Source organism: Mustela lutreola, chromosome 2 (assembly GCF_030435805.1).
Source record: "Mustela lutreola isolate mMusLut2 chromosome 2, mMusLut2.pri, whole genome shotgun sequence".
Lineage (NCBI taxonomy): Eukaryota > Metazoa > Chordata > Mammalia > Carnivora > Mustelidae > Mustela > Mustela lutreola.
This window is the reverse complement of record NC_081291.1, coordinates 51,926,506-52,359,026: the sequence shown is the minus strand read 5'-3', so window position 1 is coordinate 52,359,026 and position 432,521 is coordinate 51,926,506. Positions and strand designations below refer to the sequence as shown.

At 44.5% G+C, this 432,521-nt stretch overlaps 19 protein-coding genes, 1 long non-coding RNA gene, 1 other non-coding gene and 2 pseudogenes across 93 annotated transcripts; 11 read left to right on the top strand and 12 right to left on the bottom strand.

The window, feature by feature from the left end:
- Positions 1-207: 207 nt before the first annotated feature.
- SEC13 (SEC13 homolog, nuclear pore and COPII coat complex component) lies at positions 208-34,456 on the top strand. The gene is made up of 9 exons (XM_059161724.1): positions 208-357; positions 3,020-3,064; positions 11,852-11,967; positions 14,628-14,779; positions 15,380-15,513; positions 22,807-22,940; positions 23,371-23,494; positions 24,378-24,524; positions 34,011-34,456. The coding sequence occupies exons 1-9, from the start codon at positions 355-357 to the stop codon at positions 34,122-34,124; spliced, it is 969 nt and encodes a 322-aa protein (XP_059017707.1). The 5' UTR covers positions 208-354; the 3' UTR covers positions 34,125-34,456.
- Positions 34,457-34,611: 155 nt separating this feature from the next.
- On the top strand, positions 34,612-47,511 carry LOC131824221 (large ribosomal subunit protein eL21-like; annotated as a pseudogene).
- Positions 47,512-50,520: 3,009 nt separating this feature from the next.
- Positions 50,521-55,712, top strand: GHRL (ghrelin and obestatin prepropeptide). Of its 2 annotated transcripts, none has more exons than XM_059161722.1 (5): positions 50,521-50,655; positions 51,124-51,245; positions 51,478-51,594; positions 54,672-54,780; positions 55,558-55,712. In XM_059161722.1, exons 2-5 carry the CDS (start codon positions 51,138-51,140, stop codon positions 55,575-55,577), a joined length of 354 nt encoding a protein of 117 aa, XP_059017705.1. In that variant the 5' UTR covers positions 50,521-50,655; positions 51,124-51,137; the 3' UTR covers positions 55,578-55,712. The 2 variants fall into 2 exon arrangements, with proteins under 2 accessions (XP_059017705.1, XP_059017706.1); XM_059161723.1 differs by having other exon boundaries at positions 50,522-50,655; positions 51,481-51,594.
- A 4,441-nt stretch (positions 55,713-60,153) lies between these two features.
- Positions 60,154-86,709, bottom strand: TATDN2 (TatD DNase domain containing 2). 3 transcript variants are annotated; one of them, XM_059161721.1, is made up of 8 exons: positions 86,553-86,709; positions 85,493-85,900; positions 76,779-77,276; positions 66,828-67,706; positions 64,411-64,538; positions 62,741-62,924; positions 62,160-62,328; positions 60,154-61,982 (listed from the first exon to the last, which is right to left on the bottom strand). In XM_059161721.1, the coding sequence occupies exons 2-7, from the start codon at positions 85,892-85,894 to the stop codon at positions 62,188-62,190; spliced, it is 2,232 nt and encodes a 743-aa protein (XP_059017704.1). In that variant the 5' UTR covers positions 85,895-85,900; positions 86,553-86,709; the 3' UTR covers positions 60,154-61,982; positions 62,160-62,187. The 3 variants fall into 3 exon arrangements, 2 of the variants coding, with proteins under 2 accessions (XP_059017704.1, XP_059017703.1); XM_059161720.1 differs by lacking the exon at positions 86,553-86,709 and adding an exon at positions 86,015-86,153; XR_009350795.1 differs by lacking the exons at positions 60,154-61,982; positions 86,553-86,709 and adding exons at positions 62,452-62,549; positions 86,015-86,153 and having other exon boundaries at positions 62,193-62,328.
- Positions 86,710-89,188: 2,479 nt separating this feature from the next.
- Positions 89,189-147,695, bottom strand: IRAK2 (interleukin 1 receptor associated kinase 2). Of its 3 annotated transcripts, none has more exons than XM_059161717.1 (13): positions 147,516-147,694; positions 139,885-140,067; positions 120,904-121,014; positions 116,042-116,166; positions 113,929-114,123; positions 113,781-113,845; positions 110,919-111,033; positions 108,905-109,014; positions 107,003-107,198; positions 103,424-103,486; positions 95,753-95,953; positions 91,460-91,748; positions 89,190-90,324 (listed from the first exon to the last, which is right to left on the bottom strand). In XM_059161717.1, the coding sequence occupies exons 1-13, from the start codon at positions 147,607-147,609 to the stop codon at positions 90,218-90,220; spliced, it is 1,854 nt and encodes a 617-aa protein (XP_059017700.1). In that variant the 5' UTR covers positions 147,610-147,694; the 3' UTR covers positions 89,190-90,217. The 3 variants fall into 3 exon arrangements, with proteins under 3 accessions (XP_059017702.1, XP_059017700.1, XP_059017701.1); XM_059161718.1 differs by lacking the exon at positions 147,516-147,694 and adding an exon at positions 142,483-142,606; XM_059161719.1 differs by lacking the exon at positions 120,904-121,014 and having other exon boundaries at positions 89,189-90,324; positions 147,516-147,695.
- Positions 99,618-99,724, top strand: LOC131826131 (U6 spliceosomal RNA). Its single transcript, XR_009351425.1, has one exon. It is a non-coding gene; the product is annotated as a U6 spliceosomal RNA (small nuclear RNA).
- A 7,705-nt stretch (positions 147,696-155,400) lies between the features above and the next one.
- VHL (von Hippel-Lindau tumor suppressor) lies at positions 155,401-163,284 on the bottom strand. 3 transcript variants are annotated; one of them, XM_059161713.1, is made up of 3 exons: positions 162,860-163,284; positions 160,748-160,870; positions 155,401-157,738 (listed from the first exon to the last, which is right to left on the bottom strand). In XM_059161713.1, the coding sequence occupies exons 1-3, from the start codon at positions 163,197-163,199 to the stop codon at positions 157,500-157,502; spliced, it is 702 nt and encodes a 233-aa protein (XP_059017696.1). In that variant the 5' UTR covers positions 163,200-163,284; the 3' UTR covers positions 155,401-157,499. The 3 variants fall into 3 exon arrangements, with proteins under 3 accessions (XP_059017696.1, XP_059017697.1, XP_059017698.1); XM_059161714.1 differs by having other exon boundaries at positions 155,401-157,696; positions 162,860-163,279; XM_059161715.1 differs by lacking the exon at positions 160,748-160,870 and having other exon boundaries at positions 155,401-157,696.
- An 11,581-nt stretch (positions 163,285-174,865) lies between these two features.
- Positions 174,866-186,253, bottom strand: BRK1 (BRICK1 subunit of SCAR/WAVE actin nucleating complex). The gene is made up of 3 exons (XM_059161712.1): positions 186,083-186,253; positions 175,928-176,010; positions 174,866-175,502 (listed from the first exon to the last, which is right to left on the bottom strand). The coding sequence occupies exons 1-3, from the start codon at positions 186,198-186,200 to the stop codon at positions 175,476-175,478; spliced, it is 228 nt and encodes a 75-aa protein (XP_059017695.1). The 5' UTR covers positions 186,201-186,253; the 3' UTR covers positions 174,866-175,475.
- Positions 186,254-191,098: 4,845 nt separating this feature from the next.
- Positions 191,099-194,834, top strand: FANCD2OS (FANCD2 opposite strand). Of its 2 annotated transcripts, none has more exons than XM_059161710.1 (2): positions 191,099-191,234; positions 193,419-194,834. In XM_059161710.1, the coding sequence occupies exons 1-2, from the start codon at positions 191,177-191,179 to the stop codon at positions 193,961-193,963; spliced, it is 603 nt and encodes a 200-aa protein (XP_059017693.1). In that variant the 5' UTR covers positions 191,099-191,176; the 3' UTR covers positions 193,964-194,834. The 2 variants fall into 2 exon arrangements, with proteins under 2 accessions (XP_059017693.1, XP_059017694.1); XM_059161711.1 differs by having other exon boundaries at positions 191,164-191,472.
- Positions 194,835-194,969: 135 nt separating this feature from the next.
- FANCD2 (FA complementation group D2) lies at positions 194,970-253,917 on the bottom strand. 7 transcript variants are annotated; one of them, XM_059161703.1, is made up of 44 exons: positions 253,844-253,917; positions 251,835-251,932; positions 249,666-249,806; positions 248,816-248,883; positions 248,550-248,653; positions 247,490-247,550; positions 246,277-246,329; positions 244,473-244,551; positions 242,923-243,047; positions 241,099-241,186; positions 239,853-239,957; positions 238,956-239,056; positions 238,465-238,573; positions 237,997-238,032; positions 233,818-233,961; positions 231,785-231,919; positions 229,537-229,668; positions 228,294-228,404; positions 223,729-223,838; positions 222,844-222,904; positions 221,843-221,962; positions 220,916-220,989; positions 220,488-220,634; positions 219,659-219,759; positions 219,117-219,232; positions 217,583-217,691; positions 216,707-216,817; positions 216,330-216,439; positions 214,894-215,037; positions 213,615-213,731; positions 212,725-212,853; positions 212,241-212,359; positions 208,363-208,473; positions 207,105-207,235; positions 205,952-206,045; positions 204,405-204,527; positions 203,523-203,616; positions 202,787-202,858; positions 201,934-201,972; positions 200,411-200,485; positions 199,177-199,251; positions 198,053-198,199; positions 196,546-196,626; positions 194,970-195,381 (listed from the first exon to the last, which is right to left on the bottom strand). In XM_059161703.1, exons 2-44 carry the CDS (start codon positions 251,896-251,898, stop codon positions 195,310-195,312), a joined length of 4,338 nt encoding a protein of 1,445 aa, XP_059017686.1. In that variant the 5' UTR covers positions 251,899-251,932; positions 253,844-253,917; the 3' UTR covers positions 194,970-195,309. The 7 variants fall into 7 exon arrangements, 6 of the variants coding, with proteins under 6 accessions (XP_059017686.1, XP_059017685.1, XP_059017688.1 ...); XM_059161702.1 differs by having other exon boundaries at positions 253,694-253,855; XM_059161705.1 differs by lacking the exon at positions 201,934-201,972 and having other exon boundaries at positions 253,694-253,855.
- A 27-nt stretch (positions 253,918-253,944) lies between these two features.
- Positions 253,945-272,998, top strand: EMC3 (ER membrane protein complex subunit 3). Its single transcript, XM_059161709.1, has 8 exons — positions 253,945-254,286; positions 262,445-262,502; positions 262,841-262,934; positions 264,858-264,962; positions 266,014-266,095; positions 266,364-266,443; positions 267,367-267,449; positions 271,789-272,998. The coding sequence occupies exons 1-8, from the start codon at positions 254,132-254,134 to the stop codon at positions 271,915-271,917; spliced, it is 786 nt and encodes a 261-aa protein (XP_059017692.1). The 5' UTR covers positions 253,945-254,131; the 3' UTR covers positions 271,918-272,998.
- A 10,751-nt stretch (positions 272,999-283,749) lies between these two features.
- Positions 283,750-291,308, top strand: PRRT3 (proline rich transmembrane protein 3). Of its 2 annotated transcripts, none has more exons than XM_059161666.1 (4): positions 283,750-283,980; positions 287,162-288,242; positions 288,455-288,610; positions 289,195-291,308. In XM_059161666.1, the coding sequence occupies exons 2-4, from the start codon at positions 287,219-287,221 to the stop codon at positions 290,952-290,954; spliced, it is 2,940 nt and encodes a 979-aa protein (XP_059017649.1). In that variant the 5' UTR covers positions 283,750-283,980; positions 287,162-287,218; the 3' UTR covers positions 290,955-291,308. The 2 variants fall into 2 exon arrangements, with proteins under 2 accessions (XP_059017649.1, XP_059017648.1); XM_059161665.1 differs by lacking the exon at positions 283,750-283,980 and adding an exon at positions 283,987-284,145.
- A 549-nt stretch (positions 291,309-291,857) lies between these two features.
- On the bottom strand, positions 291,858-300,108 carry CRELD1 (cysteine rich with EGF like domains 1). Of its 4 annotated transcripts, none has more exons than XM_059161698.1 (11): positions 299,964-300,107; positions 299,242-299,434; positions 298,927-299,009; positions 296,390-296,500; positions 295,971-296,062; positions 295,088-295,264; positions 294,909-295,004; positions 293,898-293,981; positions 293,646-293,741; positions 293,291-293,425; positions 291,858-292,505 (listed from the first exon to the last, which is right to left on the bottom strand). In XM_059161698.1, exons 1-11 carry the CDS (start codon positions 300,104-300,106, stop codon positions 292,291-292,293), a joined length of 1,425 nt encoding a protein of 474 aa, XP_059017681.1. In that variant the 5' UTR covers position 300,107; the 3' UTR covers positions 291,858-292,290. The 4 variants fall into 4 exon arrangements, with proteins under 4 accessions (XP_059017681.1, XP_059017684.1, XP_059017683.1 ...); XM_059161701.1 differs by lacking the exon at positions 299,964-300,107 and adding an exon at positions 299,929-299,946; XM_059161700.1 differs by lacking the exon at positions 299,964-300,107 and adding an exon at positions 299,638-299,886.
- Positions 300,109-300,226: 118 nt separating this feature from the next.
- Positions 300,227-313,193, bottom strand: IL17RC (interleukin 17 receptor C). 10 transcript variants are annotated; one of them, XM_059161689.1, is made up of 19 exons: positions 312,875-313,193; positions 312,568-312,589; positions 312,219-312,371; positions 311,868-311,942; positions 311,667-311,776; positions 310,390-310,501; positions 310,012-310,056; positions 308,217-308,317; positions 307,895-307,954; positions 305,146-305,200; positions 304,878-305,059; positions 304,733-304,783; positions 303,836-303,881; positions 303,550-303,671; positions 303,217-303,276; positions 302,624-302,672; positions 301,130-301,225; positions 300,985-301,023; positions 300,227-300,889 (listed from the first exon to the last, which is right to left on the bottom strand). In XM_059161689.1, exons 1-19 carry the CDS (start codon positions 312,977-312,979, stop codon positions 300,270-300,272), a joined length of 2,103 nt encoding a protein of 700 aa, XP_059017672.1. In that variant the 5' UTR covers positions 312,980-313,193; the 3' UTR covers positions 300,227-300,269. The 10 variants fall into 10 exon arrangements, with proteins under 10 accessions (XP_059017672.1, XP_059017670.1, XP_059017671.1 ...); XM_059161687.1 differs by having other exon boundaries at positions 308,178-308,317; positions 312,875-313,192; XM_059161688.1 differs by lacking the exon at positions 300,985-301,023 and having other exon boundaries at positions 308,178-308,317.
- A 177-nt stretch (positions 313,194-313,370) lies between these two features.
- Positions 313,371-325,926, bottom strand: IL17RE (interleukin 17 receptor E). Of its 21 annotated transcripts, none has more exons than XR_009350792.1 (19): positions 325,824-325,924; positions 324,911-324,968; positions 324,666-324,766; positions 324,542-324,557; positions 323,821-323,936; positions 323,094-323,191; positions 322,673-322,856; positions 322,444-322,583; positions 321,494-321,562; positions 320,536-320,602; positions 319,394-319,569; positions 319,255-319,302; positions 318,807-319,172; positions 316,545-316,613; positions 316,027-316,078; positions 315,841-315,942; positions 315,694-315,753; positions 314,375-315,313; positions 313,371-313,814 (listed from the first exon to the last, which is right to left on the bottom strand). XR_009350792.1 is itself a non-coding variant. In XM_059161676.1 (19 exons), exons 1-19 carry the CDS (start codon positions 325,906-325,908, stop codon positions 314,718-314,720), a joined length of 2,232 nt encoding a protein of 743 aa, XP_059017659.1. In that variant the 5' UTR covers positions 325,909-325,923; the 3' UTR covers positions 314,161-314,717. The 21 variants fall into 21 exon arrangements, 19 of the variants coding, with proteins under 19 accessions (XP_059017659.1, XP_059017650.1, XP_059017653.1 ...); XM_059161676.1 differs by lacking the exon at positions 313,371-313,814 and having other exon boundaries at positions 314,161-315,313; positions 318,807-318,955; positions 319,127-319,172; positions 325,824-325,923; XM_059161667.1 differs by lacking the exon at positions 313,371-313,814 and having other exon boundaries at positions 314,161-315,313.
- Positions 325,927-330,748: 4,822 nt separating this feature from the next.
- JAGN1 (jagunal homolog 1) lies at positions 330,749-333,662 on the bottom strand. The gene is made up of 2 exons (XM_059161664.1): positions 333,432-333,662; positions 330,749-331,695 (listed from the first exon to the last, which is right to left on the bottom strand). The coding sequence occupies exons 1-2, from the start codon at positions 333,518-333,520 to the stop codon at positions 331,233-331,235; spliced, it is 552 nt and encodes a 183-aa protein (XP_059017647.1). The 5' UTR covers positions 333,521-333,662; the 3' UTR covers positions 330,749-331,232.
- A 2,221-nt stretch (positions 333,663-335,883) lies between these two features.
- Positions 335,884-337,543, top strand: LOC131825529 (intraflagellar transport protein 20 homolog; annotated as a pseudogene).
- A 6,855-nt stretch (positions 337,544-344,398) lies between these two features.
- CIDEC (cell death inducing DFFA like effector c) lies at positions 344,399-356,409 on the top strand. 2 transcript variants are annotated; one of them, XM_059161662.1, is made up of 6 exons: positions 344,399-344,510; positions 345,922-345,999; positions 347,126-347,279; positions 351,234-351,392; positions 351,483-351,670; positions 355,883-356,409. In XM_059161662.1, the coding sequence occupies exons 2-6, from the start codon at positions 345,947-345,949 to the stop codon at positions 356,043-356,045; spliced, it is 717 nt and encodes a 238-aa protein (XP_059017645.1). In that variant the 5' UTR covers positions 344,399-344,510; positions 345,922-345,946; the 3' UTR covers positions 356,046-356,409. The 2 variants fall into 2 exon arrangements, with proteins under 2 accessions (XP_059017645.1, XP_059017644.1); XM_059161661.1 differs by lacking the exon at positions 344,399-344,510 and adding an exon at positions 345,593-345,669.
- On the bottom strand, positions 349,827-361,060 carry LOC131824204 (uncharacterized). Its single transcript, XR_009350791.1, has 3 exons — positions 360,838-361,060; positions 359,193-359,277; positions 349,827-349,945 (listed from the first exon to the last, which is right to left on the bottom strand). It is a non-coding gene; the product is annotated as an uncharacterized LOC131824204 (long non-coding RNA).
- Positions 361,061-374,654, top strand: RPUSD3 (RNA pseudouridine synthase D3). 3 transcript variants are annotated; one of them, XM_059161657.1, is made up of 9 exons: positions 361,061-361,194; positions 361,509-361,648; positions 362,493-362,537; positions 362,684-362,783; positions 363,450-363,557; positions 363,640-363,724; positions 363,945-364,068; positions 366,221-366,360; positions 367,179-367,620. In XM_059161657.1, exons 1-9 carry the CDS (start codon positions 361,070-361,072, stop codon positions 367,368-367,370), a joined length of 1,059 nt encoding a protein of 352 aa, XP_059017640.1. In that variant the 5' UTR covers positions 361,061-361,069; the 3' UTR covers positions 367,371-367,620. The 3 variants fall into 3 exon arrangements, with proteins under 3 accessions (XP_059017640.1, XP_059017641.1, XP_059017642.1); XM_059161658.1 differs by lacking the exons at positions 366,221-366,360; positions 367,179-367,620 and adding an exon at positions 372,838-374,654; XM_059161659.1 differs by lacking the exon at positions 367,179-367,620 and having other exon boundaries at positions 363,640-363,728; positions 363,903-364,068; positions 366,221-366,338.
- Positions 369,859-397,983, bottom strand: TTLL3 (tubulin tyrosine ligase like 3). 21 transcript variants are annotated; one of them, XR_009350790.1, is made up of 15 exons: positions 395,048-396,845; positions 394,794-394,885; positions 392,043-392,211; positions 391,804-391,940; positions 390,416-390,544; positions 389,567-389,681; positions 388,736-388,834; positions 387,257-387,452; positions 383,887-384,035; positions 379,305-379,548; positions 377,671-378,106; positions 371,297-371,732; positions 370,782-370,858; positions 370,366-370,592; positions 370,019-370,153 (listed from the first exon to the last, which is right to left on the bottom strand). XR_009350790.1 is itself a non-coding variant. In XM_059161648.1 (14 exons), exons 1-14 carry the CDS (start codon positions 396,892-396,894, stop codon positions 369,860-369,862), a joined length of 2,781 nt encoding a protein of 926 aa, XP_059017631.1. In that variant the 5' UTR covers positions 396,895-397,983; the 3' UTR covers position 369,859. The 21 variants fall into 21 exon arrangements, 19 of the variants coding, with proteins under 19 accessions (XP_059017631.1, XP_059017616.1, XP_059017619.1 ...); XR_009350789.1 differs by having other exon boundaries at positions 370,031-370,168; XM_059161648.1 differs by lacking the exons at positions 370,782-370,858; positions 395,048-396,845 and adding an exon at positions 396,852-397,983 and having other exon boundaries at positions 369,859-370,168.
- Positions 397,984-398,126: 143 nt separating this feature from the next.
- On the bottom strand, positions 398,127-409,361 carry ARPC4 (actin related protein 2/3 complex subunit 4). Its single transcript, XM_059161663.1, has 6 exons — positions 409,167-409,361; positions 405,292-405,410; positions 403,982-404,093; positions 402,709-402,804; positions 401,595-401,765; positions 398,127-399,102 (listed from the first exon to the last, which is right to left on the bottom strand). The coding sequence occupies exons 1-6, from the start codon at positions 409,167-409,169 to the stop codon at positions 399,097-399,099; spliced, it is 507 nt and encodes a 168-aa protein (XP_059017646.1). The 5' UTR covers positions 409,170-409,361; the 3' UTR covers positions 398,127-399,096.
- Positions 409,362-409,521: 160 nt separating this feature from the next.
- Positions 409,522-420,815, top strand: TADA3 (transcriptional adaptor 3). 3 transcript variants are annotated; one of them, XM_059161656.1, is made up of 9 exons: positions 409,522-410,083; positions 410,805-411,037; positions 412,396-412,646; positions 412,764-412,869; positions 414,343-414,484; positions 414,578-414,681; positions 415,892-416,001; positions 418,262-418,447; positions 419,870-420,273. In XM_059161656.1, exons 2-9 carry the CDS (start codon positions 410,831-410,833, stop codon positions 419,883-419,885), a joined length of 1,122 nt encoding a protein of 373 aa, XP_059017639.1. In that variant the 5' UTR covers positions 409,522-410,083; positions 410,805-410,830; the 3' UTR covers positions 419,886-420,273. The 3 variants fall into 3 exon arrangements, with proteins under 3 accessions (XP_059017639.1, XP_059017637.1, XP_059017638.1); XM_059161654.1 differs by lacking the exon at positions 419,870-420,273 and adding an exon at positions 420,280-420,815 and having other exon boundaries at positions 409,523-410,083; XM_059161655.1 differs by lacking the exons at positions 409,522-410,083; positions 419,870-420,273 and adding exons at positions 410,234-410,254; positions 420,280-420,815.
- Positions 420,816-432,521: the final 11,706 nt, after the last annotated feature.

The window sequence follows — 432,521 nt, the reverse complement described above, 5'->3', positions numbered from 1 at the left end:
TATGAATCCTTCCTTTCGTGTATAGATCTCAGCAAAAAGGAAGGGCTGGTCCGGACAGAAGATGGGCGAGGCCCAGGATCAGTGTTGCCGCGGAAACGAGAGCCCCGCCCCTTTGGTCTCACGTGTACGGCGCACAGAAGGGGAGGGGCATCGGGAGGGCTGGGGCACCGCCCCGGGAGGGCGGGGCGCTGTCACGGAAAGGCTCGGAACGTTTGTGCGAACGGACCGCGTTGCCACCCGGCGGCTCCAGCGCCCCGGCCGGACCGCCCACCAGCCCGGCGCCGGAAGTGAGTTGTTCGGGGGCGCCGCTGGGAGCTGCCACGTCCGAGAGCGGGAGCTGCTGTGTTCGCAGCCATGGTGAGTGTGAGGACCGGGGACGCGGCCCTCTCCCGGGTTCCTTGACCGTGCTGAGGTTCAAGCCCGGGGCTGGGACCATTCAGGTTCCCTCTGCCGATTTGGGTGTTGCGGGGTTCTGGCCTTGCCCCTCGGAACCTTTCAGAATAGGAGGCCGGAGGCAGGAACCTCTTGGAACTCTGCGGGCCACGCCGCTGCCGCGTCTCTCGCTCCTTTTCTTCCTCTTCCCCCAACAGTTGAAAACAAAACCCAGAACATCGTACGAGCTAGTGTATCCCGAGCCCTTAGTAAGTTCTAGACGTTGTTCATAATCTCAGTCTGCTAACAGCCCCGCAAAATAGGTGCTTCTGTTATCGACACTTTACAGATGAGGAAGCTTGAGCTTCGGAGAGGTGAAGTCTCTTACACCACTAGTTAAGTGGCAGAGCTGAGATTCGAACCCACGTAACCACTCCCTCCTACCACCTACCACCTCTCCCACCGGAGATACATGTGGACATAGATGCTGGGCTCCGAAGTTGATGGGCAGTTCTAGACACTGATGTAAGGATGAGCTAAATTACTCTCTGAAGGTAGGGACTCGGGTTTTAAATCTCTGTAGTATGCAGTGTACAGTCATTCCACATTTACTCATTGAATGAATGCCTGAATGGTAACGAATGAATAAAAGTGCGTCGCTGGAGCCTGGCACAGAGTGGGGAGTTCAGGTATCCAGTGCGCTCAGGAAAATGGGTGTGCCTGGGGTTCTGAGGGAACTTGGGTGAACCAGAAGTCAGGACACTGGGTTTAGTTCTTGCCCTACAGGGTTTGAGATTACTAATCTCTTGAGGCCCCTGATTCTTCAGCTTCTGAGTAGAATCTCTTGTGCTCTGATGATACTCAGCTCTCTCCCTAAATGAAATTTTAACTCTTCAACGAATTCTGCAGAGCTGAATTGTTTTAAGGGATGGCTCTTACTATTTAACAAGGACCAGACCAGCTAAGGTGCTTAGGAGGGAGGATTTTTTTAGAAAGGAGCTTTAAAAAAAAAACACTTGTTCAGAATTATGTTCACCATCCTGGCTGGTGCGTGAGAGTGGCTAAAAATACATGCTTGTTATGTGTAAGGCCCTTTAGTGACCTCCTGAAACTACTAGGAAACTTCTCTTCCTGACTGTCCTTAGCCCTCAGCCTTTGATTTAGGGAATTGAGTGTAACAGCTACTTTATGTTCCAGATAGGCAGCCGAGTTGAGTGGAAAGCTTTGTGAGCTGGGAATTAACAGGTGGGGGCTCTTTTTCCAGCTCCACCTGTAACCACCTCTATGATTTCAAGTGCTTCCTCCTTTCTGGACTCCTTCAGTTCCTTAACTATCAGACTGCTCCAATTAATTCTGCCCTTTGCCCTTCCCAGTGCACATGCGAAAGCACTTTGTAACCCATACAGCTTGGCAAGAGTAGGAGACGCTTCTCTTTCTTACTTGCCTCTGCAGATGTTGAAGGTCCGCTCATTAGGGAATCTCGAATTTAATGAAAGAACCTGTGCTTACTTGATAAATATCTTTGAACTGCTTTGCACCTGTCCAGCTCCAGTGTCCACCTTTCTGAAAAGTCAAGTCAGACTTTATACCTGCAGGGCTTGTGCTGGAAAAAGATGAAATGGGGAAAGTGATAAAAAAAATACCAGTTCCAAACTGAAACCTCCCTTTCAACCTCTTTCTATCCCTGGAAGCAAAGTAAAACTATTTTTATTAGTTTACTTATTCATTCAGGAAGCTGTCACTGGGTTCCTTTTGGTTGCAAAGCACAGTGCAGGGTGATTTGAAAAGTTTCAGTACTGGGGATGATACAGACCCTGGGTCCAAGGAGCTCCCCTCTGGTTGTGAGAACAAAGGGTATAAAGTGTTGTACACCTTCAGTGCTTCAGATATTCAGAGGAGTCCAGTTGGTTGGGGAATCTAGGAATCTTCAAGAAGGGGGGTATAATTTGAGCTGGACCTCAAAGAATGAATGGGAGAGTGATGACATCTGTGTTCCAGCCCCATGAGCTGCTCAATCCTGGATCCCTGTAGATGACAGCCTAGGATCTGTCATAGGTGGTGGACCAGAAAGCAGTCTACCAGGTGTTGGGTATTAACTTTCTCCAGGTGTTGGGTATTAACTCTCATATGCCCCAAATTGCCAGTGAGATCAGAAGCTCTGTGATCCAGGAAGGGAACAACAGCCATAGATCCCCCAGTGTCCCTCTTCACCCTCAGAGTGGTGAAGACTGGTTGCCATTCTCCCCTCTTTGCTCACGTTAGCCCCTCTGCTTGGACTGTAATTTTTTTCCCCTGCGCCACCTGGCAAATTCCTCCTCATCTAAGCCCCAGTTCATGTCTACCACCATCAGCTCCTCAAGCCGCTATAGTACATGTAAACTGCTGTTAAAGTACTTACCTTTCCATGGTAGAGTTACTTATGTACAAGATTTTCGGGGGGGGGGGTGGTGTGGTAAGAACACTTATTTGTGTCTATATCTCTAGTCTCTGGCACGGTGCTTAGCAAAAAGAAGGTACTTAAAGTAAATGTTTTAATGAGTGAACAAACAAATGCAGTCAAGAACCTTGATAATGAACGGTCGTTTTAATAAGATGATTGCATTCTAACTGCCATCTGTTCATTCACCAACCGCATCTTTGGTTCTAGGTGTCAGTAATTAACACTGTGGACACCTCCCATGAGGACATGATTGTAAGTATTCCTTTTTTTTTTTAATTTAATTTTTTTAAGTGTTCCAAGATTCATTGTTTATGCACCACACCCAGTGCTCCATGCAATATGTGCCCTCCTTAAGACCCACCACCAGCCTCACCCATCCCCTTACCCATCACCCAACCCCCTCCCCTCCAAAACCCTCAATTTGTTTCTCAGAGTCCACAGTCTCTCATGCTTTGTCTCACCCTCCGCTTTACCCCAATTCACTTTTCCTTTCCTTCTCCTAATGTCCTCCATGTTATTCCTTATGCCCCACAAGTAAGTGAAACCATATAATAATTGACTCTCTCTGCTTGACTTATTTCACTCAGCATAATCTCCTCCAGTCCCATCCATGTTGATACAGAAGTTGGGTATTCATCCTTTCTGATGGCTGCTTAATATTCCATTGCATGTATGGACCATATCTTCTTTATCCATTCATCTGTTGAAGGACATCTTGGCCCTTTTCCACAGTTTGGTGATTGTGGCCATTGCTGCTATGAACATTGGAGTACATATGACCCTTCTCTTCACTACATCTGTATCTTCGGGTAAATACCCAGTAGCGCAATTGCAGGGCCATAGGGTAGCTCTATTTTTAATTTTTTGAGGAATCTCCATACTGTTTTCCAAAGTGACTGTACCAACTTGTATCACCATGTAAGAGGGTTCCCCTTTCTCCACATCCTCTCCAACACTTGTTTCCTGTCCTGTTCATTTTCGCCATTCTAACTGGTGTAAGGTGGTATCTCCATTCAAATTTTGATTTGAATCTCCCTGATGGCTAATGATGATGAACATTTTTTCGTGTGTCTGTTAGCCATTTGTATCTCTTTTTTGGAGAGTGTCTGTTCATGTCTTCTTCCTATTTTTTGACATGATTATCTGTTTTTTGGGTGTTGAGTTTAAGGAGTTCTTTATAGATCTTGGGTATCAGCCCTTTGTAGTGTCATTTGCAAATATCTTTTCCCATTCTGTGGGTTGCCTCTTTGTTTTGTTGACTGTTTCTTTTGTTGTGCAGATGCTTTTTATCTTGATGAAGTCCCAAAAGTTCATTTTCGCTTTTGTTTCCTTGCCTTTGGAGACATATCTTGAAAGAAGTTGCAGTGGTCAGTGTCGAAGAAGTTGCCTATGTTCTCCTCTAGGATTTTGATAGATTCCTGCCTCACATTGAGGTCTTTCAACCATTTTGAGTTTATCTTGTATGGTGTAAGAGAATGTAAGAGAATGGTCGAGTTTCAATGGTCCGATTTTCCCAGCACCATTTATTGAAGAGACTTGTCTTTTTTCCATTGGATATTTTTTCCTGCTTTGTCGAAGATTATTTGACCTTAGAGTTGAGGGTCCATATCTGGGCTCTCTACTCTGTTCCATTGGTCTATGTGTCTGTTTTTGTGCCAGTACCATGCTGTCTTGGTGATCACAGCTTTGTAGTAAAGCTTGAAATCAGACAACATGATGCCCCCAGCTTTTTCTTTTTCAACATTTCCTTAGCGATTCAGGGTCTTTTCTAGTTCCATACAAATTTTAGGATTATTTGTTCTACCACTTTGAAAAATGTCAGTGGTTTTGATCAGGATGGCATTGAAAGTATAGATTGCTCTGGGCAGTATAGACATTTTAACAATGTTTATTCTTCCAATCCATGAGTCTGGAATACTTTTCCATCTTTTTGTGTCTTCAGTTTCTTTAATGAGTGTTCTGTAGTTCCTCGAGTACAGATCCTTTACCTCTTTGGTTAGGTTTATTCCGTGGTATTTTATGGTTCTTGGTGCTATAGTAAATGGAATCGATTCTCTAATTTCCCTTTCTGTATTTTCATTGTTAGTGTATAAGAAAGCAACTAATTTCTGTGCATTGATTTTGCATCCTGCCCCATTACTGAATTGCTGTATGAGTTCTGGTGAGTTTGGGGGTAGAGTCTTTTGGGTTTTCCATATAAAGTATCATGTCATCTGTGATTAGAGAGTTTGACTTCTTTGCCAATTTGAATACCTTTCTTTGCCAATTTGAATACCTTTATTTCCTGTTTCTCAATAGGAAGGCTGTCAGTTTTTCCCCATTGAGAATGATACTCACTTTGGGTTTTTCATAGATAGATTTTATGAAGTTGGAAGAATGTTCCCTCTATCCCTATACTTTGAAGAGTTTTAATGAGGAACAGATGCTGTATTTTGTCAAAAGCTGTTTCTGCATCAATTGAGAGGACCATGTGGTTCTTCTCTTACTGATTTGTTCTGTCACATTGATTGATTTTCAAATGTTGAACCATCCTTGCATCCCAGGGATAAATCCCACCTGGTAATGGTGGATAATCTTTTTAATGTATTTTGGATCCTATTAACTAAGATCTTGTTGAGAATCTTGGCATCCATATTCATCAAGGATATTGGTCTGAAATTCTCCTTTTTTTTTTTTTAAGATTTTATTTATTTATTTGACAGAGATCACAAGTAGGCAGAGAGGCAGGCGGGGGTGGGGGGAAGCAGGCTCCCCACTGAGCAGAGAGCCCGATGTGGGGCTCGATCCCAGAACCCTGGGATCATGACCCGAGCGGAAGGCAGAGGCTTTAAACCACTGAGCCACCCAGGCGCCCCTGAAATTCTCCTTTTTGATGGGATATTTCCCTGGTTTGGGGATCAAGGCAAGGTTGCCTTCATAGAAAGAATATGGAAGTTCAACTTCTGATTCTAAATTTTGAAACAGCTTCAGGAAGATAGGTACTATTTCTTCTTTGAATGTTTGGTAGAATTCCCCAGGGAATCCTTCAGGTCCTGGACTCTTTTTTTCTTTTTTTGGAGGTTTTTGATCACTGCTTTAATCTCGTTACTAGATACTGGTCTATTCAGGTTGTCAGTTTCTTCCTGTTTCAGTCTTGGAAGTTTATAGGTTTCTAGGAATGCAGCCATTTCTTCTAGGTTCCTTAACTTACTGGCATATAACTGTTGATGATAATTTCTGATAATTGTTTCTATTTCCTTGGGGTTAGTTGTGATCTCTCCCCTTTCATTCATAATTTTATTAATTTGGTCCTCTCTCTTTTTTCTTTTGGATTAGTTTGGCCAGCGATTTATTGATCTTATTGATTCTTTCTTTTTTTTTTTTTTTTTTTTTTTTTTTTTAAAGATTTTATTTATTTATTTGACAGAGAGAAATCACAAGTAGATGGAGAGGCAGGCAGAGAGAGAGGGAAGTAGGCTCCCTGCTGAGCAGAGAGCCCAATGCGGGACTCGATCCCAGGACCCTGAGATCATGACCTGAGCCGAAGGCAGCGGCTTAAACCACTGAGCCACCCAGGCGCCCTGATCTTATTGATTCTTTCAAAGAACCAGCTTCTAGTTTCGTTGATGTGTTCTATTGTATCTTTAGTTTCTAACTCATTGATCTCTGCTCTGAATTATTTCCCTTCTTGTTCATGGGGTTGGCTTAATTTGTTGTAAAGTGTAAAGAGAGCTGGTGTATGTAGGATTTTTCAGTTTTTTTGAGTGAGGCTTGGATGGCTATGTATTCTCCCCTTAGGACCACCTTTGCTGTATCCGATAGGTTTTGGATGGAAGTGTCTTCATTCTCATTGGTTTCCATGAATTGTTTAAGTTCTTCTTTAATTTCCTGGTTAATCCAAATATTCTTAAACAGGGTGGTCTTTAGCTTCCAAGTGTTTGAATTCCTTCCAAACTTTTTCTTGTGCTTGAGTTCCAGTTTCAGAGCGTGATCTGAGAATATGCAGGGAATAATCTCAGTCTTTTGGTGTGGGTTGAGCGCTGATTTGTGACCCAGTATGTGGTCTGTTCTGGAGAAAGTTCCATGTGCACTTGAGAAGAATGAGTATTCTGTTTTAGGGTTGAATGTTCTGTATATATCTATGAGGTCCATCTGGTTCAATGTGTCATTCAAAGCTCTTGTTTCTTTATTGATTTTCTGCTTAGATGATCTGTCTCTTGCTGAGAGTGGTGTGTTAAGATCCCCTACAATTAATGTATTTATATCAATATGACTATTTATTTATTTTTTTTTAATATTTTATTTATTTATTTGTCAGAGAGAGAGAGAGTGAGAGCGAGCACAGACAGACAGAGTGGAAGGCAGAGGCAGAGGGAGAAGCAGGCTCCCTGCGGAGCAAGGAGCCCGATGTGGGACTCGATCCCAGGACGCTGGGATCATGACCTGAGCCGAAGGCAGCTGCTTAACCAACTGAGCCACCCAGGCGTCCCTGACTCTTTATTTTTGATTAACAGTTTGCTTATGTAGTTGGCTGCTCCCATGTTGGGGGCATAAATATTTACAATTATAAATTTGTAATTCTTGATGGATAGACCCTTTAAGAATGATGTAGTGTCCTTCTGTATCTTACTACAGTCTTTAGCTTAAAATCTAATTATCTGGTATGAGAATCACTACTCCAGCTTTCTTTTGAGTCCCATTGGCATGAAAGATGGTTCTCTATTCCTTCACTTTCAGTCTGGAAGTATCTTTAAATTCAAAATGTGTCTCTTGTAGACAGCATATGGACGGGTCCTGTCTTTTTATCAAGTCTGCAACCCTGTGCGTTTAATGGGAGCATTTAGGGCGTTCACATTGAGAGTGATTATTGAAAGATAAGTTTTTATTGCTATCATGTTGCCTGTGAAGTCTTTGTTTCTATAGATTGTCTCTGAAAATTTCTGTTCTACGTCACTCATGGATTCTTCTTTTATAGAAGAACTAAACCCAGTGTCCTGACTTCTGGTTCACCCAAGTTCCCTCAGAACCCCAGGCACACCCATTTTCCTGAGCGCACTGGATACCTGAACCCCCCACTCTGTGCCAGGCTCCAGCGACGCACTTTTATTCATTCGTTACCATTCAGGCATTCATTCAATGAGTAAATGTGGAATGACTGTACACTGCATACTACAGAGATTTAAAACCCGAGTCCCTACCTTCAGAGAGTAATTTAGCTCATCCTTACATCAGTGTCTAGAACTGCCCATCAACTTCGGAGCCCAGCATCTATGTCCACATGTATCTCCGGTGGGAGAGGTGGTAGGTGGTAGGAGGGAGTGGTTACGTGGGTTCGAATCTCAGCTCTGCCACTTAACTAGTGGTGTAAGAGACTTCACCTCTCCGAAGCTCAAGCTTCCTCATCTGTAAAGTGTCGATAACAGAAGCACCTATTTTGCGGGGCTGTTAGCAGACTGAGATTATGAACAACGTCTAGAACTTACTAAGGGCTCGGGATACACTAGCTCGTACGATGTTCTGGGTTTTGTTTTCAACTGTTGGGGGAAGAGGAAGAAAAGGAGCGAGAGACGCGGCAGCGGCGTGGCCCGCAGAGTTCCAAGAGGTTCCTGCCTCCGGCCTCCTATTCTGAAAGGTTCCGAGGGGCAAGGCCAGAACCCCGCAACACCCAAATCGGCAGAGGGAACCTGAATGGCCCCAGCCCAGGGCTTGGATCTTGGCACAGTCAGTATTTCTTGTAGTCCCACCTTGGTGGTCACATAATCTTTTAAACCTTGCCGGTCTTGGAAGCTCTCTATCTTTTCATCCATTCTGAATTTCAGCCTTGCTGGATAAAGTATTCTTGGCTGCATGTTCTTCTCATTTAGTGTCCTGAATATGTCTTGCCAGGTTTCTGTGGACAGGTCTGACGTTATTCTGATGGTCCTTCCTCTGCACTAAGGAATCTTCCCCCTAGCTGCCCTTAAAACATCCTCTCTGAATTAATATCTCATGAATTTTACAATTATGTCTCTTTCTAGACTCATTGATCTTGGAGGGTGTCCTCTTTGCCTCTAGGACACAAAGACTTATTCCATTCCCCAGGTTAGGGAAATTTTCATCTAATATTTGTTCAGCTATATCTTCTAGTCTTCTTTCTTTCTCCTCCACCTCAGGGATCCCAATAATTCTGATATTGGAACAGTTTTTGGCGTCCTTTATTTCCCTAATTCTGTTTTCATGTTATCTAAGCTGTTTGTTCCAAACCTCCTCCTAATCCTTCTTTTCTATCAGTTAGTATTCTAGGTCGCTAATTTGAAATTCTGGATCTTCTGCCTCATTTACCCTAGCTGTTAGAGTATTTAGATTAGATTGGATCTCATTGATAGCATTTTTAAGTTCTGCCAGATCAGATCTCATTTCTGCCCTTAGAGATTCTCTGTTACCACTAATGGTCTTCTCCAACCTAGCCATTGGCTGGATAATTGTTACCCTGAATTCCATTTCTGACATTTATTTATGTCTATATACAGTAGTTCTGTAGCAGAGGGCACAGTCTCTGAATTTTTCCTCTCTTGGGTGTTCCTCCTCCTAGTCATTTTGGTGAGAGGTGGTTGAGGGATGTATAGCTGAATATATCCACCATGACCCAGTCAAAGTGTACCTCTCCACTGATGATCTGCCACCATAGACATCCAGAAGTGTGTAATCTTACATCTTAGGCTGATCTTATGGGCGTTCAGAGTGTTCTGGTATATATTTAGCTCAATTCAGGGGACCAGTTGAAACAGGGCCTTGTACTTCTCTGCCATCTTGCCTCTTCTTCTGATTGTAAATATTCCTTTAGCCTTCCCTTACAGACTATGGATGTGTGCATTTCAGTGCAGGGCGAGCATTTCTGTTGATCATTCCTGAATCCAGTGTGGCTTTGCACCCTTGAGTCAGGCTGTAGCCTCGGCATGTGGTCAGTCTCCCAGCAGTGCCTGCCATGTTGGCAGGGCTATGGCATTCTGGTCACTCTCTGGTGGAAGGAACCTAGGAATAGTTTTTAGCTCAAGGCCCTCAGTTTTCAGGCCAACAAAGTAAGCCTGTGTGAAAGTTTGACAATAGTCTTTCCACCTGCCTTCCCCATGCTGCCACTGCTTAACCCCTTCAGAAAGGGGGCTAAAGGAAGAAAGAATGGGAAAACAACTCAGTACAAGGCCAGAGAGCAAGCACAGTGAAAGCCCAAAACAGAGCCAGATAGGACCACCACAGATAGTGGGCCAGGCAAAGCCCTTTGAACCAGAAGTCATTAACTCAGGGTGTTTCCCGAAAGACAAACATGAGGCAGTATCAGAGGACAGGGCTGTGGGAGAAGGTCCACAGGTTAAAGTCTCCAACAGCAAAGATGCAGACTCTGCTTCATGCAGGGCCAGGCAATCTAGGCAGACTTTAAGCAAGACTCTCTGGTCAGTCAGCTTACAGTATTTCATCTCAGAGCTCCTGCCTGCCATCAGATGCTTTTCATCTTCTGATAGGTTGCCTGGTCTCACAGTTGTATATGTTTCCTGAATGCAGTCATTTAAACACATCTTCTTGGAGACACTGTGGTACCTTGGGTATGAAAATCCAATCTGAGACTCCCTAGCCCATTTCTTAACTCTCTGAGCTAGCCTTGATTTCCTCACAGCTAAAATGGGAAAAATAACATATATGCTACCTACTTGTGTAGTTTGGGTTTGAGAAACAGATGAGGCAAAAATAGCAATGGATAGTGCCTGCATGTTCACTAAGTGTCAGACCCCATGCCCTGCACTTTTCATTCAGTGTCTCATTGAACCTTCATGGCAAGCCCTAAAGCGGATACCACCATTGGCTATGGTGATAGCCATAGTGGTAGCCATAATGATGCCACCATTAGCCCCATTTAAAGAGAAGGAAACTGAGGTTCAAGGAAATAAATGTAATTTTTTCTGAACAACATGTAAGGTCAGAAGATGTATTTAAATCTTTTAAGGACTATCCCCTTCTTCCTCTCGAAGTGTGTGATAGCACTCTGCAGAAGTACCTGAGAAGTCTAAACACTTGCAATGCCTGTCTTCCAAAAAGCCAAGACCTAGAGTAGTGGAAGGGGTTGGCTTCTGAAGAATAATCAGAATGTTTTTCTCAGGGAGATGAGGAAGGAATGTTAAAGCAAACAGAAGGACCACTTTTGATGAAAGGATATTAATTGTTCCTGAATACAGTAAGAGTGATGGCTAATAGTTCCTAAAACCCCTAGCATGAGACAGCTGAAGAAGGTGCTCTCTGTTGGAATAGGCAGCAAACAGGAAGGGCCAGGACAGTTCAGTGGGACAGCAGGCATTGCAGCTCAGAGGAAAAAGACAAGAGCCGTAGGCAGGGACCAGCCTTAGGATTGCATGGCCAGTCAGAATTGAGAAGGTCGGTTCATCAGTGGTGGAATTATTGACATTTAAGGCATGGGTGGAGAGTCTGGGGTTCTAGGTATACTACTAGGAAAAAGGTCTAGTAAAAATCCAGAAACAAAGGTCCACAAAGGATCTAGGGCCATGGGTAGGAGCAGGAGCACAAATGTCTGAATAAAACCTTGTATCCAGGCCAGATGTGCATTATGGAGGATCTCACTAGGGCCCTACAGGCACTCAGAGGCTACTCCTTGTGTCACCATCAGCCTTGGGTTCTGGGGCTGAGCTGAAACTCCAGGCATCTTCCACAGTAGCCTACAGAGCATCAGAATATGGTGGGGCCTGAGGATGGAAGAAGAAAAGGGAGGCTAGCTAGCCATTGTTTTGTCTCCTATACCCACCCTACAGAATAGGATAGGAAATGGCTTCCCCTCTCTATGTAGAGGGTCTGAAAGCAGCTAGGATGGGGGGTTTTTTTGGTCCCTTTCAGAATGACATTCCTGTCAGAGAAATGGAATTTGGAGATGCTAGCTTGTTGCCTGAAAATGATGCTGCTTGGAGGTTAGATTATTATCAGGTAAACTCTGGTCCATACTAGATTCTGTCCTGGTGACTGTGCCACCCCACCTCACCCACCTCCCAGCCTGCAGGCTTCTCAACTGTCCTCCCTTTGCAGCACGACGCCCAGATGGACTACTATGGCACCCGCCTAGCAACCTGCTCATCAGACAGGTCTGTCAAAATCTTCGATGTGCGAAATGGAGGACAGATCCTCATTGCCGACCTCAGGGGGTGAGTCCAGCCAAGTCTGGGTGAGGTCTCAGAATGATTGGGCTTCTCAGACCCAGATCAGAGGAGCTCCACAGTGCATTTAGCAGAGAGGACCACCCCTCCCTCCCCCGCCAGTCCCAGCCAGGCAGCTGTCCTCAGCATACATTCCAGGCTGATGGATCCAGGAATGAATCCTAACTTTGCTTCCCAAAAACCCATCAGAAGACCCTGGTTAAGAGTCAGTCTACGTAGCTCTCAAAGGCTTTATCTGCTAACCCTCAAAATAGGCAGTTGCTGCCTCCTCCCAGGTAGAGTCTATTCACAGCATGCTTTTGGTAGCTATTGCTACTTTTAAAAGTGGGAAAGAACTTTTTCGTTATTGTTGTTTTTAAAGATTTTATTTTTTTTATTCGACAGACAGAGATCACAAGTAGGCAGAGAGGCAGTCGGCAGGGGGTGGGAGTAGGCTCCCCGCTGAGCAGAGAGCCCAATGCGGGGCTCAATCCCAGGACCCTGGGATCATGCCCTGAGCTGGAGGCAGAGGCTTTAACCCACTGAGCCACCCAGGCACCTGTTGTCTTTTTTTTTTTTTTTTAAGTTTAGCCAACCTGATCTAAAGTGTTACTAAAGGCAGTAATGTAAGAATGATGTTCATGTAATCAAAGAAAGAATAATATTAATATAAGAATGCATTAGTAATTACATAAGTCCTATAATTTTGCCTATTTGCGTGCCCACCGCAGATACTCAGTGAATATTTACAAATGTTTTATTTCCCCTCTCCCTACCAAGATTCTTGAAATCCTGGCTCATTTTTATGGCTACACCTGTACTGTTTTCCCTCAGTCCACTGCCTTCCAGATAAATAGGAGTTCTTAATCTGGAATCCACAGATTTCCAACAGTTCTGTGGTTAGAATTCAGGGGCTGGTGAACTAGGACTGAGGAAAAAAAATCACTTCTTTATTATCAGTGACTCAGATATTTAGCATTTCTTTCAATGATGGATGTAGGCTAGAAGCCACAGTAGTATTCAGAGCATCTGTAACTTTGTTACCAGTAGAAGACACAGCTATCTTCATATCACATTCCAGTTCTAGCTGTCTCAAAATAGCACTTAGGCTTATCATTACTTTGAAATGAGAGTGGTTATTGGACCTGCCACTAGAGTTTGTTAGTTAATGTGCTAACAGAAGTACATGTGTCCCTATATAATAAATCCATCTTTAACATTTTACTTAGTGTATTTTATTATAATTGGGTTTTCTTTATAATCCTAGCTGTGTATGTTGTATCCATTATTCTGGGTAGGGACCAAAGCCTTTAGCAGACTGCACAGGAGAAATTATGAACCCTGATGAGTAGGAGCTCAGTACAAATTAACCGAATTAAGGCATAACTAAGTAGCCACTTAGGGAAAGGGGTATAGAAGTTCCCGTCTTCCTGAATGTCAAAAATAGAGTGACTAAAGGGTCAGTACTGCTTTCCCTGGCTGTGCAGAGAGCTGCCTGCTGCTGGCACTGGCAGAGGTGGTCACATCCGCTGTCACTCAGTGCTTTCAGTCCTGTTTTTCTTACACTGAAAAGATGTGCAATATTAGAGGGATAAAATTCACACCCCGTTCTTTCTTTTTCTTTTTTTTTTTTTTTTTTTGGCCTCAATTAAAACTACGCTAGTTAAAGGACATTTTCATCTCCTCACAGTTTCCTTTGTGAGGCCTAGGAATTGTCCCAGCCAGAGGGAGACAGACACTTTGAGTGTCTGCAGCCCTGGGTTGGAGGAGTGAACAGGGAACAGCAATACCAGTTGACAGGTATGAATGGTTTTTTCTTTTCTTGTGCCCAGCACTGTTCCAGGCTTTTTACCTGAGTTATCACCTATATTTCCCCTCCTGAGCATACCAAGAAAGAAGTCTTGCTGATATTTCCAATAGGAAACTAAGCCATAGGAAGGACATGGCCCTTGCCTAAAGTCAAATAGCTAGAGTGAATGGGGAGTGAGGGTGAATGAGCCTGGGCTGTCACCCCTCTGCCGTGTCACTTCTTGTGTACTTGGTGCCCAACCCTTGCCTGGACCTGAGAGGTGGCCCCAGTACTGAGACCAGCACCAGGTACGTGCTCAAATAAAACTCCAGGTGAATGCATAAAGATGAGAAGAGCAGAGGAGAGGCATGCCCTTGAACAAATTAAAAGAATAGTGACAAATATGAAACAGATAGTGCCTACTCAAAAAGTTAACCATCTGGAAGGATAAGTAGCAATTTACTCTACAAATACTTCCTGAGCACTTGTAGGGGCAAACCCTGAATTGATCAGTGCACAGATGAATGAATAGGTTGAGAGACTTTTCCTGAGGATGGCCGATGTAGGTTGTTCTGGCTGCAGTGTAGGTTGAGGTGGAGAGGGTTCTGTCTGGTCAGGACAGAGAGGCTGACTTAGAGTCCTGAATTGTTTTCAAAGCCTCTGGGACCTCTGAACCTCAGGATCTTCAGTGCCCAACAAAGGTCCCTTTTGGCAGTGACTTCCTATAGCTCTCCCTTAAGAAATCCTCAGGCAGCTCTGTCCCGAGATACTGTATTTGCCTACCAAGAAAGCCATTCACTTCGGTGCAACGTAGTGGGTGGCAGAGCACTATAGGTTCCTGTGACCCATCTGACCAGCCTCTGACCCTCTCCCCTTGTAGTCACGAGGGTCCTGTGTGGCAAGTGGCCTGGGCCCACCCCATGTATGGCAACATCCTGGCATCCTGCTCCTATGACCGGAAAGTCATTATCTGGAAGGAGGAGAATGGCACCTGGGAGAAGACACATGAGCACACAGGACACGACTCCTCAGGTACAGTGAATGTGGTAGGGGCAGTTGGATGGGGCTTTGTACCCTGGCTGATGCTCCCATGCCATTTCCCTTGTGATGCTCCTTGTTTGTCCCTTGGGTTTGGTTGGCTTTTCTGCTGTCTGTCCACAGCAGACATAAGGCCCTAAGACCTAAAGCAAGTCTAAAGCAAAATAAGAAAAGGAAAAAAACAATGCAGTGAGGGGTTTTGTGTGGTTTTTTTTTTTTTTTAATTTTATTTAAGTACTGGCCTTTATTCTTAGATTATTGTCTACTCTACTTTTTCCCCTAGTTTTAGTAATTTATTTTTATTAACATATGATGTAATACTGGTTTCAGGTGTGTATTATGATTCACTATTTCTATCCATTACTCCATGCTCATCACAGTAAGCATACTATCAGTCCCCTTTATCTGTTTCAGCTCACTCTACTTTTTGTTAAGGTAGATTGTAGTTTACGAAATTATGATACTTGTAGGTGATGGGTTTTTAGAATCTTCTTATCTTCCTCCTAGTGGTCCCTGCAATTTTACTTTAAAAATATAGTAAAACGGTAAACCTGGGAAATCAGTCTGCTAACTATGCCTGCCTCCTTCCTGCAGTAAACTCCGTGTGCTGGGCCCCCCATGACTATGGCCTAATACTGGCCTGCGGGAGCTCAGATGGGGCCATCTCCCTGCTGACATACACCGGGGAGGGCCAGTGGGAAGTGAAGAAGATCAACAACGCTCACACAGTAAGTCCAGACCTTGCCTGTGTGTGGAGGGTAGCTCTGCTGCCTTGCTTTGTGTCTCCTGGAGACTCCCTAGAGAGGTGGCAGGAGTAGCATCACTGCTTTGCAGGGGACTGGGGAGGGACTGATGCTCAGACATGCTTGGAGGGTCAGTTTCAAGCCTCTTTAGCTCTGAAGCCAGACAGACACTGCATTCAGGGAGACCTCCTCATTCAGCCCAGGGCAGGGAATTGGCACAGGTTCCTCCTTGAAGGCACCCAAGTTGAAGAGGGTCAGGGCCTTAGCAAGGTGGCGGCAGCAGCCTGTCTCCCTGCTACGTTTGCTATGGGCATCTCAAGTTGACATGCTTGCAGTGGTCATTGGGCCCCCCAGAACTTAGTGGTGTTATAAAGGGCATCATAGGAATATAGTCCCTTGCACTTACAGTCATTAGATGTTGAAATAGTCAACAAAGCACCGTGGATGGTGCGGGAATATCTCACAGTACTTGAGCCCCCACTGTGTGTCATGTAATCCTCACAAATGTCTACAAATGAAAGAAGAAACTATGAAATGTTCAGACTTGCAAGGTAAGTAGTCCTGTTTCTGTTTTATGATGAGACAGATGAGGTTCAGAAAAAGTAAATGAATTAGATAAGGTCCTGTACCAGCGTTAGAATTCAGAATCTGTGTGCTTTCTCACTGGACAACACTTCCAGCTTTGGTGGCCCCAAATACTTCTGAAACCTACCCATATGGAAACTTAGTAGCTCCCAAGCTTGACACTATACTTGTGAATTTCTCAAATTTAGGGGATCCACTCAGATTCCCATCTGCTGACTAACTTGCAAAAGTGAATAGGCTGAGAGCTTCTGGGAAGATTTTGGGGAATGACATCACAGCTTTTCAGTCTTTCCTCATCTCCATAAAAACCAGCAGAGCGGGGCGCCTGGATGGCTCAGTGGGTTAAGCCGCTGCCTTCGGCTCAGGTCATGATCTCAGGGTCCTGGGATCGAGTCCCGCATCGGGCTCTCTGCTCAGCAGGGAGCCTGCTTCCCTCTCTCTCTCTCTCTGCCTGCCTCTCCATCTACTTGTGATTTCTCTCTGTCAAATAAATAAATCTTTAAAAAAAAAAAAAAAAAAAAAAAAAAAAAAACCAGCAGAGCAGCTGGATAGCACAACCAAAACCTCAGAAACATTTACAGCAAAACTAGGTAACAAGATATCTCCACAAACTCTGAAATAGAAGCAGAGAGGAATAAACCTGCAACAACCACAAGATTGCATTGTAATGGTATCTGAGCAGGAGGGAGCAACGGGGTGCCTTCTAACAGACTTGAGAAGGGGAGTACTGCCAAAATAGCCAGCGAGGCGTCACTGGAAAGCATAGCTAGCTAGCCAGTGTTTCATTTTGTTAGGTTTTTACTTATCTATCAGGGAGAGAGAGAGAGAGGCAGGCAGAGCGAGAAGCAGACTCCCTGCTGAGCAAGGGGCCCAATGCAGGACTCAATCCCAGGACCCTGAGATCATGACTGAGCTGAAAGCCGATGCTTAACCAGCCAAGCCACCCAGGTGTCCCATAGCTGGCCAGTTTAAGAACAGCAGCTGAAACTAGGAAAAGTTTGGGGGTTTCTTTTGTTTTTAACCTTTTTTTTTGTTTTTTTTGATACGTAAAATTCATGCTTTTTAAAGTATACAATTCTGTAGGGTTTAGTATATTCCCAAAGTTATGCAACTATCAACTGCTCATTTTCAGAACTTTGCAGTGTCTTTGCAGTCTTTGCAGCATCTTTAGTAGGAGTAGATTGCATCTCAAGAAACCACTTTCTTTGCTCATCTATAAGAAGCAGTTGCTCATCTTGTCACAGTTTGATCATAAAATCACAGCAGTTCAGGCATGTCTTCAGGCTCCACTTCTAATTCCGGTTCCTTTTGCACCCCATCCATAGTTATTTATTTCCTCCCTTGAAGTCTTGAACCCCTTGGGAGTAATCCATGAGGGTGTATTCTTAATGGCATCTGGAATGGTGAATCCTTTCCAGAAGGTTTCACTTTACTTTGCCCAGATCCATCAGAGGAATCACTATGGCAGTTGTAACCATATTATAATAACAAATAATAAGACTTAAGAGTAGAAATTACTCCTTAATCCATGGAAGTTGCTGAGTGCATGTCATGTTAGCTGGCATAAAAATGACATTAATCTCATACATCTCCATCAGAGCCCTTGGGTGACCAAGAGGTGCATTGTCCATGAGCAGTAACAGTTTAAAAGAATCTTTGAGCAGCAGGTCTCAACAGTGGGCTTAAAATATTCAGTAAACCACATTGTAAACAGATGTGCCGCCATTTGAGGTTTTGTTGTTCCATTTATAGAGCACACACAGGCAGATAAGATATAGCATAATTCTTTTTTTTTTTTTAAGATTTATTTATTTGACAGAGATCACAAGTAGGCAGGTGGCAGGGGTGGGGGGTGGGGAAGGCTCCCTGCTGAGCAGAGAGCCCAATGTGGGGCTCAGTGCCAGGAGTCTGGGATCATGACCTGAACTGAAGGCAGAGGCTTAACCCACTGAGCCACCCAGGCGCCCCGATATAGCATAATTCTTAAGGACTCTAGGATTTTATGCATGGTAAATGAGCACTGGCCTCAACTTCATGTCGCCAGCTGCATTAGTCCCTAACAAGAGAGTCATTCTGTCCTTTGAAGCTTTAAAGTCAGGCAAGTTGTAGATGGCATCTTCCATTAGAAGTCTGTTTCATCTGGGGCGCCTGGGTGGCTCAGTGGTTTGGGCTGCTGCCTTCGGCTCGGGTCATGATCTCAGGGTCCTGGGATCGAGCCCCGCATCGGGCTCTCTGCTCCGCAGGAAGCCTGCTTCCCTCTCTCTCTCTCTCTCTCTCTCTCTCTCTGCCTGCCTCTCTGCCTACTTGTGATCTCTGTCAAATAAATAAATAAAATCTTTAAAAAAAAAAAAGAAGTCTGTTTCATCTATGTTGAAAATCTGTTGTTTAGTGCAGCCACCTTCATTCATGATCTCACCAGATCTCCTGGAACACTTGCTGCAGCTTCTGCACCAGCACTGGCTGCTTCACTTGCTCTTTTATGTCATGAAGATGGCTTTTCTCCTTCACCCTTGTGAAGCACCTCTGCCAGTTTCACACTTCTCTTCTGCAGCTTCCGCACCTCTCTTTGCCTTCACAGAATGACAGAGTTAGGACCTTGCTCTCCTTAGCTCTAAGAGAATGTTGTGGCTGGTAGTATCTTCTCTCCAGACCTCTAAAAAACTCCATATCAGCATTCAGGTTGTTAGAACTGTTTTATCATTTGTGTGTTCACTGTAATAGTGCTTTTCATTTCCCTCAAGAACTTTTCTTTTGCCTTCACAACTTGGCTGTTCGATGCAAGAGGCCTAGCTTTTTTGGTCTGTCTCAGCTTATGACCTATCTTTCTTGCTAAGCTAAATCATTTCTAGCTTTTGATTTAAAGTGAGAGATGTGGTACTCTTCTTTTACTTGAACACTTAGAGCCCACTGTAGGGTTATTAATTGACCTAATTTCAATATTGTGTTTTAGGGAATAGGGAGACTGAAGGAGAGGGCAAGAGATGGTGGGACAGTCAGTCAGTGGAGCAGTCAGAACACACACATTTATCAAATAAGCTTGCCATTTTATTTTATTTTTATTTTATTTTTTTTATTTTTTTAAAGATTTTATTTATTTACTTGAGAGAGAGACAGTGAGAGAGAGCATTAACGAGGAGAAGGTCAGAGAGAGAAGCAGACTCCCCATGGAGCTGGGAGCCTGATGCGGGACTCGATCCCAGGACTCCAGGATCATGACCTGAGCTGAAGGCAGTCGTCCAACCAACTGAGCCACCCAGGCGTCCCAAGCTTGCCATTTTATATGGGCATAATTTATGGCAGCCCAAAACAATTGCACTAGTAACATCAAAGATTGCTGATCACCATATAATGAATATAATCATGAAAAAACTTGAAATACTGTGAGAATTAACAAAATGTGGCAGAGTCAAAGTAAGCAAAATGCTGTTGGGAAAATGGCATCAATAGACATGTTTGACACAATGTTGCCACACACCTTTAGTCTGTAAAAGAGTAACTGAAGTTTGATGAAGTGAAGCACACTTGAATGAAGTATGCCTGTATATGGCCTTTTGTGACTGGCTTCTTTCACTTAACATGTTTTCAGGCTTCATGTCGTAGTATGTATTAGTACTTTATACATTTTTATGGCTGTATGATAGTCTAGCATGTGAATTTACATACCTTGTTGAGCCATTTATAAGTTAATGGACATCTTCAGCCATTATGAATAATGCTGCTATGAAGATTCATGTCTTTTTCTGAGTATATGTTTGTTTGTTTTTTAAGATTTTATTCATTTGTTTGTTTGACAGAGAGAGACAGCAAGAGAGGGAACACAAGCAGGGGGAAGGGAACACAAACAGGGGAAGTGGGAGAGGGAGAAGCAGACTACCGCAGAGCAGGGAGCCTGATGTGGGGCTCGATCCTGGGACCCTGGGATCTTGACCTGAGCCAAAGGCAGATGCTTAACAACTGAGCCACCCCGGTGCGCCTGTGAACATAATGTTTTTCATTTTCTTGGGTAATGCCTTGGAGTGGAATTACTAAGTCAGGGACGCCTGGGTGGTTCATTCGGTTAAGCATCTGCCTTGGGCTCAGATAATGATCTCAAGGTCCTGGGATCAAGCCCCACATTAGGGTCCCCACTGAGCAGAGGATCTGCTTCTCCCTCTCCTTCTGCCTCCTCCCCCCTGCTCATGCTCTCTCTCTCTCAAATAAATAAAAAAAATCTTTTTTTAAAAATTACTAAGTCAGATGGAAAGTCTCTAACTTTTTGAGGTACTACTAAACTTTTCCAAGTTAACTGTACCATTTCACATGGCTTCCAGCAATGTATAAGGGTTTCAGTTTCTCCACATCCTTGCCAACTCCTAACATCTTTTTTTGTTGCCGTTCTAGCCATTCAGGTATTTGTGAAGTGGTACTTCATTGTGGCTTCAATTTTTATGTTTCTTTAATAACTAATGTTGGGCACATTTTCACATGCTTACTGGCTATCTATATTATATTTGGAGAACTCACCAGGAGGGGTTTTGTACTATATTATACCAGGTGAATGCAAGCTGCCCAGCCTAAGAAGGATTAAAGGGTCTTGTAGAGATCTGACCCTCATAACCCGCTAAGTCTCACTTCCACGACAGGGCCTCTTGTGAAGAAAAACTGGGAGTGAAGTCAACAGGGAGTAGGAAGGAGACACAGAAAAAGGAAAGAGAACATAGACCAAGACCAGCTCCATGGTAGTTTCACAGGGTATACCTAGGTGTGTCAGAGCCCATCAGATTTTGTAGTTTATGAGCAGTGAATGTTAGTAATGCCTCAGAGCTGTTCTTAGAAATTTAATTGTGGAGTAGAAAGAACATAAGACTATTACTGCTCTGCAGGAACTCAAGGACTGTTGTTTCCATTAGCCATTCCTGAGGTATCTGCTAGAGAATAAGCTTCAGACAACAAAATGACTAGGAAGATATCAAATGCAGTTAACTGTAGAGAACTAAGACTAAATGAGGGTTATAAGGCAGAGGATAGGATATACTGGCCATATGCTCTGTTAAGGTAGCAGACCACTGATCAAAAAGTGGGCACAGCGCACCGGGTGGCCCAGTTGGTTAGCATCAAGAGTCTTGATTTCAGTTCAGGTCATGATCTCAGAGTAGTGAGATTGAGCCCTACATCGGGCTCTGTGCTCTGCAGAGTCTGCTTGAGATTCTCTCTCTCTCTCGCTGTTGCCCCACTTGCATGTGCTAAATAAATAAATTAAATAAATGTGTGTGTGTGTAGCACCCTCAAGATACCCTATTTCTTGAGGAAGTGGCTAATCTTAGGTCTGAGGCCGAATACATACAAGATGAGCCTGAAACATTTTGTCATATCCAGCAGAAATGATCGAAGACCTACTTTGACATACCAGCGTTATTGAAGGAGCCAATTTGAACACACACTGCAGTTTAGGTGTCAGAAATTTCTAATGAAAATAATTGCAGTGAACTGAAATCCAACAAATAACTTAAATCCATGAGTTCATGGTGATACGTAAGAGAGTGGATCAGGGGCACCTGGGTGGCTCAGTCAGTGAAGCATCCGCCGTCAGCTCAGGTCATGTTCCCAGGGTCTTGGGATCAAGTCCCTCGTTGGGCTCTCTGCTCAGTGGGGTGTCTGCTTCTTCCTCTCCCCTGCTTGTGTTCTCTCTCACTTTCTCTCTCTCTCTCAAATAAAATCTTTTAAAAAATAAAAGAATCAGTCACCCTTAAAGAATGGCAAGGAACCAGTTAATAAAGTGTAAAGCATTTATCCTGCCTTTCCTTCCTGACCTGTACCTATGGGGAGCCAAATATTAATGAGGGGAATTTCTCTGTCTAGATTATTATATATAATAACAAAGAAATGAATGCAGTATCACCATTTTGTAATGTCCAGTGACTTAAAAGAGGTGTAAATTGTTGACAGGTGCTATCAATATAAAAAGACAACTTGACGTTATTGTCTCCCAGTGAAAAAATACTTTACTGCCTGTAATCTTAACAAAGGGGTCAGACTTGAGTCTGATCCAGTCTGGGATCCAGCTGACAATTTTCAGGAACTCAAAGGAATTCAGAGGTCTGAGTATGAAATAGCAAATCAGCCTGAGAGTGTGTAGGTCAGAGACTAGTCTTTCTTCAACAAAAAGATTTTAAGGGGGGAAAAAAAAACCCAGAGGGGGAATCTATAAATAATGAGATGTAAAAAGACTTAAAACAGTTGAAATGGCAAGACTAAATTGTAGTACCTAAGGATGCATATTTGGGTGACAAAACTATAGAGAAAAAGGAAGGAATCAGAAGTTAGGAAAATAGTACCAAGGAGGAAGGGCTATGATTCAGGTGGGACATGATGAGAGGCCTTCTTAGGTAAGTAGCAACTTGATAATCTTGAACTGGTAGTGGTTACAGGAGTGCTTTAGAGTAATTCATTAAACTTTGCCTCCCTTCATGTTTTTGAAAATGTTCTGTTTCTTAAATTCCTGGGAGTCCCTAACTCCTACTTTAAACATATATTGCTGAAAAATACAGGCACTGGTAGGACTCCTTGAAAAGCTAAGCCTTAATTCATCAAAATAGCTGTCCTACATAATCCTGTCCCAGGACTTGAAGGGGAAATACACTGCAGCTTTGGGTCTGCAGAAGCAGTGTTCTGTCACAAGGCAAAGGGCAGTTACCCCAACCCCCCTCTTTACAGATTGGCTGCAATGCTGTCAGTTGGGCCCCTGCTGTTGTACCTGGAAGCCTAATAGACCAGCCATCAGGGCAAAAGCCCAACTACATCAAGAAGTTTGCATCAGGCGGCTGTGACAACCTCATCAAACTGTGGAAGTAAGTGGGGTTGCTGGACTTATGCCCAAGGGGACACTTCTTACCTACTACCTACCCTACTACCTACTGTGACTCAGCCACTGTTCCCAAGAAACAGGATCACCTTTTCCCAGCCTGCCCGTAGAATACTGTTTTTAGTATGTCAGAGGACACCCTTGAAAAACAACTTGGCCTTGCTCAAACACTTTAATTCTTCACCTAATTCCCAGCTGCCAGAGCCATTGGCTGTGGGGGAACAGAGCATTTCTTGGAAGAGTCTTTTATAGCTGGGGAACTGAGTAAAAATCTGCACGGTTAATGAATGAAATCAGAAAGATGGAATAGCTTTTTGGCCCCTGCAGAGCCCACAGGGTGGGGGTACAGTGGAGTGTGGGAAACACAGCAGGGTTGCTACCTACTGCTGCATTCTCCCTTTTGTCTCTCCTGTTAGGGAGGAGGAGGACGGCCAGTGGAAGGAGGAACAGAAGCTAGAAGCGCACAGTGACTGGGTTCGAGATGTGGCCTGGGCCCCCTCCATTGGCCTGCCCACCAGCACCATCGCCAGTTGCTCCCAGGTCAGCTCAGATCCATGAGAGCCTCCCGTGTTGTATAATCTCTGAGTAAGTCCCATCAAACCTTACAGTCCCCTTAAGGTAAAGTCTAAAAAGGTAAGAGCAGGGCAACAGGCACCTTGGGACCAATGCAAGTAGGAGAGTGCTTTGGAGGTAGGAGGTAGGTCATCCTATGCCGAAGGCTTGATCAGAAGGCACAAGGGGGTTGCCTCGACTGAGCCATGAGGTAGGCCAAACTCAGGACCAATTTCTCAGCATTATGCACCTGGGAATTAGAGCTACCCAGGTGCATTCTGAGAGTGTTCCCAAGCAGAGACCAGGAGCAGTCAGAAGTTCTAGGATCTTGGGTTTACCTACTTATTCAGTCTTCACAGACAGATCACAAAGGAAAGACCAAGGACAAGCCTTTACTTCTGTGCAAACCCCACCATAGACAAAGGTTAGCCAGGCTTCATTTGAACCTGTTAAGTTTGGTTCTAAATTTGAGAAAGACTTTTTCAACTTGTCTCCTCTCATTCTCTATCTTTGGTTTATAGACAGCTATTATACCTATTTGGTTGAGAAAATCAGAGCCAGAGGGAGCCCAAAACAAGGAGGTAACTTGGCAGACATGAGGCAGACCCAGAGAGAATTTTAGAGTTAGCAATACGAGCACGAGAACCCGAGAGACTCGATCCATGTGAAATGTGCTTCTGGGGTAAAGGGATAATGCTGGGCTAGAAATTGTCTATCAGAGCTATCCACACCTAAGAGTGCTTTGGCTGCGCATTGGGCTGAATCCCTCACCCCAATCCTGTATAAGTCCAGTATGGCTTTAGATGGAAAGGATATCCCCAGTTCAAGATCCCTGCTTTACCTTCCCTTATTCTAGCCTGTCTTTTCCCAGGATGGTCGTGTGTTCATCTGGACTTGTGATGACACCTCAGGCAATACATGGTCACCCAAACTGTTGCACAAGTTCAATGATGTCGTGTGGCATGTGAGCTGGTCCATCACAGCCAACATCCTGGCTGTCTCGGGCGGAGACAATAAGGTACACTCCATTTCCATGATGTGGTGGACAGGGCCCTGTTTGTGTTTACTGTGCCCACTTCTAGTGCAGTTGGATTCTCCACGTAATGACAGGCTTGGAAGGAGCCTTAGTGAGGACAGTGTTTTGAACACATCCCATAATTACATCATTAAATCTTAATCCCCCACCCCTAGCCCCAAGGTTGTCTGTCGCCCTTTTACAAATAGAAAGAAGCTGACAGTGGTAGGTAGACTTGGATAGGGGTCACAAAGCTCTTAGGTGACAGAGTCCATAATCAGGCCTGAGTTAAATCCAAAGCCACTGTCCTGGTCGTCCATCGCCTTAACCATCTGACCACCTTGTTTGCATGTGACATTCAGTTAGCACTGCTCTGAAGTTAATAGATTAAAAAAAAAAAAAATCAAATAAAGAAAAAGATTGGAAGGTTTTTGTCAGACACCTAAGAGGCATATTTCTAAAAATCAGTATAATTCATGGGCATTATTATTCACCCACTCTACCTCTTCCTACTGTGCTACGAGCCATACAAAGGAAGGGATGAGGAGACAACAAGTAGCTCAGAACAATATAGCAACAAAGCAGATGCACTTGAAAAATCCTGACTCCTGCATCGAAACCTACTGTATGAAGTTACAGATTCTCTGCCTGAGAGGAGAGGTCAGCTAGGGAGATGGCACTAGCTTGTTACTACTTTTCTGAAGGCAGCTTTTTTTTCTTTTTAATTGTGGCAAAATACATAGAAAGTTCCCCATCTTAAGTATTTTTAAGTGTACAGCTTTGTAGTACCTTCACGTTATTGGGCACCCATCACGCCCATGCACCTCTGGAACTGTTTGCATCTTTCCTAGCTGAAACTCTGTCCTCACTGAACACTACCGCCTACCACCCCACCACAGCCCCTGGTAAGCAGCATCCTACTTCCTGTCTCTGTGAATTTGACTGCTCTAGGGACCACATATAAGTGGAATCCTATAGTGTCTTCACCTGTGTTATACCATGTGTCTATTTCTTGCCTTTTTAAGACTGCATATTGTATTGTACCACATTTTATCTACCCACACATATACTGAAGGACACTGAGGTGCTTCCACCTTTGGCTCTTGTCAGTAATGCTGTGCACATGGGTGTACAAATAATACCCCTTTTGAGACCCTCTGTAGGCAGTTTCTATCCAGCCTGCGTTCCTGTTCATGTGTAGCAGTCCCAGAAAGATCTAGCAGGCCCCATCTCAAAGCCATAGAGTTTTAGAGCCGGAGTGACCCTCAAAGAAAACTAATCTAACCCTCTTTATTTCTAGTAAGTGGCAGAGACAGGACTAGACCCCAGGTTTGGTAGCACTCAGGACAGGCCAACAGACCCTGACTTCACTGAGGAGCCCTACCATAGGGCTTACAAGGCAGTAAGAAGCAAGTAGGCAAGTGCCTGGTTGGACGTTCCACATTTGTTGTCTGTTGTCATTAATCTTTTATGCTTCTTACTCTTCTTTATCAGCTTGTTTCCTACAAAAAGCTCAGCTCTATTGCTCTCCGCACAGTATTTCTTCACTAAAGGACTCAGTATGTTTTCAGTCTAGAGCATTCTGCACAGTGCATGTGTAGTAAATAGTTGGTCTCTAAAGCAGGAATTCTTAAGATTTTTTTTTTTAATTGAATACATGTACATAGCTTAAGGTAGTTTTTATTAGGTTATGATTTTTTAATGCAGACTCCTAATTTTCATTCTCTAGGAACAAACCTTTTCAATGCTTAGCTGTTCTTCTGCCATTTACTTCAGTGTAAAAATAACATACTTACTCATCTGTCATCTTCCTCTAGCACACTTCTCAGACTTTTTAGTATTAAACTTGTTAACACATGGATTGCCAAGCCCACCCCCAGAGCTTTTGAACCAGTGGCTCTGGGCGAATTTTTAGTTTTCACAATCTCCTGGTCACTGCAGATGGCCTGGTCTGGAGACCACACTTTGAGAACCACAATTCTCTTCCCCCTATCCTCTCACAGAAGCTACAGCAGCTTGGTCAAAACAGTATCTATGTTCACATTATTATTATTACTACTGTCTTTTCATGTTGTAACATTATTACAGCACTGCTCCCTCTGTTTTTCTTACTTTCTAAGGTGTTCTTTTTCCAGTTTTATTGAAGTATAATAGACGCACATCGTAAGTTGAAAGTGTATAGCATAATGGTTTGACTTAGATACACTGTGAAATGATCAGCACAGTAAGTTTAGCATCCATCATTTCATATAGATACAATAAAAGAGAAAGCAAAAAAAAAGGTTTTTCCTTTTTTGATAAGAACACTCAGGATTAGTCTCTCACAGTTTTCACGTAGACCATACAGCAGTGTGAGCTATATCATCCTTACATCCCTAGTACCTCTGTATCTTAAAACTACAGTGTGTACCTTTCGACCCTCCACTCACAAGTTCAGTAACAACAAACTGAATTCTTTTGTGACTGGTTTGGGGTCTTTTGTGGGTGTTTTTTGTTTTTAGATTCTCCATATAACTGAGATCATATAGTATTGGTCTTTCTTTCACTTAGCATAATGCCTTCAAAGTCCACCCACAGTGTCACAAATAACAGAATTTCCTTACTTTTACATGGTTGAATAACATTCCATTGTATGTATGTACTGTGGCTTCTTTATCCATTCTTCTGTCATTAGACAGGTTGTTTCCATGTCTTGGCTGTTGTAAATAATGCTACAGCAAAATGAGGTGTAGATATTTTTCAAGATAGTGTTTTCGTTTTCTTCAGATAAATACCCAGAAGTCAAATTACTGGATCATATAGTTCTGTGTTTGATTCTGTGGAGGATCCTCCATACTGTTTTCCATAGCAGCTGAACCAATTCACAGTCCCACCATCCATGTGCAAGGGTTCCATTTTCCCCACATACTTGCTAGCACTTGTGTTTTTGTCTTTTTTGATGGCCATTCTAACATGTATGAGGTGATATCTTACTGTGGTTTTGATTTGCATTTCCCCAGTGATGAGTTATGTTGGGCATCTTCTCACGTATCTTTTGGCCTTTGTAGATCTTTTTTGGAGAAATGTTCTAGTGCAGTCTTTTGCCCGTTTTTTCATCCAATTAGTTAGTTTTCTGGTATTGATTTTTAGGAGTTCTTTGGATATTTTGGATATTAACTCCTTATCTGATGTATGATCTACAAATATTTTTCCCAGTCTGTAGGTTGTCTTTTCACGATGTTGTTCTGATGTGCAGAAGCTTTTTAGTTTAAAGCTGTCCCACTTGTTTATATTTTGTTGTTTATGCTTTAGGTGTCACATCCAAAAAATCAAGACCCATGCCAAAGAGCTTGTTTTTTGTATTTTCTTCTAGGAGTATCATGGTTTAATTCACTTCAAGTTAATTTTTGTGAGTGGTATAAGATAAGGGTCTAAGTTTTATTCTTTTACATGCTAATACCCAGTTTCTCCACCACCATTTATTAGAGAGACTGTCCTTTCTCCACTGAGTATTCTTGGATCCCCTGCCAATTATTAGTTAACCATATATGCTTGGTCTTATTTCTGGGCTTATGATTCTGTCCCATTGATCTGTCTTTTTATGCCCTACCATACCATTTTGATTACTATCACTTTGTAGCTTAAAAAAGTATAATGCCGGGACGCCTGGGTGGCTCAGTTGGTTAAGCAGCTGCCTTCGGCTCGGGTCATGATCCCAGCGTCCTGGGATCGAGTCCCACATCGGGCTCCTTGCTCAGCAGGGAGCCTGCTTCTCCCTCTGCCTGCCATTCTGTCTGCCTGTGCTTGCTCTCTCCCCCTCTCTCTCTCTGATAAATAAATAAAATCTTTAAAAAAAAAAAAAAAAAGTATAATGCCTCCCACTTTGTTCTTTCTCAAGGTTGCTTTGGACATTTGGGGTCTTTTGTTGTTCCATATAAATTTTAGGACTTTTTTTTCTACTTTTGTAAAAACTGCCATTGGAATCCTGATAGGAATTACATTGAATCTATATATGGCTTTTGGTAGTATTGACATTTTAACAATGTTAATTCTTCTAATCTATGAATAAGATACCTTTTCATTTATTTGTGCCTTCAGTTTCTTTCATCACTGAGTTTTCAGAGTAGAGATCTTCACCTCCTTGGTTAAGTTCATTCATAAGTATTTTATTGTTTTTGATGCTATTATAAGGATCATTTTCTTTTTTAGATGATTCATTCTGGGTGTATAGAAATGCTACTGATTTTTGTATGTTAATTTTGTATCCTGAAGCTTTATTTCAATCTAAGCTTTTTGATGAAATCTTTAGGATTTTCTGTATATAAAATCGTGTCATTTATAGAGACAGTTTCAGTTTTTCCTTACCAGTTTTGATGCCTTTTTTTTCTTCTTGCCTGACTGCTCTGGCAAGGACTTCCAATACTGTGTTGAAAAGAATTAAGTTAGCTGTGGGCTTAGCATATATAGCCTTTAAGAGTTATCACGAACAAATGTTGAGTGTTGTAAAATGCTTTCTCTGCATCTACTGAGATGAAGGATTCTTCACTGTTGTGAGACATCACATTGATTGATTTGCATATGTTGAATCATCCTTGCATTCCAGGTATGAATCCTGCTTGATCATGCCCAATGATCCTTTTAACACACTGCCAAATTCAGGTTACATCTATATTCATCACGGTTATTTGTCCATAGTTTTCTGTTATGGTAGTATCCTTTTCTGGCTTTGGTATCGGGGCAATGTTAGCCCAATAAAGTGTGTGTGTTTCCATTTTTTTTTTTTTTTTTTTTTTGAGGATTGATATTAATTCCTTAAATGTTTGGTTAAATTCACTGTGAAGCCATCTGGTCCTGGGCTTTTTCATACTAGGAGATTTTTTGATTATTGGTTCATTCTCCTTACTATTTCAGAAACTAATTTTTACAAAAGTAAAATTTTTTTTTTTTTTTTAAAGATTTATTTATTTGACAGACAGATCACAAATAGCCAGAGAGATAGAGAGAGAGGAGGAAGCAGGCTCCCCGCTGAGCAGAGAACCCGATGTGGGGCTCGATCCCAGGACCCTGGGATCATGACCCGAGCCGTAAGCAGAGGCCTTAACCCACTGAGCCACCCAGGCGCCCCACAAAAGTAAAATTTTTTATTCAGATTTTATTTCTTCCTGATTCAGTCCTTGATGTTCCAGGTTTCTAAGAGTTTTTCCATTTTGTTTCTAGGTCCAAATGGTTGACATAATTGTATCATAGTAATACCTTAACTTTTCTTTATAGTGCTGTAATAATTATAATATTGTTTCCTTTTTATAATTTTATTTTGGGGTTTTGTTTTATTTTTTTTTTAAGATTGATTTTATTTGAGGGGGAGAGAGCACAAGCACAAGTTGAGGGCGGGGCAAAGGGAGATACAGGCTCCCCGCTGAGCAGGGAGCCTGATGTGGGGCTTGATCCTGGGAATTGGGTCCAGAGCTGAAGGCAGATGCTTAACTGACTGAGCCACCCAGGCACCCCTGGGTCCATTTTTTTTTCTTCTTTGGTTAGTTTAGCCAAAGTTGTATCAGTTTTATCTTGTCAAATAACCAACTCCTTTGGTTAATATTTTCTGTTTTCCTGTTCTGTTTAATTTATTTCTGTTCTGATATTTATTTCCTTCCTTCTGCTTGGGTGAAGTTTATCCTTTTTCTTATTCCCCAAGGCAGAGAGTTAGGTTATTTATTTGGTATAGATCTTGCTTCTTCTTTTTTTTTTTTTTAAGATTTTATTTATTTGACAGAGATCACAAGTAGGCAGAGGCGGGGAAGCAGGCTCCGCACTGAGCAGAGAGCCCGATGTGGGGCTTGAGTCCAGGACCCTGGGATCATGACCTGAGCCGGAGGCAGAGGTTTAACCCACTGAGCCACCCAGGTGCCCCTAGATCTTGCTTCTTAATGTAGGCATTTACTGCTGTAAACTTCTAAGAACTGTTTTTGCTTTATCCTATAAGTTTTGGTATATTGGGTTTCTATTTTCATTTCAAACCATTTCATTTCTTCTTTGTTTTGGTTTAAGAGAGTATTTGATTTGCATGTATTTGTGAATTTCTCAGTCCTCTTGATTTCTAGTTTCATATGGTTATGGTTAGAGAAGATACTTAGTTCGATTTTAGTTTTTAATTTGCTAAGACTTGTTTTGTGGTGTAAATACAGAAAATGTTCCACATGCACTTCTGATTCTGCTATCAGAAGGTTCTATATATGTTGGGCCCGTTTGGTCTATACTGTTGTTCAGGTCCACTCTACTTTTTATTATTGTCTGGATGATCTGTCCATTGTTGAGAGTATTAAAGTCCCCAACTAATTTTTTTATTACTCTGTTTAGTTGTTAGAATTGTTACATTTTCTTGATGTGTTTGACCTCTGTCTCTTTTTGCTATTTTTAGCCTATTTTGTGTGATAGAAGTATAGCCACCCCTGCTTTCTTTGTGATTACCATTTGCTTGAAATGTCTTTCTCCATGCCTTCTTAGTTTCTGTTTGTCTTGAAGACCTGAGGAATCTCTTGTATGAAGCATATTGTTGGATCTTGTTTTGTTTTGTTTTTTAAAGATTTTATTTATTTGACAGAGATCACAAGTAGGCAGAGAGGCAGTCAGAGGGAGAGAAAGAAGCAGGCTTCCTGCTGAGCGGAGATTCCCAATGCAGGGCTCGATCCCAGGACCCTGGGATCATGACCTGAGCCAAAGGCAGAGGCTTTAACCCACTCAGCCACCCAGGCGCCCCTGGATCTTGGTTTTTGTATTCATTCAGGCATTTGTTTTCTTGAGTGGAGAGTTTTGCATTTGAAAAGTAAGTAAGGCCTTACACATTTGCTATATTATCATTGTTTTCTGGTTGTTTTTTTGATCCATTGTTAATTGTTTCTTATCCTGTCTTTTTTTGTGTTTGATAACGTATGCTTTGACTTGTCATGTTCTTTTGTCTAATTGCTACAGGTTTTTCCTTTATGGCTGTAGGACTAACACAAAACATCTTAACTTCAATAGAATTCCTCATCTTTACTTTTACTTCTCCTCCCCCTTACATGTTAGGTTAGTGATGTTACAATGTATATATTTTATCATGTGTAACTAAGGTATGGTTATTTTTTACTACATATTTTAACTTGTAAAGGAGTTGTAAGTGAATTACATACCACAGTCACCATATTACAGAATCCAGCCTTATGTATTTATCATTACCAGTGAGTTTTTTACAACCCACTTGTACAATGTTAAATTTCTACTCAAAGAACTCCCAGTAGCATTTCTCTTATGGCAGGTGAAATCTGTGATGGAGTTCTCTCAGGTTTTGTTTAAGAACGTCCATCTCGTCTTCATTTCTGAAGGACACTTGCCTGGTGTAGTAGTCATGGTTGATGGGAGTTTTTTCTTCCAGTATTTTGAACATGTCATCCCTTTTTTTTTTTCCTGGACTGAAAAGCTTGTATTGAGAAATCTGTTCATAGTCTTATCTGGGGGTTCCCTTGTATGTAACTTTTTTCTGTAGCTGCATTTAAAATTCTTTGCTTTTGACAAAATATCGTGTGTTCATAACCCTGTTCAGTTCAGTCTTTTTAGGGCCTCCTGGATCTAGAGGTCTGTTTCTCTCCCCATGTTTGGGAAGTTTGCAGGCCTCATTGCTTGAAATATATTTTATGTCTCTTTCTCATCTTTTGGAATTCTCCTAATGCAAAATATTGCTTCTTCTGATTATATCCCATTTCAGTCTTTACGATTTTTCTTCCTCTGGGCAATTTCCAATGTCCTGTCCTCCAGGTTGCTCTGATTTCTTCTGCATGGTCCATTCTGCTTTTGAAGCTCTGCTACATTTTTCAGTTACTATGTTTTTCAGTTCTAGGGTTTCTGGTGTTTGTTTTTTTGTTGTTATTTTATTTGACAGAGAGAGATCACAAGCAGGCGGAAATGCAGGCAGAGAAAGAAGGGGAAGCAGAGAGCCCAATGTGGGTCTCAATCCCAGGACCCTGAGATCATGACTTGAGCCAAAGGCAGAGGCTTAACCCACTGAGCCATCCAGGGGCCCGTTTTATTGTTTTTTAATGGTGTCTATTTTTGTTGAACCTAATTTCATTTAGTTATCTTACATGTGCTTGTAGTTCACTAAACTGGAAGATTATTCTGAATACTTTGTCCCACAGTTTACAGATCTTTATTTCTTTAGTCAGAGTTTTATTAGTTTCCTTTGGGGTTACATATTTCCATGGTTTTCTGTGATCTTCACCTGAGGCTGGAGGATGGGCTTCACTGTTGCCTGGATTCTCTGGCTAGGCTTCCTATACAGCCAGGACTAGACTCTCTACTCAGCAACAGGTGAGTCTCTGAGTCTTCACAGTCTTGGTGGGGCAGCAGGACAGGACCCAGAGCCTGCACAGCTTGTCCTTTAGAGACCCAAATTAGGCACGAGTGAAGACTGAATATCCTAGTTAGGTGAGGCCATCCGTTTTGCTCTGTAGACAGAAAGCCAACTGCTCTGCACTCTATTCTAGTGCCACAGGAAGCTGTTCTAGTGCCATGGGAAGGAGGGCTGTTGGGTGGGCTCTGCAGCTTCCTACATGCTCTGCTTCGATAGATTTCCTGCCCTGGCACAGTGGGAGTCACTTACATTTTTTTCTGTGCTCTTGACTCAAGCCTGTTTCCTGGTGAAATAAGGCCATTGGCTTTTGCTGTGAGGATCACCAGCTCTGCCCACCCCCCATCTACCTCCTCTGCCTGCTAGAGTTGCAGGGTCCTGCAATTTCCAGGTGTTGTAGCCCTTGCTGTCAGGTGGGTCTGGGGGGGCCACTCTTCACCTAGCTAGACTATGACTCAACTCTGCTACCTGGGCAGCCCAACTTTAGGGACCTCTCAGATTTACCTGAACAAGTTTTCTGGATGTGAGGCACCAAAGGCAGGTAGGGGGGGCGTGACTTGGCTTTTCTGCCTTGTCTGCTAATATCCCAGTGCCAGTTCCTGGAAACTCTCCCCACTTAGTCACACTCAGATTCCCAAATATGCCCCCACAAATGTGCCTGTAGTCCCCATGGGGCGAACCCAGAGTCTGGGCTCCCACAAAGTAACAAAACGCTGGATAACTGGATGTCACCTCCGTGCTCTTTACCTTCTGAAGGAACCACAGGTTGGACATGGTGCTATGCTGGCTTGGGTGGCGGGCCATGCAATCGGCATGTAGACTTCCCACACAAGCTTCTGGGACAGTGTCTTGGTCTTGATGGCGGAGGGTGGTGCTTCAGCCTCACTCTGTCTTTAGGATTCCCTCAGTAGTTTCCTGTTCATGAATAGTTGTTCTTCCTGTAAGGAGGGTCTAAGTCAGGAACACCCTTTGTCACTGTTGGTGAGGTCACTCTCCCTACTCTTTCAATCTGTGGGGACTTTTGTTGACTCACAAGCTTGAGTCATGGCCTTTGATGCGGGACCTGGGAAGGTGAGGACAGCAGAAGGAGGGGTGCAGACTTGTAACAGGCTCCATGTGCTGGCTTGCAGGTGACCCTGTGGAAGGAGTCCGTTGACGGGCAGTGGGTGTGCATCAGTGATGTCAACAAGGGCCAGGGTTCCGTGTCGGCTTCCGTCACAGAGGGCCAGCAGAATGAGCAGTGACAGGCAAGGCCAAGCTCCCCACCTGCTGACTCCAGGAGGCCCTTTCTTGGACCAACTGACCAAATAGCTGGGAAGAACAGCTTCTACACAATTACTTTCCCAGGAGTAGTTACAAATGCAACCAGATTGATCATCTGCCTTAACATGATTTGAAATGGTTTGTAATTTACTGTCCTGCTGAAAGCATTCATGTTATGAGGAAAAAGCTACAAATGATCTTTACATCTATTATTTTAAAATATTTTTGGCCATTTTTACATACCTTTTAGGTTCAGGCATTATTTGGGGGGTTTTATTTCCAAAATAGTTAAATAAATTAATATTGCTTATAATTCTTCCTGCATCACCCTAACCCTTCCCTAAAAAGCTTATATTCATTCGTGTGGCAACATCAGTCTACTAGAACAACGTTCACCAAGCCCGCAGTCCCTGTAAGCGTTGCACGCCCCCATCCCCCAGCACCCACACACAGCTGGTCTGTCCCTGTAACATGTCCATGATTCCAGCTACATTGAAGGTACCACACAGAGTGACATGAAAGGAATGCCAGACGTGGACTTCGGTGACAGGGAATGTATCCTCTGAGCACACATCCTCTTCCGGAGAATGGAATAAGTCTGCCTTACAGAGAAGACGCAGATGAACTACTGCACATGGGTGACTGAGAAAATGCCATGCCAGTGGAGGGCAGTATTAACCACATACTAGTAGTTAAGAGACTGGCTCAGAAAGTGGGCACACTTCATTCATGTTATGGACCCTTGTCTGTGAGGGCGGGGCCTGTGCTGGAGACCATGATTCTGGTCCTGATCAAGTATCACCTCTTAGCAGAAGCCCTGGGACCTTCATCTGACTCAGCAGTCACAATAGCAGCTACCATTTACTGAGACCTACTACAAGCCAGCACTCCGCTGGAGATCCCCCACACTTGGCAACACAACAGGTGCAGGTGTATGTTGCCAACTCACCAATAAGGAAACTCACAGAAGATAGGAGACCTGCCCAGGGTGGTCCACTGCCAAGCAGTAAAGCCACTGAGTTCTGATCTGGCTCAGCTCCAGAGTGGGTGCTGTCAAAGGCAGAACTGAGGTGGGGGTGCTCCTCAGCTGTAATCTGGGGTGATGCTCAGAGCAGACCTTTATGTGAGTGTACCTAGCTTTGCAGAAGTTCAGGCCACTCACCTCAGGAGGCTGTGTGCAGAAGGAAATGTGGACCCCAATGCTTCTACCTGCTCCTCATAACTTTTCAGCAGTAAAACCCATGTTTTGAAATGAATATTAGATCATAATGCATAAAATGGGAAAATGTGGAACGACTGCTTGAAGTAAGGCTATAGAGGTCAGAATCCTTCCCCTTGGCCTCCCACATCATTCTGCACAATCCAGGCCTTTAGAGAACAGTATGGAAACTAAGCTTCTGTCCATTTATTCAGTAAGAAAACACCCACAGACGTAACTTTGCATATACTTCTTTGGACAAAAACTACCCTTAATTCTAGTTAGTCCCTCACATGTCTACCTTTCCTAACAAGCTTTGTGCCCCACCCCCAAGGACAGGCCTGGTCTTCCTTATGGTGCCTACTACCCTCAACAAATACTGAGAAGCAACTGTGTCACACAGTTGGTTGATGATAGGTTAGTGGGCCATATGTTGTTTGCAGTTCACACCACCAAGGATCAGTCAGGGTATTCTGGAGATAAATGAAATGACCACCCTTCATAGTTTATACTTACAGTGATAATACATTAACCATTCCTGGCTTGAGAGCCCTCAAATTTGTTACCACAAAAATAGGCTAATCAAGTGGAAATACCATGTTGTGTCAAACTTCAAGGGCATTTGCCAAGCCCAAATGATACAAATGTAAAGGTAATTTAAAAGGTATAGAGAGTTAGGGTAAAGAGAGCAGTAGCAACCACAATATTTTTAATCCTTTCACAAAAACAAAGCAACTGGGATAGGAAATGAAACCCCCAGACATTGGACGCCTGGGTAGCTCAGTGGGTTAAGCCACTGCCTTCGGCTCCGGTCATGATCTCAGGGTCCTGGGATCGAGTCCTGCATCGGGCTCTCTGCTCAGCGGGGAGCCTGCTTCCTTCCCTCTCTCTCTCTGCCTGCCTCTCTGTCTGCTTGTGATCTCTGTCTGTCAAATCAACAAATAAAATCTTTAAAAAAAAAAAAGAAAGAAAGAAACCCCTAGACATTAAGGTAGTCCCTCAAACCCTAGAACGTGGAGGATTAGGACCAAACCACTCATGTCTATAATACCGGTGTGGGAGCAGCACAGGCAAGAAAGAGTGGAGTTTTTGTGGTCCTATGGGCAGGTAACCCAAGAATGACCAAGTGTTCATCCACTTGGAACAGAAAACTCAGCAAGCCAATATGAGACCTGTCAAAACTAGGAGAAGATTCACAGGTCTCACAAATGAGTTCAAAAAGACAGATTTCCACTGCCACACATGAAGGAGTACTAACTAGAAGTTTCTCTTCTACCACAAACAACTAGAAAACCACACAATATACCTGAAACAAATACTTAGGGGCTTAGGACAACAGGCAGTGTTTGTTTAAGGGAGACAAGTGAGGGGAGTACCAGTTGTCCCAGCTTACTGCCTAGGAGCAGCTTCCAGACTAAAGGGCAGGGAGACCATCAAGAGTCTAGTGGTCAACTTGAAGAGAACAGAGGTCAGAGTCCAGAAAGACTAAGCTAGAACCTACTGGGCAGATCCTGGAGAAGGAGGAGCTGCTCAGAGCAAGCTACTTAGGTCTGCAAAAGCATTTCCTATACTCTGACCAAATCCTTACTTGCATACATGACCAGAAACCAACAGACCACACAATTCTTGAGCTTACAGAGGAGTAGGAAGAGTTCATGTGCCCAAGATCCAAAATGTGACAACTTCAGAATACACAGGGCACAGGGTACAGTCCTAAGAGCGAGCATGTCTTAATAACACATCTTAAATTGGGTCTAGAGTAGAGGCTCCTCTGACCATAAAACCAAACCTTGAGGTCCACTTATTTTGCTTTGTGTCAGGTCATAGCCCACCACTTTTTAAAGGAAAAAAACTAAGTACTTGAAAACATAAAATTCACATGATGTCTAGCTTCCAAACCAAAACTACCAGGTGTGCAAAAAAGCAGGAAGACAGGACTATAACCAGAAGAGGATAAAAAATTGGTAGAGAGGAGGTGCCTGGGTGGCTCAGTGGGTTGAGCCACTGCCTTCGGCTCAGGTCATGATCTCAGGGTCCTGGGATCGAGTCCTGCATTGGCCTCTCTGCTCAGCAGGGAGCCTGCTTCCCTTCCTCTCTCTCTGCCTGCCTCTCTGCCTACTTGTGATCTCTCTCTGTCAAATAAATAAATAAAATCTTTAATTAAAAAAAAGGGAAAGAAAATCTGGATCTATATCAAGGAATAAGGAGCACCAGGAATAGAAAAAATCTGGGTAACTATTACACTTCTCCCATTTCTTTTATCTCTCAAAAACTACTATTTTAAGTGCATTATGGGCTTACAACTTAGGTAGAAATAAAATCAGTAGTAACAATAGCACAAATATTGGAAATGGGGAAATTGGAAGTATTATGTTGTAAAGATCTTATAGTGTCTATGAAGTGGTATCATATCTGTTGAAGATATACTTTACTATGTTGAAATTCTATTTTTAAATCCTAGACCACTTAAAGAATAAAGCAGAGAATATAGCTGACAAGCCAGTAGTGAAGATAGCAGGAATTCCTAAAATACTTTTAATCCAAAAGTGATTATGAAAAGAAAAAGAAGGAAGGAACAGATGAGGGGAGAAAAGAGAGAACAGATGGGACAAATTGAAGGCCAATAATCAGAGATTGTAGATTTAAACCAAACTTTATAGGTCATTGTAATAAATATAAAAGGTCTAACTAAACATTCCAAATGAAAGACCCCTGATAAGAGATTCTCAGAATGGACTTAAAAAAAACCAGACCCAGCTATATGCTATTTATATGCAACCTACTTTAAACTTAAACACAGAAACAGATTATAACAAAGGACATTATATGAAAAAAAAAAAAAAGATTATATAAACATTAATCAAAAGAAAACTCAATTTCTATATTAATATCAGATAAAGTAGACTTTTTTAAAAATATTTTATTTATTTGACAGAGAGTAGGCAGAGAGGGAGGGGGAAGAGGCTCCCTGCTGAGCAGAAAGCTTGATGTGGGGCTTGATCCCAGGACCCTGGGATCACGACCTGAGCTGAAGGCAGAGGCTTTAACCCACTGAGTCACCCAGGTGCCCCTCAGATAAAGTAGACTTTAAAGATAAAATAGACTTCAGAATAAGAAATGTATTAAGACTAGAGACGGTCAGAATAATAAAAGGTTCAACTCATCAGGAAGACATAACAGTCCTAAATATATATGCACCTAAAGTAGAGCTTCAAAATAGGCAAAACAAAATGGACAGAACTGAACGGAAGTAATCTACAATTATAGTTTGAGTTCTCAACATTTCTATCTCAGTAACAAAACAAGTAGACCCCAAAACTCAGTCAAGTTATAAAATACATTGTCCAGCCAATCATCACTTAATTTGACCTAACAGAGATTCTACCCAACAAAATTTAAACTCATTCTGAGGTACTTTGGGAGCACTCATCAAGATGAGACCCAATTTCTGAACCCAAAACAAATTTTAACAAATCTTTTAGAATTGAAATCATAAAAAATACATCCTTTGACTATAAAGAAAGTAAACTAGAAATGAGTAATAGGTATCTGGAAAAATCCTCAAATGTTTGGAAATTTAAGCAATCTACTTCTAAAAAACTAATGGGCCAAAAAAAAGCACAATGAAAATAGTTATCTATAGAGGAAAAGAAGAAAAGAGTGGATGGGACAGGGATGGAAGATGTAGTCTCTGCATACATCTTGTTTTATACCATTGACTTTGGAGCCATGTAATATTTAATAATTAACTCCAAAAATACAATGTCATAAAAGAAAAAAATCCCTAAATTTGGAAAAAAAATTTAAAAGTCCATGCCATAGCCACACAGAGAAAATATTCAAGTGACTTTATTTTTTAAAATTTATTTATTTATTTTTAAAGCACCACATAGTACTTTTGTCCTTTTTTTTTTTTTTTGAAAATTTTATTTATTTGACAGAGATCACAAGTAGGCAGAGAGGCAGGCAGAGAGAGGAGGAAGCAGGCTCCCCGCTGAGTAGAGAAGCCCAATGTGGGACTCAATCCCAGGACCTGGAATCATGACCGGAGCCACCCAGGCGCCCCTCAAGTGACTTTAAAAGCATTTTGAATGTATACCCCTAATAGGCTGCATTTAGTAGTTTTATGGTTAATTGTAGTATTCTTATTTTGAGATTATGTTGATATTGTAAGATGAAGTAAGATAATGGTAATTTTACTAAAATAATTAGAAAATAGGATTATCAGGATAAAGAAAAGAAATTCAAGTATAAAACCCAGGAAATGAAAACACTGGCCTTAAATTTTATTTGCAAATAAGAGTATGAACTCAGGACTTATTTTTCTCCTTCTAAAAAGTATGTATTTCTAATCTTATGCACAGGATGAGCCCAGGATTTCTCTTTGGGAGAAAATAAGGAAGCTAAAAACTATAGAGTCATGTCTAAAGTACATGGGAATCAATACATCAAATATGGAAACATCTAAAAGAATAATGACTATAATTGATTGAATCAGTTATATTAAAAAAAATCCATCCATGCGTTTATGATAGGAAGAAAACTTTGGAGGTTGCTAAGACACCAACTTTAGTTTGAAAATGAGTAAACAATTTTTTAAAAATCCTGCATTTATCTTGCCTTTTCCATACAAACTGTTTATCAAAGTAACAAAATAATTGAAGGAAAAATGCTAATAAATGTCGAAAGCAATAATAGAAGAGAAAATCACCATTGTGATTTCCAGGAAAAAATGAGTGTAGACAATAATAATTAATAGTCCATAAGTCCACTAAGTGAAAAGTTCATAAGGCACTATGTGTTGAGGTGTAACTACCAGTTTAGAGAAGCAGACAGGAGAGTAACATGTCAGACAATGCCACCAGGAAGTGTTCAGCTAAGTCCAGAATGTGGGAAACTGCCGGAAAAATAGCCTGTTGTATAAATGAATGATGGGATGGAAGAGATGAGAAGGTAGGGGACTGTTGTATACTGAGAGACTTACAGGACTGGTCAACCAAACATGGGCTCTGGGTCTTCTGAAAAGAACAAGGCCAGAGATCTAACCAAAACAGATAGAAGTAACATGCCTGAAGGAGAATTTAAAGTGACAATCATAAGGAAACTCATTGGGTTTGAGAAAAGAAGACATTAGTGAGACCCTTACCACAGAGATAAGAGTAGAGAAAGGGGGGCTGAAAATTTATTTGAAGAAATAATAGCTAAAAATCTTCCCAAATCTGGGGAAGGAAACAGACCTCCAAATCCAGGAGGCACAGAGAACTCCCATCAAAATCAACAAAAGCAGGCCCATACCAGGACATATGGAAATCAAATTTGTAAACAATAATGATTAAAAAAAAACATTAAAAGCATCAAGACAGCCTTTTGGCCGGAACTGCCATCTTCCAGTAATTTGCCAAAATGACCAACACAAAGGGAAAGAGTAGAGGTACCTGTTATATATTCTCTAGGCCTTTTAGAAAACATGGAGTTGTTCCTTTGGCCATATACATGCGAATCTACAAGAAAGGTGATATTGGGGACATCAAAGGATGGGTACTGTTCAAAAGGAATGCCCCACAAATGTTACCATGGCAAAACTGGAAGAGTCTACAGTCTTACTCAGCATGCTGCTGGCATTGTTGTAAACAAACAAATTAAGGGGAAAGATTCTTGCCAAGAGAATTAATGTGCACATTGAGCATATTAAACATTCAAAGAGCCGAGATAGTCCTGAAGTGTGTGAAGGGAAATGATCAGAAAAAGAAGGAAGCCAAAGAGAAAGGTAGCTGGGTTCAACTGAAACGTCAGCCTACTCCACCCAGAGAAGCACACTTCGTGAAAACCAACAGAAAGGAGCCCAAACTGCTAGAACCCATTCCCTATGAATTCATGGCATGATAAATGTAAAGAAAATAAAAAACCTCAAGACTATTAAAAAAAAAGGCACAAGTCATTAATTTGATCAAGTCATTAACTAGCATAGGGGCTAGCTGAAGGTTTTTCCACAAACTTGGCAAACCAAAAGGGAGTGGCATGATCTATTCAAAGTGTTGAATGGGGAAAATCTGTGTTCAAGGATACTCTATCCAGCAACACTATTATTCAGAATGGAGAGAGAAAAGTTTCCCAGACAGACAAAAACTAAAGGAGTTCATGACCGCTAAACCAGCCCTGCAAGAAATATTAAAGGGGACTCTCTTGAGTGGAAAGAAGAGACTAAAAGTGGCAGTATAAAGGCAGGAAACACAAAAGCAGTAAAAATGACTATTTCTCTAAAATTCAATCAAGGAACTCACACATACACACACACAAGGATATAAAATATAGTTATATCCAAAACATGGGGAGGAGAAAAGACTGGGTTCAAACAAACAATCAACAGACTGCTATTTGCAAAAGAGGTTATATATAAACCTACTGGTGACTAACATCAAAAACCACTAATAGGGGCACCTGGGTGGCTCAGTGGGTTAAAGCCTCTGCCTTCGGCTCAGGTCATGGTCCCAGGGTTCTGGAATCAAGCCCCAAATCTGGCTCTCTGCTCAGCAGAGAAAACTCCCTCTCTGCCTGCCTCTCTGCCTACTTGTGATCTCTGTCAAATAAATAAATAAATAAATAAAATCTTAAAACACACACACTAATAAACAGGCAAAGAATAAAAAGAAATCCAAATACATCACTAAAGAAAAATCAGCAAAACATGAGGGATAAAGACAAGAAAGGGATCAGAGAAAATCTCCAGAAACCATAAAATAAGTACTTAAATGGCAAAAAATATGTATCAATAATTAATTTGAATGTAAATGGAATAAACACCCCAATCAAAAGGCATAGGGTGTCAGACTAATCAAAAAAACAAGACCCTACAAGAGACTCATTTAAGACCTAAAGCACCTGCAGATTGAAAGTGAGGGGATGGAGAAACATTTATCTTGCAAATGGATATCAAAAGAAAGCCAGAGTAGGAATACAGACAACTTATACCTTAAAACAAAGACTATAACAACAAAGAAGGGTACTACTTCTAATAAAGGGGTCAATCCAACAAGAATATATAACAATGGTAAATATTTATATACCAAACATGGGAGCACCCAAATATATAAAACAAGGATAAACAAATTAATTGATAACATGATAATAGTAGGAGACTTCAATACCTTATTTACCAATGGACAGATAACCTAAACAAAATAAACAAGGAAACAAGGGGCAACACACTAGACCAGATGGACTTAGCAGATATACTCAGAACATTCCATCCTAAAACAGCAGAATATACATTCTTCAGGTACACGTGGATCATTCTTCAGACTAGATCACATCCTAGGTCACAAAACAGGCCTTAACAACAACAACAAAAAAGACTGAAGTCATACAATGCATGCACCTTTTCTGACCACAACTCTATGAAACCAGAAGTCAACCACAAGGAAAAATCTGGAAAGATCACAAATACTTGGAGGTTAAATAATAAGCTACTAAAAATAAATGGGTCAACCAGGAAATCAAAGAGGAAATTAAATACATGAAAACAAATGAAAATGAAAATGCAGTGGTTCAGAACCTTTGGGATGCAGCAAAAGCAGTCCTAAGAGGGAAAACTATAGCAGTACAAGCCTACCTCAAGAAGTGAGAAAAATCTCAAACAACCTAAACTTATACCTAAAGGAGCTAGAAAAAGAACAACTAATGATGCCTAAAGCCAGCAGAAGGAAGAAAATAAGAAAGATTAGAGCAGAAATAAATGATAAAGAAACAACAACAACAACAAAAAATGAGATCAGTGAAACCAGGAGGTTGGTCTTTAAAAAAAAAAAATGACAGAATTGATAAACCTCTAGCCAGACTTACCACCCCCCAAAAAAGAGAAAGGACACAAATAATATCACAAATGAGAGAGGAGAAATAACCAACACCAAAGAAATACAAACATTAGAATACTATAAAAAACTATATGCCAACAAATTGGACAAAAAGTGGAGAAATTCCTAGATAAATTTCTACCAAAACCCGAAACAGGAACAAATAGAAATCGAACAAACTGATAATCAGCAAAGAACTTGAATCAGTAATTCAGTAGCTCCCAACAAACAAAAGTACAGACCAGATGATTTCACAGGCAAATCCCACCACACAATTAAAGAAGAGTTGGTACCTATTCTTCTCAAACTATTCCAAAATATAGAAAAGGAAGGAAAATTTCCAAATTCATTCTCTGAGGCCAGCATTACCCTGATAGAAAATCAAAGACGCCACAAAAAAAAAGTACTATAGGCCAGTTTCCCTAATAAAACTAGATGCAAAAATTCTCAATAAAATACTAGCAAACCAAATTGAACAATACATTAAAATAATTACTCACCACAATCAAGCAGGATTTATCCCTGGGCTGCAAGGATGGTTCAATATTTGCAAATCAATCAATGCGATACATCACATTACTAAAGGATAAGAATCATATGATCATTTCAACAGATGCAGAAAAGGCATATGACAAAGTACAACACCCATTCATGATAAAAACCACCAACAAAGTATATTTAGAGAGAACATATCTCAACATAATAAAAGTCTTTTTTTTTTTTTATAAAACCAGAGCTGGTATCAACCTAAAAGGGGAAAACCTGAAAGCTTTTCCTCTACTGTCAGGAATAAGACAGGGATATCCACTCTTACCATCTTATTCAACACAATAATGGAGTCCTCACCACAACAGGATAAAAGGCATTGAAATAAGCAAGGAAGAAGTCAAACTTTAACTATGTGCAGAAGACATGATACTCAGAAAACTCACCAAAGACTCCACTAAAATTAACTGCTAAAACTGATAAGTGAATTCAGTAAAGTCACCGGATACAAAATCAATGTACAGAAACCTAATGCGTTTCTATATACCAATAATGAAGCAGCAGAAAGAGAAGTTAAGGAATCAGTCCTATGTACAACTGCACTAAAATAATAAGATATTTAGGAATAAACCTAACCAAAGAGGTGAGAGACCTGTACGTTGAAAACTATACCACACTGATGAGAGAAATTTATGACATAAAGAAATGTAAAGAGGGACGCCTGGGTGGCTCAGTTGGTTGGACGACTGCCTTCCACTCAGGTCATGATCCTGGAGTCCCGGGATCGAGTCCCGCATCGGACTCCCAGCTCCATGGGGAGTCCGCTTCTCTCTCTGACCTTCTCCTCGTTCATGCTCTCTCTCACTGTCTCTCTCTCAAGTAAATAAATAAAAAATCTTAAAAAAAAAAAAAAAAAAAGTAAAGACATGGGACGCCTGGGTGGCTCAGTTGGTTAAGCAGCTGCCTTCGGCTCAGGTCATGATCCCAGCATCCTGGGATCGAGTCCCACATCAGGCTCCTTGCTCTGCAGGGAGTCTGCTTCTCCCTCTGACTCTGCCTTCCACTCTGTCTGCCTGTGCTCGCTCTCGCTCTCTGACAAATAAATAAATAAAATCTTAAAAAAAAAAAAAAAAAAAGAAATGTAAAGACATTCCACACTCATGGACCGAAAGAACAAATATTATAATGTGTATACTGCCCAAAGTACATATTCAGTGCAATCCCTATCGAAGTATCAACAGCATTTGTCACAGAGCTAGAACAAACAATTCTAAAATTTGTACTGGAATCACAAAAGACCCCAGATAGCCAAAGCAACGTTGAAAAATAAAATGTTGGAGGCATCACAATTCCAGACTTCAAGTTATATTACAAAGCTGAAATGTTCGAAATGGTATGGTACTGGCACAAAAGAAAAAAAAGACATGTACATCGATGAAACAACAGAAAACCCAGGAATGAACCCACAATTATATGGTCAGTTAATCTTCAACAAAGCAGGAAAGAATATCCAGAGTGGAAAGGAATGACTCTTCTACAGAAGGTGTTGGGAAAACTTAACAACAAGCAAAATAATGAACCTGGACCACTTTCTTACACCATACTTTACATGCCAAAAGTAAATGCAGAATGGATGAAATGTGAGACCTGAAACCATAAACATTCTAGAGGAGAACACAGGCAGTAATTTCTCTGACATTGGCCAAAGCAACTTCTTTCTAGGTATGTCTCCTTAGGCAAGGGAAACAAAATTAAAAACTATTGGTATTACATCAAAATAAAGTTTCTGCACTGTGAAGGAACTAAAAGGCAACCTACAGAATGGGAGAAGGTATCTAAATGACATAACTGATAAAGGATCAGTATCCAAAATATATTAAGAACTTATTTTTAAGATTGATTTATTTAGAGAGAACGAGTAGTGGGGGTAGGGGGTGCAGAGGGAGAGAAAGAATCAAAGCAGACTCCCCTCTGAGCTTAGAGCCCAATGCAGGGCATGATCCCAGGGTCCTGGGAACAAGCCCAGCAATGGGCTCTCTGCTCTATGGGGAGCCTGCTTCTCCCTCTCCCTCTGCCTGCCACTCCCCCAACTATGATAGCGTGTGCGCACTCTCTCTGTCAAATTAATTAAAAGAACTTATAAACTCAATACCCCCAAAAAAACAAAGGAAAATGGGCACAAGACATGAACAGACATTTTTCCAAAGAAGACATACAGATGGTCACCAGATACCGAAGATACTCATTATCACTTTCCATCAGGGAAATGTGAATCAAAACTACAGTGAGTCATCACCTCACACCAGTCAGAATAGCTAAAATCACCAACAAAGGAAACAACAGGTGTTGGTGAGGGTGGGGAGAAAAGGGAACCCTCTTACATTGTTGGTGGGAATGCAACTGGTACAGCCACTCTGGAAAACAGTATAGAGCTTCCTCAAAAGTTAAAAATAAAAATACCCCATGACCCAGCAATAGCACTTCTGCATATTTACCCAAAGAATACAAAAATACTAATTGATAGAGATATGTGCACCCTTATGTAGCATTATCTACAATAGCCAAATTATGCAGACAGCCCAAGTATCCACTAATGAGTGAATAAAGATGTGGTATATGTGTTTGTAACAGAATATTACTCAGTCATAAAAAAAAAGAATGAAATCTTGCCATTTGCCAGGACATGGATGGAACTCAAGAGTATAATGTTAAGCAAAATAAGTCCAAGAAGGACAAATACCAAGTATTTTCACTCATCTGTGGAATTTAAGAAACAAATGAGCAAAGGAAGAAAAAGAGTGACAAAGCAAGAAACAGATTCTTAACTATAGAGAACAACTGATGGTGAACAAAGGGAAGGTGCGGGTGGGGAATGGGGGAAATAGGTGATGGGGATTAAGGAGGACACTTGTGATGAGCACCGGGGGACATATGGAAGTACTGAATCACTATATTGTACAAATGAAATGAATATTACTCTGTAAATTAACTAACGAATTTAAATTAAAACTTATAAAAATTCAGATTCTGGGGCCCCACTCAGTTCTACAATCTATTACATCAGATTTAGAGGATCAGGCATTTGGAAAAAACAAAAACCAAAAAAAAAAAAACCAGCATTCTTAATAAACTTCCCCACAATTTCAGTGCAGCCCAACACAGACCCGCACCCAGATGACATCAGAAGATCTTATAAAGTCCTCAGCCCGAGATCCCCTGCCTCTCAGTGGTCCCTGAACTAGAGCTACACTGCCCGCAATGTGGGGGAAACAGTTTGAGCACTGTGGAGATGGGCGTGTACTCGAGTTTTGAGGGCCCAGAACACAGTAAGGACGGGATACAAGAAAAGGGAAAGAAGTTATGCCTAGAGGTTACATAGGGTGAGGGGAAGAGGGACCAGTGCCAAACAGGCCTTTCCAGGATTAGAAACCAAGGCATATTTTTAGGCTGAGAGCAGAAGTTGTTGGGAAGTAAGACTGAAGATAGGGGAAAAGACTCCATGATGGCAGGAGAACAGGAAGACTCAGTGGGAAAGACCCTGCTTGGATGGCAGGAGGCATGAAAGAGCATGGCTCAGGCCATACAAGCTGCAAAAATGACACTTGTGATTATCTACAGCTGGCTGTCCAGTGCAATGGCCACAAGCCACATGCAGCTACTGAAGCATGTATGTGGCTACTGGGACTGGAGTTGTGCTGGAAAATGTAAGGTGCCCTGAATTTTGAAGATTTAGTAAAAAGAAAAACAGTGTCTAATATCCCACTAATCACTTTTCTATTGATTACATGTCAAACTGGTATTTTGGATATATTAAATAAAGTATATTAAAATTGATTTCACTTTTTTTTAAGTAGAGCAGCAGGCAGAGAGAGGGAGAAGCAGGCTCCCTGCTGAGCAGAGAGCCCAATGAGGGGCTCAATCCCAGGACCCTGGGATCATGACCTGAGCCGAAGGCAGAGAGCTACCCAGGCACCCTGATTTTACATTTTTTTTAATGTGACTCCTAGGAAATTTAAAATTACTTACGAGGCTCCATGAGGCTGACTTGGTATTTTCCATTGAACAATGCTGATCCAAAAGTTACAGAAGCCAGAACAAAAAAGAAACCCCACCAAAAACAAAACAAAACAAAACCCTATCTGCAACCCCATCACCAAAAAGCAAAAACCTTTCTACAACTCCAAAAATGTAAGGTTGGCCAAATTGCTGAAATCAGTGCTACCGAAGCCCATCTCATTGTCAGTAGAAATGAAAGTATAGTAGAAAGTGTATAAAGATAACTGGTTCTCAGATACCATTTACATACAGCAATTAATTCAAAGATAGTAAGTGCTTCTCACCCATTCTTAAGGCAGGCCCTCAAGGCCCCACAATGGAAAGGAAATCACCAACCAGCAAGCAGCCCAGAGGAAGCAATGTACACTGAGTACCTGTGCAATTCTGAGAAAGACACAGGACAAGGAGGGGCCAAACCAGCCTTGGTGTTATCCACACTTGAAAGGAATAAGGAGGAAAATGAGCCTGGGAAAAGTTAGTCCTTCCCTACCCCTAGGGTCACACGGTCTTCCTCCAAACTCCTCTTGATTCCGATATGCATGCGTTCCCCACCCCACACCTGCCCCCGCTCCCACGACTGTGAGTGGGCAGTGAGGAAAGTTCTGGGTGCCACCTGGCTCCTTCCTCAACAGTTCTGGCATCCATCAGATGTTCCTTCCTCCCCCAACCAACCTCGACTCCATGGTATGTGGTGTCAGTAATTTCCAACACACAGGCCACCTCTCTGTTCCCTAAAGATAACAAAGCGAGCAGGGGTGTTTGCTGGCTGGCAGACTTATCTAAGATCAACACTGGCAGATCCTGTGTTCAGATGCCTCCAGGGTCAGGATTAAGTGAAGGCTTCATGACTCAGCAGGTGCCTGATCACCATAGTTGGCTTGGGGGGTTGGGGGTTAGGATTTGTTTGGTTTTGCTTTGGGAGTAGGGGCTCTGAAAAAGCTGCAAGTTTCTCTAAGAACTCTATTTCTCCACACCCTTGAGCCAAGAGGTCTAAGCTCAGGTGGCCAGCAAGGGTAAAGGTCTCCTGGTGACACCGTTGCATTCTGCTGGGGCTAAAGGAGGAATTCCAGCCCCCGCAGCAGGCTGGTGAGATGGTTTCCAGCAAGAGGTACTTCTAAGGGGCTTCGTCCAGCCCCTCCCACTGTCCCTTGTCTCAGCAAGGGCCCAGTGCCCCCCTTTAAGTCGCGTGTCTGGTCATTTGCTGGTCAGCTGTCTACTGCCTCGATATCCTAACTGGCTCCTCTGACCCCACCCACCCCACTCAGAACAGACGGATTTCCCTAGAACAGCATGTTTGCTGTGGAATCCGGATGGCCTATCAGGGAAGGCACCAGCCAGCAGCCAGGAAACTGGGAAGCCGGCACTGCCACTGAAGGTGTGTGGCTTTGAGGAGAGTGGGGCCTTTCTGGTGTTCAGGGCTCCTTCAGTGGATTCAATAGTCAGCCTCCCAGCTCTTCAAGGTCTTTCCAACTCTTGTATTCTACAGTTCTGTCACTCCTCTGTTCAAGAACCTTCAGGGGCCTGCCTCCTGCAGATAAAGCCCGAACTCCTTGGGCTAGCAGCAGCCTTTAAGGCCATGCAGAACCTGACCCTGAACCACCTTCTAGGCCCTTCCTGATGACCTCCCCCAATGATATCCTCGCCCAAGGCAGCCAGCTTTCGTATCATTGCCCCAAATGCTCTACACCCATGCCTTCTGTTCACCTTAGCTCCCACCGCTCTGCCTGCGGGGGTGCGCTTGCTCCATCTCCATTGTGTGCCTCTTTCATGGAGCCCTTCCTAACCTCTCAGCTCCCAGCCCCAGCTTGAAGTGAGTTCCTCCTCAGGAATGCTAAATCTCTGGGTAGACAATTCATTCAGCCCTTAGGAGTCACCGCCTGGGCATCCAATTAGAAGAAGCTCTCCAGAAGGGTAAGGAATGCCCCACACCATTAATGAACTTCCATCCGAAATGGGACCGTGACATATGCTTGCTTGCAAGCTCTGCGGGCCCAGAACACAAGGGGTTGTGTCACGTGTAGGATACGTCAGAGGTTATGAAGGATTTGCACACCATCACCTCAGGTCATCCTCAAAGCCACTCTGAGGAGCCACCCTGGCGCAAGGGGGATTCTGATGGCCTGCCTGAGGCCCATCAACTTAGCAGTAGTCACCTGTGCCAGTTCTGGGCCATAGCCCCTCTGCTGCCGGGTCCATTCTTTTCCCTCTGGGAGCATCCCTGGGGGAAGGAGAGGCAAGCCAACTCCCGAGTTAGGAACCTCAAGCCGGCTTAGCGAGTGCCACCCAGAAGAAATGACGGGCATAGCTGCTGCCAGAGATGATCCCTAGCCCTGCTCCCTGGAGAGGACAAGTCAGGAACCCAAGCTGTCACCCCTCCCGGCACACTTCTCATCTGTATCGTGGGAATGCCCTGGCTGGGGCAGCAGGAAAATTACAGGAGCCAGACCTCCTGTGAGCCCCAGAGGGCTGTGGGAGCCAGAGCAGCATCAATCACAGACAACAGCGTGTCGGGACTGGACAAGCACTTACAACTCAAGTAGCCATCCCCTCGTTCTACCCAGGAAGGAAGGAAATTTCAGAAGGGGGAGTAAGCAGCAAAGTAGAGAGGAGCAAAGTTAGCCTAGCACCTAGCACCGTGCACCCCCCCACCCCCAGCCACTAACATCCCTCCCACCTGAACCCAGGGAGGGCCCACCTGGGGACACTGGAGCAGGTGCACCAGCCCAAGCCAACCAGCGTTATCTCTGGGCCTCTGACCTCCACTGTTGATTTCCACCCACAGCACACAAGCATTTTTAGTTCCCGAGGAATGTAAAGCAGCCACGAGAAGTTAGGATGGAGTTGCTAGTTTAAAAAACAAACACAGGCCTTCCTACATAAGGACCAGGCAGCCACTGGCCACCACCCCACCAGAAGCCTCAGGTAGGCACTCTCTGTACTCTTGTGTGTGGGCTCATGAGCTTAACTTATTCTGACCGCGGGCCATTCACAGGCCCATCTGAACCAAGGGGTACGGGCACTGCAAAACTCGGGGCCACCCGGCTGCTCAGAGACAGCTGGATCCCCCCCAAATCCCCATGAGGTTCAGCCTCATGACATTTCATTAAGAAACCTGGCACAAGCTCCTGGGGGCCTGGGACAAATATGGGGAGTCCCACTGCCGCACAGCCTGGGAGTAGGAGGCTCATATCCACCTAGGTAGCTCAGTTCGCTACCTAGGGGAGGTGGGCACAAGGATCCCCTCTAGGAAGGGTGGAAAGAGCTTCTACTCAGCAGGGACATCCTGGGGCCAAGTCCCCTCATCCCATCTGCTGGGCCCCTACCCAGGTGAGGTCCGGGCCACAGGGAGAGACAGCAGGGCACGGGGCCTGAAGACCCTCTCTCCTCCAGGCCTGCCAGACACCATGCCCTCCCTGGGGACCCTTTGCAGCCTGCTGCTCTTCAGTGTGCTCTGGATGGACTTGGCCTTGGCGGGCTCCAGCTTCCTGAGTCCTGAACACCAGAAAGTCCAGGTAAAATGTCTCCCCACAAAGCCCCACATTCAGACTGGGGTCTCTTGTTCCCACCTTGCCATGTCACAGCCAACTGTGTGCTTTGTGACCTGGGCAGTGGCTCCAGGTCTCTGGGCTTTGGCTTTCTCCGAGAGTACCTGGGACACCTCTGGGTCTGACCAGAGCCTCACACCTTGCTCTGGCCCTGCAAGTCTAAGGGGGCTTAGGGCCCTAAGCAAATACCTCTTTCCAGCAGAGAAAGGAGTCCAAGAAGCCGCCAGCCAAACTGCAGCCTCGAGCTCTCGAAGGCTCACTCCGCCCAGAAGATACAAGTCAAGTGGAAGGGGCAGAGGATGAGCTGGAAATCCGGGTTGGTTCCCTTGCAGCTCTGTTTTTGTGGTCATAGAGGGGGTGGGGGAGGCAGGGGAAGCGGAGAGTAAGCTAGGAACAGGGAGCCACTCACTCACTACTTAAGAAATGTAAAATAGTATGAAGAGAGTTGACTCTGAACTGGGCTCTACCAGGTCTTTTCCCATTAAGAGGCAAGTGTCTAAGAGCAGTAACTTTGCTACAATGGAATGGGAAAAGGACTGGGAGCTAAGAGCAGGGGAGAAGAGGGCTGCTAGCCGACACCGGGTGATTTCAAAAGAGAGTCAGCAAACGTGGTGCCAAGAGACAGACAGCAGAGGAATAATCAACTGATCACAGATTGAAGACGTTTCCCCACAGGAAACTGTCTGGTTGGCCCAGGGGCCTCTCTGACCTTCCCCGGGGCGGGAGCATACCCAGACAGCACCTCGGTCAGGCTAGCTACTGCTACCCTGTCTCTGGCAGCCACTCACTGTCCCCAGCTGTAGACAAAACAGGATTGGACTTGTTTGGGCTCCAACAAATCTTGCACGGGACAAGGAGAACGTCTGGAAGTAAAGGGGGGAGATTAGGGCAGAGAGGCAGTGAAGGGATTTCCTGGAAGGCTGGCTGTGGTTCAGGAAATGGCTCTGCCAAGCTTTCAGGTGGCAACAGATGTCTCCATGCAGTGACACCAGAATTCCCATGGGCAGTACTGAATAATGGTGATCGCTATACTGCTTGTGCCCACTGACCAAGACTGCATTTACAGACTATCTTACCCTTATTATACACCATTCCGTCTCCACAACAGCCTGTGAGGTAAGGAGGTCTGACATTGTTGCCCTCACTGTACAGACGAGGATCGGAAGTTCAGACAGGTGGGCCTGAGGGGCCACAGCCAGTGTGTGGCAGAGGTGGGGCCCAAAGCTGGGGCTGACCCCAGCTTCTAAGCCCCCCTTCCCCTCTGGTCTGGCCAACGGAGCCTGCTTGGCGGCCCGAGAGCACCCCCATTTGGCTCTTCGAGCCTGAGAAGCTGAAGCGCATCCTGCCTGGCCTCCCTCCCCACCCACCAGCCTCTTCTATCGAGGACAAACTCCCAACACATGCTCTGACGCTCACCAGAACCTAGGGATGTCCTCAGGTGCCTCCTCCATGCCACGTGTAAGATCCCCAACCCACCACATTCCCATTCTGAGTCCTGCAAATTCTCACACTAAAACCAGGGAATTGCCTGGTGAGACTGCCAGTCCCGGGTGGCTGGCACTCACCCCACTTGGCCTAGCTCTTGGTCTGCCCAGACAGACCGAGGGGAGGGGTGTTGCCAGTTTGGTGACACAAGGTAGGGATGGGACAACCGGAAGTTCCCAATTCCCAGAAAGGCTGGCCTTGGAGGAGATGGCCCCCACCACCTCCACTAGAACCCGAAGTCTGAGCTGTCTGGGAGGCGCACTGGGGCTGCCAGAGGTGGAGGCCTGCCCCCTTGGCTGTGAGGCTCAGGACACACTCCCTAAGCCCCTTCTGGCGCTGCGGTTCCATCTCCCCCACCTTGGGCCCTCTACCTTCCCCCAAACGTGGTCCCCCTGAAATGGACTTTCAGAGCTGGAAGACTTCTGAGATTAAGTCTTATCCCTTCTCCTGCCCCTCATCCCCGAAAGAACAGATGAGGCGCTGGGGCCAAATGGGCCTTCCCCCAGAAGTTGCCAGGCTGCCTCTTCCGTGCCCCTGCCACCCAGTCCTAGGGTGCTGCAGCAGCCAGCAGGCCCTCAGATAGGGGCTCACGTGGTTCCCAAGAAGTCTGCGTGGGCCTCTACCAGCCGCAGGGAGGAAGAAAAAGGAGTACTGGCTGATGGGAGGGAACTTAAGGGCCGGAGTTCCCTCAAAACCCAACTAGGTCATTCCCCACTCCCTCCACCTTCCCCATGGAGACAAGGAAGAAGGTAAACATTTGCAAGGGAACAAGAAGCTAGCTATTTGTTTTCTTCATAACCTCTCGGAGCACTTTTGCTCACATGTGAAACGGGAATGACAACACTACCTGCCAGGTGGGGAGCCCCAAGGACTGTCCCCAGCGTGGAGGCAAGGCCTTCGCCAGGCCCAGTGGTCAGAGGGCCTCCAGGCCGGTTGTTGCCATGGACCAGGACCAGAAGAGGTTCCCAGTCTCATCCCCAGCCACCAGCCCCCTGCAGCCTCGGGCAAGTCCTCAACCTCTCCAGGCCTCCTGTCTGAGGGCAGGGGGCAAAAGGAACAATGACCGAAGGCTCCCTCCCAGCACTAAGATTCCTCAGTGACTCATTCAGACATCAGAGTGACCAGCACACAGGTGCCAGGCACCAAGGCAGCCACTCATCCCCGAAAGAACAGATGAGCCTGAGGGGCCACTGTCTGCTGTCTGCCCTCCTGAGGCAAAAACCTTGACGTGGCTGCAAAGAGAGCGCTTTCCCATTTTCCCAAAGCTTTGAGCATCATTAAGCCATCTCCAAGAGTAATGAGAAAGTAAGGAAAATGGGGTGCTCTCCATGTAGGAGGGAAGACACAGAGGCACAGAGAGAAGAAAGCACTTGGCTCAAAGCATCTTTCCACAGAAAGTTCAGCTTCTTATCTGACTTTCCACGGAACAAGGAAAGGCCTGTGCCCCTGACAGGAAGAACAGCTGCAGGGGATGGGGGCAGGAAAGGCAGTGGAGGGCCAGAGACCACCACCCAGGCTAGTGCTACAACACTGGGGAGACCCACTGTCCTCCCAGTCTCCCTACCGGACCCTGAAATTCTGCCATTGGTGACTACCTTATGTCTTCCAAAATTACAAGGCGGAGTGGGAGTAACTTAGGGAGCCCCGCAGCTTCTGTGAGCAACCTCACTAGAGGTAAGGAAAGGATGCAAGCTAAGTCTCCTGAAGATGGCAGGGGCAGGAAGAACTGACCTAACATGGCAGGGTAGGCTGGCTGAGCTGTCCCGCAGTGGTGCTCACTGGGCCACAGGCCCTGTGCCCTCCCTGCCCCATGCTGAGACCCTCAGAGCCACTGCCCTTAGGAGGGCAGTGAATTTGGGAGCATGTGATCTCTGACACCTCCTGGGTCTTCCTTGCCCCTCCTCCTAGTTCAACACTCCCTTTGATGTCGGAATCAAGCTCTCTGGGGCTCAGTACCACCAGCATGGCCAGGCGCTGGGGAAGTTTCTTCAAGACATCCTCTGGGAAGAGGCCAACGGTAAGTCCCTGCCCCAGTCAGGTCATTTCAGTTTCCCTGGAGTCCCAAATGTGAGCCCAGCCTATGGGTGACACAAGAGAGGTTTTCTTCCCTTACCAGTCTTAAAAAGCTGCTAATTCCTCTTTCCCAAATGTTTGCCGGAGAGTGGCTGGGCTGGGATTTGTGAGTGGCTAGGAAGTGGGGTGAGCACAGCCTTTGTATTCCAGGAACACACTATTTCAAGAAGTAGCACATCAACTACCTCTGGGGCCCCAGGGAACCCCAATTTCCTAACCATAAAATGGAGCTAACACCCACTCTGAGAGCATAAAATTATTTGATGTTAAGTACTTTCACTAGATAACTTTACTTCATAAACAAAAGGAATTAGTGCTACAATCAGAATTAACCCAAGGTTTCTAGGTTTTGTTGTGAATCCCTTCTTGGCATGTAGAAAGAAACCACCCAATCTGATGCTGATCGCGGGGCGGGGGTGCGGGGGGCAAAGGAAGCACAGGACCACCTGCAAATCATGTCCCTAACCAGTCTCCACTCCCCACCAACCACGTGAGGGAGGCAGAAGCAGGGCTTTCAAGCCGAGATGCAGATAAGGAAACCAAGACTCAGCTTTCAGGTGACAAGCCCAAGCCACACACCGCACACTCCAAGGCCAATATCCGGCCCTCCCCCTGCACTACAACGTACCACTTCTGACATCAAAACTGAAAGAAAAGCCATCTTCAATGGCACTGGGAGGATGGCGAATGTGGAATTTTGACTTGATTTCTTGCTTTTCAGAGGCCCTGGAAGATAAGTGATCAGCCACAAGACCAGCCCCACCTGTGTGTCCCGCAGCCTTGGCAGCACTCACCTGCTTTTACACTGTTTCTGCAACAGCTCCCAGCTCTTGAGTGGTAGACTAGCTTCAGAGGTGAATAAACATTCAAATCATATGCTGAACATCCAAAGCAGAAATTTATTTCACCAAAGATGATAACTTCACGTTTCACTGGAAAAAAATCTTTTCTAAACTACAGTCAAGGGAAGAGAAAAGAAGGCTATGTAGTATAAGGCAGGTATGAATGCTTAGGAAACCAAGAAAGGAAGTGGGGGTAGTGGGAGAAGACAGTTCTTGTAAATATCACAGCTTCCCGAACACAGTAGAGTTACTATGAGAGATTAGTAACCATCACCAAGGACTGTGGACAAAAAAACTTCAGGGGACATCATCAGGGCCCACACCCACGAACTGACATTCACGATCACAGCAGGATCCTGGGAATGCCAAAGTGTGAGTCTGAGGTTATAAGTAAGTGGGGTGCTTACAATGGCTACCAGCCACTGCTAGACAGGGCTGAAATAACTACTTCTCCCTCCTCCTTGTCCACTACTGATAAGACTTGGCAAAACAGGTGCATGTGGGCAAGGCTGGGTGACAGCGAGATCAGGCAGGTGTTCCTGAAGATTGCCAACTCCAGCGCACAGCTGAATTGAGCCTTGAGCCTAATATTCCACAGCTTAGTTCCACTGAGGACACCAGCTTTCCCGGAGGAAGGTCAGTTACGAGTGATTTACACTTGAGCAAATGTGTGAACTGGTTGCTAAGAACTGGTGATGACAGATGATGGGTGAATCACTAAAGAGAAAAAAAAAGACTAAGGAGGCTCCAAATAGAAGCTCTGCCAATTCAGACACATGAATACCTTTTAGAAATACGTAGGCCAGCCCTCAGCAGGATGGGGTAACATGCATACTCTGGAAAAGCCTTGGTCAGAGGGCTGTAAGAGCCACATCTCTTCTCAGGTAAAATTCTGGCCACCTGGCCCTCGAGGCACAGCCCTACTGGCACTAACCACAATCACACTCGGCAGGCACACCGACACTCAGCTGCCAGCCCACGGCAAGGAACGCCATGTGGACCGTGGAACTCACCAGCCTCCGAGGATGTCTTAGAGATTCAGAATCTTGGGGCATCTGGGGGGCTCAGTCGGTTCAGTAGCCAACTCTTGGTTTTAGCTCAGGTTGTGGTGCAGGGGTCGGGGGATGGAGGCCAGGGTGGGGCTCCGCACTCAGCCAGGAATCGGCTTCAGGATTCTCCCTCCACTTCTGCCCTTCCCCCCACGCCAAGGTTCTCGCTCTCAAAAAAAGAAATGCAGAATCTTGGGCCCCATCCTGGCCCTACTCTATCAGGATCTGCATTTAGCAAGATCCACAGGCTATTAAGTGGCTGAGAGCCAACCAGATCCTACTCAATTTGGGGCAGCTCCATAAAGAGCGGAGCACAATTCCCTGCCTGGCCTGGAACCGATGTCGGTCCCCACATGAAACAGAAACATCGGGCCTGGCCAGGTGATAGTCTCAAAACTGAGAAAACACCACTCTCACTCACCTCCTGCCATTTCTCTAGCCCCAGCCTGCTGTCAACACCACATCCACCCCGTGTCTGCCCCCCCCCACACCCCTGTATCTCAGATGTCCAGACACTGCCTATATGATCACACATGGACTTTGTTCACCAAGTCCTCACTTCTGAAATCAGCTACCTCTCTAAGACTCAGTAGTAAGACTGAAAGGTATTAACCCTTTAGAAAAGCTAAGGTACTGGAGGACAGATGAACTGGGTAGGGCAAGGTAGGGAAGAGGGAGATAGGCAGTAGAAGGGGAGGGAAAGGAACTTCCTCAGCCCCCGGACAGCCAGCACCCAGCACTGATGCAGAGACCAGCCCGCCATCCTGCAGTTTAGTCAGAGCTCGGTCGCTTAGTAGGGCCACAACTCCGATCATCACTAACCAGGCCCACAGCCCTCTTCTCAACAGCCAGAGAAGGATCCAAGGCCCACAGGTGGTCAAAGTGACCTGGGGAGGCAGCTCATGGCCCAGTGAAGCAGCAGGCACAGACAGGGCTCTGGGCTGGATGCGTGCCAGGCCCTGAGAGGAATGCTGGTCACCTGATTTCCCCCCAGCGAAGACAAGGGCTTACTTCTCTCCCAGGATTCACCAGCACTCTGCCCCTCTTGCCTCAGTCATTCCTCTAAGAAATAAGATGCTGGGGGCGCCTGGGTGGCTCAGTGGGTTAAGCCTCTGCCTTAGGCTCAGGTCATGATCTCAGGGTTCTGGGATCAAGCCCCACATCAGGCTCTCTGCTTAGCTGGGAGCCTGCTTCCCTCCTCTCTGCCTGCTGCTCTGCCTACTTGTTATCTAAGACCTTAGAAAAAAAAGATCCCAGCCAAGACGTTGAATTCCTCAGGCTCCTCACACATCAAACACCTCCTTCCCTGGGTTACTGTCAAAACCGAGCACAGTATCCCCCACACACAGACACCAGGCACGTAGGAGGCCCTCCATTCTCACCACTGCATTCCTGCTGTGCAGCGGACACTGGTCTACATACGGACATAGAACATGTACTCTGTGTAGTTTCAGGTAACTGTCACAAGCCCACTGAAGAGGGAGGAAAGCGAAGTTTGGAGGAATTAAGTAACTTTCCAAAGTCACACAACAAATATGCTGTGGACTCCTATCCAGAACTACAGTATTTGAGTCTGGGCCTCGTCACCGCTTCCCTTGCCCTGTGATCCAAGGGCTTCTTTTCTCATTTTCCTTCTTAATACACTGGGTCACCCTGGAGTGCAGCGACTTAAGAGAAAGAAAATTTAGCAAAGGAAACACTTGACCAAACATAGCATTTCAAACATGGTACTACTGTCAGTTTATTTTTTTATTTTTAAAGTAGTTTTGCCCAGCATGGAGCCCAGTGTGGGGTTTGAACTCACAACCCTGAGATCAAGACTTGAGCTGAGATCAAGAGCCAGACACTTTTTTTTTTTAATATGTTTTTTTAAAGATTTTATTTATTTGACAGACAGAGATCACAAGTAGGCAGAGGGGCAGGCAGATAGAGAGTGAGAGAAGGAAGCAGGCTCCCTGCTCAGCAGAGAGCCCGATGTGGGACTCAATCCCAGGACCCTGAGATCATGACCTGAGCCGAAGGCAGCGGCTTAACCCACTGAGCCACCCAGGCGCCCCAAGAGCCAGACACTTAACCGACTGAGCCACACAGGGCTCAGCTTTCTTAAACCTCCATGCATCATTTAATGATGCCACTAACTTAAGTCTCTCTGAAACAGGGTGTATTTACCCCCAGGGGAGTGAGCTACTTGCTGTAAAAAAAATTCTCCTTATAAGAAACTCTGGTGTTTCATAATATCCCTGGTACACTGTACAGCAGCATATGTATTTATCTGATTATACACTTACAGCTTTGTGCTCAGAAATTCTTGTGACAGTGGGCAAATCGAACAATGGAGACCCATTCCCAGGTACCTTCCTAATCTGAATATACCCCGGTCATCACTGACAAACAAGCACTCACTGTGACCTGAGGCGTGGGGGGGCACCAATGAACACCTGCACCATCTCTGTCAGGGGCACTCTGTTCCATCACCGTGTACCTCAGTGGCCCTATGCTCTGATTTTTATACAACTGAGTGACATAAACATCAAAGTGCTGACAATAAACAATTAGTGACTGGTCCCAAGCTTAATACAGAGAGAAAGACAGAAGCACCTAAAAAGTCAAGAGCAGCAGATTTCTAGCCACAAATAAGACCCCCACCGAGCGGATGCCATCAACTGCGTATTCACCTGGGAAGGCATGGATGTGACACAGTGATGGGATTTTGCTGAAAATATATCATCAATGACAGGGTCTCAATGACTCATCGACTCCAGTTTCAGATTTCTTTAGCATTCTTGGAACACAGCCTTCCTTTTCCCAGTTTACTTTTAGCCTGTGCACCACTGTTCATTAATACCTTAGCACAAAATCAGAGGACCGACCACAAATAGTGACACAGGGCTTCCTCCGAAGTTTGCCCAGAGCTCGCGGTCCAAAGTGCCCCCTTCAGTACAATGGATTTAGACATCACCACCCTTGGGTTCTCCATTTTTCCCAGAGCACTGTGGAAGAGGAAAGAAAAAATCCATGCACTCACTTCCGAGCTACCTGGCAATAAAACGGTCAAAGCTCAAGAGCAGCCGAACTCGTAAGAAGGTACCAATGTATTCTTACTACCACTTTACTTATTTTTTTAGTATTTATTTATTTGACAGAGAGAGGGAGAGAGAGAAGCAGGCTCCCCGCCAAGCAGAGAGCCCAATGTGGGGCTCAGTCCCAAGACTCTGGGATCATGACCTGTGCCGAAGGCAGACGCTCAACCAAGTCACCCAGGTGCCCCAATTCTTACTACCACTTTAATTTTGCAGAGACACACATGTACACTCAAAAATTTCTCCAGACCTTTGGATTCTAGGGTTACAAGGATTCTCAGGTTACAACAACTTAACTGTTGTCGTCACTCTGAGAAATCTGACCAAACAAGGAGAGCACAGGAGCTGGCTGAAGACCAATCACTTTATTTACAGAAAGAGATGGCCAAAAGGGGCAGGGGGTGGGGGGAGATACAGATGCATTCCAGCAGCACAGCAAACACAATCACGTCAGCCAGCCAAAAATTGAATCAAATACAGTGCCCACCGGCTTTTGCACCTACACCAGTCGTGTTTCACTGGTGACACTCAGAAATGACCATCTTAAATCCTAGAGGTGAAAGTATATAGCACCTTGTGCTTTACCTTGGCAGGAGGCCACAAAGGCTTGGGGACATCCACTCTGTCCTCCCCTAGAACCCTCCAGAGCAGGGCCCATCCGTTGCCAGCATGGGCAGTACTGACGTACAGGGCTTGTGGTGAAGGGGCTGGACAGGCTGCAGTTCGTTGGGGCGACAGTAAAGCACTCTGAAATACTCAGTCCTCTGATTCCTCCAAGCAGGAGGACAAGTCCCCACTGGCAAACAAGAAGCCCAGAAAACCCACGGCTGACCTGTGGAAGGTGGACCGTGAATCAAGGCCTACCTCCCAGGCCAGTGACAGGCGTACCAGGCCAAACAGAAACACCAGACAGGAAATGTTGAGTCTGTTCCCTTTTTGCTTGCGAGGCTCAGATGCACCTTCTGAAAACACCTAGAGAAATCCAGCATTAAGGGATAGGTTTTATGATTTAAGCCTCTCGCCTCCAGGAAACAGAGAAGGGGCTCAGGGTGTCCTGTCTCGCAGTGGGAGATCAGAGTAAAGGATCCTTTTAGACAAAGTGCAGAGCGTCCTCAAACGTAACCCCTGACCATTACAACCTTCCAGGGCCTGTAACAGATACACCAGCAGGGAACAGAACAGAGCTGAAAACTTGATGACCAGACAGCTCCAAAGTCAAAGGAGAGGCTCTCACTTCCAATATGGAGAAAGGACACAGAGAGGCAAAGGCCAGGGAGAGCCCCGGGAGGGGAGTGGAAGGCAGACCCAGGCCTGCTTGTTCTGCACAGGCTGGAGACTGGGGCTGAGTGGCCCTGCAGAGTTTTGAAGAATTAAATTGGTTTACCTCTCAACCTGGGTGGGGCACACAGGGGGCTGTCCCATGGGGTCAAACAGGAGTATTCTTGGTCCAGTGTTCCAGGAGAATGGGGCAAAAATTGAGGAATGGGCAGCAGGGGCCCCTGACAGCAGAGTGGGAGGTCGCATCCACCGCAAACTGGACCAATCTCAGTCAAACACAAGCGAGCTGCGGCCCCAGGGGCTCCAGCAAACAGAAACCCCTTCTCTGGGGTGCTCTCCCATAAGAAGACCTCTTTCTTGAGGCACCCAGCCCCTCCCGATCCCTGTCGGCCAGGACATCCCTGGATACTGAGCGACCCCAACCCCTCTACGCCGCCGGCAGCGGAGCTGGTGAGGCCAACAGCCGAGGTCTTCCACCCACGCCGACATGGAACAGACCGGCGATGGGACAGCCAAACTGAAGACTCATCCTGGGAAGGGATGGGGAGGACTTCGCGGTGGCGGTACTGTAAACCTCTGAGACGGCGCTCCAGCCAATGTGCTCCAGAGGAGGTTTCCTACTTGGGAGTTCATATTCAGAACCGAGAACCACCAGGAGCCGAAGGTCACAGAGCACAGGGATCAGGATTGGCAGATGCGCCACGCCCTCCTTTTGACCTCTTCCTTCTCCACTGACCGCCCTGGGGTCACCCCTCACTGGCATCCCGCTCCGCTGCACGCCCGCCCCAGCCCCAAGTGGAGCCTTAAGAACATCCTGTCCTGCTTTTCTCTGTTCCAGTAGGCTCTCCAGACACCTCCTTGACCTGGGACCCTCTTCTGCCAGGCCACTGGGTCATCCTGGAGGGGTGGGAAGAGAAAAGGAAGAAGGTCCCAAACCAAGTTCACTCGAGATAGATCAGGCTTAATGCTCTCTATGTTCACATTCTCTACATTAAGAAAATGCAGAGAAACCTATTCTTGTCCTGATTTTTTAAAAACCTATAATGTAATCTTTATGACCTTTTCTAGTCTGACCTTTCTCTCCTGACCGCACTCTCTCTGCTTAAAGATTGTAGAGGCGGCTGGTGTTCTCACGCAGGGTGGCCAAGGTGTGGGAGAGCGGCTGATCCTTGACCCTCGCAATCTCTCGAACCGTATGCAAGGCCAGGCCTGGGTGGGCATACTGGCAGAGGCTCTTGGGAACCTGGAAGACATCAAGCATTCAGAACATTACTGTGCCTTCTTTTCACAGCCATGACACAGACCCCCCTCCCTGCCCTTCCCCAGCAAGGACCTCTTTGGGGCTGCCCTGTAGAGACCCCTTTACCTGCAGGTGCAGGGAGAGTCCTAGTCATGGGGGGCTCTGGGTGAGCAGGGTCCCACGCTTCCTTGGACTACCCTCTACAGGGTAGGGCTTTGCACTGCCTGGAAGAGAGTGGTTACCCTTCAGCTTCTCAGCCCCCTAGACTTTTGGTTCTGCAGAGCCACAACAAGGAGACATCTACACAGCCAAGGAGACCTGGAAGTCACTGGGGCTCTGGCCCTGCCAACCTTGCAAAGGTGACCGGCCCCCTACCACCCACCCTCACCTCAGCTCAGCCTGATCACACCCCTACCTGTCGGGGCAGGAAGTAGGGAGCGTCCGTTTCCACAATGATTCTCTCCAGTGGGATTTGCTTCAGAGCGTCCCGGGCCTCCCAGGCCGAGGAGTAAGTCAGGACAGCAGTGAAGCCCACAGACATGTTGGGGAAGTGCTTCAGCAGGGGCTCGATGACCGGGTAGCTGCCAGTGAAGCAGTGCCTGGGGAGGGGAGGGGAGGGTTTCCAAGTCAGGGTCCCTCTCACAGCGCCCTCTGCAACAGCCCCCAACTCCCCTCTCAGTCTCTTCTGGGGACAGAGTCCCAGAAACACAAAGACTGCATCCAAGGGAAGGACTCCACAGTAGCCAGACAAGAGCTGGTTCCAAGTAAGACAAGGAGACTCTTGGTGACTAAAGTTCTCAGCAGTCACCCCATCAGAGCGCCCACTCCTCCACAGTCGCTTCAAGTGACCCCCACAGAGAAGAGGGAATGATCAGGGACAGGGTACGCTTACAGCACAAGGAGAGAAGCAGAATTAAAGCCTATGGCCCCGCTAAGATCACAATGACAATAGGTAAAAATTATGTTTGGCAGTCAAATGGACTGGAAGGAAACAAAAAAGGGAAGATATTAGGGAATGGCACTACAGGGCAATCTTTTCTGAATTTGTTAACTATTCATGTTCTTAGTACACAAAATACTGTTAACCAATATGAAAATTCACGGCTTCCTCCAGCCACAACACTTCCATTGAGCCATCTTAGCCCTGGTTTACCTGCCCTGCTGTAAGACTTCCTTCAAAGCCATCCCAAAACAAAGCCATGAGAAACCAACCCACCCATCCAGAAGAGCCAAGGGATTGTACCTCATCTCTGGCCTGTGCTACCACAGTCAAGAGAGGTCGCACTCTCTGCTTGGGACACCTGAAAGGCAGCAGTCTGGCCTGATAGCCCACCACCTTCCGCTGCCTGTCAACAACTGGTTTGGGTTCTAGACTCTGCTTTTTCACCCATCTTGAAAGAGCCAGCCCAGCCATCACCTCCTAGCCGCTCCCCAGCAAAGCTAAGCTAATGGCCCCTCTTTCGCCTCCCACAGCACCTTATGCCCCCCTCAGCCCTGGGATCCGCTAAAGTCACCAGATGACTTGTCTGCCTCCCACGGCTGCTCCCAGGGGCCATGAGCCAACACCCGCAAGAGGCACACAGTAGATCAAGTTCACCACACCAAACTTAAGAGCCCCTACATACAATTAAGATTAAATACATACTGACTTTAATGGGGGGGGGGATGAACTTTCAAATTCAAAAAAGCAAAGAATTTCTTTGGGGGTGCCCTGGAATATTCTCTGTGTGCTAAGTCACTAGACAACACAGTGGTCTCTCCCCAGATCAAGAGACCTCCTTTCTGAGTGCACAGACTCCATTTGTGCCTGCCACCAGGGATATGGGAGTCATGAAAGTCCCCTTCTTGCTCACCAGTGATTGTGGCTATTAGCTCAAACCCTATGAAATTACCATTTTGTAAGTAAAAAATGGTCAAAATCAGAAATTTCATATGGTTCAATCTAATACTTAAGCTTTAGAGAAGATAGTACATTACAAAGACCTAATACTATCATCTTCTCCTGAGTTTTCCTTGTTCCAACTCATGTCCTGCACAGAAAGAAGTGTGCGTTCCATCTGCCCACTGAAGCTCCAGCCTTCTAACCTATGGATCTTGTAGTCTGAGGGCACAAATTTTTTCATGATGTTCAGCAGATCTTCATCAGCTTCTCGGCAGTGGATCACCAAGGGCTTCTTCAGAGATACGGCCAGCTGCAGCTGCCTCTCAAACACCTAGGAGAAGGCAAAGGGACACCCGTCAGAACCATGTCAGGAGTCTGTTACATCCCCACAACATCCAGGCCAATGGGCAACCTCCCCACCAGTCTCCAATTCTGTAGACTACGGAATTATAAGAACGGCCCACACTTACGGGGTGCTTACCATAGGAGGTGCTCAGAGCATTTAAGGTGTATTATTAACGTAGCCCTCATAAGCACCCCAAGGTAAATGACTGCTGTTAGCTTACCATGCAGTCAAGAAAAGGAGGCTCCAAGAGAGATCAAGTCATCTGCCATGGGTAAGCTGGAGCCCCACAATTCAAACACGAACCCAGTTGCTCCACATGGCAACCATTATGCCAGGCTTACGTGGGGCTGCAGGGCAGGGCTCAGGTTAAGTTATGTGTTCTTCCCCTCACTGTCCCCACCCTCTACCCCCACTCTCAAGAAGTAATCGCCTTCCACACATTTTCTAAAAAGTTGTACACACACACACACACACCTCTGCAAAATACCTCGTCTCAGAAGGTGCTCAAATACTTGAAAGAATGGAAATTATGTATTTTCTCCAACTTACTTTCTTTACTCAACCAAAGTCAGATATCCTAGGTGAATATGTACTAATTACTACCTTCATTTTTTAAACTTTCTTTACTTCTTGTATTTCTTTATTTCTTCTTAATTTTACTTTTGGGACCCTGGGTGGCTCAGTACATTAAACATCTGCCTCCAGCTCAGATCATGATCTTAGGGTCCTAGAATTGAGCCCCCGCATCAGGGTCCCTGCTCAGAGGGAAGCCTGCTTCTCCCTTTCTCTCTAACCCACCCTGCTCATGCTCTCTTTCTCAAATAAAAATAAAATCATTTCAAAAATAAATAAATGAGATCCTTCCGATGTATTTGAACACCTGAAATTGTTTCATATTTAAATTAACTGTTAAGTCTTGCATGCCTATTGTTGCCACAGACAACTCTATTCAAATTGGAATCTCTGTCTCCCAAAGGTGTATTAAGATCTGGAGTCTTCTGCTTTGTCAGAAGAGTACCATACCTTCTCTGAATTTTCTCTTTGGTGAAGGGAAAATTAAGAAACCTTTGCATCAGGGTGCCTGGGTGGCTTAGTGGGTTAAAGCCTCAGCCTTCGGCTCAGGTCATGATCTCAGGGTCCTGGGATTGAGCCCTGCATCGGGCTCTCTGCTCAGCAGGGAGCCTGCTTTCTCCTCTCTCTCTCTGCCTCTCTGCCTGCTTGTGATCTCTGTCTGTCAAATAAATAAATAAAGTCTTTAAAAAAAAGAAAAAAAAGAAACCTCTGCCTCTAGAAGATTCCCTCTCTTCATTCACAATTAACCACAGATGCCAGTAGCAATGGGCAGGCACAGTATTAGTGTACAGCAGAGGCTGGCCCAGCGCCAAAGGGAAAGCCAGCTTGCTAGATTCTGACCAGGCTGGAATTCATGCACCTGCTCACCAGGGCCTGGAGCACACTGGGCATGCAGACCCAGCCTATCATGCAGCAGCAGGAAAACTGCACACAATAAACTCTACAACAAAGGCAACCTGGCAGTCTGAGAAGTGACAAGGTAGGAGGGTCTTTCTCCTTCTCCTGCTCCTTCCCAACTCAGAAACTTATACTGAAATGCTGGAACCACCCTTCCCCTGCCAAATGTCTATGCTCAAAAAATACAGAGTAAGATGGCAGTAGCTGTCATTTCTGGTGGGATGGGAAATTCTCTTCCTTTCAGTTTTGTATTTTCCAAATATTTTCTAGGGACACACTTAACTTTAAAAACAGAATAAAAATACAGTTTAATTAAACAAACGTAAAACTGATTGTTTCCCAAGAAGAAAGCAAACAAATGTCTTGCCATATACATCATTAGCCATAAGATGTCACAGAGTAACTATCCCCCTCTCCTACCTAATAAAGAGTAAAGAAATAGTTGGTGAAGCATTTGGCAAGTGACATCTTGATGGTCTGGACAAAAGCAATTTTTTTTTTTTTAATTTTACTTATTCATTTGACAGATCACAAGTAGGCAGAGAGGCAGGCAGAGAGAGAGGAAGGGAAGCAGGCTCCCCGCTGAGCAGAGAGCCCAATGTGGGGGTCGATCCCAGGACCCTGGGATCGTGACCCGAGCTGAAGGCAGAGGCCCTAACCCACTGAGCCACCCAGGCGCCCCAGCAATTTTATTTTTAAGGGTTCTAAATTCTCTAGATCCCAAAGCACAGAAACTTTTATTGTTAGGCTCAGCAATTGAATGAGGAATTGAAACCATGTGCAAACCAAGGAGGGCCTCATTACCTTGTGCTGTTCTGGGACAGGCGTGGTGCACTTATACGAGTAATCCAAGCCCATTTCCCCAAATGCCACAGCCTTGGGGTGCCTCAGTGCTTGCAAAAGATTTCTCTCTTGACTCTCACTGTAGTAACGTGCAAAATGAGGATGACAGCCAAAGGCTCCCCAAACCAGATCCTCTTTCAATAGCTCCTCCCACAGGCAATCTGTCAGTGTCCGAGGATCACAGAAGTCAGAGATGCAGCCCTGAAATTCCTTAGGGAAGGAGCTGCTATAAATTTTTCTGAACTTGGTAAAGGACCCTTTGAAAGACAACTTGGAATACAGCATGTCCAGGTGACAGTGGGTATCAATGAAACCCCCCTCTAGGCCTGACTCCCGATGGTTCCTTGGCAGGGAGCTAGACGCATGTCCTCCACAGGGACGAGGGGGTGCCTCCTCCTGGAGTGCTCTTTTCTCCTCCACCTCTTCTTCTGAGCTTCTGGAGAAACGAAATGAACGAGAGTTCTGGGATCTGCCCTCGGTCAGCTCCTGGTCTCTGGAGGTGTTCTGGGAGCTCACTGTAGAGTGAGGAGAATAATCACTCAGGAGGCCCCGGATGCTCCTCCCGACCTGCAGTGGGTCGCCACCGCTGCTGCCCACAGACGGGTAACCAGAAGGCTTGGGGCTGCTGGTCCAATAGCTGGCGTAGTCACACCACGGACTACTGTACAGATGAGGCGGGTACATGACATAGTCTGTGGGGAAGGCAGAAGGCTCCGGAACTGTGGAGACTTTCAGCGAGCTGGGCTCCTCCTGAGAGAATCTGACTGTGGAGACCTCATCCACATCAGACCAGTCACTTCCTGAAGAGGTGTGCTCTATCACCACCTCCCTCTCTTTAGGCTGCAGAAAACAAAACCAATGGGTGAGCCGTCCAGTGTGAAGATAGCCTTTCATACACGGTCATCAGCGGAACATAAACTCTGCCTTGTTTTTCTGGCCACAGTGAAGGCTTTGCATTAGCTCCTTATCTTACTCTGTTGCCTGGTTTCCTTGTTAATTTCTACAATGTGAGCCAGACTACAACTTGCAACCAAACCAAATAGCTAAACTTGCAACCAAAGTCTTAGAATACCATCCTTAGGGGCAGTTGGGTGGCTCAGGCAGTCAAGCACCCAACTCTTGGTTTCTGCTCAGGTCATGATCTCAGGGTCATGGGATCAAGCCCTGTGCGGCACTCTGTGCTCAGCAGGGAGTCTGCTGGAGAGTCTCTCTCTCTCTGACTCTCCCCACCACTCGCATGCCCTTTTCTCACTCTAAGATAAATGAATAAATCTTAAAAAAAAAAAAAAAAAAAAAAAAGTATCATCCTCAAAGGGGATACTAAACCTGTACTCCCTTTCTGAATGATCCCTTTGGAGAAAAACTGTTCTCTAGAACACAATGTATACTGGGGATTTTAGAGAAAAGCAGTGCCCAGCACATCTCATCTCTAATATGTCTCTACTCTAACATTTCAAATGCAAAACCATACAGTCATGGTAGGTTTAAGATATGTCTGCAAATTCTCTTTACATTACTCCACACTGAGAGGTGGGGTTTGTGAGCCCTCCCCTCCCCTTGAACCTGGGCCAATCCCATGAATCACTTGTAGCCAACAGAACACAGCAGCAGTCAGACCGGCCAAGGGGCTTCCTCCTGGTTCTGTCAGCTTGCTCCTCACAGGGAAGCCAACCACCAGGAAGACACCAGACCTCCCTGACACCCACCATATTCTAGAGAGGTCACCTGTAGGTGCCAGCTTCAACTGTCGGCCACATGAGTGAGCATCTTGCCCGTGCAGCCCTGCCAGGTTTTTGGAGTGTCAGAAGCACCTGGGAGAATACCACCTTCACCCTTGAGCAAGACCTGCCCTTTCTAGACCTTTCTGAATTCCTCACTCACAAAATTGAGAGCAAAATAAAACATTTAGTTTAAGCCACTGCTGGCAATGATAGATGGATCAACCAGCTATACATTACATTAAATCAATTTAGCCCTGCTAGAACAGAAATTTTCAAGGTCAGGAATTTTCATTTTCTTCACTCATGTCTCCCAGGCACCTACAACAGTGCCTAGCATACTGCAGTCACAAATATTTGATGACTTAATTTGTAGAATAAATGGGGCAATGGCTCCTGAATTTAGTTTCACATCAGAACCAGCTGGGGGCTTTTGAAGGCTACCCCACACTCTTCTGTGATACTGTGATTCAACAGGTCCCCAAGGACTCAGTATTTAAGTCTCCATGTTGCTTGGATACAAATCAAGTCTGAGAAATACAGTAAAAACATGGGTCTCAACTCTCGTTTCTTTTGGTTAACAAAACCATCTATGCCCACAGGGACCAGATGGCTAGAGCAACAACTTACAAAACCCTTTTCCTAAAAATATTTGTATATGCAAATATAATTCACATAACAAAAAATTCACTACAAAGAAGCATGATGGATAAACTGATTACCTCTTTAAAATGGGAACAAAATTTTTTGTTTCTACTGTCTGTATTAACCTTCCATACCACTACTTACACTCCAAAAGGAAACAAATACTGGTAACAAAAATGTTAATGAATTATAAACCTCCCATATGATATTTCCCAATTTTAGATTTTCTTCCTGCTACCCCTTTCCTAAACAACAAAAATATCCAAACAAGAATCTTTCCCAGGATGCAACATAACTTAAACTGCAGCACATTTAAAACTTAATCTGAACCCCTGAAGCTGGGTGACGGGCACCTGGGGGATTTTTTAACACTAGTCTGTTTACTTTGAGTGTGTTTGAAATTTCTGATAAAAAGTTTTTGTTTTTGTTTTTGTTTTTAAGATTTTTATTTATTTGACAGACAGATCACAAGAAGGCAGAGAGGCAGGCAGAGAGAGAGGAGGAAGCAGGCTCCCTCCTGAGCAGAGAGCCCGATGCAGTGCTTGATCCCAGAACCCTGGGATCATGACCTGAGCTGAAGGCAGAGGCTTAACCCACTAAGCCACCCAGGCACCCCCGATAAAAAGTTTTTTAGGGGTGCTTGTTTGCAACTCTTGATTTTCAGGTTGCAATTTTAAACCTCACGCTGGACAGAGAGCTTACTTTAAACAAAAAAAAGTTTTGGGGAGCCTGGGTGTCTCAGTCAGTTAAGCAACCAATTCAATGTCAACTCAGGTCATGATTTCAGGGTCCTGGGATGGAGCCCTGCATCAGGTTCAACACTCAGTGGGGTTTCTACTTCTCTCCCTCTTCTACCACCCCCTCCCACCCCACATGTGTATGCACTCTCTAAAATAAATAAGTTTTTAAAAAGTTAATCTTTAAGGGAGAATAATCCTTCAAAATACTATCTTAATTATGGTGGAAATTTCTACCAACCCAGAAAATTTTAAAAATGCAGTATTGCCAGGACTTAACAAGATTTTTTCCCTTTTTTCAGTAAGACATACTAGAATCATTACTTTTGTATATGTATACCTCAAAGCTGAAACGATTATCACATTCAGTAACATGCAACTACCATTTTTGCAATCCAGCTCTTGAAAATTCTATCATTTTTTAAAATAACAAGTTGATCTGATTAAAATTACAAAAGGTACCCAAACAGAGAGTAAGGTTTTGTCCCCAAAAATAATCCCCCAGAAAGGAGGCATTTTTTTTTTTTTTTAAGATTTATTTATTTTAGACAGAGAGAAAGTTGGAGCAGGGGAAAGAGGCAGAGGGAGAGGGGGAGAGAATATCAAGCAGACTCCCTGCTGAGCACAGAAACCGTGGCTTCATACCAGGACCTGGAGATCAAGACCTGAACCAAAAACTGAGAGTCCGATGCTCAACCAACTGAGCCAACCAGGTGCCCAGGAGGCATCATTTTATATTCCAATTCTTACAAAGTCTCCTGTTTTAGACAATATAGGTTCTTTTATGTGAGGACAAATGACCCCAAACAGAATTCAACCAAGCTAATGTTGGATGCTTACAGGAAGATTTCCTACTTCCCCTTTTCCCTTTTCTATGTTTTAAAGAAGGGACAGGGTTAGACAAAGAGATGTACCAGATTTACATCTGGGGGATAAGATCTCACAGTTCCACTGGACAAACCTTTTTTTTTTAAGATTTTATTGATTTGACTTTTCACTAAATAAATTTTATTTTTCATTTTTGAACAATAAAAGTATTACTTATTCAGAAAGTAACCTGAAAAATAATTGGAATTTGCTTCATGGTAGCAATCCCAAAATACACTTCCAGAAAAAATAAACCACAAGCTGCCTGAGTGTAATAGGAACAGCTACTGGCAACTGGGGATAAACTTCCAGGGACAGAATTAAACACGGATTCAAAAAGTACTACATCTCATCAGCACAATCTAGGCTACAGAAATCTACAAAACAAATGTCCTATTTTTTATGACAAAAAATTATATCACAATGGAAGGAGACAGAATCTACAGGGACTAAGAGACTTAGGATATTTAGAAATTGCTACATATGGCTCTTATTTGGATACTGTTTTAAACAAATTAAAAATATCATAAATCCAACAGGATTATTAAATCAATGACTGGACCACTGATGTTATTACGGATTCTGTGTGTGTGTGTGTGTGTGTGTGTGTGTGTATGATCTAATAAAATTGTAATTATGTTTGTTTTTTTCTAAGGATCACTATATCTTAGAGATTCACAATGAAATATTTATGGATGAAATGATAGAGTAATTGGGATTTGCTTCAAAATAATCTGTGGAAAGGGGAACCTGACTGGCTCAGTCATAGAACATGTGATTTATCATCTCAGGGTGGTGAGTTCAAGCCCCAGGTCGGATATGGAGCCTGTTTTGTTTTGTTTTTTTTAAAAAAAAAAAAAAAAAAAAAAAAGTCATAGAGAAAAAAGACAAGATTAGCAGTGAATTCATTGCTGAAGACAAGTGACAGGTATATAGATAATTCTCTCTTTTTTTTTTTTAAGACTTTACTTATTTATTTGACAGAGAGAGACACAGCAAGAGAGGGAACACAGAAGGGGGAGTGGGAGAGAGAGAAGCAGGCTTCCCACTGAGCAGGGAGCCCAATGTGGGGCTCGATCCCAGGACCCTGGGATCATGAACTGAGCCAAAGGCAGACACTTAATGACTGAGCCACCCAGGCACCCCTAGATAATTTTCATAAGTGTTTTAAATTTTCCATAATAAAAAGTTAAAATAAAAATAAGTTAAAATTCCAAATCAGAAGGAAGGGTAAATGACATCCTCTAGTTGCTTCCCAAACCTATCTTCCAGGGGTATTTGTTTAAAAACACCAATTCCCACATCCCATCTCAGACCTGGGTCAGATTCTCTCATTCTTATGATCAGGGAAGTTCCATAAAACACACTACATGACTCGAAAAGGAACTCTAGGGACAACAAAAACCATGTCAAAGATATGTGAAGTTTCCACAAAATTATTTAATGATATGTGAGAGTGGGAAAAAAGGCAGAGTGGCGAAAAAATATGAAATTAAAAATGCACATGTAACTAAAAATACATACCATAAAAAGACTGATAATTATGTCATCTAAGTCCTTGAAAGGCTTATATGGTCTAATTGGCCAAGAAAAGGTTTTTGGATTTTTTTTCTTTTCTTTTTTTTTTTTTTAAGATTTTATTTATTTATTTGCCAGAGAGAGAGAGAGTGCACGAGTGGGAGTAAATGGCAGGCAGAGGGAGAAGCAGACTCCCTGCTGAGCAAAGAGCCCAATGTGGGACTTGATCCCAGGACCCTGGGATTACAACCTGAGCCAAAGCCAGACGCTTAACCGAGACACTCAGGAGCCTTGGATTTTCTTTTTGAGAAAACAGGACATTACCTATGTTCATGACTGCCTTACAATCTCAGCAACATGGTAAAATTTAAAGTTACATTTACTGAGGTCTTACTTTACACTTAAGAACTGAGCAAAGCATTTCCATGCATCAGTTCAGGGTTCGGCAAACTGGCCTGCAGGCTAAATCCAATGCACGGTCTACTGGTGTAAACCAAGTCTCACTGGAACACAGTCAGGCCCATTCACTGAAATGCTGTCCCTGGCTGTTTTCACATTACTACAGCAGAGCTGAATAGTTACAACAGAGGCCATACAGCCCACATAGCCAAAAATATTATCTGACCCTTTACAGAGTAAGTTTGCTGACCTCTGTTTAACCATAACAATATTTCAAGAACTGTGACGTTTTACACAGAATAAACTAGGGCTCAAAGAGATTAAGTGGCTTTCTCATGATCACAGTTCAGGTGGCCAGAATTTCAACCCAAACTATTTGATCCCAACATCTAGTGCTTACCTACCATATTATGCTGCCTCCCAATATATACTTAACAAAGACATTCTAAATGTCCAGCCTGACAAACGGGAGTTCAGGTGTGTAGATTTGGAAGGTTCATCCATACAAGGGGAATTCTAGGCAGCCCAACAAGATCATGATCAACATCAAACAGGAAACGCACCCATCACAGAGTTACCAGAAAAAGGTTACAAAACCTATGGTTCTTGGGATTTCCAGTTAAATATAACCCATGTAGTTTTTGTCCTTCCTGTCCAAAAAAAAAAAAAAAAACCCTTTGAAAATTATGGGAAATGGGGGCAGCTCAGTTAAGCACCCAACTCTTGATTTCGACTCAGGTCACAATCTCAGGGTCATGACACTGAGCCCACACCAGGCACGACTTAAGATTCTCTCTCTCCCTCTGCCCTGTTCCTTCACCTGCTGTGTGCATGGTCTCAAAAAGTGTGTGTGTGTGTGTGTGTGTGTGTGTGTGTGTGTGTGTGGTGTGTGTATGAACCAACTTGAAAAGGCAAAAGGCATAAACTTACAAAGAGAAAGCATAAAGAAAAAAACAGAAAAGCAAATTAGGTAAAAATCAGCTGCTAGAGATAGAGAGTAGACAGATGAACAGTTACTGGATAAGCAGATCACAGATGGCCAAAAGCTAAGTCTGCAGTGAGAAAAACCCAGAAACATGTTGAGTCACCGTACAAGACCCCCCAAAAGGCTCAGGAATTGGAGGTAGCAGACCTCTGAAAAGAAGGTGAAACTGGAGATGAAAACAGGAGAATGAGCTGGAAACCTGTGAAGTTAAATCCCGAGATCCCTGCTCCCATCCTCTATAGATGGGTCTGCCTTTTCTCCATTCAGCAAAAGACTACCGCTCACACTTGATAAAGATGAGCCAAGGAGCTTATGGAATAATTAAGAACAATGGACATACAATCAAGGTTGAGGGACCATCGCATGTTGGACAGTGAGAACCCAGGTACTCCTCTCAACCTGACTCTCAGAAAAGCACCAGCCAGATGGTGCCTCCTAGGTGAGGGAGTTGAGCATTTCGCCCAGGGACACTGAGCAGGCTCTGATAATGAAGCCACCAGTCCAGTTGGGGCCCCCATAAAACTACCCAGTGTCATCATCCTCTGTTCAAGCCAGCATTGATCAGCCCATCCACACACTTAGAACTTCCAATCATCTTTTGAAAGTTCCATCTTTAAATATGAATGGACAACCAACACATCCCAGGAAAGCCCTACCATAAGACAGAAACCAAAATACTTAGTAAAAAGAAAAAAACAAAACAAAACAAAACAAAGACAAAAATCAGAAGGAAACTCAGAGAAAAAGTAGTGCAGAAAGTAAAAGAAAACTTCAAAACAAACCTGTAATATTCTCGAAGAGACCAGAGAAGGCACAATAACCTCAAAACAAGAACAGGATACTCTTAAAAAAGGAATACTCAAAACATCAGTGTTCTTAGAAATTAAGTGTGTCAAAAATGAAAAAAAGGGGGGCGCCTGAGTGGCTCGGTGGGTTGGGCCACTGCCTTCGGCTCAGGTCATGATCTCAGGGTCCTGGGATCGAGTCCCGCATTGGGCTCTCTGCTCAGCGGGGAGCCTGCTTCCCTTCCTCTCTCTCTGCCTGCCTCTCTGCCTACTTGTGATCTCTCTCTCTGTCAAATAAATAAATAAAATCTTTAAAAAAAAAAAAATGAAAAAAAAGGGGGGGCGCCTGGGTGTCTCAGTCATTAAACATCTGCCTTCGGCTGGGGTCATGATCCCAGTGTCCAGGGATTGAGCCCCACAACTGGCTCCCTGCTCGGTGGGAGGCCTGCTTTTCCCTCTCCCACTCCCCCAGATTGTGTTCCCTGTCTCGTTGTGTTTCTCTCTGTCAAAAAAATAAAATGTTTAAAAAAAAGAAAAAAATAGTATGTATTATTATATACACTCACCTTAATTACTCACAAACCAAAAACCAAACCAAAAATGAAAGGAAACAGGAAAAATGGGAATACTAAGGAAACAATCCAGAGAAGTATACCTCCAAGAAGAAAAATGGGACTACTTATTTTGACAACCTTGAGGAGAATTTTATGGCACAAGCAGTTTGGGGATGAATCAGTGATAGGTACAGAGAAAACTAAAGGAAAAAACATGGCAATGATGATCTCCAAGAAGATAAACTTTGTACGAGAGGAAATGTGCTCAGAGTATACTAGATGATTCTGCTATGAACGTGGGGAAAATCAACTTTCAACAGATTTAGCCAGAAACTATAGGACAACAACATGGGGAGCTGCTAGAAACAGAGGTGACAGGTTCAGGGGTATGGTGCTGCCAAAGTTAGTGTGGAGAACTAAATTCTCCTCTTCTAAGTAGGCAGTCCACAGATTTCTGCAACTAGAAAATCAATACACAGTGCAAGATTATTTAGAAATATGAAGGTAAATGCTGGAAGAAAGAGCTAACGAGATTCAAGGAGATGTAAATAAAGATAAGCAGAGATGGGTAAAACAGCCTTTTCGCCCAGGCATAAACTATGTTTAAAATTGCTAGTTTCCGGGGCACCTGGGTGGCTCAGTGGGTTAAGCCTCTGCCTTCAGCTCAGGTCATGATCTCAGGGCCCTGGGATCGAGCCCCGAATCGGGCTCTCTGCTCAGTGGGGAGCCTGCTTCCCTCCCTCTCTCTGCCTATCTCTCTGCCTACTTGTGATCTCTCTCTCTGTCAAATAAATAAATAAAATCTTTTTTTAAAAAAATTGCTAGTTTCCCTCCAATACCATTCTTTCCTTCAAGAGCAATAAAAGTGACTTGGGGATAAGTCTCCCACATGAAAGTTTATGTTCCAGACTCCCTTGCAGCTAGGTGTTGGCCAGGTTTCTAGATTCCCGTCACTAGCTAAAAGCAAAAGTGATGTGGACTTCTGAGTCGAACTCTTAAATGGGAGGAAGCATACTTTCCTCTTCTCTTTTCCCCTTTCTACTGCTTGGAATGTCAAAGTAATGTCCTCAGGGTCCCATCAGAGCAGCGACTCAGACCACAGACGGAGACTGGGTTGAGAGACTGGGTTGATGTAGCAGAGCAGCAAGACAGATGACACCAGAGTCCCTCCTCTTTAAGCCAAACTTCTATTGTCTTTAAGTCACTGTTATTTTGGCCTTTGTTAGGGTAGGCAAATGTATATCCTAACAACATATAAATTCTAAGTTTAAAAAAAGGAAAAAAAAAAAAAGCACTGAATTGAGATTTCTTAGTAACTCTGAAAGGTATTTTAGAAAAGAAGCATCAGGGCATCTGGGTGGCTCAGTTGGTTAAGTGACAGCCTTTGGCTCAGATCATGATCCTGGAGTCCCAGGACTGAGTCCCACATCAGGCTCCCTGCTCAGTGGGGAGTGTGCTTCTCCCTCTGACCCTCCCTCCTCTGGTGCTCGCTCTCCCTCTCATTCTCTCTCTCTCTCAAATAAATAAAATCTTTGGGAAAAAAAAGAGAGAGAGAGAAGAAAAGGACCATCAGTTTGTCCTGGAGTCCTTGGTAAGTAAAGTGCTGCTTTTAACGAGTAACACTCAGGATCAAATGAGAAAGACAACAAATACGTATCATCAACAGAACTAAAAACCCCCATGCTTGGTATAAGCTCAGCTCACCTTCTGGCTTTCTAAATTAGAGTCAGAGTCATCCAAAAACTCAAGGGCTGGAGAGTGCTTGTCAAGGACTGTCCTTCGGGCACCAGCTGTCTCCTCGCTGGGTTTCTCCTGAGGGTCTATCACCACTCTCCTGTCACAGAAGCTGCTCCTCTCCAGCTCAGCCTTTTCGTCGTCCTCTGCTCTCACCTCCGGGGCTGACTCTTTCCCTTTTGGAGGAGGAGACACAGTGACACTCCTGACTGGCTCTTCTCCACGGCTGGGACGCTCTCCTTTGCTCAGCACTGGCCTCGTGGTAGCCTCTCCCTTCCTTTTTGGCATCGACTTTCCCAGGATGCCCTGGATAGCCTTCAGGTAGATCACTGTAGAGCCCTGATCTCGAAATCGATCCCTCTTCCTTTTCTGCACCTTGTTTGGTTCCTCATTTGTATCATTCTGACCCTCCGCTTCAGCTGCAAATTCAGAGTTCGTGGAGTTACGAGAACTATCTTTTGAATCAACCTGGAAGTGGGGGGGGTTAGAAATCACAGTTCGTGAAATGGTTACCCACAGGGTAATTATGTATAGGAATCAATCAATGGCGGCTATACCAATCAAAGGGAAGGTGACAGTAGCTAAAATTAAGATTCTCTCCCCGAGGTTTCCATCCCAACCCACTGAGAAGTGTCACTGTAAAAGGGCCTGAACTGCTGCCATTTCCTGTTATTCACTTTCTCATGCTCACCAGGTACTACCCTCGCACTGCATCAGGCAGGAATGAGCGGAGATGAGCAGTCTCGTAACACAAGACTCTAAGCTCCCTGAAGCCAAGGACAACCGCACATTTGAGAACACACACAGGCAAAAGAGCAGCTCAAAATTTCAGCACCAGAAGAGTCTCTAGACACCAGCTAACCCAATGCCACATCTACGAGTCGAGGAGACCCAAGGGCCAAGGAAGGAGTGGACTCCAGTTCCCAAGTCCTAAGGGCAGAGTGCAGGCCTTATTGAAGTTCCCTTCAAACTCCTTCCCCCAAATCAAAACCTCGGTGACAGGTGTCTGGTCTCCCAGAGAATGCACCAGGGTCAGTCCAGAGACTGGAACTATGCCCTGACTCTTACTCATCTCCTCAGAAACACAGGTGAAGTCTCAGCCCCTTCCTCACTTCCCCTGAGCACTTACTCATTCCAGGAGCTAGACTATTTATTTTCAATGTTAATTTACTATGAAACTCAGGTCCAATCCAATGCCAGCCTGGGGTAAGAACACTCCACAGATCTATCACTAGAACATCTCAAAAGCAGTGAAGTCCAAATCTCCCCAGCAATGACCTAGATTGACCATTATCCCAAGGCCTTCTACAGTCCCTGCAACTCACACTGCTAATCCATTTGTATTAAATCCCTCCCAATTATACAGAGAAATAACTCCACACTAAGCTTGCTGATCCTTTTTTCTCTCAGTCTATGCCAAGAGATGTCCAGCAATAAGAAAGTGGTTACACAAAAAAGCTTACGCTCTTATTTTATAGACTTCTCATATTATTTGAATTTTTTCCAAGAAATACATATTATCTTTTTACAAAAGCCTTTTGACATATGGAAATCTAGACAGTAGTGTGGCACAGTATTTTTTTACTACAAGTACTCAAACTGTTGGCAGCTACTCACTTCGATGAGATGGACAGGAAAGGTGTCTTTGACCTTCATTTTAAAACACTGAGTCTCAATATTTTTTTTTAAGATTTTATTTATTTATTTGACAGACAGAGATCACAAGTAGGCCGAGAGGCAGGCAGAGAGAGAGAGAGAGAGAGAGACGAGGAAGCAGGCTCCCTGCTGAGCAGAGAGCCCGATGTGGGACTCGATCCCGGGACCCCGAGATCATGACCTGAGCCGAAGGCAGCGGCTTTACCCACTGAGCCACCCTGGCGCCCCTCAATTTTTTTTTTTAAGATTTTTATTTATTTATTTGACAGAAAGAGAGAGAGCACAAGGGGAGTGAGAAGCAGGGAGTGGGATGTGGGATCTGATCCCAGGACCCTGGGATCATGACCTGAGCCAGAGGCAGATGCTTAACCATCTCAGCCACCGAGATGCCCGAGTCTCAATTTTCTAACGTGGTGGACATTTTTTAAAAATGTCTATAGGGATTATCTGGGAAAGATGATAAGCCTTTTTTTATACCTTTCCATATGACGAAATTCTAATAAACGTTAAAAACAAGCTTGAAGGCTCCCTGGGCATGCCCTACGGGATACAGTCAAAACTTCCCAGCCTGCTTCTCTCACTACTGCCAACCACCTGCCATCCTCGGGCATGGCCATGGTACTGTCACAGGCAAACCTAACTTCCTTTGCTTGTGATGCCCTCACCTCAGTCTCATTTTACACTTGATAAAACTCCTACTCATCCTTGAAGGCCCCAAATCCCTTCTTTGACATCTCCACCTCTGCCTGTGCTACCAGTTACCCCTGTCCTTGCCCTCCCACCCCCGCCCCAGGGCAGGCAGAGCACTACATGGGAAGACAAAGTCCACAACAAACCGAGGAGGCCCTGCGCCTTGATCAGGGTCACAGCTCCTCACTTCAAACCAAATGCTGCCACTTGCAAGTACAGACCCAGAGTCGTGGATTCCAGTTTTCCATATAAAACATGAGATCTCAAATTGAATTGTTTTCCATCTCAACAGCAGTTTTTGTGGCACACTTGCTTAGCATCCATGTGAGCTTAGCATCCAACGAAACCTAAAAAAACACCTGCTTACTGAACTTTCTACTCTAGGTGACGAGGGAAAGGAAAACCAGAAGAAAGGCAATATATGTTATGTTAAAGAGTGAGAAGTGCCAGAGAGGGAAAGAACACAGGAAAAGGGAATAAAAGTGCAGAAGCGGAAGTGGGTCACTCGAGTCTCCGGTTCAAGGTAGAGGTGTGGGCTGGAGGCATATATATATATTTTTTTTAAAGATTTTATTTATTTATTTGACAGACAGAGATCTACAAGTAGGCAGAGAGGCAGGGAGAGAGAGAGGAGGAAGCAGACTCCCCGCTGAGCAGAGAGCCCGATGCGGGGCTCGATCCCAGAACCCTGGGATCATGACCTGAGCAGAAGGCAGAGGCTCTAACCCACTGAGCCACCCAGGCGCCCCTGGAGGCATATATTTTTAATGTGAAATCTCCAAAATACTGAATACTTTTGAGGACCTAGTAGGCCACGTTCAGACTATGGACCATCAGTTTGCCAACCCTGGTAGTGAAGGCCAGGTGGTAGTGAACTGTGGGGAGAGAAGGGTTAGAATTAGAACAACTTATCCTGTGTTTTCCTTTTTTTTTTTTAAGATTTTATTTTTTTGACAGAGAGAAAGAAAGAGAGAGAGAGGAAGGGAGGGAAAAGCAGACTCCCCACTGAGCAGGAACCCAGATGCAGCACTCCATCTCAGGATCCTGGGATCATGACCCTGAGCCAAGGGCAGATGCTTAACCAACTGAGCCACCCAGGTGCCCCCATACCTTATGTTTTCATGTGGCCTTACAATTCCCAGAGCTGCCATGGCTGTCATCCCTCCCATACAGAGAGGGAAGCTGCCACACGGCGCGTTTAAGTGGCAGAAACGGGGCAAGCTCAAGCTCCCCCTAAAATCCTGGAAACCAAGGGAGAATAGAGAAAATACGAAAATTGAGCAACAGTAGCAAAAGCTGTGATGTCAAAGACCACAAGGACCTGAACTGGATCCAGGTCACTCAAGATTTTCAGAAGTGGAGAGGAGGCTATAAAGGCAAAGATGAGGCCTTCAGTTCAAGAGCAGAGACAAACCACCTGGCTTCAAACAGGAGAGATTTTATCTTTCCTGGCACTACTGCTTAGTGAATTATGCATCTCTGAAGGAAGGAGGGAAAGATTCAGTGGAGATGCTGTTCCTGCCCTCACCACTGACAGCCTACATGGTTTCAACGGTTCGTACCCAGCTCCCTGCCTACTCCCTCCATCCTTTCTCCACAGTGTGTGAGAGGAGTTCTAAAATCTGCCAACATCACACCTCTGCTTAAAACCCTTTAGTGCTGGGGTGCCTGGGTGGCTCAGTGGATTAAGTTTCTGCCTTCGGCTCGGGTCATGATCTCAGGGTCCTGGGATAGAACCCCTCATCAGGCTCTCTGCTCAGCGAGGAGCCTGCTTCCGCCTCTATCTCTGCCTGCCTGTCTACTTGTGATTTCTCTGTCAAATAAATAAATAAGTACATCTTAAAAATAAAAAATAAATTAAAAAAATAAAAACCCTTCAGTGCTTCTCCATTTGCCCACAGGAAACATCCCCAACATCTGAGCCTAACATCAGAAGCCGTTCACAGGCTGGACCCCAGACTTCTTCTCCAGCATCATCTCCCACCTTTATCCATACACCAAGGTGCCCGGGAATGAGAAAGTGTGCTGGAGAAAAGGAAAGTGACGACCTTCAGGAATCAGTCATATCCCAACCACTTCAGACCAGCATTTCCTGACATATTTTGGACACACATTGTTCTGTTGCCTGAAATGTCCTCTCCTCCTCCTCCTCCTCGTCTGTCAGGAGAATTATAATGGCACCTCTTCTGTGAGGACTTTCTCAACATTAGTCACTCATTCCTCTGGTACTTCAAATGCCCCTGTTACAACAGTGCACACAGTGCTCAGTGATGAAGGACTATTCAGGCCTCAACCACTGCCTTCCTGTTCGCAGCTACAACCCCTAGCATGGATTTCCACCCAAGCACCAGACATCTGCTGGGTGAAGAGGCAGAAGCCAGGATCACAGAGGAAAGCTATTATTCGAAAGCCAAGATATACAATGGCTTCTTGTGTCCGGGCTGTGCCACCCTGCAGAGACTCCTCAAGGGAAGGATCTTGCCCTCTTAGTCTCTCCTTCGCTCAGCTAACACTGGGCTAGGACAGAGCAGAGACTCAGAGGGCCGCAGAGGTAAGAATGCAGGCTTTGAAGTCCCATTGATCTGGGATAGCACAGCTTGGCCACATACCAGCTGGATGGCCTTGGTCAAGTTACTTAACATCTCTGAGTCTCCTTTCCCTGCACCTACATATACTAGGTGTTCAAATATTTGTTAACCAATATATAAATATTTGTTAACTGACATGTAAAGATAATACTGCCTATTTCACAAGACTCTCGGGATTATGGGAGAGCTTATGGGTCAAACACTGAGAATCCTATTTGATCAAAGTCTATCACATCATAAATGCTCCAGTTTTCCCTTCCTGTCTTTCTTCCCTGAAGTGAAGCGGAAATGAAGGTCATACTAAAGACTAATAATGTAAGGTAGGTGAAGGTGCTCACAACAGACAAATTTAATCTTTCTCTACAGAAGAAACAAAGATCATCAGCTACCATGAGAACCTAAGAAAACCTTTCAAACAATTGTCCTAGAGGAAATAAGGAACAAACAGCAAGAGGCTGGCCAGCAGCAATCTCTAGGGAATCCAAATTGCTCAGTCTAGCTATGGTCTGAATGGGTCCCCCCAAGTTCGTACATTGAAATGTAACCCCAAGAGGATGGTATTAGGCCCTTTGAGAAGTGATTAGGTCATGAACGTGAAGCCATCATGAACATGATTAGTGCTCTTATCTGAAAGTCCCCAAGAGAGCTCCCCTGTCCCCCCTGCCATGTGAGGACAGAAAGAGAAATCTACAAACCAAAAAAGAGCCCTCAATTGACCTTGCTGGCCCACTGATCCCAAACTTCCACCCTTCAAAACTATAAGAAATACATTTCATAAGTTATATATAATATATAATATATAATATACAATATACATATAGTATAGTATATAAGTATATAATATATATTATATGTATAATATATGTGTATAATATAATAAGTATATAATATATAAGTATATAATATACATAACATACATTTATAAGCTACCCAGACTGTGGCCTTGTTACCAAAGCCAAAACATTCCCCTCTGAATATTCTGCGACCTAGCCGAGACCTCTGCACTAAAGCTGGGGAGCAGAAAGATAATGGGGGACCCACAAACAAAGCCAAGCATTTACCCTTCAAAATTTAGAGAGCAAATGCTGAAGAACAGGTGGATAGGTGGGTAAAAAGTAGTAATGAGGGGACCTTAGAAGGACCAAGAACATGCTGTTTTTGTGAGCGCCACTGGGCTGTGCTTGCTGACAAGACTTAGGATTTACTAGAAAAACGAGTTGGACATAATTCAGAGTATGAGAAAAAGATGTACAGACGGAAAGATAAGAAAGGCATTTTGTAATTAATCAAGATAAACCAAGTACTGTACCTTGTCTTCAAACTAACAAACATCATAGGCAGAGCCCTTCGCAGTGCTAGAGAGGGCCAGTTAGGATTAATAATATCAACATCCCCATATTTTACTCAACATGTGTGATCTTTCAAAAATGCATACCTGCCTTCCCTGTGTATAGAACTCTACATAACTCTCTAATGGTTTAGAATAAAATGCAAATTCCCTTAGCTACTGAAGCCTTGTTGCAATCGGCCCTTTACCTAGCTCTCCATTCTGGGCTCTCATGCTGCACACAGCACATCATGAGGCCATCTTGGGACTTCTCAAGCCCTCCCACCAGGATGTGTGCTCCTTAAAAGCCATCTCACGGCTCCACAACCCAACAGAGTCCTTGGCACCCAGCAACCCTCTAGAGCTTACTAACTAAAAAGCAAGGCACTAGCCCCACAACTTTTTTTTTTTTTTTTTTAAGATTTTCATTTATTTATTTGACAGAGCACAAGTAGGCAGAGAGGCAGGCAGAGAGAGAGAGGAGGAAGCAGGCTCCCCACTGAGCAGAGAGCCCGATGCAGGGTGGATCCCAGGACCCTGGGATCATGACCTGAGCCGAAGGCAGAGGCTTTAACCCACTGACCCACCCAGGTGCCCCTAACCCCACAACTTCTGAGGCAGGACTGGACTACTCACTGCTCCATGCTTAACCATTAAATTGATTTTGGCAAAAAACACCCCGCAGGCCTAATAAATAAGATAAAGATGGGTCCATGACAGAATTAGACCCACCTGGATTAAAGGCTATACCTTTAAATCTTGGTTCCTGGTCTGCAGGTCAGCCTGAGCCTGGGATGCAGCACACCTGAAAGGTTAGGCAGATTCCTGCCCTTCCCGAAAGGCTTCATTCTATCTCTATTTGTCACTGAAGTCAACTGTAATCAACTGAGATTATTTCATGCTTTGCCCTAAATCAAGTGAAAAACTTTATCAAGGATTAACTACAAGATTAAATTATATGGCAAAGTCCCCTATTTACTTATCTTTGAGTCATATTCAAAATGTATTTTTATGCTAAAGACAAAGATTTTGAAATCACTGTATAAAAAAAAAATCCAGGGGTGCCTGGGTGGCTCAGTGGGTTAAGCATCTGCCTTTAGCTCAGGTCATGATCCTGGGGTCCGGGGATCCCATGCTGAGCTCCCTGCTCAGCAGGGAGTCTGCTTCTTCCTCTGCCCCTCCCCATCCTCATATACTCTCTCAAGTATATAAATAAAATCTTAAAAAAAAAAAAAAATCCATGTTCCATACCAAGAGTTCTGTGAGGTCCACAGTGAAAACACCTGGAGCACTTCATCTAAGAGTTCCCCAGGATAAACAGCCAACAACAGCCTAGTTTCTCAGCTGCACATAATCTAACCACTCAGTAGAAGTTTCAAGACACTTTCCTTAGGGCCTTTTTTTACTGCTTTTGTAAGATCACTTTATCTGAAGGCAGCCCATCTCACCCAACTAAGGCTTTTCCTCTACTCCTCCACATACAGAATTCCTCACCTTTTAAGGCCCAGAGCTCCAAATCCAGAATGCAAACTAATTAGGCCGTGATCTCTGTTTTGTTACTGGAGAATCCCACACAACTAGGACACTTGGGTGATGATCTAGGCCCTCAATGAATATTTGCTCAAAACCTGACTGAAAGAGTGGATGAAGCGCACACGTGCGCCAGCAACGTTAGCTAGTACTCATACCAGAGAAACAGCTGACTGAGAGATGAATTGCATTTGCTTCTCTTTCTCACAGACTCATGTTCAACCTTCCCTCACTGGAAAAAATGTCATCCTTTAAGTTCATATAAAATGAAACAGTGGACATAATGTACCTGCTCTGAGAAACCCTCCTGCATGTTCCCAATGGGGAACTAAATGTTTGAGCTGAACTCCAAAACACACTCTACCCTACCCACCAAGCAAAACCCCAGGGTGCCAGGAACCGTTAACTTTGGGAAAAAGCTGCACTAAGAACCAAATTCTCATTCTCAATTCTGTGACTCAGAGAAGTTCAAAGTACAAGGGCACAATGCCTTAAATTTACAACTGAAACAAATACGTCTGCGTCTCCTGAGGACCCACACCTTCTACTGCAGTGAACCTCCAACCTGGCTGCACCTTACAGTTCTAGAGGAGGATTTACAAATCTGGAGACCCAGACCATCCCCCAACCCCATTACATTGAAATGAGAAGCAGGCACAAGCATTTTAAAACCTTCCAAATAGTTTTCAAGTGCTGCCAAGTATGAAAATAACCTCTCCATGGCACCGTAGGCCACCCCTGACCAAGCCCTTGGTCTCCCCGGTTTGCATAAGCAGACCTGTGGGAAGACCCCAAAGATCTTGAAGGACATGACCCTTTTTAGTCTCCTTCCCCCAATAGCTCAAGCCACGTGGAAGGAGCTTCACCGATTCCAAGGCGTCGCAGCCACCTACCTTAAGGCTGCAGGCCTCCTCCTCTAGAGAAGCCATTTCTTCTGGAGAGGGGTTGACAGGGCGAAGAGGGGATCCCCCTGACGAAAGGAATCCCCGTGTGCTCCGAATCAGGCAGCCTTTGGCGGCAGCCCCGCCCACACCTGGGACAGAGGAATGAGAGGAGGAGGTATTTCTGCGGCAGGATGAGCCCCAGGGCAACCTCGGCGAGCAGACCACATCGTCCTCCTTCTGGACTTTCAGGCGCTTGGGGCTGCTGGTCCCTCCTGAACGCGACGCAGAGGTAGGAGCTGGCCGGCTGGAGGGGGCCACATCACTGGGCTCCCGGAGGCAGCTGCGCTTGCGGGGACACCCTTCCGAAGTGCTGCTCCAGTGGTACTTGACCTTGCGCCGCTCAGACGCCATGGGCACCTGCAAGGCAAAGAGGGGGCCTGGATTCCAATACCAGCCCTCTTCAGACTCCCGCCACCCTGGGTCCCCTGGGGGAGGGCAAGCCAGAAGGTCAGAGTCAGGGGCCTCACTGACCTTTCCCCCTTTTTTCCACTGCCCATCACAGTTCTCAGGGTTTCGGAGATGCCAACGCGCTTCGCCTTAGTCAAAACGATCCGAGATTTACTAAGGGCGTCGGTTTGGTTTCCAAACCCAAAACGTGCTTCCGCGATCACCAAGCGCTACAGTTTGCACAGCGCTACTAGGGAGATGTCAAAGCGCTTCCGGGATTACAAAGCGCTTCGATTTAGTTTGCAGTACGGAGCCCTTTGGGGATGTCAAAGCGCTTCAAAAGATTACAAGGCGCCTTAAAGTCCACACAGGGCGACTGGACCCGCAGCCTTCGGCGGGCGCTTGGCCCAGAGGCCCGGAATGCCGAGGGCGGGCCGCAGGGCAGGGCCGGACCCGGCGCGCAGCCCGCCCTGCTCCCGAGGCCCCGCGGACCAGCCCGGGGCCCGAGGGGCCGAGGCGCCCCTCAGGAGCCGGCGGTGCCGCGCTCGGCCACCGCCACAGGACACCCTCCGGCTCGCCCGGCCGCCCCTTCCGTCCCCGCCGCCGCAGCCCAGACGTCGACCTCGCCGCCCCCACGTCCCGAACGTCCCGAACGTCCCGCCTCGGCAGCGTCCTGGCCTCCCGCCCCACTCCTGCAGCCCCAGCTCGGCCGCCGCCCGAGCTCCGGCCACACCGGCCTCGGCTGCGCCCGCCTCCCGGAACGAGCCTTGCGGCCCGCAGCCAGGCGAGCGGCGGGGGCGGGCCTTGCGCAGAACGGAGGGCGCCCATTGCTCGAATCGGCAGGAGGCGGGACCCCGAGCAAGACGGAGCTCGCCTGTTGGCCAGGAGGCTTGGAGGCATTGGTCGGAAGCAAGGCGGGGCGGAGTCACTCACGTGGGCCCGAAGAGCGCGAAGCTAGGCAGGGCCGCGCTTCCCCCCGCCAGCCTTCATTGGGGTTCGGGGCGTTCGCGGACCCCTGTCTCTCAGTGCGGTTCCCCGCTGCTCAGCGCTTCGCCGCTTAGCCGGACGGTTCAGGTCCCGATCCCCTTCTCGAACCCGCACCAACATCGTGACCCCATTTGCAGAGCAGGAAACTGTGGCTCAGAGAGACCAAGTGACACACCCAGAAAGTGGCCGAGTCGGAAGTTAGGAGCATTAGGCAAAAAAAGGCTACACAAAAATGTAAAATGTAAAATTTTTGCCGGGCAAAAATATCAAAGTTAAAAGACAAGGTACAAACTTAATAAAATATTCGCAACACATGACAAAGGGCTGATATCCTTACTATGTAAAAACTTTTTAAAATATTTTATTAATACTTATTAATTTAACAGAGAGGGGGCGCGCGCGCGCGTGGGGTGGGGGATGGGGAAGGGGGCAACAAAGGGAAAGAGCGAAGGAGAGTACGGGCTGAGGAGGAAGCCTGATGCCGGACTTGATCCCAGCATTCGGGATCGTGACCTAAGCCAAAGGCACACACTCAACCTGCTGAGCCACCCAGGCACCTGATGGAAGTTTCTTAATGAGATACTTAAGTATTAAAACGTAAACATGTTTACTGGAATTAAAATAAAAACTTGAAAAAATAAAATGGAAACAGGAATGAACCAAGGAACAGACAAAAATTATGAAAGGCTCTTTAGTATGTGAAAAAAAATGTCTCCACCTCTGTCACTTAAAAATACAAGTAAAATTATAAACTTGCACCTATTTGTCAGTGATCAAAAAGCATGTAATATTTTTTGTAGCTGAGGATGTGGGGAAATGCATTCTCATACCTGATTCGATGTAAATTGATACAACCTCTTTGAAAGGCAGCACATTTTGAAGTTACAAGAATGAAAAATCACCTCAAAATCCAGCATTGGGATTATGAAATATTATGAATGACAAATTATGAAATATCCTTAGAAAGGAATACCAGGCAAAAAGACTAAAGTAATTCAAAAGTATTATTGAAGAAGAATGGCCAAAACAAGATGTGAACAAACATACCCACACTGAAGCCAGAAATTCCAACTGTCTTCAGCTCAATCTAACTCACAGTTTTGATTTTCCAATGAAAATCTAATGATTGATTAGTTAAGCAAAAAGATAAATTTTCATCACCTTTGGAAGAATACCCCAAACTAGGAGCAGTTGTTGCCTGTGGGCAGAAGAAGGGAGACACTAAAATCCCAGTGGGGAAAAAGGCTTTCTTTCCACCACATACTTGTTTGTACTATTGGATTTTTTTAGTCATATGCATTTTTTAAAAAACAAAAAGGTGGTGGTGGGGGGGAACGCCTGGATGGCTCAGTGGGTTAAGCCACTGTCTTCAGCTCGGGTCATGATCCCAGGCTCCTGGGATCAAGTCCCGCACTGGGCTCCTTGCTTAGCAAGGAGTTTGCTTCTCTCGGTCTCTGCCTGCCACTCTGCCCGCTTGTGAGCTCTCTCTTTCACTCTCTCTCTATGTCTTTCTCTGTCTCTCTCTCTCTGACAAATAAATAAATACAATCTTTAAAAGAAAAGAAAAGTCAGTGTCTTCCCTGTAAGGATTTATAGAAAGGCATCACAGTGCCCATGGGCCCCTGGAATTGATATACAGAAATGTATGTATATGTATGTATTGACAGCTTGCTGAGGGAAGAAGGTCTTTAGCTTGTCATAAGTAGTTCATTGACCTTTCTGCAAATTTATAAAGCTGTGGTCTGGAAATGCAGATATGTCTAGATGACCAGTACCCTATTGGCACTAGCCCTCTATTGCTCAAACAACCCTGAAACCACCCTACTTATAACTGTAAGGCTCTTACCACATGCCAGATCCTGTTGGGGCATATAACACACTCTAGTTGAATCCTCACAGCTACCAGAGCTTAATATAGGGGTGTCGGTACAGATCACTGTCCACTGGGACTGGAGTCCACACAACTTTGTTACATATCAGTACAAAGCTGACCTGGTTCCGGGACTATGGAATGTTTTCATGAAGCAAGATCTTCCCTGTGCCCTGGCAAATCCATGAGACAGGTACTTCTTTTTTTTTTTTTTTTTTTTAATCCCCATTGTATAGATGAAGAACCAGAGGCTCAGAGTAACTCCCTAACTTGACCCAAGATCACACAGCTACTAACACCAACATTTAAGCCAGCACCCAACTCTTAGGCGCTCCCTGATATCCCCTTATCATGGGCCCAGAGCCCCTTCTCCAAACAAATTCATCTGGACACAAAACTAATTGCAAGAGATCTGTTGACTTTACGGATGTATTTTTATTTATATTTTATATATATTTTATTTATACAAAAAGTCACTACAGTAGGATTATTTAAAATAGGACACACTGAATTTTAAATAACATCTGTTTCACAAAAAGATTTGCAACATGACTTTTCAGACGAATACCCACTGCATAAAACTTAGGTATGTGGCAGAAATATATGTTTAATGTTTTTTCATTTATTTTATAAAAAAGGACAAGTGCATTTTCAAAGTACTTCTGTAACCGTGTTTCACCTGTTCCTCCCAACAAGCCAGGGAAGGAAAATGTACCGGTGTTACTTACAAGGAAACCAAGGTTCCAGAAATTAAATAATTGATTTAAATAACAACAGAACTGGACATGAAACTAGCTCTCTTGATTCTTCATTCACCCATAAATAATACATACACTCAAAACAAAAGCTCCACTAAAAATATTAGCATTAGTGGGATGGGGGATAAAGGTGCTGAGTGGGCACTAAATAAATATCTGTGGCTACAAGATTACTGAGGGAGAACGTGGAAAACCTACAGAGAGCCCTTTGCCAGGTGTCTGGTATTTGTAAACTGCAGCTGAGAATCTTTCAGGCCATGGAAGTTTGAAGGTGGTTGTCGGCAAATATGACACAGAGATGTAACTTTGGAAAGTACAACTGATAGTCCTCCCTCAGTTCTCGAGGGCCATGAGCTGGGTAACAGTATTGCCACACACACCCCAAAACCACATAATCACCCATATCCTGGGCCCATGGACCAGGGTTTCCGCTTCGGTCCTCTGATCCCCAGCTCTGATTGACAAATCCCAGAAAGAACGATGACTTCATGGATTTTTGTGTATTGAAAAGCTGAGGTCCCTTCTTTCCTAACTCTGGCAAGATGGAAGCTTCTCTCCCTGGTCCAGGAAAGCTGATGTTTGGTGTTTCCTGGGAGATTATGATTCTGCCTCAGATCTTTTTCTTGATTAGGTGTTCATCTTTCCAATTGAGGACAAGCCGTGCTCTAGGCCTCAGGGGCCAAAAAGCTCAATGCTGTCCAGTTTCCCTTCTTTGTAGAACACGATATTCTCCATCAGTTTCTTTTTGGCCTCATTGATCTCGATTTTCCATGAAGTCTCTGTAGTTGATGTTCAACAAAAAGTTTATTTTTTTAAAGATTTTATTTATTTGACAAAGCAAAAGAGAGAGAGAGAGAGATCATAAGTAGGTAGAGAGGCAGGCAGAGAGAGAGGGGGAAGCAGATCCCCGCTGACCAGAGAGCCTGACACGGGGCTCAATCCCAGGACCCTGAGATCATGACCTGAGCAAATGGCAGAGGTTTAACCCACTGAACTACCCATGCCCCCCTCAACAAGAAATTTAAAGAAGGAACTTCAACAAAAGGCATTTGGAAATAGTTACTATTATTATAATTCTTAGAAAGCCAGACTTGTTCAGTTTCTCACTTAAGTCAGATTTCTGAATCAGGCCCTGAGTATAATGAGCATTTTCATTGTTTCTGCCTTTGCAGTGAAGTCCTACTACCGCCCCACTTTTCTGAAAGGAGGGGGCTTCCATGTTCCTCCCACGGATGGAAGAGGTTCGGATGAACATTTATACCCCCTCTCTGTTTTCCCTCCTCTCTCCTCCCAGTGGGAGGAGGAACAATAGGAGTGGTAGAGCCTGGGACATTCATTAAGCCATGTTTACTAGGGGAGGGGGACACTGCATTGAAAAAGCCTCCCAAATTTTTATTTCAGAAGGAAGACTGGGATATTTGGAAAGGAGAGACAGAGAAATTAGGAGTTTTGACTTGGTCCCTAAGTACGATGGGGACCCACATAAGAGCTTTAAACAAGAGGTGGCATGAGTTGTTTTTAAAAACCACTCTGAAAATAAAAAATTAAAATAAAATAACAAAATAAAATAAAATATTAAAACAAGGAAGAGAGGACACAGGAAGGGTGTGTGGTCATCCGGCAAGAGGACAGTAGCTTAGCCAAGGGGGGCATGGGAGGCAGTGCAAAGAATCAGATGGAACTGAGAGATATTTAGGCCAATGAATAGACTAGGTGAGGGACCGGACATAAGGAGCCAGAGACAGAGGGAGGTATCAAGGATGACCCCTATCCAAGGTTGCTTTTTGAGCAGTCTGCTTGTAGGTGAATGGCTGAATAATCAAGGAAGGCATGAATGAGAGCGACAGAAGGAATGGGCCGAGTTAGAGACACACGAAAGCGCTTGCACATGTACTCAGATCTCCACACACTTACCATCGTGGGGAGGCTCCAGACTGGCAGAGGCCGCTGAGGAGTCTGCCTGTGCTCCGCCACAGACCTGCAGCCTGCCTTCTCCATCCTCTGTTGAAGGGAGTGAGGCAGCAGCCCCAGCCCTGGGTGCTACCCTCATGGAGTAGGAGGCATCAAGGCTGGAATTGTCCACGTCATCTGTTTCTTCTGGAGTATTGGAGGAAGAGCCTGTGACCTCAGAAAGCCCACTCCAAGGAAGCAGCGTCTCTTGACCTCTGAGCCGCTCGTCCACAATGGCCACATAGCCACACACCTTGGGCAGAGGAGAGAAAAGAATTCCTTCTGAGACTGGGGCACCTGGATGGCTCAGTCAGTTAAGCATTGGACATCTGATCTCAACTCCGGTCTTGATCTCAGGGTTGTGAGTTCAAGCCTCATGTTGGACTCCATGCTGGGCATGGAGGCCTACTTCAGGAAAAAGAAAAAAAAGAGGGAAAAAAATGAAACAAGATGGGATCAGGAGGGAGAAAAACTGTAAGAGACTCTTAATCTCAGGAAACAAACTGATATTGCTGGGTGGGGGGGAGATAGGGTGGCTGGGTTATGGACCCCGGGGAGTATTTGTGCTATGGTGAGTGCTATGAAATGTGTAAGCCTGATGATTCACAAACCTGTACCCCTGGGGGCAAATAATACATTATATGTTAATTAAAAAAAAAAAAGTAAAACAAAACTCTTCCTGAAATCAAAATCTTACAGGTATCACAGGCCTCAGGAGAGATAATGAAGAATCAAATGTTGATTCTTTTTGCTTTGTCTGGAAGAACAGTGAAAGCCCTTTGAACAGAGCTGAACTTGCCCCATCTACCCTAGCCATAGATGAGAGCACATGACCAAGATGGACCAATCACTGTATCCTATTCTTCTGACCCAGTAATGATCCAGGTTTGGGCAAGAGCTTACTGAGGAAGGATTCCCAATTCCTTTCTAGTGGTTGACCCAGACTCCACCCACAAAGAAAACCCATTCACAGGAGGGAAAAATGAAGACCTCTGCAAAGAAAAAAGCAGAAGCGAGAAATGGAAAAGTGGGGCACAGGCATAGAGACACAGATAAATGCACCTTTGCTGGTGGAGACCCTGGGTCTAGCTGGCCTACCAATGCCTGTCCTGTCCACTGTTTGGTTACATGACCCAATAAATTCATTCATTCATTTATTCTTTCACTCATTTATATACTCCCTCCCAGTCTCCCTTGCTGTGTGAGTATGTATGTGAGACTAAGAGTTTGACCGAGTTCTATCACTTTGAACTGGAAATGCCCTAAGTAATATAGATATTACTTGCCTTTTTTTTTTTTTAAAGATTTTATTTATTTATTTGACAGAGAGAGATCACAAGTAGGCAGAGAGGCAAGCAGAGAGAGAGAGGAGGAAGCAGGCTCCCTGCTGAGCAGAGCCCGATGCGGGACTCGATCCCAGGACCCTGAGATCATGACCTGAGCCAAAGGCAGCGGCTTAACCCACTGAGCCACCCAGGCGCCCCGATATTACTTGCCTTTGAAGGAGTTTCTAATTAGGGAGGTTAGGAAATCAGAAGGAGGCAAGGAAGGAATATTTCTTCTTTACATACAAAGTATTAAACGGCATATAAGCATATCCTTAATAACAATGATACATCTCACTTGCTCAACGCCTTTGCAATTTACAAAGTACATTTGAAATATGATACACAATAAGTTTTTATAGGTAAAAAATTAAAAGATCAGAGAAGTTGAGCTCCTTGCCCAAGGCACTTAGCCAGTAGGTAGCAGAGCTGATTACTGACCAAGGCTTACTTGTCTTCATGTCCATGACCCAGATGACCTCTCATCTTCCTAGTCTGTTTGTGAAATACTGAAGGCAAGGACCATTTCTCATTCCTCTTTGTATACCTCAAATGCCCTATCCCCTTTACTTCACACAGCAAATACCTCCTCATCCTTCAAGGTCCACTTCAAATATCACCTCTTGAGACAAATCTTCACAGTATATGCCCAATAAGTATTTGTCAAGCTACATTCCCTTGTAGCTATGTGTGGCCATGTCACTAGATTATGGCCTGTGGAGTGTGAGAAAAAGTGATGTGTGCATTTCCAGGTCACACATTTAAAAGGCAGAGAGTGGGGACACCTAGGTGGCTCAGTTGGTTAATTGTCTGTCTTCAGCTCAGGTCATGATCCCAGGGTCCTTGCTCAGCAGGGAGACTGCTTCTCCCTCTGCCTACCACTTCCCCTGCTTGCCCTCTCTCTCTGACAAATAAACAAAATCTTAAAAAAAAAAAAAAAAAAAAAAAGGTAGGGAGTGTGTTCTCCTCTTAACACCCTTTCAGTGGCTGGAATGCAGATGTGATGGCCTGAGCTAGAGCAGCCATCCTGGACTCTGAATTGGAATCCACATAGTAAGGATAGCAGAGCAACAATACAAAGGGAGCCTGGCGTCCCCAATAAAGTGGCACTGTCACATCAACTCTAAACTGCCTACAGTCAAGTGTTTAAGCTAAAAAAGAATAAACTATCTCATTTAAAACACTGGATTCTGGTCTCCTCAATTATAGCAGCTTCTTCAAGTGATACAATGAAGAGAAGAATAAAATAAATGAAGAGATGAAAGCCTGAAAAAAGAAATAAGTGGTTCAGGGAGAGGGATCTTTTTAGAACACCAATCTGATTATGTACTGCCCCTGATTCAAACCCCTAGTGTTTTCGTCAAAATCCTACCTGAGCCTGCAAAGCCCTCAACTACTGGGCTCCTCCTTCCTCAGCAGCTCCACCATAAACCACTCTTCCCCAAGTACTACTTGTTCTAGCCACTCTGACCCTTCAGACCCTTGACCAAACCAGGCGTTCTCTCTCCTTAAGCCATTTGCATGAGCTGTTCCGTCTGCTTGGATTGCTCTTTGTCTGCTCACACATCACTTCCTTGGGGAAAGTCCCCCTGGGTGAGTCCCCATCACATACTATCCCAATGCTCCCCACCCAGATGATTCCTGTGCATTGTCTGAGAGCTCCAGGAAAGTAGAACTGGGCCTGCCTTCTTCACCGATTTATCCCCCAGGCCCCCGCACACAAGTGCTGACTGACTGAACACTGTCACCACTCAGGAACTTGGGGAACAGCCCAGGTGAAGACCATTGACTAGGGTCTTGAGTTGTGGGTCTCTAGCTCCTGCCACATCATGGTGAAAGACGGTGAACAAGGGAATGAATCAGGAGTCCAGAGAGCTCTGACAGAAGTTCACTCTGGCCTCCTCTTCTCCTCTCTAGACCTTTACTTCCTATAAAATGGCAGGCTTGGGCTACAGCAGTGGTGTTTGAAGACTTTTTTTTCAGCTGCTAAAACCTTCCCTCAGATAAATTACTTAGAATTCAATATGATTCTGTGAAGTGAACGGGGGTGTCTGGTGGTATTCACGGGTGGGGCCTGCAGCTCTCCATGCCCTCTTGCTGCTGAAAGCAATTCCCAAGGTAACTTCAAGGAGCCCCTCTCTGCCAGGCACCACTTGAAAATCACTCAGCTAGATGGTCTAGATGGTCTCAAAGAGCCCTCTCAGGCAGCTCTTTGGTCCTTAGAAATATCTAGCAGTGGTCCCCAAATTTACACCTGTTACCATGGAAACCACCACTATATATCACATCCATAGGAAAATATTTTGCTCCTAATGTGGTTGATTTCTGGCGTATCTGCCTAAGCCCAGCAGCTAAAGATGCTCCTTTCTTCTGGGATCAGCCTTTTTCACCTTTCTGGGGTAGGCCCCCTGACCACCACTCCCCTCACCTTACCAGATTGGCCAACAGGTACACTTCTGACTGTAGGGAAGCCAAACAGCTTCTCTCACTGAGAGACTGGAATTGGGACCTGGAGACTTGATCTCTCAGTGGTATAGAACTATAACATATAAACAAGACAGACAGCCATATCCCCTGGCCAAGAGGATAGAGGCAAGGAAAAGGGAGTCTATAGACCAGAGAGGAGGAATCAAGGAGATTCAAAGAAAGCAGTGTTCTGTTAACATCTGAGCCTGGGATCCTGCCCGCCCCCCGGCCTCCCAGCACACCACCCTCAGGCTCCTGAGCTACCCTTATCCATTTGATTCTCTCCTTTGCTTCTATGAGCTCCAATACGATCTTTGCAATCACATACAGCACTGGCTTATGAAATGACATCTAAGTAAAGGCCTCAATCCCAAGCCATGCCCCAGTTCCTGGTAAAGCAGAACCGTGAGGCCACCCAGGTCAGGGGCCCATGGCCACGGGGGAAAAGGCTGAGAGTGAGGCTCACCTCAGCCAAGCTGGCATTCCGCCTCCTCAGGCAGAGGCAGGTGGCCATGGCCAAGGCCTCAGCACAGTCCTCTGGCAGCCTCCCAGCTCTCTTCTCCAGGTACCTCTGGCAGATCTCCATAGCCATCACCTTTTCCATGTCTGTCTTTCTGCAGCACAGTGAGGTGGTGCTGCTTGGGATTTCACTGAGGAGTAAATCCTTCTGTGGGAAGAACAAGATAAACACGCCCGTGTGAGCTGCAGGGATATGGGATTCCACCACATGGGCCCCAGCTGCTCCGGCAACCGCACCAGACCTGCAAAACTTCAAAGAAAACAGGATTTTAAAAAATAAATGCAAAGATCCAAGAAACAAGTGAAAAAGCCAGAACTGGAGAATTGCTAAATTCCCTACACATACCGGGCATTCCATAGTACAGTCCACAAAGGCAGGGGCTTATCCTAGGCCTCAGTTGCTTCATTAGGAAAGTGGGGATAATAAGACTAACACAAAGATTAAAAGATATAATGCATCTAGGGGCACCCAGGTGGCTCAGTCAGTTAAGTGTCTGCCTTTGGGCTCAGGTCATGATCTCAGGGTCTTGGGATCCAGCCCCAGGTAGGGTTCCCTCTGCCCCTCCTCCCCCCACAACCCACAGCAGGTGCTCACGGGCTCTCTTTCTGAAATAAATTTTTTTTAAAAAAGATACTATACATCTGAAGCATAAAGTATGATACTCAACACAGAATAAAGATTCAATAGTCTCTTAATTATAAAAATTAATAATAATAATTAATAGCCACCATTTCTATACTACTACATGTTGGGCACTTTACCTATATTAATAACTTAATCTTAGTAGCAATTACAGGTGAGCTCTTTTATGATATGAAATACACATTTTAGGATGCAGTTTCTGACCCATACATATTTATTTATTTATCAAAGTTTGAGAAATATCATTTTTTTTAAGTTTTATGTATTTAAGTAATTTCTATACAAGGTGGGTCTGGAACTCACGGCACTGAAATCAAGAGCTGCATGCTCTTCCAAATGAGCCAGCTGGGCACCCCTAACCCCTGTTTATTTAATAGGAGGTCTACTATATAAACATTATATACACTTATATATTTTATAAACTTTGTATTTACATATAAGTTTTATAACATTTTATACTATATAGAAAGCAGGAATCTGAACTATGCATATAACAGAAGATATGCTATATATTTTTGCAAAAATACATAACACATTTATATAGTATAAATTGATCATATTTCATAAGTATATATTTACATATTTGCAAATATATATAGTTACAATATTAAATACATTGATTAAATATAAGAAAATATGTAATTATGTATAATATTGATTGGTATAATATATAGTGCATTAATCTATTGCATTTACATTAACATGAAACATTTATATTTATGTATTTATATTTGTGATATATTTATTGTATAAATAATAAAACATCTATATATAAATTTTCCATGTATATTCTGTGTTATATATAAGCTTTGTTTTTTGTCTTTTTTTTTTTTTTTTTTTGAGAGTGAGAGAGCATAAGCGAGAGCACTAATGAGACAGCACAAGCAAGGGGAGAGAGGCAGAGGGAGAGGGAGAATCAGACCCTCCACTGAGCTTGGAGCCTGACATGGGGCTCGATCCCAGGACTCCAGGATTGTGACCTGACCTGAAAGCAGACCCCCAACCAAGTCACTGAGGTGCCCAAGGTCCTGTACTTACTAAATGTTCTAACAAGCCTTTCTTGCATTTATAATTAGAAATATTAAAATTAAGAGTTTTTGTTTGTGTCATTTTTAATGTCAAGAGTTCCCACTTTCCCATCTGTAAATATGGCCATCAGAAACCCCAGATTTTGTGACAGTCTGGCACCTGCTGTCCTTTCCTATCTTGTCTCCTCCCCCTGTGACTCACTGTACTCAGTCACTCTGGCTTCTAGCTATTTTTGGAAGCACCTAAACTCATCCTGCCCCAGGGCCTTTGCATTGCTGCTCCCTCTGCCTAGAATGCTCCTCCTCTAAGTCTCACCACGTCCTAGTACCTGACGTCCTAGTACATCTCTGCCCAGATGCCACCTTCTCCAAGCCTTCCCTGACCTAAAATATCCCTTTCCCTGCTCCTCCACTCTATCCTCTAACCTTATTTCACATTTCTTTTTAATTTTTTTTTTAGGATTTTATTTATTTATCTTTGAGAGAGAGATCGCACAAGGCAGAAGCCTGACGTGGGACTTGATCCCAGAACTCCAGGACCATGACCGGAGCTAATGGCAGACACCCAGTTGACTGAGCCATCCAGGCACCTTTTATTTCACATTTCCTAATAGCACATATCACTGGCCTGGAATTACATACGTTTTCATTTACTTGAATATGGTGTGCTCTCCTCCATGAGAATGAAAGTTCCAGGACGGAACTCCTGCTCACCTTTGTATCCTCAACCCCAAGAACAGTGTCTGGCACATAGTAAGTACCTCACAAATGTTTTCACAAGTTGTACATACTAACTTATTTTTTGGCTAAGTTTATTCTCTTCTTTTTTATGTAATTTTATTATTTTTAACAGGGGTCACTCGTTAAATGTAAAACTAAATTTATTTTTATTACTTTATGCAGATTTTCATAAAAATACACTTACAAATCTGGGAAAAAAAAGATTAACAGATATTATCAGGCATGGGCTGTGATATTTGTTTCAAAAACAAAGGAAGACAGTCCCCACTATGCCTCAGTTTCCCCAGACAGAAAATGGGTCATCTGAGGATTCAGCAATACCTAATTGGCTAACACCATGAGGACTTCATTACCTGGAAACTAAAAACCTCCAGCTGGCAAGGGCTGCCTTTATGAATGCCCTTTTGCACAATTCTCTCTTGTGAGCTCTGCCTTTTAAATATGTTTTTCTACAGAGTATCATGTGTTTAAAGTCCCAAACAGAGTCTGCACTGAATATGGATCCCAACATGGGGCAAGATCCCGACCTGAGCTGAAACCAAGAGTCATATGCTTAACTGACTCTGCCACCCAGGCACTCCTTTTTCATTTTTTGAACATATTTATTAGAAATATAATTAATGGTAACATGTGGACTTTGTGTTAGTTTCAAACAAACCAAATTTAAAAAGCAATTTTTGAGACAACTTGGGAAATTTAAACATGGAATGGGCCTTAAATGATATTAAGGAATTAAGAAAATTATTTTATGGGTAGAATAACATAATATCTGTCACATGCTTTAAAACACACACACACACACACACACACACACACACACAGAGGTTTTTTGGTTCCAGAAGAAATAAGAATAATGTTGATAACTATTGGGATGCATGTATGGAGATTCCTTATAATCTTCTCTTTACTTTTGTGCATATTTGAAATTGTCCATAACAAAAATGGTTTTCAAAAAACTGGCTATGCCTGAGGCCAGGAAAGGGGAGGAGAGAGCATGGTACCACTACCGTGTGTAGGTGGGTTTTCAGAACCAAGTACACAGATTATCTCCTTATTTTCACTCACCAAAGGTAATACCCGCTAATGGTTCGCATTATGTTACCCAAGACCTTCTGCTAAGAAGTCTATAGCTATAATCACTTTGGTTACATATATATATAATTATTACAGTAGCAAGAAACTGCTTAAGGGGTATTAAAATAACAGTAATAGGGGCACCTGGGTGGCTCAGTCAGTTAAGCGTCTGCCTTTGGCTCAGGTCATGATCCCAGGGTCTTGGAATCAAGTTCATCAGGCTCCTTGCTCAGCAGGGAGCCTACTTCTTCCTCTGCCTGCTGCTCCCCCTGCTTGTGTTCTCTCTCCGACAAATAAATAAATAAAACCTTTAAAAAAAAATAACAGTGCTCACTTTGGCAGCACATATACTAAAACTGGAAGGATACAGAGAAGATTAGCATGGGCCCTGCACAAGGATGACACGCAAATTTGTGAAGTGTTCCATATTTTTATCTCACAAAACAAACTGAGGGTGGCTGGGGGGTGGGGAGGTAAGGATAGGGTGACTGGGTTATGGACATTGGGGAGAGTATGTGCTATGGTGAGAGCTGTGAATTGTTTAAGACTGATGATTCACAGACATGTACCCCTAAGGTAAATAATACATTATATGTTAATAAACAACAGAAATTTATATCCCCCAAAAAACAAACAAATAACAGTAATAATAGTAATAGCTAACACATATAAGTTCTACTATGTTCTAGTCACTGTTTTTGGTCCTGTTTTGTTTGGGGGTTTTTTTAGATTTTTTTTTTTTTTTTTTTTTTTTTTTTTGACAGACAGAGATCACAAGTAGGCAGAGAGGCAGAGAGAGGAGGAAGCAGGCTCCCCACTGAGCAGAGAGCCTGATGCGGGACTCTATCCCAGGACCCTGAGATCATGACCTGAACCAAAGGCAGGGGCTTTAAACCATTGAGCCACCCAGGCACCCCTGGTCCTGTTTTAGGTTAGTACTCCTTAATGTTCACTAAATCCTCTTGGGTACTATCATTATCCCCAATTTAAAAACAAGAAAATATAGGACACAACTTTTTTCATTTGTCCATCTATTTATTACCAAAGATGGGATTAAACTATATACTGTTCTGAACTTGCTTTTTTCACTTAGAAATAGTTCCCTGTCAGAACATACATGTTTTTCTCATTTTTTAAAATAAGAACATTTATGTTAGCTTTATTCAGAAAGACCAAAACCTGGAAGCATCCCAAATGTCCAACAACTGATGGATAAACAAATGGTCATACATCCATACAGTGAAATACTCCTCAACAATAAAAAGAATGATGACTGGAATGCACAGTAACAAGGATGAATCTCAAAACACAACACAAAGTGAAAGAAGCCTGATAAAACAGGTATATACTCTAAGATTCCATCTACCTGGTACTCCAAAAAAGAACTATATGGACAGAAATTAGATCAGGAGGAGAGCCTGGGTGGCTGAGTCAATTAAGCATCTGCCTTCAGCTCCAGTCATGATCCCGGGGTCCTAGGATGGACCCCCACATCAGGCTTCCCTGCTCAGCGGGGAACCTTCTCCTTCTCCCTCTGCCTGCTGCTCCCCCTGCTTGTGTGCACTCACTCTCTGCCAAATAAATAAATAATTTTTTTTTAAATAAATTAGATCAGGAAGCAGGGAGAAGGGATAAATTTGCCCAAGGGAATTTTCTGGAATGATGAAAAATACTCCATATCTTGATTATAGTGGTCTTGGTTACATAACTGTCCACACTTTCCAAACTGTGTACCATTCTGTACACCTCACAAGTGTGACTTACACCTAGCAGATATAGGGGTATACTGGAGACACACCAAATGTCCATCAACAGGTGAGTGGACACACAGTGGCACAGCCCTGCCTTGGAAAACTACTCAGCAAAAAGAAATGAACTATGGACTCATGCAAAGAGCATGGGACATATCTCAGAATAACCATGCTGAGTGGAAAAATCCGGACACCAAAAGAGCCAGCTCTCTCTGATTTCATTTATTATGAAAGTCCAGAGAGTGGAATTTTGTGCAGTGACAGAAAGCAGATCAGTGGCCAGGGGGGACGGGGAGGCATCGGAGGGGTGGGAGGGGAGGATTACCAAGGAGAAGAGATAACTTCCCGGGTAGGAGGCAGGTCATGAACGTGTCCTGGTGACAATTTCACAGATATATACATGTGTCAAAATTAATCACATTATACACTTCATTCTTATTATTTATAAACATCATAAATTTACTTACAAATAATTCATGGAATTATCATGATATGTAATTATACTGTAATTTCCTTCACCATCTCCCAACTGACAGATATTTTACTTGTTTGCAGCTATTTACTAACATAAATAACACTATAATGAGTAGGCCGTGTCCACCTGTCTTTTCTCCCTTGTATGTATCCCACTGTACAAGTGAAATTACTGCATCAGAAGGTGCACCCATGTAGAATTTTGATGGAAACCCCCCAATGACCTTTGGAAAACACTGTGGCCACAAACGCTCCCCCGAGGGTGGAAGAGAGGCCTACTTCCTCCTACCATGGACCACATTAGGTGCTATTAGGTTTCACCTCTGATTTGAATCTTAAAAGCATGCTCAATATTAATTTTTTTAATTAAGATTTTTTAAAAAATTATATATTTTTTAAAGTAAACTCTACGCCCAACCTGGGGCTTGAACTCACGACCCAGGATCAAGAGTCACATGCTCCACAGACTGAGCCAGCCAGGTGTCCCTTCCTCCACATTTTTAGAAAACATTAACAAAAACATCTTCTAGAAAATTTCACGTAAGTATCTCAAAAGACTTCTTCTCATGCAACATTCATCCAGGGAGACCCAGAGAACTGTTAGGAAATTCATCTCAAGAAAACTGTCAGAAGGGGCGCCTGGGTGGCTCAGTGGGTTAAGGCCTCTGCCTTCGGCTCAGGTCACGATCCCAGTGACCTGAGATGGAGCCCCGCATCAGGCTCTCTGCTCAGCGGGGAGCCTGCTTCCTCCTCTCTCTGCCTCTCTGCCTACTTGTGATCTCTGTCTGTCAAATAAATAAATTAAATCTTAAAAAAAAAAAAAAAAAAAAAAAAAAGAAAGAAAGAAAAAGAAAAGAAAAATGTCAGAATATTGAGAAACCACCTCACACTGCCCGGAACCACATCTGAGGTGCTGAAACCCACCTCTTGGTAATAACTGGGGCCCCAGTCCCCAAAAGTGGAATGGCTTTCTGTGGGTAAGTAGGCCTTCAGCTCCCGACCCCAGGGCCCAGGGAATGTTTTGGGGGCCCAGTCACCAAAAAAAACAACTGTTCTAATGGCCTCAACATCAAGTCAGGAAAGGTGCTTCTTCTCAAACTAAGGAAGAGGAGTGGAGCTTTCACAGGATTTGGAACTCTGCAGAAGACATGGGTTCAAATCCCAGTTCACCACTGATCTCACTGTGGGACATAAGTGTCTTTACCTTGGCCTTAGTTTTCTCATCTGCAACATGGGGGTGATGATAATCCTGAATTCATGGTTGAATTCAGGTTGGACTGTCATGAGAATTAAACAGTCAGCAGAGTGCCAGGGTTAAGAACTCAGGATCTGCCGTCCAGAAGACCTGATGTGGAACTTCGGCTCTGACACTAAGTAAAGCCGAAATCTCGGGGGAACCTCAGAGACTGCTTTTCTCAAGGGCAGGTGAACGTCATGACCCAATCAATCTCAGTGGGATTTTGTGATGACTGAGAAAGATAATATATGTAAAGTGACAAACAGAGTCTGGCTCCACTGTTACATTTTTGAAATGACCCCGTATGTGTACATATGTGAAAGATAAACCTTTGAACCTACAAAATGAAAACTACTGCTTTTATTACAGGAACCTGCTTAAGAGGACTGACTTTTTCCAAATTCAAGACAAATCCTACATCATTGCCAGATGCGTAGAGTGAAGAAATGGGTTTCCTCTAAACATTCTAAGTTCTCTTACCATGAAAAAGTGACCATGGGCTGGTTGGTAAGGGAGGGGAGAGGTTAAGATTACTTTGCAAATCAAGCTGTAGACTGAGACCTCATAACCATCTGTAAAATGGTTACTGTGGAGGTTCTTGCCCTCCTGAGCAACCCCCCACCCCCACAACCCCCAGTAGCTGTGAGCCAGAAGTGACTGGTTCCCTTACCAGGTAAACGGGGCTTCGGTTGTTATCCATTGCAGGGATGCCGGTGAGGACCTCAGCTAGCACCTGGAGAGAATATGCAGTTAGCATGGTTCAGACACTCAAGCAAAAGTTCAGGCTAGAGACAGAGGCCAAGAGCAATGACTCTTCTTACTAACAAAGACGGGGAGCTCCAGGCCCTACTCTGCCATTTGCCAGTATAAACACTTGCCCAAAGTCAGGAACATGGGAATATTACTCAATACCTCCTCCAACTAAACATATCACCCAGCTGCTAATAGAAGCTTTGAATGAACAGCAAGTCAGGGAGGATGGAAACCAATGTGCATATTTTTTTTTTTAAAGATTTTATTTATTTATTTGACAGAGAGAAACCACAAGTAGTTGGAGAGGCAGGCAGAGAGAGAGAGGAGGAAGCAGGCTCCCTGCCAAGCAGAGAGCCCCATGCGGGACTCGATCCCAGGACCCTGAGCTCATGACCTGAGCCGAAGGCAGCGGCTTAACCCACTGAGCCACCCAGGCGCCCCCCAATGTGCATATTACCATCAGTTTTATATGTATATGTGTAGCCATATAAATACATAATGTATATGTTTATATATGTATACTGTATATTTATATTAAAATATGTATGTATATATAAATAATGCATGTGTAAATATGTATATTTACATGCATATACTATATACTTATATATAAATGTATACTATACACACACATTTTTGCATATATACATGTATCTACACACACATACTATATTTTAAAGATCATTTCATTTAAAAACCCATCAAAAACGGTAAGCAAGCATTGCTATGTCAGTTGCAGGAAAGGAGGAATCCATGTACATAAGTCTATTCTACACAGAAAGTCTCACTGACATTTAGATGTTTAAACATAACTTTAGAGCATGTTTCATCCTAGGCCTTTATTAACATGACCTGTTCATTAATTCACCCACTCACAGAAGGAGCAGAGCTCTACACCAGTGTGAGACACCACAACACTGACAAACCATGATGTGTGTCTTCATAAAGGGGAAAGCTGCTTTGAACAGAAATTCTCAACAGACCATAGTGGTTAAGGGCTCTCTACAGTCAGGCCTTCCTGGGCTCAAATTCTGACTCTCTTCCCTAATCACTAAAGGGCTAAAATCTGAGCCTGCATTCCTACCTGGTAAATGGTGATCTGCTGGTTGTGAATATAAGGAAGTGAGTACTCCACCCTGAATTTCAAATCTCTCTCCCACAACCTCCCTCCAAGCAAGTCGGAATAGTCACGTTTGCTGCCAAGAAATCCTCTGTCCTCAAAGGAACGACCTGATGGGTTAGTTAGACCGGCAGTGGCCAGCAGGGGGCAGCAGAGGGCACCCTGCAGCGCGTGAATGGGAGCAAGCTGAAAAGGGATTCCCCAACCAGCTCCTGGCCGGAAGGGAGGAAGAACAGGGGTAATGAATACACAGACATTCCCTTCTGCCTCTTCCACAGGCAGGCTCTGTGCTGAACCTTTTAGAGAGGCCATTTAATGCTCACAAAACAACAACAACAAGACGAACACTGAGAAATGCAGTGTTCCCAACCGGAAGGATCAGAGTTCAGAATCATACTGTCAGTTAGTGGCAGAGCTGGGAAAAAAAAGGTGAAGGGAGCCAGTGGGCACAGAATGCATAAACTAATTTTAAAAATTGTTGCATCAACAGCTGAATTAAAAAGTCAAGGGTTGAGGCGCCTGGATGGCTCAGCTGGTTGAGCGTCTGACTCTTGATTTCAGCTCGGGTCATGATTTCAGGGGTGTGTAATGGAGCCCACATTGGGCTCAGGGCTCAGCACTCAGTACAGAATCTTCTTGGGATTCTCTCTCTCCTCTCCCTCTGCCCACTCACACTCTCTCTCTTAAAAAAAAAAAAAAAAAGGAGGGGTAAACAAAGATCAGAAATGAGGGTGTGAAAGTAGGAATACCAACTACCACCACAATAATAAAGTGCAGGGTACCTGCTAACTATTTGCATTATCGTATTAGTCTCCATATTTGTCACTAACCCCTTTCACAGAGGACAAAACAGGCCCAGAGTTACAGGTCAGGTACCCAGGGTCACAGAGTTGAAAGTAACTAAGCTGGGACTCAAACCCACACTCTCACACTCTACCCTGGATTGCCTGGCAGCCTCAGGGGTCAGTCCTGCTGGTTTTTAGAGGAGCAAGAGCCTTGGCTGGCCCCACTGAGCTCCACTGAGCCACTCACAGTGGAGTTGATGGGGGCAAGGAAACCGGAAGAGCCCACGGGAGATAGGAGGAAGCAGAATCTGGCATCTAGAGGTCAGGATCAGAGCAGAAGGTGGCTCAGGGAGGCCACGAGTGGGAGAGGTGGATAGACAAGAGATGGGACAGAGAAGGAGGATGCACAGAGTTGGAGGCTAGAGAGGAGAGAGAAGTCACAGTCTAAGAGGCAGCTGTTTGCTCCTGACAAAAGCCAACCAGAGACTATCACTTTCTTCAGCCAGCATTTCCCAGACTTGGTTCCATGGGATACTGGTATGGAGAGAGACTGAGGAAACAAGGTTCCACAGTCAAATGATTTTGGGAAATGCTGCATACCATTTGCCCAGCTATGGTGAATTCACAACTAAATTAGATTAAAGGCTCACTACCATATTAAAGTCTCTGATTAATTTTATGGTAAAGAAATCTGCATGACTCTGCTTAACCCAGCATTGATCATACCTCTTTGGCCATGAAACCCTTTAAATACATCAAACCTACAGAGACCTCAAGGGTGTTCCACAGAAATATACTTTGGAGACTGCTATATTCAGACCATGAACTCCTGAGGGAAGGGCTGTGTTTGAGTTACGTTTTTATTCCCAGTGCCTGGCACACAGTGATGACAGACAGGATGGTGGTGTGAGGAGGGAGGAAGGATGCACAAGTGGATACTAAACGGACAGGTGACTGTTGAATGGATGGATATTGGAGGGACAGTTGAATGGATGACTGGACAGATGGATGGACAATGTGAGCCAACAGGATAGACCGTTAGATAGCTGGCTGGCTGGGAAAGAGAGAAGGAAAGAGCCTCACAGAAGCTGGACATTCATGAGTAACAATACTTCAAGGGCTGGCAAATTTTTTCTGTAACAGGGCTAGACTGTAAGTATTTTAGGCTTTGTGGGCCACAAACCAAATTTCTGTCATATGCTGTTTTTTTTTTAAAGATTTCATTTATTTATTTGAGAGAGAGCACAAGCAGGGGGCAGGGGCAGAGGGAGAGGGAGAAGCAGACTCCCCAATGAGCAGGGAGCCCCATATGGGGCTCAATCCCAGGACCCCAAGATCATGACCTGAGCTGACACCAGATACTTAACTGACTGCGCCACCCAGGCTGGCATCTTTTATTAGCATCTTTTATAAATGTACTATTCTTAGCTACAGGCTGCACAAAATACGCCCCAGGCCATAGTTTGCCAGCCCTTACTTTACTTCGATGGACTATATCTAGGGAGCTCTATTATATCTTCTGCTTACAAAGACGCTGTGGGAAGGACAAATGAGGACAGGCCCAAGGCCAGGCAGAGAAGGGAGCTCTTACAATTCCACAGCTGAAGATGTCTACTCGTTTTGTCAGCTGCCCCACCCTGATGAAATCTTCCGGCAGATACGCAGCTGAGGCCTGGAAAAGATGAGTCTTCATCATGGTGTATCTTGACCTTTTGTTGTCAGGACACAGGTGAGCCATTGGATGAGCCAGCTTGGGGGTGAAGGTTTGGTCTAGCAAAACATTGGAGCTGTGGAAAAGAAAGCAGAGAGAACTTTCTCACTTGGAGCTGGACAGGAAGAGATTGCCATGGAGACCCTTTCAGACAACAACTTCACAATAAGCAGCAGTGGCCCTGGCAAGTTAAGAGTCACTTTAGACCCTCTGCCTGGATTTTCTGAGCTGGTCCCGGTGAGGGAAGGGGGTGGAAACGCACTTCCACCAGCAAAGGAGGACAGAGCTGAGATTAGTTGTGCTGTCCCAGGAATGGCCTTTGGGGTGGTCAGCAAGGTACGGCCCCCCTGATCCCCACAGATGTCAAACCCTCATCAAACTCAGCTTGCCTAGACCGTGGGCTATGGAGGCTTGAGCCCCTCTAACACTGTTGTGAGCTCTGGCTCTGGCCTGACAGACTCGAGTCTAAATGCTACGATCCCTTGTGATTGGTCCTGCCCAGATCATGGGACTATGAAGAACAATAAAAACATTATTGGACCTGGGCATCTGACCTGTGGGAGTCAACACTCTCAGAAGCTACTTCAAAGGGAAAAACAAACAAACAAGAAAACAAATTACATGGATAAAAATAATCAAACTAACCCTAAACAGTTGTTTAAAAAAATAGACATCAGGGGTGCCTGGGTGGCACAGTCGGTTTAGAGTCCGACTCTTGGTTTCAGCTCAGGTCATGATCTCAGGGTTGTGGGATTGAGCCCCCCACTGGGCTCCACGCTCTTGGGATTCTCTCTCCCTCTCCCTCTTCCCCTCCCCCTCACCTGAAATAAATAAATCTTAAAAAAAAAAAAAAAAAAAAAACAGGCATCAATTCCAATATCCACTATTAGGGGTAGTTAAGTAAATTATGGGCCAATCCCTTCAACAGAAAACTAAGAAGTCACTAAAAATGATGTCATGCCACATGAGGAAAGGTTTGCCTTGTTTAAATAAAAGGGTAAGAAAGAAAACGTGAATTGGTAAGCAGACACAGTGCCCCCTTAGGGTTAGGACTTCGTGTGGGCAATGGTTGAAGAAGTCAGGGCACCAGGGCCAGAATGACCTCTCACCCTCTCACCCTTTCATTTCCTTTCTTGCTATTACAATTGTCTGTGTGATCAAGCAAGAATCAGGGAGGAAAAAAGAGGACAAGGCTTCTACTAGCCAAATGGAAAACTTGGAGGAAGTATGAGTTCTATGGTTTCAAGGTCAGTTGTGCCAGATTTTCTGGTATTTTCTGGAGTCTCTCCATGCTGCCAGTCTCCAGACAGGACTCTTGTTGTCCTCATGTCCCAGGGAGCATGGTGCTAAGATACTGGGTTGCACACCTACCCTGCAGGAAGCTTCCCTGACATGAATTGCTTTTACCAACAGATACATAAGCAGGGGGTGCGCGTCCAGGAAGATGCTGAGTGAGGAGCTCAAAATCCTAGGGGCCTTGGCCCAAAGCTCCAGGATCAGGTCCAGACCAGCTGCTGGGTTGGAAGTAAAAGGCATCAGGGATGTGGGGTATGCGCTGGGAAAACACCAGCTCAAAAAGACAAGCACGGTGACAGGGAGGCAGTGTGTGGGGACAGCAGAAACCCTGAGTTTTGAGGGAATAACAAAGAAAGATAGAAGAGACCCAGGAGAGGTGGGTGGGAGGAGCCATCCAAGGGCAAAAGAGACCGAGGGAGAGGAAGGGGCGCAGGATGTGTGTGGCTGGACCCCTGCAGTGCAGGCCCTCGAGACCCCCTCCCTCACCTCTTGACATTGCCATGGATGATCTCCAAGCTGTGCAGGTGCCCCACAGCACGAAGCAGCCCAGAGCAGATGCTGGCGCGCTGGGGCCAGAGGAGGGCGTCTGTGCCTCCCTAAATTAAAGAAAAAGGGAGAGAATCAGTCACACCTCTGCCTTTTCCAAGTCCCAATGAGCTCCCAGCTCCCGTCTCTCCTCCAGACCATCCCATCCTCTGTGAGGGGGCTCAACCAGCATGGTGTACTGGCAGGGTACCATTCTGACATCAGCAGACCTCGATATAAATCCCAGCTCAGACACGCACTAGCTGTGTGACTCTGGGAAAGACGCTCAATGTCCCTGAGCCTTGATTTCTGCTTTAGCTATAAAATGAAAGTGTTAACCCCATGCCTCTCTAGGGTTGCTCTAAGGACTCAGAGGACAATATGGTAGGGGGTATATGGTATATGAGTATACGGTACACACCTAGTATGGTGCCCGCCACACAGTGGGTGCTCAGTAACCTGCAGCTGTTTTTATCACGACTATACAGTGGCAGGTCTGGAATTTTCCTTTAGGAGAGGGCTCCTGGGAGAGGGGATGAGGAGCTTGTGTTAGCACACTAAGCACATGGGCCTAATGGCAATTTTATGTGTATTTGGGGAGACCTCATGGGGGCTGGTGGGGATTACAGGGTGAGCTAAAACCCTCACCATCCCCCAGGCACTGTTGTTCTAGGACTGAAACTCCAGGCTCAATCACTACTTATTTTTTAAGCCCCATCATAGGTCCCACATCCTCTGAGAGCTGGCCTTGCTTGTAGATTCCTTCTCAAAAACTCTGGAATTGGGGCACCTGGGTGGCTCAGTGGGTTGGGCCGCTGCCTTCAGCTCAGGTCATGATCTCAGGGTCCTGGGATCGAGTCCCACATCAGGCTCTCTGCTCAGCAGGGAGCCTGCTTCCCTTCCCCTCTCTCTCTGTCAAATAAATAAATAAATAAATCTTAAAAAAAAAAACTCTGGAATTTACAGCCACATGAACCCTGTTTAAATTCCAGCCCTGACACCTGTCAGCTGTGTTCCTTTGGGCAGGTTGCTTTGCCTCTCTGCGCCAGAAACTCCTTTTTTTGGAAAACAGCGGGGAGAGGGGGGATACCTCTTGAGTTGTAGCTAGGCCTGAAGGGGACAAGTGTAAAACCTTTATCGTGGTGTTTTGCACACAGCAAGAGTGTAGCAAACCTAAAAATCATTATTATACCATGAATAACCGTTTTGTCTGGTCTCTGTTAAGGGAAGCAGTAATTCTCTTGCAGAATAAATCTTCCTCCTATTTGAGGATTTTATGGGAGGGAGATTGTTTTTAAAATTGTAGTTTTAGGGGCTCCTGGGTGGCTCAGTGGGTTAAAGCTCTGCCTTCAGCTCAGGTCATGATCTCAGGGTCCTGGGATCAAGGCAGGGAGCCTGCTTTCCCTACCCCACCCCCCACTCCACACCCTGCCTCCTTGTGATCTCTCTGTCAAATAAATAAATAAAATCTTTTTAAAAATTGGGAGTTTTAATTGGTATTATGCTCACATGCTGTAACATGCAAAAGGTACTAAAGGGCATAGAGTAAAAATTCCTCTCCTTTCCCACGCCCTAGCTACCTAGGTCACTTCCTCAGAGGCAGCCAAGATACCAGTTTTTTTTATCTTTCCAGAGATAGCCCATAAGGACACAAGCAAATAGCTATATAATAGAATAGCATTTTTAGCAAATAAAAATTTGCTTCTACTTCTCCATACTCTGTATCTCTTAATTACTTTTCTTGTCCTATTGCCTTGACTATCACCCCCAGAACAATGTTAAATAAAATTAGTACTATGGGATACCTTTGTCTTGCTCTCGTCAAATAATTTTTTCGTAGGTTTTTACGTGAAGATGTGTAGCCAGATCTTATCTATTCCAGCCTAACTTCTCTCCTGATGTCCCCTCTCCCCTCCAGAAGTCCCTAACTGGATGCTATCTGGTTCTGTTCTCTGACCATGACCCAGCCCCTTACCTGACCCTGGAGTCTGTCCTGTAAAGAGCCATTTGCCATGTACGGGTAGATCAGGCTGCAAAGCTGATTTCCAGTGCAGAAGCCCAGCAAAGGTAAGACGTTGGGGTGGCAACATCTGAAATCACATATTAGTGCAGAGGTGAGGAGTCAGACAGAAAGAATAAACAGACTGCTCTAATTCCTCACCTCCCACCCCTCTTCTGCCCCCTCTACCCATGAGGTCACCAGTGAATTCCCAGATACCAAATGCTCTGATCCCTGAAGACCCAGTACCAGGGTAGAGAGATGAAAGCTGCCTGCCTTCAACAAGCATGAAGTCAAGGAGCTCAGACCTACCCTACCTCACTGCTCTGCTGCACAGAACACCCAAACCAGCCCATCTTCTAGAAACAGAGGCTTAGAGGTTAAGGAACTTGCTCACGATCATGACCAGCATGCAGGGAAGGCAGGATCAGATTGCAGGGCTGCTGGGACTCCCAGGACTGGGTTCTTCCCTGAAATCCTCTTCTCCTAGGTTCTGAGTCACTGTTCCCTCCTGACTCTCTTCCTACCTCTCTGACTGCTTTCCCCTGGCTTTTTTCACCAAGACTCTCCTCCTTTGCCTTCCTCTGAAAGCTCAATACCTCCGGCTCAGCTCATCATCTTGTTTGATCAGCTATGTCTCCAGGTATGCTCCCCCAAAATCTCTCATTGCAGCCCCTTCCTAAGCTCTAGAACTGAATGTCTGTTTGCATTCTGATGCTCAGGTGAAAAACTTCGACTCAACAGGTCCCAAACCCACTCGGTGCCCAGTTGTTTGGGATAACAAATCCCCAAAAGGCACCTATGCAGTCTCTATGCAGTTTCCTGGAAACCTCCTTACCTCCCCACCTAAATGGTCAGCATTCATGGTCATAAACAGTTTTCCAACTGTCCCTTTCATTCACCCCTCCTCCACCCTGAATCAGACCCTGATGGATGCTCCACAGGACTATTATAATGGACTCCTGGCCAATCCCTCCTGTCCTCCTCCACTCCCTGCAGGCCATAATACTGCACTTTTCATACTCAAGAGAGTCATTTACACTCAATCCCTTCTGGACCATAAACATTCCCAAGGCAGGGGCTGTGTATCTTCCCTAAGACCAAAAAAGGCCTTGGCAACCCACAGCTGCCCAGTCAATGAATGGGATGTCTGTCAACTCGGGGAAGTACTTTGCAAAAATGGAAAGGGGAATTATACTTTCATTTTTTGATTAAATATGTGTGTGCTTATTCATACACAGGTACAAATAGAGAAAAGATTAAAGAAAATATATTGAAATACTAACACAGAAGTAGTCATTTATAGGTACTACGGAAAACAGGTGACTTTTTTTTTCTTATTTATTATTTTCTTGAACTCTTAAGACACTCTACACTAATCACACATTCCTCGCCCAAGGCTGCGTGTTGGTAGAGAGCAACTTGCCAAGGTTGAATGACAGTGGATGTCCAGCGCCTGACAGGTGCCAGACAGGCCTTTGTTAAATTCATCAGTCAGTGATGGCAGAGCCAGAACAAGTCTCCCCACGTCCTTCCCGTTCTTTTTGCCAGTCCCCTGCCAGCTCCGGGACAGGCAGGCTCACTTCCCTTCTCAGCCTCAGTTTCCCCATCTGTAAAATGAGCAGGTTTGAGGAGGGCTTTTGAAGGTCTTTATTGCTCAGGACTTTATGGCTCAAAATTTCTCTGTTGGGGTGCCTAGGTGGCACAGCCGGTTGAATATCAGACTCTAGTTTCCCCTTCGGTAATGATCTCGCTCCACGCAGAGTCTGCTGGAGACTCTCTCTCCCTTTCTCTCTTCCCCTCCCTGCTCTCTCTCAAAATAAAGAAATAAATCTTTTTTAAAAAAAAAGTCTCTGCCAAAGGCTAGACAGTAAATATCTTAGACTTTGTAGGTCAATATGGTCTCTGCGGCAACCACTCAACAGTGCACTATCCCACACAAACAGCCAGAGAGAAGACAGAGATAAGTGTAACTGTTCCAATAAAACTTTATCATGGACATGGAAATCTGAATTTCATATACTTTTCATGTATCATGAAATCTTCTTCTCATAATTATAATGGAGAACCCATTCTTAGCAATCAGACTACACACACACAGGCATGGCCTGATCTGGCCCACTGGGCATCATTTGCTAAGTCCTACTCTGGGGCAACACCGTTTTGAGATGGATTTGCCATTGGAGTTGGAAACAGTAAATCTCTGACCATCTCAAAAAAACAGGATAGAAACAGATTTCTTCCACCATGGAAGGAAAGAGCTGGGCCAAGCGAGCCAAGAGAATTTGATAATTCTAATCCATGCATATAGGTGCTTCAGAGAAAAAGCATGGACTACGAAGCCAGACCAACCTAGGTTCAAATTCTAGCTCTGCTACTTACCAGCTGTGCGATCTTGGACAAGACACTTAACCTCTCTGGGCCTCAATTTGCACATGTACAAAACAATGCTGATAGGAGCAGCAATGTTACAAGGTTCTTATGAGGATTCAGTGAATTTTTACATGTGGAATTTTAAGACATGCCTGGCATACAGGAAGCACTATCTCAAGGTTAGCCGTCATCATTAAGTAAAGTATTTTCCAGGGACGCCTGGGTGGCTCAGTTGGTTAAGCAGCTGCCTTCGGCTCAGGTCATGATCCCAGGGTTCTGGGATCGAGTCCCGCATCGGGCTCCTTGATCGGCATGGAGCCTGCTTCTCCCTCTGCCTCTGCCTGCCTCTCTGTCTGCCTGTGCTCACTCGCTCTCTCTCCCTCTGTCTGTCTGACAAATAAATAAATAAAATCTTTAAAAAAAAAAAAAAAAAAAAGTAAAGTATTTTCCAAAGGGGAGGCTTACCTGCGACAAATTTGTACCTCTGCCTGGAAGAATTTTTCGACTGATCCTGGACCTGAGTAGGCCACCTGTGGGAAAAGACAATGAAACATGAAAATCCAGGCTCACCAGTAGAACTTCCACCCCTTACTTGAAACCAAGAAGTGCTCGCCTCTCTGAGCTTCTTGAAGACAAATGGTGTGCCATGCCTTTGCCCTTTGTAGATGTCAGCAAAGGTCCCCTCACTGATTTTGTGGTTTTGGTTGAAGTTTTCAGTTGCCTGGACCACATCTGCCTCACTCCAGAAAAGGCTGTCTTCAGCTTGGCTCACAAGTGTTTCCTGCTTAGGAATGGAGGTACTAAAGCCCTGGGAATGCAGACAGAAGAGATGGAGATTAGTATGGGATTAAAATGGAAACTATTTTTTCCCTACTACCTCAGGGAATCTTAGCTCATCAAAGCTGAAGAGGTGGGGGAATTCATCTTGTCCAGTGAGGAGAAATGGTCCTTTATAGGACATGGATAGGGCCCGGTCAAATCCCAGCTCTGCCTCTAACTGGCTCCGTGACCTTGGGGAAGCAGCTTAACCTCTCTGAACCTTAGTTTCCAGAGCAGCAAAAATGAAGATAACCATAGTACTCCGGAGCTTAATCCTGCAGACCAATTAAAATGTGAATATTCCTGGCACGTGGCTACGGTTTTTGCTTTGTCTTTTTCCCCAGTTTACAAAAGTGAGAACCAAGGGGGTCAGAGAGCTAAGGTGAGGTCACACAGCTGGTCAGCAGCTGAACTGATGCCCCAGGTCCTACACATGGTATACATGCTGGGAAGCAGGATCTAGGTTCACACAAACAAATGCAATTCTGTGTGAGTCTCTGAAAAGCAGCTCTCCCTCAGTCACGTACCTTCTTAAAAATAGGTGTACAGAGGTTTAACTTTTTTTAAGTTATCTATGCTCTTACAGTTTTTGAAAATTAGAGGGTGAATACCATCCACGATCCCATTATCCACTGAACTGCTATGAGAGTTTAAAGTATTTCTTATAAATTAGATACACGGGATTTCTTTTCCTTTTTTTTTTTTTTTTTTTTAAGATTTTATTTATTTATTTGACAGAGAGAGAGAGAGAGATCACAAACAGGCAGAGAGAGAGAGGGAAGCAGGCTCCCTGCTAAAGAGACAGAGAGGGAAGCAGGCTCCCTGCTAAACAGAAAGCCTAATGCGGGGCTTGATCCCAGGACTCTGAGACCATGACCTGAGCCAAAGGCAGAGGCTTAACCCACTGAGCCACCCAGGCACCCCAGGATTTCTTTTTAAAATCAGGATCATGCCATACACATAGTTTTGTCTTCTGGTGATTTCACTTAACACTATACCATGATCAGTCCACCAATTAGTAAATGATCTTTGAAGATTAGTAATTATGTATTAAAAAACAAAACAAAAACATGCTTAAGTGCTCGTCTCCTTTATGGAAGAGTCTCATTAACCAGACCCATGTAGCATTGGCTTTTCTGCTAGGCACCCTGCCCAGGATACTTTTAGAGGCCCACAAAAATATTTTGATTTCTTTTAAAGCCAGAAGAATAAGAGTGAACTTTTAGAGTCAAAGAAATTGTTTTAATTTTTTAATACAGGTTGGATTGGGTTCATCTTTGTGCAGTGCAATTGTAAAATATATTCCCAGATTTACCTCTTTTTTTTTTTTTTTTTTTCATGAAGGAGAGAAAAGGCCCACAAAGGCAAAAGTGTCTAAGACCCTAAAGGTCACATGTGGTCCTGGACCCAAGTCACTGCAAATTCGGGATAATTCAGACATGTATGGGGTGGGAAAGGGTTAGAAGAGAGGTGGTTTGTAAGCAAATGACTTAGTATACATGTAACCAATATATTTTGTGGGGAGAAAGATACCATGTATCAGTTCCCATCAAACACAAAGAATGGAAAAGCACATTTAAAAACATGTATTTGTGTAAAGGGCACCCCCAATGCCAGGGCCCCAGGCCCTAGCTGCATTGATAGCCTGCATTTAGTCTTGGAAGCTTGGAGTAATTCCTTTCTCCCTATCCCCTTAACCCCTAGCCCGCATTTTGGTCTTTTTTTTTTCTTCCCATTTTATTCATTTATGTCATCTCTATACCCAACATAGGGCTCGAACTCATGATCCCAAGATCAAGAGCTGTAAGCTCTCCTGACTGAGCCAGCCAGGAGCCCCAGCACATTGCATTTTTGAGTGGGAGCCACAGCTGGGGGTTGGGGGAGGAAGGTGGTATTCCCAGATTTACCTTTGAATCGGATGAAACAGGAAAGTCAGTTTTTAAGGAATGAGGGTCATCTGCAGAAGGAGGCGGGAGGTTGGCTCTGGCTGGAGCACGCCCTGAAAGGGAGGGACCATGGGTCTGGCCGTGCCCTAGAAAAGAGGAAGACAGGAGGGGTTGGCAACCAGTTCCCACACCAATTTCTCCTTCATTCCACAAACACTTTTTGTCACCAATGACACCTGCTATTTCCTGACACCCCCACGGGCCAGCCTATACGCTCCTCACGAGCCACCTTAGTGACACTCTGTGACAGCCCCCAAGTTTGGTTCCATATATGATTCCCACTGGGCCAGGGGAGAAGTAGAGGCACTGGAGGTGGCTACTGGCTCAGGGCCACTCAGCCAGTAAGTGGCAGGGCCAGGCTTCGGATGGACATCCATGTGACTTCCAAGCCCTACTCTGGCCCACCTCCCGCACAAAGAGCAATGAAGGACATAGAGGTGATTAACGGCGGAGCCCGCCTTCCGGAAAACTCCATTGCAGCAGCAATGGCCATAACCAGCCTCCAAGGGCAGAGGCAGCAGAGAGGCCACCCAAGCAGGTTGGGAGGCCAAGGAGGGTTTCACAGAGGATTTCAAAAAAGTGGATAGCGGGCACTGAAGGAGTAGGACTGACTGTGGGGAGGTATGAGAGCAGGCAAGCCCAGGCATGCAGAAATTACTCAGGCATGCCTAGCTAGCAAACACCACTGTCACACAAGGCCCTGCTCTAAATGAGTCAATGTGTTAAGTCTCTTAATCATGATGACAATCCTAGGAGACAGGTACTATTACCATGTTCTCTTTATAGATGGTGAAACTGAGGCAGAGAGAGGTAAAGAAACCTTTCTAAGGGCACACAGTCAGTGGCTCTAGAGTCCATGGTTTTGTTTTTTTGTTTTGTTTTGTTTTTAGGCAGGCTCCATGCAGGGCACCCAGTGCAGGGCAGGGAGCCCAAGGCAGGGCTTGAACTCACAGCCCTGAGATCAAGACCTGAGCTCAAATCAAGAGTTGGCAGCTCAGCTGACTGAGTCAATCCAGCATCCCCAGAATCCGTGCTCTAAACCCTTAGAGAATGAAGAAGATTCGGGAGAGAGAGGGCTTGAAGAGTAGTTTGGGGTCACGTAAAAGCCAGGTTAAAGAAGTGACATTTCTTCGAGGGGCACCAGAAAAGGATTAACCTGAACACTAACAAGGCAGTCTGGAGTCTGATGAATTAGAGTGGGTGCAAGCCAGGGTGGAGATGGCATGAGGGACGAGCTGTGGTGGCCGATCCACGCAGGAACAGGCCTTGGCCAGAAGCCAGAAGCTTCAGATGTCATCATCTGGGATGGCCTCTGAGTAACTGGGCACCAGCCCTCCAAGGGAACCTGGCCTTGACCCTAGGGTGGCTGGCCCAAGCCTCCTATTTCAGGTATTTCTGGTTTATAACATCAGGAAATGAGGGATTAATCTGGAACTTTGGCCATAAAAAAGAAAATTAATTCGGAAGACTGAAAATAGCACCCTGATGAAGCTAGAATCAGGCTTACTAAACTATCAGCCGAGGCAACTGATAAAACAAAGCTCACCTAACGCTGGCTAAGCCTCTTTCATCCTCACAGAGCCCAAGAGGAGGGGCAGCCTAAACCTCTCTCTGAGTCCACGGTTCTAGACCTCTAGACAGCTAAGAGCCCCACCACACTCTCAAATCCATGCCCACATCCACCCAAGCTTCCCAGGGGCTGCTCCCCTGTGACTAAGTGTGGAGGGGACAAGAAGGGGAGATCCAGGGCCCTGTTCTCCCTAAAGACACCAGGGGAGCCTGCCTTAGACACTCCCACTCAACCTGCCCACCTTCTCTCCTTCACCCAGACCCCAAGCCTCCTCCAGCTTCACCCAGCTCCTTCCCTATTTTCTCTCAGGCCTTTGTCCTGTAAAAATCCTCCTGCTTCTCAGGTGATCTTGTCCAATACAGGCCTCTGTTGGCCAGACCAGAGACCTCTGCTGACACACCACTGCTGCCTCTAACCACACCCTTCCTTCTCTCAGCCTTGGCTCAATACCCCTGGCTTGGGTCCCCAAACTGTGGTCATGTTTATCTCTCTCCTAATTGTTAGCTGTGTCTCTGTGCCGCCTCACTGTGAGTGACTTGAAGTTTTTCTTTCAATCGGCTTTAATTCACACATGATGTATTTACCCTTGAAATCCCCAGAGTTTTTTACGCGTGAGATATACATCTTTTCTAACATCCGAGCTCTCTTGAATCACGGGGATCCAGGGTCCATGCCCTGGGGACCGCTGCTCTAGACTACTCCATTTCCCTCCTGCTTCTCCTCTCAAGTTCTGCCCTATGCTGGCCCCACCCAGAGTTGGCCTCAGGATGGGGTTCTCACTGTGTGGATGGTCCCTCTCCCTTTGCCCATTGACCGGCAGGCCAACACTGGCTTCACATAAATCATGACTTTCTGGCTGGCTTGACGCCTGGGATTCTCCTGAGATTGGGAGGGTGTCACCGAGGTCTGCTCTTGTGACATATGAGGGCTACTAGTTGAAGGAGGAGCTCTTTATCCCTGTGGTTTTGGGGAGAAATTGAATGGGATTGGAGCCAGTGCCGCAAAACTGACAAATCAGATAAGAACTAGACTTGCTTTGTAAACGTTTGGTGGAAGCCCTGGGTCAGGGAAGACACTCAGCTTCACACATGTCCTTTCCAAAGCAATCACCCTCCATGTGCCAAAACTTTCACTAGGATAAACATTTCCTGCGGAAGTCTTTCTGGAATGTCAGCTTTCCCAAGCAGAATACACCAACTCTTGTTCTGCTGGGCTGGGTCACTACAGGCATGAGTCAAGAACACTGGGGAGGGAGGTTGCTGCATCCTGCCCTGGAGCTCCCCACCCGCTTTGTCCACATCAGTGCAAAGGCCTCTCCAGATGAGGCTGGTTTCTGCAGTAGCCCTACACAAGGAACACCAGAGTTGGTAACCCCTATCCCCTCCTCCATCTGGGCCAGCATTCCCCTAGAATTTCCCTGCTTTACTGTAATGTTTCTCTTTGGCCATCAACCAGTATCACCTTTGCTTGAGGACCACTTTCCTTTATTTTTAACTGCTGATCACAGCTCTGCCCTGGTTTTTGTTTTTTATCTTTAGCTACAGTTAACAGTTCAGACTTCCTGGCCTAGAATTATTTTCCCAGCTTCAGCCTATCTGGGGTGTCCAGAACACTGCTAATATTAACTAACAGTTGATGGGCACCTAATGGTAGCAACACTGACATGTTGCCATAGCAACTATGACATGTTGACATAGTCTCTCGTTACTGTGCCTGATTTTTTTAAGATTTTACTTATTCATTTAGAGAGAGACAGCACACGTGAGTGGGGAGAGGGGCAGAGGGAGAGAGAAAATCTCAAACAGACTTTGCACTGAGCGAAGAGCTCAATGTGGGATTCAATCTCACAACCCCAAGATCACGACTCCCCGAAATCAAGAGTCGGTCGCCCAACCAACTGAGCTACCCAGGCACCCTTTTATCTTTTTAGATAAAGAAACCGAGGTATAGAGAAGCTAAGTAATTCTCCTGCCAGGAACTGAGAGGTGGGATTCAAATACAGGTTTGTCTAATGCACACACCCAGGTGCGCTCCTCTAGGCCACTGCTGACCCCGGCTTCAGGAACAGCATCAATGAACTGAGATTTCTTGGATTTGGGAGCTTCAGCACACCACTCGGAGCCTACAGCAGAGCAGAAGGGAGGCCAGGCACCCGGGGAGAGGTGGTGAGAAGGGACACACGGGTGTAAACAGTGTGAATAATGGTACCTCTCCCCCGAGCCCCGCCCCCCCATCGCCCGACACTGCCCCAGGGAAGACATCTGCAGGCTGAGTCCTTCCATCATTTGACAAACTGTCCCCAAACCCTTCCCTGGGCACAAGGGGGTGGGAGCCCAATCTGAAGTGGTCTGAAAGGCTCTGGGACAGCAGTGTGGTTGGTGTTAAGGACAGAGGCATTTAAACCACACTACTCAGATGTGACTTCCTACTTTCGTGACCTTGAGCAAATCACCTCAGGTGCTGTGGAACAAAGCAGCAAATGTGTGAGGGGCAGAGGAGAGGAAGGTGAGGAGGTGGGCAGGCAGCACCAGTCACCACCCCACACACACAGCTGCCATGGGCAGTACGGAGTGGAGAGGTCATCAGGTTCTCAGCTGGAACCAGCAGTAGGACCCACCTGTGCTCGGGACTCAGGAAACCACAGGGAAAATACCTGGGTCCCACAGCATGTGACCTTAGCGGGCTGTGTAACTTCTCTATGCCTCAATTGCCTCATCTGTAAAATGGAATCACCATACCTAACTTGTACAGCTAACTGATTTAAAATATTTAAAAAACAAAAAAACAGTAATAAGCAGTTTATATTCTGTTGGTATCTGACTTTTTTTACTTTTTTTTTTTTAAAGATTTTATTTATTTATTTGACAGAGAGAGAAATCACAAGTAGGCAGAGAGGCAGGCAGAGAGAGGGGGAAGCAGGCTCCCCACTGAGCAGAGAGCCAGATGGAGGGCTCGATCCCAGAACGTTGGGATCATGGCCTGAGCCGAAGGCAGATGCTTTAACCCACTGAGCCACCCAGGCGCCCATTTTTTTTTACTTTTTAAATTCAATATATTGTGAGCATGTCTCCATGTATGTATATACATCCACAACATTTTTAACAGTGTTGTATTGTTCTGTCATTAACTTTACCATCCTCCTTGTTTTTTTTCAAATTTTTGCTATTATATGCTGAGCTGAATATCCTGATAGATAAAACATTTCCTTAAATACATTTTCTTTAAATTAAAAAATTAATTTAATTTAAAATACCTGGGCCTGGAAAGGAGACTGGCCCCACAGACGGCCCCTTTTCCTGTTCTTCTTCAGTGTTTCTTACAGAAGCTGCCAACGGCCCTCCTGGCTTCACAGCGTCTGGGAGGTCTAGGAAAGAAGACTTGATTTCAGGAACTGGTTTCCATGAAGCAAGGTAGAAAGACAAAAAGCAGCTAATACTCAGTGAAGTGGGAAAGCCATCAAGAGGTGAGGTCTACAAATCAGAGATCCGGGCTCTGTTCCTGGCTCCATCTTGAATTCACTGTGGCCGGTTAAGTTCTTCCCCTCCCGGCCTCAGCCTCCCCATGTATGTACTGGGGACACATGACAATTTCCTGTGATGGGTCCGGCTCTGACACTGAGTCACCCAAAACTAGCTTCCAATCCTACCAGCGCTGTGACCTTAGACAAGACTCTCCTCTGAGCCTGTTTCCTCAGCTATAAAGTAGAGAGGGTTAGGATGCCTGTGTAGGTCAGTGGGTTAAGTAAGCATCTGCCTTCGGCTCAGGTCATTATCCCAGGGTTCTGGGATTGAGCCTCGCATCAGGCTCCCTGTTCAGTGGGGTGTCTGCTTCTTCCTCTAACCCTTCCCCCCACCATGCTTTTTCTTGCTCACTCGCTTGCTCACTTGCTCTAGCTCTATCTCAAATAAATAAGTAAATAATCTGGAGAGGGTGCCTATCTAAAAGGGTTGTTAAGAGGAAGGTAATGGGAACATAGACTTGGAAGAGCTTTTCATCGACTATACATTTCCCCAAACATGGGAGGAAGTTATACATCTTCACCCCACCAAGTCCCTAGGGGAGCCTCTACATAAGAAAGCCTGGTTGGGGGCGCCTGGGTGGCTCAGTGGGTTAAGCCGCTGCCTTCGGCTCAGGTCATGATCTCAGGGTCCTGGGATCGAGTCCCGCATCAGGCTCTCTGCTCAGCAGGGAGCCTGCTTCCTCCTCTCTCTCTGCCTGCCTCTCTGTCTACTTGTAATCTCTCTCTGTCAAATAAATAAATAAATCTTTAAAAAAAAAGAAAAGAAAAGAAAAGAAAGCCTGGTGGTCCTATAGCTTCCCCTTCCACAAGCATGGAATCATGTCTTACAGATGGGGATCCTGCAAAGAGCCCCAAAGAGCACTAAGCATGCCACACCCAGCTGCGCAGCCTTCAAATCCTCATAAGCTGTTTGCATTTCATCCCCACTAGAAATGAGGAAACTGAGGCCTGAGCAGGTTAAGTGGCCGGCCAAAGATCACAAAGATCACACAGCCTGGACAGGCAGGACTGGCCAAAGAAGTCTGGCTGGAGGTTCCCTGGTTCTTGACAAGAATCTCTTCCCCTTTGCACCAAGGTGAGAAACCCCAAAGGTGGTGTGAGGGCGTATCTACACCGGCTCCCGACCAGCTCCTCAGAGCCTGCATGTAGTCTGTGACACAGCTTCCTCTCGCCTCCCCCACCACTGTCCTGGCATCGTCTTCAAGGGCCAGCAGCCGCCTCCATCTGGGGCAGCCTCCAGACCCCTGCCCAGGCCACATCTTGCTAAAATACAACTCTTGTCTCTTCACTTCCCTGTTTAAAGCCTTTATGAACTCCCACAGTCCAGATGAAGCGCACACTCCTCTCCCAGATCCTTATATCTCCCCATTAACTTCCAGACCAAACCCAAAGTCCCAAACCCTGCATTCAAAGCCCTTCACCATCGGGTGGTCTGGGGCGGACCCATATTTGAGAACCACAGAAACAGCGGTCCTGGAATTCTAGGGCCAGCCTCCATCTTGCTCGCACATGCACCAGGTGGGGCTAGGATGAAACATCTCCAGCCTTTGAGTCTCCCTCTGGTAGCAATTCCTCTAACAGGTAAACTGTGTCTCTCTTGAAACAAAACCCATTGTTACCAAGAGGCCAAGCTTTTCAAACCCAAGCTTTAGGACTAGAATAATAATGCCTAAGAATACATGGCACTACGCTTGTAAGGAACCACAGAGACTGATTTTCACGATAATTTCTGGTGGCTGACAGAATTGTCCGCATTTTATTTTTAAGCACATTGAGGTTCAGATAGGTGAAATGATTTGTCTCCAATCAAACAACTGGTAAGATTCAAAGCTAGGGCTGGTTTCACTGCCCCCGCTGGACTGGCTCAGCAGAAGTACTGGGACACCAGTGTTGTGCGCCCCTGAAGCCCCCGAGGCCCCTCTGCAGGTGGCACTACACCGGGGGCTGCCTGCACAAGTAGAAGAGGGTGGAAACATGGGAAGAAAGGCTACAGGGAATGCACAAAAGTAGTGAGGAGGCTGAGTGGTGGATGATGGGTGACTTTCTCCTTCCCTGACAATGACTTACTATGATCTCTTAAATGACTGAGCCACCCAGTCATCCAGGCACCCCTTATTATCTCTTAAATAAAATCGGGGTGCCTGTGTGGCTCAAAGGATTAAGCCTCTGCCTTCAGCCCAAATCATGATCTCAGGGTAGGGACTGAGCCCCATGTGGGGCTCTCTGCTCAGCAGGGAGCCTGCTTCCCCCTCTCCCTCCTCCTGCCTCTCTGTCTACTTGTGCTCTCTCTCTCTTTCTCTCTCTCTGTCAAATAAATAAATAAGATCTTTTAAATAAGTATAAAAATAAAATTATCTTATGAATGAAGTAGTAGGGCCACCTGACTGGCTCAGCTGGTGGAGCGTGGACCTCTTGATCTTGGGGTGAGCTCTGAGACCCAGGGTGGGTATAGAGTTTCCTTAAAAATAAAATCTTTTTTTTTTTAAGATCTTATTCATTTATTTTAGAGAAAGAGTGAACGAGAAAGAGTGAATGCCCAAGTCGGGGTGGTGGGGGGCTGCATGGAGGGAGAGACAGGCTCCCTACTGAGCAGAGAGCCCGATGTAGGGCTCAATCCCAGGTCTCCAGGATCATGACCAGAGCCAAGGGCAGACACCCAACTAACTGACTGAGCTACCCAGGTGCCCTAAAAATAAAATCTTAAAAAACAGAAGTAGTGGCGCGTCTGGGTGGCTCAGTGGGTTAAGCTTCTGCCTTCAGCTCGAGTCATGGTCTCAAGGTCCTGGGATCCAGCCCCGTATCGGGCTCTCTGCTCAGCGGGAGCCTTCTTCCTCCTTTCTCTGCCTGCCTCTCTGCCTACTTGTGATCTCTCTCTGTCAAATAAATAAATAAAATCTTAAAAAAAAAAAAAAAAAGAAGTAGCAGAGCTGAGCTGTTTAGAGTTCAGGTTCCGGAATGGAAACCAGCTCTGTTGATCTCATACCTCTTTCCCAAGGATTAAATGACACAGTGTGTATGACCTGCTCAGCTCTAACACAGAAACATCATGGTTGTTGCTATTATATTTTTAAAGTATCAGCTATCTCTTCAACAGCCCACATATTGAGTGTGAGGAGGGTAGGACGGGAGTCTTTCAGTTTTCATTTAACAAAACTTTGAATTATTCACACTGTTTTTAAATAATTTATTTTATATATTTTTTTATTGTGGTAAAATACTCATGACATGAAATTTACCACCTATGCCATTTTTTTTTTAAAGATTTTATTTATTTATTTGACAGAGAGAGATGACAAGCAGGCAGAGAGGCAGGCAGAGAGAGAGAGGAAGCAGGCTCCCTGCTGAGCAGAGAGCCCGATGTGGGGCTTGATCCCAGGACCCTGGGATCATGACCTGAGCCGAAGGCAGAGGCTTTAACCCACTGAGCCACCTATGCCATTTTTAAGCCCACAGTTCAGTGGCCATTACATCCATTCAGACTGTTGTTCAACCATCACTGCCACCGACCTCCAGAACCTTTCCGCTTTCCCAAACTGAACTCTGTCCCCATTAAAAACCAACTTCCCGGGATATCTGGGTGGCTCAGTCAGTTCAGTGTCCGCCTTCGGCTCAGGTCATGATCCCAGAGTTCTGGATTGAGTCTCACATTGGACTCCCTGCTCAGCGGGGAGCCTTCTTCTCCCTCTGCCTCTTCCTGTGCTCCCCCTGCTTGTGCTCACTCATGTGCTCTCTCTCTCTGACATATAAATAAATAAAATCTTAAAAAAAAAAAAAATGAAAAAGAATACTTCCCATCCCTTCCCCCACAACCCCTGGCACCTACCATTCTTTCTGTCTCTAGAAATGTGACTGCTCGCTTAAGTTTTTTAACTTGTGTGGGTGTTTTGTTTTGTTTTGTTTTCACTGTAACAGCAACTAAAAAAATATCTGCGTCTACCCTACCATTGACATGGAAAGGTATTACTACACCATTGAGTGACAACAGAGCTTACAGACCACGTAGCCAGTTTTTGGTAAAATATGTGTAACAGTATAGAAGACATCTGTGTATGAAGAGAAAAAGAAGATGAAGAACATACAAAAACTGTGAACAGTGATTATTTCTGGGTAACGTGATTATCAGTGATTTTATACTAAGGGGTGGGTTGGTGGGTGGATTGGCTTTCTGTTTATTCACACGGTAGAATTTTTCAACAAAGACCATGCATTGGGGGCGTCTGTGTGGCTCAGTGGGTTAAGCCGCTGCCTTCGGCTCAGGTCATGATCTCAGGGTCCTGGGATGGAGTCCCGCATCGGGCTCTCTGCTCAGCAGGGAGCCTGCTTCCTCCTCTCTCTCTCTCTGCCTGCCTCTCTGCCTACTTGTGATCTCTCTCTGTCAAATAAATAAATAAAATCTTTAAAAAAAAAAAAAAAAGACCATGCATTGGTTACAAAGTAAAGTACGTTTTCTAAGAACAAAAAAATCAGGAAGCAAGCTAGCTCGCTACAGTAATGACCAGCACTGGGTCTTCCGAGCTAGAGTGAGTAGCTGTTTGCTCTGGGGAATCCATCTGACCCAGATTAGCAAGCAGGCGATCTCTACATTCATATCTGACTCACTTCTGTTTCTTGCCACCCACTGTTAACGATATGTTCTTGATATTTTCACTACAAGTATTCTCACCACAACCCTGGAAAGTAGCAAGGAAGGGACCCGCCCGAGGAAGAAGGTAGAAGAAAGGAGCACTGGGGCAGGAAGGTCAGGGAGGCCAGGGCTGTGGGCAGGACTCCACCCACAGAGGGGACCCCCAGGAGAACACACACTTCATTCCCTCCCATCTGGGGTCCCCAGACCCTCAGAAGGTTCCGTGGGCCAAGCTGCTCTCATCCCACCCCCCAGGCCAAGGTCCTTTTGGCCAAAACTAAGAGCCTGTGGGGGGTGGGGGAGTCCTCCCCAGCAGCAGCCATGCAGGTGGGACCCATGGAGTCACACACCTTTGCCTTTTGTGGTATCATTCCATTTGTTTCACAGGCCCTTGTGCCAAATGACATGGTAAGCGAGCCCCGGCTGTGAAAGTGAATTGTTCAGCAGAGTGGGGACAGAGCGACCTACTCCCAGATGGTATGACATGAACCCTGTGTCCCTGCCCCCAAGAGGAAGGGACCACCCCATGCCACTCAGAGTCTCCTCTCTCTGGCCTGGGCCCTCTCCCAACACCCTCCATCCACAAACCACCCTGGGGTGAGAGGACAATCCTGTGTTCCTCAAAGAGCCACCTCAGTGGTGTCCCAAGATATCTGTGTATGGAGCAGAAGGGCCAAGGAGGCTCCTCCATGCAAGGCCAGTGACAGTGACAGCCCCAGCTCCCCTCGCACTGGGTAGGCCAGGCCTGATGCTGAAGGGGTCCTCAGACTGCAACTTCCCACAGAGGCCAGGCCCCAACTGAAGGAATGCTCCCAGCTGCACCACTTCCTGGAGGTCCCACCTGCACCCTGACCTATCTGTGAGCCCAGAAGCACCAGCACCTTCCCCCTGAGGCCTGGCTGAGACCTGGTTTCCTCATTGAGGGGACAGAGGGGGGCGGAGGGTGAACATCCTGGCCTGACCTCACCACAGCAGAGACCGACTACTGCTAGGGACTTTTTTTTACTTCTCTTTCTGCGCAAATCTTCGCCTGTCAGGACGTATGTGGCAGGAACACTGAGGCCACCAGCCCACCTGTGGCTGATCTCTAGGGCCTCCACCCATGTGGGACATAAAAGACCTCATTATGTTTTCATCCTAAGGAAGAGTTCAGCTTTTCTCTTCGCTTTTGTTGTTCTTTCACAGTGACACACAGTGGCCTACAGCTGGCATGGTGGGTCATGTGCCAGCACTCAGGGGTGAGGGACCCCACATGGGAAGGGGAGAGCTGTCCTGTGGCCTCACAGCACATTCCAGACTGACACCTACCCTCCACCTAGTCAACCTCTCAGGGTCACATGCGCCACAGAGGTCAGCTGACAGAACCCCATGTCAGGCTTACGGTGACAATCCGATGACAAATTTCAGTTTCCTGTGAAACCCCTGTCTCAGCATACTTTCAGATGTATTTGAGGTATTGACAATAAATAAGAGGTACAGGGATGCGTGGGGGTGCTCAGTCAGTTGAGTGACTGCCTTCGGCTCAGGTCATGATCCCAGGTTCCTGGGATAAAGCCCCCTGTGGTGAGCTCCCTGCTCAGCAGAGAGCCTGCTTCTCCTTCTATCCCTCCCCCTTCTAGTGTTCTCTGATTTGCTCACTATCTCAGATAAATAGATAAAAGTCTCTAATTAATAAATAAATAAATAAATAAATAAATAAATAAGAGGCAAAACATCTCCACTTCTCTTCTTGTGTTGCTGATGCCGCATCCAAGTCAGAAGGTGGGCAGTGGGCCTGGGTGGGCCTCCCTTCCCACCATCAAAACCCAGAGAGGGAGACAACATAGCTTTTCTACGTTTCATGCCTGGCGACCTGATCTCTCATGGCTGGCCAGATATGATGCCCCCTCTTCAGGCTGCCACATCCGCATGCTTATTGAAGTAAAAATAGAATATCGATGACAGGATGGGGCAAAACGTTAGTGAGAAAGGGCTGTCACAAACATTAAATCTCCCCGCAGGTTTCCTGTCTGCCAAGGGGAGGCTGGCACCATGCTGGGTGATGTCCCTCCTACGACTGAGCTCTAAGTGCAGCTTTGTGCTTTTTTCCCCTGAGATTATATTCTCAAAAAGTGATTCTACACACATCACGATTCCACAGCATCATGAAGTCCAAAAATATAAATTGTAATCATAGAGTAGAACCGAGCATAAGGGTGGGGAAGCTCCCCTCCGTTTCCAGGTCCAGCCACTACTGCTCCCACCTTGTGCCGAGGGCTAGTTTCTTAACCCTGAGAATCATTTGCATCTATCTGTGGAGTCCTGTCCCAGGACTGCCTCGGACTCAGTGGGATAAGAGAGGTAAAGCCTCCAGCCTGGGGACGGAGACAGGGCATAGACTATGCAAACAGTCAACCTCTGCCCTCTGTCCCTGCCCAAAACATGCAGAGAAAGAACCTCTGACTCCCAATTTAGGGGCTGTGAAGGAAGTATTTGGAGTGAATGGCTATGGTCAGCATTTTTTTTTTTTAGATTTTATTTATTTATTTGACAGACAGAGATCACAAGTAGGCAGAGAGGCAGGCAGAGAGAGAGGGGGAAGCAGGCTCCCTGCTGAGCAGAGAGCCCAATGCAGGGCTCCATCCCAGGACCCTGGGATCATGACCTGAGCCGAAGGCAGAGGCTTTAACCCACTGAGCCACCCAGGTGCCCTGGTCAGCATTTTAAACGCTTGAATGGAAACTGTGACTGTCAGCAGGCAATGGCACAGTCTCGGAAGGCACCATGGCTGTGGGGCAAAGTAATAGGGAACCTAGCAGGAAGAGAGGTGCAACCTGCTTCTGCCTGCCTGTGCCATCAGCAACCAACCTTGTCACACACGGGAAGACAGGTAGCTTGGGGTGCCCTCTGCCAAGACTCCCAGGGATGGGGAGGGGTTGCCAGGGTCTGAAGTTTCAGTGGCTGTGAGCAATGAGGGATGGACATATATGTTCTCAGAAAAATTAAATCAGAGTCTGGATGTTTTCGAAAGTTCCCTGGAGGAACTTTACAGAGGGATATGAGTTGGGTTTCAGGCTTAAGTGTTTGGTTTCTGGCTTTGTCACAGCATTTCCCATGCTTCCCATCAGTCGGGGTTGGGCTCCCTGGCCAGGTAACCATTCTGCCTCATGTGACAAGTGAGATGAGGACCGATACCCCAACTCCCATAGAGCAGCCATGAGGATGAAATGAGCAAGCACGAGACAGTGAAAAGCTATTATTCTTATTTCCTGTGGCTATCATCACCTTCCGCAACCACAGGTCAGGCTCTGTCCTAAGTGCTTTCTCATATGCATGACCTGTTTTTTTCTAAAGATTTTATTTTCAGGTAATCTCTGCATGTAACACAAGGCTCAAATTTATAAGAGTCACATGTTCTAAGGACTGAGCCAGCCAGGCACCTCTATGCATGGCATATTTAATTCAGGAAACACTTGAGCAAAGGGGACTCTAACTGTCAATGAGCTCTTTCCTCAGTGAGTACAACCTGGAAATCCCTCCCTCCCTTCACAGCCCTCACGATAAATAGTGATGTAATAATTATATGTGCATTCTTACTCTTCAGCTGACTCATGAGGCTGAAATGGATCCTTCTAGAACAAATAAAAGTGACTCAGCCATAACTAAAGAACCCTGGTGCCAGCTGGCATATCAGTGACAAACAGCTTTCTGGGCCCTCTTTTTTCCTTCCCCTTTTAATCTCTGGGCTGGCCCCTCCTGGATATCCAAAGTCCAACACCGATATACACACACACACACACACACACACACACAACACAGAGCACTCAAAACTCCCAACTCAAGCTAGATAAAAATTAAGTAACTCTGAGGGAATAACCTCCTAATGGACCTTCCTAATTACTCTATCTCTGGTTCTCCATTGGACCTGTACTCTATCAGCTGCTAAAATGATTTACCCTTCCTCATTCATTCATTTATTCATTCAGTCATTGTATTAGCCTCTGAGGATGCCATCCATTAACAAAACTGACATGATGTCAACATTAAACTAGTTAAATAAGAGATTTCTAATTATCAACTGGGAGAAGTTCTCTGGTGAAAACTAACACGCACACAGGGAGGGGTACCCGACAGACTGATTCCCTGGCTTAGCCAGGGAAGGCTTCTGAGGGCAGATACCATTTCAGCAGAGACTCAAATGATGGAACGAATTAGCCATGGGAAGATACAAGGGAGTCAGGGAGGAATGAGCCTTCTAAGGAGAATGTATGCAAAGGTCCTGGGGCAGAAAACAGCTTGGTATATCTCCTCAGATGAAGAATGACTCTAGTGGCTGAGCTGAATGAATGAAGGGAAAGTGGCACAGATGAGATGAAAGTGCTGGGCAAGGCTATGTGAGACCCCGCAGGCCATGATTAGATAGAACCTCATCATCAACTCCCGTGAACTGAAGTAACCTATAGGTGAGACATTGCTTACCAAACAGTCCTTTTCTCCCTCTCATACCCAGTCTCCCTTGCAAGTAAGCTGGGTCCACATGACTAGTTCTGGCCAATGGGTTTTAAGCGGAATTGCTACCATTACTTTCTGGAGGAAGCAATGAAGAGCCAGTGAGTCTCCTTTCAGGCCTCTCTTCCCCAGTCACACTGACCCTGGAAGCCGTGTGTTCAAGAAGACAGAGCCAGCTCCAAGAACGCAGGAGGCAGCACTGTACTTTCAGAAATTAGTCTGTGTAGGGGGCACCTGGGTGGCTCAGTGGTTTAAGCCTCTGCCTTCAGCTCAGGTCATGATCTCAGGGTCCTGGGATCGAGCCCCACATCGGGCTCTCTGCTCAGCAGGGAGCCTGCTTCCCCTCCCCCCCCCCCCGCCTGCCTCTCTGCCTACTTATGATCTCTCTCAGTCAAATTAATTAATTAATTAATTTTTAAAAAAAGAAATTAGTCTGTGTTGTGTTGAATAACAGAGATTTCAGACTTTATCTGTTACTGCAACATAACCTAGCCTATCCTGGGTAATGGATGATCTCAATGAGTGTTCAAAACTTGCAACCCACAGGAGCCTAATTACACTAGTTTAGCACCAAGCAGGGGTTCAGCCAAAGGGCAGCTCCTTTCATTCCAGCTCTCACCTCTCCTCTCTAAAAAATTGGGGACTAATTTAGATGCATTGCACATATGTTCTATTCATTTTCACACAACCCCCCAAAATCCCCACAGTGATTAAAGCCTAGCTGTGTTCCAGTGGAGTAACTAATGTGTGGAAAGAAAGTCAGGTGACCTGTCCTGAGCCACCAGCACTAACTTTTTTTTTTTTTAAGATTTTATTTAGTTATTTGACAGAGAGAGCACAAGTAGGCAGAGTGGCAGGCAAAGGGGAGGGAAAAGCTCAGCTCCCCACTGAGCAGAGCCCAACATGGGGCTTGATCCCAGAATCCTGGGATCATGACCTGAGCCAAAGGCAGCCACTTAACTGACTGAGCCACCTGGGTGCCCCATCAGCACTAACTTTTTTTTTTTTTTTTAAGATTTTATTTATTTATTTGACAGACAGAGATCACAAGTAGGCAGAGAGGCAGGCAGAGAGAGAGAGAAGGAAGCAGGCTCCCCATGGAGCAGAGAGCCCAATGTGGGGCTTGATCCCAAGTCACAAGGCAGAGGCTTTAACCCACTGAGCCACCCAGGCGCCCCCGCCCTAACTTAAAATCCTCACAACCTCTTATGTTTTGCAGCTTCCCGGTTTATAAGAATAGACAGGGCAATATGTGTACCTATTTTACAGAGGGGAAAAGTGAGACCTGATGCCATCCAGTGACCTACCCCAGTAGGTTTTCAGGTCAATTAGACCTAGGTCCCCACCCCAGCCCATTACTTACTAACAAGGAGGCTTTCAGCATGTTAGTTAATCTCTGAGCCTCTGTTTCCACATCTATAAAAGGGGAATAATAAGATTTATGAGGTAAGATTTCTACCTGGCACATGTTTAGCATATATTAAGTGCTAAATACAAGTTATAACTAGAACCAAATAGACAGACTCCTGGCCTGGGGGGTCTTGGCCAAACATACTGCCACCTCCGGGGCAATTCTCCAGTGGCCCTGAATTCTAGCCATGCATTGTCATTCTCTTGCTTGAAAAGGGGCAGATATTGGGAAGCCTTCCAAGAGAGCAAAAGTACCAGCCCCATCTGGCCCTTGCAACAGCTCAGGCTCTTTGGGAAAGAGAAAAATTATTTTGTTTCCCTTTAGGCAACAGCCAAAAATTCCCCATTCAGTGACAACCCAGCTCCAGGAAGGAAATGACTCTGGCTGAGACACCAAACCAAACATTAGAAAACATCAAGGTTGCACAACCAAATGAGATTGTGTGAAAACTGCGAAAGTCAAAAGAAAACTCTCAGGAAGATGGTAGCAGCAGGAGCAAAGATAAAACCCTGGTCACCTCCCAATCCCTTCACAGATTCCAGAAGCTTCCTGTACTCCTACTCAGAACCTCACAGGCCCCTATTCCACACAGTGGCCAGAACAATGGGCATACTTCAGGCACAAGCCCTCCAAGATCTTCCCTTTCCTCCCTGAGAAAGCAGCCCCTTGACTGCGGCCTGCGAGAACTCAGGTGGCCTGACTCTGCACCATGTCCCCTCCCCAGGTTCAGGCTGCTGCACTGTCCTCCTGCTGAGGCCCCCATGGCCTCCATCTGGGTCCTCAAACATCACCCCTTCCCACCTCTGGGCCTTCGCATGTGCTGTGCCCTCTGCCTAGAAATGATCAGTGGTCCCTCACTCTCTAGAATCATTTGTCCTTCCACCAGAGGCTCAGGTTTTTTTCCTCAGGGAAACTTCCCCAATAAAATCAAATCCTGCCCTCTTCCAGCTCACCACAGCCCTCACCCAGCCCTGTGGGTGGTTGCAGTCTCCGTGTCACCCTCCTGTCAGGATGTGTCTCCCACAGTATACTGCAGGCTCCCTGAGATCCAGGAGCTCGTCTATATATTTTCACTGCCCTGTCCCTAGTACCTAGCAAGTAGGCACTTGAAAAATATTTCTTTAGTTCATCATTGACTCTCTGGCCCAGCTCCCATGTATTTAACACGCTGTGGGGAGGAAGTGAGCAGAATTTTATCTCACAGGTTAGGCACAGCTGGTTCCCAGTCTTCCACAGCTAGAGCCATCTGATCCTCACCATCAGCAGGCTCAGTTCCTAGAACTGCCTTTGGTGTCATTTCATGAGCTCTACAGCTCAGCAGTGATGATAGCTGACCTGCTTCTGGCTGGGAGCCACAGTTCTGATACTATGACTTCTGCCTTGATCCCTGCTCCTGCGCATACAAGATCCTAAAACTTAGGCTCTGGAGCCTGGCACATAGTCCCCTCCTAAGCCAGGTAGTCTGGAAAAGTCCCTTTCAGGAGTAGGACCTTCATGTTTTAAGCCCCAGGGTGATGGTTAGTCCTGGTCCCCTGCGTTAGACTCATCTGATGCTGAATGCTGGCCGGACCCTAAAAATCTGTCCCCGATCCCCCAATCTCTCCATCATGAAGCTCCCTTGAAATGCCCAGCAATGTCACCATGGTCACCATTTCACTAGAGCAGTGATGCCCAGAGTGTGTTGGTTGGTTCTGTGGGACTATTTATAAGCATCAAATGAAAAGGGGTTCCACAATCAAATGGAATCAAATGGAAAACACTGGCCCAAATAGATCTCTTTGCTGCAGGACTTAACAGAGCCTTAATACAATGGTTTGCATTATGAATCTCCAAGGGTAGGGGGCACTGATAGAGCATACAGGATCCCCCAAGTTTAGTTATTCATGAACCCTTGGTTTGTAGGGGGTATATCTTGCTGGAGCACTCTTCTGAGGCACATGGTTTGGGAAATGCTCCTATAGACTATGATTCGCCATGCAGATGCCTTAAACACACATTACTTTCCCCATCGCAAGACATCTGTCAACCAGGACACAGAGACAGCATTCCCCTTCCTGTCCTGATCCAGAAATTAGGGTTTCATCCAAGACCCAGTTCTTCCCTGTGGGTTTAGCATAGCCTAGAGCTGTGACAACATTCACGGAGGACTACTTTACACCTGGTCTTCGCCCAAAGCTGGAGGATGAAAGTAGAGAGAATGGGGTACAAAAGGGCCAGAGAAAGGACAATATCATCTTACAAAGGGGAGAATCAACAGGCATTGCCTAGAGCTGAATGGAAAAAGAATCAGAAATGTAAGGATGTTAGTTCAATATTGCAAAAGCAATCTACAGAGGAACTAAAAATTGTGATACAAATGTACTAGAAAGGGGGAGGAACTGTGTATAAGCCAAGTCTTCTTCTTCTAGGAAATTAGTGGTTAATATTCAAATTAATAAATATGAAAAGGACAGTATAAGCACCTTATTTAGAGGTAGTACTAGTATGGCAGAAAATACCCATTGTCCCCATCTTCCTACATTCTAGAAGTTTTAGCTAGACATATGGCTGCCTGACTAAAAAACTGTATTTTCCAGACCAGCAGGAAGTGGACTGTGAAAGCCCAGGCGCCCTCTGTAAGGAAAGCCTCTCTTCAGTTCCCACTTCAGATGAGGCCACAGAGAATAATGAACAGGAAAGCTCCCCCTGCCTCAAAACCTGCCCCCACTCCTCACCAGACTTAGGGCCCCACCACCCCTGGAGTTTCTGAATCAACAAATGAGGCGAGACCCAAGAATTTGCATCTCTAACAAGCTCAAGATGATGCTGATGCTTAGAAGTCTGGGGACCGCACTTTGAGAATCCTTGATCTACTGAGAACAAGGGGATGCAGACAGATGGAGCAAACAACTTACTCCCCTGGCCGGGAGGGACCTTGACAACTGCTACCCAGCCAGATCTGTCAACTGTCAACATGAGTGACTACAGCATGTTTCTCATTTCAAATGGGAGAGTTCTGATTGCGGCTTCCTGTTCAGATACCAGCACAAGGTTCTGGGTGTGCTGGGGGAAGGGTAGTAGATAAGTTCTCTTTGGTAGAGAGCTACTGGACCATAGGGGGCTGATCCTGAAGACAACATGTCACCCCAGATCCTGGGCCTTTACCTAAAGGAAGAAACTGATTAGGACCTCTGGCCTGCCTCCCTTGGGGAAAGGGTGAGAATGTTTTAGGCGTGAGAAGACAGCTGTATGTGGATATTTGGGTGCCCAAAGGGAGAATTATAAGACTCTTGTCCCTCCAATATTTATTCCTTCCTCCTCTAGTGTAATAGAAGCTTTTGTTGTGCACATAATACCCCAGCTACAGATTACATTTCCCAGCCTCCCCTGCAACTAGGTGCCATCACGTGACTAGGTCCTGGCCAATGGCTTGGAAGGCAAGTTAGGCGTGCAACTTGCCTTCCAAGCCTTCTGTGCCAGCTGGAGATGCATGTGAGGCTCAGAGTAGTCCTGTCAGGTGGGAGGGGCAGCCAGCGGTCCAAGACAGCAGAGCATTACAAAAAACAAAACAAAACACAACCCAAAAAATCTGATCCTTGATACCATGATGCTGCCCATTCAGTCTTGGGCAGTTTGGACTGTCAGGAGAGGGAAATAAAGGTCTGTCTTATCTAAAATGTCACTGCCATCTTCCCTTAGTAACAGTAGTGAAACAAAAATGTTAATATAGACAAGTGCCAAGAAATGGCTCAAAGAATAAAAAGGGGTTTACCCTGGCACACAGATATGCCAGAGGAATGGGTGTTTGGGTAGTAAGTCTTTCTGTGCTAATTTATTCTAATTCCTGTAACATTTCATGTTAGGAGTGTGACAAAGAGAGTAACAGTGGTCTTGGCAATGAGGCCCAAGAAAATAGGAACAGACACCCACAGACCCGACTTTTTACACAACCGTACCAGTAGCCAGCCCCAAGACTTGATTTCAAGAGACCAGATACAGTGTGGTTCCCAGCAGATCCCACTCCCCACCTTTCAGCTCAGGCACTGTCTTCAGATGGCCTCTGTCAAATGCAAATATATTATCCTGAGATGCAAGTCTCCAAGGAAGCCAGTTTATATCTAGGACCTCTGATGTGTGTGGTTTTCAAGCACAGTTTTATCCAATCTCTTCTTTGTTTTTTTTTTAATTATTAAAGTCAATTAATTAACATCTAGTGTATTATCAGCTTCAGAGGTAGAGTTCAGTGAGTCATCAGCTATATATAATACCCAGTGCTCATTCCATCCCGTGTCCTCCTTAATGCCCACCCACCTTCTCCATCAAATCTATCCTTAAAGCTCTTTAAAAAGTGGTAGGCAGGGGCACCTGGATGGCTCAGTCAGTGGGGCGTCTGCCTTCGGCTCACACCATAATCCCAGGGTCCTGGGATCAAACTCCAAGTCGGGCCCCCTGCTTGGGGGGAAGCCTACTTCTCCCTCTCCCACTCCCCCAGCCTGTGTTCCCTCTCTCACTGTCTCTCTGCCAAATAAATAGAATCTTTAACAAAAAAAAAAGAAGAAGAAGAAGAAGAAGAAGAAGAAAAAAAAGAAGAAGCAGTAGGCAGAAGTCGGGTTCTCAAACTGGAAGCAGCTGAGCGAGTTCGTAAACTATCTCCTACAAGTTAATGAAAAATAAGGTTTAAGTAATGTTATAATGAAGGAAGGGGAAACAGCTTTGAGTAGTTGAACTTCAGAAACTGAAAATGCTTCCACAAAGGGGCAGAGATATATGGTATTTTTTTTTAAACTAAGGAAAATAACAAGCTACAGAAAGGGGAAGTATCCTGCATGGGGACAGAAAGCAATAGTAAGAACACAACCAGGCTCTCAGAAGAACAGCCAGGGGATTTGTGGATGTGGGAACAAGCCTCAGTCTCTCTTCCTCAGGCAAATTTAATCAGTGAGGGGTGGGGGGAAGTTGGGGGGGTGGAGAGGTTTGGGGAACAAAGGTAGACTCGCATAGGCCTGACCAGTTGGAGGCTGCTGGACCAGGACAGCAGGGATCTAAAATGAGAAGCTGACAGAAAAACTATCACTGTTGTCTGGAAGCCCAAAGAGGTTTCTGTGAGAAAGGTTAAGAACGAGGGTGCTGGATCCAGACACACCTGGAAGCACCCTCCATCTCTACACGTGACCAGACTTGCACCCTTGGGGGAGTCACGGAGCCATTCTCGGCCTCCATCTCCTCCTTAAAACGCCCACCTCAAGCGCTGTTGGGAGAAGACTGGCACATTGAAAGTGCTCAGTCACTGCGAGCTTAAAACCAAGTGTCACGCTGCCATGAGTGTGTCTCTTTGAAGTTGGCACTATACTGTTTGTTGACCTCAAATCATTAAAAATATGTTCCAGATTAGTCAACTGCCAGGTTTTGACATCAATGGCAAGTTGCTATGTCCAACCAGAGGCCTTTCCCAATCCCTGGTACTTATCTGTTTTTGGGGCTTGGGACATCCCTTAGCATTCCATCCCAGCCACCCAGGAAGAGACCAAACCAGGGTGTGCTGTAGACGCTGACCCGCCTGCCCAGTCCCCCAAACAGATCGGGCTGGAAACCTGGGCCCCTGGATCCTACTACACTTGTCCCTGTGGCATTACTCCTCCCCCTCCAGCAGCCCCCTCCCTCCTTGCCTCTTTTCCAGCCCATTAGGAGTCTATCATTAATTCTCAAAATGTGAAAAATATTTGGGGTTCGATGCTAATTGTCTCTCCCCATCTTCCAGTGCCAGGCTCTGGGGAGACAGAGACACCAGGGGTCTGCACACGGCTAAACAGTGCGGCTGCCGGTCACACCAGCCGACAAGGTACAAGGGATGATGGGGGGGCCACAGCACCATGAGTGTCCAGAGGGGGCTCTGACGTCAGCCTGCCCACCTCTAGTGGACAAGGAGGGGAGACGGAAGTCCAGGGAAAGGGAGGGACCTTCCAGGTAACAGCAGAGGGCTGAGCCGTGCCACCTCACCATGTTCTGGAAAAACCACAGGTGCCCCTAGCTGCCCCGGGCACCCCCAGCTGACCAGGATGAGGACCTGGCCTCAGGGGGAGATGTGACGGGAGGGATGCTGTCTGACAGGACTGCAGGGAACCCTCTCGGGACAGAAGGGCTGGTGGGGTAGAGAGGGGTTTCAGGAAGTTCCAGCATGGTGGGGGGGTTGGGGGCTGAGCAGATCATCCCTCCCCCGTCTGAGAATACAGTGAGCTTGGGGAGACAGCCAGGCAGGAACAGAGGCTGCAGAAGTTTAAGGGTGGTCTTGTCTGGAGATGTGCCCACTCCTGACTTAGAGATTATACTGCTGGGGTTGCAGGGGTTAGCCTGAGTCTCACACCAATGCGTCAGTCCCCTCCGTGTGAACAGGATCCTCCTTCCCCATAACCTGCCCCCAGACACAGACTCTTGCCACCAGAGGAACTGTCCTTCATCTAATGAGATGGTAGCATGTGGGGGAAAGCCTGGCGTCCCCGGATACCCTAAATCCCAGACAGTAGCTAAGTGGCTAAGGGCAAGAGGCAGTCCTGCTCCTGCATTGGCCTTCTATGCCCAATGTGATCTACCCTATGGTGCCCCTGAAAGCCTGGTTTGGGTTTCATCTCTAGATCCCCCCACCTGCAGAGCCACCCCAATGTCCCCTGTTCTCCTGACATCTCTGAGAGGGGAGCCCTCTAAGCCCCCATCTCTCAGTTCCTTGTTTTAGATACTACCTCCCCTCCTCCTGGAAGCCCTCCATGATTCCAAAAGGCCTGAGGTACAATCAGGAAAATGCTCAATCTGGGTCTATTGATTCAGCCACATTATTCCCAGCTCAGGAATCTCAGACAAAACAACATCAGGGCCCACACTGGATCTTCTTCAGGTCTGCAGGGCTCAGAATGTACTGCTCTCTACCTCCCACACTAGCTCTATGCTGATTCCATAAGTCCCAAGCTTCCCTGGGCTCTCTTACCTCAACTCTTCACATGGCTGTCTTCTTTCCATTCCTCCGATTTTACCTCCTCAAACTGCCCTTCTGTAGCTAACTCCTACCTGGTTCCTCCAACCCATTATTTTTATTTATTTTCTGGCCTATTGACGATACCTTCACAAGACTATCTCCTCCATGAAGGCAAAGGACCTTTTGCTTTATCCATCACTGTATTCTAGAAACAAGGACCGCACCAGACACTGGGCAAGTGTTCAGAAAGTACCTAAGAAAAGACACGCTTGCCGCCCCGCTACTGAAGGGGGATTTTTGCGGGAAGGGAGGCCTACGTGGGAGTAACCCTAACCCACCCTACCTTCTGCTGAGCACTGGATGAACACCAAGTACTTGACATAACTCTACTTCTGCAGCTTTACAGCCTCTCCTAATGGTAGCGAGCAATTACTACCTGCTAGATATGTTCCCATCATTGTTGTAAAAGTGATAGGAGCGTAACTTAGTAATAGTGATACTGATATTAGTCAAAATTTCAAAAACACAAACTTTCAACCCAGCTATTCCAATGCTAAAAAAAATTATTGTCCAGCTAGACTTACATTGTGCAAAGAGGGTGCATACGTCTAAGGGTACAATACTGTGTCCACGAGAAAACTAAGAAGCAAGCTGAACACCTACCAGCAGCACTGAGGTAAATAAATCAGGGCATGTCTGTCAAAGGAACACAATGCAGTTGTTAAAGAAAGTTCTAATGAGGCACCTGGGTGGCTCAGTCAGTTAAGCATCCAACTCTTGGTTTCAGCTCAGGTCATGTTCTCAGGGTCCTGAGATCTAGCCCCACAACAGGCTACACACTGGGCACGTAGCCTGCTTATAATTCTCTCTCTTTCTCTGTCCTTCTGCCCCTCTCCCTCTCTAAACAATAAATAAATAAATAAATAAATGATCATTTTTATCATAGAGTTTTTGGGATTTTTTTATGTAGAGCTTTTTTTCATCATTATTTCTTTCTTTATTTTTGGAAGAGAGAAGCAGAATCAAAAATGTACGAGAGAATTCAGAGTCAAGTCTGTCACCAACAGCTTGATCTGTGGCCACAAAGCCCCTCTCCCACAGGGAACCACCGTTACAGATTTCTTAGTTAGATAGTAAATTCTTTCATTTAAATTTTTTTCTAAGATGAAGATAAGTTTCGAGGAGCCAGAACAGCTCAGGCTGAAACTGGCTCCTGGGCGGCTGCCCGGGGCCACCGTAGTTACTCACAGTTCAGAACGATCTGGGCGGCACGGTAGAGCTGCAGGCGGCACAGGAGATCCACCAGCTGCTGGACGGTGGCCTGCCGCATGCCCCACCACCACAGCAGCTCCCGAGTGATGCTCACACCCTGCACCCGCTCCATTGACTTGATCTTCCGCAGCTGCGTCAGGTCTGTGATCACGTAGGAGGCTGGAAGGCAATTCAGAGCTCTGCTTAGCATCAGGAAGGCAATGCCTCCACCAGAGGGTCCCCAGGCTGGCTGGCTTCCTCTGCAGTACTTTCTCGCTCACCCCCTCATCATACCTGAAATTCCTTCCACCTTTAGCAGTCCAAAGTAGTGTGCTGATTCCACCTGATACCGTGGGACTGGCACATCAGCTACACTTACTTCACGGCCACATGAAACAGGAGAAAGCCCACTGGACCACAGGGTCAGTGCCTGGCAGCTTTAATTGCTTATTTGCTATGGGTAAGGCATTTCACCCGTGGGAGCTTCAGTTTCCTTGACTGTAGGTGGGGAGGGAATGGAACTTCTCTTCCCTCCCCTCTGAGACTAGAAGCTCCATGTGAACAGGGAGTTTTATCTGTCTGTCCACTGGTAGGTCCCCAGAACAGGGATCAGCACCTGGCACAGAGTGGGGGCAAGACCAGGCCCAGGGTGAAGTAAAGGAGGCACTTAAGAGGCAAAATTTAACGAGGGTCTCACTCTCAGGACTGATCCTGCACTCTCAGAAGCTGGAGCGTAGGTGCCTCCTTAAATTCTGCCCTGGGCATCTCATTCTCCCCACCCCTAGGTCCTAGTCCTTGCTGGGAGAAATGAATGAATGAATGAACAAATGAAGGAACTAATGAACGAACGTAGGAACCTACAGCATCCTCACAGAACTGTCACAGGGATCAAGAGAGCCCATGCATCTAAAAGCGCTTTGCCAAATCTGAAACACTATGAGATTTGCAGAGGGCTTCCGCTGGCAATACTAAATACAATACATTCGTCCTTTACATTTTTCATTATAAAATGAATGGTTGTTCACTAAAGAAAACTTGGGAAAATGAAGGGGAGAAAGCCTGTTAGGAATGGAAAGTTCTCAGTTACAACTTTAGTCACTGGAAACCCCAGGCCAGAGTCCTGGTCAGTGGGAAGTGATGTCAGCAGGGTCAGGGGCTGCTTCCAGCAGCTTAGAGAAAAGAGTGGAAGGAAGAGGAAGGAACACCTCCCCCGCACCCTCTCCCTACACCCCCTCTCTGCACGCCAGGCGGTTCACTGGCACACCTCCCACACTTCAGAGGCAGAGTGAGGTAATGGGAAAAACAGAAGCCCCCGTATGATGTTCCACCCACCCTGTTGTGGGAATGCGCTCTCCTTACAGGCAACAGGACAGGAGAGAAGTAGGAACTAAGCCCTGAGGTGCCTCGTGGTTCATGCACTCCCATGACAGTGATGGAACTTAAGGCAGCAACCCACCAACATTTAACCAGACCCTTAAAACAGGGTCAAGACAAGATAGAGATCTGGAAGGAATGAGTCACTGCCACGGACACTGCGAAGTTCCTAGTTCTTTTCTCAACACACACAAGAAATACCTGATGATCACAGAAGATCTGTCTAACAGGACAAAAATCAAAGTCCCCATGATCATCCCACTTGAAGGAACCCAAGACAAGCACTGGCCATACTTTTTCTTCTATTCTTTCAGGCTTTTCTACAGATGTAAAAATACATACTTATGGGATGCCTGGGTGGGTCAGTTGGTTAAGCATCTGCCTTTGGCTCAGGTCACGATTCCAGGGTCCTGGAATCGAGTACCACATTGAGCTCCTTTCTCACTGGGGAGCCTGCTTCTCACTCTAACCTGCTTTGCCTGCTGCTTCCCATGCTTGTGCTCTCTCACTCTCTAACAAATAAATAAAATCTTTAAAAAAAAAAATCCTTCTATCAGCAGGACAGCATAATGGTGGTTCGTGACCCAGATTTTGGATTCTGAGGCCTGGAATCCTATTCTGCTACTTACTTGCTGTGTACTGGGGGAGGGCCCTTCACCATTCCCTATGCCTCATTGTCCTTATCTGCCAATGAGGATAACAACTGAACCTCAGAAGTTGTTGTGAGGATCCGACTGGTTACATATACAGGTGTACTTGGAATAGTGCTTCATACATAGAAAGTGTCACATAGTCATTAGCTGTAATTATTAAGCCAACTTCACTCTATGAAAACACTGTTTTTGTTCCTTGTTGTTGCCACGACGTGGGACCATCCCTCCAGGTCTGAGTCCCTGAATCCTGCATGAGCTCACCTGAAAGTAGAAAATCTTGCCCATGTTCAAAGCCTTCTGGAACAGACACAGCCTCCTGAAATAACCCACCCTATGGCCAAATGACCCTTGTCAGGACTAATGGGTCTCCTCCCTGGCTAAGAGAAAGAGAAAACACTAAGGAACTTCCACACATCATGTCCCCTAAGCCTCTCAGCAACTCACCCCTGTTTTATAGATGAGGACATGAAAGGCTCAGAGAGAGGCAGTCACTTGCCCAAAATCACACAGCCTGACAGGGACAAAGCAGGGCTATGCACAAAGGCTAGCACAATAAAGGAACACCTACCTCTTCGTCCCCTGGAATACATCTGGGAGGTGGAAGCTGTAGGGAGCCCGTTTTCCCCCAGGGGCAAAATGGATGCAGCCGTGATCAGAAGGAAATGAATGGGAAGCAGCCATAGTATCCACCAACAGCTGTCAGATCCAAAGAGCACATGTATGTGTAGCCATGTGATTTTTTTTTTTTTTAAAGATTTTATTTATTTATTTGACAGAGAGAAATCACAAGTAGATGGAGAGGCAGGCAGAGAGAGAGAGAGAGGGAAGCAGGCTCCCTGCTGAGCAGAGAGCCCGATGCGGGACTCGATCCCAGGACCCTGAGATCATGACCTGAGCCAAAGGCAGGGGCTTAACCCACTGAGCCACCCAGGCGCCCAACCATGTGATTTTCTAAAACACTTGAAGAAGGATCTTCCCATCCCAAAAATAACTCACAGAAGCAAAGACTCTTTAGACGGACAATGGCAATCACCAATTCTGATGGAGAGGAAGCCAGACAGTGCTGTGGCTTGGCAAGAAGCAGCTGAATGGGGTCATGGCTGACTCCCAGCCCAGCAAGCCCCAACTCATCATGAAGAGTGGACTGACCATGGGCTCAAAGCCATCTCGATGGGGGAGAAGGGCACATGTCTCAAGCCCTTACCACTCCTACAGCCTTTAGCTCACCATTTATTCAATCACTTACTGAGGGTCTGCACTCTGGCCAGGTGCTATGGTAGGCTCTGGGAACACAGGCATGAACTAGATGGGTGGGTGTTCCCTGCCCTCACAGTGCTTACATTCCCCAGGGAAGGAGAGACATAAATAAATAAATAAGGAACAAGGTAATATCAAAGTTTGTTAGGTGGAACAGCGGAAATAAAACAGTGGTGGTACAGACAGAAACAGGGGGACAGGGGAGGCCTCTAGAATAGGGGAAGTATGAACCGAGACCTGAAGAACTATGGACCTCCAAAGATGTCAGTGTCCCCAAAACCCGAAAACCCATGACTATGGGACCTTACATGACAAAAAGGACCTTGGAGATGGGCTTACATTAAGGGTCCAGAGATATGATTATCCTGAATTACCTGAGTGGGCCTATGTAATTCCAAGGGTCCTTAAAAAAGGGAGGCAACAGTATCAGATTCAAAGTTATTATAACAGAAGCAGAGGTCAGAGAGAGATTTGAGGATCTTATGCGGTTGGCTTTGAAGGTGGAGGAAGGTGCTATGAGCCAAGGGATGTAGGCAGCCTGTAAAATCTGAAAAATTTAGGCAAGAAAATGGACTCTACCCTAGAGCATACAGAAGGAATGCAACCCTGCTGACACCTTGATTTTAGGACTTCTGACCTCCAGAATTGTAACATGATAAGTGTGTGCTGATTTTAAGCCATTAAATTTGTGGTAATTTGTTACAGCAGCAAGAGGAATCTAATGCAAACTAGAAAGCCAGCTATGGTGAGCACTGGGAAAAGAATGCCCCAGGCAGGTGGGATAGCAAGGCCAGTGTGGCTGGAGCAGGGTGAGCAAGAGTAGGTATGGAAGAAGAGGTCAGAAGTCAGTGAAGTGAGATTGTGACAGACTGGGAAGACCTGGTGGAATGTGGATTCTATCCTAAATAACCCCTGGAAGTCTTTGAAGAGTTTGAGAAATTGTGGTGTCTCCAGGGCTTAAAAAGTCAGAGGTATTCCCCCAAAGAGGATGTACATGGTGCCAATAAGCACATAAAAAGATACTCAACACCATGAGTCATTAGGAAAATGCAAATCACAATTACAGAGAGATACCACTTCACGCATGCTCAGATGGCTAGAATTGAAAAGGCAGACAATAACAAGGGTCGGGGAGGATGTAGAGAAATTGGAACCCTCCTGTACTGCTGGAGGGAATGTAAAGAAGTGCAGCCAACATGAAGAACAATCTGGCACTTCCTCAAAATGTTAACTATAGCGTGACCATATGACTCAGTAATTCCACTCCTAGGTGTCTACACAAGGGAAATGAAACATTGCATCTGCATAAAAACTTAGACACAAATGCGCATAGAAGCATTATTCATAATAGCTAAAAATGGAAAGAACCCAAATGTTCATCAACTCTTAAGTGCATACATAAAATGTGGCCCACCCATAGAGTGCAATATTATTTGGTAATAAAGAGAAATTAAGTACTGATACATGGTACTATATGGGTGAAATCTGAAAACTAAGGAAAGAAGGAAAGAAGCCAATCACAAAGGACTCCATATGATAGGATTCCATTTATAGGAAATGTCCAGAACAGGCAATGCCTAAAGAGGAGGAAAATGGGAGGCATGTGTTGGAATGTTGGGAGTGAAGTGAAGGGGTACAGGTTTCTTCTAGGGCAGTGATGAATGTGTTCCAAGTTTGACTGTGGAGATACTCTGCATATACCAAAAGCCATTGAATTGTACACTTTAAATGGATTAATTATATGGTAAGGAGATTATCTCTTAATAAAGCTTCTTTTACAAAGTCACAGGTGTGCCTTCTAAATATGTTAGGAACAGAAGTTGCTCTGGTGTTTACAGTCAAGACCAACTTTAAAAAAAAAAACAACCTAGAGGGGGTCTCTTCTACAAAATTTGTCAACTGCTCAGGAAACATTCAAAGTAGAGAAGACACAAGTCATCGGAAAAAAGGAACACAGTGCAGTGTAGAAATCCAGGTGGTAACAGACATTCTCAGAGATGCCCTGACATCTTACCAGTGACTGCCTCTGGGGAGAGGACCAGGGAGTCTAAAGACCAGGAAGAGGAAAGACATTTACCCTCCTCTCTACTCCTGGTATATTATTTACATTTGTAAATGCATGTGTTCCTTTTCTCCATTAAAAATCATTAACAAGGGCACCTGGGTGGCTCAGTGGGTTAAGCCGCTGCCTTCGTCTCAGGTCATGGTCTCAGGGTCCTGGGATCGAGTCCCGCATCGGGCTCTCTGCTCAGCAGGGAGCCTGCTTCCCTCTCTCTCTCTCTCTGCCTGCCTCTCTGCCTACTTGTGATCTCTCTGTGTCAAATAAATAAATAAAATCTTTAAAAAAAATTTTTTTAAATCCTTAACAAAAATACACAGTAAAAATAAAAACCTAAACCCATGTTGCTAAAGAACACTGTTTGGCAAGGAGAAAACATTGTGAAAATTTTAAATGAAAAAAAAGCAAGCTATTAGAATGTACTGATGTGGTTTGTGAAAAATGCATGCACATAAATGTTTATTATTATGTACTAGAAGGTATAAACTACAGAGGTGTCTGCTAGCACTTAGTAAGGAGACAGTAACTGTTAGCTGCTGTTGTTGTTGTTCATTATTATTACTGGCATTCAAATAAGAATGGTTATCCCTAGGGGTGCCTGGGTGGCTCAGTGGGTTAAGCCTCTACCTTCAGCTGAGGTCATGGTCTCAGGGTCCTGGTATTGAGCCCCTTGGCCTCTCTACTCAGCAGGGAGCCTGCTTCCTCCTCTCTCCTTGCCTTCCTCTCTGCCTACTTGTGATCTCTCTCTTTGTCAAATAAATAAAATCTTTTTTAAAAAGTAATGTTTATCCATGTGTAGTGGATTTTGAGCTAGTCTTTGTTTCCCATAGTGTTTTGCAATAAGCATGTATTGTTTTGTTACTGGTCTAAAGCAGGATTTCTGAGTCTGAGCACTACTGACACTTTGGACCAGATAATTCTATGTGGAGGGGGCTGTCCTGTGTATCTTTGGGCATTTAGCAGCATCTCTAGCTTTTACTTGAGTCTCTGCATGCTCCAAGTAGTGACAACCCAAATGTCTCCAGACATTTGCTCCCTAGGGGGCAAAATCGCCCCTGGTTGAGAATCACTAGGTTAAAATGTGTATTATTTGCTCAAACTGGATGGATAATCCATACATGTTCATTTTATTATTTTTTCAACTGTACATATATATCACATACTATACATATATATCATATACTCCTATATATACAGGAGTACATATATATGCATATCATAATCTAAATTCTCAAGAACATATAGAGGTTATTTTTTTAAATAAAGTGGCACTACACTGAACTCGAACATAAAAATAATAATCGTCACTATTCTCTTATTACTTAATAGAACCTGACAGTTACGCGTCAGGTGCCTCTTATACAACTGTCATTACTCACAAGAACCTCCAGTTCATATTAAGCTAAGGCTCAGAGAGGTTAAGCAACCTGTCCAAAGTCACCAGCTGGGAGATCTGGAATGCAGACCTCTGCTTGGGAACCCTAGGACCATATGCGCAGCGGCCCCCAGATGCCGGGCCTTCACAGCAGATAGTCAGGCGCGAACAAACAAAACACACCAAGGACTTACGACGTCCCGTTGGAGTCAGACACCAAGTTCAAATTCCACTTGGCAATGCCATGCTCTCAGGCAAGTTACTCTACGTCTCCCAGTCCATTTCCCCGTCTGTACAACGGGGGAAGAGAAACACGCGCTTCACAGGCCCTTGTGGGAACGCGGGAGATAATCCGTGTCAAGTGCCTCCATCAGGACCCGAAGCACAGGAACGGCTCAGCAGCTGCTGAGAGTTTATTATGATGAGCTTTAGTGTAAACAGTAAAGTCGAAAGTCGAACCGTTCACTACCTAGAAACAGACTAACATAAAGAATCTTCAAAGATCACCTAATACTTGGGGCGCCTGGGTGGCTCAGTGGGTTAAGCCGCTGCCTTTGGCTCGGGTCATGATCTCAGGGTCCTCGGATCGAGTCCCGCATCGGGCTCTCTGCTCAGCAGGGAGCCTGCTTCCCTCTCTCTCTCTCTCGGCCTGCCTCTCCATCTACTTGTGATTTCTCTCTGTCAAATAAATAAATAAAGTTTAAAAAAAAAAAAATCACCTAACACCTTTCAGACCATCCCCCTGGAGGGAGCAGGAGGGCTCCAAACGGGGGGGTCGGTTGACGCCCTGAGGACACACGGCGAGCCCGCGGTCCGGAATGGCAGCACAAAGAGCCCCTTGGTTCGGGACCCACTTAAACAGAAGTAAGACGGGGGCTTAGCGGCGGGGTCGCCGAGGGGCACCGCTCACCGAACTGCATCCAGTCCCACTCGCTGAGCGTGTCCATGTTGCGGCACAGGTCGTCCAGCACCCAGGCGGGCAGTTGGTAGATGTAGCAGGACATGGCTGGATTCGGCAGGCGCGCGGACAACTGGGGCAACTGCGCCTGGGACAAGCTCCTGTACTCGGTGAGCGGGCGGGTCCCACCCGGCCGCCGCCTCTGGGGGAAGTGGGCGGGGCGGGACGCTGGACGACACCGCCCCCCAGCGGCCACGTGTGGCGAGAGCAGGGTCCGAGCCGGGAGGGGAAACTGAGACCTGACCTGCGGAGAGAACGCGTTTAGGGACACACGAAAGAGTTCAGTGGCAGTCCCAGGTCATCTGACTCCACATCCAGCGCTTTTGACGCTCCGCCACATAAAATCCATTCAACAAATATTCTATTAACCACCTACTATACGCCAGGCAAAGTGTTCAAGGTGTTGGAGATACATGAGTGGGAAAAAAACCTACAAACCTTGCTTTCATGGGATTTACAATCTAGATGGTGGAGGAAGAAAACTCATTATAAGTAATAAAAGTACTTAATAAAAGGGGCGCCTGGGTGGCTCAGTCGTTAAGCGACTGCCTTTGGCTCAGGTCATGATCCCAGAGTCCTAGGCTCAAGCCACACATTGGGCTCCTTGCTCAGTGGGGAATCTGCTTCTCCCTCTCCTCCTCCTTTTGCTTCTGTTCCCTCTCTCATTGTGTCTGTCTCTGTCAAATACATAAATATTTTTTAAAGTACTTAATAAATAAGTTAGGTGGTGTGTTAAAAGGTGGTCAATGCTATTGCACAAAAGAAAAAGGAAAGATGGGTAAGGGAAATTAGGAATTCAGAGCAAGCATCAGGAGGACTCTTAAATAGAGGAATCAAGATATTTTATCATAATAATGGCAACATTTATTGAGCAGCTACTTCGTGCCAGGCACTATTCTAAATGATCCAAATATCTCTGAAGGAAAAAAGACAAAATCCATGCCCTGCAGGGAGACAGATAAGCAGTAAATAACTTAGCACTACAGAAGATGATAGGTAACATTCCAGAATAAAAGCGGAGTGTGAGAGGGGTGCCTGGGTGGCACAGTTGGTGAAGCTTCCAACTCTTGCTTTTGGATACGGTAGTGATTTCACTGTTATGAGATAGAGCCCCAATTCTGGCTCCCACTCCGTGCTGCATTAGCCTCAGATTTTTTCTCTCCCTCTCCCTCTGCCCCTCCCGCTCATATGGGAAAATAAAAAATAATAAAAATAAAAAATCATATAAAAATAAAAATAAATAAATCTTAAAAAAAATAAGCAGACCCTATTAGGTCTACAGATGAGGAAACCAAAGCACAGAGAGGTTGAATAATTTGCCTCATAACATCATACAGGTACAAGTGACAGAGCTGGGATTTGAACCCAGTCTGACCACTGGCTACAAACTGCCTCTTTATTATAATAACTGGGATTTACCTATACCTACAATGTGCTTTGCATAAATTATTTGCTGTGATTCTCATAAGCCTTAGCTATATATAGTATTATCTCTTTTTTTATACATTAATAGAGGAGTTCCAAGAAATTAGGCATCGTCACTGAGGGTAGATGAACTGGAGTTCCACTTTGTGGCCATAAACAGCTAAGGAGTATGGCTACAGAAGAAGGAAATGGAAATGAAAGTGGGAAGTCCTGGGGGCAAGTCCTGGTTCTGCCACCAACAGGCTTTGTGACCCTGGACAACCCATTTCACTTCTCAAACCTTGTTTTCCACATCTGTAAAAAGACACTAATTATTTCTACTGCCTAGAGTCAAGAGCTTGGGAAGTGGATTAAATCAACTTATACAACCCATATAAAATGCCTACTACAGGGTCTTTCTTGTACAGAGAAGAGGCTTAAAGAATGGTAGCTGCCATACTGAAAAAAGCTCCAGGCAAAGTGCTCCCCTAATCCTTCAAAGGACAGGGGCGCCTGAGTGGTTCAGTGGTTAAAGCCTCTGCCTTCAGCCCACGGTCCTGGGATCGAGCCCCAAGTTGGGCTCTCTGCTCAGCAGGGAGCCTGTTTCCCTTCCCCTCTCTCTGACTGCCTCTCTGCCTACTTGTGATCTCTGTCTGTCAAATAAATAAATTTAAAAAAATTTTTTTAATCCTTCAAAGGACAAAGGATCAAAGGACATCAAAATCATTTTTTTAAAGATTTTATTTATTTGACAGAGAGAGATCACAAGTAGGCAGAGAGGCAGGCAGAGAGAGGAGGAAGCAGGCTCCCTGCTGAGCTGAGAGCCCAATGTGGGGCTCGATCCCAGGACACTGGGATCATGACCTGAGCCGAAGGCAGCGGCTTTAACCCACTGAGCCACCCAGGCGCCGCCCATCAAAATCATTTTTTAAAGAAAAGAAAAAAGGGGCACCTGGGTGGCTCAGTCATTGGGTTGTCTGCCTTTGGCTCAGGTCATGATCCCAGGGTTCTGGGATCAAGGCCCACATCATCGGGAAGCCTGCTTCTCCCACTGCTTGTGTTCCCTCTCTTGCTGTCTCTCTTTGTCAAATAAATAAATAAAATCCTTGGGATGTCTGGGTGGCTCAGTTGGTTAAGCTGCTGTCTTCGGCTCGGGTCATGATCCCAGGGTCTTGGGATGGAGTCCCGCATCGGGTTCCTTGCTCAGCAGGGAGCCTGCTTCTCTCGATGCCTCTGCCTGCCTCTCTGCCTGCTTGTGTGTACTTTCTCTCTCTGGCAAATAAATAAAATCTTAAATAAATAAATAAAATCCTTAAGAGAAAGAAAGAAAAGAAAAAGTCACCCACCTTAGAATTCTATAGGGATACAGGCCCTACTTCAGTCACTGTCTGGCTCTTCATCCTGGAGCAAATTTTCAGTTTTCTCTTTTGTAAACTGAATATCTTACCTCAGCCACTTTGAAGGATTGGGGTGAAGCTGACATGGATAAACGGTAGAGTTCTTAGCCCAATAAAGTGTTGCTTATATGCAAGCCCACACCTTTTATGTTGGAAAAGGGGTCTATTTCAGTGTTCTGTGACTGTTTCAGAGGAAGTCTTGTGTTTCAGCAGTGGTTGAAGGTGGAATTGAAGGAGAAAGCACCTACATCTCAGGACAAACATCCTCTTCTTTCACTTTTTTCTACTTACAGAGTCCTCTGCCTGCATCTCTCTCTCTTCTGCAAGTACAGAGCAGCTGTCTTTGTGGGATTATTCCTTTAGTGGCATGGGACCTCTTCCCCTTGATGGGGCTTGGAGACCACAGGAGATTTGCATTCAACCTTGGCCAGGCCAGTACTGACAAGTCGCAACAACTCCTCTCTCTGCTATCTCCTTGCGCTCTTGGCAAGTTTCCTTTTCACCCGATCCTCGGGGCTTGGAATCTAAGTCCCAAGATTTTCTCCTCTGGGGAGACCTAAGTAGTTCAGGGCCTAAGCAGGTCATTTTAGGGGCACATTTTGGTCCAAATTTTTAGAATAAACTCTTCAAAGTTATCTCATGGTTATTACGAGTTAATAGTGCTGCCACTCACCTACCCAGGACCAAGCATTCAGCATACATTATCTGGGATCCTCACAACAACCCTACGAGGTAGGTTTATTGTTGCCATCCTACAGATGAGAAAAGTGAGGCATAAGTCCAAACTGGCCAAGTTACAGGATTCAACCCAAACCTGACCCCAAAGGAAGTGCTCTTTCTACTTGATTATACTGCCTCACCACAAAGAGAAATTTCCTTTGATCCTGCACAGTTCATTTTTCCCCTAATTGGCTGCTTTCCATGGCTAACACCCTACCTACCACAATCAACTAGAAACAATTATTGAGCTTGAATGTAACTAGTTATACAGTTGTATCATTTTGACCTATTCACATTTAATTACCTTGAAATTATAGTCAGTGGCTTGCACTCCAGCTGCACTTGAGCAAGTTTTAACAAACTATACATGACCAGCCTGACCTCCACAGATCCAGACTCAGTTGTAGGTACGTTTAGGGTGGGGCTCAGGCCCTGGCATTTTAATTTTTTTCAGAGCCTCTCCTCTTTTCTTTAAAGTTTTTATTTATTTATTTTTGTTATTTTTAGAGAGAGTGGGGGAAAGGGTGGAAGGGGAGAGAGAATCTTTTTTTCTTTTTTTAAGATTTTATTTATTTATTTGACAGACAGAGAGAGACCCACAGTAGGCAGAGAGGCAGGCAGAGAGAGAGAGGAGGAAGCAGGCTCCCCGCTGAGTGGAGAGCACAATTCGGGGCTCGATCCCAGGACCCCGGGGTCATGACCTGAGCTGAAGGCAGAGGCTTAACCCATTGAGCCACCCAGGTGCCCTGGGGGAGAGAGAATCTTAACCAGGCTCCACGCCCAGTGCAAAGCCCAGTGTGGGGCTTGATCTGACAACTCTGAGGTCATGACCTGAGCTGAAATCAAGAGTCAGATGCTTAAACAACTGAGCCACTCACATGTTCCTTGAGTTTTTAAACACCCAGTGTTCATAACAACAAGGCACTGACATTTTAAAAAGCTTCCTGCATTTGGGGCACCTGGATGGCTCAGTTAAGTGTCTGCCTTCTGCTCAGGTCATGATGCCAGGGTCCTAGAATCAAGTCCAGCATGGGGCTCCTTTCTCAGCATGGAGCCTGCTTCTCCTTCTGCCTGTTGCTCCCCCAGCTTGTGCGCTCTCTCTCTCTCTCTCTCTGACAAGTAAATAAATAAAATCTTTTTTAAAAATAATAAATTAAAAATTTTAAAATATCTTCATTGGTTTTTTTTTTTTTTTTGAGTACATGATGGTAGTAAGAAAAAAAAAAAGTGGTTAACCTTAAAAATAAAACTTACCAGCAAAAATTGGTTTATTCAGGAATAGCACAGAATTATGAATCAAGACACGAGATTCTACAAAACCATAGGCAAGTCACAGAACAAAAAACAGGAAGGCTACTTTACAGAGGAAAGAGCTGAGGTGGGAGCGCTGTCAAAAACAAAGTCCATTAGAACAAACTGGGAGTTCAAAGTATGGTAGCTTTTCATTGGCTGAGTTGTCTCATTGGCTAGGCTGTTGCTGGGAGAAGAGGAAAACCTTTTTTCCTCCCACTGGGATAACAGTGTCTACCTACAATGTTCTTCTCTTCCTGTTGGGTTCTACAACTGATAAGGAGGGGTAGGCCGCGAGAGCTCCCCCTGCTGGCCTCCTGACTCCACTTCAGTGAGTTTTCCTTTCGCTAATTTTCAGAGTGAATTAAGAAAAAACTCAGTCCTACTCTTTCCTCCTCCTGTGTAGGATAAAATCCAGTTTTACCTTCTCCTGTATTTTTCTCCTTGACCCTACACAGAACACAACTTTTGACAGTTCTGGTCACCCGATGTTGGTGGGGGGAGCTATTTATTCCCCACAACAAGCAATTTTCTGCAACACCAGTTGGTATCCCACAGCTTCACTTACTGCTAACACTGGCTATCTGGAAAATAGTGTCAGATTCCACAGATCCCATCTCCCACAGAAAATTCTATCTCCCAGTCCCAATCTATGGTGAGGGGAAGCCCCAGTGAAATGTTTGGTTGGGGCAGGGAGTTCAGGTGTGCCAACAAAAAAAGGGAAATACTGCAGGGGTATCAGGCAGCTCAGTGACTGGCATACAGTAGGAGTGAGGTGATAAGAATGGGATACAGAAACCTCGTGTGAAATTATCTGAAAGTTCACACTGGTGCTCACATGTCAAGAGTACAAAATACTGTGCGCCTGGGTGGCTCGGTGGGTTAGGCCTCTGCCTTCAGCTCATGTCATGATCTCAGGGTCCTAGGATCGAGTCCCGCATTGGGCTCTCTGCTTGGCAGGGAGCCTGCTTCCTCCTCTCGCTCTCTGCCTACTTGTGATCTCTCTCTGTCAAATAAATAAATAAAATCTTAAAAAAAAAAAAGTACAAAACACTGACACCTATTTCATACCCTCAGTGTGCTGATTTCTGGGACAGTGCCTGTCCTTTTATCATCTTCTCAGTGTATAAGTGCTGATAAAATGGCAACAACTTACCTTCTTTTTTTTTTAATAGACTTTAAGATCACAGCATAAGTGAGGAAGGTACAGGTATTTCCCATATACCTCCTGCCCCACACATGCAAAGCTTCCCCCATGATCAACATCCCCATTCAAATGGTACATTTGTTACAACTGATGAACCTTCACTGACACACCATTATCACCCCAAGACAATAGTTTACTTTAGGGTTCATTCTTGGTGTTGTGTATTTTATGTTTTACAAACTCACATATCTACCATTATAGTATCATACAGAAGAGCTTCATTGCCCTAAAATAATCCCATGCTCTGCTTATTCATCCCACCCTCCCTTCCATATCCTGGCAACCATGATCTTTTTACGCCATAGTTTGGCCTTTTCCAGAAATGTCATACAGCTGAAATCATACACTATGTGACCTTTATAGATTGGCTTCTTTCACTTAATAATATGCATTAAAGTTTCCTTCATGTCTTTTCATGGTTGACAGCTCATTTCTGCTTAGTGCTGAATAGTATTCTGTGTCTGGAACTGTTTATACATTCACCTACTAAAGGACACCCTGATTCCTTCTAAGTTTTGCCAATTATAAATGAGGCTGCTATAAATATCCAAGTTTTTAACTCCTTTGGGTAAACATCAAGGAGCATGATTACTGATATATATGATAAGAGAATATTTACTTTGTAAGAAACTGCCAAATTGGGGGCACCTGGGTGGCTCAGTGGGTTAAGCCTTGTCTTCAGCTCAGGTCATGATCTCTGGGGCCTGGGATCCAGCCCCGCATTGGGCTCTCTGCTCAGTGGGGAGCCTGCTTCCCCCTCTCTCTCTGCCTGCCTCTCTGCCTACTTGTGATCTCTCTCTGTCAAATAAATAAAATCTTAAAAAAAAATAACAAAAAAACATGGGCACCTGGGTGGCTCAGTGGGTTATGCCTCTGCCTTCAGCTCAGGTCATGATCTCAGGGTCCTGGGATCGAGCGACGCATCGGGCTCTCTGCTCAGCAGGGAGCCTGCTTCCTCCTCTCTCTCTGCCTGCCTCTCTGCCTGCTTGTGATCTCTGTCTGTCAAATAAATAAATAAAATCTTTAAAAAAAAATTAAAAAAAAAACAGGATGAGGAGGGGCCCTTTAGTGGCTCAGTTGGTTAAACGTCCCACGCTTGGGGTGCCTGGGTGGCTCGGTTGGTTAAGCAACTGCCTTTGGTCAAGCAACTGCCTTTGGTCATAATCCCGGAGTCTCTGGATCAAGTCTCGCATCTGGCTCTCTGCTCAGCAGGGAGTCTGCTTCTCCCTCTGACCTTCTCCCCTCTCAATCTCTCTCTTACTTGCTCACTCAAATAAATAAATAAAATCTTTTAAAAAAAAAAAAGTGTCCCAAGCTTGGTTTTAGCTCAGGTCCTTTCTCAGGGTCATGTGACAGAGACCTGCACTGGGCTCCAGGCTAAGCACAGTCTGCTTGAGATCCTCTCTCTCCCTTTATCCCTCCCCTCACTTTTGTTCTCTCTAAATAAATAAAAAATAAATAAATAAAATCTTAAAAAAAAAAAAACACAAGGTGAAAAAGAAAAAAAAGTTTAAATAAATACATACACACATATATACATACATAAAACCAGGGTGGGGTGCCTGGCTGGCTCAGTAGAGCACACAACTCTTTTATCTTGGGGTTGTGAGTTTTCACCCCATGTTAGGTATAGAGATTCCTTAAGGAAATAAAAAAGTAAAAAACAAAAAATAAAAGAAACCCGGGTTGGAAAGAAAAGGGCCTTTGAGTCTGCAATGTCCCTTCCCACTTAAGCCTTTACAGAAACACAGGTGTCTCAGAACAGAGCCACACGGAGACATACCAAACTTATTTCTTTAGCTCAGCACCATTTAACGTATTCAAGAACAGCTTTTCGGTTTTATTTTGTTTTGTTTTTTAACTCAAAATAGGAAACATCACAGTCTCTTAGGAGCAATACATTTAATACAGTCATAAGATCTCAAATGAAAAACATATATTATCCATGCTACAGGTTTTCAATCCTCCTTGAACAACACAAAAAAACACAGTACTCAAACTGCAGTTTTCACAGGATGAACACGAATCTCATTTGGACACAAAGACAGGTTAAAAAAAAATTTAAACCAATGTTGAACAAATCCAACTACAGCAGACTTCCTGACATCCCCCATCTCATCCCACCCTCGAATACATACTGCTGCCTGCTCCCCAGCATTTCTTCCTTCCCACCTAGCAGCTCAGTAACACGTCAGACACAGAGACGTGTGTCACTGATTACTACAGCATGCCTAAAAAACAAAGGCCAATTTATTAACTGAATGTTGAAAGAGGGGATTAAGACGAGGTGAAACAAAATCTAGGGGAAACTGTGGGGCACTGTCTTACTTCACGCTGATTTCAGAGCACAGGAATTGTGCTCAAAGATTAATATAGGAACTAAAGATACCAAGAAATATCCCATTGTTCATAAAAGGAAGACTGCACTAATGTCTACAAAGAGCTTATAATACCATGGGAAGATATTTAAATTATAAAATTATAACTAAGAAGGTAGAATACAAAACTGTATATTCAGTACGATCTCAACTATGTAAAACCAAACCAACCACAGCATGCCCTAAAAAGGCCAAAAGTTCAAAATGTTTTGGGACTCTATTCAGGTAGTGAGGCTACAGTGATCTTTTTTTCCTTTTACTTTATTGTCTTTACCAAAATTTTCTTTACTGGGGGATTTTTTTTTTTTTTTAACTATCAGTTACCAAAAAAGAAAGCCTGATAGAAGTATTGAATTTGAGTTAAACAATTTAAGTCCAGCCTATAAGAAAGGATTTGTACATTTATAAAATTATAAAACATTTCAGGCTACTCCCTGAATCCACTGTGTGTTATGAGTAACTTCCAAGAGGTGGAGGGCTTCTGCCTCTTCTCCAGCCAGGTGCAAAGTGTCACCAGATCCTGCCTGATGAAAAATGCTGAAATAGGACCTTTGAAAGTCCAGATGAGCCCATAAGTGACTTTCCTTAGTGGTCCCCACTGCTCCAACACCACTGGCCCATGGTTAAAACACCAGCAGCATTTTAAAAAAAAAGCTAAGCCAAACAGAAATGTAGTGGATTTACCAAAAAGTAACAGAAATACCCACACTTAGCAAAAATCTATTTACAATACAGTAGCAGCTCCTTAATACTAGAACTAAACAAAAGGATAGCTATTCTCTCCTGTTTTCTGTGCAGATGTCAAGTTTCAGAAAGCAATCATCACAATAACTGTAGAAAGCTATTCCTGGTTTAGAAAGAAATAAAATAGAACTACAATAACAGTGGACAGAGAAAAGCACAAAATTTAGAAAGTTATAAAAAGTGCTTTCTATAAAAGTGATTCCCTTTAAAACATTTGTTTACTGTATATAATGTAAGGTCCCCACTTCCCCACCTCCCAAGAAAGGGCAAAACCTCCAAACACTTTCTACCAAAGTATCGACTGGTTTGTTCATTCAACAAACAGTGACTGAAGGCTCATAATGTGTGAGGCACTAGGGTCTCAAAGAGGAGACAGACTTGTCCTTGCCTCAAGGACATCTCTGTCTTCTCAAAGTGGGAGGTGGACACATCACCAACCACAACACAGCAATTAAAAGCAGATGCCACTGCTTTCTTACAATTAAAGAATATGTTGCAATTCTTATTGAATTACTTACACAAAAGTCCTTATACAGAAACTTTCCTGACTTACTAGGAGGCAAAAATGCAACTACTTGATGAATACTTCTAGAAGGGGCAGGCCTTAAATTACATTTTGTGATATTTGCCCCTAAACATCACAATGCCTACTGAAGTCAGTTAACTTTCCTATAAGCAATGGAGGATTTTTTACTCTGAGAATGAGACACTTTGAATCTGAGAATAAGTGACCAGTCCTAAATGTAGATCAAGACTAGTTAGTACCATCAAAGGCTGAAACTCAGGAGTTCAAATTTCACTTAAAATCCTCAGTCTCCCCTTCCAGCCGTTGATTTTCAAAATGCTCTTGTGTCAGCCGCTCCAGGTCTTTCCTTACATTCGGGTGGTCCTCCAGATCTTCATAGAGTGATCTCACGATGTCCAGTCTCCTGTAATTCTCGGGCTTGACTAGGCTTCGGACAACCTGGAGGCACCGTTCTTTCAGCGTATACACTGTAAATGCAGAAAACCAAATCCTCAGCAGCAGACTCAAGCCTTGGGACAAGGGAGGAGCAAGAGGCTTTGTTAACCACAGCAATTCCACTTACTATATACAGACCTCACTTTGGGCTAAAAAAGTGAGGGCCTGTGTGTGGCAGAGTGTAACATGATGGCCCTAATGCACATTTCCGTGGTATGCAGGACTTCGTGTAGTAACTTCCCCTTACAAGTGTGTTGTTTCTGATGTGCTTTAACTAAATGAATGTGGGTGACGTAACAGACACTGTGCCAATTCTGAACCTAACATTTAAGAAGCCCTGGCAACTTCCACTTTTACGCTCTCAGGAGCCCTGAGATACCCTACACAAGAGGAACAAGCGCTGAGAATGCACAGGAGAGAGGCCCAGACCAGCCAACCTGCCAGCAGTCAGCCACACCAACGACCACCAATGAGCAGAATAACCACCTGCCTGAGCCAGCCTAAACTGCAGAATTATGAATAAGAAAGAAGTTGTTAGTTTGGGGGTAGCTGTCACAAAGCAATAGATAACCAAAACAGTTTGTAACTGGATTTTGAGGAACTCCAGTTCTATTTTATTTTATTTTATTTTTTAAAGATTTTATTTATTTATTTGACAGAGATCACAAGCAGGCACAGAGGCAGGCGGAGAGAGAGGAAGGGAAGCAGGCTCCCTGCTGAGCAGAGCCTGATGTGGGCCTTGATCCCAGGACCTTGGGATCATGACCTGAGCCAAAGGCAGAGGCTTAACCCACTGAGCCACCCAGGCGCCCTTCAGTTCTATTTTAAACTCACTGGGGAATTTACTCTTTAAGGGCATCCTTCAGCCAAAAGTTACATTTATCAATTTAACTTATCAACTCATCAATTTTTGTACACCTGCTTCCTTAAAACAGGATCCTCATATATGTATCAGTTTGAACCTTATGAAGCTACAGGCATTTGGGTTCGTTTTGTTTGTTTTTAAGATTTTATTTTTAAGTAATCTCTATACCCAAGCTGGGGCTCAAACTCACAAGCCTGAGATCAATAGCTACATGCTCCCAGGTACCCTTGTATTTGGGGTTTTTTTAATCCACAAGAACATGAGTTTCTTTAGGTTCAAACTAATAAAATCAACTGAGTTTTAAACAAATGGTAAACTATGATGTTAATGTTCAATTCAGTGATTTTTTTTAACCTGTTTGGCACTCAGCTTGAGTGGGTTAAATAACATTAAAAGATACAACACTAGGGGGACGCCTGGGTGGCTCAGTTGGTTGGACGACTGCCTTTGGCTCAGATCATGATCCCGGAGTCCTGGGATCGAGTCCCGCATCAGGCTCCCAGCTCCACGGGGAGTCTGCTTCTCCCTCTGACCTTCTCCTCGCTCATACTCTCTCTCACTGTCTCTCTCTCAAATAAATAAATAAAATCTTTAAAAAAAAAAAAAGATACAACACTAGGGACATCTGGGTGGCTCAGTCTGTTAAGCATCTGCTTTCAGCTCAGGTCATGGTTCTAGGGTCCTGGGATCTCTGCTCTGCAAGGAGACTGCTTCTCCCTCTCCCTCAACCTGCTATTCTGCTTGCTTGTTCTCTCTCTCTCTCTCTGTGTCAAATAAATAAATAAGTAAATCTTTATTTATTTATTTTTAACGATTTTATTTATTTATTTGACAGAGATCACAAGTAGGCAGAGAGTCAGGCAGAGAGAGGAGGAAGCAGGTCCCCTGATGCACAGAGAGCCCGATGCGGAGCTCTATCCCAGGACCCTGAGACCATGACCTGAGCTGAAACCAGAGGCCTTAACCCACTGAGCCACCCAGGCACCCCAAAAAATAAATATTTAAAAAAAAAAAAAAAAAGGAAAAGAAAAAAAAGAAGATACAACACAAGAAGCTGTGGTATCTCATCTTCTATACCCTATTCTTCTCCTAAGACTCCAGGGCATAATTCTGTTCTAAGGCCTGGTAAACAAAATGTATTCATAATTCTACAATCAAGTATTTTATTCACTTATTTATTTTTTAAATTTTTTAAAGTAACCTTTACTCCCAATGTGGGGCTCGAACTCACAACCCTGAGATCAAGAGTCGCATATTCTACCAATTGAGCCAGCTAGGGAGCCCTACAATCAGATATCTTAATTTACCCCATCTCTGACAGCCCAAGAGCTTCTGAGAAACCACAATATAAAGCATACAAATATAAACAAATATGAACAAATATATTTGTTCAATATAAAGCATACAAATAGGGCACCTGGGTGGCTCAGTGGGTTAAAGCCTCTGTCTTCAGCTCAGGTCATGATCCCAGGGTCCTAGGATAGAGCTCCACATCGGGCTCTCTGCTCAACGGGGAGCCTGCTTCCTCCTCTCTCTCTGCCTGCTTGTGATCTCTGTCAAATAAGTAAATTAAATCTTTAAAAAAAATTTTTAGGGGCGCCTGGGTGGCTCAGTGGGTTGAGCCACTGCCTTCGGCTCAGGTCATGATCTCAGGGTCCTGGGATCGAGTCCCGCATAGGGCTCTCTGCACGGCAGGGAGCCTTCTTCCACTCCCCTCTGCCTGCCTTTCTGACTACTTGTGGTCTCTCTCTGTTAAAAAAATAAAATAAAATCTTTAAAAAAAAATTTTTTTTTGTAAAAGCATACAAATAAATTTGTTCCATTTTATTTGTGGTGGAGAACAAGACACAGAAAGTTGGATAACTCGGCTAGAATCCAGTAAAAGCCAATAAACGTTTGGCTCCTTCAAATGGCTTATTCTCTACTTACTACAACAGCCTTATCTTTTTATTTACTCTTTTTACTTATTTATATTAATTTTTTAAGTAATCTCTATACCTAACATGGGGCTTGAACTCATGACCCTGAGATCAAGAGTCACATGTTCTACTGACTGCCTTTGGCTTGGGTCATGATCCCAGGGTCCTAGGAGCCTGCTCTTTGCTCAGCAGGGAGCCTGCTTCTCCCTCTGCCACTCCCCATGCCTGTGCTCTTTATCTCTGACAAATAAGTAAAATCTTAAAAAAAAAAAAAAAAAGGTAAAATGGAACATCAGTACCTGGCAGTGTGATGTTGGCAAAAATAGGCTGTCCATCAACATTGAGAGATGGCACAAAGAGCTCAGTCTGGTTAACCAGAAGGCCATCATATGTCCCTGCATCTCTGAAGAGCCAAAGGTGACCTGTTAAAACAAGCAGAGGCTGTTATGTAGCCACACACCCACTTCCTTCATCTTCCTGGATTGGCACTTTAGTACTTGACTCTCATTCTGCTTAAATATCAGACAAAGCCCTTCTAATAATATTATCTTACTCAATCCTCACAAAAAAGGCCAAGCAACTTGCTCAAGGAAACAGCGACAGTAAGGGGGAAAAAAGCATGTACTTGAGGCTCCAAATACCATGCCTTTCCTGCTACCCCATGGTCAAAAAGCCAAGTTCATGAATTGCAAATCACACCAAACATGGCAAACTATAAGAAAGAACTTCACCAACTCCTTACATCTGTGCTTCTCAAGAACAAGAAGGTGCAAAAACATCATGTTAACAAAAAGAAATCAGACAGAAAAGAGTACATTCTGTAGGAAAAGACACAGCTAATCTATGGTGTGAAAAATCAAAAGAATGGTTGCCTCTGGAAGAGAGGGGATTGAGTGAAAAGGGGCAGGACGGAACTTTCTAAAGTGATAAAAATGTTCTAATCCAGAATTCGATCTAGGTGTGCTATATTTGTCAAAAATACATCAAACTCTAAGATCTGTGCATTTAACTGCATGTGTATTATACCTGAATTTAAGAAACAAATACATCGTATTGGGCGGGGAAAAAAAAAAAGAGGGCAGGGAAGAAGGGAGCCCCCCTTCCCCCACCTAACTTTCTATTAAGGGAGGTAGAGACTGAATAAACACATCATTAAAAATAAATTAATTAGCTAATTAATTAAATAATCATGTGTTCCCGGGGCACAAACTTACTTGATTTGCTGGGAAAACTTAAGAAATGTAAAGTGGTAAATATTTTTTTTATTATGGTAAAACATACATTTTTACAGTTTACATACAGTTCAGTGACATTAAGTAGATTCAAAGAGGAATTTTTAAAGAAATTTTATATTAAACCAGGCACAGTTAAGTTTTGGAGAATACAAAATTCACAATTTCTTGGATAAAATAGGACACTACAGAAATGTTAGCCCCCGGAAGAATTGTGTTCTCCCTCTTTTAATATCAAGGTAAGTCTGGTGTAAAAATTTGAAGATTTCTGCGTAGGCTCCTCTCAAGGCAAAAGGATCTACTGGGATCCTGCCAGGATGGCTGTGAAAATTAACCAAGTATGATTTCTCTTTTTTGAAAGCTATGGGAAGATTACTGCCTCCTTAGGTTTAAGGCCCCGGTAGCCCTCATTATTACAACAGCATCCTAACTGGCTCCTCGGCAGCAGTCTTCCCTCTCCAAACCACTGTGCAACTCGGGGGAGCTTTTCGGTATTAAAATCTGTCACTGTCATTTCCCTGCTTAAAAATTCCATAGCTCCTCTCTCCCCAGAGGAAAAACCATCTTTCAGGCTTCCCCTCCCGAGACTGCAGGTGTTGTTAGCCCCCGCGATTCCCTCTGGCTACAACTCTCAACTCCTCTGTCTTGACTTGGGTCGATCAGCCCCTCTGCACCCGGCGGGCCCCCCTTTCTTCTGCTCTGGGGTGCTCGAAGTGGAACGACACACCCCGTCCCTTCACCGGGCAGGAGCCTGCTCCAAGCCCCCACCTTCCGCCGTGCTCCGTCCCTCTAGCAGCCGCTGGGACACTGGCTAGTTAGCTGTGTGTGCACTCGCCCGTCCCCGCCCCCGGACTGTGCTCTCTCTGAAGGAAGGGACCCTACGCGGAACTGGCCCACTGGGGACATTAGAGAACCTGAGACTCTCCCACTCACGGACTGAACTAATGGGCATTAGATAGGGAGCATTTTTAGTGGCAAATACGCGTATAAGGGGGGAAAGTCACCTCAGGAAAATTACTCAGTACTACAGAGAATAAGGTGCCACTCTCACTAGCAGCGTCAACCTGGATCTGTCACAGCCTGTCAGGGGCACGAGCAGGCGCTCGCTGCGCCCTGGGACAAAGCGGGAGGCGCGGTCCGCCTGGGCCCGCCCGGACAAGGCGACCCGAGTCCGCCTACCTCGGTAGCTGTGGATGCGGCGGCCCGTGCCCGGCGGCAGCGTCGGGTAGGGCTGCGGCTCGCCGTCGAAGTTGAGCCACACCGGCAGCACGACGCGCGGGCTACGGTTGCAGAAGATGACCTGCGACGGCTCGCAGGAGTTCACCGAGCGCAGCACCGGACGCGGCTGCACGGCCTCCATCTCCTCCTGGGCGCCCGGCTCCTCCAGATCAGACTCTTCCGGCCCGGACTCCTCCGCGCCCGACTCCTCCCCGCCGTCCTCTTCAGGACCCACCTCCTCGGCGCCCACCTCCTCCGCACCCGCCTCGGCCTCTTCCACGTTCCCTGCCTTCCGGGGCATTACCTACCGGAGCTTAGGCAACCCCAGCCTCGCCGACTCCGGATTTGCGGGCCTCACGGGGCGGAGCTGGGCGGGCGGGCGTGCGCGTCCCCGTACGCGTCCCCGTACGCGTGCGTGCGCGTCCCCGCAAGAGCGCGAGATATTTTCGCGCGCTCTCGGTCAGGGACAGAATACTGTGGCCGAAATGGCAGGCTTGAAATCTTGGGGCAGTGCGTGTGGGATCTCCAGCCTTTGGAACCGAGCATCCAGGAGGTGGAGGCTGGTGTCAGGCCATTTCATCGGCGTGTTTCCTCTATAAAATGGATTTGTTCCCCCCCCCCGCACTAATAAGATTTTTATTTTATTTTATTTATTTATTTGACAGAGAAATCACAAGTAAACAGAGAGGCAGGCAGAGAGAGGGAAGCAAGCTCCCCGCTGAGCAGAGAGCCCGATGTGGGTTTCGATTCCCAGGACCCTGAGACCATGACCCCAACAGAAGGCAGAGGCTCAACCCACTGAACCAACCAGTTGCCCCACTAATAAGTTTTTGATGCAGCATTTCCTTAACTTCATTTGGTCTCTCTCTTTTTTTTTAAGATTTTATTTATTTATTTGACAGAGATCACAAGTAGGCAGAGAGGCAGGCAGAAAGAGGGGGAAGCAGGCTCCCCACTTGAGCAGGAGCCGGATGCCGGGCTCTATTCCAGGACCCTGGAATCATGACCTGAGCCCAAGGCAGAGGCTTTAACCCACTGAGCCACCCAGGCGCCCCATGTTTAAGAAATTTTATATTACTACCATCAGTGGAAATGCACTTTCATTTTTCACAGAAGAGTACAGTGGAACTTTAAAAGGAAACAAAACAAGTTATTAAATTTAATCTATAGTCTATTAAAAGCCCTGAGACTGCACTTCTTTGGTTCTACCGGTTTAGCCAAGTGTTAGATATTAAATGCCAAGTATTAGTTCTCACACCAAGTTTTTCTGGACATAGAGGATTAAAGGAAATTGAAAGGGGACTAACACATGACACTGCAGTGGGGATGCCCTCTGAAATTCACACCCACCTGGGTTCTCATTCTGCTTGTAGCTTCAGATATGTATTACTGGGCAAAATTCTTTAAATTCTCTGAGACGTTGCTCATTTTTAGGAATTAGGTGACAAAACTGTGGACAAGTGTTAAGTGGAAAGTGGGAAGTGACTAGCACATAGTAAGCACTCAACATATAGCAGCGGTTAATATTATCAAGATAAATTAAACACACTGTCTCTGTCCTGAAAACTCTCACAGACTACTGGGAAAGCATACAAGACATATTGTTACAGTATGATATTGGTTGTAAAAGAGAAAGGTGTAAAGTGGTTTGTTGGGCTAGGCTTCCCGGAAGAGTTATATTTGGTATGAACTATGAAGAATGGATCTAAGAGTTTTCCTTTCCCATGTCCCATCAGACAAATATCCACGTTGGATGTCAAATAAGGGCTCATAGACAGATTTCCCAATCCAGTTTGCTTCTCATTGACTTTATACCCACTGCCTCCAAGCCCATGACTCCTATAGGCCTACCACTTCCTGAAAATCCACCAGGAGCCCCAAGCCAAAGAGGGACTTACATTTGAGCTTAGAGCCCAGCACTATGGCCCCAACATTTAAAAGAAATGCCAGAGGGAGAATGGACAAGTAAACTTTTTTGTATCGTGTTTGGGTATACTCCTGGGGCAGCTGTTCTCAATCAAATCTGCAAAAACAGAAGAGGTTTAGATTTATGATTTTAGATGTACAGTGACCCATCTGAGCAACCTCATTTGGGTTTCTTTGATTGCCTGACCGGAAAGACTGATGCAAACTGCTTCACAAAACATCTTGGAAAATGCCAATCCCCTAAAAGTGAGGGAAAGCTTATTTAGAATACAGAAATGAATAAAAATATAGGGGGGAAAAACCTATAAAATTGCATGTGTAGTGTGATAACCTTTATGCAAAATACATGTAATTACTTCCCCACCTCCATCTTCTAGATGTAGTTTTATTACCTTTGTAGTGAAAACAACTAACTCAGTTCTTCCTTGCCCCCAGGCTTATTGAGATATAATTTACCTAAGTTAATTCTCTTTTTTAAATATTTTTAAGTTTATTTATTTATTTTAAAGATTTGACAGAGAGAGTGCGACTGAGCGTGTGCACAAGCAGAATTACATTTTAATCTACATTTACTAAATCATTCTATTTTCTTTTTTTAAAACCATAATGTTTAATCCTTATAACAAAACCAAAGTGTTGGGGCACCTGGGTGGCTCAGTGAGTTAAAGCCTCTGCCTTCGGCTCAGGTCATGATCCCAGCGTCCTGGGATCGAGCCCCGCATCGGGCTCTCTGCTCCTCAGAAAGCCTGCTTCCTCCTCTCTCTTCCTGCCTGCTTCTTTGCCTACTTGTGATCTGTCAAATAAATAAAATCTTTAAAAACAAAACAAAACAAAACTGAGGTGTTGATAGGTTACTTATTTGGACTCAAACTGTAAGAAGACTGAGTTTCAGAGGGGTTAAATATGCTCAGATTTGCTAAATTCAAGTTGTTCTCAGTCATCTTGTCATAATAAAAAATTAGATGGAGTTCGTTTTCTTCTTCTGAGGTTAGACATAGGGAAGCTATCCACTGGTGCCTCTCTTCCTTTCCGATGACCAAGAAAGAATTCTTGAGACGTCTTTGGTGGAAAACGGTGGTTTATTAAACATGGGGACAGGACCCCTGGGCAGGAAGAGCTATTGCCCTGGGGTCTTGACAAGTGGCTGATTATATACTCAGGAGTTGGGGAGGTGAGGACAAAGGGTGTGTTCAGAAGGACTACCATATGCTAACGAAGACTCTCAGGATCCTGGAGTCCTGGTTATTGTCAAGCCAAGGCTGTTTATCCCTCTAATGAGGCACTAACATGAAGACAGTTGGGAGCTTCCTGGAGGAATGTTCCATTCTTCCTATCCTACATCCTTGTCAATGGGCTGCATGTTCAAAAGATATTCAATTTTATATACATTTCCTTCTGCCTCAGCCTCCCTCAATGTTATGGAGGGGAGGGAGATGTTAGGGCTTCAGGAAACTGAGTTATCAGTGTCTGGAAGTTAGGCTATTGATAAGCAAACTTCCTTCTAAATCATAGCACATTTGTAAACTGATTGTGATCTCTACAAGTTAACTATTTGTTTTTCTTTTAGGGCAGCCAGGAGTGCCTGAGAAGTCCGCCACGGTCAGGGACATTTCTAAAGCGAGTGTCTTCAACGCCTATGTGCTTCCCAAGCTCTATGTGAAACTACATTATTGCAGGAGTTGTGCCATTCACAGCAAGGTAGTCAGGAATCACTCTCATGAAGCACCAAAGAATCCAGCCTGTCAGGATGCCACCCCGATTTAGACCCATGAGTACTGCCCCCCAACTTCTACCAAAGCCCATGTAAGGAGCTAAGTCCTTAAGAACTAAAGAAAAGCTGTTCTCCGGGGCCGGAGGGGGTGGGGGGATGGCGATTATACTTCATACAGCAAAAAAAGAAAACATTTGTTGAAACTTGGCTTTGGAGAATGTGAGTTGGGACTTAAGTTGGCAGTTTGCAGACAGCTGGTACCATCAGTAACTGTACAAAAATACAGCTGCTTTCTAAAGGCAGGTGTGGATGTCAACTAGATCATACAATAAGAAAATCAGATTAATTTAGGACTTTCAGGTTTATTTTCTGAAGAAAAGCTAACCTGTACATGAAGTTGTCCAAAGATTAGGGTTAACTAGAAATAAGACAACTTTAAAATAAGAAAGAATTTTAGGCAGTAATCTAGTTTACTGTTGCTGTTTTAGAAATTAATAAACAAGCCTGGACAGGTTGTGTGACATTCCCACCCTCTTAGCTGGTGGCCAAGCCCAAATTAAAACCTGAGTCTCCTTAGTCCTAATCAATGCAGAGCTATTCAAGGACTCCCACATCAGTTTTCTGTTTTGTGTGCAGTGCTGGTCTTTTATCAGCCTCTCCTCGGATCTCACTGACAAACCTGACAGAGCAAAAGGGCAACTGTCACATTTAGCTAAGTGTTACACATTGGCATCAATGTTTGCATTGAAAAACTCTGGGTCAGGGTTTCCTTTGGTTCTTTTGGTGCCTTTGGGTTTGTTGAGACTATCAAGTATGAGTCTGGTTTTGTGCTGTAATCTGCATCCCCACCCATAACATATTTGAAAAATAATTTCATTGTGAAACAAGTTTTCAGGTTTGTAGAAATATTTTAAGAATAGTACCAAGAATGTATATATTCATATAATTTTGAATTGAGATTATTTTATCCCCCAATTTGAATTCATTTAATATGATCATCCCATTATGACTTTAAGGGTACACATGGACACATGCATGCCTGGTTGGCTCAGTTGGTGGAGCATGTGACTCTTAGATCTCAGGGTTATGAGTTTGAGTCCCATGTTGGATATAGAGATTACTTAAAAATAAAATCTTTTTTTTTTTTTTTAAAGATTTTATTTATTTATTTGACAGAGAGAAATCACAAGTAGATGGAGAGGCAGGCAGAGAGAGAGAGAGAGGGAAACAGGCTCCCTGCTGAGCAGAGAGCCCGATGTGGGACTCGATCCCAGGACCCTGAGATCATGACCTGAGCCGAAGGCAGCGGCTTAACCCACTGAGCCACCCAGGCGCCCTTAAAAATAAAATCTTAAAAAAAAAAAAAAGAGTACAGATGGACAATAAATACATTATAAGGGGAAACATTAATATGCCTTAAGGTAAGATATCAAATTCAATAAATAATTCATTTTGACATTGACAAACATTTTGCCTCAGAAGACCAATCATTAGCATTAAATACATTATATGTCTACTGTGCAGGAGGCAGTGGAGATATAGTGGTGAGAAACAGACACATAACTTCTACTCTAAAGCATATAACATAGTCATTAATCACTGTATCTTCCCATGCAACCCAAAGGACACCAAAATGACATTCGCATGACAACTTCAGGGAAAAAAAGAACATAAAGGAACAATGCAGTATCAACTTACTAAATAGGAAAGATATCATAGCCCCAAATTTTATTTTATTTTATTTAAAGATTTTATTTATTTGACAGGAAGAGAGAGCGGCCATGAGCCAGGCAGAGAGGCAGAGGGAGAGGGAGAAGCAGGGAGTCCAACATGGAGCCTGATCCAGGAACCCTGTAATCATGGCCTGAGCTGAAGGCAGACACGTAACCAACTGAGCCACCAAAGTGCCCCTCATAGGCCAAAATTTTATTGTTTGGGGAATCAAGTTGTTTCATTTTTTAGTTATTTTAAAGAATTTTTAACCATTGTACAAGTAATATGATACCATATATAGATTACAGGTACATACAAGTATATGAGAAACACTAAAAATTGGCCTGGATAAAAGAACTATCAAGGGGCGCCTGGGTGGCTCAGTTGGTTAAGCAGCTGCCTTCGGCTCAGGTCATGATCCCAGCGTCCTGGGATCGAGTCCCACATCGGGCTCCTTGCCCTCCGCAGGGAGCCTGCTTCTCCCTCTGACTCTGCCTTCCACTCTGTCTGCCTGTGCTCGCTCTCGCTCGCTCTCTCTCTGACAAATAAATAAATAAAATCTTTAAAAAAAAAAAAAAAGAACTATCAAAATTCAACACCTAATAAATCAACAAAGGCCTCAAAGAGGATGGCAAACAAGCCCATGAAAAGGTACTCAACATTGTTGTCACTGGGGAAATACAAATCAAAACCTTAGTGAGTTACCACTGTCTAATCTATTAGAATAGCTAAAACAACTTTTTAAAAGAACAGAAAACCTACTAAGTGCAGGCAGGGATATGGAGCAGCTGGAGCACTCTTGCATTGCTGGTGAGAATAGAAAATGTTAATAGCCACCATGATAAAGCAGTTCAGCAATGTCTCAAGAAGTTGAACATACACTTACCATATGACCCCACAATCTCACTCCTAGATGATTCTCACTTAGGAGAAATGAAAACTTATGTTCACACACACATACACAACACAACCTACATGCAAATGTTTATAGCAGCTTTAGTGATTGCTAAAAACTGGAAATAACTGCAATGTCCTTCAGTTGGTGAGTGGATAGTGGATTACCATTTCGCGATGACAAAGAATAAGCTCTTGATACATACAACAGCATGGATGGATCGCAAACTGATTATGCTAAGTGAAAAGCCAGACTCAAAAAGGCTATGCACTGTTTGATTCCGTTATATGACATTCTGGAACGGGTGAAACAGGGACAGAAGGCAGATCGGTGGTTGCTGAGGCTTAGGCCTGAAGGAAGGGTCTGGTCACAGTGTATTTTGGGGTTGATGGGATATTCTGTAACTTAATAGTGGTGATAGTTACATGGCTCTTTTGTCAAAACTCAGATCCATACATCAAAATGTGAATTCCTTATGTAAATTTAAAATACATTTAGAGGAAAAAATAGAATGGCTAGAGATACACCTCCAACCCGTGATAGTCCTTGCTCCTGGGGATGAAGGAGAGAAATGGGACCTGTGTGGAAGTTAAAGGGGATTTTAGACTCATCATGTATTTTCTTTTAAAAAAAGAAAAAAAAAGTAGGGGTGCCTGGGTGGCTCAGTGGGTTAAAGCCTCTGCCTTTGGCTCAGGTCATGATCCCAGGGTCCTGGGATAGAGACCCGCATCGGGCTTTCTGCTCAGAAGGGAGCCTGCTTCCCTTCTCTCTGCCTGCCTCTCTGCCTACTTGTGATCTCTATCAAATAAATAAAATCTTAAAAAAAAAAAAAACTTAAAAAAAAGTAAATATGACAGCATATTACTATATTCATATGCTAAAATTATTAATGTTTGGGGTGCCTGGGTTAAGGCCTATGCCTCCAGCTCAGGTCACGATTCCAGGGTCCTGGGATCGAGCCCCGCATCGGGCTCTCTGCTCAGTAGGGAGCCTGCTTCCCTCTCTCTCTCTGCCTACTTGTGATTTCTGTCAGATAAATAAAATCTTTTAAAAAATTATGTTTGCGGGGCGCCTGGGTGGCTCAGTGGGTTAGGCTGCTGCCTTCGGCTCAGGTCATGATCTCGGGGTCCTGGGCTCGAGTCCCGCATCGGGCTCTCTGTTCAGCAGGGAGCCTGCTTCCCTCTCTCTCTCTGCCTGCCTCTCTGTCTACTTGTGATCTCTCTGTCAAATAAATAAATAAAAATTTTTTAAAAAAATTGTTTGCTTTATTATACTTCTTTGTATTTTTAATTGGCCAAAATATAAACAAGGCAAAATAGATCCACCTAAAGGAAATTTTAAAAAAGACATGAAAGTATAAGGGGAAAGAAATCACCAGTTGTATTAAAATATTTGGGTGCATTTTCTTCTCTCCATGTTTGTTTTTGCATAGTGGAAAGTGTAACATAAGAACAATACAGCCTGTAGTTTTCCTTTTACTTGGTATATCCTGAATGTTTCCTTCCTCTTAAATGATCTTGGTGAATACTATCTGCAATGATGTAATACCCATCTTAAGGCCTGCATTTAAACAGCTGCTCTCACTTTACAGATGTAGGCATTTTTCTAACACTAAACTGGAAGCACATATGTATGTCTGCATGTGTCCTGTAAATTATGGTGTCTCCGAGTCATTATAATTTAACAGGAAGTCCTGTCTTTCCTTGGGGTTTTCCTCAAATGTTTCCATGTTTTTGATGTTCAGTACAGCAGGGGGTCTGTATCTCTGCTGGTCCCTATCCTGCTGGAGGCCATCAGGATCACCACCTCTTTGTATAATGTACTTTCAAGGAGAGCCCATGGCAAAATCACCCAGGTTCTGGTGTTCCTTTACAGACGTCTGACTCAGATGAACTCATGCCATTTCCATGCCAAGACAGGAAATGATGAACCTCTCTAATCCAGCACTCCCCTCTGACCACCCTTTTCACTACGCTTCAGTTTAATTTCAAAATGAAGATAATGACATAGCTTTAATGCATGTGGAATGCTTAGTGCAGTGCCTGGCACTTAATAGATTTGATAGATTATTTTTCTTTCTTCCTGAAGTTCATCTTTGACTAAAGAGAAACCCTCTGAACCCTGCTATTTCTGCACTGCTTCTGCCTTTAGAATTTACTCCACAAGACTGAAAGGCCTAGTTAGAACTGCAAACCATCTTCTTTGTTCACATCATCTCCAGCCTTCCACAGCACCATGTGTAATTTTTTTGTGTGCGTGATTATCGTATGACTCTTACTCAAGTGCTGTCAAGGCGAGATCATGACTTCTCTACAATATTCTCAATGCTCAGCACAATATCTGGCACACAGTAATCCCTTAACAAGTATTTATGGAATGAATGAATGTTTATACTTTATAGTTTTAATCTCCCAGAAATAAACCTCTGATTTCCCATATTTTCACGTTAGTGCTTTTCATACAGTAGGTCTGATGGTTTTTCTCTTTTCAACAGGTATCCTTGGCTTTTAAGAATTCACTTCCAGGGGCACCTGGGTGGCTCAGTGGGTTAAAGCCTCTGCCTTCAGCTCAGGTCATGATCCCAGGGCCCGGGGATAGAGTCCTGCATCAGGCTCTCTGCTCATCGGGGAGCCTGCTTCCTCCTCTCTCTCTGCCTGCCTCTCTGCCTACTTGTGATCTGTCTGGCAAATAAATAAATAAAAATCTTTAAAATAAAAAAAAATTTAAAAAATAAAGGCTAAAGTCTAACATAAAAAAAAAAAAATTGACTTCCATCAAGGGCATCTGACTATCTCAGTTGGAAGAGCAAGCCCCTCTTGATCTTAGGGTCATGAGTTCAAGCCCCACGTTCGATGTAGAGATCGCTTAAAAATAAATGAGTAAGGGGGCACCTGGGTGGCTCAGGGGGTTAACGCCTCTGCCTTCGGCTCAGGTCATGATCCCGGGGTTCTGGGATCGAGCCCCGCATCGGGGTTTCTGCTCAGCAGGGAGCCTGCTTCCTCCTCTCTCTCTGCCTGCCTCTCTGCCTACTTGTGATCTCTGTCTGTCAAATAAATAAATAAAATCTTCAAAAAAAAATTAAATAAATAAAAAAATAAATAAATGAGTAAGAGCACCTGGGTGGCTCAGTTGGTTAAGTGTCTCCCTTTGGTTCAGATCATGATCCCAGAACCCTGAGATCAAGTTCCACATTGGGCTCCCTGCTTGGCAGGGAGTCTGTTTCTCCCTCTGCTGCTCTCCCTGCTCATGTTCTCTCAAACAAATAAATGAAATCTTTTAAAAAATAATTGTATTCCCGGAGGTTCCATGGTGTAATGGTGAGCACTCTGGACTCTAAAAAAAAAACTGTATTAAAAAATAAAATGTAAAATATAACTTTATCATCCTCAATAAGGACAAACTGTATTTCAGAACTATTACTCTGTAAGTTGAAGAACTGACACCTGGGACAAAATAAATGGTTGTTTAGCCTAACACTATGGACCGCAATGACCTGTGAGCAAAGATGTGTATGATTTAAGAGTAAAATTCCAGTTTCTGGAGCCTGACCAGGTAAGGCCTTTCAGAGAGGGGATGTAGCTGCTTTCTTTGGCTCAACTCAAAGATAGCTAGGGAAGTACTAGAGTGGATTAAATTCCTTAGGCAAGGCTTCCAGAAAATACAGCATAAAATTAAACCTTCAGACAAAGGAAGCTGTTAGAAGTGAAACTAGACAACATACACATGAATGCAAACAGCGTTTGCCAGAAGTGAAACTAGACAACATACACATGAATGCAAACAGCGTTTGCCAGACACAGCAAGAACCATCTATGAAGCCTTCTTCACAAAAGGAAGGGTGGAAACGTGTAAGACTAACAGAGCTGTGTAATTGCTTCAAGTGTCTCAGGTGAGGACAGTGAAAAGGCACTGGACTAGGAATGAAATAAATTTTAGATCTTGCTCTACTACATTCAGAATAGAAGAATGGTTAGAACCATCTAAGTCATGTAGATCTAAGTTCAAATTCCTTATCTTCATTTACTTCCTAGGACTTTGGACAAGTTTTAGCCTACACTAGTTCCTCACCTATTACAGGGAGATAAGAATGCCTGCTCCCTAGAGTCTGAGGATTAAATGAAATAAAATAAAGCAACTACGACATCTACCACATGGTAACACTCAATGAAGTAGACAACACCAGCTTCATATCCTTGTGCAAACCAGGGCCTCATTCTGTAAAGGGTGTGATAACACAGAAAAGCACTCTGACACTTTAAAGTGCCAGGTGTAATGAAGGGATTACTACCAGCAGGCAGCTGAGTTCACTTGTGGCTTACATTCAATGTTAACCAGTAGTTTTCTTTACAACCATCAGGTTACTATTAGCAACGCAGAATTGGTTAGGAGACCTTTTTTTTGAAATGTTATTTTGGTATCAGTAAATTAACTGACATCTATGCAACCACAAGTAATTTACTGAACACTTCCACGTGACTTCATTAAAGGCAGGCTTTTTCCTGCTTATATTAGTTACCATCACTTTTGCCCCCATGACAATCTCATGGTATAGTCCTTGCATGTAGCAGGAACTCAATAAATGTGCTAAATTAACTGCAAAGGGTCAGAAGATCTAAAACTTGAACTTTAGAAGTACTTAACTTTATCCTGGAAAGGACTGAGCTGTTATGAATGATGAACTCAAGTGTTTGAGTACATGAATAATGAACTCAAGAGACTTGTTAGAAGCACTCTACCACTGACAAGCTCGATAATGTTCAAATACAATACTTCCCAAAGGAAAGGACGTCAGGTTTGTCTCCACCATAAAACCCATTTTTAAATGAAGGTTCTACTTAAAATGGTCTTCCAAAGGTCTAAGCAAAGGTTTTAAAAAGATCTGACAGTGGGAAGGAGCTAGGACTCTAAGGTCAATTGAATTGGTGTTTACTGACCACCTGCCTTCTGGCTGGGCAGTGCAGAAAAGGTGCTCATGTGTATATACTATATACTGTACTATACCATGTGGTACCAGGTACTACATCAGAGAATGGCTCGTAACAAGATCCAGTCCAGAGCAGAAGTGTAGGGTCAGCATGGCGAGATGGGAGGGACTGAGAAAAGGAAAAGGGTAGTACTGAATGAAATAGTCAAGTCCAGGGGATCTTTCTGGAAGAGGCCTGACTTGGGCTAGCCTTGAAATAGCAAATACGATTTGAATAGGGGGAAATTTGTTTGCATGGAGTGTGACGATTTCTGTATGACTAAAACAGAGATTCTATATAAGAAATAAGCCTTTAACAGTAGGGTAGCATAAGTTTATAGCAAGCTTTTGATGCTAGAATGCAGTTTTAGACTTCCATTTAAACTCTTTGCTTTTCAAAAGACAGCTTTTACTGTTTTATCAGTTTTACTGATAAAACTCAGTCTGCCCTGGGTTGCAGTTAAACTGTGTGGATGCTGGATTTCAACAGGCTATAAACATCATGCCTGACTCAATGCTTATCTTCTACTGGAGCATAATGCGCCTATATAGTAAGTACTAGATAAATGTCTGCTGAATGACCAAATGATTCCCAGGATGAATTAGCTCGAAGTCCAAACATGGGGGTGGGGGATCCCTCCAGCTGGTAAGCCACCTAGGCTTTGATCAAAGAGATATATCTCAAAGTTTTACATTAGAATAATAATCACACATGTCCAATTTCTAGCTCTTCTCCTCATCAAAATCACAGCAGTCAAATAAAGTTGAGGAGTTTATTAGGGAAATATGAGAGGCAAAGATACCCCAAGTGACAGAAAGAAAATTCTGAACATGTCCCTTCAAGCCAAGTGGGGGCCTGGAAGGACAAGAAACTGGTGGGTTAGCAACAACATTCTCTGGCGGCCACCTTGCCAGGGCATAAGGGTCTCGACCAGGACTGCCTCCCAAACCCCACCAAAGGTGAAAAGGAGACAAAGACTGTTTCCAGAATCAATGCAGAGGCAATGAGAGCTGTAAGAAAAGTCTGAGAGAAAGAGAGGTGGGGAGGACCTTAACAGAGTCCCAGGCGTCTGGCTCTGAGCGCCTCATACATTGACAGATAGTTCTACAAAATGTTACTTCAAAGATAAAATGTCTAATGTTGGTTCCAAGAGCTTCCCTGGATGTCTTCCCACATGCCACATCACACACCGACGTACATGGCAGAACCCAAAGGCCACACTTTTGAAAAAAAATAAAATAAAAACCAAAAACAAGAATAAGCCCTGTTGCTCTTTAAGGAGAGAGGAAGGAGCTGAGGCTGCTGGGGCCTTTCCCACGTCGGCCTGCGTTCCATGAAGCAACTTCCCAGCAGCAGCATGGCATAGCTCTAGGTGAGGGTCTCACCTTTTGTCACCTGTCAAAGGAAACTGACAATTAGATAAATTCACAAGTATTAAAAAAAATCTTTTTAAAGATCCTAGATAGGTGCGTGTGGGTGGCTCAGTGGGTTAAGGCCCAGAGTCCGGGGATGGAGCCCTGCATCCGGCTCTCTGCTCAGCAGGGAGCCTGCTTCCTCCTCTCTCTCTGCCTACTTGTGATCTCTGTCAAATAAATAAATAAAATCTTAAAAAAAAAAAAAAAAGATCATAGATAGTAGGGAGTAGTAGAAAAGACAACAGCTTTGGAGCCCCAGAAACCTGGTTCAAATCCAGGGAAGTTCATTAACTTCTAAGCCTGTTACTACTTCCAGGTTTGTTCCAGCAACAAGGGGAAATTTGCATTTTCTCTGCACAGCCCTTGCCTAGCCTCATGAGCAAATACCTTCTCTAACATACTCACCCGCGCTTCAATGTACTCTATTCTCCGTTCAAGGGCTGTCAATTTCTCGTTTAGTGTTGCAAGTCTTGAACGACAAGACATATCTGGTAAAAGGAGACTGATGTTCAGAATTAATGTCATTCCAAATACAGACACAGACACACACAGACACACACACACACAGCCCCTAGCTAAAGAAGAGGGATGATACATCAGGGAGAGCACAAACAGAAGCAGGTGAGCAAAGCAAGGAAATGGAAAAGAAGTGAGTATTAGGAGCACAGCTGCTTAGAATGAATCTGCTCAACTTCCTACCAGGGTGGCAGGCATAGAGTAATGATGACCAAAGATGTCCATACCCTAATCCCTGATCCTGTAGGTATTTACCCTACATGACAAAAGGGACTTTGCAGATGTGATTAAGGTTAAGGACCATGAGATCCTGAATTATCCAGATCGCACGCTCTAATAACAAATCCATAAATACAGGAAGAGAAAGACCAAGGAAAGGTGTAAGAAGAAGAGATTCAAAGTGTGTGAGGCGGACTCAACCTGCAATTGCTGGCTTTGAAGATGGAGGAAGGAGGCCATGAGCCAAAGGACACCAGAGACATTGAGAAGCTGGAAACGGACCTTAGCTGACAGCCAACAAGGAAACAGATTTCAGTCCTGCAGCCACAAGAAACTGAATTCTACCAACAATCCAATGAGCAAGGAAACATCCTCTCCTAGAGTCTCCAGAAAGGGAGGCAGCCCTGCCAACACCTTGACTTTAGCCCAGTGAAGTGATGCTGGACTTCCAAACTACACTACTATAATATAAGAACCTATGTGACAAAAGCGGCACATTTATGGTAATTTGTTATGGCAGCAATAGAAAACTAACACACTGAAACTCTACGGGCGGATATTTAGTAACAGACAAACCAAGAGATTAAAGAGAGAGGAAGTGACAAGAGGAAGAAAATAATCTCAAGAAGGAAGAAAAATAGAGGCCATGAAAGCAGCAGACACTATGGAGAGGAGGGAAGGCATCCGTGTTTCTTTCTTTCTTTTTTTTTTTTTTTTTTTTTTTAAAGATTTTATTTATTTATTTGACAGAGAGAGATCACAAGTAGGCAGAGAGGCAGGCAGAGAGAGAGGAGGAAGCAGGCACCCTGCTGAGCAGAGAGCCCGATGTGGGACTCGATCCCAGGACTCTGAGATCATGACCTGAGCCGAAGGCAGCGGCTTAACCCACTGAGCCACCCAGGCGCCCGGCATCCGTGTTTCTAAGCTCATGGAAACCTCATCATTGTTTTTGCTGCAGGAAGGCACTTAATGTGTCATCAGTATCTGTGCAGGCATGTCAGCAGGAGAGAAAACTTGGGAGAACATCAAATACTCTTTGCAGCCCACATTCCATCTGTGGAAAACAGCAAAATTTCTTTTCTTCCCTTTTCCAATCTTCTTTCATCATCTCACCCAAAATGAAACCTAGATTTCCCCAAAATACCTTTTCCTTTGGAAACTTCTCTAAGAGAACCACTTGCCTACGCTTTCCCTAACCATTCTCAACAGGAGAAAAAGGTTTCTGGGCACGCTCATGATTTCTTATTACTTCCTCCAACATCATTGTTTGATCATCCTCAATAACCTTCACTTTCTATGTCTAAAATATCCTCTCTCCGAGACACTCTCCCACTCACAATGATTTAACACTTAGCTCACAAATTCCTTTTCATCTCTATGCTGTTATGCAAAAGGATGTCCACATCCATTTTGACAAATCCTCCTACACCAGGTTCTTGCTTCAACTTTCACTTCTCTACATCTGCATCTTGCTTATCTTGCCTGTCTAACCATTCTCCTTCAAGGCTCCATTCAAATTGGACCTCTGAAAGGTCTCTGCTAGAGGCATATAATTCTCCTTCTGCTGTATGTTTAAGGTTGAATTTCTGGTTTATAAATTACTTATCTGCTTGGTCTTCGGTTTTTGGATACAGATTTAACAAACAAGAACGTTCACCACTATTACTTAGGAATGGTTTCATGAAGCATGGTGCACTTACTAAAGACTATTAAAATGGCCATTTAAAATTACAAGTTTGTGGGGCGTGTGGGTGGCTCAGTGTGTTAAGGCCTCTGCTTTCGGCTCGGGTCGTGATCCCAGGGTCCTGGGATCGAGTCCGGCTCTCTGCTCAGCAGGGAGCCTGCTTCATCCTCTCTTTCTCTGCCTGCCTCTCTGCCTACTTGTGATCTCTGTCAAATAAATAAATAAAATCTTAAAAAAAAAAACAAAATTACAAGTTTGTATCTTTTTAACAAGTCACTAAAAAACAAACAAAAAGTAAAGTATCTTTTGGGGCGCCTGGGTGGCTCAGTGGGTTAAAGCCTCTGCCTTCTGCTCAGGTCATGATCTCGGGGTCCTGGGATCGAGCCCCGCATCGGGCTCTCTGCTCAGCAGGGAGCCTGCTTCCCTTCCTCTTTCTCTCTCTGCCTGCCTCTCTGCTTACTTGTGATCTCTCTCTCTGTGTCAAATAAATAAATAAAATACTAAAAAAAAAAAATAAAGTATCTTTTTAACAACTCATCAAAAAAAACAGATTATGGGGCGCCTGGGTGGCTCAGTGGGTTAAAGCCTCTGCCTTCGGCTCGGGTCATGATCCCAGGGTCCTGGGATCGAGCCCCGCATCGGGCTCTCTGCTCGGCAGGGAGCCTGCTTCCTCCTTCTCTCTCTCTGCCTGCCTCTCAGCCTACTTGTAATCTCTGCCTGTCAAATAAATAAATAAAATCTTAAAAAAAAAACAACAACAAAAAAAAAAACCAGATTATGAGTTTGAATATTTAACATGGGAATAGACAAATGATATTTATGTACTTATAATTTATCATTTTTTTACATGTTATCTCACTAGAATGAATTAATCAAAGCCCACTTCACTGGGCTAAAATCAATTAATCAAATACTGCCTCTAATTAATTTTTACAACAAGTATCTCGCCTGGCAAAGAGAGCTTTTTGAGAAAAAAATTATGAACTTGGTATGTTAATAAAACAAAAGACTGGCTCTGGTGTGACTCCAATATTTCTTCAAGTGGGGAAACCAAGGCTCATATTGTTGAACTGACTGGACAAAACAACAGCACAGCTGAGCCTGAAGCCCAGTTCCCTTACTGCTCAGGACAGTACTCTTCCATGACAACGTCCCACCACACAACCCCACTATCTACCATCTTTACGAACCTCTAGGGTTATAATTTATTCCCCATGTCTCTTAAAATCTGCTTCTAGTTCAACTCTTCCGCTTTCTGGTTCCTTTTTTTCCTTTTGTCATTCTAGATTCTTTCCTACCCATCTTCACTGCTACTCTTCAGTATTTTTTAAAAATCGCTTTATTGATATAATACTTTATATGCCATGAAGTTCACTTAATTGAAGTATACAATTCTATGGTTTTTAGAATATAGTTGTGCAACCATCACCATAATCTAATTTTAGAACATCCCCAAAACCCCAAATGAAACCTTGTACCAATTAGCAGTCATTTCCTGTTCAGCCTTGTCCCAACCCCTGGCAACCATTAACCTTCTCTATGGATCTACCTATTCTGGACATTCTTTGTTTTTTCTTCTTCTTCTTCTTCTTGACATTCTTTGTTTCTCCTTCTTCTTTTTTTTTTTTTTTTTTTTAAGATTTTGTTTATTTATTTGACAGAGAGAGACATAGGGAGAGAGGGAACACAAGCAGGGGGAGTGGGAGAGGGAGAAGCAGGTTTCCCGCCAAGCAGGGAGCCAGATGCAAGGCTCAATCCCAGGACCCTGGGATCATGACCTGAGTTGAAGGCAGACATTTAACGACTGAGCCACCAAGATGGCCCCCACCCGCCTTTAAAAAAAAAAGATTTTATTTATTTATTTGACAGAAAGAGAGAGATCTCAAGTAGGCAGAGAAGCAGGCTCCCCCCTGAGCAGACAGCCCAATGCAGGGCTCCATCCCAGGACCCTGAGATCATGACCTGAGCTGAAGGCAGAGGCTTAATGCACTGAGCTACCCAGGTGCCTCTATTTTTCTTTTATTTATTTATTTTCTTAAATCTAAGGCAAAGAACTGACCCGATCTGACCTGTATTTTTTTTTAAAGATTTATTTATTTATTTTACAGAGAGAGAGAGAGATCATAAGTAGGCAGAGAGGCAGAGAGAGAGAGGGAAGCAGGCTCCCTGCTGATCAGAAAGCCTGATGTGGGGCTTGATTCCCAGGACCCTCAGACCATGACCTGAGCCGAAGGCAGAGGCTTAACCCACTGAGCCACCCAGGCACCCCTCATTTTTCTTTTAAATCAGGTTATTTATCTGCTAGTGCTGCTGCTTTTAATTCCTAGATCTAGCTTGAGTAGAAGGTACTCAGCCCCCTCCTTTTCCTAGATACACTTCCACCACCAGGACTGCCCAACAAGACCATGTCTCTTTCCATCTGGTTTTTAGAAGCTCAAAGGCACATCACGTACACTATTTAGTAAGAGCATGAATGTTATCACTAACAACCTGTCATTTCCCATAAAAAGACATGCCAAAATTATCTGCAGGGGTGGGGTAGTGAGAGAAAGGGTTCCTTCCTGGATGGCTGTTCTGTTCTATCTCTGTCAATCTGGTAATGAATCAGAATCCAAGAACAACAGTACACCACTGGCCTAAATGGATAAGCCCTTTTGAGAATATAAAATGTTGAATTCCAGAAACTTTGACCATATTTCAGATCCCAAGAAAAACACTGATTCAAGCAAAACACTGGATAAGCATTCAGCAGCTGAATAAATCTGAAATCAGAGTGCATTTAAGAGTATATTATCACCAGGGGCACCTGGGTGGCTCAGTGGGTTAAAGCCTCTGCTTTCGGCTCGGGTCATGATCCTGGAGTCCTGGGCTCAAGCCCAACATCGGGCTCTCTGCTCCGTGGAGAGCCTGCTTCCTCCTCTCTCTCCCTGCCTGCCTCTCTGCCTACTTGAGACCTTTGTCTGTCAAATAAATAAATAAAATCTTAAAAAAAAAAAAAAAAAAAAAAGAGTATATTATCACCAGACTTCTTTTTAAATATTTTATTTATTTATTTATTTATTTGAGAGAAAGAGAGAGTACATGCAAGCATGAGCAGGGGCCAGGGAGAGGGAGAAGCAGGCTTCCCACTGAACAAGGAGCCTAATGCAGGGCTCCATCCCAGATTCCTGGGGTCATGACCAGAGTAGATGCTTAACCAACTGAGCCACCCAGGCTCCCCCATCACCAGACTCTAAGACACTAACCATCTTTGTCAGGGTGCTTGATGATGTGGACCCATCACCACTGCTGACAAATGCCAGTTATCAGCTCCTCTGAACTCTTAATGCCCATAACCTTAGCCTATAAAAATCAACACTCATTCTTTTGAATCGTTGCCATTAAGGCTTACTTCTTTACAGAACTCTAAACTTCTCAGGAGTGGCTACCATGTCCATTTATTCTTATTTATTCCTTTCTCAGAGGATGTGACACATAGCTGGGATCAAAACAGACATGCTATACTTGTTGGCTAAGTATCAACACTGACATTTAAAAATAACCACCACATTTATTATTTTTGTTACACTTCTCTGCACATATTAGCTTTAGAATCAGATAAAATGGTATAAAAATAGGGCGCCTGGGTGGCTCAGTGGGTTAAGCTGCTGCCTTCGGCTCGGGTCATGATCTCAGGGTCCTGGGATCGAGTCCCGCATCGGGCTCTCTGCTCAGCAGGGAGCCTGCTTCCCTCTCTCTCTCTCTCTCTCTCTCTCTGCCTGCCTCTCCATCTACTTGTGATTTCTGTCAAGTAAATAAATAAAATCTTTAAAAAAAAAAAAAAAAAATGGTATAAAAATAAAAGCTACCATCTGTGACAATCTATTTTTAGAAACTTCACCAGTTCAAGGTACAGAACAGGCCAGTGTTAGGATGTTATCACTGCCTTATGATTTGTGGGACCTCAGGTTCAGGTGGCCCAGGAATATCATCACTCTCACCAGCTGGAACGAATCAGAGGGTAAAAGCTCTTCAGAAAGTCACTAACTATCTTGGAAAGCCAGTTCCCTCTCCAAAGCACATGGCCTACCCAGACTCTGTGGTCAGGGTAAGGACTCTAGGATTGCTGCCATTTTCAAAGAGCTCCTAGGGGCACCTGGGTGGCTTAGTTGTTAAGCATCTGCCTTCAGTCAAGTCATGATTTTGGGGTTCCAGGATCAAGCCCCACTTCAGGCTCCTTATTCAGCAGGGAGCCTGCTTCTCCCTCTGCCTGTCCCCCTGCTCGTGTTTCTCTCTCCCTCTCTTAAATAAATAAATAAATAAAGTCTTAAAAAAAAAAAAAAAGGGCGGGGGGGGAGAGCAAGTGATTGAGCCCTGGTTACCTTCTCAAAGTAAATTCTTATTAAATCTCTGTACCACCAAATCATATTATCATAAACTCAGTATAAGTCATACACATCAGAATTGAGAAGTCACATTAAGGGCTTAGAGTGGGAAAATGTATCCCCCACATGCTCATCCTGAGTCATCCAATGCCAAGACAAAGTCTCAAATGTTTTATGATTGATCTAGTTTCTCAGCCTGTTGGTCTTTGTCTAAACTCACAGCAGCGATACTGTCAATCTTCAAGAACTGCTAAGCTTTTAAGTTTGCCTCATAATTCCATTCTTTTTTTTTTTTTTTTTTAAAGATTTTATTTATTTTATTTGACAGACAGAGATTACACGTAGGCAGAGAGGCGGGCAGAGAGAGAGAGAGAGAGAGAGAGAGAGAGAGAGAGAGAGGAGGAAGCAGGCTCCCTGCTTAGCAGAGAGCCCGATGCGGGACTCGATCCCAGGACCCTGAGATCATGACCTGAGCTGAAGGCAGCGGCTTAACCCACTGAGCCACCCAGGCGCCCTTTTTTTTTTTTTTTTTAAGATTTAATTTATTTATTTGACAGACAGAGATCACAAGTAGGCAGAGAGGCAGGCAAAGAGAGAGAGAGAGAGGAGGAAGCAGGCTCCCCGCTGAGCAGAGCCCCCGATGCGGGACTCGATCCCCAGACCCTGGGATCATGACCTGAGCCAAAGGCAGAGGCTTTAACCCAATGAGCCACCCAGGCGCCCCATAATTCCATTCTTAATTGTGATTACTGTCCTTTTCTTTAAAAGGGCTAAATTAACTTCTGCAGAAACCATCTAGTAATTACTCCAAACATCAGGCTATTAGCATCACATTAAGGGAGAACAATGGCCTAAGCTAAGGAATGCCCTTTCTTCTGGCTTCTTAAGATTGGAATTCTGTGTGCCTATTTTCTCAGTCTAGGGCATATTGGAAATCTCCCAAAAGAAAAATCTTTATTCTCTATTTGTTCATATAATGTGACTTACACATTTGATAAAATTTCAGTGCTGGTATTTCCTTGCTTACAAAGCAAGAAAAGAGACACTTGTCCTCTGCAAATCCTAAGCTCAAACTCTTCAATTTTTGGTCAGTTCCAAGACTCAAATGCCATAAATCTGGTGACTATAATATGCCAAGATTTATGTCAAAGATAAATGTATGCAAATTAAAAGTTTATTAATACTGGGGCACCTGGGTTGTGCACATCCTGATTTAGGGTCAGGTCTTGATCTCAGGGTCCTCGGACAGAGCCCCATGTCAGGCTCTGGGCTCAGCAGAGTCTGCTTAAGGCTCTCTCTCCCTCTCTCTATGCTCCATCCCTTCTCAATCTTGCTTGCTCCCACACACGCGCTCGCGCTCTCTCTCTCTCAAATCTTTAAAAAAAAAAAAAAAAGTTTATTAATACAATTCAGTGCTCAGAAATGAAGTTATTACATTACCTAGATCCAAATGTGGGGGGCAGAGATGCTAGATCACTTTTTTTTTTTTTTAGATTTTATTTATTTATTTGAAAGAGAGAGACACAGCAAGAGAGAGAACATACAAGCAGGGGGAGTGAAGAGGGAGAAGCAGGCTTCTGGACAAGCAAGGAGCCTGATGTGGGGCTCGATCCCAGGACCCTGGGATCATAACCTGAGCTGAAGGCAGACACTTAATGACTGAGCTACCCAGGGCCCCCACTAGATCACTTTTAAATTTTGAAAAACAGCCCCAGCTTAACTTGTTATTTTATTTTTGAAAGATTTATTCGTTTATTTGAGAGAGAGAAGGCAGGAATGGGACTGGCAGAGGATACAAGAATCTCAAGTGGATTCCACACTGAGGGGGAGCCCAAATCAGGGCTCCATCTCAGAACACTGAGTTCACTACTGGCGGTGGAGCCGAAACCAAGAGTCACAAGCTTAATCGAATGACCCAGGTGCCCCCTGGCTTGTTATTTTAGATGGCTTACTGATTTAACTGATGTTCTTAATACTGTACTTGGATAGTCTATGTATTTCAGATCCTACCAGAAAATGAAGTCTTTTAATTCTGCTTTTTAATGTTAAAACTCTCTATGTTGGTGATTTTTCCAACTACTTTCCACTACCTCTCCTGACTAAGCCAAATCTCAAAGCTGTGATCTTCTTATCATGACATCCTTCCCTTAGTATGCAATATTTTGGTTTCTCTTCTCTGACCCTTCCTCTGAAGGAATGTTACAAGCAAAGAATGCTGTGAAAAACCTTCAGTAACAGTTCAGCTGTCCAGGAAAGTAGGAAAAACATTCTGAGAACTAACATCAAAAGAGTTTGCACAGAAGTTAGAAAAAGAAAAACCCTCTGATGAAACCCAGACTATCTGAATAGCAGGGTAAATAGCTTCAGTATTTAATGTTTTCAGTTCACTGAAATCAATTAATCTAGTCTCAACTTCAGACTCCTGTCTCTAAATCCATCCTTCTTTTTCACTAAACCATACTCTTTCACTCATAGTCCTTATACTATTTCAGGATACTATGAGATCTATGTTTGTTGACTACCATTCCCTATTACAACCTCTAAAAGAAATTATGTGTGTGACTACGTATCAACGACATAAATATTTATACTATTCTCTCATTAATACTACCCTCACCCTCATTCCCTGGTGAGAAAATCCATCGCAGTAAGATTACAGTCTTATACACTTTATAAGAAAATAGATTAATACAAACTGATATTCTGAAACTGTCATTATTTAATCTTCAAGACAGAAATTCTTTGAAAGCAGGAAATGAATCTTATTCTGTGTTCTCCAGAGTGCCTGAAAGCCCTGTACTGAGATCTGGTCTCTCTTGCTGACGCTAAGAAAATTCACCTTCTGTTACCTTTTTCCTTGGGATGCATCAGTCCTTTGGCTGGAAAATAACTAATTCATTTTAAATCTTTTTTTAATACATCAGTTTCCCCTACTTAATCTTAATTGCTTGTTGCTGAATTAGTGGAAAAGAACCATACTAGTTGAAAAAAGATCACTAGATGTCATCCTTACACCTTGTGATTACTTAAGTATGTCTACCCGTGCCAAGTTGTTAAAAAAACACTTGGAGAAGATGGGATGGGAATCTTTGTTACATGCTTGCTTTCCAGAAGGATACGGAACAAAGCAGAAAGAACTGAAGACTATCACAAGCAGGCCATGCCTAGGAAAGACTTTGCTAGAAGCAGAAATAACACCTACTGTTGGCTAGATACCAGCAACACAGGGGTCTCCGTAGCCTTACATAATCTGGACCTTACTTCTGACCTCCTCTCCTACCACTCTCATGGCAGCAAAAACGGGAGACAGAAAAGGGCGACTAAAAGATACGCCGCTAAAAGATTCTGAGAATGAAGAGAACCGTCAAGAAACTTACACAAGGGCAGTGACACAGCTGTGGCTGCATGAAAGGCGCACTCTGAGTGCAAAGTGGAAACTGGAATGGAGGCGGGTCACAAAGGAAGCAGGGAGGCTACCGCAGAGCAGAAAAGACGCGGATGGAGGTGCCCGAAGAGTCTGGAAAAAGGAAGGACCTGTTAATGGATCTGGGGCGATGGCAACGAAGCCGATGAACTCACAATGGCACAGGAGAACCGCACAGGGACTGCCCAGTGGAGCCTGAGGGTCAGGGAAAGAGGGGAAAGGCGGGCTCCGGGGGACGCGAAAACCAGTAGGGGCTAAAGGCTCCCGGAGAAAGCCCCTTCAAAGCTTTTCAGCACCTTCGCCAAACTGAGTGGCCTCCCACCCACCCACACGCCCCCTGCTCGCCCGCTGACCGAATGAGTTGAGAAAGTCCGCGATTTTCTTGATGCTGCTGGTGATGACCTCAATGTATTCTCGGTTCGCCCAGTCCTGGTGAATCTCCCGCTGCACCGGATCCTCTTGACCCGCCATGGTTGCCGCCGGACGACAAACCACTGCGCAGGCGCCCCGACCCTCCAGACGGCCAGTGCGCCTGCGCCGCGAAGCCCACACCCATTCCTAGCACCCACGAATCCACGGGCATTGTGATGCGCCTGCGCGATATCAAGTCCTCCCCTTAGTTTTTGCTCTGCTTCCACGCCCCAACGGGGGAAATGGAGTGCGCACGCGCCGAGGCACCCTTACCCACTACATACCCCAACGCGGGCGTTTTTGGTCGTTAGGGGGCGCTTGACCACGAAATGCTCGTTGCGTTAGCTGCTCCAAACAGGTTGTAGTCTGTGTCAGTAGTTGGGCGTAGCCAATTAAGCCACATTAAATATAACTCATTTTGAAAACGGCTTTCAACAACACAACATGATTCCCCACCTTCCACTAATCAAACAAAACGGTATTATTATTTTTTAACAATAATACCAGTGATGGAGAGGCTCGGGAAATTGATAGGCCCCTAAAAAGCTGGTCACTCTGTAAACTGGCAAGTTCAAATGGTAGAATCATAGATATAAAATTTTTTAAATTTGTAAATTGCCTGCAAGAACGGTTAATCAATTCAAACTTTTTTTTACCTAATTTCATTGAGAAAGTCGGTGAAAAAGGGGTGGGGGGAGACACTTCAAGCACAAAGGTGCTCTTTGTAACATTATCTATTTAAAAACCCAAAACTATATCTCAACAGTTGGGGATGGCTAAACAATGGTATAGCCAGCTACTGGAATATCATGCTGTCATTTAAATAGTTATTATGAACACTATGGCAACATACATAATAAAGTGAAGGGGAAAAGAAAATACAAAATTTTCTTTAATTGCAACTATATGAAAATTATGTCTGCTTGAGGACAAGGATATATGAAAGATGCCAATGTCTGGTTTGTTAAGGTAGTGGAATTATGGACATTTTATTTTTGTTTAAGGGAATTTTTTCAATCTGCTTTGTGCAATACATGCCTGTCATTTAAAAAAAAATGTTCAACAGATAGGTTCTAGCAGTAGCTGGGAAGAAATCTTTACTAACAGTCTTTTACTCAGGTCGGAGACAAGCAATAAAGCACTGGACCCTCACAAACTCTGTGGAAAGGAAATCAGGAAGATGCTTTTCATTTTACAGATGAGAAAACTGAAGTTCAAGGTCACACAGTCAATTAAATGATGGACCTTTACCAGTTGATTGCAGACTCCCGTATTTTTTCACTGTACCAATCTGAAAACAGATTAAGGCCTCTGAACTCTCCTACGTATTGATAGAAATGGTAACTAAAATAATATCAACCCTAAATATCAAGCCCCAGGTATCCAGAGGACTAACTGCCACTTCCTAAGTGGTGCTGTTGTAGTATCTTGCTCACACATCACAGAGAAGTCAGATAAATCTTTTCCTTTAAAGGCAGGGCATCTGAGTTTCAAATCACAAATCTACCAGAGAGGAGTCATTTCACCCCTCTGAGCTTTTTTTCTTCATGTGTAATACAGGGACAACAACATGGATGGATTAGGATTGTTGGGGGAATTCTGTAAGAGAGAATAGATAAAACACTAAGCACAGTGCCGGACTCTTCACAAAGCAGACACTCATGATCAGTTTACATTTTATTTCTATGCTGAAAGCAGAAAATTAAGTACACATATCTATCCAACATTTTTTTTTCTTTTTCTTTCAAAGCCAGAGAGATCACAGAGAGGGAGAAGCCGACTCGCTGCTGAGCAGAAAGCCTGATGTGGGGCTCTATCTCAGGACCCTGGGATCATGATCTCAGCCAAAAGCAGCTGCTTAACTGATTGAGCCACCCAGTTGCCCCAACATTTTTGTTTTTTTTGGGGGGGGTTTGTTTGTGTTTTAAAGATTTTTTAAAAGATTTATTTGACAGAGATCACAAGTAGACAGAGAGGCAGGCGGAGAGAGAGAGGGGGAAGCAGGCTCTCCGCTGAGCAAAGAGCCTGATGTGGGGCTCGATCCCAGGACCCTGAGATCATGACCTGAGCCGAAGGCAGAGGCTCAACCCACTGAGCCACTCAGGAGCCCCAACATTTTGTTTTTTATGATTAATGGTCTTCCACAAGATAAGTCAGGCTCAGCTCTTTTCCTTTTGCTGGACTTCTTATACCTCTGTTCTAGGATCTCCTCTGCAATTCCAAACAACTCAAGGATATGGAGCTGTCCCAGAATGAAGACTATTCCTCTGGACTTCTGGCACTTTCTCCTACATGCTTCAGGAAGCTTGCTGTCAAGCAGACCTTCAGTATGGGTTTGCCAGCATAGTAGTTCTTCACTGCAGAAATTGTTTATGATGGGTACAAAGGCAAGCTCTTTGGGAATGTTGCTGGTGCAACAAAGAGTGTTTCTGGGTGGCAGATTGCTTCAGCATAAGAAAACAAGATCCTTGACTTTAGATCTACCATGTGCTTCACAGAACTTGGGGAATCTTGTCAATGGCTCCCCACGTAATAATCAGTGTGGGATCAAATTCTTTATTTCTTTCTTTAAGATTTTTTTTTTTTTTTTAATTTAACAGAGATCACAGGCAGGCAGAGAGAGAGAGAGGAGGAAGCAGACTCCCCGCGGAGCAAAGCCCGATGCGGGGCTTGATCCCAGGACCCTGAGATCATGACCTGAGCCAAAAGCAGAGGCTTTAACCCACTGAGACACCCAGGCGCCCCGGGAACAAATTCTTGAAGAAATGTGTCAATTGCATTAACAGTGGTCATGTGAATCTTTTTTGCAATCATGTGCACTTGGACCATCATTTATGCAGCTAAGGATATAGCATGTGCACCATGACAATGTTGCTAGCTGCTCTGAAAGAACTGAATCATCTTTTGGCAGAGCAAACATGACACGACAGACAGTCGTGGCAATCCCTGAGGAAAGTGCACACAGAATGTTGAGCACTGCATGATACAAACAAAGTTGATGTTGTAGGTCATCAGTAATGGGTAGTATGGGAGATTCTGGTTTTCCATATCTGTGTGGTAGCCATTGAACTGCAGTATCAGAGCCAGGGGTAATAGCAAATGGTATCTCCAAAAATAGCTCCCTTAAAGCTGGCAGATGGCACAGAGGACTGTGGTACAGATTGTCATAGCAGCACTAAGCCCTCTCTATCCAACCACTTTTAATTATACAATTTTGCTTTTGGGACTTTCATTTAAAAAAAAAACACAACTGTGCAATAAAAACTGTTTGTTTGCTTTTAAAATAACAGTGTCTCTTTTACTCGAGATGAAAATAAAAATAAACTCACTGGAAAACAAAGTTTTGCAATTCAAATCATTTCAGCATCTTCTAAGACTCATCACTCTGCCCCTTTCCATTTTCTGACTTCGCTTCCAAACTCTCCCCTTCTCCTTCCATAGGGTGCAACACACACACACAGGCACACAGCATCTGACAATTCTCCACAAGTGCCTCAAGACCATCTGGTCTTCCAAATCGGGATCTTTAGCCTGACTCCACCCCCGCGGCCCCAATCTCTCCTGTTCAGCTTCTCCCAAGGAGCCAGACAAACGGTAACAGCTCTTATTTGTTCTGTGCTCTACAGCTGGCAAAGTGCAAGGGCAATTTCTGGGTGTACAAGGTAAGGGTAGGTGAGGCCATTAGTTAATCCTTGCCACAAATACTTCACACTGCCAGGCTGTGGGATAGCCAGGCACAGAGGATGATGAGGGAGCAGAAGTCTGGCTGAAAACAAAGCAAAAGCTGGCACCTTGCACTCCCTCTCCACCCACTCCCCTTGGTAGTATGTGTGACATTCCTCAGGCACCTCTGGCTGCCCTAAAAGAAAAACAAATAGTTAACTTGCAGAGATCACAATCCTGCAAGGCAGGAGTCTCCCTTGGTTTACAAATGTCCTTGAGATTTACAACAAAGAAGTTACCTTATCAATAGCCCAATTTCCAGAGGCACATAACTCAGTTCCTCAAGCCCTAATGTCACCGTCCCCTCCATAAACAAAACTGAAGGAGGCGGAGGTAGAAGGAAAAGTAAATAAAGTTAAATTTCTTCTAAACCCAAATCTCACTAACAAGGACGCTTGATAGCAGGAATGTAACATTCCACCAGGAGACTCCCAATTGTCTTTATGTTAGTGCCTCATTAGAGGGAAAGCGGCCTTGGCTTGATAGTAACCAGGCCTTCAATATCCTGACAGTCTTCTTTACCCCAATAGCTCTTCTGAATACCCCTTTGTCCTCATATACCCAACTCCTATGTATATAACCAGCCATTCCTCACACCCCTGGGGGCAGCAGTCCCGGTTCTCTAATAAACCACCTTTTTGCACCAAAGACGTCTTAAGAATTCTTTCTTAGCCGTTGGCTCCGAACCTCACCCCAATGAACCTACCTAGGTTCAAGAACTTCATGGAGACATACGAAGTCAGTTGGGTAGAGACTCCTCCCTCAGCCTTCCAAGGAAATTGTTTGCAGTGACGCTTAGGAAGTTCTCAAATCACTCACTATGGTGAAATGGTCAGGCCTTCAGCTTTGTGAGAAGAGGACGGCATTGTCTTTTTTGAGGTTTAACAGGAGGCAGGAAAAGATCTTTGGTTAGTCAAGGGAAGACAGGTGCTTTTCTTCTTGCTCTTGAGAAGCCAGCATTTATAAATTGTCTTCTTTCGCTGGGATCATTCCAATGCAGCAATGAAACCTTTGAGCCTGAATAATCCCCTGAGCATTGTTTAGAGTCAAGACTAACTAAAAGTCTGGGTACTTTCAAAAGCACACAGGTGTAGCGGGGCGAGGAGGGGGCGGCGGAACGAAGAGGAAGGGATTTCAATCCGCACGCCTGAAGGTGTAGGCCTGGACCCGGTGTTGCAAGGAGTTGGGGGTGGGGAATTCGGCCCGGAAGCCTGTCAGCGGGGCGCATCGAGCCTCCACCCCCGCGGCGGCCCGGGCTCCTCCCGCGGACCTGGGTCACAAAGGCGGTTGCCAGGCGCCGGGTGGAGAGAAAGATGCGGCTGGGAAACAGCGGCCGCCACTCTGGAGCGTGCGGCCCACCGAGTTCAGCAGGTGAGCCCCCGGCCCGGATGGTGGGACCGGGCCCGGGCTCCCACCGCCACCTCCGCCTCGGGCCAGAGCTGTCTGGCCCCCACCCCCGGTTAGGGACCCCCGGGGGACAAGCCCCTTCTTCCCGCTGGGAGGGGGAGTCTCCCCACTCCAGGCAGCTCCAGCCTCTCTGGATCAGGATCGCAGTTCACAATTCACGAGGACCTCAGCTGCATTTGGACGCTTACGTCCCCTTTCCCAGGTGGGGAAATCGAGGGACTCGGTTTCTTGGAACGGGAGGACCGTATGAAAGGGAAGACTTTTTGGCCAGGAGTACAAGGTGTTCCCTATTTGGGAACTATTAAAGCAGCCTGAAGACTTCCAAGGTTCAAACCCTCTTGGAGTAGAGGACAGTGATTTCCGAGTAGTGGGAGAAGAGGGGCGAATCGTCTTTATTTAAACTTTAGGTGGAAGTGGCTTAAAGGTCTGGGGTCAGAAGCCCTCTCATCCCCAGGTTGGCTCTGTCCAGTAGTTAAGGCGGGATCTTTGATAAAAAGCCTTTTGCCTCTGGCCCTATTTGCTCTTAGGAGGGGAGTCAGGAAAAGGATCCTGGGATTAAATAATCTTTTTGGTCATATACTGAGAAATTAACACCCTTCACTTCACACACCACCTTGCTGAGGTGCTGTACCAGAGGAGCCCTGATCTTGGAAGTATTCTCAGGGTGATAATATCAAGCATCAGAAGACTTTCATAGTCTGCTTGTAATAGATAACCATCCCCTCATTGTCAGTTTCTCATCCTAAAGCAGTCCAGATATTTGAACACAGTAAGTGAAGGAGTGTAGAGATAAGGAGAGACATAACAGTTGAAAGAAAACAATAAATCTCCTTTATACTAACCACTGTCAGGGACAAGTCTTCTGGTTTGATATGACATCAACTCTTTTAAAAATGAACTTTACTGTTTTACTGTGGTGGAGGAGTCAACTTTTCACAGCATTTCCTGGGCAATTACTGGATGGGATGGGATCAGATCTGCTGCTGTTAACCTTTTGTGGGAGAAGAGAGAAGGGGCAGAGAAATATACTTGGCTGGAAAGAAAAGGGAACTGTTATGCCCCTTAACATAATAGGTAGGTGTTCAAAAAACGTTAGCTTCTTCTGAATTCAGTAAAACCTTTTATCTATTGGCAATTTTAAAGTAGAATGATGGAAAATCCAAATTCTACTTAAATAAATTTTTAGTTAGAAACATCATCCCAGCCTTTTGCTTTTTCTTCAAAGGGGGTAAGAACCAGGATCTTAACCACTAGTTCTCCCATAACAAATGAAAAACAAGACAAAACACACCTAGGAGAAGTAGGAAAATCTTTAAGACCATCCTTTGGAAACTTTTCTTCCTCCTAGTCTGGTGTAATTCCTCTGAGGTAGTACATAAGTAGTTCAGGGCCCTGAGAGAGCTGTTGCCCCTATGTCAGACAACGGGTTTTTAGGGCCAAGAGGCGACTGTCTCCATAATTAATAACGAAACCTAAGTTCCTTAAAAGGAATGGCATAAGTTCTCAAACTGTGAGTGCATCAGAATCCCCTGGAGGGTTTGTTCAAATGCAGATTGCAAGCTCTACCCCCAGTTTCTGATTCTGTAGGTCTGAGGTAGGGCCCAAGAACATGCATTTCTACATTTCCATATGATACTGAAGCTGCTAGTGCCAGGATCACATTTTGAGGACCACTGGTATAAAGTACCAGGAATTAGAGTCACAATATTTGGCAAGACATGGCTTTTCTGAGCTTCTAGCCACAAATAATGTCTCATCATGAAGTGCTAGCAGCCTCTGCCACCTCAGAGGTGTAGATTCTATCTTTAGTAGTTATCAACACAGCATATGTCCTATTAGTGAACTGGGATATTCCGCTTGGGACAAATCCATTTCCTCACCTGTAAAATAGGTTAAAACCTAACTTCAGAGGCTTGTGATTAGATTCAATAAAGTTTCAGTACACATAGCAGTTGCCAGATTCAATACTTGTTACCAACCACTAATGCCCTTTATCGAATTACTAGTGCCCTTAACATCTATTGGAATCTGTTAATGAGAACTACAAAGTAAGTTAAAGTCAATAATGAAACAAATGAGAATTTAAATGGCCGTGCCCTCACCAAAACCATGCTAGGGAAATTCCATGTTCTGATTCCTCTTCTTTAGGACTGTCAATGGCAGGATACCAGCTCTGGTCACCATGGACCCCACTGGATGAGAGCTTCCAATGGCTGCGGCACACAACACCTACACCTTCTTCAAAGCATCCCTTTAGGGCTTCCCCCTGCTTCCCACATACCCCTTCTGACCTTGAAGTGCAGTTGTGCTTTCAAGAGGTCACTCTAGTTCTAGACAGCCCATTTCTGGAGCCTGGAGTAAGTCCCAAGTTGCCCTGCCACACATCAGAGCTCCGAACCATGAACAACAAGAAAGGGCTGGTCAGAAAGCCCCAGCCTGTCCGTCTCAGTGGAGTGGATTCCGTGTTCGGCAGGGTCATCACAGCTCAGCCACCAAAATGGACTGGGACCTTCAGAGTTTCAGATAAATCAGCCTTTTGCAAAATCATCAGCCGGGAGAACCAGTGGCCTACTGGACTTAAGGAACCTCAGATTCAGATGACAGTGACCATGTGCAAACAGATGCTGCGCTCTATCCTCTTACTGTATGCAACATACAAGAAGTGCACCTTTGCCTTGCAACACTCCAAGTAAAGGGTTCCAATCTGATTCCTCTTCCTCATATCATGTCCTATGCTACGTGCCTGAAGCTTACAGAAACCTGTCCATGTAAAGGAAACTGACATCACTAGAGCCATCTTGCTTTTCTGTCAAGCAGTGACAATTCAGGAACTCCTATGCCACCCCCCCCCCGCCCCGCCCAAAGGCCAGTGACAGAGCAAAGGAGAACATTTCCACTGTAAAGCTGAACAACATTTAAAAGAGAGTCAAACTAGTATTGACATGTACATGTGAGAAAGAACCATTAAACCATATAAACCAATGAGCCTAGTGTGAACTCACTTAAACATCGAAGACCACAATGAGATGGGGAAACAAAGGGTGTCAAGGAAGGAGATTATGGCTTTCCATGTACATGAGGATGAAGGGGTCAAAAATATACAGACAGGTCAAGGATTAAAAAAATAATAAAAAACAAAGCAAATGATCTCCCCCACCAAATCAACAACCAAAACCCCTAACCAACCACATCCTAGTAACACTGGAGTACAAAAGTGGGTAGTAATATTAGCAAATATTAAAGAATATTTATAGCCTGGTAAGAAAGAACTTGGAAGCAGCAATGAAACTGGGCTTTCTGGCAGAACACAAGAGAGCTCCGCATTTTAGCACTGTTCTAACAAATCTATAGGTGTAACTCAGAATAATGTGGAAATAAACATATATACAAAGTCAACACAAGTTTGATGGTGACTTTTCCCTTTTTATCTTACATCTACATGACCAAAAAAATTTTTTAAAGCAGCCAGAATTATCCTTTTGGACTTTCTTTGGGCATTGACCAGAAATTTGTCATTCCTTCAAAAATATCACAAAGATCTTATCTCAAATAAAGATGATCTTTAGAACAGGAAACATGATTTTAATTGGTAGAACTGATGTGTTGGCACCAGGTCCCATTACTTCTCTGCACAAATCCTAGCTGAATTCCATGTAATTCCTGATTGATGAAGAAAATTCAGAAAGAGGAATGAGGTAGTTGAGGCAGAACTTAAAACAGAATTTATTTGTAAAACTGGTACAATCCTAAATTCTAAGTTTCAAAACTAGCTCTCAAAGACCAGAATCGTGAGTATTCCACAGCAAAGCACCACCACATTTGCCCAGACAGGTAAGTAATGCTACAGTGGAATCCTGAGCCAGGGTCTCTGATGATGTTAGATGACCTATGAAATTCACAATTAAGGTGATTCAGTAAAGCCCACTCTTGTAATGACAGAACAGGATGCTTCCAGTAAGGAAGATAGATACCAGATTTCAAACCCTGAACACAAAAGAGTCTAGCAGAGATGGAGAACAGGCATCCATCTCTCTGCGGTCTAATCGGAGTCACCATCACTCTCCTCACTGTCTTGCTCCTTTTCTCCATCACTTACTTCATCTTCACCATCCTAAGGGGCAAAGGATAATTAGATATTTTAGGTCATCTAGGTGTCCCCATATATTACAATACTGCTCCCACAGGATTTATAACTGTACTGTATCACTGTTAAAACCAAAGATAGCTGTTAAGCCACTCATTTTTTCTAAAAAGAACTGAAACGCGCCCATTTTTCTTGTATCATGACCATGGAGGGAGGTCACTGTGATACTGACCTATAACATTCTGCAACTGAACCAAATTCACATGATTTTTAAATAAGCCATTGTCTTCCACTCAATACAGAATGAAATGTTTGCTAAATTAAGAATTCTGGTATATCTCAATAAGGAATTTAGCATAAAATCCTTTGGTTTGCAACTCTAATCTGGGAGGTTTGCTTACCAGAGTACCATCTGCTTCAAAAATTTTTAATGAGAACAAGGTAGAGGTATATACTATATAAATAATAAAAGTATTTTTCATGCTAAATGATCTTTCTGCATTAGCCTCAAACTGCATTATAGAGAGGCTTCACAGCAGGGGTTCTTAAATCTGAGCTTCTTGGTGTCCAAAACCCATGTAAATTTAAAGAGAATTTTTAAAACATAATACATTTTCCTACAGCTTTCTTCAAAGTCTTGAAAGTGGCCCAGAAAAGAACAAGGACCCTTACTCTATACTCTAGTATAGTCCCTAGTGAATGCAGCTTTTGATTCTATGCTTTCACCAAATGCATTTATATTTCTATTTTATGTATTCAAACCACATATTTAAATGTTTTAACTTATTCTCAGTACTCAGAGAACATTCAACCTTTTCTCCCCTCTAAAATTATTTCAGATATGAATTTAATATGAATAACGAAAGGGAATTTTTAACTCTGTAACATATGCCACAACTTGAGATACTCTTCTGGCCCCCAAAGAATTCATATAAAAACAGAAGTTTTTCTGGAGAGAATGGAGATGGGCACAGATTATAAATAAACATAAGTAGGGAGGGGTGCCTGGCTGGCTCAGCTGGAAGGACAGGTAACTTTTGATCTCAGTTCAAGCCCCAGGTACAGTGTAGAGATAACTAAAATAAATAAGTAAACTTAAATAAAAAATTAGCAGTAAAAGTTCTATACTTTCTACTGACTTAGAATAAGTAACAAAATGCAACAAGCCATTGCACACTTATGCAGAGATACCTCCGTTGCTTTGCTCTTGGAGACCTGGGATGCTGTATCATCCTCACTTTCCTCGGAGTTCTGGGACATAATCTCTTCACCCTAAATGTGAATGGGCCAAGACAAATGGTGGGTTATAATTATCATATTTGGGGTCTCAAGAGGAGAAAGGCTTAGTTTACAGGCAATGGGAAAGATAATATTCTAGGCATTCTACATGGTCAAACACAGACATCAACCTGTGATCTAGCACCTAGAGAAGTGATAATCAACCCAAGGTTTCTGAGATATGTGTGGGACTAATATAATATGTAGTTTTGCAACTAGTCCACTGTTGTATTCTAGTATCATACTACATGTTACAAGGCCAGGGTATATTGGTGACTCTTTCAGTAAATGTTGAGTACTGTTGAGATTTCCCAAAGACCTTAAAGTACATGACCACCAATACACCAACTACAAATGGCCATGTTGAGGCTGAAAGATAGTATACAAAGTGGTTTAAGAACATCAGCTTTGTATCATTTCAGTTTGGACTCAAACCCTGGCACTTCTCACTTATTGCTGAATGACTTTAGGTAAGTTACTTAACACCTTTAAGGTTTAGTTTTCTCATGGAAACAACAGTATTGTTTTATTACAGTACTTTGTTTAATAGTATTGTGGAAATAATATCTCATAGAGCAAATGTGAAGAAAGGAAACTAAGTCTCCAGGGTGCTATTCCTTTCATATATGAGATTATAAGCCCCTCAGCTATTATAAACATGAATGAGAAGGGCTTGGATTCTATATGAAAATTGCTAAAACTCAGGGCGCCTGGGTGGCTCAGTCGTTAAGCGTCTGCCTTCAGCTCAGGTCACAATCTCAGGGTCCTGGGATTGAGCCCCACATCAGACTCCCTACTCACTGGGAAGTCTGCTTCTCCTTCTCCCTCTCTCTGCCTGCTACTCCCCCTGCTTGTGTGCTTTCTATCTCTTTAAAATAAATTTAAAAATAAAATATTTTTAAAAAAGAAAAGAAAAGAAAATTGCTAAAACTCCAAAGCAGTATTCTAAGCCATAGAAGATTTTAGCCAGACAGTTCAAGGACCTTAGAAATGTTTATTTGTTAAAATTAGGCAGAGAATAATTTCAGAAATAAGACAGAGTGTTTCAGAAAAAGACCCAAAATAATTTTTTAAAAAGTCTGTCCACATAAACAAATGTTATTATGAATCTACCCTCAGTAGTACTTACAGCAGGAGCCCACTCTGGCCAAGGAGAGAGGTTTTATTGATCTGCCTCTTCTATCTCTGAGGCCTTGTTGTTATAGTGGTATGGCTAGGAGGAGGGGTAGAACCCATGACTAAGACCAGAAGCATGACTAAGACCCATGACTAAGACCTAATTTTAAGAGCTAAATGGCCACAGCCTTAAGAGAAAGGCAGTCTTTTAGAGAGAACAAGGCTTAGCTGACCTCCTTGACATACTTCTGATGCTCTCACAGAGAGTGGGAATAGATTATCTTGGGCTGGGCCCTAGGCTTACCTGCAAGTCCCGATTTTTGAGGTTGCCCAGCCAGAAAGCCTCCCTGCAATTGTTGAAGATAAGCATGGCTTTCACTCTGCAAACTAAAAGCTCCAGGGTCTTTTTGAGCAAGGGCACATGTTTGGTGAGTTTCGTGTCCTGGTGAATCTAAATGGAAACAAATGCACCAACTCATCTGGATTTATCATTATGCTTTCACATTCCTATATAGAAACTTCTGAGTTCCCTGATATCCTGAACACTGAATAAGAGCATAAGTCCTCCCAGTATAGGCCTGAGACATGTTCCATTAAATAGTAGTTTGGCAGAATACTCTGAAGAGAATGGAAGCTCTCCTTCAAGATAAAAGAGTCTAGAGAACATATGACCAACACCTTAGGTCCTTCATAACCTCTTCTTGACCAATTATCAATGAATTTACCTGAAATATTCTTGAAAATGTATTATACTGATATTAAACAACAGAGTATCCCTATTTAGCTAGGGGTTCTTAAAATTCCCCTGTTTAGCAACTTCTAAAGTTAGGACTGGGGAGGAAGAGAGCAATAGAAACTGGACTGAGAAAGAATTTGGTTTGCCCATGACTACAGAGCTCTATGGTTCTGTGTTTCTTCAGACAAAAAGTGACAACGGTTCAACTGTAGGCTTTAAGTGGAAAAATCCTCTAATGGTAAAATGTTCTCACAAGAGACAGATGTGTTCCTTGACAAGTAAATAGTACAGCTGAAAAGCTTTGAATATGGCTGGTTTTAGAACCACCTCTTGTCTCTAGCAGAGATTCATCACTTACATAATATTCCTCCCACCCAGAGTACTTTATAGAAGCAACACGTCCACCAACATTCTCTCTCTCTCTCACCAAAGAGAAGCTTTAGAGGAAAGAGTGGTACGGAGTTTGAGTCAAACTTTAGATGCAGAAACTGCCCTCTACATGACTGCCCAATTTCAACTAGCAACTAAGGATCTGACCACTCTGAATTAAACTGCCTTTAGACAGATGGTCTCAAAAACAAAGACTAAAGAAGGGTTAAAAAGGAGAAGGAACTGGAGCCTGTAGATCTCCTAATCACACAGCAGATTAAGCCAACAGGTGGGCTGGTGCCATGACCTACTTTCCTTCTTACCTTGGAATGCCCACACAGGTGATGAAGCAGCCTCGTATCCAGCTGGAAGGTTTCCAGTAAGCTCAGAACATCCTCCTACAACCAACCATATTACAAATGCCATATTAAATGCTCTCATTTCATTTTAGATGCAACCAAGCGCTCCAAAGAGGATAAACTCCATAAGTTCCAACTGTGTATTAGCAATCATCTCAATTTGGCCCTCGAAGCTAGGGCTAACTAGTTATCCCCCCCTTTCTCTTTCTAGATTATGAGGAACCAGCACCAACAAACACTGTGAGACTGTCTTGCAAACTTGCTAAATATGTGTAAGAAATCATCACCTTTGTTTCTATCTTTATTTTACTACTATAACCCTGGATCTCACTTGGCCAAAAAAACCTCTCTAGACTACCTATTACAGGAGCACCTGGTGGCTCAGTCAGTTAAGCATCTGACTTTGGCTCAAGTCATGATCTCAGAGTCCTGGGATCAAGCCCTGCATCAGGCTCCCTGCTCAGTGGGGAGTCTGCTTCTCCCTCTTCATCTCTCCCTGCCACTCCCCCTGCTTGTGCTCTCTCTAATGAATAAATAAAATCTTTAGGGGCACCTGGGTGGCTCATTGGGTTAAGCCTCTGCCTTCAGCTCAGGTCATGATCTCAGGGTCCTGGGATCAAGCCCTGCATCGGGCTTTCTGCTCAGCAGGGAGACTGCCTCCCTCTCTCTCTCTGCCTGCCTCTCTTGCCTACTTGTGATCTCTCTGTCAAATAAATAAAATCTTTATAAAAAAAAAATCTTAAAAAAAAAATTCTGCATGTTAAAAAAGACTACCCATTAAAATAGCAAAGAGTTTATGACACAAATGGGATGATTATTATTATTGTTGTTATTATTCCTGAGGGTAGACCTAGATAAGTGCAAAGGAATAAGCAAATGACATGCTGATATGTGAGGTCCTGGGAGTGTAACAAGACAACAAAATCCAGCTAAAAGGAGTGACAACCCTCAGATCCCATATAGAAGTAGAAGGGTGGGTTTAATCAGAGTGTATCTGAAGTTTAGCCTACTTTGGAATATTCAGTCCACTATGGGCATCTCTGGTGATAGGGGAAGTGGACCAAAGGAGCCAGAGTAGAATTGTGGCCCAGAACCTGGGCAAGGGAATTGCCCACACTCCTAGCCTATAAGCCACTATGGATAGATCTTCTAAGTAACTGTACAGAGCACATCTTTCTTCTATGAGCTCATTTCTTACCCGGTGTTTTCTAAAACTGAAGTCGAGGAGCGGCATACACTGCTTCAGAAATGCTTCCACAAAGAGGCGCCCATACTGAAGAAGAGGAGAGACAACTGGTGATGACCTCTACTGAGGTCTTTCACATGAAGGGCTCCTACCTCAGGAAGCAGAGCATCACCCAGCCCCGGGGTTTTCTTTTCTTATTTATATATATAAGAAATAAATTGGGAAGAGTCCAAAAGGTTAATTTGGAGAACGTAAGCTTAATGCAAAAACTAAATGGGCCTGTTAACTAAACCTCAGAGTTAGGCAGACTTTTCTACCCTAGACAGAGCCAATGGGCAGAGACCTTGCTCACTATAAGAAAGGGGGCATAGAAAACAGGTGGACCAGCTGTCAGAGAACCACTTACTTCCCAAAGGAAAAACTGTGTAGAGCTGAGGAAGCATATAACCAACTGCCAAATTTACTAATCAGGTAAATCACTACCCCTACTCACTCATCTTCCAGGGTGGAGTAAAGAAGAGAGGAGCCAGGGGTAACAAGACGGGGAGCCATCTACTTGAAGGAACCATAAGGAGATCGAAAGACACATTCTCCTCACAACATACCCTAACTCCTAACCCAACATCAAATCTAGGCCTAATCTGGACTCTCTCTTTGGGAGAGAAGTTGGGAGATTATCGGGATACCAGCTTCCACATTCATGAGGCCAGCCATGGGCTTTAAAAAGAGGAATCAGGGGTGCCCGGGTAGCACAGTCAGGTAAGCATCCAAATCTCAAATCTTGATTTCAGTTCAGCTCATGATCTCAGGGTCATGAGCTCGAACCCTGCATCAGGCCCCACACTCAGAGTGGGGTCTAGTTAAAACTCTCTCCCTTTCCCTCTGCCCTTCCGCCCTGCGTGTGTGCATGCTCTTTCTCGCTCTCAAATATCTTTAAAAATAAATAAAATAGGGGTGCCTGGGTGGCTCAGTGGGTTAAGCCTCTGCCTTCAGCTCAGGTCATGATCTCAGGGTCCTGGGATGGAGCCCTGCATTGGGCTCTCTGCTCGGCGGGGAGCCTGCTTCCCCTGCCCCCGTCTGCCTCTCTTCCTACTTGTGATCTCTCTCTGTCCAATAAATAAATCTTAAAAAAAAAATTTAAAAAGTAAACATTTTAAAAATATATAAATAAATAAAATAAAGTAAAATAATAAAAAGAGGAATCACCTACCACTCCTTCCTCCCTCTTGCCTGGGAAGGAATGGCAACGAGTGACTACTGCTCCTGAAGTCAGCTGTCCCGAAGCAACTCCCCATAGTTCTCAGACTCAGACCAAAAGTTTTCAGACTCAGAGGAAAAGTTTTCCCACACTAGTCATCCCACCAGTGTGGGAAAAAAACATATCCACTGTCTTTTTTAAACGACCACCTGTTAACACAGATTCTGAAAACTCTGGCTTGTAGGGCAAAGTATTAAGCAACCCCTTTCAGCTGAGGCCATTTGTAGAAAGATCCACAGAAGAATAGATACTAAAGAGGACCAGGTCAACCTCTCACCTTCAAACATACATGTAGAACAGGACGGCTATCAAATACCTGGAGACACAAAAGATAAGAAACCAAAGCTGAGGTCTGCTCCTTTCAGCACCCCCAGCCTCTTCCCCATTGTGCACAGTACAGCTCTTGGTGTCATAGAGAATTCTAAAATGAAGCAGGCATGTCAACAAATAAATTAATTATGAAACAAAATAAAGTAATCACTATCACTGAGGTTCATAAAAAAGGAATTAGGGAAGCAAAGAAGAGTAAGAAATTGATTCTAACAGGATATTAAGAAGATGGCATTATAGGGTGCCTGGGTGGCTCAGTTGGTTAAGTCATGATCCTGGGGTCCTGGATCAAGTCCCACATAGGGCTCCCAGCTTAGCGAGGAGTCTGCTTCTCTCTGTGACCTCCTCCCTTCTCATGCTCTCTCTCACTCTCTCAAATAAATAAATGAGAGGTGGAAAGGAAAGAGAATGATATTCTGAGCTGGGAGAATAGCCTAGCAAAATCATGGATTGGGTTAGAGTACAGTGTGTGTTTGAGGGATAAAGAAGGCATTCAGGGTTGGAAGAAAGAGTGGGAATGTGCTTGGGTCACAGAGGACCCAAGACAAGGTGAGAGCCATTAAATAGTATTGTGGCACAGACACGGATGGAGAAAGGAAGAGAAGGAAAAAGATACCACCTAGGGATAGAAGGGGTTATCCAGGATGGGCTGAGGGTCAAGGAAAGAAGACAAGTGAGAACAGGTCCCCCAAGGAAGGGAGGGGAAACGAGCAGGGAGAGTCCATTTTGGAAGCCAGGACCCTTCTCGGTTTCTGTATTTAGCTGGCGAGGTGGGTCAAGGAGGCTACACACTCACTCACCTTTATTAGGTTGATGAGGATACTGAAGTCTCGAACAGCCATATTCCAGTAGAGGAGCTTCTCCTCATGAATCTGGGGGCAACCAAATATACAGGTACTTCTGAACCAGCCAAGTACTTCTCTTACTGTATTTCCACTAATATATGGGTCCTAGATTACATAGCTATTCAAAGATTAATTTAAGCCAATTATTCTCTCAATGAGATGCTACCAGTGTAACCCACAAGATGGTTCTAAGGCCTGCACAGGGTACCTTATAGAGAGTTTCTAAAGAGGACTCCTCGTCAGTAACTGACAAGTAGGAAAAAGCCTCTGCAACATACCTGCTGGTGATTGGATCCCTGTGGCCTCTCTGATCCCTATGCTCTCAGCAGTCTAGCTCAGTCCTGGTTAGCAGGCAGTAGCACAGCATCTTAAATAAGCCTGCTCCCCTCATGCCAGCTCACAAGCAGAAAACTGCTGGGCATGGGAGGCTGCAACCAAAGACATTTTTTCCAGAGCTAGGACTTATGGAGCAGTCTGAGCCTTCCCCTGGGCAGTAGCCAGGAAATATAGAGTCCAATCCTCCCTCAAACTGGAACAAAAAGAAATTAAACCAGGAACTCTTTGAAAAAGAATTCTCAATCTCTCTAACTCAAAGGAAGTAGCTTAGAAGAAACTCTGACCCAAGAAATAAAAGATGCAGTGGCTTCCTAGTAACCAGGTCTACCTCTTGTGGTGGGAGTATCTGACCCACCTGTTGTGAGTCTGCTGCGGTACCAGCCTGAAGACCCTTTACTGTCTTTTCTAGTTCAGCCATCATCACACGGAAGAAAATGACAAAGGTGTGCCTAGAAGACATACACGTTTATACAATGATGACTGGTTAGAAAGAACTTCCAAGAAAGTCAAGAAACTAGAAGTCATTTCCTTCTCCACCTCTCAGAATTCCCTTTCACTAGGGTCCACTGTTAAAGGGTGGGGGAGTGGAAAGGATTCATAAAGGAGCCCAAGAAAATGACCTGTCAAACAATGGAATTAACTTTATGAGGGGAGACCATGTAGTGGCATGGGAGAGCTGTGAGGTGGCAGTAAGAAGATCCAAGTTCAAGTTCCTAATTCCATACGTACTGTCTGTGTAAGTCTGAGTAAGTTCCCCTCTAATGCTCATTTTCCTCATGAGTACAACAGAGATAATGACACCCACCTCACAGAATCACTCAAAGGGTTCAATAACATGGGGAATGTTGAAGGTACTTTATAGACTTTGTATGAGACAAAACCCACTGAGATGTGCGTGACCAGATACAACCATTACTTTATCCCAAGACGGTTACAATAATAGTCTCACTTCGAAAGGATGAAAATACTAACATGAAATGTTTGGTGACTAAATCTTCTTTGTCTTTGAAGACTCTACTGAAAATTCAAGCCTCACTAAGGTCCTTTCACATGGGATGGCTGAGAGCCCCTTAAAAAGAATGCACAGAAGACATTCTATGTGTTGAAGGAATGACTGTCTCTAACCATCTGCATCAGAATTCGATGAAGGGTGAGGTAGTTATTTGGAAACTACATATATTGGACAATGTGATTCTATTCTAATTAGGGGAAAAACTGGAGGAGAGAACTCCCTTACCTGTTCAGGGTAGGGAATGTGGAAGAAGATGCATCTTTAGGAGAATTGATCAGTTCTGGGACACCAATTCCAGCAATCTCCTCTATGGCCTTCAGAACACTGTTTGTATGCTGCAGGTAAATGCTGCATTGAGAGCCACAGGAATATAAATACATGTTACAGAATTCCAAAATCAAGAATTCTTTCTTGACATATTACCAAGTACTTTGCTTTATCTATCTATTTATTATTTTAAAGATTTTATTTATTTAGAGAGAGCATGTGTAGGTGTGCCCATGCAAGCAGGAGGAACAGCAGGAGAGAGAGAAGAGAATCCCAAGCAGACTCTGCACTGAGCATGGAGCCTGACACGGGACTCAGTCTCATTACCCTGAGATCACGACCTGAGCTGAAATAATGAGTTGGTCGCTTAACCACCTGAGCCACCCAGTTTCCTTAGGCTTTAGCTTTAAAAAAACTACTAGTGTTTATTTTAAAAATTTTTAAAAAAGATTTTATATATTTGAGAGAGACAGAGAGAGAGAGAGCATGAGCAGGGGAAGGGGCAGAGGGAGAGGAGAAGGAGACTGCCAGCTAAGCAGGGAGCCCCATGAGGGGCTTGACCCCAGGACCCTGGGATCATGATCTGAGCCTAAGGCAGACGTTTGACTAACTGAGCCACCCAGGTGCCCCTATTGCAATTTACTTTTAATAAAATGAAGATTCCAGGTAATTATCAGGAGGTAAAGGAAATGATGTTTCAATTGAATATATAGTTTGACACTTTGGAAGTGATGGATGAGTCTTGGATATATAGTAGGTAACAAATAATTACATAACTCTAACAAGGCAAAACACAACAGCAGACTCCTCCACTTCCTCCAGCTAGTCAGGAACTAACTGACAGTATAAAATAAAACCAGTGGGGCTCCTGGGTGGTTCAGGTGGTCAAGCGTCTGCCTTCGGCTCCAGTCATAATCCTGGGGTCCTGGGATCAAGTCCCACATCAGGCTCCCTACTCAGTGGGAAGTCTGCTTCTCCCTCTCCCTCTGTTTTTCCCCCTTCTTGTGTTCTGTCAAATAAGTAAAATTTTAAAAAATAAAATAGAACCAGAGGGTCTATGATCCACATATTACAAATTCTGTTAATTTATTAATTTATTCCGGGGCACCTGGGTGGCTCAGTGGGTTAAAGCCTCTGCCTTCGGCTCAGGTCATGATCCCAGTGTCCTGGGATTGAGCCCTGCGTCAGGCTCTCTGCTCAGCCTGCTTCCCTTCCTCTCTCTGCCTGCCTCTCTGCCTACTTGTGATCTCTCTCTGTCAAATAAATAAATAAAATCTTTAAAAAAATTTTTATTTATTCCATTTTTCTACTCAAGTATAATTAACATACCACATTATATTAGTTTCAGGTGTATAGCATGATACAACTTTTGTTTATTTCAAACCTACTTCTTTGTTTCCAAGTTCCCCTTAACCATAGCAATTTCTCAGTCTTTGACCATGTGAGAGATCCCAACAGTGGCAAAATGGACTATTTGGTTCATGGAAAGAAACTGAGCCTCTCACCTGAGCAAAGTATGGAGCTGTTCAGTAGGGATGCTATTCTTCTCTTTCTCCCCACTTGGCCACACCCGACAGAGGAACTGTTTGGCCAATGAAGCTGTTGAGAAATAAGACAAATACCTCTCATGCATGGAAAATTGACTATACTCTTGTTTTTCAGGTTCTCGGGGGATGATTAATGAGCAAAAGGATTTTTTTTTTATATTTACTCTGAAGTTCCTAGTCTGACAATTTGAAAAAACCTATCACGGGTTCCTGCTCTACTGGTTACCTCTACCAGAAATAAACGCGTTTGTCTAGGACACAATGCATCCTACAATCTCACCCTGCCCTAACAAACACATAAACATGAACTGAACAGACACACACTGCTGGGCATTAGGAAAACCAATCTTGTTCCTCCTGGGCAGATCAATAAGCCATGCTCATCTTAAAGAGTCATACCAAATTCTCCCCTTTTAATCAACAGGAAATAATAAAAGGTTTGTTTTACATTTTCTTCTTGCTTTCTGTGTGTGCTGTCAATTAGGATATATAATTAGTCAGTTGCATTCAAAGAGCTATGACAAAAAGTAGTTAAAGAAAAAGATCAGAAGGGGTGCGTAGGTGGCTCAGTCGGTTAAGCATCTGCCTTCAGCTCAGGTAGTGATCCCAGGGTCCTGGGATTGAGCCCTGCATTGGGCTCTCCTTCTCCTCCAAGTTCACACTCTATCCCCCATCTCTGTCTCTCTCTCAAATAAATAAAATCCTTTAAGAAAAAAGAAAAAGATCAGGAACTGGGCCCAACCTTTCTTTATACTTAATCAAATCTTGATTTCTCCTTTCTCCCATTTTACTAACCTAGCAGTTTGTGTCTCTTTTTGACAAATGTCTCAGATAATTTATGAAAAAGGACATGAATTAACAGAAGCCAAACAGAAAATTAGCTAGACAAGTGAACTAACCAAACTCAGACTAAGCAGTATCAGCAGAGATCAGTCATAGCTCCTTTTTGGGAAAATGTCCTTTTGATATGGCAAAAGGGCACATCCACAGTTATGGGGGGTTTTACATATAAAATATACAAGGTCCTAGGAAGCCCTAATTTTATAAGCTTGAGTTAGTTATTAATCCTATTCATGAAGAAAAAATTAAAAAGAGGATCTGGGCCCATCACCAATTTTTTCTTTGTTCTGAGCAGGAGCTGTAGATTTCTCCAAAATGACCATCAGAAGTCTGATGAGATAAAGAGCACACTGGAAACTTGGAATGCTGTGAGAGAAATTCTGCAAGTAATTGAAGCTCTGTCTGTAAAGGAGACAAGAAGAGAAAAAAATAAAGATATGACAAGTATTATAGATATGTGTAAATACATGAGTTGTCTAAGTTCACTTGTGTATTTATTGGTCTAACCAGAATTCTCCACATTTTCAGGTGTTTTTGTGGCCACCTTCTATCAAGACCATGATAGACACTGTAGCCTTGTATGACGAAAGCCAGGGCAGAACAGAGCCCAGGGTCTGGAATGCTGGCCTGAAAGGGGTCATGAACACCAAGATACCCAAAGAAGAGTTTACACCATGCTTACACAAGCAACCCTGGACAAATTATTTGCTCTTAAAGCCTAAGGCAACACAATGAGAATAAAGTTTAAATTCTAGGTTTATAGGGACAAGTGAAAGGAAACTATAAGACAGAGAAAGCAGAGTTTTTAATAAGTGTACCACATATGGTCAGCTTTCAATGCACTGAAATAATGGGAGATAGGGAGTCAAAATTAATCCAGAATTGTAGCTAAAATAAAACTAGAGTGTACCCCCCTGATTGACTGTGGGAAGGAGGTCAAACAAATTTAAAAGCACTTTATCTAAAAAGAAATAAGGTCCTGCCCTATAGGCAGGGATGATAAGCATTAACTGCAGACCCAGAGATAGTGACGAGAAGGAGAAAGAAAGATGAAATTACTCTGGTTGAAGCTGGGACAGGAGGCTGGAAGCTATGCCTCTTAGATTTCCTTCTCACCTCCCTCTTCCACTGCCTTGCCCTCAGCCTAGGCTCCTCTTCTTTTAAGATGGGGAGAAAATCAGTGGTAACTACTGCTACCTAATTACCTGATTTTATTGAGAGACAGTAGGTTTCCAGATAATCAGGAGTCAACTACAGGTCATTAGTGTTTTTGACATCATTACCCGAAAAAGGCCAACTTTATAGGAGGCAGAATGCCAAAGATTTAGTAGGATTTATTCAACAGTTTCTAATGTCTCAGGATTTATTGGAATACATAGATGAAAAAGCTCATATGATTGAGGAAAAGGAGCTGAAAACATCAATTTCCCTCACTACTACTGAGAGACACCCAAGTGATTTCCAAGAAATTTTGCTAATCTTGTTTCAGTTTTTTGGGACAACACTCTGGAATATGTAGTCTGACCTACCTGAGCAATTCCTCCAAGGACTGGTCAGGCTCTCCTTGCTTCAATCGGTTTGTAAGGACCTCAAGAGCTGAGTACAGTAAATTATGATTTTCAGGCTGAAAAAATCCACTCCTAAGGGAAAGTCAAGGTAAAATGGTTGAGCTTAGTTTTAGAAAGATTGCTAGACAGCATGTGAGGATCCCTGCCTCCTTATAAGTCAATGGAGGCAAAAGGAGAACTACAGCACTGGAAGTGCCCAGGTAACTAACTCAGTAACACACTGCAAGGTGAAGGGCACCTGAAACAGTCTTTCCTTAAGGGCCTAACAGTCCTCCCTAGGTTTATTTTCAGGGAATAAAAACTCTCCTTCATTTGCAACATTTTAGAGACATCTCAGCCTTCCTCCCCAGAAAAACCAGAAGTAACTTCATCAATTGTTAAATCAGTACTGATTCCATAGAAGGTGCTCAATAAAACACTTACTCCTTCTTCCTTAAGTCTTGGCGATTCTATCTTCAGATCTCTTTCCCACTGTCCCTTCCTTCCCAAGCTCAGGCAGTCACTCTAACCCAGGCCCTTAGCATCATCACACATATATGGATCACTGAGACACCTTTTGACTTGTCTTTCTGCATCCCTTTCCAATCTGTCCAGCACACTGCTGCCGAAAGGATTTTCCTAAAACACTGATTTCATTAAACCTTGCCTCTGATTATAACACTCTAGAATTGTTTTTCTGTACAACATTCAAACTCTTTGAGCCCCTAGATTTTCTACTCCTGTAGAAACATCTCCACATCACCAGTGGTAGTCCTTCTGCCTTTCAACAAATGTATTCTGAGGTGTATGATAGGTCAGGATTTTGGGGGGTGTGATGGGGGAACAGCTTTATTTATTTTTTTAAAGATTTTATTTAGGGACACCTGGGTGGCTCAGTGGGTTGGGGCCTCTGCCTTTGGCTCAGGTCATGATCCCGGGGTCCTGGGATCAAGTCCCAAGTCAGGCTCTCTGCTCAGCGGGGAGCCTGCTTCCTTCTCTCTCTGCCCGCTTGTAATCTCTGTCAAATAAATAAATAAAATATTCAAAAAAAATAAATATTTTATTTATTTATTTGACAGAGAGAGAGAGAGAGATCACAAGTAGGCAGAGAGGCAGGCAGAGAGAGATGGGGGAAGCAGGCTCCCCGCTGAGCAGAGCCCGACGTGTGCTCAATCCCAGGACCCTGAGATCATGACCCGAGCTGAAGGCAGAGGCCCCAACCCACTGAGCCACCCAGGCGTCCCGGGGAACAGCTTTATTGAGACAGAATTGATATACAATGAACTGCACATATTAAAAAGTTGATCAGTTTGATCAGGTTACATATATAAACCCATGAAATCATCACTGTGAAGAAAATAATGAACATACCTATTATCCCCAGGAATTTCCTTATATTCCTCTGAAATCCATCCTTCACTCCATCCTCCTACTCAGTGAGAGGCAATCACTGATCTGTTTTCATTGTCAGTAATAGATTATATGCTTTTTCCTAGGATTCTATATAAATGGAATCAAATGCTACGACCTCTTATGGTCTTGCTTTCTATTCAGTGTAATTCTTTTCTTCATCCATGTTGTTGTGTGTAGTATTCCACCATATGAAAATTTGTTTATCCATTTACTAGTTGATGGACATTTGTTTCTAGTTTGGGGCTATTACAAATAAAGCTGTTATTAACATTTGTGCACAAATTTTGTATAGACATATGCTTTCATTTCTGTTGAGTAAATACATAGGAGTAGAATGGCTGTGTTGTATGTTAGGTGTATGTCTCACTTTTTAAGGAACTGCTAAACTGTTTCAAAAGTAGGTGTACCATTTTACATGTCCATCAGCAGCACGTGACAGTTTCAGGTGTTCCATGTTCTCACCAATATGGTAAGGTAAGTCTTCATAATTTAGCCATGCTGTAATTTTAACTTGGGAATTCCTTAATAACTAACACTACTGAACATCTTTACATGCCATCCATATATCTCCTTGATGAGGCATCTGATCAAATCTCTTGTCAGGCACTGTTTTTAAGTCCTGGGGATAGAATAATGATTGGTTTCAGCTCACATGGAGCTCATGGTCCAGCAAGGAAGATAGATGAACAAATAATTATAATAAAATATGGTAAATGCTTATTGTAAGAGGATACCAGAGTATTAGGAGAAAACTGGGAATTAGAGAGGTAGGAAGGAGGATTACTGCTCCGGAGGAACTAAAGTTTAAATCCAGATCTCAGAGATGAGTTAGAAAGACTGGTGATCAAGGAGGGTGGGGATCCAGGTAGAAGAATGAGTACGTGTGAAATCTTCCAGATGAAAGCAATATAGGGTACTGAAATTAATTCAGTATAGCTGGAGGGCAGAACATAAGATAAGTGAAAGAGCAGGAGCCAGATAATAAAAGGTGTTAGAAACTAGGGGAAAGAGTCTGAACGCAAGAAAAACACAAGGACAACAAGGACCAAAGTTGGGATAGGATTTGCATTGGGAAGACCACTGACTACATGTGAAGAAAGGACTGAGGGACAGCAACTGGAGGCAGAGAACCAATTGTGAAACTAATCTCGTCCAGGTGAGAGATGATGGGAGTCTCAAAGCACTGCAGTAGGAGAGCAACAGATGGTTATTTAGATGTTATTTAAAAAATAAAATTAGGGGCACCTGGGTGGCTCAGTGGGTTAAAGCCTCTGCCTTTGGCTCAGGTCATGATCCCAGAGTCCTGGGATCGAGCCCCACATCGGGCTCTCTGCTCGGCAGGGAGCCTGCTTCCCTTCCTCTCTCTGCCTGCCTCTCTGCCTACTTGTGATCTCTGTCAAATAAATACATAAAATCTTTAAAAATAAAATAAAATTAACAGGATTTGGTGATCCGATGTGGGACAGAGAAAAGGTAGTGGGTAGAGAAAGGGACAAAGAACAACTGCTGGTTTCTGGCTCAGACATTGGTGGTACCATTTATGTAGCCCGGCAAAGCTGAAGGTGTTATGGTAAGGATGATATCACATTTTCGATGTGATGTGTCTGAGGTGTCAATGACACATCTACGAAGTGTTGAGTAGGCAGCTGGATATAAATGCCTTTAACCAGAAGATAAATTTCAGCACAAATTAAAGCTTGGGTGAGATTACCCAGAAAGCCTGTACAGAAGAGAAGAGCCAGGGCCTACCCTTGAGGAACAAAAGCATTTAAGGGACACAACTCCCTCATTTCTACTTTCATGCCTTCACCATACATTCATTCACCCATGCCATGCCTTCCCAACCATTTCCTTTACCGCCCAAAAGGTCATCTATACTTCAGGACCCCATGAAATTCCATTGCTTCCACAAAGTATTTCTAAATACCCTAGTTCAAAATGTATTCATCTCTTTAACATATAATATGGAATTTGTCTACAAGTTGTTAATGACTTTTTAAAAAAGATTTTATTTTTAAGTAATCTCTATATCCAGTGTGGGGCTCCAACTCACAACCCTGAGATCAACAGTCTCCTGGTCCACTGACTGAGCCAGGCAGGTGCCCCAGTAACAATTTCTTAAGTAACACTTTCTCTAGTGTTATTAATGGAAAGAAAGGCTGCCACAACAAACCTGGCTAAGAATCAGATGGCCCAGTCTGTTACAGGTTAGCCATTATCAAGTCACCTAATTTTCAAATGAGTTAATAACCATGGCCATGGTTACACAGAGGGTACAAGATCAAATGAAATGATGCAGGAACACCCCAAAAAGAACAAGCACATGTTTACATAAGACTTTGTGAGGCTTTTCTTTCTTTTCTCTACTTCAATGCCTTGGGGCCTGTCAGATAAAAGCAAGTGCATACTTGATTATTTCTACCTACCACATCTTCCAAAATACTCACCAAGCAAAAAGCCCATGAAATATCTGCAGTAGCCTCTGATAGCATGAAGACATTACGTGGTACTCCTGAACTTTCATTCTTGGGCCGTCAACTACACCTTGGTTCTCAGCAGCTAAGCACTGAAAAGGAAAAATGCTTTTAGGACCGTTGTCTTGGCAATTGCCCTAATTTTTCCTTAAATATTTTTCAGCCAAAAATGAAATCTCTTATTCACTTAGTAATTTCTGAATTTCTTTCCTTTTTTTAAAAAATATTTATTTACCCATTTGAGAGAGAGCACATGTACGCATACGAGTTGGGGAAGACAGAGGGAGAGAACCTTCAAGCATATTCCCTACCAAGTGCAGAACCCTATGCAGGCCAATCCCAGGACCCATGAGATTATGACCTGAGCTGAAACCAAGAGTCAGACACTCAATCAACTGAGCCACCTAGGCATCCCAGTAATATCTAAATTTCTATAATGTTAAGATAGGCTGCTGACCTGAAAATAGTTGTGAATGTTCTCTAGATGGTTACACATTGGAGCCAGCAGTTGAACAATATTATGAGCAACTTCTTGAGCAGATCTTTGATGGAGATGTGAGAATCCAATATTCCGGTTTCCTTTACTCTATAAGAAATTCAGAATTACTGGGGAAGAAAAGTGCTGGATAGCTTCTCTGAAATAGAGTTTGTTAAGGAGCTTTGTCAGACCTGGGTCACAAGGCAGAAGTAGAAGAAATTGGTTACTTGCCTAAAACTCTATTCTGAGCAAGGGATCTTGCTCATCTTCAAATTACCAAGAGGCTGCCTTTTATAATGTATTTAATTGAGAAGTACAGACCCATAATTACTAATTAAATAAAGCTCACACAAAAATAGAAATCATTTAGGCTGATAAAAACATCGAGCAAGTAGTGAATACAAAAAAAATCAAACAACTAGATATATTAATGTTTAAATGTTTACACCTAAAACTTTCGTGTTCTGTTGTCAGCATCATCCCACTGCTTCAACAGATGCTACATGCACATTTGTACATTTATACACATATGAGATTCTGGCCTTCTCTAGATAGCCAATTACTACTACTCTGAGTCCTGGGTACAGGCTCAAGGGAGGGTTTTAAAAGCAAAACCCCAGTAGAGAACAGGATTCAGAACAGGATTCAGAAATGCTCAGGAAACTTGGAAATATGTATCCTGTTTGAGATGGTTTTGATTTCTCTGTTCCAGAGTTTCTTTCTAAAGCAAGGTGATTGGGCTCTGGAAATGAGGCTGGCACCATCATTGTGATCCAACATGATGCCAGAGAAAGTGACAAACTTGTTCATTAGACTTCCTTGTTTCCAAATTCATCAAGGCCAGGACTTGTGCTTCTGCCTACACTAACCTTGAGGAAGGGGATTCTCCTGGCAACAGAGGGTGTCAGCATATTCTCCAGTTTTTGGGAGAGATCTTCCAGCAAGAAAAGCAGCTCAGGGGGCTGAAGTTGCACAATTTCTGTAGCCTGTCACAAGGAGGAAAGAAAGGATAATTCCAAGCATATCCTCACCATCTTTTTGAAGGAGCACATTTCAGGTTTACTCTTCCCAATGGGTGAAGAATCTAACCATTCCCCAAAAAGAGGGAAATTTCCCCACCTCATATAAATAGTTGTTGTGCTCTGTCAACAAATCAAAAAGTCAAGTACTACCGAAGTACAACAAATTTTATTAAAACAGAAATCCAAGTGAGTATAGTTTTAGAAAACATACTTTCTTTTTTAAAGATTATTTATTTATTTATTTTACAGAGAGAGAGAGAGAGAGAGAGAGAGATCACAAGTAGGCAGAGAGGCAGGCAGAGAGAAAGAGGGGGAAGCAGGCTCCCCACCGCAGGACCCTGAAATCATGACCTGAGCCAAAGGCAGACACTTAACTCACCGAGCCACCCAGGCACCCCAAATATACTTTTTTTAAAAAAAAGATTTCATTTGTCAGAGAGACAGAGAGAGAGAGAGAGAGAGCACGTGCACACAAGCAGGAGGAGGGGCAGAGGGAGAAGCAAGCCTCCTGCTAAGCAAGGAGCTGGAAGCTGGACTCAATCACAGGACCCTGGGAACATGATCTGAGCTGAAGGCAGCTGCTTAACTGACTGAGCCATCCAGGTGTCCCAAGTATATGACTCTTGATCTCAAGGTCACAAGTTTAAACCCTATGCTGGGCCTAGTTTACTTTAAAAATAAAAATAAATAAATAAATAATGTTGTTTACCTTAAAAAAAAAAGATGATGAGGATGATTATTCATCATTACTGTCACTATATATGAAAGCTCTGGAAGCCAGAGTCCACCTTCTCTCAATGCTTTGGTGCTCCTTTTACAATAAGAATAGAGCTGAGAAATTTTTTTTTAAAGATTTACTTGTTTATTTGAGAACAAGAACAAGAGTGCGCATGCATGAGAGAGCAAGTGAGCGTGCAAGCATGAGTAGGAAGGAGTGAGAGGGAGAGCAAATCCCAAGCAGATTCTGTGCTGAGCCAGATTCAGGGCTGGATTTTATGACCCTGAGATTACAACCCAAACTGAAACCAAGAGTCAGATGCTTAACTAACTGCACCACCCAGGCATCTTGGGCTGAGAAATTTTCTGAAACAAGATTAAATTCTAGGATCTCAGCTCTGTGACTTACTGCAGTGTGCATTTCAGTATCTAAGATGAACTTGGTCACAAGCCCACAATGCAGAATAGAGAAGACCTCAATGTCCAGTTCTCGGAAAAAAGCATGGTAACTCTGTAGTGACACTGATGTCTTTTCTTCTTTCCCTTTGAACTCCTGGGAAGAAAGCAACAGTATAAACAAAGATTCTATAATAACCTGGTTTTTAAGAAAGACCTCAAAGTATAATTATGCATTCATTTTATGAAGATATTACTTTTTTTTAGCAAATTACCACCTTCCTTTCACCAAAGTCTCTTAATATTCCTGACACAAAAGCACCTAATTTAAAATTGAGATATGGGTCACATATCAAAACCCTTGGCTGATTTCTCTTAAGTATGAACTACTAGACAAACCAAGATGTTATGGCATGGTAGAGAAAACAATGAGTTGTGGCACCAGACCAGTCTGGCTTCAAACCTTGCTCAAGCCTTATTAATTGTGTGACTGTGGGCAAGTCACTTACCATTTCTGGGTTTTAGTTTCCTTACCTATTAAACATAGATATTACTACCAATCTTGGGTTTTAGATTACAGGAACTATACAAATACACAATATTAGCCAAAAACCAGAAATAATTGGGATCCACGTGGTTTAGGCAATTTCACAAACATATAACTTACTCTATGATTGGGAGACCTACAGGAAAAAGGAACTACTATTTATTGATTATCAGAAACTGTCCTAAGCATTTCATGTTATCTTAATTGATTGGGAAGTTGATAATCTGGGATTAGAGGGGGAAAGAGGATAAAAGCAGTATATCTAAAACTAGGTCTTAAAACAAAATTTGATACTATGGTGAGTGCTGTGAAGTGTGTAAACCTGGTGATTCACATAGCTGTACCCCGGGGGATAAAAATATATATATTTCTAAAAAATTAAAAAAAAAAAAGAAAGAAAAAAAATTTGATAAATGCTACGAGAAAGAATTCAAAGTACTGCTGGGGCGTAAAAATGGAGTGACACATTTAAGAAAATGACTAGCAAAATCAGTGTGTTGTAGTAATAAGGACTAAGAGTCTAACCCTAACTCAGCTACTGGGAGAATCACCCCAAAGCTGAGGAGAGTTCGTCTGCCTCTCTTTTCTCTAATTTCTCTATGTAAAATGCAGAGTATGATGCTGGTCCCTGTTAATCTTTTTTTTTTTTTTTTTTAAAGATTTAAAAAAAAATTTTTTTTCTTATTTATTTGACAGAGAGAGAAGAGCAAGAGAGGGAACACAAGCAAGGGGAGTGGGAAAGAGAAGCAGGCTCCCCACTGAGCGGGAAGCCCTGGGATCACGACCTGAGCGGAAGGCAGAGGCTTAACGACTGAGCCATCTAGGGGCCATCTAGGTGCCCCTCTCCTGTTAATCTTACTGTATTATTACACGACCTTCATGGAAACCCATTATTTCAGTACCTTTTCCAGCTGGCTTCTATTAGATGGTGTAGGGTCACATTCTGAACTGTCCTCCTTTGGAAGTGTGTCAGGAGAGGATGTTTTGCTGCCATCTGCTTTCCGTTTTCCTCCTTTTGTTTCAAAAACAGAAAAGTGACTCCAGTAATCAATTATCATATTTGTTAACTATCACTGCCTTTAGGAAACAACCTGCTGAAGAGTACCTAGGGTAGAGGAGGTAATTTTATAATGCTGCATTATAGTTCATTTTATAATCATGCCAAAGAAAGAGTTCAATGACATTATCTCTCCAGTTACTGAAGCCTTGGTGCATATGACTTCTTATGTTAATTCAGTGATCTGACCCTCCTATGGAGACTCAGAAGAAGAAAACATACCTATCTTTCCTTGTTTTCTGATTTTTGCTGAAATAGCAGCAGCAGTAGGAGGTGTTACATCTAAAGTTTCCAAGTCAAAGTTTGCAAGGGGAGGAACATAGTCTGGGGTGACTGGAAAAGAGAGGAGACAGAAGCTCAATGTATACCAACCACATTATCACTGTTAGAATATCACCTGATTGGTTAAAAATTAATTTTCAGAACTACCAAGTATGGCTGAATGCCTGCAAGATACATTCAAGTTACCTGACATTAATTGTTTTGGCATAGCAAAATGATCAGAGATCACTTATAAGAATATCATATTAAATGATTATGACAAAATAAGATAAAATCATTCTAAATAATGACACAAAAAATATCCAAGCAAGTAAGGACTAAAAATAAACTAATCCTTATTACAAATCTGAAGATATTAATATTTGATCACACAGAAGTTTATATTATACACAATTACATAGATGAGGGCCTGGGGGGTGGGTTCCTATGTTTCCCCCAGAAAATCTACCTAGCACTTTAAAACAACAAGTTTATTTAATAGTCAGAGGTATTAAGAGATCTGTCAGCTTTACTCCTGGTTCATAACTATGTTCAGGAAAGCAAAGGGCACTGAAAGTTTGACTTTTAAAGACAAAAAGTTACTTTACAAAAGCCCAACCAATGCTTTCCATTTTTTATTTTCTTAAGTAGCAAGATTTCTTGAAAGTAACAATGGGATGAAAATGGATGTATTCTTCCTTGTTATTGTTGTCGAGCAAATATTTTCTTGTCTTAGATGAGTAGGGGATGGCTATCAGTGAGCTTGGGTTAAAAGTAAATTCTTTATCTCCTCACTGCTTTCCTAGCAAAGGTACTATAATAGGACACTTTCCTTACCTGCCAAGTACTTTTCCAGGATTCTCTGAAGCTCCACAATATGTTTTAACCGGGTGAGCACCTTCCCCTTCATCTCAGGTGATGTTTGCTGGCAGAAGGCATTTACAACCTGGAAAAGTACAAATTATATTCTCGTACATGAATGGTTCCAATTTTGACCTCGTTTACATTATTTCATCCAGAGCTTAAAAAAAGCCATTTAGTGGCCAGATCTGAGTTTAGTCTGTAATTTGAAAGGTGTTCTCAGGGGCACCTGGGTAGTTCAGTGGGTTAAGCCACTGCCTTAGGCTCAGTCATGATCTCAGGGTCCTGGGATCGAGCCCCATGTTGGCTCTCTGCTAAGCCTGCTTCCCCCTCTCTCTCTGCCTGCCTCTCTACCTACTTGTGATCTGTCAAATAAATAAATAAAATAAAATAAAATAAATAAATAAATGGTGTTCTCAGCAAGGTGCTATAGAGGAAAAAAAAACCCCTGGGCCAATATAGGAGACCTGACTTTTAATCCTAGTTTAATCCTAGTTCTACTGATTTCTAGTTAAATAACAAGTTGAATAGCACAGTGACTAGAGAGCATACACTTTGATTAAACAAATCCTATTCTGCTACTTACTAGCTGTGTGACCCTGGCCAAGTCATTATTAGCCTTTCTGAGTTTTTACTTCTTCAACTACAAAATGAGACAGCTATAAAACAAGAATGTAGCTGTTATATGGATTAAATATTATAAATAAAGAAATAAGCCCAGCATTTGGCACAATTTAAGTGCTTGATTTTTAAAAAAATTTTATTTATTTATTTGAGAGAGAGGGAGAAAGAGCAGGAGAGCACAAGCAGGGTGAGACAGAGAAAGGAGCAGGCTACCTGATGAGCAGGGAGCCGGAAGCCCTGGGATCACGATCCGAGCAAAAGGCAGACATTCAACCGACTGAGCCACCCAGGTGCCCCTATTCTTAACTGACTTGGTACTCTATGTATCTGCAACTGCATAGGTGTAAAACAAGGATAATACCTGTCCTATCTACATTAGAATATAATTGTGAAGATAAGAAGAGATCATTTAAGTGAACAGTCTCAGAAATAATATGCATGATAAAGGAAATGAGACATAAATGTAAGATGGTACTGTCATTTTCATCATATTCCATTATTGTGCATTTCATTGAGCACAATATATTCCAAAGGAATGGGAAAACCATCATTGACTTGATCTCACCAAATCAAAACATTAAGTGGATACCTATGCAAGGGTGAACAGTATTTTCACAGTAGAGAAGGTAGTTTATTCCTGGCAAAAGGAAGAATACAACAAAAATGCTTAAAATAGTAAAGCATGAACAATATTAAGTGAATTCTAAGTGTTTTGATTTGTTTACATCAAAGGGTACATAAAACTGGGGAGAAATGGGACATAACAGCTGGAGAAGCTTAGCGGAGACTTTTTAGAGAATCCCATGAGTCCATGAGTACCAGGAAAGAGTTTCCTTCCAACAAGAACTATAGACAACAGGTAAAATGTCCTAATAACTCTGCTTACCTCTCGGAACCAGTTAAGAGTAAGAAATATGAGTGAACACATGAACGAATGCTGTTTAACAGACATGGATTCCAACCTATCTTCAGGATCCAAGTCAGTAAGGAATATAGGACAATCTGAAAGAGAAGAACAAACATTTCTAACTCCCTTTATTTCAGGTCAACAGAACCTGGGTGCTACCCTTAGAGTCACCTATCTCTCCTAACTTGCTTTCCCTTTAACTTGTATTTGAAGGTCATGCTTTGATTAGTCTCAAAATTACTGCCATATCATGTAGCAATAATTACATATAATTAAGAAGTCCTTGCAACATTAGAGGTGAAGACCAGACAGCAACTAGAAACTATGATGATGACTGATTTGTCAACATGACAGAAATCTGTATGTATTATTTTGTCTTTGGAATTCCATTATTACTGCTATTCTACTCTATGAAGTTAGAAAATTTCTTCCCACACACATGGGGTACTTGTTTGTTCCTTCCCTAAGATTATCAAAGAAAGGTTACAAAGAAGAAAGGATCTGGTAACTTCATCCTATACCTAATAAACCATCAATCTCCTCCAAGTTTCCATTATGTTGTTTCTCCACACAAAGTCTCAGTAACCGGAAATAGGGAGCCAGGCACAATGGAGACACCAATCTAGAAAGAAAAAATCCATTTCTAAACAGTACTTTATAGGCATATTAGTCCATGTTTATAAGGAACCCAACCTTATAATTAAAGAGTTTTGCCCAAAACCAATGTCTACTTTTAAGAATACAAGACAAGGAACTTAATGGATGCTCAGCAAATAAAGAATGAACTAATCTGGAGGAAGGCAGAGGCTGAGTAGAATGAATATCCATGAGTTAGGAGAAGCAGAGGTAAGATGGAAGGAAGGAGAGAGAGTGGCAGAGGCAGACAAGTATGCTCAAGCGAGAGAGAAAGGAACAGAAATGAAAACAGCCTCACAGAGCACTTGTGGGCTGTCCTTAAGCAATGTAAACCCCAACCACAGGGTCCAAGAAAAAACAAGGAATCTGACCCATTCTAGCTAACCCCTCCAGATACCATCTGTCTTAGGAGAAAATCACCCCTCCTTTTAAAAAGATATTATTTATTGACTTGAGAGAGAAAGAATGAGCTGGCAAGGGACAAAGGGAGAAGGAGAAGCAGGCACCCCATCAAGCAGTAAGCCCAATGCAGGACTTAATCCCAGGACCCTGGGATCATGACCTGAGTCAAGGCAGATGATTAACCAAATGAACCACCCAGGCGCCCCAGAAACCTTATCCATCAAGCTCTCAATAGACTGCAACAAGTGTGGAATACCCCCATGAACACTCAAAACAGCAAAAGAAGTTTTAGAAAAGAAGAAGTACACTGACTTTTGGTCTGATTCTTTTGAAGTCATTCTATCCCCATCTTCTGCAAAGTCTTGAGAGAACAACAGTGGCAGGAGGTTGATGACAATCCCCTCATGACTACTATATTCTTCTAGTCCATAGAGAGCTTTCACAGGAAATGGATAGTCGCTGTGGAGAGAACCCAGAATTTGATGTCCCAAGGGTATACACATCTACTTGGGAAACTGCTAGAACAAACCAATCTTCCTTCTTATGAGAAGAAATGAGAAAGAGAAAGAATAAGTTGAAGCTTTTAGGAATTCTGGAACTGGGGTGTTAGGGTGTTGGGAGGAAAGAAACTGCGGGACTGGGCCATATTTAGCTAAGGTCACAAGCATTCTGATGTCTATACCAACTACTGACATAATTTCTTCACCAATAAAATCAAGTTAGTGGTATCTAGTACTTACCCTACTGGAAAAACACAGAAATCCACCACAAAGGCATCTTGGAAATCATTGAAGATGGTCTGCCCAACACATTCCTTCAGGAAGCAAGCAAACAAACGAGACATAGGTAAGGGTGTACTGGCTGTAGTGTCCTAGACAAACTATTATGCTCTAAGTCTTAGTTTCCTCATTTTTTTTTCTTAAGATTTTACTTATTTACTTAAGAGAGAGCATAAGCAGAGAGAGGAGCAAAGGGAGATGGAGAAGCGGACTCCCCCCGAGCAGGATCATGACCTGAGGTGAAGACAGCCGCTAAACCGACTAAGACACCAGGTGACCCCGTTTCCTCATTTCTATGTTGTTGTTTTTTTCAAGATTTTATTTATTTATTTGTGTGAGAGAGAGCATGAATACACATGCACACAAGTTAGGGGTGGGGGGCAGCAGGCAGTGGGAGAAGTAGACTCCACCATGAGCAAAGAGCCTGATGTGGGACTTGATCCCAGAACCCTGGGACCATGACCTGAACCAAAGACAGACACTTAACAGACCAAGTCACCCACACACACGCCCCCACCCCCGTTTCCTCATTTCTAATAAGATAATAACAATCTTATGAATATTATGTGCCCCATTATTATGAAGTAGAAAACACATAATACATAAAAAATGCTTAACACAGTGCCTGGCACAGAATACATAGTGGCTCTCAACATCATCAACAATAGTATCATCATCCTCATCATTACTATTATTGTTATTATATAAAGGAGGTCCCAGAGGTGAGGTCTGGGGTAGGGCAAGTCAGAACAGTCTTCCCAACTAGAAGATGGGAAAGCTCACAGAGTGATCTACTTTTGCACTGCAACAGACAGAAGGGCTTGAAGAATACGGAATAAAAAGCAGATCTCATGCTTTGCTGCTTTAAGAAAAGATACTGGACCTTACCAGAGCTTTTGGAGCCAACTTTCCTCCTTGGATCAGATTAGCAAATTCGTCATAATAAAGTGCAGAAGCCTGGGGAGACTGCTCACTGCAGGAATGAACCAACTGCAGCAAGGAGGTCACCTGGAACACCCAAAGAGGAAAAGTGGTTCAGCCACTGGGCTGCCAATGTTTTCTAAACACCACTCACCTCATTCATTAGTAAATTTTTCCTCCAATTTCACTGGCAAAGCTCTTATTATCACTCACCTGTTTTCTTGAGTTTCCTGACAAGCCCATCTCTAATATCTCTTCTCCAAGCCATCAGACACACACAACTGGATTAAATTTTTTTTTTTTTTTAACAAACATGCTCTTTCTTTTCATAAATACTTGTATTTTATTTTATTTTGAGAGAAGGATAGAGAGAGAAGGAGTGCACATGAGTAGGGTGAGTAGTAGAGGGAGAAGGAGAGAGAGAAAGAGAGTCTTAAACAGGCTCCATACCAAGCGCAGAGCCCAATGCGGGGCTTGATCTCAAGCACTGAGATAATGACCTCAGCCAAAATCAAGAGTCAGATGCTTAATCAACTGAGCCAACCAGGCACCCTGTATTAATTTTTCTAAAGCAAAGCTTTGATTTTGTCGTATCTATGCTAAGAAACCCTTGAAGACTACCATGATGTAAAAAATTAAATTGAAATGTCTTGATTCACATTCAAGGCCCTCCCTTTTCTACCTCTGGACTAGCTTTATCTCCAACTCTCCAATTATATGCTAACTTGCGCTTATTCTCCAGTCAACCTCTTATTCTACAAACATGGCTCACTTCTCTTGCTCTCTAGGAATTCACAATTTAATTAAGGAGATTAGACAAATACAGAAATAAATGTAACTCAGGACAGCCAGGAAAACATACATTGAAAAAAAAAAAAAACAACACACTTTTTCCGGTAAACCAACAGTAACCAGAAGCAATTCCTCAGTTATTCATAAACATATCCAACTACATTACAAGAACTAACCTGTGTGCACTGTTCGTTGCTCAAGTCTGTTCTCCCTTGGGTCAAATTTGAAGATCTACTTCTAAAAACAAGGAATTTTAGCTTCATTTTTATATTTTGTAAGAACTAGCAATAAGTGTATGAATCCTGCCATCCCTGGGATGTGGGTAGAGATAAAAGTACATAAAGGCACAGAGGACTATTTCAAACTGTGGATTAGAGCAAACAATGGCTATCTTTGATTTTTTTTGAAGGGCACACTAAATTAGTAATAATCGTAAGAGCAAGCACTGGGCATTGTTCTAAGCATTTAATGCCCACAAGTGGTATAGCTCCAAAGAATGTAGCCTGCATGAATTATTAATGCCGATTCTAAGAATGTCTCCTGAGGTTCCAGGAATTCCTAACAAATTATCTCTTAAGGAGCATAAACTGAACACCAGTGTCATTTTGCAATGGCAACATCTTAACAAGACCCAACTCTGATGCTCCTGTCACTGGGTGGCTTATTTTTATCAAACATGATGTTCCAGACAATACCACAGCAATGGAGAATCTGTAATGTCTAGTGCCTGGGAGAGGTGCAAATGTAGAAAAATACATCCAGGATGTTCAGGGTTCCTCTTTTGTGGAAACATTTCTATTACTTTATTTATTAGCAATCCCTAGTTTTAAACCACCAAACTGTAATGATTACAATCACATTCTGTAAAAATTATATGTGGTATATACAGTCAAGATTAGAAGGGAAAATGGAAAAGTCGTAACAAACGTTTGTTTACTTCTCTTATTATGGGCTTAATGTTTACCATTATAACACAGTCAACACAATGTAACACTTAATTTGTAAGGTGGCAACTTGATTAACTGATCTTGAGCCACAGAAGCCAGAATTTCCGTACATACCTGTCAGCTGCCATGATGCCAGCCATGGTGACAGCACCAATAATACCAATGAGTTTGTATTTGAATATGGTGCTAGAGAGCTGCTTTCGTATCACCAGATGCATGTCATCCTGCAAGGAAGACATGGTAGAAAAAGCTGAAGATGCTGGAACAGTCAACAAAAGAGCCTGTAGATACTGGAGCCAAAACACACAGGAGCCAAAATACCAAGGGTTCTTTCATTTACTATGTGGCTTTTGGCAAGTCATTTCATCTCTGAGTCTCAATTTTTTTCATTTATAAAATGGGGAAGGCTTTTGTAAGCATGAGAGACAAATTAAAAGATGTCCTATTGTTGTGATACTTGCTTGATAAGGATATGTGAATTATTGTAATGTTGTTGGATACTCAACAAAATAATGAAACAGAAAAAAATATCTAGGTAAATTAACCAAGGAGGCAAAAGACTTGTACATTAAAACTATAAAGCAATGCTGAAAAATATTAAAGAAGACCTAAATAAATGGAAAGATATCCCATGTTTGTGAATTGGAAGGCTTAATATTGTTAAGATGATGATAATACTCAAAGTGACAGGCACATTCTTCGTAATTCTTACTAAAATCACAACAGAATTTTTTATAGATGGAGAAAAACTCATGCTAAAATTCCTATGGAATTTCAAGGGACCCCAAATAGCCAAAACAACCTTGCAAAAGAATAAATATGCTCTTTCAAATTTTAATATTTAAATTATTATACTCTTTCAATTTAAAAATTACTACAAAAGCTACAGTAATTAAAATAGTAATTAAAATTAAAATAGCATAGGAAGCATATACACACCAAGTCCATAAATAAACCCTCACATACATGGTCAAGTGATCATAGATGCTAAGATAATTCAAAGCGGAAAGTATAGTCTTTTCAATAAAAGTGCTGAAAAAATTGGATACCCACACATACATGAAATGAAATCGAACCCTTACCTTTAGCAGTATATAAAAATTAACTCAAAGTGAATCAACAACTAAATTTAAGAGCTAAACCTATGAGACTCTTAGAAGAAAACGAAGGGAAAAATCTTCATGACTTTGAATTGGAGAAAGGTTTTACCTAAGTATGACACCAAAAGAGCAGGTAAAAACAAAACAAAACAAAACAAAAACAGATAAACTGGGGCTTCATCAAAACTCCAGGAGTAGGGACGCCTGGGTGGCTCAGTGGGTTGGGCTGCTGCCTTCGGCTCAGGTCATGATCTCGGGGTCCTGGGATCGAGTCCTGCATCGGGCTCTCTGCTCAGCAGGGAGCCTGCTTCCTCCTCTCTCTCTCTCTGCCTGCCTCACTGCCTACTTGTGATCTCGTTCTGTCAAATAAATAAATAAAATCTTAAAAACAAAACAAAACAAAACTCCAGGAGTAAAAAGACAATGCATAGAATGGGAGAAAATATTTGCCCATCATGCATCTGATAAGGGACAATACCCAGGAAGTATAAAGGATCCCTATACATCAACAACAAAACCACAACTGATTAAAAAAAAAAAAAGAACAAAGGACATGAATAGACATTTTCCCAGATAAGATATTCAAATGACTAATGAGCAAAGAGTAAGATGTTCAACATCATTAGTCTTTAGGGAACTACAAATCAAAACCACAGTGAGACAGCACTTCACACCCAGTAGGACGGTTACAGCTAAGAAATGGAAAATAACTGTTGGTGAGGTTGTAAAACTATGGAGCCCTCAATTGTTTGTGGACCCATAGAATGGTGCAGCTGCTGCAGAAAATGGTTTGGTGGTTCCTCAAAATATTAAACACAGAATCAACATATGACTTAGCAATTCCACTCCTAGACATAGACCCCAAGGAATTGAAAATAGGGACTCAAACAGATCCTTGCATACCGGTGGTCATAGCAGCACAATTCACAATAGACAAAAGATAAAAAAAGGCCACTGTCCAACAATAAGTGAATGTACAAATTAAATGTGGTATATACATGCAATGGAATGCTAGTTAGGCTTTATAAAAAGGAATGAAGTTTGATATATCTTACACCATGGATGAACCCTGAACAGATAATGCTAAGTGACATAAACCAAACAGAAAAGGATAAATATAGTATGACTATTTTTTTTAAGATTTTTTTTTTTAAAGATTTTATTTATTTATTTGATAGGCAGAGATCACAAGTAAGCAGAGAGGCAGACAGAGAGAGAGAGGGGAAGCAGGCTCCATGCTGAGCAGAGTCCAATGCACGGCTCAATCCCAGGACCCCGAGATCATGATCTGAGCTGAAGGCAGAGGCTTAACCCACTGAGCCACCCAGCCACCCTTTGTATGACTATTTTTGAAATTTAAATTCTATTATTATTGTTTTTTTTTTAGAGAGGGAGAGAGAGAATTTTAAGCAGATTCCACGCCCAGCAGGGAGCCCAATGCAGTGCTCAATCTTATAACCCTGAGATCGTGACCGGAGCTGAAATCAAGGGGAGGATGCTTAACTGAGCCACCAAGGTGCCCCTCATATGACTATTTAAATGAGGTACCCAGAACAGGCAAATTCAGAGACAGGAAATAGACTGGAGGTAACTAGTGTCTGGGGGAAGGAAAATGGGGAGTTATTGCTAAATGGGTAGAGTTTCTGTTTAGGATGACAAAAAGTTCTGGATATAAACAATGGTAAGATTTGCACAACATTTTTTTTTTTTTTTTTAAGATTTATTTATTTATTTGACAGAGAGAGATTACAAGTAGGCAGAGAGGCAGGCAGAGAGAGAGGAGGAAGCAGGCTCCCCGCTGAGCAGAGAGCCCGATGCGGGACTCGATCCCAGGACCCTGAGATCATGACCTGAGCCGAAGGCAGCGGCCCAACCCACTGAGCCACCCAGGCGCCCTGCACAACATTCTTAATGAACTTAATGCCACATAAAAATGGTTAATGGAGGGACACCTGGGTGGCTCAGTTGGTTAAGTGACTGCCTTTGGCTCAGGTCATGATCCCAGTGTCCTGGGATCGAGTCTCACATCTGGCTCCTTGCTCAGCGGGGAGCCTGCTTCTTCCTCTGCCTCTGCCTGCCACTCTGTCTGCCTGTGCTCACACTCTCTGACAAATAAATAAATAAAATCTTAAAAACAAAATGGTTAACGTAGTAAAATTTGTTATGCATATTTTATAATAATTAAATAATATTAAATATATTTAATTAATCAATATAAATTATATAATTAATATAAATTAAATAATTAAATAAAATAAAAAAATAATGATGTAGCTCTATATTACTGATGTGAAGCCATCTCCAAAATATACTGCTAAATGAAAGATAGATGCAGAACAAAAGGAGAAGGAGTGGGGACGCCTGGGTGGCTCAGTTGGTTGGACAACTGCCTTTGGCTCAGGTCATGATCCCGGAGTCCTGGGATCGAGTCCTGCATCCGGCTCCCAGCTCCACGGGGAGTCTGCTTCTCCCTCTGACCTTCTCCTCGCTCATGCTCTCTCTCACTGTCTCTCTCTCAAATAAATAAATAAAATCTTTTTAAAAAAATAATTTTTAAAAAAAAGGAGAAGGAGTGGAATATAGGTAAATACAAATTTGCTAAATGCTCAGAACATCTCAGAAAGCTATAAGGTAGAAAGCAGAAAGGTATAAACAAACTCGTAAATGCTCAGGACATCTCAGGAGGATAGAAATATCTCATGACAAACTCAGAAAGTTATTGCCTTTAGAGAACCAGATGCCTAGAGGACTGAGAGGGGGAAGGCTCATTTTTCACCATGTCTTATACCTTTTGAATTTTGTGCTGTATATTACCTAGCCCCCCTCCCTTTTTTTTTTTTTTAATTAACAAAAGGTGTTGGTTGTTCAAAGTTACAGTCCAGTATGGATTACTGCCACAGGGTGGCACTAAAGATACAAAAGAGCAACAAGTTCTGATTGCAATGCAATCTCTTGTTTTAGTCCCTTTGCCTGACTTTCTCAGCAAACAAAGACCACCAATGAAAGCAAGCCCAGATAAGTTCACATTAGATGTAGAGGTTCCCTAGAAAACAAGGCAACGCTCTGTGTCCCCACAGCACTCAGTATAGAACCTGAATAGCTTTTCTTTTCTTTTTTAAAGATTTTATTTATTTATTTGATACAGAGACAGACAGTGAGAGAGGGACCACAAGCAGGGGGAGTGGGAGAGGAGATGCAGGCTTCCGGCTGAGCAGGAAGCCTGATGTAGGGCTCGATTCCAGGATCCTAGAATCATGACCTGAGCTGAAGGCAGATGCTTAACCGTCTGAGCCACCAAGGGGCCCCCTGATCAGCTTTTCTTACTCAGTTCCCTAGTCAGCTGATTACAGACCCATTTCTACCCTAATAGACTAAGCTATTTGAGGGTAGAAGGTCTAATATACCTACTTTCTCAATGTTTGGTACACAACAGACACTTAATGTCTGAACATAATTACTCTAGCCTGTGTACTAATAGAAATCAAGTACACAGCCATGGTCTGAGCTATAATTATGTTCAATGAATTTCAATTAAAGAAGTTTAAAGTTTTAAAGGTTTCTCAACACACTGCCTGTTACCTGGATGTGACTGCTGGCTTCATGCTGTTTGCTAAATGCCAGTGTGCTGAGAATATAGAAGAGTTTTCGTATCTGCTGAGGAGACATATTATCCAGATAATCTAAAATGCCCTATGGAAAAAAAAATACCAACAATAAGGTTAGCCACTGATATTTTCCTCCATCAAATAAAAAAATTAAAATCCTTGTAAGAGGTATAAGAAGCATGTGGATAGCCACAAAAGCTCATGTTCTCTCAAGCTGTGCCCAGCTGTACCTCCTAGTTCTTCCTATTCTTCTTCATCCTTCCCTTCTTAGTGAAAACAGTGCTCTGCCAAAAGTTACATCTCTGACCTTACTGCTTATCATAACATCCCTTTCAGCTTCCATGCCATGAATTACTTATTCTTTTTATACAGATGTGGAAGCAGTCACAAGGGAAAAACTTACTTTTTAACATTGGGCAAAACCTCAGCTTTCTCATCCCTAATATGGGGATAACATGACCTACAACTACCTTTCAAAGCCCAGACCTGATTCTGTCAACCCCCTGTGAAAAGTCTGTGATAGCTCTCTACGGTCTATAAAATCAAGTTGAAACTCTTGAGTGTGATATTTGAGACCCTTCATAATCTAACATTGTCCTATGTCTTTCCAGCCTCACCTCCCACCACTTCTCACCATATGTCCCATTTGCCAACCATGCTAGTCTACTTCCTTCAGGTATACTATGGACCCAGATGCCAATTTGCTTCTGTTTAAACTGTCCTCTGCCTAGATGCACTTCCTGTATTTTCTCTTATTGAACCATGCTCAAACTTCAAGAATTACTCAAATCTACTCTTTGAAGAAGTAGTAGTACTTGAAGAATGCAGTTTCCTAGGCCAAATTATTCTTGCGCTGGTGCATCTACAGCACTTAATCTTTCTAGGGATTTCTCATGTTGTAGCTACAGAGACTTGTTTATGTGTTTTACTAACACCAAAGGCAAGAACTAAGTCTTATATACAGAGCACCCAGAATAGAGCCTGCATATAGGTACAAAGAAGTATTTGCTGAATGCATTAATACAAACATAAATGAGTTATCTTTTTTCCTATTATTTGCCCATTACCCCACCTCCTTCCCACCCCCTCCAACCAATTGTAGTGCTCAATATCTAGAACACAAATTAAATTGCTGCTAATTAACAGATGCCAGATATCTCTCAAATACATGCAAGAAAGAAAAATGACTCAAAATATGTCACTGGAGGGACACATACCTTCACAAACACAGCATTCAGCCTCATAGCAGAAAGGTTTAGAACTACCAACTCCCGGAGGACATCCAATGCAGTATCAACTTCAGCTTCATTCCCGCTGCAGATATGAGTCACTAGGGCACCAACTACTTCCTACACAGTAAAGCGTCAACAGGATAGTGTGAATGAAAATATGACATGGCCATCTTGAAAGGGTTAATGCTTGAGACCATTCTAATCTCAACCTACCCTATCTCATTGTCTAATTCTATTACGTACTTTTCATTAATGTTGTTTTCAGGAGGTTGAGGATTATGTCAATCTAATTACACAACCATCTACTCCTGACTTATTTCCTAATATTTATCAGGGAACACTATGTAAGCCCTCCTGGTTTTGCTCCCTGGCATAGTCTCTTTTTTCATATGGGTAAAATACTACCCTTTAAGCTATGGTTGTACTTAATCTATTAAAATTTACTAAAAAGATGAACTCAGGGAGCCTGGCTGGCAGCATGTGACTCTTGATCTCTCAGTTGTGGGTTTAAGCCCCATATTGGGTGCAGAGATACTTAAAAATAAAATTCTTTTTTTTTTTTTTCAAAGATTGTATTTATTTACTTGACAGAGAAAGACACAGTGAGAGAGGAAACACAGGCAGGGGGAGCAGGAAAGGGAGAAGAAGCAGGCTTCCTGCTGAGCAGGGAGCCTGATGGGGGGCTTGATGCCAGGACCCTAGGATCATGACCTGAGCCGAAGGTAGATGCTTAATGACTGAGCCAGCCAGGTGTCCCTTAAAAATAAAATCTTAAAAAAAAAAAAAAAAAAAAAGAAACTCAAGAAGTTCAAGGTTTTAAAGGTTTTTACAGGTTAGACTGGCATGTTTCAAGCAAACATGAGCCATGATAGTATCTCCAGGACATTAAGATGGTTCCAGAAAAATATCTTGTATGCCATTCTCCCTTTCCTTTATACTGCTGCTCCATACTGAATCATATTGTTTTCTCAAATGCAGCAGCTAGCTCATGCCCTGCTTTAAATTTTTAAAATTTTGTCTTTATTTTTACAAGTTCCATGAAAATGTTTTGACATTGTTAATAGTATGTTTAGCATGTACAAAAAAATACAAAGTAAGACACTCTGTTGATTTCATAATCACTTTCCACAAGTAGAGCCTCCCCTCTCTGGATATGCACTATTAAATTTTATGTTTCATGTTCATGGGAATAGAGTTACACCCTCAGGCATTTCCCCTTCATTTGTTTTTCCCCAATTTTTTCTAGAGAACAACGCCAGGATCAACTGGCAGCTGATCATTTGCAGCTAAATTTTAAAATTGCTCTTTTTATATACTATGAAAGCTGCCCGATAACCCCAGCTATTTTAATCATGGTTTATTTAAAAGACTAGATGTGGGGGCACCTGGGTGGCTCAGTGGGTTAAGCCTCTGCCTTCAGCTCAGGTCATGATCTCAGGGTCCTAGGATCGAGCCCTTCATTGGGCTCTCTGCTCAGCAGGGAGCCTGCTTCCCCCTCTCTCTGCTGGCTTCTGCCTACTTGTGATCTCTCTGTCAAATAAATAAGTAAAGTCTTTTTCTTTTTTTTTTTAAAGATTTTATTCATTTATTCATTTGACAGACAGAGATCACAGGTAAGCAGAGAGGCAGGCAGAGAGAGAGAAGCAGGCTCCTCACCGAGCAGAGAACCCGATGCGGGGCTCGATCCCAGGACCCTGAGACCACGACCCGAGCCGAAGGCAGAGACTCAATCCACTGAGCCACCCAGGCGCCCCAATAAGTAAAGTCTTAAAAAAAAAATAGACTGGGGGCGCCTGGGTGGCTCAGTGGGTTAAGGCCTCTGCCTTCGGCTTGGGTCATGATCCCGGGGTCCTGGGATTGAGCCCCACATTGGGCTGTCTGCTCTGCGGAGAGCCTGCTTCCTCCTCTCTCTCTCTATGCCTGCCTCTCTGCCTACTTGTGATCTCTGTTTGTCAAATAAATAAATAAAATCTTAAAAAAAAAAATAGACTGGATGTGGACCTTCATTTTCAAGTCAGAGAATTTTAGACCTCAAAATGCAAAGTTAGAAGTCCAGTGTCCCTTATTTTATTAAGACTAGGACTAAAACTAAGTTTTCCCAACTCCCAGTTCTGAGTTCTTTTTCCTTCAATGTCTTCCAACGAACAAGAAATAAACATCATATTACATGCAAGTGACTTGGAATTGTATTTCTTCCTGTTCCCTCCTTTCCAAAATAAATATTTCGACATACCTGCTGACAGTAAGTGTCAAAAAACTTAAATGCGTATTTGTATAGGAGACTGCCAAACAAAATGATACTCTGGTCGAGGGAGTGCAACAAACACTGCGCCAATGACAGAATAGATGGGCAAATATCCTTAAGGACCTTGAGGGGGTGAAGAGGAGACAAAAAAAAGAAGCTGTGGGAGAAATTTAGTTATTGCAGAACCAAGACTTCCTGACCCTTATAGGATTTCAGAGTTCTCCTCACCAACTCTCATTTTAACTTAAGGTAACATAATCTTTGTTTTACTCAAAATTATCTTTCATCATTCTGAGTTTTTGCTTAGGATCAATGGGATTCAATGTATGGATAAGAAGTGACCTGGAAGCTGAAGAAGTTAAATTATAAGCCTAATAGCATTGTTCCTATCTGCCTAATTTGGGACTAGAATCCAGATCTTTTTTTTTTTTTTGAGAGAGAGTGAGGGATAGAGCACAAGTGGAGGAGGAGTATAGGAAGAGGGAGAAGCAGATCCCCTGCTGAGCAGGGAGCCTGAGGCAGGGCTCAATACCAGAACTCAAGGATCACAACCCGAGCCAAAGGCAGACGCTTAACCAACTGAGCTACCCAGGTGCCCCTTAAATCCAGATCTTCTGAATCCCAATATCCTCACTCAATCATACTACCTCTCTGGGGATATACTGGGTCTGCTCTTCCTTGGTTATGATTTGAAATCAATCTTTAAGGTTCAATACCAATTAAATTGATTTCTTCTGAGATCAAAAAGAGAACTGATCATGTCTTAGCAATGGGCAGAAGATGGACATTAAAGGACCCAAAGTAAATAACCAGTTTAAGTCCAGTTTCTTTATTGATACCATCACAATAGATAAAAAATCTTAAATTAAGCCCTGAATTGGGTATAATGCTTTGCTGAGGAAAATGCAATAAAAAAATTATATATGGGGCACCTGGGTGGCACAGTCGGTTAGGTATCCAACTCTTGGTTTTGGCTCTGGTCATGATCTCGAGGTCGTGAGACTGAGCCCTACACTGGGCCCGACATTTAGCACAGTCTGCTTGGGCATCTCCCTCTTCCTCTGCCCCCACTCCCTAAGATAAATAAATAAATCTTTAAAAAATTATATATGATTTCTGCCTTCTGGAAAATTATAGCCCAAAACACATATTATTGCCAGAAATAAGCACAGAAAGGACTGTAAGATAAAATAATAGAAACATTAAATCCATTTCTAGATATAAAATCTTAAGACCCAACCATATATTCTCATTAGTACCTAAGTCAAGCCCCAAACTATTGGTTATCTAGCTTTTTAAGAAGGTATACGCTATTAATATCCTGAAAATTCACCAGAAAATACTGTTCTTAACTTATAAAATTCTAATCAAATGGTTTATATTTCAACAGGAAAAAACCACCCAAGAGTCACATGGCCAAATAGGGATGGTTCAAAAGATGCATAATTATGTCTCTATTAGCATTCTTCTGGTCCTGTTTTGCTCAGGGTTTTTAAAAACTGCTTAGAACAGGATATAGAAGCAAGTTTGTCAAAGCTATGGACCACACAGGGCTAGGTAATTAAAATGATTAATGCAAAGTTAAGATTTGAAAGTCTCAATGAGCTTGGAACAACGGGCTGAAACTAACATGAAGAAACTTTTATATGGGAGCTACAAAGCCTTTCATTTTAAGTTAAAAATCAAGTTATACAAGAATGTAAAATTAGAAAACCTGAACTAAAACATTTCCTGTAAAAAAAAAAAAAATTGGGGGCTTGAGTTTAATCAGTTCAACATAAATCAATTTTGTCACCATTTTTCTAAAAAGATGAGACACCAGTCTTGGGTTGGTTTTATTAACAGTATAACATCTCGATCAAGGTAAGTAAGAATCCTATTACATTTTGAAAACATACTGAGCTGTCAAAAGTCAACACCTAGCAAAGGCGTATTGTCAAGATTTCCACACTGAGTAAGAAAGATTAAAAATGACTTCTCTATAACTTTCAGACTAATGTTGCTAATTCTCTGCCACTTACCAAGTCATGAATATAGAATGTACTCTGCAGCAGCTGTTCTTGAAAGCAGCCTGATCGAATCTTATTTCTTAGCACCCTCTCAATGTACTTCTTTGTCTGAGTGTTGGTGCTATAGATGATGAGAAGCATTGCCAAGTCGAAAGTCTATTGTCAACAAAAATGACAAGAGAAAAAGAATTTAATAAATCAGTACATTTATTGTCGTGAAATAGCAGCTCACAACTTTTTCCCATGAAAACATAGAAAGGGTGATACTTGTTTGTTCAACACACTCTCATGGGAGTATCTACATTTTTTTGGTCACAAAACCCACAAATTTTTTCAGAGAAATGAAGTGCTATAACTATTCACCACTATTATCTTTATGAAAACAATGGAATATAAACTGAAGTAATATTATTACAGAATAAACTCTGAAGACCTATATATTTATTAAAGAAAAATCACTTGCCAACCTCAGGATTTATTTCATTATTATTAGGAAAACTACTTTCTGAAAAGTTGGAAAGACTGTAAATGCTTCTCAATATGAAAAAAATAAAATTCTGACAGTCATTTTTAGAATATTATACAACCATTAAAATGAATGAGCTAGGGGTGCCTGGGTGGCTCAGTGGGTTAAGCCTTTGCCTTAGGCTCCAGTCATGATCTCAGGGTCCTGAGATAGAGCCCTGCATCAGGCTCTCTGTTCAGCAGGGAGCCTGCTTCCCCCTTTTCTCTCTCTGCCTGCCTCTCTGCCTACTTGTGATCTCTCTGTCAAATAAATAAATAAAATCTTTAAAATGAATGAACTAGACTACATTTTTTGACAGACACTCACAACATTGTGAAGTTTAAAAAAAAGCAACCTACAAGACAATAATAATAGTAAGATTTATTTTTGTAAACACAATATACATAAATATGTTTAAACATAAGAGTTAGAATGCTTGCACTTACATACACATACAGCTTGTATATGAATAGGAAAAAAGTCTGGAAGAATTATCCATGAAGAATGGAACAGAGAGTGAAGAAAACCTTTTTAACATTTTTAACATATTAACATTTTTTAGATTCCTTGTGGGGTTTTATCTCCACAATTAGCTTGTATTAAATTTGTTTAAAAAAGAAGAAGGTTATAGAGCAACATCATCTGTCACAATAACTCAGTATTTATTCACTGTAATTAGTTGATTGTATATGTTTGTTTATATTTGAAATTTGTTTCTTTCATGTATTATCAGCATAAAGAATTTTACGTAGTTTAAAAAAGAAAAAGGTTAAAGAAAGTCAAGCAGCACAAAAAATAAAAACAACTATTCAGAACTCATACAACATAGCAAAACACTAAACATTCCAAGAATGGATCAATAATTCCTTTTTTTTAATAGATTTTTATTTATTTGAGAGAGAGAGGGTGCATACACAAGCAGGGGGAGCAGCAAGCAGAGGGAGAGGTAGGCTCGCCACAGAGCAGGGAGCCTGACATGGGACTCGATCCCAAGACCCTGGGATCATGACCTGAGCTGAAGGCAGATGCTTAACTGACTGAGCCACCAAGGTGCCCCACCAAGGATTTTTTTTTTTTAAGATTTTTTTTTTTGACAGACGGAGATCACAAGTAGTAGGCAGAGAGGCTGACAGAGAGAGAGAGGAGGAAGCAGGCTCCCCGTGGAGCAGAGAGCCTGATGTGGGGCTCGATCCCAGGACCGTGGGATCCTGACCCAAGCTGAAGGCAGAGGTTTTACCCCACTGAGCCACCCAGGTGCCCTGGGATTTTTTTTTTTTAATGTTTCTTTTTCTTTTTTTTTTTTCTTTTAAGATTTATTTATTTATTTATTTGACAGACAGAGATCACAAGTAGGCAGAGAGGCAGACAGAGAGAGAGGAGGAAGCAGGCTTCCTGCTGAGCAGAGCCAATGTGGGGCTCGATCCCAGGACCCTGGGATCATGACCTGAGCCGAAAGCAGAGGCTTTAACCCTCTGAGCCACCCAGGCGCCCCTTATTTTTCATTTTTAAAGACTTTAATTTTATTTGTTTGACAGAGAGAGAGGGTACACAAGCAAGGGGAGTGGGAGAGGGAGAAGTGGGCTCCCTGCAGAATCCTGATGGAGGGTTTGAGCACAGGACCTGAGCCGAAGACAGATGCCTAATGACTGAGCCACCCAGGTGCCCCTGCCCACCAACGATCTTTTAAAAATTTTTTCATTTTAGAGAGAGCAACCACAAATGGTGGGTTGGGGGAAGGGTAGAGGGAGAGAGAGCCTGACATGGGCCTCCATCTCTGAGATCATGCCTGAGATGAAATTAAGAGTGGACACTTAAGCACTGAGTTAAGCTCAGACTGAGCCACCCAGGTACCCCTGGGCCTAGATCTGAACAGACATTTTCTCAAAGACCTATGAACAGCCAAAAGACACATGAAAAGATGTTCAACATCACTAATCATCAGGAATGTAAATCACAATGAGACATCACCTCATACATGTCAAAATGGCTATCATTAAAAAAAGACAAGAGACAACAAGTGATGTTGAAGATGTAGAGAAAGGGAACCCTTGTGCACTGCTGGTGGAATGTAAATTGGTGTAGCCCCTATGGAAAACAGTATGGAGGTTCCTCAAAAAATTAAAAGTAGAAATATCATGTAATCCAGAAATTCTACTTCTGGGTATTTTTTCAAAATAACTAAAAATTAATTCAACAAAATATCTGCATTCCTATGATCCCTGTACATTATTTACAATAGCAAAGACATGGAAACAACCTAAGTGAAAAGCAAATGTGGTAAGTACACAGACCACAAACACACACCTACCTAGACACACACAGACACACACTGGAATATTATTCAGCCAGAAAAAGAATGAAATCTTGCCATTCGTAACAATATGGACAGATTATGAAGGTATTATGCTAAGTGAACTAAGTCAGACAAAGACAAATACCTTATGATCTTGCTTATATATGGAACTCAAAAAATAAAGAAACAACAAAACAAAACACACAAAAAACTGAATTCGTTGACACAACAGATTAGTAGTTACCAGAGTTACCAGAGGCAGGGGGGTTTAGTCAGTAGAGCATACAACTCTTGATCTTGGTTGTAATTTCAAGCCTCACATTGGGTAGAGGGATTATTTAAAAATAAAATCTTAAAAAAAAAAAAAAAAAAAGGATTTTTCCTGTTATAAAATAAATAATGGGGCACCTGGGTAGCTTAGTCAGCTAAGTGTCTGACTCCTGATTTGGGCTTAGGTCATGATCTCAGGAATGTGAATTCAAGCCCCTCATTGGGTTCCACTCTAGGTGTAGAGATTATTTTAAAAATATACATATATATAAAGACATTGTAGAAGCATATAAAATGTTTATGATACAATGTCGAGAAAAAAAATCAGAATGCAAAAATTACATAATAATTAGAAATCTGCAAAAACAGATAAAATAGATATACAGGTGGCCAACCGTTATGCAAAAATGAAAAAAAAGAAAGAGTTGTATTAGGGTATTTTGATCCTTCCCAAAAAACTGAGTTTTTCATTGTTTAATTCACTATTGTAAAAGCTTTTAAAATAGTCACCCAACAACTGGATAATCTGACAGAACCTCACAAAATAAAACAGATTCCAACTAATGAAAAATCCTTAATGGGAACCAAGTAGTACATAAGAAACATAATCATCTGGCTTCTCACAGAAGAAAAAATGTCCATAATTAAAACAGCTTCAGTACTGCTGCCTTGACAGTAAATGGATGGACTATTTGACTTACTCTGGTCAGGCTGACACCGGCAAAGGTAAGTAAAACATGGAATGCCATTATTTTGACAATTACATTTGCCAGAAGGAAGGGTAATCAGATAGACACAGGGACCCAACCCATGCCCCAGTGACTCCTGTCTTCACTTCATCTGTGGGGACTTGGTTCTTTGGGACTGCAACTCACTGTGCTTGTTTGGAATGTTAATATTTCCCCTTATGGATAGCCTGGGTTTATTTCATTGCCAAAATGAGTAGGAAACACTATCCAGCAAGTCATCCCCTCCAGATTATCTTCTCCAGACAGCTAATGTTTATTACACAGCTACAGAAGGCACAGAAGGGATGACTGGAGAGAGTGACAGAAAAGGAAAACTAGCCATATAATTAATTTTAAGTCCACAGTACTTAAAATTCATAGTATTATGAGTTTACCTTGTGTTCAGACACTGAGGCAGTGTTTTCAATCGCCTAGAAAAAAAAGGGTCACGAAAGTATCATAACACAAAAGTAGAACATGTTTCACCTTACTATTTTTTTTTTTTAAAGATTTTATTTATTTGACAGAGAGAGATATCACAAGTAGACAGAGAGAGAGAGAAGGAAGCAGGCTCCCTTCCGAGCAGAGAGCCTAATGCGGGACTCGATCCCAGGACTCTGAGATCATGACCTGAGCCAAAGGCAGAGGCTTAACCCACTGAACCACCCATGCGCCCCATGTTTCACCTTACTGAGCATGCCCCATTCTCCTGAGAAGCAATCTGTCCATGTGGGAACCATCATCTGTCACTTCTACTTGACTGATTTTCAACACTTTTATTTCCACCTACCTTTACTTACATATCCATCACTGATTACCACCTACTCCCTCCTTATGTTCAAAGTCATGAAGATCTCACTCACCTTAATCCAGGCTTCTGAAATGATCTTCTCATATCTAACAGCTGACTTTATTACATCAAAGAGGAGAATAACACAGTCCTGACTGTTGTTTTCTTGATTTCCTGAAGAACTACAAGCAGCAGAGGGGGAAAAAAATAATTCTTCCACTTACCAGAGAGGAACCTATAAAACCTGGGTTCCTGTTACTAGCCAAGTGCCTGTTCCAGCTTCATGTGTAAAATGGTTAATAAACTTGTACTGTAGTCTATCTAAGACTGATCTGAATTGCCAGGAGAATACACCCCACCCACCCACATACACATGTACACATACATTACATGTACTACATACATATAATTTGAAGCACTGTATAGAGATACATACAAACAATATTATTACCACTATTTTTAGTTGCAAGTATTAAGATCTACTGTCCTGGCTTCAGAATAAATGTCAGAAAACTTGCCTTGCCTATGTGAGAAAAAGGGTAGTAACTGGCAACGACATTATACCTTTGTTGTCCTTTATTTTTCAACTTGCTTTGGGAAGCCTGAAACCGTGACGGCAAAATACAATGCTGCAGATCCAACTTCTCCCGGAGCTCAGAAATTACCTGTGGAAAATAAATATTAAGTTATGTATTCTGCTCATTCATAGGCACACTTCGTTCTTTCAGTAGAACCATAACAATCCCCTGAAAGACTGAGTAAGAAGAATCAAGAGTTTTTATTTTTTAAGATTTTATTTTTTTTTTAAAAAGATTTTATTTATTGATTTGACAGAGAGAGATAACAAGCAGGCAGAGAGAGAGAGGAGGAAGCAGGCTCCCTGCTGAGCAGAGAGCCGGATGCGCGGCTTGATCCCAGGACCCTGAGATCATGACCTGAGCCGAAGGCAGCGGCTTAACCAACTGAGCCACCCAGGCACCCCAAGATTTTATTTTTAAGTAATCTCTATATACAACGTGGGGCTCAAACTCACAACTCCAAGATCAAGGGTCACATGCTCTACTGATTGACCTATGGAGTGCCCCTAGACAAGGCATTTTAAAAAGGAGAGTTGATGAAAATAGTTAATGCAAGGATAGTATGTCATGCCCTTCAAAATTCCAGAATTCCTTGAGGTATTACAATGAAATAGCAAATTAAACTGTGTAATGGCTTATATGCAACAATAAATCTGGCTAGTTCCATTCCATTGCCTGAATACTATCTGGATTAAGCAACATCATCAGTAGGTTTGGGAACAGGGAAGAATTAGAAGCTATAGTTTTAATAATGTATCTTAATGTATCTTCATCTAGGTACATCTCTTTTCCAATACTGACTTTTACAAGGGCACCACTGCTATACTCTGTACTCTCAGAGATGTAGCATGCGATTGGTGTTTGTTGGGAAATAATAGGGTACCTCAAGTGCATCTGCAGCTGTTACAGAATGAAGAATGAACTTGATTATCACAGGTAAATCGTCCAGTTTGACAGATAACAGCTTCCCCATCACCAACTGGCGGACCTAAACATAAAAAGCACAAAAATCTTAAATTTATGTTAATACCTCAACCTAGTACTGACCTGTTAGGTAAAATCAGAAAATCTACTTTTCTCATTCAGTTTTCTCACTTGTCATTTAGGAGGAAAACCACCTCATTTTATTTTCAATTTTATTCCAACTTACAAGATTTTTTTTTTTTTAAGATTTTATTTAATTTATTTTACAGAGAGAGAAAGAGAGATCACAAGTAGGCAGAGAGGCAGGCAGAGAGAGGGGGAAGCAGGCTCCTCACTGAGCAAAGAGCCCAATGCGGGGCTCGATCCCAGGACCCTGAGACCATGACCTAAGCTGAAGGCAGAGGCTTAACCCACTGAGCCACCCAGGAACCCCCAGCTTACAAGCTTTTAATTGTTAATACCACAGTTTCTTCAAAAACAGACAGGTTTTTGGGTGGCTGGGTCAGTTAAGCAGCTGCCTTTGGCTCAGGTCATGATCCCAAGTTCATGGGATAGAGCCCCACGATGGGCTCTCTGCTCAGTGGAGAGCCTGCTTCTCCTCTTCTTCTGCCTGCCACTCTGCCTACTTGTGTCCTCTCTCTCTCTCTGTGTCAAATTAATAAATAACATCTTGAAAAAAACAGACAGATGATAAACATAAAAGTGTTATTATCTTATAATTTAGAGCCTGAATTTTCCACTGGCTGAAGGAAGACATATAAAATTGTTATTCCTATGAGGAACAGTGTGTAAATATTATCCAAGATAGAGATTGCCACTAAAACTTACTGCTTTGAAACAGAGCAGCAAATCCATCATACTATGGCATATGAAGTTCATCAGAAAGAGATGAAATGTCATTCAATATGATTTCAAACATTTTTTAAAGATTTATTTATTTGAGAGAGAGAGAGAACATGAGCAGAGGGGAGGGGCAGAAGCCGACTCCCCGCTCAGCAGGAATCTGACATGCAGCTTGATCCTGGAACTTTGGGATCATGACCTGAGCCAAAGGCAGATGCTTAACCAACTGAGCCACGCAGAAACCCCTGCATCGTTTCAAAATTAAACTTTATACGCAACTGCTTCATAGCAATAAGTGACTGACATTTGTTCTGGGAGGTAACAAAGCTGGCTCTGTTTCTGGAGAGCGGAGTCCTTCCTACCTGAGACAGGAGCTTCAGGTCAAGTCGGAGGCTGGAAAGAACATCCAGGATAGGAACAGTGAGTGCAGTATTCTCCATTAAAATGTCACTGTGAATGGTACAAAAAGAGAAAAGCTGTGTAACTTTTAACAGAGCTGGGCAGATATTTACTCAGAAAAACCACTTAGAATATGGGAAGAGAGGACATACTCAGTTCTCACTAAACTTGTTAATAGTGTATTTCATTAAAAAAATTTTTTTTAAAGATTTTATCTATTTACTTGAAGAGAGAGAGTGAGCACATAGGCAAGTGGGGGGAGGGAGAGGCACAGGGAGAAGCAGACCCCCCATTGAGCAGGGAGCCCAACACAGGGCTCAATCCCAGGGTCCCAGGACTCTGGGATCATAACCTAAGCCAAAGGCAGGACACCTAACTGACTGAGCCTCTCAGGCATCCCTAAAAATTATTTTGATCTAAATAAAAATACATGCTTGGGCCATCTGGGTGGCTCAGTTGTTTAAGCATCTAACTTTGGCTCAGGTCATGACCTCAGGGTCCTGACAGTGAGCCCCACATCAGGTTCCCTGCTCAGCAAGGAGCCTGCTTTTCCCTCTCTCTTTGCCCTCCCCTCACTCATGCTTGCGCTCTCTCTCTCAAATAAAATCTTTAAAAAAACCCACATGTTCATTACAGAAAATTCAAATAGAATAGAAATGAGAAGCCCTTTCCTCACCATCTCCACTACCCACAGGCAACCACTATTGAGTTGGGCACATATCCTTCCTGAGAAAAGGAAAAAGAACACCTACAACAATTACAGGGAAGTATGAGAAGTATGACACATGTACATGCAAGGCATTACAGGAGAACAGAATAGAGAACAGTGATGGAGTCTAAGAAAAGGCTATGTAGGGGCGCCTGGGTGGCTCAGTGGGTTAAAGCCTCTGCCTTCAGCTCAGGTCATGATCCTGGGGTTCTGAGATCGAGCCCCGCATGGGGCTCTGCTCCGCAGGGAGCCTGCTTCCTCCTCTCTCTCTGCCTGCCTCTCTGCCTACTTGTGATCTCTGTCAAATAAATAAAATATTTTTTAAAAAAAAAAAAAGGCTTTGTAAAAAGACAAGCTAGAATTAAGCAGGCAAAGTGGGTGATATACTGCTACACCCAGAGGGAGCAACGTACCCAAAAGCACAAAGGGAAGAAATCAATGGACATTTCTGGAGGTAGTTTTGCAGACAACTAAAGGAAGTATTACAAACTGAATTTTTAAAAACTATTTTGAGGGTAAGCAGGAAATTGCATTAAAACAGAAATCCTACTACACAGGAATTTTGTTCTCCCTTCTTTAATTAACTGCCCTACCAAGTACTATTTTTCATGTAAATGATAGTAAGCAATGCTCTTAGCAATGGGTCCAATGTGATGTACACCAGAATGAATCATTTAGGGACCAAGGAATGCAGATATTTGGTAAGATCCACAAATAACTGGATATAGAGTCACAACTGAGGACTCCCTGGGTGGTGCTAATGAAACAGATGGATCATGTCTAGGTCTCCAAAGACCAATTTTATATGCCTAATCCTAAGGCAGACTTCATATTCACAACCACTATACTATTTTTAAAAAAGTAGATGGGTTACCCAAATATAACTTCATTATTACAAAAACAAGTCAAATCCCACACCTACTCATAGAAAGCAGATACCATCCTCTTTTATATAAATAGGAATACATTACTACTACTGTTTTTAGACAAGTCAGGCATGTTCAGGGTGGTATGGTCATAGACCTACTACTGTTTTCATTCTGCAGAGTTAAGGCTCCCACAGTGGGAACTTACCCACCTGAGTTCTTTCCCCACATCAGCATGCTGGGAATCGCCTAGGATCTCAGGAAGGCTGGTGACAAAGTCATGCTGCAGGTACAGCGGAGCAATACTGATCAGCTGCATGAGCTTGGTGGTGAGATCCTGCAGTGAAGGACACCATTAGAATTGTTGCACACTACCAGAACAGAGAAAGATGTCCTCCTCATGAATTGTAGAGATAGAATTATTTTTGTATAATATGGTACCTATACATACATTCAAACTCAAAGCCTAAATACAGAGGTCAATGACCCAGAAATTTTCACACATGGTATGGTACATCATTTAGTGGGTCTGTTGTATACTTTACTTCATTTAAGATTTTATTTATTTATTTGAGAGAAAAGGAATAGAGGGAGGGAGGGAGAGAGAGAGAGCGAGCATGAGCAGGTGGAGGGAGAAGCAGATTCCCCACTGAGCAGGGAGCAGGACATGGGGCTATATGTCAGGAAACTGGGATCATGACCTAAGCAGAAGGCAAATGCTTAACCGAATGAGCCACCTAGCCACTCCTACTTTATTTCATTTAACCTTCACAACTCTATGGAGTCTGTGTGACAATTCCTTTTTTTTTTTAACTTTTTGGGGTGTTTTTGAAGATTTTATTTGACAGAGAGATTGAGAGAGAGCACAAGTAGGCAGAGCAGCAGGCAGAGGAAGAGGGAGAGGGAGACGCACGCTTCCTCCTGAGCAGGGAGTGCGATGCGGGGACCAATCCCAGGACCCTGGGATCATGACCTGAGCTGAAGGTAGCCGCTTAACCAACTAAGCCACCCAGGCACCCCTATTTTTTTTTTTTAAGCAGACTTCACACCCAACATGGGGCTTAAACTCACAACCCAGAGATCAAGAGTCGCATGCTCCACTGATGGAGCCAGCGAGGCACCCCGACAATTCCCATATCCATGAGGATATGCATTGCCCAAAAACACACAGTAAGTACAAAACAATAAATACACAACAATACAGAATTTCAGTCCACATGGAATTCCAAACTCATGTTCTTCCAAATAAAGATTTAGCCTTGGAATGCCTGACAAAAATTAATAGAATGATTTAAAGAACTCTGGAAAAAAACAGGCCTTACACACTATGCTCAAAACAGATTCAATTTTACCACAGTGCTTAATAACAAATCACATAATTGTAAAAACTTACTAACACTTTCCTCATATGTAATCAGATTAAACATTTGCAGCACAGGCGGTTGGTCTGGGATCTCACTGATTTTGAGAAATAAAATATAGTCATCTGTGTACTTTGAAAGCTACTTAATTTCTTTCCAAATATTTGTTTAATAGATATCTAGTCATCATAATTAGAAAAACTTTTTTTCTGGAGAAATTTAAAGGGTGAAACATCCATGATTCTCAAATTATGAAAGATGAAAAAAGCTAATAAATAGAAAAATGTGAATTTTCAGTTTAGGAAAGAAAAAAAAAAAACCACTGCAAATTCCAAAAGTTTGATTAAGCATGGAAAACAGACTCTCTAAATCCAAGAGACAGAGCGAGTCCCAAAGCTTACCTTGCCATCCACAATTCTGTCAAGCCATTTCAGTTGACTGATGATGAGTCTAGGCATGTTAAGTCCATCACTGTTCACACTGAAATGTTAGGATAAGAAGATAGAAATTTAGCTTTTCTGATTTACACAATAGCAAACATTAATAGTGCACAAACCATTTCAGACATTCAATTAACACTGACTGAATGTTTACATATCGCAACCTGCTTTAGACACACAGGTGACATAGGAAAAGCATGACACATACATGTTAAGATGGAAGAAGACACACTAAACTATTAACAGTGGTTGCATCTGGGGAGGGTTTAGTAAGGTTAAGGAAGGTCTGGAGAGTATTTCTTAATAACAATGTAAACAAAAAAATAAAGGCAATAAACTTGAACAAACTAAACAAGAAAAATTTTTAAAGGTAGAAAAGTGTTAAGTATTGAAAAAAGCAAGCATATACTATTTTGGAAACATAAAAGGTCGAATTAGACTATGTCTGTGAAAGTACTAAACAACCATTTATAGATGAAGAAGTGCTGGGGGCAGCTGGATGGCTCAGTTGTTTGAGCACTCAACTCTTGGTTTTGGCTCCTGTCATGATCTCATGGGTCGTGACATCAAGCCCGGTAAGGAGCTCCATGCTCAATGGGGAGTCAGCTTGAAGATTCTCTTGCCCTTTGCCCCTCCCCACACTCATGTGCATGCTCACATGTGTGAAAGTGTGCCCTAATAAATAAATAATTCTTAAAAAAAAAAAAAAAAAAGGAATGTTGGCTTAGTTATTATTTCCCCCCAAATGAGAGCATCTGCTTTCTTCCTCCTATGTCTGAAGTTTTGGACTACCTCCAGTTTTTTTTCTTTTCTTTTTTTAAAATTATTTATTTATTTATTTTTATAAACATATAATATACTTTTATCCCCAGGGGTACAGGTCTGTGAATCGCCAGGTTTACACACTTCACAGCACTCACCATAGCACATACCCTTCCCAATGTCCATAACCCTACCCACCCCCCTTTTCCCAACCCCCCTCCCCACCTCCAGTTTTTTTTCTTGACAGTATTCTTAGTCTTTGTTTAGTACAGTCAAATTTAACTACTGAAAAAGACAAAAAACATCTACATGAGCAATTCAGGCAAAGCCATCTGTGAAGATCTATCTTCAAGTGTATTATTACTATATACAAAACCTAGAGGGGCGCCTGGGTGGCTCAGTGGGTTAAGCCTCTGCCTTCGGCTCAGGTCATGATCTCAGGGTCCTAGGATCGAGCCCCACTTCGGGCTCTCTGCTCAGCAGGGAGCCTGCTTCCCCCTCTCTCTCTGCCTGCCTCTGCCTACTTGTGATATCTGTCTGTTAAATAAATAAATAAAATCTTAAAAAAAAATTTGTATCTTCGATTATTAATGAGCATTTAGAAAAAAATGTTTGATGCTCTTGTTATTTCTTTGTGAATTGTCTGTTAGTGACCTTTTTCTACTTTTCTATTATTCTTTTTTTCCCAACTTAGTTATTTTTTAAAGCAAATTCTAAAAAATTTAGTATGCATACCCTATAATATTGAAAGGGTAAAGAACAGTATTCATAGAAGATCTGATTCCAGTCAGTTTATTGTGTATCCTTCTAAGAACATGCAGTCATATAAACAGACGAAATTTCAAAAAAAAAGACCCCACTGGAATTTTAGCAGTCAATTAAGAATCTGATGTCATGATCAACATGACTTTCAGAGAAACTGATGATGTTTCAGAGTAATCTTTTCAGAGAGAAACTTAAGCACACTAAGGCAATTTAAGCATTCCAGAATAATTCCACTTACTTTTCAAAAAGAAATTCTGGCAACTTTTCAAATAAAGTTTTGATAATGGCAGGCTAAAAAAGAAGACATAAGGAGTTAGGAGATGGTCTTTATTTTATTTTATTTGTTTTAAAGATTTTATTTATTTATTTGACAGACAGAGATCACAAGTAGGAAGAGAGGCAGGCAGAGATTGAGAGAGAAGGAAGCAGGCTCTCCGCAGAGCAGACAGCCCGATGCGGGGCTCGATCCCAGGACCCTGGGATCATGACCTGAGCCGAAGGCAGAGGCTTTAACCCACTGAGCCACCCAGGCGCCCCGAGATGGTCTTTAAATATACAACAGAAATATATAATTAACCACAATTTGCTCCAACAAGAGCTCTTGTTGTTTTCAGGAGGAAAACCCTGCTATACTGAAATCTTATTTTAAGAATGGCCAATTGAATGCTGCCTACATTTTGAACATAAGCTGTTGGGACACAGAGACTTGTCAATGATGTGTCTCCTAAAAAATTACCAAATGATTATAAAGGTAGCATTTAAATAATCAGATCATCAAAAATATTACTAAACATGACAACTGTTAACCTATGAAATGCAGACTTAAGATTATCAAATAGTTTGCAAGAAAAGAAGATTTCTCTCCAGAGGAGTAAGAGGGATCTTAAATGTAAGCTAACTAAATTATATTGAAGATTTCCAAAGTAAAGAAAGGGACAGGAGTATGGGAAGATTCACAGTGAAGATTCACAGAAGGAAAGAGAAAAAATGGAGGACAGGGTAAGGCAAGACTTTCCATTGTACGTTTTTATAATCTGAAACATTTACAACATGTTAAGGCATTGTCTATTCAAGATACTAAAAGAGAGAGGAGGAGGAAAGGGCAAAATCAAGTTAATCAGCAAGTAAAAATTGAAATGGGAGATGACCAGATGTGAATATAGCAGAGATATATAAGGTACTCAGAGCACAAGGGAGGAAAGTTTACAAATCAGGAAGGAGAGGCTGATGGAATAAGTGAGATTCCAAAGAAATGTAGTGGGCCAATCAGCTCAGTCCAAAGCCACAGCAATTGCCATACCAGATGCAGGTGAGCAATGAGGCTATGGTAAACTACTGCAAACCTAAATTCCCTGTTAACTCTACTAAACCCTGAGCTCAGGCATTATACTTGGGCATACACCACAAATCAAGTCCATTAAATGTACACAGAAAAAGTGACACAGTCTCACCTGTAATATGTCAATTCCCAGAAGCAATTTAATGAGGCTCTTAGAGTAAGATGTGCCTATGCTGTTAAAAAAAAAAAAGAAAAAAGAAAAGATTTGTTTTCCTTAATGTTTTTATCATTTCTTCATAAAATTGGTTAAATAAACAATTTTTAAATTTTTTTGAAAATTTAAAAAATTTTTAATTTATTGGTCAGAGAGAAAAAGCAAGCATGAGAGCCCACAAGCAGGGGAAGCAGCAGACAAAAAGAGAAGCAGGCTCTGCACTGAGCAAGGAGCTTGATGTGGGACTCGATCCCAGGACCCTAGGAACATGACCTGAGCCAAAGGCAGAAGCTTAATTGACTGAGCCACCAGGCATCCCAAATACACAATATTTAAAGAGAAACTATCCTGTTATAGCAGAAATACAGAACATGAAAAAATGGCTTTTTTTTTTTTTTAAAGATTTTATTTGAGAGAGAAAGAGGGAGAGCAAATGTGTGCACAAGCAGGGCGAGTGAGAGAGGGAGAAGCAGGCTGCCCACTGAGCAGGGAGCCTGGTGTGTGGCTTGATCATGACCTGAGCCAAAGGCAGACACTTAACTGTGCCACCCAGGCATCCCTGCTCTCTCTCTTTTTTTTTTTTAAGATTTTATTTCTTTATGGGGGCGGGGCACGGAAAAAGCGAGCATGAGCTAGGGGAGAAGCAGAGGGGGAGGAAGAGAGAATCTGAAGCAGACCCTGAGCTGAGCACAGAACCTGACTCAGGGCTCAATCTCACAACTCTGAGATCATGACCTGAGCCAACCCACTGAGTCACCCACGTGCCAAGAGAAGATGATTCTTACACACGGAGAAGTAGTTAAAATTCTATCAACACAGATGAGACACACTCTAGAAAACATTCTGGTTCTTAGTCTCATAACTATAAATTAATAATTTAAAGGTTAAAATTGAAGATAAAACAATTATAAATAAAAAGTGAAATTCAAAAAATTGCATTCTCCCCCCATTGCCATCCCCCAATCCAGTTAATATAACAGATTAAATGTCAGCAAGATTCCAAGCCTCCAGTCCATACCTGGCTTCCTCATCCTGCAGACGTTCACATGACAAAAGGCAGCTCCTGAAACTGTCTTGGTCCTCAATGTAAGATTCTAGGCCACTAACAAATTCTTCTATTATCTTAATGATATTGAAAAAACAAAGAGTAAGATTTTCAGTTTAACATTTGCTGTAGGTTAGCTAAAAATCATTCTAGTCCATTCAACTTTATGCCAGCATCTTAATATTCCCAATTCCAGAGTAGTGCTGGCATAAGCGAAAGTACCAGGAAGAAACTCATACTTTGGGATAAGAAGGATGTTTCCTCAGAGTCTGAAAGAGCTTCTTTTGGAAAACAACTTGATCCACAGCTAAGAGGAAAAAACAGTTGATCAGCAGAGTCTTTAATACCTCCCACCATAGTTTTACTTCCCTAAATATAAGTTTCGTTATCTTGTGAAACCAATAAGGATATTTTTAACCTAATTTCAGAGCCAAATTTTCTAAACCCATGGGAAAACAGATTTAGCTTTGACAGAGGATAACTGCTAAGTATTCTAAAAAGATATGAAATAATGGAGTAATCGATGCCCTAAAAGCAGGGCTTTAAATGGCTTTATAAATTTTCTTCTGAAATTACTCTGACACAGATCTAATTATTCTCTTGAGTATTAATTTATTTTTCCACAAGAAAACACAAAGTATTATTGGTATATGCCATTCTTTTCTTAAAAGTTTTAAAAAATTAATAAATAAAAAATTAGAATTACTTAACATGCATTAATCAGTACTAGAGACTATAGAAATACTCTCTCTAAAAACCAGTATCAGGGCACCTGGGTGGCTCAGTGGGTTAGAGCCCCTGCCTTTGGCTCAGGTCATGATCCCAGGGTCCTGGGATCAAGCCCCGAGTCGGGCTCTCTGTTCAGTGGGGAGCCTGCTTCCTCCTCTCTCTGCCTACGTGCGATCTCTGTCAAAAAAATAAAATCTTTTAAAAAAATAAATAAATAAATGAAAAGCAGTATCACTGTCATCTTTGTCTCAAGATGGCTGGTGCTCCCATTTTTAATTTTCACTGCCTATTTCAGAAATCCATGATTCAGTTCTGAGCCCTGCACTAAACCCAGAGAAAAGATTTAAATTAAAATATTACTTAGTTGATTCTGACTCTCTCCTGTTTTAAGAATAACTCCTGATGTTTTAAGAAGCTTTAAAAAAATACTGTCATTTTCTTCAACTTCATTGTGAACATGAGATTTCTTTGTCTTCTTGGAAAGTGGCTGCTTCCTGGCTTCTGAAAACAGACAAAATTTTCAAGAATGTGACAAATAGTAAAGATTAAAACTGTAAACCCTACAATAACCCTAAGAGGGAAATTGATGGGTTCTTGAAGAACTGTATTGGAATTGATGCTGTAGCAAAATTTTATCTCTAACAATGGTCAGCAACAGTGGCTTACAAACAAACAAATCAACAAACAATTATTTCTGCCTATTGCATTTTTTTAAAAGATTTTATTTATTTATTTGACAGAGAGAGTCACAGCAAGAGAGGGAACACAAGCAGGGGGATTGGGAGAGGGAGAAGCAGGCTTCTTGCCAAGCAAAGAGCCCAGTGCGGGGCTCAATCCTAGGACCTCGGGATCATGACCTGAGCAGAAGGCAAACACTTAACAACTGAGCCACCAGGCCCTCTCTATTGCATTTTTATTTGAAGAATTCAAAACATGCCACTTCTAACAAAAATAACCATGGAAATGTTTTCCACCCAAATTCTTTAAAACAGTTAGTGTGCCTCAAGCTGTTGTCTACAAACCAATACAATCAAATCACTGAGATGCTTATTAAAAGGACATTCTTAGGGGCCCCTAAGTGGCTCAGTTGGTTAAGTGTCTGCCTTTGGCTCAGGTCATGATTTCAGGGTCCTGGAATTGAACCCCACATCAGGCTCATTGCTCAGTGCAGAGCCTGCTTCTCCCTTGGGCTCCCTGCTCAATGGGAAGTTGCTTCTCTCTCCCTCTGCTCCTCCCCACCCAGTCTTGTGTTCTCTCTCTCTCTCTCTCTCAAATAAATAAAATCTTTAAAAAATAAAATAAAATAAAAGCACATTCTTAAATCACATCCCATAATTACTCAATTAAAATCTTGAGGATGAGGACCAGGCATTTGAATTTTTAAAGAGCTTTCCAGGTAATAATCTTGATGTACACCAAAGTGTGGGAACAAATGATCTTGATGCAGGAGTAAAAAGAATCAGGCAGGTTCTCTGGCATCAAGCCTTTGAGAACAAAGCCCAGGTTGGTTTTATCCCAAGGCTTTCAATGCAAGAGAAGTAATAAAACATAATAAACAAACAAAAACAAACAGTACTTGAAATTAAGTAGGATTATTTCCTCTTCTCCCTTAATGATGTAACAAGTTAGAACTCCCTTAACAGAGTAGATGAATATAATAAATGGGAAAAAAACCTATCAACCTCTTTCCATCAGAACTAAGTAAGGGCCTCTGTCAACCACAGTCTCAAATGGACAGTCCATACTGTTTCTTCACCCCTGGCATGGTTGTCTGATATAATGCCTTTCTTTTATACATCCCTATCACAGTTTTATCTGGATTGTAATTTTTTTTTAAGAATTTCAGTTTTAGGGGCGCCTGGGTGGCTCAGTGGGTTAAAGCCTCTGCCTTCGGCTCAGGTCATGATCCCAGGGTCCTGGGATCGAGCCCCACATCGGGCTCTCTGCTCGGCGGAGAGCCTGCTTCCTCCTCTCTCTCTGCCTGCCTCTCTGCCTACTTGTAATCTCTGTCTGTCAAATAAATAAATAAAATCTTTAAAAAAAAAAAAAAAAAAAAAAAAAAAAAAAAAAGAATTTCAGTTTTAAGCAATCTCTACATGCAACATGAACCTCGAATTCATAACCCTGAGATCAAGAGTCACAAGCTCCACTGACTGAACCAGGCACCCCCATACTATAATTCTTTTTAAGGGAGGAAAGAGGACCATAAACCTTTTTTAAAGGACAGATGACTATGTTGTACCTTCTGTCTCAGCACCTAGATGATGTAAGTGGATAAGCTCTATAATACTGTTTTCTATAATACTAATTTCTCTTATGGATGTGGAGACTAAGACTGTGGCCATGCCCAAAGTCATACATGGAATTAGAAGCAGAAACTCAATCCCAAATCCCCTGATAGTAGATTCTGTGTGCTCTAACCATTAAGACTTGATGACTCCCAGGACTTAAAAGGAGGAACTTTATCTCTCTTTAAGTGCCTCACACATTTGCTACTGGAAATAAAACAACAAATGACTAGATACTTACTGGAGACATCTTCTATCAGGCTCTCTTTATCTTCTGATTTTGACAGCCTTCTCTTGGAAACCATTTTGACTGGAAGTCTTCTGCAATTAAATTACTTTCTAGAGAAAAATCAGAGAATAGAAGTTACCCTCTAGAAGCTAGATAAGTTTTGAGAAGTTAAAGCTATAACTCAAAGAAAACTACCTTACCCAAAACCAAAGTAGTTCTAGTTTTTACACTAAAGTTGTCTAACTCCAGGTATTGAAAGAATTTCAACTCCTGTATCTGGTCAATACTCCCTTCCTTTCTAAACTTGATTACCTCGTTGCCTCTTTAGCAAGGCTACCTTCCTCTTGCTGAAGGATGAGATCCAGTTCTCTTTCTGATATCCCAGATCCTTCATAATCTGGCCCCAATCTACCACTCCTTTAACTCATTAATCCAATATTGAATGCTAGAGACTGCGCTAGGTGCTAGGGTTACAAGTATGAACTAGATATGATCACTGCCCTCAGGGAGTTTACACAGTAATGAGTAGTCTTTTTTTTTTTTTAAGATTTTATTTATTTATTTGACAGAGTGATAGAGAGAGAGAGAGCACAAGTAGGCAGAGCGACAGGCAGAAGGAGAGAGAGAGAAGCAGGCTCTCTGCAGAGCAGGGAGCCTGATGCAGGGCTCGATCTCAGGACCCTGGAATCATGACCTGAGATGAAGGCAGCCGCTTAACAAACTGAGCCACTCAGGTGCCCCTAGTAATGAGTATTCTTGAGGTAGTTATTTAGGTACAGTTATGTAAGTGCTATAAGAGAGAAGCACAGGGTGCTATGAGGGCTCACAACGAAATTTAATCTAGTTGGGGGTAGGGGAGATTAAGAAAAGCAGGGACAATTTCTCAGGGATAATTTCTGTGAGAAAAAGTTATTAAAGCAGGGACCTGAAGGCCAAAACAGGAATTAGCCCATAGAAGATGTATGAGAAGAGTAGTCTGGGCAGGAAAATATTCAACACAGAACCGGTAATGAGCCTGTAGAGTTAGAAATGAAACTGCAGAGGTAAGGGATGTCCTGAACCTGAACACTAAGGGCCTCTTACTCTATCTTGTAAACCAAAACATTCTTGGTCTCAGTGCTTTTGCATAAGGTGTTTTCACCTGAAATGCTCTTATCTGCCTGGAAACTACCACTCATCCTTAAAGACACAGTCAAATGTCATATTCCTTGAAAAATGTTCCTCCTATCCCCAAAGGAGCTTTCTACTCCAGCCTCCCTGTTCCATAGAGTGTATCTAGGATCCCCTACCACATCACACCAGACTGTGGGGCTCACTGAGAACAGGAACTCAGTCTCATTTATCTCTGTATCCCTAGTGCCCAGCACAGCACCTGGCATAAGATTTCTGAGCATATTCCCTAAATGAGAACGGCTGGCAGGCAGGTAAATACTAATAACTAACAAGAGCGATTCTAAGTGCTTCATAATTACTTACAAGCCTTTTTTGAGGTAGGTATCCTTATTATTCTCATTCAGTGGTGGAGTTGGGTTTCTAAGTCAGGCAGTCTGATTCCAGAATCTGCAATACCTACCAAATATACTTTTGACTATAGTGATGGCTTCCAACAATAGTTAACATTTACTATGTACCACGCACTATGCTAAGGGTTTTCTTTATCCACTGCCTCGTTAAATACTTATAACCATTATCGGCCATTTTTCGGACAAAAATTTAGTTAGGGTCGTCTGACTTCAGGGCACAAGCCCACAACACGGCTCCTTTCCAAAGAAGCCTGAAAGCCTGGTGGGTGGGGCCGACTGTCTGGACCAGGCCGTTCGGAAAGCAGTTGGGGGTAAAAGCCATCGTCATTTTAACGCGGAGGGAGGTACCTGGGGGGGATTATCCCACGACCGAGCAGAGGAGAAGGCCGAGGTTCGGGGCGCCGAGCCCCAGAAGGAAAAGCCGAGCTCCGCCGGGGCCCAGCGAGCAGGCCACAGTGACGCTGGGCCTCGAGAGACCGCGACCGCTGCTCCACTCACCCGCCAAGAACCCGTCGTCGCCCCTTGTTTTTGACTTTGCCGCCGGGCGAGACGCCACGCTGACGCCACGGAGGCGCGCCTCGCCCTGACGCTAAACTTCCGCGCCGGAAGTGGGCGGCCAGGCGGCAGGGCTTGGAGCAGTCTGCGAGGGCCAAAGCTGGAGTAGGGCTCCGGGCCCGGAAGGCTGAGAGGCGTGACAAGGCCCACAGGCGAAATCAAAGAGGGGCCTTCGCGCCCCGCGGGGAGAGAAACTCAGTTACACCGGGTGGGAGCCGGCTCTCTGTGAAGATGGCGGGGCCGGAGCTGCTCCTCGACTCCAACATCCGCCTTTGGGTGGTCCTACCCATCGTTATCATCACCTTCTTTGTGGGCATGATCCGCCACTACGTGTCCATCCTATTGCAGAGCGACAAGAAGCTCACCCAGGAACAAGTCTCCGACAGGTCAGCGCCTTCCCTCTCCGGCGGCCTCACTCCCCTGTGACCTTGGGGAAGAAAGTACAGGGGTTTTGTCAGTTTGTTCGGGTTGACATCGCGCCCCAAAGGCTGGGTCACCTTGCCTGTGTTACCTCTGTGTTTCACTTTAGTCATTTGTAAAATGAGGATACAGGAGATGCCTCATAGAGCAGGCTTGGGGATTAAATTCTAAATGAAGCCTACAAAGCCTTTGGCACAGGACTTGGGACCCATTAAGTGCTCAAAAATATTGTTGCTCTTAATTGTTAGGCCAATCGCCAACCCTCTTATCTATGAACTATGTATAAGGTGGGTGTGTTTACACTATTCCTTTTACCAAACTACTGTGGTGGTCAGCTGAGATACTAAGTAACCAAGTGCTGTGCAAATGTGGAATTGCCATAGAGATGTGGGGGATTGTAATTATCATTTCTCCTTCAGGATTTGAGGCAACTTCTTTCTCAAGTGCTTCATTACAGTATTTATCTGTGGAGAGAGGTAACTTGAGATGATTTTAGTTATCTAGATTTGTGCCCCCACCATATTAAAATCTTTTAAAAATTCCGATCATTGTGATTATTTTCAGAGATCATCTTAGGGAAATGTTGCTGTGTCTTTAACCACTTCGCTATCACTTACTTAACCCATTTTAAGAAATAGCAAGCCTCGGGCTCAGAACTGTCAACAAGCAACAGTATCTTACCAAGATTTAATTAATTTTGTTTTTATTGTGTTTATGTTAAGTGTGGCAACTAATACTGGTTTTCCATTGGCTGGCAACTTAAAGATTTATGTTAAAACTTACATAAGTAGAAAAAGTTGATATGTAAAAAATATTAAGCTTTTGGGACACCTGGATGGCTAAGTCGGTTAAGTGTCTGCCTTTGGCTCAGGTCATGATCCCGGTGCTGGGATGGAGTGAGAGTGAGTTAAGCATTGTGCTCCTTGCTCAGCGGGGAGCCTTCTTCTTCCTCTGCCTGATACTCCCATTTCTTGTGCTCTCTTCTGACAAATAAATAAAATCTTTTAAAAAATACTAAGTTTTTAATAGTACAAGTGCTAGTGAATAAAACAAAAGTCATAACCATGGAATGAGAATGACTGAAGTTTAGGAAGCACTGCTTTATCTCTCGGTTATGCTTCCCAGTTAGGCTGAGAATAATAATAATAAGCCGATATTTACTAAGCACTTACTCTATGCCAGGCACTAAGCTAAGCACTTACATTCATTAACTTATTTAAAATTCAAAGCAACTCTTATGAGATAGATGTTGCTGTCCCATTTCATAGAAACTGATGCTTAAGAGGTTTCATGGTCACACATGATGACATTCTGGACTTGAGGCCAGATTTTCTGGTTCCTAATTCAGGAGTTCTTTCCACTACACCGTAGAGGCCACTTCAATTAGTTTTCAGTAGCATCAGTTTCAGAACTGTTGAGAACCAACCTCCTGAGATAACCTGAAGTCAGTTCTCTACAGAAAGGAAGGCTATAAAAAGATGCAATGTGAAGAGAGCTCAAATGTTTAGCATTTATTAACACCAATAAATTGTTCTCATCTTATCCTCACAATCACACCAAGTTAGATAATCCTGAACCCATTTTTATAGTTGAAGAAAAGAAAGCCAGAGAAAATTAAGTAGCCTACCCCAAATAGCCAAAATTTTACAAATACTGTGCCTGTACTTAAACTCAGATCAGTTAAATTAAATTCAAGTTAAATTCTCTTGACCACAATTACTGTTGTCATAGATTCTCTGCCACAGTTTTCTGCTCTTGGTTGACTATGTGATTTCAGAGTGATGTTTCTGAATGATATCACACCCATAGCTCCTTTTTTGGGGGGGTGGATTTTATTTATTTATTTGTCAGAGAAAGAGAGCAAACACAAGCGGGGGATTGGCAGGCAGAGGGAGAAGCAGACTCCCCACTGAGCAATGAGCCTGATATAGGACTCTGTCCCAGGGTCCTGGCATCGTGACCTAAGCCAAAGGCAGACACTTAACCAACGGAGCCACCCAGGCGTCCCCAAAGCTCCTTTTTCTAACCCAAGATGAAATTCACACTTCCTGCACTCTATAAATAAAAATAATACTTAACAAACAAACAACATGATGTTTGCAACAACATAGATGGGCCTAGAAGCTACTATATGCTAAATGAAATAATAAGACAGAGAAAGGCAATTACCATATGATTTCACTTATATGTGGAATCTAAAAAAACAAAACAAACAAACAAAAGCAGAAACAGACCCATAAATACAGAGAACAAATTCATGGTTGCCAGAGGGGAGAGAGATAGAGGGATGGGTAAATGCGTGAAGGGGAGTGGGAGGTACAGGCTTCCAGTTACAGAATGAATCATGTGGATGAAAGGTATAGCATAGTCAATGAGATTGTAGTAGTGTTGTATGGTGGCATATGGTAGCTACATATATGAGCACACCATAATGTAAAGAGTTGTCAGATCACTATTTTGTATACCTGAAACTAATGTGACATTATGTGTCAACTATACTTCAATAAAAACGACAATGTAATGCCCTAGTTGTGACAAAGGAGAAATAAAAGAAAAATAATTTAATTTCTATTTCATAAGTACTTGTTCACAATGGTCCTCAAAAGTGTAATGCACAAGTCAAAGCATGTACCTCACTATAAAATCACCTTCTTTGGGACAGGTTCAACTGTAGGCTGATACAGTATTCACAATTTAGATATCACAGAAGGCAGTGCTGTTTTGGATTGATTTTACTAAATGAGGAACTACTCTTGATAAAGTCCTGAACAAAACAAAGTGCAGTTTTCCTTATACATACTTGGTGGTTGCATACCTGGAAGTTGAATATATATAAAAATCACTTCCAAAAAAAACCAAAAAACACTTCTTCCTTCTGTGTGGAGAAAAAGATGGAATTAGGTTTGAGGCTCATAATTAAAAGCAATTCAGTGAGATATTCAAAAGTAGTATGAAACATGAGATGGTTCTTTGAATTGCACAACTATCTCCAGCACTGAGGAATACTTAGCATCTCTTACCCCTAACAAATGACAGTTAATTTTACCCCATCATTTTGACAATCAAAAAAGTTCCACAGATTTCCAGAAGTCCCCCTAGGGGGCAGTCTCCATGGAAAACGACTGCCTTGGAGAAAACTCAAACCTCTCTGGTCATTATTGTTCCTTTATGTGAGATGTCTGGATCATGCCAGTTTCTACATGGTGTGACAGTACCCCACCAGGTCATCCTGTCAACTTGGATAGAATGCTGAGCATGTGGTTTTCAACCTGCCAAAACCAAGGCAAAATATGTTTTCTGGTTGTAAAACATTTCCTCTAAATATAGTATAAGTTTCCATTAGCCTAAATAAAAATGGAACCTTTGGTTTCATAAGTTATTAAGCTTTTGGTGCCTCTAAACTTAATAAATTTTAAAATATATTAAACCAAAACTGAAAGAAAAATGAACAAAATATAGTAAATCACAGTTGGGGATAGAATGTCTGGAAAAAATGGTACTCAAGCTCAAAGAATATACTGACTCTTAGGAAAGGAAAAAAACAAACTCAGGTCTTTAATATATGATTAAACTCCAATTTGAGAAATACCAGCTTTATTTATTTTTTTTTTTAAAGATTTTATTTATTTATTTGACAGAGAGAAATTACAAGTACACTGAGAGGCAGGCAGAGAGAGAGAGAAGGAAGCAGGCTCCCTGCTGAGCAGAGAGCCCGATGCGGGACTCGATCCCAGGACCCTGAGATCATGACCTGAGCCGAAGGCAGCGGCTTAACCCACTGAGCCACCCAGGCGCCCGAGAAATACCAGCTTTAAAAACTAAAGCTTTCAGGGCGCATGGGTGACTGGGTTGGTTAAGTGTCTGACTCTTGATCTCAGCTTAGGTCTTGATCTTAGGGTGAACATGGAGCCTACCTAAATTTAAAAAAAAAAGTATTAAGAAAATGTCTTTCAATTGCAAATTATCAGTGCAGAAGAGCTTTGTCTTTATAAGCAGCATAAGGACTTATTTTTCAAGAGTAACAGAAACGGAAATGCAAAATTAAAAATTTCTTATAGTATTCGCAGACCTCAGAGAAACTGAGTGTTTAGAATATACAGGACATTGGGGAGGGTATATGCTATGGTGAGTGCTGTTAATTGTGTAAGACTGATGAATCACAGACCTGTACCCCTGAAACAAATAATATATGTTAATTAAAAATAATTAATTTAAAAAACTTGATTAACTATGGTAGATGTCAGGGGAAAAAGTGATACGAAATTTTTATCATATAGAGATCAAAGCACTCAAGCAAGACATGTAGGGAAAAAAGAGGTGTGTCAGTTAATTATTAAGAATATTGTTATTTATCTGAAAAAAAATATAGGATAATTTAAGCTTGCCTTGATTTAGGGTTGAAATGCCTCAAGGTCATAGTTCTCAACCCCAGTTCTACAAAATTCCTCAGCAGTGAAAATACAGGAGATGTAGGGGAATTTCTGTTGATTACAGTGCCTGAAGAAGGCCTGAATTATCTATAGTGACCAAATTTTTATTGATGATCTACCATGTGCCCTGCTCTGTACCATATGCTATAGGATACAAGATATGACAAGGCCAAGAACCTACCCTCAGGGAGTTTCAGTCCAAGTGACAAAACATGCAAAAGAAAAATCATATATGCCACATGCAGTGGTAATCATTAAATGAAATTATATATATGAAGAGCTCAGCTTAAATCCTCAGTATTAAAAAATTTAAAAAATCTTTTAAAAAACCCTCAGTATTTCCCTTTTGCTTTTTTTTTTTTTTTTTTTTTTTTAGTACTCTCCACACCCAACATGGGGTTCGAACTCACAACCCTGAGGTCAAGAGTCACATGTTCCACCAATGAAGCCAGCCAGGCATGGGACTCTTTTTTTTTTTTTTTTTAACTATTTGTAAGTGTACAAGTCAGTGGCATTAAGTACATTCTCACTGTTGTGCAAACATCCCCATCATCCATTTCTGCAGTATTTTCATCATCCCAAACAAACTCTGAACATATTAAGTAATAACTCCCCATCTCTTTTCCACCCAGTTCCTGCAACCAGCATTCTACTTTTTGTTTCTATGAATTTGACTACTCTAGGTACCTTAATGTAAGTGGAATCATATAATATTTGTCCCTCTGTGCCTGTCTTATATTACTTAGCATAATGTTTTCAGGGTTCATCCATGTTGTAGCATGTGTCACATTTCAATACATTTTGTAACTAAATGAAATATACAATGTGATGATTTGACATACATATACTTTTCTGAATTGATTATCACAGTCCAGTTAATTAACATATACATCACCTCATACTTACCTTTTAAAAAAAAAAAATCAGTGTTAAAGAATGCTTAAGGTCTACTCTTTCAGTAAATTTCAAGTACATTACACAGTTCTATTGACTATAGTCACTAAACTATATGTTAAACCCCCAGAATTTATTCATCTTATAACTGCCTTTTGGCCGGCATCTCCCCATCTCCTTCATCCCCCAGTAACCACCATTTTAATTTCTGTTTCTATGAGTTTGATATTTTTTTAAGATTCCCAAATATAAATGAGATCATACAGTGTTTGTCTTTCTCTGGGCTAATTTTATTTAGCATAATGCCCTCAAGTTTCCACCATGTTGTTGCAGATGGCAGGATCTCCTTTCTGGTGGCTAATATTTCATTGTGTCTGTATATGTATATATACTACTGAATTGTGTGTTTAAATAGGATTACAGTGGTAAGTTTTATGTTACGTATTTTTTACCACAATTTAAAAAAATATACTGGGATGCATGTGGCCTTATATAGTATGTCTCTTGCACATCTCTCAAGTCTCATTTTCACTATGTTTTCTGTAGTTCTCTTTCTTCTAGCCATGTGGCCTTTTCTCAGGTCCTCAGAGACATAGTCTTTATGCCTGCTGCAGGGCTTTTGCCCATGCTGTTCCCTCCAGCACTTTGCCAAGGTAATCTCTAGTTGTCCTAAGATTCCAACGCAGTCATGCATCATCATCAAAGCTTTTTCCCAGACCTTAACTTCCTAGACTTGGTCAAATCCCCATATTATATACTCCCACCATACCATCCATCTCTCCTTCCTAGGACATAACAGGTGAATTTAACATTTATTCCTATGGTTATTTAATCAATGTCTTTATCTCCCACTAGACGTTAACTTTCATAAGATATTTGCCCCCGCTCCTTTTTGGTAAAATTTATTTATTTAAAGGGCACCTGGGTGGCTCAGTTGTTAGTCGTCTGCCTTTGGCTCAGATCATGATCCCAGGGTCCTGGGATTGAGCCCCTTATCAGGATCCCTGTTCAGCGGAAAGCCTGCTTTTTCTCTCCCATACCCCCTGCTTCTGTTCCCTCTTACACTGTCTCTCTCTCTTTCTGTCAAATAAATAAATAAAATCTTTAAAAAAATTATTTATTTGAGAGAGAGAGCGGGGGGAGGAAGAGAGGGAGAAGGAGAGAGAGACTCCTCAAGCAGACTGCCCTCAAATGCGGAGCATGACAAAGGACCTGATCCCAGGATCCTGAGATCATGACCTAAGCCGAAATCAGGAGTCGGCTGCTTAACTGACTGAGCCACCCAAGCGCCCTGAGATACTTGCTTTTTGATCAGTTGTTCATGTCACCTAATAGTACATGGCATTCAGAAGTTCAAGAAGTATTTGCCCAATGAGAATAAATCTGCTATTGTGCATAATATGAAAGGAGGCATGGGAAATTTAAATGACTTACCCACGATCACATAGCTAAGTGGCAGAGCCAGGATTTGAACCCATCTGTTCAACTCTAGAGAGTTTAAGTTTTTATCTGTTACTCTAGACCCAATGCTGCCTAAACCATCAGTGATGAAGGACCTGTTTTTTGTTTTGTTTTTTTAATTTCCAATCTATCATAGACCGATGCTTTTGTAAACTATTTTAGTACATATTTATTTGGATATTGTGGAAATACCAAATTATTATAAATGGTCCTAAACCCTTACTTTGAATGTCTACACTTAGCCTCATCACAGGCCAGCACTGGTACACAGGCCACACCTGGAGTAGCTTTAGACTAGCTCCCGGGGACAGAACATATTACATGTCACCTCTAAGTCTGTGTTGAGAGCAGTCAACTGTACAGTACAACGAGGTCAAGAGGAGGAAGACCAGAGAGAATTCCATGAGAGCACCAGGCAGAGTTTCTTAGAGAGGGTGGGGCTTGAAGAAGGTATTATGATATGATGGGGTAGAACTAGTGAAGAAGTGGGGTACTAGAGCATTCCCAGCACATGGAGAGTCTAGAATGTGTGTAAGGTGACAAGGAGACCCTGATTAGAGCAGGTGGTTTATACTGAGGAGTAGAGACAAAACCAAGCATAATTTGCATGTTGTTTATTTCTGTCTGTCCTTTTTTTTTTTTTTTTCACTTTCCAAGAAGGATTTCCATTAACTTAAGAGGGTTTTCCCCCATTAAAACAACTTTTGAAAACCTAGCAAACATTAGTATTTTGATCTCTGTCCTCTTTGGCATCTGTGTCTTTGCACCACCCACTTGTATCACACACTGTTTAATAATCAGTTATAGTCAGATATCACCAAATAATTTATTAACTCAGTAAATGTTTATTGAGAGTTTACTAACGGTCTGAATCCTGCTGGAATTTCTATTTGTTGTCTACTGGGGATCAATCCTGTCAAATCCTGTACTCATTTCTCTGTGGGGTTTTAAAAGTTTTCTTTTGTCCTCACCCTCCCTCCTCCCGCCCCCAGATCTCCTGAGGAGTATCCAGTGCTTAACTCTTTTCACTCAGAGAAAATTCCTTCTTAGCTTCTTATACAATAAGAAAAAGCTGAGTGTGATGTTCCAAATGTGCCTTCCTCAGAAATCTTTTGTTCATAAACACAGTGACTTCTGAAAAATACTTTTTTGAAGACCTGATTGTTGGGTTAAATATATTATATTGGTTTTAAGGACACTTGTATTTTGAAAAGTGTCCCCACAGGACTGTTGCCAAATAGGCTCTCTCTTGTGTTTAAATAGGTCTTCTACTCTTATTCTTCATTTTCTTCTAGTGTTTCGCTTTTAAAAATCTCATTATCTTGGTTGTATTTTTCAGTCAGGTCCTAATTCGGAGCAGAGTCCTCAGGGAAAATGGAAAATACATTCCCAAACAGGTACTCATTTCTCTTTTTTTTTAAAGTTCCATGATTCACTATTGAGGGCAGTAGATGTCTGAATGTTTAATAAGGGGACTCTTTGGGGAAAGCTGAAGTTTGGCAAATCTGTAATTAAGCTGTGGCCTAGTGGTGTCTGCTGTCATTGTGACCTCACCCTTCTTAGGAAATTATTTTTAAATGTGACTCAGCTAAAGTGTCAGGTTGGCTGCCAAGTAGGTGGCCAGCTCTGAGTGTAACAGCCTATTCCAAGGGCCTTCTGACTAAACCTCTGGGGAATAATTTGGCAGTTTCCTATGTCACAGTTTTAAGACTTAAAAAGCTCTCTTTTCTACTAGTCTTTCTTGACACGAAAATATTACTTCAACAACCCAGAGGATGGATTTTTCAAAAAAACTAAAAGGAAGGTAGTGCCTCCTTCTCCTATGACTGGTATGTTTACTCCCTTCTGTCCTCTTTAAATAAGATTCTTAACATGAGTTGGGGGAGGGCAGGAAGAGAATGTGATTTATTTAAATGTTAAATTGTATGGGATAGAAATCTAAGGGGCTTAGAGATCATCTAATACAGGGATCTACATAAGTGGAGCTCTCTCTCTCTCTCTCTTTTTTTTTTTTTTTCCTAAATAAATCACCTGGGAATGCCAATGTATAAGGTGGATTTAAAAAAAAAAAAAAAAAAGAGCCGCTGGCTGGGGAATGAGAAAACTAGAGCCATTATCCCTGAGTCTCTTCCCTTGCTGTTCCTCAGGACCCAGGGCTCTGCAGAGCACAGTTGGTAAAGCATCCTAGTCCCATCTCCCAGCCAGTGTCGGGATCCCCTTATTGACAGATGGCCACCCAGCTTCTGTCTGAAAGAGGAGGAGCTCTTAACCACTTCCCAGCCCAGCCATTTCTTTGTCAGTCATGATTGCTTGGCCCACCATACAATTTTTGCTGTAATGGATTTCTTACTTCTGCTGACCTTAGTCATGTGAAAAAACATAGCACTTTTAAAGTAAAACAAAATAATCTATTCTTCTGTGTTGGCTGTCCTCTCATTTTAATACCCATTTCTCTAAGTAAGAAACTCAGACAGAAGGTACTACAATTGATTTTAGTAAGTCTTTTAGAAAGCCCACAAGAAACAAAAGACCAATTTATGTATGAAGAGATACTTGACTTCACTAAATCCACAAAATGCAAATTAGAACAAGATGTCCTTTTTAGTTTTTCTAAAGATTTATTATTTATTTGAGAGAGATGTGTCTGCACCCAGTGGGGGTTGGGGGGTAGAAGCAGAGGGAGCCAGAGAGAGAGAATCTCAAGCTGACTTCCTGCAGAGCACAAAGCCTGTAGGGCACAAATACACGACCTGATTATGACCTGAGCCAAAATCTAGAGTTGGATGCCTGGATATTAGACCCAGGCGCCCCCAAGATGTCCTTTTTAGACCATTAAACTGATGAAGATTGAAAGCTTCACAAAGCTACTACTGTCAAAGTCATAGGAAGTTAGGCCCTCCTGCTACTGTTGAAGGACAATCTGATGGTATTTGTTCATTTTATTTATTTATTTTTAAAATATTATATTCATTTATTTGACAGAGAGAGAATCACAAGTAGGCAAGAGAGGCAGGCAGAGAGAGGGAGGAAGCAGGCTCCCTGTTGAGTAGAGAGCGAGATACGGGGCTCTATCCCAGGACCCTGAGATCATGACCTGAACTGAAGACTGAGGCTTAAACCACTGAGCCACCCAGGTGCCCCATGTTCATTTTAAATGTTCAAACCCCTTGACCTAGAAATTCTAAGAATTCTTCTAAGAATTTCTCTTACAGAAACACATCACATGCAGATTATATACTAGGTAGTTGTTGGCAGCAGTGTTTAATTGGCAAAAAAAAAAAAAAAAAAAAAATAGAAACAATCTATAGGTCCATCCAGAAGTAGTAAGTGTGACCACGTAGTAGACTCTTATGCACACACTGAAAATAGTGAGAGAGGGATATTAAACCAATGTGAAAATACCATCTACAATATATTTACTTTTTTAAAATTAAGAAGCAGATTAGTAAGCATAATATCTGTTTATTGTATACATATGGAAACTTGTATATATAAATGCATGTAAATACATACTTATGTGTGTAAATTTATATATGTATGTATAAAGATGGAAGAATATGCAACAAAGAATTAAAAGTATTCAGAGAGTGGGCTCAGAGAAGCTGTCTAATCCTATGTTTCCATGTCATTTGAATTTTTTACAGTGAACTTGTATTAGTTTAATTATCATATAAATTAAAAATTTACAGAAAATCAGGGAGAAGTCCCTGCCAACAGTGGTAAAATGCTGTCGTCTCTTGTTTTTGTCATAGATCCCACTATGCTCACAGACATGATGAAAGGCAATGTAACAAATGTGCTCCCTATGATTCTTATTGGTGGATGGATCAACATGACGTTCTCAGGCTTTGTCACAAGTAAGTTACAGACCCAGAAGACTTCAGGTTCATTTAGCGATGATCCTTTCCCATGTCCCTGTTCAGAGAAATCCAAGTGCTGCTTAGACACTAATATAATGAGTCCCATATTCTCTATTGGAAATTAGCCATATTCTTTTTTTTTTTTTAAAGTTTGTATTTATTTGAGGGAGGGAGAGCATGAGAAAGCAAGCATGAGCAGGGGAAAGGTCAGAGGGAGAGGGAGAAAGAGAAGCAGACTCACCACTGAGCAGGAAGACCAACTTGGGGCTCAGTTCCAGGACCCTGAGATCTTGACCTGACCAAAGGCAGATGCTTAACTGACTGAGCCACCCAGGTGTCCTGGAAACTAATCACATTCTTTGAAAAAAAATTTCATATGCTGTGACTTTATGGCTCTTATCCCAAACTCATCATTAGTTCATGATGTGGATGTTTTTTACCAATAGGAACTTAAGTGAATGGCTTGCTCATTCGTATCCAAAATTAATTCTTGTTAAGTAGGATGAAGGGAAGCATGTTTCTATTTTGACTTCATGTCCTAAGTATTGAAGTGAGTCGTTTATCTACTTATAATTTGTTTTAAATCAATTTCATTTCTCAGGAATGTAGTTCTCTATGTGTATATATTCTATTTTGGGTTTTAGGTCACAACTCAGAGTCCCTGCTTCTTTTTTTTTTTTAAGATTTCATTTATTTATTTGTCAGAGAGAAAGAAAGCACAAGCAGGCAGAGTGGCAGGCAGAGACTTAGTCCCAGGACCCTGGGATCATGACCTGAACTGAAGGCAGGGGCTTAACTAACTGAGCCACCCAGGCATCCCCAGAGTCCCTGCTTCTTAAGCAATAGAGAAGCTGTGTTGAAGGAACTATAAATAGAATGATATTTGCCTTATTTTTTTCAGAAATTGAAACAAATTTCCTGGTAGAAATCATTTCAAACTGTGTATGGTACAGAGTTTCCACCTCATGGAAGGATTACGTGCATTCATGCTTAAACTGTTCTAAAAACAGCAAGAAAAGATTGTGAACTTTCTCTCTCTTTTCTGTAGCCAAGGTCCCATTTCCACTGACTCTCCGTTTTAAGCCAATGCTGCAACAGGGAATTGAACTACTCACATTAGATGCATCCTGGTAAGAACTTTCTTTCCTTTATAAAAACACAAACCAAAAGCTAAAACCAATGTCCCTTAAAGAACAGAATATCTGATTTGCATTCTTCACTGGAATAGATTTTTGATTTTTCTCATTGAAACTCCACTCAAAATGCCATGGGTGGATTATGACAATTTTTAACCTTACCCCAAGTGATTCTTTTATATATTCTTTGGGTGATAGAAAATTATGAATTCTGTAAATTCTAAAATAACTACCTGTGTTGTTTCACTTTTGCTTTTCCTAGGGTGAGTTCTGCATCCTGGTACTTCCTCAATGTCTTTGGGCTTCGGAGCATTTACTCTCTGATTCTGGGCCAAGATAATGGTAAGAAGCATATTGGGTTTAATAAGCAAATACTTTGATAGACAGTCATCCATGCCAAGGCCAGAAAACTCATGCAGTCTGTTCTATTTGTTAGCATAGTCAAATACAATGCTTCACTCCTTAAACTTCATAAATTTTTGAGGTATTCTGCTAGACTCTTACAGATTCCAGGGTTAGAGCATATGACTGGTTCCGTTGATGGAGCATGCAACCCTTGATCTCAGGGTTGTAAGTTCAAGCCCCATGCTAGGTATGGAGATTACTTAAAATCTTAAAGAAAAAAATAAAATTCCAGGATCAACTGTAGATCTGAATTCTCCCTGGAAATCATGGGGACAATATTTAGTTCCCCAAGGTATGAAAGCCTCATGTGAGGAATCCAGTACCAGTAGTGTAAGCCTGTAAACTGAAGCTGAAAGAAGGCCTGGTTTGACCAGTCAGTTCATTGACTAGAGTTCTTGCCAGGACCAATCCTGGCTCTCTCATTTAATGGTTGGGACCTTGGGCAAGTGACTTAACCACTTTCATTGTATGCTCATTTGTAAAATAGAGACCTTAATAATTAAATTCAGAGTTTGTTGTAAGGAGTGAATGAGGCAGAATATGTAAAGCACTTCGTAAAGTGCCTGGCATAAAATAGTTGCTCCATAACCGGTGGCTGTAGTGATTGTTTACACATGAAATCAAGTTTAGCACTTCCTTCAGTTACTTTCTGTTATTATCAGGCCCATTTTTCAGGTGATGTAAAGTGACTTTCCCTAGGTCACATAGTCAGTGTGTGGGAGGGCCAGTCAGTGAATCTGTCCTACGGGGCTCTCATCCCTCCTGAGCACCTGTCAGTGTTGTGTGAGGACCGTTCTTCTGAGAAGGCGCTGGGTGCTTGCTGAGCCCTGGCACTCACATCCGTGTGCCTTACACTGCAGCCGCGGACCAGTCACGGATGATGCAGGAGCAGATGACGGGAGCAGCCATGGCCATGCCTGCAGACACCAACAAAGCTTTCAAGGTATGCTCACACCTTCCATAGCTTTGCTAATGCTCTGAAAGACATTAGTGGACAGTTACTTTAACATTGGGTTCCTTGAAGGGAGTGTCATTTGGTTGGTTCCATCATTTAAATTGAACACAAATGAATTTGTGTTTACATATTTCTTTCCTATTCCTGAGACAGAGTCAGCTGTAAATAAATTGGAGATTCTTGGTACTTTTACTAGCTTTTAAATGCTCACTCAAATTTAAGCCACACTGTAAATGAAGCTGTAAATTGAGTCCATTCAGAGACACCAAGTAAACATTTAGAATACTCTGAACTATTTAGGACCCTGTGGACATCAGATATAAATTTCATTTTTAAAAAATATCAATACTTAAAGGCTTTTCATGAAATGATCCTGCACTATGTAAAATCCAGCATAATTTTTGTACAGCAAAACCTCACTAATTTTTCATGATAAAACCTAGAAACAGAAGGGAATTTGCTCAGCTTGATGGAAAGCCTCTATGATAAACCTACAGCTAACATCATACTCAGTGGTGGAACACTAACAGCTTTCCCCCTAAGATTAGGAACAAGACAAGAATGTCCACCCTTGCCACTTCTGTTGAACCTTGTGCTGGATGATTAGCCGGGGCCATTAGGCAAGAAGAAATAAAAGGCATTTACATTAGAAAGGAAGAAGGAAATTATCTCTGTTTGCAAATGACATGGTCTTATATACAGAATATTGTAAGCAACCCACAAGGAAACAAGTCCAGCAAGGACTTTTTTTAGAACATCTTTTAGATGATGAATGGTAAAGATGCAAAATCAGTTGTATTTCTATACACTGGCAATAAAGAATCTGAAAATGAAATTAAGAAAAAAATTCCATTTAAAGTAGTATCAAGGGGCCCCTGGGTGGCTCAGTGGGTTAAAGCCTCTGCCTTTGGCTCAGGTCATGATCCCAGGGTCCTGGGATCGAACCCCACATCTGGCTCTCTGCTCAGCAGGGAGCCTGCTCCCTCCTCTCTGTCTGCCTCTCTGCCCACTTGTGATCTCTGTCTCTCAAATAAATAAATAAAATCTTAAAAAAAAGTATCAAAAAGAGTAAAATACTTGGAAATAAATTTAACAAAAGAAAGATGAGACTTTTACAAGGAAATTATAAAGCATTGCTGAAAGAAATTAAAGTAAGACCTGAATGAATGGAAAGACATCCATGTTCATCGATTAAAAGACTTAATATTGTCAAGATGGCAATACTCCCAAAATTCTGTACAGATTCAATACAGTCCCTTTCAAAATTCCACATACCTTTCTTATAGAAATTGACAGGCTGATCCTGAATATCATATGGAAATGCGAGAGACCCAGAATAGCCCAATTAGAGTTTAATATGAATAAAGTTGGAAGACTCACACTTCCGATTTAAAACCTACTTCAGAGCTACAGTGATCAAGACTGTGTGGTACTGGCGTAAGGACAGATCTACAGATCAATGCAATAGAATTGAGGAGGTCAGAATAAACCCATACATTTAAAAATTTATTTATCCATTTATTTATTTATTTATTTATTTTTATAAATTAATAAAATCTTTTAAAAAATGTACAAGCAACAAAAGGAAAAACAGATAAATGGAACTTTGTAAAAATGAAAACTTTTGGAGTGCCTGAGTGGTTCAGTTGTTAGGCATCTGCCTAACAACCCCTATGCTCGGGTCATAATCCTGGGTCCTGGGATTGAGCCCCACATCAGGCTCCCTGCTCAGCAGGAGGCCTACTCCCTCTCCCACTCTCCTTGCTTATATTCCCTGTCTCTCTGTCTCTCTCTCTCTCTGTGTCAAATAAATAAAATCTTAAAAAAAAAACTTTCATACTTCAAAGGACACCATCAAGAAAATGAAAAGACAGTATTAGAGAACATGTTTGCAAACGGTATCTTAATTTAAATAAATTATCCAGTGTCAAACATTTTACACCTATGTTTTCTTCTAAGGGTTTTATAGTTTTACCTGTTAAACCATTTAAAGTGTCTTTTTTTTAAATTATTTATTTATTTATTTATTTATTTGACAGACAGAGATCACAAGTAGGCAGAGAGAGAGGAAGGGAAGCAGGCTCCCCGCTGAGCAGAGAGCCCGATGCAGGGCTCGATCCCAGGACCCTGAGATCATGATGTGGGCTCGATCCCAGGACCCTGCGATCATGATCTGAGCTGAAGGCAGAGGCTTTAACCCTCTGAGCCAACCAGGCGCCCCTCTTCTTTTTCTTTATTGTGGTAAAATAGGTAACATAAAATTTGCCACTTTTAACCTTTGTAAATATACAATTCAATGGCATTAATTACATTCACAATGCTGTGCAACCATCAAGACTATGTATTTCCAAAATTTTTCATCCCTTGAAGAAGAAACTCTGTACCCAGTCAGTGGTAAGACTATTCTTTTCCCCAGTGAACTGTCTAGGCACCTGTGTTGAAAGTCAATTGATCTTAAATAAGGTTTATTATTTAATTATCTTAAGTAAGGGTCTAGTATTCAGAATAAAGAACTCTCAGAACTCAGCCATAGTAAGACATTCCAGTTAAAAGTGGGCAAAAGTTTTGAGTAAACATTTCTCCACAGAAGATATACAAATACCCAGTAAGTTCATGAAAGCATGCTCAGCATTGTTAGCCATGGGAGAAATGCAAATCAAAGCCACAGTGACTCACTCGATGACTATAATAAAAAAGATGGACACTAACAGTTGTAAACAAGGATGTGAAGAAATTGGAATTATCCTATTGCTGGTCATGGTGCAGCCACTTAGGAAAGCAGTTTTTAGCCAATCCTGAAAAAGTTAGACGTAATTACCATATGACCACCAATCTGCACTTAGGTAAATAGCCAAGGGAATTGGAAACCTATGTCCACACAAAAACTTACACAAGTATGTTCAGAGGGGCACCTGGGTGGCTCAGTTAGTTAAGCGTCTGCCTTTGGCTCAGGTCATGATCCCAGGGTCCTGGAATTGAGCCCCACACAGGCTCCTTGCTCAATGAGGAGTCTGATTCTTGCTCTTCCTCTTCCTCTGCCCCCCACCCCCCGCTCCTGTTCTCTCTCTGTCTCAAATAAATAAATAAAATCTTAAAAAAAAAAAAAAGAGATGAACAGATAAAGAAGATGTGTGTGTACCACACACTGGAATATTACTCAGCCATCAAATAATGAAATCTTGCCATTTGCCACAATGTGGGTGGAGCTAGAATGTATCATGCTACATGAAGTCGGTCAGAGAAAGATACCATATGATTGCACTCATGTAGAATTTAAGAAACAAAATAGATGAACATATGTGGGGTAAGAGAGAGAGGTATGCAAACCATGAGAGACTCTTAATGATAGAAAACAAACAGGGTTGATGGAGGGAGGTGAGTGAGGAAATGGGCTAGATAGGTGATGGTATTAAGGGGGACATGTGTCTTGGTGAGCACTGGGTAGTATGTAAGTGATGAATCACTGACTTTTCCTAAAACCAATATTGTACTGTATGTTAACTAGAATTTATTTTTTTTTTTTTAAAGATTTTATTTATTTATTTGAGAGAGAGAGACAGTGAGAGAGAGCATGAGCGCAGAGAAGGTCAGAGGGAGAAGCAGACTCCCCATGGAGCTGGGAGCCCGATGTGGGATTCGATCCTGGGACTCCGGGATCATGACCTGAGCCGAAAGCAGTCGTCCAACCAACTGAGCCACCCAGGCATCCCTTAACTAGAATTTAAATAAAAATCTTTTTTTAAAAAAAGCCATGAGCTAACATTTGTATTGCATATTATATTTCCTAAAGCATTTTTTTAAACCTGAAAATTAAAGGCAAAAGTAGTCAGCATTTATAGACTGTTTGAGAAATGTAATTGGTTACTAGCTCTAGTGACCTCAGACAGATTATTTTACCTTTTTTTTGTTTTTTTGTTTTGTTTTTTTAAAGATTTTATTTATTTAATTGACAGACAGAGATCACAAGTAGGCAAAGAGGCAGGCAGAGAGAGAGAGAGAGAGAGAGGGAAGCAGGCTTCCTGCGGAGCAGAAAGCCCGACGTGGGGCTCGATCCCAGGACCGTGAGATCATGACCCGAGCCGAAGGCAGCAGCCCAAACCACTGTGCCACCCAGGCGCCCCTATTTTACCTTTTTTAACCTTGATCTCTTTGCCTGCAGATCAAGCGTGGGGGTGTTCAGGGCAGGTGGCAGTACCTACCTCATAGGATGAAATGAGTTTATACATATAAATAGCTTAATCCAGCTGCTGGCTAGAATCAGTGTTCCCACAACAGCACTGCTCTTAGTAACAGCCCTCCTCTTCCCTGGTGTTCTCTTCCTTTGCAGACAGAGTGGGAAGCTTTGGAGCTGACGGATCACCAGTGGGCACTAGATGATGTCGAAGAGGAGCTCATGGCCAAAGACCTCCACTTTGAAGGCATGTTTAAGAAGGAATTACAGACCTCGATTTTTTGAAGACCACACAGGGATTTGCTGTGTCAGAACTCAGAGCAGTAGTTAACTTTATAACTTTGATTTGAGCTGGACCCTCTCAGAATAAAAAGAAGGATGCATGAGCTGGCAGGTGTTCAGCAAGAATTGTTCTTATCTGAGCCAGGTTCCCTTATATGTCTGAAACTAGAGAAGATCTGGGGAGTGTGTGCTAGATGACTTACCCAGAAGCAGCTATTTTTAAAATGTTTTACATTTTCCTTCTCGTGACTCTGATAATGAAAGTCAAAGAAAGGGGGAATACTCAAGCTAGTTATAATATATAAAACTTAGCAAAAATTCAGTCTTTGGAAAAAGCATTGTCAATTATACCTAATTATTAAGTGCAGTCAGCCTGACTTCTAACCACAGTGAACGCCTGTTTTCTTGGGATCCAAATACTTTGTGTTTCACCTTTAATTTTTTGTTAGTATTTGTACAACTTTCTTTAACAAATAATACATTTTCCTTACTGAAAATTTAGCAGTTACGGATGAGCAAAGTGAAAGCTCCCTGTGTTGTTCATTTTGAGCCTACAGAGTGACATAAAGAGCAAATGGGTCAAAATCTGATTCAAATCAGCTCTTTTCAGAGTGAATACCCAGGGCTAGGACAGACTTAGCCAGCCTTCTATCTCTTAACACTGTCCGGTGAAAATCGGCAACACTGAGACACTGCCGGATTCTCAAGTGCCTTTGGGATCATCAGAGATAGGTTACATAATCTGAGGTCTTGAGCTGGAGTTCAGGATGTATCAAATCCATTGACATCAATAGTGCTGTACCAAATATGGCTTCTCTGTTGAATGAAGGACCTCATTTCCCAATTTTTCTGGATAAGAGAGTTAGCATATTGCTGTAAGAAGGGAGAAGGTGCGATTGCTGGCAGACATGTAGTTAAGGTTGGCCCAGGAATCATTCTGTCTGGATTGATTGTCCCAGGGAAGTGTCAGGGTGCCATTTCTGTACCAAAAGGTGAATGTAATTTGCATGTTGAACACTGTAATCAAGAACAAACAACTCTTGACTCTACCAATTAAAACATCCTGTTTTCTCTGCCTATAAAATGTTGCCTCTGTGGGTCACTAACAGCCTTGTGCCACAGTTATAAGTGTCTTATGGATCAGTGCTCAAGAGTCAAAGATGAAAAAGATGTGGGGTGCCTAAGAGGCTCAGTTGGTTAAGCGTCTGCCTTGGGCTCAGGTCATGGTCCCAGGGTCCTTGGATGAAGTCCTGTGTCAGGCTCCCTGCTCATTGGGAAGTCTGCTTCTCCCTCCCTCTCTGCCCCTCCCCCGGTTCACGTGTGCACGCTCTCTTTCTCTCTCATAAATAAAATCTTAAAAAAAAAAAAAAAAAAAAGTGACCCTTGCCCTCAAGGAACTCATTAGAGAGACATAAAAAATTATGACATCCCTAGATGTCATTAGAAATTGGTGGTTCTGAACCCTTTTTTGGATCACGGAGCCTCATTGGGACTCCAGTGGAAGCTCTGACCTTTCCCTCCAGAGTACTGCACATGGGAATAGACACAAAAAGTTTCCATGTAACACAGGGGTGTCGATAGAACTCCAAAGCCTAGTCATAGTGACCTACAGACTCACACTAAGAAAGCCTGACCTTTAAAAATTTAGGGACATCTGGGTGGCTCAGGTGTTAGGAGTCTGCCTTCAGCTCAGGTCATGATCCCAGGATCCTGGGATCAAGCCCCGCATCAGGCTCCCTGCTCTGCAGGAGGCCTGTTTCTCCCTCTCCCATTCCCTCTGCTTGTGTTCCCTTTCTTGCTGTGAGATTCTGTATAAAAAATAAATAAAAATTTAAAAAAAGATATTTAAAATAGCTGCTTAAACAAAATATTAAAGAAGCAAGGTTTCACAGGGGAGCTAACCTTTGACCTGGGTCACCGAAGAGTTATGCAGTGTAGAAGGGCATTCCAAGCAGACAGACAGAACTAGCGAAGACCCACAGATTAAAATGTCCACAATTTGCTGGACCCTGACTTAAGTGGGGAGTGGTATGGTATATGCCAAAAAATATTGGTTGGATGGGCATACAAGCAGTAATTGATGATTGAGTGACGTCACCCTCCTTCCCATGAGGTGTCTCAGAGCATTTCATTTTGCCTCTTCACTCACACAAACTTTGTCTTTTTCCCTGTAGAAAAGTTGGGTGGATAAAACATGAGCTTTTTCTCAGCCATGATGTTGATGGTAAATGCACATGTCCTTGGCAGCAGCCAATCAAAGGGAAAATCCAAGTTTGTTTTATCAGGCTTTTCCCAGAATCAGTGCACAAGTTCAGCATACAGCACTTAAGTGTGTGTTTCCTGGAGTTCAACTTGGGCCAGGCGTCTTTAAGACAACCTGAAATGTCCATTTACTGTTCATGGTATGGAAGGTACCATGCATGGAAGTCTAAATATTGACAGTCAGATGTACGACACATCTCTGAAAAATAATGAAGACTTAGATTTGAGAAGAGTAGGTAAACTTGCACTTGGGGCAAAGTCTATGTGGTTCTTTGAATTTATTTTTTATTTTTTATTTATTTGACAGAGAGAGATCATAAGTAGGCAGAGAGGCAGGCAGAGAGAGAGAGAGGAAGCAGGCTCCCTGCCAAACACAGAGCCTAATGCGGGACTCGATCCCAGGATCCTGAGATCATGACCTGAGCCGAAGGCAGAGACTTAACCCACTGAGCCACCCAGACGTCCTATGTCATTCTTTTATTTGGTTGAAAGGACCAAATAAGACAGGCAGATGTATAAGTGAGCGACATGGAAGATTACAAACTGTAAGAAATACCGCAGTTGCAAATGACAGAAACTGAACCTGGCTTAAGCAGTATTTTTAAGAGGAATGTAAACAACTGAATAACCAAAATGGTCAGTTGGCTTCAAGTTTAGCTGGGTCCAGGTCCTCAATGATGTCATCAGGACTCAGTTGCTTTCTCAATTCCTTTTTTCCGCCCTTAAGATCCATTTTAGAGAGAGAGCATGAGTGAGCAGGGGAAGGAAAAAGGAGAGGCAGACAGTAGCCTCCCTGCTTAGCACAGAGCCCAATGCAAGGCTCAATCCTAGGACCCCAAAATCATGACCTGAGTCAGAATCAAGAGTTGGCTGCCTGAACTGAGCCACCCAGGCGCCCCTGAACCCTCCTATTCTCAGGCAGTCTGTCTTCCCAAGGAGACACTGGCTAGTGAAAAGAAAACACACCTTTCTGAAACTTTCCAGTAAGTCAGGTAATAGGCCTGATTTAGGTCACATGCAAATTCTATGAAGTGGTTAGCCCCGCTTAAACTGTAAGGACCAAAGGTGGGATGGAGGCAGTTCCTTTGAGGCAAACCCAGCTTTTGCTGCCAGAACAAAGTGGCAGGGGTACCAGTCAAGAAAACAATAATTTTTACCCATTAATCACCCAAACTGGAATGTTACCAAAGGGAGGTATTGCCCCTGTCCTAGTAGGCAATAAAGTCTGTAAACATTTACTGCATTTCTACAATATGCTTGGTGTCGTTTTAGATATTTTCAGATCTTTCTATTCACTCCTTTACTGTCCATCTGCCAGATACTGCAATCCCAGACCTTAAGACCTCAGACTGCTGTGTCACATGCCACGACAGGGTGACCCGGGAGAGGCTCTGGGAATGTCCTGCAGGTCATCTGACCAGCCTGGGTGGTCACGGAAGGCTTCCCAGCAGGAGTATCATCTCAAGATATGAAGGATCACAAGGACAGATATACAGAACCAAGGAAATATATAAGGAAAGATTATCCCAGGCAGAGAGGACTGTGTGCAAAGGCCCAAAATCAAAGATGATGGTATTTTCACAAAACCAGAACAAGGTCTACATGGACCTGAGGGTAGAGAACAAAAAGATGTGATGAGCAAGGGGCTCCTGGGCGGCTCAGTCTTTCAGCATCTGCCTTCGTCTCAGGTCATGATCCCAGGGTCCTGGGATAGAGCCCCACATTGGGCTCCCTGCTCAGTGGGAAGCCTGCTTCTCCTTCTGCCTGCTCCCTGCTTGTGTTCCCTCTCTCACCGTGTCTCTCTCTGTCAAATCAATAAATAAAATCTTTTTTTAAAAATGTGACGAATGTTGGGTTAGACATTTTGAATGGGAGACTGGTCTGGTATGTGAACTAGATTTCAGTAGAGTTGCTTAAAAAAACATGAGATGAGGCAGCATCAGGGCCAGATGGCAACTTGTAAGTCATCCCTCAGAGGTGAACCTGATCCTGACGTGGTAGCAGGGAGCCTTTGGGAGGGACTGGTGCGAAGGGATTTGCTGTTGGTGGGCAAGGAATGGAAAGGGTAAAGTGGGTGGGGCGCAGCAGGGTGAGAGTGGGGTGGGACTGTGGCCATTTACATGCTTGGCTCCTGCTCTCTTGCACTAACTCAGGGTTGTGTATAGCTTTCTCTGGGCCTTAGTCTCCCCATCTATCAAAGGACTCATAGTGGTTTAGCCCCTTGGGATAATAGTCTGGCAGTTCCTTCAAAGCTTAAACATAAGGATTCCATATGACTCGGGAATTCTACTCCTAAATACACCCAAGAGAAATGGGAACACATCCACATGAAAATTCATACCTGGGGGTACCTGAGTGGCTCAGTCATTAAGTTTCTGTCCTTGATTCAGGTCATGATCCCAGGGTCCTTGGAGCCTACTTCTCCCTCTCCCTCTGCCTCCTGCTTCCCCTACTTGTGCTCACTCTCTGTCAAATAAATAAATAAAATCTTAAAAAAAAAAAAAAAAGGAAAAAGAAAACTCACACATGAATGTTCATAGCCACATTATTCGTAATAGCTACAAAGTGGAAATGATCCCAATACCCCAAATAAATAGATCAATCAATAAATAAATGCAATATGGTACGAACACACAGTGGACTGTTTTACAGCAATAAAAAAGAATGAAGTACAGATACAGCCTACAACAGGGGTGACCCCTGAAACACAGGAAATGAAGGAAGGCAATCCCCAAAACCACATTTATGTTCCTGTGTTTTATGAAATGTCCAGAATAGGCAAACCCACAGAGACAGAACACAGATTAGTGGTTGCCAGGGCCTGGGGGCAAGGAATGGGGAGTGACTGCTAATTGATACAGGTTTCCTTTTGCCTGATGAAAATGTTCTAAGATTGGAAGTGGTTAGTTGTACAACTTTGTACATATTCTAAAAACCACTCAAATAGTACCCTTTAAATAGGTAAATTTTGTGTATGTGAATTCTATAGTATTAAAGCTGGGAGGTAGGGATCATAAGCCCTTGATCACAACTCTATCCCATTAAAGCTGGGGAGTAGGAGTCATAAGTCCTTGGAAACAGACATCAAGATTTCTCATGATCATGGCTATGAGAGGCTCCTGGAAGCTATTGTGATTGCAGATGGAGTCTGGCTGCAAAGGGCAGAGGTCAACCAGTGTGTTCCCCAGGCTCTTACCTGCTTTCACAATCCCCCCTCCTTCCTACTACCCCTCCTGCTGCTCCTGCTCTCACCCTGGTCCCACCCGCCCACCTTCCTTCCAGGTCTCTTAGCTCTACCTCCCTGGAAACATCCTGGAAGATAGGCAGGGTTCAGAAGCCTGGGTTCTGTATCCATGCTCCTCCAAGATGGGTTAGTACCCAGTAAGTAAAATATTTCATTTTTGTAATCAGCTCACAAAATGCACAGCCAGCCCTGTGCTATCTCCTCCTTTCTCCCATTTCTTTGTGAATTTTTTTTTCATTTTTTATTATGGAAAATTCTGAACTTATCAAGGAGTGGAAAGAATAATATAATAGTATACCCACCACACTGCTTTAATAATTATTAATATTTTGTCAATCTTTCTGTGTATCTCTCAAACCCACTTTTTTTTTTGAATGTTTTAAAAGTAAATCCCAGAAACACTATTATTCCACACATAAATATTTTAGTAAATTGGAGCACCTGGGTGGCTTAGTCAGCTAAGCATCTGACTCTTGATTTTGATTCAGGTCATGATCTCAGGGTCGTTAGATTGAGCCCCGCATCCAGTTCTGTGTTTGGTGGGGAGTCTCTTCTCCCTGTGCCCCTCCTCTACTCGAATCCGTGCCTCCCTCTCAAACAAAACAATATTTAAAAGATATTTTAGAGGCGCCTGCGTGGCTCAGTCAGTTGACCATCTACCTTCAGCTCAGGTCATGATCTCGGGGTCCCAGGATCGACGCCCACATCGGGCTCTCTGCTCACTGGGAAGTCTGCTTGTCCCTCTCCCTCTGCCCTAGCTTGTGCTCTCTCTCTCTCTGTCTCTCTCTCTCAAATAAATCAGTAAATTTTTAAAAAAATAATTAAATAAATAATATATTAGTACATGTGTCTGACAAATAAGGAATTTTTTTTTAAGATTTTATTTATTGGGGCTCGTGGGTGGCTCAGTGGGTGAAAGCCCCTGCCTTCGGCTCGGGTCATGATCCCAGGGTGCTGAGATCGAGCCCCGCATCGGCAGAGAGCCTGCTTCCTCCTCTCTCTCTGCCTGCCTCTCTGCCTACTTGTGATCTCTGTCTGTCAAATAAATAAATAAAATCTTTAAAAAAAAAGATTTTATTTATTTATTTGACAGAGAGAGATCACAAGTAGGCAGAGAGAAGAGAAAGAGAGAGAGAGAAGGAAGCAGGCTCCCCGCTGAGCAGAGAGCCCAATGTGGGACTTCATCTCAGGACCCTGAGATCACAACCTGAGCCTAAGGCAGAGGCTTAACCCACTGAGCCACCCAGGTGCCCTTTTTTTGTTGTTTTGTTTTAAGATTTTATTTATTTATTTGACAGAGAGAAAGATCACAAGTAGGCAGAGAGGCAGGCAGAAAGAGAGGGGGAGGCAGGCTCCCTGCTAAGCAGAGAGCCCGATGTGGGACTTGATCTCAGGACCCTTGATCTCAGGCACCCCAAATAAGGAATTTTTAAAACATAACCCATCATCCTACCTAATCAGTCATTCTTCAGTATGTTCTAAGGCCCAGTCATGTTCAAATTTCCTATTATCTTAAAATGTCTCTGGTTGGCTTGTTTGAATGAGGATCCCCAAAAGACACTGACACGACATTGGATTGCTACATCTCTTAAATCTCTTTTAAACAGGTTCCCTGCACTACCACCCATTTTTCAAGCCACTTATTCTCTGTGGAATTCTGTGAGTCTTTTTGAAAGTATTCTTATCTTGATGGGAAATCAAATCCTTAGATTGTTTTTCATTTCAAGAAAAGATTAAGGAGACTGAATTAGTGACAGATGAACAGAAAATTAAATGAATAAAAAACCAAGGATTACCCCAGGAGAAAAGAGAACCTCTAGCAAAGGAATTGTAATCACAGTACACATCTTGAGTCAGGCTGACTCACCGTTTCACGGTTCTAGTGTTGTAAATGCAGATTAATGATATACACCAAAGCAGTACAGAAAAATGTGGAAATGCAGAAAGCTGAATCTTCATATTTCTCGGTGGTGATCAATATGTAAAAATCTAAAACCGAAAAAAAAATTAACATGAGCCGTACAAGTCTGGCACTTAGATAATAGATATAAGAATCAGAAGAAATAATCAGAAGTACCAGAATGAGTTAAAAGGAATTGGAAGTGAGAGGGAAGTTGGTTTTAAAGTATGTACCAGATTATCAGATTTACTAACACAAAAAGTATCCTTTTAAAAGGTTCATTTAGGGGCACCTGAGTGGTTCAGGTGGCGAAACATCTGCCTTCAGCTCAGGTCATTATCCTAGGGTCCTGGGATCAAGCCCTGCATCAAGCCTGCTTCTCCCTCTCCCTCTGCCTGCTGCTCCCCCTGTGCTCTGTCTCTGTCAAATAAATAAACAAAATCTTAAAAATAAATAAATAAATAAAAAATAAATAAAAGGTGCATTCAGCCAATATCCATGCAGGTTAACATCTGAGAAAGAACGTGTTAAAATCCACTGAACGTGGCTCAGTGGATTAAGCCTCTGCCTTTGGCTCAGGTCATGATCTCAGGGTCCTGGAATAGAGCCCGTGTTAGGCTCTCTGCTCAGCAGGGACCCTGCTGCCCCTCTCTCTCTGCCTGCCTCTCTGCCTACTTGCGATCTCTCTCTGCCAAATAAATAAAATCTTAGGAAAAAATTCCAGGAACGCTTGAGACTTAATTGGGCAAGTTTAGTGAAAAAGTCTAATGCTCTACCCACCCCGTCCCAGTACGGGACAGCAGGCACAGAACAGAGAAGGTTCACCGGGCTGCACCCTCTCCCACCTGTTCTGTCTTTTGTTTCTTTGCTCGTGCCTGCCAGGGACCAGCCAGAATGAAAATGCCAGCCAGCTGTCCTGGGCATTGTCTAGATAGGAGGCTTCATCATTGCCAGCCACAGCGCCTTTGTCTTTTCCTTCTCTCTCCCCTTCCTTGGGTCCTCCCAATGTACTTTTGGGTGGGAGCTCTCGACAACTCCCAAACCCTGTTGAAGTCCTTTCAAAAGAGAATCCAAGTTGGAGGCCTATATTCATAGACTCAAACTCCTAACACAGTCCAGCTTTGTTCATCTCCCCATCTCCCCTCTCTGAGATACTTCCTCAGGGGCGGGATGGTGCCATCGGTATTAAGGGTGCTGGTTCTAAAGTCAGACTTAGAGCTTGGCCTCTTATTTGCTGTGTGACCTTGAAGAAATTACTTAAGCTCTCTGAGCTTCAGTTTGCCACCTGTAAAGTGGACAGCATAATAATACATAGGTTGTTGTGAGGACTTAAAAAGAATAATGCGTGTAATAAGGTGTGTAGCACAGCCCCTGACCAACTAAGTGCTTCGTAGATGGAGCCATTGATCATCGCCCTTGTGCTTAAATCATCCCCCACCCATCACTGGCCTCCCAGAGTCTCCAGACTTATGCTGGCAGCTCCTATTGGAGCTCCCCACCTATACCTGGCACTCCATGTTCCCCACTTATATTCACCTCCAACCCCAGCCAGTCTCCTCTTTCCAGAGGATCAGCTTTCATCTTGGCCTCTGGCCAAAGGGATCATAATCTCTCTTGCCTTTGTTTGAAATCTCAAAACCCCTACCAGTCCATGGTTGGGAAACACAATGGGATTGGGACTCCTGCGTCTAAAGACAGCAAGCAGGGAGCAGCCAGATGATCCTCTGGACTGGAGGGCTGGGCACTGTCAGGTCAGTAAGACTTTGCAGGGATGAATGGGCCAGCTCTGAGCCTGCTGAGGGAATCTCAGCATCTCCAACGAAGTCTCACCAGAGAGTTCACAGGAGGCAATAAGAGGAGGGACCTGGACCCCTCAGCTTCGGTAGTGGACCCCTAGAGCTACCCTCCCTACAAGACTACCCATGAGGGAGAAGACATCAGTTCCTCAAAGGAAATTAGGGTGCTACCAGGAAGAGAAATGGACCTTGGACAATGCTAAAAAAAAAAATGCCAGTTATCTATTATATATAGAACCAGGATCCAGATGACATCCCACAAGATCAGAATAACTGACTAGATCTAATAAGAGAAAAAAACAAGAAACAAATGTTGAGCCCTACACTGAGGGTCAAGAAACCAAATGCATACAAAGAGGTGAGGAAGACATAATAGATGGATATTGGGCAACACAGGGATGCAGCTGCCAGAATCATTAATTCAGTGTGAGGCCATATTAACGGAGGAGAATCTAAGAAGGGGAGGTGAAAGTCCAGCTTTGTTCCCAACTGGGTTCAGTTACAAGAATTATACTTTATCTTTTTAAATATCTACTTATTTATTTTAGAGAAAGAGAACATGAGCAGGAGGGACAGAGTGAGAGGCAGAGAGAGAGAGAGAGAAAATGAATCAGCCTCTATGCTGAGCCCAGGGGCCCAACATAGGGCTGAATCTCACCACCTTGAGATCACAACCCGAGTTGAAACCAGAAGTCAGACACCTAATGGACTGAGCCACCCAGGTCCCCCTTCAAGAGTTATGCTTTAAAGAGGATATTGTTGACCAGGTAAGAAGCCAACAGAGGAGAGATGTCACAATGGCGAGAGCGCAGAATCCTGTCCTTTAAGGAAAGGTTGAAAGAACCAGGAGGGTTTTGCCTGAAGGGAGAAGATTCTAGAGAAATGAGAAGTGCCTTTATAATTCTGAAGGGGTTCCCACAAAGAAAACAGTGGAGCTGGTCAGATGATTAGGTGAACTGGGAAAAGCCCCGTCCTTCTCCTAGAGTCAGAAAAGCTGGATTCAGGCCCTGAACACAATTCACACTGCAGCATGTCAGACACAGCTGAGGGCTGAGGGTTGCTCTTCTGTGAGACCCAGAGGTAGAGAGGGAGGGAAATCTCTGCTCAACCTTAGCAAGAATTTTCTTTCTTTTTAAAATGATATTTATCATTCCTGTCTCTGATCCTAAAAGAAATACATAGTTGTGTAGAATATTGGTAAACAGAAAAGCAAAATTAGATAAAAATCACATCAACCACTATTTACCTTTTAATAATTAGGAATAGGATGGATAGGTAGGAAGGTATATAGATGACAGGTAGATAGATAGATAGATATTAACAAAAATATGATCATACGAATAATTATCTGAGAGAATTTAGAGAATCACCATGTAAAGATGTATGTATCGGTATGTAGATATGTTTATTGCAATATTGTTTCTAGTAGGAACAAAAATAGCTGTCACCCCAGCTATACCCCCTTCAGTAGGAGAATCTGGGAACGTGAGTAAATGACAGTGCATCCACACCATGTGGCACTGTGCGGCTAGCTGGAGGAAAAGGCTGGAGCTTATATGTGTGTATACCCTTCAGAATGTTTCCAACATACATTGCTTAAGGCAAGAAAAAAAAAGTTATAGAAAAATATGCATAGTATGATCCCATTTTTGTGAAAAGAAAGACATGCACATGTATGTTTTTAAATAAAAGAAACAATATGCTAATGGTGGGCACACCTGGGGAGACCGACTTGAAGAAGAGTAAGAGAATGAATGTGTTCTTTGAACATTTCTGTGTTCCTTATCTTGGGACAACCAGCATACATCATTTTTATATCAAATAACTGAAATTTAAATAAATAAGCAACAATCAACCCTGGAAATTTCTCCATGGCATTAAAGATTTTACATCATATTAAGCGACCACATGTATTCCTTCTGTAGATTTCTCTTAATGTTTATTGAACCCAATGCTGGACATGAAGTATATATCAAGCTGTCCAAAGAGGGACCAGAGACATTTGAGTGTCTATCTGGCCTGAAAATGTGCAGACTCATGGGTCTAACCATACCTTAGGTAGGAAATTATCTGATAGGTACACTAGTGCTTGCGCATGAAGAGGTCTATGCAGGAATGGTCCCTGCCTTATTATTCCTGCTAGCAAGAGGCTAGTAACAATCTACATGTTCAACCTCAGGACTGGATCAATAAAAAATTATAGGCTGACTATATGCTTCAGTTCTCAACAGCATATATAAGAAACGAGATGGATCTGTAGAACTTTATATGGAAAATTTGCCAGGATATATTTCACAGTGAAGAGAAAAAAGGCAAGTTTCAGAACAGTATGTACAGTGTGATCTCATTTCTATTTAAAATGTATATGTGACTGTGCATTGAAAAAGATCTGAAGCTACCTCTGAAGCTAACAAAAAAAATTTTTTTAAAAAGGAAAAGAAAAAGATCTGAAGGATAAATAGCAAACTGTAGGAAGGATTTACCCATAGGTGTGTAAGTATCCCTGTAAGAATACAGGTATATAGATATAAAGGAAGTGAGCTCCACGTCCCACGGGGTGTGCAAAATGGGATTGGCTGTCCCTTATTCAGGGAGGCTGCGGAAGGGATTTCCAAAATGCTCGGTGGTACCTCAGTTTCCTCTTAGCCCTGAGAATCTCTGAGAGAGGGGAGGTCAGGACTGGGACAAGAATCCACCCCTAAGGGGAAAGGGTTAAGTGGGGATGGTGTTCCTGTGGGCGGGCTCCGCGATCGGCAGCGCCGAGCTCTGTTAGCCAAGTCTGAGCATCTCCGAGGATGCGGCGCAACGAGCGGCTGCAGGGACGCGCGCAAGGTGAACGCGGGGGCGGCCAGCGCGGCGCCCAGGTGAGGAGCTGGCCCAGGGAGGGGGCGATGGCAGGGCCCCGGCAGGGAGCGTGGCCTGCAGCCCCCTTTCTGGGCACGAGCGGCAGAGCCTGCACCATCGCCCACCCCCACCCGGGACACTGCGGGAAGGCGCGGAGCCAGGGGAGAGGAGCCGGAGGAGGAGAGGTAACCCGAGCTGGACCAGCTCCCGAGGCTGCCCTGCGGCGGCCCTCGCCCTGCCCCCAGGCCGGCCTCTCCCCAGTCCCTAGGGCAGGGAGATACCCCCTATCCCTCACCCCACAAAAATCTCAAAAAATGTCTCCTGTAGGAGGAACCTAGGTCTGGTCAGCCCCCTCCTTGTCCACAGATGCCTAAATTTCGTTTGAATTGCGGCTGGCGAGCAGATGGCATATGCTTATCATTGAAGGCCTAACTCAAGTGCCTCCTCTGAAAAGCTTTTGGACCCCCATGTTCAAAATGAGCCGTTGCCGGTTTCACAACCCCTGGTGTGGTCATTCGCTGGCTGTGTGACCTTGGGCGATTTGCTACACCCCTCTGAACCTCCCCTTCTTCCCCTCTGAAATGGTAATACCCACACCTGCTTGTGTTGGGAGGGTTGGACGAGATGGAGGACATGCAGCTAATCTTAGCGCAGGAGCCTCAGTGGGTGAGTGCTCAACACAGGAGCACTGTTCTTAACCGGGACATGGGTTAGTGGCCCTTCAGGCTTTCCTCCTGGGTTGGCCCCAACTCCTGACACCAACTGGGTCTTCTCTGTGGGTCCCCAGCACCTAGTTTGGGCTAGGAGTAGGGCATGGGGTTCAGCCAATGTTTGAGAAATGAAACTAACAAGACCTCAAGGCAGAATCTAAACTAAGTTTCTGAATGGGTTTAAGGAATCTTTGAACTCCCTGAAATTGTCCACAACCTTGGATGAACCAGGACATTTCCAGGAGAGAGCCCCTGGAGTTTCCACTGGATTCTCAAGGTGTAGGTGAGGCACCAAGGATGAGAAGCCAGGGAACTCTGGGCATACCTGCTTCCCAGAGAGGAAGGGAGCAGGGCCTCTGCCCCTAAACGCACCCAGGCCTCTCCTCTCTCACAGTTGATGTGCTCCTGCCCGCTGTCTCCTAGCTATCGGGTCCCTTCCTGCCTCCCTGGCTTAACTAGGAGCTCTCAGGAAGAGGAACCTTTAAGGGATATCTATGCAGGGCCAGGCATACGCAGGCGCTGAAGACAAGAAATAAATATGCTGCTGCAGCCTCTGAGATGCCCCAGGTCCGGGGAGGAGACAGGAGATTACATTCTGTGACCAGGATGATGGGAAAGGGTAGAGGGGGTGTCAGGGAAAGAAATGTCTAAGCTGTAAAGAGCCACCATCATATCTCACCCGGATTTTCTCTCCCCCTTTTACAAATTTTATTTATTTATTTTATTTGGAGGCGAGAGTGCATGTGCGCCAGTGGGGCAGAAGGAGAGGGAGAGAATCTCAAGCAGGTTCTAGTGTCAGGATGGGTCCCAACGTGGGGCTCGATCTCATGCCCTGTGATCATGACCTGAGCCAAAGCCAAGAGTTAGATGTGCTTAACCAGCTAAGCCACCCAGGCGCTCCTCACCCCTTTTAAAACAGCGGGCTTGATGCTTGTATTGGTTTCCTGTGATACTTGGGATAAAATCCAGGTGCCTCATTCTGGTTTACAAGACCCCTTGTGATCTAGCCCTACCTTTCTGAATTTATCTCCCTCTGCTATGTTCTCCTTCATTTGCTATACTCCAGCCACACTAGCCTTTTCATTTCTTGAGTTCACTCATACATTTTGCATCAGGGCCTTAGCACTTTCTGTTCCTTTGCCAAATACTTTCCCCCCATATCTTCAAATGGCTGGCACTTTCAGCATCTAGCTTAAATGTTACCCCAAAGGCCTCCTGCTACCCACTGTGTAAATTAGCCCCCCATCTGCCTATCTCTTAACCCTGTTTTATTTTCTTCACAGCTCACCTTATTTAAAACTATTCATTGTCTGTCTCTTACCCCAAAATGCCAGCTCCGTGAGGGCAGGCATCTCGTCGATCTGTTCACTGCTTTTAATCCCCCAGGCCGACCACTATGTGTTCAAATTATTTGTTGATGTAGTTAAGGGGGCTGGTGGGGAAAAAAAGCTTTCTGGACAAAGGGAAAAGGCGTTAATGCTTATTAAACTTATTAAACTCCTCTTATGGGCCTGGCCTATAATGTGTTTTGTTAGGTGAGTCTTGTAAGAGCTCCCTTGACTTAGGTACCCATTTTACTGGTAGAAAAACCACAATTTGGAGAGGTGAAGTTAAGTCACCCAGGAAATGGCAAAGCTGGGATTTAAACCCAGATCCCTCTGTCCCTCTCCCTCTCCACCTCTCTGATATTTGAGCCAGGCCTTCTAGAATAGGATTTCATAGGGCATCTGGGTGGTTCAGTCAGTTAAGCATCTGCCTTCAGCTCAGGTCATGATCCCAGGGTCCTGGGATTGAGCCCCACATCATGGTTCCTGCTCAGCGGGGAGTCTGCTTCTCCGTTTCCCTCTGCTCCACCCCCTGCCTGGGCTCTTTTGCACACACACTCTCTCTCTCTCTGTCAAATAAATAATAAAATAAAATCTTTGAAAGAAGTAGGATTTCAGGGGCGCCTGGGTGGCTCAGTGGGTTAAGCCTCTGCCTTCATCTCGGGTCATGATCTCAGGGTCCTGGGATCAAGTCCCACATCGGGATCTCTGCTTCAGCAGGAAGCCTGCTTCCCCCTCTCTCTCTGCCTACTTGTGATTTCTCTCTGTCAAACAAATAAATAAAATCTTTAAAAAAAAGAAGTAGGATTTCAGCAAGTGAAGGAGGAGAGGGCATTCCAGGCTTAAATAGCAGGAGCAAAGGACTGGGGCACTGAAGAGTCCAGTGGGATAGATAAGCAGCCTGCTGTGGCCTTGGAAGACTAGGAGAGGAACTTACATTCTTTCCTGAGGGTAGTGGAAGCCATTGAAGGTTTTGAAGTAGGGCAAGTGGCATGACCAGAGATGCAGTTTTAAAAGGTCACTCTGGGCAGCATGAATAGGTTGAACAGGAAGGGGCTGGAGAAGGGGGAGCTTTTCCATGTCTCTCTTCTTTCTTTCCCACCATCCATCTTGGGGCAGCTATGGGCACTCCCAGTGTTCATATGTCATCCCCCTTCTTTTTTTAGGGTCATCCAGGGAGGACTGGAAGTTGAGTGTTCTAGGCCCAGGCATCAGAGTGGACCATGGCTCCCAGCCCATGGGGCCGTGGATGTGGCCCCCTGCTGCTGTTGCTGCTGCTGTCCCTGGGGGCTGGCCCTGCCCTGGGCCGGGGCCTTCCCAAGCCACTTGAGGACTCGGAACCACATCTGATCCCGGGAAACCACCCCCAGGGCCCTACAGGCACAGAGCCCCAGGCCCTCGACTTCCTCTGGGGAAAGTCCAGAGATGAGGACCCCTGGAACTCCAATGTTCCCCATGCCCCTGCTGAGGAAGCACCCGAGAAGCCAGCAGACTCTCCCCTTGGCCCAGCCTTGCATGGACCTAAAGCATCCCACAGGGCTCAGAGAGAAGGACTCCCAGTAACTGATGACCTCCAGATGGCTCGAGGGTCAAGTTCTCATGGATGGACAGGACTGCCTGACTCACAGGAGCCTATAGAACAAGAAGCACCAGCTCCCCATCCAGTAGGCCTCCCCCATCTCACTTTCATTCCCATAACTCCCAGACTCCAACTTGGGATAGCCACAGTTCTTCCCTCCACAGAATCAGAGGAGCCTGGAGGCCAAGTGGAGCAACGACCACCTAGAGATGAGGGTCTGGTGGACAAAGCCAAGATCAGCATCTCAGAAATGCCCCCCTTAGACCACCAGGGCCCTCCGCACACTCTTGCTCCCCACTTGGGCACTACCAGGAGGCCAGTGCTAGAAGAACAGGGAAGAGGTGAGGACTTCCAGGAGGCAGCTCAAGGGCCCCTCTTCACCCAACAGGATCCTGAACTCCCTCATGTTGGCTTGGTATCCTCAGCTGAGGTGGTGTCCTCTCAGGAGCCTGGGTCCCAGCCAGACCTGGTATTGGCCAAAAGCCTTCCTCCTGCTGAGGGGCTGCCAGTGGAGCTCCCCAAGAAGACTGGAGGTGAAGAGACCTGGCAAGTCAGTCTTTCAAGTCCCTCGCCCAAACAGGCTGATCTTCCTGATGTTAGGGGCTCACCAAGACCCCAGCCCTCAGGTCCCCCTACCACAGAGACTCCTGATGGGCAGCCCAAGCCAGGTGGGTATCAAACTGAGGGTGATGAGCAGTGCTGGGAGGAGGCAGTGTTCCAGGGTAGCTGGATGGCCCAGTTTCTGTGTGACCTCTGGTCCCTCTTGGTAGCATTTTCCTCGTTCTGCCAAATGAGGGTGATTGTGCCTTCCTTTTGGGGGCTCAGACTTCGGGGACCGAAGGAAGGTCAGACAAAGTAATGACTGCTTTTGTTGTTTCAGAGATAGCGGCAATGAATGAAGCAGACCCCATCTCCCCCCAGCGGGTGAGAGGAGCATTGGAGACCCCAGGTACCCCCAAGTCCCTCATTCCTGGCCCCTTGGACCCCGGCCCAGCTACAAATCGAACAGAGAGCCCTGTGGGGGCGCTGCAGCCAGGTGAGGTCATGGCTAGACTCTGGTAGGGAGTGGGTACTCTGTCTAATAACTAAAAACCTGTGTGAGGTATTTGGGAGGAGTGAATGGGCATGAACACCTGCTTAAAGGAACTCACCAGGACCTCCTTCAAAAAACTCAGGATAATAAACTAATGCTCATTGGGTACTCTGGGACAAGTCATTTGTCCTTTGGGGGCTAGAATATTCTTAAATGTGACTTGGATATATTTAGTGCAGTTTCTCCAACTCCTGCAAATCAGTGGAGATTTTTAAAAATTCCAATACCCAGGCACCATCACAAGGAAATCTGATTCACTTGGTCTCCAGGTGATTCTAATGGGCAGCCAATGCTGAGAACTGCTGGTATTTTATTAGTAAAAGCGATAGGTCACATCATTTAACATTATTGGTGTTGGGCACTATGCTAAGGCCTTAATCCTGCCCACACCCCAATGAGGTAGGTGCTATTACCATCCCCATTTTATAGATGTGCTTAGAAAAGTTTAATAACTTGCCAACCACACTAGAGAATGTGGAAAATCAAAAAGCACTTTTCAAAGGGCTATTTTGATATTGTTATTTCAGATGAAGCCGAGGAGTGGCCGGGGCGCCCCCAAAGCCATCCCCCAGCACCCCCAGTCCAGGCCCCCTCAACGTCACGCCGGGGCCTCATTCGGGTTACCACGCAGCGCGCCCTGGGCCAGCCACCCCCTCCGGAGCCCTCAGCCAGCTCCGTACCATCAGCCCCAGCCACCAGCCCCCCCGCCAATGCTACCGCACCTCCTCTGCGCTGGGGTCCCCTCCGGCGGGTGCTGAGCTTTTCCTGGGAGCTGCACGTCTATGGGGTGGGGGTGCTCTTCCTCTTGCCCGCATTGTTGGCACTGGCCTCCCTGGCAGCCGCCCCTGCGGGGCCCCGGCTGGCTCTGGTGGCAGCGGTGCTGGTGCTCGTAGCATCCGGGCTTCGATCAGCCTACATGCTCGCCGACCCTTACGGCTCTCAGGCGCGGCTGGGCTTACGCGCCGGCCTGGTACTCTACAACCTGCCCTTCCCCTTGCTGCTCACTGCGCTGGCGGCCCTGACCCTGCTCGGTCTAGGCGTGGGGCTGCCCCAGCAGCTGCAGAACCCGCTCCTGCTGGGAGCGCTGGCGTTGGTGCACGGCGTGGGGTTGCTGACTACTGACTTGCTGTCGGTGCGGCCTGCGCTCAACCTCCTGGCTCAGGGCTTGTCGTGTGCCTGGGGCGCCACTGTGTCTCTGGGCACGCTCTGCCTTTGCCGTCGCCGCCTGCTGGACGGGCCTCGGGGCTGGGATGCCAGCCCGGGCCCGCGGCTGCTGGCCGTGGCTGGCGCGCTGGGGCTGCTGGCCAGTGGCTTGCAGCTGGCGGCCGCGCTCTGGCTATACCCAGGCCCAGGCCGGGTGGGTCGCTTTTCGTGGGCCTGGTGGGGTGTCCACTTCTGGCTGCGCCTGCTGGAGCTGACCTGGGCCCTGGCCCTGGCGCTGGCTGCTATGGCCGCCGCACGGCCCCGGCCGCCCACGGAGCACGCTTGCTGGGCTAAGTTGCTACGCCTGGCGTGCCCCACGCCCTCAGGCAAGAGCGAGGTGCCTGAGCGACCCAACAACTGCTATGCAGGGCCCAGTGGCCTCGGTGCAGGCAGCCTGGACATCAGCAAGAGTCTCATCCGCAACCCAGCGGAGGGCGGGCCGCCCGCCACGCCCAGTTCAGGCGCCTGGGGCTCGGCTGCGTCTTTGGGCCGAGGCCCCCAGGGTGGCCCGGGACTGTCCCGCAACAGCGTGGGGCCGGCGCCGTCGATGAGCGAGCTGGATCTGCGGCCGCCATCGCCCATCAACCTGAGCCGCAGCATCGACGCCGCGCTCTTTCGAGAGCACCTGGTGCGAGACAGCGTTTTCCGGCGCTGTGGCCTGCGCGGCCTGGCCTCCTCGCCGCCTGGCGGCGCGCTGCGGCCGCGGCGGGGCAGCCACCCCGACGCCGAGCTCGACGGCGCCGGCTCTTCCCTTATGCGGGGCCGCTGCCGGTCTCTCAGCGACGTGCGTGTGCGCGGCCCGGTCCCACCGCACGTCGCGGACGACCCTGAGGGGGCGCCCTCTCGCAGCTCCATGGACAGCTTTTCCCGGGGCTCGCTCAAGATCAGCTGGAACCCGTGGCGTCACGGGCTGTCATCGGTGGACAGTCTGCCCCTGGATGAGCTGCCCAGCACCGTGCAGCTGTTGCCTGCCCCAGCCCCAGCCCCACCCCCCGACCGGCCCGGGGAACCTCAGAGTGAGGTCCAGCCTCGCAGCAAGCCTGGGGACTCCCGCAGCGCCTCCAGTGACACCATTGAGCTCTGAGGGATCGAGGAATGCAGGATGAGGGCCCTACCCTCAATGGCCATAGGGCATGGCCCATTGGGACAGCTGAACATTTGAAAAACTGGCATTCCTGGGCTACCACCTGACAGTCACTTGAAAACAGTCGGGCATGAACCTACCCCCGTTTTTTTGTTTTTTTTTCCCAACGGGTATTTTGCACAGAGGCTGTGACTTACGCGGAATACAGGGTGGACATGCATGGATTTGGGTGTGGGATATGGGGTCCAGTTACCCCCAGACACCCCTCCAGACTCCCCAGTGTGGAGAGATGAGGCTTGCTTGTCCAGACTGACTGTCCTCTTTGTGCCAAAGAAATAAACCCTTAGGAGTTGGCTTATGCCTCCCTCTGGCCATGCCAGGATCCTGTTAAGAGAGGAGGTAGCAGTCCCCGCCCCCCAGCAGTCCCAAATCCTGTGTATGTTGGGGAGGAGAGGACTTAAAAAGGAAAGGGCACTTGATTCTTCCAACAGAGGCTTTAGGAATAATGGCTACCAATAATTTGTAGCATCTCTTGTCTGTTGTGCACGGTCTTCAGCTCTTCATAGCCATCATCTTACTTCTCATATTAAGCCCGAGTGAAAAGCACTATCATGCCCATTTTACAGATGGGAAGAGTGAAGTTCAGAGAAAAAGTCATTTGTCCAGAGTCTTTTGGCAAATGATAGCTGGCACTGAACCCAGGAAGTTCCACTCCAAAGCCTAGTTCCTCCACCCAACTCCTAACACTACTTAGGTCGAAGCCTCTTGATTCTCCCTCTACTGCTCCTCCATCAGGGTAACCCTCAATTTCCTAGGGTTTTAGAATATTTCCCCAAGGGCTGGGGGCTCTCAGTAGCTCAGGCCAACCCATGGGGAGTAGGAGGCAGGTGATGAGACTGAAGCTTCTCTACTTTCCAAGACCTTTATTTCCTGAGATGAATAAATAATCAGTGGCTGAGGGGCAGGGGCGTGAGTATGGAACAGGAACTGGCGGCATGCAGCTGGCAGGAGGGGGCTGTGATGGGCCCACCCCCGCAGAGAACCCCCCCTCATCCTGAGCGGGGGCTAAAGCCCATTAGCAGTTACCACAAGGAGATACTTTTTAAAAATTCACACACATTGTGAAGTCTGCCCAGCTCCCCCAGGCCAAGATCTCATGGCATCCATATTCAGAGCTACTTTTTCACTCCAAGAGCCTCACCTGCCCAGGCCTGGTGGATAGAGGGTGCTTACCCTACTCAAAAATAAAGCAAGCTGCCTCAAGTGTCCAGGCAGGAGAGAGGCTGACCTCTGGGGACAGTCTGGATAGGAAGAGATCCTGCAGGTGTGGCAGAGATTATCTGCCCTTGATGAAGCCCTCCAGCACTCGGTCACTGCGCTCTGACAACCAGTAGCCGGTCATGGCTGCCACAGCCCCAATGAAGATGGCGGTGAAGACCAAGTCGCCCTTGGCCGCCAGTGTAGCCAGCGCACAGATGATGACCCCAAAGAACATCTGCTGCAGCACCACCAGCTCATCCTCTGTCATCTCTGAGAAGAAGCCTGCTGACTCTGAAGAGCAAGAGACGCACCTGTTACTCCTCCCCTGTTCCTGGAGCTCCCCACGCCACATGCCTGCCTGCTGGCAAACAATGTCATTTGCCACTGAGAACAACTCCAACAGGGCAGTCGTTGTCCCTATCTCACTGAGTGGGAAACTAAGGCTCAGAGAGTTAAAGAGCTTTGCCCAAGGCCATGTGGTGGACACATCAGGACACAGTGTGTGTACTAGCCCAGCTTCAGAGCCGGACTGCCTGGCTTTGACTCTTGTCTCTGTGATCTGCTTGTCACGTGGCCCTGGGCAAGTTATTTCATCTCTGCATCCTAGTTTCCACTGTGTAAAATGGGGATGAGAGTAATACCAAAGGCACTGGATTTGTTTTAGAAGCAAAAGAAATTAATACATGCCACATGCTCGGGAGAGCATCTGACACACGGCCAGAGCTGTGCATGTGGTCCCTATTGTCATCAGTGTGACTGTCCTTCACCTCATCACACCTACAGCCTGCGCAGCTCTCAGCAGCCCCAGGCAAGAATTGGTCCCATTGGACAGATGAGAATGGAGGCAGAGTGATTTGACACCAAGTGTGATTTTCTTTCTATCCTGGGAGGTGTGAGATGGCTAGAAGTCAGCCTGGAGATAAGATGTAGGGTTTGAGGCTTAGTGCAGCCTCATGCAGACAGTGCCCAGGGGCACGGGGAAGGGCCTGTGGGTGCCTGGAGAAGGGTCTTGCCTGTCCTCCCCCTGGATGAGCACCTCCCCTCCTCAGGTTTCTGGGGGCCACTAGGAGGCTCACCTGGGATCTGCTCCTTCACACAGATGCCCTCGATCTGTTTGTAGCCCTCGGCGCAGACACAGCGATAGCTTCCCTCGGTGTTCTCGCACTGCTGGTTCTCTCCTGGACACACCTCTGTCTCACATTCGTCTACATCTTAAGGGAGGGTGAGCCAGGGTCAGGCCCCCACTGCCAGAGTCCCACATACAGCAACCCTGATTCCCATCTCACTCACATCCAGACACTCCCCTCTGCCCTTGCCCAAACAACATTCCATCCTTCCTTCTCCTGCCCTGTCCATATGCCCCCAGCCGTTCTCAGTTCATGGTGGACAAAACACTCCACTGCGTCTATGCCCCAGTAGCAGGAGACTCACCGAGACACTTGGAGCCCACCTGCTGGTAGCCAGGGCTACATTTCTTACAGCGGCCCGGGCCCGCCCCCATGCAGCCCAGGCAGGCCTTGGCACAGTCTGGAGAAGTGAGAGGACAGATGAGTGAGAGCTGCCCTTAGGCCCAGGGTGGATTATGGAGGGGGGAAGCCCCACTTCTGAAGAAATTAGGGGGAAAGGCATGGAGCAGGTCCTCCTACCTTCTCCACTACCCTCCACTCTGGGACTGGCACTTACCTCGGCACTCATAGGAGCCTTCCGTGTTCACACAGAACTGGTTGGCTCCACAGCTGGCTCGCTCTGTGCCACACTCGTCAATGTCTGCAGAGAGGCCGGCAGGGCGGGAATTTCAGTCCCTACTGCACTAGCAGGGAAGCCGAGGCCAGTGTTGTTGGGAAACAGACCTGCCCCCACTCAGACAATGGGCCAGAGACCACAGGCCGTGTGCCAGAGGCACAGGTGCTGCAGGACTCAGGGCTGCCCAGCCAGAGACTGCGTTTTCCAATCTGCCTCAAAGGTAAGCATGACCTGAAACTGAGTTCTGGCCAACAGGATGTAAACAGGAGTGATGTGCCCCACTTTTAGCTTGGCCTTAAAATAGCAGAATTGGACTCCTCCATGCACTTTCTTCCCATTCTCACTTCCTGAGTGTCAGGTCATGGAACATGGAGGTACCTGTCACCCAACCTCAAACAACAGAACCGTCCCAAGGGGATGACCACACAGTAAGACAGGCAGTACTAGGTCCCAGAATGATTGTGACAGGCAGAACTTCCCTGCCTGGCTTGGACCAGTTGTTTTGAGACTGTGATACAGATAAAAATAAAACTCTATATTCTTTAAGCCACAGTCTTTGAAGATCTTTGTTATAGCAGCTTAGCCTTTACCCTCGTCTACATAAATAGCAGGACAGAGACCAAACCAAGTCTTGAACCCAGGCTTCCTGACCCCAAGTTAAGTATTTCATTTCCCTGGCTAATCCTTTCTCAATTTTCAAGACTTGGCCTAAGTGGTACCTCCTCCAAGAAGCCTTTCCTGATCCCCACCACCACCACCCGCTGCCCCAGAGCTGGCTCAGGGACATCTCTAACAGCACAGAGATCCATCTATACTCTAACTGCCTGGTTACTCTTCTGCCTTTCCAACCAGGTTGAGATCTCCATGAAGATGGAGACTGTACTGGTCTAGCCCAGAGGTGTGTGTGTTGATGGGGACCACCTTCCCACACCGAGGGCAGGCCTTACTCACCTACACACTTAAGGTGATGCAAGGCCCAGCCCTTCTTGCACTGGAGGCAGTTTGATTCCTCAGGGCCTGAGCAGCGGGCACAGGGGCCAAAACAAGCTGGGGGGAATGGAGAAAGTGTGAGGATGGGCAGGCAGGCACCCCATCGGTTCCTCCTAGCCCCATGCCTCTTGGCTACCTACCCGAACATACCAGATGGCTGGCGTTGCGGTCTGCCTCAAAATAGCCAAGGCCACACTGGCCACAGGCCTCGCCCCCGTAGCCGGTTTGGCAGTCACAGCGCCCGCTGCCCCCTCGAGTCCCTTCCCCTTCACACTGCCCGTAGCCACCGCAGGGCTTCTCTGTGCCCCCAGGACAGGCTGTGGGCAGACACCAAACCAGGTAAAATCACAAATACAATCGTGAACACAGAGAATATTCCCCCATATCATTAAACATTTTTGGGGAAGAAACTTAATTTTCAGGGCCACATAATACCTCATGGGACATGTACTTAACTGATACCCTCCTATAGAACAGATTACTTACAAATCTTTCCTTTTTATAAAGACTGAATTAATCATCTTTGTCACTAACTCCCCTTTTTGTTTTCAATTTATTTATTTTTTATTCTTCGAGTCAGTAAGTCTTTATCTGAAGCATCCAGAGAGATTTTTCTAAAAGGGGCTGGTGGTAGGTACAGCTCCTCCCTCAGGACTGTGTATAGAAAAAGGTGAAAATGGGGGCTTCAGTGCAGCACCTGCCTGTCCCTAGGTCACCTTAGTTCAGGGGATGGGTCTGATCTGATCCAGGCACAGGAAATGGGGGTGTGGGTGAGGGCACTTCTCATGCACATGAGAAAAACCACAGCCCCATCTGACTGTCTAGCCCTATTACCTTTTTCTCACAGCCATTCCCCACTGATCTGCTCATCTCAACAGCCCTGTGAGGCAGAGGAGAACCTAAGGTCCAGAGGAATTATCTGAGCAACCTGAGCTCACACAGCGAGCTGTGGGACAGAACCAGGACTGGATCCCTGGCTTTGGCAATGCCTGCTTATCCCCCGAGAAGAGCTTGAAAACTCACGAAGGCAGGAGGGCCCGAAGGTGCCTGATGGGCAGCAGAGCTTCAGGGAGTCTGAGCAGAGCCACTGGAAGAGGTCTGGGGCTTCCTGCTGCCTAAAGGGGTTGGGGTGGGGATGACAGTAAGGGGGGCTGAGACAGTGCCAGAGGTGCTGCCCACCCACCAGCCTCCCCAAATATCTGTGCTACTACCACCTTGGACATAAGACCCACAAGGCTACCTGACCAACACCCTCTCCCTATTTGGCAGAGGAGTAAACTGAAGCTCACAGTGAGAACTTGGGTCCCCCCAACCAAGTCCTTAGTAGATCTAGGTTTGGAAGAAAGAGCCAAACCAGGACACAGACCCAAGCATGCAACCCCCTCTTCTACCACCAGGCCCTGCCTGTGGCCCCCTCCCTGGGAAGGCCCCCAACAACTCACTTGTGAAACCACCAGCTCTCCACCAGTTCCTCACTCAGCTCCAGTAGGCGGTGGCACTCAAAGTCCGACTTGCTGCACACGCTCTCGAGCACCTCTACCAGGCGGGTCTCACTGCCCGGACAGGGTGGGGGTGGCAGGACTATGTTCTACCCCATCCACCACCCTCCTTAAGGTCTCCTTTCCCACCCAGCTTGTGCCATGACACCAAAGGAAAGGCCAGAGGGTGTAACGGAAAGGGTACTCAGTTGGGGAGTCAGATAGACCTGGGTTTGAATCTAGTTGAGTGACCTTGGGCAAGTCACTTAACCTCTCCCAAACCTCTGTTTTCTCATCTGTAAAATGGAGACAATAACCCATCCTGCAGATGTGTTGTAAGATGCCTCAGTTCCTGCATTTGCGCAATGAAATGTAATACCCTTACTGGGAATATGTGATTAAAAATACATCACATAATAAGTGTTGGCAAGGCTGTGGAGAAATTGGAAGCCTCCTACATTGAAGGTGGGAAAGAAAAATGGTGCAGTCACTGTGGAAAACAGTTTGGCAGTTCGGTTAAACATGGAATTACCCCAAGAATCAGTAATTCCACTCCTGGTCACATGCCCCAAAGAATGGAAAATAGCAATTCTATATACAATAGCCAAAAGGTAGAAACAATCCAGATGTTCATCAACTGAAGAATGGGTAAGCAAAATGTGGTAAAGCCATACAATGAAATATTATTAAGCTTTAAAAAGGAATGAACTACTGACATATATTAATGTTATATTATGAACAAACCTTGAAAACAATACACTAACTGAAAGAAGCCAGACACATATAGATTCCAGTAAAATCAGCAAATCCACACAGATAGCAGGGGCTGGGGAAAGGGGAGAATGGGGAGTGACTGCTTCATAGGTATGGAGTTCCATTGTGGGTTGATAAAAATGCTCTGGAACGAGATAGTGGTAAAGGTTGCAAAACACTGTAAATGTACTAAATGTCTCTAGTGACAAAGTTTACAGTATATATATGTTTATATATGTTATATTATATATAATATATAAAAATATATTATATAATTATATATTATATTATATATATATATTTTTTTTACCCCAATAATTTTTTTAAAATACATACATACACATACACACATATATTCTGTATTTAAAGGGTCTGGCATGTGCCTGGCATATAGAAGGAGAGGACTTAAAAAACAAAAACCAAACAAACAGAAAACAGGAGCTAGAAGTGTCCTTCAGGTTATCTTGGCCGATCCCCTCACTCCTAAATGAGGAAACTGAGGCCCATTAAGGGAAAGGAAAACAACCAATGTTACATAATAACAAAATCTTTTGTTTCTAGTGGGCATCACAGTTTAATCCTTACCATGATCCTATGAAATAGGCAAAGCAAGTATCAATGTCCCCATTTTACTGATGAAGAAACTGAGGCTCAGAGGGGTTAAGTGACCTTACCAAGGGTACACAGGGTCAGAACTGACACCCATATCTATCTAACTCCAAGTATTGCTGATTCCTTCTTAACTTGACTTTGAAAAGTGGGAGGGCTTAGCACTCAGGCCTTTTGTCTCATGGTCTCATGTCATCCCATGGCTTTATAATACTGACTATATGCTGATGACCCCCCAATTCAGGTTTCCAGCTCCTACTTTTCCCCTGAACCTCAGATGTCTCAATCTAACTCTATTTGGCTCTTTAAGGGACATCCCAGCCTAATATGTTCAAGGACACCTAATCCCACCCCTTCCCTATATTATATCCTCTCCTGCTTCACATTTACCCATACCAGAAAACATCCCCAGTTGCTCAGGCCCCAAACCTATAAGTACTTTTTATTCTTTTTCTCTCCTACCCCATAATGATTCTGTCATCAAGCCCTATCAGTCCATCTGCAAAATATACCCAGAACAGGACGACACCTGCTCATGCTGCTGTCGTACTTAGACTAGCCTCCCAAATGGTCTCCTTGCTTCCTCCACTCCAGTCCCTACAGTCGTTTTGCTACATCGCAGTGAGTGATCTTTTAAAGGTAAAAACAAGACATCACCTCTTAGCTCCAAACTTTCCAATGATTTCCCATTACACTCAGAATGAAATCTAAACACCATTCTGTGACCTTCAAGGCACCCTGGCTTCATGTTCGATCACTCTTGTCTGCTCACTCCCATCCAGCCTCTTCTCCAATACACCAAGCTCAGCCCCACTCTATCCAAATCCCTTCCCTGTCACATAGCTTGCTTCTTTGCTTCAGGTTTCGGTTCAAATGTTACACCTTGAACTCCATGCCTCCCACCCTTCCGTAGTCTATCCTGCTTTCCTGTTCTTCATTTGATGTGACATTATTTATTTACCTATTCACTGTCTCTTCAACTGGAATTTAAGCACCTTGCAGATGGGATTTTGCTTGCCTAATTTACTGCTGTACTAGAGATGGTCAGTGATATTTGAGTCTCAAGAGTTTCAAGGCCTCCAACAGTAGAGCCAAGACTGGGAGGTGAGGTATATAAACCCACCTCTCCAGCCCCTTACCTGTCTTTGTATTTGGACAATTTCTCTTCCTCCCAGGCAGTATTTCCACCTCCAAAGTTGTCCCGGATTGTTCTCTCCAGGCCCTGGAAACAGAGAACATTAGTAATAGCTAAGTACAGTGCCTGGCACATTCTAGCACTTCTGTGTTTCACTGCCCAGGGCACTGAGGCACAGAAAGGCAACCCGCCCAAGGTCATACAACTAGTAAGCAACCAAGCTGGTACTTGACTCATGCAGACTTGCATCCCAGAACTCTTCTTAACCCCTGTGCTATCATGGTTAGGCCATCTCCCACAAGGCTGCTCGGGCACCCACCTTGTTGAAGCTGTCGACCAGTCCCCGGCAGGTATGACATGGATGGAGCTCAGTTGGGGGAGAAGACTGGGGAGGTGGAGAAGGCTGGAGCCAGACGGGACCTGGGAGGCTAAGGAAGAGACTCAGGCCCCAGAGTAGAGGTGGGACCAGGCCCCTCTGGGGCAGTGAGGCCATCTTTTCCCAGGTCCGGAACCTGTAGATAAGAGGAAATGGGAATGACTCACTGGAGGAGTCAAGTGAGAAAAAAAAGGATTGGTTCGGAGGTGCCGCGAGTCTGGGAGCCCGGATCTGTGTTATTAATAGGAGGCTAGACTAGGGGGACGACCGGGGGAGGGGAAGTGGTGAGAAAGGAGCCTGTTCAGCAGTTCCAAGACGGGAGTAAGTTATCCTCATCACCGTGGGAGAGGTGGCCTGAATCCTTAGCAAGGGAGAAGTCAACTCATTGTTTTAAGGTCTGAATATGGATTGTTATTAGGGCCAGGATCAGCGGAATTTGGGAGAACCGGTCAGAGTCCAAGTATTAGGGTAGTAGAGGCCGGATGGGCGGTCTCGGGGGGGAGGAGTCTGGAACGGAACCCAGGTCTAGGGGGGTGGAGCCCATATCCGGATATGAAGAGAAGGGGGTCAGGTTTGCGCGCCCGCAGGCTACAAAGACGCGGCCTCTAGCAGGCAGGGGAGGATCCAGACCCGCGTAGGCTGCGTGGGAGGAAGAGCCGACCCACCCAGCCCGTTGGCGCCGACCGCTCAGCCTCCCCAACGCCGCAGCAGCGGCTGCCGGCGTAAGACGTGCGGCCTCCGCCGGCTCTGCAGCCTGGGGGGCGGAGCAGGGCCCACTCTCAGCCAATGGTGGCAGTCCATGTGCCATTGCGTCACCTTACGTCAGCCACCCGCCGGCGGTGCAAGGCTGCACCTGTCCGGGTGTTAAAGGGCCGCGGGCGTCGTGCTAGGCCAGCGAGGCGGTCACGGACACAGGCGGAGTCACCGGTAGAAAAATAGCATCTGCCTTTATTTGAGCCGTCGCCCGTGCCTCACGTGCCAACCCGCGTGCCGTCCTCGGGATCCCCAGGATCCCCGGGAGGCTGAAGCAGCTGGTCCAGGGCGGGCTGCAGGGCCCGGGACACTCGCTTCGCCCTCTCCCCGAGCCGCCCGGGACGGAGGGTGCCAGGCCCCTGCAGGGTCCTCAGGAAGTCGGGCAACTGGGAGGGCAGGGAGAAGACGGGTACGCTGCGGAAAAGGGCGGGCACGGCCTCCGAGTGGAGCAGTCCTTCGAAGTAGGCCCCCACGTAGCGGCCGGGCGCCCGGCCCTGCAGGAAGTCAGGCAGCACGCAGCTGAGCGAGGCGGCAAAGGCGTCGTGCGGGCCGTGCGGGGCGGACGCTGACGCCCCGTCCTGCAGCCACTCGTGGCATAGCGCCACGGCCCCCGGCGAGAAGAGCAGGACCACCACGCCCCCTTCCTGAAGGGTCTGACGCCGCTGCGCGTGGAACCAGGCCAGGGGGCCCTGCGCGCTCAGTTCACGACGGCTCCAGAGGTCCACGGCCACCCGCAGGGGCAGCTGACACAGCGCTGAGGCCAGGGCGCCCACTAGGCGCTCGAAACCGGAGTCCTCCGCTGAGTAGACGAGCAGAGTCGCGCGGCCCCTGGCGACAGCTGCGGGAGAGAATAGAGGGGAAAGGAAGACGTGAGAAGGCCCGAGGCCCGGCCCCCTGAGGGCGGCCCCCCGCCCGGCACTTGCTCACACTCACCCCCCGCGCGGAGGTCCTCCTTCAAGAGCCTCAGCCACCCTGTTAGGGGAGAGGGGCGGAGGCAGCCCATGAGCTCAGCCGCCACCCTCTCGAGGGGGAACTCCCAGCCCTGCCCTTGGGGAGTGGGGGGTCAGGAAGTGCTCACCTTTCACTTGGTTCTTTTTGACAAGGAAGAGAAGGAAAAGTGCAGAGGCCAAGAGTAGGCAGGCCAGCCACACCAGGGCCCAGCGCTGGTGAACGTCTAGGAGACCCAGGGGAGAGGACAGGCTAGTTAGATACCTAACACTTTCACCCTACTTCACGTAGGAGAAAAACTCGTTTAAAAGATCTCTGGGGCTGCCGTGTGGTGACTGAACTGGCTCAGGGGAATGGAAAGATCTAACGCAAATCCACCGCATATAGTGTCAGAGTCAACATATGGACATAGATCCATCTACTTGAGTGACCTCAGATAAGTCACTTAATCTTTTGCCTCAGTTTTCACTTTTGTAAAACTGGGTTCACAACAAGTACCTACTTACTAGGGTTGTTTGAAGATTACAAATATTAATACACACAAAGCACTTACACTGGGCCTAGCAAGTGCTCAAATGTCAGCTAATAATGTCTCCTAAGCATAGGGTTGCTGGGCCCTTGACCTCACTCTCTTGATGACTCCAAAAGCCTTCTAACTGGTGTCCCTAAACCTCTTTTTTGCTTCCAAGTCCTTCACTACATGGCAGTCCCAGAGATCTTTTTAAAATACAAATTTGAGGGACACCTGGGTGGCTCAGTTGGTTAAGCAGCTGCCTTCGGCTCAAGTCATGATCCCAGCATCCTGGGATCGAGTCCCACATGGGGCTCCTTGCTCAGCAGGGAGCCTGCTTCTCCCTCTGCCTCTGCCTGGCATTCTGTCTGCCTGTGCTTGCTTTCTCCCTCTCTCTCTGATAAATAAATACAAAATCTTAAAAAAAATAAAATAAAATACAAATTTGATTTTAGCCTTTCAGGAGGCTCCCATTGCTCTTAACATAAAATCCAGTTTCCTAGGGGGCACCTGGGTGACGCAGTTGGTTAAGGGTTTTATTACTCTTGGTTTTGGCTCAGGTCATGATGTCAGGGTTGTGAGATCAAGGTGTGGAGTCTGCTTAAGATGCTCTCTCTGCCCCTACCCACTCTTTAAAAAAAAAAAAAATCTAATTCCTTCCATCAAGGCCCTAGATGACCCTTGCATCCTTGTGATAGAGGCCTGCCTTCCAAGACCCTCCAGCCACACTGGCTACCTTGGAGTTCCTCAAAAAAGCATCTCTCCCCCCTTTAACTAGCTCAGCCTTCAGAACAGCCAGAACCTTTTCCTGGCCCCACCCCACCTAAGTCAGTTTCCCAATATATGCACTTTATAAGTGAATGCTTCAATAGCTCACATTTACTAAATGAAAGCAATTATTTAGCTAAGGTCTTTCTAGCCTTCTATGGCTGTGGAAGAGGCAGGGATTGTGTCTTTTTGGTGATCCCTGTAAGCTCTCTTTTTGGTTTTTGAATGAAGGGAGGAATGTCTGTCTGATCTGAGCCAGGGAAGGAAAGGCCATTGCATGAGCTCCCTAAAAATGTCTAGATTCCAGCCCTTGGTGGAGGGGAAGGGCAGATTTTTAATACTCACACTTATCCATGGGGCAGGCCCATAGTGCTCTCAGGTCATCTTCCCAGAGCTGTAAGACACAAACAAAGCCAAGGCCACAGCCCAGAACACCCACCAAGTTCTGGCCAGCCTGATCTCCAAATTCCCAGCCTCAGCTATGCATGCATACTTCACACACACACACACACACACACACACACACACACACACACACAGTAGGCCGCAAGCTGTTCTGCCTTTGTTCATGCTTTGCCTACTCCATGCCGGAACTGGCCCATGTGAAATCACCCTTTCTTGATGCTCTCCCTGGAACCCAGTGCTTAGTGCATATAAATTTGGTTATCTGTGTACTGTTTTCTAGCCAGCAGTGAGCAACTTGGGAACAGCAGCTATGCTTCTTCAATTCTTGGCTTCCCCAGGGCTGGACACAAAATAAGCAGAAATAGATGGTGAGTGGGTACTAGAGGTACAATGAAGAGGCCCCTGTCTAGGAGGAGTGAGAGTTTCCCTGATACCCTCTGCTAGGCACAGGAAGAGATGGCAGAAGTTAAATACAGAGTTTTAGACCTATTGGCCTTGGGCACTGGGGCAGGGCCCTCCTGCCAGCCACTCACCTGCAGACACTGGCCTGACTGCAGGTCCTGTAGTAACTGCTCTCCCAGGCGAGCTGCCCTCTGCCAAACCAAAGGGAGGTTGTCACCTAGGGGCATCATACTTAGGAGACCACCAAGCTTCAGCTTGCAGAATAGTTGGGGAAGGGAAGGGGAGTGGTTGGAGACTTCTAAGAGGTCACTAAGAACAGGGCCTAGGTCTGAGTAACCCCCACATTCCCAGAGAGCACTGCAGGGTCTAGCACAAAGGAGGGGAAATTGAATGCAGTGAAAATCTGAGGCCAGGCTTGAGATGGAACTGGAAAGGTACATGGAGGAGGACCCCCTTGTCCTCACCGTGGAGGCCTGGCTGAGTAGTGGGGTGCAGCCACTGGGTTCCAAGGCACAGAGTGATCTGTTGTCCTGGGGGCCACGTGTCTCTAGCAGCAGCATATCATCCTTGAGGGCCCCGAGGGAATCTGAAAGGGGTGAGAGCCCACTCTGAGCAAGACCCAAGCATGCTGGAGGCTGCCACTTGCCCCCACCCCTTCCCATGCCTGATCTTCACCCCCATGAGGTGGCACTTGCAGGGTTCACCTCTATTGCAATGGCCCTGCCCCAGCCTTTCCTAGGCTCCACTCACCAGCCCACAAGCACTCCTGTAGCTGCAGCTTCTCCCAGCTGCTCACCTGCTTAGAAGGAGCCAAGGTTAGGGCCACAAGGAAAAGCAAGAGGCAAGGCTGCAAAGAACTGAAGAGAAGGACAGTAAGGGGAGGTCTGTTTGGTTGGAGTAGGGGATCTGCATCCTGGACCTAATATTAAGCATATCAGGATTCAAGGCTAGATGATTAAGAGATACTTTATTTTTCTCAGCCACAGCCTTGCGAGGGCATCTGTGCTAAAGAGCCTTATGACCCTAAATTAGTTCTTTTCATGTCTGAGAAAGCACTTTCTATGTTCCCTTCTCATCTAACCACCTTCACCAAGAGGCCTCATCTGACCACCCCACTTGTATACTGTATTAATTCATTCAGTCTGTGTCTTCCTCCATTATTTTTTTTTTAAGATTTTATTTATTTGTCAGAGAGAGAGCAAGCACAAGCAGGGGGAGCAGGAGGCAGAGGGAGAAGCAGGCTCCCCGCTGAGCAAGGAGCCTGATGCAGGACTCATCCCAGAACCCTGGGATCATGACCTGAGCTGAAGGCAGACGCTCAACCAACTAAGCCACCCCTGCATCCCTCTCTTTCTCCATTAGAAAATAAAATCTATAGGGTGGGAACATTGATTGGTTTTATTCACTACTATGAAGTAGTTATTATCATCCCCATTAAACAGATTAGGAGACTGATGTTCAGAGTGGTGAAGTGACTTGCTCAGAGTCCCATAGTACTGCTAAATAAATAGTACAACTCCCAGAGGTAGCCCAAAACAACCTTGCTTCCATGACCCAAGGGATAAAGTGGGTCCAGAAGACAGTGAATTATCTGGTAGGATCCACTTGGGGTCCTCCCCTAGTCCAGAGCTCTTGTGCCCTTCTTACCTGAACACAGAGGTTGGGGTGGGCATTCAGCAATGGCAACTCAAGTGTCTTCTGTGGGAAAAGGGTAATGGGTGAGGTCAGGAAATAGGCCCCCCAAGCTCCCTGTCATTTCTTGATCCCAGGAGCCTCCCACGGCTTCACTTACATTTACAGTGACATTTTCTCGGGACAGCGGTGGGACCAGCGACAGGCAGGGACCCCCGCCTGGTGCCTGCCAACACAGAGTGGCCTCAGCAAGCAGCAAGCAGGGTGCATTTAGCTGCCAGCCCTGGGGGGACAGTAGCCGCAGCCGGGCTGCACGCCAGAGGTTCCGGTGTGCCCGGGGGTCTGCAAGAAGAGGGCTGCGTCACTGGGCACCCAGCATGCGTCCACCTGCACCCTTCCCACCCTGGCCCCAGCCCTGGTCTTCTCACCCTCCTTAAAGGGGCAGAGGCTCGTCCTGACAGAGTCGGGCTCTAGAGGCCACACCTGGAAAAGAAACAGGGTTCTATTAGTCCATTCAACCCAGCTGCCCTCTAAAAGTATGTGCCAGGCCCTCTGCCAAGCACTGGGATGCATTCATTCGACTAATATTTCATCAACACTTGCCCAGTCTTTTTGCTCTTTGTAAAGCCCTAGCATTGCATGCATTGATTCTTCCAGCAGACCCTATACCAGTATCTGGCAACACCTTCATTCAACAGATTTTTAATGAAGACCTACTCTGTATCTTAGCACCATGGTTGGCACTACAGACGTTGATAATGAAATCCAATCACTGTGTGTGAACCTACTATATGCCAGGTACTGTGCTAAGTGTTAACATACATTAATATATATAAATTTATCTGTCCTGTGTCATATATATTATATATAGTATGCATAATATATAGTATATTACACATATATTTTATATTATATAACAATATATAATATTATATATTGTCTTATATAATATAGACAGTATATATTTATATATTAAATATCATATATGATCATTATATTATATAATTATATATTATATATAATATAAATATATTCTATTATATATTTACATAATATATAATATAAATATATGAATATATAGATAAATATCCACATGTTTATATTCTATAATATATTTCTAAACATATAATATATAAAATATGTAATATATACTATATATAACAAATATATGTATATATTTTTTAAGATTTTAAAAAGGATTTTATTTATTTATTTGACAGAGATCACAAGCAGGCAGAGAGAGAGGAAGGGAAGCAGGCTCCCCACTGAGCGCTGAGCCCGATGTGGGGCTCGATTCCAGGACCCCAGGATCATGACCCGAGCCGAAGGCAGAGGCTTCAACCCACTGAGCCATCCAGGCGCCCCTATGTATATTGTTTTAAGTAAACTCTACGCAGTGTTGGGCTCAAACTCATGACCCTGAGATCAAGAGTCACATGCTCTATGAACTGAACCCGCCAGGCACCCCATTTCTTTCAAAAAGCTTTTAAAACACATCTATTCTGTGCTTAGCCCTATGGTAAGCAGTAGAGATAGTATATTAATTTATTCAGCAAACTTTTTTTTAAAAGATTTTATTTATTCATTTGACAGACAGAGATCACAAGTAGGCAGAGAGGCAGGCAGAGAGAGAGGAGGAAGCAGGCTCCCTGCCGAGCAGAGAGCCTGATGTGGGGCTTGATCCGAGGATCCTGGGATCATGACCTGAGCTGAGGGCAGAGGCTTTAACCCACTGAGCCACCCAGGTGCCCCAAAAATAGTATTCAGCAAACTTTTAATTAAGACCACCTACTATGTGGCAGGCATTGTGCTTGACAGTAAAGATGTTTATATCACGGCAAACATTTCATGAACATCTGTTATGTGTCTATCACAGTGCTAGCTAGTAGAGTTTCATTCATTCATTCATTCATTCATTCCTTTAACAGACTTAATTAGCACCCATTACATGCCAGGCATTGCACAAGGCTCTGGGGGAGTTACTAAATTTGAATTAGGTATTACTTCCTTGCCTTCAGGAAATTACAAAGTCACAGTTTTAGTAAAGATAAAACATGTGTATAAATTAATAAACTGGTGACTCATTTATTGAGCATCTGTTGTGTGCAAGAAAAAAGGAGACAGGTGCCCAAATAAGAAAGGAAGTGATAAATGAACAAGAAAAGACAGAAGTGTAAGAAGTTTGGAAGGCAGGAGAGGCCAGACAGTTGAGGAAAAGCTTTGGGAAAGAGGTAATACCAGAGCTGGAAGGATATGGCTATATAGAAAATAAATGAGGGTATTTCAGGCAGTGGAAATAACAGGCATTGACGTCAGAGATAAAATTGATGGGACCTGATCACCATTTAAATGTGCAATCAGAAGAGGAAAGATGGGTGTCTAGCTGGCTCAGTTGGTAGAACATGTGACTCTTGACCTCAAGGTTGTTAACTTTGAGCCCCACATTGGTTGTAGAGATTACTTAAAAATAAAATCTTAAAAAAAGAAGGGGTTCCTGGGTGGCTCAGTGGGTTAAAGCCTCTGCCTTTGGCTCAGGTCATGATCTCAGGGTCCTGGGATCAAACCCCACATCTGGCTCTCTGCTCATAGGAGAAACTGCTCCCTCCTCTCTATCTGCTTGCCTCTCTGCCTACTTGTGATTTCTGCCCACCAAATAAATAAATAAAATCTTAAAAAAAAGAGGAAAGAACCAACATATAGAAGCTTGGATACTTCCTTTTTTAACTGTTCTATGAGGCTGTTATTGTTATGCCCATTTTACAGATAAAAAACAGGCTCAGAGAGGTGAAATGACTTGTACAAGGTCACATAGCTAGCAAATGGCAAGAGTCAGTATTCAAACTGTCTGAGTTCACAGCATATACTCTACTTTCCAGAGGAGTACAAAGAGGCAATTGGAAGAGTAGGGAAAGGTTTCAAGGAGGAGTTGACATTTGAATGGGACTATGAAGAATGAGAAGGAGTCCTGTGGACAGAGGATCAGGAAAAGCATTCAGAGCCTGCAACAGGCAGAAGACAGGACAGCAAATGTCAGGAAAGGGCTAGTCACTTTAGGGAGCAATAGTTCCCACCCCAAAGAGGAATACAGTGGATGGCAAGACAACAAAGGTAAGGGCCACCCCCCTTCTCAATTCCTCAATCCCCTTGCCCTGGCAGCTAGCTAGACTTTTCTCTTACCTGAATACAAAGGCAGGGAAACAGGTCTGTGTGGTTCAAGGTAATGTTCCGTGGCCCAGTCTGTGGACAAGCAGAAGACGAGAAGTTGGAGAATATGAGGAGGAGGAAGACTGGAAGCCAAAGCTGAGGAAATCAGGCAGGCAGCAGTGACCCCACCAATGTTCCTTGCTTGGGGCATGGGTCGCTATATTCTCCTCAAGGGTCTCCTTTGATAATGCGCTTGCATCCTTAGCCTGGGCATCAGCCTAGAGTGGAAATGGACTTGGGGAAGGGGAGGCCTCACCAGGTTGCTATGCCACCAAGGTTTTGTAGGGCCCTGGACCTGGTTCCAGTACAGGGAGAGGCCAAAGTGCTGCTCCTCAGAGACGTCCAGCACCAGGTGCACATCATCGCCATCGGCAGACACACTGAGCCAGGGCAGGGCTGTGGGCAAGGTGAAGAGAGAGAGACTTCCTTCATCTCTTCTGCATACCCACCCCTGGCCATAGCCCTCCGACTGATCCTTTAGTTTCCTTCATATCCCTGAGACTGGAAGGCCCCTGGACGGCAGAGCCTGTGTCCTCATCGCTGACCAGACTTTGTCCCTAGCAGCCAGCCCAGTATCCTGACCCAGCTCTTCTCCCTCTGCAGCCAGGAGGATCCTATAACCACTGTAAGATAAACCATCTTCCTCTGCTCAGAACCTTCTGATAACCCCTCCCTGGTTACTCTCAGAGTAAAAGGCAGAGTCCTTATGATGGCTTGCAAGACCTTATCCACTTTATCCTCGTTTCTTAGCACTCTTGCCCTTAATTGTTGCGGACACACTGCCCTCTTTGCTAATACTTAAACACACCAGACACACTCCTGCCTCAGGCCCTTTGCACTGGCTGTTCCTTCTGCATATGGAACACTTTTCCCTCAGATACCCACAGGGCTCCTTCAGGTGTTTGCTCACCAGAGTGAAGCCATCCCTGACTTCTGCAAACTCCCAAATCCCTTCTCCTCCTTCCCCTTCCCCCAATTTTTTTCATAGCACTAATCACATTTTATTGCATAGTTCACATCTCCATGTGTTTATTGTGTCCTCCATCACCCCTATGCTGACCCTGACTCCCATCTAGAATATTAACTCTGTAAGGCAAGGATTTTTGTCAGTTGTTTGTTGACTAATCTCAAGTGCCTAGGACTATTTCTTGGGCAGAGTAGTTACTCAATAAATATCTGCTGAAAAAGTGGAACAGTGTCTACTGAATGAATGAAGACATGAAATGCATGATGTGTATCTGTGTCCTCAAAGCTCCGGTGCTGAGTAGTCTCTAATGAATTACCAAAGAGGCAGGCCCAAACTTAAGGAACCGAAAAGGAAATAAAATTTAAAAAATTGAAGAGTTCAGGGCATTTGGGTGGCTCAGTTGGTTGGGGATCTGCCTTGGGCTGAGGTCATGATCCTAGGGTCCTGGGATCGAGTCCCAGGTCAGGCTTCCTGCTCAGCCTACTTCTCCCTCTGCCTGCTGTTCCCTCTGCTTGAGTTCTTTCTCTCTCCGACAAATAAATAAAATATTTTTAAAAAAGAAAAAAGAAAAAATTTAAGGGTTCAAAAATATCACTGCTTATATCTTGATCTGGGTGACAGTTATGCAAGTGTATACATATGTAAAAATTAACTGAACTGGACCTTAAAATTAGTGCACTTTACACACTTTTCTATATGTGTGTTATACCACAGTAAAAAAAAAAGTACAATATGAAAAAATAAACAAAGTGAAAATAAAATTCAAACATTGCCTGGGAAAAATCATCAGAACCTTGACCTTCCTAGCCCTTATTTTATGGATTAATATTGTTTGTATTTTGGTATATGGTGGTAGTGGGGTGTACCAATATCTTGACAATGCTTTGGGCCTCTAGATGTCCTTGGTACTAATAAATAAATTTGTTATAAAGAGTGAGAGATTCACCTTCATATTCCCAATGCCTGGCACAGAGTAGGAGCTACTGCAGTTCATGTGTGATGAATGAATGAGCTACGAGCATCTGGATTGTGGCAAACCTAGACCTGAAGCCACCTCCAAGCATCCCTCATACTCCAGACCCTGCCCCTCCCTCCTTCCAGCCCTGCTGGCCATAGCCCGTACCCCAGCAGCTCTGGATGCTGTCCTGGACTTCAAGCCCCTTGCAGTCTGGGGAGAGATCACAGAAAAGCCTCCAGTGGGGCTGGGGGCCAAAGAAAAAAGGGGGGCAATCCAACCCATGGGGAGCACTGGGAAGGGCTCCTTGTCCCTTAAATACCATCCCATCTATCCAGTGCCCAAAGCACCCTTCTCAGGCACTGGGAAGCTATATCACCTGGGGAGAGGAGACAAGAGGGATAGATGCTAGGGAAGATGGGAGCTCAGCCCCCTGCCTGTGAGTGGATGGGACTAGGAAGGGAGTGAAAGCAGAATGGTAGTAGCCAGAGGGGAAAGAGACCAGGGGACAGGACTTGGGGCCCCTGAGGCTCTGGAGCCGCTTACCAGGCAACTGCTGTGTGAGATTGAGTTCCTTCTGGTACCTGGGCTGAGTGTAGGACCAGAGTCGCACCTCAGCCCCCAGAGCAGCCTCGAAGCAGTCAAATACTACAGAGCCCTGTGAGGAGAGGGGTGGTGCAAGGCTGGTAGTATAGGGCTCGGAATACAGGCCAAGGGCTCTGAGCTCCTCTGGGGACCACTCCACTTGCCTCCTCCCCCAACCAATGACTCTATACTGTAGGGCCCGAAATTCTCCCATTAGTGTTTCCTTTAAAGGCCCCCAGTTCTAAAGCACACACTCTCAGTAAGGGTGTCAGCAGGGCAGGGATAAGGGCTCTAGCTATTTGAGTCCCTGCTCCCACTCCTGCTGTCCCCCATCCCATGGCCAAAGCTAAAGTGATCAGATACGCCAACACAAATGTGAGATACCCCTTCCCACACCCAGTGCCTCAGTGGTCCTCACAACTGCCCACTGAGGTAGGCCAGCAGATTCTCTCCCATTCTACAATTTTCCAGGCAAGAGGATATTGGCTGGGAGCTGCAGGCAGGAGGGGGAGTCAAAGGGTTTCAGTGATTTGGCCCAAGTGGAGCTACATCTTCCAAACACATGTGGCATCCTGAAGTGGGGAGAAGCCCCAACTCCCTGCACCATGGTCTACACACAGGGCAGACATGGTATAGAAAGTCCAGAGAAGTAGATCCAGAGCACAGACTTCCCCTCTCCAATCTCAGTTTCTCTCTGGAAAATGAGGGTAATAATAATGCCTAGTTCATGTGTACTTCTGAGAATTACAGAAGAAAGGGAGAATTAGGGGCACCTGGGTGGCTCAGTGGGTTAAAGCCTCTGCCTTCAGCTCAGGTCATGGTCTCAGGGTCCTGGGATCGAACCCCACATCGGGCTCTCTGCTCAGCAGGGAGCCTGCTTCCACCTCTCTATCTGCCTGCCTCTCTGCCTACTTGTGATCTCTGCCTGTCAAATAAATAAATAAAATCTTAAAAAGAAAGAAAGAAAGAAAGAGAATTAACTCTCTTGAGATCCTTCACTGCTGGGCATTACACGAGGTGTTTTACACATACTAACTCATCTTTTTCTCACAACAGCCACATGAGGTAGGACTATTCTTAGTCCCATTTTACAGACAGGAACACAGAGGCATAAAGGACTGGAAGGTCTTGTGCACAGCCCTGCCAGAGTCAGCGCACAGAGATAACACACACACAAGAGCACTTCAGAGACGCTATATTGAGAAGATGGCTACTGCTAGGATTAGGATTTTGCATACCACAGACTGACCAGGCTGCACGAGGGCAGCAGGCACTTGCACCTCCAGCAGGACACAGCGGGCGGTAGGGTAGGCCTGGAAGGAGAGCACCACCTGGGCCTGGAGAAAGGCTGTGAGCAATGGGGTGGGGCACTGGTCAGGCTCCAGGGCCTCCGGCCAGGCCCTGGCTAGGGGCGGTTGGGCCAGCCAGGTTCCCCTCACCGTTCCTAGGCTCCTCGAGCTCCAGATCAGCGGCTCTTCCAGACCTGTCCTCATCTTTAGGTTCTTCCCAGTGCCCTGGAATCACCCAAGAACAAGGCCTAGGTCAGGCCCAGGCTCTGGGCTGGCTTTGGGCTTGGCTTCCCTCCTGAAGGCTGAGAAGCAGGGGCCAGGCCTGGGGCCGGGGTTGGGGTGACGGAGACAGGGAGACCAGGCTGACCCGGAGGTCCTTTGGCCGGTGTTCTCCAGGTGAACACTAAGGATGCACAGGACTGCTTGGCGGACTCCCCAAGCCTTGTGCCCATCCCAGACATGCTGACATGTGCACATACAGCTAGGGGATGAAATGCTCACCATGCACAGCCAGATGGATGGCGACACGCACACAGAGGTCACAGTCAGTCTCCTGGTGGCACCTCAGCACCAGCTCTGTCTGCAGGCGTGTGGGCACCAGCACAGGGCCCGGGGCGGACACAATGCTCCCGGGCAGGCAGAGCACGTCACCATCTGTGCATCAAGGGTCAGGGGGAGCTAAAGCTGTTCATAATCCAGAGTTTAGTTGCACCTGACACCCCCAGAGGGCCAAGAAGCTTTGGGTTCTTCCTGGGCTAGGGGTGGGTGGTCAGGGCAGGGAATTGGAACATCTCCCCTCCCTTCTGCCAACCTGAGCAGTTCTTTTCTTTCTAAAAGTAGGGCTACTCACCCCAGAGATGGCAGGAAAGGCCCTAGAAAGGAGGGAAAGATGAATCAGAGTTTATGCCACCGAACCTAGCCATTTTTCCCCTGCCTGATAACCCTGGCCAACCTTCTGGGGCTCCCCATTCAAGCCCCTCCCAGGAGAAGACAAACCCAGCTCTTGCCCCCTCCCCGTTCTTCTCTTATCCCATCAGCACCAGACAAACCAGCCAGGGCAGTTCTGGTGACAGTGACAGGAGCCAGGCCAGGGCCTCCGATAGGCGGCAGACCGAATCCTGAGCTTGCCCCCAACCCTCCCATTACCCCAGACTTACCGGAGAGCAGCGGGCAGTGTCCTGAGGCCCCATAAGCTTCTCTAAAGAGAGGACCATGGGGCTTCGGCCCAGTGCCAAGGACAACAGGAACCAAGGCACAGGCATCTTCCATGTACCAGGAGGCACCAAGGCCCAAGGCCCTATCCTGCCCCCCCAAGGGGGGGGCAGACACCGTACCTCCGTTCCTAATCAGCCCCAAGCTTGTGGGCACTAGGCGCCAGAATCCCTCTTCAGCCTGGGGTCCCAAGTGCTGTCTTGAGCACTCCCTCTCCTGGGAGCCCTGAATCCTGTCCCAGGCCAGCCGGGAGTGCTTTCCTTTCGGTTTGGCTCCCGGCAGGCTGCTGACTGTTCCCGCCCCGCCCTGTCCCTCCCACCAACACCAGGCCTGGGAGCCAGCAGCCTTGGACTGGGGTGGTTGCCTCCTCTCTTCTCCCTCTCTCGTCCTCCTCCTTCTCTGCTGACACCTGGCTGGGAGGGGCCCCTGAAGAGGGTGGTGGCATCACCGCTGAGTAAGGGAGCGTTACTCACCCTGGGAGTCCCTAAGAAAGAGGGCCTGGGCAATACACGGGCATCTCCACTTCCCATGTGAATCTGGGATTTTGCTGCCCCTTACGTCCCCTCATACAGGGCACCCCTTGTCCCTTCACACATCTGCCTTGAGACTCAGTGACCCTTTGTGGGGCAGGAGCTCTAAAGGGAGGGACAAAGGGCATCAGAAAGTGGGCTTTTCACCCCTTCCTGGCCTCTGCTCAAGGGTGGGAAGGAACTCAGGACTCAGAGGCAGGAAGACAGGGGCCCCATTTGTGCTGTTGCCATGTTGCATGATAGATGGAGCTTTCTGAACCTGTTCACAGTAAGGATTAAGATTTCCAGGTCCTGGGGCACTTGGGTGGCTCAGTCATTAAGCATCTGGCTTCAGCTCAGGTCGTGATCCAGGGTCCTGGAATCAGGCCCCACATCAGGCTCCCTGCTCAGTGGGAAGCCTGCTTCTCCCTCTCCCACTTCCCCTGCTTGCGTTCCCTCTCTCACTGTGTGTGTGCGTGTGTGTCTCTCTCTGTCAAACAAATAAAATTAATAAAATTAAAACAAACAAAAAAAGATTTCCAGGTCCTCTTTTGGCTTTCAGAGGCTTTGCTTGTGAGAATGTGAAGGATATGGTTGTGGGTATGGACATGGAAGATCTGGGCCCACAAATGATGCATAACAACCCCCAGGCAGGGCTGTGTTGACCCCTCCTCCAACTCAGTATCCTGGGCACCCTAGAGAAGCACACCATGTCTCTTAGCTTATCCATTATGTTTGCCTTTATTAATCTTCTTTTGATCTTGGTTTCTACTGTCCCATCTTTGCCCTGGACACCCAAGGCCAAAACCTCTTTCCCTGGGTCAGGCGCCCTCCCTTCCTCCCTCCATCCTCTGGACAGGGCTCCCTTCTGGGAAAGCAGTATCCCTGCCTCAGAAAGGGTTTTTCTCCACTCCCCCCACCCCGCAAAAGAGTTACCCCTTGCTCAGAATTGGCATGGCTCCTGCCTCCTCTACCTCTGTCCCACACCTCTCCAGCCTGGACTGGAGCATGTGCAGACTGCTCTTTCTGCAATTTTGAAGAAAAGAAGTGTGAGGAGTTCCCCACCCCCAACAGAACTGGGGTACTGGAGCCCTCATTAAACAGCGACTCTCCCTGCTGGTTCCTAAAGGGTAAACACGAGGAAGAAGCCAGACGCTTAAGGAAGGGGCTGGGACAGAGAGGGAGGTGTCCTACTCCCAGGCCAGCAAACAAAGCAGTAAGAATTTTTGGCCAGTAGTCCTGAGGAAGCACCCCAAGGGTTCTAGGGTTGAAGGCTCATTCAGGGGTTCCAGCCAGTACCCCTATGCCTGTCTCTGCTCAGCCTCGGTGGGCAAAATTTGGCGGCCTCGAGTTCCAGCCGGTGGCACAGCTCCAGGCGACCCCGCAGGCACCGCCGATTCCCGAGGAGGCCTCCGCTGGCGGCTTCGGTGGAAGTCTGCGCGTCTAGAGCCCGCAGTAGGCGTGGCAGGTCGCGCAGGAGGCGGTAGCGTGGCAGGTCGCGCAGGGGTGGGGGAATGTCACCCTTGGCACAGAGGCGACTGAAGTAAGCAAGCAGCAGCAGCGGGCGCGGGGCGGCGCGGAGCAGGGCGCGCAGGGGTGCGGAGTGGGGATCCCGGCCTTGGGCTGGACTGGGGCCGGCACTGCTCCACAGAAGCAGCACGGTGCCCCGCTCCTGCGCGACGCGCGCCCGTGCAGCCCACAGCCACGGCAGCGGGCCCACGCGCGCCACGCGCGTCCCCTCCCACAGGTCCACGATCACGTCGCGCCCGCCGCCCAGCGATGCACGCAGCAGTTCAGCCAGCGCTCCCACCAGGCGCCGCTGCGCCTCCGAGTCGGCCACGTGCAGGAGCAACACCGGCCGCGCTCGGCCAGGGCCTGCGGAGGGGGCGGGAGGGAGTAGCAGGTGAAAGGGTGGGCCACTAACGGAGAGCCCAGCAACTTCCCCTCCCCTATTACACCCTGACTCTCCTTTTCCCTGCCTTGGGGCTAACTCATCGAGTGCCCCACCTGGTTCCTTATCTGCACTGGGGGTAAGTACTTAAGGCAACTTTAGCCTATAGGGTGTCATTGGGCTAATTAGATAAAAACACCCGGGAAGGGGTCAGGTCTAGGGCGCCAGGTTTGGCAGGTGCAGCGCAGGCTGGATTTCCGCCCCACCGGTCTCTTCCCAGAGACCACTAACAGTGAACCATCTGCACAGAGGGACCTTTGCTCTGCCTTAACCATTCCTGACCACTAGGGGGCCTGAGGCTCACCACTTTGGGTAGCAGAGAACTCCGCGCACCAAGAGGGCCATGGCTCTTCTGGAAGGGAGCCTAGGCAAGCGAAGGGTGGGGGGCAACTAGCTTAGGCTCTGTGCAGATGGTAATCTGAATCCTCAGGTTACCCCAGAGTGAGCTTACCTGACAGTGGACGCCGGCGGCGGATGAAGACCAGAACAATGCCCAATAGGGTGGTGAGCGCCAGCAGTGCCAGTATCAAGAGCCCCAGGTGTCTATGAGAGACTGAGTAAAGCAGAGTGAGGCCAAGCCAGGCTCCTCAGTGCCCAACCTTCTCCCAACCCCACCCCTTCTCTCCCAAGAACTCACCATCTGGACACAAGAGGTGCTTCCAGGAAAACTGAACATCTGACCTCCACACCTGAGGGCAGAGAGCACCCCACCCCTGTGAGCCAGGGTAGCCCCTTCTCCCAGGGGAAGCTGAATAGGGCAAGAGAAGGGTATAGGGAATTTCTGCAGCACAGGGTTTGTGTTTGCTCCAACTGTGGTTGGGCAGGCAATAGGTCAAGAGTGGCAACCCAAAAAATAAACTTGAAGCTGGCCAGAGCATCCAGGAGGACCAGGAGGGCAGAGGCCCTGAATGAAATAATCAGGTGCCATGGAGCTCAAGCCCACTGTCACCATGCCTGAATGATTCTTCCCAGGAGAAGGCAGAAATCAGCTTTTTAAAATATGACTTCTCCAGTATTTAAATGGTAGCAACTCATTCCAATTTCAAATACCAGGCTGCCCAAACCAAACATTTTTGCAGACTGCATTTGCCCCATGAGCTCCCTGTAGAGTAGATGCTAGGGGAGTATGTACAGAGTGAGGGCAGGACTCCTTACCAGGACACAGCTCCCTGGCTTCAGGAAGGGAATGATGAGCTCTAGTGTCACTGGGTTTGAGCCCTGAATCTGTGGGAACAAAGAGCAGAATGTCTCCATAGTGTCAAATCTGGCTCTGTCCAGTCTGAGTCTTTGCCCACACTCTTCTTCCTTTCTACCCCCCACCCCCACCCCACAGATATCCTACCCAGGATTAAGGCCACTACTGACAAAAAAAAAGTCTCCTGGGATGCCTGGGTGGCTTATTTGGTTAAGCGTCTGCCTTTCCCTCAGGTCATGATCCCAAAGTCCTAGGATCGAGTCCCGCATCAGGCTCCTTGCTCAGAGGGGAGTCTGTTTCTCTCTCTGTCCGCTGCTCCCCCTGCTTGTGCTCTCTTTCTCTCTCTCTCTGACAAATTTTAGAAATCTTAAAAAAAAAAAAAAAAAAAAAAAAAAGAAGTCTTCCTCCTGCTTCATTCTCAAGCATCCCACTGATTATTCCCAGAGCGGAACTGTTGCACAGATACACATTAATCAGGCAATCAGGCACTCATCAACAAACGTGCTCTGGGTGTCTACTTTGTGTCAAGCTCTGAGGAAAGAAGACACAGATGTTGTCTCTGTCCTCCAGAAGCTCATAAACCAAGGAACCTAACTATATAACCTGCCTCTCTTCTCTGTCTCACACATCCGAAGGGATGGCTTGTCCACTGGAAAGAACCCAAGTTGTGAAGTGACCACAGCTAAAACCAGGCTTAACTAGTGCCTTTGTGGTTCCTAGCTGTATGATCTTTGCATAGGGATAGGTTACCTCCCTTCCTGACTCTCAGTTTCTTCATTTGTACACGAGGACTAATAATCTTTCTTTTACTGGGTTATTGAGAGCATCCCATGGAAATATGCATGTTAACACCCCCTACAGTACATGGTGCCAGGTGAATTCCTTCAGTAGTAGTAGTTATTATTACACTGTGGACTCCTTAGGAGAAGACACTGTGTTATATACTTTTCTTGTATCTCCCAGGGCCCAGTACAGGGTAGGCACAGAGTAGGGATTCAAGAAATGCATGCTAAATTGGACAGAATTGATTGCCATCTGTATATAGGCAGAATACAGCTCCACCCTATGTTCTGGGTGTTGGTTAGGGAATTGACCAGCATCTCCATCCTTCTGGAACTCCCTCTATCTCCAACGCCCATACCACCCCTGTCCCAGACCCCATTCTTCAGCCAGCTGTCAGCACCCGCTGACACAGTGATGCTCAAATCATGGCTGAACTCAATGAAGGTGGTGTTTCCCCAGCTCACAGAAACAAATGAGTCCATGGATTTAGCTATCAATTTTAGGTTATCCCATGGGACTTGGTCTTAAATCTTAAGCATGGCTTGGTATTAAATTTTAAACATTTTCTTTTAAAGTGTAATGTTCCTCCAGGAAGCTCCCAGCTATCTTTTTTTTTTTTTCTTTTAAGATTTTATTAATTATTTGACAGAGAGAGAGGGAACACAAGCAGAGGGGTGGGAGAGGGAGAAGCAGGATTCCCGCTGAGCAGGGAGCCTGATGTGGGGCTCGATCCCAGGACCCTGGTAATATGACCTGAGCCGAAGGCAGACACCCAACGACTGAGCCACCCAGGTGCCCCAAATTTTAAACATTTGTTACCACCTCTATGCTTGCGAGCCCTCATAGAATGCAAGACAAATAAGCAAGCTACAAGTGAGTGTTTAAGAATTGGAAGGAGCTACTCATGCTTAGTCAGATTGGTGCTATGGTTTGATGGACATATATGATTGTGGTTTTTATATCAGATACACAGAAGAGAGTCTTCTTGTCAGACTGTTCCTAGTTCACATAATAAAGTTAAATCTGTCAGTAGTTCACAGTATTCTGTGAAGAGTTCCTCAGCTTCTAGGGGCTCTGCCTCCTAAGATAGGGAACGTCTGCCAAGTGCCTTGTGGAGACAAACAGGGGTAGAGAACAGCTGGGTCCGAGAGAGGGCCTTGGTATAAAATGTGGCAGCAGACCGAGTGGTCAGAGGACAGCTGGATGTGGGAACGCTGGTCTCTTGCCACTTTATCTGGGGTAAGCTCAGAAACTAAAAGGATTAGAAACTGCTCCATGAACCCTCCACTGACTGAAGAACCAGCTGAACAAAGACTGGTCAAGTAAATAAATAGCCAGATGATGTAAGTTAGAGATTTGTCTGCCTCCACTTGCTGTGCTCTGAGCAACAAGACGGTGGAGGTGGGGGGGAGAGGGTTGGAGCCCTGGCTGGGCCATACCTGGCTGATGCTGTACACAGGGGGCACCAAGCTGTCCTGCCCCAAGCTTGGGTGGCTCCAGGCAGCACTGAAGGTGGCGTGTATCCTGGAGGAGATGTGAAGGACCAGCTGCTGGCCCTGGGTATCCATGCTCACATTCCAGGATGGGGCTACCAGGGTGGGAAAGGGTATCATGGGAGACATTCTGTTTGCAGGAGGCGATAGGATTTGGGTTGTGGTTGTCAGAGAAGTCAGAACAGGGCTTGAGCCTGGTTTGGTCCCAGTTGGGTAAGGGTTCAGTGGTGGAAGGGCGTCCCAGCCAGGGTCACTTATCAGCTCACCCGTCTGGTGGGGGCATTCAACATGGCTGCTATTTCCAAATGAGAACTGAGAAATCCAAGAATGGTAAGTCAGCAAGCTCCAGGGACCATCCATACCCCTCCCCATCCACTGTCCCCCACGCTTGTACCTTGAAGCAAAGCTGGGGATGCAGGTCTATTCCCTCCAAGACATACCACTGTGGTAGGAGAAGAGAGTTAGTCAGGGAGCAGGGCTCTGGGCCCCAGCCCTGCCTGCTCAAGTCCAGGGGCGGGGGGTGGCGGGCTCACCCCCTCTGACTCTCGAGCCGTGGCATTGGGGAGGTCTTCACAGAGGGTATTCCAGCCCCACTTCTGGCAGAGGGAGGCCTCCAGCTTCAGTGGGCAGCGGAGGGTCAGGGCCATGATCATCTGACTGTGCTGGCTGTAGTCGGTAAAGTGCACTGACTTCCAGAAGTCTGAGCCATCTGGGCATGCGGCAGGCAGGGGCAGAGAATGAGGCCCGCTGAGGCCTGGGCCCTGCTTTGGCCTCAGCCTCGCTTTGTATCCCCATCCCTGGGGGCACCGGGGGATGACTTTATGAAGATACCCAGCACATTTGCTGGCGTGTCTAGGTGATCCTATAAATAAGCATGCCTTCTCCAGACCTTTTATGACCATTTCCACTTCGCTGTCTCATCTCCTGCCTGTGCCTCCATTCTGACCAGTTCTCTGCTGCTCCCCAAACTAAAAATCTGCAGATCTTTGCTTAGGTTCCTCTCAGAACCAGGGATGTTCCCCTCGCTACTCTCCTTTTGAAATACTGTCCCTTTTCTCAGCCCAGCTCAGGTGTCCCCTCCTGTAAGAGACCCTATGATCTGACAGACTTCATGGGCTTCTCCCTTTCCTGAGTTTATGGCCTATAGCCTAGCCCACCGTTCTAAAGGTGCCCTGGACTTTGGGCTGCTTTGCACTATCCATTTGCTGTGTTTCAGGGTCCTGTCTCTTTGATTTGGGGATGACAACATGCATACAGCATTTCAGACATCACCAGCCACTTTCACATATAATATTGAATGTAAGTCTCATCCACAGTTGGAAAGGAAGGCTGGGCAAGTATCACTACTTTGCTGATGAAGAAATTAAGGTTCAGAGAATAAAAAGTGAGATGGGACCTCAGGACTTCAGGCCCATCCTCTTAGGACACTACCTCTTGGGTCTCCCGCTTCTGAACCTCTCACAGTGCCTAGCACCATGTTTAATACTCTGATTTGTTGGGAGGTGAATGGTAGATACACTAACCCTTTCCCGCTACCAACTCCAGGGAAAGTGCCTGCATGCCTTCTGGGGTCTTCCTCCACAACATAGGTGTGAATTGTGTGTGTGTGTATGTGTGTGGTGTGTGTGTGTGTGTAAGACACTGAGGGCTATGAATGCACATATGCAGCACTCACAGGCTTCAGGCCAGTTCTGGAAGGGACATTTTTTGCGCCTCACGGTGTCCTCTTGCAGGTAGGATACCTGGGGGGAAAATCGAACAGTCAGGAAGGGTCATAGGAACGGCTTCTCCTCTATCACTCAGACATGGAACTCCTGGCTTGACCTTGCCCTGATGCCAGCTGCCCGAGCTGGGGCGGGGCATGGAGGAGAGGAATCAGTGAAGGGTATGGGCAAGGGTCGGTGGGGTATGACCAGAGTCTAGGAGCAAGGTCACACCCGGGGAAGCTGAGTCCTCTTCTCCCTGGAGAGGAGAACCTATGTTCCCCCCAGAAAAAGGGGAAGTTCACATTCCTCCACTTTTAACTTTCCTGACTTCCCAAAGAATGCCCTGCACAGACCCCTCCCTCTGGACCACCCAAATAGGGATTGTCCACCCCAGCAGCTGCTCCCTGCCCCACGTGTCCTTCTGTACCTCCCCTTTTGCCTCCTCCTGGTCGACAAGGTCCCCTGCATTTTCTGTCTAGTCCAAAGAAGTCTTAATGCTAGGCACCTCGGCTTTGTAAGGAGCAGAGAACTGCCAGGGCAGGTTCATGATGACAAGACTTTTGAAGCCATATGGAACCTGCCAGTGGCCCCACATGCCCTCGTCATGATTGCTCAGAACACACAGTAAAGGTAACTGTGTGTTCCGTTACTGTGCGCTAAGGCCAGTCTGAACCTAGAAAAGCTGGGTTTAGTTGGACTGAGGTGGGAATCACCCCTCCGCCCCCCAAAATACCTCCTGTTCGGCAGGACGCTTCCGTCTCTGGCCCAGCACGTGGCTCACAGTCAAGCTGGCAACCATCTTCCCAAGCATCTCGTCAACACTCAGTCTTTTTAAGACCTGGCTCACTAAAGATACACTTGACCAACTGTGCCTCTGGGAGGCCTATAAGTGGAGCCGGGGACAACCCAGACCTTTCCTCTGCTCACCTCTATGCACAGACAGGGCAGAAAGAATTCATAAGGCAGGTCTACAGTGTGGCCTCCAGACACAATTTTCTGTTGACAAAGCAGCAAAAGGAGAGAAAAAATGCCTGAGAAAGAGTTTAGGCACCCTGGACAAGGGCAGTAAAAAGTGGAAACCTTGGCCAACACACCCTGTTTTTCCTCTTATCTGAGACTTACTTCTTCCACTGCGAAATTTCCTTTTGGGGTGGTGGGTTGTCCCTGCTCTATAGTCTATTTGATCTAGGTGTCTCAATATATGAGGTGGGAACAGGGAGGAAATAAGGAGAGGATTAAACATTTTTGGAGCCTCTGCTGTATGCCAGGGAGGGTGCTAGGTGCTAGAAGCATTAACTCAATGAACTGAACACTAGCATCACAGTGATCTTCATTTGAGAAATGAAGAGAGCTGAGGCCCTCAGAGGTACAGCTTCAGTCCCATAAATGGTACCAACCGCACATCAGGGCATCGACAGCAACTGGAGGTTGAAGGAGGATATGAGGCCCGGCCTGAGGAAATGGGGAACATCTCATTCTCTGAGGGGCAGCAGCAAAAGGAGGGAGATGGAAGGGTACCAAGAAAGATGTAACCACTTCTTGGAGGGAACTGAAAAGCCTTCTTAATGCAACCTGAATCTCGCTGAGAGTCTTCTTGCTGGGGGTATATGCTGTATTCATTTCTCTGCTGGGCATTCATGGTTGCTCCAAGTCTCTATTTGTCCTTTGCCTTCCTCTCCGCCCAGCTGACAGGGACCCCTGCACTTTCTGTCTAATCCAAAGAAGGCTTAAATGCTTGGTACTTCAGACTTGTAGGGAGGTCCTAGACAATGACTATCCCTCTCCGGGCCTCAGTCTCCCCATGTATACAATGGGGCGATCTTTTTTGCTCCAGAACTATGTGATCTGGCTTTTTGAAGGGAGACAATATTCCATACCTGCGTGTCGAAGGGACTGCTCAGCTCCTCACATTCTAGTACCCACTGGTGACAAAGACGCACGCTGACCTCAGGTCCTGGAGGAATGGTCACTTGAATAGTCCGTGCCTCAGGCAGCAAATCAAAGGAGAACTCAGGCCCTGGGGAGAAGGGGGACCCCTTGTCTCTTGGCTTGGGCACATGCACCAATACTTGGCTGCACCCATCTCTGGTCACACCCCACGCTTACCTTCATGCCTTTGTGAGCTGGGTCTGGGGAGAACTTCCAATGCCTTCGGATCTGAAGGTTGGGCTCTTTTAGTGCGCAACCCCTTGTGAGAGATGTCTGGGGAGGGGACAGCGATGTGATGACCCTTCCCAGACAGGCAACAGCCACTCAGCAGCTTCCTCTGTAGGCAGAGAACATGGTTGGCCTTGGGCCAGGAATCAGGCTTTTGTTGCTGCTTCTGGAACCTGGGGCCCCACAGGCAAGTCATTCAATCTTTAAGCCTTGGTTTCCCTAAGTGTGTAATGGACAAAACAGTCCACTTCATCACCAGGCTTTCTATCTTTCGTTCACCACGTGACTAGAGTACAAAGGAGAGGAACAAAGGCTAGGAACAAAAGCGCTGTGGGGAGTAGGGCAGAGCTGGAAAAGGCAGGGGGAGTACCTGAGCAGATGCTGGCATCTTGTGTCTCCTACAGAACTGGAACTTACATGACTTTTTGTATTTCTGCACCAGGAGGTGGAACCAGCCCCCCTGGAGGCCTGTGCAGGAAAGGACATATTTACTATCCAACCCTTCACTGCCCCTCTGCTGCCTGGAAATGTGGCCTGATTTTAGATAGTAAGTCATTTCAAATCATGGAGGGTAATTGTATCAAGCTTTTTTAGTCCTGAAAGTTATGAAATAGTCAAAAAGGATTAATTTCTTAAGTAGATAAAAAGTCATACATACATATATATGTATATATATATATATATATATATATGCAAAAATATCCATTGTAGCATTATTTAAAACAGTGAAAAATTAGAAACTGAATTCTTAAGTAGTGTTTGGGCATTTAGTAAGTGCTGGGCACTGAACTAGCCAATGAAAATACAGAGAATAAGAAAGATCTTACTTTGCAAATAGAAGGTAGTACTAGTAAACTCGCAGAACTAGAACAATTTAATCTCAAGCATTGGTACCCGTGGAAAGGAGAAACACCTTCACAAAATGATACAACTGAGCCTTAAGCATCAGCTGTGGCATGCTATTTTAGGATGACCTATCTCTATGGAGGTTGACAATAGGAGAGACATGATTAGTCCCACCTTCCTCAGCCTGGGCACCCCCAAACACCCTAATTCACATCTCCACTGAGAACAGCCCAAAGGGCTCTCTCTCATACCTGGAGGATCGGACACCAGATGCAGGCACAAATCGCGGCAGAGCCAGAGCTGAGCACACTCAGGCCTTGGGGACACAGCAAGGGCCAGCTGGGTATGGCCAGGAATATGGGCAGAACTTCCTGGTAAAGATAAAAAGTTAATCACACGGTAGGGTCCCGAGCAGCCCCTCCTGCCTCAGACAAGGTGGACTGGAGGCTGAGATGTGCAGCTTTGGGCAATTTATGGACTTCTCTCTAAGCCTCAGCTTCCTCGTTCATAAAGTAGGACTGTTGTCAAGATCAGGTGAGATAACGTGTGGGAAAATGATCCATAAACCAGATACTATTAGATATGAAAGATCGTTGTTTTGGCACTGACAGGAGGGAGGGAATAGTTAAGGTGAGTGCCTAGAGGTTATCCTGCGTCTCTCCTTTAATCCTCCCACAGCTCAGGGGCAGCGGCTTTCATCCTACAATCATTTCTACCACCCTTCTCTAGCCCTTAGAAACTGCCCCTCAGAAACAGGGAGTCAGAGGGGCTAAAGGCACTGCCTGTGGCCACATGTGAAGTATGTGGTGGAATTGCAATGCAAATCCAGGCTTGCCTTGATTCTAAATCCTGTGTTTTCTCCTTGATACACTAACTTCCCAAGTTGGGAGACAAAAATTTGAATGGAAAGCTCCCTAGGGATCTGGAACAAAAGGGACACAGAAGAGAAGCAGGGCAGGGAATGAGACTCACCAGTGGGAGTGTCTTCCTGAAGACAAGTGCCCAGCAGGGGCAAGAAAGAAGAGAAGAATTATTAGTAGGGATTCCTATGGTGGGCCAGGGGAGCATTCTCCCTGGGGTCTTTGACTCAAATCACCTAATTCCAAGGCCCATATCCCAATAGCCCATCCATTCTGGCTCTTGTCTTCCCAGCTCAATCCTGCCCAGGTCCTCAGCACTCCAGAACCTTGGCTACCCCTGCAAGACATATAGAGGACACACTGGGGCTGCAAGCAAGGCCTAGGGACTTGGGAGACATGAGAGGACAGGCAGAAAAGTGGGGAACTTTACCAGCCTGTGGCAGGGAGAAGTCCCTACTGGGCAGCCGCAGCATTACCTTACCATGTGGGAGGCCAGCAGACAGTGCGTGCTCCAGCGGGGCAGGTAGGGGCAGCCAATCCTGGCGGAGGCAGAGAGCCCAATGAACAGCAGGAGGAGAAGCAGGAGTGGAGCTGCCAATCTGGGGCTCCCCATGGGCTTCCGTGGGGTCAGAGCACCCAGACCATGGCTGCACAGTCTGAAGGTGGGCAGCAGGCCCTTGCTGTGCAGCCCCAGGGAGTGCAGGGAGCCAGAGTCTTCGCCCCTGCCAGCCCCTGCCCCGCCCTGCCCCAAAGCTCCTCCTCGATCCTAGATCCTAACCAGCCAGCCAGACCACATTCCTTCTCCTAGCGGAGGGACAGAAGGACAGTTGCTGCAACCCCCCTGCCACCCCCTCGCCCCCAGAAAACCCTACTGCTCCCCTGGAGGGCAAGGGGCTCCTGCTCTGGCAGAGAAATAACAGGAAAGAGGCCAGCGCAGGGTTAAGGGGATGGAGGGCTGTCCCCACTTCTTAACCCCTCCTACTCCTGCAACACCCTGCAGATTTGACTCACCCACTAATGCTCTTGGACTTGGAGCTGACTTGGAGATGTGCTTTATCCCCTCACTTAGAGAATTAACAACTATTAAGCACTATTCTGCAATAGGGTCTGGAGACAGAGGTGACTGAGGCACCATTTAGAGTTGAACAGAACAACAGTCACTGTAGGATGCACGTGAACCTCACATGCCCCCATATACATACTACTCCCCACCTAGCTGACCCTCAACACTATATAGCCCAGCTTTCTCTCCCCAGCCAGCTCTTCTCGACAAAGGGCTCCATGCCAAAGGGGTCTCCAGTTTCAAGGATCCTCTAATCAGTACAGTCTGCTCAGGAAGCCCCAGAGCGCATAGCTGAGCCCTGGAGCCGAAGGAGCAGGCCCCACGCACTGACCTGGTTTCCTGTGGTTTCCGATGCTGACGAGGCTCCAGGCTTTGTGGGGACCCTGCCCATCATCCCACAGCTTCCTCCTGCTCATGGAGCATTTGAGCTGCTTCAGTCCTTAACTTGGTGACACACATAGAAAGCAAGTTTGGGGCACACCGAAGGGATCAAGTCATCTTGATATTGTTATTGTCCCTCTGCACCTTTCAGCAGCCTGATCCTAGCCTCCTTGCAGCCAATTCTAGGTCCACTGTCTGAAGACCCATCCGACCCATAATCCTAAAAATACGCTCAAGCTTTTGAGTTTTGCCTATACTTTACGTTCTCCAATGCCTAGCCATTGATTTTAAGAAATAGGTGGTTTTGTAATTGAATAACTAAATAATGATACATTTCATTTAAGCAGCAGTTTACCTGCTTCACATTTTACAAGCACTTCCGTATTTGATCTACCTAATCATCTCATGAGACAGGTAAGTGCGAATTATTTTCATTTCGTAAAGAGAGAAATAGGGAAAGAGAAAGAAGAGTGATTCCATCAAAGGGCTCTAGACCAGGGAGCTCCAATTTGCCACTTCTCATAATTCATTCCTCTTTCTACCAGCCTATGGTTTCTCTTCCCACTGCCTCATCTCCTTCTACTCTTGGAGACCCAAAAGGGTTTGCCTGGCACAGTCTTGGGTTTTGGCCTAGGAACCCATCACTGCAAAAACAGATCAGTAAGATACGAAGGAAGCCAAGGGTGGGGTGGCCATATTAAAGATAGGTTAGGGAGTTCTTCCCCCCAATTTTTACCTAGCTTACAGTGGTTTAGATCTATATAAATAATGCATTTTCCAATGCTGAGGGCATGAAGTGAGAAGCTTGGTTCCATTCTAAAATACTTCTATTTTTTCTTTTCTTTTTTTTAAAGATTTCATCCTTCTATTTGAGAGAGAGAGGGAGAGGGAAAGAGGGGAGAGAGCACAAGCAGGGGTGAAGGGGCAGAGGGAGAGGGACCAGGCTCCACACTGAGCAGGGAGCCAGCATGGGGCTCAATCCCAGGACCCTGGGATCATGACCCAAGCCAAAGGCAGATGCTTAACCAACTGCGCCACCCAGGCATCCCTAGAATACTTCTATTTCTTGACCTCTTATATTTTCTGATCTATCATAGTGAAAATATTTCCTTAATTGCTCCCTGACCCTGAGGCTAAGATATGGTAGGAGAAGAAGAAAAGAAGTAAAAGGACCCACATTCACACATACAAAAGAAAAAAAAATAGAAAGGGAAGAAAATGACAGCATAGAAAAAGAAAAAGAATTAAGGTGGGGAAGAAAGGGGGAAAGAACAGAGAAAAGAAGGTTGTGTTTTATTTATTGTCTTGCTGGTTTGCCTATTGATTGTGGAGCCTAAAAAAAGATTTAGGGTAGGGAGCACTGCAGGCAAACTCAAGCACATCTAGTGAAGAGTAGGGAATCAGTTCAAGATTTGCTAAACTCTTACTATCAGACTCGAGGCCATATGATTTGCCTACATTATCTCATTTTATTAGTACTACAACCCTTGAAGTCTTTTTAAACCATTTTATAGACTTGAACACACTAGGAAGATTAAGTAACTTGTCCAAGCACAAAAATGGAGATCTGGGTCTCACCACCATGTCTTTCTGCCAGAATATACTGCTTGGGAAGATCTGTGAGAAGTTAAGGTGTTTATGGGCTCTGGGATCCACAGAATTACTAGATTTAGCAGTGCAATGTAGTTGGTAGGGTTAACAGTATGAAGGAAGAATTTGGAATAGTTGGAAAGAACAAAGGGAAAGTAGGTCTTATGACAGTGAGTTAGTGGTTCAGACTTCCAGACTAGTAGGGATTGTTTGGCAAGAGTCAACAGGGGAGGAGTAACTGTGGCTGGAATTCAAGGTAGCCAACTGGAGTAAAAGCCAACTGCAGCACAGAGGCCCTGTCTTCTTAGAAGACAGCTGAAGCCTGTCTTACCTGTGGTTTGTGTCTAAATGAGCTAACCCAGACTTCATGCTCTAATAACCTTTACTTGGGGACTAACCCAGGAGCCAGGAAATTGTGGCAGGCCCCTGCACATGCTCAGATAGAGAGCACACTGTGGGGGCCTTGGACAGCTGTTTTTCTTGAGCCTTCCCCCTTACATGGACTCTGGTCAGACCACGCACCAGCATCTCCAGGCTCTTTCTATAATGGCTGATTCTGAAAGTCTCTTGGGGCCACAGCGCCTACTGTTAGGGCACCTTAGGCAGGAAGGGCCAACGCATTAGACCAGTGTAAACCAAGAATGGATGGGTGTTCCTTCCTTACTTCTGCTCTCCCAGAAGGGATCAACCTCCAGAATTCCAAGGCAAGAGATTATGCTTAAGAGATAGGGACTCCCAGGGGTGCCTGGGTGGCTCAGTGGGTTAAAGCCTCTGCCTTCGGCTCAGGTCATGATCCTAGGGTCCTGGGATTGAGCCCCACATCGGACTCTCTGCTCAGCGGGGAGACTGCTTCCCCCCCTCTCTCTCTGCCTGCCTCTCTACCTACTTGTGACCTCTGTCAAATAAATAAAATCTTAAAAAAAAATCAGAGATCTTGCTCAAGGCAAAAGGCAGAATTCCAACCTAAGTCAGTCTAGGATAAGAAGCTGTATTCATTCCACTATGCCACACTGTCTTTCTCATAGACTAGATGCTCTCTTAAGGGTCCCTCCAATGCCTATAGCCTAGATCTGCAAACATGAGGAAATAGCCATTTCTCCCATTTATATAGTGTTACATAATTCACAAAGCACCTTCGTAATTCTTCGCCTTATTTGATCTTCAAAACAGTCCTGTGAAATAGGCAGGGTTGATTTTAGCCATATGATTAGGTGTGCTGGTACTCGAACCCATCTTCTACCATCCAAATACAGTGCTCTTCCCACTAAATCAAGATTTCATTCAAAGGAGATCTTGTTTGCTACAACCATGAGGCAGGAGAAAAATGATTTGAAAAGCAGAACCCCAATAACCCAAAAAGTAGAAAATGAAAATAAACCAAATGGCTTTCTTTTTCATTGACAGTAATTTCCATAATGGGTCTTTTTTTTTTTAAGATTTTATTTATTTATTTGACAGAGATCACAAGTAGGCAGAGAAGCAGGCAGAGAGAGAGGAGGAAGCAGGCTCCCTGCTAGCTGAGAGCCCGATGCGGGGCTCAATCCCAGGACCCTGGGAACCGAAGGCAGAGGCTTTAACCCATTGAGCCACCCAGGTGCCCCCCATAATGGGTTTTTAAAAGCACTCTAAGTCTGTGAAGTATCATTCCAATTATCAAAGAAAAGTTTAACTTAAAATTTTTTTAATTTGCATCCCAATTCTTTAAAAATTAGCAATCTGTGCCTGGTGCACATAATTCCATTACTCACACATTTCCATCTCCTTTCCTTTGCTCTTCAAATTCTATGCCTGCCTCAGTCTAATTCTTTCCTCTGTGCAATATATATTGTCTTCAGTCTACAGTAGTACAAGTTATTTCATTCAGTAGAGCACACACTATGTTTAAGTACTGAGCAAGGGGTGAGGAAAAGACATATAGACAAATAACTCTGTCCATAAGAGGTAAAATAAAAATGCCACACAGATTCAAAGAAAGAACTTTTTTTTTTTAATATTTTATTTATTTACTTGACAGAGATCATAAGTAGGCAGAGAGAGAGGAAGGGAAGCATGCTCCCTGCTTCAAAGAGAGCCTGATGCAGGGCTCGATCCCAGGACCCCGGGATCATGACCTGAGCAGAAGGCAGAGGCTTTAACCCACTGAGCCACCCAGGCGCCCCCAAAGAAAGAACTCTTATTCTTTGAAGCAACCAGAAGGCTCCTAAATTACCATATAAACTGAATCCTGAACGATAAGTAATAAAGACATATTAAGGTCTAAAAGGGGAATTTTTCAACAGACTGGGAAAATATGAAAGCGATATGGGGATTCATGAGGTTCTACTGATGAGTCTGAGAGTATTGGGAGATAATGTAAGACTGGTGTACTGAAGTCACACCTCGAAAACACCTGAGAGAAAGGTATTTTGGCAGTTCAAAAAACAATAGCATATAGTAATTGACTTGTGCTATTTGTATCTCAATTCTATTTGTATCCCACAGATCTAGAACTGTGCTTTTGGTATACTCAATTGCAAACAGGGATACAGGAAGAGGTATGGGTAGGAGGTAGAAGACAAGGAGTTAAGTTTGGGACACAAGGAGCTTGAGAGGATAGTCAGGACACGTGGAGGAAGAGGTTTGGCAGTGTTAAATACGAACAGCATCTAAGAATGACTGAATATATACTTAATGTTTATAGAATAAAAGGACTAAAAAAAAAAATGACTAGAACTCTGGAGAGGGCAGAGGTCTACAAATAGAGATCTGGACAGCATCCAGAGACAATAAAGTCAAGCGGACAAGACCAAAGGGACATGCATCTTTCCTGCAGTACATATTTACTATGTCAGACTTTTAGGTATGAAAACGGCCTTTAGTTCACAGACGTCTTTCCCACTTCCATTTTTAATTCATCTGCTCCACACTATTAGATACTGAGTTTATAAGCTGTTTCACATGTATACCATCTTTTACCCAGACTACAGGCAGGGATACCTTAAAATTATTTGGATACCGTATTATTAGACACATAAAGGACGTGTTAACCCTGAATGATAAACATGAATATCCTACCAAAAGAAGAGGCCATAACCCAAGCAGGATAAGTGAGAATGGGCCATTTTACAGGTGGGGAGATTAAATGTTTGGCCAATGGTAGTTTCTGTCAATCAGATGCAGGGCTCCCACTATGACTTAAGTTTCCCTGCGGCCAGTTCACTTTTCTACTGCTACTTCCAGTTTTCGTGGGAAACTTCTAGCTACCTCCTGTGTCTGTCACAGTTTATCAAATTCCAACACAAGGCAGAGGGTGGACAAGACAGTTTTAACTTTATTGAAGCTCTTTTTAATTAAAATTCTTTGTAGTAGAGACCACAGCCTGCAGGGGGGAGCCTCCCAAATGTTTCCTGCCCCACCACCTACAGTCTGGAGTAGAATTTGATTTATTCCCTATCTCTTTCAGTCTTGATGGCTAAGGGGTAATGGATGCAAGCAGAAAGAATGACCAAGAGGAGGCAAGGATGAGGCTTTGTCTTGAAAAACCCTGAAGGGCCTCAACTTCAACCAGTTGAAGTCGGCTTTATAGTTGTTGATCATCCAGTTCCAGCCAACCAGGAATAAATTAAATATAGTTTTGTCCCCTCAGCTATAGCAACAGCAGGGGCTTTCCAGAACGTGGGCCTAGTTTGCACCAGCTGCCAAAATCACCAACAATTTCAGAACAGCTCCTCTACCTTCTCACTTGGCTCAATGGGAGGCCCAGGCTTCACCCCACAGGAACAGGCAGGCTTCATTTACGCTTCTTCTCCTGTGTGCTGGTGAACCAAGAGTCTAGGAGCTTCTTGCTGTAGTACAACTGCCAGGCATGTACTTGAACCGCCAGCACCAACACCAGATACATGACAGAGACAGCAGAAAAGCCAAAGAGAAAGCGGTAAGCTTTTCCATGGCGGTAGAGTTGCTGTGCAGCGGGGAACATCTCCATGCTGCCATAAATGAGAGGAGCTATGGAAAAGAGCCCCATGCTGATCATGGAGAGCACCAGGTAGCTAATGTTGTTGCGAGGGAAGGAGAGGAGGCCCAAAAGAGAGGGCACAATGCTCAGCAAATAGGGGTATTCCCACTGATAAGGCATGGCCACCTGATCATGTGACAATAGCCTAAGGTGTCCCACACTCATCTTGGCAACCAGCAGCAGCCATATGACCAGATGCACGTAGATCAGCTTCTTGATTTCATACTTGAGGGTCACACTGTGGGGCAGAGCAGAGGAAGAAGTACCTTTCATTCAAATTTTCTGACCAACTATATGCCAAGCAATTATACTGGACACTGGGATACAAACGTGAGTAAGATATAGTCCCTGCCTGGATTCTTGGGGACAAGGAACAAAAATAAAAAATAAAGGGTGTCTGAGTGACTCAGTCAGTTAAACATCTGACTCTTGATTTCAGCTCAGGTCTTGATCTCAGGGTTGTGAGCTTAAGCCCCACGCTGGGTCCATGCTAGGTGTGGTGTCTACTTTAAAAAAGAAAAAGAAAAAATAATTGGGAAAATGAACTGGAAGAACTCTAGTAAATATATGTTGCCAGATATATGAGATCCCAGGAAGGAGTAATCAATTCAGCTTAGGATGGGATGTCTGAGGTTATCTAGAGGACAGTGATATTTGAGATAGGCTCTGAAGGGTGGCTGCAGCAGGGATTCCCATCAGAGGTAATAGCATGCAGTCAAAAAGACATAAGCACTGTGTTCCAGGAAAGCAGATAGTGTGGCAGGAATATTTTGCAGTGGGAAGGGGAAGAGGAGTATATGAAGCTGCAAGGCGTGAGTCAGATTATAGGCAAAAGAGTAACTCAGAGCTGTGTTTAGAGAGTTGACTTTGACTGCACCATTAGAATATAGCCTAGAGAAAGGAGATACTGGCAGCAAGGAAATAAACTCAGGCTGCCCGTATTTCCCCAGCTAAAATAGATGTTACAGCCAAAGCAAGCACATATATTTCTCTTATTATTCTAATTCTCTCAGGTCCTCAATGTATTTTCCTCACCCCTGAGGGCAGTTTCTGCTCTGGACAGTTATCAAAACACTTGCTTGGACTGTCAAATCCTCTTAGTCTGGGGTCTAAGGATAAGAATGAGAAGAAGGTCCAAAGAGCTTGTCTTTCTTCAAAACTCTGGAAACATGTGGAAAACATTCTGGGAGAGTTTGATGGGTTTAGGAAAAGAAAATCTTTTTTTCCAAAAATTTTATTTTAAAAATATTCATTATAGAAAACGTGGAAAGGTAAGGGGGAAAAAGTCAGTCACCTGTAGACTTCATGATCCATGAAGGCAGGGACCAGCTTTTGTCTTTTTTAAAGAAACTTTTTTTTTTTTTTTAAGGTGTAACATGCATACAAAGACCAGGTCTGTTTTGCTTACTATTATATCCTCAGTGCCTAGCACAATGCCCGATGGGTAGAAACTCAATAAATACTTGTCGGACGAATAAACGAAGGTGGAAATAACCCTTACAAGGAAGTGTTCCTAAAAATTCCCCGTAGGCGAGGAAAGGATGGGCTTTATCGTCCACATTCTCCAAAGTGACCCGAAATACAAAGCTACCATGTATTGGGCAGGCTCTTTACACGAATTACTACCTCACTAATTCTTAACCAAAACCTAAATAATGGATTGTTTTTTCCCTTCACAGATGAGGAAAGTGGGTTTTAATTAAAAACTGGGTTTCCGAGGTCATAGCGAGGCCAGCATCGCTCCGGACTCTGGAGCCTAGAAGGCAGGGACTGGACCCTTCCAGGAACAGGGCGGATCACCGGGTGGCGAAGGGGCTTCCCAAAATTGGGGACAGGCCCTGGGCCGTCACGGGAGGAGATGCGTGAGGGCCGGCTGGGGTGGGTAAGCCCCTGAGGACCGGCCGGTGCCGCTTTCCAGGCCCTCCGGGCTCTGGCTGGGGAGAAGGCCTCCGTGCTCCTCGCCTCACTTCATACCTCATCTGGTAGTGCATGGCGACGCGTTCCCGGTGCTGAAAGTCGCTGCCGTCGGTACCGGCCGCTCGCGGGCCTGCCCGAGATGCCATTATCCCTGCCCAGAACCCCAGATCCCCGCACGCCGACCCACCACCGGGACTACCGGGCCAGCTGCCCGCACACCCGGTAGACGCCGCCTCAGCTTGCTACCCTAACAGTCGCGCGGTTCTGAGGACAACTTCCGGCCTCTCTGTCTCCGGAGGACCGACTCTGTGGTTACGCCCTCGCGCACGCGCACGCTCTCGCGGCCCCGCCGCGGCCTCCCTTTCCCGCTTGACTGCCCAAGGAATTAGTCCTCGTGGATGGCATCTTTTTGCCTTCTGCCTGGACCGTATCTCTTAGAGTGTTGAGTACTTTTACCTTCTTAAACTTTAAGAGTTTAAGACACCGCGGTCCCCACTTCACAGATGGGGAAGTGATACTTAAAAAGGGTTCTGTAACTCCCAATAGGACACCTGATTGACACAGTCTCAAAATATCTCCCCATGGATTACTTACTGAATCATTGCAAAGAGAAAATAGTAACTTTACAGTGAAGAAACCTGGGGAACACCCCCTTAACGAAGTAATCAAAGTTAACTTGATCAGTAATGAGACAAACTGACATCTCCCGTCTTCTGTTACACTGAGGACACAGCATCACTTCTGTGATATTTCTGCCAAAAACATTCAACCTGAATCTAATCATGAAGCAATGATAGATAAATTGAAGGACATTCTATAAGATAACTAGACTATATTTTTTAATATGTCAAGGCTATGGGGGTGCTGGGTGGCTCAGTTAGCAGTGTCTTGACTGTTCTTAGCCACTAAGATCTTGGTCTCAGGGTAGATAGGTCAAGCCCTGTGATGCCTCCAGGCTTGGTGTAGAGCCTATTTAAAAAATAAAAATGTCAAAGCTATGAAAGAAAAAAAAAATTATGGGGAACCTGGGTGGCTCAGTTAAGCATCTGCCTTTGGCTTGGTTATGATCCCGGAGTACAGGGATTGAGTCCTACTTAGCCGGGAGTCTGCTTCTCCCTCTCCCACCCCTCCCCGAATTTATGCGAAGGCTCTCACTCTCTCTCAAATAAATAAACAAAATCTTTTTTAAAAAGAAAAGAAAGTTGTATTTTTTTTAAAGATTTTATTTATTTATTTGACAGACAGAGATCACAAGTAGGCAGAGAGGCAGGCAAAGAGAGAGGGGGAAGCAGGCTCCCCGCTGAGCAGAGAACCTGATGTGGGGCTTGATCCCAGGATCCTGAGACCATGACCTGAGCTGAAGGCAGAGGCTTTAACCCACTGAGCCACCCAGGTGCCCCAAAAATTATATTTCTTAAATAATAAGACTTGAAAGTCAAAATGACCATTTGATCCAAGAGCTGCAGAATGAATGTTGTGTTAGTAGGCATGAAAACAACCTTATTCTCATTATACATCTCCAAGAGAGCTCTTGGGTGACCAGGTACATTGTCAATGAGCAGTAACATTTTGAAAGGAATCTTTTTTTTTTTTTTTTAAAGCGGTACTTCTCAACAGTGGGCTTAAAATATTCAGTAAACCACATTATAAACAGACATGCTGTCATCCAAGATTTACTGTTCCATGTATAGAGCATAGTCAGAGTAGATTTAGTATAACTTTTAAGGGCCCTGGGACTTTCCGAATGGCAAAAAAGCACTGGCTTCAACTGCAAGTCACCAGCTGCACTCTTCTCTAACAAGAGAGTCAGTCTGTCCTGTGAAGCTTTGAAGTCAGGCATTGACTTCTCTCTAGATCTGAAAGTCCTAGATGGTATCTTCTTCCAGTAGAAGACTGTTAAATCTACACTGAAAATCTGTTGTTTAGTGTAGCCACCTTCATTAATGATCTTAGCTAGATCTGGGTAACTTGCTGCAGCTTCTACTTGCTGCTTTATCTTGCACTTTGATGTTATAGATTCTTTAAGCCTCACAAACCACGTCTGCCAGCTTCACACTTCTCTTATGCAGCTTCCGCACCTCACTCAGCCTTCACAGAACTGAAAAGAGTTAGGGCCTTGCTCTCAATTAGTTTTTGGCTTAAGGGAATGTTGTGGCTGGTCTGATCTTTTATACAGACTACTAGAACTTTCCCTTTATCAGCAATAAGACTGTTTCACTTTCTTACCATTTGTTTATTCACTGAGGTAGCACTCTTACTTTCCTTTGCACCTTTTTCTTTGCACCCCAAATTTGGCTGTTTGGTGCAAGAGGCCTAGCTTTCGGCCTGTCTCAACTTTCAACACACCTTCCTCACTAAGCTGAACCATTTTTAGCTTTTGATTTAAAGTGGGAGACTTGTGGTTCTTCTTTTCACTTGAACACTTAGAGGCCATTTAGGATTATTAATTGGCCTAATTTCAATATTATTGTGTCTTGGGAAATATGGAGGCCTGAGGAGAAGGAGGGAGATGGCGAGAGAAATGGCCAAGTGGTGAGCAGTCACAACACACACATTTGTCAATGAAGTTCTCTGTCCTATTAAGGCATAGCTCATGGTGGTGCCAAGTAATTATAATAGTAATGTTAAAGATCACTGATCACAGATCACCACAATAAGTAAAGTAAAGTAAAGTAATAATGTATATTATATAATAATAATAAGTAAAGTAATAATGAAAAAATTTGTAAGTAATACAAATTTTTTAAAAAAATTTTTTACTTTAATTTGTAAAGTAATAGTGAAAAAAATTGAAATCACAAGAATTGCCAAAATGTGACACAGAGACATGAAGCGAACAAATGCTGTTGTAAAAATGGCACAGATAGACTTGCTCAATGTAGGGTTGCCACAAGCCTTCAATTTATGAAAAATGCACTGTCTGTGGATCTTAATAAAGTGAAGCACCATAAAGTGAAACACAGTGAAGTAAAATAAGCCTGTGTCTGTCTCCTCCCCCTACACTCTCCAGAACATCTTTTCTTGCCCTCTGCAAACTCTGCTGACTCTTTTGAATCCATCTTACTACTCCAGCAAAAATCACCTCTCCAACATCAGCTCCTATAGCTCTTGCTCAGTGAGTTGCAGTGTTTGTTTGTTTTTAAGATTTTACTTATTTATTTGACAGACAGAGATAACAAGTAGGCAGAGAGGCAGGCAGAGGGAGAGGGAGAAGCCGGCTCCCCGCTGAGCAGAGGGCCTGATGTGGGTCTCAATCCCAGGACCCTGAGATCATGACCTGAGCTGAAGGCGTAGGCTTAACGCACTGAGCTACCCAGGTGCCCCGCAGTGTTTGTTAAACCTGATTTAAAACCAGCTGTGCTAGAAGCGCCTGGGTGGCTCAGTCATTAAACATCTCCTTTTGGCTCAGGTCAGGATCCCAGTGTTCTGGGATCGAGTCCCACATCAGGGTCCCTGCTCAGGTGTTGGGGGGGTGGTGTCTGCTTCTCCCTCTCCCACTTCCCCTGCTTATGTTCCCTCTTTTGCTGTCTCTCTCTCTTTCTCTCTCTCTCTCTCTCTCTGTCAAATAAATAAATAATTTTTAAAAAGACCATCTGTGACAGAATCACCTAGGATTTTTTTTTTAATCAGACAGGATTCTTATTACAAGCATATATTTCAGTGGCAGCAGCTGAGGCCACTGTGGGCAAGGTAAGATGAAGCTGACCCAGGAGAGAAGCTGCTGCCAGAATCAGCTTCTTCTGAAGCTTCCCTGATACGGGGCTGGCAGCTGTGGTCAAGGAGATCCTGGGTGAAGAAGGCTGCACTTTGATGAGCTGGACAAGCTGCACGTGTGGGACCCTAAGGTCACCCAGCAGACCACAGAGTTCAAGGAAGAGTACAAGGACTCTGTGGACAAAATTGGCCAGTTTCATAAAATAGTCGGTGGTTTACTTGAGCTTGTTGACCAACTTGCAAAAGGAGCAAAAATGAGAAGATGAAGGCCACTGGTGCTCAGAACTTGTTCAAATCTATAGCAAAACCGAGAGAATTTCCACAGCAGCCACTGCAAGCACTGACAGCAGAACAGAAAATGCAGCTTGGAAGGTATCGGGTTGAATAGGAAGCTTTGTGTAAAACAGAAGCAGAACAAAATTAATTTATTGACCAATTTATTTTTCAGAAATGAACTGAAAATTTCATTTTATAGCTGGAGGGGCCAAAAAACAAAACCAAATCCCAAAACCCTCTGTTCCATCCCAGTGACTTGACTAGTGACCCACGTAGGTCCTGAGAGATGGTGGGTAAGGGACACAGCATCTCTAAAGGCAGAAAACTAATCTGAGGGGGCTTGTTGCAGAAGTATGTGCACATCTGTTGGTAAACACCCAGTGGCCATGGTGGTCCAGGCTCTCACCTCTCGGCATTCTTAACTGAGAGCAATCTGAAATTCTAATCCTTTTTTTTTCTTTGTAAATTCACAAAGCTTTGGAAAGAAAGAGCAATAAATTATTGTTTAAAAAATGAGTAAAAATAAAAGCATATATTTCTGGGGCACCTAGGTAATTCAGTCAGTTAAGTGGCCGGCTCTTGATTTTGGCTCAGGTCATGATCTCAGAGTCCTGGGATCAAGCCCCTCTGGGGCCCCGAATTCAGTTGGGAGTTGGCTTGAGGATTCTCTCTCCCTCTCCCTCCAGCCCTCCCCTCATTTGTGCATGCTCTTTCTCTCTCTCAAATAAATAAATCTTAAAAAAAAAAAAACACACATGCAAAGGGGCACCTGAGTGGTTCAGTCAGTTGAGCATTTTGCTTTTCACTCAGGGCTCAGGTCGTGATCCCAGGGTCCTGGGATAGAGCCCTGTGTCAGGCTCCCTGCTCCACAGAAAGTCTGCTTTTCCCTCTCCCTCTGCTTGTTGCTCCTCCTGCTTGTGATCTCTCTCTCTGTCAAATAAATAAAGAAAAAAATCTTTAAAAAAATAAAATAAAAACCCCATATATTTCTGGGTCTTACCCTCACCCAAAAAAATCATTCTTCTAAACTGGGCCCGAGACCTTTATTTTTAATCTAAAATGTTGACTAGGCAATGCATTTATGTGGTTTAGAAATCAAAAAATATAATAAATTTATGCACAATGAGTACATGAAAAGATGTTCAGCACTGTTAGTCATTAGGGAAATGCATTTTGAAATCTCTACGAGATACCACTTCACACCCAGTAGGATGGCTAAAATGAAAAAGACAGACCATAACAAGTGTTCCCATGGATATGGAGGAAATGAAACCCTCAAATATTGCTGGTAGGAATGTAAAATGGTGCAGCTACTTTGGAAAAATAGTTTGGCAGTACCTTAAAAAATTAGAGTTACTAATATGGCCCAGCAATTCCATTCCTAGATATATACCCAACAGAAGTGACAATATATATCCACACAAGGATATATGTCTTGTACACAGGGACGCCTGGGTGGCTCAGTCAGTTAAGTATCTGCCTTCAGCTCAGGTCATGATCCCAGGGTCCTGGGATCAACCCTTGCATTGGGTTCCCTACTTAGTGGGGAGCCTGGTTCTCCTTCTGCCTGCCACTCTCCCACTTGTGCTCTCTCCCACTCTGACAAATAAATGAATAAAATCGTTTAAAAAACTTGTACACATGGGGCGCCTGGGTGGCTCAGTGGGTTAAAGCTTCTGCCTTCAGCTCAGGTCATGACTCCAGGGTCCTGGGATCAAGCCCCGCATCCGGCTCTCTGCTCAGCAGGGAGCCTGCTTTCCTTCCTCCCTCTCTCCCTGCCTCTCTGCCTACTTGTGATCCCTGTCTGTCAAATAAATAAAAAAAATATTTTTAAAAAATTGTACACAAACATTCATAGCAGCATTACTCATAATAGTTAAAATGTAGAAACAACTCTATCTTCATCAGCTGATGAGTGGATAAAAAAAATGTGGCATCTCCATAAATGGAATATTATTTGGCAATGAAGAAGGAAACATACTACTGCATGTGTGATATTACGCCAAGTGAAAAGTTAGTATAAAAGGACCCCATATGGTATAATTCTATTTATATGAAATATTTGGAATTGACCAAGTCATAAAGACCAAAAGTAGAGTAATGGTTGACAGGAGTAAATACGGAGTAATTGTAATAGGTATGCAGTTTCTTTCTGAGGGCAATAAAAATATTTTATAATTACATAGTAATGATCATCGGACAACTTCGTGAATATATTAAAAACCACTGAATTGTACATCTCAAAAGGGTGAACTTAATCATATGGGCATTATATCTCAATAAAGCTGTTATTTTATTTTTAAAAATATTTTACTTATTCATTTGAGAAAGAGAGAGAGAGCAAGCATGACCTGGATGAGGAGCAGAGGGAGAAGCAGGCTCTCCACTGAGCAGGGAACCCGAATGGGGGCTCAACCCCATAACTCTGGGATCATGACCTGAGCCAAAAGCAGATGCCTAACAACTGAGCCACCCTAGTGGCCCAAAGCTGTTATTTTAAAATGCAAATGGTCATGAGGGAAGGGCAATAATGGGAAAGTGTGATCACTTACAGCAGTGAGTTTTTGTTTGTTTTAGTTTTTTTTACGTAGGCTTCCGTGCCCAACATGGGGCTTGAACTCATAACCCCAAGATCAATAGTCGCACACTATATGACTGAGCCAGCCAGGCCCCCCTAGAGCAGTGATTTGTAACTGCTTTTGTGCCATGGACATCTTTGGCAGCCTGGGGAACCCTTCTCAGAATAAAGTTTTTGGATGTACAAAATAAATTATATAAGATTACAGTGAAAGCAAATTGTATCAAAATAAAGTTCTCCAATTTTAAAAAATATATACGCACTGAACACTCCTCCTCTCAACTTCGCTCCCTATCCTCCTAGGTCTCAATCCAGTCTACCCAACTCCATCCAACTAAGGAAACACTTTGTGGTGGGTTTTTAAAATGTAATTGTATGTATTTCCAGAGTTTCTTTAAGTACATACAAACAAATGTAAAGTTACATTCTGGGACACCTGGGTGGCTCAGTCAGTTAAGCAGCTGCCTTCGGCTCAGGTCATGATCCCAGGACCCTGCTTCCCTGCTCAGCGGGAAGCCTGCTTCTCCCTCTCCCACTCCCCTGCTTGTGTTCCCTCTCTGTCAGATAAATAAATAAAATCTTAAAAAAAATAAAGTTATAAAAAATAAAAAAATAAAGTTATATTCTTATTTTACCCTTTCTTAAATACAGAGGGTACTGTATTATATACACTTAGTAAAGACCTTGCTTTTTGTTTCCATGTAACAATATATCTTGGAGATTTTCCCTAGATCAGTACATAAGGAATATCCTCTTTTTTTTTTTTTTTTTTTGTTTCTTAGGGTTATTCCATTGTATGAATATAAGATAATTTACTTAACCTGTCTCTCTTGTAGTACATTTGGATCATTTCCAATATTTTGCTATTACAAACATAGCTTCATTTCATTCGTGGACAAGTAGATCTATATTCTGGAATCCCAGAAGTGGTATTGCTGAGTCAAAGAATATACAGTGTCTGTAATTTTGATCGATCTGGACACATTGCCTTCCACAGAGGTTAGATCAATTACATTCTCACCAACAATGTGTGAGTGTGTCTGACTCTTTGCTTTCCCACAGCTTTGCCAACAACATTTGCTAGTCTGATGGGTGAAGAATCACATCTCTGCATAGTTTTGTGTTTTATTTCTATTTCTTTTATTAATTTCTATAAGTGGGATTAAATGTCTTTTTACATACTTAAGGCTCATTTGTATTTCATTTACCTGAACTATGTTCATATTCTTTGCCCAATTTTCTACCATTTTGTTGGTCTCAGTTTATACAGAGAGGAGAGAGAACAGAATGAGAAAGAGGGAGAGAGAGACAGAGGCAGAGAGAGGGAGAGAAGGAGAGAGTTGGGGAAAGAGAAAGAGGAGGTAAGCATCTTGCCTACCTAGCTCCAATATAGCTTTCTTTCTGTATGTCATTTGACTCTGTTCAGGTATGACAAGCTGAATATGCAGAACACTTTTCTTTTTTTTTAAACTAGGCTCCATGCCCAGTGTGGAGCCCAATGCGGGGCTTGAACTCACAACCCTGAGATCAAGACCTGAGCATAGATCAAGAATGAGATGGTTAACCAACTGAGCCACCCAAGTGCCCCCAGAATACTTTTTAAAAAATATAGCTGAATACATAATCTTTTCTTTTATGGTTTCTCAATTTTGAGTCACACAGGTAGAGTCCTTCTCCACTCCAAATTATCTCAAATGATTTCTAGGCACTTCAGAGTTTGAGAACCATGCTCAGACATCTGCCTCTCCCACTAGAATGTAAGGTCCCCAGACTGGGGCAAGAACTAAGGCATCTATGTCCCTAGCAGTCCATAGTGCCTGGCATAGCATAAATGCTCAAGAAAATGCTTGTTGAATAAGGAAATCCCAGCGGTTCAACACCGTGCTCTCCTAAGGACTGTGAAGAATCCTCAGGCTCATGGAGCCATCCTCCACCCCAAGGCAGATGATCTTTGGTTTTAGCTTGCAGTTACTTTTTTTTTTTTCTTCTTCTTTTTTTAATCTGTGTCTGCTTCCCATGGTGCCCTGGGAGTTCGTCACCAGGGACAGATTGCCTCTGAGTCATCCACTGATGCACAATCACGTGTTAGATGTTCAATAAATGTTTAAGGCATGAATGTCCAAGGGAGGGGTCCAACCTGTTCCCCAGAACTTCTTCTCTAAAGTACTTGTTTGTACTTCTCTTCTGGCTCTTGGACTGCCTTCAAGTTTAATGACTTGTGTTCCTGTCTCCTCACCCTGCTCATTCCTATCCCAGATCCTTTGCACTGATATTTCCTTTGCTTTGAATGTTCCCCCAGGACTTCAAAAGATTGGTTTCTCAGCAGTAGGATTTAGCTCGAAGCTCACCGCCTTTGAGGCCTTGCCCAAACCTACACGCCAGTATAGCTCTTCAGCCATTTGTTATCATACCACTTTGGTTTTTACCCCCCCTCAAATGTCATTATCTGAAATCCTTTTGTTTATTTGCATATTTGAACAAGACCTGAGTTCCCCTCTGCCCTAGGAATGTCAGCTCCTTGAAGTGTGGGACAAGGCTGTCTTCTTTCCTGCTGTATTCTCAGCCCCTCTGAGGGCTGGCACATAGTAAGTGCCTAATAAATATTTGTTGAATGAATGAATGAGTAAATAAATGATGGCTGTCTGGGAGCTCTGCCAGGGAGGGATTTAGATATTAATAATAGGGGCACCTGGGTGGCTTGGTTGGGTGTCTGACTCTTGATTCTGCTTCAGGTCGTGATCTCCGGTTCCTGGGATCAGACTCCACACTCAGCGGGGAGTCTGCTTCTCTCCCTCTCCCTTTGCCTTTCCCCTTGCTTACTCGCTTGTGCACATGAGTCCTCACTCTCTCAAATAAATAAATTAATTAATCTTTAAAATAATAATAATAGCAATAGTGATTTACTGAGCCCCAAGGATGCACTAAATTCTGCAGCAGGCATTTCATGATTATCTCATTCAACCTTCATGACAACCCAATGGGGTAGGAGCTTTTTTTTTTAAAGATTTTATTTATTTATTTGACAGAGAGAGATCACAAGTAGGCAGAGAGGCAGGCAGAGAGAGAGGAAGGGAAGCAGGCTCCCCTGCTGAGCAGAGAGCCCGATGCAGTACTCGATCCTAGGACCCTGAGATCATGACCTGAGCCGAAGGCAGCGGCTTAACCCACTGAGCCACCCAGGCGCCCAGGAGCTATTTTTAATCTCTATTTGTCAGATCCAACTGAGGCTTAGAAGAGTTACATCACACAGCCAATGCTAGACCTCTAGCTCTCGAGTGGGGTTCCTGAGCAGTCACATCTTCAAGATCACCTAGGAAGCTCTTAGAAATGGTTCCTTAGAATCCACCCCAGTCAGACTGAGTCAGAAACTCTGGAATGGGGCCCAGCAATCTGAATTTTAACAAGCTTTCCAGGTGATAATACACAGTGTGAAACACCTTGAGCTGAAACAAGAGGACCTTGAACTCTCTCTTTTTTAAACAGCTTTATGAATCACTTGTAAAAGTAGAAATAAACAAATAACAGTCAATGTCTTTTAGCATATTTTAAGTGTTGTTCAACCATTGTCAAAATGGACTGTGATTAGAATAATTGATTAGAACATTTTTGTCTCTCCTAAAAGAAACCCCATCAGTCCCCATTAGAATCATTCCCCATGTCTTCTCCCTCCCTAGCTATAAGCAATCACTAATTTATTTTTTATTTTTATAGTTTTGCCTGTTCTGGACATTTCATACAAATATGTATGTGATCTTTTGTGACTGGCTTCTTTCACTTTGCATGTTTTCAAAGTTTATCCATGTAGTAGCATGTAATCCTTTTTAATTGACAAATAATATTCCATTTATGGATATGTCACATTTAAAGAATCCATTCATCAATTGATGAACATTCATTTCTGTCTTTTACCTATTGTGAACAACACTATGAAAACCATGGACATATGTTTTCATTTCTCTTGGATAATATATACAGGAGTAGGATTGCTGGGTCAAGGGTAAGACCTTACACTATTAACCACTACACATGTCAGCTAGTCTTAGTCTCTACTATTATTAATTATATTATAACACCCATATTCACTTCCATCTATGAGCTGTCTTTGTTGCAAAGTCCTTTATTTTCATTATCACAAATCCTCACCTCAATTCCCTAACACAGGAATTATTATTGCTGTTATACAGGTGAGAGAAACTGGGGCTCACAGAAGTGAGACAGCTTGTCTACACCCAGTGAACGTGAGTGGGGCTGGGACCACAACCTACATGTGCCTATTTTCTGTGCCCTCTGTGCCTGATATCACGTCCTGAGCCATACCCTGTCCCAAAGTTTTCGAAACTTGCCTCTTCCCCTCCTTTTGGGCCTTTTCTGAAAGTTTGGCTGGCCTGAAGTCCCAAGGGTGAAAGCTACACACTCACTCCCCATGCTCTTTTCCCCAGCTGGGGCTGAAGGCCAGGGGAGGGGCATCCCTGGGAGCTGGAAATAAAATGGAGGGAGGGCTGTGCTGTGCTGTGCTGAGCAGTTAGTTATCTTACCGGAGTTATCTTACTAGAGGCTGTAAGGGGGAGGTAAGTGTTTTCTTTTGGGATTTTGTGGGGGGAAGGGCTCCTGGAGAACAGGTGAGGTGGGCTCAGCATGGGGAGTGAGGAGTAAGGCTGGGACAGGTGGACTTGGGTAGTCCTAAGTGGGGGAGTTCACAGATAGGCTAGCCTAGGAAGTCCCCCTAATTGTTAAAAGGAAAGAGATACCCAACTGGGGAGGGGGTTCCTGATCCATGACCACCCCCTGGGCCCCCAGACTTGTGCCTCTGCACCGGAAATAGAGAGAACATCCGAGGGCGAGGAACCCAAGGATTGGTGGGGCTAAGGCAGACACAGACACTGAGGCACACTTGGCTTGGATGTAGGAAGGGCAAGATAAAGGGGGAACTGTGTGAGCCATCTAAAAAGGCTTTCCAGAGCCTCTGTTTCCCCCATTTATAATGTTCTTGTCCAGTCTGTGTTGTCCACATAAAACTTTTCTCATCAGTAAATAAAAAAATAAAATAAACAAAAAGGCTTTCCAAAGAGTGAAAAATAATGAAGTTGGGGCTTCAAAGCTGCATATGGTTAGCCCTGGGCTGGTAGGGGACACTGCAGGTGGTGGGACCTGTCAACGCAAAGGCTTGGAGCATGTAAGACCCAAGGCAGACAGGTTTAAGAAGAGAAAGTGGCAGGTGAGCCCAGGGCTATCAGCTAGATCTTTGGGTTCAGGATGGTTACTAGTAGCCATAAGCCAAAGTGGCTATTTCAATTCAAATTAGTTAACATTAAACAAAATTAAAAATCCAACTCCTCCGTTGTACTAGCCACATTTCAAGTGCTTGGTAGCCACATGAAGCTAGCAGTTGTGGTACTGGGGAGAAAGGATATAGAACATCTCCAACATCCTTCATCACAGAAAGTCCTTTTGGCCAGTGGGAAGCCTCAGAAGGGGTCTGGATTGTTCAAGGTGCAGGAGAGAGCCTTTGTGGACTGGGCTGCCTGGCCTGTGTGAGACTGGCCTGGGAGGTGTCTGGGCTATAGGTGAAGAAAGAGTCTCCAGAAGAGGGGGGTGGTGTGACTCACCTCCTGCCAGCATGAAATGGACTCTGCCCCCAGGGACAGGACCCAACTAGGCAGGGACTCTTCAGCCCCAGCTGGGGATCCCTGATCAGTGTGATCAGAACCAGAGTCAGAGAAACATGGAGTGAGTAGTCCTGGGGAGGGAGGGGAAGCTGCTGAGTGGGGTTAAGCTTGGGCCCTGAGGGGGTTTCCAGCTTGGTCCCAGTTGGCATGTGTAGGATGGGACAGGAGAAGGGCTAGAAAAGTGTGTGTGGGAGTTTCGAGGAGAGACCAGAGTGGAGGTTACCTGGATGAGGGTGGGATTGCACTGTGTCAAATGATGAGTGAGAGGGAGCCTTGTATTCTTACTCTAACTAACTTTCTGCTTCGTTCCCAGGTCCAAAACTATCCAGATAACAAGGATGGAATATGCCATGAAGTCCCTCAGCCTTCTCTACCCCAAGTCCTTGTCCAGGTGAGGAGAGCCAAGGGTGGAAGCACAGGGGATCCACTTGGGAGTGATACGGCAGACCTTTTCAAACTTCAAAGAGCTTATAAGTTCCCTGGGCATTTTGTTAAATGCAGATGCCGATTTAGTAGATCTGGAGTGGGGCCCAAGGTTTTGCACTTCTTTTTTCTTAATTAGAGAGAGAGAGTGGAGCTCTTGAGTAGGGGTGGGGGGCACAAGAGGGAGAGAGAATCTTAAGCAGGCTCCATACTCAATGCAGAGCCCAAAGCAAGGCTCAGTCTCAGGACCCTGAGATCATGAGCAGAGCTGAAATCAAGAGTTGGACATTTAACCAACTGAGCCACCAGGTGCCCCCATTCTGGATCTCATTTAAACCTGATCACAACTTTTAGAAGTGGGGATTAAGACACCAAATTAATAGATGGGGGCACTGAGGCACAGACTGGGTGCTCTCAGTCACCTGGCCAATAGGTAGTGGAGCCAGGATTCAGGCTTGGGTCTGACTCAAAAACCCAGGCCCCTTCACCACTTCATTTCACTTTACAGATGGGAAAAAAGAGAGGCCAAGAGAGGAAAGTGGAAGTGGGGGGATATGGGATGGGTCCCCTATCACCTTGCTACTCATTATGGTCAGCACCAATGAAAAGCACCAATGCCACTTGGAAATTTATTAGACATTTGGAATCCCAGACTCTGAATCAGATTGAGATCCCCAGAGGAAATACATGTTCGTTAATGTTTGAGATGTACTGATCTAACAAGGCCTTTGAGGCAACACTAGTAAGAGCAGGGCTGGTGGTAGTGGAGGAGAAAAAATATGAGATCAAACTACAGGGGAAGGGAAGCGAGTGTCTTGCAATGGGGTAAGGGCTGGGAGGCAGCAGACAACTCATTCTTTTTTTTTTTTTTTTTTTTTTTTTAATTTATTTATTTGACAGAGATCACAAGTAGGCAGAGAGGCAGACAGAGAGAGAGAGGAAGGGAAGCAGGCTCCCTGCATAAAAGAGAGCCCGATATGGGGCTCGATCCCAGGACCCCGGGATCATGACCTGAGCCGAAGGCAGAGGCTTAACCCACTGAGCCACCCAGGCGCCCCCAGACAACTCATTCTGATGCTCTAAATTGTCCCCAGGCATGTGGCCATGAGCACCTCGGTGGTGACCCAGCAGCTCTTGTCTGAGTCCAGCCAGGAGGCCCCCAAGGCCCGGCCCTGTAGAGTAAGCACTGCTGACCGGAGCGTACGGAAGGGGATCATGGCGCACAGTCTCAAGGACCTCCTGCACAAGGTGAGGGACAGGACTGCCCTCAGCACAGCCCAACCGCTGGGACTATGGCTGAGAGCTGACCATGCCAGCTGCCTCTGTCCTCCAGGTCATGAGCTGGGAGTTCAGCCAGGATGGACTTCATGAGTTAGATGGTGAAATAATTCCTTCCTGATGCCAGCTCTAATGAGTTGGTAGGGCCTGCCTGGAGTGCTGTCCACTGGGGAAAGGCAGAATATTGCCATCCTATACTAACAATAGGCCAGTGGTATTTTCAGAGTCTATTTTTCTTGTTAGAAGGACCCTTAGATTCCCTTTTCCATTGTACACACACCTGGAAGTTGGGGAAATAGGCAAGATTTTAGAGAGTCTCTTCCTCATCTCCTCCCTTTAGCCAGGGCAAGTCTTCAATCCATCTCCTACGCTGGCTTTCCAAGGAAGGGTTTGTTAATCACTGTGGAAGACGTTAATCACTGTGGAAGACTGTCGATCAGGTAAGCATCCAGAGCAGGAAACAAAAGACACATGGCTCTTGTGGATAGCAGTTAACAGCAGGCAAGAATGACACCCTTCCCCATTTCTTCTTCTTTCCCACTGCCTCTCCTACAGCCTCATCTAATTTGGCTCCATATTAATCTTGTGCTTCACTGCCCCATTAGCTTATCAGCTGAAGGTGACGGGACCCCTGCTGCTATCCAAGCCCAGTTGCCTGGCACAGATCATACATTTGGATTAGGCTTCTGATTACTACAGTCTACAGTTTAACATAGAGAAATCATAGCTGACCTAAGCCTCTATTCCAGAGTCCTTCCCCTGTTTCTGTGAATTAGGTCTGTTCTTCTTCATGGGAGCCCATTTCCCCTCTCTTATGAGGCTTGTGGCTGGGACACACCATTTCTTATCATCTGAATCAAAAGGTCTCTTTTACACTTGAGTCTAGACTTGCTAATGTTTTTCACCTCCTGTACCAAAATGGATTTGTTGCACATGACTTCCCAGACTGCAGTCCCTGGGATATGAGTGAGGCTCAGGGGTCGTCATTTTTATTTTTTTTTTAAGATTTTATTTATTTATTTGACAGAAAGAGATCACAAGTAGAGAGGCAGGCAGAGAGAGAGGGGGAAGCAGGTTCCCTGCTGAGCAGAGAGAACCCGATGCGGGGCTCGATCCCAGGACCCTGAGACCATGACCTGAGCTGAAGGCAGAGGCTTTAACCCACTGAGCCACCCAGGTGCCCCGGGTTGTCATTTTTAGAAGGTTCTTCAGGACATTCTTATCCACTGAGTTTGGGGACCCCAAGTTAGAGTCCTAACTCCAAAGGATGCAGGGAGGTACAATAGTGAGAAGTCATCTTTTCAGCATGGAACAAAGGTTAAAAATGAATCTTACTGATCAAGTGGAGGGGGACATCAACCTATGTGGACTGCTTTTCCAAGTTTGGCAATGTGAAGAAAGGAACAAAGAGAATGAGGGAAAAAGAGCAAAGTGATACAGTTGGCATTGACTAGATTATTAGTCCCTATTGGCCATGGCAAAGAACAGAGGGGTTTCATTTTAAAAGACCACAGTAAGCCTTTGGAGGATTTTTTTTTTTTAAGTAATTTTGAAAGAATCTCTAACAGAAGTTGCAAGAATAATACTAGGCTTCCTAAATCACTTGAGAGGAGGTTGCCAACCTGATGCTTCTTATTCTTGGATACTTCAGTGTATCTTTTCTACAAACAAGAATATTCTCCTATATAATTGAAATATACTGGGATTTAAACCCAGGCTGTCTTGTCATACACTTTTGCATTTAACCATTGTGAGGACTCTAAGACTATACTTGCCTCAACTATTTGGATGATGAAATGAGTTCAGATAAATGAGATAACTTTCCTACCATTCAGAATAATGTAAGGGAGCTAGAATTCAGATGCAGGTCTCTTTAACTCTAGAGCTACACTACCCAATGCAGTAGTTACTAGATCCATGTGGTTACTGAACTCTTGAAATGAGGCTAGTTGAAACTGAGATGAGCTTAAGTATAAGTAACACACAAGATTTTGAAGACTTAATATGAAAAAATGTAAAATCCTAAATTTTATCCCAATTTTATGTTGAAATCATATTTTAGATGGAATTAAATATATTACAAGTATCACGCAACTATTAGAAAATTTAAAATTACATATATGTGATACAGAGCATCTATGAAAAACTCACAGCTAACAACATGCTTAATGGGAAATTCTGAAAACTTTCCCCTTAAGATCAAGATTGAGATAAGGGTATCTATTCTTGCCATTTCTACACAACATGGTGCTGGAGGTTCTATCCAGGCTAATCAACAAGAAAATAAAATAAAAGGCACCCTGATTGGAAGGGAAGGGGTAAAACTATATCTATTTGCAGATATAAAACCCTACAGAACACACACACACACACACACACACAGCTCATAAATGGGTTCAGCAAGTTTGCATGATATAGGGTTGCAAGATATAAGATCAATATATAAAAATCAATTGTATTTCTATACACTGACAACAAATAATCTGAAAATAAAATTAAGAAAATGAAGGGGAAAAAATGAGGGGGCACCTGAGTGGCTCAATTGGTTAAGCATCCAACTCTTGATCTCAGCTCAGGTCTTGATCTCAGGGTCGTGAATTCAGGTCCTATGTTGAACTCCATGCTGGATGTGGAGCCTATCTTCAAAAAAAATGAGTTTATTCATAATTGCATCAATAAGAATAGAATGTTTAAGAATAACTTTAACAGGGGCCCCTGGGTGGCTCAGTGGGTTAAAGCCTCTGCCTTAGGCTTGGGTCATGATCTCAGGGTCCTGGGATTGAGCCCCGCTTCGGGCTCTCTGCTCAGCAGGGAGCCTGCTTCCTCCTCTCTCTGCCTGCTTCTTTGCCTACTTGCGATCTCTGACAAATAGATAAATAAAATCTTAAAAAAAATAAAAAGTGATATATTGAAGCACCTGGGTGGCTCAGTCAGTTCAGTGTCTTCCTTCTGGGGCACCTGGGTGGCTCAGTGGGTTAAGCCTCTGCCTTCAGCTCAGGTCATGATCTTAGGGTCCTGGGATTGAACCCCACATCGGGCTCTCTGCTCATCAGGGAGCCTGCTATCCACCCTCACCCCTCTTTACCTGCCTCTCTGCCTACTTGTGATCTCTGTCTGTCAAATAAATAAATAAAATCTTTTTTTTTTTTTAAAAAGTGTATTCCTTCTGCTCAGGTCATGATCCCAAGGTCCTGGGATCAAGCCCCACGTTGGGGGGGGGTGCCCAGCTCAGTGGGGAGTCTGCTTCTCCTTCTGCCTGCCACTCCTCCTGCTTGTGCTCTTTCACTCTCTTTCAAATAAATAAATCTTTTTAAAAATGTGAATATTATTCAGCCATAAAAAGAAATGAGTCATATTACAGCATAGACGAACAATGAAAACATACTGAGGGAAAGAAGTCAGTCTTAAAAACCCACATATGATTCCATTTATATGAAATGTCCAGAATGGGCAAATCCAAAAAGAGACAAACAGTAAAGGTTGCCATGGGTTGGGGCATGGGAAATGAGGGCTAATGGATAATGGGTTTCTTTTGGGATGATGAAAATGTTCTGAAATTGGATAGTTGTGATGGTTGTACAACTTTGTGAATGTACTAAAAAACACTGAATTATATATTTTAAAAGGATGAACTTTATGGCATGTGAATTGTATCTTAATAAAAAGGTATGTATGTGACTCCCACTAGATTTTAACTGAACAGCATTGTTCTAGAAAATAACCATGAATCCAGGTACCAAGAAAGACCATAATATAAAATCTTTGGGTGGTGATCCCATAGCAAGAGCCTGGGTTCCAGTCCCATTTCCCATAGATCGTTATCACTTGTTCTTTCCCTGACAGCTGAGATGATGCAATATGGGTCTTCCTCATGCTCTGTGGCTGCATGGGGATGGCAGAAGCTTCACTGACTTTATTTTCCAGGTCCGGGACACCCTGATGCTGGCAGACAAGCCCTTCCTTCTGGTGCTGGAGGAAGATGGTACAACTGTAGAGACAGAAGAGTATTTCCAAGCCCTGGCAGATGATACAGTGTTCATGGTTCTCCAGAAGGGGCAGAAATGGCAGCCCCCATCCAGACCGGTGAGTTTCCACGTGTGTAGGGGGGAGAACATTGGGGAATCTGGAAGAAGTCCTTGGGAGGGTGCCAACCACAGTCTTGTCTTGATACAGGGTACTAGGCACCAACTTTCCCTCTCCTGTAAGCCTGCCAAGAAGATTGATGTGGCTCGTGTAACCTTTGACCTGTATAAGATGAACCCACAGGACTTCATTGGTTGCCTGAATGTGAAGGCCACTCTGTATGGCACATACTCCCTTTCCTATAACCTGCACTGCTACCGGGCCAAGCACATCATGAAGTGAGTGAATTGGGATTTGCTGGGGATAGGGTGGGTATTCAGCAATGAGGGAACTCCTCTCTGCTCACGTGAGCCCGGGACTAGTGTTGACAAGGCATGAGAATTAGCATTTGTCTAGAATGTTATGGTTGAGTTAGTGCTTTAGAGTATTCCAAAGGGATACACATACTCCTCCAGGTGGAACTGGGATATATTATTTTTCTAATTACCTTCCACTCTAACAACTACTTTTTTTCCACCTAAAATAGTAAGTAGTTTTCTAATCAATTTTTAAAAAGTGAACATGTGTCAAAGATTTTACTGAACTTATTAATTAAGGAGAGAACCAGCAGGAAGTTACAATCAGTTCAGAGAATTAAAAAAAAACACCAATACATACAGGTGCATCAAGAATGCTGAGATAGGGGCACCTGGGTGGCTCAGTGGGTTGAATCCTCTGCCTTCAGCTCAGGTCATGATCCCAGGGTCCTGGGATCAAGCCCTGCATCAGGCTCCCTGCTCAGCGGGGAGCCTGCTTCCCCCCTCCCCCCTCTCTCTGCCTGCCTCTCTGCCTCCTTGTGATCTCTGTCAAAAAAAGAAAAAATGCTGAAATAACTGAGCGCCTGGGTAGCTCAGTCAGTTGAGTTGCCAACTCTTGGTTTCAGCTCAGGTCATGATCTCAGGGTGATGGGATCAAGCCCCATGTTGGGCTCTGCCCTCTACCTGGGGAGTCTGCTTGGGATTTTCTCTCTCCATCTGCTTCTGTCCCTCCCCTCTCCCTCATAAATAAATAAATCTTAAAAGAAAAAAGAATGAGGGCGCCTGGGTGGCTCAATGGGTTATAATCTCTGCCTTCAGCTCAGGTCATGATCCCAGGGTCCTGGGATCGAGCCCCACATCGGGCTCTCTGATCAGCAGGGAGCCTGCTTCCTCCTCTCTCTCTGCCTGCCTCTCTGCCTACTTGTGAACTCTGTCTGTCAAATGGATAAAATCTTAAAAAAAAAAAAAAAAAGAAATACATATTTAAAAAAAAAAAAGAAAGAAAAAAGAACGAGATAACTTCATAGATACAAAATTGGATTTCTCCCTGTGGGTGGGAGGGACAAAATGAATGTCCTTCCACAGATGGAAATAATTTGCACGTCTATGGACAATAGTCACTTGTATTATCTAATGAACTTCTTTTCAACATTTTACTTTATTTTTGAAAATTTAATCAAGTAACACAGGAAGCATGAGAACATGTTAAGTCGTAAGACAAGTACCATTATGGTGATGTCTCCCAATTTCAGCTGTTCCACTGGCATTCAAGTGAATTCTTAACCCTATCAGGTGGAGGCAGCCACTGAGGCAGAGACATCCACCTCTTCCAAAGCCACAAATCTAGGGAGTAGCAGAGCATGGCCTCTCGCCAGTTTCTTCTAACACATGTTATACTCCTTTCCAATTGCTTCACTTAGTGTCTACTGGGCACCCACTGGGTGCCTGGCCCTATGATGTAAGCTAAAGATCCAGAGATAAGATGTCAGAACAAGTTCCATGATGGCAAGACTTTTTATTGCCTCCAGTACCTTGGTGAATGCTGACACATAGCAGTAATTCAGATCACTGCAGAATGAATGAAGATGCATCTGATCCTTGTTCTTAGAGGCCTTCTGAGAAGTCCTGCTCAGGGTCCCCAGAGTTCTGCCAGAACATAGCTAGAGTAGACCAAACCTTCTTGACTTTTTTTTTTTTTTTAAATCAGTGTGTGTGTGTGTGTGTGTGTGTGTGTGTGTGTGTGTGTGTGTTTAAGATTTTATTTGTTGGGGGCACCTGGGTGGCTCAGTGGGTTAAGCCTCTGCCTTCAGCTCAGGTCATGATCTCAGGGTCCTGGGATCGAGTCCTCCTTGATCTCTCTCTGCTTCCTCCTCTCTCTCTCTGCTTGCCTCTCTGTCCACTTGTGATCTCTCTCTGTCAAATAAATAAAATCTTAAAAAAAAAAAAAGATTTTATTTGTTTATGTGAGAGAGAGCACAAGCAGGAGGAGCCACAGGCAGAGCAGGCAGAGGGAGAAGCAGGCTCTCCACTAAGCAAGGAGCCCCATGCGGTACCGATCCCAGGATCCTGGGATCATGATCCGAGCTGAAGGCAGATGTTTAACGGACTGAGCCACCCAGGCACCCCCTTCTTGGCTTTCTGAGCTTCTTCTGTGCATAGCCAGTCTGGAGATGAGGGACCTGAGGTGTGTGATTCTGTTTGCCAGAGATGACTCCCAATGTCAGGCTTGCACCTAGTTCTGTGGCTAAAAGTTCCATATTCCTCCTATACTATATCATGCCCCATGTTGATCTGGGATTGCTGCTGGTAGTTTGCAAATTTCAAAATCTAGAGCAAGAAGCTGTAGCTTTTAAACTCAGCACATTTAGGGGAAGTATGACTCTCAGACCTAAACACAGTAGATATGTTGGTATCAAGAAAACAGTAAGCTGGATTGGGTGTGGTGACTTAGTGGTGTCAGCTAGTTTTATTATTACTGTTGTAGTAAAACATACATAAAATTTACCACTTTAACCATTTTGAAGTGTACAGTTCAGTGGCATTAAGTACATTCACAATGTTGTATAAGAGTTACCACTATCAATTTCCAGAACCTTTTCATCATCTTAAACTGAAACTCTGTCCCCATTAAACACTAACTTTCCACTCCCTCTTCTTCCAGTCCCTGGTAACCTGTGTGTTACTTTCTTTCTCTGTTAATTTGCCTACTCTAGATATCTTACACAGTGTTTGTTCTTTTGTGACTGGTTTATATCACTGAGCATAATGTTACCAAGGTTCATCCATGTTGTAACAAGTTGTCAGAACTTCATTCCTATTTATGGCTGGACAGCTGGTTTTAAGCTTCTGTTCTGTAATTTGAGGTACAGCCTTGAAATTTTTAAAAATGGGGAGCCTGGGTGGCTCAGTTGGTTGAGCATCCAACTCTTGGTTTCAGCTCAGGTCATGATCTCACGGTCGTGAGATCAAGCCCCTTATTGGCTCGGGGGGTTGGGGAAGATCTGTGATGGGGCAGGGAGTCTGCTGGAGATTTTCTCCTCCTTCTGTCCTCTCCCCCATTTATTCTCTCTCATTCTCCCCCTTCCTCTTTCTCCTTAAAATAAAGAAATAAATCTTTAAAAAAATAAATATTTAGAGAATTTTCATGTGTAGATGTTTATAGTTCTAATTATCTTTCTGCCTCCCCATACCTCAACCATAAGTTCACTTATTGAATAAAGGTTAATACTTTGAAAGTTTTTTAAAAAAATATTTTATTTATTTATTTGACAGAGATCACAAGTAGGCAGAGAGGCAGGCAGAGAGAGAGAGAGGAGGAAGCAGGCTTCCTGCTAAGCAGAGAGCCTGATGCAGGGCTCAGTCCCAGGACCCTGGGATTATGACCTGAGCCGAAAGCAGAGGCTTTAACCCACTGAGCCACCCAGGTGCTCCTAGTTTGAGAGTTTTAATACCAGCCAGAAAGTCTTTATTTTCCTTTTCCCCCCACTCCCTAAAATCCCCACCCAGGACTAGTAATCTCTTTTAAACAGATCTGGATAAGAACATGGTTAAAGTGGTCAAACATTCTACCAGTTACTCTTGTTTTGCCCTACTCATCTACTTGTTAGGCTCCCAATGAAGTGATCTCATATTGTTTCAACCTCATAACCCTGTGAGGCATCGAAATGGTATGATCCTATTTGATGGATGAAAAAGCAGAAGCTCAGAACTCTAGTGGTTGGCCATGCTTCACATAGCTGAGAAGACTGGATTAGAATGCTGGCCTGACTCGAGTCCTGTTCTCAGTACATCACAACAGTAGGCATAGGGGACCTTCATGTCCAGTACCCTGAAAATTAGCTAGACCACACATGACTTGGAATCTAGAACAAAGGTCATGAAGGACAGCACCACGGTATGGAGATTTATGTGGCTGGCCCAAAGTAGTATTACAAAAAGTAAAGGTCTTATTAAATGAGCTTAAACTTTGCATGAGAAAATAGCGAGGTTTTGGACATCTCAATGAAAGTATGATGCCAGGCAATGCCTGTAGACCATCTCCCATTTGCTGAGGGAGGATAGCGTCCACTCCTGTTGACACACTGTGCTACGGTTTATGAAACTATGGAGGTAGCATGGAGGGGGAGACATTTAGAGGACGCAGAGAGAGGTTTTCTTTGTGGTTTGACTCCAGTGCCTTTTTCTTCCACCCAGGGAAGTTCTTCGTTGGGCCCTCCTCAGCATGCAGACCACAGGCCATGTGCTGCTCGGCACCTCCTGTTATATGCAGCAGCTCCTGGATGCCACAGAGGGAGGGCAACCCCCTGAGAGCAAGGCCCAATCTCTCATCCCAGCCTGTCTAAAGACACTGCAGTGACACCTCCAGTCCCTGGAGGCACTCCCCAAAGACCAGACTGTGGTCCCCATGCTCAGCTAGTAGCCACCACAGGCTGGCAGCTAGACACATCCTCCTCACCCACGCAGGACCTGAAGGAAGCAGCCTGCCCGGGGGAAAGGCTGGAAACCTGAGGGTTCTTACCCTGGCCCAGCTCCTTCCTGTCCAGGGTGGCTTAGCTGACCAAGAAAGGTCACCAGGAGGCTAGGCACAAAGTCTGCCCCTCACTTACTGTCTTCACACGCTCCCCACCTCCTGGCCTCCCAGCCCTAATACTCCTGAGTGAACCACCAAGTCTGCTAGTGTATGATATTAGAGAGCTCACATTATATTATTTATGCTGATACATCTTTGCTTGTGTTCTTTGGGGCTGAGGGTGGGGCTCTATCTGGAAGGTTGGAAAGGTCTGAGGGAGGAGAGGGATCTATTGTCAAACCGTTTTTCAAAATGTGGGGTTACAGGAAATGGGAATTCTTCTACCAACAAAAAACCATTTGATTCTGGAACTAATGTCTGCTTAATCAGAGACTTGAGCAGACCAGGTAATTGATATGATAAAGGAAAATTTCCAAAATAAATCTGTCTACCAGAAGGGCTTTGAATGGCAGGGTGGGACTAAGGCACTCTTCTAATTTCTCAGTGTTGCATTTTATTACAACATTTTAAGTGTTTAGTTGGGAAAGGACTCATCAGGGCGAAACACAACCCTCCGTCAATGCAAAGCTCTCCCTAGCTTGTCAGAAGCTTATCTTTCATGTTCAGCACTATCAGCTTCAGGATTTCAAAATGAGCTGTTACTTATCCACAAAGAATATTAGTTTCTCATCAGTGAGAGCTGGGATTTTTCAACCTAGAGCAACTCAAACAAGATAAGCATGAAAGGCCAAGTTTGTAGGTGACTGTGCTTTAGTGTGTGGCTCTCAGATCCAAAAATATGTCATTTCTGCCCCTGAATATAAAGCCTTTTTGGGTTTTAAATACAGACTCCTGCCTTACCAAACCTAGAGTCTGCAGTTTTTGCTGGCAGCCGATCCAAACCTGCAGCCATGTGTGGGAGGAGCTGCAGAGCTAGCAAAAACATACTATTCTGGGCTTTCTCCTGCTCCTACATTTAAGGCGGAGGCCTGGCTCAGTGTTATCCTGGCTGCATGGGGTAGGCCTTTCCCATGGAGGCATGATGTTTACATCAACACAGAAGATATTCCTGGTCAACACTTGCAGAGGCTGCAGCCTACCTGCCATCCCCCCCTTTTTTACATTTAAGTTTTTTTTTTTTTTAAGGTAAATGCTACACCCAGTGCTCAATGTGGGGCTCGCACTCACAACCCCAAGATCAAGAGTCACATGCTCTACCAATTGAGCCAGCAGCCCTTTTATTTAAAAAAAAAAAAAAATCCTTTTTAAAAATTTTTTAGATTTTATTTATTTATTTTAGAAAGAGAGAGAATGTACGAGAAGGAGGAGTGGCAGACAGACAGAAGCAGTTTCTCTGCTGAGCAGGAAGCCTGATACAGGACTCGATCCCAGGACCCCAGGATCATGACCTGAGCCAAAGGCAGACATTTAACCAACTGAGCCACCCAGGGGTCCCTTCAAAAAAATTTCTTTTAAGTAAGCTATCAGCCCCTCTTGTGAAGTCACGCATAAACTGAGTCGGGCTGGGGGTCCAGAAGTCTGGACTTTGTCCAAATGTCCCTCCTCCTATAATTGAGAGTGTCACAACTGAGTCTTGAGTGACTGACCATGATCTCTTGGCACCCAGCCCTCTTGGCCCAGGGAAAATTGCTTTTTTTTTTTTTCTTCCAGGAACTTGGAGACTGACCAGCTGTCAGCAGTGAACGGGAGAGGGCAGGCTTGAGTGAGGCTGGGATATATGAGAGGAAAATTCCAGAGAGCATAGGACCTCAGGAGAGCCAGAGACCAGTCCAAGTGCAGGGACGGCCCCGCTTGGGGCCGAGTGCCATATTGGAGGAAAGGTCTTTTGCAGTTAGGGCACACTGTGCTCCTGCCCCTAGGCCTTAGTCTTTCCACTTTTGCTCAAGCTGGTACTTACGAAAGCACAGGAGACCTTTCAGAAGAGGGGTACTAAAATGCCATGGGGCCTTATGACAAAGCACAGTACTGTCTGAGCCCAAAACAGGATAAAAACCACTTGCATTCTTGCCAAAAGTATTGCCAGTTCTGTCTCTATTTGTGTATATCTACTCGAAAATTGATTGTTTAAATCTTTGAATTAAAAAAATAAGTTCCTTGAGGTATAACTTACATACAATAAAATTTTCTCTTTTAAGGTATACATAATTAAGTTTGGGCAATGTTTTTTGCTTTTGTTTCTTTTTTTAGTTTTTGGCAATTTTTTAAAAGGATTTTATTTATTTATTTAGAGAGATTGAGAGAGTACACACGCGCACATGTACACACGCATGCAGGTGCTTGGGGAGAAGAGTAGAAGGAGAGGGAGAGAGACTCTCAAGCAAACTCTGCACTGAACACAAGCCAGAATCATGATCCCGAGATCATTATCTGAGCCAAAATCAAGAGTCAGACCCCCAACCAACTGAGCCACACAGGCGCCCAAGTTTTGGCAAATCTATAAAGTTATTTAACCACCATTCCCAGCATACAGAGAAGTTCCCTTATGCCCCTTCTAATCCCCATCACCACCCACCACAAGCTACAGCAACCTTTGACTCTTTTCTGCCAATATAGTTTGCCTTTTCTAAAATGTCATGTAAGTAGAATCATATAGTCTTTTTTTTTTTTTTTAAGATTTTATTTATTTATCAGAGAGAGCGGGGGAGAGAGCGAGCACAGGCAGACAGAATGGCAGGCAGAGGCAGAGGGAGAAGCAGGCTCCCTGCTGAGCAAGGAGCCCAATGTGGGACTCCATCCAGGACGCTGGGATCATGACCCGAGCCGAAGGCAGCCGCTCAACCAACTGAGCCACCCAGGCGTCCCTCAGATAGTCTTTTTAAAAAAATTATTTCTACTTATTTTTATATAAAATTTTTTATTATTGAAAACATTTGATGAACATACAGTCTTTCATATTTGCCTCAATTTTTAAACCAGATTTGCATGTGTGTATGTAGATGAAATATAGCAATGAAATAAAAAAAAGCAACTTACACAATTCCAGAGGGTGAAAATCACTATTCATCTTGTCACGTCTGATTCTTTCTCCAGAAGCAAACACATCTCATTTTTGTGTGTCCTTTAAGAAATGCAGAGACCCAGTGGGTTAAGCTGCTGCCTTAGGCTCAGGTCATGATCTCAGGGTCCTGGGACCCAGCCTCGCACCGGGCCCTCTGCTCTGCTTCCCCCTCTCCCTCTGCCTGCCTCTCTGCCTACTTGTGATCTTTCTCTGTCAAATAAATAAATAAAATCTTGGGGTGCCTGAGTGGCTCAGTGGGTTAAAGCCTCTGCCTTCGGCTCAGGTCGTGATCACAGGGTCCTGGGATAGAGCCCAGTGTTGGGCTCTCTGCTCAGCAGGGAGCCTGCTTCCTCCTCTCTCTCTGCCTGCCTCTCTGCCTACTTGTGATCTCTGTCTGTCAAATAAATAAAAAATAAGAAAATAAAAATAAAATATTTTTTAAAAAGATTAAAAAAAAAGAAATCAGAGACCTAAAATGCAATAAATATATGTAAATCTCACACACACACACACACACACACACACACACATATGCATCTTCAAGTCACACTGTCCTTTTCTTTCCTTTTTTGCTTTAATATCTATTTAGAGACTGAGTCATATTAGCACATACAGACATACACATTCCATAATTAATGGCTGGATGGTATGGATATGTTACAGTTGACTTAGCCACTCCTTTGTTGATGAATTTAGGTTAATTTCAGTCTTTTCCTAATGCAAACAGTGAATTGAAAGTTACAGTGCTCTTAGTAAATAAATAAAGTAATATGCAGGTTGCACGGTAACTTTTCTATAGTTGTGATTATAGGATAGAACCCATTTTGTTCCTTGCTATTTTTTTCACACAACACCTTGTTTTTCCTGTTGGTCCCTGCCTCTGCCTCCCTTCCTCCCAGTACCTTTTGCTCCCGGTGAATTTCTATTCGTTTTTCACAGCCCTTCCAATCACAACGCATGCTAGGACTAGCTTCTCTCCCTTCATTCACCCTCTCAATATATGCACAGGATTTAAGCAAGATGGGCTGTGACAAATGTGACCTGTGTGCACTCGGTGATCTTCTTGTGGGCAGGGCCTCAGTCTTGTTGATCTATATTTCTAGCTTAAAAATGCCAGGGTCCGGGGGCACCTGGGTGGCTCCGTGGGTTGAGCCACTGCCTTCAGCTCAGGTCATGATCCCAGGGTCGTGGGATCGAGTCCCACATTGGGCTCCTTGCTCAGCAGGGAGCCTGCTTCCTCCTCTCTCTGCCTGTCTCTCTGCCTACTTGTGATCTCTCTCTGTCAAATAAATAAATAAATTCTTAAAAAAAAAATGCCAGGGTCTGGCATACAGTTAACATTTTAAAAATGTCGAATCGGTGATGTATTAGATTTATTTCCCCTATAGTGCTAACCCGGGATGACAATACGTTTCCAGTTTTGAGATTTGTTTTGGTTTTGTTTTGATAAATTATGCTGTAGTGAATGTCATTCTCCCTCGGGCCTTCTCCTTTTGGATTGATTATGCACCTGTCTTGGGTGTTTTTGTTATTTCTTCTCAATTTGCCTTACAAAATTGGGCACAGTAGTGGTTTTTTGAAGTCAGAGGCTCCTACGAATTGGAATGGTTATCAGAGTACCTTTCGTTCCTGTTTTGCCTTAGGAGAGGTCCTATGATCCCGAGTAAATTCCTTCTCAGCTCCGTGCCTCAATTTTCCCAAAAGCACCGAGGTGAGGTGAAGCATTTTCTTTCTGGGCGAAGGCAAAGCTCCGCCTTTTCAGGGCCCTGAGTCCGCCTCCTCGCTATTCCGATTGACAGGCAATCTGACCAATCAGCGCACTGTAGCTGAGCGTGTCGGCCTTTCTGGACACATGCGCACTGTCGCCGCTGGGGAGATGGCTAGCTGTCGGGTTTTGCGCCAAGTCTGGTGTGGCTGCCGGCGGGGGCCGGGGGTCCGCCCAGGGTCCCAGGCCTCAAGCTTTGGCACCGAAGCCGGGTGATTAGGCCTCCCTCTGCCTCTTTGTGTGGGTGGGACGTTGGGGCCGGGGTAAGGTGTGTGTGGGATCTGGATTTAGGTGGGCATGGATTCTAATTCCGCTACTACTGTGTGACCCTGAACTACTCATTTGGTTTCTCTGAGCTTCACGTCCTTCCTGCAAAATGGGCGCCGTTGTTTATGAATTTTCGGGAGGCTCATCCAGGCATTTTCAGGCATTTGTAGGAGGTGGCAGGATTTAAGATGTGTGAAGATAAGAACGGACACACCTCAGGAAACAGTGATCTCCCTGTTGCTTACCCCACCTTTTCCAGACATCAGCTGCGCCGAGGAGGATCCAGCAAGCGGTCGGGGCAGTTGGGGGACCAGCCATTCGCGGGGGTGCTGCAGCTAGAGAATCTCACCCGGGAAGGGCTGGTTGATGTGCTGAGGGCAGCCGTAGTGGACCAGAGAGGTGAGGGCTGGGAGGGGCAGCTGCACAGAGATCTGGGAGGGCAGCCTGCGGCTCAGAGCCTTCTGCGGGCTGACTGGGCTCCCTAACAAAATCTTTGCGGGTCATATCCGGGTTCTGCCTCCCACTAGTGGTTTGACCTGGAACCAGCCACGTAATCTGCCCAAGCCTCAGCATCATGGGAATAGGGGTGTGAGGGTGCAAATAACTAGAGAGCCTTGAACATGGTAGGCACTTGGTAATAAGAATTGTCATAATAAATTATTTATGGACAAAACGTAGGCTTTGAAATCAGATCTAAGCTCTGTAATCACCTTACTGTGTGACTTTAGGAAAATAATTTCTGTGGACCCAAGTCGCCAGTGATTTAATTTTCTCAGCTATTTACTGAGCATAGGTTCTATTCCACTGTTCCAGACACAGTTATACCGTGCGGAACAAGATAAATATGGTTCCTACTCTGAGGGAGCCAATATTTGAGTGGGAGAAATGGGTTAACCAGAAATAAATGGACAAGGTACTTACTACTGATCAGGGTGTTATAACCGTGTGGCTGACATTAGATGGAGATTCAGGCCTCTCTGTGGTAGTGACATTTGAGCCAACATGATGTGAAAGAGCCAGACAGGTGAAAATCAGGGACTGAGGAGACAGCAGGTATAAAAGCCTAAAGTGGCAACAAGCTTAGCATATGCCAAGGACTGAAAGAACTTCTGTTTAGGGTGTGGTTGATAACTCATGTCTGAGAGTTGTAGTGGGGACACAAGAGAAGTTGAATTGAGAAAGTACTTTATAAACTCCAGTTGCTGCTTTTGTGTCACTGATGCTCACATACTGTATGTTCTAGGACCTCTTGTTACACTGAATAAGCCACCAGGTCTACCAGTGACAGGTATGGTCAGGGGGAGGGGAGGTAGTGGAATAGGGTTTGATGGCTCTGAGGGATTGGATAATGAAAAGAAGGAGATGGTGGCATGAAGCCAAAGGCCTCTGAGAGCAGCTTGTACTTTTCCTTCTTCCCCCCCCCACCCGCCCCAGGAAAACCAGGGGAGCTGACATTGTTCTCGGTGCTGCCAGAGCTGAGCCAGTCGCTGGGGCTTAAGGATCGGGAGCTCCAGGTTGTCCAGGCATCTGGGAAGTAAGTGGTGGGCGGTGATGGGAGAATAGCAGGACAGGCCTCCATCTTGGGTGAGGGAGCAGTTGCTTGGAAATAGGCTGAGACATGTTCCCTAGGCTGGTTTGGGATCACAGAGGAAGGATGCAAGGAAAAGGAGGGAGCGGACAGATCTGGGTTCATATCCGTGTGCACAAACTGTGATCTTAGGCAAAGCATGAAACTTCACTGAGCCTCAGTTCCCTTAATCATAAAGTAGAGCAGTGCTTTGTGTGCAGTCACTTCTTCAATCCCATAATCATGGCAGGCATTGCTGGTTGATCCACAATATTCTTTCTTCTAACTGCCATCAATTAGAGCTGGTACTTGAGATGAAATATGCTTTTGGGGAATTTAATTATTTACAAGCCAATATATACAAAATTCCTACTACAGTGCCCAGCACATTGTAGGCATTCAGCAGTGGATGGTAATTGTTACAACATTTGGCTGTGAGCTCCTTGGGAACCAGCGGAGAATGAGAAACTCATTAAATTATGTAGTCTTATTATTAAACATGAGGAAGTCAGGGTTATAGTACTGGTGTGACCTCTTGGCCTTAAGCAGGCCTGTGTTCCTTCCAAGGGGTCTCCCTTTTTTGTAGGTGAGCCCAGAAGACTTTAACTTCTGTGATTTATCCTCTTTCTCCAGAGACACCTCTGGGCTTGTACTCCTTTCCAGCTGTCCTCAGACAGCGAGCCGCCTGCAGAAGTTCTTCATCCACTCACGGAGAGCCCAGAGACCCACAGCCACCTACTGGTGAGAGGGGATGGGAGGCTCCCCGGGGCAATAGGAAAGTCCTGGCAAGCCGTCCTGTGACCTCTTCCTGCCTCTTTCTCAGTGCTGTCACTGATGGGATTCCAGCTACTTCTGAGGGGGATATCCAGGCAACTCTGAAACTGGAACACATTGATGGTGTTGATCTAGTAAGTCAGGTCTGGGAGGGAAGAGGAGGGGACTCTCCAAATATATGATCCCTAAAGAGGAGTCAAGTGTATAGACTTGGGGTGGCTGGCTCTCTTGTCCCCTAAAACAGGCAAGTGACCACTGCTTATACTCTGGCTCCATCTATTGGGAGCAGAGAGGGTCTGGGTGAGCTGCCAGATATGTGTGAAGCTTGTTCATTCTTGGGGGCTGACACCACAGGTAATTCCAGTGAAGTCCCCATCCCGGAAAGACTTCCAAGAAGGTGTCAAGAGGACCTTCAGCCACTTCCATGTGGTGGCCATGGGCTCTGGCTGTGCCCTGGTCCAGCTGCAGCCACTGACAGGTGGGTCTGGAACCTTGCCAGCCCTCACAACTGTATTTGGCTGGGGCGTGGGGAGGGGGAGTGGGAAGAAGGTGGTGGTGGTGGTAATGGCAGCTTGGGGAGCATTTGATGGTCTCTAAGAAGGAAGTAGTCAGACACAGCTGAAGGAGACAGCGCTTCTGCTGCCAGTCTGATGGTCATTCCTTTGTAGCCCATCTATTTTTTTTTTTCTCTAAGTTTTTGATCTCTAAGTTTTGTTCTGTGGTTTCACTGTGCCTAATCTAGGTGTGTGGGCTCAGTTTTATTTATCTTCCTTAGAATTCACTTTGTTTCCTCAGTCTGAAAATCTATGTCATCAATCCCAGAAAGTTCTCTTCAAATGTTGCACCTCTTGCATTTTCTCTGTTCTCTTCCTTCTGAATGCCTGAGAGAGGTGTCTGACCTTCTCATTCTACTTACTAGGTCTCTTTTCTTTCATATTTTTCATTTCTTCATCCCGGTAATTCTTCATCTGGGTAATTTCTTTAGATCTATTTTCCAGGTGAATAGTTTTCTTTTCAGTTGGATCTGCCAATTCAGCCCATCCATTGACTGTATTTTTCTTTCACTTCTAGGAGTCCTATTTGGTTGTTTTACAAATAAAAATGGCCCTGAAAAATATAGAGCATCTTTTTTTCTCATATTTGTTCAAGTTAAACATACTGATATTTCTATATTTCTATTCTATATATATTTCTGTATTTTCATTGTCTGAAGTTCTGGAGAGCCTAATCCTATGGTGTTTCATGCTGACTCTCATACTTGGTAGATTTTCATTGCTCTGTGATTCAGGAATGTGGATTCACGTTCAGCTGGGCCTCTATCTGTGGAAATCTTTTGTTACCTCACTGTAAGTAGGGCCCTCGGGAGTGGTTCTGCCATTGGTTCTGCCAAATGCCCCAGAGCTATCAGTTTCAAGTTCTCTTTGAATATTAATGTCTTGGTTGGAAGTTCACAGATTACGCTGGTATTGAGTCCCAAACCTGTGAGAGTGGGCTCATGGTTGTGAATTCTCAGGGGAAAACTTCACTCCCTTCACCCATACCTAAGGTGATGACCTGTCTTCATCGGTGGCTAGCTTTTTCTCCTGGTTCACCCCTTTACTGAAGATGTAGCTCCTCTAGGATTTCATTTGGGTACCAAGGCCTCAGCCCTGGCCCCTAGGTAGCTACTTAAACCCAAGACCCCTGGATACCAAGATTTGCAGCATCCCTGGAATAGATGAAACGTTGGCACTTGTGTACTGTGGATTTGTTTTCCACTGGCTTTGGTCTTGGGGACCTTAATTTCCTCTGCCCAGCTCTATATTTAAAAGGATGGTTCTTATATTTTTCTGGTATTTCTAGGTGGTTTAGAGCAAGAAATTTTTTAGATTATCCAGTCCACCATATTGCTAGACATGGAAGCAGAGTAGTAGCTCCTGGGTTTGAATCCCAGCTAATGGTAGTGGGCAAGTCACTTCTTTTTGAGCTTCAGTTTTCCTGTGTGAAGATGGGAATGATGATAGGACCCCCTTATCAGGCTGTCATGAGGATTAAATAAATTTACATATGTGAAGCACTTTGTACCATGCCTAGCACATAGCTCCCCATTTCTTTGTCAGGTTTCCCCAAAACCTGTTCAAATTGGGGTAAGCTAAAAACAGGGAAGGTATTGGCTCCCATAACTTAAAGTTTAGGCATAGCTAGATCTTGAGGCTCAGAGGATGTCCTCGGGATGTTCTTTCTGCATTTCTTTTTGCCTCCTGCATATTGGCTTCTCCCTCCCACAGGCTCTCCTCTGGGCACAGTAGAGATGGCCAGAGGCTCTGGCAGCTCCAGGCCTGCACCCACCAGTTTAGTACCCTAGCAGGAAAAAGCATTCCTTGTTTCCAGTAGCTTCAGCAGTAAATTCAGGGTTGTATCTCTTCATGAGCGAATCTTACAGGCTGGGTAGATTGATGGTTATGACGGTGCTGACCTGCTCTTGCGCCCTGCTCTGGAGTCGGGCGGTAGCATTGACCTCACTAAAACCACGTGATCTGTAAATGGGAGCAGAGTGGTGGTGTTTCCCCAGAGGAGAGGAGGGATGATGATCCTGGGTGGGACAGAAAGAGCAACTGCCTACCATCTGTCCTCTGTCTCCTGTCCCCCAGTGTTCCCCAGTCAACTCCAGGTACACATGGTACTACAGCTCTGCCCTGTGCTTGGGGATCACACATACTCTGCCCGTGTGGGCACTGTCCTGGGCCAGCGCTTTCTACTGCCAGCTGAGAGCACCAAGCCCCAAAGACAGGTACCCACACCCACCTACCTATTGTTTCGGGGGGTGGGCTGTGGGGTGAGGGTGGGCAGCACCTTCAGACATTAGCTATGAAGTCTAGGACTGAGTGGCCGCCCTCTTGGCTTCCAGAGCTATTTATAAGCCCTGTCTTACTGTGTGCCTTGAGCAAGTAACATCCCCTCTCTTAGGCCTTGTTCTGCCCATCTGTTCAATAAGGGACTTGAACCAGCTGATTTCTCAAGGCCCTTTTAAGTCCGTTGTTCTTTATGTCCCTGGTGTAAGGACTAAACATAATTGTGTGTGGGTTATGGTTACTCTATGTGCTCTAACAGAGTTACCCCAAAGTCCCAGAGTTTAACACAACAGTTTCCCTCCCATTAAATCTAATGAATGGGGTTGGGGTAGGGATGGGCTTTACCCCAAGGTCACTCAGGGACCCAGGCATTGCCATGCAGCCAGCAGATGAAGGGAGACAGTACAGTGCAGGTCCATTTGGGAGGTTTTCATGAGTCAGGTCTGGCAGTGGCTTGCTTATACTTGCACTCCTGTTCCATTGGCTAAAACTATCACGTGGCATACAGTTAATAAAACTGCAAAAGGGACTCAAAAATGTTTAGCTGTGTGCCAGGTGGGAACTGATTTGATGAACGCTAGCCAGTCTCTGCCATAGTGTGATGGTATATGTGAGTGTGTGTTTGTGTAGAGAATACAAATAAGAAACTATGGACAGGGAGGGAGCAGGGGAGGGAAGACCTGCCTTACTTCCATTTTTGGTTAGAGCTGGTTGGAACTCAACCTGGCTGAATGCTGACATGCCTCTCCCACCCCAGGTCCTGGACGAAGCCCTCCTCAGACGCCTCTGCCTGACCCCGGCTCAGGCTGCCCAACTGCCCTTGCATCTCCACCTGCGCTGTCTCCATCTTCCAGGCATGAGGCCCAGGGAGGCCCCCATGAAGCTTCTGGCACCCCTACCCCCTTATTTCTCCAGGACCCTACAGTGCCTGGGGCTCCGCCAACAATAGTCCTCCTTCTGTTCCTTCTGTTTCCACTGGCAAACAGTGGGGATGGAGGTGAGGGGAGAGGAGGATGAACCTACCATCAGGCCTGAGGAGAATGAGGTCAGTGCTCAACATGCACTAAGGCCATGCTTTAAGATCCTGGGCTCTGCATTCGGACAAACCTAAGATCAGGGCCTGGCTAGGCCACTTGCTGTATGGTGTTAGGCAGATGACTTCACCTCTCTGCTGAGTTAATAAAAGTACCTACCTCATAGTATGGTTTTGACGATTTGCTGAGAAAGTAAACGTTTATCATGGAGCATACTTTCTGCTGAGTTCAGTATGCGATTTTATTTGGCTGTTTCTGTCCCAGTTCTAGCTGAGAGGAAATATCTAACTTTTTTGTCATTTAGTTGTGCTAAAATACATATAACAAAATTTACCATCTTAACCATTTGTTTTAAACATTTTTTTAAAGATTATTTATTTATATATTTGACAGACAGATCACAAGTAGGCAGAGAGGCAGGCAGAGAGAAAGGGGGAAGCAGGCTCGCTGCTGAGCAGAGAGCCTGATATGGGACTCAATCCCAGGACCCCGAGATCATGACCTGAGCCGAAGGCAGAGGCTTAACCCACTGACCCACCCAGGTGCCCCAGCCATCTTAACCATTTTTAAGTGAGCAGTTCAGTGGCATCAAGTATGTTCACATTGTAGTGCAACTGTCACATCCCATCAGCCTGAAGAACTGAAACTCTGCCCCATTAAACACTGACACCCCATCCTCCCACCTCCCAGTAGCCCCATTCTCCTCTGTGTCTATGAATCTGATTACTCCAGGGACTTCATATAAATCAAGACCTTAGACCTTTTATGTGAAAAAATTGTGAGATATATCAAACATATGAAGAGTACATAAATAGTTCTGTGATTTAAAGAGTAATTATAAGGCGACTCCCATATAAGCACCACTTGGCACGAAATAGAAACATACCTCTCCTTCCCTGTTAGGGTAGCAGTTCTCAACCCTGGCCCCACATTAGAACCCCCTCAGTGAAACTTTTAAAAAGCCCCTTCCTTCCCTGGGATTCTGCACCCTAAAGATACCAATTTAATCAGTCTGGGCTGGAGATTCCGGCATCGATCTTTTTTGAATCTCCCGGAGGGGTTCTACTGTTCAGTCTAGGTTGGAGGCCCCTCCCCTGACATGGGAGCTTTCCTTGTTTGTCTTAAGTTTTTCCACCAAATATACATCCCTAAACAACATATTTTGTTTAGCCCAATTCTAAAGTTTCCGTAAATGGAGTCGTGCTATCTATGTATATACTCTTCAGCGATTTGTTCTTGTTCCACACTGTGAAATGCATCTGTGTGGTGTGCTATGGGTTTGAATTCCAGTGCATGACTCTCCCAGTTGATCCATTCTACTGTTAACATCATCATTCAGCTCTTAGCACAACACTGGTGTGAAGCTGCTCATGTGCATTTCCTGGTTCAGTTATGTCAGAGATGCTGGCAGAGTGTATGTATCTTCACTTGACTAGCGTATTGGTTTCCTAGGACTGCTGTAACAAAATTACCACAATCTGAGTGGCTTAAGATAACAGAAACTGATTTTCTCAGAGATCTGTCTGGAGGCCAAAAGTCTGAGATGAAGGTGTCAACAGGGCTGTGCTCTCTGAAGTCTCTAGGGATGAATCCTTGCCTCTTCCAGCTCCTGGTGGCTGCAAGCCTTGACTTATGGCCACATCACATCAGTCTGCCCTCATCTTCACATGGTCTTCTCATGTCTGCGTCTTCTAAGGACACTTGTCATTGCATTTAGGGCTCACCTGGATAATCCAGAGTACTCTCATCTCAAGATCTTTAACTTAATCACATCTATGAAGACCATTTTTCCAAATTAACTTATTCACAGGTTCCAGGCAGATATATCTTTTGGGGGAAGGGAGGCTAACATTCAACTTACTACAACTAAGAAATACCAGTTTTTCAGATGGGTGTGGCTGGTCGGATATTTCTTTCTAGGAGACCATGGGCCCTTGCTGAGGAAGGAACAGACCAACTCGCTCTGGAGAAGGGCTGGTGTTTAGGTGAGGTCCATCCTTCCCCCATCTCGTGGTGTAAATCTGACGCCTGTTAGATGTTACTCTGCTGCTGGGCCAGGTTCTCCCCTGGACTTGGGCCTTGGGGATCTCCCAGTGGTGAGCAGTCTGGCAATACGTCCTAGCCTTCTCATTGCCACATGATCTTGGGCAAGCCATGTCTCCTCCTTCAGACTCCCGTTTCTTCATCTACAAAGTGAGGCTTATCCCCCAATCCAAGATCAGAGATGCCAGAGAGACACTGCATAGGAAACCCCATGCCTGTTGCTATGGGGTGGAATTCTGGCCCTTTGCTTTGTGGAAGGGTGTCTGACAGCCTCTAGCTCTCACTCTGGATGTTGGGGCACAGGGCCTCAGCCTACTCTCTCTTCACCATCCAACAGAAATGGAGCCAAGCCCAGGAAACTTCACTTGCTCCTTTTTATTTGGCGCTGCATCCAGGACAGGGGCAGTGAGGACCAAAGCAAGGGCTTCTCTGGCCTCACGTCCCCCATGCCCCCTAGTTCCTGGTATGCTTTGATAAAGGGCAGGGGTCCTGGAAGGCTCAGTGTTTTCATGAGGCATGCCTCAGCCTTGGGTTTGTCACAGAGTCTGGTCTTGAACTTGCCTTTGGCTTTGATCTTCCTGTAGGTGCTAGGAAGATTTCCAACTTCAAAAGGTAGAGGCCACAAGGTACTTCCAGAATGGGGACCACGAAGGCGCTGGGAAGCAACAGCCTCGGTGTGAAAGGGGGGAAGAGGTGGAAGAGATGATCAAGAAATCTGTTCAGGAAGGGGGTTCTGAGGGAAAAAAGCCCTTCCCTTCTGGCTCCAGCCTGCCTGAGACCTGCCCTTGCCTGTGCCCTCCAGCCCTGACCCTAGAGCCCTGTATTTAGCACTGCCCACCAGGGTGCAAGTCACAGTTCAAGGCCCACCTTTCTTGGTTTTAGGACGCTGGATGCCAGCTTGAGCTCAGAGTTAGGTGGGAAGGAAATCAAAACCTTGGCAGTAGGTAGAGTCATCAAGGCCTTGCCTGTGGTCGACAGGGCCTGAGAGCCCACCAGCTTGCTGTGTTGCAGTCTGAGGACCCGCCCCTGGGATCGGAGAACATGGGGAGAAGGCAGCCGGGCCTTGGTGTGGACACTGGGGAAGTGGGAAGGGACTGTGGGAGCAAAAGGGGCCATGAGGGCCTGGGGAAGGTCCAAGGCCGACAAGCTGCCCCTCAGGGAGAGCATGAAGGGTGGGGAGGTGGGGGAAGAGGAAGGCTTGGGGTTTGAGATGACAGATGGAGCCCTCCCAGTTCCTCCTCCAGAGGCCATGGGAAGAACACAGGATTTGGAGTCCAACAGACCTGGGTCTGCATCCCAGCTCTGCCCCTTCTGAGATGTGCAACCTCGGGCAACTTCCTTATACTTCCTGATACCTCGGCTGGAAAATGGGGATAATAGCACCTACCTTGCTAGGTTGTGAGGACTAAAGGAGCTGGTTAGGTAGCAGCACAGTGCAAACTGTTAAATGCTGTAATTAGCCCCTTTCCCCCAGAGGCAACTCTGCATGGAGGCAAAGGCAGAATACTGCAGCAGGCAAAGCTTGGGCTCTGGAGAGAGATGGACCCGGGATTGAGTCCTGGCATTTGAAATAAGTCCAGCTGCCTTGCAGGGTGGCTACTTTGGGAGAGAACAATACTCATTTGGACGTGCATTTAAAAAAAAAAATACTTTGGAAGTGATGGCTTTTCCTTGCTACTAGTGTCTTCTAGGTGGGGCAATGGTGGGGTTGCAAATCCAGGTGGTTAGGACGGGGGGGCTTGAAGAGCAGGAAGAAATTGCCTTGGGACCCCAGGGTGTTTTACGGGAATGATCTTACCCAGGGCCTGGGGGTTCTTCGGACTCAATGGCAATCTGTTCAAGGGGTGGGGTTGCCTGTCCCCACTAGCAAAGGTCATGGTGAAAATGCAGCCCATCCTGGTGCTGGGGGGCTCCCACTTCCGGAGGTTGGGGTAGACCAGGGCTGTGGCACTTTTCGCCTTGCCTTTCTTCCCCTTTCCGGGGGCCGAGGTGGTGGCAGTGAAGGTTGGCTTCTCAGTGTGCCCCAGACTCCTGGCCCCAGCAACTTTCCTAGGAGCTGACTTGTGGGTAAGGGTCCCCGAGTCCTTGCCTTCCCCAGAGCCTCTCTGGGTCAGCAGGTGAGGGAGTGCTGGGCGGACCCCCATCCGCCGGTGACACATTGCCAGGGGCTTCTTGATGGTGGAGCCCTCTACTAGGAGCCGGATACCCACATACTGAGGTACCTCCACGGCAGGCTGTGGAAAAGAAGAGGAGATGAGGACTGTTCAGACAGTGATGCTGGATGCTGGAATCCTAGGCCCAGAAGGAATCAGGACAGAGATGGATGAAATTAATCTCTGGGCTAAGAAACAGGAAGCCCACCTCTGTCCTCTAAGGAGTCTGGCTCCGGAGGCCTGAATCAAAAAAAAAAAAAAAAAAAAAAAAAAAAAAAAAAAAAAAAAACCAACCTAGAAAGTCACAGAGTCCCTGGGATTAGTAACTCAGTGGAGTCAGAGAGCCTTAACCATGCTACCACCAGCACTCCCTACCTTTTACCCTCCCCTAAGTTCTCCCAGCCCCTGCTGAAATGTGTATGGCTCTGCTCCACAGGCCACTGCTGACAGACAGCTTCCTGAGTTAAGCCAGAGTCTCTGCAGACAGAATTTGAGTTGTGTCACCCAGACAGATAAGAGGCTTGGAGCCTGTCTGGAGCCCTGCATGAACCCATTATGGGGAAGCAGAAATTAAGAGCTTTAATGAAGGCATTCTACTAAGAGACTGAAGTAGCAAATTTGCAGAAGGAGGCAGAGAAAAAGGTCCAAGAGAGGAGCTCCTGTACAATTTTCAGTTCCTATTAAGCCAGCTGTACACCCTGTAGCTAGGCTCCAGAAAAGCCCCCTGTGTCTTGCTAATGACCCCCCCCCTTTAACCTTGAGGTACTCTGAGGTATTTTCTGTGTCAGTAGAATAACCTGATTAGAATCTAAACATCAGAATCACTTGGATCTTGTTAAAAATAACCAAGCCCACAAAACCCAACTGATCAAAGGAGGCAAGAATCAAAACTGGGTATCAAAACAAGTTGGTGAAAAGGATGACAGGAAAATGTGTCATGTGCACACAGCCTCGGCATCACTTTACAGAGTAAGTGATCATTGCCAGAGGGAGGAGCCAAGTGACAATGGAGAGATCTGGTAGCCACTGCCCTAACCCTGTGGTCAGACTTAGCATCACTAATCAGGAGACAGTCCAACAGTGTGTGCCTTGTGATAGCATATAAGGCACTCAGTATCACCTCTCAAGTGTTCTTGCCAAAAATGTTTAACCTGAACCTCACCAAGCTGTTTGGCCTAACTTCTAGTTTACAGGACATTGAGATAACAGAAGAACAAGCTAAACAGCATCACGAAGAAACAATCAGATAAATCCAAAATGTGGGGCAGTTCTACAAAACAACCAGCCTGGTCCCTTCAAAAGTTCCAAACAAACTATGGAGGAAGAAAAAGCAGTGCTGCTGCTCTAGATTAAAAGAAATTAAAGATCACCCAAAGGAATAAAACCTGTGACAAATGGAATCAAGGAAGTGAAAGACCTATACATTGGAAACTAAGATACCAATGAAAAAAACCGAAGACACAAATAAATGGAAAGATATTCTTGGCTCATGGATTGGAAGAATTAATGTTATTAAAATGTCCACATGACCCAAAGCAATCTATAGATTCAATGCAATCTCTATCAAAATTCCAATGGCATTTTTCACAAAAATAGAAAAATTAATCCTATATCCTGTATGGAACCACAAAAGACGCTGCACAGTCCAAACAATCTTTTTTTTTTTTTTTAAGATTTTTAAGCCATCTTTATACCCAACATGGGGCTCAAAATAATGACCCTGAGATTAAGAGTCACATACTCCACCAACTGAGCCAGCTAGGAGCCCTCAAAACAATTCTGAGAAAGGAGAACAAAGCTGGAAGCATCACACTTACTGACTTCAAACTGTATTACAAAGCTGTAGCAATCAAACAGTATGGTACTGGCATAAAAGCAGACACCTAGATCAAATGAACAGAATATAGAACTGCCCAGAAATAAAGTCACACATACAAGGTGAATTAATTTATGACAAAGGGGATACAAAAAGTATCTCCTTCAGTCTCTTCAATAAATGGTACTAGGAAAACTAGAAGCCACATGCAAAAGAACGAACCCAGACTACAACTTATAGCACACATAAAAACCAACTCAAAATAGATTAAAGTGAATTTAAGACCTGAAACCATAAAACCCTTAGAAGAAAACACTGGCAGTACTAAGCTCCTTGCCATCAATCTTGGCAATGATTTTTTTTGGATTTGATACCAAAAGTAAAGGCAATAAAAGCAAAAATAAAAACATGGGACTATAACTAAAAAGCTTCTGCACAACAAAGGAAACCATCAACAAAGTGAAAAGGCAACTCACCAAATGGGAGAAAGTATTTGCAAATCATATATCTGATAAGGGGCTAATATCTAAAATATATTATAAAGAACTCCTACAAGTCAATGGCAAAAACACAAGTAATCTGATTTAAAAATGGGCAGAGGATCTGAACAGACATTTTTCCAAAGATGACAGACAGATGGCCAACAGGCACATGAAAAGGTGCTCAACGTCACACTAATCTTGGGGGAACTCCAAGTCAAAACCATATGGGATATCACCTCACACATGTAAAATGGCTATTTTCAAAAAGGTAAGAAACAAGTGTTGGTAAGGATGTAAAGAAAAGGGAACGCTTGTGAACTGTTAGTAAGAACTGGTGCAGCCACTGTGGGAAATAGCATGGAGCTTCCTCAAAAAATTAAAAATAGAATTATCATATGATCCAGCAATTCCACTTCTGAGTATTTATCTGAAGGGAAAGAAAGTATTCCTATCTTGAATATCTGTACCCCCATGTGCATGGCAGCCCATCAATGGATGAATGAATAAAGAAAATGTGACTGTCTGTTTAGCTAGCTAGCTAACTAGCAATCATGGAATATTATTTAGACATAAAAAAGAAGGAAATATTGCCTTTTGTGATAAAATGGTTGGGCTTTGAGAGCATCACACTAAGTGAAATAAGTCAGAAAGATCAATATTTCATGATGTAAATTATATGTGAAATCTAAAATAAAAATAAAAACATGGGACGCCTGGGTGGCTCAGTTGGTTAAGCAGCTGCCTTCGGCTCAGGTCATGATCCCAGCGTCCTGGGATCGAGTCCCACATCGGGCTCCTTGCTCCGCAGGGAGCCTGCTTCTCCCTCTGACTCTGCCTTCCACTCTATCTGCCTGTGCTTGCTCTCACTCTCTCTCTCTCTTACAAATAAATAAATAAAATCTTTAAAAAAAAAAAATAAAAAAAAAAATAAAAATAAAATAAAAATAAAAACAAAAATAAAACCTACAACTCTTAACTCATAGAGAGCCAATTAGCAGTTTGCCAGAGGCAGTGGTGAAATGGATGAAGGGGGTCAAAAGGTACAAACATCCAGTTATAAAATAAGCAAATCATGGGGGCGCCTGGGTGGCTCAGTCAGTTAAGTGGCCAACTCTTGATTTCAGCTCAAGTCATGAACCAAGGGTTATGAGATCAAGACCCTTCTCAGGCTATGGAACCTGCTTAAGATTCTATCTCTTCCTCTTCTTCTAGCCCTCCCCACCCTGCTCTCTCCCCATCTCTTAAAAAAGAAAAAAAAAAGTAAATCATGGATGTCATGTACACCATGGTAACTACAGTTGATACTGTATTTCATATTTGAAAGTTGCTAAGAAAGTAGATCTTAAAAGTTTTCATCAGAAGAAAATAAAATTATAACTATGTGTGGTAATGGATGTTAACTAGACTTATTGTGGTGATCATTTCACAACATATTTAAATATCAAATATAGGGGCGCCTGGATGGCTCAGTGGGTTAAAGCCTCTGCCTTCAGCTCAGGTCATGATCTCAGGGTCCGGGGATCGAGCCTGGTGTTGGGCTCTCTGCTTAGCAGGGAGCCTACTTCCTCCTTTCTCTCTGCCTGCCTCTCTGCCTACTTGTGATTTCTATCTGTCAAATAAATAAATAAATAAAATCTTTAAAAATAAATAAATAAAAACAAATATCAAATATATACATATACAAATATTGTATACTTTAAGTAAATATAATACTTACAAGTCAGTTATGTCTCAGTAAGAGAGATCTAAGACTGATCTAAGTCCTTCAAAGCAGCTACAGATCTTTTAAGCAGCCCAAGGTATATCCATAGGTCTTATGTTTAAATCTTCAAGACATTTTAAGTTAACAGAGAGGGTTATAGGCACGCTCTCTGTTAACAGCAGGGCTTTTTTGTGAGGACTATTGTCCTATGGCAGGGTCACAGAGAAAAGAGTTCTAAGGTTTGTAAATATGGCTATTGTGTAATAGAACAGATTATAAATTGATACATAAGAAACCCACAATGGTTTTTTTAAAATATCCACTTGGGGTGCCTGGGTGGCTTAGTGGGTGAAAGCCTTTGCCTTCAACTCAGGTCATGATCTCAGGGTCCTGGGATCAAGTCCTGCATCTGGCTCTCTGCTCTGCAGGGAGCCTGCTTCCTCCTCCTCTCTCTCTCTCTGCCTGCCTCTTTGCCTACTTGTGATCTTTGTCTGTTAAATAAATAAATAAAATCTTTTAAAAAAAAATCCACTTGGTCTAAAAGGGACAGATACAATATGAAATGAAAGAGGCTTCTGTACCCCCAAATTTCTATGAGTATGTAACAGACTAAGAACTATTGTGGATGTTCATGGAAAAGGAAGGATGATTCAGGGCTGAACTGAGATCCCAATGGATGGAACCAAGAGCCACAGAGAACTCCTAGGAAGTAACCCTTGAAATTGGTTTTCTGACTTCTAAAAATCTTATTCCATTCCAATAAGTAGACTCAAATCTCTTTCTGGAACAAGGGGAGTAAAATTATTACAAAGGAGTAAAATAATAATAATAATATTAACAGCAGTAGCAGCAGCAGCTTCTACTCACTCTTACCCCACATCCAGACCTTATATGTGACGCCATTGTGAAACACCCAACAATCTTATTAGGTAGTAACAGTAGCTAAAATCTGTAGCACTGACTATGTTCTAGCATTGTTTTAAAGGGCTTTACTTATGTCAACTCATTTAATTATCAAAACCTTATAAAGTAGGGACTATTTGCAGTCTTACTTTACAGATCAGGAGACTGAGTGCCACAGGGGTCAGGAAACTGTCCCAAGCCAAACAGCTCATAGTTACTGAGTAGGAATTTGAACCCAGGGAGGTTTTGCTTTTAACACTTTGCTATATGCCTCTCCAGAAATATGGCTCACGTGTATATTTTTGTTGTTGTTAGTGTTACAATTAATTTTCTTAAATTCCACCATAGTTAACATACCATGTTACATCAGTTTCAGGTCTTCGATATAGCAATTTAGTGATTCAGCCCTTCCATGCATCACCCCATGCTCATCACAACCCTCCTTAATCCCCATCACCTGTTTCACCCATCCACCACCTGCCTCCCCTCCCTAACCATCAATTTGTTCTCCATAGTTAAGCATCTGGTTTTGGGTTTATTTTTTTTTCTTCCCTTAGTTTTTGTTTCTTAAATTCCACATATGAGTGAAATCATATGGTATTTGCCTTTCTCTTACAGGCTTATTTTACTTAGCATTATACTCTCTAGCTTCATCCATGTTGTTATAAATGGCAAGATTTCATCTTTATGGCTGAATGATGTTTCACTGTATATACTACACTTTCTTTATCTATCGATGGACACTTAGGCTATATCCATAATTTGGCCATTGTAAATAATGCTGCAGTGAACAGAGGGTGCATATATATCCCCTCAAATTAGTGTTTTTGTATTCTTTGGGTAAACACCCAGTAGTGCAATGACCGGATCATAGGGATGATCCACACATATTAACTCATCTTCATCCTCCCAAACCCTATGAGAAAGATGGTAATGGCATCTCCATTTTACAGATGAGGAAACGGAGGCTCAAGGGTAGAAGTGGTGTTACTGAGACAGCGTAGCAGGACCAGAACTTGAACCAGTTCTGTCCAACTGCAATGCCCTATGTTTCACTTTAGGGACGCCTGGAAAGGGGTGCAGACTCCCCAGGGTCTTGTCTGGGCTCTACCTCACCTGCTTGTAGATGAGCTCAAAGGCTCCTGTGTCACAGTTTCGGTCTAGCCGCCAGTCGATGACCACGCGCAGGGTGTCAGCTTGCACACCTGCACACAGCCGGGCGGTGACAGCAGTGGAGGGGGCCATGGTGGGGCTGGCATTGATCTCGATCAGCCAGGGCTGGAAGTCCTCACCAAACACAAAGTCAGCACCGTAGAGCTCAAAGCTGGCCTTCCGACACTGCACGGTGTCCTGGGAGGTCTGCAGGGCATGGATCACAGCAGCCTTCATGCCGGGCACAATGACGGTGGACCAAGCGTCTGGGGCCCCCATCTCCTTCAGGTGGGCCTGGAACTTCTGGCTCGACCACATGTTGTCCGAGGGCAGGAGTGGGTGCCGATGGCATGAATTCTCCAGGTGCTTCTGAATGGAGTTGTTGCACAGGTGCACTGAGCTGGGGCAGAGAGCAGAAAGCTGGGGTCTGGCTCCCTGAGCCTTTCCCACCCAAATGTGGGGAGGGCAGGCAGACCCTGGAACCACCCGTGGGCCATCCCAGATCATTTACCTTGAGATGGGACTCTGTGAGGAAGGGCAAGAAGGACAAAGGCCTGGGCCCTGCTATATTCTTGCAGGGCCAGAACCAGTCTCATCCCTCTGAGGGCACTCCCTGTGGGGCCACAGAACTATGTGCTTTAGTCTCAGTTAGCCCTCCCAGCGCCTGGAAGGTATTAAGGTGGGTAGGAGTGTGGGCCCTGTAGTCAACAAGACTGCTCAACACAAAAACAAAAACAAAAACAAAAAAACAAGACTGCTCACGGTTTACCATCACCACTGACTAGTTGAGATCTTTTCACCCAAGTGCTCCTTCACATCTGTAAAATGGGGGTCGTACTAGAACCCACTTCACCGGGATTTCATGAATGAGTGAGACAAAATGCATGAAGTGCTTAGCACCTGTCACATACGAAGAATTCAGTAACCGATAGCTATGAGTTTCATAATAATGCCTCCATTCTTCAGATGTGAGAAGTGAAGCCTCAATAGGTTTCACGTGACCAGTCACCCAGCTTAGCAGCTACAGCAATGAAATTTGAACCCAGGACTCAACAAGGCTTTTTTCTCATCCCCCAAGTTAACACTACAACTTGCCTCTCTCTTTTTGTATGTCTCCTGAGCCCTCTTACCCTGCTCTATGTTCCTTTTTTTTAAATAACATGTACCATCTTTAAACCTATTAGATAATTTTACTTATGTTCATTGCTTATCTATAAGAAACAGCATTAAAATGATACCTTATAAGCATAAAGTATTTAACTTCACTCATTATAAAAGAGGTAAAATTAAAATAAGATAACCATTTTTGACTTAATGGCAAAAATAATCAACATTGTTGGGTAGGATGCAGGCAGATCATTTTATATATGCCCAGCTTATGTGCAGGAATTGTGAACTCTCGAGAACTGGGCTCTTATTTTGGTCATTGCTGTATCCCAAGTGCTTAGAACACCCTTGGTAGGTAGCTGTTGGATGGATGGAGGCCCTGACTGCCTGCAGTCTGTGTTTGGAGCCCAGTGTGGCATGGGGGATCCACCTCTTCCTTGCCAGCTCCCCAGCTAGACCAGCAGCTCAGAGAAGGTAAGGGAGAGGCTCACTTGTCAAGGTTCTTTAAAGAGAAGGGCTGTGTGGAGAAGCGGATGTAGCTGTCACGATAGAACCACACAGTAAGTGGGTTCCAGTCGGTCACCAGGAACCACTGTCTCAGGTCAAATTTGGTGCCAAAGATGAGCAGAGGCCGTTCAATATACTTCTGTACCACCCACTTGCCGTCCTTCATCATCATGGGATTGCCATCTACCAGCTTCAGCATCTCCTCCAGGTGGTCCATACACATGATGCCTACATGGAGAAACAGGGTAGTCAGAGATCAGGTCAGGCTTGGGTGAGGAGAAGGACCAGGGGACCACAAACAGCTCATTTTAAGCCCTCATTCCCATAGAACTGATAGGGCCAAGTAGGTAAGGGTAAGTGCTTCCCTCGGAACCCTGTTCCCTTTGGGAAAGCTGAGAATCTGCTGAAGATTAAAACATTTTTTTTTATTAACCACTTCTGTTTGACTGAAAAGTAATATATGCACAGAAAAAAAAATCAAACCATATTGGGCTTTTTATTTTATTTTTTAAAAAAGATTTTATTTATTTGACAGAGAGAGAGAGATCACAAGTAGGCAGAGCAGCAGGCGGGTGGGGGGCGGTAGCAGGCTCCCGCCTGAGCAGGGAGCCCAATGTGGGGCTTGATCCTGGCACCCTGAGATCATGACCTAAGTCGAAGGCAGAAGCTTAACCCACTGAGCCACCCAGGTGCCCCCATATTGGGCTTTTTAAAAAACCATGTGCATTTATGACTTTGATTAGTTTTTTCCCAATAATTAACAGAATATAAAATAACAAAAACAAAAAGCAGGCAGCCAACTGCTGCTTCTGGGTCCAGTGTATATCCTTCCAAGTTATGGGAGAGTTTATGTGCCTCCGTTTGTTAGGATTCTATATCTAAACATGTTAAAAATTTTAAATAGTTCTTGGCCCTTAGTGAGCATTCAGTAAACATTAATTCCTACCATTATTATTAGTTATCTGTAGAATAAATATCTAGCTATAGATTTCCTGGCTCCAGGGATATGTACATGCTTTCATTCTATACTACCCAAGATGTTCTACCAATTTGCACTCCCAGTAAAAGTGTAAGAGATTATGTATCTGCCCACATCCTACCCAACATTATTGATTATTTTGGCTATTCTTCTAAGTAGAAAATGGTTATCTTATTTTATCTCTTTTATAACAAGTGACATTAAGTATCTTATATATATAAAGCATCATTTTAATACTGATAATGATCAGTCATGTTGCAAACATACATATTCACAAATCAATCTCATTCCTTCATTCTTTGGTCCCCAAAGCAGCCCAATCACCTGCTAATGGCACAGAATAACCTGTGCCTTGTTCCCAAGCCAGATCCTTTCTCAAATGGCCAGAGTGATCACCAAGATTCCCAAGAATAGGATGCCCTGCATAACAAAAATTAAGGCTGTTCATATCCTTAGACACAGCAATTTTGTTTTTAGAAATATATCCTAAGGAAATGAAAGGCCACTAAGCTGTCTGCATAGGATGCTGATGATAGTTTTGCTTATTAACAGCAATTAGTCAGTAAACAAACAAACAGGGGAAAAAACTGGCTGCCATCTAAATATCCATCAGAAATGAATTAAGTGGGCGCCTGGGTGGCTCAGTGGGTTAAGCCGCTGCCTTCGGCTCAGGTCATGATCTCGGGGTCCTTGAATCGAGTCCCGCGTCGGGCTCTCTGCTCAGCAGGGAGCCTGCTTCCTTCTCTCTCTCTCTGCCTGCCTCTCAGTGTACTTGTGATTTCTCTCTGTCAAATAAATAAATAAAATCTTTAAAAAAAAAAAAAAGAAATGAATTAAGTAAATCCATGACAGTATATATAAATAAGAGTGGAGTATGCAGCTGTAGAACAGAATGAGATAAGACAGCACATACTGTTCTTTAATATAATATCCCAAACTAAACACCACTAATCTACTATATTATAAATTAGAATAGGGGTTACCATTGTGGGGGTACATAGAGATGGGAAGGGGCTTGGAAGGGTCCCTCTAAGGTATAGGTAATATTTTATTTCATGATCTGGTTCCTATTTTCACAAGTGTGTTCACTTTGTGATAATTTTTTGAGTTGTGTATTTACACATGTATATGCGCTTTTCAAAGGAGTATCACATACACATTTCAGCTTTTCTTAAGAACCAGAGATAGAATGTTGAAATTTGGTACAAGATACATGGGGATTCACTGTGTTACTCTCTCTAGTTTTGTGTATTTTGAAAATGTCCATGGGAAACCTGTGTGGCTCAGTTGGTTGAGCATCTGACTCTTGGTTTCAGCTCAGGTCATGATCTCAAGTGTTGTGTGATAGAGCCTGGTGTTGGCCCCACACTAAGCAGAGAGTCAGCCTGAAGATTCTCTCCCTCTGCCCTACCACTCCACTCGCAAGTGCACAGCTCGCTCTCTCTCTCTCAAATAAATCTTTTTTTTTTAAGAGTTATTTATTTATTTGACAGATAGACAGACAGGGAACACAGTGGGGGAGTGTGAGAGGGAGAAGCAGGCTTCCCGTTGAGCAGGGAGCCCAATGTGGGGCTCAATCCCAGGACCCTGGGATCATGACCTGAGCTGAAGGCAGACACTTAATGGCTGAGCCACCAAGGTGCCCCTCAAATAAATAATCTTAAAAAAAAAAAAAAAAAAGAAGAAGAGTACCCATAACAATAAGTTAAAAACAGGAAAAAAAAAAAAAAAGAAAGAAAAAGACAGATCTAGATGTACTGAAATGAACTGATCTCTAAGATCTATCGTTAAGAAAAAGAAAAGTGCAAAAAAGAAATGAGTAATACTAACTGATATGGAAAGATAGAAGTGAGAAAAGGCTACAGAATAATATATGTTGTTTAAAATAAAACACCCAGGGGGTGCCTGGGTGGCTCAGTTGGTTAAGCGTCTGCCTTCTGCTCAGGTCCTGATTTTAGGGTCCTGGGATCAAGTGCCGTGTTGGGTTCCCCGCTTGGCAGGGAGTCTGCTTCTCCCACTCCCCCTGTTTGTACTCTCTCTCATGCTCTCTCTTTCAAAGAAATAAAAATCTTAAAAATAAACTAAAACACACACATACACACAACCCTTTCCATCTCTCTCCTCAAATGCATAGAAGAAAGTAAAGAAACACACTCAACAGTTAATAGTAGTTATCTCAGTAAAACTAAGAGTGGCTTTTGCTTTTTTCTTTCTACTTTCCTGTATTTTCTGGTCTTTTTTTCTTTTCTTTTCTTTTGGAGAGCAAGCGAGTGCTCACATGCACATGCCAGAGGCCAGAGTGGGATGGGGAGATGGAGGTAGGGTAGAGGGAGAGGGAGACAGAGGATCTCAAGCAGGTTCCCTGTTAAGCACAGAGCCCAGTGCGGGGCCTGATCTTATGACTGAGCCACTCAGGCATCCCCAGTCTTTCTTTTTTTAAATTTTTTATTTTTTTAAAGATTTTATTTATTTGATAGAGAGAGATCACAAGTAGGCAGAGAGGCAGGCAGAGAGAGAGGGGGGAAAGCAGGCTCCCCACTGAGCAGGGAGCCCAATGTGGGGCTCAATCCCAGGACCCTGAGATCATGACCTGAGCCGAAGGCAGAGGCTTAACCCACTGAGCCACCCAGGTGCCCCCTTTCTTTTTTTTTTTTTAAATAATAAATGCATATTTTCATAACTGGAAGAAAACCACACAAATATTTTCAAGATAGGAAAAGAAAAGACCAACATGATGATTTTGAAGTGACATCCCCAAATGTCTCAGTGTCTGGACCTTTCACTTGGACATGAACCAAGTCATCCAAAAATAGTATTTGGAAGAATCTGGAACTCTCTTTTCCACATCTTGTGAGTCCTTAACCAGATTTTTCAGGCTGGGCTAGTGCAGCACCCCAGCTTGCTGGCTCTCCTGTTATAGCTCCTCCCATTGGGCTGAGCAGCCAGAATAATAGCTAAAAATAATAGCACTGACATAGCAGTTACTATGGAAAAGCACATATTATACTTACTTAAAACTAGGTAATACTAGTTCCATTTACCAAATGATGAAATGAGGTAGAGAAGAGGTTAACTATCCTGCCCAAAGTCTTACAGATAGTAGGAGGCAAAGTCTGGACTTGACCTGATGTAGTCTGGCTCTCAGCATCCACATCCTTAATACTATGCTACTTCACAAGGATGCACTGGTCAAATCAGAGAGCCCTTAGATGACAGGCTACAAGTATCACCAGACCCACTTAAAGCATTAACCCAACTCTGACAGCAGGACAGGAGACGACAATATCATCACAGCAGCCAACATTTATGGGGTGATTACTCTGTGTTAGGGACCATGCTGAGCTTTAGACACACCACCTCATTTAATCCTCAGCTCACAGGTTATGATCATCCCTCACAGGTGAAGGAACTGAGATTCAGAGAGGTGATGTAACTTGTTCAAGGTCACACAGCATGTTAGTAGCAAAGCTGGGATTCAAACCCATGCAGTTTGGCCCCAATACAGCTTGCACTATTAACCTCCCTGGCCTCTAGTTGGATAGGCAGGCTGTAGAGCACTGGTGTAGGAAGCAGGGGCTTACTCCCACCTCGTCCTCGGGACTTGGCTCCCGGCTTCACGATCCAGATGTTGCGATCTCCTTCCATGTCCATCTGGGGCACCACAGCCCGCAGCCGCTGCAGGATGTCCTCACAGCGCTGGACCTGAGCGTCAAGGTGCCTGAGTTCTGCCCCCTCGCTGTGGGGAGATGATGGGACATGGGCAGGGCTGAGTCTGGGGGCAGTCTGGTGGACAAGGCAAGAGGAGACAAGAACCCAACCCCCGGCCATGGTCCAAGCCAGGGTCACACCTTTCCCTAACAGATGCAGATAGGTCTCCTCTAAACCTTCATCCCACCCTCAAGCTGTCCCGCAAATTCTAACCAGCCCAGGGAGCCATCTGAGAGTGCTGAAATAGAAGAGACAGGGAACATTCCACATTTCACATGCTGTCCCACTCCACCATCTGTCACCTCCCTTCTATTACCATAAAACTGCCTTTTGGCAGAATTTAATCACACCAGCACCTGATCATGAGGCACCACTATCTGCCAGGCACGGTGCTAGGGGCTTCACATATATCATCACTAACCCTCCCTATGGCCCTGCCAAGGAGGCATTACTGGTCCCATTTTGGAGAAGTGTCAACTGAAGCTGGAAAGGTTCAGAGATTCGTTCAAGGCCACATACTGAGTTCAGTGGCTGAGGCAGGATGCAAACTCTGTCCTGCTTGATTCCTCCAACCATAGGTACTTTTTGGGGTTCATTTCCCCTCCAAATCTGGGCTGACAACTGGTTGATAGGTGGATCCTTTCCTGTTCTAATTCTTTCCCAGCACATCTGCATTACACAGCCCCTTGCCTTGTCTCTCTTCTCATCACTTACCACCCATACCTATGCTTATTTGGCTGCTGTCTGTCTCCCTTCACTAGAGTCTAAGCTCCAGAAGAGTAGGAACATTGGTAAGCGTTTCCCTTTTCCCAGCAGTATACTGTTACGTGTTCTCGATGAAGTCTGTTGGCTGAATGAATGGTTGCCTGCCTCAGCACTGGGCTGTCAGATAAAGGTTCATGGACAAAGAGGGACTCTGTTCCCTACAGGACACAAATGTCCTGACCTAACTAAGTCATGGAATACCCTAGAGGGCAGCCTCATCCACACCCTCCCATTCCTCTCCCTCTGACTGAATAGGCAGGAAGCTTCTACTAGATGCTAATCCCCCTTCACATCTTAGCCTTAAGAATGTTCCAGCACGAAGAACTTCCAGTTCTTATACTAAGGAGGCAGCAGCACCCAGTGGGGCAGCACCAGGAGCAGTGACAGCAGCCAGATGGAGGGGGACTTGTCAAGGGCTCTTAGGAATACTCGCACCTAAGCCCTGACCCTTCGATTTCCAGAGGGTATGCTGGAAACCTTTCTGTGGGCCATGACATAGAGAATCTACTCAGTAAACCTGTGATTTGGCCCAGGAAACTGTCATATGAGGATGGCAGGGGTATGTGCAATTTGAAAAAATACATAAGATATGACAATGTGATTTTTGTATTTAACAACAATGAAAACAAGCAATCAGTATGTTTGTGGGAAGTTAATCTTGATAAAAACCTGACTGGTGAGTCATGGATTTGTTTCAAAAGTGAAAACACAGCAGTAAATATTGAATGAATTAACAAAAACTAATCATCTATAACTTCTGTGAGTGAATCACTTAACACTATACATGTCATATGATGTAATTTAAAAATTTTTTTAAAGATTTTATTTACTTATTTGACAGAGAGAGTCTGAGAGAGCACAAGCAGAAAGAGCAGCAGAGGCAGAGGGGAAAGCAGACTCCCTGCTGAGCAGGGAGCCCAATGTGGGACTCTATCCCAGGACCTTAGGATCATGACCCAAGCTGAAGGCAGACGCTTAAACAACTGAGCCACCCAGGTGCCCCTAAAAACTATGTTTGACAAATGTTCCCAAAGCAAATTTTTTTTTTCAAGTAAGCTCTGTGCTCATCGTGGGGCTTGAACTCACAACCCCAAGACCAAGAGTCACATGCTCTAGCAACTGAGCCAGCCAGGCATCCTTATAAGATGTAGTATTTTATGTATCCCGACTTTTGAGAAGTGCCTATGGCCCTCTAGAACTTGGCCCCCCCATCTACAACTACAAAGGATTCATGTTCTTTACACCTAATGTTCTAACTCGGTCTTGTAATTCTTAGTTTAAGAAGGGTAGCTTTTCTGGTATTTTTCTGATAGTTAAGGGGAAAGTATAGGGTCATCTAGTTTTTAATTTGTAACATTTAAAAAGATACAAATGAATTATTTATCAATGATGCAGGTTTGCTCAGCATGTCATTCATTCAAAGTTCACTTATCAGTTCTTTAGTCTCTCCTATCAAAACCAGCAAGTCTGCCCATTCCTTCCTATTACTACTGCAGGCCCTTAGCACTCCCACCTGGCTTGCTGCAAGCCTCCCCACTTGGCTGTTTATCCCCTTGAAGACAGGGATTATACTTTATTTTTGGAGCCTGGCACCATGCTGGGCATATAGGAAGTGCTCAATAAATGCTGGATGTTCTCTTGCCTTCTGAGCACTTCTTCCCTTCTCTCTCCTGCACACCTCTGCTAAATGGAATCCCAGTCTCAATTCCCTTCCTCTGATCAAGAACCTTTTCCCAGAGTGTCTTCCGAAAATATAGTCCCTCAGGATGCCTGTGGAGGGGTGGAGGGGGTGGGGGGGTCACATGATAACAGGATATATATTGTACCCATATCTCTCTTGGAGGTTAACACCACACACAGGTTCTGGTAAGTCCTGCATCAAGGAATTAATTAACTTTGCTTAACCCAATGTGTTCCAAATGTAATGGACCACAAAAGTCTTTCTTTCATAAAATCGATTTCTGTCCTGCAGAACTAAGTATCCCATGCAACACACTTTGGGAAACACTGGCCTCCAGAATAAAACCCAAACAACTTAATAGATTCTCATTTTGTGAGTAAATACTGAGTCTATGCAGAGCACATAACACAGATTATCCTGTCTAATCCTACCTTTGAGTCAGACATTATTTTAAAATCTATTTTCCATGTGCAAAGTAAAGCTCAGAAAGATTAGTGATGTTGCCAAGGTCAAAGAGCTTGGAAGCTGCCAAGTCAGGACTATCTGATAGGGCTGGCCATGATCTTAGTCATTATGCTAAACTGAGATTCAGGAAGAATCTCAGAAGAATCTTAGAAGAATCTACCATGAAGGCAGTGGGATTCCCTGAGAATTCTTGAGCAGAAGCAGCAGGGCAAACAAAAGGGGTAGGTCTGTGGAAGAGAGAGGGGCTACACTACATATGCATCAGCTCAGAATGCAGGAGCCCTGAGAACAAGGGGAACCAGCCCACAGCCCACTGTCCTAGCGGCAGAGGAACTCACTGAACCACTTGGTAGTAGCGCTGGAGGAAGATGGACCAGCCCTCAGGGCTGAGGTACAGCGGCGCCCCCAGGTCCTTGTCGATGTCCATGTGAGCCAGGTTACTAAGGTGCTCTTCACAGGCACAGAGAGCCTCATCCACAAACTCCGGGGACACCGTCACTGGCTTTTTCTCCTGTTTCTTGGGCTGCTTGTCTCCTGAAGATAGGAAGGAACCTGTTACTAACCGACAGACAAGGCACAGAACATGACACATGCCACAGCCCCCACTGCTCCAAGGCCTGTCATTTACACGAGGCCTTACCTTGCATACACCTGAGGCTCAGCACACACCTGTATCTCCTACTGTCCTGGGACCTGTCACTTACCTGAGGGTTTGTTCTAAATTCCCCCGTGACCCTAGTACTCACCCTTGGCCCTCACTGTCCCAGGGCCTGTCATCCACTTGAGGTTCCACCCTAAATATCCCAGAGCTTCTCAGCCCCTGTAGCCCCAGCACACACCTGCAGCCTCTCTGTTCCTGGGACCTCTGACACACCTGAGGCACTTGTGTCCCTGATCCTGGCACACAACAATCTTCTTTGTACCTGACACACCCAGGAGATAGCAATGGAGAGGTCTCTCTCTGGAAGAGGCAGGATTTTCCTCCATCCAGTAGAGCTGTCCCTTATTTCCCCTGACACCATGGCCCTTAGATTATAGGATGAGAACTCTGAGGTAGGAGCTAAGTTCAGAGACAGAAAGGGAGAGCAAGCAATGGGTTGGGACAACATGCAGTAGGGGATTCTCTGTGTCCCCCTTCACAAGGCACAAGGGGTCCTCAGGCCACGTGAAACTACACGGTTCCACTACTTCTTCCTCCTCAGAGATGTGAGCTCCCCACAGGCAGGGATGGACCACGTCTTCTTAGTCTGTCCTCTCCATAGTGCTCGGCCACAACATGCCAGGCCCATGGAGGGCTGAATGATGCAAAGGATTGATTAACAAATGAATCAGAAGACAGGTGGGAGGGTGGCTGGGAGAAGAGATGAATGGGTGGGCTGGAAGATACATGGGCAGTGGATAGGAGAATCCCTAAAAGCAGCGGGACAGATGGGTAGGTGGATTTGTGGGAGGGTAGGTACAAAGATGGAGGAGTAGACAGATTCATGAGGAGTGTGGAGTGTGGAGCTGAGAGAAGGTATGTGAATGAAGAGATCAATAGTAGGGGGATAGGTGGGGTGATGGGTGACTGGATGGATGGATGGCAGGGGGTGAATGTGAGCCGAGTGGGTAGGAATAGGTGAATAGGAAGTTAGATGGATGAGAAGATGGATGGACGGACAATTGGAGGGAGGGGGTAGGTGTAGGGATGGGTGGGTGGGAAGGGGTGATGGAGGAGATCATTGTGGCTAATACAGAGATAGATGTATACATAAACAGGTGGATGGGTGAGAAGATAAAAATAATAGGCGGGGAGTGAGGGTAACTGTAGTACTTGCCTGGGGCCTCTTCCTCTTCTGCCTGGATAGAGTATGACTTCCATTCGGACTTTACCACCAGCTTGAGAACGTTGCGGGCAGCTGTCAGCCAGAAGTCCTCTGCTCCCAGGGCAGGGGATACCCTGCTCAGCCCCTAGGCTCGAAGCCTGTTCTGGTTCCGGAACCTGATCATAACCTGCCCCATTTTGGATCCGGAACCTAACTACCTTCTGACTCTACACTCTGGGGTTAGAACCTGGCTCCTGTTCAGTTGTAGAACCAGGCCTAGAATCTGACATGGCTCATATTCTGCCTTCAGAATCTTGCCTGAACCTGTTGTCTCATTTCCCCCTTCTGTTCCTGATCCACTTTTGGTAACTTATTCTAGCCTGAGAACCAGACCTGAGCATAAAAACTATGTCAGGTTTGGAGATGAATTTAGACCTAATATCTAATCTGTACACAAATTCTGACCTGAATTTTAGAATGGAAACTCTTCCACCTTTAGGAACCCAAAGTTTAGACCCTTTTCTAGATTTGGAACCCTGTCTAGCCAGTGGAATTTGACATAGGCCTGGAACATACTGTGGGCTCCAAACTCAATCCATTGACCAACTTTTAGAACGTGCTTTAGGATGCAGTCTAAGCTATCTAAGCTCTTCTGGAGGTCTGGATTGACCAAGCTAGATAGTTCATTAAGGGAGGCATATTAGGGTAGGGTAGGGGACGGAGGAGGAAATCTGCTGGGTTTGATGAGGGCATAAAGAGAGGCTCTCTGCTCTCTAACGTGAACACGTTTTAGCCCTCATGCTTCGGCCTGGGAGTCCAGGCATGGGGCTGGCTTCTCCTTACCTATGAAGGCCTTTTTGTCATCCTCAGCCCCCAGGCGGTAGCAGCGTGGAAAGAAGGAGTCAGCATCAGCCTCATCAAACCACGGCAAATTCCGGAGATTGAGACATAGACCCACCTATGGAGTTAGCTGCTGAGGGGGCATAGTGGGACTTGCCCAGACACCTCCAAGGGACTCCCCACATTCAGTACACACCCAGACAGCTCAGGGAGACTCTACTTGAGTGTTCTCAGAGCCTCTGCCACACTTGCTAGGCCTGACTCACTCATATCCGTCTCCATGTGTATGCCCACGCAGTTTGCCCTACCAAGAATGCCCCACACCCCTCCTATCCATCCTTTCACATTCTTAAAGAACTGCCTCCTCTGGGAAGCCTCCCCAGCCCACAACAATAACATAATAGCATGTTCCAATAATAAAGCCCTTCATTCTTGCCACAACCCTATAAGGTAAGTCCTACTGGTGTTCTCATTTAAAGACAAGGAAACTAAGGCCAGAAGTGAAGTCACTTGTTAATAAACCCAGATGGGACAGAATGGATCCAGCAGCCAGATATCCCTTGCTTAAGTGGTAAGGACTCTATTGTTTACGGTCATTAGACTTGGTGTTTTTCTGGCTCCAGATCCTATTTGGATCCTGGAGTCTATTTTAATCATTATGCATACATGAGCCAGACATGCTGCAGGGGCTGGATTCGAACTCAGGCTGCCTGATTCCAAATCCCACTGAATCATATACCTCTCTGCCTCCTGAGAAAACTCTTTTCCTGACAAGGAAAGCAGGCAGTGGAGTTGTCAGCCCAAGGGCTAATGGTTTAGAAGCTGCCATGCCCACTCCCTTGGGGAACCCACCTTTGTGGTAAAGGAGCCAGCCCGGGCATAGTGGTTTATCATTTGATCCTTGGAGAGGAAGCGACAGTCCAGCACATCCCGCCGAGTGGTCCAGATGAAATAGGGAACCTCATTCCGAACCATGCGGGACTAAGGAGAGCCAAGGAGACAGGGGAGGCTGGGGTGTGCAGCCCAGGGCCTGAGGAAACTTCTCCCCGGCCTGTTGAGTAGGGTGGGAGTATGGAAGGAGAAGATGCTTCCGAGGTGGCCTCTAGCCCCCACCCCATCTTTACATGTGTTAAGAAGACATCTCTTCCTCCAGAGCACACACTTGTGAGCAGAAAAGAGGCTGACTTACAGAACTCCTTTTGGTCAGGTGCCCCTACAGTGACTAAGCCACACAACTGAATGCCGCCCCTTTGTTTTGGCCCATGGCTATCAGTGACTTGCTCAGTGGCAGGACAGTGACTCCAGGCTGATGGGCACATGTGACAAAGGTTCTCTCAGGGTTCTTCCACCCCATCATTCCCACAGCTCTGGGAGGTAGGATTACTCACAGGCAATGACATTACATGCCAGGCCCTGTTCTAAGTGCTTTTCTTCCTTTCTTTTAAATGCTTTTTTTTTTTTAAGATTTTATTTATTTATTTGACAGACAGAGATCACAAGTAGGCAGAGAGGCAGGCAGAGAGCGGGTGGGGGAGGCAGGCTCCCTCCTGAGCAGAGAGACCGATGCAGGGCTCGATCCCAGGACCCTGGGATCATGACCTGAGATGAAGGCAGAGGCTTAACTCAAAGAGCCACCCAGGCAACCCTCCTTTTAAGTGCCTTTGACATCAATTCACTTAATCCTCAGCACGAAGTAGTTGCTACTATTATCCCCTTTCACAGATAAGGGAATTGAGGCACTGGGAGGGCAGGTGACTTGTCCAAGAGCCCACACAGTTGAGCCATATAAAATTGCCAGTGTACAGTCTTTTCTGACATACAAAAATGGCAATTTGGTATGTTCAGCTTAGTAAGTGGTGGTGCCAAGATCCAAAGCTAAGTGTCCTCACTTTGATACAGAGGTGTCCTCACCTCCACATCATCACATCAGCCCTTTCAGAGCTTTTTAAGCCCTTCCTTCCAGGCTTCACTTGCCAAGGGCAGAGGAAGGATGTGAAATATAGGGTTTTATTTAGAAGGGGGAATTACCAGGTGTGGAGGTTATGCTAGCTTCTGATATAACCTAGCAGGATTCTGATCCCAGGCCAGCCTTGTCTGAGCTCCTCTGTGCCCCTCACCACTCTCCTGGCCCATCCAGTCCTTATAGAAGCAATCCGTTTTTAGTGCGGATAGGGAAAATGAGGACCAGAGAACTCCTCACCCTCTCAGCCCCTCCCTACCAGCCCCCCGGGGGCCCTCACCATCAGAGCATGTGTCCCATCTAGGTCATCAAATTCCAGGAAATCATCAAAGTCAAACAGCTGTGGTGGCCGAAATGCCTCGTCCTCTTCTTCATCCTCTGTGGATGTAGAGCCCCGGCCTGGTGAGGCTCCTGTCCCTGCCCCATAGACCCATACCAAAGTCTCAACCCTGGGAGAGCAAGAACCAAAGGAAAGGGATTCAGGAGGGGCATCCTGTAGAAAGGGATGGAACGGCTTACCATCCTCAGTGGTGTCACTGTCACCGATTACCGAGCTATCCAGATCCTTCTGGGGTGGTGGCAGAACGGTGCCCGAGTGATGGACCATCTTCTTCTCCACCCAGCCTCTCCGGCGCAAGAGGCACCGTATCACTGGGTAGCGCCCTTGGATCATAAAGATCTTTTTCTGCTGTAAGGTGAGAGAAGGACACTTGGTTGGTATCATCCAAGCTCCAGACCATGGGATACAGTGGTGAACAAGTTCTGTTTCTGCCTTCAGGAAATTTTTACGTTCCAGCAGGGAAGATAGATTATAACCAAACAGGGAAAATAAACACGAATAGTTAATAGTTATAATGGTAAGAGCTAACAATTGTTGTGTACCTACTGTACACTGCTTAGTTTATATATACTACTAACAATGATATGTATTTTTTATTATTTTTAAGAAAGATTTTATTTATTTATTTGACAGCGAGAGAGGGAATACAAGCAGGGGGAGTGGGATAGGGATAAGCAGGCTTCTCACTGATCAAGGAGCCCAATGTGTGGCTCAATCCCACAACCCTGGGATCATGACCTGAGCCGAAGGCAGACGCTTAACGACTGAGCCACCCAGGCACTTCAATAATATGTATTTTTTTTTAAGATTTATTTATTTGAGGGGTGCCTGGGTGGCTCAGTGGGTTAAAGCCTCTGCCTTCAGCTCACGTCATGATCCCAGAGTCCTGGGATCGAGCCCCACGTTGGGTTCTCTGCTCAGCAGGGAGCCTGCTTCCTCTTCTCTCTCTGCCTGCTTCTCTGCCTATTTGTGATCTCCCTCTCTCTATCAAATAAATAAAATCTTTTTAAAATTTTATTTATTTGAGAGAGACAGAGACAGAGAAAGCATGAGCAGGGGTACAGAGGGAAAGGGAAAGAATCTCAAGCAGACTCTGCACTGAGTCGGAAGCCCAATGTGGGGTTCAGTCTCACGACACTGAGATCATATCCTGAGCTGAAACCAAGAGTTGGACACTTAACTGAATGCACCACCCAGGTGCCCCCATAGTATGTATTTTTTTTAAGGATTTTATTTATTTATTTGACAGACAGAGATCACAAGTAGGCAGAGAGGCAGGCAGAGAGGGGGAAGCAAGCTCCCTGCTGAGCAGAGAGCCCGATGCAGGGCTCGATCCCAGGACCCTGAGATCATGACCTGAGCTGAAGGCAGAGGCTTTAACCCACTGAGCCACCCAAGCGCCCCTAATATGTATTTTTAATAGGTGCTATCTCCCCATTTAACTTATTATGAAACAGAGGCATAGAGAGGTTGAGTAGTTTGGCTACACAGTGATTAAGTGAAAGAGCAAGGACTAAAATCCAGATTGGGTTGCTCCCACAACTGGATACTTAATGGGGACTCACAATAAAAGTACATACATGGGAAGGGTAAAAAGCAACCAGGAGTATACAGAGTTGGGCAAATGGCAGTTCCGGCAGAGGGAAAAGCATGTGCAAAGATCTTGAGTCTTTGAGGTCAGAAGAAATTGGAAGGAAGCCAGTGAGAATGGGGTGTGAAAAACAAGGGGACGACTGAGGAAGCTGGTAGCAGCTAGACTGTGGAAGGCCCTGCAGGCCTTGAACAGACTGGGATTTTATATTAAGAGCAGCATGAAGCAGGGAGAAGGGTTAGAAAGCTGTTACAAAATTAAATAAATAAAATAAAAATAAATAAATTAAATAAAATTAAATAAATAAGATAAAAATAAATAAAATTAAATAAAATAAAAGGCTGTTGTGATTTGTGCAGGAGAAAAACCTCAATAGCTAAAATGAGGGTAAAAATGTGGAGAATGTGACAGAGTAGAGACTTGTTTTGGAAATAGAGGTGACTGGTTTTGCTGATGGAATTAGATGTGTAGAATGTGAACAGAGCGCCTGGCTGGCTCAGTCAATATAGTATGTGACTCTCGATCTTGGGATTGTGAGTTCAAGCCCCATGTTGGGCATAGAGGTTACTTTAAAAAAAAAAAAAAATCATGACTGTCTAGATGTGTGGGTGAATGGACAGAAAGATCATATTTCCAACTTGAGCAACTGGTTATAAGGAAAATGGGAGATTAGGGAGAATGACAGATTTAGGCAGGAAAATCAAAAGTATGGTTTGAGGCATAGGTTTGAAATGGTTCTAAGTTCTCTCTGGGTGAAGATATCAAGTAGGGGGCTAGATCTAAGCAATGTGTAGTTAATGGAGAGACTGGGCTGGAAGGGGCACCTAGAGGGCACAGCACATTTACTGGACTCACAGTCAAGGAGACAGGTATGGGGAGGGATCCAGGAAAGCTCCAAGGATCCTTCAAAGGCAACTGTAAAGCAGCAGCCACGGAGTGAGAAAGGAAAACTAGGTGTATGCAGACAGCCAAGGGGTAAGGGTATGTAAAGCAATAGTGTAGAGTGACACGAGGTACCAGACCGAGATTAGGACAGAAAAGGGGCTGCTGGATTTGCCTCCTTGGAGGTCATGAGTGACCTTGACTAGAGTGGTTCCCCATGGTAATGGGAAAGGCTAGGAACCAGAGTGGTAAGAGCTGAAGGGGTGAATGCCAGGTAAAGAAGTTAGTTACACAATTCCGCCAGAAAGGGTACTGAAAACTTTGGAATATTTTAAAATGGGTGTGGAATCAAGGTTTTTGGTTTTCTCTGTTTTTAAAGGATGTAAGAAGACAGTTCAGGGAGGCAGGCTAAGCCACTCTGCGGGCCCTTTCAAGACACCCCCCAGCACCCTCCAACCTTGACAGCTCTCTCCACGTGGATTCTGGCGTTTCTGAGCCGGCCCATGTGGTGAGATGACTTGGAGAATCCTCGCCAGAGGACAAGGGAACCTGCAGAAAGATGCAGAGTAGGGATGGGGCAGGCTGGAGGCTCAGCCTAGAGTCTCTCCCGGCCTCCGATGACCACACTCCTTTCTCCGCTCTTCATCCGGAGCCCACACTCTCCCGACCTCTTATTCCCTCCAACCCAAGTCTTCTTTTTCTTGCAACCACCTCCGGCCACGATGGGCGGGCGGCAACGGGCCTCACCGTCCGGCGACTGGCCATAATCTGGGGCCGGGGTGTGCAGGGACCCCAGGGGGCAGAGATCCGCGGCGCTCTGGGCGTGGGTGCCTTGGGCCTGAGACTCGAAGGCGTGGCCTAGGCGGCGGGCAGAGGCTAGGCTGCGGGCCCGGCGTTTACCTCCTGCGCGAACCCCCTCGGGACAGGCAGAGGCGGGCCCCCGCCAAGGCAGCGGGTCGGCAGGCGGGAACTCGGAGTGGCACGCCCAGGGCCATGGGGCTGGGGAACTGGCGCGGCCGCCCTCTTGACGGTACCAGGCGGCGGAACCCTGATGTGCGACCCCTAGCTCCCCCGCGCTCAGGAGCAGCGGCGCGCCGGTGCCCTGCATGCGCCCCTCGCTGCGCGCGCCCCCGCCCCCAGCGCGTGAGAGCCCTCCTCCCCCTCTGCGCGCCGCCTCCTCTCAGGGTAGCAGGGCCCTCCGTTCCGAGGCCCCGCCTCCTGTTTGCTGTTGCCCAGGAAACCATTCCCTTGGCACAATCGGAGAGTGGGTTCGGGTACTCCCTCCAGCGGGCTTAAATCCGGACCGCTAAGCAAGGGTACCTAAGGTGGAAGCCTGGAGCACTGTGCTGCCAGTTAATTTCAGCATCATGGTTCCTGTGGCTTGAGTCATTCCATCGTATTTATGGAGAGCAACCGTGCTAGGCAGTGGCCTAGGGGCTGGAGACTAGAAGCTAGAAATGATCCCTGACCTCATGTTGCTTACAGCCCAGTGGAGGGGAGACAAAAAAGCAAGCAACAAAGGAATAAAAGAGCTGTAGGTAAGGGCAATGAACAAGCAGCAAACCAACCAGAAAAGGGACATACTTAAGAAAAAAATGACCTTTCTGAAGAGGTGACATTTAGGCTGAAGCCTATGCAAAGGAGCTCAGAAATTGGCTAGTGAAGAGGGGTAGGAATATCCAGACAGGAAAGTCTCAGCAACACCCCTGAGAAGGGAAAGAACCCTTCCCTGGAACTAAGATGTAGGCAGTGTGGCTGGAGCCTGGTGAGGGTGCGCTAGATCTGCAGGGCCTGGCGGATGGGCCTAGGGTAAGGTTCCTTGGGGCTGATCTGAAAACCAGGGCAGTGTATGGGGAAACAATGAGAAAGTAGAGTGCAGCACACTCCCCCTGCCCTCCATAACTAAAAATAGAAAAACAGATTGCTTGAGCCAATCGCAGAAAAATGTAACGGAACAGTTAGGTGCAGCCCTCAAGACTGTAAGTAAACTTTTTGGAGGCAGTAGCAAAGTATGATCTTCCAAAGTCATAAGTAACATAAAGCTCCAAAATGTTAATTCGCCTAAAATCACATAGCAGAGCCAGCACTGGAATTCAGTTCTGACCGCAAAATCCCACTCTTCAACATAAACATTATTTAACATAACTATATATTACCACTCAGGTAATGGGTCATAAAAGCACCCTAAGAACAATTTGAGGTGAAAATTCCAGCAGTGCTCATTCAGAGTGCAGGTAAGAAAGTACTCTGGTTGAGAACCCAGCTTTGTTATCAGGTAGATCTGCCAGTAGAGTGAGGGTGGGTCCTCAACCTCACTGTCCAGCCAGTCTCAATCTGAGATCGCTCTTCTCAACTCCTGACCACACCTTGTTGGAGACTGGGCTTCCCAAAAGACATGCCCCCAGAAGAGAGTAGGCTGATTGGCAACCATCCAGTCCTTCTCATCAGCCTGCAAATCTGGTTGTTAGGGGCTCTGGATCCTGGGAGATGGATCTGTGACAAACAGCTGGCTCACCCAGGCAATGCCGTCCTCTGTGGGTTGAGTGAACAGATGCCATACTCTTGAACCACCCAGCTTCACCGTGAGCACCTTTAACATTCACTGCAAAGTTAAAACATACCCGTGCCCCCAGAGGACACACCTAATTCTGTAAGGCAGGAGGAGGCCGTCACAGGTAGTGTCATAAAGGGGATGATAGCTGTCCAAGTTGCCCCCACCCCAACCCCTCCTCCCTTTAACATTACCTGTCCTCCACCTCAAGAGACTTCTTTGGTGGTCTGGAAAAACCTTTTGAAAAGCTCAGCTCAAAGGCTGAAACTTTTCCTGTCACCCACTTCCATAAATATACCACCTTCCCTCCTGGGTAGACTACCACAGAATCAATTTGCAAATATAAAACACTTCAGTGCACCTATTTACACATTCAGCTTTCACTATCCACCCCCCAAGTCTCTCCAAGACAGGGATAAGGTCACTCCACCAACCCCCAAACCTAGTGCAATGGAAATTTTCAGTTTGGATATTGCGCTGGTGGAAAAATCAGCTGCTGTTTATTCAGTACCTATAACACAGTACCATGTCAGCCTGTTCACAGTATCTCCACTTTATGGAATAAGAAACAAGTGCACAGAACATTAGGAACTCACACAAATTCAGCCTCAGGAGTCAGGACTTGAGCACCGTGTTTGTTCTGTTTTTTTTTTTTAACTTTAAGGAGTCTAGTGCTGTCCAACAGAACTTTCTCCAGTGATGGAAATGTTCTATTTATGTACTCTCTGACATGGTAGGAATTAGTCATTTGTATTTATTGAGCACCTGAAACACCTCTGGTGGGAATGAGGAAGTGAATTTTAAATGTTTAACTTTAATAATTTAAATAGCCACATGTGGCTAGGGATTATAGACAGAGCCAGAAGCCTTAGATTTGAAGCCAACTCTCTTGGTCACTAGCTGGGGGTTTTGAAGCAAGCTGCTACATCGCAAGGAATCAGTTTCCTTAGCCATGATAAGGAATCATCATTTCCTTTAGGTTACCTTTTAGCCCAAATGAGCTCTTTATGTGAGTAGGATCAAAGCTCCGTACAGGCACAGAGCAGCTTCAGAAACGAATGGTGCTTGGACTGTAATAGGGGTCCCTGGGTCGTGGCCCTTGGCACAGATAACATCAGAAACCAATCGGGAAGACGACTACTGATGGAACCGCCCAGGCCCCCCAAGTACCAACTACATTGTCTTGGGAAGAAAAAGCCCCACTGCACCCCCACCTTTCATATACACAGTGCACAGACCTCATGCAGCCCCAAAGGGGCAAGGAGAGACTTTAATCAGGAGAGGAGGCGGGATCCACCAGAATAAGAAAAGGTACAGCGAGCGTGGGAGCAGAGGAGCCAGAGCAGGCAGAAGAGACCCAGCTCAGGAAGCTCTGGAAGACTCACCCCTCCAACTCTAGCACAGGCACTGCACTGATAGACAAGGCAAATCAGTGGCCCCTCTCAGCTGGGAGGGCACAAAGAGGCCCTTGTGGCCAGAGGCACCTGGCTTTCAGTGCCCAGCTTCAAGGCATGGCCGGTGGCCACCAATTAAGCCCTTGTTTCCAACCAGTGCTGGGTGGCTTATCTTCAGGCAGAGCTCAGGAAGCTGGCAGAGAGTCCCAACAACTTCCACTGGGCCCAAGGAGGCTCAGGAGTAAGAGGACAAAGGAAAGGAACTGGAGTCTGAAACCTTCTTCCTTCCCTCCCTCTCTCCCAACCTGGGACTTCCTGGAGGTGGGGGGGGGGGGGGAGACACACACACAATAGTCGCCTTCTGGCTCCAGGCCCGCCCAGACCCACAGCGACCAATATGGTACAATCACTGGGACCAGTCACAGCCACTGGAGGTGGAGGTTGTTTCGTGTAAAAAAAAAAAAAAAAAAAAAGACAAAAAGGTTACAGTCTCCTACAAGCACAGAATTTAAGTTTCAAGACGTTAAAAAAAAATCTGTCCCAGCCCAGGGGACTGAACATCAGAAGCCAGCCTGACCAGGCACATGTGGCCTTGGGGCAGCATGTGCCTTGGGGCAGGTCCACTGCTGCTTTGTTGCCCAGCTAGCAAGCATACCACCCACCTCCCGCATCTAATACCCACCCCAACCCAGCTCCCCCACTCTGCCGCCGCTGTTGCTGCCGCCGCCGCTGCTGCTCTGGGGAGTAACTCCAGGATGCCTTCGCAGAGACACAGGGGAGTCTGAGGGGGAAGGCCTTGAGATCCAGCCAGATGGTTAAAACTGTCAAAAGAACCAAGAGGCAGTGAATGGCAGTTATTAGTGTATCCTGGTAGGCCTGCTCCGGGGAGGCAGGCTGATCTGAGAGCTGCTACTGTGCTCAGATTTCTGAGGGATAGGTTGGGTCCCAGCACACCTTGTAGGCACCCTCTTTCTAATTCAGCCTGCATTCAGCAGTGACCTTCAGGGCTAACTAGTTTAACTAGTGTTACTAACTAGTTTAACTATTGTTAAACCTAGCACTAGCCAAGACAGAAAAATTAAGGGTGAAGCAGGCTCTTCCAAAGCTCCCTTTAACCATGTCATGGTGACTGCTATACAGCTATCAGTGCCTTGCTTGAACTGAGATGGGAGCTTGCGTGCAAGGGCATGGGGATTAGGGGGCCAAGAGCAGCAGGACCCATGATCTGGTACTTTCTGTCAAGCTCTGGGTGGTTCTCCAGCCATAATATGCCCTTGGAAATATCTTCTGCCCTCAAGTATCCCCCATGGTGCCCAGAGGAGCTGCACACATCTTACAGATCAGCAACTGTGGCCCAGTGGCCCACAGACAGGACCCAGCCCAATAACGAACACTGTCGGGTCCACTAAGTCTTTAAAAAAATATGAATTCATTGCCAACCTTGAAAATATCAGAGATGTCGCATACAAATCCAGATTTGGGGCTTCTTTTGAAAAGCTGAACAATGAAACCGTCATGGGCAGGAGCTCTGTAGTAGTAGTCACCCTCTTCAGAAGAGCCATGTGCTTACCATATCCCCATGGCCCACTTCACTCCCATGCATTACCTGCCTACGCCCCTCATGCACCCGAGTATGTGACCCCTGCCAAACGCTATGATGCCATCTTGATCTTTGAATCTGAAAACCAAGCTCTAAGTCCCAGTTCCTCCTCTTGCAGGCTGAGGGCCCTTAGGCAGGTGACTTGACTTTCGGAGCCCAGTTCACTCACTCATAAAAGAGGGATAACCCATGACTCAAAGATTGTTTCAGGGATTGAATGAGATAGATAAATGTTCTTAGCTGTGTAATTATAGAAATATAGTTAGCATCTGAAACTAACAGTATACTATATGTTAGCTAACTGAATTTAAATTAAGAAAAAGAAAGAAATGCAATTACTATAATTAAATGGTTAATGAGCCAAATATTAAATTAGGACAAGAACTATTTTCCTTTGCAGGGGTGCCTGGGTGGCTCAGTGGGTTAAGCCTCTGCCTTCAGCTCAGGTCATGATCTCAGGGTCCTGGGACCAAGCCCCGCATTGGACTCCCTGCTCAGCAGGGAGCCTGCTTCCCCCCTCTCTCTCTCTGCCTACTTGTGATCTCTCTCTCTCTGTCAAATAAATACATAAAAATTGTTTAAAAAAAAACAGTTTTCCTTTGCAGTTAAATGTTAGGCCTTGTAGTGCCTTGGCCATAAAACTTTGGTGCTACAATACCTGGAAAACTTACTATGTACCAAATGATTTGCTTTGTATACCTCTCCTCATTTAATGCTCAATCATACTAGAAAGTACATATTAATGAATAGTCTCATTTCACAGCTGAGGAAACCGAGGCTTCGTATCAAGAGATTCAATGATTCAATAACATGCCCAAGTGGGCAGCAAAGCTGGATGCACACACAGGCAGTATGACCCCACAGCCTGTGTGATCTGAACAAGTATGCTACCCTGCGTGCACAGTACACTGTACACTGACTTTTGTACACTGACTGTGCTCAGTATAATTAAAGCCCAGGGGAAAAAGGGGTAATTTCTATTTTTAGGAATCTGAGCTCCTTCTGGACTGGATCTGTATGCACTGGTAGGAGTAAACACTAAATCTACCATCTAGGGATTATAGTTAATGCAAAGCAGAACATGTCAACAAACCAAAAACTGTTTGGAAGAAGAGGAGAAAAAAAGAAGGCCATGTCCTGAATATCTAAATAAGAACAACTGTGTCATCAGCTCATCAGTGTAAATAATTTCTCCTCTTCAGAGGGCTACAGTCCCTTCAGTTGGGAACACAAACAACTGAAGAGGGATCTGGAGGGACTGAAGCCATTAAAGTAATGAGAAACAGGTCGAAAACACCATGACTATAAGCCTGAGAAAGGGACACTGAAAACATTCAAATCTGTTTGAGAAGTAGAATTACATTGATTAACTGTCCTACATTCTTGGAATATTCCCGTGTACATTTAACTTGCCTCACCTGAGGTCTGAGCTAGATATAGGGAAGGACTAAGTACATTTTGAGATGTAGAAAGCAGTATCTAAGTCCCCATGAGAGACTAAGGGAGGTCCTTGAGTTACAGAAAATGCACTGTAGGTCCCAAAGATCACCCATGGGTCCCCCAGCCCCAAGTGGCTGACATGCCACCCACCAGCAGGTCCTATAGGCCTCAGGAAATATTCACACTGCTGGCACCACTTTGCCACCAGATGCTAAGTTCTGAACCCACAGCTCATCCTACCTCTGGAGGGACACCAAGAAGGCCGCCACTTACATTCTTGAGGAACTCCTCAGCCACGATGCGCGCACGAGCGTTAACCGACAGCTTCATTTCACTGATCTCCTTGTCAATCTCCTCCATGAAGTGGATCACAAAGTCCACCAACTTGTGTTTATACATCTGTTCTGTGTGGAAGTTGGTGATCAGAAAACTGATGTCATATCCCTGGGGAGGGAAGACAGCAGAAAAGAGAAAAAGAAGAAACAGGAGAGAATTAGCATCCAGGGCACTCAGTAGGCCATGTCCTCTATGGTCACTCAGCTACATGCTTCCTACTGGCCATGATCTTCTCCCAAGTCTCATGACCTTCAGGCAGCACTTGCCTGCTCTGGTAGGGTGTCTACGCTGGGTCCAAGTAACTGACCCAGGTGAGAATTTTGTGTCTGACAGGCATCTCTGGAAAACTACCTGTGATACACAGCTGCATTTAGGATGAGTCATGGGGAGAGTAAAGGAACTTGAAATCTTGTTCACAGAAGAATCTAATGAAACAGAGAGAAGAGATGCTTCGGGAGAAGGATGGGACTGAGCTGTGCATGTGTTGAAGAGTAATCTTATGTGTTCTGGGTGGCCCCGGAGGCTAGATCTAGGACCAGGAAAAATGATTTTAGCTCAGAATGAGGATGAGCTTGGCCAACACATCTGATGGTGCACGCTGCTCTGCACAGTACTTGCTTAGTCACTGGGATTATTTTAAGTTGATTTGGCAGGGAGTCTATGGAGAGGACTCGAGTACAAAATCAGACAACCATCGAGCCAATGTCAACTATGGCCCTGAGAGACAATGATTTAGTTGGTGACACAGCTTAGAAAGGATTTCTGATTCATTATATCCTTTGTGCCATTAGACTGTAGGCTCTAGGAAGATGAGCAACACATCTCATATTTTTTGCCTTTTCCATAGCTGAGGGAGACCCAACTTTTCCCAAGTTTCTGATCCCCCTTATTCTCACTCCAGCTGAAATGAAAGCCAACTCTCAACTCAGGCAGTGGGGGTCCTATGGCTGGAGGAGCAGCAATCCTGTTCTTCAAACAATCCCAGACCAGTGACAGTAGAATTGGTGGAAGAATCTTGAATATTATGAACATGTGGATCACACAGTCTCACCTCCACTGGTTTCCTTCGAAGAATAAAAAAGTTCTCTGCTCGCATCATCATGAAGCGCATGAACTTGTGGCATAAAATCTTCTCAATTTCATCAGCCTAGTAAGAGTGAAAGATAAACAGGGCTCCCTAAATCGGACATCACAGGCCAACAGAAACCTGTACCCTGGTCTTCTGACCTCAGTTTCCCCCAGACTCACTGTAGGTAGTGGGGTTTCACATCAGGCGCACTGCCTGAATCATGGGGCATCTGGTTGCCTACTGAATGTCTACTATATTAGAGCCTCTTCAACTCAGTAAGACATTATTATGATCTCATTTTCACCCATTCCAAAGATAATTCTGGCAAACGAACATCTTTTATCTGCTCCTTCCAGAGCCTGTATCTACATTCAAAGCTGTCTCTTCCTTTCCCATTTCACTAGTGCTGTATTTCTCAAAGTCTATGATATATATACCATCTGGAATTATCAGAGATAAACCTAGGTGGTCTCTGCTTTAGTAACAATGAACATTAAATAATCCCCAAACTTCAACCATGCTGAATTCTCATTATTTCTAATGAAAGAATTTTGCAGCCAGGTGCTGGTATATATGCCCTTAACACCTTCTAACACTTGTTAATCTCCCTTTTTAACAGAGCAGGGACCAAGGACAGAGCTTTCTGTAAGCAACAGGGCCTACACTAAATAACAGTTTTGTTTTCTTTCACTGCTTTAGAGTTCCCCCTATCTGCTTTCTTTCACTTCTTTAGAGTTCCCCCTATCTCACAAGTGATACTGTTTTCCACTACGGCATAAGGTTTCTGTTTCAAACAAATTTAAGTAAAAGAAAATAAGTTAAGGAAATCCATTAAACAAATAACTACCTAGGTGGTACATAAATATGGCAAAAATTATAAGAGTGATGGGAATATGAATGTCACCTAAGAAAACATAAGAAATTACATTTTTTTTACCCTAAATCTCTTTTTCAAGGTTTATGGTTGTCAAATTGGTATTGGTACTATTTATTTCTATGAACTGGCCTTATTCCCCCTTCCTTATAAATGATTCTTTGACCTGACACCAAAATGGTCATGGCCTTGGCTGCTACTTTTCCTAACTTCTAACCTAGAGCAAGGCTTACAAAACAGGGTTGCTCTCTCTACTTTGCTGACCTGGCAAATCATTCCTTGGGTACACCTGGGTTTCCTTGCACCTCGAATCTGGCACGACGTCTCTTGGATGGGGATCCCTGGCCTCCTGAGGAGGCAGGGGCTCAGTGGTGAGCTCACCTGTTTCACAGCAATGCTGACCCGGACAGAGTTGATGGAGCCCTCAATCAGAACCTTTTCCTTCTCATTCCTGCTGATGGTCACAGGTTGTAACAGGAGCTCTTTGCTACTCCTGAAAACACAATGTCACAGAGGCCTCTGTACTATAGAGGAACAGAATGCTCAGGGAGACCCCACAGCGGCCCTGGAATCTCTGAGACCAGAGTCCAAGGAACAGGAGACTCACAAGTAGGGGCGCTCCAAGATGGGGGCCAGCAAGTGTGTTCTCCAACAGAAGGAGCAAGCTCTGGAGTCAGGGCGATAAGGTTTTGAAATCCAGCCTCCTCTGTTACTTTCCTTGGACAAGTTACCCTGTCGGAATCTCAATTTCCTCATCTGTAAAATGACTGATTCCTATTTCACTGGCAAGGATTGAGAGAGATCAAAAAGGGTCAATTGTCTAATAGAGTGCCTGGCACATGGCAGGAGCTTTACAAACGAGAGCTCTTATTTTAATAACTACGGGCAAACCCATATACCATTTAGGGAATGAGAAGAGAGAGGCTGCCATAAGAATAAGGACAAGCTAAAATCAAACAGTTTGGCCTCCTTTAATTATCAATCCAGAATGATTCACTTATTCAGCATTAAGACTCTTCTCAGGTCAGCTCCCATTTTGATGCCTCTGAATCTCTAGGTATTTGTAATGGTAATTAAAATGCCCAGCAGAAATCATGTTATGTTAAGTACAGCAACACGAAACATGCTAACATTTTGTCAGTATTTTTAAATTCAAATCATTCCAACACGGTGTGGTAACAGTTTATCTCAGTTATAGGTGTCTCAAATTAAACTTTAGAGAACAGAAAAATTTAACAAAACATAAACTAGATAAGAGAAAATAACCCAAAGCATGGAAAATTTGGAGTAAGGAATGAGAGTACGAGTTGGTGGGGAAAAGAACATTCTTTGATCTTTAAATTACAAGAGGGCAGAGATGGCTTCTAACAAAATTCTCCACTCTCTCCTTAAACTGGGTTCAACAATGACACAGGAGATACTTACTGAACAGCCCTACTCTGAGACGTCACACCTGGTGTCAAGCAATCTTGGCTCCAGAGTTTAGCTTCTCCCCTGGGTTTTGTCCTGCCAACCCACTGACCCTATTTTTGGAACTGCAAATTGGGAACCATTGCTCATCGAGCAGTAAGACAAAGTATGTGAACTACAGTTGTCTTGACAACTCCAGGACGGAAATTCATGACAGCCTCCAGACAACTGCCATCTTTGGGGCTGAACCCATCACCCACCCTGATCTTTCTCTTCCCTACCTGACTTCTACTTCCGGCTTGTTGTGTCGTTCTACAACCTGGGAGGAGAAATTCTCCAGGCAGAGGGCAGCCTGCAGTGTGGCCCGCACGGCACTCAGGTAGGGACGGAGAGTGGCAGTCTATAGGAAAAAACACAAGGGAAAATCAGAATCTGTCTTAGCAAACCCATTAGCCCTCTACTCCAACTACATGGGAGCCAGGCGGTACTGAGAATATCTGGCTCTCACATACCACAATGAACAAAACAGTCTAGGCCTTCAAGGTGCCTTTCTCATTCTAAGTCTAGAGCAGTAGATCTCAACAGAAGACCATTCTTCCTGCCAGGAGACATTCAGCAATGTAGGGACATTTTTCATTGACAGGACTTGGAGTGGGGTAGGAGGGCTACTGGCATACTGCTAAACATCCTACAACTCACAAAAATGAATTATTCAGGGGCATGTGGGTGGCTCAGTCAGGCTTCTTGATTTTGAATTGGGTCATGATCTCAAGAGTTGTGAGATCTAGCCCCGCAAAGTGCTGCATGCTCAGCGCTGAGTCTGATTCTCTCCCCCTTCCTCTGCCCCTCCCTCTATCTGCGTGTGTTCTCTCTCTAAATAAATAGATAAAAAAAGAAAAAAGAAAGCAAGCCCCAAATAGTGCTGATGTTGAAAAATTCTGGTCTAAAGGCATACAGGTGACAATGACTATTCTCAAATCTGTCTTTTGAGCCAACAATGGGTAACAATAATGTGTTAGACGATGATCTAAATGTTAAGATTCTAAAGACAATCTCTACCTTTAAATAGCTCAACTGGTTACAGAAGACAAAAAACAACTATGATATTCTAAGGAAGAATGAAAAGGGATAGAATTTGATTCACAAGTTACATTTCCAAAAGAAACTAGTTTGGAAGTAAAGATGAAAACAGATTTTATAATTCATAAAAAGTAAACTAAGGACATTCCCATTAGAGGGATCAGCTTCTACCTACACTGGCTTATCTTCAGTTGTATTAACTAAGTCTTTCTTACCTCAGGGCTTTACACATGCTGATCCATCGATCTACAGGCTTTTCTTCCCTCGCTTGACCCAAGTCATCCCTCAGACCCTGACTTATTCAGGGAAGGCCCCTTCCTTCCTCAGAGAGACCATTCTTGACTTCCCCCTTCATAGTATTTATTATAAGTTACAATAACACAACCTTCATATTTCTTTAGTAAAGTGATTTCTTCTTCGCTAGACTGTAAGCTTCATGGTCAATAGACCATGTCTCTTTATTCAAATCTATATACCCTGCTCCTCACTCGGTACTTAACATATGAAATGTCATACTCTTTTTCTATACAACATTATGTATAATACCACAACCAAGATTAGAACAAAACCAAAAAGGGGCGCCTGGGTGGCTCAGTGGCTTAAGCCTCTGCCTTCAGTTCAGGTCATGATCTCAAGGTCCTGGGATGAGCCCCGCATCCAGCTCTCTGCTCAGAAGGGACCCTGCTTCTCCCTCTCTCTCTGCCTGCCTCTCTGCCCACTTGTGATCGCTGTCAAATAAATAAAATCTTTAAAAAAAAAAAAAAGAACAATGCAAAAAGGCATTTAAGAGTTCCAGAAGTAATGATGAGTACAGGGTTGCTGTATACAGAAAGCATTTTAGATTCAGTAGATAATGCTGCAATGGTAGTCTAAAGATTCACAGGTAATCTCAAATTCCAGGCTGTTAACTTTAGCTTTTCTTTTAAGGTAGTAAGGAACTGCTGGGATTTTCTGAGGAGGAAGTTGTATGACTTCACAAGTTGCGTGGTGGCTCTGCAGAGAATGGACTGGACAAGGAAGTGAGACAAAAGGCAGATAGGGTTATTCAAGAACACTGAGCCTGGGGCAGTGGAGAGAACAAGCAGAGGGAGGGTATCACAACAGTCAGACTGTCATATAAAATGTAGAGAATATGGAATCAAAAAACACCTCCCAACAAACTGTGGTTCACCCAGACGATGAAATACTACTCAACAATAAAAAGGAGTAACTAGGGCGCCTGGGTGGCTCAGTTGGTTGGACGACTGCCTTCGGCTCAGGTCATGATCCTGGAGTCCCGGGATCGAGTCCCACATCAGGCTCCCAGCTCCATGGGAAGTCTGCTTCTCCCTCTGACCTTCTCCTCACTCATGTTCTCTTTCACTGTCTCTCTTTCAAATAAATAAATAAAATCTTAAAAAAAAAAAAAAAAAAAAAAGGAGTAACTAGTGATACATGCAACATAGATTAATCTCAAATGCATTATGGTTAAAAAGCCACATTGGGACGACTGGCTAGTCCAGTCTGAAGAGTCTGTGACTCTTGATCTCAGAGTCGCGGGTTCAAGCCCCAAGATGAATGTAGAAAATACAAAAACAAGTAAGTAAATAAAGTTAAGTCGTTTTTTTTTTTTAAGATTTCACTTATTCATTTGACAGGCAAAGATCACAAGTAGGCAGAGAGGCAGGCAGAGAGAGAGGAAGGGAAACAGGCTCCCTGCTGAGCAGAGAGCCCAACATGGGGCTCAATCCCAGGACCCTGAGATCATGACCTGAGCCAAAGGCAGAGGCTTTAACACACTGGGCCACCCAGGCGCCCCTAAAGTTAAGTTTTTAAAAAGCCACATCCAAAGGCCTACATCCTGAAGAATTCTGTTTGTATGACAACACTGAAAAGGCAAAACTATAGGAGAAAAAAAAAATCTGGTTGCCTGGAATGGGGAGAAGACAGGACTGATAACAGAAGGATTTGAGGGCACTTTTTGAGGAAACATTCTGTTATTTTGGTTGTAGTAGTGATTACATTATTGTGTTTGTCAAAATCCACAGATGATAAACTTAAAAACGGTGATTTTTAGGTGACAAGCCCCTGACACCTGCCTTTTCACAAATAAAATGCATTCTCATGTAATACCTCAATAAAGTTGACTTTTAAAAAATACAGGTGATATAGCCTCAATTAGAAGAAAGAAAATCCAGGCTTCTACCTGAGGTAAGAAGACACAAAGCCAGGACAAGTAACATAAAAAGAAAAGCAAGTATAAGAGAGAAAATGATTTTTGACCCGGAGATCTAATTTGAAGGTGTCTTTAAGATTTCCAGGCAAACCTTAAAAAAGAACTAGGAAGACAGATTCAAAAGCCACCAGAACACACAAGGTCATCAAAGCCAGGACTCGACAGGTGCCACTAGGAAAAATGCAAAGAGGAAGGTGGTGAGCCCAAGCCTCAACTCCCAGGAACACCCACATCTATCAAATGGGAGTACTGCCAGGAAGGGAGGGATCAGTAGTAGCAGAGCTCACGGTTAACACGGCTGAATTCTGACCAGGAAGAGGTCTGGGTGGTGGCAGCATAAAAGCGATCCTTCTGTACGGTAGAAGCAAGGCAGGGAGTAAAGAGAAGAGTGGGATAAGGAAGTGTAGAAGCTTCCTCTGGGAAACCGGGGTCAAGCGGGCAGGAGAGGACAAGACCGTGTACTTAGGGAAGTTCTCACTCAAGTTCTCCTCTGAGTGAGAAGACCTTACTATGCGCCTCAGCGGTCCTACTACGGGCAATGAGGCCTACTAAGTGCCTTCACGGCGCTTCCACCAGCCTAGGAGGTCCCACTTCTGAAGTCCTCTACCCTCACAATTCCCCACCTGGACCGAAAGCTAAACCTTGAAGCTGCAAGTCCTGCTTCGTAAGAAGGCGTCCCCCGCTCGCCCCTTCCTCACTTCGGCTCCAGCCCCACCCTCTCTCCTCCAGTCCCCTCGTGTCCCAACACCCCGCAGTATCCCTCAGCCCCGGGCCTCTCCCCTGCTAAGCCGCATCTCCCCCAGACCCACAGCTTTGAGGCAAAACCGCGGGGGTCCCTGGCCCGGGGCCCGGCTCTCTCACCATCGCGGGCGCTGGCTGGGCCGGAAAGCGGAAGTGCGGAAGTGGCCAGCCCCGCGACGCCTGCCTTTTCGCGAGAAGCGCAGCCTCAGTCTCCGCCCGAACTTCCGGACGGTACCATCTATGATCCGAACGGAGAAGGGGGAGCCCAGGAACACTTGGTCCTTTGGAAGTTTCCCCGCTAGGACTTTCTTGACATTTTTAAGCTCCTTAAGTTTCAAATAGATACTCAAGATTATCCCGTTATCCATGCAGCTCTCCCTTGTGACTTTGGCCTTCTTGTCTTTGTCATAGTCTTTCCCCATAATCAGGCAATGGTGCAGCCCGGCCTCAGGTTGGGCACCATATTAGGACAAGGCGAGGCGGAGGAGTTCTTCGTTCCTTCCGGTTCTGCGCCCCTATCCTTTCTTTGGGCCCCTCCTACTTGCAGCCCCTTGGGCTCAGCGGGACTAACCGCCGGGCAGAGAACTAGGCTGTCGAGCCCCGCCCCCAGCCTCGGGCTGTTCCCCAGAGTAAGCCTGAGGCATACCCCTCCCCCCCGCCCACCTGCAGTGGGCTCGCTCGCGGCCTGTACAACCTTCCCCGCAAGCCATATTGGGCTCTCCCTCGCGTCTCCCACCCCCGCGTCCTCTGCAGGGAGCCCGCCCCTAGCCAGTTCCGGGGCGGTTGCTCCCACTAACCGGAACTCCCCGCCCCCTCCCGTGGCCTGGGGGCGGTAGGAGGCAGCAGGAGGCTGCAGTGAGGAGGTAGAGGGGGTGGGGGCCGCGTTAGGGGGTCCCTAGAGGACGAGGACCCTGAAGGCAAGTCACTGGGGCGACCCACGGGAGGGGCCAGCCATTACACAGGCGCACTTCTGTGCCAGGCACTGAACTGGGCTCTTGACGAGCATCCTCTCTTAATCCTCAGAACATCCCAGGGAGGTAGGTACTATTGTGATCCCCATTTTACAGATACAGACTTCTTATGGGGAAACAGATTCAAGATTTGTTTTGTCCCCATTTTGTAGATGGAAAAACCGAGACTCAGGAAGGTTAATTAGTATGTTCAGAGCTACATAAATAGAGAATGGTAAAGGCTGGACTTGAACCCAGGTATGTCTAGCCTACCAGCCCACATTTTTAACCACTGTCAGGGGCAAAGAGGTGGGACAAAGATGGGAGGGGGGTCAGACAAGGAGAAGCAGGGAAGCACGGAGAACATTAACATTGTAAGAATGGGATGTTTGGAGCTCAGGGGATTTGCAGAACTCGGGAGGAGTAGAATAGAAAAGCATCAGGAAGGTAGGGCATAGCATATCACAGAAATTAGTGGCACAGACTCACAACTACCTGGACTCAGATTGCATCTTAGTAACCTTGGGCAGGTACCCACCTTTACAGAGTCTGAGTTTCCTTGTCTGTAAAGTGTAGATCACCATTGTCCCTTCTTACGGGGTTGGGTGAGGAATTCAGTGAGAAGCCAGTAAAATATCTGTACTTAGCTTGACGTACAGTAAGTGCTCTGTGAGTGGGGCAGCGCCATCAACCTTGTCAACAAGGTACTGAAGCTGGGCTTTCTCCTTGATTCTGTTCCTGGATGAAGGGAGCTCTTGGACTTTTGTTGTGCCAGTTTATCTCCTATCAATGGCTCTCTCCTCTCCAGTTCCACAGGGTCCCGTATCCTGGGCCATGAGTGAACTGAAGGACTGCCCCTTGCAGTTCCATGACTTCAAGTCTGTGGACCACCTGAAGGTCTGTCCACGCTACACGGCCGTGCTAGCCCGCTCTGAGGATGATGGCATCGGCATCGAGGAGCTGGACACTCTGCAGCTGGAGCTTGAAACTCTGCTTTCCTCTGCCAGCCGGCGTCTGCGGGTTCTCGAGGCTGAAACCCAGGTGATACCCTATAGAGAGGATATCACCAGGGGTGGACTGTGATGAGTTATGGGATGGGTCATTGAGTTAGCCGCACCTGCTGAGGCTTGGGGTACAGGAGCTTAGCGGGGAAAGGAGAGTCCCAAGCTGGGCTCGTGTAACACATAGAATATGTAAGAATGTGCATGATCCTCATAAATGACAAGATTTCCAATTTACTGAGCATTTATTGACCCCAACCCCCATTTTGTTCTGAGTCCTGTGCTAGGCGTTAGAGAGAGGTAATTAGGATACTTCTGGCCTTCAGGGTGTTTGCCAACTAAAGGGAGGGGGAGGTCAGACAAATACCAGGTGATATTGTATTATGGTTAGACGTATAAGGGAACTGAATTGAGAAGACCTGGATTTGAATCCTGGCCTAAGTACTTGCTTAGTGCTGCTGTTTCCTATCTATGTGACTTTGGTAAAGTTGCCTCCTGTCACTGAGCGTCAGTTCCCTATACGCAAACTGGGATGAAAAATAGGAGCTACCTTTGAGCTTTTGTGAGATAAAAGAGAGGTTTTTTGTTTTGTTTTGTTTTGTTTTTTGCAAAGCCTCAGCCCAATATCTAATACTAAGTATTTCAGATATTAATTATAGGTACTACTCTTGATTATTTCTGTTCACTATGTAAACATCCCCTGAGCAGTGTGTGTCAGATGCTATGCCAAATCCTGGCAAACGGATAGTTAAGATGAATTTCATGATCTCCAGTAGCTTATAGTCTAGTTGAAAAGACAGGTATACTATTCATTCAGGGATGATCAAACAACACATTTAGGCCTGCGATGGAGGTACAAAGTGTAAGAGACCCAGAAAGGACCAAGATACCATTTTAAGAAGATGAATGGTTAACCTGTGGTCCCTGTGCACTGAAGCTTTTTGAGCAGGGCTGTGGCATATTGTTTTATTTTAGCATGTAAGAAGCTGGGTAACTGATGTGGAAAAGGCTTCCCAGTTGTGGTGACATTTGAAGTGAAGGTTTGCTGGGAAGCTTGTTTGCATTCACCAAAAAGTTACCAGCAGCATATTCCAGTATTAATATGCACTGAGCATGAGCATTTGTTTGACCTAAATACTGTGTGACTGGGTTGAGTGAACAGAGGTGAATCAGTACAAATAAATAGAATGATGAGAAGTATATGAATAAAATCCTATGAGGTAGGAACAGAAAAGGAACTGAGTTTTGAAGGATGAGTAAGAGTTTACTAAATAAAAAGGGAATGGATAAATAGACTTTGGAGCCTTCTCAAGTCTAGATCCTAATTCTTCACTAGGAGAAAAACTTGTCCTTCTGACTTCCCTTCTCCCCCTCAGTGATAGTCTCTATAAATTTCAGATCCTCACTGACTGGCAGGATAAGAAAGGTGATCGACGATTCCTGAAGCTGGGTCGAGACCATGAGCTTGGAGCTCCCCCAAAACATGGAAAGCCGAAGAAACAGAAACTGGAAGGGAAGGCGGGACATGGGCCAGGCCCTGGGCCTGGCCGGCCCAAATCCAAAAACCTTCAGCCCAAGATCCAGGAATATGAATTCACTGATGACCCAATTGACGTGCCACGGATCCCCAAGAATGATGCCCCCAACAGGTTCTGGGCCAGAGAGTATAGAGGGGCCTTGGGATTTAGGCAGTAGAGGCTGGAGGGGCCTGGAGCTGAGGATGGTGGCATAGGAGGTGTCCATTCAGGATCTGCTTCTCTTTGCAGGTTCTGGGCTTCCGTAGAGCCCTACTGTGCTGATATTACCAGTGAGGAAGTGCGCACACTAGAGGAACTACTGAAACCCCCAGAAGATGAGGCTGAACATTATAAGGTAGAAACTCTGGGCCTTGGTTGACAGGGTGGTGAACAAGAGGGCTCAGAGGAAAATCATGTATCATCTTCCTTCCCCTACTCTGCCCGTACTCTACCCATCCAGATACACAGGCTTTAATTCTCAGCTCTCTTCTTCCATTGTCTCCTCTCTACCTCATCCAAATGATCACATACATCCTAAGGCATCTACTTCAATGACACTGTCCTTTGTCCCAACATCTCCATCACTTCTGCTTTGATTCTGGCCTTCATTGGATTTCACCCAAATGGTCTGTTAATACTTCCTTGCTTCCAGACAGACTTTTTGTTTTCCTTTTTTTTTTTTTTTTTTTAAAGATTTTATTTATTTATTTGATACACAGAGAAAGATCACAAGTAGGCAGAGAGGCAGGCAGAGAGAGAGGAGGAAGCAGGCTCCCTGCTGAGAAGAGGGCCCAATGGAGGACTCAATCCCAGGACCCTGAGATCATGACCTGAGCCAAAGGCAGAGGCCCTAACCCACTGAGCCACCCAGGCGCCCTGTTTTCCTTTTTTTTTTTTAATATATAAAACTTTAGTTATGATGTACATAAAACCGATTCCATTAAAGAAGTTGTAGAAAATACAGAATAGTGTCAGGGAGCACTCTCCTCTAGGTCGCTGTTGTGTTAGGAAGTGACAAAGCTCTGTTCCTAGGCCTCCCCTGACTCCTGCACAAGATGAAGTCCAAGCATCGTGGTCCTTGGTGACACAGCCCTACTGCCCCTCTCCAGTTTCCTCAGCCATGCCCCCTTGTCACTGCTGCATTTACCAGCCCTGCCAAGCAGTTTGCCCTCACCCCAGGCCCACGCAGACTCTTTGCTGGTCTCTGGGCTTCTGCACATGCTCTTTTTCCCTTAGTAAACTAACTTGTCCTTCAAAGCACTGATGCCTTGTTATCTCCACCAGAATGCCTTTGCACACTCCCCACAGTAAGTTTCTTTTTCATATACACAGTACCTAGACCTACCTCTAACACTTCAGTTCTTTGAATTTTTTAAAAAATTTATTGGGAAAAAAAATTATTTGAAGAGTTAATCCATATAGGCAGTAGTAAATTCAGGTAATACAAATGAGAATTTCCTCTCCTGACACTAAGGCTCCTAGATCTCTCTAGGGACCACACCTATGACCTGAGATGGTCCAGGTACATACATCTTTCTGCACCTCTATCTTGGAAATTGTTTCATACTGGCTCCCATGTGTGTCTTAGTTGGTTATGTACCTGTCTCCCTTACTAGACTGTGAGCATAGAGATTTTTATCTCCTTTATTTCTTCCTACCTATGCACGGCATGGGCCTTAGCCCTGGGGTGGGTACTTGGGAGACCCATAAGTGAAGGAGTGAATGATGAGCCTATTCGCAGTGTCCAAGTGCAGAGAGAGCCCCCACTCACCCCAGGCATGGCTTGCCAGTGTTTACCCCCTTTTGGCCGGGTGGCATCTCCCCACAGATCCCACCCTTGGGGAAGCACTACTCCCAGCGATGGGCACAAGAGGACCTGCTGGAGGAACAAAAGGACGGGGCCCGGGCAGCAGCTGTGGCTGACAAGAAGAAAGGTCTCATGGGACCACTGACTGAACTGGACACTAAAGGTAAGGTAGGCCCTGTCTCCTTGCCCACCACAGGCCAGGACTTGAGTTCCCAGCTCTCAGCCCACCTGTCTACCATTTCTCTGCCCACTTTAGATGTGGATGCCCTGCTGAAGAAGTCTGAGGCCCAGCATGAGCAGCCAGAAGATGGGTGCCCCTTTGGTGCTCTGACGCAGCGCCTCCTACAGGCCCTGGTGGAGGTGAGCACCCTAACTCAACAGGAAATACGCTTACTTTCTGTTCTGATGTTTTATTTTGTGTTGAGATATGTCATACATTTAGAAAGTTATACTGATCTTGGATGTATAGATTGATAAATTTTCACATCTGAGCACACTTGTATATTTGGCCTTATGATCTCAAAACAAAGTGTTGCCAGTGTCTTAAAGCCTTTCATGCCCCTCCCAGATTCTAACCTCCCCCCAAAGTGGCCACTACACACAGTTAATTTTGTTGAGTATTAGCTAAGAGCTGAGCTCTGTGCAAGGGCTTTCCACACATCCTCTTGTTGGAGGCAAGGGCAGTGGTTAGCCCCGTGTTGCATACTAGAAAATTGAAGCTCAGAAAAGAGAACCGTTTGCTTGAGGTTGTATAGCTAATAAATAGAAGCAGGACACAAACCCTAGGTACAGAGTCCCTTTTTTTAATGCCTACTATCTGGCCTTAGGCACATCTCTTCACTTCTCTGAGTCTTAGTTTTCTCCCTGACTCAAATACAGTAGTGTTTTTCTCTCATGTAATAATCTGGGGACTCGTGTTCCGAGTTGGCTGAGGTGGGAGTGAGGGGAGATCTCAGCCTCACACCATCAAACAAGGACCCCCAGCTGTGGTGGCTTTGCCACCCTAAACATGTACTCTGCACAGGGTCATTCTGGGTATGATTGCTACTCCAAGCCCACAGAGAAAGAGCAAGGGAAAATGTGTGAAGGAAGGTTTATGGGCTGTGACTGCCTGTGGCTCTTATCTCTTCTGATCACTTTTCACTGGAGAGAATTTGTCACATGACCACATATAACTACAAGGGAAGCTGGGAATTATAGAATAGCTGGGCAGCCATAAAGCCAGCTACAGAAAGGTGAGAATGGCTTTTGGACAGCCAGCTGCCCTTGCCACAACATGCTTAGCACAGTGCCCGGTACAATGCAAACGCTTAGCTCTTCTTTTTACTATTGTTGAGATTATCATTGCTCTTCTGTGCTCCCTTCTTTTGGTATCAGTACAAAAAAGGATTCCTAAAATGATCAGAGTTTTCTGGAATCAGTTTGGGAAGGCTTCCCAGAGGGATGGGAATAATAAAAGAGTATTTCTGGTCTGTGAAGACTGAAGATTCTGACTGAAGGTCAGAAAGGAGCAAGAAAATGGAAATACTATGGCTCTTACTCCTTCTATCCCATTCCTGTGATTTTCTAGGAAAATATTATTTCCCCTATGGAGGACTCTCCTATTCCTGACATGTCTGGGAAAGAATCAGGGGCCGATGGGGCAAGCACCTCTCCCCGCAACCAGAACAAGCCCTTCAGGTAAGTGACAACTCTGTTCATATCCTACTATCTGGCCCCTGCCTCTGTTGACTTCTTTCCATCCCAGCATGGGAGGTCTTCATTAAAAGAGAGATTGAGGGCATTTTGATGAAGCCCAGTGAAAATTTCAACCATGCATGCTCACCCAGCATTTCTACATGCACAGACTCAAGTACAAGGTTGTTCATCATAGCACTGTTCTTACTTTAAATGGTCTAAATGAGCAACTGAAGAGGACTGGTTGGCTAAACAGTTGTAATTCCACATGATGAAATAACCTGTAACTATTAATCATCTTAGGGAAACCTAGTTAATTGACACAAAAAGATGGAAACAGTAGAGTGTTAAATGGAGAAAATATCAGTTGAGCATGATACAAATGATCCTGGTTTTACTCAGTATATATTTAAATTTGTGCATGTAGGGGAAAAAACAAAATAATGTGTAATAAAAGATTGGAAATAACATGTAACAAAATCTGTAATGTGTATAGCATATAAGTAATATAAAATATTTATGCTTTTGTATGTGTAATGTCACTAACAGCAAAATAACAGTAGTATTTTTAGTAGTAACAGAAAATAATCATGGTTCTCTCCGAGTTGTTGGCATTACAGGTTTTTCTATATTTTTTGACAGTGGATATGTGTTGGCTTGTGTTTGAAATAAGACCAGATATGTCTGTCTCTGTATTTCCCAGCATATTGAGCAATAATTGACATATATTCCTGTATGAGTTTAAGGTGTATGTGTACAAAACATGTATGTGGTCTGATTTACATATGTTGTGAAATGATTACCACAATAGGTTCAGCTAACATCCATCTTCTCACATAGATTCAATAAAAAAAAAAGGAAAAATATTTCTCCTTGTGATGAAAACTCTTAGGATTTACACTTTGTATCATACAGTAGTGTTAGCTAAGGTCATTGTGTTGTATAGAACATCCTGGGACTTATCTTGTAAGTGGAAGTCTACCTTTTGATCACCTTCCTCCAGTTCTGCGCCCCCCTCCTCGTCCTTGATAATGGAAAGTCTGATCTCTTTTTCTATGAATTTGTGGGTTTTTTAGATTCCACATTTAAGTGAGATTATGTGTTATTTGTTTTTCTCTCTCTGACTTATGTCATTTAGCATAATGCATTCAGAGTCCATCCATGTTGTAACAAATGGTAGGATTTCCTTGGTTTTTTAAGGCTGAATAATAATCCATTGTATATATACCACAATTTTTTTTTAAGATTTTATTTATTTATTTGACAGACAGAGATTACAAGTAGGCAAGAGAGGCAGGCAGGGAGAGAGGAGGAAGCAGGCTCCCTGCTGAGCAGAGAGCCCGATGTGGGGCTCGATCCCAGGACCCTGGGATCATGACCTGAGCCGAAGGCAGAGGCTTAACCCACTGAGCCACCCAGGCACCCCTATACCACAATTTCTTTATTCCTTCCTCCATGGATGGACACCAAGGTTGCTTCTATATCTTGACTATTGTAAATAATGCTGCTGTGAACATGGGGGTACAGATGTGTTTTCAAGTTAGTATTTACATTTCCTTTGTGCATATTCCCAGAATTGGAGTAGCTGGATCGTATGGTAGCTGTTTTTAATTCCTTGAGGATCCTCCACACTGTGTTCCACGGTGGCTGCACTAACTTATGTTCCCACCAACAGTGCAAGAGGGTTCCCTTTTCTCCAGATCCTCGCCAACATTTGTTATCTCATCTTTGTGATGATAGCCATTCTAACAGGCCAGCGGTGATAATTCATTGTGGCTTTAATTTGCATTTCTGTAATAACTAGGGATGTTGAGCATCTTTTCATGTTCCTGTTGGCCTTTTATATATCTTCTTTGGAGAAATGTCTATTCAGGAACTTTGCCCTTTTTTTTAATTGGGTGGGTTTATTGCTTTTGAGTTATATGAGTTCTTTATATATGATGGGTATTAACTTCTCATCAGATAAATCATTTGTAGATACTTTTCCCATTCCATAAGTTATCTTTTCACTTTGTTGATAATTTCTTTTGCTATGCAGAAGTAATTTTTTGATGTTGTCCTGCTTGTTTAGGCTTTATTTTGTTGCTTGTGCTTTAGGTGTCAAAGCCAAAAAGTCATTGCCAAGACCCATGTCAAGGAGCTTAGCTTTTAACATTTTCTTTGTATTTTTATACCTAGATAGATAGGGGATGCCCAAAGAGAAAAGAATGTGTTCACTAGCCTCTAAGCTGGGCCTTGAGCAAATGACTCCCTTACTCTGTAGTGTGCCACATACCAAGTCCCTGGAGAGCCGCATCAAGGAGGAGCTGATTGCCCAGGGCCTGCTGGAGTCAGAGGACCGCCCTGCAGAGGACTCGGAGGATGAGGTCCTCGCAGAGCTGCGCAAACGGCAGGCCGAGCTGAAGGCGCTCAGTGCCCACAACCGCACCAAGAAGCATGACCTGCTGAGGTGAGTGTGGACAGGTGATGTGGGTCAGGGAGTGGCTGAGGAGGCCGAGGCCGCTGCTGGTTGCCTTCTGGGGGCTTTATAACAGTGTTCCCAAACCCTGTGGGGCCTCTAAATCACCTGGAGAGCCTTGGAAAAATTACCATTGCCAGGCACCACAGACTCTAGGGCTCAGGCACCTATGATTGATTTATTGACTTATTTGGAATTACGGTCAAAAAAACATATAAAATTGATTCTTTCAGTCATTTTTAAGTGTACAGTTCAGTGGTATTAACTATATTCACATTGTTGTGTGATTTATTTTTTTAAATGTTCATACTTACTTTCATTTTCCAATATGTTTTTACAACAAATTTCATAAACATAGAGTGTCTGAAAGAGTAGTATGATAAACACCAATACACTACCTAACTGGATTTATCAGCTATTAACAGTTTGGACATCTGTGGTTATTACTGGCCCTTCACTGGAAATTGCCCAGCATTTTAGTATCAGTTCTTTAAGGAACTGGTCACAAGATCTTTCCTTTTATATTTGCTCCCAACCATTTTGCCCTGAGTTGGTCATGACAAAAGTATATGTGACATCTAGAGGGAGATTATGTTGTTGCCATCTTCGGGGAAAAGTAGGGAAGCAGCCTCACTGACAGGTGTGTCTTCCCCTCACAGAGCCCCAACAGGGCTGGGTGTACTCATTCATTTGGCCAGCTCTGCCTATCTCTTACACGTTGTACTGGGGGCTAGCAAGAGAGGCAGAGCAAAAGGCTTGTGGTCTATAGGTGGATGATTGGTGCGCCATTAAAAGGAGAGGAAACTGCTGACAAGCTGCTAAGGGGGTGCTTAAGGATGAGGGTACATTGAGTGCCTACAGTGTACCAGGGGCTTTGTATACACTACGCTGTTTAATCTGGACTACATCCCAGGGGATAGTTGGTATTTTCCCTGTTTCCTAGATGAGGAAGTAAAGGGCCAGTGAAGTGAGTGCTCTCCTGAAGGTCATATAGCCAGTAAAGAGCCAAGGTGCAACTTGAGCCCAAGGCTAAATGCACAGCCTCTTTCTAGTTCCATTTCATGCAAGAACAAAAAGAGGAAAATAAAAGATGAAAGAGGCACTGAGTGAGTAGGGTAGAGGGGAGAGAGTGATAGGGAAAAGCAAGGATATGCAGATATAGAGGTAGTGGACAGTGAATGAACTAGCTTGGGTTGTCAGGAGACCAGAATCCAGCCTTCAGTCCTGCTGTGGACCAGCTACCGGGCCTTAAGTAAGGTATCTCCTGCCCCAAGCAGCAGCTTTCCCTTCTGGAAAATTAACAGGTTGGACTAGGTCAGATCTCTGAACCGCCTTCCAGCTCCACCAACAGTGGAATTTATAGGTCGGATTCCATTTACAGGGGTTGGTTCTGCCTCTGTGTTCTTCATGTAGACCTCAGGCTGCCTAGACCCTTAGGTTGCTTTGGAATTTGGATACGGAAATAAGGAGGTCTGCTGACACTAGAACACCTTTTAAAGAAGATTGGAGCCAACCTGCCTTAATTCAGGTCTCCTACTCACTACTTGTGGGATTTTGGGGTGTTTTTTACTCTTCTTGACTTCCATTTCATCACTGGTAACATCGCTGTTATGAGGCTTAATTCTGCTGACATGTTTGAAGAGCTTGAGATTGTACCGAGTGTATAGTACCATACAAATGTGGTTCAATAACTTTGCTTTTTGGTATGAAGCATCCACAGGAGTGCCAGCCTGGGGTGGTGTGTAGGTTCAGTCTGGAAGAGGGAGGGGGGCCCCACTGTGGAGGTGGGCTTCCCAGGGCACCTGGCTGGCTGGTCCCCACAGGCTGGCAAAGGAGGAGGTTAGCCGGCAAGAGCTGAGGCAGCGGGTCCGCATGGCAGACAATGAGGTCATGGATGCCTTCCGGAAGATCATGGCTGCCCGGCAAAAGAAGCGGACCCCCACCAAGAAGGAGAAGGACCAGGCCTGGAAGACTCTGAAGGAGCGTGAAAGCATCCTAAAGCTGCTGGATGGGTAGCCCTCACTCCTGCCTCAAGCTGCCTTCCTCTGGCCTGGGGGAAGGAGGGGTGGGAAGCCCACTTCCTTCTTTGGGCTACCCAAACCATAGGCCTGTGACTGCCTGAAAATGTCAAATTGTGACAGTCTCTAGAGGACTGTGGCCTTTCCCTGAATTCTTTTGGCCTAGCTCTGTAGAGCTAGGATATGGGAAGCTCTGTTGGGCTGGCCTGGGGCCTAGTCTGTGCTTCCCCCCTCTTTACTATCCCCCACTCCCACTCCCTCTCCCTCAAGGACTTCTCTCTTGTGGTTTTGTAAAGTGCAAACCTGAAAGTAAAGTGACTGCTGTGGTTTTTTAAAAAGTATCCAGAATCTTTGAATGTCTGTTATTGTGGGGTAGAAAAGAACTGGTGTGGGTGGCAAAGGAGGGTATGCTTGGGGGCTCTCAGCCTTTGGCCATTCACCCATGTCATTTATTCAGGAAGAACTCCCTGAGGATACTTGTGGATTCATAACAAGGAAATGTGTTGATTGGGGTCTTGGTGGTCCTGGGGCAGGGTGGCCTCCAGGGTTGGCCAAGCCAGCAACTCAACAGGACCATCAAGGGTCCAGCTACCTCTGTACTGTGTCAGGCCTGACACAGAAAGCTACCGTATCAGCTTTTGCCTGAAATAGGTTTTCCTCCAGCTGTGCAGCCAGTAGCAGCGGACAGAGGCAAAATTGATGTCTAGCACAGGAGAGAGCAGGAAGGAGCCAGCTGGCATTCCTGGCCCACCCACAAGAGCACAATGCCTTTCCCAAATACCATTATGTCTCACCTGGCCCACACTAAGGCCTGCATGTCCATTCTTGAACCAGTCACTGAAGCAAGGGATGCCTCTACTGTCATTTAACTGGTGCGAGTAGAGTCTGCTCCACCAAGCCCAAGGCAGTGGGGAGAAATGGGGGAACCCAACAAAAATCTGAGTAGGAAGGGGAAGTGGATGCTGGATAGGCCACCAGTAATAGCCCTTCCTCAACCCGAGCGAGAAACTAGGCCTAGGCGATACAGATGAGCAAATGTGCTCTTGTCCCTACCTCAAGTTGTTCCCACACTAGTCAGGGAGTCGGAAAATAATCTGCAATTTACTGTGGGAAGGTTGAAGTCCACATGGGAGAAGGGAAGAGAAGGTTCCCTGAGGAAGTGACCTGTGAACTGAGCCATAAAGATGACAAGTACAGCCAACATTCTTAAATGTGCAGCACTTGTGTTAAGAGAACTGCCCCTTCCCCATTCCATGTAGCTCTTAGTGGGGCTGTCATACTAGGATGGATACATGACCCCAGCTTGCCCAGTCACAGTACACTATTTTTTAGCCATGATAATTGGTCCAAAAAGTGGACATGTATTATGTGACTTAGGCTGGGTCAATCAGAGGCCTTCCATAAGCTTACTGTAGTGATGCTGACAGAGGAGGGTTTTTCTTTTGGATCAAAAGCCTGAGAATGTAATCATAATTAGACTACCTGCTGACCCACTCTCTTGCCATGTGGAAGAACCTGCCTCAGAACAAAGCCAACTCAGAAGAGCCGAGCCAGGAGACGGAAAAGGAGGCAAAGTCCTCGTGATGTAGCTGGAGCCTCATCCTCCACTGGACCTTCCAGTTATATCAGCCCACAAGTGCTGCTTTTGGCTTAATCTGGTTCCCTTTGGAGTTTCATCATTTGTCAACTAAAAAAAGGCTGACTGATGAAAGTGGACTTCGGCCAAAAGAAGGCTGGAGTGGAGTTGTGAGAGAAGACAGCAGAGGCCCTGCCTCCCACTAGGTGCAGAACCTAGTCATTGCAGTTCTCCAGTAACTCATACCTTCTCAGAAAAAACACCTACACCTAATTTCATTAGTGAATTAATGAAATTAAGTGCTTAGTAAGTGTTAGCTCTGTACCAGGTGCCATTCTAAACTCCTCAGTTTAACAAATCTCAGCTACCCCATGTGGTAGATACTAATAACATCCCATTCACAGATGAGGAAACTGACTCTTAGGTGATTACATACCTTGCTTGGTCAAACAATTGATAAGTGGCTGAGCCAAGATTCCAACTTAGTCTATTTCCTTTGCAGACAGAGCCCCTTCATTATGCAACTCATCGGGGACCCACTCCCTTGCAGTCTATATATGAAGGGTACTCCTACGTTTGGGCACTGTACAACCTGTGCAGCCATACATCACCACTCTGTTTGCAGACCCCTTGCTTTTGACTAGCCATTCACTTCCATGTTCATTATTAAGCCAGACCACAAGTAAGGTAGGCATCATTGGTAGCAAGTTCCAGGAGCAGAGACAGTTCTGTGGAGGAGGTAGGATGAGAGTTGAGATCCCCAAAGTAGGTAGAATTGTGAGGGGGGAAGGCAGGTATTATAAACAGAAGGACGAACCCTACAGGCACCTGGGTGTCTCCGTCAGTTAAGGGTCTGACTCTTGATCTCAGCTCAGTTCTTGGTCACAGGGTCGTAAGTTCCAGCCCCATGTTGGGCTCCATGCTGGGGGCAGAGCCTACTTTAAAAAAGAGGCAGGTTGGGGGAGGTTGTTGGGGGGAGGAGCAAGATGGTGGAGGAGTAGGAGACCTAAATATCATCCAGTCCCAGGAGTTCAGCTTGATAGTCATCAAACCATTCTGAACACCTACAAACCAACAGGAGATCAAAGAGAAGAGCAGCAATTTTAGGAACAGAAAAGCGACCACCTTCTGGAAGGTAGGGTGTGCGGAGAAGCGAATCTGAGGAGATACACAGGAAGATAGACCTAGGGGGAGAGGCCAGCTCCCAGCAAGCGGTAGAGCAGTGGAATGCAAAATCAGAACTTTTAGAAGTCTGCTCCACTGAGGGACGTCACTCTAGAGACTAAGCGGGGGGTGGAGACCTCACAGGGACAGTGTGATCTCAGGACCCACGGGGTCACACAAAGACCCAGGGTGCGTAAGTGTGGCAGAATCCCCAGGTAACAGAGTAGGGAAGCTGGCTGCAGAGATGGAGCCGAGGAGGGGGGCTCTCAGGTCGGGGTTACCTTAAACCATGATCTGAGGCACAGTCAGGCCACTGTTCTTGGAGCAGCGACCCCACAAGTGGCAGATCTGGGGAGACTCCCCTTCCTCCTCCAGGAGAAGCAGCACAGGAGTGCAGTGCAGGTCCCTGCAAACGGGGCAGTGCGCCAGAGATAGAAATGCTTGGTCACAGGCTGAGTGAGCTCAGAGCACAGCGGGAGACCAGGGAGACAGGAGGGATTGACTGCTTTTCTCTAAGGGTGCACTGAGGAGTGGGGCCCCAAGCTCTCAGCTGCTCTGGGCCGGAGATTGGGAGGCCGCCATCTTCATTCCCATCCTCCAAAGCTGTACGGAAAGCATCCAAGGAACAAAAGCTCTGAGAGCGAACCAGAGCACATTACTTAGCCTGCTGCCCTGGCAAGGGCAGTGCAATCCACCTTGTGCAAAGGCATTTGAAAATCACAGGCAACAGGCTCCTCCCCCAGAAGATCAGCAAGAACATCCTTGTTCTTGAACAACCAAGACCAAGTTCACCGATCAATGAGAACTGCAAAACTTCAGAGCTACAGGAATACAGCACATAGAATTGATGGCTTTTTTCCCAAGATTCTTTAGTCTTTCAAAGTTAAATTTTTTAAATTTTTTTTCTTATTCTATTTTTAAAATTTTTCCTCTTTCCTATTTTAATGTTTTTGAACATTTTATCAATACCTTTTTAAAAAATCTTTTTAAAATTTTCATTGTTATAGTCATATTCTATCCCTTGATTGTATTTAATCTTATTTTTTGTACACATATGGGTTTTTCTTTCTTTAAAATTTTGGGATACAGTTTCTTGTAACATCAAAATATACCCTAAATCTAGTGCACGGCTTTTTTCTAGTCTCCAGCCTGATCACATTCTTTGCTCTTTTTTTTTTTTCCTTTTCCAACCAACTTCTTATCTTATCAATTCCTTTTTTAGAATCTTTTTAAATTTTCAACTTTATAGTCATATTCCATCCCTTCATCATGTTTACCCTTATTTTTTGTATATATATATGTTTTTCTTTCTTTAAACATTTTGGAGGCAGTTTCTTCTAGCGGACCAAAAATATACCGAAAATCAAGAGTGTGCTTTGTTCTATTCACCAGTCATTCATATATATATATATCCCCCCACCGTTTCTTCTCCTCCCCAGTTTTGGGTCTCTTCTGATTTGGTTAGTGCATGTTTTTCTGGGGCTGTTGCTACCCTTTCAGTATCTTGTTCTCTCATTCATCTATTCTTATCTGGATAAAATGACAAGGCAGAAAAACTCACCTCACCTCAAAAAAAAAAAGAACAAGAGGCAGTATTGGCAGCTAGGGACCTAATCAATATGGACATTAGTAATATGTTTGGACTAGAGTCCAGCATGGAAGATACTAGAGAATCCCTTTCTGGAGAAATAAAATCCCTTTCTGGAGAAATAAAACAACTAAAATCTAACCAAGTTGAAATAAAAATGCTATTAATGATGTGCAATAAAAAAATGGAGGCTCTTACTGCTAGAATAAAGGAAGCAGAAGAGAGAAATAGTGATCTAGAAGACCAAATGATGGAGAATAAAGAAGCTGAGCAAAAGAGAGACAACTATTGGACCACAAGGGGAGAATTTGAGAGATAAGTGATAACATAAGATGAAACAATATTAGAATACTTGGGATCCCAAATGAAGAAAGAGAGAGGGGGGCAGAAAGCATATTGGAGCAAATTATAGCAGAGAATTCCCCTAATTCAGCTAAGGGAAGAAGCATCAAAATCCAGGAGGTACAGGGAACCCCCTTCAAAATCAGTAAGAATAGGTCCACACCCTGTCATCTAATAGTAAAACTTAACAATTCTCAGTGACAAAGAGAAAATCCTAAAAGCAGCTCAGGACAAGAGGTCTGTAACATACAACAGTAGAAAAATTAGATTGGCAGCAAACCTATCCACAGAAGGGCCAGAAGGGACTGGCATGATATATTCAGAGCACTAAATGAGAAAAATATGCAGCCAAGAATACTATATCCAGCTAGGCTGTCATTGAAAATAGAAGGAGCAATAAAAAGCTTCCAGGAAAAACAAAAACTAAAAGAATTTGCAAACACCAAACCAGCCCTACAGGAAATATTGAAAGGTGTCTTCTGAACAAAGAGAGAGCCTAAAAGTAACAGAAAGGAACCAAGACAATATACAGGAAGAGTCACTTTACAGGCAATACAATGGCACTAAATTAATATCTTTCAGTAGTTACCCTAAATGTACATGGGCTAAATGCTCCAATCAAAAGATATAGGGTATCAGAATGGATCAAAAAACAAGACACATTGATATGCTGTCTGCACGAAACTCATTTTAGACCCAAAGACACCTCCAGATTTAAAGTGAGGGGAAGGAAAATAATTTACCACACTAATGGACATCAAAAGAAAGCTGGGGTGGCAATCCTTATATCAGATCAATTAGATTTTAAGCCAAAGACTATAATAAGAGATGAGGAAGGACACTATATCATATTTAAAGGGTCTTTCCAAAAAGAAGAGCTAACAATTTTAAATATCTATGCCCCTAACATGGAAGCAGCCAATTATATAAACCAATTAATAACAATCAAAATCAATGAAACACATCGACAATAATATAATAATAGTAGAGGACTTTAACACCCCGCTTACTGAAATGGACAGATCTTCTAAGCAAAAGATCAACAAGGAAATAAAGGCTTTAAGTGACACACTGGACCAGATGGACATCACAGATATATTTAGAATATTCCATCCCAAAGCAACAGAATACACATTCTTCTCTACTGCACATGGAACATTCTCCAGAATAGATCACATCCTGGGTCATAAATCAGGTCTCAACTGGTACCAAAAGACTGCATATGCAGGTTCCTCAAAAGGTTGAAAATAGAGCTACCCTAGGACCCAGCATTTGCTATGCAACATTCGACACTATAACATTCAGATGTAGTAATCTGAAGGGACACATGCACCCGAACATTTGTAGCAGCAATGTCCGCAATAGCCAAACTATGGAAAGAGCCTAGATGTCCATCAAAGATGAATGGATAAAGAAGATGTGGTATATATATACAATGGAATACTATGTAGACATCAAGAAAAATGAAATCCTGCCATTTGCAAAGACATGGATAGAACTAGAGGGTATTTTGCTAAGTGAAATAAGTCAATCAGAGAAAGATAATTATCATATGATCTCTCTGATATGAGGAATTTGAGAAGTAGGGTGGGGGGTTGTAGGGGGTAGGGAAGGAAAAAATGAAACAGGATGGGACAGGGGAGGGAGACAAACCATAAGAAACTCTTAATCTCGTGAAACAAACTGAGGGTTGCTAGGGGGTGAAGGGGAAGGCATAGGGTGGCTGGGTTATGGACATTGGGGAGGGTATGTGCTAGTGCTGTTGTGAATTGTGAGTGTTGTGAATTGTGTAAGACTGATGATTCACAGACCTGTACTCCTGAAGCAAATAATACATTATATATTAATCTTTTTTAAAAAGTTTTTTTTTTTTTTTAAAGGGTGGGGGAAGAACCCTTGAAGTCTGCGTGGACCTGATTCATTAGGGGAAAGACTTTCAAGGATCAGTTGTGAGAACACTAGTTACTCTCTATTGCACACCTGCTTATCTGCCTAGTACTGTGCTGGACTCTGTACTCCCATGTTTTATTTGATGTTCACCACACACCTCTGAGGTGAATAGGAATATTCCTACCCTGTAGAACAGGACATGAAGCTCAGAAGTGCAATGGCTTCTGAGACTATACAAAGTTGATGCAGGAACAGCTGAGACAGCACCATGGCTGAGTCTTTTTTTATGCCACATCTGTGTCTTCTGGAGCCAGAGGAGGCCTCCTTTATGTGGTTTGGAGGAAGCTGGGTTCCCTATGAGGAGGGGAGATAGTAGTTTCAGTACCTCAAGCTTAAAATTTTAATGTGAAACAATCCTGACACCTTATCACTAGTTGGGTGAAAAAGCTTTTTGTCTGCAATGTCTTCTGCCTGGCAACTTCCTTTCCACAACCTCCCTGAAGTTCTTCTGACCCTATAAACTGTTGGTAAATCATTCTGTGCCCCAGGTCCCTGCAGACTATGTACAGGCCCCGAGGGGCATCCACCATCCTTATTTCTCCAGTCTCCCAAATGTCTTACAACTGACTTTCAGAAACACCAGTGTGCATGAGAACAGGGAGAATTGAGTGAAGGTTAAACCCTGATGTCAGGATTGTAATCCAGTATAGGTCTCTAGCCCCTCTCAGCTCCTGAACATTCCAGGGGTGGGGGCTTGGGAGAATTGACTTGTTGGATGCTGGGTCCCAGTTAACTCCTGTTAAGAAGGAAATTATGGATGGAACTTTGTGGCAATGTGGTCAGAGAATAAATTCCCTTCCTACTATGGAGCTCAGAACTTAATGGAGCGAACCAAACACAAAGGGACCATATAACTCACTCGTTCACATACTAATTGACCATTTCTTCTCTTCACTCACCTCCTTTGTTTTTTTATTCCATCGACTTGTCTCCCTTCCTCATTCAGACTTTTGTTTTCTCATTCAGTGACCCTGTTGCCATGGCTGAGAGCTCTGTACATGACTAAGTCTCCAGAGACGGGGAGACAGCTGGAAAGACAAAACACAAGGCGCTAACAGCAATAAGAGAAGAATGTACATAGTCTGCAGGGACCTGGTGCACAGAATGATTTACCAACAGTTTATAGGGTCAGAAGAGCTTCAGGGAGGTTGTGGAAAGGAAGTTGCCAGGCAGAAGACATTGCAGACAAAAGGAACAGTGAGGTACAGAGGTGTGAACAGCTGGCCTGCTTAGAGAGAGGTGAGAACATCACTGTGACTGGAGACCTAGGTGTGTGGAGGGGGAGGGGAAGGATAAGAGATGAAGCTGGAAAGTAGGTTGAGACCAGGCTGGCTGTGAATGGCAGGTTAAGGAGCATGGACTCTATTCTCAAGGTCAGTGGTTCTCCCAAGTGTGGTCCTTGGAGGATGGGGGTACCTGGCTGGCTCAGACGGTAGACCATTTGACTCTTGATCTCAAGGTGGTGAGTTTGAGCCTGACATTGGATGTAGAGATTACTTATAAATAAAATCTTAAAAAAAAAAAAAGTGTGGTCCTTGGGCCAGTAGCAACAGCATCACCTAGCACCTTACAAAAGATGCAAATTCTCGGGTCCTAGACCTACTGAATCAGGAACTCTGGTCCAGGCTCCAGCCATCTCTGTGTTAACATGCTCTCCAGATGATTCCTAATGCATATTAAAATTTGAGAATCACTTTTCTACATAGTAGGGATTCAGGGGTAGAGTGCAAGCAGAGGAGTGCCATAATAGCACTCTGAATTGAAAAGCACATTGATAGCAACATGGAAACCAGACTGATTTGGGAGGGTGAGAATGAAACAGGGCAGACTGGACTCATGTGCAAAAGAATACATTTGAGACGGTGGATGCTGCAGAAACTGGTAGATGTCCTCCAAAATCCGTTCTCCCTGGATAATTAATAGAACCCCTGGTTTTTACTGGGACATATGCCTCAAAGACTAAATATCCCACCTTCTCCTGCACTTACGTGTGGTCATGTGATGAAGTTTTGGCCAGTATGGAGTGAGTGGAGGAAATGTGTGTAACTATGAGGTCATGAGTCTCAAAGTGTATGCCTTCTGTGTTCCCATTTCCCTGGCTGGGATGAGACATGGTGGCAAGCCATCCTGAAACATTGTGGTCAGAGATAACCCCATGGGAACAATGAGCAACAAGGTAAGAAGAAGCCAAGATACCTCCTATCTTATAGTCATCATGCTAGCCTCAGACTACTTATGATGGCCAGATTGGTATACACTTCCATTTTTTTAAAAATCACAACTATTTTGAGTTTCTATTAGAGAAACCAAACATATATTTTAGCTGCTACAGTGAACCAAGTACTCTTTTCAAAGTATACCTGCTTCCTTCCCTTCTTTCCTCCCTTCCTTTTTCTCTCTTCCTTCTTTCCTTCCCCCCTCCCTCCTTTCTCTCTCTCTCTCTCCCTTTCTTCTTTCCTTCCTTCCTTTTCTTTTTTCCTTCCTCCCTCCCTCTTCCTTCCTCAAAAGAATTTGAGAAAGCTTATAATTGAGGATGTGTACAGTGAGTTTCATGAAATACAAATATAAAATTAAGCCCATCAGGTTTAATGGAGCTGTTGTCATTAAACAACAGATGTAGCTCTAACTTCCTGGAAGCCAAGACAAAAATGGAGATAAGATGAATCCGTCTCAGAACATTTGATATCAAAGGAAAGGGCATTTTCCAGTTTTCCTGACAAAAATTCCAGTAATTTCTCATGCTGGAAAAATTTATCCACTAAAGTCATATATTGATAATATTCTCCACACATTTGACAAGTAGAAATTGAGTTTCATTTGGTGATTTCTTTTCTTTTTTTTTTTTTCCTTAAGATTTTATTTATTATTTGACAGAGAGAGGGACAGCAAGAGAGGGAACACAAGCAGGGAGAGCGGGAGAGGGAAAAGCAGCCTTCCAACTGAGCAGGGATCCTGATCCGGGGCTGGATCTCAGGACCCTGGGATCAGGACCTGAGCAGAAGGCTGACTGAGCCACCCAGGCGCCCCTCACATGGCGATTTCTTATCACAACTTTTTTTTTTTTTAAGATTTTATTTATTTGACCGAGAGAAAGATCACAAGTAGGCAGAGAGAGAGAGGGAAGCAGGCTCCCTGCTGAGCAGAGAGCCCGAAGTGGGGCTTGATCCTAGGACCCTGAGATCATGACCTGAGCCGAAGGCAGAAGCTTTAACCCACTGAGCCACCCAGGTGCCCCTCTTATCACAACTTTTGATGAAAGCTCAGGTTACACTGTTACAACACAACCCTGGGAGGGTACTTCTGCAAGGGACCAAACAGGGTGGCACCAAGCATTTTACATGAATTCTCCCATTTGTTCCTTTCAACAGCTCTGTATCAGAGCAGGCAAGGCCATTACCTTGTTTTACAGATGAGGAAACTAGCATACAGAAAGGGGAAGTGCCAGATCAGATAGCTGGTGGGGAGCCAGTTTTGTAAGCCAGTGTTTTAGACTCCAGAGGCCCTATTCTAAGTGTCCCCCTCTGGGCCTGCCAGCACTACCACATACAAAATTATAGGTTGATTATCAGAGAAAAGCACAAGAATCATTGCCCCAGAATATGCCTGTTAGCCAAGAGAAATCAGTGAGATCTGGTAAATACTGGAGGGACCTCTGAGTCTCCTGAGATGGGCTCCTCCTGATTGGTTGAGAAGTAGTGGTAGGCACCATAAGGGCAAAAAGGAAACCCCCAAATTTGGAGCTTGACTGGAACATGTGGGGCTTCAAGAATGGAAGAAAAAATAACATTAAAGGCAGCTGTCCCAGGGCAGCTGATGTCTATAAAAGGAGAAGAAACCTCCTCTCTTCTGTCTCATTTCTTACTGAGCATCTATTATGAAAAACCAGATACATGCTGGAAACCCATGTATGGCTGAAAGTCACTTTCTGTCTCATTCTCAAAATAACCCTACAAAGTAGGTATGCTTATCAGCATGATTATGCCATGTTATAGATGAAGAAACTGAGGCTCAGAACAGTGAAATAGCTGGTAAGGCTGGTAAAGGTTAGAGACAGAGTTTAAACTCCGTCTGTGTGACTCCAAAACTTCCTTTAATGCACCATCACGGTTTCAGTAGTAAGAGAGAAAAGAGTTGATGGGTATGACATTTAAATCCATTCTATTTCTTTGTTGTTTTTTATTATTTATTATTTTTTCAGACTTTTTTAAAAAGATTTTTATTTATTTATTTGACAGACAGAGATCACAAGCAGGCAGAGAGGCATGCAGAGAGAGAAGGAGGGGAAGCAGGCTCCCCTGCTTTGGGGCTCAATCCCAGGACCCTGGGATCATGACCTGAGCCGAAGGCAGAGGCTTTAACCCACTGAGCCACCCAGGCGCCCCGTGTTGTTATTTTTTAAGTAAAATTTTAAAAATTGAACACTAAGCTGGTACACGCCCAACTGTCTTTTAGCATAGTTTTTTTGAAGTGACTTTTTGACCAGAAAGTTTGAACATATTCAACAAAATTTGGAGAATACAGACCTATAGAGAGAAATAGAAGAAACAAAACAAAATCGAGTAATTTTTGGACCATTATTATAATTTAAGGTGTTCCTTTCTGCTCTTTGCTATGAATAATGTGTGGTTCACATTTTACACTAAAGTTACCAAACTGTGTACCTGCTTAATATTACAAGCATCTTTATCCTTTTATTAAGTTACATTGTCATCAGTTTATGAACTGTTAATTAAGTATTACATCTCATAGGTGTACCTTGTGTTTTTAACCGTTCCCTTTGTGATTCCTTCTAAATTTTGCTGTTAGAAAAATATTTCTTCAAATATCTTGGAGCATATATCTTTGTCTTAATTTAGTACTATTTCCCTTAAGTTAGTTCCCAGAAGAGGAATGTCTGGGTCAAAAGGCCTGGACAATCAATTAAGCATCTGCCTTTAGCTCAGGTCATGATCCTATGGTCCTGGGATCGAGTCCCACATCAGGCTCCCTGCTTAGTGGGGAGTCTGCTTCTCTCTCTACCCCTCCACTCTTGCTCGTGATCTCTCTCTTAAATAAATAAATAAAATCTTAAAAAAAAAAAAAAGATCTGGGCATTATTTAAGTCTTTGGTGCATGTTGCCAAATGGCTTTCCAAAAAATTCTAGCAAGTTGTTTTTCCACCAGATATGTAAAAGTATCTGTTGCTCACATGGACAACAGTCTTGTGTCACCAGTTTTTTAAACTTCAAAATCAAAAAGCTATAAATGGCCTTTTTTAAATATTTTTTTTAAGAAAGGCAGACTGCCATGTGCAGCACCTCATTTTGGATGTGTCTGGAGTCTTGGAAGCTTGACTACCCGATGTTCTCCTACAAATGGACCTTAAGAGCTTGTTATAGCAGAGGAGGTTATAAAAGGAGAGCACAGCTACTTGTATACCCTTGACCG

What these genes read in the sequence shown, in the direction of transcription:
- SEC13 (XM_059161724.1), top strand. An exon ending in CTCATTGCCGACCTCAGGGG is followed by an intron (nt 11,968 to 14,627) that starts GTGAGTCCAGCC and finishes CTCCCCTTGTAG; the next exon opens with TCACGAGGGTCCTGTGTGGC. An exon ending in CACAGGACACGACTCCTCAG is followed by an intron (nt 14,780 to 15,379) that starts GTACAGTGAATG and finishes TCCTTCCTGCAG; the next exon opens with TAAACTCCGTGTGCTGGGCC.
- GHRL (XM_059161722.1), top strand. Translation starts at nt 51,138, where the DNA reads ATGCCCTCCCTGGGGACCCTTTGCAGCCTGCTGCTCTTCAGTGTGCTC. An exon ending in CTGAACACCAGAAAGTCCAG is followed by an intron (nt 51,246 to 51,477) that starts GTAAAATGTCTC and finishes ACCTCTTTCCAG; the next exon opens with CAGAGAAAGGAGTCCAAGAA. An exon ending in AGGATGAGCTGGAAATCCGG is followed by an intron (nt 51,595 to 54,671) that starts GTTGGTTCCCTT and finishes CCCTCCTCCTAG; the next exon opens with TTCAACACTCCCTTTGATGT.
- TATDN2 (XM_059161721.1), bottom strand. Translation starts at nt 85,894, where the DNA reads ATGGCGTCTGAGCGGCGCAAGGTCAAGTACCACTGGAGCAGCACTTCG. An exon ending in AGGAGGCCTGCAGCCTTAAG is followed by an intron (nt 77,277 to 85,492) that starts GTAGGTGGCTGC and finishes CCCCACTTCCAG; the next exon opens with GTTGATTCAAAAGATAGTTC. An exon ending in CTGTCCCAGAACAGCACAAG is followed by an intron (nt 64,539 to 66,827) that starts GTAATGAGGCCC and finishes GCCTTCTCCTAG; the next exon opens with GTGTTTGAGAGGCAGCTGCA.
- IRAK2 (XM_059161717.1), bottom strand. Translation starts at nt 147,609, where the DNA reads ATGTCCTGCTACATCTACCAACTGCCCGCCTGGGTGCTGGACGACCTG. An exon ending in CGCCCAGATCGTTCTGAACT is followed by an intron (nt 121,015 to 139,884) that starts GTGAGTAACTAC and finishes CTTCTTTCCTAG; the next exon opens with ACCTCCCAGACGCTGTGAAG. An exon ending in ACATCTTCAGCTGTGGAATT is followed by an intron (nt 103,487 to 107,002) that starts GTAAGAGCTCCC and finishes TATTCTCTCCAG; the next exon opens with GTGCTAGCTGAGGTCCTCAC.
- VHL (XM_059161713.1), bottom strand. Translation starts at nt 163,199, where the DNA reads ATGCCCCGGAAGGCAGGGAACGTGGAAGAGGCCGAGGCGGGTGCGGAG. An exon ending in CCGCATCCACAGCTACCGAG is followed by an intron (nt 160,871 to 162,859) that starts GTAGGCGGACTC and finishes TTGTTTTAACAG; the next exon opens with GTCACCTTTGGCTCTTCAGA. An exon ending in TGCCAACATCACACTGCCAG is followed by an intron (nt 157,739 to 160,747) that starts GTACTGATGTTC and finishes CCTTGTCCCAAG; the next exon opens with GCTTGAGTCTGCTGCTGAGG.
- BRK1 (XM_059161712.1), bottom strand. Translation starts at nt 186,200, where the DNA reads ATGGCGGGTCAAGAGGATCCGGTGCAGCGGGAGATTCACCAGGACTGG. An exon ending in GGACTTTCTCAACTCATTCG is followed by an intron (nt 176,011 to 186,082) that starts GTCAGCGGGCGA and finishes TCCTTTTACCAG; the next exon opens with ATATGTCTTGTCGTTCAAGA. An exon ending in TAGAGTACATTGAAGCGCGG is followed by an intron (nt 175,503 to 175,927) that starts GTGAGTATGTTA and finishes TTCCTTTGACAG; the next exon opens with GTGACAAAAGGTGAGACCCT.
- FANCD2OS (XM_059161710.1), top strand. Translation starts at nt 191,177, where the DNA reads ATGCGGCTGGGAAACAGCGGCCGCCACTCTGGAGCGTGCGGCCCACCG. An exon ending in CGGCCCACCGAGTTCAGCAG is followed by an intron (nt 191,235 to 193,418) that starts GTGAGCCCCCGG and finishes CCTCTTCTTTAG; the next exon opens with GACTGTCAATGGCAGGATAC.
- FANCD2 (XM_059161703.1), bottom strand. Translation starts at nt 251,898, where the DNA reads ATGGTTTCCAAGAGAAGGCTGTCAAAATCAGAAGATAAAGAGAGCCTG. An exon ending in TCAAAAGAATCAGACCAAAA is followed by an intron (nt 219,760 to 220,487) that starts GTCAGTGTACTT and finishes TTTTCTTTCTAG; the next exon opens with ATTGGTGTCTCCATTGTGCC. An exon ending in ATACTGAAATGCACACTGCA is followed by an intron (nt 213,732 to 214,893) that starts GTAAGTCACAGA and finishes TCCTTGTGACAG; the next exon opens with GCTACAGAAATTGTGCAACT.
- EMC3 (XM_059161709.1), top strand. Translation starts at nt 254,132, where the DNA reads ATGGCGGGGCCGGAGCTGCTCCTCGACTCCAACATCCGCCTTTGGGTG. An exon ending in GAAAATACATTCCCAAACAG is followed by an intron (nt 262,503 to 262,840) that starts GTACTCATTTCT and finishes CTTTTCTACTAG; the next exon opens with TCTTTCTTGACACGAAAATA. An exon ending in GCCTCCTTCTCCTATGACTG is followed by an intron (nt 262,935 to 264,857) that starts GTATGTTTACTC and finishes TTTTTGTCATAG; the next exon opens with ATCCCACTATGCTCACAGAC.
- PRRT3 (XM_059161666.1), top strand. Translation starts at nt 287,219, where the DNA reads ATGGCTCCCAGCCCATGGGGCCGTGGATGTGGCCCCCTGCTGCTGTTG. An exon ending in TGATGGGCAGCCCAAGCCAG is followed by an intron (nt 288,243 to 288,454) that starts GTGGGTATCAAA and finishes TTGTTGTTTCAG; the next exon opens with AGATAGCGGCAATGAATGAA. An exon ending in TGTGGGGGCGCTGCAGCCAG is followed by an intron (nt 288,611 to 289,194) that starts GTGAGGTCATGG and finishes TTGTTATTTCAG; the next exon opens with ATGAAGCCGAGGAGTGGCCG.
- CRELD1 (XM_059161698.1), bottom strand. Translation starts at nt 300,106, where the DNA reads ATGGCACATGGACTGCCACCATTGGCTGAGAGTGGGCCCTGCTCCGCC. An exon ending in TGGTCGACAGCTTCAACAAG is followed by an intron (nt 299,010 to 299,241) that starts GTGGGTGCCCGA and finishes CTCTGTTTCCAG; the next exon opens with GGCCTGGAGAGAACAATCCG. An exon ending in TTGTCCAAATACAAAGACAG is followed by an intron (nt 296,501 to 298,926) that starts GTAAGGGGCTGG and finishes CTGTCCGGGCAG; the next exon opens with TGAGACCCGCCTGGTAGAGG.
- IL17RC (XM_059161687.1), bottom strand. Translation starts at nt 312,979, where the DNA reads ATGCCTGTGCCTTGGTTCCTGTTGTCCTTGGCACTGGGCCGAAGCCCC. An exon ending in ACAGGAGTGCTTGTGGGCTG is followed by an intron (nt 303,672 to 303,835) that starts GTGAGTGGAGCC and finishes CACCCCTTTCAG; the next exon opens with ATTCCCTCGGGGCCCTCAAG. An exon ending in GGAGGACCTCCGCGCGGGGG is followed by an intron (nt 300,890 to 300,984) that starts GTGAGTGTGAGC and finishes TCTCTCCCGCAG; the next exon opens with CTGTCGCCAGGGGCCGCGCG.
- IL17RE (XM_059161667.1), bottom strand. Translation starts at nt 325,908, where the DNA reads ATGAGCAGGAGGAAGCTGTGGGATGATGGGCAGGGTCCCCACAAAGCC. An exon ending in TCTGGTGTCCGATCCTCCAG is followed by an intron (nt 323,192 to 323,820) that starts GTATGAGAGAGA and finishes TTTCCTGCACAG; the next exon opens with GCCTCCAGGGGGGCTGGTTC. An exon ending in CAGCTCACAAAGGCATGAAG is followed by an intron (nt 322,584 to 322,672) that starts GTAAGCGTGGGG and finishes CCTTCTCCCCAG; the next exon opens with GGCCTGAGTTCTCCTTTGAT.
- JAGN1 (XM_059161664.1), bottom strand. Translation starts at nt 333,520, where the DNA reads ATGGCATCTCGGGCAGGCCCGCGAGCGGCCGGTACCGACGGCAGCGAC. An exon ending in GCCATGCACTACCAGATGAG is followed by an intron (nt 331,696 to 333,431) that starts GTATGAAGTGAG and finishes TCTGCCCCACAG; the next exon opens with TGTGACCCTCAAGTATGAAA.
- CIDEC (XM_059161661.1), top strand. An exon ending in GGCAGCCCCCATCCAGACCG is followed by an intron (nt 351,393 to 351,482) that starts GTGAGTTTCCAC and finishes GTCTTGATACAG; the next exon opens with GGTACTAGGCACCAACTTTC. An exon ending in CGGGCCAAGCACATCATGAA is followed by an intron (nt 351,671 to 355,882) that starts GTGAGTGAATTG and finishes TCTTCCACCCAG; the next exon opens with GGAAGTTCTTCGTTGGGCCC.
- RPUSD3 (XM_059161657.1), top strand. Translation starts at nt 361,070, where the DNA reads ATGCGCACTGTCGCCGCTGGGGAGATGGCTAGCTGTCGGGTTTTGCGC. An exon ending in ACATTGATGGTGTTGATCTA is followed by an intron (nt 363,725 to 363,944) that starts GTAAGTCAGGTC and finishes CTGACACCACAG; the next exon opens with GTAATTCCAGTGAAGTCCCC. An exon ending in GCACCAAGCCCCAAAGACAG is followed by an intron (nt 366,361 to 367,178) that starts GTACCCACACCC and finishes CTCCCACCCCAG; the next exon opens with GTCCTGGACGAAGCCCTCCT.
- TTLL3 (XM_059161633.1), bottom strand. Translation starts at nt 395,444, where the DNA reads ATGCAGGGCACCGGCGCGCCGCTGCTCCTGAGCGCGGGGGAGCTAGGG. An exon ending in ATGGGACACATGCTCTGATG is followed by an intron (nt 390,545 to 391,803) that starts GTGAGGGCCCCC and finishes GGCTCTCCTTAG; the next exon opens with TCCCGCATGGTTCGGAATGA. An exon ending in CGCTACTACCAAGTGGTTCA is followed by an intron (nt 384,036 to 387,256) that starts GTGAGTTCCTCT and finishes ATCTCCCCACAG; the next exon opens with CGAGGGGGCAGAACTCAGGC.
- ARPC4 (XM_059161663.1), bottom strand. An exon ending in TCAGCATTGCTGTGAAACAG is followed by an intron (nt 402,805 to 403,981) that starts GTGAGCTCACCA and finishes CACTCTTACTAG; the next exon opens with GCTGATGAAATTGAGAAGAT. An exon ending in TTCGAAGGAAACCAGTGGAG is followed by an intron (nt 401,766 to 402,708) that starts GTGAGACTGTGT and finishes TTCCCTCCCCAG; the next exon opens with GGATATGACATCAGTTTTCT.
- TADA3 (XM_059161654.1), top strand. Translation starts at nt 410,831, where the DNA reads ATGAGTGAACTGAAGGACTGCCCCTTGCAGTTCCATGACTTCAAGTCT. An exon ending in ATGAGGCTGAACATTATAAG is followed by an intron (nt 412,870 to 414,342) that starts GTAGAAACTCTG and finishes ATCTCCCCACAG; the next exon opens with ATCCCACCCTTGGGGAAGCA. An exon ending in GACTGAACTGGACACTAAAG is followed by an intron (nt 414,485 to 414,577) that starts GTAAGGTAGGCC and finishes TGCCCACTTTAG; the next exon opens with ATGTGGATGCCCTGCTGAAG.